This window comes from Homo sapiens, chromosome 7 (genome assembly GCF_000001405.40).
Source record: "Homo sapiens chromosome 7, GRCh38.p14 Primary Assembly".
Classification (NCBI taxonomy): domain Eukaryota; kingdom Metazoa; phylum Chordata; class Mammalia; order Primates; family Hominidae; genus Homo; species Homo sapiens.
Genome location: NC_000007.14, coordinates 91,919,922 through 92,496,637, shown reverse-complemented (window position 1 = coordinate 92,496,637; position 576,716 = coordinate 91,919,922). Strand labels below are relative to the sequence as shown.

General features: G+C 38.2%; 8 protein-coding genes, 2 long non-coding RNA genes, 1 other non-coding gene and 2 pseudogenes across 65 annotated transcripts in view, besides 47 other annotated features; 8 read left to right on the top strand and 5 right to left on the bottom strand.

Annotated features, from left to right (window-relative positions):
• Window positions 1–9,613, top strand: part of PEX1 (peroxisomal biogenesis factor 1) — a 41,496-nt gene extending 31,883 nt beyond the window's left edge. For 4 of the 5 annotated variants that reach the window (NM_001282677.2, NM_000466.3, NM_001282678.2 and 1 more), the window contains 7 exons: window positions 2,009–2,151; window positions 2,242–2,345; window positions 3,509–3,685; window positions 5,136–5,366; window positions 6,727–6,924; window positions 7,215–7,345; window positions 9,097–9,613. In NM_001282677.2, coding sequence (NP_001269606.1) covers window positions 2,009–2,151; window positions 2,242–2,345; window positions 3,509–3,685; window positions 5,136–5,366; window positions 6,727–6,924; window positions 7,215–7,345; window positions 9,097–9,181 — 1,069 coding nt within the window. In that variant the 3' untranslated portion in view covers window positions 9,182–9,613. Of the gene's footprint in view, window positions 1–2,008; window positions 2,152–2,241; window positions 2,346–3,508; window positions 3,686–5,135; window positions 5,367–6,726; window positions 6,925–7,214; window positions 7,346–9,096 lie in introns of those variants that run through there. The other variant, XM_047420472.1, reaches the window with a different exon arrangement.
• On the bottom strand, window positions 869–49,156 carry GATAD1 (GATA zinc finger domain containing 1). Of its 9 annotated transcripts, none has more exons than XR_927494.4 (7): window positions 48,660–49,156; window positions 47,761–47,886; window positions 45,878–45,937; window positions 41,953–42,136; window positions 35,228–35,319; window positions 33,612–33,680; window positions 869–5,395 (listed from the first exon to the last, which is right to left on the bottom strand). XR_927494.4 is itself a non-coding variant. In NM_021167.5 (5 exons), exons 1-5 carry the CDS (start codon window positions 48,906–48,908, stop codon window positions 40,076–40,078), a joined length of 810 nt encoding a protein of 269 aa, NP_066990.3. In that variant the 5' UTR covers window positions 48,909–49,156; the 3' UTR covers window positions 36,563–40,075. The 9 variants fall into 9 exon arrangements, 3 of the variants coding, with proteins under 3 accessions (NP_066990.3, XP_047276627.1, XP_047276626.1); XR_927500.4 differs by having other exon boundaries at window positions 3,450–5,395; window positions 33,612–33,677; XR_927503.4 differs by lacking the exon at window positions 33,612–33,680.
• Window positions 15,909–15,930: a protein binding site, noted in NCBI's record as "dGCMA". NCBI's record gives its function as "promotes transcription in BeWo cells" and the evidence as "EXISTENCE:protein binding evidence [ECO:0000024][PMID:12397062]".
• Window positions 15,909–19,369: a biological region, named in NCBI's record as "ERVW-1 upstream regulatory region". NCBI's record gives its function as "regulatory_interactions: ERVW-1".
• Window positions 16,583–17,364: an enhancer, noted in NCBI's record as "H3K27ac hESC enhancer chr7:92108588-92109369 (GRCh37/hg19 assembly coordinates)". NCBI's record gives its function as "activates a minimal SCP1, AML or CMV promoter by ChIP-STARR-seq in primed H9 embryonic stem cells {active_cell/tissue: H9 hESC(primed)}" and the evidence as "EXISTENCE:reporter gene assay evidence [ECO:0000049][PMID:30033119]".
• Window positions 18,008–18,316: a transcriptional cis regulatory region, noted in NCBI's record as "-436 to -129 of URE". NCBI's record gives its function as "positive regulatory region" and the evidence as "EXISTENCE:reporter gene assay evidence [ECO:0000049][PMID:15507602]".
• Window positions 18,008–18,438: an enhancer, noted in NCBI's record as "436 bp upstream regulatory element (URE)". NCBI's record gives its function as "putative tissue specific, placental enhancer" and the evidence as "EXISTENCE:reporter gene assay evidence [ECO:0000049][PMID:15507602]".
• Window positions 18,126–18,153: a protein binding site, noted in NCBI's record as "PPRE-1 probe". NCBI's record gives its function as "promotes transcription" and the evidence as "EXISTENCE:protein binding evidence [ECO:0000024][PMID:22573555]".
• Window positions 18,232–18,246: a protein binding site, noted in NCBI's record as "kB probe". NCBI's record gives its function as "required for cytokine-stimulated activation" and the evidence as "EXISTENCE:protein binding evidence [ECO:0000024][PMID:17258784]".
• Window positions 18,317–18,378: a transcriptional cis regulatory region, noted in NCBI's record as "-128 to -68 of URE". NCBI's record gives its function as "negative regulatory region" and the evidence as "EXISTENCE:reporter gene assay evidence [ECO:0000049][PMID:15507602]".
• Window positions 18,318–18,378: a mobile genetic element, noted in NCBI's record as "long terminal repeat of retrovirus-like MaLR element".
• Window positions 18,328–18,472: an enhancer, noted in NCBI's record as "-294 to -148 fragment". NCBI's record gives its function as "placenta-specific enhancer" and the evidence as "EXISTENCE:reporter gene assay evidence [ECO:0000049][PMID:15888734]".
• Window positions 18,375–18,397: a protein binding site, noted in NCBI's record as "SP1 probe". NCBI's record gives the evidence for it as "EXISTENCE:protein binding evidence [ECO:0000024][PMID:15888734]".
• Window positions 18,379–18,410: an enhancer, noted in NCBI's record as "-67 to -35 of URE". NCBI's record gives its function as "trophoblast-specific enhancer (TSE)" and the evidence as "EXISTENCE:reporter gene assay evidence [ECO:0000049][PMID:15507602]".
• Window positions 18,397–18,417: a protein binding site, noted in NCBI's record as "pGCMA". NCBI's record gives its function as "promotes transcription in BeWo cells" and the evidence as "EXISTENCE:protein binding evidence [ECO:0000024][PMID:12397062]".
• Window positions 18,403–18,763: a promoter, noted in NCBI's record as "LTR fragment -35 to +310". NCBI's record gives the evidence for it as "EXISTENCE:reporter gene assay evidence [ECO:0000049][PMID:14757826, PMID:15507602]".
• Window positions 18,418–18,444: a protein binding site, noted in NCBI's record as "GATA(STN) probe". NCBI's record gives the evidence for it as "EXISTENCE:protein binding evidence [ECO:0000024][PMID:15888734]".
• Window positions 18,446–19,225: a mobile genetic element, noted in NCBI's record as "long terminal repeat of endogenous retrovirus HERV17".
• Window positions 18,450–19,369: an enhancer, noted in NCBI's record as "H3K27ac-H3K4me1 hESC enhancer chr7:92106583-92107502 (GRCh37/hg19 assembly coordinates)". NCBI's record gives its function as "activates a minimal SCP1, AML or CMV promoter by ChIP-STARR-seq in primed H9 embryonic stem cells {active_cell/tissue: H9 hESC(primed)}" and the evidence as "EXISTENCE:reporter gene assay evidence [ECO:0000049][PMID:30033119]".
• Window positions 18,470–18,802: a promoter, noted in NCBI's record as "AvrII/XhoI fragment for -148 promoter". NCBI's record gives its function as "minimal core promoter in trophoblast cells" and the evidence as "EXISTENCE:reporter gene assay evidence [ECO:0000049][PMID:14613893]".
• Window positions 18,538–18,566: a protein binding site, noted in NCBI's record as "PPRE-2 probe". NCBI's record gives its function as "promotes transcription" and the evidence as "EXISTENCE:protein binding evidence [ECO:0000024][PMID:22573555]".
• Window positions 18,552–18,571: a protein binding site, noted in NCBI's record as "CBFwt probe". NCBI's record gives the evidence for it as "EXISTENCE:protein binding evidence [ECO:0000024][PMID:14613893]".
• Window positions 18,574–18,593: a protein binding site, noted in NCBI's record as "Octwt probe". NCBI's record gives the evidence for it as "EXISTENCE:protein binding evidence [ECO:0000024][PMID:14613893]".
• On the top strand, window positions 18,692–28,258 carry ERVW-1 (endogenous retrovirus group W member 1, envelope). 2 transcript variants are annotated; one of them, NM_001130925.2, is made up of 2 exons: window positions 18,692–19,256; window positions 26,030–28,258. In NM_001130925.2, exon 2 carries the CDS (start codon window positions 26,257–26,259, stop codon window positions 27,871–27,873), a length of 1,617 nt encoding a protein of 538 aa, NP_001124397.1. In that variant the 5' UTR covers window positions 18,692–19,256; window positions 26,030–26,256; the 3' UTR covers window positions 27,874–28,258. The 2 variants fall into 2 exon arrangements, with proteins under 2 accessions (NP_001124397.1, NP_055405.3); NM_014590.4 differs by lacking the exon at window positions 18,692–19,256 and having other exon boundaries at window positions 25,214–28,258.
• Window positions 19,507–20,008: an enhancer, noted in NCBI's record as "H3K27ac-H3K4me1 hESC enhancer chr7:92105944-92106445 (GRCh37/hg19 assembly coordinates)". NCBI's record gives its function as "activates a minimal SCP1, AML or CMV promoter by ChIP-STARR-seq in naive H9 embryonic stem cells {active_cell/tissue: H9 hESC(naive)}" and the evidence as "EXISTENCE:reporter gene assay evidence [ECO:0000049][PMID:30033119]".
• Window positions 47,987–48,036: an enhancer, noted in NCBI's record as "active region_26260". NCBI's record gives its function as "activates an Ori minimal core promoter by ATAC-STARR-seq in GM12878 lymphoblastoid cells {active_cell/tissue: GM12878}" and the evidence as "EXISTENCE:reporter gene assay evidence [ECO:0000049][PMID:35858748]".
• Window positions 48,467–49,236: a silencer, noted in NCBI's record as "silent region_18371". NCBI's record gives its function as "represses an Ori minimal core promoter by ATAC-STARR-seq in GM12878 lymphoblastoid cells {active_cell/tissue: GM12878}" and the evidence as "EXISTENCE:reporter gene assay evidence [ECO:0000049][PMID:35858748]".
• Window positions 54,144–54,561, bottom strand: CHCHD4P1 (coiled-coil-helix-coiled-coil-helix domain containing 4 pseudogene 1; annotated as a pseudogene).
• Window positions 59,324–84,088, top strand: TMBIM7P (transmembrane BAX inhibitor motif containing 7, pseudogene; annotated as a pseudogene). The gene is made up of 10 exons (NR_145992.1): window positions 59,324–59,705; window positions 63,209–63,483; window positions 67,190–67,268; window positions 68,572–68,625; window positions 70,132–70,222; window positions 74,232–74,269; window positions 74,355–74,442; window positions 78,205–78,294; window positions 81,106–81,153; window positions 83,516–84,088. The product of NR_145992.1 is annotated as a transmembrane BAX inhibitor motif containing 7, pseudogene (transcript).
• Window positions 71,792–71,911: a silencer, noted in NCBI's record as "silent region_18370". NCBI's record gives its function as "represses an Ori minimal core promoter by ATAC-STARR-seq in GM12878 lymphoblastoid cells {active_cell/tissue: GM12878}" and the evidence as "EXISTENCE:reporter gene assay evidence [ECO:0000049][PMID:35858748]".
• Window positions 73,169–73,669: an enhancer, noted in NCBI's record as "H3K4me1 hESC enhancer chr7:92052283-92052783 (GRCh37/hg19 assembly coordinates)". NCBI's record gives its function as "activates a minimal SCP1, AML or CMV promoter by ChIP-STARR-seq in primed H9 embryonic stem cells {active_cell/tissue: H9 hESC(primed)}" and the evidence as "EXISTENCE:reporter gene assay evidence [ECO:0000049][PMID:30033119]".
• Window positions 84,089–95,254: 11,166 nt separating the features above from the next.
• ANKIB1 (ankyrin repeat and IBR domain containing 1) lies at window positions 95,255–250,664 on the bottom strand. The gene is made up of 20 exons (NM_019004.2): window positions 250,119–250,664; window positions 201,472–201,749; window positions 188,982–189,279; window positions 177,126–177,308; window positions 168,738–168,855; window positions 153,406–153,614; window positions 151,572–151,660; window positions 145,544–145,688; window positions 143,996–144,162; window positions 134,365–134,453; window positions 125,031–125,161; window positions 109,995–110,129; window positions 108,754–108,840; window positions 108,597–108,663; window positions 106,522–106,667; window positions 105,294–105,472; window positions 104,346–104,397; window positions 100,162–100,273; window positions 98,779–98,915; window positions 95,255–98,426 (listed from the first exon to the last, which is right to left on the bottom strand). Exons 2-20 carry the CDS (start codon window positions 201,657–201,659, stop codon window positions 97,689–97,691), a joined length of 3,270 nt encoding a protein of 1,089 aa, NP_061877.1. The 5' UTR covers window positions 201,660–201,749; window positions 250,119–250,664; the 3' UTR covers window positions 95,255–97,688.
• Window positions 235,771–236,970: an enhancer, noted in NCBI's record as "MED14-independent group 3 enhancer chr7:91888982-91890181 (GRCh37/hg19 assembly coordinates)". NCBI's record gives its function as "activates an origin of replication core promoter dependent on BRD2, BRD4, P300/CBP and CDK7 cofactors, and independent of MED14, by STARR-seq in HCT116 cells {active_cell/tissue: HCT116}" and the evidence as "EXISTENCE:reporter gene assay evidence [ECO:0000049][PMID:35650434]".
• Window positions 250,229–250,618: a silencer, noted in NCBI's record as "silent region_18369". NCBI's record gives its function as "represses an Ori minimal core promoter by ATAC-STARR-seq in GM12878 lymphoblastoid cells {active_cell/tissue: GM12878}" and the evidence as "EXISTENCE:reporter gene assay evidence [ECO:0000049][PMID:35858748]".
• Window positions 250,229–250,843: a biological region, named in NCBI's record as "Sharpr-MPRA regulatory region 5961".
• On the top strand, window positions 250,538–297,669 carry KRIT1 (KRIT1 ankyrin repeat containing). Of its 34 annotated transcripts, none has more exons than NM_194456.1 (20): window positions 250,538–250,732; window positions 251,043–251,211; window positions 251,467–251,736; window positions 252,489–252,636; window positions 254,501–254,604; window positions 255,486–255,645; window positions 258,879–258,971; window positions 260,096–260,225; window positions 260,992–261,235; window positions 261,715–261,830; window positions 262,046–262,189; window positions 269,956–270,112; window positions 270,811–270,918; window positions 273,660–273,816; window positions 274,585–274,736; window positions 281,861–282,027; window positions 282,659–282,746; window positions 283,237–283,443; window positions 295,215–295,331; window positions 295,834–297,669. In NM_194456.1, the coding sequence occupies exons 5-20, from the start codon at window positions 254,503–254,505 to the stop codon at window positions 295,900–295,902; spliced, it is 2,211 nt and encodes a 736-aa protein (NP_919438.1). In that variant the 5' UTR covers window positions 250,538–250,732; window positions 251,043–251,211; window positions 251,467–251,736; window positions 252,489–252,636; window positions 254,501–254,502; the 3' UTR covers window positions 295,903–297,669. The 34 variants fall into 34 exon arrangements, with proteins under 34 accessions (NP_919438.1, NP_001337603.1, NP_001337626.1 ...); NM_001350674.1 differs by lacking the exon at window positions 251,043–251,211 and adding an exon at window positions 250,962–251,042; NM_001350697.1 differs by having other exon boundaries at window positions 250,538–250,848; window positions 251,064–251,211; window positions 251,504–251,736.
• Window positions 250,549–250,843: an enhancer, noted in NCBI's record as "tiled region #5961; HepG2 Activating non-DNase unmatched - State 1:Tss, and K562 Activating DNase unmatched - State 1:Tss". NCBI's record gives its function as "activates a minimal TATA promoter and a strong SV40 promoter by Sharpr-MPRA in HepG2 and K562 cells {active_cell/tissue: HepG2 | K562}" and the evidence as "EXISTENCE:reporter gene assay evidence [ECO:0000049][PMID:27701403]".
• MIR1285-1 (microRNA 1285-1) lies at window positions 292,540–292,623 on the top strand. Its single transcript, NR_031616.1, has one exon. It is a non-coding gene; the product is annotated as a microRNA 1285-1 (primary transcript).
• Window positions 315,913–362,075, bottom strand: CYP51A1-AS1 (CYP51A1 antisense RNA 1). 2 transcript variants are annotated; one of them, NR_122109.1, is made up of 5 exons: window positions 361,556–362,075; window positions 357,687–357,871; window positions 353,904–354,236; window positions 331,574–331,658; window positions 315,913–317,787 (listed from the first exon to the last, which is right to left on the bottom strand). It is a non-coding gene; the product is annotated as a CYP51A1 antisense RNA 1 (long non-coding RNA). The 2 variants fall into 2 exon arrangements; NR_122110.1 differs by lacking the exons at window positions 353,904–354,236; window positions 357,687–357,871.
• Window positions 317,496–354,995, top strand: LRRD1 (leucine rich repeats and death domain containing 1). 4 transcript variants are annotated; one of them, NM_001161528.2, is made up of 6 exons: window positions 317,496–317,631; window positions 331,362–333,352; window positions 337,435–337,633; window positions 345,943–346,104; window positions 350,438–350,555; window positions 351,564–351,796. In NM_001161528.2, exons 2-6 carry the CDS (start codon window positions 331,436–331,438, stop codon window positions 351,748–351,750), a joined length of 2,583 nt encoding a protein of 860 aa, NP_001155000.1. In that variant the 5' UTR covers window positions 317,496–317,631; window positions 331,362–331,435; the 3' UTR covers window positions 351,751–351,796. The 4 variants fall into 4 exon arrangements, with proteins under 4 accessions (NP_001155000.1, NP_001371862.1, NP_001371861.1 ...); NM_001384933.1 differs by lacking the exons at window positions 331,362–333,352; window positions 350,438–350,555; window positions 351,564–351,796 and adding an exon at window positions 353,809–354,995; NM_001384932.1 differs by lacking the exons at window positions 331,362–333,352; window positions 350,438–350,555; window positions 351,564–351,796 and adding an exon at window positions 353,809–354,995 and having other exon boundaries at window positions 317,496–317,643.
• Window positions 317,526–317,635: a silencer, noted in NCBI's record as "silent region_18368". NCBI's record gives its function as "represses an Ori minimal core promoter by ATAC-STARR-seq in GM12878 lymphoblastoid cells {active_cell/tissue: GM12878}" and the evidence as "EXISTENCE:reporter gene assay evidence [ECO:0000049][PMID:35858748]".
• Window positions 337,713–337,762: a silencer, noted in NCBI's record as "silent region_18367". NCBI's record gives its function as "represses an Ori minimal core promoter by ATAC-STARR-seq in GM12878 lymphoblastoid cells {active_cell/tissue: GM12878}" and the evidence as "EXISTENCE:reporter gene assay evidence [ECO:0000049][PMID:35858748]".
• Window positions 358,596–358,796: a silencer, noted in NCBI's record as "peak6636 fragment used in MPRA reporter construct". NCBI's record gives its function as "represses an SCP1 promoter by STARR-seq MPRAs in K562 erythroleukemia cells {active_cell/tissue: K562}" and the evidence as "EXISTENCE:reporter gene assay evidence [ECO:0000049][PMID:32103011]".
• Window positions 358,816–359,016: a silencer, noted in NCBI's record as "peak6635 fragment used in MPRA reporter construct". NCBI's record gives its function as "represses an SCP1 promoter by STARR-seq MPRAs in K562 erythroleukemia cells {active_cell/tissue: K562}" and the evidence as "EXISTENCE:reporter gene assay evidence [ECO:0000049][PMID:32103011]".
• Window positions 358,996–359,196: a silencer, noted in NCBI's record as "peak6634 fragment used in MPRA reporter construct". NCBI's record gives its function as "represses an SCP1 promoter by STARR-seq MPRAs in K562 erythroleukemia cells {active_cell/tissue: K562}" and the evidence as "EXISTENCE:reporter gene assay evidence [ECO:0000049][PMID:32103011]".
• Window positions 361,173–361,999: an enhancer, noted in NCBI's record as "H3K27ac hESC enhancer chr7:91763953-91764779 (GRCh37/hg19 assembly coordinates)". NCBI's record gives its function as "activates a minimal SCP1, AML or CMV promoter by ChIP-STARR-seq in naive H9 embryonic stem cells {active_cell/tissue: H9 hESC(naive)}" and the evidence as "EXISTENCE:reporter gene assay evidence [ECO:0000049][PMID:30033119]".
• Window positions 361,173–362,826: a biological region, named in NCBI's record as "H3K27ac hESC enhancers GRCh37_chr7:91763126-91763952 and GRCh37_chr7:91763953-91764779".
• Window positions 361,536–362,195: an enhancer, noted in NCBI's record as "active region_26259". NCBI's record gives its function as "activates an Ori minimal core promoter by ATAC-STARR-seq in GM12878 lymphoblastoid cells {active_cell/tissue: GM12878}" and the evidence as "EXISTENCE:reporter gene assay evidence [ECO:0000049][PMID:35858748]".
• Window positions 361,835–384,485, top strand: CYP51A1 (cytochrome P450 family 51 subfamily A member 1). 2 transcript variants are annotated; one of them, NM_001146152.2, is made up of 10 exons: window positions 361,835–361,972; window positions 364,766–364,864; window positions 367,582–367,758; window positions 369,007–369,133; window positions 370,211–370,385; window positions 372,785–372,904; window positions 373,323–373,518; window positions 378,023–378,118; window positions 379,426–379,594; window positions 382,795–384,485. In NM_001146152.2, the coding sequence occupies exons 3-10, from the start codon at window positions 367,606–367,608 to the stop codon at window positions 382,971–382,973; spliced, it is 1,215 nt and encodes a 404-aa protein (NP_001139624.1). In that variant the 5' UTR covers window positions 361,835–361,972; window positions 364,766–364,864; window positions 367,582–367,605; the 3' UTR covers window positions 382,974–384,485. The 2 variants fall into 2 exon arrangements, with proteins under 2 accessions (NP_001139624.1, NP_000777.1); NM_000786.4 differs by lacking the exon at window positions 361,835–361,972 and adding an exon at window positions 362,161–362,465.
• Window positions 362,000–362,826: an enhancer, noted in NCBI's record as "H3K27ac hESC enhancer chr7:91763126-91763952 (GRCh37/hg19 assembly coordinates)". NCBI's record gives its function as "activates a minimal SCP1, AML or CMV promoter by ChIP-STARR-seq in naive H9 embryonic stem cells {active_cell/tissue: H9 hESC(naive)}" and the evidence as "EXISTENCE:reporter gene assay evidence [ECO:0000049][PMID:30033119]".
• Window positions 362,566–362,615: an enhancer, noted in NCBI's record as "active region_26258". NCBI's record gives its function as "activates an Ori minimal core promoter by ATAC-STARR-seq in GM12878 lymphoblastoid cells {active_cell/tissue: GM12878}" and the evidence as "EXISTENCE:reporter gene assay evidence [ECO:0000049][PMID:35858748]".
• Window positions 362,776–362,825: an enhancer, noted in NCBI's record as "active region_26257". NCBI's record gives its function as "activates an Ori minimal core promoter by ATAC-STARR-seq in GM12878 lymphoblastoid cells {active_cell/tissue: GM12878}" and the evidence as "EXISTENCE:reporter gene assay evidence [ECO:0000049][PMID:35858748]".
• On the bottom strand, window positions 385,965–555,776 carry AKAP9 (A-kinase anchoring protein 9). Of its 3 annotated transcripts, none has more exons than NM_005751.5 (50): window positions 555,491–555,776; window positions 522,670–522,927; window positions 516,305–516,349; window positions 504,427–504,480; window positions 503,583–503,753; window positions 501,862–502,017; window positions 500,838–501,035; window positions 493,403–495,790; window positions 483,996–484,209; window positions 482,310–482,389; window positions 480,371–480,509; window positions 479,536–479,621; window positions 474,286–474,400; window positions 473,629–473,824; window positions 466,647–466,743; window positions 465,034–465,126; window positions 457,866–458,219; window positions 455,740–455,964; window positions 454,452–454,592; window positions 453,867–453,970; window positions 451,425–451,630; window positions 443,680–443,912; window positions 435,216–435,378; window positions 434,152–434,364; window positions 431,175–431,407; window positions 430,092–430,211; window positions 426,432–426,608; window positions 425,629–425,733; window positions 419,631–419,783; window positions 418,763–418,942; window positions 416,486–417,559; window positions 413,976–414,116; window positions 412,983–413,468; window positions 411,935–411,998; window positions 411,698–411,819; window positions 410,952–411,143; window positions 410,222–410,410; window positions 407,109–407,253; window positions 403,322–403,541; window positions 401,465–401,615; window positions 399,281–399,949; window positions 398,844–399,052; window positions 398,424–398,529; window positions 396,769–396,951; window positions 395,582–395,782; window positions 393,812–394,044; window positions 390,875–390,960; window positions 389,216–389,345; window positions 388,005–388,144; window positions 385,965–386,516 (listed from the first exon to the last, which is right to left on the bottom strand). In NM_005751.5, exons 1-50 carry the CDS (start codon window positions 555,536–555,538, stop codon window positions 386,479–386,481), a joined length of 11,724 nt encoding a protein of 3,907 aa, NP_005742.4. In that variant the 5' UTR covers window positions 555,539–555,776; the 3' UTR covers window positions 385,965–386,478. The 3 variants fall into 3 exon arrangements, with proteins under 3 accessions (NP_005742.4, NP_671714.1, NP_001366206.1); NM_147185.3 differs by having other exon boundaries at window positions 426,456–426,608; NM_001379277.1 differs by lacking the exons at window positions 443,680–443,912; window positions 451,425–451,630; window positions 453,867–453,970; ... (17 more) ...; window positions 522,670–522,927; window positions 555,491–555,776 and adding an exon at window positions 438,224–439,060.
• Window positions 454,309–454,603: an enhancer, noted in NCBI's record as "tiled region #2641; HepG2 Activating DNase matched - State 5:Enh". NCBI's record gives its function as "activates a minimal TATA promoter and a strong SV40 promoter by Sharpr-MPRA in HepG2 cells {active_cell/tissue: HepG2}" and the evidence as "EXISTENCE:reporter gene assay evidence [ECO:0000049][PMID:27701403]".
• Window positions 454,309–454,603: a silencer, noted in NCBI's record as "tiled region #2641; K562 Repressive DNase unmatched - State 15:Elon". NCBI's record gives its function as "weakly represses a minimal TATA promoter and a strong SV40 promoter by Sharpr-MPRA in K562 cells {active_cell/tissue: K562}" and the evidence as "EXISTENCE:reporter gene assay evidence [ECO:0000049][PMID:27701403]".
• Window positions 500,956–501,135: a silencer, noted in NCBI's record as "silent region_18366". NCBI's record gives its function as "represses an Ori minimal core promoter by ATAC-STARR-seq in GM12878 lymphoblastoid cells {active_cell/tissue: GM12878}" and the evidence as "EXISTENCE:reporter gene assay evidence [ECO:0000049][PMID:35858748]".
• Window positions 555,486–555,635: an enhancer, noted in NCBI's record as "active region_26256". NCBI's record gives its function as "activates an Ori minimal core promoter by ATAC-STARR-seq in GM12878 lymphoblastoid cells {active_cell/tissue: GM12878}" and the evidence as "EXISTENCE:reporter gene assay evidence [ECO:0000049][PMID:35858748]".
• Window positions 555,674–556,235: an enhancer, noted in NCBI's record as "NANOG-H3K27ac-H3K4me1 hESC enhancer chr7:91569717-91570278 (GRCh37/hg19 assembly coordinates)". NCBI's record gives its function as "activates a minimal SCP1, AML or CMV promoter by ChIP-STARR-seq in primed H9 embryonic stem cells {active_cell/tissue: H9 hESC(primed)}" and the evidence as "EXISTENCE:reporter gene assay evidence [ECO:0000049][PMID:30033119]".
• Window positions 555,787–556,788, top strand: LOC124901698 (uncharacterized). Its single transcript, XR_007060431.1, has 2 exons — window positions 555,787–555,974; window positions 556,074–556,788. It is a non-coding gene; the product is annotated as an uncharacterized LOC124901698 (long non-coding RNA).
• Window positions 555,836–555,945: a silencer, noted in NCBI's record as "silent region_18365". NCBI's record gives its function as "represses an Ori minimal core promoter by ATAC-STARR-seq in GM12878 lymphoblastoid cells {active_cell/tissue: GM12878}" and the evidence as "EXISTENCE:reporter gene assay evidence [ECO:0000049][PMID:35858748]".

Below are 576,716 nucleotides of genomic sequence, written 5' to 3'. Positions count from 1 at the left end.
TTTTTGAAGAACTGATATTTGAAACCTGTGGTTTATGTGAATTATTAATAAGCTAGAGGACGTGGATTCTCTATTTCATCAAATAATACAAAACATTTTAGATATTAAATTTTGGAAATTATTTGGTTTTGTTTTACAATAGAAATACTCCTCAAAGTGGAATCGAAGTGGTTATTCAAAGAAATCTCAGAGTAGATTCTTATATGAAGCAAATAATTGCCCCTAATTTATCTCTAAATTTTGTAAGTTCTAAATTCTTTTTTCCCCCAGTTTCTAATTTATCTCTTATAAGTCAAGAGTCCATCTGGCCAATTTAATTTCAGTGAGTGTAACTATTTTGCATATATTAAAAAACTGTATATGAATACAGAAGATGGTATTTAAGGATGAAAATAATTATTCAAATGTGATAGCATTATGGGGAGTTTTAAAATAAAAGTTACTGTTTTATTCTTCCAAAAATTTTATTATAAAGTATACAGTTAAGAGAATATACATAAAATACATATGCAGCTTAAGGAAGAATAATAAAATGAATACTTCATGTATTCACCACCGAGTTTACCAGGAAAAAGCATAAACAAAATAAACCTCTTCCACGTAATTCCTGGGTTAAAGAGAAGTTATAGTGGAAAATATTTGGGAGCAAACGATAATGAAAATACTATCCATTAAAATTGTTAGATGTTGCAAAACTGATTTCAAGGAAAATTTATAGTGTTAAATGTTTAGAAAAGAAAAAAGGTTAGAAGTTAACCACTTATGTATCTATCTCATGAAATTAGGAAAATTATAGATATAAACTAAAAAATATGTTAAAAGGGAAATAATAAAGATAAGAATGAAGTTTAATGAAACACAAAACAGAGAAGCTCACAAAGCCAAGATTTATTTTTTGAACACCGAGTACAATTGACAAATCTCTAACAAGTTTGATTAAGAAAAAAGAAAGCATGAATAAACAATTTTAGGGATAAAAAGGGAAACATCGCTAAAGATATCCCAGAAATGTAAAAGATAATAAGGGAATATTATGAAAATATTCATGCCAATACATTTGAAAACTTAGGTGACATAGACAAAAACAAAATTGACCAAAATTGAGCAAAAAAGAAACAAAATCTGAGTAGTCCTGTAACTTAGTAAAAATTGAGTTAGAAAAGTTAAAGAAGTCTTTACACAAATCAAACATCAGACTCAGTTTTCTAGGAGAGTTTTGCCAAACATTCAAGTAGCAGATAATTCTGGTCTATTTTTGGCCCCAGAAGATATATTTTACTTGCCATGCATTTAATGAGATAGCTGTTGATTTTTTTCAATCACCGTGACAGGTGTTTTATATTAGGTGTTATTCGCCAGACATCTAGTCCACCTGTTGCCAGATATGGAATTAATATTCACTTATTTTGAATTAAAATTTGTTAATAAATTAATAAAACAAAGTCAAAGTTCAAATTATTAAAAAAGTAAAAGAAATAAAATATATTTTATAGAGAGCCCTTACAAAACAGTACCAACATAATGAGCTTTCCAAATTTTGAATGGGCAAAATAAATGAATAGGCATTTCACAAAAGAAGGAAGGGTGGCCAATAAGTATATATTAATATAAAAATGGTTACTTGTAATAGGAATCAAAAGTGTTTGACTTATTGACTAAGAGTCAGTTTTTGTTTTGATCCCTGTTAGTCTATCCAGAAGGCATGGGTCTTAATAAACACCTTGACCTCAACAGTTTACTGAATACAAGGGTAATTTCATATGCCTTGCCTTCTTTAAGGGTTTGTTGTAAAGATTAAAATAAATACATAAATATATATAAATACATTTATATGTATTTATATGTAATTACATACAACTTGCCTTCTTTAAGGGTTTGTTGTAAAAATTAAAAGAAGTATATAAATATATATAAATACATAAAATAAATACATTCATATATGTATATGAAATCACTTTGCCAACTATGAAGCCTGATTCAAATATGAAATGTTGTTTGTTTTTCCCAGAGCACAGGCTGCAAAGCCCTGCATTCTTTTCTTTGATGAATTTGAATCCATTGCTCCTCGGCGGGGTCATGATAATACAGGAGTTACAGACCGAGTAGTTAACCAGTTGCTGACTCAGTTGGATGGAGTAGAAGGCTTACAGGGTAATAATTATAAATACAGAAATAGAATGTTATAACAAAATGTCATCATGTCATCAGATTTTGGTAAAAAAATGTTCTTTTTTCCTCTAGGTGTTTATGTATTGGCTGCTACTAGTCGCCCTGACTTGATTGACCCTGCCCTGCTTAGGCCTGGTCGACTAGATAAATGTGTATACTGTCCTCCTCCTGATCAGGTGACAATTTCATATTTAGAGTCCAAAACCCAACAAATGCTACACTCTTTCCTTGTGAGCTTTACTTCTGCCAGGTAATGGCAATTGTCCTTAGAAGACCAGCTTTCTTAGGGAAAAGCTTTAGCCACTGTTTGCTCAAAGCATAAAAAGATTCTGAATTAGATGCAAAGCCTTTTTTTGGCCCAGTGCAAGTCTGAAAACTTTGTAATCCTTCTGTGTTGGCTGATTGGGGAAAAAAAAATGCAAGAAACCTAATGTATTATATTTTCACATTATCTTCTGTTCAAAGATTACATACTTCCATTATCCTGTCAAAAAAAAAACTCTGATACAGAATCAAGCATGTGAATCGTAAGCATGTAAGCAGGTTTCATAGAGATAATTTTTCAACTCTTCCTTGTCCTGTGTTGTTCCAACTCTTATTCTCCAATTTAGAAGCAAACAAATAAATGAATGAAAGAACAGATAGACAAATGAATAGTCAAAGGTATAAAGTATCTGTATATATGTTACATGTAGCTATTATTTAAATTATTTAGATTTTCCTTTTGAAATACCTTCTTGGCACACTTGCCTAAATCTAGAAAATAAGCACTGTGTGAATAAGAAATTATTTACACTGAATATTTTGTAGGTTTTTGGGTTTTTGTTTTTCAGACAAGGTCTCACTTTGTCACCCAGGCTGGAGTACACTGGTACGATCACAACTCACTGCAGCCTCTATGGCCCAGGCTCAAGCAATCTCCCCACCTCAGCCTCCCGAGTAGCTGGGACCACAGGCACACGCTACCATGCCCAGATAATTTTATTATTAATTTTTGTATAGAGATGGGGTCTCCCTGTGTTGCCCAGGCTTTCTTGAACTCCAGGGCTCAAGTGATCCTCCCACCTCAACCTCCCAAAGTGTTGGGATTACAGGCGTGAGCCACCATGCCCAGCCTTAAGAGTGTTTGATTTTCATTCATTTTCCTATATATATTATTTCTGTTGGGGAAAAAATTCCAAGGAAGATAAATAGTAGGCTGTTGGTACATTTCTCAACTTACTTATAAAGCTTTTTAGATATATAAGGTTAATTTATGAAGAAAATCATAAGATACACAATTTAAGATAATATTTTTAATTTTATTTTTTATTTGTTAAATAAATTTTTCTCCTTTCAGGTGTCACGTCTTGAAATTTTAAATGTCCTCAGTGACTCTCTACCTCTGGCAGATGATGTTGACCTTCAGCATGTAGCATCAGTAACTGACTCCTTTACTGGAGCTGATCTGAAAGCTTTACTTTACAATGCCCAATTGGAGGCCTTACATGGAATGCTGCTCTCGAGTGGACTCCAGGCAAGTTATATGAGGAAGTTGTTATGACATTTTATGAGTGATAAAAGAAGTACAATGTCAAAATTTCCACCTTAAAAAATGCTATTTTTTAAACAACTTTGGTAAAACTGTATAGAAACATAAATTTACCTTTAGTTGAATGTTCCATAGTTGGAATATGGGTTTTGCAGAGAATTTATAATTATGAAGTTTGATGTCTGTTTCTTTAACATTACCTTAATATTGGCAAAAACATGTTGGTGTTTGCAAGGATATTATTTAAATTGGGATACCATGAATTAAATACTACAAACAAAAATAATTAGAGTTTTTTGTTTGTTTGTACTTTAACTTTTAAAAAATAATCAGTTAAAGTTGTTGTTTTGAAGCTCACATTGTTCCAATCTGGCCAATAGGAGCCCCTTTTGTATGGCTCCTGTATCTTTATGACATGTCCTCATCATTCTTGAATCACTTCCTCACTTCCAGATACAGTAAGTTATTCTTGGCCAGGTGCAGTGGTTCACGCCTGTAATCCCAGCACTTTGGCAGGCCAAGGCAGGAGGATCATTTGGGCCTAGTTTGAGACCAAATCATGGTTGCACAAACTGTACCCACTATGGACAACAGAGTGGGATCTTGTCTCTGTGAAAAATTTAAAAATTAGCTGGGCATGGTGGCACATACCTGTAGTCCTAGCTTCTTGGGAGAGGCTGTGGCAGGAGGATCGCTTGAGTAAATCCAGGATGCAGTGAGCCATGCTTGTGCCACTGCACTCCAGCATGGATGACAGAATGAGACCCTGCCCCCAAAAAAGAAAAATATTCTTGGTTTATCTTGTACTTTCTGTATCCCAGCCCTAGCATCAGCCTTTTCTCTAAAGACAGTATTATGATTTTAATATTTACAGTAGATATTTGAACTGTTACATTATAGACTTTACCATATATTTTCTAGGAAGGATTATTCTATTACTCTTCTTTACCACATTTGTTTGGAATGTCTACAGAACCTACAGTTTCTAAATCAGAAACTCCCTAGGTTTTTGCTATTTTGGCAAGCCATTGAAGTTCTTCCCTCTCCCTTTACTACCAGAAAGGTGTGTATTTGTAGAGCTCTCTATAATGAGAAAGCACTCTATAACATGGTTGATTCATCATTTTGGAGTAGAAAAGTATGAATGGAAAGTCAGAGACATAAAAATAAAGCCCAGAGGTCTGAGTCTTAGCTTCATTACAGACTTTCTTGGGGGATGGTTGGTAAATTATCTACACATTCTATCTTGTCTTTATAATTTTAATAGTTAAATTTTTACCATGTGCCTCAAAACCGTTAGAGAATTAATGAGCTCTTTGAAAAATGCTTCTAAGTTTCTTGTATTGCTCTAATAGAATGCTATCTATGTTATTATTTATTTCTGAGACTAAAATTGTTTACATCTTTAAACTGGTTGTCCTTTTGTGTATTTTAGGATGGAAGTTCCAGCTCTGATAGTGACCTAAGTCTGTCTTCAATGGTCTTTCTTAACCATAGCAGTGGCTCTGACGATTCAGCTGGAGATGGAGAATGTGGCTTAGATCAGTCCCTTGTTTCTTTAGAGATGTCCGAGATCCTTCCAGATGAATCAAAATTCAATATGTACCGGCTCTACTTTGGAAGCTCTTATGAATCAGAACTTGGAAATGGAACCTCTTCTGATTTGGTATCTTGTGCAGTCATCATTATACAGTTCTGAAATATAAAGCTATATGTTGGTGTAAAGTTGCAGTGATTTCTCTCCTAACCAGCCCCACATATTCTTCCTGGTTGGTTGGTTCTTCAGTAAAATAGTCTTGTTTCTTGCTTACACTAATTGGTAATTTGCATTCCTTGTTAAGATTTTCAAGACAGGGCTGGGAGCAAGGAACCAAAGTAGCGCGTGGTTGTGATTACCTTTGGTTTCTTTGAGGTTTCTCTTACCTAGTGGCTTTAAAACATCTTTAGGAGCAGTTCCATTTTATAGTAAACTTAAATTCTGTTATCATGAACAGTTGAGGATAATGAATAATTTGATACAATAATGTAAGAAATTCCTGAAAACAAAGTGTTATCTGTGATACTTTTGCTGCATAGTAAGCACAATGAAGTGTACTGATAATGTTTCAACAGGAAAGTGTTTTGATTAAATGTGGGCAGTATCACTGTTCTACTAGCATTCAACATCTCTTCTAAAAATTAATAGTGGTTCACTGTAATTTTATTGGTACATGTAACATCTGTACATGTGTTTGGTTATCTATATGTTTCCTGGTTTTTTGTACATTTGCTTTATTAATTTAGGCTTTTTTTTTTTTTTTTTTTTGAGACAGTCTCACTCTATCATCCAGACTAGAGTGCAGTGGCACAATTATGGCTCACTGCAGCCTTGACCTCCTGGGCTTAGGTGATTCTTCCACCTCAGCCTCCTGAGTAGCTGGGACTACAGGCACATGCCACCATGCCCAGCTAATTTTTGTATGTTTTGTAGAGACGAGGTTTCACCATATTGCCCAGGCTGGTCTCAAACTCCTGGGCTCAAGCTATCTGCGTGCCTTGACCTCCCAAAGTGCTAGGATTACAGGTGTGAGCCACTATGCCTAGCCTAACTCAGACTTTAAAAATATAAAAGCAATTCATTTTTATTCCCAAGAACAGTAAGGTGGTGGTTTAATTTTAGTCTTTAATTCTGTTTTTAATTTATTCTATTTAGAAATGTCCCAGAAACTTAGTATAACTTTACTTTCTGAAAATGAAGAAACCTGTCCTTGGGCATTAGTGTGTTGGATTTAAGCAACAAAGTTAAAAAAACCTACCCTGTGTTATGGCAATTTTCACTTGATGGTGGTTCTATAACACAGGTATCAGTGAACCTTTATAAAAGATGAACAACTTTTCAGCTTGCTTAATTTCAGTTAATTAACATGTATACTTATCTATGTTAATGTTTTATTGCTTAAAATGTTTAATTTTTATATTTGGTAAACACATAGTTTTTTCTCTCCCCCTCTTCCTTCCATCTTTCATTACTACAATTTACCATGCAGAGCTCACAATGTCTCTCTGCACCAAGCTCCATGACTCAGGATTTGCCTGGAGTTCCTGGGAAAGACCAGTTGTTTTCACAGCCTCCAGTGTTAAGGACAGCTTCACAAGAGGGTTGCCAAGAACTTACACAAGAACAAAGAGATCAACTGAGGGCAGATATCAGTATTATCAAAGGCAGATACCGGAGCCAAAGTGGAGTATGGCTTTTTCCCCCTCATTATAATTGTTAAAACTTCTTAAAAATTGTTTCACCCTTTTGATATATATTTCTTTGACTTATAAACGAGCTATATTTATAAACAAGGGACCAGAACACATTAACTCAGTCATGGTTATGTGCTTCCTTGCTTTCAATGTTTCATTATCTTATAAGGAAGAGAACGTATGGTCTCTTGAAAAAACTGACAATAAGAAGTAACAACTGGACTACCACATTTTTTTTTACATCCTTAATTTAACTCTTCGTCAATTTCTTTTTTTACTTAAGGAGGACGAATCCATGAACCAACCAGGACCAATCAAAACCAGACTGGCTATTAGTCAGTCACATTTAATGACTGCACTTGGTCACACAAGACCATCCATTAGTGAAGATGACTGGAAGAATTTTGCTGAGCTGTAAGTAACAGATTCTGTTTTGGAAGTACAGCTACTATTACAAGTGACATAGTATTACACTTAAACCTTTAAAGTTCGTGTTTAAAATAAAAATATTTTGAATATTTAAAAGCTAATTCAAAAAATATGTGTCGTAGCTATGCATTAAAAAACCCCAAAATGTCAGAAGTACAGAAGTCAAAATTGAGTTTTCATTAACCAGTTCATTTGATTATATTTGAATTATTCATAATGGACTCATTTAATTTTAGTAACTTTGGGCTGGGTGCTGTGGCTCATGCCTGTAATCCCAGCTCTTTGGGAGGCCAAGGCAGGTGGATCACCTGAGGTCAGGAGTTCGAGGCAAGCCTAACCAACACGGGGAAACCCCATCTCTACTAAAAATACAAAAATTAGCCAGGTGTGGTGGCATGTGCCTGTAGTCCCAGCTACTTGGGAGGCTGAGACAGGAGAATTGCTTGAACCCAGGAGGTGGAGGTTGCAGTGAGCCGAGATTGCACCACTGCACTCCATCCAGCCTGGGCCACAGAGCGAGACTGTGTCTCAAAAAAAAAAAAAAAAAATTTAGTAACTTCGAAGAAATAAGAAGGAAAATTAAAAGTTGAAAGTGATTCTAATGTATAGTTTATAAAATTTTGTTATAAAAATACCTGTTTTGCCTTCAAAATAATTTATATTAATATTTTATTGACCTCAAGAACATTTAAATACATTCAGATTTATTCATTTGTGGACCACATTTGTTATACATTGGATTTAAAGGATCCTTGCAATTGAGTTTATGGCCACCTATGCATCTGAGACCCATGGACTGGGAACCATTCTAGGTCAATGATTCAGTGTGATTCAATTTAAGAGATGTTTATTCCTGGTCTTTAGAAGCTGCTACCTTTTGTTATCTAATTTTGCAGTACTTTGAAGTATGTATGTATGTGTACATACGTTAGTGCTATGTATTTATTAAAGAAGAATCAGAAAACAGAGGTAAGGAAAAATAAGGAAACAAATTTCTGTTAAGCCCACCACCTCCCAAAGCATATTTGTTTATATGCTTATATATGTTTTCCTATTATGGTAAGAACAGTCTGTACATATTGCTATATAGCAGTCCCCCTTTATCCACATACATCCTGAAAATTGTTTTACATTTTAAATGTTAACTACTTTATTGTTTTTAAATGTCATTTTATAGTGTAGCTATGCCACAATATCCAATTTTTAGACATTTAAATTGCTCCCAGGCAATGTGGTAATGAACATTCTTGCAGCTGAATATATGCACATATCTAATTGTTTCACTAGGATAGAGGTGGAATTGTATAACAGGGAGCTCACATTTTTTAAGGCTTTTGAAATGTATTGCCAAATTGCCTGCCAGATATACTGCACCATCACTAACATTGTGTGTTGCAGTATTTTTCTAAACTTGGCCCTTTTGATTTTAGAAAAATGATATCAATAATTTACATTTCTTTGATTAAAGTGTAGAAGTTATAATTTTTCATATTATTCATTGTCATTTGTATTTTATCTTTTCTAACTTGTCTCTTCATCCCCTTTGCTCCGTTTTCTATTGGAGTGCAACTTTATTTGTAAGAATTCTTTTTAATTTCTGTGACTGGAATTTTTTTTTCTAGTTTGTTATTTCCCGTTCATTTCTTAAAATATAATTGTGTTTGCCAACAATCCATTATCTTTTGTTTTGTAATGGTAGTATTTATACATATTAAATTATCTCTTTCTTTTTTCAGATATGAAAGCTTTCAAAATCCAAAGAGGAGAAAAAATCAAAGTGGAACAATGTTTCGACCTGGACAGAAAGTAACTTTAGCATAAAATATACTTCTTTTTGATTTGGTTCTGTTAAGTTTTTTGATGGCTTTTCCATATGTTGTAACAGGAAAAAAATGGTGTCTATGAATTTCTTCTTAATTTAACAAATTTGGTTAATTTATAAAATCACAGATTGGTAAATGCTATAATTATGTAATGATCAGGATTGAGATTAATACTGTAGTATAAATTGGGACATTATAACAGATTCCATATTTTATTTCCTAAAATCTAAATTCAGTCTTTAATGAAATAATATTAGCCAAATGGTGGAACTAATTTATTTCTTTTGAGGAAAAGATAATAAAGAATGTAATTAAATTTAAATTTCTTGGAATTCCCAGTTGTATATTCATCACCTTTGTAGCATTTGACAAATTTTATGCTTAGCAGCTTCTTCACTGTTTTGAAATAAAATATCCTATTACCTACTGATACAATTATCTGTTCTTTGTATATCAAAAAATGTGAAATTTACACATAATTCAAATACATTTAATTATCCGCTCAACCAGAAATGAAATCACATCCCTCTACTATACTACATCCAGCTCCAAGCCCAAGATATTTAAATGACATCCATTCCTCTCCTAGTTCCAGTTATGATTTTATCTTGATATTCTCTCATATATGAACTAAATTATAAAGTTAGCCACCATCAATACAATCTGCGTATCTAATATCTTAACTATATAGTAATGGGGTAAGGGAACAGCAAAAAGGAGAACATTAATTAAAATATACAAGTAAGCCTGGGCAACATAGTGAGACCCCATCTCTTAAAAAAAAAATTAGCCATGCATGATGGTATGCCTCTAGTCCCAGCTACTTGGGAGGCTGAGGTAGGAGGATCACTTGCTCCCAGGAGGTTCAAGGTTCTAAACCAGCAAAGCTCAGAATCCCAGGGGATAGAAACAAAGACTTAGTGGATCACTAGTATTAAACTGAGACACGTCACCCTGCATTGCACTTTGTTTCTCAGTTCTTTGATGAAATCACTGAGCTGACATACCTGCCCTCTTTTCACCATAAAGTGAGTTTCATGATCAGAAGCAATGTCTATGGGATAGCCTAACAAACAATGTAAAAACCATTTAGTAAGTTCATGAAGGGTGGTGGTGGTAAAAATTTGGAGAACATACAAAACAAATACAATTCCAAGGTGTGTCCCCTCCAGGAAGGACAAATTGCTGCCTGCTCTGTGATAGAAGAGGATCAGATGTAATCAACCTGCCGTCAGACTTGGGCTGTTCTCTCCTGGGTGTGGACTTGCCTGGTTGGTCACTGCTGCTGACAAGTAGGCTGTCAATATAGCTGGGTTGTCATGTCAGCTGTGGTGAGGGGGAAGTCCACATTGTGGAGGCCACATCCCTGCACTCTTGGCCAATTTGACCATGAATCTTAAGCACTGGGGTGGCTGGAAAAGACAGCCGATTGACATCCATACAGAGGTCATCTTGACCACTTGATTAGTATAAGCACTGAAGGCTTTTAACTGAGCATTCACATAGGACACAAATATTCTGATTCTTTGGGCCCATTCCAAGAACTCTGGGCATACTTTTCCTCCAGACCTCATACCCAGTTGTGTTCTTTCCAAATTTCTGGTCATCTGGTTATGTTATTAGCCACTATCTGTGAATCAGCATAGATTTTTATATCAGACATCTCTACCTCCTGACAGAATGGAGGAGATATGTTACTTAACAATTCTGTTCCCTTGGAAGATTTCCTGTCTCCACTGTTTGTAAGGGCTACTCCCTCAATGTAGCAGTAATGCTTTCACTCTGATGGGAAGTCACAGTGGAATTCTGGGTCTCCAAGAATTAGTGTTAGTGCATACACAGTGTCTGATAATCCCCAGAGTGTCTGGTGCCCTTGGATCCTGTGAAGAAGGCTTGGAGAAAAGAAGATTCATGGCAAGAACTTGTGATGTGATGACAGGGCCTTTTCTCTGGCTCTTCATTCTTAGTCTGACCTAGGTGTGAGAATTAGGTCAGGGGCCATGACTATATTGTGGTGACTCAAACCAGGCCTTTGTTTACTAACTGGGAGATTTTTACATTGTAAGAATCAAGTAGGATCTTTGCCCATGTATTTTGGTCTTAAGAACACAAATGATATGGCTCCAATGACTGGAGGAACACCAGGGTCCTTGGTCTCACGCTGATTTAGATAAAACGACTGTCAGGCCTCTGAGCCCAAGCTAAGCCATCCTCCCCTGTGACCTGCACGTATACATCCAGATGGCCTGAAGTAACCAAAGAATCACAAAAGCAGTGAAAATGGCCTGTTCCTGCCTTAACTGATGACATTCCACCATTGTGATTTGTTCCTGCCCCATCTTAACTGAGCGATTAACCTTGTGAAATTCCTTCTCCTGGCTCAAAACCTCCCCCACTGAGCACCTTGTGACCCCCGCCCCTGCCCCTAAGAGAAAACCCCCTTTGATTATAATTTTCCACTACCCACCCAAATCCTATAAAATGGCCCCACCCCTATCTCCCTTCGCTGACTCCTTTTTCGGACTCAGCCCGCCTGCACCCAGGTGAAATAAACAGCCTTGTTGCTCACACAAAGCCTGTTTGGTGGACTCTCTTCACACGGACGCTCATGACATTTGGTGCCAAAACCTGGGATAGGAGGACTCCTTCAGGAGACCAGTCCCCTGTCCTTGCCCTCACTCTGTGAGGACATCCACCTACAACCTTGGGTCCTCAGACCAACCAGCCCAAGGAACAGCTCACCAATTTCAAATCAGGTAAGCAGTCTTTTCACTCTCTTCTCCAGCCTCTCTTGCTACCCTTCAAACTCCCTCTCTCACTACCCTTCAATCTCCCTGTCCTTCCAATTCCAGTTCTTTTTCATCTCTAGTAGAGACAAAGGAGACACATTTTATCCATGGACCCAAAACTCCAGCACCAGTCACGGACTTGGGAAGACAGTCTTCCCTTGGTGTTTAATCACTGCGGGGACGCCTGCCTGATTATTCACCCACACTCCATTGGTGTCTGATCACGGTGGGGACACCTGCCTTGGTCACTCACCCACATTCCCTTGGTGGTACGTCAACTGCAAAAGCAGGGGACGCCTGCTTTGGCTGCTCACCCACCCCCTTCTCTGTGTCTCTACCTTTCTCTTTAAACTTACCTCCTTCACTATGGGCAAACTTCTGCCCTCCATTCCCCCTTCTTCTCCCTTAGCCTGTGTTCTTAAAAACCTAAAACCTCTTCAACTCACACCTGACCTAAAACCTAAATGCCTTATTTTCTTCTGCAACACTGCGTGGCTGCAGTACAAACTTGATAATAGCTTTAAATGGCCAGAATATGGCACTTTCAATTTCTCCATCCTACAAGATCTAGATAATTTTTGTGGAAAAATGGAAAAATGGTCTGAGATGCCTGACGTCCAGGCATTCTTTTACACATTGGTCCCTCCCTAGTCTCTGCTCCCAATGCGACTCATCCCAAATCTTTCTTCTTTCTCTCCTGTCTGTTCCTTCAGTCTCCACCCCAAGCTCTGAGTCCTTTGAATCCTCCTTTGCTACAGACCCATCTGAACTCTCCCCTCCTCCCCAGGCTGCTCCTCACCAGGCCGAGCCAGGTCCCAATTCTTCCTCAGCCTCTGCTCCCCCACCCTATAATCCTTTTATCACCTCCTCTCCTCACACTCAGTCCGGCTTACAGTTTCGTTCTGTGACTAGCCCTCCCCCATCTGCCCAACAATTTCCTCTTAAAGAGGTGGCTGGAGCTAAAGGCATAGTCAAGGTTAATGCTCCTTTTTCTTTATCTGACCTCTCCCAAATCAGTTAGCGTTTACGCTCTTTTTCATCAAATATAAAAACCCAGCCAGTTCATGGCCCATCTGGCAACAACCCTTACAGGCTTTACAGCCCTAGACCCTGAAGGGTCAGAAGGCCGTCTTATTCTCAATATGCATTTTATTACCCAATCCGCTCCCAACATTAAATAAAGCTCCAAAAATTAAATTCTGGCCCTCAAACCCCACAACAGGACTTAATTAACCTCACTTCAAGGTGTACAAGAATAGAGTAGAGGCAGCCAAGTAGCAACGTATTTGAGTTGCAATTCCTTGCCTCAACTCTGAGAGAAACCCCAGCCACATCTCCAGCAAACAAGAACTTCAAAACACCTGAACTGCAGCAGCCAGGCGTTCCTCCAGGACCACCTCCCCCAGGATCTTGCTTCAAGTGCCGGAAATCTGACCATTGGGCCAAGGAATGCCTGCAGCCCAGGATTCCTCCTAAGCCACGTCCCATTTGTGCAGGACCCCACTGGAAATCGGACTGTCCAACTCACCCGGCAGCCAATCCCAGAGCCCCTGGAACTCTGGCCCAAGGCTCTCTGACTGACTCCTTCCCAGATCTTCTCGGCTTAGCAGCTGAAGACTGACACTGCCCGATCACTTCAGAAGTCCCCTGGACCATCACGGATACTGAGCTTCAGGTAACTCTCACAGTGGAGGCTAAGTCCATCCCCTGTTTAATCGATACAGGGGCTACCCACTCCACATCACCTTCTTTTCAAGGGCCTGTTTCCCTTTCCCCCATAACTGTTGTGGGTATTGACGGCCAAGCTTCAAAACCCCTTAAAACTCCCCCACTCTGGTGCCAACTTGGACAACATTCTTTTATGCACTCTTTTTCAGTTATCCTCACCTGCCCAGTTCCCTTATTAGGCCGAGACATTTTAACCAAATTATCTGCTTCCCCGACTATTCCTGGGCTACAGCCACATCTCCTTGCCGCCCTTCTTCCCAACCCAAAGCCTCCTTCATATCTTCCTCTCATATCCCCCCACCTTAACCCACAAGTATGGGACACCTCTACTCCCTCCCTGGCAACCGATCACACGCCCATTACTATCCCATTAAAACCTAATCACCCTTACCCTGCTCAATGCCAGTATCCCATACCACAACAGGCTTTAAAGGGATTGAAGCCTGTTATCACTTGCCTGCTACAGCACGGGCTTCTAAAACCTATAAACTCTCCATACAATTCCCCCATTTTACCTGTCTAAAAACCAGATAAGTCTTACAGGTTAGTTCAGAATCTGCACCTTATCAACCAAATTGTTTTGCCTATCCACCCTGTAGCACCCAACTCGTACACTCTTTTGTCCTCAATGCCTTCCCCCACAACTCACTATTCCGTTCTTGATCTTAAAGATGCTTTTTTCACTATTCCCCTGCACCCCTCATCCCAGCCTCTCTTTGCTTTTACCTGGACTGACCCTGACACCCATCAGTCCCAGCAGCTTACCTGGGCTGTACTGCCGCAAGGCTTCAGGGACAGCCCTCATTACTTCAGCCAAGCTCTTTCTCATGATTTACTTTCTTTCCACCTCTCTGCTTCTCACCTTATTCAATATATTGATGACCTTCTACTTTGTAGCCCCTCCTTTAAATCTTCTCAACAAGACACCCTCCTGCTCCTTCAACATTTGTTCTCCAAAGGATATCGGGTATCCCCCTCCAAAGCTCAAATTTCTTCTCCATCTGTTACATACCTCGGCATAATTCTTCATGAAAACACATGTGCTCTCCCTGCCAATTGCGTCTCCAACTGATCTCTCAAATCCCAACCTCTTCTACAAAACAACAACTCCTTTCCCTCCTAGGCATGGTTGGATACTTTTGCCTTTGGATACCTGGTTTTGCCATCCTAACAAAATCATTATATAAACTCACAAAAGGAAACCTAGCTGACCCCATAGATTCTAAATCCTTTCCCCACTCCTCTTTCCATTCCTTGAAGACAGCTTTAGAGACTGCTCCCACACTAGCTCTCCCTGTCTCATCCCAACCCTTTTCATTACACACAGCCGAAGTGCAGGGCTGTGCAGTCGGAATTCTTACACAAGGACCGGGACCATGCCCTGTAGCCTTTTTGTCCAAACAACTTGACCTTACTGTTTTAGGCTCGCCATCATGTCTCCATGCGGTAGCTTCCGCTGCCCTAATACTTTTAGAGGCCCTCAAAATCACAAACTATGCTCAACTCACTCTCTACAGCTCTCACAACTTCCAAAATCTATTTTCTTTCTCACACCTGACGCATATACTTTCTGCTCCCCGGCTCCTTCAGCTGTATTCACTCTTTGTTGAGTCTCCCACAATTACCATTCTTCCTGGCCCAGACTTCAATCTGGCCTCCCACATTATTCTGGATACCACACCTGACCCTGATGATTGTATGTCTCTGATCTACCTGACATTCACCCCATTTCCCCATATTTCCTTCTTTTCTGTTCCTCATGTTGATCACATTTGGTTTACTGACGGCAGTTCCACCAGGCCTGATCGCCACTCACCAGCAAAGGCAGGCTATGCTATAGAATCTTCCACATCCATCATTGAGGCTACTGCTCTGCCCCCCTCCACTACCTCTCAGCAAGCCGAACTGATTGCCTTAACTCGGGCCTTCACTCTTGCAAAGGGACTACACGTCAATATTTATACTGACTCTAAATATGCCTTCCATATCTTGCACCACCATGCTGTTATATGGGCTGAAAGAGGTTTCCTCACTACGCAAGGGTCCTCCATCATTAATGCCTCTTTAATAAAAACTCTTCTCAAGGCTGCTTTACTTCCAAAGGAAGCTGGAGTCACACACTGCAAGGGCCACCAAAAGGCGTCAGATCCCATTACTCTAGGAAATGCTTATGCTGATAAGGTAGCTAAAGAAGCACCTAGCGTTCCAACTTCTGTCCCTCATGGCCAGTTTTTCTCCTTCCCATCAGTCATTCCCACCTACTCCCCCATTGAAACTTCCGCCTATCAATCTCTTCTCACACAAGGCAAATGGTTCTTAGACCAAGGAAAATATCTCCTTCCAGCCTCACAGGCCCATTCTATTCTGTCATCATTTCATAACCTCTTCCATGTAGGTTACAAGCCACTAGTCCACCTCTTAGAACCTCTCATTTCCTTCCATCGTGGAAACATATCCTCAAGGAAATCACTTCTCAGTGTTCCATCTGCTATTCTACTACCCCTCAGGGATTGTTCAGGCCCCCTCCCCTCCCTACACATCAAGCTCGGGGATTTGCCCCTGCCCAGGACTGGCAAATTGACTTTACTCACATGCCCTGAGTCAGGAAACTAAAATACCTCTTGGTCTGGGTAGACACTGTCACTGGATGGGTAGAGGCCTTTCCCACAGGGTCTGAGAAGGCCACTGCAGTCATTTCTTCCCTTCTGTCAGACATAATTCCTTGGGTTGGCCTTCCCACCTCTATACAGTCCAATAACGGAGCAGCCTTTATTAGTCAAATCACCTGAGCAGTTTTTCAGGCTCTTGGTATTCAGTGGAACCTTCGTACCCCTTACTGTCCTCAATCTTCAGGAAAGGTAGAATGGACTAATGGTCTTTTAAAAACACACCCCACCAAACTCAGCCTCCAACTTAAAAAGGAGGATAGAGCCCAAAAACTCGCAACCAAGCTAGTAATTATGCTGAACCCCCTTGGGCACTCTCTAATTGGATGTCTTAGGTCCTCCCAAATCTTAGTCCTTTAATATCTGTTTTTCTCCTTCTCTTATTCGGACCTTGTGTCTTCCGTTTAGTTTTTCAATTCATACAAAACCGCATCCAGGCCATCACCAATCGTTCTATACAATAAATGCTCCTTCTAACAACCCCACAATATCGCCCCTTACCACAAAATCTTCCTTCAGCTTAATCTCTCCCACTCTAGGTTCCCATGCCGCCCATAATCCCTCTCGAAGCAGCCCTGAGAAACATAGCCCATTATCTCTCCATACCACCCCCAAAATTTTTGCTGCCCCAACACTTCAACACTATTTTACATTATTTTTCTTATTAATATAAGAAGACAGCAATGTCAGGCCTCTGAGCCCAAGCCATCATATCCCCTGTGACCTGCACATATACATCCAGATGGCCTGAAGTAACTGAAGAATCACAAAAGAAGTGAAAATGGCCTGTTCCTGCCTTAACCGATGACATTCCACCACTGTGATTTGTTCCTGCCCCACCTTAACTGAGCAATTAACCTTGGGAAATTCCTTCTCCTGGCTCAAAACCTCCCCCACTGAGCACCTTGTGACCCCTGCCCCTCCACTACCCACCCAAATCCTATAAAATGGCCCCACCCCATCTCCCTTAGCTGACTCCTTTTTTGGACTCAGCCCGCCTGCACCCAGGTGAAATAAACAGCCTTGTTGCTCACACAAAGCCTGTTTGGTGGACTCTCTTCACAGGGACGGGGGTGACAACAACACGGACACACATGGAGTGGTTTTAAGGAGCAGAGAGTTTAATACGCAAAAAAGAAGGAAGAGGCTCCCCTGTACAGACACAGAGGGAGGGGGCTCCAAGCCGAGAGAAGGAAACCCCATGTGCAGTGGAAAAGTGGTTGATTATACTGGGAGGCTGGAGGAGGCGGTGTCTGATTTGCACAGGGCCCAGGGGATTGGGTTGACCAGGTGTATCATTCATGTACCCCGCAAAAAACCTGGCCCTCCCACCTCAGCCCTTTAATATGCAAATGTGGGTTGCCATGATGTTCTGAAAACACATGAATTATCTGGAGGGGGCCATGACACTTGGTACATGTGCTGACAAGAAGAGGGTGGGAATCGCCATGGTGGCCATGTTGGGTGGACCTAGTTTTTAATAGCCTGCATTTGCATATCAAAGTTTGCTGGCCTGGCTCTTTAAGCTGTCTTTTCTGTTAGAAAAGGAATGGTTTGGAATGGGTGAGGGTTGCTTCTTATTACAAGAAAATTTCCAAAAACCTTTACTCTTTCTAGCTGCCAAAAAACTATTTCTTAATAACTTATGTATTACCATAATTAGGCAGCACCAAAGATCCCTGCAGGTCAGACCACTGCAATTAACATGCTGGCTTTACTGCTGATTATGGTAGCTGCATCCACCTAGCCTCTCATATTGCAACTGCCTGACCTCTGCCACCCCACGAGCCACTTATCCCCACTTATAATCAGCCCATTTCGATTGTAACATCTGCCACTTATTCCCGACGTTGTGGTATATCCTATAGATGAATTCATTCAACATCCATTCCAACACCACCTCTCTTGCCTTCCTATACTCTCTGGAGAGTGAATTACTGAGTCACATGATCTTCACTGCAGTCATTTGTGGCTATGTGACATAGTTCTGGACAGTGAACATAGACAGAAGTCCCTGGGGCGGGCTTCCTTTCTGGGATGAGGGCAAAACGCCTGGAGATACAGCAATTATCTTGCAACTGAGAGACAGGACTAGCTGGATTTCCTAGGCCGACTAAGAATCCCTAAGCCTAGCTGGGAAGGTGACCACGTCCACCTTTAAACACGGGGCTTGCAACTTAGCTCACACCTGACCAATCAGAGAGCTCACTAAAATGCTAATTAGGCAAAGACAGGAGGTAAAGAAATAGCCAATCATCTATTGCCTGAGAGCACAGCAGGAGGGACAACAATCGGGATATAAACCCAGGCATTCGAGCTGGCAACAGCAGCCCCCCTTTGGGTCCCTTCCCTTTGTATGGGAGCTGTTTTCATGCTATTTCACTCTATTAAATCTTGCAACTGCACTCTTCTGGTCCATGTTTCTTACGGCTCGAGCTGAGCTTTTGCTCACCGTCCACCACTGCTGTTTGCCACCACCGCAGACCTGCCGCTGACTCCCATCCCTCTGGATCCTGCAGGGTGTCCGCTGTGCTCCTGATCCAGCGAGGCGCCCATTGCCGCTCCCAATTGGGCTAAAGGCTTGCCATTGTTCCTGCACGGCTAAGTGCCTGGGTTTGTTCTAATTGAGCTGAACACTAGTCACTGGGTTCCATGGTTCTCTTCTGTGACCCACGGCTTCTAATAGAACTATAACACTTACCACATGGCCCAAGATTCCATTCCTTGGAATCCGTGAGGCCAAGAACTCCAGGTCAGAGAATACGAGGCTTGCCACCATCTTGGAAGCGGCCTGCTACCATCTTGGAAGTGGTTCACCACCATCTTGGGAGCTCTGTGAGCAAGGACCCCCCGGTAACATTTTGGCAACCACGAACGGACATCCAAAGTGGTGAGTAATATTGGACCACTTTCACTTGCTATTCTGTCCTATCCTTCCTTAGAATTGGAGGAAAATACCGGGCACTTGTCGGCCAGTTAAAAACGATTAGTGTGGCCACCGGACTTAAGACTCAGGTGTGAGGCTATCTGGGGAAGGGCTTTCTAACAACCCCCAACCCTTCTGGGTTGGGGACTTGGTTTGCCTCAAGCCAGCTTCCACTTTCAGTTTTCTTGGGGAAGCCGAGGGCCGACTAGAGGCAGAAAGCTGTCGTCCTGAACTCCCGGCAGTAGCCGGTTGAGATCATGGTGTAGCCAGAAGTCTCAACAGTCGCCCATGCATGCACCCCTATCTTTCCTTCTGACCCATACCTCCTGGGTCCCAACCACAACTTTCTTCAAAGTGTAGCCCCAAAATTCTCCTTACCTCTGAATATACTTCCTCTGATCCCTGCCTCCTAGGTACTATTGGTTCAGACTTCCATTTCCTCTAGCAAGTTGTATCTCCAAAGGGATCTAAGGAAGCTCTGCGCTGCGTCCTTAGGCACCTAGGCTATAACCCAGGGAGTCTTATCCCTGGTGTCCCTCCCAATTTAGGCATACAGCTCTTGACATGGGCAGTTATGTAGGACCCACTCCCCACCACCCTTGCCAGGGCCCCAAGTTTGTAAATGGCTGAGGGAAAAGAGAGACAGAGGAGAGAGAGAGAAATGGAGGAGAAAGAGAGAGAGACAGAGAGGAGAGAGAGACAGTGAGAGAGACAGAAGAGAGAGAGAGACAAAGAGGAGAGAGAGAGAGTCAAAGAGAGAAAGAAAGAGAAAGAAATAGTAAAAAACAGTGTGCCCTATTCCTTTAAAAGCCAGGGTAAATTTAAAACCTGTACTTGATAATTGAAGGTCTTCTCTGTGACCCTATAGCACTCCAATCCACTTTGTGGTCAGTGTAAATAAGAGCATAGGCCGAAAGCACTGAGGCCATTGACAACCCGTAGCTTCCCTATCAAAAATCCTTAACCCAGTAACCCGCAGATGGACCAAATGCATTCAGTCGGTAGCGCAACTGCTTTGCTAAAAGTAGAAAAGTAACTTTTAGAGGAAACCTCATTGTGAGCACACCTCACCTGTTCAGAATTATTCTAATAAAAAAAGCAAAAAGGTAGCTTACTAACTCAAAAATCTTAAAGTATGGGGCTATTCTGTTAGAAAAAGGTAATGTAACTCCAACCACTGATAATTCCCTTAACCCAGCAGATTTCCTAACGGGATTTAAATCTTAATTACCATACAAAGGTCCGACCAGACCTAGGCGGAACTCCCTTCAGGACAGGACGATAGATGGTTCCTCCCAGGTGATTGAGGAAAAAAACCACAATGGGTATTCAGTAATTGATACGGGGACTCTTGTGGAAGCAGAGTTAGAAAAATTGCCTAATAACTGGTCTCCTCAAACGTGTGAGCTGTTTGCACTCAGCCAAGCCTTAAAGTACTTACAGAATCAAAAGACTATCTCAATCCTGATTCAAAAGGTTAGCTACACCCTCTCTGTAATGCATTTGCATAAGAACTTGTTTATGGGAATGCATCTTGATGGGGCAGCTGGGTTGTTATAAAATAGGAACCCAGCCCAGCTCTAGGACTCACCCCTGAGCGCAAAGGCAATGTTGGGCATGCTGGTAAAGGACCACTAGAATCCAGCAGCCCAGACCCCTTTCTTTGTGGTCAAGAAAGGCGGGAAAAGGGGTGCAGGACTGCTACATCGGTAAGCATAACTAATCCGATAAACAGAGGTCCATGGGTGGTTACGCACCCTGGAAAGGAACTCACCCCTGAGCACAAAGGCAATGTTGGGCACGCTGGTAAAGGACCACTAGAATCCAGCAGCCTGGACCCCTTTCTTTGTGGTCAAGAGAGGCAGGAAAACAGGTGCAGGACTGCAACATCAGTGAGCATAACTAATTCGATAAGCAGAGGTCCATGGGTGGTGATGCACCCTGGAAAGAATAAGCATTAGGACCATAGAGGACACTCCAGGACTAAAGCTCATCGGAAAATGACTAGGGTTGCTGGCATCCCTATGTTCTTTTTTCAGATGGGAAACGTTCCCCGCAAGACAAAAACGCCCCTAAGACGTATTCTGGAGAATTGGGACCAATTTGACCCTCAGACACTAAGAAAGAAACGACTTATATTCTTCTGCAGTGCCGCCTGGCACTCCTGAGGGAAGTATAAATTATAACACCATCTTACAGCTAGACCTCTTTTGTAGAAAAGGCAAATGGAGTGAAGTGCCATAAGTACAAACTTTCTTTTCATTAAGAGACAACTCACAATTATGTAAAAAGTGTGATTTATGCCCTACAGGAAGCCTTCAGAGTCTACCTCCCTATCCCAGCATCCCCGACTCCTTCCCCAACTAATAAGGACCCCCCTTCAACCCAAATGGTCCAAAAGGAGATAGACAAAAGGGTAAACAGTGAACCAAAGAGTGCCAATATTCCCCAATTATGACCCCTCCAAGCAGTGGGAGGAAGAGAATTCGGCCCAGCCAGAGTGCATGTGCCTTTTTCTCTCCCAGACTTAAAGCAAATAAAAACAGACTTAGGTAAATTCTCAGATAACCCTGATGGCTATATTGATGTTTTACAAGGGTTAGGACAATTCTTTGATCTGACATGGAGAGATATAATGTCACTGCTAAATCAGACACTAACCCCAAATGAGAGAAGTGCCACCATAACTGCAGCCTGAGAGTTTGGCGATCTCTGGTATCTCAGTCAGGTCAATGATAGGATGACAACAGAGGAAAGAGAATGATTCCCCACAGGCCAGCAGGCAGTTCCCAGTCTAGACCCTCATTGGGACACAGAATCAGAACATGGAGATTGGTGCTGCAGACATTTGCTAACTTGTGTGCTAGAAGGACTAAGGAAAACTAGGAAGAAGTCTATGAATTACTCAATGATGTCCACCATAACACAGGGAAGGGAAGAAAATCCTACTGCCTTTCTGGAGAGACTAAGGGAGGCATTGAGGAAGCGTGCCTCTCTGTCACCTGACTCTTCTGAAGGCCAACTAATCTTAAAGCGTAAGTTTATCACTCAGTCAGCTGCAGACATTAGAAAAAAACTTCAAAAGTCTGCCGTAGGCCCGGAGCAAAACTTAGAAACCCTATTGAACTTGGCAACCTCGGTTTTTTATAATAGAGATCAGGAGGAGCAGGCGGAACAGGACAAACGGGATTAAAAAAAAGGCCACCGCTTTAGTCATGACCCTCAGGCAAGTGGACTTTGGAGGCTCTGGAAAAGGGAAAAGCTGGGCAAATTGAATGCCTAATAGGGCTTGCTTCCAGTGCGGTCTACAAGGACACTTTAAAAAAGATTGTCCAAGTAGAAGTAAGCCGCCCCCTCGTCCATGCCCCTTATTTCAAGGGAATCACTGGAAGGCCCACTGCCCCAGGGGACAAAGGTCCTCTGAGTCAGAAGCCACTAACCAGATGATCCAGCAGCAGGACTGAGGGTGCCTGGGGCAAGCGCCATCCCATGCCATCACCCTCACAGAGCCCTGGGTATGCTTGACCATTGAGGGCCAGGAGGTTGTCTCCTGGACACTGGTGCGGTCTTCTTAGTCTTACTCTTCTGTCCCGGACAACTGTCCTCCAGATCTGTCACTATCTGAGGGGGTCCTAAGACGGGCAGTCACTAGATACTTCTCCCAGCCACTAAGTTATGACTGGGGAGCTTTATTCTTTTCACATGCTTTTCTAATTATGCTTGAAAGCCCCACTACCTTGTTAGGGAGAGACATTCTAGCAAAAGCAGGGGCCATTATACACCTGAACATAGGAGAAGGAACACCCGTTTGTTGTCCCCTGCTTGAGGAAGGAATTAATCCTGAAGTCTGGGCAACAGAAGGACAATATGGACGAGCAAAGAATGCCCGTCCTGTTCAAGTTAAACTAAAGGATTCCACCTCCTTTCCCTACCAAAGGCAGTACCCCCTCAGACCCAAGGCCCAACAAGGACTCCAAAAGATTGTTAAGGACCTAAAAGCCCAAGGCCTAGTAAAACCATGCAGTAACCCCTGCAGTACTCCAATTTTAGGAGTACAGAAACCCAACAGACAGTGGAGGTTAGTGCAAGATCTCAGGATTATCAATGAGGCTGTTGTTCCTCTATAGCCAGCTGTACCTAGCCCTTATACTCTGCTTTCCCAAATACCAGAGGAAGCAGAGTGGTTTACAGTCCTGGACCTTCAGGATGCCTTCTTCTGCATCCCTGTACATCCTGACTCTCAATTCTTGTTTGCCTTTGAAGATACTTCAAACCCAACATCTCAACTCACCTGGACTATTTTACCCCAAGGGTTCAGGGATAGTCCCCATCTATTTGGCCAGGCATTAGCCCAAGACTTGAGCCAATCCTCATACCTGGACACTTGTCCTTCGGTAGGTGGATGATTTACTTTTGGCCGCCCATTCAGAAACCTTGTGCCATCAAGCCACCCAAGCGCTCTTCAATTTCCTCGCTACCTGTGGCTACATGGTTTCCAAACCAAAGGCTCAACTCTGCTCACAGCAGGTTACTTAGGGCTAAAATTATCCAAAGGCACCAGGGCCCTCAGTGAGGAACACATCCAGCCTATACTGGCTTATCCTCATCCCAAAACCCTAAAGCAACTAAGGGGATTCCTTGGCGTAATAGGTTTCTGCCGAAAATGGATTCCCAGGTATGGCGAAATAGCCAGGTCATTAAATACACTAATTAAGGAAACTCAGAAAGCCAATACCCATTTAGTAAGATGGACAACTGAAGTAGAAGTGGCTTTCCAGGCCCTAACCCAAGCCCCAGTGTTAAGTTTGCCAACAGGGCAAGACTTTTCTTCATATGTCACAGAAAAAACAGGAATAGCTCTAGGAGTCCTTACACAGATCCGAGGGATGAGCTTGCAACCTGTGGCATACCTGACTAAGGAAATTGATGTAGTGGCAAAGGGTTGACCTCATTGTTTACGGGTAGTGGTGGCAGTAGCAGTCTTAGTATCTGAAGCAGTTAAAATAATACAGGGAAGAGATCTTACTGTGTGGACATCTCATGATGTGAATGGCATACTCACTGCTAAAGGAGACTTGTGGCTGTCAGACAACTGTTTACTTAAATGTCAGGCTCTATTACTTGAAGGGCCAGTGCTGCGACTGTGCACTTGTGCAACTCTTAACCCAGCCACATTTCTTCCAGACAATGAAGAAAAGATAAAACATAACTGTCAACAAGTAATTTCTCAAACCTATGCCACTCGAGGGGACCTTTTAGAGGTTCCTTTGACTGATCCCGACCTCAACTTGTATACTGATGGAAGTTCCTTTGTAGAAAAAGGACTTCGAAAAGTGGGGTATGCAGTGGTCAGTGATAATGGAATACTTGAAAGTAATCCCCTCACTCCAGGAACTAGTGCTCAGCTAGCAGAACTAATAGCCCTCACTTGGGCACTAGAATTAGGAGAAGAAAAAAGGGCAAATATATATACAGACTCTAAATATGCTTACCTAGTCCTCCATGCCCATGCAGCAATATGGAAAGAAAGGGAATTCCTAACTTCTGAGAGAACACCTATCAAACATCAGGAAGCCATTAGGAAATTATTATTGGCTGTACAGAAACCTAAAGAGGTGGCAGTCTTACACTGCCGGGGTCATCAGAAAGGAAAGGAAAGGGAAATAGAAGAGAACTGCCAAGCAGATATTGAAGCCAAAAGAGCTGCAAGGCAGGACCCTCCATTAGAAATGCTTATAAAACAACCCCTAGTATAGGGTAATCCCCTCCGGGAAACCAAGCCCCAGTACTCAGCAGGAGAAACAGAATGGGGAACCTCACGAGGACAGTTTTCTCCCCTCGGGACGGCTAGCCACTGAAGAAGGGAAAATACTTTTGCCTGCAACTATCCAATGGAAATTACTTAAAACCCTTCATCAAACCTTTCACTTAGGCATCGATAGCACCCATCAGATGGCCAAATCATTATTTACTGGACCAGGCCTTTTCAAAACTATCAAGCAGATAGTCAGGGCCTGTGAAGTGTGCCAGAGAAATAATCCCCTGCCTTATCGCCAAGCTCCTTCAGGAGAACAAAGAACAGGCCATTACCCTGGAGAAGACTGGCAACTGATTTTACCCACAAGCCCAAACCTCAGGGATTTCAGTATCTACTAGTCTGGGTAGATACTTTCACGGGTTGGGCAGAGGCCTTCCCCTGTAGGACAGAAAAGGCCCAAGAGGTAATAAAGGCACTAGTTCATGAAATAATTCCCAGATTCGGACTTCCCCGAGGCTTACAGAGTGACAATAGCCCTGCTTTCCAGGCCACAGTAACCCAGGGAGTATCCCAGGCGTTAGGTATACGATATCACTTACACTGCGCCTGAAGGCCACAGTCCTCAGGGAAGGTCGAGAAAATGAATGAAACACTCAAAGGACATCTAAAAAAGCAAACCCAGGAAACCCACCTCACATGGCCTGCTCTGTTGCCTATAGCCTTAAAAAGAATCTGCAACTTTCCCCAAAAAGCAGGACTTAGCCCATACGAAATGCTGTATGGAAGGCCCTTCATAACCAATGACCTTGTGCTTGACCCAAGACAGCCAACTTAGTTGCAGACATCACCTCCTTAGCCAAATATCAACAAGTTCTTAAAACATTACAAGGAACCTATCCCTGAGAAGAGGGAAAAGAACTATTCCACCCTTGTGACATGGTATTAGTCAAGTCCCTTCCCTCTAATTCCCCATCCCTAGATACATCCTGGGAAGGACCCTACCCAGTCATTTTATCTACCCCAACTGCGGTTAAAGTGGCTGGAGTGGAGTCTTGGATACATCACACTTGAGTCAAATCCTGGATACTGCCAAAGGAACCTGAAAATCCAGGAGACAACGCTAGCTATTCCTGTGAACCTCTAGAGGATTTGCGCCTGCTCTTCAAACAACAACCAGGAGGAAAGTAACTAAAATCATAAATCCCCATGGCCCTCCCTTATCATATTTTTCTCTTTACTGTTCTTTTACCCTCTTTCACTCTCACTGCACCCCCTCCATGCCGCTGTATGACCAGTAGCTCCCCTTACCAAGAGTTTCTATGGAGAATGCAGCGTCCCGGAAATATTGATGCCCCATCGTATAGGAGTCTTTCTAAGGGAACCCCCACCTTCACTGCCCACACCCATATGCCCCGCAACTGCTATCACTCTGCCACTCTTTGCATGCATGCAAATACTCATTATTGGACAGGAAAAATGATTAATCCTAGTTGTCCTGGAGGACTTGGAGTCACTGTCTGTTGGACTTACTTCACCCAAACTGGTATGTCTGATGGGGGTGGAGTTCAAGATCAGGCAAGAGAAAAACATGTAAAAGAAGTAATCTCCCAACTCACCCGGGTACATGGCACCTCTAGCCCCTACAAAGGACTAGATCTCTCAAAACTACATGAAACCCTCCGTACCCATACTCGCCTGGTAAGCCTATTTAATACCACCCTCACTGGGCTCCATGAGGTCTCGGCCCAAAACCCTACTAACTGTTGGATATGCCTCCCCCTGAACTTCAGGCCATATGTTTCAATCCCTGTACCTGAACAATGGAACAACTTCAGCACAGAAATAAACACCACTTCCGTTTTAGTAGGACCTCTTGTTTCCAATCTGGAAATAACCCATACCTCAAACCTCACCTGTGTAAAATTTAGCAATACTACATACACAACCAACTCCCAATGCATCAGGTGGGTAACTCCTCCCACACAAATAGTCTGCCTACCCTCAGGAATATTTTTTGTCTGTGGTACCTCAGCCTATCGTTGTTTGAATGGCTCTTCAGAATCTATGTGCTTCCTCTCATTCTTAGTGCCCCCTATGACCATCTACACTGAACAAGATTTATACAGTTATGTCATATCTAAGCCCCGCAACAAAAGAGTACCCATTCTTCCTTTTGTTATAGGAGCAGGAGTGCTAGGTGCACTAGGTACTGGCATTGGCGGTATCACAACCTCTACTCAGTTCTACTACAAACTATCTCAAGAACTAAATGGGGACATGGAACGGGTCGCCGACTCCCTGGTCACCTTGCAAGATCAACTTAACTCCCTAGCAGCAGTAGTCCTTCAAAATCGAAGAGCTTTAGACTTGCTAACCGCTGAAAGAGGGGGAACCTGTTTATTTTTAGGGGAAGAATGCTGTTATTATGTTAATCAATCCGGAATCGTCACTGAGAAAGTTAAAGAAATTCGAGATCGAATACAACGTAGAGCAGAGGAGCTTCGAAACACTGGACCCTGGGGCCTCCTCAGCCAATGGATGCCCTGGATTCTCCCCTTCTTAGGACCTCTAGCAGCTATAATATTGCTACTCCTCTTTGGACCCTGTATCTTTAACCTCCTTGTTAACTTTGTCTCTTCCAGAATCGAAGCTGTAAAACTACAAATGGAGCCCAAGATGCAGTCCAAGACTAAGATCTACCGCAGACCCCTGGACCGGCCTGCTAGCCCACGATCTGATGTTAATGACATCAAAGGCACCCCTCCTGAGGAAATCTCAGCTGCACAACCTCTACTACGCCCCAATTCAGCAGGAAGCAGTTAGAGCGGTCGTCGGCCAACCTCCCCAACAGCACTTAGGTTTTCCTGTTGAGATGGGGGACTGAGAGACAGGACTAGCTGGATTTCCTAGGCTGACTAAGAATCCCTAAGCCTAGCTGGGAAGGTGACCACATCCACCTTTAAACACGGGGCTTGCAACTTAGCTCACACCTGACCAATCAGAGAGCTCACTAAAATGCTAATTAGGCAAAGACAGGAGGTAAAGAAATAGCCAATCATCTATTGCCTGAGAGCACAGCAGGAGGGACAATGATCGGGATATAAACCCAAGTCTTCGAGCCGGCAACGGCAACCCCCTTTGGGTCCCCTCCCTTTGTATGGGAGCTCTGTTTTCATGCTATTTCACTCTATTAAATCTTGCAACTGCACTCTTCTGGTCCATGTTTCTTACGGCTTGAGCTGAGCTTTCGCTCGCCATCCACCACTGCTGTTTGCCGCCACCGCAGACCCGCCGCTGACTCCCATCCCTCTGGATCATGCAGGGTGTCCGCTGTGCTCCTGATCCAGCGAGGCACCCATTGCCGCTCCCAATCGGGCTAAAGGCTTGCCATTGTTCCTGCATGGCTAAGTGCCTGGGTTCATCCTAATTGAGCTGAACACTAGTCACTGGGTTCCATGGTTCTCTTCTGTGACCCACAGCTTCTAATAGAGCTATAACACTCACCGCATGGCCCAAGGTTCCATTCCTTGAATCCATAAGGCCAAGAACCCCAGGTCAGAGAACACGAGGCTTGCCACCATCTTGGGAGCTCTGTGAGCAAGGACCCCCAAGTAACACAACCATGAGGGTGCAAATGCATGGGCCACTAATGGTAGAGCAAGAAAACAGAAGGGCCCTGGTTCCTCGAAGGCATCAGTGAGCTGAAATGCCTGCCCTGGATGTCCTATTCCTAGGTGTTTTTCTGCCTGAAGCAGATTAAACCCTTTGTTCACTTCTCCAAGTAGGGCTTCTATTACAGCCCAAATCAATCCCCACCCCAGATGACATCATCCTATTAATACTTTTCAAAGTCTTCCTGTCCTTAAACTTCCAGCTTCCCCAAAACCCCACAGAAGATCAGCAGTCTGCTCTCCTAAGGGAGCCTGGGCCTGACTGGCATAGCTCTCCCTTACAATAGTAAGCAATTAATTCAGCTTTGCGACTTGATCAGTCCAAAGTGGCTGCCAGTTTGAAAATCTCAGAAAGGTACCATATGTACTAAGAGAAGCCCTGACATGAGGGCCTAAGCCAAAAGTTGGCCCACATCCTTCCTCTTCCAAATTTAGGATGGGCACTGTAAAGATAAATATGAATTTAATAAGTTTAATTCCACCTGTTGAAAATGAGGCAAGAAATTTTCCTCCCCTCCATGTCAGGTTATTACTTGAGAAAACTTGTATGTGCTTTCTCAGTCTCTTTGAAATATATATATGTATATAATTTTTTTTTTATTTTGAGACGGAGTTTTGTTCTTGTTTCCAGGCTGGAGTGCAATGGTGCAATCTCGGCTCAACCTCCGCCTCCGGGTTCAAGTGATTCTCCTGCCTCAACCTCCCTGGTAGCTAGGATTACAGGCATGTGTCACCATGCCTGGCTAATTTTTTTGTATTTTTAGTAGAAATGGGTTTCATCATGTTGGCCAGGCTGGTTTCGAACTCCTGACCTCAGGTGATCCACCTGCCTTGGCCTCCCAAAGTGCTGGGATTAAAAGCATGAGCCATCATGCCCAGCCTGAAATACATATACAGATATATATATTTAAAAACTGAATCAGCCTTTTGTCAGCTTTATGACCTAGGAATGTCTTTCTCAAGGATCTGGGAAATGTAAACATTACCAGATAGCATACCTATCTTCCAGTTTCTGTGGGAGGGTAACAGCCTAATCTTAATGAGTACCTTGCACCAAGCTATAAAAGTAACTCCTGTTTCCACACTCCCCCACCCCCGAAAAGTTGATATCTTAGATAACACAAGTGGTCACATCAATTATCAGGTAAAGTTAGAATGAACTGTGTGACCAGTGGTGCTGTCAAGTTCTCTTAGTTGAGGACTATTTATCTCGAAAACATACATGTAATGGGCTGTACCTGCTTGGCTGTACAAAATGGTGAAATTTCCTTCTGTCTTTGTGATCTCTTAGCAAAGTGCCTGTGATGTGCATCACATTCTCATTTAATTTTTATTCAATAATAAAGCTTATCTTTCTCTACTGCCTTCATGGAGAGGATTTCTGGGTTGAGAGAAGATTTTGTTTTTTAAATTATATTTCCCCAACAGCACCTTCACCCTTTATTCTAAAACTGCTGGCTGGGTGTGGTGGCTTATGCCTGTAATCACAACCCTTTGGGAGGCCAAGGTCGGAGGACTGCTTGAGGCCAGGAGTTTGAGAACTAGCCTAAGCAATATAGTGAGACCCCATCTCTTAAAAAAAAATAGCTGGGCATGGTAGTGCACAACTGTGGTCCCAGCTACTCAGGAGGCTGAGGTAGGAGGATCACTTGAGCCTGGGAGGTGGAGGCTGCAGTGAGCAGTGATCACAACAGTGCACTCCAGCCCGGGTGACAGTGCAAGAACCTGTTTCAAAAAAAAAATAAAATTGCTGTCTTTTTCACTCACACCTTCACTATTCATGGGGAGAAGTGTGTAAGGTATAACAGTCTTTTTGTAATAAACCTCCCCACTTCCACTCTTCTAATCAGAAGTAGAGATGATGTTATGAGAAGTTGAGATTAAGGTTGTAGCTTTTCTTTTTTCTTTTTTTTGAGACCGAGTCTCACTCTGTCGGCCCAGACTGGAGTACAACGGTGCGATCTTGGCTCACTGCAACCTCCCCACTGCCCAGGTTCAAGTGATTCTCCTGCCTCAGCCTCCTGAGTAACTGGGATTACAGGGATGTGCCACCACGCCGGGCTAATTTTTGTATTTTTAGTAGAGACGAGGTTTCACCATGTTGACCAGGCTAGTCTTGAACTCCAGGCCTCAGGTGATCCCCCAACCTGGCCTCCCAAGGTGGGGGATTACAGGCATGAGCCACCATGCCTGGCAGATTGTAGCTTTTTTGTTTACAGTTTGGTAATTACTTCATGCCAGTCTGTCATGTTTAATAAACAACACAGGTTAGTGATTGCTTTTTTTCTTTTTTTTTTTGAGATGGAGTTTCCCTCTTGTCATCCAGGCTAGAGTGCAATGGCGTGATCTTGGCTCACTGCAACCTCCACCTCCCAGATTCAAGTAATTCTCCTGCCTCAGCCTCTGGAGTAGCTGGGATTACAGGCAGCGGCCACCACAGCCAGCTAATTTTTGTATTTTTAGTAGAGATGGGGTTTCACCATGTTGGCCAGGCTGGTCTCAAACTCCTGACCTCAGGTGATCCACCCGCCTCGGCCTCTCAAAGTGCCAGGATTACAGGCATGAGCCACTGCACCCAGCCAATTGCCTCTTCTTCAACAGAAAAGAAAGAAAATGAAACTATGTAAGTTCAGCCATGTGCAGGGATGCTTTAGAAATAACATTTAGATTTTTAATTTGTATTAGATTCTTTGGACCTAGTACTGTATTTCTCACAGTAGCATTTACCCAATTTCTTTCGGATCCTACGTATGGCAGTTCAGCAGTGACATTTCCATGGTATTTTCTTAACTTCTTTAGGCCTCATTTTTCCTATCTGTAGAATGAGGGAGTTAGATTAGATGGTCTCTAAATCCGTACATCTACAAAGAATATGAATCTTTGAAAAATTGTTTTCTTTATCTGGATCACAAGCCACTATCAATCTATGAGAATCTGCACTGGAGTTGAAGAAACAAGCTTTATTCACAAAATCAAATTTTATTTGCCTAGAAATGTTCGGCTTACAAAACCTGAAATGAACTCTTTGGAAGCTCCTCTATGGCATTATTCTGATGCTCAGGGCATCAACATGCTGGGACACTCCCTTGCCTAACCTCTGTGCCCAGGGGCCCTGCCTGAGGACGCTGGCAGGATTCTCTAGCTTGCTCTGAAAAACGATGCCTTTGCTGAAGCCACTCTTCTGGTTGTCCTTTTATGGCCTGTCCCCATTTCAGTGATTCCCCTGCAAGCTGAAGCATGCAGCAGTTAGACCAGTTTTTCCATTCTTCTTAATTCCCAAGGCCCTTTCCTAGGCTTTCATAATGCAAGACACAAGGACAGATGATTATTATTTCTAGGCTTCGGATATTTGTGCAGAGGACTAGAGTTGAGAAAGGGAGCCTTGACTGTGGTAGGCCTGAATGTGTTCTAAGTTTGGACATGACCTCAGAGTGAGCACTGAGGCTGGCCCACAGGCCAGAAACCCACAAAAATATGGCTGTCCATCTTGCCCACCTGCCTAACAGTTTGTCCCATAAAAGCATTAAATTAGGAGACAGAAATCAACTAGGTGCAGAGTTTTGTTACTGCATTGCACGTCTCCTGAGTTCTCAAATCCGTATTTTCAATTATCTAATGGATATTCAAGTCCAGGAGATGGCTCACAGTCCTCACATTACAAAACAGAACACACACCTCACATCACATGCAAATCTCCACCTAGCCTTGTTTACTAACTGGGAGATTTTTAAATTATAAGAATCAAGTAGGATCTTTGCCCACGTATTTTTTTAAGAGTTTTTCACCTACCAAAAAGTTGTACTCAATGTCTTCCTTAATTCATCCTCCTCACTCAGTCTCTATTTACAACTGGTTATTAAATTCTGTTGACTTTATCTCCTATATATCTATTTTTTAAAGATTATGGTAAAATATGCATAACAAAACTTACAATTTTAACCTTTTTTTTGAGACTAAGTCTCGCTCTGTCCCCCAGGCTGGAGTGCAGTGGCGCAATCTCAACTCACTGCAACCTCTGCCTCCTGGGTTCAAGCAATTCCTAGGCCTCATCCTCCCAGCAGCTGGGACTACAGGCACCCACCACCACACTCGACTAATTTTTGTATTTTTAATAGAGATGGGGTTTCGCCACGTTGGCCAGGCTGGTCCTTAACTCTTGACCTCAACTGATCTGCCTGCCTTGGCCTCCCAAAGTGCTGAAATTACAGGCATGAGCCACCGCACCCAGGTATCAACCTTTTTTTTTTTTTTTTTGAGACGGAATCTGGCTCTGTTGCCCAGGCTGGAGTGCAGTGGCGCGATCTCAGCTCACTGCAAGCTCCGACTCCCAGGTCACACCATTCTCCTGCCTCAGCCTCCCGAGTAGCTGGGACTACAGGTGCCTGCCACCATGCCCGGCTAATTTTTTTTTTATTTGTTTTTATTTTTTAGTAGAGACAGGGTTTCACCATGTTAGCCAGAATGGTCTCAATCTCCTGACCTCATGATCCGCCTGTCTTGGCCTCCCAAAGTTCTGGGATTTACAGCCATGAGCCACTGCGCCAGCCCAGTATTAACCATTTTTAAGTGTACAATTTAGTGTCATTAAGTACATTCATCATGTTGACTACTGTCACTACCCATTTCCAGAATTTTTTCAAAATCACTCCAAACCGAAAATTTGTACCCACAATACCCCTCTTCCCACAACCCTGGTAACCTCTAATGTTCTGTATCTATGACATAATTTGCCTATTCTAGGTAACTAACTCATATAAGTGGAATTATACAATATTTGTCCTTTTAAGTTTGGCTTATTTCCATTAACATGTTTTCAAGGTTCATCATTATAGCATGTATCAGAATTTCATTCCTTCTACGGCTGAATAATATCCCACTGCACGACCTCACCACGTTTTGATCATCCATTCGTCTGCTGATGGGTCCTTGTGTTGTTTCTATCTCTGTCAGCTTGGGCTGCTGCAACAAAATACCGTAGCCTGAGTGGTTTAAACAACACACATTCATTTCTCACAGTTCTGGATGCTGAGAACCCAAGAGCAAGGTGCTAGCAGATTTGGGTTCTGGTGAGAGCTCTCTTCCTGGCTGTGGCCACCTTCTGGCTGTCTTCTTACATAGTGAGGAGAGAAAGGAAGGCTTTGGTCTGTTCTCCTCTTCCTAAAAGGACACTAATTCCACTATGCGGGCTCCACCCTCATGACCTCGTAGAAATCTGATTACCTCCCAAAGGCCCTACTCCCCTAATACCATTGCCTTGGGGGCCAGGGCTTTAACATATGAACTTGGGGCATGGGGATCAGGCACACATTCAGCCTGTAACACCATTTAGATTACCATCTTTGGACCTAAATATCTATTTTAAAGTTGTATTTTTTTCCTGACTACGTAAGTAGTGGATGCTAGTAATACAAACTTCAAAATTTTTAAAAGCATAAAGAATATTAAAATGACTGTAATTCCAACTATGCTTGTTATTTTGTTTGTTCCAGTTTTCTTTATATGCATATGTATGCATGTGTATATGTGTGTGTTTTTGTTTTTTTTTTTTACAAAATCAGAATCATTATGTAGTTGTGTCCAGGTTTTACACTAAACATTTTATAAACTTTTTTTTGCGTTATTAAAAATTATTTGTAAATGGTATTTCTGATGACAGCATAAAATTCTATTAGAAAAATATCAAAATTCATTTTCCTATTGTTGGACCTTTAGATTGTTTCTGGTTTTTCACAACTTTAAATACTGTTAACAACTTCTTTTTATACCCATTTTTTGGTCCACATTTTAAATCCTCTTAGCATGGATTCTTAGAAATGAAATTACTGGATCAAGAAGTACTTTTAATACTTTTAAGATTATAGATACATATTGCTATTCTAAAAAGCTATGTTAATTTACATTGGCCACCAGCTGGATAGGGTGTCCCTCTGTGCCTCTGAGGTGGTCCCTAGTGGTCTCTGCCCTTGGAATTCACGCCCTTGTGTGGTCCTGTGTTCACACTGTACCAGAGTTGGTCTGTGTGACCCAACAGCATATGGCAGAAGTGCTGGTATGTCCCTTCTTTCAGATTAGGTTATAGAAAAGATGGTGGCTTCCATCTTGGGTGCAACTGCCCTTGCGTCTTTCTGTCACGGACCATTTGCTGTGAGCAAACCTGTGGAGGCCCACAGAGAGGAATGGAAGCTTCCTGCCAACAGCCACATGAGGGAGCTGTTTCTCCCATTTTATTCTTTGCTTTTCAATTTAGTATATAAACTTTAAAAATAATCCAATCTATCTTTCCCTATGTGATCTCTTTCATTACTTTTTGATTTAAAAAATGTATCAAAGCACTACATATTCATAGCAAAAAGATGGCCAAATAATTCTAAACAGTTTATAATGAGAAACAGTAGTTCCTTGCCTTCTCTTTCAGAGTCTCAGCAACTGTTATCAGCCAGAATTCGATCAGAGAAACAGAACCACTAGGAGCGATATAGAAAAGGAATCTATAAAGGAAACTTTACCTTACACAATTGTTGGAGCTTGCTGAACACTCTGTGTAAGGCTGTTGCTTCTGTGTTTGGTGTTGGGGCCTTAAGTCAGCAGCGCAGGCAGTCTGGAAGGGAAGACAGATTTCAAGTGGAGGACAGGAAAGAAAAACTTGAACCTACATCAGTCTCTTACCCTCGCCAAACCTCCAATTCAGATGATACAGGCACCCTGCAGAAGAAGCTGGTGACCTTTACCACAGAGCTAAGCATGCGCCTGGCCCAGGAGTGGCTGAAGCTGAAGGAAGTCACTCCCAAGTTCTTTCCTAGAATCATGATGTGAATATAGGAAAATAATGAAATCACTGACTTTATTTTCTCAGCTGGTCATTCACTCCCTTTCAAGGGTTTAAGAACTACTATTTATAAAATATTCTAGATATGTATAGACTAAAAGCCAGCGGTTGTTCACCACCAGTTGGGCACTTATGCAAACAAACGTGTGTGTGTGTGTGTGCTTATTGTAAAAAATTTGGAAAATACTGCTTGTTAGAGAAAATTTGGAAAATACTGCGAAGTATAAAGCTGAAAAAAGTAGCTGCAGAAAACCTCTGTTGACATGTTAAAATTCTGGAGGAATTTCCGTCTTTTTTTTTTTTTTTTTTTTTTTGAGAGAAGGTCTCACTTCTATCACCCAGGCTGGAGTGGTGGCACAATCATGGGTCACTGCAGCTCAAGTGATCCTCCACCTCAGCCTCTTAAAGTGCTGGGATTACAGGCATGAGCTACTGTGCCTGGGCTCCTTCCATCTTTTATAAAAGATGCTTCTTGTTTGCAGAATTGCTATCATACAGTTCTACATTCTGCTTTTTTCTCTTATTTATTGTGAACCTTTCCGCTACTACGAGCAATCTTCCTTGTGGGTCACCATTAAGAGGTGCTTAAATAAATTACTGTGCATTTATGCATCTGACCCAATAATTAATGGCCCACCTCTTGTGGGTCATTTGGGTTCCTTCTCTTGGCACAGACCTTCTCCTGGCTTATATTTCTTGGGTGTAGGAGGTATACCCTCCTACCAAAGGTATGGCTCACACACCTGGTATGAAGTAAACAGCACAGTTCTTCAAACATCCCCAGGGCAGCCAGACAAAATCCACAAAAATGCCTCTCCCTTTTCTGGGCATGACAGAAACTTCATTCTAAGCGTGTGCAATGTTTATATGTAGACACAACACACATGCATGTGTATAAAGCAAATAAATACATTTCCCTCTATTGTTCATTTGATTTCACCTACTTACGGCTGAAGTGGAAAACTTATTAGGCCTGGAAAAGCCTTTCACAGCCAGGAACTGGAATGGTTTGGGATAATTTCCTTCAAATACTCATATTAAGCTTTATTTGTGTTAAGAGAACTATTTAAAACTCATCTTAAAAACATCTTGTTTAAAACAATCTTAAAAACAATCTAATACTAACCCAGAATGTAACAATCTAAATTTTACTTGACTATTCACAATAGAATTTAAAAGTTTCAGCCAAAGTTAATATGAATTAATAACTAAAATATCAACAAGCATTTTAGTTAACAGTATCTAACTCAGACCCTACAATCAGCATCTCCCATAAGCAAGAACCGGGGTTAGGTTATGTGGAAGTTACAAAGATGAGTAAATAAAACACAGCATCCCTGTCATCCCAGGACCAAAGGGATAGGAGTGAGGATGATGGAAGTAGAAACTTAAATGTGATGACAATAGGATAGAGATTGATTCCAAAAAGGCATGGGAATCTGGAAAGTTCTCAAAGAAAGAATCCGAAGGTGTTAAGAAAGGCCTTTGGAAGGTAGAATTGGAGAGAACAGTATGAACAAGGACTCAGAGCCAGAAAAATTGGGCGGGCATACAGGGGAAAGATTTTAGTGGTAATGAGGAAACAAGGCTGGGAACACAGACCAGGGCCATATCAGGTCCGGCCTCAGCAGGAGAAATATAAGCAATGGGAACCATCACACTGGGTGAAATTCAATCTTTATTTTAAAAGATGGTACACAACCATCTGCCAATTTATAAACAGATGATCAATTTATAGATTTTTAAAAGTCTACATTTTAATAAATGTTTTACATTGTGTTCATTTTATTAGCCATTTTTTGATTTTCCTAAAATCTGTTACTTATTAATGATGAATCTACTCCAAAATCTTTTTTTTTTTTTTTTGGAGATGGAGTCATGCCGTCACCCAGACTGGAGTGCAGTGGCGCGATCTCGGCTCACTGCAGTCTCTGCCTCCTGAGTTCCAGCGATTCTCCTGCCTCAGCCTCCCGAGTAGACTAGCTGGGATTATAGGCGCACGCCACCACGCCCAGCTAATTTTTGTATTTTTAGTAGAGACGGGGTTTCATGTTGACCAGGCTGGTCTCGAACTCCTGACCTCAGGTGATCCGCCTGCCTCAGCCTTCCAAAGTGCTGGGATTACAGGCGTGAGCCACTGTGCCCGGCCTCTACTCCAAATTCTAAGTACGATACTGTTTTGGTTTTAAATACCATTTTTGGTTAAAGAGCCCCATTTAAATTGTTTAAATGAAATAAATACATCCAAAGTAAATGCACGGTGAAAAATACATTTTAATCCAAAAGTTTTGAATATTGGCACTTAGAAAGTTATTTACAATCAATTTTACTATACCCTTTGTGAATAAAGAGATAATTATGTACGTGTAGCTACCTATAGTTGTTTCTTTCCAACTCAAACACCATAACTATGTGGAAAAAGGGTAAGAGTTAAAGCTGCTGCAGCTCAAAATCATTACAATCAACTTAGATTCTGCAAATTTTCCCAGGGTTGAAAAATGCTGGTTAAATCAGGACAAAAGAGGAGGCAAGTGAGTACACCCCACTCCTCTCCCATTTTACGTGTTGCTCCCTTACTTAACCGGCAAAGACCTGCACCTGAATTCTAGACAATTTCATATACAACAGGCCTCTTATTATGGGTCCATAGCAGATGGTTTAGGGTAGATGTTTTAAAGATATCAATGCTAATGGCCTACCAATGACTTTCATGACCTCCCAATATTCGTTTTAATGGTAGTCAAGAGACTATCAAGCAGGAAGCCTGATCTCGACATGTTTCCTCTGCGGCTTTGGTGAAGCTGACTATCTGCAGTATAAAATCTTATGGTTTGATCGAAGTCTCATTTTTGACTAGAAACAGTAAAGAGCAGCTTTATTAAGATCAATGGAATGGTTCTGAATGCCTGTTTCTACAGAAGGATTAAATTAAAATTTTTTCTTTTTTTTCTTTTTTGAGACAGTCTTGCTCTATCACCCAGGCTGGAGTGCAGTGGCACGATCTCGGCTTACTGCAATCTCCACCTCCCGAGTTCAAGCAATTCTCCTGCCTCAGCCTCCCGAGTAGCTGGGATTACAGGCATGCACCATAACACCCAACTAATTTTTGTATATTTAGTAGAGACAGGGTTTCATCATGTTGGCCAGGCTGGTCCTGAACTCCTGACCTCAAGTGATCCATCCACTCAGGCCTCCCAAAGTGCCGGGATTACAGGCATGAGCCACCGCACGTGGCCTAGATGAAAGTTTTTAAAAGCCTGGGCTAATAAAATCATCCACCAATCATTTTTCTTATGGTTAAAGCAGCCAAAAAGCTGTCACAGCATTTTTGAGATGAGAACATAAGGCTTGTGTGGCTTTATGATAGATGCTGTTAGTCATTTTATTTGATTAAGCCCTTGGTCAGTCATCTATACCTTAATTAATATTTTGTTCTTATAGAAAAATACAATCCATTTTATGAGTTTCTAGAAATAAATAATGGAGAAAAATAGATACTACCTGTTCCTAATGGTCTCTCTGGAAATTACAGCTTTTGCCTAGGAAGATACACATATAGAATATAATTTAAGTTCAAAATATATTTCATTATATTCTATCCCTTTTAATTTTTTGTTTGTTTCTTTGAGACGGAGTCTTGCTCTGTCCACCCAGGCTGGAGTGCAGTGGCACGATCTCTGCTCACTGCAACCTCCGCCTCCTGGGTTCAACCAATTCTCCTGCCTCAGCCTCCCGAGTAGCTGGGACTACAGGTGTGCGCCACCACACCTGGCTAATTTTTGTATTTTTAGTAGAGACAGGGTTTCACCATGCTGGCCAGGCTGGTCTCGAACTCCCAACCTCAGGCGATCCATCTGCCTCAGCCTCCCAAAGTGCTGGGATTAAAGGCGTGAGCCACTGTGCCCAGCCTTTTTTTTTTTTTTTTTTTTCCGAGACAAGAGTCTCACTCTGTTGCCCAGGCTGGAGCACAGCGGTGCAATCTTGGCTCACTACAACCTCCACCTCCTGGGTTTAGGCGATTCTCCTGCCTCAGCCTCCCAAATAGCTGGGATTACAGGCACATGCCACCACACCTGGCTAATTTTTGTATTTTTAGTAGCGACGGGGTTTCGCCATGTTGGCCAGGCTGGTCTCGAACTCCTGACCTCAGGCGATCCACTTCCCGACCTCAGGTGATCCGCCTGCCTCGGCCTCTAAAAGTGCTGCAATTACAGGCATAAGCCACTGTGCCTGGCCCTATCCCTTTTAATTTTCTAAGTGACCAGTAATAAACAATGATTTGTTTATTACTAGGTAGCAGGAGAAAAACTTTTTAGTCACTTTTCCAGCTAAGAATTTCATTTAAAGATACCTATGACATATCTTGTGGTACTAAGAATATTAGAGAACTGGAAATCCAGTTTTTTTGTGGTTTTTTAAGAAAGAGAATCTGACTCCATTGCCCAGCTTGGAGAGCAGTGGTGCAATAGCTGGGGCTACAGGCGTGAGCCACCACACCAGGCCTGGAAACCCAGTTTTAATTTGTGAACTACAAATGGTTGGCAACTGATTCCTTAATTGTTATTGCAGGAGTAGGCCCAACATGAGTCCATATGTAGCCCTTCTCTGGTCTGGTGGGAACTGTGGGAAATGGTGATGACCGTGACTTGAAATACTCAGAAGGTGCATGACAAACAAATTCCAAGTATTCCATCTTCCTTGGAAGATCTTCCTCTGGCCCTGGAAGGCAGCCAAGGGAAAGGTTAAATACATTTTTGACCATATATATCATTTTCATAAGATGTTAAAATTTCTAGACACTGGGAGAGACCACTCTGGGAGCAACCTGGCATTAGCCCTTGAAACATGCATTACTTTGAAATTATTCTTAATCATTTTTTCTTCTTTAACGGCTTAAAGAATATGGCATTCTCCCAAAAACAGTGATTGAACACTTGCATCATGTTTATTTTGTACCCACACTGCTCTAAGTTTACATGTATCAATACCTTCATTCCTCACATCAACCTTCTGAGGTAGGCACTATTATTATTCCCATTTTACATATGAGGAAAGTGAGGCAAGAGAGACTAAGAAACTTGCCAAAGTCACATGGCCGGTAAATGGCAGGCTGTGAACCTAGACAGTCTGGCTCCAGAACTGGTGTTCTGACCTCATGCCATGCTGCCTCGCTGTAGGACAAGGATGCATATCAGAATCTGGGGATTAGAAAGAGGAGGCAGTAGAGGAATCCCGAAGGTGATTCTGATACATCACTGCCTCTGCTGAGATCCTGATCCATAGATAAGGTAAATAAAAATTCTATATACTTATAAGCAGAAGGCTAGAATTGTTTGGTAATGTATCAAACTTGACATATAGGTGAGAATAACAGTGGTATATTATTTGTCCCTGGAGTTCTCTCCAAAAACACACTTATGCTTGTTCTCAGGATGCAAAAGTAATGATGCATGCTCACTGCAGAAAGATAAAAAGTCTGAAGTAACTGTAAAAATCTGAAAACTTTAAAAATTGTATTAATCAGTAAATTCTTGTGAGTCTATCTCACAACTGTTTTGGCAGCTTTGAAATTAACAAAAGCACAGCAGCTGCCATTTCAACTATCAGCCTTTATACTATAAAGGCCTAAGATGACATGTGTAGCATGCAGAGGCACACATATTGAGAATTTGCAAGTATGGGATAACTGGGATAGTTCTTTCCTAAATTATTTTTGAATAGGTTTGTATAAATAAGTAACCTAAATAACCTAGTTCCTGAGCAATACATTCTTGTAGTACAGTTTAACCCTGGGTCACTCCAAAAAAATCTTATCCATACCACTTCTTAGTAGATGCACATTGCTCTAACTCAAAATAACTGATAGCACTCACACTCCAGCTACATAAAATGCCTCATATTTTCTATAAAGCTCTCTAATTTTTTTGTACTTAATAATACTCATGCTTTTTTTGTTATGGACTGAATTGCATCCCCCCCCGCCACCCTCCAAATTTATATGTTGAAGCCCTAATCCCCAATGTGATGGTACTTGGAGATGAGACCTTTAGGGAGGCAATTAAGGTTAAATGAAACCATAAGGGTGGGGCCCTCATCTGACAGAAATGGTGTCCTTATAAGAAGATACACCAAAGAGCTCTCACTCCATGAAAGGCCATGTGAGGACACAGCAAGAAGGTGACCATCTATATGCCAGGAAGAAAAGCCTCCCCAGAAATCCGTGTTGCCAGCACCTTGATGTTGGACTTCAGCCTCCACAACTGTGAGAAAGTGACTTTCTGTTGTTTAAGCCACTCAGTCTGTGATATTTTGTCCTGACAGCCCAAGCTGACTAACACACTCTTTTACATAATATTGGAGAGTTAACTAAGTTAAAAAAAAACCTGTGCCATTTGTCAAACTTACCTATGATATAGGAGGCGGGATCAAATTGGTCTCTGGGGCTAGAGAGGGTAGGAATGAGCCACGTCAGTGCTGCACTCTTCTCGCAATACTGGTCCTGGATAAAACCTCTGATTTGAGCATAGTAGGGCTTTCCATCTTGTTCATCAATCACAGAAACAACATCACCAATTTGGTAATATACTCCCTGGGGGAAACAGAAGATAATCCCACATTGAAAATAAAAATAGAACATCACAGCTATGAATGAACCTTAATAGGTAAGCAAGTTTTCAAAGTGGTCAGTAAAAGGTGTTCGAGATAGTCTAATGTATCAGTGTTTATATGTTTGGTGCCAATTCTAAAGTTGTTTCACGTTTGAATGAAAATTATACATACACATACGAGGGTGCATATATGACAGTTTACATCTGGAGAAAAGATTTGTTCATAAAGTATTTTGATTTTATATTGCCGTAATACCATCCCCACTTTTTAAAAAATAGACTTTATTTTTTACAGAGGTTTTAGGTTTACAGCAAAATTGAGCAGAAGTAGAGAGATTTCCCATATACTTCCTGCCCCCACACATGCACATCCTCCCCTATTATCAATAACCCCTCCCACCACTAGAGTGGTACACTTGTTACACGGATGAACGTACACTGACATAGCATCATCAAAGACCAGAGTTCACATTAGGGTTCACTCTTGGTGCTGTGTATTCTGTGGGGTTGGGCAAATGTATAATGACATGTACCCACCATTATAGTATCATACAAAGAGAGTATTAATAGTTTCACCGCCCTAAAAATCCTCTGTGCTCCGTACTATCCCTACTTTGTTAGCCACAGTCATGAAGCAGTAGTAAGGTTAAACGGCTTGCTGAAAGCCATAGAGACTGCAGCCAAAGCTCCTACATCAGCTCAGCAGTCTTTTCTCTGTACTGTCTTGAAAATCATGCTGATTTGGTAAGAATGCATTCTACATGCCACCCTCCCCAACCATCCACTCAAAGAAAATAGATACCATGAATTCAAACCAAAACAAATTCAAACCAAAAATAATCTTTGGATTATAGTCTTCAGGATATGTTTACCTCAACCTACTGTACATCTCCTAGACTCACTGCTGCCTTTCTCTTCCACTCCCAGTTGAGTTTTATATCCTTCCACAACAGGACTACTAGTATTTCTGGCATTCAAGGCTTTGTGTCTCATTCATTTCTGTTCCACTTTATACCCAACTAACTAATGTGTACATGTCCTGTGTTAAATCCTCCCTATGACTCTGGTATCCATCCTATGTCCTCTTCCCTGGGTCTTGAGCTGGAAATAATCTCTCCTCTGAACACCCATAATGGTTGATCCAAATCTTTATGACATCCAGCACCTCCTTAAGTGGGTATAGTTCTTGGTAAGATATACTGTCCTTGACTACGGGAACAGTGTAATTCATTGCTGCTTCCCTTGAAACAGGGACTTGGCAGCAGGTAAAGCTGTAGGAATGTGTACCTCAACCATAAAAACACTTTTGAGGAAATACTTCCAGTAACTGAACTGTAACATAGCACCTGATAGGCCAGGAGTTTTTTCCTGGTGGACCCTTTATCCAAGTGTCTGAGGGTGGCTGTTTCATCTGGATCACTACGGATGGGTCTGGTCTATGCAGGCCACAGTCCGCTACTTGCTAGTTCCTACCCATCAATAGCTGGTCCTTCCTCCCAGCCATCAGTCCAAAGTTATTTATCATATAAATAGTTTGCATTTATGGTTTGTTTGTCCACATGTATAATCAATATTCCCAAATTCTAAATGAGAATACTTGCTTATCATAGGCTTACTATGCATAACACAGCATATTCAAATGTATGCTGAATGAATATGAATCCAAAACATCTACTTTCATAGTGTAAAGGCAGAAATGCAAAGTAAAAACAATGTCTTAGTGAAAGATTCCAGTGGTAGGCAGTGCCTGGCACATAGTAGGTATTTATTAATATGTGCTGTGTTGTGTACACATATATAACACCAAACAGGACTAAGTCACTGATCTGAGTAGTCTCCTCATTTGCTGAGAGGATTCAAGGTTTCTGGTAGAGAAAAGGGGTCCACACGAGAACAGCACTAGTTTAGGCATCACCAGATCTGAGTTCATGGAGTTGTTCTGCCACTGCCATGCTCCAGGGAGGCCACTCAGCCATTCTGGGTCTTGGGTGGTCACACTCTTGGCCGTGATCCCCAGTGGCTCCCACTCAGGCTCCTCTTGCATGCCTGATCTGGGCTCTAGCTCAGTGGCTGGCAGTGACCTCTTGAACTTGCCACCATGGTGCTGCCTGCCAGTGGCACTGCTGTGATAGCCACTACAATACTGGGCATTTGCAACATTACTTGACTACTTTGTTGCATTATTGTCCTTATCATTTAATAAACATGGGTGGCAGACAACAATACGAAAGTACAGACAGTCACAATAACAGGTCCCACACACCCTTCCATGGAGACACACATGGAAACTGTTAGTACACTAAACCCGTAGCTCAACAAGTTGCTTCTGGCCTTAATCTGTAAACTGTGAAGGTAATGCACAAATACGAAGATGTGATAACTCCTACTATTCATTGAGTGCTTACTCTGCTAAGTGCTTAACACATATGATTTCATTTGACCCACTGAGGTAGTAACTATTTACAATTCCTATTTTACAGATGAGACATTAGAGAGGTTGGTCCTCGTCACATAGCCAGTCACTTGCTAAAGCTGTAGAGCCAGGAACTATGCTCTAGGCTTAAGCTCTGGCATGAGACTGCCTCACTCCATGACTTGTTGGCTATGTGATCTTGGACAAGTTAATTAACCTCGCTGTGCCTCAATGTTCTCATCTAGAAAATGGGGATAGTAGTATCCACCTCATAGAGTGAACTGAATGAAATAAAGCATGCAAAATGCTCAGCCACTGATACACAGCAACTGTTTGCTAAACTTTAGATATTTTATTAACAATGTATTAAATGTTGGAAAAATAAGAGAGATGTTTGCCTGTGTACAGACTTTTTTTGTTGTTGGTTTTTCCCAGCCCTGCTGAGGAATGCCAGTGTACCCCTGTTGGGAGGAACAGACTTCGACTATATAGATTGTGGGCTTAAAAAAAAGTATACTTAAGGGCATCATCACTTGAGTTTCTCAGTCCACCTGGGTCAAGTATAAAGTACTAACTCACACCACTGTCCCCTAAATGACAGTTCAGATCCCGAAACACCAAATAGCCTTCAATGGTTGCTGCCTGTGCCGTGCCAGGCCTGCCGAGCCTTGGGGGTCTATGTTCTAATTCCTTTCCTAAGACTTCTGGTTTAAACACAACAATCTGTCACTTCTCTCACTGAGGTATCAGATGTTCATGGACTTTGGCCCTGGGAAACCTGACCTCCTCATTCTTTTATCAAAACATCTTGGAATTCCTCTCACTATGAATTTCTAGTAGGTGTTAATCCTCACTACTGCCCTTACTCAGCTCAACTCCACTTAAAGGCATTTTAGAATCTCTGGGCCTACTCTACCCATTTGACACCACAGTCGACAACCTCTACTAGTCCAAATCCTGTCTCTGTCCTTCTCATTCTTCAATGCCATCGCACTAACGGCTCAGTCTTCCATGGCTCCACACTATACAATCAGCATTTTAAGAATAATTCCTACAATCTACACTAAAAAAAAATACTTAAGATCCTCACATCATGTGTCAGTAGGCACTTTCTCCTCCCACTTCAGCTCTAGATGAGATGTTTTAATAACAGCCACTTATGGGGGAAAACAGCTAAGAAGGGAACAAAAAGTATAATCACACCTTATACAAATAAAGAGTAGCAGAGACCTTTAGACTAATCCAACATTTTAGTGGCACATTACCCACTAGGCCCAACTCTTCCTTCAGTAACTCTACAAAAGCTTACCTTGTAGAAGATTGATTCTGCAGTGATTATAGTGGAAACTGACTCAGGAGCTTTGATGGGCTATGAAAATACAAAAAACATTAGCACATTCATAGTATGTATGTGTCTACAGGCATTTTCCCAGCCCTATGAGAGTTCTGCAATTTGAGAAGTACTAAAATGTATTGTTTGGTGACAAGAACTGCAATAAAAAGATAAATGATTTTCTGAATGTTGTGGCAAAGCAGTCTATTTCCACTGCAATTTCTGCTACTATTAGCTTAAAAATTGCTGAGACAAAGGACAACCTTCTGATTATGCTGCTGAGATCTAATGCAAAGTCCTCTCAGAGCTTCACTACACATAAACATTCCAGTTATAAAAATGTACCTGCTCTAATAGCCTGAGCATGACAGAATGCAAGTAACAGAAAATGTACAGATGAATACAAAGTGAAAAAGTGTCTCCTCAAAGACATTTCCCAACTCAACTATGGAACTAGCCATAATACTCAACATAGGTTTTCTAGCAAGCTGAAACTAAGGCTTTAGAAACTTTGAGAGTTCTTAGTAATTTGCTACCATCCAACCATTTTTGAGATCTCTACTAAAGCTTCAATACATACTTTTATGCCACAACATAGAAAGTAGGCCTCCCCAGATGTGTCTTGCTTAGTACCATTGAAGAAAGGTTGCAGAGAAACGATAATGAAATAATTGCTGAGAACACGGTATACCATACTTAAAAGGAAAAAAATGTGCATATGTGATACAAATATCAATAACATGTTTTGTGTAATCAACAAATGCCTCACTTAACTATAAAAATCTTAAATAAATTAGAAGCAACTAGTCTGAATAAGAAAATACTTTGGGGAAGGGAACATCACACACTGGGGCCTGTCGGAGATGGGGGCCAAGGGGAGGGAGAGCATTAGGACAAATATCTAATGCATGCGGGGCTTAAAACCTAGATGATGGGTTGATAGGTGCAGCAAACCACCATGGCACGTATACCTATGTAACAAACCTGCACATTCTGCACATGTATCCCAGAACTTAAAGTAAAATTAAAAAAAATTCATTAAATTAAATTAAAAAAAAAAAAAGAAAATAGTCTGCCATCTGCATAAGTCTACTGCAGGGTCCCTTTGTGTTTTAGAAATAAATATGGCCAACTTCAGAAACGTCTTTACGGGTAAGTGAAACATTCCTGTTCTGAAAGAAAAGAATATCATACTGAGACTTAAAAAAATAGTCCATAATGCACTGTCCACTGTGTTTGAACATTATCCCTTGTTTATAAAAACTGAGAATTTAATTGCAATAAAAATATGCTTTCAACTACTTCCAGCACAGGTCTTTCAACAATCTCTTTTCTTAGAGCAGAAGAGGAGATAAGGCTTAGCAAAATTTTTGACTCATATTCATCAAATACATCATCATCATAAGTCAGTAAGATACATTTTCTGGGGCTTTAATAACAAATAAATATGCAAATGATGAGTTCTAGTGTTAATATTTACTTAGATTTTTAAAGAATGAAAAAAAAAAGTTTTCTTAGTGTACCTGGCCATATCAAGAACCATAATCTCTCCTCTTCCTTTCCATAGAGAACCCCAAAAAATGGGCTCAAGGTTGATGTTTCTTTTAAACCCATATTTTATATTTTCCAGGGGAAAAAATAAAAGCTAAAAAACAAAAAGGAAAGAGTATTATTAACTTTATAAACAGTGAGCCTCCTGCAACAGAGCTCATTCCCTTTTGGGGAATCTGGACCATTCCCCAGAATACTAAGGAAGGGCTACCAAGGGCAGAGTCCAAGTTCAATGGTGAGAAATGAAGGCAGTGGCAGGATACACACAACGTCATTACAGTAAAAGGCACTGTCCACAAATATCTTACATTTTTCAATTTAAATATATGTCTTCTCCCTTTTCCTTTGGTGGAGACTTTCTTTTCAGCAGCCGGAGCAGATTTGTATTTAGTGTTTCTGAGCCGAGCAGACCTCCTGTGAATTTCCTGCTTACTCTGTTACACAAACAAATTAAAGAACAAAAAGAGAAAGAAGTAAAAAGTGCATAAAGGTTGCAGTACAATCATCTTACAAGGATCCCAGAGTATGTACTTTATAAGAGCATTTAACAATTAAGATTGCCCTTTTGCTTTTCAAGAGAAGTAATTACAGCAACTAGGCTAAGTAAAACCGGAAGTTCAGCACCCGGAATCTCGGAGCTCGCTGGACAGGCGTCTCCAGAGCCTCCAAAAGGTGTGAGCTGCTTGTAATAGGGCAGGAGGCGGGAGTAGGAGTCAGTCTTGACCAAGACAAACACTATTCATTTGTTGTGTCTACAATAGAGAAAAACACTTAACAACTTTACTCCCTAAGGCCAGAGAACGTAGTAGGTTATGGCGCCCCCTGCAACGGAATACTTAAGCTGCCATTTACAATAATGACATAATAATCTTACTTCATAACCTGATATGACAAAACCTTTAACAAGGAATGAGGTCCAGCGCCTGCATTTGTGGCATGACACTGTATACGACTGTGTAGACATGTGTATATTGAGATTTTCTTAAGGGCTTTACATCTTGGTTCTTATTGCTTTGAATTTCTTACAATAACAGGTGCTTCGGAATGGGCCAAACGAAAGATCTCAGTAGGAGGTGGGGAGGGGCGTTCCAGCCAGCAGGAGCACGGCGATCGGGGAAGCCCGCGCCCGCCCGCTCCCAGCCAGCCCGTCCCCGCCCGCCTAGCACCTGGTCGGCCTCCGCCGGCGGGAGGGGCCGGAGGAGCTCACCTGCTTGCCGCCCCCGCCCCCGTTGCTCTGCGGAGGGGTGGCGGAGGTGCTGGCGAAGGTCGCCGCGCCGAAGCCGCCGCCGCCGCTGCCCCCAGTCCCTCCAGCCGCCCCCGAGCCTGCGCCCCCGCTGCCCGCGCCGCCCCGGCCAGTGCAATGATGGCAGAGGATCTCCCCCTGCGCTCCCTTCTTCCACATGGAGGACGACGTGGTCTTGCATACGCTGCAGGTGGGCTTCAGGCCCAGCGGCATGGTGGCCGGCTCGGGCGGCCCCCGCGGGCGCAGAGACACGGGAATGGCGGACGGTAGCCCGGCCGCCCCCTGGTCGGCCCGCCACTCCCGGCGATAGGAAGAGCGGTGAGAGCGTCGGCACGGAGCTGCCGGTGAAAGGACCAGGCCGCTGGCGCTGCCCCGTGGAGGCGGGAAGCGGGTTCCGCCGGCTCCGCAGGCGGAGGCCAGGATTCCCTGGCCCGAGGCACTGGGAAGCAGGACTGGGAAAGGGATCTGGCCGGGGTGGGGGGGACGCGGAGACTTCCGGCGGTGAGCTGGCCCCAGGGCCCCGCAGCCCGACCGCCTGACCGGAAGTGCAGCACCCGGAATTACTGGGAGCTTGCTGCAGTTCCGCTTGCTGTCGCCTAGGGGCAGGGTTCTCAAACTTTTTGGTCTCAGGCCTAGAATTTGCCGGGTAAAATACAGGACGCCCAATTAAATGTGACTTTCAGGTAAACGACGAACAATTTTTTTAGCGTGAGTGTATCCCATGCAATAATGGTTTATCCGAGAGGCGTTTAACTGGGGGTCCTGTATTTTTATGTGCTAAATCTGGCAATCCAGGTCTGGCGTGGTGGCTCACGCCTGCAATCCCAGCACTTTGGGAGACCAAGGCCGGCGGATTACTTGAGCTCAGGAGTTCGAGATCAGCCTGGCCAACGTGGTGAAACCCCTTCTCTAATAAATATACAAAAATTAGCCGGGCTCAGTGGCGGGCTCTGGGGTAATCCCAGCTACCCTGGAGGCTGCGGCAGAAGAATCTCTTGAGCGCGGGAGGTGGAGGCTGCAGTGAGCCAAGATCGCGCCATTGCACTCCAGCCTGGGGGATAGAGTGAGACTCCGTCTCAAAAAAAAAAAAAAAATCTGGCAATCTTACTTAGGAACCCTTTACACTCTTAAAAATTATACTTTGGACATCGCCCTACACCTCCCCCATGTCTATACTTTTGTTTAGTTGAATTCAGAGCATGCCGTTTATGGACATCGACAAAGGGTTCAGAAAATGCCATCCACTGACATCTATGTATTAGAAATTGAAATTGAGACATTTTACAGCCTAAGATGTCAAGCGCACATTCTTCAGCCGTTGGATAATATCGTTGCAAATCCTGTGGACTCTGAAGAGTATACCGATTAGAGAATGCGGAGAAAATCGAATAGCTGGCTGTTATTCAATTCAAAACTGTTGGAAAACAGTTTTGGCTCTGAGGACCCAGCAGTTGACAAACAGCAGGCCTGGGACAAGAGCAGTATGAGAAGTCAGATCGCCTCTTTTAATGTCACTAGTCAGTACAGGCCTCGCCAGACAAGTCTCTCCTCAGCCTCACTTGGAAGAACATGCCCTCTCTTCATGATCCTGGGTTTCCTAGACTTAGTATCCTTGGAAAGGTCTTGATGAATATATTGTGGTGGGAAGCAGTGGGGAGAAACAAACGCCTATTATGTCACAAAACCACATTTAGTGCTTATAACAACCTTGGAATGAGATATTATCAGATTTTACTGTTAATTGGTGATCAACGGAGGCACTTCTATGTGGACTGGCTGTCATTATAGCTGCTGCCCTTGGCACCAATTTCGAGGAGGGCTTTGGAACAGCCCTCTGGGGTGTGGGTTGTGGCTCAGTCACCTCCCCTCTAAATCTCAGTTTCCTTAACAGTAAAAATAAGTTTCCAGGACTGTTATGGGGATTAGGGCCAACTGTAAAAGTGGCTGAGGAGACTAGGTAAAGAGTGTTGTCTCACTTTAGAACAATGCTGAAGGTGTTTAGAGCCTGCCATCCTAAAATATGCCACTTTGGCATACTGATTCTTCTGAGCCAGAGGCAATGGAGCAAAAACAGATGCAGGGAAGGCTGTCTGACCACCCTCTTTCTGTTTGAAGCGGAACATAAAAGTTCCCTTGTGAAAGGTGCCCTTTCTGTACCAGGAAGAGGAGAATATTATTGCCAGAGGCAGAGTTGCCACTGAGAAGAATCTACAAACAAAACCTTACAAAAATTTGTAACCCATATTTTCCATTAACTTTCTACATACGGTTCTTCGTCACTTTCCCACAATTTGCCAGCCTTAGCCCAAGCCCCTTTGTCTTGTCACATCCCTGCAATTTATTATTTTTTGTTTAAAAGGACATATAAGCTTTCGGGCCTAGTAACTTCTATGGGTCTTTATTTTTCTTACAAAGCCTCCTGTGCATGTACAAAAATATTAAAACTTTTATGCCTTTTCCAGTAAATCTGTCTTATGTTAGTGTAATTCCCATGCCCAGCTACAGAACCAAAGAGGTGAGAAGAGGCCAGGCGTAGTGGCTCATGCCTGTAATCCCAACACTTTGGGAGGCTGAGGCAGGTGGATCACCTGAGGTCAGGAGTTCAAGACCAGCCTGGCCAACATAGCGAAACCCCATCTCTACTAAAATTACAAAAAATTAGCTGTGTGTAGTGGCAGGCACCTGTAATCCCAGCTACTCGGGAGGCTGAGGCGGGAGAATTGCTTGAACCTGGGAGGCAGAGGTTGCAGCCTGGGCGACAGAGCGAGAGACTCCATCAAAAAAAAAAAAAAAAAAGGTGAGGAGGAAGTTTCTCCTCACCTACAGTGTGAGGAAATCTAGGCACTTGATTTCCATGCTCCTGAATGTCTCTCCATTTGGGAACATATACCTCTCCTTGCAACTCATCTGCAAGTGACTCCCTCTCATTCACTGAAAACTTTGGCCCATAACTCACCAGCTTCCTCTCCACTACAAGACACTGCCATGGATCAGGTCAATATCCACATGTACAGTTGTCCCTCAGTATCCATGGAGGATTGATTCCAGGACTCCCGATGATACCAAAATCCACAATCCATAAATGCTCAAGTCCCTTATATAAAATGGCATAGAATTTGCATATAACCTATGCGCACCCTCCTGTGTGCTTTAAATCATCTCTAGATTACTTATACCAAATATGAAATAAATGCTATATAAATAGTTCCTATACTGTATTGGTTTATTATTATTGTCATATTGTTCATATATTTATCTATTTTTGAGAATATTTTCGGTCTGTGGTTGGTTGAGTTTGTGGATGTGGAACCCATGGCTGTGGAGGGCCAACTGAATAACCACCCAACAGCAGGCTTCTCAACTCCTCCTCATCCCACTCATCTTCATCCTCTGTCCTTGTCAGCTCCCCAGTCCCTGGCTGCTGTATCCTCTAATCTTCTTAGATCATTAGGAAGATTTACATTTTTCTCCTTGCAAGTCCTTTTTTTTTTTTTTTTGGAAATCGTGCTTCCTTTTGAGTACTTAATTCACACTGTTTCCTCTCTTGGATGCTACTATGGTAACAGTCAGGTCCTCTCCTCTCAAGAACATTGCATCTGACCAGACTGAGAGCCAGCGTGAAAGCCAGCCTGAACATGGGCCCCAAATCAGGGTTTTTGGAATCACAAGGAACAGCAAAAACCAGCCTTTCCCTTCACTTAGAAAGGGACTGTGAATAGGAGGGCCCCAATCTCCACCATCCAAACAGAAAACCAAGAGCTCAGTGCCAACATGGAAACCAAAATGTATCAGGAATGAAGTACAGTACCCCCTCACATACTCAAGGTCAAGATGGGTTTGGGGAAATACCTATCTGACCATCTGGCCTCTTCTAGTAGGCATGGCCCCACACCAGCATTTTTAAAAGAAGATGTTTTCATTCTTCTTACATTTTCTAAAGGGGTATAAAATCTACTAAAAGGGATATAATAACTCAGAGTAAATGAGCTCACAAGAATCATTCCTGGATAATCATTTTTGGTTGCTGAGATTATTCAGCACATTACTTCAAAGTGGCAAAATTCAGGGCAATCTGAGAAAAGAGAATTAAAAAGTGGTGGCCACATTTGCTGACATGTTTATGTAGGACGCACATAACACAACTCCCATTTTTTTCAGTGTGTATGTCAAGAGGCCAAGACCCTGATCATCAAAATAAGTTATTTTGTGCATTACAGTGCACAGGACAACAGAGGGAATAACACTTTCTTGGAGGGTGTTGTGGGAATTCAGGGACCCCAAACGGAGGGACCGGCTGGAGCTGTGGCAGAGGAACATAAATTGTGAAGATTTCATGGACATTTATCAGTTCCTAAATAATACTTTTATAATTTCTCATGCCTGTCTTTAATCTCTTAATCCTGTTGTCTTCGTAAACTGAGGATGTGCGTCACCTAAGGACCACTGTGATAATTGTGTTAACTGTACAAATTGATTGTAAAGCATGTGTGTTTGAACAATATGAAATCAGTGCACTTTGAAAAGAAACAGAATAACAGCGATTTTTAGGGAACAAGGGAAGACAACCATAAAGTCTGACTGCCTGCGGGGTCAGGAAAAGATCCATATTTTTCTTCTTGCAGAGAGCCTATAAACGGATGTGCAAGTAGGAGATATATCACTAAATTCTTTTCCTAGCAAGGAATATTAATATTAATACCCTGGGAAAGGAACACATTCCTGGGGAGAGATCTATAAATGGCCGCTGTGGGAGTGCCTGTCTTATGCGGTTGAGTTAAGGACTGAGATACGCCCTGGTCTTCTGCAGTACCCTCAGGCTTACTAGGGTGGGGAAAAACTCTGCCCTGGTAAATTTATGGTCAGACTGGTTCTCTGCTCTCGAACCCTGTTTTCTGTTATTTAAGATGTTTATCAAGACAATACATGCACTGCTGAACATAGACCCTTATCAGTAGTTCTGCTTTTGTCCTTTGCCTTGTGATCTTTGTTGGACCCTTATCAGTAGTTCTGCTTTTGCCCTTTGCCTTGTGATCTTTGTTGGACCCTTATCAGTAGTTCTGCTTTTGCCCTTTGCTTGTGATCTTTGTTAGACCCTTATTAGTAGTTCTGCTTTTTGCCCTTTGAAGCATGTGATCTTTGAACATACTCCCTGTTCTTACACCCCCTCCCCTTTTTAAAACCCTTAATAAAAACTTGCTGGTTTGAGGCTCAGACGGGCATCATGGTCCTACAGATATGTGATGTCACCCCCAGCGGCACAGTTGTTAAATTCCTGTCTTTGTACTCTTTCTGTTTATTTCTCAGCCAGCCGACACTTACGGAAAATAGAACCTACTTTCAAATATTGGGGGCGGGTTCTCCCAATAGGAGGTGACTGAAAGGCACTGTGCAAAAGGCCTGTATCACTCTGTAGTAGAAGGACTGGAGCCCGGTGCCTTGTGGACTTCATTAACTTGTCCGCACCTCTTCTTTGGTTGCAGTGGCCTCAGTGGGAGCAGTTTCTTCTATATGTTCTGCTGACTTCTCCTCTTCTTCCTCCTCATCCTCTTGGGGATAGAGGTCCAGGTGTTTCTACATGCATTCCTGCATGACCCGGAATTCATCTACACAGTCTTTCCCCTTGAGATCCTCTGCACTATAGTGGAAGCAGAAAAAGGCCAACTTGAACTGTTCCCCACAGGGGCCACTGGCCATTCCCCCAGGGCACGAGCAGTTCCAGTTAATGTCTTCATTTGGCAGCATCAATCCATGCTGTGTATGGATTGTTGGGGTCATCAGCCACCAGCTCTACATTGCTTGGAGTTTTGTGGTCATCTTTGGTCACAAATATGATTCCATCCTTCCCTTCCTGCTGGCAGTAGGACATGGCTGCAGCATATAGACCAGTGCTTAGATTTTGCAGAAGCAGCCACAGCAGCTGCCCCATTTTTTTTTACAAACTTTTAAAATTAAGTATGATACACATACTCTAAAGTGTACAACTCATATGTGTATAGTTTAATTATCACAAAGCAATGACACTCAGGCAACCAAATCAAGAAACAGCCATTACTACCAGAAGTCCCCCTCTTGCCCTTTATGGAGAAACAACCACTATCCTGACCTCTAACACCATAGATTTTGTAGTTTCCCTTTATCAGTTAGGGAAATTCTTTTCTATTCCTATTTTTATCATGAATGTGTTTAATTTTATCAAATGGCTTTCTCTACAAGATGATCATGTTTTTTTCCCTTTATTAATGTGTGGATTACATAGACAGATTTCTGAATGTTAAATTAACATTGCAATTCCTGGAATGAACCCAACTTGGTTGTGATGTATTATCCCTTTTACATATTGCTAGGTTTGGTTTACTACTCTTTTGTTTAAGAATTTTACATCTATGTTTGTAAGTGACACAGACTTATAATTTTTCTTTCTTGTAGTATCTTTTTGAGTTTTAGCATCAGATTGTGATAGCCAAAGTAAGGACTTTGGATTTTATTTTCAGTGTGACAGGAAACTATTTGAGGTTTTTATATAGTGCTGATAAGAAAAAAAATCTCAAATATTAAAAAGGAAAGAAAGCAATTTAGAAAACAGTACAGAATAAGATTACTTTGTGTAAATTAGAAACTTATGTGTGTGTGTTTTGCATTTTTTAAGTTGTTAGAACTAAAGCTAAGAATTATTGACAATAGATGTTAACAGGGGTGATAAGGGAGTTTTTGATTTTGTGTTGTTTGACATTTTTTCACCATATGTATGCATTACTTTTATTTAAAAATATAAACAAGAAGAGAAAGTATCAAATGGAAAAGAAGAAAATAAGGGCAGTTTGTTGACCCTAAAACTCTCTCCCAGCCAGAGACAGTAGTGCATAGTGGACAGTACCTGGTTTGAGGGCTGGTGACTGGACCTTGTCTCTGAGGCTCAGTTCATCTGTAAAGAGAATGATATTGTCCACCTTAGGGCTGTGTAAAGATTTCATCAGTTACTGTGCTTGGCACATTGTCCTGATTCAATTAATGGGGCTTCTCCAAGCAGCAGCAGCTACAGTACGACAAAATTCTTGTATCTGCTTTTTTTTTTACTCCTAAGAGTTTTAATTAATGAACCTTGTAACATTTAAATCATGCAAATTAGACTGCATGCTGGCACTGACAATCCCCTGGGGAATTCGGCATTCTTCTTTTTCCCTTACTGTGAAATTTAAGGCCATAGGAGGTATTTATTTTTGTGTCCACAGCTTACACACACACCACCATCACCACCACCAGAATTTTCTCAGTCATTCCACAGGTACTAATACATGCTATGTATTAGAGCATAGCATAGCAGTAGTGTATGTGAGGACAAATAAAGACTACTAAGTAGAGAAGACGATGACTGGGGGGTCAAATGGGGAAGGGAGGGAAATGGGTAGGAGAAAAGAACTTAAGAAGGCACTGTAATGAAGGCTCCAACTCAACCCCCTGCCCCCTCAGCTGGTATCTCCGGAAGAACAGGAGCCACAGTAGGCCTGGCCAGGAGAGAGCTCACAGACTAACACAATATCTTAGTCCATTTGTGTTGCTGTAACAAAATACCTGAGAATGGGTAATTTATAAAGAACAGAAATTCCTTCCTTCCTTCCTTCCCTCCTTCCTTCCCCTTTCCCTTCCCCCTTCCCTTCCCTTCCCTTCCCTTTCCTTTCTTTTCTTTCTTTCTAAGTTTCACTCTTGTTGCCCACGCTGGAGTGCAGTGGCATGATCTTGGCTCACTGCAACCTCTGCCTCCTGGGTGCAAGGGATTCTTCTGCCTCAGCCTCCCGAGTAGCTGGGATTACAGGCATCTGCCACCACACCTGGCTAATTTTTGTATTTTTAGTAGAGATGGGGTTTCACCATGTTGGCCAGGCTGGTCTCAAACTCCTGACCTCAGGTGATCCCGTCAAAGTGTTGGGATTACAGGTGTGAGCCACTGTCCCCAGGCAGAAATTTATTTCTTACAGTCCTGGAGGATGGGAAGTCCAAGATCAAGATGTTAGCAGGTCCAGTGTCTAGAGAGAGCCCATTCTTCATAGATGGTGCCATCTAGGTGTCTTCACATGGTAGAAGGGCAGAAATGCAAAAGGGGACAATTGCTAGTTCCTCTAGCCTTTTTATAAGGTTGTTAACCCCATTCACGGGGGTTCCACTCCCAAAGGCTCTGCCTCTTAATACTATCATATTGGTAATTAAGTTTCAACACATGAAAATTTGGGGGGACACAGTCAGAACATAGGATGCAATGAGAGATACTCAGCCTGGATCCAGAGCTCATAGAGACAATTTGGTACCTATGGAATGGCTGAGAAAATTCTGGTGGTGGTGATGGTGGTGTGTGTGTAAGCTGTGGACACAAAAATAAATACCTCCTATGGCCTTAAATTTCACAATAAGGGAAAAAGAGGAATGCCGAATTCCCCAGGGGATTGTCAGTGCCTGCATGCAGTCTAATTTGCATGATTTAAATGTTACAAGGTTCATTAATTAAAACTCTTAAGAGTAAAAAAAAAAAGCAGATACATAAAATATGCATGCATATTTTCTATATTTCTATGTTTCCAAAGAGATCACATCCACCACATTTTGTGTCTTGACGAGTATGGGCAGATGTGGAATTCCTTGACTGTGCACCCTTCTCCTGGATATCTCCCGGGTTGGGGGAACACTGCCACTGAGCCTCTGTTTACATAACTGTTAAATGAGGAGAGCAAGAGAACATACCCTGTAGGGTTGATATGAGGATTATACAAAGTAGTTCATGTGAAGTTATCAACAACTTTTACATCTAGTAAGTGCCTTGTTAATGTCAACTATGAGGCTGATAAGAAAGAAGGAGGAAGCATTTCTTTTGACTGGATCTTGGTCAAGTCATTAATTATACCCCTCACATGTAATCATGTAAATCATGTTAATTACATTTTGGAAAAAATTAACTCAAATTCCCTATTTACATCAGCAAACTAGAGAGAGATACTGAGGACTGGACAGGGAGAAAATGAGAGAGACTTGTGAAACTGCTAGAAGGTTTGAGGGAGGAGAACCAGGGCAGATATTCCTAGAAACCTTTTGTTTTTTAGTTTCAGGAGGTACACATGACATTTGTGTCTTCCATTGCAGGCACACCTTCTATGTTATAACCTAATGGCACTGCTTTCTATGTGGAGTGTGTGCCCCACAGTTCTCACCCTCATGCCTTGGCTCAGGGTGTTCTCGGTGCCTGGAATGTGTCTCCTCCCAACTCTTCATACCCAGCCCTGACCATCTCTCAAGAATCGGCTCAGGCCCATGATGGAAGTTACATCTCCTTTCCCAACTCCCTGACTTTACATAGCTGTTTATTTCTTTATCTCTCCTTTTTTTTCTTCAACTTTTAAGTTCCAGGGTACATGTGCAGGATGTGCAGGTTTGTTACATAGGTAAATGTATGCCATGGTGGTTTGCTGCACAGATCAACCCATCACCTTGGTATGAAGCCCAGAATCCATTATGTAGCTGTTCCTTTCTATTGCTCTTCCTTCTCTCTTAGGCATTCACTTTTGTGTCTCCTTCAACTGACTATAAACATCTTGAAGACAGGAAGTATGGCCTTTTCTTCTTTTGTTTCTTCCACTTCTCTGCTCCTTGCGCACAGTAGGCATGCACTAATTAGCAGTTTAATGAATGGGTTAATGTATCAGTTAGCCTTTTCTCAGCAGCAGCCTCTATTCAGGACAAGTTTCTGCTCCCACTCCCCTCCCTGCCTAGAAATTCCAGGAAGAGGAGCTCATCCCAGCTGTCCCTGCCTGGTCGTCTGACTTCTCCCGCCACACTGCCTGAATCGGGCCCCTCCACGACTCCTCACTGTCCTGCAGCCCACGGGTAGCCATCTCCCTGTACCAACATCATCATCATTCACCAGAAAAAACAATGCACACTTTATCACACACAAGTCTTACTTATTTGAAATATCAGGTTGATGCAAAAGTAATTGCAGCTTTCACCATAATTTTTTTTTTTTTTTTTTTTTTTTTTTTTTTTTTGAGACGGAGTCTCGCTCTGTCACCCAGGCTGGAATGCAGTGGCACAATCTCGGCTCACTACAACCTCTGCCTCCCAGGTTCAAGCAATTCTCTGCCTCAGCCTCCCGAGTAGCTAGGATTACAGGCGCCTTCCACCACGCCCAGCTAATTTTTGTATTTTTAGTAGAGATGGGGTTTCACCATCTTGGCCAGGCTGGGCTTCAGCTCCTGACCTCAGGTGAACCACCCACCTCGGCCTCCCAAAGTGCTAGGATTACAGGCATGAACCACTGAGCCTGGCCTTGCCATTACTTTTAATGGCCAAAACCACAATTACCTTTGCGCCAACATAATAACTGTGCAGGATCTCTGATGGGCTCCTCTGGTGGAGTTTCATAAACATCTTCCTCCTGCTTAGGAGACAGTGATGACATGGTTGAGACACACCACGTCCTCCAGGAGCCTCTTGTTCCCTGACATGGAATCGGTTTGGAGATTTGGGTGCAGTCTTGCCTAAGGCAATAAGGAGTGCATTGGCATGCCTCTTTGACCAGAATGAGGCTTGGCAGATAGCGCTTGACTTAGGGCCCCTCCACCTAGGTCCACCCATGCTCCAACTGCCACTCTCCTAATTGTCGCTCAGAACATTGCCTCTCAGTCCCAGCACCTGCCCAGGCTTTGGATGACCGACCACTGGCTCAGGAGCTGGGAGAGCTACTTGAGGGCCAAGTGAAAGCCTCATTTTGTGATTCAGGCACCAGCCAAATACAGTTGCATGAGGAAAATTCAGTTGCCTGTGGCTTTGTTTTTTGTTTTGTTTTGTTTTTGAGTGCTTTGAAAATCTTGCTGCCTCTGCCCCTTCTGATTTGCAAGACACTGGAGAGGAAATCAACTTGGTTATCTGAGCATCCTCTAGTGCCTCTCAGCTCTGCGTGAAGACTGCTTTCCTCGGAGGAGTCCAAACTTTATCAAAAAGAGAAATATTTCCTTTTCTCTTCACAATGTAAATATCTTTTTCCGTTATTATATAAGTAATAGATGCTCATTGTAAAAATTCATACTATTCAGAGTGTGTTTCCCAACTCTGCTGGGTTAGAGATGATCATATGAACAGTTTATAGTGTAACTTTCCAGTCTCGGGAAGTGTGTGTGTATGTGTGGGTGTATGTACAACATTAATGTGATCTTGCTCAATGTTATTTTCTAATGTTAGTTTTTAAATTTAAAAGTGTGTAACAGTGAACTCTCCACATCAATCCATTTATATCTGCCTTTTCCTGTGCCAAAATTAATTTAACCATTCCCCTGCTGATGGATATTTAAACTGTTTAAAAATTTTTTGTAGTTACAAACAATGAATGGTGTAATGAACTTCCTTATACATGTATCTTTGCCTATTTGTATGGAAAGGTTTATGGGATAAATTTCAAAAAATGTAACTGTTGGGTCTAAAGTAAGACACATTTTGAATTCTGATAGATGCTGCTAAATTGCCACCCACCCCCCAAACGTTTATGCCCCCATGAAGGTGTCCCAGGACTGATACTTACTAGGCGAGTAGGACCAGTGCCTAGGACTCACGATAGTTTTAGGGGCCATAAACACATTTTAATTTTTTAAAGCAGGAGAAAAAAGTGAATATAATAATGAATATATAATATATAATGACTCCAGAGAGGATTATATTCATCTTTACACCAATTCACTCGTAACATATAATTTTTAGTATTTTTTTGGAGGAAAGGACCCATGAACAAAAACATGTATAGGGTCCATGGAGGTCATTTTGTGGCCCTGGATTCTCTATTATCTATCTCTTCACAGCCTTGCAATTCTGAGACTTATCTTTTTAATCTTTGCCAGTCTTTTTAGTTTTTACTTGCAGTTCTTTGGTTATTTGTGAGGTATTGTCTCCTAAGTTTATTGACCATATGAATTGCCTATTTATGTTCTTTTCTGTCTCTCTCTTTGTTTTAGAGACAAGATCTTGCTCTGTTGCCCAAGCTGGAGTGTAGTGGCACAATCATAGCTCACTGCAGCCTTGAACTTTTGGGCTAAAGAAATCCTCCCATTTCAGCCAGCTGAGTAGCTGGAACTACAGGCACATGTCACCATGCCTGGCTAATTTTTTTTTTTTTAGAAATGGGATCTCACTATGTTGCCCAGGCTGGTCTCAAACTCCTGGACTCAAGCAATCAATCCTCCCACCTTGGCCTCCAAAAACATTGAAATTACAGTTGTAAGTCATTGTGCCTGCCTTTTCTCATCTTCTTACTGGGTTGCCCATCTTTTCTTTGTTAAAGTTCTTCTTACAGTATAGTAAATATCACAAATATTACACTTAAAATTTAGCATTTTGGCCGGGTGCGGTGGCTCACATCTGTAATCCCTGCACTTTGGGAGGCCAAGGAGGGAGGATCACGAGATCAGGAGATCGAGACTATCTTGGCTAACACGGTGAAACCCTGTCTCTACTAAAAATACCAAAAGAAAAAGTTAGCTGGGCGTGGTGGTGGGCGCCTGTAGTCCCAGCTACTCGGAAGGCTGAGGCAGGAGAATGGCATGAACCCGGGAGGTGGAGCTTGCAGTGAACCGAGATTGCACCACTGCACTCCAGCCTGGGCGACAGAGGGAGACTGTCTCAAAAAAAAAATCTTTTTTGCATTTAATATTTGTAATGGTATCTAAAGTGCTCCTGTACCCCAAATCTGCCAAGCAGTTGTGTTTTTTTGAGACAGAGTTTTGCTCTTGTTGCCCATGCGGGGATTACAGGCATAAGCTACCGTGCCCGGCCTAGTAGTAGTTTCTTAAGAACTGTGTTCAGACTGGAAGGCACTGTGGCAAAGCCACTGCCATCTCATATCTGGATTTCTGGTCTCTGCCTCAGTTTGGCTTAGTCTGGCCCATTCTCCACACTACCTAGAGTAACCTTTCTTTCTAGGAGATCTCCATGGGTCCCTGCTGGGAAACCTTCCTTGATTCCCCATTGTATTAGTTTCCTGTTGCTGCTGTTGCAAATTGCCACAAACTGAATGACTTAAAACAACACACATTTATTATCTTACAGTTCTGGAGGTCATAAGCCTAAAACCAATCTCACTAGGCTAAAATCCAGGTTCTGGCAGGGCTGGTTCCTTCCTGGAGGCTGTAGAGGAAAAGCCATTTCTTTGCCTTTTCCAACTTCTAGAGGCCACCTGCGTTCCTTGGCTCATGGCCCCCTTCTTCCATCTTCAAAGACAACAATTGTATCACTCTGACCTCTACTTCTGTTGTCACATCTCCTTCTCTGACTCTGTTCCTCCTGCCACCTTGTTATACCTATAATCATAATAATCTTTGTGATTTGATTGGGCCAACCCAGATAATCTAGGATAATCTCCCCATCCCAAAGTCCTTAACTTAATTACACCTGCAATGTTCCTTTTGACATGCAAGATAACATAGACACAGGTTCCAAAAACTAGGACGTGGACATCACTGGGGAACTGCCATTCTGCCAATCACACCCATGGCCTTCAGGATGAAGTCCAGAGTCCTTAACTTGGCTTGCCAGCCTCTCAGAGGCATGCCCACTACTTCTCTGTGTAACCTCATTCCACTCTCCCCTTCAAACTCCCTGCTCCAGGTACGTTTCTGGAACTTGCCCTCCCTGCCTTCTCCAGTCCTGGTCCAGGCTGGTTCCTTGTCTGGAAAACCTCTCCCCACCTCTTCACTTGACTAATCCCTACTCGCTTCCAGCCATGGCCTAACTTTCAGTTTCTCTGGAAGCTTTTGACAACCTCTTCTACTCCCTGCAAGTTCCTCCAGATTTCCTTCAGGGGTCTCAGGACTTCCTCCAATGTTCCTGGTCTGCTTATATTGCCTTTTTTTTTTTTTTTTTTTTTTGAGATGGAGTCTCGCTCTGTTTCCCAGGCTGGAGTGCAGTGGCACGATCTTGGCTCACTGCAAGCTCTGCCTCCAAGGTTCAAGTGATTCTCCTGCCTCAGCTTCCCTAGTAGCTGGGATTACAGGAGCCTGCCACCATGCCTGGCTGATTTTTGTATTTTTAGTAGAGACGGAGTTTCACCATGTTGGCCCGGCTGGTCTTGAATTCCCAACCTCAGGCGATCCGCCCGCCTCGGCCTCCCAAAGTGTTGGGATTACAGGCAAGAGCCACCGCACCCGACCTATGTTGCCTTTTATATGATTGCTTGATTATACTCTCTTCCAAAATATAAGCTCTTTGAGGGCAGAGACAGCAAGGGCAGCTTCATGCTTGGCACTCATTAAGTTTTTGCTGAATAAATTCTATTAAAAAATTAATTTCATAATACAATCAAATTATTTTACTCTATGGGTTTCATCTTAAATGTTATCATTCATTTAACAAATATTTACTAAGCACCAACTTGGTAAGTACTGAGCCAAGCCAGTTACAATTAAGAAGAAATCGCCTGATGATTCTGAGGATGCTAAGGTTGTAGAGGTGTAATCATAAGGACATGAAAAACAATTCTTCCCCTCTAGGAAATTGGACTTGGAGGTCAGCGAACCAATAGACTTTGGTTCTGGAGGTCATCAACATCTGATTCAGGAAGCAGCAGATAAAAGCATCCAGTCCCAATCTGGTGAGCGCTACACACCTTCATCTTCAGCTGGGCCACAAGAAACTCGGAAGAAGCCACGGCCAAAGGACACCGAGCAGTTGAATACCTGTGTGATAGAAATTTCAGATGACGTCACCCCAGGTGATAACAATGCAACTTTAGGCAATCCTTTCTCAGACGCATCTGTCCGCAGAGGTGAGAATAAAGAAATTACCTTTTTAGAAGAGAAGAGCATATGTTCTCTTAAAATGTTTCCACAGAGAAGATTGTCAGATATAATTTTTTTTTTAGTTTTTCTGAGTCATGCTTTCTCATAAAATATGATGTAGGACTGCTATAACTGACTGCTTCCAAGTTGTCCAGGGCATTCAGAAACTCATAAGAAACGTATGGTGAATAACTTTTTTTTTTAAGGAAATATGAATTAATCATGGATCATAAAATGTTTTTACTTGTATACAAGGTGATACCACAATATTGGCTTAAGTTTTAAAGTGTCCACTCTGCCACCCTGAGGCCTTCTGAGGGCCTGAACAACTTGCAGGTGGACTGTGAGCTTTGAATCCTATTGGTCTCCCTGTGGCCCTCACCACTCCTTTCCTGTGGCTGGAAAGCTGCCTTTTGAAGCTCTAGCCTTTGAGGTAGGAGAAGGAAAAGGCAAACAGCCAAAGGCAAAGTAGAGCCAAGAGAGGGCTGCAGGTATCCTGAGAGTTGACCAAACCAGTCTTCTTTTCAGAGGCATTTCTAGAAACCACACCCAGAGTTTTGAATGCCATGTCATTGACCCACCTGTATCACATGGCCACCTCTATTTGGAGTTGTTCAGCTGAGCCCATTGCCACCCTTAACAAGATCTGGGTCAAATAGTGAGGAAGCCAGGGATATTGGATATCACTAAGCACCTGGCTGTCTCTGAGATCAATATCAGGCCTACACAGGGTGTTGTGCAAGGGCAATGCTATTGCGTTTCGTCCTTACAACAACCCTACAAATACAGAAGTTGTATTGCCATTTTACAGGTGAGAAAATGAGGCTTAAGGAGTCTAATCGAATTAGTCTTTCAGGTCTAATTGAAAAATATGTAGAGCCTCCTTGCCAGTGTAAGAGTCAGTTGTTTATATCTGCCTCTCCTGGAGGGCAGAGGCTGGCCTTTGTCCAATTAAAAAAAATATAGTATATGAAAATATGAAAGTGTTGTGGAGAAAAGGAAAAGTATAGCAGGGTAATGGATTGAGTTATGGGGGCTGTAATTTTTTAAAGCAGTATTATGGAGATATAATTTGCAAATCATAAAAATCCCTTTTCAGTGTACAATTCACTGGTATTTTGTGTATTTAGAGTTGATAACCATCAACATGATCAATTTTCGAACATTTTCGTCACCTCAAACAGAAACCCATACCCAGACTAGGCGCAGTGGCTCATGCCTGTAATCCCAGAACTTTGGGAGTTCGAGGCAGGCAGATCACTTGAGGTCAGGAGTTCAAAACCAACCTGGGCAGCATGGTGAAACACCATCTTTACTAAAGGAAAAAAAAAAAAAGAAAAGAAACCCATACCCATTGGCAGTTACTCCCATCATCCCTCCCCCAAACCCCTGCCAACTACTAATCTACTTTCAGACCTCTCTATGAATCTATTTTGAACATTTCATGTAAATGGAATCATACAACATGTGGTCTTTTGTGATTTCCTTCTTTCACTTAATGTTTTTGAGGTTCTCCCATGTTGTAGCACGTGTCAGTATTTCATTCCTTTTATGAATGAGCCGTATACAATTCCATTGCCTGAATAGAAAACATTTGTTTATACATTTATCAGTTGACAGACAATTAGATTGTTTCTACCTTTAGGTTATTTTGAATAATGCTGCAATCAACATTCATATTGAAGTTTTTGTGTAGACATATGTTTTCATTTCTCTTGGGTAGATACCCAGGAATTGCTGAACCATAGGGTAACTCTGTGTTTCACATTTTGATGAACTGCCAAACTTTTCCAAAGTGGCTGCACCATTTTACATTCCAAGCAGCAATGTATGAGGGCTCCTGTTTCTCTGCATCCTTGTCAACACTTGTTATTGTCTGTCTTTTTGGTTATAGCCATTCTAGTGTTCGTGAAGTGTTATCTCATTGTACTTTTGACTTGCATTTCATTAGCGAATTTTCTCTTATACTTATTGGTCATTCATATGTCTTCTTTGGAGGAATGTCTATTCAAATCCTTTGCCCACTTAAAGAAAGCAGCAACCATTTTATTATCTCTCATAATTCTGTGGGTTGACTCAGTTGGTCAACTCTTGTGCTGCTCTTGAATTGGGAGCTCTCATTCACTTACAATGAGATGGTAGCTGAGGCTGCTATGGCCATTATGACTGCATGTTATGGCTTGCAGTTGGTGTTAGTTGGGGATCCAAATTCATCCTTTTGTAGGTGTATATCCAGTCTTCCCAGCACCATTTGTCAAAACGATTATTCTTTCTTCATTGAATTTTCCTGGCACATTTGTTAAAAATCAATTGACCGTAAATATAAAGGTTTGTTTCTGGACTGTCACTTTGATTCCATTGATCTCTGTGTCTGTTCTTGTGAGCCTGGGCCACATTTAATATTTGTTCCCCCACAGTCCCTGCTACATAGCAGATGCCAAATTAATGTGAGCTAAATGAATATTTTAATGTAGGCAGCATACACTTGGTAATATATGTTCTGGTATTTTTATTAAGACAGTTTAGACCCACTGCTTTGTAGTCATACTTCCCTATGCATAGAAACTTCCCAGCAAAAGGACAGTCGACGATCCTGTAAGTTAATTTTAAGCAGCATTACTTCTTTTTTTTCTTTGAAATTGGGATAAAGCCACACAAAAGGCAAATTGCCATTGCCAGTGCCATATTCAGAGGGCCCAGGACATAAGCAGAAAGAGGTGCCCACGTGCTGTGCCTTGTATGTTGGCCTGTCATTCTCTTGGAACTCTTTGGTCTCATGTACAGTTCGCCAAGTTATCTATTTCTGCATCAGAATGCAGAAGAGAAGAGAGTTTCTACAGGCGGGTAGGCTGGAGAGAAAAGTGGCAGAAAAGCTCTACAAACCCTCTGCAGCCCAAGTCCATCTCCAGGGAGACGCCCCCCCGTCTCCCACAGTCCTGAGGTGCTGCTGCTCTCCGATGCAGGGAGGTAGTGTCGCTGGATCCCTAATGATGGGCCTGTGACATGGTGAGGATTTCAAATCATGTTTGATCCTAAGGAGGATGGGATGTGCATGACAAGGAATTAAATTCCTGAGTTTGTCTTGAAAATTCTGGGCTTTGGCCAGGCATGGTGGCTCATGCCTACAATCCCAGCATTTTGGGAGGCTGAGGCAGGTGGATCACCTGAGATCAGGAGTTTGAGACCAGCCTGGGCAACATGGTGAAACCCCATCTTTACTTAAAAAAAAAAAAAATTAGCTAGGAGTGGTGGTAATCTTAGCTATTCAGGAGGCTGAGGCATGAGAATCGCTTGAACCCAGGAGGTAGAGGTTGCAGTGAGCTGAAATTGTGTCGTCACTCCACTCAGTCTGGGCAACACGGTGAGACTCTGTTCCAAAAAAAAAAAAAAAAAAAAGAAAGAAAGAAAAAAAAGAAAAAAGAGAAAATTCTGGAGCTCCCATGAATAAACCATCAGATCCCCAATAAAACACCTCTATCCAACCATCTGGATTGAGTGTGCTCTAAAAGTTCTATAGAGCTGCATTTTTGTTGTTATTCTATTTGCTGACTGTAAACTAGCACTGCCTTTCCCATCCTGAAAAAAGAGCAAAAAAAAAAAAATTCCTTTCATTAAATATCAAAAATACGTCATTACATTTATGTTGTTACTTTTGACTATTGTGTCATAAAAATAGTGTTTCTGTCTCCTCAGCTTTCATTATCAAAGTGTTCTTCCTCCTGTCAGTTCAGTTGTTGCTCACTGTGGTAATTACCAGTGTGTTTATTTTCTGGTAAGTCTTTATGACTGATGTAGAATTAAGTGTTAGGTTGTTCACATTAATTTTTATTGAATCAGCTTAATTTAATTTTGATCATTTAAGAATAGTTTGTCTGTTTTTGTTTTCCTGAGGCAACTCCTAGACCAAGGTGGTGGCAGATTTCTAGAATTTTACTTTCATTTCCTAACCGAAGCAAAAAAACTTTTTTAAAACTCTTATTTTGGACACTGCTTTCTTTTTTATTTTCTCCTGAGCTGTTTCAACAGTTAAAACTGGATAGAGAAGAAAAGGTGAGCTGGGCGTGGTGGTTCACATCTGTAATCTGAGCACTTTGGGAGTCTGAGGCAGGCGGATCACTTGAGATCAGAAGTTCAAGACCAGCCTGGCCAAAATGGCAAAACCCCGTCTTTACTAAAAATACAAAAATTAGCCAGGTGTGGTGGTGGATGTCTGTAACCCCAGCTACTCAGGAGGCTGAGTCAGGAGAATAGCTTGAACTTGGGAGTTGGAGGTTGTAATGAGCTAAGATTGAGCCACTGCACTCCAGCCTGGGCAACAGAGCGAGATGCTCTCTCAAGGAAAAAAAAAAAAAAGGTGAGATTATGGAGACCTTGGAGGCTGGAACAGTGTTAAATTCAGAAATTATTTGAGGGGGCTGGGTGCAGTGATTCACACCTGCAATCCCAGTGCTTTGGGAGGCCTAGGTGGGAGGATTGCTTGAGGCCAGGAGTTTGAGACCAACCTGGGCCACATAGTGAGAACCCCATCTCTACAAAAATAAAAATAAAAATTAGCCAGATGTGGTGGCACATGCCTGTAGTCCCAGCTATTCAGGAGGTTGAGACAAGAGGAACGCTTGACCATGAGTTCAAGGCTGCAGTGAGCCACGATCATGCCACTGCACTCCAGCCTGGGCAACAGAGCAAGACCGTGTCTCTAAAAGACAAAAAAAAGAACTTATTTGAGGGACTATGATCTGTCACTGCTTAAACATATCCTAAGAAAAACTATATTTATAAAACAAACAGATGAGAAGTTGAGTTCTTTTGCTTTGCACACATATCAATCTCAGCATTTTAAAAATAAAAACCTTTATTAGGACATTTGCATTCATCCAAATTTTACTTATAACTTATTATGAATATATCTATTTTAAGAAAAAGAATGTTTCACTGTTTCATTCCCCATCCATCATTATTCATCAGTTAGGGTTTCTTCCTTTCTTCTCGTGATATTGCTTTACTTCTACTTAAATATCATATTAGTTAGTGAAATATTTATTGTGTAAAACTGTATTAAATTTTTTTTTAACCAGGGAGGCTTTAAAAGTTTGGGTGCTCAAAAATCCCTGGTTCATCTCTGCAATCTTGTAAGTATCATTGGACTTAATACGTTATGTTTTTTCTACTGTCTATTGCCTGAGATTCTTTTACTATTCAAAATGAGGTACAAGGTACAGCATTCTTGAAATGATACAATTATAGGGATGAAAAATAAACAAATCAATGGCTGTCAGGAGTTAGGGTTGAGTGTGTGGGTGTGGGTGTTACTATTGTCAACCTAAATTAACGATAGAGAGAGAGGCTTCCTGCAGAGTGTATTCGGAAGTGGCAGGGGCATTGCCAGGTGGGATACACGGGCCATGATGGATGATGGAGAGGTTGGGATAAGAGGAAGCCTTTAAAAGGCAAAGAGAAGTCTATGTAAATTATTTTGAAACAAAGATCATTGGTCAAAGGGGCTTGTCACGGGAGCTGGTGCTAAGTCATTGGTGGAGACAGCCATTGCCAGGCAAGTGTTTTTGTGAGAGCAGCTTGGCTGGAATGCTGCGATCTTGAGGAATTTTTTGTGATATACCCTATTATAGACATGTGGGCAGGACACGTAGGGACATGTGGGGCATATAGAAATTTCTTGCGTGTTTTTAAAAGGTCTTTGGGCTAGTTCTTATCTCAGATATATGAGATCCCCTCCTTCATGACCTCTGGCTCCATTCTGGGTGTGACCTAAGTGACTCCATCTTGGCACTGGTGACTTTCACACTATACAGGGCTGGGGCAGTATAAGAGAGGTCTTTGTGCATGTTTTCTTGAAGGATAGACAGTTCTGAATCTTGATTGTGATGGAGGTTACAGGCATCTGCACATAGATTTGTGTCATAATTTGATGACATAGATGATATATACACTGTATCAATGTCAAATTACTGGTTTTGGTACTGTACTATAAATACATGAGATGTAATCACTGGGGGAAACTAAGTGAAGATTTCACGGGACCTCTTTATCTCTCTGCAACTTCCTGTGAATCTATAATTATTTTAAAATAAAAATATTTTAATGCCCCATAAGCTATCTGTGGATGGAAATGAGAAAAGTTAATTTTAAAAGCTAAGAAGGCCGGGCGCAGTGGCTCACGCCTGTAATCCCAGCACTTTGGGAGGCCGAGGAGGGCAGATCACCTGAGGTCTGGAGTTCGTAGACCAGCCTGGCCAACATGGTGAAACCCCATCTCTACTAAAAATACAAAAATTAGCCGGGCGTGGTGGCAGGCACCTGTAATCCCAGCTACTCGGGAGGCTGAGGCAGGAGACTCGCTTGAACCCGGGAGGTGGAGGTTGCAGTGAGACGAGATCGCGCCATTGCACTCCAGTCTGGGCGACAAGAGCGAGACTTTGTCTCAAAAAAAAAAAAAAAAACAAAACTAAGAAAAGGCAAAAATAATAATTAACATTTTTGTTTATAATACTATGAGATAAGTAAGATCATGGTAAGTATTACTATGATCTATATCTACATCTATTTATCTCTGTATAATATACGCTATGATATAGTCTGTGAAAGCAAATAACACGTGGTTTTAAATTATCCTCCAGCTCAGCATTTTTTGCCATACTTATTATACTTGATTGCTGTGGGAATCTCCCCCGTCAGGTGCCTGCAGATTACATTCTCCTGGGATTCTTTGTAAGTAAACCTTGACAGCACCTGTTCTAGTTCACCTCTGAAATATATTTTTGTCGCGTTATTAAATTCATTCATTTTATTGTGGAAACTCTTCCTGTGGAACAATACAGATAGAAATTACTTGTGAAACATTCTCTTGGCGGAATTTTGTTTGTAATGAAGTAGTAAACTTATGAGATGGTATCACACCCTTTGAGCAGATTAGGGGATCTGGGCATCTGGGCGACTTCCTGCTGGCACACTTGCCTCTGATGAGGGCACCTTGGGGAGCGCACTCCCGAGTCTGGGCTGCACTTCAGGAACAGTTAACCTGACTGTTGCTGGGACCCCTCTCAGGTGCAAACACATTTCGTTATGGAGAGTGGATTCCACGTCTAGTTCACAAAGTCGTGTGCAAGAAGTTTATATTTCTTTATTCTTGTAAAATGTATTTTATTTCTTCTTGAAGTCCCACTGGAAGCAGAACCCATCTCTGAGCGAGGTTCTCCCTCATTTCCACAGCTTGAGATGCATCTCAGCTCATGAGGGCTTTCCCAGCACCGCAGAGTCAGGGGCTGAGAGGGCTCTCCTGATTTAACTGCGGCTTGGTTCCTGGTCCCGCGTTCCGGGTTCCCCAGCGCCTCATTGTGGTGGCTTCCACTCACAAGGCTTCGCCACATCTGCCCATTTTCTGTCGTTGGTGCCACCCTAGACCACAGAACCCAGGGTGGCTCCCTTTCTTGCAGCCAATTCCTTTCTGTGCTGCCCACAGAAACCCCAGGATCGTGCCAGCTCTCAGCAGGTACCTGAAGCTCCTAGATTTTTCTAAACCTGAATAGAACTCGAATTTCCACCAGTTTCCCTGCATTCCAACTCAGGGCTTAGCTCCCCAAAGGTCGCAGGGCTCCTCCCCAGGGACCCGGCATCCTCCAGGAGTCAGGCGGGTCAAGCCAAACCTCTTGCCTCCCGGAGGTGTGGTCTCTCTGAAGCTCACAGATAGTAACTCCGAGAGTGTTTGGGTCCTCTTATGAAAACCCAGAACCGTCTCAGTATGATTCAGGAGATTGTCAGCAAACAATTCTTTCTTTTTTTTTTTGGAGACGAAGTCTCTCGCTCTTGTCGCCCAGGCTGGAGTGCAATGGCACGATCTCGGCTCACTGCAACCTCCGCCTCCCAGGTTCAAGCGATTCTCCTGCCTCAGCCTCCCGAGTACCTGGGATTATAGGTGCATACCACCACGCCCGGCTAATTTTTGTATTTTTAGTAGAGATGGGGTTTCACCATGTTGGCCAGGCTGGTCTAAGAAATCCTGACCTCAGGTGATCCGCCTGCCTCGGCCTCCCAAAGTGCTGGGATTACAGATGTGAGCAACCGCGCCCGGCCAGCAAACGATTCTTTTTTGGGGAAGGTTGGCATTTCTTCCCAAGCAGTGTTGATCATTCTTTCACGGGAAGATTTATTTACCAATTGATTTATTCCCCATCTGATTCCAAATAAGACTTGAGGTGGCTTATAAAAATATCCATAATATACGAAGATAAGATCAATTAATGGAGAAATCTGATGAAAGGAAAAATGGGCTAGAAAATAAAGATAATGGTTAGATTAGTGTACAAAATGCATCAAGTCCTATGCACGCGTCTGGAGCCTAGGTTTGGTTCTGCGCCCCCTGGTGGTCAAAGTGAGCAAGAACACGTGACCGTCGGTGAGACTCAGCACCAGTACGGTGTAGCGACCCTGGGGATTTACATGCTGGGAGGAATAGCTAGCTCCTGAGGCTGGAGAAGACGGGCTGCCTGCTGTCCACGTTTGGACATTGCCTCACCTGCCAAAGCATGGAGGAGGCTTCCTTAGCTGGTGTGGGTACCCTGTTCACTGCCCGGGCCAGCAGTGGGGTGTCCCAGTTCCTGCACTGACAGCACAGATCACACTCAGAACGGGGCGGGGCTGGAAGCCAGACAGAGGCGGGAATCTGGGAGCCGAGACGGTGGGGGAAGGGCGACAGGAGGGCGTGCTGGTTTCCCAGAAATGTTTGAGTTTTTTACTTAAAAATTTTAAATGGCCTTAACGTTTATTACAAGAGATAAAAGTTATTGGTCTCCAAGGAAGCTCTCATCTCTGAGGTTTTGCTGTTTATCTCAAAGCAAGTAACGGCTTAAAAGAAGAGATATTATACAGGGGCAAAGCATTAGTTATGTTTTCCAGACTTAACCTCATGCCCAAGGGTTAAAAGATATATGGGAAAAAGCCCATTTCAGAAAAGGAGTTGAGGGAAAAAAGGAAAACACATTTCACTGACAACAGCTTTTGTCCCATAGAATTTTGGCCTCTTGAGCCCATGTTCTGAGCTCTTGAAGTCTTCAGACAGTTGTGACTTCCACGGCCTCTTCCTATTCTCTCTTCCACTCTTTCAAAAACCGAAAGCCATTTTCTAGCTTGAAACCATTTCCTCTTCTCTCTCCCTGTCTCCTCCCAGTCGCTCCCAATTACACATACAGTCACACATTTACACACACAACACACAGTCACACACACTCCACACCCCCTCATGCCATTCGCACCACACACACCCCTTACGCCACATACACACACACAGTCACACACACACCACACATTTACACACACCACTCATAGCACATACACACACAGTCATACACACACCACACATTTACACACACTACTCATACCACATACACCACATACACATGCACACTCACACACTTACACATATTACACAGACACACAGGCACACACACCACACACACCTCACTCAAACTCACATATACACCATCCACACCACACACATGTACACCTCCTTCATGTGCTGCTGGAGCTGGAGAAATAGGAAGCAACCGATCCAGTATAAGAGGAAGAAAGTCATCTGGAGAGGAAGGCTGGAAGCAAGCACATTATTAAATATCATTTGTATGGAGACTAGATACACTGTTTTCCCTATAATGGAAATAGAGAAAGCCAACTTAATTAAGTTGTACAAAGTAGAGAATCAGGCAATTACCCACTGGGTTTGGAGATGCCAGAGGGGCAACCCAGGACTTTGGAGACTCCACTTCTTTCCCAGCCTCTGCTCCTGGCCATCCTTGGCCAGCGGGAGTTCAAAGCCTTCTCTCGCAGGCCTCGTACTAGGATGGGCCTTCATTTTTACCCCTGGAGACTGGAGGAGTCTTTCCTGGCTCTGCCCGTGGACCAGTGGGTCAGCCCAGTCTCTGGATTTGCCTCTGGCAGAGCAGCCTTGGAGCTGGGCATGCCTTCAGCCCTGCGGCCACTGCTCTGTTGTCCTCATGCCTTGGTGGGCCTGACTGTGGGCCTGGGCACAACCTCAGTGCCTTTCTTGGTCTCATCCTCCAGCCTGACTGCCTGCTGGCTCTCAGCCCCTGCCCCTATCCCACCTTTCCCCGCACCCCTGGCTCTATTTGGGTGATGACAGTCCTCCTAAGCCCAGGACTGCACCTGCAGACGCAGCTCCACACTCTGCTCTGCCAGTATCTGCCCTCCAGCCCCATCTCCGGCACTGGGAAGACCTTGTTTCTCATCCCATGTCTGAGGTTGGAAGGCTGTCCCTCAGGTGCCTTGGAAAGCATCTGTACCCAGAATGTTATGAAGCTTAGATACCGCATATCCTGTCCTGATGAAACATTGATACAGTGTGGATGGCCCCCTTTGATGAATGACAATATGGTCTACAAATGAACCTTTTTACCTTGGTTTCTACATTCATAATTAATACATGTTCAATTCACTGAGTATGTTAAAGTTACTATTGTGTTCAAAGAAATGTTTACTAATAAATAATTTTCTCTTGTCCATCATAGGGAGGATGTTACAGAAATACTGAATTCTATTCATTCCCCATAGTTGCCCTGTGGCTGTGTGTACCAGGCTGTGCATATTCCGCCTTGCTCCCTAGACCCTGCTCAGAAGCACACCCCTCAAATCACCTCTTCTGGATTCCGGGCCTCGCCCCCATGCCTCGGGAAGCAGGCTTCTGATTTATTGTGAATTTTGTTTTTAGACAGCTCTTCAAGGTCTGCAGCTAGGAGCCGTATCAGTGTGAGTCTTTGATACACATTTCCTTTGATTTGTGTGTGCTTTTCTCGGAATGTATGTGAACAATAATCACAGTCTCTGGTTTTAGTTTCTACAAGGCCGAGGAAGTGTCATGGGCAACAGCTGCAACCACTCTGGTGATGCTAGCACTCACTTTGTTTGCTCTACAAACAAAAGTAGGTATTATTGAAGGGAGTGTGCCAGGTATGTCCCTTTGTCCCCAACCCATTTTCCTATGCCTTCCCCTGCTCTCTCAGTCCTGGAGGTCTCACCTCCAGGGCCCTCTTGCCTTAGGGCTTTCCATGGGCTTTGGCCAATGGGGAGTTCCAGCTGGAGACAGGAGGCAGGAAGAGAGAGGTACTGATTCCTATGGCTTCCTCCCAATGACAAGTTCCTCTTGGGCTAGCGGTGTGCCTTAGCAAGATTCACTGCCTGTCACAAGGTGGCCAACTCAACACAACCTTCTGGACTCCTGTAACTGCCCCCTCTCCTTTCCTCTTTGGGCCTGGGGCTGGTAACAGCTCTTTGGCTGGCTGCCAGACTAGCTTACTTCACTACCCGTTCTGGTTGCCTGCAGACACTTCTGTGGAGAGTTCCTTTACAAACAAACCCTCCTCAAATCATCCTATTTGAGTGTGTCATCTGTTCCTTGCTGGGGCCCTGACTGATACAGGGAATTTAAAAATTTAAAAGTTGTACAGTTTACCAGGCTCCAAAATGCCAAGATGTCCCAGAGAACATCTCATAATTTGAGATTATTTCAGTTGAATTGTGAGATGGCTCAGCCTCTGTCCAACCATAGGGTGTTCTTGAGATCTGATGCAGCATTTCCTGCGGCCCCTCCTTTCAGTCCTGGTCAATTTCCTTTTGTAAAGCATGGGCTGGCCTTAGTTAGGTAAATAACTTACACAGAAGGGAGTGCATTTCCCAAGCTGTTTGGCACACATCATAAGGAAGATCTTACACACATGCAGAATTTTAGCATTTTCCTAGTGGAAAAAGAAGTGTCAGAGAGACAGAAGGATCTACTAGATATTTAGTTAAACTGTATCAAAAGTTAGAGATTCAACTTTAATTCATGATGAGATCAGTATTTGCCATCTTAAAGCTGGCCATTTGTAGAAACCAGCCTATTTGTAAATAGATAGGCTTCCTTGCAATGAGTAAGGTGGACCACTGTTGAATGCACAGACTCCTTAAGCCATTTAAAATCCTCTAAGCTGGCCAGGTGTGGTGGCTCATGCCTGTAATCCCAGCACTTTCGGGAAGCCAAGGCGGGCGGATCACAAGGTCAAGAGATCGAGACCATCCTGGCCAACATGGTAAAACCCCGTCTCTACTAAAAATACAAAAATCAGCTGGGTGTGGTGGCGTGCGCCTGTAGTCCCATCTACTCAGGAGGCTGAGGCAGGAGAATCGCTTGAACCCCGGAGGCGGAGGTTGCAGTGAACCGAGATCGTGCCACTGCACTCCAGCCTGGTGACAGAATGAGACTATGTCTCAAAAAAAAAAATCCTCTAAACTGCCAGAATACTTTTTAAAAAGCCCATTAGTATTTTAAGTCACAGGTAACCTATGACCTGGGTTCAGGGGAGTGAATATTGCATTGCAAAGCATTTTATTTTATTGTTTGTTTATTTATTTATTTTTGAGACAGGCTCTTGCCCTGTCACCCAGGCTGGAGTGCAGTGGTGCAGACATGGCTCATTGCAGCCTCTGCTTCCAGGGCTCAAGTGATCCTCCCATCTCAGCCTCCCAAGTAGCTGGGACTACAAGCATTTGCCACCACACCTGGCTAATTTTTAAATATTTTGTAGAGTAGGGTTCTCCTTATGTTGCCCAGGCTGGTCTTGAATTCCTAGGCTCAAGTGATTCTCCCTCCTCACCTCCAAAACTGCTAGGATTACAGGCATGAGCCACTATGCCCGGCCAGAAAATATTTTAAAGATGGTATTCACATTGATGACTTTGAAAGGCAGCTGAACCCATGGTCAACCACATTCTTCTCCCTTATTATGTATTGGAGATGGCAAAATTCAGTCCAACCACAACCCAAGCAGTGTAGAGGAAATGTAGGAACACAATGAGTCTTGAGTTTTTTCATGAACCCCAACTGTCCACTTAGCAGGGAGAAAATTAACTAAATGTCCATTTGGTTTAACTGTAATTGGACCTCACAGTTGAAGCAGTTCCTTTGGGCTGGGTGATAGTGTCATGTGGATACAAAACACTCAGCTGCTCAGCCTCCCTGTCTCCCTGCCTTTCTCTCTAAAGTGGGGTCTGGGAATATGGGATGTGACTGTGGTTTGTGTGGGCTCTTGGCACTGGCCAAGAAGGGGACAGGGCGAGGATGGGGTGGGGATGCTACCGTCCACCATTGTTCCTGAATGACTGTCACCTGGACCCCAGAGTGACTGCCTGCTCTGTGGGCCTCTGAAGCTGACAACCCACCACAGGTGTGACTTGGAACCTGCTCTCTCTTGGGCTTGGTCAGAGCTGACAGGGCTCCCCACCTGAATTTACCTCACCCCAGTTATCCTTCCTTAATGATGTCACATCTTCTTTCTGCCAACAAGGAGCAAGCCTTAGGGTTTCATTGTCCTAAGCCAGATTTACTGCTCTCCAGACCTGGGTTGTCCAAGAGAAGTATAATGTGAGCCACAAATGCAAGTCATATGTATAATCTTAAATTTTCTAGTAACTACAGTAAAAAGTCAAAAGGGACAGGTGACATTCTTTAGATAGTATATTTTATTTAACCATATAACTCATAACCATATATATATATATATATATATATATATATATGCAGCATTACCATTTTGACACGTAATCCACATAACCCAAATATGAATGAGATATTTTACTTTTTTTGAGCTGAAATTCGAAATCCAGTTGTGTATTTTACACTTAAAGCACACCTCAATTCAGACCAGCCACATTTCAAGCGCTCAACAGCCATATGTGGCTACTGTAGTGAAAGCACAGCCCTAGACCAAGTTTATCATGCACCATAATTACCCCGAGGCCTTGTTGAAACACAGATTGCAGGGCCCTGCAATCTGTGTCGCTGCATCAGTAGGTCTGGGGTGGGGCCCAATAATATGAATTTCCTAGGTGGTGCTGATGCTGCTGGCCTGAGAACCGCACTCAGAGAACCAGTGTTTTGGATTATTCTCTTGGTGTATTAAGGGTAGGGAGAAAAAGGGGGAAACAAAAGAATTAGGAAAATACTCCTGCAAGAAAATATACTGAATTAAAGGCTCTTGTTTGTCTGCATAATCTAATTTTTTTTTAGGCCAGAAGATAAACATCCTCTTTCTTAAGAAAACCTTAATCTCCTCAGGCTGATTTGGGTCACTGATTTATAAAGAAAAAAACAAAAATCACATCTATACATTTCCAGATTACAAAAGAATCATTAGCAGTAACTTTTGAAAGCTTAGTATATACTTTTGTTAGAACGTATGCATATAAATGTGAAAAAGATAGCCAGTTAACATCTTGGTATATTTCACTCCGTTAATGTTTTCTATATACATGCTTTTGAACATATGAATGATTATGATCATCCTGTATCTTCAAATATACATCCTACTTATTCAATGTATTTTTTTATTATGGGAAATTTCATATAAGTACAAAAATAGAATAATGTAATGAAACCCCAAGTACCCATTACCCAGTTTCCAAAATTATCAACTCATGGCTACTGGCATTTCACCCATACTTCTACCTTTTCCTCCCAGTCAATATAACACTTTTTATGTAGTATTTTTTAGTGGTTGGAGCTAATGAATTTCCATGGTTCTTGGAATTGATCAGGGTAAATTATTAGCAATGGGCCAGTTTCTATGGGGTATAAAATGCATCTTTAAACATCCTAAAATTTCTTATAGATAATAACTGAGTTGTTTATGCTGCTTATGTTTCCTCAGTGGGATTTTACCTGGCTAAATGGAGCACTATTCGTTTTCTGCTTCGTGCTTTTAATCTATGGAATTACCTTAATCTTCGTGCGATTATAGGTAAGTCAGATCTTACTGGGAAACCTCAGAGAATTGTTAAACATATAGATGAAGTGCTGGTTATGTTAGTCTGGGTCCTCTGAGAAGCAGACATGGAGTTGGGGATAAGCGTGCAAGGATTTTAATAGGAGAAATGCCTATGAGAGAAAAGAGGCAGGGAGCCAACAGCTGGGGGAGCTGTCAGACCATGACGGCATATCAGGCCTCAAGTGAAGGAGAGGGAGGGGAGGCTGGGTGGGAGCATTCTAAATATGGCGTGGTCTGAGGGCGGCTCAGCAAGGCCATCAGGAAGTCCTAGAGCTAAAGTCAATCATCAGGGTGGTCCCGTGTCTTCCAGGAAGGGCTCTGTTGCTCCCAGCAAGGACTGAGAAGTGGGAAGCATGGCCTAAGTGCAAACTGCAATGGGTTGCACAGCACAGCATCTGTGCCTGTGGTCAGTTCCATTCCCCTCCCGGTAAATGAAGGTCTGTGAGACGAATCCTAGTGGCCCCCACAGTGGTCGTTAGGAGGCACCATGGACAGAAGCTGTGGTGCATGAATATTGAGCTACAACCCTAGACAGTTGTCCTTCTCTAAGAGGGTCTCGAGGTGAGCCTACCCATGAGGGCAGGCCAGATTCCTTCTCCTATATTTGGGTGCTGCTTGTTTGAAGTACCAGGAGTGGTACAGAAAGGCTTGTTTGGGCCTTTCTGATAGCAGCCTAGAGGAGGCTCCTTATTTTCCAATTCTAGTTTTTTTTTTTTTTTTTTTTTGCTTTAATATATTCATTGAATTCTTACTAGATATTGGACATAGGCCTATGTGTTTTTCACAAAACATCACATTCAATTCTGACAACATTCCTGAAAAGTACATAGCTCATCTATTTTATAGATAAGAAAAGAGACTCAGAGAAATTAAATAATTCATCTATGTCCCACAGGGAGTGAGTGGCTGGGGTGGCACTGAGGCCAGGTCAGGGTGACTCGAGTGACCAATGCTTTTCCCACATCATTGCACGGTCCATGGACTGACTCTGAAAGGCTGTAGAGACCGAGAGGTGTGATTGGTGTTGGCAATCTGTGAGTGGCCCCTATGTGGAGGCCCTGTTGGAGGCCAGATCCACTGAGAGCTGGTCTGGGGCCTGGGACCATTTTGGCTAAAACCTTAAGGCCAACTTGGTCCCAATGCTGAACCAAGGAGTTTCTTTGGCAACAAGTGGACTATTTACACGGTCTTCAGACATACACAGAATCAACAGTTCTTCCTGGATTGGTTTAGTGTTATGAATGACCCCATAGGCTTAGAGCTAGGAAGGTGGCACCTGCACTTTAGAGATAAACTCAAAGGCCTCACAAAGATGGGCCTTAAAAGGCCCCAGCTCTCCACTAATTAATGGCAGCAGAGATATTGGTAGTAATAATGCAGATATTAGGTGGGTTCCATAGGTCTTTACAGTATAACTTAAGTTAAAAAACTGTTTCCTAGTAGACAGATAGATCTTAATTCCCATTCTAAATTTTCTTTCACAAATATCTACAATCTTGCACATGTGTTCAAATGGAAGACTTTGTTGAAGCCATTCCCTAAGTCTACATGCTTGTTGGACGTTGGCAATTTTGAAACCTTTGGACTCCTATGATCAGGTGTTTTCTTACTATTAGCTCAGTCTGGAAATACTGTGTCTCCCAGACTGTGTCACTGGCTTCTGATCATCTTCACCAAGAACCTATCCTTGTTGAAAGCTGGCAGTGCTTTGCCCACCCCTTTCAGAACCAGCTTGCTCATCCTGAAGAGTTAATGCCATATTTTTTTCAGATGTTGTACTCCATTTTTTAATCCTCTTCCCCAGTAGAACTAAGCCATTTGGCATTTAGACTAGTTCCATATTCTGACCAGGGCTGTTTATGTTGCAAGGAACAGATACCACTCAGACTAGCTTGAGGCAAAGAGCCAGAGAAACTCATAGACCTCCTAGGTGGGAAGAAGAACTGGGTTTCCCAGGAACAAAAACCCTGCCTTCCTCTCTGTGGCTGAGTTGACTAGCCACCTCTGCTTATAGCAGTAATAGTGCCAGCACGTGCTAAAGGTACAACAGCCTCTGCTACTTGGTTCCCTCTATCCTGAGAATTGATTTCCAGCTGGCCTGGTGCATCTGTCTAAGCCCACTCACATATCAGAAGTCCCTGATCAATCATCAGACTCACTGTTTTTGGAGCTGGGGTCTTCCACTGCTTGTCAATCAGCTCTAGCTAGGATGTGTAAAGGTCACTATGACCCCAAGGCTTCCTGTTCCATGAACTGAGAGGAGAGGGAAGATTCTCTAGAAGGGCTATGTGGATGGGGCACGAAGTGAAATACATCTAATACATTCTACTTGCCCTACCATGCATGAGACGTTTAGCATTTACTTGGTGAATATTATTTAGCATGTGCAAGCTTAGTTTTTATTTGCTTGCTTATTGGAATTGAGTGGGTGCTGTTGACTAAGAATGCTATCATGGACTTTGGGGACTTAGCAGGGAAGGGTAGGAGGGGCGTGAGGGTAAAAAGGCTACATATTGGATATAGTATATACTGCTAAGGTGACAAATGCACCAAAATCTCAGTAATCACCACTGAGGAACTTATCCATGTAACCAAAAAGCACCTGTTACCCAAAAGCTATTGAAAGAAAATAAAATTTAATTTAAAAAAAAAGAAAAGATGAATTCCCCCATAGATTCAGCTTTCTTAATATTGGTTCCTTATCTGGCAGCAGTGATCTAAGTGGCCCCTTTCATTATTCCAAATATTTTTCTTCATATGCAGCCGTATCTTTTCTCTTTGCAGTGGCTGCATCTATTATATGCTGGACTCGGAACTGTGCTCTTCTCACTCGTAAGTCCATTGCTCCATCTCTTTGGTAAGAGTGTGGTATGTGCATTGACAAGCCCTTGTGCTAGGCCTGGAGTCACATGGGGTTAGGAATTCACTGGAAACTCTTCAGCTCCCTTTTAAAGGATCATATTTAAAACCATTACCCTTAGGAGAGCCAGATGGTCTTCCGGATCCACGAAAACATCACTTTTGTTGAAAGAGTGAATATTTCAGAAAAGAATGAAGAATTATTTATAAACTTTGAAACTTACTGTAGCAGGGGTGTGGTTTCTTTTTTGTTTCTCCCTCCAGACCAGTTTCTATTCTTTCACAATAGAAACTTCTCCTAGAGAACCGGTGGAGGTCACTGCTAATGTATCTGGGAACGTCTTTCCTTCCATTTAGTCCCATCTCTTGCTGTTGTATCTTTAAAACTATTTTAAGGAATGTTTTATTTAAAAAGTAATACATGCACACATTTTAAAATTCAAACAACATAGAAGAGTATAAAATGAAAATTAAAATCTCTCTCTTATCCCCTGTCCCTAGAAGGAACTGTTAACAGTTTCTTGGAGTCCTTTTAGAACTTCTTTACACATAGGCACCATTTCTTCTTACACAAACGTAGCTATACTATGTATAACATCCTGCCTTTGCTTTTTCACTTAAAAATAATGGCTTCTGCATATTAGCAGACCTGGGTCCAACTAATCTTTTTCAAGGGCTGCATGGAATTCCATTTCATGCTTTTATCATATCACATCTTTCAGGGTTTTGTTGTTTGTTTGAGACAGGGTCTTGCTCTGTCACCCAGGCTGGTGTGCTGTGGCATGATCATGGCTCACTGCAGCCCTATCTCCTGGGCTCAAGCGATCCTCCTAGCTCAGCCTCCCCAGTAGCTGGGACTATAGGCACATGCCACCACATCTGGCTGACTTCATTTTTATTTTTAGTAAAGACAAGGTCCTGCTTTGTTGCCCAGGCTAATTTCAAACTCCTGAGCTCAAGCAATCCTATCTGCCTTGGCACCTCCAAAAGTGCCCAAATTATAGGCATGAGCCACTGTGCCCAGCCAAGATTTTATTTTTTAATATTATTTATTTTCAAAATTTCCAAACATATCCAGAAGTATTGAGAATGGTGTAATGAACCCCATATATTATCATTAGGCATAAAAACTACCCACATTTTGCTTCCTTTTTATTGTTGTTGGGATTGTGTTATATCTTTCAAATGTTAGAAAAATTCACACCAGGAGGTTAAGGTTAAGCATATACATTTCAAACGAGATCGGGTGTGTTTAGGGTGGTATGGGTGTAGACAAGGTTAAGCATATACATTTCAGTTTTCTCATTTCTTTTCCTATTATAAAGGGAAATTATTTGCATTCATTTTCCTTTATTCCTACACTCTCAGACCTTTTGTGTTGATGCTTGCTGTACTGATGCTTGCAAACAACGTTTCCATGCAAAAGTATGTTGATGTTTCTGTTTCCCATTTGCAGGCAGAGTAAAAACGATTGTAGACTCAAACAGGTCTACGCAATGCCAAACAAATTGCTGGAAAAGGAAATTGAATTTTGGGGGAAGCTTAACTATCAGAGTTGGGGGGCATGCGGGTGAGGCAGGGTGCCTCACTCCCAAATGCTCACAGGAGTCTGAATCCTGGCTGGGGCTTCCCTGTGGGTTGGTTGTGTCTTGGGTGGTATCCTGACCCCTGTTCCTCCTGGATGGGCGGGGCACCGCTGGATTGAGCTCATCTCACTCTCCCATGTTCCTGTCTGCCCTCAAGCACATAAACTCTCCCGAGAAGCTACAGTCCTAACCATCCCGTGCATGTCTGTGAAATGATTGAGAGTCATTATACCCCCTCTTACAAGAAGCAATAAATTAAAGCCAGAGATTTGGGAAGGGAAGGGAAAGAAAACCACTTCTGCATAGGAGCTGGGACTCCAGGGTGATAGATGAAGGCTGAGAGCAAAGCTGCATGCTCTGCCATTGGGGCTTTTTTTCCCCCTTTTTTATAAAGATGATGAATTTATCCCAGTTTGTCTGGGACTGAGGACTTCCCCAGAATATCAGAGTCTTGGGCAAATTGGAATAATTTGCCACCTTAGCTTTCTTTCCTTCCAAGGGTGCTGAAATGAGACACAGGGAGAAAGGGGGGAGAAGGGATTTGCAGCTCAGGTGAGGCACCTGCTTTTATAGACTACAAACTTGGGAACCCAGTGACCGACTGGGGCTGTAAGAATAACATATTCAGCCCAAAACAGACTTTCGACTATGTTTCTCCTGATGCTAAAGTATTTTTTTTCCAGATCATTTGGGACACTTATTTCATAGAAATGTACAATTTAAGTAGCTAATTCTTCCTTTTCTTCAAGTACTTGGTGATCGATGTGCAGCTCATGCTGGGAGGGCACCGCCATTATTCCCTGGACCCTGAAGGGTATGTTTTTGCTATCCTGAACATCTACTTGGACATCATCGACCTTTTCATTTTTATTCTGCGTCTGATTGGACGGGGACGGTAGTCACGCAACCAAGGCTGGCTCGTGCGGAGAAGAGGAAGGAGGGGTGCTGTGGAGTGTTGCCGGGCTCAGGCATGCAGAAGTCACCACTTCAGAAGCTCTTTTATTTAAAAAAAAATTTTAAGAATACTTTTTTTTTGTCAAATGAAACCAAGAATTGAGTAGATGATAGCTGTAGCTGTTATATTTTTAGTTCCATTGTCACGTAGCAAAACTTTCTGGGGACATTTCTAATTTTTATAGATTCAAAAGATGAGTATCATAATTACATACTTACAAACATTTGTATAATGCCCATTCCTTTGTTGGAGTTTTCTGAACACTATTTAAAGCTGTAAACAACATATCTCCACGTGAATACAATTGACTACAGAAACCTACATTTACTTCTTTCTCTTCTCTTGATTTGGACATTCTGTGGGAATATTCTGGCATCTGATATTTTTAAAGAGATAAACCAGAAGATAAATCAAATAATTCTGCCTTTCTCTTGGATTCCAGAGTCAGACTGGAGAGAATTATAGCATCCATCTGGTGGGGTATAGAGAGGTTTAATCAAGTTCACGTACATGAAAAGCTCAGGACAGAGCGTTAGCTGCTATTGTCACCATCCCACCCATGCTTCTGGGCTTAACCTTAACTCAGAGACCACTTCCTCTGACTGTTGGATAAATTAGCCTCCTTTGGAGTCCCAAGATATTTTTAATTTAATTTTTATTTTTCATTATGATAAAGTACACATAGCACAAAATTACCATCTTAGCCTTTTTTTTTTTTTTTTTTTTTTTTTTTTGAGATGGAGTCTCACTCTGTCGCCCAGACTGGAGTGCAATGGCACGATCTTGGTTCACTGCAGCCTCTGCCTCTCAGGTTTAAGCAATTCTCTTGCCTCAGCCTCCTGAGTAGCTGGGATTACAGGTGGGTGCCACCACACCTGGCTAATTTTTGTATTTTTAGTAGAGACGGGATTTCACCATGTTGGCCAGGCTGATCTCGAACTCCTGACCTCAAGTGATCACCCACCTTGGCCTCCCAAAGTGCTGGGATTACAGGCGTGAGCCACCGTGCCTGGCCCATCTTAACCATTTTTAAGTGTACTGTTCAAGTAGTGTTAAGCGCAACCAATATCCAGAACTTTTTTTTTTTTGAGACAGGTTCTCACTCTGTCATCTAGGCTGGAGTGCAGTGGCACAATCATAGCTCACTGCCTCAATCTCCTGGGCTCAAGTGATCCTCCTGCTTCAGCCTCCCAAGTAGCTGGGACTATAGGCACACACCACCGTGCCAGGCTTTGTGTGTGTGTGTGTGTGTGCGCGCATGTGCGCGCACATATGTGTGTATGTGTGTGTGTTAGAGACAGGGTCTCACTGTGTTACAGTGGGTAGCTAGTGTGGTATGAGCAGGGTGGGAGAGGGCCCCCCCACCTCACACACACCAGGAGCATTGGGTGACCATCAGATGATGGTCAGGCGGTTGTTAACTGTCTCGCTAAAGTAATAATTGGTCACAGCTGGCACCAGGGAAAGGCTGTCTTCTAATAGATAGAAAACACCTGAAACTGGTGATCAGCTGCTTCCCAATAAGATCTTAGGAGTTGGGAGAAGGGATGCAAGAGCCTGCAAGTATGCCAATGCATAAAATCCCAAGTTAAAAGGTCAAATTGTACACTTGACTTTCAAGCCGTCTGCTTGGCCCTCTTTCAAGTATACTTTCTTTCCTTCCTGCTCTAAAGCTTTTTCATAAACTTTCACTCATGCTCTAAAACTTGCCTCGATCTCTCCTTCTGCCTTATGCTCCTCAGTCAAAGTTTTTCTTCTGAGGAGGCAAGAATTGAGGTTGCTGTAGACCTGTACGGATACTGATATGTTCTGCTGGTAACATATTTTGCAGACCTGTGACTTGAATACTTGCCACTGCTAACAACTATGTTGCCCAGGCTAGTCTTAAACTCCTGAAGTCAAGCAATCCTCCTGCCTCGGCCTCCCAAAGTGCTGAGATTACAGGCATGAGCCACCACTCCCAGCCCAGAACTTTTTTCATCTCGCAAAACTGAAGCTCTATATCTATTAAACAACAAAAAGTTCCATAACATTTTGAATTGAATTACTTATATAATATTTACTTATATTCCTGAAGGTTACAGGCTGAATAGATTTTTGTATCCCTCCTGGAGTTTCACACCTTGAGGGTGTAAGTTCTTTTATGAGAAAGTTTTACTCAGATGTGTAAAAGCTCACGCTTTCAAATCTATCCAAAGAAACCTGTGTCTACATTCCCCCCTCACCTATTTCTTTTTTTTATTATTATTATACTTTAAGTTCTAGGGTACATGTGCACAATGTGCAGGATTGTTACATATGTATACATGTGCTGTGTTGGTTTGCTGCACCCATTAACTCATCATTTACATTAGGTATTTCTCCTAATGCTATCCTTCCCCCATTCCCCCACTGCACGACAGGCCCCGGTGTGTGATATTCCCCACCCCATGTCCAAATGTTCTCATTGTTCAATTCCCACCTATGAGTGAGAACATGTGGTGTTTTGTTTTCTGTCCTTGTGATAGTTTGCTCAGAATGATGGTTTCCAGCTTCATCCATGTCGCTAGAAAGGACATGGACTCATCCTTTTTTATGGCTGCATAGTATTCCATGGTGTATATATGCCACATTTTCTTAATCCAGTCTATCATTGATGGGCATTTGGGTTGGTTCCAAGTCTTTGCTATTGTGAATAGTGCCGCAATAAACATACGTGTGCACGTGTCTTTATAGTAGCATGATTTATAATCCTTTGGGTATATACCCAGTAATGGGATTGCTGGGTCAAATGGTATTTCTAGTTCTAGGTTCTTTTGACCCAGTGATCCCATTACTGGGTATATACCCAAAGGATTATAATTTCTTGAGGAATTGCCACACTGTCTTCCACACTGGTTGAACTAGTTTACACTCCCACCAACAGTGTAAAAGTGTTCCTGTTTCTCCACATCCTCTCCAATACCTGTTGTTTCCTGACTTTTTAATGATCACCATTCAAATGGTGTGAGATGGTATCTCATTGCCACCTCACCTATTTCTAATTCCAAGTCCTAGGCCAGCTAGTCTTTGGTGCTTGCCCTAGCAGGAAGAATATGTCATGGCTGCAGTATGAACAAAGACGCTAAGCTGGCATGTTCCTGGTATGCTTAAGGTGGTCTGGGGAGAGAGACAGAAAGATTTATGTAGAGGAATAGTTGTGTCAGATGATGGAGGACCTAAAATATCAGGTACAGGGTTTCAAGCTTTATCTTGTAGGTGTCAAGTTTTGATTGCAGTATCATGATGAAGGCACTGCTTTAGGGTAATTGGTCTGGTCATGGTGGGTGGTTGAGGGTGGAAAAGAGAGATACTGGAGAGAGAAAGGGCCCATGCAAGGGGTGATGCAATAACCTAGGCTTAAGGCGCTAAAGGACAGAACTAGGGTGATATATGGGGTGGAATGAACCAATCATATATGATCAAGATAATGGACAAAGGGGTTAGTGGGAGTTGACATCTAATTGGATGGATCTGTATAGCATGGGGAAGTTGGGGATGTCCCAGGGTTTACTGTGGGTAATTGTCACTTATAAAATAAGGCCATCTTGGCTGGGCGCAGTGGCTCACGTCTGTAATCCCAGCACTTTGGGAGGCCGAGGCGGGCGGATCCACTGAGGTCAGGAGTTCAAGACTAGCCTGGCCAACATGGCGAAACCCCGTCTCTACTTAAAATACAAAAATTAGCCGGGTGTGGTGGTGAGCATCTGTAATCCCAGCTACTTGGGAGGATGAGGCATGAGGATCGCTTGAATCCAGGAGGCAGAGGTTGCAGTGAGCAGAGGTCGCGCCATTGTACTACAGCCTGGGCGACAAGAGTGAAACTCCATCTCAAAAGAAAAAAAAAAAAGAAAAAAAAAGAGAAAGGCCATCTTAAGAAAGAAGGAAATGGCTTGGGGAGCTGTGAGACAAGGTGATAATGTAGGTTTAGATATTTTCCGTATATGGAAGCAGAGCAAATGCTAATTTGGCAGTTTTTTGGGCACTGGAGCTCAGAGCTAGAAAGAATTGGGGACCATCACAATTTGGTGAGAATTGAGGCTGTGAGAACAGATGAAACTGCCAGAAATGAGAGAAAAGGAAGGACAGCCCAATAGTCAAACTCTGGGAATGCCCATGACTAGATGAAAGAAAAAGGGCATTGGTCGCCAACATATGAGAATGATGAAAGCGTGATGTTATGGAGGCTATCAGAGACTTTCGGGACTATGTTAGTGAAGCTCAGCTACAACTGATGTAGGGCTATGGTGTCCCGGTCCTTGAGAACACACGAGGTTGTTTCACTTAACCTACTCCAAAAGGTCAAGGCACAATAAAACTAGGAACAAGGCCAGTAGATTTGACAAGGACCAGATCACCGACTCTTAGGGGCAGGGAGGAGTGAATCTACACTTCAGTGAGGCAGGAATGGTTGTTGTGGAAGGAAAGGACAGCCCCTGCAAGAGGTCTGCCAGGTTTACCTAAAGGAAGAGGAGAAACAGCAGGGGCTGGCAAAGGTTGTGCTTTTCCTGTTTTTTCACTTTCTAGGATAGGGGTAAATTTGGACATATTTGGAGGCAGAAGGAAGTGAAGGTATAAAAACCAGTGAGTAGGGACAGGAGTGAGGATGGCCTTAGTCAGGCCAAGGGCCCTTTTCTTCCAAAACTGAAGGGCAGGACTGGCCCATCACCTGTGGCAGTCTCTTTTGAGATGGAGGTAAGAAGACTGAATAGAGGAAGCAGGGAAAAGGGTTCTGCAGAGCCCGTGCTGGGGGGATTAGGGCTTAGAGAACACTGGAGGAGGTTTAATTGAGCTGCCCCGGGCTGTGCATGAGGGAGTCAGCCAGAGAAGACTGATAACTCCTTCTTCTGTTATCAAAAGTATTGGACATGGCAATTTAGTGGAATTTACAAATCTCAAGGAAGACATTTGAATGTAAGTACAGACACTATACGCAGTCCCAGACATCTGACTTTTTGATTGCCTATTGTTACGAATTTGCTCTATCTCCATTACTTTCTGGTTATGGTAGCTCTCAGAAGGGGACTTTATTTCAGCAGAGTTTCATATTGTGTTTATAATCTCTTACTACTACTAACAAAGTCCTGGAAGATGGGCTTAACCTCTGCAATGTGAGCATGCAGAAGAAAAAGGGTCTTTAAACTCACTCAGCAGAAACTCCAGGAGGGCCCCCTAAAGCTCCTGGGTCTGGATATTTTAACAAACATTACTGTGTATACACCTACCAAAGTGAAGACACAGTGAATTAATTCCATACAAAAAAGTAAATTCAGCTGGGAAGCTTAAGGTTTTTCATATTCTCCTTGGCATCAAAACCTCCATGCACATAGTAATAGGGACACGTGACAGCCCCCTTGCTTTCTGAAGTTTTCCCTTTCCCAGTACGGCATTAGGCATTTTTGTTGTCTCAGCAATGTTCCTAACCACATGCAGCCTATTGTGTGAGCTTATTGTACATGCCATTACGTAGTGGTTATGACTTGATTAAAAGTCCTTACACTTCTATGACAATATTTTGATTTCTGCATTTAGTAAAGGCTCTGAGCAAAATACACCTCTTAGGGTCAGTCTATCCAATGAGTAGATTGATTTGTTCTCAATATTTTAAGTTTTGTTTGAAAAGAGAGCCAATAATTTGAAAATCTGTCAGGAGTGGCCCAAAATCCAACAATGGGTAGCACATTTATAAGTCAACCCAAGATGAACATAAAAGGGTAATGACAGATTACTGGCCATGAAAAGAGAGAGGGGAATCCATTCTTCTGGCTTCCGGCTACACTTTCTATAATGCACACAAATGTAGGGACTACCTAGAATTTACTTTTAATTGTTATTTTTTATATTATTCCAAATGAGTATTCCCTTATCTAGCTCTAGGCATAGTTGGATGAGCACATCTATGTGTACACAACTGGACCTTGGTGAAACTACTCATGTTAAAGACTAGTGCAGTTAGCCATGTTCTTTTAAAAATCAGTATGCCACTTGGCACTCATAGGCTCAAATAACGTCAGTGGCTAAAATGTTGTGGAATATATTAGACATTACTGTCAAGAATGAATGTTAGTAGTTTCTTACCAACATTGGTAGTACCTTAATCCAAAGATACTTGGATTAAGTATATTTGCTTAATCCAAGTTTCTGAAACAAATGAATTAGTTGTTCAAGATATCTTCAATGGCTCCCAAGTTGTAGTAATATTGACAGCTCATAATGCATTAAGATAACATTTGATTTATTGAATTGTTGCTCTAAAGCAGGGGTCAGCAAACCATAACCTATTTGCCAACTTCAGCTTGCCATCTGTTTTTTTTAAATTTTAAAATAATTCAGTAATTTAATAGAAATAATTCAATAATTCAAACAGGTTCATAGGAAGTTGCTATTATAGAGAGGCCCTGTGTATGCTTTACCCAGTTTCCTCCAATGAGTACCTTTCACATAATGTGCAATATCAAAACCAGGAAACTGACACTGGTAAATGTCTATGTATATTTCTATATGATTTTATCACATGTAGATTCACGTGGCCACCACCGATACAGACTATGCCATCATCACAAAGATGTCCCTTGTGTCACTCCTTCATAGTCACACACACACCTACCTGCCCCCCACCATCCCTAACCGCTGGCCAACACTAATTTGCTTCCAACTCTTATTATTTTGTCATTTCAATAATGTTATATAAGTGGAATAATATAGCATGTGATTTTTTCAGACTGCCTTTCTTTTTACTCAGCATAAGGCCCTTGAGATTCATCCAAGTGGTTGAATCAATAGTTTGTTCCTTTTTATTGCTGAGTAGGATTCCACTGCATAGATGTACTACTGTTAACCATCTACGAGAGGACATTTTGGTGGATTTCAGGTTTGGCTATTACAGATAGTTGCTATGAACAAATGTGTACAGGTTTTTGTGTGGAGATAAGTTTTCATTTCTCTGTGACAAATGCCCAGAAGTGCAAGTGTTGGGTCATATGATAAGTATATGCTTAAGTTTTTAAAGAAACTACCAAATTATTTTCCAGGATGGTTGTACCATTTTATATTCCCATCAGCAATGTATGAATATTCATTTCTCCACATCCTTACCAGCATTTGGTGTTGACACTAATATTTATGTTAGCCATTCTGATAGGTGTGTAGTGTCTTACTGTGATCTTAATTTGCATTTCCCAGATGGACAGTGATGTTGAACAAATTCCATGTGTTAGTTATTTATCTTCTTTGGTGAAATTTTTCATCTCTTTTGTCCATTTTATATTGGATTGTCTTTTTGCTGTTTAGTTTTGAGACTTCCTTATACATTCTATGAGTTGTCAGATATGTGGTTTGCAAATATTTTCTCCCAGGTTTGTCTTTTCATCTTCTTTATCAGATCTTTTGTAGAGCAAAAGTTTTACATTTTGATGAAGTCCAGTTTATCATTTTTTTCTTTTATGAATCATGCTTTTGGTGGCAAGTCTAAAAATTCTTTGCTTAGCCTAGATCTTAGAAGACTTTATGTTCTTTTCTAAAAGTTTCACATTTTACATTGAAATCTATGATCAACTTTAAGTTTTATATATAAAGTGTGAGTTTTAAGTAGAGGTTCTTAAGTTTTGCCTGCCTTATATCATACCAATTGTTCTGGTGCCATTTGTTGAAAATGCTATCCTTTCTCCTTTTGCGCCTTTGTTAAAACCAGTTGACAATATTAGTGTGAGGCTATTTCTGGTTCTCTGTCCTATTCTATTGATCTACGTGTTTATCCATTCACCAGTATTGCACTGTCTTGAAAAAGGGTAGCATGGTTCCTCTATTTTAGTTTTCTTTTTCAAAATTGTTTTAGCTACTCTAGCTCTTTTGCCTTTCCATATACATTTTAGAATTATCCATAGCTACAAAACATATCACTGAGATTTGGCACAAATTGTTGCCCAGCAATTGAACTAAGTCCAGCCATTCTGATATCAGCTTGTGGCTGTGCTATGGGCAGTTAAGTTGGGCACAAAATTTCCCCCAAAGGCACAGCTATAATTTTTCAAGTAAAATTGAGATACTGCTAGGGCCAGGCTACTGCCCTCTCAAATCTATCATTTCTATGTGACTAGCAAGGCCTGCTGGAGACTTTCCATCTGGTTAATTCTCCAATTAAGAGTTGACCCACCCTAAAGTCAAGATGTCAGACCAGGAAGTCCCAAGGTTTCCATGGGTTAGGTATTCAGTTTCGAGAGATGCACATTAATAGCTGCCTGTTTTTCAAAGTGGATGCTGTTTGGTGGTTGCGTCAGGTAGGTGGCCACACTGGGTTGGAAAAGGCTTGAGTGCTCTGAGTGCAATTAAGTCAGTCAGCAATTTCCCTTTCTCCTCCTGGGATTTTGTATTGTGTCTGGAGGACCACCAGGAGGGGTCAGAGACACGTTGGGGAGCAATTTACACAGTCCATTATTACCTCTGTACATGTGGGAGCCCTTGAAAGGGAGAATCCCACTGACAATCATCAGACAGGTAAGTGTGGGCATACAACACATCAATTCCATTGTACATTTAGATTTAGAAGCCACTTTACATTGAATCACCAAAAAGGCCCCGCCCACAAGGCCCTATTAGCTTCCCTTCCTCACCACAGAACATGTTAAAAAGCCTTTTACACCACAGGAACACAGACCACAGACCAACGAGTTGAAAATGTGTGCAAGTCAGGGGCTACACGCGGCAAATGAGTGCCCGGTCACATTACCCCTAACCAGGAGGGTTGCAAAAGAGGCTGTCTGTGGGGAACAAACTTAATTTTCAGCCTTTTTTCTCCTTTAGCCTCTTGTTTCAGGATCAGTGCCCGAACACTGACAACTACCTCTCCTGTGGCAGTGGTGAGCCCCTACAGCATCCAGAAAGAACTGGGGCCCCGGGCTTCTATTTTCTCCCATGCACACCACCACGTTTTACCCCGAAGTCTTCGGCACCTTCTGTCACTCCTGCACCCAGCACCTTGCCCTCATTACTGGCTGAATCAGCTGTGGCCTGCTCTGCACTTTTAGGCATGGCATTGCCTTCACTTCGGCATTTGAACAGTGTTGCAACTGCTTGCAGCTCAATCAAATAACCTTCTGTTTTCAGTCTATCCAAGGCTCTCAATCGAAAAGCAAGGTTCTTATTGATAACACCATTTATTTTACATTGTAACAGGAGTTGCTGACTCCTTACCTTGAAAACATCCCTTCCTCTGCCTGCCTGCAGGAGTAACAAAGCACCGTTTGCACTGTTTGTTTCAATCTCACCTCTTGTTGCTAAGCCTCTAAACATTGTCTCCTGTTCATGAATAGGTAGGACAGTGGGAACCCTTAATCTCCACCAACCCTCGCCCTATATCCATCATTAGGGTTAGAGAATTCACTACCAGATCTCAGGGAGTCTTACATTCCAGAACCTGGCCCATGGTTCCTTTTTCAGAATATCATGTCTTTGTCAGCATCCCATCCTTGTTGCCAAAACTCTCAGTTCCAGGATTTCACTTTACCCTACTGACAAACGAGTAAGTTAGCCTGTTACAATCTCAAGAATGCTGACAGAAGACATGAGACTCTTGAGTCAGAGGCAAAGGACTTTATCACTCATGGCACAGCACTCAGAATGAACCTCAGCATATTTGCATCAGTTCCCCTTGTCTCCAGTTTCAAGGGGGCAATGCAAAGGACCTGGATGGACAGCAAGCACACGGTGGGGTTCATGTTGTAGTTCAGCTGAACACTGGGTGTGAGGAATCCACTTCTTAAGCAGTTAAGCCTGCTCCTTGATCTCAAGTTACTAGTTACATAAATCCTGAGATGGCTCAGGCAAAATTGCCAACAGGGCCTTGCAGTCTTGGCACACCTAGTAAGATAAGAGGCCTGACTGAATCCTCCAACAATTATCCTTTTTGTACTTTGGCTTTGTTCACTCTCATGTGTTTGTCTCAACCTGTTATGTACTGATGGCTCACACAGGCTAGGCACTTATGCAATAAATACTTAATGGGACAGCTGGCTAAGACATGAAGACAGCTTGATTAAGAATATTGTCAAATTGCAGTTTCAAAGAGTGAAGAAGAATAATTCCTTCAGAAGTTTGGCCACCACTAAGTCTGTCAGCTACCTGTGAGTCCTAAGTGGAACTGAGGTCTAAAGGAAACTTTTCTGATTCATCTTTAAGAAATAAGTCTACTGCCAGTTCCTAAAGTACTGTCACATAATACAGTCTAGAAGAAGCCACTTCTATCTTTCTAGAAAGAAATCTTTCATTCCGGTGAGAAGGCTGTAACAACTGACAAGACAATATAATGTTGCCAAGGAGAAGACCCAGTAATTATGCCTGTAGCACAATGCTGAGATGAAACAACTTCTGGGCCAGGCACAGTGGCTCTCACCTGTAATCCCAGCACTTTGGGAGGCCCAGATGGGCGAATTTCTTAAGCCCAGGAGTTCAAGACTAGCCTGGGCAACATGGTGAAACCCCGTCTCTACAAAAAATACAAAAATTAGCGAGCATGGTGGCATGTGCCTGTAGTCCCAGCTACTTGGGAGGCTGAGGTAGGAAAATCACCTGAGCCCGGGAGGTTGAGGCTGCAGTGAGCTATGATCACATCACTGCACTCCAGCCTGGGCGACAGAGTAAGATCCTTTGTTTTTCTCAGAAGAGAAAACAAAGAAAACAAACAAAAAAAAACCTACTACTCAGTCCAAGAGCTGACTGCATGAAAAATTTTTTCCTTTGGAGTTATTTCAGCCTTAAAACACCCCCAAAGTTTGTATTATCACTTAATATTTAGATTCCAAGGTTTTACTCTTCAGAGATATACTATCACTGCTTTTAAATTATGATCAAACTTTAATAAATTCCAGATTTTAATTCATAACACGTAAATGATAAATATTTGAGGACTCAAAGGAGATAAAAAATGAGATCAGTGGCTGTAATGAACAACAATTAAGGAATAATTCAGCCTATGAACATTGGTAGTTAAGCTTCAGATCCACATAATGAAAGGCATAAATAAGATGACGCCACTTTAAATGATTATCACCAGCAGACCCCATGAAGCACCAGCTGGGGCATGGTCAAATGTCATGGGTTATTTTGGTAACTCATAAGGGACACAATAATAAAGTGAAAGAGAAGCAGGCATTTTTATTCACATGGCATAAAATTTTTTTCTTTCCTAAGCAATTTCACAAAACATATCTTAAAGTTATTTTTCTATGTATTTCTATTAGAGTTCAAGAAAAAATAACATTTTTCTCCTGAAAGCTACAGTGATGTCAATAAAATGAGCACTGATGTCATAATGTTTTAACACATTGTCATGCAGTGTTTTCATATTTATAACTGGGATATAAAATGCTCAGTAAGTGGCTAGTGTAAAAATATTAGGCACTAATCAATTACATGTAAGAACCAAATTGATCCCATCACATTGGAGGGATTTAATTTGAAGAAAATCAGCTTTCTGACTTGGTTAAAACAAAGTCTACAATGTAATGAGACAAAATGGAAGTAGTTTAAGTAATAAATGTTTAATCAAAGAATTTTACATATTATTAACAGCATTCATTTGGCCAAACATCTACACGTTTGTAGAATCCTACTGTATATAAAGTGGGAATGTATCAAGTATAGACTATGAAAGTGCAAATAACAAGTCAAGGTTAGATTAACTTTTTTTTTTTACATTATAAAATTAACTTGTTTACAAAATAGGCTTTGCCAAACTTCATTACTGAATTGTAAAGTCAATGACTGTGTTGTTTTTAAAATATGTACCAAGGAAATACAAATTGGATAATGATCATTTTTCATGCTCAGGAGAGAACAGCACAGAAATAAAGGATACTGCACAAGGTGCAAGGAAACCGGAACCCATTGTGTACACTGTCTTCACACAGAGCATTCTTTCTCACCTTAACTGCAGCTGTGCAAGATGCCTCAGTGTGATGCAAAGACTCTATATTGGAAAAATTACAACTTGGTCTAAAAACTTATTGGTGTTGATATTTTTAATCCAAAATAAATTTATAAAAAAATCCTTTAATGGACTATTTCAGTTTAATATACAGTAATACACTGTAGATAAAGTTAATATTCCCCCCACTAATTTAATAGGGATTGATATCAATGTTTCTGATCACTGGAGAAATAAAAACTAATGTGGACCTTTGATATCCATGGCATAGGAGGATTCCCACAGTTTATCCTAAGAGGATCTGGGGAATATTAAATATTCTAATACAGTGTCTTAGCAATATGAATTTTAAGTACAAGGATATTTCAAAAGCAGGGTTTGGAAAAAAAAAAAGTAATCAAAACCCATAATCACATCTCTTGTGGATAACAATATTAATATAACTTTTTACCCAGCCCAGGACTTGCCTGTACAAACTCAGAACTGAAAGTTTGGTATCTGTAGACTTCTGGTAACAATCTGGCAAAACACTAAATGGAGTGTTGTACTTATCTATTTTGCTTATGTTATGCTAGTTTTGATAATATTTAAGTAAAACAGCCATTCCAACAGTTTACTCTAGTTTTAATTACACACTGTACCATTGTATCCTAATTACAACTAAGACCAGTATTTTCTTCACAGTAAGACACTGATAACTAGGAAGTTGATTTTTTTCAACACTAAACAGTAATCACACAGCAAATGAGTATTGCGCAGTAGAACAAACACATGTCAGCATTTGCTAGTTAGGCAAACAAACTGATTGAACATTTAGTTGTTATAGTTAGTGTAAAAGCAAGGCCATGGGTGGTTTTATGGAGGTCTTTGCAATTCATAGCATAGTTACTTCAGAAGAGACATTGAAATTTGAATTACTCACTTATTTAACTGGCAACTATCCATTTAGGTTAGGCAAAGGCACGGTAACATGTTGCGCAGGATGTTTTACTGAATTTCTTAATAATCGTGGGATTTACTATAACTCATGAAAACTCCACTTTTTTTCTATTTTATAAAACACGATTAAAAGTAATTGCACCCATCAGTAATTAGAATGCACTGTAAAATTGTGAAAACAAATAACTATGATTGCACTTCCAATAAAGTGTCTCTTAAAATACAGCACCGCTGTTGCTAATCAACTGTATTTTAATATTAAAATAAACTGTTTTTAACAGCAGCATTAGGTTTAGTTAACTTAAGCTACAGGCTACATTTATATAAATGCAGTCTCCATGGCAACAAAAACCCATTTAATTCTGGAATATCATTGCTACCAAGTGGCACCTTTTACTCCCGAGAACGCTGACACTGCCCTGGAGCACTCTAGGATGCTGCACACCTAAATGCCTTGTTAGTCAGCACACAAGTAAGAGTTTGGCACAATTGGACTGTAAATAGACATGAAAGGAAACCTTTGATTCATGTGAAAATTAAAACTAATTACACTATGGTAGATGTGGTACTAAAGAGACTTCAATTCACATTGCTCAGACAAAAAGGAAGTAAGTTATGGAAGAGCACAAAGAGATTGAGGACATATATGTTATCGGATTTATCCAAAATAAATTTCTAGAATGAAGAAAACTTTTTTTTTTTTTTTAAAGGAAAGCCACCCAAAGATTAGGGAGTAAGCCTTTAGTTTAAATGTTCAATTTAAGTATTGTCAAGCCTAGGCTAAATAGAGGACTGCATTTTCTTAGAGTGTGGAATACAACTTATTTATTTCATTTTTGTTTCTCTTTCTCTTGCTCTTCTTTTTGTCAGCAAAAAGGGGAAAAGCTATTCAATTAAGTACAAAGGAAATTCCCTGTAAGGTTAAAATAAAAAATGAAGCTACCATTCAAGGGAACTTCTCTGTATTCAACCCTAATGTCAGTGGTTTATCACTGAGTTGGAATTAAGTGAATCAAAGTCTCTATCAAGCATACTCCACCTAGCATACCATCTGTACCTGTAATTCATTTAGAGCCCAGATGTGTGCAGTTCACACTAAATGTACTTGTTCAAGCCAGTCACTTGAGGTTTGAGGTGTTTGACTTGAAACATCTGAACCATCTCCTCTGTTGGCTGCCTCGTTACCACTGTCACCAGCTTGAGATGCTGCTTCCCCCGCCAGAATATTTTCTTCCAAAGGATTTTCTTCTATCTGGGTTCCTCTACCTTCACTGACACTGGCATCTTCAAACATTGAATCTTCTGGCAGCACCAGTTCCACATCCTTCACACCTTCTGACCCATCTTTGATACAGGGGAGCTGGGAATCTGCACTGATTTCTGTAGTTGCTGGAGGAATCAGGGCAATACTCTGAGGGTTCATGTCATGAAACCAAGCCATGATGTTGCCGAGAAGATTGTCATTGATGTTGGGGTCCTGGCCAGCTGAGTCAGGATCACTAGATGAGGGACAGAAATCACTTCTTGCCTCACTGAGAGGGTGTGAGCTCAGGGTGTCAGTTGAAAATGGGTCATTCTCTGCTCCTAGTCTCATGAGGCTGTCACCAAGTTCCAAAAGCTCAGAGCTGCTCAATGCAGCCCGAGGGCTATCTGTATTTCTGGGGACAGAGTCCAGCCTGGAAGGTAAAGAAGTGCCTATCGCACCTAAGGATGCTTCATTACTGAGGAAGTCTCTAGTTTCTTCATCGAGGGCCAGCCCAGACTCTTGCAGTGATAACTGTATTGCAAGAAGTATATTGGGATCGTCTTCATCCAAGGAACTCAGAGCCTGAAGCAACAGAAAGCAAAACCACTTTAAAATTTGACTGAAAAAAACTGATTTAACTCAATCAGGTTTACCATTCTTCCTTTACCAACAGATTATTAATTTTATTTATACAGAAAAATTATTTTATCTACTAAAATCTTGTATTTTTCTCCATGCCCATGCTAAAGGAAAAAAAAAACATACCTTAAAATAAATCTAAAATATAGGAATATCTTTTCCTGCAGCACATCTTTAAAACAAAGATTTTAGAATGGAAGGAAGAAATAGGAAAGCGATGAAAGTAACAACAGGAAACCACACTCAGCAGAGAAAGAGTAAAAGCACAGGCAATGAGGCTGTTCAGAAAGGCTACCTGAAGAGAGTCCTGGTTTTCAGAGCGACTGGCAGGGGTGTAGTCACGCAGGGAAGAGCTGTGCAGCACACTCATAGATGCAGAACTTACCACGGATGTGCCAGGCCTGCGGCTGCTGCTGCCGCCTTCTGGAATATCTGTTTCAAAGCAATTGGTACCAAAGACAATTTAGTGACAAATAAGACTTATTTATTTTTTTCATACATCTGGTTGTTTAGATGGGCAATTTCTCTTTCAGTGCTGGGGAAAACCTGTGTTGACATGTTCACTTAATCTTTCTGGGATTTCTCATCCATATTTGTCTTACCATGAAGAATAATATATATATGATACTATCACTTCAAATCCGTAACTTTTTACTTTTTTTTTTTTTTGAGATGGAGTCTTGCTTTGTCGACCTAGCTGGAGTGCAGTGGCGCAATCTTGGCTCACTGCAACCTCTGCCTCCTGGGTTCAAGCGATTCTCCTGCCTCAGCCTCTCGAGTGGTTGGGACTACAGATGTGCACCACCATGCCTGGCTAATTTTTGCATTTTCAGTAGAGATAGGGTTTCACCATGTTGGTCAGGATGGTCTCCATCTCCTGACATTGTGATCCGCACACCTTGGCCTCCCAAAGTGCTGGGATGACAGGCATGAGCCACCGTGCCTGGCTGACTTTTTTACACTTTTGCTTGCAGTCTATATAGTTCTATTCATAAATGCAAGTGCTACTATCCATTTCTCTTTTTTTGTTAAGCAATAACTAATAAACGTTTTTCATTTTTAGATTTCTTAAAATTAAATAATTTGGGAATTACAATAGTCTGAAGAGCAAATCTTTAGTCCCATTGATCCTGACATTATAGTCAGAAGATTTTCACTTAATAATTTAACATTTAAAAGTTGAATAATTAAAATAATTTATCTCTAATGCCAGAAATTCTCTCTCTTTTAAATAATGTCTACAGGACAACTAAGGCTAGGAGACAAATATTCCATGAACACAAAACAGTATCAATCAATACTACAATTAACTGAGTGCTTCACTAGGTGCTTAAGTGTTTTAGATGCATTATCTAATTTAATACTCACAATGAGCCTATAAGGTGGCACTATTATTATTGTGTCTTTAGAATATGGAAACAACCTTAGAGAGGTTGTGACCTGACTAGGTTACACAGCTAATATGCAGCAGAGATGGGGTCATGAATCCAAGTTTGCCTAACTCCACAGACCATGCTCCTAACTCCTCTGATTTTCTGTGTCCTGTCACAACAGAAACATCTGCATATTTATTGTATATCTAAATGACAAACTCGTTCACAAAAATTTACATCAGCCAGTTTGAAGGATAAATTCAGGGGAGCTATGAGATTAAACCATACTCAATGCAAGGACTTACCTAAAGTGCTTTCACTTGGCTCATCAGGGTCTGGAGGATTACTGAGTAGACTGTGAACATCTCCTCGACGACGTTGTCTGTGCCTCCTCCGATACTGAAATTCAGCATATTCCTGCATAAACCAAAGGTTATAAAATACAAGAGAGCATGCAATTTTTAAAATGCAAATAAAACAAAGTACACACTTTTTTCCAGGGGAAAAAGTTTGTGATTTTATACACATCTTATAAAATCACTTGGCTGAAACATCAGGTTTTGCCATGCCAAGGAAACACAAAAGGTAAAATGGAAAAAGAAAGTTTTCAACAGTCATTACAATTGCCTAGATAAATTAGGAATACTTGCAAGCCCCAGTGCTACATTAGAACAGCCCTATTTTATATGCCTGATGATTTCAAGGATCTTGTTATCTAATTAATACTACAACCATATTACTCATTTAAGTAAGGCTTTCCTTGAAGGGAGGTTTTTTATTTTTTATTTTTTTATTTTTAGAGTCAGAGTCTTGCTATGTTGCTTAGGCTGGTCTTGAACTTCTGGCCTCAAGCAATCCCTACTGCTCGGCCTCCTAAGTAGCTGGGATTACAGGTGTGAGCCATTGAAACTGGATATGAAAGTGGCTTTAAAAACGTGACCAGGGGTGGGTGCTGTGGCTCACGCCTGTAATCCCAGTACTTTGGGAGGCCGAAGCAGGCAGATCACCTGAGGTCAGGAATTTGAGACCAGCCTGGCCAACATGGTGAAACCCCATCTCTACTAAAAATACAAAAAATTAGCCGGGCGTGGTGGTGGCACCTGTAATCCCAGCTACTCGAGAGGCTGAGGCAGGAGAATCACTTGAACCCAGGAGGTGGAGGTTGCAGTGATCCGAGATTGTGCCACTGCAGCCTGGGCAACAACAGCAAGACTCCATCTCAAAAAAAAAAAAAAAAAAAAAAGTGACTGGGATATATGTAACAGAAAAAGAAAAAAAGGAACAACAGTAAAAAATAACACACACTGTTAAGTACTTGCCAGATTGTTGGATTTTCTATTCTTTGGGACTACTACATATCATATTCACAAATCAAATGACTAGATTAAAAGACAAATGTTAGGTTAGCTTTAAAATAAGATGATTATTTAGCTTCTTTTCTATATAAGCCAATATGTGGTGCTATTTACAACACAAGCAGGGGAAATGTTTTCTATTTAGCATATGGGATGAACACAGACTTAGGCAGATGTCCTCAGCCTATTCCACATTTGTGACAATGTTTAAAGTTAGTTTGTTATCACCAGAGGGTACAACCTGGGACCATCGCTATTACCTGGGTATAAATGTGACAGAAGAGAAGAGAATAAAAGAGAAGGGAAGAGAAGAGAGGAGGCCAGGGTACATGATACCAACATAAAAAGGCTAATTTAGAGAATCATTATGGTGTCTTTCCATGATAAACACTAAGATATTCAACTTTATGATTATCCTGGTTACCCTAGAATATTCAATATGCTTATATTGTGAAAGTACTAGAAGTAGGTGAAGACAAATTTTGGATCACAAATAAAACTTTCACATCATACCACTCTGGTGACATTTATTTAAACTCCTTTATTTATATAAGCAGTTGGACTCTTAAGAAGTGGGAGGCATCCTGTTAGGTTAGAAACTAATAAATGAAAGATACTCCAAGTGCCCTGAGGGTTTATACTGGTTCTTTAAAATGCCTTGCTGAGGTGGGACATCATTTCCTCTTCTCCTAGAGGCCCATGACCTCAAACTGATGACTTAAGTGTCGTCAAGGCTCAACAGACCAGTGAGGAACACCAACTAGATTTCTTAGACAAAGATGGTGTGAAAATTTTATCTCAATTCAAGTTTTATATTAGGGATAATTTGCTTACTTTGTAAACTTGATAATGGTACAAAGTTATGAATTAAACTATTACTGACCATAGACTATACATATTTCCAATTTAAGAAAATGAAACCGTTTAAAAGCAACTGCAAAAGAAACTTGTATATCTAATCGTCTGACAGAAAACTCTCAGATGGCATTCTCTCATGATGCAACAGGCTTAAATATATTGTTCTCATAAAATTTATTTGAAAATTTCCAAGGATTCCTAAGATCTTCAAGAATGTATATGAAAAGGGTTTAGTCAGTATACTCCAAATGGTTTGAGAATGTTAAGGATACAGAAAAGACTAAAAAGTTCTAGGATTTACAGAGGGAAAAGCTATAAGGAGCTGTTTTAAGTAATAATTCCAACAATTTTGTCAGTGGCTAAATGAGATGCTTTAATCCTTCTAGAACTTCCATGGGGTATCACCATCCACATTGTAAAGATGAGAAATTAAGAAAGAACATAGCCTAGGATCTAGTAAGTTACACTTAGAACTTGAATTCAGGTGTTCCTCAGACTTTATGCTATTTCCACTGAGCTGCACTGCCTTTAAAGTAGCATAAAACAAACCTTTATGCTTGCCAGACTCAATTTACATTAAAAAGAGTAAGATGAAATTAACTTCACTGAAAAAAATATAAGTTCAATCTAAGTCTACTGGAGTTGGTAACCTTGTTTTTTCCCTCACTATTAAGGCAAAGAGCTATTTTTCAAAAATATAACTTTGGCAGTTACTCGATAGTCATACACATGCAGAATTTGAAAGTCTCACAATGTGCAGTAATTCTTTATATCTGCAATAAGGTTTACGTAAAAGCCTAGTGTTTCAATGTGTCAAAGACTAAAGAAAACTAAAAGTAAGTAATTTCTAAAAAATTATCAATTCATAAAAAACAAAGTGACACTCATATTAGTAGGCCCTCAATATTCAAGGACAAATATTTCAGGATTCCTAAAGTTTCTGTCAGAGCCAGAAGCTGCAAGATGATACACATACATGCTTGTGAATACACTGACAAAGGTTTTATTTATTTTTGCTAAACTGTGTTTCTACCTTAAAACACGGAAATCATTAGTATTTTTTTTTCTTTTATAATTTCAGTTTGCTTATTCTTCCTTTTAGGTGGAAGTTTACCACAATATCCCCGAAGTTGTAAATGTATTATAACATTGAAATAATAAATACAGGATCAGATAAAGGTTCATAATTAGTTTTAAAATAAAAATTTCATTAATATATCACAATTTTTAAAACAATTTAAGTGAATTTAAAATGTCCAGATCAGGGCTCTAAGCACAATTTTTTTCAAGTCAATATTTTCTTGGATGTATCTACCAATACAAAAGCCACAGGTGATTGCAAGTATCTTCAGCAGCTGAAAAGAGAAAGTATCTGATTTAAATAAGCCACAGTCATGCCTGGATAATAATCAATTTCATTGTCTTTCAGTTGCAGGTAACAAATGGGTTATACATTACAAACAAAGATTTCCTCATTTGTTCTGTACCCTTCCAAAAATTAAGTTGAAGGGTTATCATATTATAGGCATCAAATACTGTTTAATAAAGAGCAAGGATGGAAAGAGAGAAGTAGAGAGAACTGCTGAAACCATTTTAAAATCAGACTCAACAGTGACAGTGGCAATTTAAATCTCAGAAAACAGCTATGTGATTAAGAGTTTCACTCTGTCTTATTTTTATTTGCCACAACTGCTATCTGTAGTGTTAGTAATTTAGACCTTCTGTATTTCAAAACGGTATATTAATAATGACAACAAAAAAACAAGAAGAGTGTGAAAGTCTTAAAGATAAGCAGAAAGCAACTAAGCAAAGCATTTCTTTCTGCATATACATTATTAAAGTCAAGTTTTCCACCTTAGCAACTGATTATAAATCAGTTCCCTCAGGTTGTTGCATTAACCTTAAAAAATGGATTGTTCTTTTATATTTTTAATAGTTTCAGATTAAAACAATATTATGACTAGAAATGCATTTCTAATAAATTCTCTCTATTAACAAATTAGAAGATATTTTCCAAAAATGTATATTGTAAATTTGCCTTAATTCTGACTATTCAGTAATTAAAAACAATAAAAGAGTAATGCATTTAACAATGTGACGATATAGCAATACCACATAAATAGCTAAATGTAGGCTCTGTCAAGGCATTTTTGTTACAAAAGAAAGAGACAGCACTGCTGATAATCTCAGAAGGATTTAGAATAGATAAGGATGCAAATGCAAGCACGACTGCACTAAGAAAAAATACAAAAACAAAAACCCCATAAAACAATTACCTCTGGTGATGCAAATCCTAAATATTCCCAATCCCATGTTCCACCAGCAAAGCTACAAAGAAATTAGACATACCATTTGATTTAATATCAATACTACAAAGTATATACAATCAGATCCTTGCCCTTTGAACATTACTTTGAATTCCTCTGTTGGAACTTGCTTAACTAAAGTAGATCAACTATTAAAACAGAATTAAAATGATAATTTTCCTTTCTTCCAAATTCTAAGTTTTTATGTTTGTGTAAAATGATCAAAAAATAAAAATTACCATGTTATAACAAAGTATTTTATAATGCTTCTATTTGTATTTTACAAGTAAATATTTACTCATAAATATTATGTAAAAATAGGATCAAAGGAATTTATGTAAAATAGTGCCAAAGGAATGTTTAATGCTTATAGTTATTATAAATAGGAAAGTATGCTTCAATTTACAGAAGTAGTATGAGTATGTAAAATAAAACAACTACAACTCAACTGATCTTTAGTGGATGGGTTTATCACTTAAATAACTACAAATATCAAATTTCTCTTTCCTTCACAACTTCTTAATACAAAAATACAAATATGACCATAACAAGCTGGCAAAGTTTCCAAATTCTACATCGTAAGATGTTTATAACTATCAAATCACTATATATATTACATATTTGAAATGATACATTAGAATACTCTTATTTATGAGTTCACCTGAAATGTGAAATTAACCTAGGTTAATTTAGTCTAAGGAGCTACACAATGATAAATAAACAAAAAATAACAAGAAAAACAGAAATAGCATGGAGGAAAAAAAAAATCACCAAAAAAAGTCAACATACTTTTATGAGCTATCCATATTTTAGGTGTAAATAATTTCCAGGAATATGAACCCTAGTTGGATAAAAAACAAAACTGCTGGTATTTGTGGCTGGAGCTAGGATGATTTCCACAGTGTACGTCCTTTTTACCTGCGCCTTGGAGCTTCTGGTGAGTCTGCAGGAGCTACTCCCCGAGCCACAGATGCCAGGAATTCTTGCCTCTTCTGCTGTACAAGGCATGCTGCTTTGATGATCTTGTGGCGGGGTGTGCGAAGGTAAGGCCTATTGACTTTCTGGGCAAGGTCTTCAGTGACCATTTCTAGGTCTGTCTATAGTAAGCAGAGAAAAAAAAAAAATCACAGGCTTCATAGGTTAATCAATAGCAAATCCAGGGTCTATGTGGTTTCTCAGTTAAATCTAACTCTTTTGAAGTAAGAAACTAGTTAAAATTTTGAAATAACTTCCTATGTAATATATTTTCTATTTTGTACATGTTTTCTAGATTATGAAAGAGAAAGGACTGTATATAAAATCATGTGAATTTTTAAAAAAGCGCTCATTTGATAGGCATTTATAGAAATGAAATTGGTATAGATTACAAAGAAGTAGTGAGTATAGCAGCTGTTTACAAGGAATTTATAATTTGTCTATGTGAAAAAAACTAATACATTTCAATGCACCATACAAGCAAATGCATGATGCCATAGTGCAGACTATATAAAAGTGCTGAAGGAATTTGAATTAAGGCAAGACGACAGTGATTGGGGTCAAGTGTGGAAGGCTTTACGGAGAAAATGAATACTGATCCTTGACAGAAATGTAGGATATAAATTAGCAGAGGACAGTTCAAGGGATGACATGAAAACTGTAACAGGAGAAAGTTTAGTGGCTTCAAAAGAAAAGAAATGCACAATGAAGTTATTTGGCTATAGTGATGCCAATTGGCTTAGGTGTTTTTGTTTTTTAAATACTGTAACTTTTTCAGTTGTATTTCAAAAATAAACTGGTAAACAGCAACTTTCTCATCTTATAGGTAATGTGGGTTGTTTTCATCTTTCATGATAAAATCCTTAATTATATAATCAGAAATATGCCTGATTTCAAACTTCAACCAGTTTAAAACAAAGACATAAATGCTACAGGAAATGTTTGCACCACTCATAACTCATTCAGACCTGCAGAGTGACAAATTTAAACAAAAAGAAAATTTCAATTTGTTACTGGTAACTTTTCCTTTATTTAAAAACCATTTAAAAAATGAAAAGAAAATTGTTTTAGTAATCATGTCCACATTAAATAAAACAAGTGGTTTCAAAAATGAAAAATTCTGTATTTCATAATAACTGCTGCCATTTAAATGTAATTAAAAAAATCTTACTTGCATTAGTTCAAAAATTTCTTTCTTTGTGCTTTTAGGTTCCAAGAAAAATCCATATGGATAAGAACACTTGAGAATGCGCCGAGTTTTTAAGAGCACATGAACTGCATCTTCAATGAAAGTGGTATCTGGACAGCCTCCTTCAGCTAAAAAGTAATTGAGGCACAGTGAATTTGTTTTTGCAAATATGCCATTTATAATATTAATTAAACAATGATTTTTTTTCTCAAAAAAGGAAAAAGAAGGATCATTAGGACAAAAACTGTTTTAAGTAACTGTATGAAAATACTTATTTGAACCAAACTAAAAACCTACATAAAATACTCATGTGTGACATGTATGTGTTTATAAAAGAAGCATATGCCCCAGCAGCCCAGGAACACTGATGGTAGTCATAAAGGAATGCACATACTCATCTTGGATTCTGGTCTCACTCCATTGGTAAGCAAATCTAGCTTTAGGTCAACCAAAAGGTTCTAGGCTTTACTTTTTCAGATTATCCCTAGCAGAATTTCCCTGGTTAAGAATGAGAACAAATGCCTTTTCTAAGTTGCTTATAAAAAGAGCCTAATTATGCAAAACCAATACCGTAAGGAAAAAGATACAACATTCTGGCAAACAACTAGATAACTAATCCTAGTTAATAAAAAATCCAAAGAAAGAAGGGGAGGAAGAATGAGGAAGATGGAAGACTAAATTGCCTTAATATCTGAGACTCTTTGTTTTAAGAACATCATTATAACAGTCTAGGTTTTCACTTAACTGCCAAAAAAAAAACAAAACCAGAAAAAAACCAGAAATTAAGCATGAGAATCTAACTTTGCAAATACTGCAGAAACTCAGATTATTTTGGATACCTGTAGAAAGAAATTCAGTATGTGTACACAAACTGACAGACGACCCTGAGATTTCTGACTTATGTGAGAAATGTGTGAAGTTTTGCTTCTTCCTTTGCAATTGCTGTATCTTTTTGTTTTTTTCCCCTAATTTATTATGCTGCCTGGAACCTCCAGAATGTTGAATAGAAGCAATAATTCACATCTACAAATATTGAATGTTGTTAAGGGTCAGGCACAGCTGGAAGCACTAGGGATGTATTAGTGACCAGACAAAAATCCCTGCTGAAGAGCTGTACGACTTGTGAGGACTTTTTTCCTCTCAATTTATACTGTGGACAATACTTCAAGAGTTTGATATTGCCTAATATAGTTATATCATTAATGAAGTCTAAGAACTAATAATTAACAAGCAGGCTATACTGCTATTGACATATTCTCCCCCACTCCATTTAACTTATGGTATTGTCTTGACTAGGGAATTATCCTAATGAAAAGGATTTTAATATTCATTATTTTGATAAACTGGAGCAACCCAAGTATAACATCACATTTTTCACCTTAAAATGTACTTTTCATATGTGAGCTATTATTTTTAAAAGGTGACTTTTTAAAACAAACATACCAGAACCTGCACTCTGTGTGGTCGTTGTGGGTTATTATATTCTAATGATGTTGTCAATACTCAATCCATATTTTGGAATATTCTAACTTATAATTTAGGACCTATACGTTAGCTCCACCTCATGGCTTCGCTTTTTGACCCCAATGTTCATTATTTACCAGTGAAATGATTTCTTCCCAAACTGTTATTGACTTCCACGCCCTTAGGCACTCTGTTAAATTTTCTCAATAATTTTTGGGTATTCAGTTACATGACAATTGGGTAGCACGTGTATCTTGCTCCTCTGACTAAGTCAGTGATGTCCTTTAGTACCCATCCACTTTTCCCAACATTGTAGAGCATCAGCAGTGACACAGAGTAAGCAAAATCATGAAGTGTTTTTATCTCATAACACCACAGGCTGCATCAAGAGGAGGAGGCTAGGTGCTGGGTAGAAAATCCAATCACAGAGGCCTCATCTGCTAAGCTGCACTCAGGGCTTCAAAGAACTCAAAACAGTACCAGAACAAGCTAATGAACATAATGTATTCCTTTCAGGGCCTAACCTACTAGTGAAATGACAAGCATGGAAAGATATTTTATATTAATTATCACACATACAACTTATAACTTACTTTCTTTGAGAGCTCTGCTCAATTGCTCCATCTTTTCTTTGGCTGTTTTAAGAAGGCGTTGTTCTAGCTAAAGGAATAGAAATAAAGAATTTAAACCATTCTCTTTATTTATTCACAACAGTATAGGTCAGCTCATTTGAAATGATTTGGGACATACCTGATAACTATGCTCATGGTTTTTAAATCTTGTATAATAGTGCATAAATCTGTCAAGTTCCTGAAATCGTTTGTGTTTTTTCTCAGCCTAGAAAACAAAAGTCCACAAATGACTTTTATAAAAACTAGTAGCTACTAAAATAGTTTTTTGGGGGAATCATTTAAAAGTTTTATTAGTGATAGGTAGTAGTGCATTCAGATTTGCGAATTATTTTCTTGACAGAAAAACAATACTTGTTTTTTTTTTTTTGAGACGGAGTCTCGCTGTGTCTCCCAGGCTGGAGTGCAGTGGTGCAATCTGAGCTCACACAAACCTCCGCCTCCCAGGTTCAACTGATTTTCCTGTCTCAGCCTCCTGAGTAGCTGGGATTACAGGAGCCCACCACCATGCCTGGGTAATTTTTGTATTTTTAGTAGAGATGGGGTTTTACCATGTTGGCCAGGCTGGTCTTGAACTCCTGACCTCAAGTGATCTGCCTGCCTCGGCCTCCCAAAAGTGCTGGGATTAAAAGCATGAGCCACATTGAAGGCCAAGGCCTTCAATGTTTTATTACATGGCTTTTTGCTATGGACTAATGGTATTCCCCCTAAAATTAATATTTTGAAGCCCTACCCTCTATGTGACTGTATTTGAAGACAGGACCTGTGAGAAGGTGATAAAGGTTAAATAAGGTCATCAGGGTGGGGCCCTATTCTGATAGGGTTGGTACTCTTAAAAGAAGAGGAAGGGGCACCAGAGGTCTCTCTGTCTTTTCTGGCCACCTAAGGACATAGTGAGAGGGTGGCTGTCTGCAAACCAAGAGAACCCTCATCAAGAACCAAATTGGCCAGCACCTTGACTTTGGACTTCACAACCTCTACAACTGTGAAAAATAAATTTCTGGTAAGCCACCCAGTCTATGTATTTTCTATGGCAGCTGAGCAGACTAAGACACTTCCTGTACAGTATAATGTAATACTGCATTGTTGATATTAATGTTAAAATTGTTTTTAAGTATTTACAGAGGTAGGCTGGGATATATCAGACTTTTCATACAGATCTCCACCAAAATTAAAAAAAGGAAAATGTAAAAGGGAAAAAGCTCTCAAGTTTACAGAGCTGTTTTGTTGAAATTAAAGGCTATAATAAAGTATATTCAATTTAATACTTTATTAAGATGAAAATAGAAAAAGAAATACAAAATAATTCCAGTGGCAGTGAGCGGTTTAGAGAGATGTCTTGGCTTAATTGGTTCTCTTTACCTCCACAGTCATTTCCTTGGATTGCTCCTCCACGTGTTGAATGACTTCATAGCGAGTACATCTGTAATAACCTCCAGTGGACGAACTATGTTTTTTCCACTCTTCAAGGCAAATCCAGCAAAAGTCATACTTGCACTTCAAAAGAAAACACAGATGAAAACATCTCCCCATATTAATATGCAAATTATTTTCTGCTTTATAGCCAACCAATCTGTAAAGATTAAATAATTGTGCTTGTGTGACCAGTAATAAATCTTCTCAAAGACATGCCCTATTTCTCATGTGTCCTCTGGAGACCTTATCTGCATTATGGAAAGATGTGGGGGTAGTTTAAAATTATTGTTTATAGGGATATATTAAAATGTAAAGCATAATATTATGAAGTAATCACAAGGAACCATTCTTTCCAAATAATATCTTTGGAAAGTGTTTCATTTTTAAGTGCATTCTAATCTGACATTTGTATATAAAGCTCCACCAGTCTATCTGAAAAACTTCTGGCAATATTGACAAATTGGTTTTGAAACTAGAACTACGCTTAAAAGACCTCTAAGTGGAACAGCTGATATAAAAACGGTTTCCCATTTTAATGTAAATTCCAACTTAATTACCATAATTATCAGACAGTGCCAAAAATATGAGCATTCAGTATGAAAATACATCCTTTCTTATGCTTAGGATTTTGAGTCAGTTAAAAAGATCTTCCCATTCTATGTTGTCTTCAGGTACTCTTAATGGTTTATTTATTTTTTATTTTATTTTTATTATACATTAAGTTCTAGGGTACATGTGCACAAGGTGCAGGCTTGTCACATATGTATACATGTCCCGTGTTGGTTTGCTGCACCCACTAACTTGTCATTTACATTAGGTATTTCTCCTAATGCTATCCTTCCCCCATCCTCCCACACCACGACAGGCCCCAGTATGTGATGTTCCCTGCCCTGTGTCCAAGTGTTCTCATTGTTCAATTCCCACCTATGAGTGAAAACATGTGGTGTTCGTTTTTCTGTCCTTGTGATAGTTTGCTCAGAATAATGGTTTCCAGCTTCATCCATGTGGCTACAAAGGACATGAACTCATCTTTTTTTATGGCTACATAGTATTCCATGGTGTATATGTACCACATTTTCTTAATCCAGTCTATCATTGATGGACATTTGGGTTGGTTCCAAGTTTTTGCTATTGTGAATAGTGCTGCAATAAACATATATGTGCATGTGTCTTTACAGTAGCATGATTTATAATCCTTTGGGTATATACCCAGTAATGGGATCGCTGGATCAAATGGTATTTCTAGTTCTAGATACTTGAGAAATCGCCACACTGTCTTCCATAATGGTTGAACTAGTTTACACTCCCACTAACAGTGTAAAAGCGTTCCTATTTTTCCACATCCTCTCCAGCAACCTGTTGTTTCCTGACTTTTTAATGATCGCCATTCTAACTGGTGTGAGATGGTATCTCATTGTGGTTTTGATTTGCATTTCTCTGATGGCCAGTGATGATGAGCATTTTTTCATGCCTGTTGGCTGCATAAATGTCTCCTTTTGAAAAGTGTCTGTTCATATCCTTTGCCCACTTTTTGATGGGGTTGTTTTTTTCTTGTAAATTGGTTTAAGTTCTTTGTAGGTTCTAGATACTAGCCCCTTGTCAGATGGGTAATTGCAAAAATTTTCTCCCATGCTGAGGTTTGCCTGTTCACTCTGATGGTAGTTTCTTTTGCTATGCAGAAACTCTTTAGTTTAATCAGATCCCATGTTTCTATTTTGGCTTTTGTTGCCATTGCTTTTGGTGTTTTAGTCATGAAGTCCTTGTCCATGCCTATGTCCTGAATGGTATTGCCTAGCTTTTCTTCTACGGTTTTTATGGTTTTAGGTCTAATAGTTAAGTCTTTAATGCATCGTGAATTAATTTTTGTATAAGGTGTAAGGAAGGGATCCAGTTTCAGCTTTCTACATATGGGTAGCCAGTTTTCCCAGCACCATTTATTAAACAGGGAATCCTTTCCCCATTTCTTGTTTTTGTCAGGTTTGTCAAAGATCAGATGGCTGTGGATGCATGGTGTTATTTCTGAGGCCTCTGTTCTGTTCCATTGGTCTATATCTCTGTTTTGGTACCAGTACCATGCTGTTTTGGTTACTGTAGCCTTGTACTATAGTTTGAAGTCAGGTAGTGTGATGCCTCAAGCTTTGTTCTTTTTGCTTAGGATTGTCTTGGCAATGTGGGATCTTTTTTGGTTCCCTATGAACTTTAAAGTAGTTTTTTCCAATTCTGTAAAGAAAGTCATTGGTAGCTTGATGGGGATGGCACTGAATTTATAAATTACCTTGGGCAGTATGGACATTTTTACAATATTGATTCTTCCTATCCATGAGCATGGAATGTTCTTCCATTTGTCTGTGTCCTCTTTTATTTCATTGAACAGTGGTTTGTAGCTCTCCTTGAAGAGGTCCTTCACATCCCTTGTAAATTGGATTCCTAGGTATTTTATTCTCTTTGTAGCAATTGTGAATGGGAGTTCACTCATGATTTGGCTGTTTGTCTGTTATTGGTGTTTAAGAATGCTTGTGAGTTTTGCACATTGATTTTGTATCTTGAGACTTTGCTGAAGTTGCCTATCAGCTTAAGCAGATTTTGGGCTGAGATGATGGGGTTTTCTAAATATACAATCATGTCATCTGCAAACAGGGACAATCTGACTTCCTCTTTTCCTAATTGAATACTCTATTTCTTTCTCTTGCCTGATTGCCCTGGCCAGAACTTCCAACACTATGTTGAATAGGAGTGGTGAGAGAGGGCATCCCTGTCTTGTGCCAGTTTTCAAAGGGAATGCTTCCAGTTTTTGCCCGTTCAGTATCATACTGGCTGTGGGTTTGTCATAAATAGCTCTTATTATTTTGAGATCTGTTCCATCAATACCTAGACTATTGAGAGCTTTTAGCACAAAGGGCTGTTGAATTTTGTCAAAGGACTTTTCTGCATCTATTGAGATGATCATGTGGTTTTTGTCTTTGGTTCTGTTTATGTGATGGATTACGTTTATTGATTTGTGTATGTTGAACCAGTCTTGCATCCCAGGGATGAAGCCAACTTGATCTTGGTGGATAAGCTTTTTGATGTGCTGCTGGATTTGGTTTGCCAGTATTTATTGAGGATTTTTGCATCAATGTTCATCAGGGATATCAGTCTAAAATTCTCTTTTTTTGTTGTGCCTCTGCCAGGCTTTGGTATGAGGATGCTGCTGGCCTCATAAAATGAGTTAGGGAGGATTCCCTCTTTTTCTATTGATTGGAATAGTTTCAGAAGGAATGGTGCCATCTCCTCTTGGCAGCTCTGGTACAATTTGGCTGTGAATCCATCTGGTCCTGGACTCTTTTTGGTTGGTAGGCTATTAATTATTGCCTCAATTTCAGAGCCTATTATTGGTCTATTCAGAGATTCAACTTCTTCCTGGTTTAGTCTTGGGAGGGTGTATGTGTCCAGGAATTTATCCATTTCTTCTAGATTTTCTAGTTTATTTGAGTAGAGGTGTTTATGTTATTCTCTGATGGTAGTTTGTATTTCTGTGGGATTAGTGGTGATATCCCCTTTATCATTTTTTATTGCATCTATTGGATTCTTCTCTCTTTTCTTCTTTATTAGTCTTGCTAGCGGTCTATCAATTTTGTTGATCTTTTCAAAAAACCAGCTCCTGGACTCATTGATTTTTTTAAAGGGGTTTTTATGTCTCCATCTCCTTCAGTTCTGCTCTGACCTTAGTTATTTCTTGCCTTCTGCTAGCTTTTGAATGTGTTTGCTCTTGCTTCTCTAGTTCTTTTAATTGTGATGTTAGGGTGTCAATTTTAGATCTTTCCTGCTTTCTCTTGTGGGCATTTAGTGCTATAAATTTCCCTCTGCACACTGCTTTAAATGTGTCCCAGAGATTCTGGTATGTTGTGTCTTTGTTCTCATTGGTTTCAAAGAACATCTTTATTTCTGCCTTCATTTCATTATGTACCCAGTAGTCATTCAGGAGCAGGTTGTTCAGTTTCCATGTAGTTGTGCGGTTTTGAGTGGGTTTCTTAATCCTGAGTTCTAATTTGATTGCACTGTGGTCTGAGAGACAGTTTGTTGTGATTTCTGTTCTTTTACATTAGCTGAGGAGTGCTTTACTTCCAACTACGTGGTCAATTTTGGAACAAGTGCGATGTGGTGCTGAGAAGAATGTATATTCTGTTGATTTGGGGTAGAGAGTTCTGTAGATGTCTATTAGGTCTGCCTAGTGCAGAGCTGAGTTCAAGTCCTGGATATCCTTGTTGACCTTCTGTCTCGTTTATCTGTCTAATATTGACAGTGGGGTGTTAAAGTCTCCCATTATTATTGTGTGGGAGGCTAAGTCTCTTTTTAGGTCTCTCAGGACTTTTTTTATGAATCTGGGTGCTCCTGTATTGGGTGCATATATATTTAGGATAGTTAGCTCTTCTTGTTGAATTGATCCCTTTACCATTATGTAATGGCCTTGTCTCTTTTGATCTTTGTTGGTTTAGTCTGTTTTATCAGAGCCTAGGATTGCAACCCCTGCTTTTTTTTTTTGCTTTCCATTTGCTTGGTAGATCTTTCTCCATCCCTTTATTTTGAGCCTATGTATGTCTCTGCACATGAGATGGGTCTCCTGAATACAGCACATTGATAAGTCTTGACTCTTTATCCAATTTGCCAGTCTGTGTCTTTTAATTGGAGCATTGAGCCCATTTACATTTAAGGTTAATATTGTTATGTGTGAATTTGATCTTGTCATTATGATGTTAGCTGGTTATTTTGCCCGTTAGTTGATGCAGTTTCTTCCTAGCATCGATGGTCTTTACAATTTGGCATGTTTTGGCAGTGGCTGGTACCAGTTGTTCCTTTCCATGTTTAGTACTTCCTTTAGGAGCTCTTATAAGGCAGGTCTGGTGGTGACAAAATCTGTCAGCATTTGCTTGTCTGTAAAGGATTTCATTTCTCCTTCACTTATGAAGCTTAGTTTGGCTGGATATGAAATTCTGGGTTGAAAATTCTTTTCTTTAAGAATGTTGAATATTAGCCCCCACTCTCTTCTGGCTTGTAGGGTTTCTGCCAAGAGATCCGCTGTTAGTCTGATGGGCTTTCCTTTGTGGGTAACCTGACCTTTCTCTCTGGCTGCCCTTAGCATTTTTTCCTCCATTTCAACATTGGTGAATCTGACAATTATGTGCCTTGGGGTTGCTCTTCTTGAGGAGTATCTTTGTGGTGTTCTCTGTGTTTCCTGAACTTGAATGTTAGCTTGACTTGCTAGGTTGGGGAAGGTCTCCTGGATAATATCCTGAAGAGTGTTTTCCAGCTTGGTTCCATTCTCCCCGTCACTTTCAGGTACACCAATTGTACGTATATTTGGTGTTTTCACACAGTCTCTTATTTCTTGGAGGCTTCGTTCATTTCTTTTTACTCTTTTTTCTCCCAACTTCCCTACTTGCGTCATTTCATTAATTTGATCTTCAATCACTGATACCTTTTCTTCCACTTGAAGCTTATGCATGCGTCACATAGTTCTCGTGCCATGGTTTTCAGCTCCATCAAGTCATTTAAGGTCTTCTCTACACTGTTTATTCTAGTTAGCCATTCATCTAATCTTTTTTCAAGGTTTTTACCTTCCTTGTGATGGGTTCGAACTTCCTCCTTCAGCTGGGAGAAGTTTGTTATTACCAACTTTCTGAAGCCTACTTCTGTCAACTGTCAAAGTCATTCTCCATCCTGCTTTGTTCCGTTGCTGGCGAGGAGCTGCAATCCTCTGGAGGAGATGGGGCGCTCTGGTTTTTAGAATTTTCAGCTTTTTTGCTCTGGCTTCTCCCCATCTTTGTGGTGTTATCTACCTTTGGTCTTTGATGATGGTGACCTACAGATGGGGTTTTGGTGTGGATGTCCTTTTTTGTTGATGTTGATACTATTCCTTTCTGCTTGTTAGTTTTCCTTCTAACAGGACCCTCAGCTGCAGGTCTGTTGGAGTTTGCTTGAGGTCCACTCCAGACCCTATTTGCCTGGGTGTCACCAGCGGAGGCTGCAGAACAGCAAATATTGCAGAACAGCAAATATTGCTGCCTGGTCCTTCCTCTGGAATCTTCGTCTCAGAGGGGCACCTGGCTGTATGAGGTGTCAGTCGGCCCCTAATGGGAGGTGTCTCCAAGTTAGGCTACATGGGGGTCAGGCACCCACTTGAGGAGGTGGTCTGTCCGTTCTCAGAGCTCAAACACCATGCTGGGAGAACCACTGCTCTCTTCAGAGCTGTCGGACAGGGACATCAAAGTCTGCAGAAGTTTCTGTGGCCTTTTGTTCAGCTATGCCCTGCCCCCAGAGGTGGAGTCTACAGAAGCAGGGGGGCCTTGTTGAGCTGTGGTGGGCTCCACCCAGTTTGAGCTTCCCAGCCGTTTTGTTTACCTACTCAGCAATGGCAGATGCCCCTCCCCCAGCATGGCTTGCCGCCTCGCAGTTAGATCTCGGAATAGCAGTGAGCAAGGCTCTGTGGGTGTGGGACCTGCTGAGCCAGGTGTGGGATATAATCTCCTGGTGTTGCCATTTGCTAAGACTGTTGGAAAAGAGCAGTGTTTATGTGGCAGTGTCCCGATTTTCCCGGTACAGCCTGTCATGGCTTCTCTTGGCTAGGAAAGGGAAATCCCCCAACCCTTTATGCTTCCAAGGTGAGGTGATGCCCTGCCCTGCTTCGGCTTGCCCTTCGTGTGCTGCACCCACTTCCCGACCAGTCCCAATGAGATGAACCAGGTACCTCAGCTGGAAATGCAGAAATCACCTGTCTTCTGTGTCGATCATTGGAGCTACAGACTGGGGCTGTTCCTATTTGGCCATCTTGGAAAAGACCTCCTGGTTTATTTTATTTTTTAAAGAAACTTTAAATCTTTGAGTCATTTGGCATTTATCTGACTATATAGGATACAGTATGAATTCAACTTTATTCTTTCTCACACAACTGCCCAGTAGTCCTTATACCATTTAAATAACTCATGTTTCTCCACTGGTTGTAGATGCCACATTTACCATATACTAGATTCCCACGTATCTTTGTCTATATTGTAGGCTTTCTTTTTATCCTGTTTCATGTGCCAGCACTACACTGTTTGAATTACTGAGGTTTCATAATATGGCTATTTGACAAGGCTAGTTCCCCTTCACTGCTCCTTTTCAGACTTCCTATTCTTGCTTCCCCTTAATCCCGCCGTATAACTTCTGAATTAGTTTTTTTTAGATGGAGTCTCGCTCTGTCACCTAGGCTGGAGTGCAGTGGCAGTAACTCGGCTCACTGCAAGCTCTGCCTCCCAGGTTCACACCATTCTCCTGCCTCAGCCTCCCGAGTAGCTAGGACTACAGACACCCGCCACCATGCCCAGCTAAATTTTTTTGTATTTTTAGTAGAGATGGGGTTTCACCCTGTTAGCCAGGATGGTCTCGATCTCCTGACCTTGTGATCTGCCTGTCTCGGCCTCCCAAAGTGCTGGAATTACTGGCGTGAGCCACCGCGCCCAGCCTAAATTAGTTTACTTAGATTCCGAAACAAAACCTGTTGCTATTTCTGATGGAATCTTTCTAAGAACTTCATTGTCTTTCAATTAGTTTGTCATCTTTTGTGACCTACAGTGGGTTTACATTTTTTCCCCATAAGTCTTGCATATTTCTTGTTAAATTTGTTTCCAGATAAATGAGGCCTTTCAGTATTGTTGTTGATACACATGAAGGTTGTTGACTGTTGTTGATACACACGAAGGTTATTACTCTGCATAGTAATTGTGTACTCTGCTACTTAACTGAATTTTTGTTTGTAGCAGTTTTTCAGTCGATTTTTGTGAATTTTCTAGGTATACAATCACGTCATCTGCAAAAAGTGATAATTTTATCTCATTTCTGATTTTTATATCACTAATCTCTTTCTGTTGTCTAATTATGTTGACTGGTATCTTCAATCTAATGTTAATAATACTAGTGATGAAAAATATCTTCATCTTGTTCTTGAATTTAGTGGGAGTGACTCTAGTTTCCTCATTAAATATGCTAGCTTTTGAAATGAGGTCAATTTATTTTTATCATACTAAGAAAGAATCCATTCTATTTCTTTGACTGTTTTATAAAGAATGATTGTTGATTTTTTTTTTTTTTTTTGTCAAATAGCTTTTCAGCAGCTATAGAAAATATGTAATTTTTCCCCTTGGATATACCAATAACACGAGGTACAACATCAACTTTCCTAATACTGAACCATTCTTATATAGGTGGAAGCATCCCTAATCTAAAAATCAGAAATCCTAAATACTCCAAAATCCAAAACTTTTTCAGCACTGACATGGATTGTGAATTTGTGGATTAGGGGTGCTCAATTGGTATACTGCAAATATTCCAAATGAAAAAAAAATCTGAAATCCTTAACACTTCCAGTTCCAAGCATTCCAGATCAGCAATCCTTAAAATTAACCTGTCTTCCTGGAATAAACTCTACTTGGTTAATTACTCATGAATGTGCTCTGCTGGATTATGTTTGCTAATATCTGTAGAGTTTTATCCCTGTAATATTTAGGACTACTGCACTTTTACAAGTAAGAATAATCCACACTTTTAAGTTTTATAATCTTGTGAAGCAGATATCAAGGTTCTACTCACTTTATAAAAATACTTTGAAAGTTTTAAGTTTTTTTTTTTTTAACTCTCAAGAACAGTTTAAATAAAATTAGAATTACCGGCCCCTTAAAGGTTTGGTAAAATTCTATCGTGAAACTATCAGGGCCCATTGCTTTAAGTGTTAATGTAAGGTGTGGGAGATTTTTGAAAAACTTTTTTCCCCTTCTATGGGAATGGGTTTTTTTGGGGATACTCTATCTCTTCTAGGATCAGTTTTAATAAATAATACTTTCTTAGAAAGCCAATCCACTTCAAATCCAAGTTCAAAATATCTGGAAGAGTTGAATGAAGTTATAGTCCTTATTATTTTAGTTTGCTTTGTTTTTTTGATTACAGGCATACCTTGTTTCATTGCACTTTGCTGTATTGTGCATTGCAGATTTGCATTTTGTTTTTGTTTTTTAAACAAACTGAAGTTTGTGGCAACCCTCCATGAAGAAGGTCTACTGGTCATTTTTCCAACAGCATGTGCTCACTGCTCGTCTGTGTCACATTTTGGTAATTCTCATAATGTTTCAAACTTTTAAATTATTATTTTATCTGTTGTGATCTACGATCAATGATATTTGATGTTACTATTGTAATATCTGGGGGACACCATGAACCATGCCCATATAAGATGGCAAACTTAATATATATATGTTGTATGTGTTCTGACCACCTCACTAACTAGTCATTCTCCTGTCTCTGTCTGTCTCCCTCTCCTTGGGCTTCCCTATTTCCTAAGACACAACAATATTAAAAGTAGTTCAATTAAGAACCCTATAAGGACCTCTAAGTGTTCAAGTGAAAGGAAGAGCCTTACATCTCTCCCTTTAAATCAAATGCTAGATGATTAAGCTTAGTAAGGAAGGCATGTTGAAAAGCCAAGATAAGCTGAAAGCTAGGCTTCTTGTGTCAGTTAGCCAAATTGGGAATGCAAAGGAAAAGTTCTTGAAGGAAAGTAAAAGTGCTATTTCAGTGAACACATGAATGATAAGAAAATGAAACATGCTTATTGTTGATATGTTGAAAATTTGAGTGGTCTGGATGGAGGATCAAATGAGCCATGAAATTCCCTTAAGCCAAATCCTAATCCAGAGCAAGGCCCTAGCTCTTTTCAGTTCTATGAAGACAGAGACAGGTAAGGAAGCTGCAGAAGAAAAATTTAAAGTTAGCCAACATTGGTTCATGAGGTTTAAGGAAAGATGCCATCTTCATAATATAAAAGTGCAAGGTAGGCCGGGCACGGTGGCTCACGCCTGTAATCCTAGCACTCTGGAAGGCCTAGGAGGGTGGATTACCTGAGGTCAGGAATTCTAGACCAGCCTAGCAAACATGGTGAAACCCCTTCTCTACTAAAAATACAAAAATTAGCCACGTGTGGTAGCAGGCGCCTGTAATCCTAGCTACTCGGGGGACCAAGACAGGAGAATCGCTTGAACCTGGGAGGCGGAGGTTGCAGTGAGCTGAGATCCACCATTGCACACCAGCCTGGGGGACAAGAGCGAGACTTTGTCTCAAAAAAAAAAAAAATAAAAAATAAAAAAAAAGTGCAAGGTAAAGCAGAAAGTGCTGATGTAGAAGCTGTGGCAAATTATCCAGAAGATCTAGCTAAGATCATTGATGAAAGTGGCTACATTAAACAACAGATTTCCAATGTAGATGAAACTGCTTTCTAGTAGGAGACAGTGCCATCTAGGATTTTCATAGCTACAGAAAAGTCAATGTCTGGCTCCAAAGCTTCGAAGAATGGGCTGACTCTTGTTACGGGATAATGCAGCCAGTTACTTTAAGTTGAAGCCAATGCTCATTTACCATTCTGAAAATCATAGGGTGTTTAAGAACTATGCTAAATCTACTCTGCCTGTGCTCTATACATGGATCAATGAAGCCTGGATGGCAGCCCATCTGTTTATGGCATGGTTTACTGAATATTATAAGCCCACTGTTGAGAGCTATTACTCAGAAAAAAAGATTCCTTTTAAAATATTACTGCTCATTGGCAATGCACATGGTCATCCAAGAGCTCTGATGGAGATGTACAAGGAAATGAATGTTGTTTTAATGTCTGCTAACACAACATCCGTTCTGCAGCCTATGGATTAAGCGGTCATTTTGACTTTCAAGTCTTATTATTTAAGAAATGTATTTTGTAAGGCTAAAGCTGCCACAGATAGTGATTCCTCTGACAGATCTAGGCAGAGTAAATGGAAAATCTTCTGGAAAGGATTCACCATTCTAGATGCAATTAAGAACATTTGTGATTCATGGGAGGAAGTAAAAATATCAACATGAACAGGAGTTTGGAAAAAGTTGATTCCTATCCTCATGGATGACTTTGAAGAGTTCAAAACTTCAGTAGAAAAAATAACCTCAGATGTGGTAGAAATAGCAAAAGAACTGGAAGTGCAGCCTGAAGATGTGACTGAATTGCTATAATCTCATGATAAAACTTGAATTGGGGAGAAGTTGTTTCTTACGGATAAGCAAAGAAACTGGTTTCTTGAGACAGAATAGGCTCCTGGTAAAGACTCTGTAAACATTGTTGAAATGACAACAAAGACTAGAATATTACATAAACAGCTGACAAAGCAGTGACAGGATTTGAGAGAACTGACTTTAACTTTAAAAGTTCTATCAGAGGTCAAATTCTATAATACAGTATTATATTGTGAAAGGCAGTCAACAGAAGCAGCAAATTTCATTGTTGTCTTATTTTAAGAAACTGCCACAGCCAACTCAACCTTCAGCAACCACCACCCTGTTCAGTTAGCAGCATCAACACTGAGGCAAGGCTCTCCATCAGCAAATAGACTATGACTCACTGAAGGTTCAGATAATAGTTAGCATTTTTTAGTAACAAAGTATTTTTAAATTAAGGTATGTACTTTAAAAAATGCATTATGCTATTACACTTAACAGACAGTGTGAATTTACAGTTAAACTTTTATATGCAGTGGAAAACAAAAAAATTGTGATTTACTTGACTGTGATATCTGCTTCACTGCAGTGGTCTGGAACTGGACCACAGCATCTCTGAGATATGGCTGTATCTCCCTTATTCTTCATATTGTGTCTTTGAACTCCCTCACCTTCATTTTTTTTTTCTTGATTATGTTAGCTTAGTGGTTTATCTATCTTATTTTTTGTTAAAATCACTTTTTGGATTTATTTATTAGTCGCGTTTTCAGTTTTAAAGTCACTGATTTCTGCATTAAAAAAACCAGAACCTTTCTCCTGGTTTTCTTCAAGTTTATTTTTTTTCTAAATTTTTGAGTCATATCCTTAATTAATTCCTTATTCTGTATTAGTTTAAATAAGGTGATGCACATTTCTCAGCATTGCTTTAGCTATGGCCCTCAAGTTCTGTTAAGTAGTATTTTCATTACCCTTGTTTTAAAATTCTTGAAAGTCCATTTTTATTTCCTTTTTTACTCAAGAGTTGCTATTTAAAATTTCTAAAAGACATCTTGTAACTTTACTATTAATTTCTTTCTTTCTTTTTTTGATATGGAGTTTTGCTCTTGTTGCCCACGCTGGAGTGCAATGGCACAATCTCAGCTCACTGCAACCTCCGCCTCCCAGGTTCAAGTGACACTCCTACCTTAGCCTCCCTAGTAGCTGGGATTACAGGTGCCCGTCACCATACCCAGACAATTTTTTGTATTTTTAGTAGAGATGAGGCTTCACTATGTTGGCCAGGATGGTCTCAAACTCCTGTCCTCAGGTGATCTGCCTGCCTCAGCCTCCCAAAGTGCTGGGATTACAGGCGTGAGCCACCATGCCTGGCCTTAATCTCTATTTTACTCCCTTATGATCGGAGAATATTATTTGTACTATTTTCTATTTTTTGGAATGTTATTGGGGTTTTTCTTTTATAATCAATGGTTAATTTTTTTGTGAGTGCTCCATGAGTACTTAAAAAGATGGCACAGTCCACAGTTTCAGTATGCAGTTTGAATATATAATGAACAGATATACCTTAGTAATTATGGCATTTAAATCTTCTACATTTTATAATGGAAAAAACGTTATAGCATACAGTTATACAGAATCAGATACTATACATGATTTAAAATATTTAAGAATGCACAATTTAAATTATCTAAAGGGAAATTTTAAAAAGTGTTTTTAAAATAAACAAGCTTATTTTTAGGGGAAGAAATTTCTCATTCTTTAAAAACACATTTGAGTTCAAAAGTAAAAACTGCCTACTGAATCATACATAATCAATGCTGAGGCATTAGTAAAGGTATGTTACGATTTACCAATTATGTCAGTGCATGGATTCAATTACACATGACCATGTTGTTACACCTACACATTTAAAATATAGTATATATGATTTTGCTGCAGTAATGTGATACTTTTACATAAGTCTTCTGTGTCACAGTAAGAATGCTACTTGTCAGCTTTTATTGTTCAATGCAAACACTTCAGATGGTATAATAAATACAACTACTACATTTACATAGCTTATAAGTAAATGTTTCTTTTCAATGCAACAGAAGCTTAAGCAAAGTCTGTTTAAGTTGGATTACCTTATATTAGCAGCCAGATTAATTCATGAAAACATTCATGAATGCAATACATATTTATCAAGTATTTACTACCAGTAGGTGTTATGCAGGAAATAAAGATAATATTGGAGTCTGTCTCAGCAGCCAACTATAAATTTTTATTGTCATTTGATAGTTCTTTATACATCTATGTAGTCTATATCAGATTTTCCAAGAGGAATAAAAAAGATATGGACATTGGAGATAAGATCACAAATAGATGAAATAATTTTGGCTGGATCCTTAGCTGAACAATAAATAACACTTTTGAATATTTTGCTCACAACACTGCCCTAGGTTTTTCTTTCTGCCTCTTAGAGAATCATTATTACTGCCTCACTAAGCCAATTCATTTATATTAATTTTACAGTAATACAGACTTATAAAAATTATTTTGTAACTGCCATTCTTTTGCAAGTATAGTAATAATCATTAAGCCTCAAAGTTAAAAATCAAGTAATACCTAGAAGATATTATTATATTTTACTGGAATCTTAACCATTTAAATTTCCTTCATGTCCTAAACTAGAAAAAAAAATACACTTTCCTCTCAATAACTTTAAATAATCATTTTATACATAGATGACATTTCTAATGATAAAGCAAAAAAAATCAGAATATCATTATAATTTTAAACCAAAAAAGGTTCATAAATGTAGGTAGGTAGGGATTAATAAAATGTTATTAATAACATACCAGCATATTTGTTTTAAACACACTGCTGTTTCTTCCTGTACAAGTAAGTAAAGAGGGTATTTATTCTATCTAGCCTTTTTGACCTCTAACATTAATCATTTATATTAAGTATTTTTCAGCCAAGTGAATCTTGGTTGGCATTTTCATTTTCAATATAATAAACAGTTACTTATTTAATTGAAGGTTTTATTAGCAGACCTAAAGTCTGGCCACTGCTTTGGGTTCTTGTATTATACAGACATCTATATATAGGTGTTCCCTGGTATCCATGGAGGATTGGTTCCAAGACCTCCTGCAAACACCAAAATCTGAGAATAATCAAGTCCCCGACAAAAAATGGTGTATTATTTGCATACTAACCTATGCACATCCTCTAGTATACTTTACATAATCTCTAGATTACTTATAGTATCTTACAATGTACATGCTATGTAAATAGTTGTTATACTGCATTGTTTAGGGAATAATTACAAAAAAAAATCTGTACATGTTCGATACAGATGCAATTTTTTTCCCTAAGTATTTTTGATCTGTGGTTGGCTGAATCCATGAATGCAGAACCCAACACTATGAAACCCATGGATACAGAGAGCCAATTGTATGGAGACAGTATATGGACTGGATTTGGGCCTAGTTTGGGCCTTGAGTCTAAGCCGTACGCTCCAAAACCAGCTTTGCAAAAGATCTATATAAGGCAGCACTTTGTTAATCATTTGATACACACACACACACACACACACACACACACACACACACACACACACACACACACACACACACCCCTCTCTCAAGACTCTCACTGGGGAAGGTGACTAGCGGGGAAGGTGACTAGCAAGGAAGGATTCATGAATTTCTGATCTTCTGGTTGAATACCATAGGTTCTTACACTTACCTTTTTGTTTTTGTTTTTATTTCTGTAGAGATGGGGTTTTGGTGTTTTGCCCAGGCTGGTCTTGAACCCCTGGCCTCAAGTGATCCTCCTGCCTCAACCTCCTGAAGTGCTGGGATTATAGGCAAGAGCCACTGCACCAGGCCCCCTCAAATAATTTATCCTTTGGATTGACAATCAAACTAAATTAAGATTCCAAATGCAAAGCATGCAAAATCCTCTTTAACTTCTTACCTTAGCACACTGCATGTGATTGCAGCCTTCATTCTTCTGTATTGGAGACTTACAGTTGGCACAAGGCTTGGAGTTAGTTAATAACCAGAGACAATTGGCGGCATCCTCGTAGGCTTCACTAACTCCCACAACTTTGGGATATTAAACACAATCACAAAAATAAATGATTTAGTGTACAACTTCTGGGGGAAAAAAAAACCCTCCACACTTTTCTTTGCAGGCTGTCTCTCAATTTTAATAAAATATTTATTTTCTGATCAGGGTCTGTGGCAACACTTTTAAACTGCTTCATTTTGAATAGCCTAAGATAAGGAACTCTATTCCAAAAGACCTATTCGTGAAACCTGGTTTAAGGGCGATTTCTCCATAAACTTGTGCCCAAATAAACTGGGATCAAAAACAATATACACAAAAAAATTTAAAAAAAAAAAAGCAACATATTACTCCATTTAAAATAACTATTGTATCACAGAAAATTACAGAAAGAACAATTACTTTAGAAAATAATTTACTTAACAGGCCAGATGCAAATATAATGATCAGAAACTCTTTACCATAGTAAAAAGCAAAAAATATCAACATCTTTTTTATCCATGATTATTCTGGATAAGCTTAAAATTAATTCAATGTGACATATCTAAAACTAAGCATCTCATTTATTACACCCTCTTTCTCTATCATATCTGGTTCCTCTCCATTCCCAGTTCTTATTGCTTTAAGCTAGGGTCCTTCATACCTCTTGCCTAGACAATTAAAGCATAGAAAACCAACTTATCTCCCCAGTTCCTTCAAGGGCCCACCTCCAACTACACTGCTGGCACAGTGATTTTTTAAAAATCTCTCCATGTTTTTCTTTTATTGACACAAAATATTTTACATATTTATGGGTAGATGTGACTGTAATGTGCATAGAATGTGTAATAAGTCAGGACATCTGAAGTACCCACCACCTTGAGTAATTATCATTTCTATGTGTTGGTATCATTTCAAGTCCTCCCTTCTAGTTGTTTTGAAATATAAGAAATATTGTCCTCTATCTAACTCTATGTTTGTCCCCATTAACCAACTTTTTTTTTTTTTTTTTTTTTTTTTTTTTTTTGAGACAAGAGTCTTGCTCTGTCACCCAGGCTGGAGTGCAGTGGCTCGATCTCGGCTCACTGCAAGCTCCACCTCCCGGGTTCATGCCATTCTCCTGCCTCAGCCTCCCGAGTAGCTGGGACTATAGGCGCCTGCCACCACGCCTGGCTAATTTTTTGTATTTTTAGTAGACATGGGGTTTCACCATGTTAGCCAGGATGGTCTCGATCTCCTGACCTCGTGATCCGCCCGCCTCGGCCTCCCAAAGTGCTGGGATTACAGGAGTGAGCCACCGTGCCCGGCCCCCATTACCCAACTTTTCTTCATCCTCCCATCCCCTGCCAGCCACCCATCCCACAGTGATCTTTTTAGAATACACACCACTTAAAATCTTTTAATTTGCTCCCCATTGACTACAAGATAAAATCCAATTGCTTTTGCAAAGAATATAAAGCCTATTATGATATGGCCCATCTGGCAAGCTCCTCTCACCCTCCATCCCTAATCAAACTTATACTCTTCATTTTCTTAAACTCAACTTATTTTACTATAATTTGAGATCTGCAATCTTAAGGAATGCCATGGTTTTTAAAGATTCTAAATTTTACATTTTATAAACTTCCCTCTCCCTTCCATGGACAGAGTTAGGGGCTAGAGAGTTCCAGATGCATGATTAAAAATTTTTTTCCTGCAAGAATGTCAGCAATCAAGTTGGTTTTGTTTTATTTTCTTTTTTAACTCTAAGTGCACTGAGAAGGCCTACATTTTCTTTACTCAAAGAGATGCCAGAAAATCATTTTAGAATCACTGAAAGTGGCCCATCTAATCAAAGCTTTGTTTACATGCAGTCACTTTCAGAAGGGTGGTGGGGTAAATGGTTGGCTCTACTGTCAAAGCAGGAGAGAAATCAGACCCCTTGCAGTTTGAAATTCAAAAAGAAAAGTTACCCAACCCCTAGATATAAGCCCCTGGGGAAGTAAGGGGGACAAAGGTTTGGGCTCACTGACCCCTGGGAAGTGGCTCTGTGTATGGATTGGAAGGGCTGAGCACCAGAAGCAGAGAAGCAGTCCTCTGTTGGAGCCTAGCAGCACAGAAGTAGAGCTGTCTTGCTGCAAGGAACCCCAAGTGCTTGCCTACTTAAGTTTATATTAACAACAGAACAGCAGCTACTGTTGGACTGTAAAAGCATTGGTTTTTAATTCCACACAGCAAAGAGAAACAGCGGTAATGAACTGATCAGACTTTACTCCAGTTCTGAACACACTTGGTAGAAGATGGTTTGATTAAGGTGTTGGTGGAAAGAATTCTCAGATAATTTGGTGGGTGACAGGAGTTTCAGAAGGAACTTAGTATACTTAGGGCTAATAAGGCCAAGCTGTGGAGGCAATTCCACTTACAAAGGGTATTGCTATAATACCTAATCATTTAAGTACACTTCACATTTAAACATTTAATTTTTATTAAAAGTAGTGGCCTTTCTTCTTCTTTCAGCATCAACATTATTGTTAGCTCAGAGGCACTAACATATTCTTATGACTCTTATTGTCCATTGTTATAATAAATAAAGCACAAAGCCATTAAAACAAAGCAGCAGTGTGGCCTGCAACATAACAGTTTTTTCTTCCACCCTTGGAGAGAATGTGATCTCCTAACTGCATTTTAGTGAACTGCATGAAGTAAATCATGTTCAGGGAATAACCAACTATTACTATGATAAAAACTCATGCTTGAAAAAATACCTTTATTTCCTATTCTCTGAACATGCTTATTCTATACGTCTGTCCCTTATACATACATTTTTTTTTTTTTTGAGACGGAGTCTCGCACTGTCGCCCAGGCTGGAGTGCAATGGCATGATCTCAGCTCACTGCAAACTCTGCCTCCTGGGTTCAAGTGATTCTCATGCCTCAACCTCCCAAGTAGTTGGGACTACAGGTGCCCGCCACCACACCTGGCTAATTTTTTTTTGTATTTTTAGTAGAGACGGGGTTTCACCATGTTGACTTGGCTGGTCTCAAACTCCTGACCTGAAGTGATCTGCCTGCGTTGGCCTCTCCAAGTACTGGGATTACAGGCATGAGTCACTGCATCCAGCTTATACATACTGTTCTTAACACCAACAACACCGTATCTCCCTTCAATCTATCTGGTGAGATTTTTTCACCTCTACTGACTTTCAAACTCTTCTCTTCACTTCAGTTACAGCTCTTATTCTTTCTTAATAATCTAGTGTGCTTAGGTCTCTTTCTAAAACGTATTAACTTCATAATAAAGTATTAGAGTATCAGAAAATCCAAGATCTATTAACAGAATCAACATGTATGCATGTGAACAGTTGCTTTTAAAAACTGAATTTTTATTTTTAATTTTTTTTAGAAATAGAGATTCACTCTATTATCCAGACTGGAATGCAGTGGTGCAATCATAGCTCACTGTAGCCTTCAACTTCTGGGCTCAAGAGATCCTCCTACCTCAGCTTCCCAAGTAGCTAGGACTACAGGCATGTGCCACAATGCCTAGCTAAGTTTTTTATTTTTTGGAGAGGTGGGATCTCACTGTGTTGCCCAGGCTTGTCTTGAACTCTGAGCGTCAAGTGATCCTCTTGCCTTGGCCTCCCAAAGTGCTGGGATTACAGGCGTAAACCACTGCACCTAGTCAAAGACTGAATTTTTAAATAATACAATTTGAACTCAGTTTATTGAGTATGTCCCATGAAAAATACTGGTCTGAAAAATTTATAAATTAACCATCATTTCATAAAAAATATAACCATTCCTGCTTCTTGCTCTAATTAGACACAACAGAGGCTATTTCAGTGCTTAACGAACACTATTTAAATCTTTATATGAAATTAATTCCTTGAATTGATTTCAGCATATTTTCTAATACTTTTTTCTCATTAATTAGATTTTCTCATCCTGAGTCTCATAATTCAAAGACTTCGGAAAACTGGGCATAAAGAAGAAAATTATTTCATGAAAACACAAATTTGGTTAAACATGCTTATGCCATTTTTTTTTGCATAAAATGCAAAGTAAAAATGCTATGATCCAAATACATGAAGCTAAAATAGTACCTAATCACACTTTTCCTTTTTGAAATATCATTTTTGTATATTTAATGATGGGGTTCTACTTTAGTATTATAGTTGGCCAATTATTGTTCACTTTAATCCTCGCCCTAAATTTCATAAACATAAGTGGCCATTACTGGTCACTATCTTTCAGTGTGGAGGACACAAATCAGTAGAGTGAGAAAACTCCTAGGCTTTTCTTAACAATAACTGGGACTTTCTCTGCAGCCTTGGCTTGGTTCCTTCTCTGGTAGAACAAATCTCAGGTGTCTTCAGCCTTTTGTCTCCTATCATGTTTTCAAACATTCTTCCATCTTTCCAAATCAAAACCCCCTTTGGGATCTCCCTAGAAGTAACCATGTATATACCATCTATACCATTTTCTAGCTTTTCTATTTCTTTCCTCCTCTTAGTATCAGGATCATTATCATGAGGAAGGACATTTTTTCACAGTCCCGCCCATAATCTGTTCTCACTAGCCAGGCCATTCTTCTTCCCCTTCCCTAGCAAAATCTTATCTGTGGGTATGGAATGATTCATCCAATTTTAATATGGTAAGGGATAACTAAAAATAGCCATCTATTTAAAAATACTTGCTTTAAAGAGTTTTTCTGCATTCTGATACCAGATGTGAGATGGATATGCTGTGTGGCAGGACATTTTTGTTTCTCTTGGCCTTGGTATCTCCCTCTGTAAAATCGGGGTAATTTGTGAATTAAGGGCAAGTAGGGAGATGTATTACTCTAATTAGACCACAGGCAAAACAGAAGATTATAATGAACTTGAAGAATTGTGGGAAGAAACCCCAAAGGGGGTTTTGATTTGGAAAGATGGAAGAATGTTTGAAAACATGATAGGAGACAAAAGACTGAAGACACCTGAGATTTGTTCTACCAGAGAAGGACTATATAAACCTAAAAGATCATACCCATAGTTTAAGACTGCTTGAGTGAATGATCAGCAGTCACCTAGTAAGTGATCTGTTCTTACAGTTGGAACCTTTAAAGATGAACAGTTCTTTCAGGGTAATAGATCAAATTTGGGGATAAAAGACTGGGAAAGTGATATACAAAGCCATTTGATGCCACAGGATAGTAGCACTTTGAGAGGGCCAGTGTATCACTTAGTGCACACAAGGAGATGAGTATTCACCTCGAGCTCCCAGGACCCAGGATCTAGACAGCTGTGGAGATGCTAACTTGCCTCAGAGGCTGGGGTGGGGGTTTGGGGGAAAATAAAAGAAAAATACTTGCTTTATATTTCAAATATTGCTGGGCATTTTCAACTCAAGAATTGAATAATATGCTAGACTAATTACTTCTTATGGTGTATTAAATCTTTTAGGCAACTAGCAGGCACACAAGATTTACTACTTAAGATTATTTAATCTGTAATCCCAGCACTTTGGGAGGCTGAGGCAGGCGGATCACGAGGTCAGATCAAGACCATCCTGGCTAACATGGTGAAACCCCGTCTCTACTAAAAATACAAAAAATTAGCCGGGCATGGTGGCAGGTGCCTGTAGCCCAGCTACTCGGGAGGCTGGGGCAGGAGAACAGAGTGAACCCGGGAGGCGGAGCTTGCAGTGAGCCGAGATCGCACCACTGCACTCCAGCCCGGGCGACAGAGCGAGACTGTCTCAAAAAAAAAAAAAAAAAAAAAAAAAAAAGATTATTTAATATATCTTATAACTCTCCTGTATATGCCCCCTCCCACCTGAATTACCCATCTTAAGCCTTCATATCCTCTCACCTGGTCATTCTGAAGTTGTCTCAGAACTAACATTCTTACCTAGTTTCTCAATAATCTCCATTTTATCATCCATACTTCTGCCTGAGTGATCTTTGTAAGTAAGCATCTTCATTCATCACTCTCCTACTTAAAACCCCTTTTCAGTGTCTAGGATTTCCTAGCATTGTGCATAACCACCTCTTTGTGCCCAATGCTTGATTTGGACTCCTGTCTGCACAGTCTCATCTCTCAATGCATCACTAAAGTGATTGTATGAATTATTTGCAGTCTTTGAATATGCCACGCTACTTCATATTGCCACTTCACTCTATGCCTGGAATGTCTTTCCTATTCTGGTTCATGTGAAGGACATCTATCAGCTTTCAACATGCAGCTTGAGCATCAATTCTTTTATAAAGTGTTTCCTAACCCTCTCCCATAGATAATTGGCCTCCTCTTTCTTTGTCCTTCCCCTCCCCTAAAAGTTATCACATACATGAACAATGTTCTCTCACATTCATAACACATTTTTCCTTAGTTTTGTATACAGTTGCCTCTCTAAAATATAAACTTCAAGAGCATAGAGGGCATTTACTTCTGTATTCTAACATAAAACAGCACTCAATAAACGTTAATTAAATAATGAAGATAACATTTAAAATTAACAATTTATTCCTAAGTTTCTTAGCATCTTTTCTGAGTTTCAGATGAACACTTATAAAATTCCACTGGACATCTCCACACATATGTTCTGTAAGTACTTCAAGTTCAGAATGTCTACCACCAAAACTCATTATTTTCCCCGGAAAGTCACTTGCTTATCTGAGTTTCCTGTTTCACTAATGGCATAATTTACCCTCCGACCCAAACTAAAAATTCACCGTCCTACCTTTAGTCTATCTTTTCTTCAATTCACCCTTCATACTCATCAGTTATCTTGATAAAAATAACTTTTCTGATACTGCAACTTCTCTACTAAAATAACACACTTTATGGCTTATTCTATTAGGAGGATAAATTCAAACAATTTGGCAATAACACTCACAATCTGGCAACACCTACCTTTCTAGCCTCATCTCTAGCAAGTTTCTCCCATGGACCTTAACCTTAAGTTCTAAAGAAATATATAAAGAAATGCAGGTAGGTGGCCAATAGCAAGCCATTCATAACAGAAATATAAATATTTCTAGCTGCCAGAAGCAAGAAAATAAAGCAAATTCCAATTGTTTTGTCACATCTAAAGGTGCTGCAGGGTAATGGTATGAATCTATTTATGGAAGACAAACACATATACACACCCATACATATCAGAATAGGGGAAATGGGTGGGTATGAAGAGCAATGGCTAGTACAATGAATCTGGGGAACAAACACAATCTATAAAGGCTTTTTTTTTTTTTTTTTTTTTTTTTTTTTAGATGGAGTCTTGCTCTGGCATCCAGGCTAGAGTGCAGTGGGGCAATTCAGCTCAATGCAACCTCCACCTCCTGGGTTCAAGCGATTCTCCTGCCTTAGCCTCCTGAGTAGCTGGGATTACAGGCGCACACCACCATGCCGGACTAATTTAATTTTTGTATTTTTAGTAGAGATTGGGTTTCACCATGTTGGCCAAGATGGTCTTGAACTCCAGACCTCAAGTGATCCACCTGCCTCGGCCTCCCAAAGTGCTAGGATTACAGATGTGAGCCATTGTGCCTGGCTTAAAAAATCTGTTGACTAAACGGTGCATGAACAGGACAAGAATGTTTAATCAGGCTTCACTATAAAATATCCAAAGATTATCCACTTCTCTTTGCTCCTGATAATGGACATGAAGCCTTCGCAACAAGTGAAAGGAATCTCTTTCATTATCAACTAATAAGTGGCATTTTGGTTTATATGGTAGTCTCTTCTCCGTGGGTCAGAATAACCCTGAGTCAGTGGACAAAATGACCCTCGTAGATCTAAAATGCTGAGGACCAGCCCTCAGGCAGTGGTAAATCCCCTGATATAATACAAGCCTGTAAAGTATCATGGCCGCCAGGCCATCTCTCTCAATGCCACTTCAGTTGCTGACAGTAATTACCTACTACGAGGCAGAGATGCTAAACTCCAGTTCATAGCTCACTGCCTTCAAGAAGATTCTTTGACACCCTTTCTTCCCCCAACCTGAGTTTGTCATTGTTTCTGTACTCTCATCTTTACTCAACTATATCAGTTATCATATGATACCGCAATGTCCGACTGCTTCCCTCTAGCCTCTGCATGCCCTGAAGTCTGGCATCATCTTTATTATGTGCTTTGCTCATGTAAGTGTGGATTTTTTTTTTCTTTTTTTGAGACGGAGTCTCGCTCTGTCACAAGGCTGGAGTGCAGTGGCGCAATCTTGCCTCACTGCAATCTCCACCTCCTGGGTTCAAGCAATTCTCCTGCCTCAGCCTCCCAAGTAGCTGGGACTACAGGCACGTGCCACCACGCCCAGCTAATTTTTTTATTTTTAGTAGAGATGGGGTTTCACCATGTTGGCCAGGATGGTCTCCATCTCTTGACCTCATGATCCGCCTGCCTCTCAGCCTCCCAAAGTGCTGGGATTACAGGTGTGAGCCCCTGCGCCCGGCCCCTATAAGTGTAGATTTATTGGGTGACTTGTGACATCTCAAGCTAACACCATTATCTAAGTCTTTTTTTTTTTTTAAAGACCAGAACTAATTAATTTTCACTTATATTTTTTGAGAGAAAACAGTTGTCATAAAACACTTTAGAAGATGGGAAATTATTGCAAAGCAGATAGATTTCTCTGTTAAATGTGGGAACTGCTATTAGGAAGGCTTTAAAAAGGAGTCCCCTCAGAGATTCAAACCCATTCTGTTCACAAGGCACATGCCCTGTGTCATTCAACCCAATCTAAGCATTAGTTTTCCTCTGTAAAACAGGATTACTAACATCAACCTCATATCATTTCTGTGATGATTAACAGAGATAATGTATTTACAGAAGTCTCAGTGACAATACTTGTCTATATGGTATTTAACATCAGTAAATCTATAGAACCACATAACAGCAAGAAATTAACTTGCTGCATCCTTCATTGGAAGCTTTCAGGGATATGAGAAGCTCACTCTCATTACAGATCATATACTACTTCCACAAAGTACAGAACAATTGGTTGGCTCACCCTAGGATAAAAGAAAAGGGCTATAGGAGGAGGATTAAATGGGACCCCCATTTACCCTGTTTAACTTCAGCTGGAAAGTAAGTCTGTTAGAAACATGGAACTTGTCCATGATTCCTCCTTGCCAAAACTCTATTATCTCCAAAAGGAAGTTAGTCAAAGGGATTGTGATGTTAAACAGGAGAGCACTTGCATTAACAAATCTGAAAACCTCTTAAATAAAGACTAAAAAAGATATGACCACATTATCTTTTGAATGCTATCAGGAAATATGCAGCAAAGCTATCTAAAATTCCTCTTACGTTCTTCTGGTTTCATTTCGGTTATTTTTTGCAGCCAATTCTTCCATGTTTGGCAGTCACAAGGCTCATGTGCTTCACCAAGGCACTCCCTAAAGAAAATAAACACAGAAAAGACAATTTTAAAATATTCTTCATCAACATCAAGGTAAAAAAAGTGTGTAGAGGCCGGGCGTGGTGGCTCATGCCTGTAATCCCAGCACTTTGGGAGGCCAAGGCGGGTGGATCACCTGAGGTCAGGAGTTCGAGACCAGCCTGGCCAATATGGTGAAACCCCGTCTCTACTAAAAATACAAAAAATTAGTCGGGCGTGGTGGCACATGCCTATAATCCCAGCTACTCAGGAGGCTGACGCAGGAGAAACGCTTGAACCTGGGAGGTGGAGGTTGCAGTGAGCCGAGATTGCACCATTGCACTCCAGCCTGGGGAACAAGAGTGAAACTCCATTTAAAAAAAAAAAACAAAAAAAGTAGAAAGTATTCTTCCAATTTTAAAGTTGAAAAAAGTAAGGCACGGTGACTAATGAGAGATGGAGCATTTCAATGGAGGCACTAAAAATGAGATTCCAAAGCTTGATACCATTAGACCAGTTTTATTAAAAAAAAAATCAGTACATTCATTTACATACTTGAAAAGTTCTAAATAGATTAATATTTATAACTTAGATTTGCAAGCCTTCAGAGCTTTAAAACATTTGAATCAATTACGTTTTATCCTCATTAATATTTTAAATTCTTGTTATTCAAAGGTGTATTCCTGGCCATTACTGAGCAGCTTTTTAGACATGCAGAAGAACAGGCCCCATGTGATTTACAGATTAGAATCTATATTTTATCAAAATTACCAAATGAACCTTCTTCATTTTAAAGTTTGAAAAACACTGTTTTAAGTTGAATTACTGTAGTTACTTTTACCTCTGCATCTCCAGGTAACAGCTAGGGTAACTCAATTTACTTTTATTGGAATTTGGGAAATTTTGATTTAAATAATTAAAAACATCAATTTACCATTTGTAACTCTATTTTATATTCTTTCCATAGCTATTTAAGAAGTCAAACACTAAAACGAGCCTAAAGCCTTGATGAACTGCCATTTTAATTCAAGATGATGCTATATTGTATAGGACAAAGGTAATTATTCCAGTAAATAAAAAAATATTATTCGGAGGAGGGAACAACCCAATCTGGAAGTGATATCATCACCATCAGTGCTATTTTAAAAGATTTTATTTACAAAGGTTAGGCTTGGGCAGGGAGTGGTGGCTCGTGCCTGTAGTCCCAGCTACTTGGGAGGCTGAGGTAGGAGGATCACTTGAGTCTGGGAGGTGGAGGCTGCAGTGAGCTGACATCATGCCACTGCAGTCCAGCCTAGGCAACAGAGCAAGACCCCATTTCGAGGAAAAAAAATAAAAAAAAGTTATGTGTGTTAAGAAGACACACCAACTGACTCATTTAGTCTTAAAAACTAAGAGGAAATTAAGAATGCATCGATTATACTTCATATTTGTTAAAATGGTGATTATTAAAAAACATAAATTGTTGGTGTGGATGTGCAAAGATGGGAACCCTTGTGCACTGCTGATAGAAATGTAAATGCTGATGCAGTTGCTGTGAAAAATAGTTTGGTGACTCCTCATAAAGTTAAACTTAGAATTACCATATGATTCAGCAATTTCATTCTAAGGTATGAGAGAACTGAAAGCAAGGATTCAAACTTGTACACCAACATTCACAGTATTATTCACAACAGCTAAAAGGGGGAAACAACCCAAGTGTCTATCAACAGATGAATGGATAAACAAATTGTGCAGTATACACACACACAAACACACACACACGTTCACACAATTGAATATTCAGCCATAAGAAGGAATAATATTTGGATACATGCTACACTATGAATGAGCCTTAAAAACATTTTGTTAAGTGAAATAAGCCAGACACAAAAGTACAAATATTCTAGAATTCCACTTACATTAAATATTTAGAATAGGCAAATTCATAGAGAAAGAAAGTAGAGTGGTTGTTACCAGCTTGGGGGAGGAGAGGATGGGGAGTTACTGCTTAATGGTTATAGTTTCTGCTTGGGATAATGAAAAAGTTCTGAAAATGAAAAGTGGTTATGAAATGTTATAGTTGCACTGTGAATGCAATTAATGTCACTGAATTGCATACTTAAAAATGGTTACATGGTAAAAAAAAATGCACCAATTGCCTTGAAAGGGTAATTTACTTTCCTTACACTCCTGACTTATCATCTAATCTGGCACTTGGGAAATCTTTTCCATAATTGTGGTTTTACAGAGCTCCTAGCAACTTAGTGGTAGCTTAACAGACATTCAAAAAATATTGGGTTGATTAAAATATGGAAGTGAGCTGGGCACAATGGCTACTCGGGAGGCTGAGGCAGAAGAATCAATGGAGCCCAGGAGTTCGAGGCTATAGTGTGCTATTACCACTCTGTGAATAGCCACGGCACTCTAGCCTGTGCAACACAGCATGACCTAATCTCTTTAAAAAAGTGGATATATAAAGTCAGGAAACAACAGATGCTGGAGAGGATGTGGAAAAATAGGAACGCTTTTACACTGTTGGTGGGAGTGTAAATTAGTTCAACCATTGTGGAAGACTGTGGTGATTCCTCAAGGATCTAGAACTAGAAATACCATTTGACCCAGCAATCCCATTACTGGGTATATACCCAAAGGATTATAAATCATGCTGCTATAAAGACACACACACACATATGTTTATTGCAGCACTATTCACAATAGCAAAGACTTGGAACCAACCCAAAAGTCCACGAATGATAGACTGGATTAAGAAAATGTGGCACATATACACCATGGAATACCATGCAGCCATAAAAAAGGATGAGTTCACGGCCTTTGCAGGGATGTGGATGAAGCTGGAAACCATCATTCTCAGCAAACTATCACAAGAACAGAAAACCAAACAATGCATGTTCTCACTCACAAATGGGAGTTGAACAAGGAGAACACATGGACACAGGGTGGGGAACATCACACACTGGGGCCTGTTGGGGGATGGGGGGCTAGGAGAGGGATAGCATTAGAAGAAATACCTAATGTAGGTGACAGGTTGATAGGTGCAGCAAACCACCATGGCATGTGTATGCCTATGTAACAAAACTGCATGTTCTGCACATGTACAACAGAACTTAAGTACGAAAAAAAAACTGGATACGTTAGATTCACTTTAGTGCATATTAACATCAATTCTGCTTTCCAGAAATGTAAGGGATACCTGTGATAACTGTTAATTTTAATTTGGCGCACATGCTAGCAGACATCAGAGTAAGAAATATGCCATAGATCTAGGAACAGTGTTTCCATATGGTGCCTGCAAACACAGGTGGGAATGCAGAATCTACATTTCTCATGACTCATTTTTTAAAAAAGCTTGTTTGTCATTTGCATCTCAATAAAGCTAGAAAAAAAAGCCCAGAAGTACAAAAAGCCCTTATATATCTGCAGTAACTAAAACAAACAAATGCAATCAATGAAATAAATTATTTCTATGAAGATTTTTTTCCCTGGAGACTTTTTTCCCCTGGAGATTAAACAGCATATTCAATATCCATTTCCTGGCAGAATCAACGCTGGTAAATACTGGTTTTGCTGTCAGAACATTTTCTGAAAATGTTCTGGGAAAAAAAAAAAGAATCATGGGGGAACAAAGCCCAGTGTTTTCAAATAAAGTCTGAAAAAAAAAAAAAGCCACTTCTTCAAAAGCCGTAATTGCTTATCAATGTGCTTGGCTCTCCAAGACTGTGTTGTATTAAATAGCAAAAGAAGGTTTTCTTTTCCAGAACCTCACAGGAGGACACAGACTTGCTGCTTCCTTGGTTGTGAGCCCAATCAGCAGGACCACTTCAGGGTGTTATAACTGGTTGGTACAGTTTCCAATGCAATACTAAGAAAGGATATAAAAAAAAGCAGCAGCTTATAAATAAAAAAAGAAGTAACAGCATGGACTGTGAATTAAAGAGGTTGAGGTTGCCACATTTTTTTTTGAGGCGGAGTCTTGCTCTATGGCCCAGGCTGGAGTGCAATGGCACGATCTCTGCTCACTGTAACCTCCGCCTCCTCGGTTCAAGTGATTCTCCTGCCTCAGCCTCCCGAGTAGATGGGATTACAGGTGCACAACACCATGCCCAGCTAATTTTTTGTATTTTTAGTAGAGACGGGGTTTCACCATGTTGGCCAGGCTGATCTTGAACTCCTGACCTTGTGATATGCCCGCCTCGGCCTCCCAAAGTGCTGGGATTACAGGCGTGAGCCACTGCACCTGGCCGAGGTTGCCATTTAATACTATAAAATATATTTAAAAACTACGGCATCTGGAAAAATAAACTCAGAATTCTCCAAAGTATAGTAATAACAATGCCACTAAACATACTAATTGACAATCTAGATGATCAACGTAGGGAAGAGAGGTTATTTTGAGAAAAGTAGTGAAGATGCTAGAATGCCAACTTACTAAAGAAAGTTTTTTTTTCTTTTTCTTTTTTTTTTTTTTTTTGAGAGAGTCTTGCTCTGGCACCCAGGCTGGAGTGCAGTGGCGTGATCTTGGCTCACTGCAGCTTCCACCTCCTGAGCTCAAGCCATCCTACTGCCTCAGCCTCCCAAGTAGCCAGGACAATAGGTATGCACCACCATGCCCAGCTAATTTTTGTATTTTTTGTAGAGACAGGGTTTCACCATGTTGCCCAGGCTGGTTTCGAATTCCTGGGCTCAAGGGATCCGCCCATCTCAGCCCTGCAAAATGCTGGGATTATACCCGTAAGCCAGTGAGCCCGGCCTAAATTCCTGAATAAAATTTTAACCAATGACTGTTGACAAGTATTCTAAAGTCCCTGGTATCTGTTGCTGAAACTGCATCTCAAAATGTCAGTAAAACAAGAGTATGGGGAGGGGAATCTCAGGACACAGCATACTGAATCTCAGCCAGAGACACCAATAGGGTGGGTTTATTCAGGTAAAAAAGTACCCTGGTAAAAGATTATAAAGAAAAAAAAAATAGTTGCCTAATCTAAACTCCTCCACGTAGCTCAAATATGATTGGTTAACCTAACATCAAGTGATCAAGGAATGGCTCTCTTCTTGAAAATGTGCCAGTATGTACAACTGGCTGCATGACTATACAGTGGTTCTAAAGGGCTCTGGAAAAGGAAAAAACCTTCCACTGAAGTTTTAAAATTTATTACTTGATGGAAGAAATTCATATCCAGAAGTTGGCAATTTCAGTTCAATGCCATTTTAGAACTTTTTATTAATAAGCAATTCTGAGTGAATTAAGTAGAAATCTTCATTTTTATGATTCTCCCCTTTAGCTAACATTTTTTAGGATACCAAGCAATGTTCTAAATACTTCACATGTACTGACTCACTTAATTCTCTTAACATCTCTTTGTAACTGGTACTATTTATCCCCATTTTACATGCACAGAGAGGTTCAGTAACCTATCAAAGGCCATACAAGTAAAGAGTGGATAAGCTAAAATTTGAAGCTAAATAGTTTTTGGTTCTGGAACTTGCACTGTATGTTGACTGCATCAGATAGGAAGGCTTTATTTTATCATATTATTTTAGGAGAGGATGTTTATCACCAAGCCACAGAGCTAGTTAGTGGCAGAGCTGTCTCACAGGCAGGTCCTGTATCTCCCAGATTATTATAACTCTGTACTGTGTTGAAATTTGATAAATTGAACCCTCAAGTGGCATTTATTTATGCAGATGTGCTACTCTGCAGAGAGTACACATGATATTTAAATAAGGTCTTATGATTGAACTGCCAAATAAGTAGTATCATGTTTTTATTTCTGGGCCTGTGAAGAGCTGGAAAATGTTTTGCTAGTTGGCAGGAGTCTGATACTTAAATAGCTAGATACTGCCAATCTAGAAAAATCTATTTTTCCATAACTAGAGCTGTTAATCTAAGGGCTTAAAACTGGTTTTGTAAGAAAAGATGAGACACAATTATTAGGTCTACACATACAGATTGCTTCATCTATTTTGTCCAGAGGATTCCAGGAGAGTCCCTTGGCCTGTGAGGTCTGTGCAGAGGGAGATGATGCATGCAACTACTGCTCTGAATAAAGAAGTAGGTATTGATCAAAACCCTTATTGTGAATGTTGGAGAAAAAAGTACTCACTTTCAGACTTTTCTCCAAACTTGAAAAGTCTGTACATTGTACTCTGATCCACTGGAAACTTAAGTGGACTAGAAACCTGATACTGTGGTTTCTCAAGTTGTACATCACTATGATTCAAAAATTTGTTCCTTTTAAAGACTTTTTTGCACAGTTTCAGTAAATAAATGCTCAACCGCTAGGTAATATAAACTCTACCTTATTATTACTATTACTATTATTATTATTATTATTATTATTATTATTATTATTATGAGACGGAGTCTCGCTCCGTTGCCTGGGCTGGAGTGCAGTGGCTTGATCTCGGCTCACTGCAACTTCTGCCTCCCAGGTTCAAGCGATTCTCCTGCCTCAGCCTCCCGAATATCTGGAACTACAGGAGCATGCCACCACGCCTGGCTAATTTTTTGTATTTTTAGTAGAGACAGGGTTTCACTGTGTTACCCAGGATGGTCTCGATCTCCTGACCTCATGATCCCCCTGCCTCGGCCTCCCAAAGTGTTGGGATTACAGGCGTGAGCCACCACACCTGGCACCATATTATTATTTAGAATATTTCCTGCCAATCAATTTCAGCGAATAAAATATGTTTGACTGTCTATGTGTTTAGAAGAGAAATTCCAAATAAGGTTTTCAGTTTTCAATTCACACTGGTGATTAAAAGGGACCAGAGTAAAAAGAGAGGAAAGAAATGGCCACCATACCATCTTAAGTTTGGTGGCCAAGAAGTATTTCTGACAACAAATCTGTGAAGAGTTGTCTCAGAGAAGAGAGACACTTTGTGTCAGTTCAGAAGACAGAGAAGTTACACAGTAGCATATTTTACTTAATTAAAAAGAAAAAAAAAGAGGAAAAGTCATTGGTTTAAGTCAGAACCCATCTAAGTTTTGAATATTGTCTTGAGATAATTTTTCCCAGATCACACAAATTGTAATTATAAAGGCTAGGGGGAGAAACCATGCTAGCTTCAGTTACAAAGGGCATGGAACTTTGTGAACAGGTAGAGAAGGGTATCCTGTGGTGGGAAGGGGAATGCCTATTAATACTACTTGTCTCCCAACAACGAATATATTTAGTTATATCTATGCAGATATCTCCTGGGTATGGCTCAACTGTTTCTGTCATATATAGTTCTTGAAAAGAAGAAATTATTATTGTCGTTTGTTGTTTTTGTAGTCATCTTTAGAAAATTACTTCTGAGATTTTGAAGAAGGAGAAGCAAAACCAGAATCATTTGCGTTTAATTTGTGAAGATCTCTCTTGTAAAGCGTCTTTTTGCGTGAACAGATTTTGCTTCTCATTGAAATAAGAGATAAGAGCAACAGAAAGCATATGACAATTTCCACTTAGATTTTAAAATTACAGACAAAGCTTTTATACTATATGAATAAGGGTATAAAGCTAAGAATGCAAAAAAACAGGAACTGTAAATTAATGCCTAGAGACATCAAGTAGGCAATGCAAAAAAAATCCATCCTATAACTTAATAAATACCAAAACTGAAAGACAAAAGATTAAGCTGAAGAACTTAAATCTGAGTTTGTCCTTCACTAAAACTTATTTTTATTTCATTTAAGTCTCTTCCTCTCTGGTGCTATGTCCAAAAAATGATGATTTTGTTAGGTTCTCTACTACCCTAATGAATAGGAGAAAGAGTAAATAATTACCAAGTGTGACCTTAGTCCATGTGGCCATTCACATGGACTCACATGTGAGTTTATCCCTTGAACTGGGATAAAACTCAAAGTAGGGCCCGTGATCTTGGTATATAGTCTCCAATGCATCTTGAGTATAACCAGCCTGATATTTTGGGGTATGAGAAAAAGTAAGCTGATGTATTTCTCCAAATGTTATTCTAGAAATTTACAGTTTATAGCATCATCTATGTTTATAGAGTCTGACCTATATTGGTAGGTTTTTTCCATTAGCTTTCTTATCTTCAGTCAAACCAAACTTATTATTACTTGCAGCATACAAAGAGAATGGGGACAAACTCAAGAAATTAAAAGCTAAACTACACTGAAAACTGGTAAAAGCTAGATCACAGAAACCACAGTGCTTAAGAAGACAATGCCAATCAAAGTTTCTTCTTTTCCCTTCAAAACTTAATTTTTCTCTGATCTCTGCAAAAGCTAATCTTTTTATCTTTTAGACATTTTCCTAATTTATGTTTTCCTTCTTCATAGCTTCTCCAACTAATCCTCTAAATCAGCCTTTTTCAACCAGGATTCCAGTTTTGTGGGCCATGAAGTCTCTGTCTCAGCTGCTCAATTCTGCTGTCATTGCCCAAAAGCAGGCACAGACAATACATAAATAAAGTGACATGAAATGGTGTGGCTGTGTTCCAGCAAAATGTTATGTTTAATAATAAGTATAGACAATAGTTTGCTGAACCTTGACTTAGAGTCAGGGGTTTGCAGTTCAATAAATACTTTTAACTAATGATGATGGCGAAGGTAAGAAGTAGACCAGGGTAGGGATAGTTCCATAACTATACCTTCCTACTATACAGCAGTGATACACTTAGTTTCTGGTTTCTGATAAGCATAAAAGTAAAGACTAAAATTTCATATCCACCTAAGTGTATCCATGCATATGTGCTAATTCTGGAAATGAGCAAAAAACAGAATAAATACTGTAGCTTTTTTCTTTTTTATCATTTACTTAAAACAGTTAACTGAATCTTCTATGAATAAGTAGAGTGCTGATGGCTGACACATATATAGTCAAAAGAGTATTCAGAGTTACATATCCTTTCCAATACTGATTTATCATCAGTTTGTACTTATTGAGTACTATCAGGCACTAGAAACTAAGCAAAACACAAGAAACAACGAGCCTGCAGTCATTGATTCCTGACTAGAACTGTTCATTAGCATCTCCTGGGAAATTTTTAATTTTCTTTTTTTAGAGCCCCACTCAAAAACCTACTAAATCAAAATCTTACTTGTTAGGGCCCAAGATAAAATTTTGTAAAAGGGACCTTGGTAATTTTGGGAGCTCCTGGTGAAGAATCACTGCTAGAGGCTTATATTTTTAATGAAACGTTAAACTCTAAACATTTTCTAATCTATGGTCAGCAATTTGGTATTATAGTTTAGGCACATGGGCTTTAAATCAAACAGCTGGGTTCTAATCCCATTTCTGCCAATTCCTAGCTGTATACCCCTGGGGAACTTCTCTGTGCCTGAGTTTGTTTATCTGTAAAATGGGCATAATAACATCAACTCAACTCAGCATTGTTGGGAGAATTCAATATGTAAAAAATAGCTGGTGTAGTGCCTGGCACACACTAAGCACACAACAAATATGAACTATTACTACTTCTTACACATTTCTTAAATTAAGAAGAATACTATCAAGTATACTACAATTTAAAGGCCTGACTCAAGGTGCAAAGTCTTTAATAACTATTGGAAAGAAAGGTGATTAGGCTGATTCCAACTTGTCTTATACTAACCAGCAGAAGAGGTGTCCTTTTCCACAATCAACAGCAGGAGCTCTCAGCAATGGGAAGCTGAGTGTATCAGATCCAGATGTATTTGACCCTTGTTTCGTTAGTCTTACTGCTCTGTCACAGCCTGGAGTAGGACACCATTTAATGGCAGGATTATTTTCAACAAAGGCCTGTTTAAACAGCAATAACAAAACACAAAAGAAAATATTTTAATGCTAAATTCTAATACAGAGTGTACCTCTATGGTAATTTACTATAAAGCAAAGAAAGAAAAAGAGTGAAATAAAATGCATGGAGTTGTCAGTCTCAAGAAATTTAAATAGTACTGCAAAGTACTGAAAAAATTATTAAGGGGAAAGTGGCAATTAACTTAGTAACAAAATTATTTTTAAAATTTATGTTTTCTTTAATCTAAAAACCATGTAAATGATGATAAAGCAAAAATGTAATTGTTTGCACAGAAAATATGTAATTTTAAAATGTTTTCTCATACAATGTGTCACTTTTTGATGAATATAATTCTTAAGTAGAAACATGCATGTAGCTGTATTAGAACAGTAAATTTCTAAATGGTACCCAAATAATACATAATAATCAATATTATACTTTCTATGTTAAAGAGGGGGGTTGGGCACAGTGGCTCACGCCTGTAATCCTAGCACTTTGGGAGGCTGAGGCAGGCGGATCACCTAAGGTTGGGAGTTGGAGAACAGCTTGGCCAACATGGAGAAACCCCATCTCTACTAAAAATACAAAAATTAGCCGGGAGTGGTAGTGGGCGCCCGTAATCCCAGCTACTCTTAAGGCTGAGGCACAAGAAAGGCTTGAACCTTGGACGCAGAGGTTGCAGTGAGCTGAGACCACACCACTGCACTCCAGCCTGGGAGACAGAATGAGACTCCGTCTCCAAAAAAAAAAAAAAAAACAAAAAAAAAAAGGAGGACTTGTCTTTTAAAAGTTCACATATTAGACTCAGTAAAATCTGCACAAAGCAGTTAAAATGTAACTTTTAAATCACACACGCAAAAGAAAGTAACTTGCCTACACTTACAACTTCTGAAAAAGAATGAAGACAAAAAAAGATGAAATAAACATTATAATTCATTATATAAACCTATTACTTGGAATAAAAATGATAATAAACTTCCAAGTTGGAAATCTTTATTTCCAAATATTTTATTTAGAAGCATGAAAGATAATGTCTTTTGGAAAACTTAAAGTAGGTAAAATCTAATTTGAACATTATCTTGATCAATCAGTTATTAAAGTGCAACGGGCAAATTAATAAAAAGTTCTGATAAATAGTTTTATTTTAAATTTTGTAAATTACCAGTACTTTAGCCTTTCCCCTTTCCTCTTATTATTACAAAATAATGCTTTAGCTTCAAACTTTATCACCATTCCTTTAAGCAACTTTTCTGATAAAGTGTTTCTAACAAAAGAGCCATTATTTTGTTTTCAAAAATAAAACAAAAAGAAAAAATAATGTTATAAAGGTTTAATAAAATCAAAATTATGGAAATTGGACAGATAATTGGCAGTATACCTTACCTTAATATCAAACTGTAGGTATCGTTTGTCCATCTCCTTTGAAACTACACTTTCTATGATATCCACAGGTACAAGTTGGAAGCAATCATATGCAGGGCAAAAAATGTTGTGAGCTTCACCTTCTTGAATTTTCAGATTCAAAAACCTATTAAAATGGATCAATGCACATCAAACGAGCAAGGATATTAAGTTGTGCATACATTCTAAGAATTTTCCTTTTTCTTTCCTTTTTTTTTTAGAGACAGGGTCTCATTCCATCACTCAGGTTGGAGTGCAGTGGCACGATCACAGATCACTGTAGCCTCATACTCTTGGGCTGAAGCAATCCTCTCACCTCGGTCTTCTGAGTAGCTAGGCCTACAGCTATATGCTGCTATGCTGGGCTAATTTTTAAATTTTTGCTAGCGATGGGTCTTGCTATGTTGTCCAGACTGATCTCGAACCCCTGGTCTCAAGCGATTCTCCTGCCTTGGCCTCCCAAAGCCCTGGGGTTATATGCGTGAACTACTGTGTCTGGCCAATTTTCCTTTATGCTGAACTTTTTGTCAGAGTGTAATTAAAATAATACCAACAAAAGTGTGAAACAGCAATTGTAATGCACATTATCTGTTAAGGCATTCATTTTATATATCAATATATATGCATACACATATATACATACACTCGTATGTTTCATATTTTATGTTTCTATTTTGCTTTACCCTCTCTAAAAATCTGAAACAATCTGAAAAAGTATTTTTATTTAAAATTAAAAATTCAGAAATGAGTGGCTCAGAAAGGTCATATTCAATTCTCAATATGCTACAGCTTTAAAGAAAAGGGGGCAATGGTATAGAAATGAGCCATAGATAATTCAAGATATTTTGGGATGGCATTAAAATATAGCATAGTTTTTTGAAGAATAGGTTTATAGGTTTTCTTTTTATATTTCACTTAGATGAATATTAAAATAAGTTTTATTTCCTACTTAGGTATACTTGAGTAGTGAGGAAAAAATGCCCTGTAAAAAAGTATCAAGAATCTAGCCCAAGGTTAGATTAAAAGCAGGGTTCTTTTTTTTCTTTCCTTTTCTTTCTTTTTTTTTTTTTTAAGATGGGGTCTCTCTTTGCCTAGGTTGGTCTCAAACTCCTGGGATTAAGTGATCCTCCCACCTCAGCCTCCTGAGTGAGTAGCTGGGATTACACGCATGTACTACCATGTCCAGCTAAAAGCAGGGTTCTGAGTTAGAAAATTCCAGATCTGCCACCAACAAGCCATATGATCTTAAGCAATTTATTTAACTGCTCTAAGCCTCAGTTTCACCATATGTAAAATGGAGATAATAATATGAACTTCCCAGGGTTGTTAAACAGATTATATATGTGAAAAATCTACATGGTGCATGACATAGAGTAAGAATTCATAAATTTTAGCAAGGATTATTATTGTTATTATTATTTAGTACTGCCCTTAGAAAAGCAAGAAACAAACTTTTGAAGTACAGATTACTGTATATTGAATTTAACACTTAAATCTAGAGAAAATAAATGGAAAACCAGGCAATTAAATCTAACTGCTTAGTCCTCACCATCAACATTTTGATTATTTCACTAACTATAGTATCTTTTTTCTTTAGTTCTCTCATTCTCTTAATTCCACTGCACTTAACAACAACAACAGCAGCAACGACAACCTTACTGAGACCTTGGCAGGCCCGTTCCCTTTGCTCCATCTTCTCTTTCATATCCTCGTCTGGGCAATTCATAGAAAAGAGAATCCCCAACAGTCAGTTCTCTCACTCCAAGTGCTCTCTACCACACCTCAAACCTAGCAGTATCTTTAGCATTCTTTCCTTTCTTCCCACTCACTTCTGTGAAAGGGAGAGCTTTCTCTTTAAACCCCAGGCTAATCCTCAAATCCTCTGGCCAGCTCTGGGACTTGCACTATCCAATAACCTATCCTTTCTCTCTTTTACTTTCTAATGGCTCTTACCTTGGGCACAATAAACATGCTCAAGTTTTTCCCATTTTAAAAACCCTTACTAACCACATGACTCTCTTCCATTTTCTTTTTCTTTCACATCAAAGTTTCTTGACAAAATAGTTTATGATGATCTGTTATTCCTTCCTCAAGCCCATCTCATTCACTTCTCAATCTGTAGCATCTGGCTGCTATCACCTCTTCACTGGGCCACAATGACTACCCATTAGCCCAACTTATTAAAGAATTCAGTTTTTATCTTCCTTGATTTCTCTAGAGCATGAGACACTGTGAACATTTCCTTCTTTCAAATTCTCTTTGGCGTCCAGGAATTAACTTTTTTTTTCCCTTGGCATTCTTCAACCTCTGGTAGATCCTTATCCATTTTTTCACAAGTGCCATTTTCACTCCTGTGCTAAGCAGCGATATACAAGGTATATAAGGTATATTGTGGCCTGGCACGGTGGCTCACGCCTATAATCCTAGCGCTTTGGGAGGCCGAGGTAGGCGGATCACAAGGTCAGGGGTTCAAGACCAGCCTGACCAACGTGGTGAAACCTCATCTCTACTAAAAATACAAAAATTAGCTTGGCATGGTGCCGGGTGTCTGTAATCCCAGCTCCTCAGGAGGTTGAGGCAGGAGAATCACTTGAACCCGGGAGGCAGAGGTCACAGTGAGCTGAGATGGTGCCACTGCACTCCTGCCTGGGTGACGGAGCGAGACTCCAACTCAAAAAAAAAAAAAAAAAAGTCTTAAAGACTAAAAGTAGAGAACTGTTAACTGTAGAGTTCCTTTTTCACATAACAAGATTCTCCTCTTTTTAGCTATGAAGAGATTCCCTGGGAAGTTGTATAGTCCCTTGTCAAAGTTCACAGTTTGCTTAGACATAGTTACTACATGATGATGTTTTGAATTTTACATATTTTAAATATATCAGAGAAGATTTAATCATCTCTGGGGAATTAAATTACAGAACTGAGAAGACCTCATTGAAGACAGGATCAGTTCTGTTGGCCATATTATTATTTCTCATCAAGACACAATTTAATAAAAATTTATGAGCAGAACATGGAGTTGATAAGTGTCACTAAAAGAGAGAAATCTGGGGCAAACCTTACCTATATTTTTATCTTGCAGGTAAAATTCACAGATGATATCATAGGTAGGCTCTCTCTGCTTATTACAATGCTTAGGAATATGATAATAAGTAATATTTATTGAACGATTACTATATGCAAGATCCTGTTTTAAGCACTTTACATACGTTAAGAAATTTAAAAAACTGATGATAATCCTAGGAAGCACATACTATTATCACCACTTTATAGATTAGGAAACTGAGGAACAGGCAGGCTACCAATTACCTAAATCAACAACTAATAAATAGCAGAGTTGGAATTCACAGCCCAGTGACCTATTGTATCCAGAACTTGAGCTCTTATCCTCAATATTAGCAAAGAAATTCTAGTCTGGCTAGAAAATAATAATTTCTATCTAATCTGTCGATTGATCGATCAATCAATCGACAGGGTCTTCTTCTGTTGCCCAGGCTGGAGTGCAGTGGTGTGATCATAGCTCACTGTAGTCTTGAACTCCTGAACCCCTGGGCTCAAGTGATCCTTCTGCCTCAGCTGCCCAAGTAGCTAGGACTACAGACATGTGCCACTATGCCTGGCTATTCCCTTTTATTTCAGCCCTTGGCATCAATACTTTAAAGCAGGGGGTGTCCAATGTTTTGGCTTTTCTGGGCCACACTGGAAGAAGAACTGTCTTGGGCTACACAAAAAATACACTAACAATAATGACAGCTGATGAGCTTAAAACAAAAATAGCAAAACAAAAAACAAAACAAAAAAAAACTCATAATGTTCTAAGAAAGTTTATGAATTTGTGTTGGGCCACATTCAAAGCTGTCCTGGGCCACATGCAGCCTGTGGGCCACTGTTGGATAAGCTTGCACTAAAGCATCTAGCTGTACTAATAAAAAGTTTGGGAAGAATAAGATAGATTGAGGGGCTTTCAAACTATCTGAGGACCTTTAAAAATGCTTCCTTGGTTTTAGGAGTTTCTTTTTCTATGTGCCTATAAAAACACTGTGATAATTAAAAAATGATTTCATCAACACATGAATCACCCAACATGGAACTTCTTTTATTGGTGCTTGATTTGACAAAATTGGAAGGGGTGGAAAGGAGAATCCTAGGTAGGCTAGAAGGTACTAAGGAAACCAATAATTAGATCTTTCAAATTTAAATCTTACCATACATTTCTTATGGCTAGTTTGTGATGAGTTTGGGAGATAGTTCCTGTGATACAAGTCAGGTGAGGAAGGTCAATGAAGCTCAAAAAAATTCAAGAAAATCCCCTGGGGGACTCAATTTTCATATACACACCAAGACCAACAGCTAACTTGGTAGAGCTCAGGTAGTACTTCCTAATTAAGTACAGTTAACAACTAAGATAAAGTTGTACCTGGGAAGTATTTTCTGCCTCCACAACTGCGTTAAGGATAGCTTTGGATTGTGAGCTCTGACCTTTGTCAATTAGTATACCTGTAACAGCTATACTGATCTGATCCTATCTAAGTAGACTCTGAGTAGAATCTAGTCTATGTCTTAAAAGGAACAACCAGATATTCTGACTTAAAAAGCAGTATTTTTTTCCCCCTCCAAATGAAATCTTGCCTCTTACTCCAATTTGGAAAACAGATAAAGAAATGTACTCAAAATCAAACCAGACACGTTGGGGGACTGAGGTGGGTGGATCACTTGAGGTCAGGAGTTCGAGACCAGATTGACCAACATGGCAAAACCCCATCTCTACTAAAAACACAAAAATTAGCAGAGCGTGGTGGTGTGTGCCTATAGTCCCAGCTTACTGGGAAGGCAGAGGCAATGAGAATCGCTTGAACCCGGGAAGGAAGACGTTGCAGTGAGCCGAGATCACACCACTGCACTTCAGCCTGGGTGACAGAGTGAGACCCTGTCTCAAAAAAGAAAAAAAAAAATCAGAACGACAGCTCAGCAGTTGCCTACAAATTGGGGGTGATAAAAGGAAGGCAGAAAGAGAAGAGTAGCAGGGATTCAATGGGAAATGAGGAAACCTGGGAATGACAGATTCTAAGGGTTGTGGTGATGGTTTCAAGCTTGTATATAGATATCAAAGCTTATCAAATTATTTATTTTAAATGTGTGGCTTTATGTATGTCAACTGTACCTCAACAAAGCTGTTTAAAAAGAAAAACTCAGAAAATCTGCTCAGGTTCTCGCTCTTACCCACATAGTATTCTCTAGCTCCCTACACTTGCTAACTGATACTCTATTTAAAAAAAAAAAAGGTTAAAAACTTCTGATTTCTAAGATTTTCTTAAATACCAATGACATATCTCACTTAGGTCATCAAACAATAGCTTTGTGTGTCTCCAGAGATAACATGACATTACAGTGCTCATTATAGCAATCTTTGTTTAGAAACTTCTCTCGAAAAGTGCAACATGAGAGCAAAGTTAATGGATGGTGAAAAAGTATAAATCTTGAAAGGTAACGGGAAGGGTAAATAGAGATAAACACAAGAAGCAAAACAAATTTTCCATTGGTAAAATATACCCAACTATGTCTCGCTGAAACATTTAACTCTGCATTCACTAAAAAGAAATTTTAAACATCTATATTCTTAAAGATTTTCAAGGCAACTTGGTTGTCACAAAAAATTGAGACAGCACAAAACCAAATGCTTAAGATTCCTGGGATATAAGACAAACTGATTCTTGCCTGAAATTTACATTAGATGTAATATAAACTAAAATACTAAGAAAAATTATTTGTATACCTGCTTTGTTTCTAAAGGTACCTTACATTAAGCTAAATAGCATTAATTAAAATAGCTGGGGAAGACGTAAAAATAAAAACAAAAATATTTTTCCTTACTAGTAAAGTCTAAATTCATTTCTGTGTAACTCAGAAGTCAATATAAACAATTTGCATCATTAAATACTGAAAGCAAACAATTTTATTAACAAATCAGAGTGCTATCATGCAGTAAGAGATGCTAAGGTGCTCATATACTCACGACTCCCAACATCCTCTACAAAAGTCATGTCCACAGGGCATATCCACAGGGTCTTCAAATACAGAGATACTGCACATACAAATGTCACACTGGAGATGAAGAAGAACAATGATTTAAACAGAAATGTACTTCTGAAAGAGAACAATACATTTTGTTTACTTTTTTAAAAGGCAAAAATACTAGTACAGTAATTAAAAGTTTTTGAAAGTTACCTCTTTCAAAGTTTTAAGGACAGTTAGTGTGCCTTTCAGTAACAAATACCATGACTACCTCACTATAAATAAAAGTGGGATTTAAATGTTTTAATGCAAAAATCAAACCCTTAAATTCCAAATTTATGTATTAATCAGCAACTGTGCGTTTGGAAAACGAAGTACAAGAAACAAATCATTTGGGCCAACATCAAATTACATGTTGCAAAAAACCACTTCAGTATCATGCCCTTCACATTACACCTACCCTTCAAAATCTATGAAAACAGAGTAACTTTGTATTTTTAATGCAGCAACTCAAGATATCCACACTTTCCAGGGAGAGAACCCTGCTATAAAACTAAGTATTAGGCCGGGCGCGGTGGCTCACACCTGTAATCCCAGCACTTTGCGAGGCCGAGGTGGGCAGATCACTTGAGGTCAGGAGTTCAAGACCAGCCTGACCAACATGGTGAAACCCTGTCTCTACCAAAAATACAAAAATTAGCTGGGTGTGGTGGTGCATGTCTGTAATCCCAGCTACTCAGGAGGCTGAGGCAGGAGAATCACCTGAATCTGGGAGGTGGAGGTTGCAGGGAGCCGAGGTCATGCCATTACACTCCAGCCTCGGCAACAAGAGTGAAACTCCGTCTCAAAAAAAAAAAAAAAAAAAAAAAAAAAACCAAAAACACAAAACAACAACAAAAAACCCACCTATGTATTAAAACTATGCCATTTTAATAGCAAAAGCTGCAATCACTTTTGCGCCTACCTAGTATCTTCTAAACAATAGCTCTCTAGAAGCAAAATTTATCACGTTACATATGCAAATTACAGGATTCTGTTTTCCAAAAAGGCACAGATAAAATGAGAAGCACTTTCATATTTATCACATATTTTGAGTGGCTGAGTCATTCAAGAAATATTAAAATCTCCTATAGTAGCACACCAATGATATGCCAGTTAAAAATGCTGACAATGGCAGTACTGTTTCATAAAATAATAAAACACTTATTTTGGAAATGCATCTAGATAACAAACTCCAGAAGCTTTACTGAAACAAATACATAACTATCAATATATTGTAAATGCTTAAAAATTACCTTTCAAGAAATTATAAAAAATGTTTTTGTATTTTCGGTTTACAGTGCCCATCACAAACTTATCTTTTTATATTTCAATATGATGTATATATGTGTGTATGTATTTTGAGATGGGGTCTGGCTATGTTGCCCAGGCTAGTCTTGAACTCCTGAGCTCAGGCAATCCACCCACCTTGGCCTCCCAAAGTGCTAGGATTATAGGCATGAGCTACTTACTGTGCCTGGCCTGTATTTAAATCATTAAGCAACTGAAGTTTTAAGGGAAAATAAAATAGATGGTTTCCCTAAACTGTTTTAAGTTCTCTGTTTGGAAATGAGGAAAGAAAACCTTTTTTTTTCAATCTATAATTCAGAGATCACAAAAACATTCTGTAATAATAAATATTTACTGAAGCATGGAAATAACCGAACCTTTCAAGAAAGGGATAGGATTCAATTACAAGAACACAACCAGACACTCCATGGAACAATATTAAATCATTTGAATGTTAAAAGACTATAAACAAAGCTATGAGAAGTACAGTGAATACCAAACCATACCAAACTGGTGTCTAAATCCCCAGGAGATAAGCTGATTTCATCTGGGGAGGTGACAGAAGAGCGTGTAGTCCTTGGAGTTCTTGGAGATGGGAGCGTGTCCCAGGCATTATACCCACTTGGTGGTGGAGTTGGCATTTGAACACCTGATCGTTGGCAGCAGTTCTCCGGGTTGGACATCCAAGCTTCAAGTAATTTCTCCCTGTCCCAGTCTTAAAGAAAAATGGAATGGATAGCTCTCAAAAAAGAAAATATGGTAATGTTATAAAAGCTATATAATAACAAAAATATGAGAATTACAAATTTTGGTCATCTAAAGAAAAAAGTATATAAAAGTAGTAACTGCAAATGAATGTCTAGGTATGTTCTTGTTATTAGCGTTTTTACACAAAATTTAAGCTTTCATAATTGATCATGGCTTACAACCATGTCAAGATCTAGCAGTATGGTCAAAATTTCCAGTACTTTCTACTAACAATCAAAACAGGTCACTCACAAATCACTCTTGGAATTCACTACATTTTCGCTGGCATAGGTTTAATTTAGCTTCTTTACTCTTTCCAAAAGTATATATAATTTTTTAACTGTCCTCACTGGCATCAAGTTGTAAAATGATTACATAGTTCACTATAGATATGTCAAAATGCCAATTACAGGTCCTAAAAATCATTTAATAAACAGCTTGAAAGCAGAAGAAACTTCCGAAGAAATTAGAGTTATAAATAAAGTTTTAGTGAATTAGGTATAAATTCTATATTAAGTGATCTTGAACCTGGCTTAACTAAAAAAAATTATCTTCCTACTGTGAACATTTTAAAAATTGCCAAGTAAAACATACTATAATGTCTAGAGCCATAAAAACCTAACCCTTTAAAAACAACAAACTAATACATTCAATTACTTTGCTAGGTGTTTTACATAATTTCATTTATTCCTCCCAGCAAACTTTTCAATTATTATTTAGGCGAAGAAATCAAGACTGAAGGAAGTTATATAACTTGTCCAAGCTCACACAGAGATTTGAAACCAATTTCTGTGATTCCAAAGGCTGTGTTCGTCCCATGATCACACACTATTTCTGAGAAGACTAAAGGGTAAATTATTCACTGTAGGCACATTCTATAAAATTTTATAGCTTAAATACAAATAACTGGAAATTTTCTACACGAGGTTTTTTTTTTTCAACTATATTAAGCCGATGTATTTGGCAGTTTAACAGGATAAATATGACTTTGACATGCAATGAAAATAGAAGGAGTATATTTCCAGGTAGGGAAAATAAACAAGTACGTATATAAATATAGATGCTCCTTGACTTACGATGGGGTTAAGTCCTGATAAATCCACTGTAAACTGAAAATATGATAAGTTGAAAATGTGTGGTTAACTAGGAGCTATGGCTCACTACTGTCGCCCAGCATCTCAAGAGTAGTATGGTTTCTACTGAATGCATATTGAGTTAGCACCATTATAAGTCAAAAAATTGTAAGTCAAACCATCCTAAGTCAGGGACTATCTGTGTATATACAGAGTTTTTCTGGTGATTATTTTACATAGGTAGAATATCATATAAACTTTATCTCCTTTTCCCACTTAATCAACTGGAAAATCTCTCCAAGTAAACTTATTTAACATTATTTCCTTCTTTTTAATGACTACATATTAATCCACTGTGTGAAACAATTTGTGTATCATGATTTATTCAAATATCCCCCTACTTTGTTTACAGTTTTTTTTTTTTTGCCACAACGAGGTTGCAATCTGCATCAGTGCAGTTATAAGTATATATTCATGTTTATATTGGTATTTCCTTGGTATAAATTCCCTGGAATGAGACTAATGAGTCTAAGGCCCATTGTGTTTTTAAAAGAAAATGCTAGATGGCTTTCCAAAAAGGTTATGACAAATTTTTTTTTTTTTTTTTTTGAGACAGGGTCTCGCTTTGTCACCCAGGCTGGAGTGCAACGGCATGATCTTGGCTCACTGCAGCCTCTGCCTCCTGGGTTCAAGAGATTCTCGTGCCTCAGCCTCCCAAATAGCTGGGACTACAGGCATGTGCCACCACTCCAGGCTAAGTTTTATACATATTTTTTAGTAGAGACAGGGTTTCACCATGTTGCCCAGGCTGGTCTCAAACTCCCGACCTCAAGTGATCTGCCCACCTCGGCCTCACAAAGTGCTGGGATTACAGGCATGAGCCACCAAGCCTGGCAGGTTATAACAGTTTTTACTTCTGTCAGCAATGAGGAACCTTACCAGTTTCTTCTACAGCAATGGGTGTTACAGTTCTTTTAAACATTTATAAACTTATAGTTCACTGTTATTTTAATTTGCATTTTCTTCACAATGGATGTATTCAAACATTGTTTGATGTGTTTGTTGGCCATTTGGACGTGCTCTTCTATGAATTACCTATCCATATCTTTTCACCATTTTGGCACTGGGGTATTTACCAATTTCTTGTCAATTTAAAGAAGGCTTTTGTATACAATAAACATTAGCTAATATTGTTTCCAAATCAAAATTATGTTTCCTGACTTTGTTTATGGTATACTTACAACAAAAATTTAAAAATCCAGTATACTTTAATATGTCTATCTCTTCTTTAGCTTTCTTGTCTTAGAAACTCAGAGGTTTTTCTCTGTCCTTAGATTTACATGTAAGTCTCCTAGACAAATTGATGAATTGACTTTATATCCCTCATCCTTTTTTTTTCTTGGTATTCCAATGGCCAGTCATATTAGGGCCATTTAATGAATTATATATCCTTTCCCCACTGATCTATAATGTCATCTTTACATAAATTATATTCCCAAATACTGTAAATTGGATTTACTATTCTGTTTCAATGGTCTATTTGTCTAGATTTGAACAAGTGCCATGCTGACTGAATTACAGTGGCTTACAGCGTGTTCTCTTTTCTGGTAAGGCTAATTCCTTTCACTGGAACTGAATGAGCACACCTGATCTCTGTGACCCTCAGGAAACTGAGGAAGAGCTGAACAGGTAGTCTTACTTAGACCCAAGGTTGGGCTCAGAGTTCAGAGAAACAGCTGCAGAAAGACAGCTGGATTACAGAGAATCAGGATTAGCACAAAAGATTTCTTGGGACAAACAAAGCCATCATTTAAAAAAAAATTCAGTGGCCAAATAAAGAGAATGGTCCCATTTGAGACACAAATTAATGTTCTTTAAGGCCAAGGGAGAAAAAACACTTCAAAGGAAAAGTAAAGAAAACACTTACCAAAAAAACTAGAATTTTCTGATTAAGATAATACATGTAATTGAGCCATCATTAAAAAAAAAAACCCTACAACCAACCAAACTCAAGAAAAGGAAGAAGGTGATAAAGGCAAAGTAGAAATTAAATGTTAGAAACTATTGATAGAAAAAATGATAGACAACCTATAAACTGCAAGAAAAAAAGACAAAAATCTAAGAACTAAAAATAAAAACCAAGGCAATCGGGAAAACTCAGCGTATACACATTGAAATTGAAAATAAGATACAGCTATATGTAGAGAGAAAATTAAAAGAACTGTGACAAAATGCAATGTCTTTCAAACTGTAAACTTATTTAAGGGCAGAGCTTGTACCTATATTGCAATCGATTTTATCTCCATTACTCAGCCTAGTGCCTAGTTCAAAGTGTATATTCAATAGAAATCTGTTGAACGAACAAATGAATATAAAACCACATGCTCCTATTATTTAAATCTAACTGAAGTAGATAATATTCCAGGAAATTGTAAATGATTACAGCTGAAGAACTCATGAAAAGGTAGTAATTCTAAGCAGACTAATAACATTGGGAGAAACTGAAGAATACAGTAATTATTTATTTAAAAAGTATAGGGTTCACATGGTTTCATAAGCAAACTTTAAAAAATTTTTGGCCAGGTGCGGTGGCTCACGCCTGTAATCCCAGCACTTTGGGAGGCCAAGGCGGGCGGATCACCAGGTCAGGAGATCAAGACCATCCTGGCTAACACAGTGAAACCCCATCGCTACTAAAAATACAAAAAAATTAGCCAGGCGTGGTGGCAGGTGCCTGTTGTCCCAGCTACTCGGGAGGCTGAGGCAGGAGAATGGCATGAACCCAGGAGATGGAGCTTGCAGTGAGCAGAGATAGTGCCACTACACTCTAGCCTAGGTGACAGAGCAAGACTCAGTCTCAAAAAAAAAAAAAAAAAAAGAAAATTCAAGTAGAAATTAATTCTTGTGTCCTTGCATAAGCATAAAGAAAAAAGGAAGATTCATATAAATATATATATATATATATATATATATATATATATATATTTTTTTTTTTTTTTTTTTTTTTGAGATGGAGTCTCACTCTGTCGCCCAGGCTGGAGTGCAGTGGTGCGATCTCAGCTCACTGCAACCTCTGCCTCCCAGGTTCAAGCAATTCTCCTGCCTCAGCCTCCCAAGTAGCTGGGACTACAGGCGCCCACCACCACGCCCAGCTAATTTTTGTATTTTTAGTAGAGATGGGGTTTCACCATGTTGGCCAGGCTGGTCTTGAACTCCTGACCTCAGGTTATCTGCCCGCCTTGGCCTCCCAAAGTGCTGGGATTACAGGCATGAGCCACCACACCCGGCCAAGTCACATAGATATTTTTAAAAAGCTATTATAAAAACCTGAAATGCCAAAACCTAACCTTATTTATAAAGCAAATCTTGACATTATCAGCACAAATAACTGGACATGTAAAATGCAGAATTATTAAAAACAATTATATACACATAACTCAAACATTTAATAAAACATATATATTAATTTCCTAATCTTTTTTTAATTTTTATTTTTTTTTGAGGCAAAGTCTAGCTCTGTCACCCAGCCTAGAGTGCAGTGGGGCGATCAATGGCTCACTGCAGCCTTGGCTTCCTGGGTTCAAGTGATCCTCCTACCTCAGCCTCCTGAGTAGCTGGGACTTACAGGCATATGCCACCATGCCCAGATTTTTTTTTTTTTTTAATTTTTTTGTAGAGACAAGGTCTCACTATGTTGCCCAAGTATGTCTGGAACTCCTGAGCTCAGGTGATCTTCTCGCCTTGGCTCCCCAAGTGCTAAAATTACAGACCTGAGCCACTACACCTAGCCTTAATAATCTTTTTTATGTAGGGCCAAGCCCTTTTCTTTGACTTATCGTTCTCCTTCTATTTCCTATTTCTTGCCTAAACTACACCCACAAAACATTATCCATTTCTCATTGTTATTTTCTTAGATTAAGATTTAAAACACATTCAGATAGCAATATGAATGTAAAGGCCTAGATTTTTATGATCTCCTCCCTTTTTTTCAGTTATTTCACTCACGCATAATTTAGTCAGAAAAATTTTAAAATGAACTTGCCTTTATCAAGGCTTTCCAAAGCCTCCAACTTAGATTTCAATAAATAACTATTTACTCATATTTTATCAGTACCATTCCATTATATTATGTAATTACAACAAGGTGTACAACTGAGATAATCAGGTTTGTTAATTGGCATGTAATTCAAGCCAGGTGCATGGCAATTCTGAAAAGGAGCCCCCTAGACAGAAGCATTCAGTCTGTTTGACAAAGAGAATCCTGAAAGTTAAGTTGATGTGGGTTAAGACAGCATTTACTGTATTATAATGTCAAAATATACATAAAATGTCATTAATAGGAAATGAAATATGCATAACATATACCCCAAGCCCAAGTATGCCTTATTCCTGGAATATAAGAACAGCTGAACATTAGGAAAGAAATTTATAATACCAATGTATCAAAGAAGAAAATCAGTATTATCATTTTTAAAAAAGATCTGGAAAAAGTAAGACAATCTAAAAAATTACTCCTGAATTTTTAAAAAGAGAGCTCTTAAATAGTAAGAAAAAGATACTGTTTTAACACGATAAACAGAATCTCTTTCAAACCAATAGCCTAATTCTTAATTTAAAACACAAAAGCCATTCTCAGAATTTCAATTATCTATTCACTGATGCATTGCAACAATCTATTTCCTGCTTAAATGATTCTGAGCTCTAGACAACTTCTCCATTTGGAATTCTCAAAGTTTACTGCTTAGTACACAGTAAAGGACGAATTGGTGACTGAATGAATTTCCACTTAAGCCAAGAAAATAATAAGCATCACTTATAATGTTACATAGGAGTGCTAGCCAATGTAATTAAACCAGATAAAAGATATGGGAAAGCTGCAGGAACAATTATCATTATTTACAAATGATAGGATAGCCCTCCTGGTAATCTTAAGAAAACCATAAGGGAAACTGAATATAACAGAGTTCTACTTCTGATAAAGGTAAAGTAGCTACTATCAGACCAACTCTCCTACAGATAACAGCTACAAATATTGGACAAAATATAAACCACAACTATCTGAGGACACTAGAGAGCAACCAAAAGCAGGCAGAAATTGGAGGGGAGTTAATGTCTGACAAAATGAAAAAGCACTGTTTGAGTTTCTATTTGTACAAGTTTTTCTCTGTGGGCAGACAACATTTGGCACAACGACAGAAACTTGAAATTTTACTAGCTTAAGAACCTGAGATTAGATTCAGGGTGACCAGAGCACTTTGGACATGAGGGAGGATATCCTAGAAAGGAGAGAGCCACAGGAAGCACAGATTCTGGATATAGACTCTCCAAATCTCAAACTGAAGCCTACATATAATGCCTACAGCAATATACTCTAATTGTCTAAGATCCAATTCCAAATTACTAGACATGTGGAAAAACTGGAAAATGTCAGAAAATGCAACAGTGGACACCAACCTTGAGGTAATCCATATATTGGAATTAGTAATCACCATGGATTTAAATAACTTTATGATCAAGAACATAAAGAAAAATAGTTTGTAAAGTACAAAAGGCCAGGAAAACTAAGTAAATAAATGAAAGCCATAAAAAAGAACCGAGTGTAAATTCTAGAACTGAAAAACAATTCTAAAAAAAAAAATTTTTACTGTGTTGGCTTAACAGCAGTTTAGAGGAGATAAAAAAGAGATCAGAGGGAAAATTTGGTGAACTTGGAGACAGAAATGATCCAATCTGAAGAACAGAGAAAAAAGATAGTTTATTTAAAATACATATGGCTGATTAAAGCAAAAATTATGACACTGCATTGTGATATTTATGATTATGTACTATAATAATGATAGCATAAGGGATGGGGCAATGTACATACATAGTTGCAAGATTCTTACATTTTATGGGAAGTGGTACTACACTAATGCTAAATAGACTATAAAATGATAAGAATATATACAACAGCCCAGAAAGCAGCATGTTAAAGAATAAAATGCAAAGAAGAATTAGCTAAAAACCCAACAGATAATTAAAACCAAATGCCAAGATTATTCAACTAATTCAAAATACAGCAGAGAAGGAGGAACAGAGAACAAAAAATAAAGAGACAAACAGAAAACAAACAAACAGTGAAATGGAAGACCTAAATCCAACCACAACAATATTACATTAAATGTAAATGGACTAAACAGTCCATCAGAATGGATAAAGAACTGAACCAAATGCTATTTACAAGATATTCAAATAGCATAAAAAAGCCAAAGTGCTATATTAGTATCAGATAAAGAAAAAATAGTAAAAAAAGATAAGGGACATTTCATGGTGAGAAAAGAGTCAGAAAGACATAATTATAAATGTATATGAGCCTAATATGAGAGTTTCAAAATAGATTAAGCAAATTGACACCATTAAGGAGGAGCTATATACAAATCCACATTCATAAATAGAAATTTTAACATCCCTCTCTCATCAACTGATGGAACTAGTCTTTAATTTTTATTAGTAAAAACAAGTACAATTTAAAGAACACTACTGACCTTAATTAACATTTATAGAACACTATGATGAACAACTTCACAATTACATCCTTGTCAAATGCACATGATATAGTCATCAAGACAGACTACATGCTTAAACAAGCCTCAACAAATTTCAAAAGACTGAAATCTTAACCAGTAAAACTGAAGTGAAAACAATAAAACATCCAGAAAAATCTCAAATATTTGAAAATTAGACTATATTATTCTAAATAACAGATGAGGCAATGGAGAAAGAGAAATTTTAAAATATTTTAAAATGAATGATAAAGAAAATACAACATACAAACTTTTGGCCTCAATAGAAAAAAAAGTAAAAAAGATATGAATGACAAATCACAAAAAGAAATACAAATGTCCAGGAAACATGAAAATACATTGGACTTTACTTTAAATAAGAAATGTACAGTTTTAATTAAGAGCATATTGTTTGAACTTGTAATTTTACTGCTAAAAATTCACCCTAAGTAAATTAATGGATAGGCACACAAGGGCATATTTGAAGGATGCTAATCACAGCACTGTTTACAACAGCAAAAAGAAAAAAATGGTGCAAACAGCAACAGAGTATGGTATGTTTATATAATGAGATTATGTAGTCATATAGCTATTGATATGAAAAGCTTTATATCATGCATTAATTTTTAAAAGTATATTATAAAATATCATATGTAGATTAAGCATACTATTGTTATAAACGTTTTCTCTGTGCCCTATTGGATTTTCATTCACATAGATATTTATTACTTTTAGAGTCATATAAAAATCATGAGAGCCATTTTTAGTTTGAAAATGACAACTACAGAAAAGTTCATTTTTATTTATTTTACTTTGTTCTTCTCTTAATTTATTTTACTATTTGAAAATTATTTTCAAAAATATTTCTTCATACCTAAATCAGGAAACAATTCTTTGTAAGATAATTTTCTAGAATCTGTCTGATAGTATACTACATCTGGAATGCATGTCCCATATGGTTCCTCAAATTTTCTCATTGCTGCCATTCAAAATGTTAGCAATGGGACATAGTACAAAGATTATCCCTTGGAATCAGGAATTCTTGAATTCAAATTCCAGATGTTACTTAACTGAGCAAAGTACAGGATAATTATATGTTACTTATTTAACTGAGCAAAATACAGGATAATTATACCCATTTTGATTCTAACTGTTTTAAGTCTCTGTAATGCATTACAACACATAAGGAATTCAATAATAACAGCATTAAGTACTATTACCTCTTAAAAATTTATCCTTGGAATAAAGTAATCACAAATGAATGCAAGAATGAGTGCCATCTCCCAGATTTGCTTTAGCTTAGCACATCCAAACAATTTTCTTACATATAGTCATTAAAAGTGGTCATTATAATAACTGTTGAAAAATGTTTAGCATGTTATGTGAAGACCTTTAATAAGAATAAATTGGTTACTGTGTTAAAATGTGTCACATATAAAAAATGTGAGGCATATAAAGTAAAAACAACTTTCTTAGGATAGTATTATTTTTCAAAAATTTCCATTATGCTACTTTTTAATAAAAGTAAAAACAACTAATATAACTAAGACAGATAGACATTAAATATGCTACATTTTAGTCTTTTCTACCATATTTTTCAGCAAAATTTGTTTGATTCTATCACATCTGACTCCTTAGCAAATATTTATTGAATACCTTTTATGTCCCATCCACTATGTCAGGTAGCGGGCATACAATGATAGGAAAAACCAGACATAATTCCTTTCCTGTCTCCATGGAACTTACAGTCTAGTAAGGAGAAAGACATGAGTAAAATAAACACGTAAACACCACCAAAAAATCACCACTGTCAGAAACACCATAAAGAGAGGTAGAAAACCGGAGTCAGGGAGGTCAGAGAGGGCATCCCTAGGGAAATGGCATGGAGTGGACATCTAAAGATGAGTGGGAGTTAACCAGATAAAAGGGGAAGGGAAAGACATTCTAGAAAGATAGAATACAGCATGTTCAAAGGCCTGTGGCAGGAGGGAGGGTAACACCCTTGTGAAATTAAAAAGGTCAGTGTAGCTATAGCATGGGACTAGAGGGGAAGCACTGTATGAGATAAGGCTAGAGAAACAGGCAGGGGCTCAGTCATGCAGGATTTTAAAAAAATAAACACTTCCATTTTCAGTTTAGGAGTGATAGGCAGTCAATGAAAAATCGGGACTAGAGATAGGAAGAATAGGTTGTCATGATTAGATTTGATAAGATTATTCTGACTTTCTTCTGTAGTGTAGTTGAGAGGTGATAGCAGCTAGTGGAAATGAAGAAAAAGGGAGAAGTTTAAGATTGGGGAGGTGAAACTGACAATTAAGTGATGACAGGATGGGAGAGGAAATGTCGAAGTTGGTGTTCCAGGTTTCTGCCTCGAATACCCAGTTGGTTGGCTGGTGCTGCCATCTATGGAGTTAGGGAACACCAGAGAACCAGGTTCAGTTCCAAGAACATGATCTTAGTTTTAAACACGATGAGTTTAAGGTAGCTTTGAGATAGACTGGAAGGATTTTCACATAGGCAATTACATACAGTATGAAATATGGAGCTCAGAAGAGAGGTCTAGTCCAGGGGGGAGAAATGTATTATTTCCAAAAGTCTTGGGAGAAGGTAACATTTCCCAGGAAGAGAACAGAATGAGAAGAGAAGATGTGGGAACAGGAATGTTTAATTGCTTGGAAGATGATGAACCTCCAAAGGAGTTAAAAATAATGCTTCAATATAATTTTATTCTAAGCACAAGCAAATTAGCCTGTCACATATTTTGTAAATTATATTCATTTTTTCATTAGGTAATATTCAATTACATAAGTTACTTTTATTACTGGGGAAATACTCAGAAAATGACCTTTGTATTCCTAACATAGTCCTTCTTAAAATTCAACTCCATTTAATAAATACTGCTAAATATTTATGCCGTCTGCTTAATCTACATCAACTTCATTACCTTGGGATTATATTTGATAACACAGTATAATACTCAAAACTATTTTCCTGTATAAAAATGAATGAATGTTTTCAAGGATACAATCTATAAATCTTCCTAATGGTTCAGTTTAATAGCTCTAAAACACAGCCTGTCCTGGCTTTAAGAGCAATTATAGTAAACTGTAGTTATGTGCACTAACTCACAAGCATCACTTATCTCTGTAAATCTTATTTGCTTATCAAATGTCATTGATACCACCTAAACAACAGAGAAGAGATGCTCACTTAAAAACCTGAATTATCCTCTATTTTATGCCCTAATAGGGGAATGAAATACAGAACAATGCTTTTAGTAAGTTATCAATGCCAAGCACGAAAATTCAGTTGGGTTTCATCTTATTGTAAAACAAGTAATTTAGGGAAATATCAATGGAGTAAAAACGGAGTTGATCATTTAATAATATTTAACGATACGATGTGTAAAAAATAGGGATAAAAATGTTTCTTTTAATTATGGTGAAATTATAGGTTGTTAGATTCTATATGATACTATAGCTTAAGAGTTATGAACACTATATGATTTGGCTGAATGTAGAGACTTTTGGCAAAGATGGCTATCTGTACACAAAAATGCTGTAGTGTAGACACTTTTTTTTGTTTGCAGTTAGGTATGGCCACGTGACAGTGAGGTGTGGCCATGTGACTGAATTCTGGTCAATGAATGAAATACGTACAGGAGTGACATATGCCACTTACAGGAGTGGCTCATAAAACTTTCCACAATTGTTCCTTCAGGCTCTTTTCTCTTTCTGACTAGCTGGCTACTGTAACTAGTAGGCCTAGATAATCCCCAGGACAACCTCAGAAGTGATGTTGTTGGCCAGGCATGGTGGCTCATGCCTGTAATCCCAACACTCTGGGAGGCCGAGGCAGGCGGATCACTTGAGGTCAGGAGTTCCAGACCAGCCTGGCCAAACCCCATCTGGTGAAACCCCATCTCTACTAAAAATACAAAAATTAGCCAGGCATGGTGGTGTGCACCTGTAATCCCAGCTACTCGGGAGGCTGAGGCAAGAGAATCGCTTGAACCCAGGAGGCAGAGGTTGCAGTAAGCCAAGATTGTGCTACTGCACTCCAGCCTGGGTTGACAGAGTTAGACTGCCTCAAAAAAAAAAAAAAAAAAGAAGTGATGTTGTTTAAGATGGCAATGTTCCAGTCAGTCACAGTCCCTGACCAGAGTCCACATCCTACCTAATCTAAATGGAAATGCTTTGGACTATTACATGATTAAGAAACGTTTACTGTATTTAATCCTACATTTTTGTTCAGCAGCAGCCTACCCTAACCAGTACAACTATGACGCAGTGGCTCCCCACTGATGAACAGCTTCTACTTTTCTGCCAGCTCTACATTATATTTAAATGCAGACCTTGCATTTTAAAAATCTCAAGCAATGGACAGAGTATACCTTCTGGTGCTATGAACCCTAACATAATGAAACACAATTTAAAGTATTTTGTGTTTCTGTATAAGTTTTTTACATTATGACTATTAAGCATTATTATGGGCTAAAAAGAAAATATTTTGTTTTTTGTTTTTGTTTTTGTTTTGAGACAGAGTCTCGCTCTGTCGTCCAGGCTGGAGTGCAGTAGCACAATCTCCACTCACTGCAAGCTCCACCTCCCGGGTTCACGCCATTCTCCTGCCTCAGCCTCCTAAGTAGCTGGGACTACAGGCGCCCACCACCACGCCCTGCTAATTTTTTGTATTTTTAGTAGAGACGGGGTTTCAGCATGTTAGCCAGGATAGTCTCGATCTCCTGACCTCATGATCCGCCCACCTCGGCCTCCCAAAGTGCTGTGATTACAGGCATGAGCCACTGCGCCCGGCCAAAAATATTTTGTTTTTAAAAACTATTCAGAATTTCTAAATTTAATTTTTTTACTCAGGTCTAAATTTTTTTCTATAGAATTTACTTTGAAGTTTATAAACATGGCAATAAAAAATGTAATTTTACAACAAAAACATTGATTTTCAAAAAATATAAAAAAACATTTTTGGCTTATTATCTATTCATTACAAAACTGTTTTCTGAGTGATTAATATATATTAGGTATTACGGAAACAATACCTAACAATAAAAATTAAAAGCTGCCATTTCAAGTAGCTTCAAGGTTAATATAAAGGAAAAGAAGCAAATAAAGAGATTGTAATTACAATATTGTAATATTCCATTCTAAGTGTATGACACATATATGCATGGAATAAAATAGGAATAGACCCATTATATGGGTCCCAACTGAGACTTCGGAAGACACACTCAGGAAAGGTTTCCTAGAAGAAATGATGTCTAAGGACAATTCGGATTGGTAAAGGGAAAGAAATGGGAAGACTGACAGTCTAGGTAAAGATTATGTCATAAAGTCTACCAAAAATTTTGGATGATTTTAAGTCTGTAGCAAGCCACTGAAGGGTTTTCAGCAGGGGAATGACATGCTCAGGTTTCCATTTTAAAAGAACACAATAGTGGCAGTATGAGAAATTAGTTGGGTGAAAGAAGAATGGTAAAACTGGAGACTAGGACTCTGGGTACTTCAATTTAGATGAAAAGTAATGACAGCCTTAAGTCAGTGGCAGTGGAATTGAAAGAGCTAGGGAGAGTGAAGGGAGGCTGAAAGATAATTAGAAAGAGAAATAATGGGACTGTGGTCAAATATAAGAGAGACAGAGGACTAAAATATGACTTTCAAGTTTCTGGCTAGGAAAATTAGGTGAATATTGCTGCCCACTAATCAATACAATGGGAGAAATGATGAGTCCAGCTGTGATCATCCATAGATTGTGAGAAATAATAGGCTTTTAGAAATACAGTAGAATACTTGATTAAAGTCAGAATGTAGACATAATCTTTATTGTTTAGGTGGTTTTTGAAGCTACTGATTTTATGAGATAAATATGCACAGCAATGTTTCTCAGAGAATGGTCCACTTGGTAGACTTGTTCACAACACATATTTTTGGGCCTTACACTAGACCTAATGACTTAGATTCTCTGGGGTTATTCCTAGGAATCTCCATTTAGTTTCCCAGGCAATTCTTATTTATATTAAAATTTAAGAGCTACAGGTATATAAGGTGGGAAAAGAATGGCAGTTGTAGACTGTCAGAAACATCGATATTGAAGGTAGGCTGGGTGCGGTGACTCACGCCTGTAATCCCAGCACTCTGGGAGGGCGAGGGGGTGGATCACCTAGATTGGGAGTTAGAGACCAGCCTGGCCAACATGATGGAACCTTGTCTCTACTAAAAATACAAAAATTAGCCGGGTGTGGTGGTGTGCACCTGTAATCCCAGCTACTCAGGAGGCTGAGGCATGAGAATTGCTTGAACCTGGAAGGCAGAGGTTGTAGTGAGCCAAGATCACACCACTGCACTCCAGCCTGGGCAACAGAGCAAGACTCTGTCCCAAAAAAAAAAAAAAAGTGTGTTTGTGTGTGTGTATATATATATTATATGTTTTATATATAATATATATATTCCATATATATGTTTTTTTGGTAGTGATTCTGGAGAGTTGTATACCACATTATTAACAGTGGTGATCAATGAATGATAAAATAGGGAGTTTTACATTTTCTTCTGATCAAAAGATTATATAAAAATTTTGGAAGATGGCATTCTATTTTAGTATAGATCATAAAGATTTATAGTTAAAATAGCCAGCTAGGGCCTCAAAATGACTGGAATAGAATAGCCATTTACTTTTCTTTTTAAATGTGTTTTTAGTTTTTATTTTTTAAATCCTGCATTTACCTTTATCTTTTTAAGAATATTTTTAAACCAGAAAATACTTTTCTATGAAACCAGCCAAAATGTCATATATCATGTGGGCAATGAGAAGATCCAATCCAGCATGTGAGAGCTCCCAGAATGCCTGTCATAAGGATTATAGGGAACTTAAACTGAGCACTTAGGAAAATTTTCTTATATAAAGTTAGTTATGTCTAAAAAACAAAACAAAACAAAGAAACAAGAAAACCACCCTTAAAAGGGACAATATATTTCCAAGGTGACCCTTTAACTTCACTTTGTGCACTTCATGGGGAGAAATAGCTACCATATAAAATAAATACAACTGACAATACTAATAGCACAATTCTTAGGTATTTAATTGAACTACCATAATTTTATACTTGAATGACTTCAGCAAAAATTAATGTCAAAACCAGGGCTAGGACTATGGATTTCAATGCTCAATCTCACTCAAATTAGACATATTTCTAAAATTAGACATTCTATAATTTGCTTTAGTAGCTCAATTTCTAAAAAGAATTTTCCAGTGTCTCCTCTTAGATATATGCCAATTTATACTTCAAAATACAAGATGTTATGAGGAACTGAGTATAGAAGTAACAACTGCACAAAACACAACTTAGGCTTTTTTAACAAACCATTTTGTTCTGTATTCAAATACAAAAATAGCCCTTTTAAAAACTCAGAAGTTTCAAAAGTTACTCATGTTCTTAGAAGCATAAGACATTTCTTTCATTACCATGAGCTCGAAGTAAAGCTTCAGCAGTAAAGAGAGGAGCCTGAAGCATGTCTGCAGTTTCCACAATAAGCATATCTTTTAGTCTACGAAGATCCTGAGGCCTTAATCCTTCATATGGCTTTGAAAAGAAAAAAAATAAAGTTAAATGGGCATTATACTCATAGGAAGTTATCAAAATGCCTATAAACAATATATAGTCAGTCCAATGTATCCACGGTTCCACATTCCACGGATTGGATCAACTGTAGATTGAAAACATTTGGGAAAAAAAAAAAGGTTGTGTCTATACTAAACATGCACAGACTTTTCTTCTTGTCATTATTCCTTAAATAACACAGTATAACAACTAATTACATATTATTTGCATTGTACTAGTTAATAACTAACCTAGAGATGATTTAAAGTATATGGGAGGATATGCATAGGTTATATGCAAATACTATACCCCATTTTACATAAGGGACTTGAGTATCTGTGGGTTTTGGTATCCACAAGGGTCCTGAAACCAATCCCCAAGGATACTGAGGGATGACTGTACATGATTATCATTTAAAATCTTCCTATTTAAATTTGGTTATTAAAGTTCAAAAGGCTTTTTTAATGCTCCACTATCATGGACTTCAAACTGCCTTTTCACAAGTCTCTTTCATGCTGCAAAGCAGATACTGGGACTCATGTACCTTATCATTCTAAAAATAAAATATCATAGTATAATGGCAAGACCATCTTATCTTACAGTTTTAAAATTTTGGATTATACAAAAAGTATTAGAAATAAAAACCTATAATTCCACCATTAAGCAATAATCATTATTCAAGTTCTTGGGTATTATTGTCCAGTCTGTTCTTTCTGCAAATCAACTGGGTATGAATATGTATGTTCATTTAGGCACAGTTTTGGGTATTCTATCAATGTAAAAGAAATGGAGCAGAACTTGGTGAATGCCCATAGTCTCAGCTACTAGGGAGGCTGAGAAGTAGGAGGATCACTTGAGCCCAGGAGTTTGATGCTGTAGTGTGCTATAAACATGCCGGTGAATAGCCACTGCAGTCTAGCCTGGGCAACATAGTAAGACCTCATTTTTTTTTTTTAAAGGAAAGTTAACCAAAACTTTTCTATACAGGAATACTATTAAATAAGAGAGAAAGAGGCACTGCAATTTAATCCAAATTATCTTTAGAAAAGCCCCAAACTATTACATACAATTTGCTTTTAAGCTAATTTATGAAACATGAGTTCTCCTACAAAAACCTAATAAACTCTTTAATGGTTAAATTAGTACTACTCATTCTAGTACAGAAGTCATACATTGCTTCTAGAAAATGTATTCCAAATCCAGACTTGGGATTCTGGGTACCTCTCCTTGCCTCAGAAATGACAGTGAATATTTCTTGATATTTCTAATGGTGGCAACTGTGTATTTCCTGGTCTTATATCCTAAATGTTCTTTTTCAGGTTATCCATCATTCGACTTCATTTACGTTGAACCAAATAGGGAGAGAGAAAATGGTGAATTTAATCATGATTCTCCAGATTAGTGTTATCGAGAGAATGACAGTGCAAGTAACTTATAGGGGAAAATTAGCTTTGCTTGCAGTTCTGACATGATATATGTGAAGATTTAATTTTAGGTAAATTAAGAAAGAAGGGATAATATGAAACAATCTGCATAGATCCAGTTTTTTAAAATGCACGCAGTTTTAAACTTCAATAGGTAACAGTGGAAGAAAAATAATTCTTAAAGGACAAAGACATACTGCCTTCATGAACATATATCCACTCTGAATCTTCACAACAGAACTGTAATTAGGTCATGTGAAGCATTTCAACACATTGCTCAGTCCCAAGTGGGCACTACTTTTCTTCTGCAAGACAGATTAAAATGAAAGTACCTTTCTCTTTCCTGTTGCAAAGATAAACTGCTTCCATTTTCAGACTAAACAAACCAGCAATAACCTTCAAAGCAGTCAGTACTGACATAAAGAAAGAAAAAGAAAACTAAATTAAAAAGAAACGTGAATAAAATTACCTCTTTTGCATTAGTGCATACTACTGCTACCAAAAGACCATTGAAAGATTGTGAAACAGCCTATTATACAAACTGCACTACCTTGATATTATCATAAAATAGTTCTCTTCAAAAATTATTTCAGAAAGGCTGTCACATAAAGAAGTTATGAAAGTATTTGTTTTTATTTTTTTCACAAGGAAAATAGCCTCCCCTCCCTATTGGTAAAACATGTTTATTGTTAAAAGAAAAAAAAAAAAGAATAGGCACTTATTTACCCAAAAGTAACTGTAACTGTTAAAAGTTTAAAAGATGTTTAGATGTTCAGGGAGAAAGGATATTTCTAATTCCCTTTAACAGCAATCTCTCATTAGCTGATCCATGAGCTTAGCTTGGGAGGGAGGGTGGAAAAAATAGCCAGGAAAGTTTTTAGGATTCTTTGACCTTTCCCTTCATTTCAGCTTCCTCTCTCCTTATTCAGCAGTTCTTGCCTGGGCATCAAGACCTAGGCTACCCTGAGCTGTACTCTGAAATAACAGAAACCCAGCAGCTTCTGCAGAGAAGAGCAGGTTAAACCTGCTAACTAATGTAGCCAGCAATGTCCAGCATGAGTTTCTTGCCAGAAAAAGAACGTTGAGCCTTTTTAAGTTATATAGACTAAGAGTGGGGAAGGGAAGGATGATTCTTTAGATGGGCTTTCATAGCAGCATATTGCCCACTTTTCCCTCCATACACTCAGATGTAGTCACACAGTCCTGCTCCTACAGAATCTGACCCCAACCTAGGTCTAATACTCGCTAATGTTTCTGTTCTCCCTTTGGTGTTTAAATACATTGAACACACACTCTTCCTAGCCATCACATAAATACCTCATTTAAGAAATCTCTTTATAGCAGTTCCCACTCTCCAAAATTACATGTTCACTTACTTTTAAACTTATTTGTGTGTTTCTCTCTCCCTGTTGGAACGTAAACACCTAGAGTGTAGTCACTTATCTTTGTTCCTCCAAGCATCTAAAACAGTGTCTAGCAGTCACTCAGTTTTGTTGAATGATGGAAATAAGAGGTGGATTTTACCCATTTATAGTTTAATTATTTGAAGGAAAAGACTAAATTAAGAAGTTATAGAAATATACACTGTCCAGATCATTAACTAAATTAAAACTCAGCTGAAATATACATTTCACCTTCAGAACATAAATTTTTAAAAGTAGTTAAACATATGACTTAATATAATCACACAGCAGGCCATGTAAAATCACCAGCATAGGCAAAATAATCCAGAAGTCAACCAGGGTCAAAGTAGAAGGTACAAATATAAGTTTTAAAGAAAGCATTGATGTTTTTAAAAATTCAAGGGGGCCAGGCATGGTGGCTCACGCCTGTAATCCCAGCACTTTGGGAGGCCGAGGTGGGTGGATCACTTGAGGTCACGAGTTCAAGACCAGCATGGTCAACACGGTGAAACCCTGTCTCTACTAAAAATACAAAAATTAGCCAGGTGTGGCAGTGGGCGCCTGTAATCCCAGCTACTTGGGAGGCTCAGGCAGGAGAATGGCTTGAACCTGGGAGGTGGAGGCTCCAGTGAGCTGAGATCGCACTACTGTGCTACAGCCTGGGCAACACAGTGAGACTCTGTCTCAAAAAATAATTTTAAAAAAATTCAGGTAAAACTCATAACATAAAATAAACCACTTTAAGGTGTACAATTCAGCAGCATCTAGAACATTTTCAGTGTTGTACAATCACCACCTTTATCTAGTTTAAAAACATTTCCATCACTCCAAAAGAAAGTCCTATAAACATTAAGCAGTCACTCCTTCTCTTCCCTGCCCCTAGTTCTTGGCATTTTAGTTTTCTCGCTCCTTATTCAGCTGTTCTTGCCTGAGCATCACAGGAAGCCAGCAGCTCCTGCAGAACAGAGTAGGTTAAACCTGCTAACCAGGTAGCCAGCTAAGGCAATGTCCAGCATATGAGTTCTGTTTCTATGGCTTTTATCTGTTTTGGATCTTTCATATAAATGGAATCATTCAAATGTGACCTTTTGTGTCTGGCTTCTCGCACTTAGCATAATGTTTCTGAGGTTGATCCATATTATATATAGTGTGTATTAGTAGTTCATTCCTTTTTATGGCTGAGTAATATTCTATTGTGTGTATATCTCACATCTTGTTTACCCATTCATTAGTTGATAAACGTTTGAGTTGTTTTCACCTTTTGGCTATTACAAATAGTACTGTTATAAACATCCAGGTAATATAGGTATTTACTTGAGTATGAAAGTATTACTCTTTACATTGTGAAAATAGTAGACAAAACAAATCCAATATGGGTTGAAAAAATCTACAAAACTAGAAAAATACAGGGACATGTGATCATAGTATTAGCAAGTCACAAATTCAGAAGACAAAAAGGAAAAAAAGTTATAACTCTGAATACCATATAAGTAAAAAACTTAGGATATGGAAAAATACACAAAGTTCTCTTAGAAAGCATTAAGAAAACAAACTTCATAGAAAATGCACAACTGAACAGTCAATTTACACGATAATCAGAGAAATAAACAAGGTACCATTTATTTGTCCAAACTGGGTAAATAATAACACTGATAATATTCAATGCTAGCAAGAATGTGGAGAAAAAGATTCTCTAATATACTAATGAAATAAAAGTAAATCAATATAATCTTTCCGGACAGCTTAAGAGCATCTGACAAAGTTTAAAATCTTATGGCCCATCAAATCAATTTCTAAAGACATATAGGAACTATACTTTTAAAATGTGTAAACAATGCAATAATGACGACTACGAAGTAATAATCATGATTATAGCAGCAGACAATTAGCTAATGTTGAAAATGAGCCAGGCACTGGTCAAAGCTTATACATATATTAACTCATTAAGGATCACTATAACCTTATGAGGTAGGGACTGTTAACTTCATTTTAAGAAGAGACTGAGGCAGAGAGTTTAAATAATCTGCTCAAGGTCACATAGTAAGTCAGCCATCAGGCAAAGATATGAACTCAGTCTGGCTCTAGAATCTGTATTTTTAACTACAATAATGGCACAATTGGATAAAGAAGATATATATCAGACAAATATTCACTGCAGCCTTGTTTTTAAAGGTAAAAATATATAAATTACTTAGAAGTTTAGCAATAGGTAAATGTTTAAAATATGTAGATTGTATGTTCTGACTTAGGAGAGATGTTCATGATATATTGTTAAGTTGAAAAAATATAGAATACAATATATGACATGATCTTACTTTTGCATTAAAAATTCAATATACATATATGTTTGCTTAAGTCTGGTAGTACACTTAAGAAACTGTTACCACTCGGGGATACAGTCAGGATGAAGAAATTATTTTACATTTTTAGCAATAAATACTCATTATAAATGTCAGGAAATGCATGAAAATAGACAAAATAATAATTGTAAAGGAGATTACCTATAATCATAATGATCATTTTGGTATACTTCAATATTCTTCTTGTACATAGTAGTTTTTCCTATAGAATTAGCATCAAACTTTTCTGTAACTTTTTTCTTAACATAATATTAGTTATATTAAGTCCTTTTAGATATTAAATCTACTGATAATGCCTACTATTATTACCTGATTCAATTATAAATTAAAATAAGATGGTATTTTGGGGAAAAAACTAAATGTCTTGCAGTTTAATTACATCAATATTATTTCTGGAATATTACTGCTTAAATGTCTTCTGACTAAATGACTACACTAATTATTACAGTAAAAATTTCTGTTTGACGCAAGATAATGGATTGTCAAAAAGGAGGCAATATGGCAAACGGAAGTTGTTTGGACCTGAAGTCAGAAGAATCAAGTTCAGCTCACTTTGATTCTGGCAAGTTATTCAGTTATTTTCTAGTTTACTTCCTCACTAAAAAAAGGTGGGGAGGAGAGCACAACTGTCATTCAAGGTTCCCATGTGGATTAAATAACCATGTGAAGGGCCAGCAAAACGCTTAGGGCATAGGCCTTCTGTCTTTCTATGTGTACTTAATCTGAATAAGCTTGCCTATAAAATAACCTAACTACAGAAACAAAGATTTTTTAAAAAGTAAATTTTAATCCCAAGAAACTCAGTTCTTTTGGCCATATGGAGAGTATAAAGCTCCGAAATTGTTGGGAATCCATGGGGAAAATAAACAACACAATTGTATGATTATTTTTCTAAACATGTACAAACCAGTAGTTACATAATACCTTTTAGAATCAAGTTAGCACTAAACACTGAGGAATCAGAATCCTTTTGGGAGGAAAAAATTTACTGTGTTATAATTTCTTTAAGAAATATCTATGGATGCCTGTTTTGTGCAAGTAGTGTTTCAAACACTGAAAACAGTCTGCTGAATAGGCAGATATGGCTCTAGCCTTCATGGAATTGACAGTCTAATAGGAGAGAAAGGCAATAAACAAGTAAACAAAATACATAAAATAATTATAGCATGTGATAGGTCCTATGAAAAATAAACAGGGGGTATAAAGTTTCAGATAAGACAGGAAGAATAGGTTTTGAGATCTATTACACAATGGTGACTTTAGCCAATAATAATGTATTGTATATTTCAAAATAAGAGTACATTTCAAATGTCTCATCTTTAAAAAATGATAGGTGAGTTAGGGATGGATATGTTAATTAGCTTGATTTAATCATTCCACATTGTATATACATATCAAAACACAACACTATACTCCCAAATGTATACAATTATTATTTTTCAATCAAAAATATTAATAAAAAATTTAAAAATTAAAATAAAAAGGGCATACAGTAAAGAATAACGGGAAGAGAGGAGACCTATTTTAGAAAGAACGGCAAAAAATAACTGCGAGATTTCAGACATAGGAAAGAACAACTGCAAATGCCTTGGTGTAGTCTAGGTATTACAATTAGAGCAAAGTGTGCCGGGGAAAAAAGGTCTGAGATAATGCTGGAAAGGTAGGTAGTGGTCAGATCACATAAGGGCTTACAACTGAGCAAACAGTTTGGATTTTATTCTAAGTACAACGAAAAATCATTAAATGATTTAAATGATATGTATAACATTTAAAATGTCATTCTGAATCCTGTGTACAATATGGATTCTAAAGATACAAGAATAGAAGGAAGAAGACCAGTAAGGAAACTATTACAGTAGCTCAGATAAGAAGTGAAGGTGGTGAGGGCTTAGAGAGGTAGGAGTACAGGTTAGGAAGAACAAATGAATTTAGGTTGTATTTTTGGAGGTAAAATTGACAGGATTCCCCAATTGTTTGGATGTGATGATTAAGAAAATGTGAGGAATCAAGAATGCTTCCCCCATTTATGCTTGAGCAACTCAGTGGACAGAGGTAATATTTATTGAGACCGGGAAGACATAAAGGAAAATCAGAAGAGAATGTTGTCCCCAAAGCCAAGAGGAAAGTGTTTCATTAAGAAGGGATTGGTCAATTGCATCAAGTGCCACTGAGGAATTCAAGTAAGATGAGGGCAGAAAAGTACCTACTAAATTTGGCAACATGTCACTCCATGACGGGGGGCAGTTCCATCAGAGTAGAAGGGAAGAAAGTCATACTGCAGTGGGCTAAAGAGTGAATGGAAAGTGAGGAAGTGGTTCTCTCATAAGAAGATGATATGGGGCTACAACTAAAGGGGAAGAGAGACAGGGCTAGGGAAGGGTTGAGTCAATGGCTGCTTTTATGTTTTTTGTTTTGTTTTTAAGATGGGATCTACCAAAGCATGTTTGTTGATATGATCAATCCAAAAGAGAAGGTGAGACTGATGAACAGGAGGACTGGAGTCTTGTAGTAGGAGGAGTAAATGGGATTCATATCTCACATCAGCACCTTATTTATTTGTAAGTAAACACACTCATATATGATAGACAAAAGACCCATAGCTCCAGGTTTCCTAGATGTTATTATTTATTTATTTTTAAAGTTAGAGACAGGGTCTCACTTTGTCGCCAGGCTGGAGTGTCCTGGCATGATCATAGCTCATGGCAGCCTTGAACTCTTGGACTCAAGTGATCCTCTTGCCTCAGCCTCCTGAGTAGTTAGGACAATGAGTGTGGGCCACCATTCCTGGCAAATTTTTAAAATTTTTTGTAGATAGAGTCTTGCTATAGCCCAGGCTGGTCTCAGAACTCCGGTGCCTTGGCCTCCCAAAGCACTGGAACTACAGGCATGAGCCACTGTGGTTGGCCTAGATGTATTTTTATACTTTATGGCTATGAAGATGACAGGATATTTAGAATACTGTAAAGAAGAACACACAAACTGAGTTTTAAAGAAGAAAAATACAAAACAACATAAAATCTAAAATTACATGTAATTTTTTTACTGAGAAGAAAAAATAAACTGACCTCTCGTTTGTCTAATGCAGCATATTCAGCTTCTATTTCTTCAGCCTCGGGATCCCGTGAGAATACCATTTGAGATTCCAGATTGAGGGCCAAATCTTTGTGGTGTTGCTTTTCAGCACAATCACAAGGAGTATCTTTATTTTCATTCTCAGCAAACAAGTCTCCTCCATGTTTTACTAAAAGCTAAAAAAGTTTTTTTTCAAAAACTTGCAACTACAGGTTCAAATAAGTTATTTCATGCTATTTTTAAAACATTAAAAATATAATAAAATTAACACAACAAAAATGCAACAGTATGTACAGTATGTATTTGAAATGACAAAAAAAAAAGGTATTTAGATACCAGTGGCTTCTGATTTTAAGATTAGTAATTCTTGTTTTTCAGTAATGAATGACTTCGTCTTGTTAAAAAATAATTTAAAAAAACCCAAAACCAATTTTTTAAACTTCAGAAATTAAGCATTTTGTGTAGTCCAAAAATAAAATTTGAAAAAGCTTATAGTTACTCAGTACTTTAAATTTTTAAATTTCTTATAATTTCTATAAATCTTTCTTAAACAAGGACACTGCTGATACTGTTAATTTAACTACTAAAGTCTGGATGTCCTGGCATGGCAGACAAAAGTTTCATTCATTATCCAGTGAAACACTGAAATGAAATTAGGATGAGCAAGTCACTGAGGTAAAGCTGTTTTCAATATTCTTCAAAATAAGTAATGGGACTAGCTACTGATAGCCATATTGGGAAGCTAAGTCTATCCATCTCTCTTTGACCCAAAGAAATCCCACCTTTAAAAACACATGGAATAGTAGCTTGACTTGTTTAGTAATGAGGTTTCTGCTAGCTTTGCAGAAATTAAGTATGTTGTTATTAAGGACTGTAGGTTCAAGTTTCCCATTATGTCTGCAAAGATATTAAGAAGGGCATGAATGCCAGGAAAGCCATGTCTAGGACAACTCTAATGGACAGCCTGACAGTCACAGGATTATTTTTGTTTTTGTTTTTGAGACAGAGTTTTGATCTGTCACCCAGACTGGAGTGCAATGGCATGATTCTGGTTCACTGCAACCTGGGTTCAAGTGATTCTCCTGCCTCAGCCTCCCGAGTAGCTGGGATTACAGGCACCCGCCACCACGCCCAGCTAATTTTTGTATTTTTAGTAGAGATGAGGTTTCACTATGTTGCTTAGGCTAGTCTTGAACTCCTGACTTCAGGTGATCCACCCGCCTTGGCCTCCCAAAATACTAGGATTAAAGGTGTGAGCCACCGCGCCCAGCCACAGGATTCTTTTATAGGATTCAGTCATACTCATAATAATATAGTAACAGTCACTATTTATTGTTTTCTAAACACTTTAAAGCACACACTCTCATTTAATATTAACAACCCCATAAAACAGGGGTATTATTGTATCTCAGAATAGTTAAGTAGCTTGATTAACTAAAATTACCCAGCTAGTAAGCAGTAGAACTGGGATTCAGATACAAGTCTGACCAAGTTTTTAACCATGACTGGACACTATACTGACTCGTAAGTAGGTAGACTAATCATATAAATCGAAGTGAAATGCATTCTGGGTCCATCTTGAAGTTCTGCCCAGACTCTTACTTATGATCTAAATGTTAACACTTTTTAGAGATTTTCATTTCGCATGAGTTGATCAAAATGGTAGCTTCTTTTTATTTTCTTCCAAATAATTTTATCTTCTTTCTCTCCTCAACAAACACACAATCTTCCTATAAAGTTCTTTGGAACGGGAATCCTCACGGTTCTCCTACAGTCCTAAGAATGCTTACAAAACAACGGGCTTATATCAATGCCAGATCTGGAAGCCATGGGCTAACTTGACAAGCCCACTGGATTTGACTTTAGCTTCTTGCTCTAGCCAGAGGTATGCCTTAGAGCTAAGGTGGTTTTTAAGTTGTAAAAATAAGCAAATCAAACAAGACTATGAAATATAGACCTATGGCCACAATGCTTAAAATATTTACTATCTGGTCCTTTACAGAAAAATGTTTGCTAAGAATGGCTCTAAGTTGTCATTCTGGCAGCCACCTTCTAGATTCCGAGGGCAAGGTCTTAGCAGCTGCTATTTACCACCTAGAACCTTTTTACTGCAAGTGTGGTCTGGGGACCAGTAGTATCTCCTGGGAATTTGTTAGAAATGAAGAATCTCAGCCTCATCCCCAAACCCCTCCAAGCCCAGGCCTCTGAATCAAAATGTCATTCTGATCTCCAAGAGATTCTTTTTGCACAAAAATGTTTGAGAAGCAATGAGCCTAAAGTACAACCAATGTGGCTGTGGAAACTGATAAATTTATATTACCTAATTTATTCAATACGGGGAACTTATAGTAAATCCAGAGACTTATCATATCCATAGCAGGATCTATTACTATTTCTACCCTCTCTGTTTCACAGGTTACCAACACCTAAACACAAAATAGACTATCTGCTCCTGACTGCTGCAGAACTAAAGAGCTGACTTTATTCTTGAGTTCTTTATTCAGAGTCCCAGAAAATTATTTCTAAAATGCATGCTGGGATAACTTTCAAAATCAGGATTTGGTTTACTTTGCAACAGATATTACCACACAAAAAATATTAAATTTTAGAAAACAAGACAAATCATCTTTAACTTAATGCCCTAGTCTTCCTTAACAAAAGCAAAGACAACAAAATTTAAGAAGCTGTACCCTAACAGAATCTTGGTAAGGGGAACCTTATTAAAAGGATATGCCAGAATGTGGACTTCATTCATTGGGGGGTTAAAAAAATGTGTGTGAAGAGGGGATGTGTGAGAAGTCATCGTTGAAGGTAACTGCTGACCATTATTAGAACCTGGGTGAGAATGATTGGTAAACTATCTTTGCAAGGTGCTCCCTAATGAGTTTGACTGCAGTTGGGGTGAGGGAACCATAAAGACCTGTATCTCATTGCTGCCATTTGGCACCTGTAGAGAAACTCATAATCAATTATGAAATGGAAGGATCCATGTTTGTAGCATTAGACTTGGCTATGAAAATCCACCTGCATGTTATCTTTGGCATGGAAGACAGCTGACAGCAATAATGCCTGACATTGAGAAGAATGTGTTAAAAAGTACTTCAGCTTGCTGACCTTTACGGCATAAAGTCAGGAACACCAGTAAGTAAAAGATGCATTAAGGGGAGATAGCTGCTAAAGTGTTGTGGAATAAAGTTAGGTGTCTTACTTTGACAAAATAGAAAGTTATGTCTGGTTCTGAAGAGTACTTTTTAAATGCTTCAACCAAAGCATCTCAACTAAGTATCTGCTTTCCCAGTCTCAAATTAGCTAAGGAGGGCTTAATAGGAGGACTGAATATTTTACTTAAATATGGTTTTAAGCCTATCTTGGTGGCACATAAAATGTTCTACCTTAAAAGAAACCAAATTATCATGATCGCAGCACATCTGTTCTTCTATTCTGCCTTTCTTTCCCTTCACAATTCCAGAGGAAGAGGGGTAGGGGGCTTTAAGAGAGGTAACCCCTACTATTCAAGACAAACCCTACCCCATCCCTTTGATCACCCTCTAAATGGGTGGTGACTCTGGATTGACTTACTCAGGATTATAACTTAATCCTGCTATCCTTCTAGTTACTTTCCTAAAAATTTTCTATCTTTCTTGGCCTTCACATTTCTCAAATTAGTTATTGATACCAACTGTCTCTCAATTTCCTCAGCAAATGACTCAATTATGCCCAGGAATATGACTTCTACCTGGACTATTTTAATGAAACAATATTCCAGAAAGTCATTAATACCTCCTAACTCTCAAATCTATCAGCGTTTCTCAGTCCCCCCAATTCCTTTAGCTTTCTGCAGCACATTACATGATTAAACAGCTCCTCTCCTTGAAATTCTTCTCTTGCATCTTTGACATTGTATCATCTTGGTTCTTTTATTTCTCTATTTTTTGTGTTTCCCTCATAGGCACTACTTCTTGTTCTCATCTCTTTGAACACAGGCATTCTTCAAATTGATGCTGTGACTTTAACTCTGTTATTTTATCTATAACCTAAAGTCTTTTCCTTGCATCTCTCATCTATACATTATCTTGCTTTTAGCTGTCAACTCTATGTAGATAACACTCAATTCTAAATTCTAAATGAGTGTCTATATTCTTTATTCCCTAACACTTTAGTTGTAATTATCAACAGCCTGCCTACCATTTCATGTGGATAAGCTAGGATGTCAATATCTAGCCTTCTAAATGAAAACTCAATATATTCTCTCTTCCTTTCAACCAATTTCTCCATTTCACCTTACTTTCTAATGTCTGTTAATTGTTAGCAGGCTTCGAAGTCACTTGGGCTCAAAATCATGCCCATCTTATTTAAAAATAAAGTTAATTAATTTTACTCTAATTATAGATGTGATAGCAGGTATAGAGAATGTACACAAATCAAAAAGAGAGAGCTCACTATTGTCAATATTAAACATTATAGAGCCTCCATCCTTTTTTTTTTTAACCTTTCTTTCCCTTGCTTTCTTATTATCAACTGACTGAGTCACCAAAGGCTAACAGTTCTTCACAATGTCCCTGGCATCTGCCTCATTCTTTCCATCTCCAGTACCACCACACAAACCCAGACGCTTTGTCAGTTCACAATAGAATTAGCGCATTAATCTTCTAACTCCTATCACTCCTTCTAATACATTGGTACTCAACTTACCAATGTCTGGGGTCCCCTCTCACAAATTTAGATTTTATTGGTCTGAGGTTTCTGTGCAGCCATGCTTAGAACTACTGTTCTAGCACAAAGGTTTTCAAACTGTGTAAGAATTATTTGGGTAGCTTGATAGTCATATTAGGTAGATATGGAGAGGGGACTGTAAGAGGTATGTATACTTTTTACAGGTGATTCCAATATAGGTAGCCCACAAATTATGCCCCAAGCTAGGGTTCTCAAGCTTTAAATAAGAATCCCTTTGGGATTTTGTTAAACTACATTCAAATTTGGTTGGTCTTGGATGGAGCTGAGATTCTGCATTTCCAACAAGTTCTCAGGTGACTGATGTCAATGCCAGTCTAAGGACGATTCTTTTGAGTAGCAAGGCTTTTAAGAAACACTGCTTTGGAAGTACCCCATTCAAATCTATTGTACATTACAACCATCAGGCTAATCTCATCATATTTGCTTTCATAATATCACTCTCCGATTAAAAATTCTTTTTCTTTTTTTTTTTTGGAGACAGCATCTCGCTCTGTCACCCAGGCTGGAGTACAGTAGCATGATCACGGCTCACTGTAGCCTCCACCTCCTGGGCTCAAGTGATCCTTCCACCTCAGCCTCCTGAGTAGCTGGGACTACAGGCGTGCATCACCACGACTGGCTAATTTTTTGATTTTTAGTAGAAACAAGCTCTCACTATGTTGCCCAGGCTGATCTTGAACTTTTGGGCTCAAGATACGCTCCCGCCTCGGCCAACCAAAGTAGTGGGATTACAGGTGTGAGCCACTGCACTTGGCCAAAAAATTTTCAATGGCTCAATTTTCTCTAAAAGAAACCCCAAATTCTTAACCTTGGCATTTAGTACTTTCTACTTGGTACATCCTCTATCCTCCTTTAAAGTAATGTTTTATTACTCTTCCACAAAATACTTCAATCTGCGTATGTCTGAGACCTAGAACAGTGCTTCTCAAACTCTGCCATGCAAATAATCACCAGGAGAACTTGCTAAACATTTCTGGAATCTATTCCCAGAGATAAACGTTCAGAATGTGAAGGTCTGGTTGGCCCAATAATTTGTTTATTATAACAAGTTGTCAGAACTGATGCTGCAGGTCTGAGAGCCACATTTTGAATAGCCTCCTCCAAATACTTAAACTGAAATATTACCCACTCCAATCTTACTACTACCCATGAAATCTTCCAGGATATGTAAAATTAAAAAATTATCTCTTCAATACCTGTAACAGTCACTGCCTAAATAGTTAATATAGGCCTTAGCATCATAATAGTTGAGGGACAATAATGAGATCATAAGTATCTTGATTAAAAATTAGAAAACAGAGGCCCAGACAGGCAAAGTTACTCAGCTACTGAACCGGAAATATAATTCCTGTATTCTTTACACAGTTTTAAAACTCTAGGTGCTAAAAACACAATATAATTAGGTAATATTCTTCAGTCTGACCTGTGAATGGTTTTTACGACTTTTCAATGAAGTGTGAAACGCTCCCATAGCTGCCAAAGTGTCAAATAGGCCCTGTAGCTGTAAAGGAAAAGTGTGACTTACCACCTTTGGTTTTATAGTGACCTCTATTTGATCTGACATGAAGCAGCTACACTTAAAACTCTGAATAAGCAAGTAGGGCACAGCTGAATAGGAAATATCTAAGATAACACTCATTTAAAAAAATGCTTTTCACAAAGAGTAAAGCACTATCAAAAACAACCCCTGTCACATTCACCATTTACTGAATCACTATTACAGGTTAAGCACTAATGGAAACATAATGAGGCCTAATGACTAGGGTTGCTCTATGGAAGTCTACCAAAGGAAGAAATATCACTGGATGTTTTACTAAGCCATGCTAATAGACCTAACCCACCACCCCTCTCAAGTCCATTCCTGTTCCCAAGTAGAAAACAAAAACTCTCAGTAACTAAGAACAGTATATTATTTATTAAATTTTTGTCAGACTTATGTTTTAATGGAGCTTTATTTTTGTGTGCTGAGTATCCATTACATAGTACTTTTTAAGTCCTTTGTATAACTGAAGCTTATAGGACCTGTTACATATTGATAATGTTATTTTACATATTTAAAATAAGCTTCAAGTATGGAGTCATCTTAGGCCAAATCAAACCTGCTGCCTGTTTCTGTATAGCCCACAAGCTAAAAACAGTTTTTACATTTTCAAATGATTGAAAAGAATAAATAGAATTATTTCATGACATACGAAAATTATAAGCAATTCAAATGGTGATGTCCATAAATAAAGATTTATTAGAACACTGCCATTCTCTTTTGTTTCTGTATTGTCTGTGGCTGCTTTCAGGGTAAAATGTCAGAGTTGACTAAAATATTTACTATCTGGGCTTTCACAGAAAAGTTTGCTGACCTGTAAATAATTTTTGGAATATTAAATAAAATTAGAATTTCAGGTGCTTTAGTTATAGTCTGTCCTTAACAAATGTTTATCATATAAGCATTTCTAATTGTCAAACAATTGTAGACTACTCCTTTGCATTATTTTTATCTCACAAATAATTTAGAATAATTAATTTGTGAAACTTCAGGTTTTTCTGTGTAAGGAAGTTCTGAAAAATATGCCAAAATGAGGATTCAACATAAAGCACTTGGTGTTAGAAAGTGGCCACAGAAATAAATGGAGGAACTGGTCCAAAGAGACAGAGGTCTACTCTGCCATGGGTAGTATGAGTTTGATGCAATTTAAAAAAAAGAGGCAGATCCAAGGCAAGTGCAGGTATCAATACTGGATAAGGAGATAATGGTAGCATCATTAATAGAATCTAGAGTCAAGAATCAAGCACTAGTGAAGTCTCTACTGGGTAGAAAAGAAGACAGTACAATTTTGAAAACGCTGAATTTGAGAGATTGTTGGATATCCATACGAGGAAGTCAACCAGGCAACAATATAGCATGAAGTTCAGAGAAGTCAGATATAGGCATCAGAGACACAGATAACCAATGCAACTCTCTACATACCATGTGATACCTTCACACCTGGAGGTTGCCTGAAGAACTCTATAATTAAGGGGTTTTAATTTTATGTTCTGTGTGTGTGTGTGTGGGGGGGGCGCTTATTACAGAACATAATTATTACAGGGAGATGGTGAAGTCTTAAAATAAATATTTTATTTCTATGGTACAAAATAATGAGCTATAAGAAACTGTTTAAATTATTAAATGCCAATGATGACTTCATCAACTCTATCCTTAAATAAATATACCAGAGAGAAAAACATTTTCGACAGCTAGAGAAGATATACTTCCACAGATGTAGTCAAGAAACAGGCTGGCCTTAACAATGGGAAAAAAGATAATCTCTTTGATCTTAAAGGCTAGACACTAAAAATGGGATAAATTTTACTGCAATAACAGGCTAATAGAGAATTTGTGTTAAAAGGAATCTTCTAAATAAATTTGAGATCATCTATTCCAACCACCCAAGAGGAAACTATTACAGTGGCTGAGTGACACATGCAAGGTTCCATGGATAGTTACTCTGAGGATCAAGACTAAAAATCAATGCTCCCTCCACCATACTATAATCTCTTAGTTTTATGAAACATTAATAAATATCTGACGACACTTTCACTCAACCCAAACCTTTATATCATGCTTGGTACCAATGAGCACTATAAACATCAGAAAGCATTATACAAATGTTAGTTATTATAACTATTATTCTTACAGCCAAAGACTAAAAGCAATGATACAAAGAAATGTTTAGAAAAAAAATATTTAAATTAACTATGACAGTAAACTTTATAAGAGACATCTAAGCCTTTCCCGTTCATCAAAGTAGTATGATACCACCTGAAAATAACTAGAGACTCATACTAAGAATTAAGTTGTACAGTTAAACAGGTCACATATTTTAATGTATAGTCAGCCTTCTCTATCTGTGGTTTCCACATCCTTAGATTCCACATCCCTGGATTCAACCAACAGCAGGTAAAAAATATTTGGAAAACAAATATGGATGGTTGTGTCTGTATTGAACATCCACGTTTTTTTCTTGTCATTATTCCCTAACGACACTTACATTGTACTAGGTATTATACGCAATCTAGAGACAATTTAAAGTATAAGGAGGATGTGTGTAGGTTATATGCAAATACTGTGCCATTTTCTATAAGGGATTTGAGCATCTGTGGATTTTCGTATCTGCAGAGAGTCCTGGAACAAATCTCCCTTGGATACCAAGTGACAACTGTATTTATTGTATGCACTTGTACAAGAAAACAAAATAAGGCTTCTGGAGATAGTTAATATATGCTTCCCTGAGAAACTCTTCTGGTTTAATTAGCAGTATGCATAATAGAAAATCATTAAGGGCCTAAGGTTGGACAAGAGTATATATACTCAAGTATATATAACAGATCAAAGATAAGCTTTATCTGAATAAAATATGCTGAAATGTTATAAAAAACTAGAATAAATGTAAGGTATTTATAGGGCTCCTTTTAGAATGTTTTATATTTAATAGTAAGTCAAAGAGCTCTTCTGAATACAGAAAATGAAAACAATCATCAAATGATGTGACTTATGTGATGTGATATGCTGATAGGTCAAACAGTTAAAGCACACACACACATTTACATGCTCACACATACGTATCAAGCAAATTGTCAGGCCTGCCAGATAGTACAGTATAAACCTGGCACTAATTTCTTTCACTGAGCAAAAAATAATGCTGGTAAAACACCACTCTCAATTTTTTGAAAAATTTAATAAGTATGTCATTGTCAACATACTTCAAAATCAACAACTACTAAAGCAATGCTTATAGAGAAAAGTTGGAAGCAAGATATTAAAGCATTTAATTTATATATATATATATATATATTTTTTTTTTTTTTTTTTTTAGATGGAGTCTCGCTCTGTTGCCCAGGCTGGAGTGCAGCGGCCCCATCTTGACTCACTGCAACCTCTGCCTCCCATGTTCAGGCGATTCTCCTGCCTCAGCCTCCCAAGCAGCTGGGACTACAGGTGCCTGCCACCACGCCTGGCTAATTTTTGTATTTTTAGTAGAGACGGGGTTTCACCATATTGGCCAGGCTGGTCTCAAACTCCTGACCTTGTGATCTGCCCGCCTCGGCCTCCCAAAGTGCTGGGATTACAGGTGTGAGCCACCGTGCCCGGCCTATTTAAAATATTTAAGAGCACTATTGCTACCATCCAGAAAAATCTACTTTCTACTCCAGTCCATTTGAGAAATATGATGCAGTCCCATCAATAATGGTGAGTCATTATAGCAGGAATTCTTCCACAATAGGTAAACACAGGACAATGTACAGAGAAGCTTGTGTAAAAAGCCCCAGGAATTCTGCTATTAGTCCCCTACCCTCCAAATCCTAGGAGATTCTTCCACCACAGTGAATCAACGTTAGAAAACATTGGAGCCAGGCTTGGTGGCATGTGTGTGCCTGTAGTCCTAGCTACTCCAGAAGATGAGGGAGGGAGATCGCTTAAACCCAAGAGTTTGAGACCAGCCTGGACAACATAGAGAGATCTTGTCTCTTAAAACAACAAACAAACAAGAAAGTATTGCTTGAAAAATAGTTTCAAGTTAATGACCATCACTAACTAACTAATGGGTAAAGGTTACACAAACTCAATGAAATGACAAAGACTCTAAAAGATTAGCAAGTATCACAAACATTAGCAGTAAACAAAAGATAAGATCACAAGCATATTAGAAATCAAAGAATTGACACTTCAGATATACTGAAGAAATAATATAAGTGATGGTAATCTTTTAATATAAGAAAATGAACATTCATATTTTTGGTATATTGATCTACTTAGAAGTCTAAAGTATACATGAACAACATTAAGGAAACAAGAAATTTTCAGGTATATATTTTAATCTGATTATGATAATTGCTTTTCCAATAAAGGTATATACTTTTAGTAATAAAGATACTCTGTAATCCAGTCTAATATGCTCCTCACACATACTTAAATACATCTATGCAAAAGAACTTCTATGAGATATGTAAGGATGGATATGAATGTTGGTAGCTGAGAAAAACCTATTCTGTTGTATGTATAGTAGTGACGATACTATATAATGATTCCTTAACTTAGTTAAGATCTCATATTATATGCGTGATTTTATCTAATTAGTTGTTAAATATTTTGTAGATATAAATAATGCTATATATTTATACATGAAATATATATGGAAAAATTACAGTATAATACAGTATGTATTCAGGAGCACTTTAACGCAAATTAAACAGAAAAATACACATTTTAAAATTCCAAGTGATTTTAAAAAGACTCCAATAAATGTATTTGTTAATATTTATCCATTGCTTAGTGAGCTTATCAATTCTACATAAACTATAGGTCCCACTTGCCAAAAATTTGCTATACTTAACATGTATAAATTTTATAAATTGGTGACCAAAAAAATCAGCAAAAAAGCAGAATATATCTCTACTATAACTATGACTCTAAATACGATAGTGCTTAATTGATGACCAATATCTTAAGAGATATCAACAAATTTTTAATTGCTCTTGGCTCCACTTTACTACAAAAGTGATTGTTCACCTGTGAGGCTTTCTCTCTCCCTAAAACAATGAAATAACTTTATTTAAAAGAGGCCGTTGGTTGGGCGCAGTGACTCCCGCCTGTAATCCCAGCACTTTGGGAGGCTGAGGTGGGTGGATCACGAGGTCAAGAGATGGAGACCATCCTGGCCAACATGGTGAAACCCCGTCTCTACTAAAAATACAAAAATTAGCTGGGCTAATTTTGGAAATTTTTGGAAATTAAATTATACAAAAATACAAAAATTAGCTGGGCTAATTGTGGCGCGTGCCTGTAGTCCCAGCTACTGGGGAGGCTGAGGCAGGAGAATCTCTTCAACCTGGGAGGCAGAGGTTGTAGTGAGCCAAGATCACACCACTGCACTCCAGCCTGGCAACAGAGCAAGACTCTGTCTCAAAAAAAAAAAAAAAAAAAAAAAAGAGGCCCTTTATTTAAAAGGGTCTTTTAGAAGACAAAAGAGAAAAAAAATGACCAAATTACTAAGACAATCAAAAAAAAAAAAACCTGACAGTTACATATCACCTGGATACAAATTTTACAATGCAGAATATTAAAAAAAAAAAAAATTTACCTCTACACAGGCTTTCATCCCTGAGGCAGCAGCATAGTGCAAGGGTGTGTTTTTTTTGTTATCAACAGCATCAATAGCTGCTCTCTCATATTCACCCTGGTCAAGTTTTGCTCCTTTCCATTTTAAGATCATCTGCAGACAATCTGCTCTTCTGAAATCATCTTCTGTGGGGCGTGCCAAGCGAGGATGAAGGGCTCCTTCAGATATCATAATTTGAGGTCCCATACACAACAAATGCATAGATGTTTCATTGTGCACATTCCGTTTATTTGGATTTCCATCTCTACCAAGAAAAGTCCTAAAATGGAAAGAAAGGGAAAAATAAAGGATGAAAATCACTTATTTTCTACCTTGAAATACATTGAAGATAACACTTTTAAAAGATAAACTCTACTTCTAAGCTGATAATCCAATTTATACTGAGGGTCTGGTTTACAACAGCTTGAATGACTAATTCTTAGTTTTAAAAAACTCTATTCTAGAATAACAATACTAAGAAAAATAAATGTAAATATCTTTATACTACTTGCTAATTAAAAGGGAGGGAAAGGAAGGGAAAAGGAAGAAAAAAGGAAGATGAGAAATATAACAGGTGAGGAATGGACAGGAAAAGAAAACACAGTGGTAATTTACAGATTAATGTCAATTATACAGATGCCTAAGGGTGTATTAAGCATTCCACACTAATTTTTAATTCTTCTTTTATTGCTCTGATCTATTTGTTGCATACATAGTTATTTAATAGTGACAACAACTACTATATTAGTGGCAACTAATTTAAGGACAGAAAGTAATATGTAAGCCTGAGACTAAATCCAGAGAAAATTTTCTCCACCAAGGTCATCAGCTAACCTTTGAAATAATAAGGCATATATTTACACGATGTCTTAATCTGCTTGAGCTATTATAAAAATATCATAAACTGAATGGTTTATAAACAAGAAACACTTATTTCTCACAGTTGTGGACGCTGGTAAGTCCAAGATTAAGGTGCCAGGTGATTCAGTGTCTGGTAAGGGCTCATTCCTCATAGAGGCCTTCTTGTGTTCTCTCACATGGTGGAAGGGGCAACTACTCCCACCATGTCTCTGTGCACTACTCCCATTCCTGAGGACTCCAACCTCGTGATCTAATTACCCTCCAATGCCCCATTCAGACCACAGCACATAGTATAATACTTTCTGAGGGGAGTTGTGGTTAGATCTAGAAGACTAAGATCTAATTCCACGGTGAGTGTTTATCTCAAAGATAGGTCTAGGTGAGTTGCCTTTACTACTGCCAAACCCAGATCTAAGAGTTGTGCCTAGCTCCTAAAATGAGTCACAGGATTAGTAGTTGACCTAGAAAAGGCAAGGGAAGGGATTCTACCCTGGAGCCTCCAAAAGGAATGCAGTGCTGCCAACACCTAGAGTAGTTCAGTGGAGCCATTATAGTCTTCTGAACTCCAGAACTGTAAGATTTGTGTTGTTTTAAGCCACTAATTTGTGGCACTTTGTGACAGCAGCAACAGGAAATTAACTCAGCAAGGAACCCTAAAAATATCAATCTGGGATGTTATAGAAGAAGGCTTGTATTAACAGACCTCCTCCCCTCTTGGAGACCAGAGGGTGGGGTGGCCTGGGGCGGGGTGGTGGGTGGGAGGAAGAATCTATCCCTGAGCAAAAACAAATTTTCCTAGGGGAAAGATAAGACTAGCATCTCTCGGTTTTACAACTTAAGGAATACTTCCATGGTCTCGAGGATCATCCACTCCTCATTCCCTGCAAATGTAAATACATATCTCACGGGCAGTAAATCTCTCTGCAGTCCTCAACCTCTATTCAGCCATAATTTAATTTCCAAAGCTCATTTTTTGTCCAGGTTCCAAGTTTTAGTACAGTTTGCTCAGGTTTTCTCTACATGCTTATTTTCTCTACAGCTCCATGTAGCCTTTATGGTCTTCTGATGCCGGCAGTACACTTCAATACTTGCTCAATTTGGTTTCCCAGGAACTGATTCAGGCCACTTAAGCAAACCAACACTACTTAGAAGCCTCTTTACACTAGGCTCCCCCACCAGTTCAGTTTGCCACTCTTTTCTTTGTCTTCATATAGCATCCCAATTACATAACTCATTACATTTTATCATACTTTTTTACCTGTCTGTTCCCTTCTCCCAAATAGTTTATAGGCTTTTAAGGCAGGGCCTATATTCTGTTCTTTCTTGAATCCCCAACACAGTGTCACAAACACAGCAAATTCATGCCATAATTTTGATAAATGAATTGGATGCATATTAAACTTTCATGACCTAGATCAGTGACATGGGACTGGGGAATCTCTTGAGCCAGCAGTGCAGTACATTGGTTAAGAACGTGGTCCCAGACTGCTAGGTTCTAATCCTAGTTCTGTCACTTTCTAGCTGTGTCACCTTGGGCAAGTTACATAATAGCTCCTAACAACTAATATATGATTTACATCCTTTGACTGAGTAAAACTACTCCTGAGAGTTTATCTTAAGGGAAATAAAGAAAAATCTATAGAAACAATGAAAATCAATACAGTGTTACTTTGAACAGAAAAATCTGGAAATCACTTAAGCGTTTAATAATAGAAATGGGAAACATAAATCTGATATACAATAGAAAATTATAGTCATTTAAAGTCTATCCACGAGTGTTATAACTAAGTGGAAATATAAGAATAGAATTTCCCTTTCCCTTCTCAATCTTCTGAATATACATGGATACAAACTATAAGGGAACATGGAATAATTCTAACATTTGCTTAGGGGAGGCAAGAATATGGGTAATTTTTTTTATACAGCCATAATGTTGCTTAATAGTTAAAATATATATTTTCCCTATTCAACCGCTGATAATAAAATTCCCAGTCATATTTCCTTGTATTTATGATTGAATTATAGTGGATAGCCAAAATTAAAACCATACTCTAAAATGTATTCAAGATTATTATCTCTTCTACAAGGCATGATTGACAAAAAAAGATTTCATTTTCTTAAAAATTTAATTAAGAAAGAAATTATTAAAGCTATCTGATTCTGTAAATACCCTGTACAAACACATTTATCTAGCCTTTCTTATACCCATTTCCAATATATCAGTTATTCTCTTAGTTTGCTCAGGAGAGTTCAGGTTCTTATCACAAAGAAATTTAACATAAATTGAGAGAATGTCAGCTGATATGGAAGGACCAAGCTCGCTCTCTCTAGTATTAAATATCTCTAGATCCTCCCCATATAGAGAAGAGAGAGACACTCTCTTGCCAATCCGCCGGGTTCATTAATCAAACCAAACACAGAGAGTGTATTATTCTGAAGTATTAAAATAACTTCTTTATACATATTTATTCAAGAAAGAGTCTCAAATTATTAGACACAGTAGCATATCTGCATAAATATTTTATGCTAAAACTATTCATAAAATTGAATATTCTAATTTTATTGATTCCTCTCATCTGTTTAAATTCAAAGGAGACTCTTCCTAAATTTACATAAATGTATAAATGGAATAATGAGTATAAAATCGATATGTATGTTTTAGACCCCTTTCTGTAACTATGTTAGTAGTTATGGGTTTTTTTTTTTAACTACTTGCATATGAAGTTAATTCTGGAACAGGGATAGGAGATAATTAACAGGAAGGTGGGGTAGGGAAAACATTAACCTGGGGAAAAAATCCATCCCTTTCATGTGACCCTAATAACCCATCCAGGAGCCACGTGCTTTTCTAGATTCTTTCACTGTTAATTCTTAAGCAGCCAGTTTATAGCTGTTACCTCTATTTCTTCTACATTCATTCTCCACTTCCATATGACCCTATTCTTATCACTACATGGAAGTTTCACTCTCTCATGTAACCAGGAATTTCCTAAGAGCTAACTTATTCATCATTGTCCCTAATTTTTGTTCTAAACTTTAAATTACCAACTGCTTCATTTACCTCCTGACCTTTCTATTACCTTGGCTTCTGTAATCACACTTTTTCAATAATCCTCTTAATTTTTTTCAGTACAACAACTTCTCTTTTACCCATGATGATGGCTCTACTTCCTACCCCGTTACTGGAAGCAAGTTTCAGTTCTTGACCCCCATGTTTTTCTCCATACACACTGTCTTCTTTCAGAGAGTCCATCCACTCTGAAAGCCATTTCTCTTTCAATGGTTTAGGTGAATACACTTTGTAAATTGGGAAGTATGACCAGAATTCAAATGACAGGCAGTAGTGGCAGAATCACAGGTTTCCCTCAAAGGGCTTCTACTATAGATTGAATATCCCTAATTCAGAAATCTGAAATGCTCCAAAATCTGAAATGTTTTGAGTGCCAATGTGACTCTCAAAGAAAATGCTCATTTGAGCATTTAGATTTCAAATTTTTGCATGTGGGATGCTCAACTAGGTAAGTGTAATGCAAATATTCAAAATTCAAAGAAATCTGAAATCTGAAACAATTTATTCCCACTCATTTTGAATAAGAGATGCTCAATTTGTGTTACTTCTGTGATAATTCTTAATGCTCTATCATCCTATATGACTTCTCATCTGACCCCATACCACATTCTTAAATCTTATAGGCCTTTCTCTTGCACTCATACTCAAGTGAACTCTCTCTGAACTAACTGTCTTTTCTCCCAGAGCCTCAATTTCTTGCAATAACTCTTTTTATTCCACCAGTCAAATATACTTAAACCTTCAGTTCCTTTGATATCCTCTTTCATGCAACATTGACTGAGCATTCATTATTTGCCAGGTACTATTCTAGAAGTTAGGGATATTGTAAAGAAAACAGATAAAGTCCCTGCCCTACGGGGTTTGCATGCAAGATAAGGGGGGTTGGGAGAGGAGACCTGTATTTCAATTTATTGAAAAGAACTTAGCTCCTAAAATATAAAACAGTCAAAAAACAGAAATCAATAACTGGAAATTCTATCTTAACTAATCCTCAAAGCTACAGACTTTGATATTAACATGTGCTCTAATAAAGACAGGCTCTAATAAATATTTTCTATTTTATTTCCAAATAAGCAAAAGAGGCTGTTTTATAGAAGATACAACTAATGAATTATATATCCAAATTAGAACACACTGACTCCAAGTCCACGGCTTTTTTATACATTAAGCAGTAGCTGTGAGTATGGATTTAGTTTCCCACAAAAGAGGCAGTGTGATTGTGATGTGATATAATATAACCACATAGCATGTGGGTTCAGAGAGAGAGAGATGCAAAGGTGCATCTATTACCATATTATTCTACCTAAGAAACGAAGAAAGTGATGCCTGCTATTGCAGATACCATATAGCTAAAGGAAATGGGGAAAAAAATCAAGGTCTTATTCCAAACAGGTGCTTTACTTTATAGCTAAAAGGTCCGTGACTAGGAATATCTACCTTTGCCTACATATATACATCATATATTAGGAATCTAGGCCGGATGCAGTGTCTCACGCCTGTAATCCCAACACTTTGGGAGGCTGAGGTAAGTGGATCACTTGAGGTTAGGAGTTCCAGACCAGCCTGGCCAACACAGTGAAACTACATCTCTACTAAAAATACAAAAATTAGCTAGGGGTGGTGGCAGGCACCTGTAATCCCAGCTACTTGGGAGGCTGGGGCAGAACTGCTTGAACCCTGGTGGCAGAGGTTGCAGTGAGCCAAGATCACACCACTGCACTCCAGCCTGGGTGACAAAATGAGACTCCGTCTCAAAAAAAAAAAGAAAAAAGGAATCTAGCCAAGCTCAGCTACAGTCTACAATGAAGTCTCAGAAAGGCATCCCAGATTATATGAGGCAGCATGAGAAAGTAATAGTCATCAACTTGTGAGAAAGTAAAGTAGGACTAAATCTAACACAACATTTTAACCTGCCTAAAACAAAAATAATTAAATAAAAGTTATTTTACTTAATGCTGATGAGTAAATGCTGTTTATCCTTATTAGACATGATGTAAAAGTATAAGAAAGTTAATTTCTTATTCCAAAATCAATTAATCATTTAAAATAATAATCTGGCAAAATGAAAAGGCAACCTGTAGAACTGGAAAATACATTTGCAAACCATACACCTGAAAAATAGAATAAAAACTATATAAAGAACTCATAAAATGCAATAGCACAAAACAAATAACTCAATTAAAAAATGGGCAAAGGACCTAAATGGATGATTTTTCCAAACAAGATATACAAATAACCAACAGTCATATAAAAAATGTTCAACATCACCAATAATCACAGAAATGCAAATCAAAATCACAGTGAAGTATCACCTTATACCTGTTTGCATGGCAATTATCAAAAAAAAAAAGGTAAGTGATGGCAAAAATGTGGAAGGAAGGGAACCCTGGTACATTGCTCATGGAAATGTAAATTGGTACAACCATTATGGAAAACAGTACAGAAGTTGAGTAAAACATTAAAAACAGAACTACCATATGATCCAGGAATCTTACTTCTGGGTATACATCCAAGGAAATAAAATCACAAACTCCGAAGAGATATCAGTACTCCCATGTTCACTATAGCATTATTTATAAAAGATAAGATACAGAAACAACCTAAATATCCATCAGTGGGTGAATGGATAAAGAATATGTGGCATATATACAATGGAATATTATTCAGTCTTAAAAAAGAAGGAAATCCTGCCATTTTCGACATAGATGAACCTAGAGGATATTTTGCTAAGTTCAGTGCATTATACACAGAAAGACAAATGAGTGCAAGATCTCACTTATATGTAGAATTTTAAAAAGTTGAACTCAGGAACAGAGGCTAGAATGGTGGTTAACCAGGGTCAGGGGTAAAGAAAATGGGGAGATGTTCGTCAAAGGGTACAAATTTTCAGTTAGAAGATGAATTAGGTTCTGGAGACCTAATAAACAGCATGGTAACTATAGTTAATAATTATATATTATATACTTGAAATTTGCTACAAAAGTATAATTTAAGTATTTTCGCCACACAGAAAAACTATTTGAGGAGATAAATATGTTAAGTAGCTTGACTGTCATAATCAGTTCACAATGTATATATATATATTAAAACATCACATTGTATACCTTAAATATATACAATTTTTATTTGTCAACTATACCTAAATAAACCTGGAAAAAAACTGATTTGTGATTCTCTCTGTACTATCTAAATAAATTTCCAAAGACAAAAGAATATATGATTAAAGAATTAGGGTTGTTTATTCTCAGGAAATGAGAACAATAAGGTAATTTGTTTCTAGCTTAATATGTTAAAAGCTTTAATTAAAAAATTATGAGCCATTGTCCTTCAAACCAGAAAAGAAAAAAGAAAATATCCAAAGACTTTTGGTAGAAGTTGTAAAAACATAAGTATAAAGTTAAGTATCATAAAAATAATCCAAACTGGTAAGTAAAAGAGAATATACAATCATATTTCCTGTAGGTCTTTAAATACGCATTCAATAGAATGATAACCACATGACAGGGACAGACAGACATATTTCTGCTTGGAGGAACCAGATCAGCAGTTCTTATATTATTTTAGGTTAACAAGACCCTTATACGATTTTAAAAATTACTGGCCAGGTGTGGCGGCTCATGCCTGTAAGTCCCCACACTTTGGGAGGCCGAGGAAGGGTGGACTGCTTGAGCTCAGGAGTTCAAGATCTATCTGCCAACATGGCGAAATCCCATCTCTACAAAAAATTAAAAAAAAATTGGCCAGACATAGTGGCACATGCCTGTAGTCCCAGCTACTTGGGAGGCTGAGGCAGGAAAATTGCTTGAGCCTGAGGTCGAGGCTGCAGTGAGCTGTGATTGTGCCACTGCACTCCGGCCTGGGAAACAGAGCAAGACCCTGTCTCAGAAAAAAAAACAAAATTACTGTAGGTTCCTAAGAGTTTTTGTTTATATGGATACATTAATTTTAAAAATAAACCCATTATATATTAACAACATGTTTAAATAAAAATAACTACATTTTAAAAAATTAAGTGAAAAGAGCGGCATTGTTTTTCCATGTTTACAAATCTCTTTTAATGTCTAGTCTAATGGAAGACAGCTGGATTTTCACAGGATTCCATCTGTTGTAATGTATTGTTTTGATTTAACTATATAAAGAAAATCCAGCCTTTATATAGTTAGGAAAGTGAGAAATGTTTTTAAATATCTGTCTCAGATAATAGTGAATATTCATATTTGATACTATACCAAAAATTCAACATCGGTAATTTCTTAAAGATTAGTTGCAGTGTAGTATTTGAAATGATATCAATGACCTTTTTGTACTGTTACATTAAAGTCCATTGGTCTATCTTACATTTTGAATATATCTTTCACCCATACATAATTTTTAAAAATCATACACTGATCTTCTCAAAAATATTGATTTACTGAGTTACGCAGATCTTCCAGATGTCACATTTCATTAAACAATATAAAAAGCTATCATCATCAATCTTATCAGAAAAGTCTGTGTTGAGAAGTTGTTGAGCTGAAGGTAGTGAATACAAGTTTTCCTGGATTTTAATAATCACTTGAAAGCTCAAATTTTATCATTAGCAACAAATAACTGGCAGTAGTTTTCCCTGAAGTGACAGACTCAATTCATTTTCAAGAAAATGTTGGCTAAGTACCCAAGTCTAAACAACCATTGTTTTCTTGTTATTGCTAGTTGTAAAATGCTGTTCCATTAAAAAAGTACGCAGTTCAACTCACAACTCAAACAACAGCACAGGTGTGCTTCCTCAGAGCCATCGTCGTATTCTGGTATGTAGCAGAAATGCTTTATGCATACCTTGAAGTTGTCACAGAATATTAAAAAGATGTGTTACTTAAGGGTGGAGATTAATTAAAATTAATTTTACTGCTTTAATCGAGGATTTTTTTAGGGGAAACTGCTTTTTTTTTTTTTTTTTTTTAACTGCAAGTGCCTAACAGTGATGAATACAATGATTACTAATACAGTTTGGTACAACTACCTTCATTCATCTTAAAGGTGCCAGCAGTTTTATCCTCTATTTTTTGTCCTGCCACTGCAAATGCCAACACAGTATAAAAGGCAAATAACATCTTGGTATAATTATAAAAATAGTTTTGACTTCATGTACCCTTTGAAAGAGTCTCTGGATCCAGGAGTCCTCAGAACACATTTTAAGAATCACTGGACTAAATGACTTACTTATATGTTTTCCATTTATATAAAGTATATTTGTAAACTCTACTATAAGGGGTTAAAAAGTATTTTACCACTTGGTTTATGTTAAAATATACACATTACCTTAGTAATAATAATACTTAAATACATTTTATATTGGTATTATAAATAAGTTTTAATTAATCACATATAATATTTGATATTAAATATTACTGAAGTATCCAATATTAGGAGTTTTGTAATATATCAACAGTTTTATAATTTCACTTAAAATGTTCAACTTAAATAAGCAAAACAAAAAGATCATGTTAAAAAGCCTTAATAGATTAGTAATCCACAATCTATTGAGAACAAACTAGGTGTCTAGCACTGTATTTATAATATTTACATTCTAGTAGAGATGAGTTTAGTAATAATAATAATAATATGATTTTAAATGTAAATTGTAGGAATTTCAGAGAACAGAAAGAATACTGGAGGTCAGAGTAGTTGGGGATGAATTCACAAAGAAGGCAGAAACAGAGTTAGGACTTAAAGGACAGGTAATTAGAGAAGAGAGAAGCCATTTGAGAATCCAGAAACAACCGGAATGAAGCTAAGTGGGTGGCATTCTTAAAAGTGGGAAAAGCAAGAGGGAAGTCAATCAACCAGTTTGAATGGCAAGATCATGTTAGAAAGTAACAAGAGAATAGGCTAACTGAGTAGAATGAAGCCAGAAGTAAAGAGAGTTTTGGAAGCCAAATAGAATATAATGTAGAAAACAAGGTATTATAACTTTCTCAAGACAGAAAGAACACTGAAAGGCTATGCTTTAGTAAAATTAATCTGGACATTAAACTATAAGAAGAGACTTGTAAAAAAAAAAACCATTTAGATGCCAGATACTTTTAAGTGTTAGGAGCAGGGGATGATTAAGAGTGAAATAAGTTTAGGGCAAAAGGAATGGAAAGAAGTAAATCCAAGAGTAAGACTTAGTGAACTTAGCAGCATGGTGGTAAAGAAGAGTAAATCAAGGATGATTTAAAGATATTAAGGATTATAGCGGTGAGAAATAATAAACATTAGCAAGTGTATATTGTATGTTGGGCAGCATAATAGACATGTAACACATTAACTGTTTAATTGTTCTACAAGTTCTGTGAGGTAAATATCCATTATACAGATAAGAAAACTGCAGTCCAGAGTGACAAAGTAATTTGCTTTGCTAATAAGTGACAGGCAGCCCTGACACATAAGCTGATACGACTATAGAAATAAGAGGCTGTCAGTACAGTGGTTAAGAGCCCAAAGCTTACAGTCGTCTAGCTGGGCAACAAGCTTCGCCAGTTACAAGTTGTGAGACCTTACTGTGCTTCAGTTTTCTCACCTATAAAATACAGACAATAAACTACCTCATAAAATTGTAATGAGGATTCAGATAATGCATGTACAGCACTGTTAATAGCTCTATTAAACAGTAAGCCCTCAATAAACATTTGCCATTATTATATCAGCATGATATGCTGGTGTCATTAACATGTGGAAGACCCAGTTTTGGAAGGGAAAATATAAAATTTCAAACAACTAAGCTGGAGGTGGCTTCTAAGTATCTATTTTTAGAGAAATAAAAATGAAAGATAGAAGCAAAAAAATTAGATAAAAGAAATACCTATAAAAATCAAGATAAACCTAATTAAGTCATAGGCCTGGATGACCTAAATTATTTATGAAATTTTTCTCATTCATAAATTCTGATAATAAAAATATTTCTTTGTGTAATGATTTTATAGAACTTCTATTTACTCTGTGTAAAATACTATGCTAGATGCTAGAAGTACAAAGATACCTTTAAAAAAGTTATTAATATAGGTAGGCAGAGAGAAGCTATACAAAATTGTAAAATATAATAGGTAATATATAGCAAATACGTGAGGCAAACAAACAAATGATAAAGAGCCTTAAAAGTTTTTTAAAAAGAGAGAGGTTCCCATGGGTTATGACAATCTAAGTAGATAGATGTGGCACACACAGGATCTTGAAGAGCAAAATTTAGATAAAAAAGACCCTTTGGGAGGCCAAGTGAGAGGATGGCTTGAGGCTAGGAGTACAAGACTAGACTGGGCAACACAGCAAGATCCCAGCTCTACAAAAAACACACAAAATATTAGCTGGCTATGGTGGCCGAGGCCTGTAGTCCTAGCTACTTGGGAAGCTGAGGTAGGAGGATAGCTTGAGTCTAGAAGTATGAGGTTACAGCAAATTATGATCACACCACTACACTCCAGCCTGAGTGACAGAGCAAGACACCGTTTCTATTAAAAAAAAAAATTAGGTAAGAGAGGGAAAAGGGAGAGGAGTGAGAAAGAGGGGGATACTCCTGGCCAAGAGAACAGCATGGACATGGCAGACAGAAACCTCACGGCATGTTTTGGAGATAGCAAAAAAAGCAGCTTAATTGGAACAATAATTTGTACACGGAAGAAACAGGAAAAAGGCTGAACGTTAAGTTTTTTTAATCAAGTTCCAAAGAGCTCTGAATACTAGTTCTAGAATTATATTTCACTGCATAAGAAAATAAGCATTTTTTTCCTTTCTCTTCCAGCATCAGACTCCTATACCTGCATAATCTACTTCTAAAAAAATTAACCTTGCTTTGTAGCTACTGGTCTATTCTTTGTTCCCTTTATTTTATAAGCTAGTAAATATCAAATGTAATTCCCATGTGATTAGGTAAGAATCTTCATATAAATAGATTTGCTATGTCACTAAAGCTTCCTCGTTGAATAGGTATTTTTTAAAGTTTCTTAGTATTTTCAGTTTTAAGAAAATGTTTGGATTTTAGAAACATCTTTTCAAGTAACTGAATCCCATTAAAAGAAAGGAAATTCAAACTGATCATGACTAGAAAAGGCAAATGCACCCATTTTTTAACTAAAAATAGCTAATCAGAGTTTGGAACTTTGCCTTTGGCACCATTCCCTGCATTTTTTTGACAGCTGACAAGTACTGTTCTAGAATTGAAATGTTGTAAATTAAATACATTATTATCAAGAATTCATACTATGAAACATAATGAGGATCAAAATATATTTATAGCAACAAGAACACATGAACCAACCTCACCATTAAAAGCTTTGGACTAATTCAGATATAATAAAGAAAATTTGACTAAATCATAATAAAGAAAATGATATCAAATATTTAGGTATATTTGGTTTTAGAAAGTTTAATTCACTATAAAACCATATTACATGTACATGTTTGTATATATATCATGTCTGTATATGTCCGTATTTTCAAAAATCATAGTTCCTTTTTTTTCACCACTTTGTTACCAATTAGTTTACGGTAATACCCTAATACCAATTAGTTTATAGTAATACTTACCCTAATATTTTATTCATTCCATGTCTAGCAGCATAATGTAATGGAGTATTGTGCTGGTAGGGCTCCCCATAAGATGTATTTGGATCAAGAGATTCTTTTAGCTGAGGATTGTTTTCATATATTTGGCAGGCCAGGTTTTCATCACCATTGATGAGTGCTTTACGGAATTTGGTGGTTGTATTTCCCATGTTTTGTTTTGTTTTTTCTGATAGGCAGTGGCACTTTTTTCCTTCTATCTTCAGCCACTTCTGGAACACTTCTGCAACATCTTTCACATTCTAATGAAGGAAAAGTTATTCAAATTAGATTGTAAAACAATAATCACAAAAGAAACAATAACACAATTAGGAACACTAAAAAAAATCTGGGAATCATCGATAAGGGAACCAACTATATTACATTTTACCAAATTTATCTTAACAGCCAAAAAAATCTCAAATTTTTAACACTGTCCAAATTAACTTATTGTTAAACTTTAACACTTTCCCACACAGAGACTGTTAAGGTTTCACAGGCAGTCCTTCGGATTACAAAAATTATCTATATATAAAACTTTTCAATTTTCCTCTTCACATGGCAGAAAATGAGCTTGACTGAATTTTATGGTTGAAAACACTTAAATTTCTGTATAAATTATGTATAAATCTTACTCAGCCAATTTGTGGGATAGTGAAAAATGTAGGAAATTTTGCCCAAACAAGAACTGCAGAAGAGGCGTTAAAATGCAGTAAAGGAAAAGTGAAACTGCTCAGTACTTTATGAGGACATCACAGAAAAGACTTAAAATGTAAACATACAGGAATACACAATTCAATGATACTTAGATTATCACAGAAAAGTACTAAAACTGATAATACACAGAACAATACAGTGATTATTCTACCATTTAAGACCATTAAATTTATTTCTTTCTGCTATACAGAATTTAAGTCTGAAAACATCAAATGTTTATGCATACTATGTCTGGAAAGAGGTTATGATAATCATCACATGGGCAATGTGATTGCTAATTTATTTACTACTGAAGCAATGTGAAGTGGGTGGGGGAAGGTCATAGAAACAAACACTGGACATGAAGTTCAAAATACCGTATTTGCCTACAACTAGTTATGTAATTTTAAGCAAGTTATTCATCCCCTAAAAGCCTCAGATTCCCATCTGTACAGCATGGAAAATGACCATTTCTTAGGTATGGCTGTGAGGATTATAAGAGTTACTTAAAGTACCTACTGCAGTCCTTAGTTAATGAGTCCAATAAATGCTAGTTTCATTCTATTCCAATAAACGTTGTTTCTGGATCTATTCTTGAGCTATGATGAAAATTAGTGACAAAGAAAACAGCATATGCAAAGGCAGGTATGAAAAAAAGGCCTACACAAGGAACAGTTAAGTATGAATAGAGTTCAGAGTCTCTAGCATTAGATTAACAAGAGATAAAAGAAAAAATAGGTTGGGACCAGATAAGGAACTTACACTTTAACCTGAAAAGAACAGATAATTAAAGGCTTTTATGCAGGGCAATGATATAATTATTTCATGCTTTAGAAAATTATTGTGACAATGTAGAAGATAGAATAGAGGGAGGAAAACTTAGAGGCAGAGAATACAACAGTCTTTCATGTTACTCTATTAATTCAGTGGGAGGCTGGACACTAAAACATAGCTTTAAAAAACAGGTGAAGGGTGTGGTGGCACATGCCTATAATACCAGTTATTCGGGAGGGTGAGGCAGGAGGATCACTTGAACCCAGGAGTTTGAAACCAGTTTGGGCAACAGAGCCAGATCTCATCTCAAAACAAACAACAACAATAACAACAACAAACACAGGTGAAAATAATATGCACAGTGTTCGACATAGGCTTTGTGTAGGGTAGTTCTCAACCTTGGCTGTATAATAACCTGGGGAACTTCAGAGTTCTACTGACCAAACTACATCTCATAACAAAAATCAGAGTCTCTAGGGGAAGCACCCAGGCACGGGTATTTAAGCTCCTTATGTGATTTTCAATGTGCAGACACCACTGTATAAAAGGCTTCTGGTGCCCTGCAGCTAAGTATCAGAGTAAGATGTCTGCCAAGCCTATTCTGGAGGTAGGCATTAACTACCTACTTACTATAGCAGCACATTTGCTGGCCCACTACTATATGTAATGAGGTCACCATTTGGGTTTTTTAAGCGTTATTATTGATTTTTTTAATTTTAAATATGCAAATACATACATACAGTAGAGCTTTTTGAATATATGAACAAAGAGAAAGAATTTAAAAGCTCATGGTTTACCTCACGGTTTACTGCAAGAAAACCACTGGTAGCATTTTGATACATAACCACCCTATTTAAAGGTGTATGTGTGTGTTTGTGTGTATAAAATATGTATGCATATACACAACATAAACATGTATATATTAATTGGATCATATGACATAGTTAAGTTTTTATTTAATTTTTCAGAGGGTTGCTAAACCTTTAGCCTAAAATATTATACTTTTATTGTTTCATCCAATAAGAGGAGCAAATCCTTCTCTCCCATACTATACACAATATACTACAGCTACTATTGGGAAACTTTCAGTTGTTTTGGTCCTTGATAGAATAAAACACAAATTATAAACATTTCCAAAGTTCTGGATTAGATTAATAAATAGCACATTTTCTGAGATTTATATTACTACTTTAGTGAAATATTCTATAAGAAAAATAATTTGTATCTAAGAAGTAAAAAAAAGAAATATCTAAGAAAGTAATGTTATCATGGAGTACTCATTTAAAGCAACAAGTTTTTAAAAAAAATCTATAATACTCTAAATGTGCATTAAATATTACTGTTACTCTGTTGAAAAGGATAATGGCATTGAGAAGTCATTTTGTGGCTTTCAGTTATTTTCATATCTGTTTCATTTTAAAATTTTGATCAATGAGCCAGAAAGTCACTAAGAAATGCATCATCTAAACGGTCACAGCTCAATTCCCCTCAGATTTATCTTCACAAACCTTGCCTAGAAATTTGCCACATGTATCCTTTTACTTTTCCCTAGCCACAGCTATTATTGCCTGAGGTGACTGTTCCCTCTGTTTGAATCAAAACCTTAAGTAATATTTCTGGAACTCCAAAATATGTCTATGTATAGAGCTTCATGAGGCAAGTACTGGAGTACCAAACAGGCGAAAAGAATTCCTTATTTTGGGCTTCTAATTCTTTACAGGAAAACCTGGGCAAGGTTTCATCATCTTTGAGTAGTAAAGCACAGCACTTAATAAGTATTTAATGAGAAGAAGAAAAATGTACCCTGGGCCGGGTGTGGTAGCTCACGCCTGTAATCCCAGAACTTTGGGAGCCTGAGGCAGGTAGATCATGAGGTCAGGCGTTCAAGACCAGCCTGGCCAAATAGTGAAACCCCGTCTCTACTAAAAATACAAAAAATTAGCCGGGCGTGGTGGCGGGTGCCTGTAATACCAGCTAATCAGGCGGCTGCGGCAGGAGAATTGGTTGAACCTGGGAGGTGGAGCTTGCAGCGAGCTGAGATCACGCCACTGCGCTCCAGCCCAGGCCCAGGCCACAGTGTAAGACTCTGTCTCAAAAAAAAAAAAAAAAAAAAAGAAAAAGAAAAATGTAGCCTGTTGATGGACTCCAGAAAGCTTTACTTAATTTCTGATTAACTTTTAATTGTGAATGCCTTTATAACTCTTTCTTTTTTAAAATTTTTACTTTTGTGGATACATAGTAGGTGTATATATTTAGGGAGTACATGAGATATTTTGAAACAGGCATGCAATGCATAATAATCACACCAGGGTAAATGGGGTATCCACCACCTCAAGCATTTGTCCTTGTGTTACAAACAAACCAATTATACTCTTTTTTTTTTTTTTTGAGACGGGATCTCGCTCTGTTGCCCAAATTGGAGTGGAGCAATATGATCTCAGCTCACTGCAACCTCCGCCTCCCAAGTTCAACCGATTCTCATGCCTCAGACTCCCGAGTAGCTGGAACTACAGGCATACGCCACCACAACCTTCTAATTTTTGTATTTTTAGTAGAGACGGGGTTTCGCCATTTTGGCCAGGCTGGTCTCGAACTCCTGACTTCAGGTGATCTGCCCACCTCGGCCTTCCAAAGTGCTGACATTACAGGTGCGAGCCACTGCACCCAGCCCAATTATATTCTTCTAGTTATTTTAAAATGTACAATAAATTCTATAATCACTCTACTGTGATAGCAAGATCTTAGTCATTCTTTCTATTTTTTTCTACCCATCAACCATCCCCAGTTCCCCTTCAACCCACAACAACCCTTCCCAGCCTCTGGTAACCATTCTTCTACTTTCTATCTCCATGGCTTCAATTATTTTAACTTTCAACTCCCACAAATAAGTGTATAATTCTAGCTTCAAATCTCTGTCTCCCAACTGCACCATTGATAGGTTAATAATCTGTAACAAAAACTCAACGGTACTTAAATTAACAAACTACTCCCAGAAATCTTTTACAGAAGATGAAGTTCTTCACAAATAAATAACCAAATCCTAATTCAACTGTTCCCATAAAAGTATTTTTAGTAAAAATAGTAACCATATAAAAGTATATAACTGATTCCCATTCTTCATTTTAACTGGATATAGGTCACACACACACACACTCATACTCAATTTAGTCTTCTGCAGTTATCTGCACTATTGATAATAACAACCTTAAATCTACAACTAAACTCTGTAGCCAGTAGAGAAACAAGCAGAAAGTTCATTCAGGCAGCAGGTCCCAATACACACACACACACACACACACACACACACACACTTTCATACATATACTCAATTTAGTCTTCTGCAATTATCTGCATTACTGATAACAACAACCTTAAATCTACAACTAAATGCTTTAGCCAGTAGAGAAACAGGCAGGAAGTTCATTCAGGCAGCAGGTCCCAACACAACCCCATCCCACTCCAGGTTGAAATCAAACAGATGAGTTTCTAAGATTCCAGAAAGCTCAAATTCCAAAGAAATGCTCTAGTGGTTACTGTAATAATACTTCAAGAAAAGGAGAGGATGGGCTGGGCACAGTGGCTTACGCCTGTAATTCCAGAACTTTGGGAGGCTGAGGCAGGAGGATCGCTTGAGCCCAGGAGTTCAAGACCAGCCTGGCCAACATGGCAAAACTCTGTCTCTACAAAAAATACAAAAATTAGCCAGGTGTGGTGGTGTGCCTCTGTAGTCCCAGCTACTTGAGAGGCTGAGGTGGAAGAATGGCTTGAGCCCAGGAGGTGGAAGTTGCAGTGAGCCGAGATAGTGCTACCCAACTCCAGCCTGGGTGATAGAGCCAGACTTAACTTTCAAAGGATAAGGTAAAGAAAGAAAACAAGGCAGCAGAAAAAAGAAAAGTCAGTGGACAAAAAGCATGTGGGCAAATAAAATACTAAGCTCTCAACCTGTTCATTCCCCCAGTCAACATGCATTATTGCATGCATTATTGACCAATGGTAATTTTGTCCCTGTGCATCAGAATCACCTGAGGAGATGATTTCAACTGGTCTTAAGGGGAACGAGGCCAGAGTGGGAAATTTAAAAGCTTCCCAGTTGATTATAATGCATGTCAGAGTTTAGAACCACGGACTAATTTTGAAACTATGCTAAGCCAAAAGTAGGGGCCAGAAATGTGATGGTGAGGAGCAGTGTGGTGGAAGTCAGCTTGTTATCTAGTTTATCAGGTAACTTAACCTCTTTGAGATGTTTCCTCAACTGTAAACCAGCAGTATTAATATCTACTTTCTTCAGTCAAAAAATACAAATGAACAAAAGGATAAAAATCACTACATTTATGGAGTTTATATTTCAGTGGGGATACACAGATGAACACTGTAAGGCTTTGATTTATTCTGTGTGCAGGTTTTTAAGCTTGATCTTTCTTAGCTCTTGCTTAACATTTTAAGCAAAATGCACTAAGATTTATCCATGTTGATACATAAATCAATAGTTCAACCCTTATTATTACTGAATAGTATTCCACTGTATGGGTATACCACTACTTGTTTAATCATTCACTTATTGAAGGACAACTTGGTTGTTTCCAGCTGGGGCAATTATTATTAAGGCTGCCATAACATTCATATATAGGCTTTAAATGAACTTAAGTTTTAATTTCTCTTGAGTAAATATCCAAGAGTGGAACTGCTGGGATATGTACTAAGTCATATGTTTAACTTTATAAGAAACCACCAAATTGGTTTTCAGAGCAAATGTACCAGGATTCAGAGCATTCAGAGTTACCATGGTCAGCAATTGGAATTGTCAGTTTCTAGTTAGTAGGATTTTTTTTTTTCTTTTTTGGTAGCCATTATAATGGATGTGTAGTAGTATTGTACAACGGTTTTCATTTTCATTTCCCTAATGATGAATGATGTCGAACATGCTTTCATGCTTATTTGCCATGCATACATCTTGATTTGTGAAGTGTCTGTTTAAATAAATCTTTCGCCCATTTTTAAGATGAAATATTATTGAATTTGAGATCCATATAGATGCTATAAAAAGTCCTTTGTTAGAAATGTAATTTGCAAATATTTCACTTTGAGCAAATTTGTATATAAGGTGTTTTGCATATAGACATCCAATAGTTCCAGCACCATTTGTTGAAAAGATTGTCCTTTCTCCATTGAGTTCCCTTTGAATCTTTGTAAAAAGCCAATTGACTGTGTTCTATTTTTCTGTGTGTCTCTCTTTTTAGCAATACTATATTGTCTTGATTACTGGGAGAACAAACATTTTAACAATATTAAGTCTCCTAATCCATGAACATGGTATTTCTATTTATGTCTTCTGTAATTGATTTTCAATGAGAGTTTTGTAGTTTGCATCATACAAATGGTGCACGTATTTGTCAGATTTATACCTAAGTACCTATTTTTTGGGGATGCTATTATGAATGGTGCTTTAGAAAATGTCAAATGCCAAGTGTTCATATCTAGAATATAGAAATACAATTGAATTTGTATATTGGCCCTGTATTCTGCAAATGTGATAAATTCACTTATTAGTTCTAGATTTCGTTTTTTTTTCATGGATTTTTTGGGATTGTCTAAAGTAGATTTGTATTATCCATGAATGGTGGCAGTTTTTTTTTTTTTTTTTTTTTTGAGACGGAGTCTTGCTCTGTCGCCCAGGCTGGAGTGCAGTGGTGCAATCTCAGCTCACTGCAAGCTCCACCTCCCAGGTTCAGGCCATTCTCCTGCCTCAGCCTCCCAAGTAGCTGGGACTACAGGCGCACGCCGCCATGCCTGGCTAATTTTTTTGTATTTTTAGTAGAGATGGGGTTTCACCATGTTAGCCAGGATGGTCTCGATCTCTTGACCTCATGATCTGCCCACCCTGGCCTCCCAAAGTGCTGGGATTACAGGCATGAGCCACCACGCCTGGCCTTTTTTTTTCCTTTTATATTTGCAAGTCTTCAATTTATTTTTCTTGCCTTACTGCACTAGATAGATGAATTTTAAAATTTGTGGACAGAAGTTTGAGAAGAAACATGATATTTGCATGGACGCAAAGCATCTCCCCCAAGATATTTCATAATTAGAATGTAAAAAACAGTAATTCACAGTGGAGAAGCACAGGAGATTAATACTCTGACCAGGAAACACCACCTGTAACCTACTGACATCCTGTACCCCAACCTGATGCACTAAAAAAGGCACATAAGTTCTGTAGTACTCTTGTGAAAAAATTTATATCAACATAATATGAGAAAATATCACAGAAACTCAAGTTGAGAGATGTTCTACAAATAACTGGCTAGTACTCTTCAAAAGTGTCAAGGCCATCAAAACAAGAAAAGACAGCACAACTGTTTGCAGTTTAAAGGAGACTAAGGAGAATGAAAACTAAATGCCATATAGGGCCCTAGACTGGATTCTGAAATGGATAAAATGACATTAATGGAAAACTGGTGAAATCTAAACACAGTAAATAGTTTAGTTAGTAGTACTGTACCAATGTTAATTTCTTACTTTTGATAACTATGGTTATGCAAGGTGTTAACATTAGGTTGAAAGGCATACAGAAACTCTCTGTACTATTTTTGCAACCTTTCCATAAGTCTAAAATTACTTAAAAATAAAAAGGCGAAAAAAATTCTAGCTCCTGTGTTTGGGAAGAGACTGTAGGAAGGCATGAATAGAAACAGGAAGACCAATTTGCAGGTTACTAGGGTTAATCAGGCAACAGCTGATAGGTTCTTGTACCAGGACTGTAGCAACAGAGGTGTTGAGAAGTTGTCTGGATTCTGGATATGTTCTAAATAGTATTTTCTCAAAGAAACCCTTGAAGATGTACACATAGCAGTATGGGTTATTAATCACCCAATAAAATAAAGCAACAAATGGAATAAAATAAGGATAATAAGCCAGGCGTGGTGGCTCACGCCTGTAATCCCAGCACTTTGGGAGGCTGAGGCAGGCAGATCACCTGAGGTCAGTTCGAGACCAGCCTGACCAACATGGTGAAACCCCATCTCTACTAAAAATACAAAATTAGCTGGGCATGGTGGTGCATGCCTGTAATCCCACCTACTTGGGAGGCTGAGGCAGGAGAATCGATTAAACCCAGGAGGCAGAAGTTGCAGTGAGCTGCGACCGTGCCACTGCACTCCAGCCTGGGCAACAAAAGCGAAACTCCGTCTCAAAAAAAAAAAAAAAAATACGGATAATATCCTAAATTCACAAACCCTTGAAGGACCAGTTGTCCTCTAGAAAATAAATAGAAAGGCCACACCAAGAAAAATCAATGCTATTTACTATGATTTTTGGCACCAAACATCTAACCTCTATGCAATCTCGTAACTCAAATTATTAAGCTGGGCCACATGTAAATGACAAGGTCCACTGGTCCCTCTACAGTAGATTTCCCTGATGGTGAGAAGAGACAAAGGAAGTGGGGGAAAGGTTTAAAACAGCTGGGGGAATCTAGGTTCAATATGCATACCTTCTACTAAAAGGTACACATGCTGGTAATCAGGTCCAACATTAAAATATCTCATTTGGAGAAAAATAAGGAGAATGGCCTCTATTAGGGCATGGGGTATTACAGTCAGCTTCAGGGATACCAGGGTTCAAGATCTGACCATATTTAAGTTATAGGTGAAGGGGTAGTAGTAGTCATTAAATTACCTTCTATAAAACCTCCAATTGTTTCCTATAGGTGACAGGATAAAGGCAAACTTAGGAATTGCATAACTAAGGCTAAATCATCAAAGTGTTTTTAAGCACAATGAGTTTGCTTGAAGCTGGGGATCTGCACAGGGAATAAGCAGAAGTAAAACTGTATAGCTAGGTAGGGCTGAACCCTTTGATTCCTACCCTAAGAGTCTGGCTTCAGCTTTAACATTCTCAACTTAATTTTAGTTCATCATAGTTTTTAGTGATATTTCCTATTTCTGAAATGATAGCTCATCTATTATTTTGTCTACTCTGAACTTGGCCAATGTAATTCAGTGTTATGTATAGATCTTGTTTCCTATGACAGAATAATTAATGCAATATAGTTTAGTGAGTTGAAAGAGCATTTAAGATGGAGCTAGTCTAGAACTTGGCAAGTCTTTTAATGACAACTGAGGATTTCTCATCTAGAAAATAATATTCTTTTAAAAGGCTATTGTAAAGATTAAATTTGATAGTGCACATAGAGTTTCACAATTTGTAAGAAATTATCTAACATAACTTATCTTCCATTTAAGACTAAAACGTCCACCAATATAAAAACATGCCTTATACTTTTCTATATGAAAAATGTTTATAGTATAAAATTTGTGTGAATTTAAAAAATCATAGGACTAGAAAGAACTACGTTTAAATCTTCCCAGCCTAGGCTGGACACAGTGGCTCACGTCTGTAATCCTAGCACTTTGGGAGGCCAAGGTGGGTAGATCACTTGAGGTCAGGAGTTCGAGATCAGCCTGGCCAACATGGTGAAACCCCATCTACTAAAAATACAAAAATTAGCGGGAAATCGCTTGAACCCGGAAGGCAGAGGTTGCAGTGAGCCGAGATAGTGCCACTGCACTCCAGCCTGGGCAACAGAGCAAGGCTCTGTCTCAAAAAAATAAAAAAATCTACCTAGCCTCTACTCCAAGATTTAACCATAAAACCTCCACTCATAAAACCTCCAAACATTCACGGGTTGTTCTAAGTAAATAATTACCTTCTACGCTAGATACCTAAAAAGCTTATCCTAAATTTGGCTATAAAATGTCATTGAATAAAATTAAAACAATGTCTTAAATTCACAAACCCTTGAAGGACCAGTTGTTCACTGGAAAATGAATAGAAAGGCCATTCCAAGAAAAATCAATGCTATTCACTACTATTTTGGGTACCAAACATCTAATCTCTACGCAATCACGTACAAATTATTAAGCTGGGCCATAAGTAAATCACAAGTTCCATTTAGGACAATACATTATGTACTTCTCTATGTGAAAAAAGAAAAGAAAGAAAGAAGGAACAAATGAATGAATGAAGGAAGAAAGGTAAAAGAAGGAACAAATGAAAAAAGAAAAGAAAATGGTAAGAAAATATGAATTTTTAAAAATTAAAATGACTTAATGTTAATTTCCCCCTTTTATTCTTTTAAGAACTGAGATGTCAAACACTGGCAAACTAGTTTTTAAGTCCATAAAGATTTAGGAAACAAACAATAACAATAAAAGCATTAGAAAGTATTACAGTAAGATGAAACTGGTGTAGTTCACTCAGAAAATGGACTTGAGATAAAAAGGCTGAATCTGATTGACCAACTGACAATAAAGAAGGCCTTTAGAAATGTAACGGCAATCAGGGCAGAGTCTACTAGGAAATTTTACATTCCCCATAGGTAATACACTGTAGCCTCTGTTCCTTATGTGCCCTGACTCCCCAGTACATGCCTCATTATCTTCATCCTATTACTAAAACAGATTGTTAAAATCTAAGGTATTCTGTGCGTTGTTATAAACAAAAAAACTCTGCTTGAGTGCAAACATTAATGAACATAACTTAAGGTACAGTTTAAATGTCACAAATATTATATTGAAATGTTAACCTGTATTCATCTAAAGTAAAGAATAAGGAAAGTGGCCGGGTGCAGTGGCTCATGTCTGTAATCCCAGCACTTTGGGAGGCCGAGGCAGGCAGATCACGAGGTCAGGAGATGGAGACCAGCCTGGCCAACATGATGAAACCCCGTCCCTACTAAAAATACAAATATTAGCTGTGCCTGGTGGCACATGCCTATAGTCTCAGCTACTCAGGAAGCAGAGGCAGGAGGATGACTTGAGCCAGGGAGACGGAGGTTGCAGTGAGCCGAGATTGTGCCACTGCACTCCAGCCTGGGAAACAGAGCGAGACCCAGTCTCAAAATAAAATGAAATAAAAATAAAATATAAACACTGTACACTTAGGCCACATTAAATTTATTTAAAAAATAAAATAACTGCACAATGATGTTACGAGGTCACTAGGCGATAGGCATTTTTTCAGTTCCATTTATAATCTTATGGGACCATTGTGGTAGATCAAAATATTGTTATGTGGCACATGACTGTACTAACTGAAGGGGACACAGAATTCCTAAGTACAAAACCAGGAGCAGGAGACAGACCTTATACTGGAAGTATGTGCAAAACACACACACCTTTGGCAGGGAGCAAAGAGGTCTTAGTCTGAAATGTTGCTAAAAATGAAGTCTGATTTAGGAGATTTGGGGCCTAGCTTACCAAACTGCATATTAAGTTGAAGTCCAATGTGGCTTTACTCTGAAAGAAGTTCATGAATACCCAGTTTGCAGGAAAACTTCCAAGTATTAGAGGGTAGCGAAAATTACCTGAGCTGAGAAAAATATTTTAACCGAGAAAGCAACTTCCCTATAATATAAATTCCAGAATTAAAATTCACTTTTCTGTTATTCCAGTATCTTAACATGGCAGCATTCCAAATAAAATGGCTACATAAACACAAAAGTATTATCATGACAGTAATAAAAATATCTATGGCAGTTTGGCTGTCTGAGGTTTCTCAGTAAGCAAGGAGATAATACAATATATTCTGGCTCCTCTTAGATATCTTTTAGATCTACATAGCTTTCACAGTGTAAAAAATGATACTGTAGTTAGAGAAGAAATGAAAATAGCTGCAAAAGCTATATTCAAAAGCCTGCCTCTTTTTGACAAACTGGCAAATGAACACTGAAAATAGCTAGCATGAGGTCTACAAGCAGAAAACTGTCGAAACTTGGAATACAACTACTGTATGAAACATGACTCTTACTTTTTTATTTCCCATGAAAACACAATTACCTATAATGATCACAGCTCTCTAAATAAGTAAATTTTCAGATAGCTGAAAATTTTCATAGGCAGTATTCAGCTTTTAAACATTTGACTTTTCAACTACTCAAAATGTTGTGTTATACTTTAACTTCCCCTTCACAACTATTTTTCAAACTTTGAATTCAGGATTTTATACAGTGACTGAAAAGTAAACATTTCAAGCTCTTACACTGTGGTGCTGTTGGCAAATAGTGTAATTTTAGTAACTTCGGCATCTCTATTCAGTGTTGGCTTTCATAATTTTTGAATAATGTATTGTCCTTAATGCAAAAATATAAGTGAACATGTTAAACTGGAAGGGTTTATCTTGGAATTAGGAAGCCAAGGTCTCAAAGCTGATGCATCTAAGACAGACACAAAAAGTACTTATGCTGGCCAGGCGTGGTGGCTCATGCCTGTTATCTCAGCACTTTGGGAGGCAGAGGTAGGTGGATTGCTTGGCAAGACCAGCCTGGGCAACAGGGTGAAACCCTGTCGCTACTAAAAATACAAAAAAATAGCCAAGCATGGTGGCACGTGCCTGTAATGCCAGCTACTTGGGAGGCTGAGGTGAGAGGATCACTTGAGCCTGGGGAGCGGAGGGTGTGGTGCACCGAGATGGCGCCACTCAACTCCAGTCTGGGTGACAGAGACCCTGTCTCAAAAAAGAGAGAAAGAAAAAAAAATTACTTATGCCCCAAAAGGTGAACTTTTAGCCTCAACTGGGGCCCCATAAACCTAAATCAATCATATTTTCTATTAAAGAAAAAATAAAAATTACACACTATGTATCGAAGTTTAGAAATCTATAGTCAAATATCTTTTGAAATAATTTTTACTGCTTTTAAGCAGTGTTAAATGCTTGAAATTTTTTTAAAAAGTGAATTCTATGTTTACACTTTGGGGAACTGATTTCTCTCTAATATATCTTTAATAATTATGTACATATAAAATTAGTACAAGTTTACAAAATAATATTAAAAGACAACAATTCCCTTTCTCAAACTAACTACAAAGAACAACTACAAATTGCTGCTGTACAAAACTGTTTAGATTATATTCACTGGAAAAGAACTCGCTCCACCACCCACTGTTTCAAAGTCATTGAGTCTTCCTAATTTTGCTGTGTCCTCCACCATTAGGTACTGTTTATTACCCATTATTATTACTACAAGGGAAAATCTAGAGGTATTATATTGTGTCAGAGTACAAAACTATTTCACTCCTAGGAACTCTCCTTTTTTCTCCATTGTCCTGCTGAACCTAAATGAATTTATTAAGTTAAACTAAGTTTATTCAATATTACAATTTCAGCCCCATTTGTCTGAGGACATTCTACTTTATTATATGGAAAAGAGTTAACATAGCAGGCTTCAGATGGCTATCCTTAGAAAAGCCTCTTGCAAGGTTGATCCATGGCTGGTGTCTGGGAACTTGGATTTCAGGAGGGTTCCCACCACCCTAACTGATAGGAGTCCTTCAAAGTGCCCAAATTGTTTGTATAAATAATGCAGTATATGCTAATCACCTGCTTTTCTTCAGAAAGTCTGGAATATTGGTACATGCTAGTTAGAAGGTACCTATGTGACCAGCTGTCAATCAAAACCTTGGACACCGAGTCTCTAAGGAACTTCTTTGGCAGATTACATTTCATACACATTGTCATAATTCAACACTGGATAAATTATGTAAATTACATAAGTATTGTATGATTCCATGGGAAGAAGACTCTTGGAAGCTTGTGCTTGGCTTCCTCTGGGCTTCACTCCATGAACCCTTTCCCTTTGCTGATTTTGCTTCGAATCCTTTTCCTGTAAGTCTAGCTTTAAACTACACGCTGAGTCCTGTGAGTTCTCTAAGGGAATCACTGAACCTGGCAGGGTCTTGAGGACACCTGAAAAAAGTGGTGTCAGAAGTGGGATTTACCAGACCATCTCACTAAAATATGGCAAATGCACTGTTTGGGAAAAGAAAGGATGAATAGGTAGAGTATCACAAACTTTGATGCCTGGGCAGCTATGGAATTATTCATAATATGAAACAGTAGGTAAGCTGCTTTTTGTTATGAGAGATAAAAGTTGTCAGCGAGATTTGAGAATGATAGATCCAATGCTGGGAGAGTTCACCTGCTGATCCCTTGGCTGCTTTGGCAATTTTGGCTAAAGTTGGGGGTTGGGGGATACATCCAAGGTGATGTCTTTTGTTTTTGTTCTTTCCTGAGATAGGAGGAGAAAGAGTCCAAATATTACTAAAAGTGAGCACTGAGTGGGCAAAAAATGTTAAAAGCTTACACTGTTTTCTCCTCCAAGTGCCAGGGATAAAGGTTAAATCAACTCCCAAGGCTGGAGTAAAGCTTAAAACTCAAGAGGAAAAAAAGGGGGGGGGGGTGCCCTCCAAACGTTTCTTAAGCCTAGCTGCTGCTACACCAACCCCATCACCCTTGCGTTTCCATCCAAGATCTACACAAATCCTCCCACCTCCACCACTGTAATATGAATCTATAAATGAGAAATTTACTGCTAGGAGTTTAAATAAACATGTAATTATTATAAGGAAAAAGGAAATTTTCACAGAATCATTTTGTATTTTGTGGGCATTGCATCTGGATGTATGATGAAAGTGATGTAAAATGTTATATGCTTGTAATTTCATAAATGCTAGAGGGATCATCCCAATCAGGAAAGCTGAAAAGAAGAACAGTTAATGGGACAAAACTCCCTTGCTTTCTGCTACTGGTGAGCAGAACACTCTGAATATCAGAAACAGAATAAGTCTCCATAGCTGATGATTTTTGCCTACTAGAATGTCTGCAGTTAAAGAGAAGCAATTTCCAGATGTAGATACACATTTAGTTTTAAAAACCAGTTTTTATTTACTAATGAGCTCTTGTAAAATCAGATTCTGACCCGTAGAGGCTGACAATTTTTCACCCTGATGTGTGTGTGTATGTGTGTGTGTGTGCTTGTTTGTTTGTTTTTTGAGTGGGTCAATTTGGACTCTAAGGTTGCCAGGATAAAAAAGGCTTAAGAAAAAGCCTTGTCACTTGGACATGGAACACAGCTGTCTGGTTTTACAGAGTCTCAGCTTTCTTGCTGCAAAGACTAACTGCAAGCTTTTTGGGAATGTTAAATTCACAGGTCCTAATTACCTGGGCCTATTAGCTAAAACCTCATGCTGTCTGATATGGGCTGTTTCAGCCTCTCAGCATGAGCTCTGCTGAACTAAAAGCAGGAACAGGCTCAATGAATAGAACTGTGACTCTGGGACTGCTGCAAATTTAGGACACCCCTCTGTGGGCCCTAAACTATGAAAAACATCAGTAGATGCCAGCTGGATTGTCTGGGTCACATCCAAATGCCCACAGGAAAGGACTTATTCTCTGATGGGACAATCTAAAATTGAGCTGCTGATCGACTCTATATTTCTGATTAAGTGGCTAATTGCATTCTTAATTTGTGATTCCTGCCAAAAGCTACAAGTTGGCGCACATCACAAGAAGTATGATCCCTCCACACCTATTCCTGACAGACTGGATTCTGGACTCCCTTTAGGGCAGGGGTCCCCAAACCCCAGGTTGTAGCCTGGTACCTGTCCATGGCCTGTTAGGAACCAGGCCACACAGCACGAGGTGAGCAGCGGGCAAGTGAACATTACCCCCTGAGTTCTGCCTCATGTCAGATCAGTGCAGCATTAGATTCTCATAGGAGTGCAAACCCTATTGTGAACTGCACACACAAAGGATCTAGGCTGTATGCTCATTATGCCTGATGATCTGAGGTGGAACAGTTTCATCCCGACACCATCCCCACTCTGCTGTACGTGGAAAAACTGTCTTCACATAAGCGGTCTCTAGTACCAAAAAGGTTGGGGACCACTGCTCTAGGGGATGTCTCACTGCTTTTGCCTTGTGTTTGGGTTTCTTGATTCATTGCAACTTACAACAATAGACTGATAAACCTGAGTCTACTTCCCTTACCTTTCTCCTCGCACACACATCTTAGTGGGACAGTTTGATTACTAAAGGAAGCTTTCCCCAAAATGGGATTTTTTCCTAGGCTGCTCACCAGATAATTGGTTAGGAAAAAAAGAGTGGGGAAGTTATGTAAATTCATTACAAAAATTTTTGAAAATTCAGAGTTCATCCTGACCAATTCCTGAATATAATGTGTCTTTCTGGTCAAATTATATAAATATATTGTTCTAAGAAAATGCTTTTGTCCCTCTTGCACTCAACCTTTTGGGATAAAAAGTCTGGGTGAGAACAAGAGATAGCTGGAAAACTATAAAGTTAAGATTGTTAAATGGGACACATTTTGTAACAAGACATAAAACAAAAACCTGGCACCTAGGGAGGCATAGGAAATGATTTGTTTTTCAGAACTGTTTTTGGAAGGGTTCCTCTCTTCCTGAAGGAAAACTTCTCCATGCTGCCTTCCTAAATGTCTTCAGCACTTTGAACTCAAACCGACTGCTGAGCCTATGATTACACCTAACAGCCCTGACTACGAGACAGCAGAGGCTGGCCCAGCTTCTGCATTTTCTTTTTCCTTTTTTAAAAAATTCTTTATTTTATTATTTATTTATTTTGAGACAGGGTCTCATTCTGTAGCCCAGGCTGGAGTACAGTGGTGTGATCATAGCTCACTGAAACCTTGAACTCCTGGGCTCAAGCACTCTTCCCACCTTAGCCTCCTGAGTAGCTAGGACCACAGACACGCATCATCATGCCTGGGTAACTTTTTTTTTTTTTTTTGACACAGAGTTTCACTTTTGTTGCCCAGGCTGGAATGCAGTGGCACGATCTCTGCTCACTGCAACCTCCGCCTCCCAGGTTCAAGCGATTCTCCTGCCTCAGCTTCCTGAGTAGCTAGGACTATAAACACCTGCCACCACGCTGGGCTAATTTTTGTATTTTGAGTAGAGACAGGGTTTTACCATGTTGGCCAGGTTGGCCTCGAACTCCTGACCTCAGGTGATCCACCTGTCTCGGCCTCCCAAAGTGCTGGGATTACAAGCGTGAGCTACCATGCCTGGCCTATTTTTTTTTATTTTTAGTAGAGAAGAGGTCTCCCTATGTTGCCCAGGCTGGTCTTGAACTCTTGCCCTCAAGCGATCCTCTGGCACTGGCCTCCCAAACTGCTGGGATTACAGGTATGAGCCTCCACGCCCACTCCCTGCACTTTCACACAGAACATCCATAAATATTGTCATCCATAGATGTGAGGCAAATGAACTCGTAACATGGACATGCAAATCTGTTTGGAACTGACTGTATTTAGGCATTCTTGAAGCCAAATACCAAACTGAATTAATTGGACTGGAAACCCTTGGGCAGGAGACCCAATGGTAAGAGTTCATACTGGGGACTGCCTGACTAATACAGATGCTCCTCGACTTATGATGGGGTTATATCTGAATAAAGCCACTGTAAATCAAAACCACAAGTCAAAAATGCATTTAATACCCCTGTAAACCAAGTCAAAAAACTGTAATTCAAATAATCATTAAGTCAAGGACTGTCTGCATATGTCCTGTTTGGAGTATCCTAACAATTGTGAATTCTTTGTTTCCAGGAGTACTGTATTAGTCCATTTTCACAGTGCTATAAATACCTGAGACTGAGAAGTTTATAAAGAAAAGAGGTTAAACTGGCTCATGGTTCTGCAGGCTGTACAGGAAGCATGATGACCGCATCTGCTCCACTTCTGGAGAGGCCTCAGGAAACTTACAATCATGGCGGAAGGGAAAGGAGGAGCAGACACTTCACATGGTGGGAGCAGGAGCAAGAGAAAGAGCAAGGGGGAAGGTGCTACACACTTTTACACAACCAGATCTCACAAAAACTCACTCTTTATCACAGCAAGGGGATGGTGCTAAACCATTCATGAGAAATTCGCCCCCATGATCCAATCACCTTCCACCAGGCCCAACTTCAACATTACAGATTACAATTCAACAAGAGATTTGGTAGAGACACAGATCCAAACCATATCAGGTACTATGAGTGTCCTCTGGAAATGCACTCCTTTCATGTGTACCCTGATTATCAGGACACTTCTGAAAAGCCTGAAGAACTAGATGATTCAACTTAACCAGATATGTGCTGTCCAAATTTATCTTCAGGCCAGATAAAAACGAAACTAAAATGCAGAAACTGAAGGCGGAAGCCACCTGGCTTTCTATGATAGACCTTTATAATCAATGAAATTTGTTTTAACTGGCCACATTCTGGACCTCTAAAGGGCTTAGCTGTCAAGGTACCTTGGCTAAATGCCAAGGGAGTGGACCATGCAGAAAAGAGTTAACATATCAGGCTTGAGATGGCTATCCTTACAAAGGCCTCCTTGCAAGACTGGCCCATGATTGGTATCTGGAAACTTGGATTCCTCTCCTAGGGAATAAACTTTCGACCTTTTAAGGTTTCCATAGTGGAGACAGGAATTTTTAAAGTTTTAGAAATAAAGATGGGGTCAGTATATATACAGTGTCTGTGTCTGTCACAGATGCCACTTCTACCTATTAAATTGGTAAATGAGTTTGGAAACACAAATTGAAGTCATTACTCATTGCTGGTGGAGGTACAACTTGGAACAATTGTTCTGTAGAATAATTTTACAGTATTTGTTCATGTTGAAAATAAATATGCCTTGGGCCTAGAATCCTGATTTTACATATATTCACCTCTATGTATTACCTAATATATGTATTTTCTGTATCTAAATGAGACGTAATGAGACCAACTTTTAACAAGCTAAAAAGATCAGTGTGCATCTATATACTAAGTGTAGTTTTGCAAAACTTTTTTATTATATATAGATGTAGATATACCACACACAAAGACATATGGCATGTGTATGTGTATATAAGGTTATGATATAAAATTACTTATTGTGGGTTATAATTTTGAAAAATTAATAGATATTATCCTAGGATAACTCCTATAACAGGTACACAAAGAGACATGTACAGTGATGCTTATTTTGGCATTATTTATAATAGCAGGGGTTAGGCAACCAGCAAGGGCTACTGTACAATGAAAGTGAGTTGGTGGTTTCATTATGTACCCCAACTGTCAAAATCTTTAGGTCTATTCCTTTAGGCTAAGTGGAGGAAAGAAGCTGGGGGAGGTCTCGCCATTTAGTTTGTGCACTTCTACTTAATCCCAATTCCAGAATGGTGCATCACCCCCAGTTCTATGTCCCTGTCCTTCTGGCACAGTTTTTCCAGGTTAATACACCTCCTGTCTTCTTCTTGCCATTTGGGATTGAATTAATTTTTCACTGTGTAGGACCGTCCCTCACATTTCGCAATGTTAATCATCCCTGACCTCTGCCAATTAAATATCTGCAGTGTTTTCCAGACATTGTTACAATTTTTCCAGGTATTTTCAAATACCGTCCTGAGTTGGTGATGGGCAGCACCACCCCAACTCACAGGAAGAAATCATTAAAACAATTGGGAACAATACTTTTTAAACATCTGTTCATTTGATTCAAAGTAGACTTACATCAGTAATATCTAAGTACAGAGATGTCTATGTCATACTCCCCAGTATACATGTAAAAATGAAAACTTAGTCAATATGCTCCTGAAATCCCATTAAGTGAGAATAAATTAAGAAAAAAGGATAAATCTACAAGGTCAAAAAGAATGAGAGGAAACAAGAGCTGATGAAAAATTTCAAAAAAGCTGGAATTTTGAAAACTGGAAAACAAATACACAACAGGCAACTAGTTTAGCAAAGCTAAATTGAGTAAGCAAAGGTCAAACCTAATTCTACAACCAAGAAAGAAAAAAAAGCAGCCTACTTTTTGTTAAAGAACACCAAAAAGTCTCAGAAATTGGAGGTATAGGTAGCTTTGAGGCATGGGATGTGGCTAAAAACTGCAGAGACTGAAAAATATTTTTTTTGAGACAGGGTCTCATTCTGTTGCGCAGGCTGGAGTGCAGTGGTGCTATCACAGCTCACTGCAGTCTTCACCTCCTGGGCTCGGGCTATCCTCCTGCTTCAGCCTCCCATGTAGATAATTAAAAAAAATTTTTTTTTTAGTGACAGGGTTTTGCAGGCTGGGCATGTTGCCCAAGCTGGTCTCAAACTCTTGGTGTCAAGTGATCTTCCCGCCTTGGCCTCCCAAAGTGCTGGGATTACAGGCATGTGCCACCACACTTGGCCAAAAAATCTTATAAGGAGTTAAGAATGACCAGATTCTCTCTCCCAGCTAATGCAGCTGAGCTAGTGCTCCTGTTCTGAAACATTGCTTTTTTTTTTTAAATGACCACAAAGAAAATTACTAGATTTACAAAAGTATGTATGATAAATGTACATGGCAAACATCCTTATGCATCTAAAATGCAATTTCCTTACTTAAAACCCTTCAATATAGTAGTCACTGTAAAATTTTTTTAAAGGCACACTCATATACCTTATTACAGTGGAATTTACAATTTTAGGTTCTTTACTACAAACTAATTTTGACCTAAGCATAAACTACCTTTTATTACTGATATTTTGTGTAAATTTCTTACTGCTCTAAGGTGAGCTTAGGTTCCTTAAAGTTAGGGACTACATCTATACTCTTGTTTTTGTTTTTTCAAATCTGCAGTGCCCAGTAGTGTTTTGCATATTATCAATACAAACTTTAAAAATTGTTTGTAGGTACTTGAATTTTAGGAATAAATAATAATATCAGTAGTTCAGGGGAGGGAGATAAAATAAATTCTTGACTGGAAACAGAAAAGCTTAACTATTAAAAAGCTGTCTGAGGCCACAGGTAGTGGTTCACACCTGTAATCCCAACACTTTTGGGAGGCCGGAGGTGGGAGGACTGCTTGAGCCCAAGGGTTCAAGACCAGCCCGGACAACATAGTGGGACTTCATCTCTACAAAAAATAAAAAAACTAGCCAGCCATGGTGGCACATACTTGCAGTACCTGCTACTCAGGAGGCTGAGGTGGGAGGATCCCTTGAGCCCAGGAGGTCAAGGCTGCAGTAAGTTTTGATCATGTCACTGCACTCCAGCCTTGGTGACAGAGTGATTCCCTGTCTCAAAAAAAAAAAAAGAAAAAAAATAGCTGTCTGAAACATTAACCAATGTTAAGTAGTGAATCTTTAATGCAGTCATTTTCCAAGTGCTACAAACCTCCACTCCCTTTGTATTAGTTCTGGCCTGCCATACTCTCCTGCCTGGCAGACTATAATAACCCATCTTCCATCTGTTTTCCCTTCTATAATCTTCCACCTGTTTTCCCTACATTTACTTCATCTTCATCAATGATTCTAGTAGTTATTTCTGTAACAATGATTCTCACTATTCAGGCAATGCAATCTTGGTCGTGAGGCACAGAGAAACTCTACTGGGTGATCTAGGAGAGGTTTCTGGATCATAAAATGAAACTCATAGTAATAAATCATTTCTTCTGTTTATGGATGTTGTCTAGAGACAGAAAGGACAAAGCTGAAAGTGGAAGACAAGAATATGCAAAGAATCCTAATTCTTTATGATGTCATTGAATCACTGAATTAACCAGTCCTTGATCCATCCTATCTGAGTTCAGCTGAATAAGATGATAAATCATTCTAATTGTTTATGCCATTTTGTGTGACAAAATAAATTTATCATTGTTCATGCTCAAATAAGTTTTCTATTTCTTGAATTTGAAGGCATTCTAACTAATACATAAATTGTCTTTCTTGACTTTCCTGGAATTGATAACTGTTATCTTTTTTGCACTTACGGGGGCCACCATAATATATGCAGTCCATTGTTGACCAAAATGTTATGTGGCAAATACTGTACTTATATAGAGTACTATATATATCCAATGATGCTGTATTTTCACTATAATTTTTCTATGTTTTGATATGTTTCAATATACAAATACTTACCATTTGGTTACAATACAACTGCCTACAGCATTCAGTACAGTAACATGCTGTACAGGTTTATAGCCTAGGAGCAATAGGCTTTTACATATAACCTGGGTGTATAGCAGGCTATACCATCTAGGTTGGTATAAGTATACTCTATGATGTTCACATGACAAAATCATCTAATGATGTATTTCTCAAAATGTATCCCCATTTTAAGTGACACACGACCATATTCTTATTTTTTCCAAAATGTTCCATCAGATTCATCATTATATATCCACATTATTCTCCATATGCAAAATAATCTATCATAACTCCTATTGCACTCCCTACTCCGAGATCCCCTCCTACACCAATCTGGGCCAGATACTCTATGGGCCTGCTGTACAACTGTCATCCTAGGGCTTTTCATTCTGGATCTGGTTCTGCTGTACAGTCTTAGGCTAAATCTTCCTACCTCTTGAACTATGCCCTCATTTTGCTAGAGCACATCCTCTAGTAGCCTACTGAGAAAGAAAACAATTAAAGGTAATTTTTTTGTCCTTTTCTTCTACTCTCTCCTTCGACAAGGTTGCTGACAATTTTGAAGTAATTATCTTATCATCATCTAGCTTACAATATTACTGCTAGGTGTCTTAATTCCCAATACATTTAAATGTCACTAGTTTTGCTCTCTGTGGAATTTTCGGATCTTCTCTTTATCTTCCCATGGATCTCCATAGCTATAAAATTTCACTGATATGCCTTGGTGCGGTTCTGTTTTTTTAATTGAGGTAAAATATACATAACACAAAATTTACCATTTTAATCATTTTTAAGCATACAATTCAGTGGCATTAAGTATATGCACATTGTTGTGCAACCATCACCACCACTCAAGTCCAAAATTTTTTCATTTTCTAAAACTCAAAGTCCATACCCATTAAGCACTAGCTCTTCATTTCCCCTTCCCCTAGTAACTACCATTCCATTTTCTATCTCCATGAAATCATGTGGTTCTTTTTAAAATTCACTTTTCTAATATGGAAATCCAGCTCCTTCATTCAGTTCTAGGATAAATTCTTTGATCATTCCTGCCTGTCCATTTCATTTCCCTGCTCTACTTTTTTGGAACTCCAATATTTGGATAATGGACCTCCTAGCTAGATCCTTTAACTTTCCAATCTTTGTCTCATCTTTAATCTCTTTATATTTTGTTCTATTTTAAGGGAAATCTCCCTAACTTTATCTTCCGAATATTCTACTCAATCTAGATTCCTGCTATCATATTTTAATTTCTATAGCTCTTTCTTGTCATCTTGTTGCTCCTTTTCCTATAATATCCTATATTTGCAGCTTGGACTTAGCGTCTCATCTATACAAAGGCATTAAATATTCTTTTAAAAAAGTTTTCCGGCTCAACATAGTTAGAGGTGTCAATTCTCCCCAAACTGATCTACAGACTTGATGCAATTACAATCAAACTCCTGGCAAGAATTTTTATAGATACAGCTGATTCCAAAATTTGTATGGAAAGGCAAAGGAACTAGAATAACTAAAAAATTTTTAAAAAGAAGAATAAGGTTCAAGGAAACACACTAATTGATCTTAAGTCTTACTCTAAACCACAAGAATTAAGACAGGGTCCTATTGGCAGAGGGACAGACACAGATTCATACAACAGAAAAGAATTCAGAAACAGGTGTATACAAATATGGTTAATTCATTTTTGACAATGGAGCAAAAGCAACTCAATGGAGAAAGGGTAGTTTTTTCAACAAATGCTGTTGGAACTACTAGACATCCACATGGGGAAAAAAAAAGTGCCGTCACCTAAGATACAAGGACAACTTATACAAAAATTAACTAAAAATGGATCATAGATTGAAAAGCAAGACTTAAAACTATAAAACTTTTAGAAGAAAAAACACAGGAGAAAATTTTCATGACCTGGGATTAGGGAGAATTTTTAACATAACAACAAAAGCATTATCTATAAAAGAAAAAAATTGATAAATTGGACTTTATCAAAATTAAAAACCTGTGCTCTGCAAAAGAGACTGTCATTAACAGAATGAAAAGAAAAACTACAGACTGGGAGAAAATATTTGCAAATCACACATCCAACAAGGAAAATGCTACAACCTAGATGAATCTCAAAGGTATCATGCTGAATGCAAGAAACCAAGTCTCAAAGGGCTATATACTATATGATTCTATTGATATGACATTCTCAAAAAAAAAAAAAAAAAAAAAAAACTATAGCGATGGAAGACAGACCAGTGGTTGCTAAAGGCTAGCGAGTGGCAGAGGGTACGACTATACAGGGACAGGACAAGGGAGTTTTCTTGGGGTGACAGAACTGTCTGAATCCTGATTATGATGGTGGTTATCCTAATCTATACATGTGTTAAAATTCATAGAACTGTATATCCAAATATGTCCATTTTACTGTATGAGAATTTAAAAAATAAAAGTTTTCTTCTACTACCTGAATTACTGAAAATCATCCAAGTCTCCCCTACCCCAACTTATTTGTTTCAGCTTCTCTATGTCATGGTACAGAAGTTCCTCAAGTGTCTTTTTGGCTCATTATTCAGTTAAGAGTACTTCAAAATGACTGGAGGCCAGGTGTAGTGGCTCATGCTTATAATCCCAGCACTTTGGGAGGCTGAGGCAGGAGGATTGCTTGAGCCCAGGAGTTAGAGACCAGCCTAGGCAGCATAGCAAGATCCTGTCTCTACAAAAAATTAAAAATTTAGCCAGGCATGGTGGCATGCGCCTACAGTCCCAGCTACTCGGGTGGCTGTGGTGGGAGGATCATTTAAGCCCAGGAAGTCGAGGCTGTAGTAAGCTGTGATGACACCACTGCACTCCAGCTTGGGTGACAACAGTGAGACCCTATCTCCAAAAAAAATTTTTTTTAAAAGACCAGAAACTGTTCTCACTCATAGGTGGGAATTGAACAATGAGATCACTTGGACACAGGGCGGGGAACTCACACACTGGGGCCTGTCAGGGGGTCGGTGGGGGGTGGGGGATTGGCGAGGGATAGCATTAGGAGAAATACCTAACGTAAATGATGAATTGATGGGTGCAGCAAGCCAACATGGCACATGTATACCTATGTATCAAACCTGCACGCTGTACACATGTACCCTAGAACTTAAAGTATAATTTTTTTTAAAAAAAAAAAGACCAGAAACTGTATTACGGATAGTTATAGAAGAGATAGTTGAACACTTTCAGTTATAGGGAAGAAAGAAGATACAACACCAAGGTAGCCAATATATTTTAGGTGATGCCTGCTAACCCCTTGGAAGGTATCAATGAATCAAGTTACCATAGGCTTACATAGAATAAAGTCAGAATAATTCTAGTCTATAACAGGGCAACAGGTCCCTATAAAATGTTTGTTAACAGGAAAAACGTTTTCCTTACAGAGCTTTCTTAAAAAATCACATACTTAAATATTCTTCACAAATTCAGATGCTGTTACTGAGTAATCAGTATGTGAATGAAAGCGCAAGGTAACACAAAGACACTTTCCTAGTGGGTCTACTTCCCTTCTCTTGAAAGAACAAATCACAACATAATACAAAGACATTTATTTTTCTATTGGGTTCTACTTGTTTTTTCTAATTTAAGTGAAAGATTATTTCTGAATCGTAGGCTTACCTGATAATAGCCAAACTCTTATACTGCTGAACAACTATAGCCCTCACCTAAGAAAACTGGTTTAGAATCAGGGAATATTTTACTATTTTCCTGTCCCTCAATGCTATCCCACTGATTCAATCTAAGAAACAGGGTGAGACATGCTATTACAAAAGAGATTTCAGGAGAAAGTGAACCTATGCTATAGGTATTGCATAATACTTTCAATTGTATTATAAAATGAAAGATATAATTTCTAATGTTCTTCCTGTTTAAAGTCAAACATTAAGAAGAGTCTGGAAAACACTGTGGCCTACTGCCACATTTGCAAAAGTATCTTCTCATGATGAATAATTTATACTTTAGAGTAATGCTTTCCCCAAACATTCTACCACAAGCTGTTCTAAAAATGAAGGGTATTTCTCCCTTAGATCCCTTAAACTTACTAAGCAAAAATTTAACGTAAGGTACAGCTAGATGAGATGCAAGCCGAAAGGAAATACCTAGTCCATTGTGGTAGTGTTAATATTAAGTCAAAGGACACCAATTAAGACAGGCCAAGTGTAGTGGCTCACAGCTGTAATCCCAGCACTTGGAGAGGTCCAGGTAGGAGGATCGTTTGGGTCCAGGAGTTAGAGACAAGCCTGGGCAACATGGTGAAAGCTGGTCTCTACTAAAAATACAAAAATTAGCCAGGTGTGCTGGTGCATGCCTCTAATCCCAGCTACGGGAGCCTGAGGTGGGAGGATTGCTTGAACCCAGAAGGCAGAGGTTGCAGTGAGCCAAGATTGCGCCACTGCACTCCAGCCTGGGCGACAGAGTGGAGGGCCTGTCCTCTCCTCCACCAAAAGGAGTAAAGACAAATTCTAAAAGAAGATAATGCCTTTTATAACATGATCGCTTCAGTTTTTAATTCACTGATTTTGCAAAAAATACAATCATATGCCTTTAAAGATCAAGGGGCTAGAAATGCTTTCTTCCATTATATTCCAATTTTATTTACCTGACAGCGGTTCCATCACTTCTCTATTAAGAACAATCCAATTTTTCTGGAGAAATCCCCTTTCACCACAGTCAAAGCATAGTTTAGTAGAACTGGCTTCACTCCAGGTACAAAGTTAACTCAATGGAGAAAGAATAGGTTTTTCAACAAATGGTACTGAAACAACTAAATATCCATGTGCAAAGAAACCCTTTCCTTCTTGACGTATCTTCTCAGGACCCATCTTTAGCTCATAAACAAAACAAAAGTACACAGAAAGAATGTTTTCCTCTCCTCATAGTTAAGTTTGCAAACCAATCTGTACTTGAACTCGTTTTTCTCTTCTACCTATCACAACGAAAGTACACATCTTTAGAAGCAAAGGCGTATGTTCTATTTATGCAATAGGTCCCTTCCTTTTCAAAAACCTTCCCTTCCTTTCCAAAAATTATGTTATCTCATTTATCTTAACCCATTCCTATACCACCATTTCCCTAGAATCTAGAGAATGATAAAGGGCCTAGATCACCTATCAATATGCAAACATGTTCTGTTATTTTCTATCATTAAAAAATCTCCTGGCTTAAACGATGGTCTTCTCAATAGATGCATGGTCAACTGCATATCCACATGGAAAAAATAATCTTGAACTCTACCCAAAACCCCACACCAAAGTCAAATTCCCGATGAACTGCAGATGTATATGTGAAAGGTAAAACAATAATGCTTTCAGAAGAAAACATGAAGGAACATCTTCATGATCACAGTGTAAACAAAGATATACAAGACAAATAAAAATCTCTATGGAGATTTTTTAGGAGTATATATATCATTTAGGAGTAGAATGAATGAAAAGACACAGACTAGCATATACTACATGATTCACCTTATATGAAGAACCACAATGGTAAAACTGTGTTGCTGAAGTCATGATAATAGTCACTCTTGGGAGACATAATTTTTACTGGATGGATGAGGGAAGGCTTCTGGGGTACTAGTTATATTTCTCTATATCTAGATCTGGATGCTAATGACATAGTTGTGTTCACTTTGTGAATATTTATTGAGCTGTATTCTTGATTTGTAAGTTTTTATGTATGTATGTATATTCAAAAAGTTTCTTACATTCTAAAAAATATAAATGAAACAAAAACTCCACAAATATCCCACACGTAGCTACTACACCTTAACTCTGTTCTACCTAACAGTAAATCTTCTTCTCGAAAGAGTTGTTTACATACCTGTTCCATTCATCATTTCCCATTTGCTCTTCAACTCACTGCAATCTGGCTTCTATTCTCACCACTCCCTGACTGTTTATCAAGATCAGCAGCAATATCCCATGTGTGCCAACTGTCAACTCACTGCCTCTCAACTCAAAATTCATCCTCCATTACCCACTGCGCTATAATGAAGGTGGGCATTGGAAACTACTTTCCTTTGCTGGCTGTCATGCTGTTAAACTTTGTCAGTAGAAGATATGGGAGGGACACCACAGGAGAAAGGATTCTTTTCCTGGTTTTGCTCTGTTTCTCTCAGTAGGCTTCTGCCATGTGTGGATGCTAATAGTGAATCATACCTTCCTGTCGGCAACTTCTCTTGGGATCCTGGGGGATGGCTTCTAAGCATGTATCACCCCCATGAGTGGACTCCCAGAGAGGTCTACAGTTTTTTCCCCCAGCACCCTAGAAGATAGCTTTCCAGGCAGTACACAGTGCCCCCAGTGAGTTCCGCTGGTGGAGCACTTCCTATGAGCTGTTTTCCCTGGCCCCTCAGAGGAGGGTTTTCTACAGGTGAGTTCTTTAAGTGCAGTACCCCAGAGAACTTCTCTGCCATCCCAGTGATCTCTGAATCTCAGTCCAGGGATGGTAGAGGGGGGCCTCTTTCAGATTTGTTCCTTCCTTGGGTGCTCTGCCTCAGGCCTAGTGGTAATGGTTGCTCCCTATATCTGCTACATATATATACATATTCTTCAGAGTTCCCTTTTCCCCTCAGTAGGTAATCTCCTGTTATAGTAAATAATTCTTTATATTAAACTTTCCCTTTTCAATTACTTTGTGGTTTCTGTCACTTAACTGGACGCTGATCATATCACAGAATCCAGTATATTTTCTCCTACTCTCATCCTATCTGAACTCTTAGCAGCCCTCTGAACAAATGTTCTCTCCTCCTCCTTTCTGAAATACTTCCCTGTTTCAGCTACCAAGATACCAGGACCTCCTGTCTTTCCTCCAACCTCACTGGACACCTGGTTCTCAGATTCCTGATGGAATTTATCTGGTGTCTAAATGTTGGAGGTCCTCTGAGCTTGCTCCTAAGCCCCACACCTACTTCTTCAACTACATTTTCCCCTGGTTGATCTCATTCTGTTTTAGGAGTTTAACTACTACAAAAACTTACATATACTGATGATTCCTAACTTCTGAACTATTGACCTCTGTTCTGAAATCCGGACTCCTGTAACAGTGCCTACTTGACATCTTGTACTAGAGATATAACTGGTTACCTCCATTCTTTTGATCCTTTCCACCAACCTATTCTTCCTCCAATCTTATGCATCTCATAAATGACATTGTCACCGGCTCCCTCAGGCCAATAACAGAAAATTCATCCTTGAGTCCTTTCTTAGCCTGAAAATATACTATGAATATGACCAAACCTTCCCATCTCCTGGGTAATCCCAGCTCAGGTCACCTTCACCTCTTACCCTAACAACTTCAACAGCTTCATTCGTCTATTTCTACTTTTGCCCTCTCATCACTACAATCTATTTTCCACACAGCAGCCAGACAATAGTTATGTTTTGCTTTACAGCATAATTCAATGGCTTGAAGCTGCATTAGAATAGTATTCAAATTCCTCCCACATCGTGCTTAGTATGCTCCAGCTACACTGGCCCCTTTTTTGCTCCATGAATATATCAACTTTTTTCCTCTTTTTTTTTCTCTTTTAACCCTTAGGGCTTCTGCATACGCACTACCTTCAGCCTAAAATATTCTTATCATTACTCCCTCCTCAATTCTTAGGCTTTAACATCTTCTCATCCTTCCATCTTTGTCTCAAATATCATGTCCTTCACTAGGGGTAGCAGTTTATACCTGTAATTCCAGTGCTTTGGGAGATGGTAAGATCGCTTGAGGCCAGGAGTTCAAGACCAGCCTGGGTAACACAGCAAGACTCCATCTCTACAAAATGTGAAAAAAATGAGCCAGGTATAGTGGTACACACATGTAGTCCTAGCTACTTGGGTAGGAGGAAGGCAGGAAGATAGATTCAGCCCAGGATTTTGACGTTATAGTGAGATATGATAGCACCACTGAACTCTCTCCTGGGCAGCAGAACAAGACTGTCACTAAAATAAAATAAAAAATATCATGTTCTCAGAGATACTTTCTTTGAACACCCTATATATTGGTCTTTAATCCTGTTATCACATTATTCTCTATCACTGAATCTATGTATCCCTTCAAATCATTTGCTATAAATTTGATGTATTTATATGTTTAGTGTTTGTCTATTCTACTAGGTTATAAGTTTGCTAAGGGCAGAGACCATAATTGTTTTATTCACAGGTGTAACAATAGCACCTAGCATTTTGGCACATTAAAAAACTTAATAAATATTTATTGACAAATGAGGCTGGGCACAGTGGCTTATGCCTGTAATCCCAGCACTTTGGGAGGCCAAGGTAGGCAGTTCACTTGAGGCCAGGAGTTCGAGACCAGCCTGGTCAATGTGGAGAAACCCTGTCTTTACTAAAAATACAAAAAAAAAGAAAAAAAAATTAGTCAAGCGTGGTGGCACGCACCTATAGTCCCACCTACTCAGGAGGCTGAGGCACAAGAATTGCTTAAAGCTGGGAGGCGGAGGTTGTGGTGAGCCGACAACACGCCACTGCACTCCACCCTGGGTGACAGGGCAAGACTCTGTCTCAAAATTTAAAAAAAAAAAAATTTTTATTGACAAATGAAAGATTGATTCCTGAAAATATTCTCCTTCTTCTCTGAATTGTTACTATGGTTAACATTAATTTATTTCATGTCCACAATGCCATTGCCTCTTTCCCCATAATTGTAAAATTTCTTATTTTTTTAAACATGTAACTTAGGTTTTCCCTCTGCTACAATCCCTTTCCCTCCTTTTCGCTTCCAGAAAAAAAAAAACCAACAAACAAACAAAAAAAAAAACGACGACGAAAAACACTATCCTGAAGTTTGTTTCTTAAAAATGAAGAATACTCTAGGTGTTCATCACTAGGATAGATAAAATAAGTGATGGTTAATCATACAATGGAACACTGTGCAATAGATATAACACATGAAAAAAATTTTACACGTTCACTGTCTTAAGGAATATTTTATTTGTCCAGTCAAATTGTAAACTTGTGGGCAATGGTTTTATACCTCTTTATATTTCCCACAGATAATACCGTCCATATTTTCCAAATCCCAAATTAAGACACATAATTAACAGAGACCAACTATATTAAGTAATACTTGAAATCATACTTGTCCTGGATATTCTGGGAAGTGTGCTCATTATACCCATAAGCAACAGTGTAACACTGAACATAAGAGTAAGTAAACTATATCTATACATGTATGTATGTATGTATTTTGATGACTATAATGGTAACTATCAGCCAGAACCCAATCTATCATACTTCGGTGTTTCAGCAACTTTTTTACACTAACTTCTAAACAAAAGTATGAAACTTGAGAGAGGTATTGACAGTAATACTTCTTTTCCATTTGCAATAATATTCCTGACCTTAGCTACCCCAGAGATATTACCAAATCTGGGAAGAAAAAACTGGATATGCTTACTGTTTTGGCTACTCACATGGTTCAGAACTCAAGTAAGGAACAGAGGTCCCTTCAAATCCCAGCAAAATATCAGGTTTGTTAAGACATGTTTTAAGGAAAGTGGGAAATATAAGCTTTACCTCTTTTAACACAGTATCATTTATCTTTATGAAATCCAACCTTTCAAAAACTGACTGTAAAACTGTACTGTGTAAACACAAAAACAGGACAAAATGTTAACCAATGGATTAACATTGCTCTTCTTTGAAGAAATGCAACTTACAGGTTTAATATTACAGAATTAAATCTTAGATAATGTTGTTAAATGAACATATTTAATAATAAAGCTTGAAGAATACATGTGTAAAAACCTAATCCTGTGGTTTATGTACCTCCTGTCATTTCATTCCCATACAATCCTGCCTACATTTTACAATAAGAAATCACAGATTTTGGAAGTTTAATCATTTTGGAAAGACCTTATAGTATATTGAGAAAATTATGAACACAAATCTTGGTTTGAATCCTGGCTCTACAACTTACTAGCTTACAAGCTACTTAAAGTTTTTAAGTCTTTTTTCCAATATGTAAAGGTAGACAATTAGGCCTCCCTTCCTTGGCCATTATGAAGTAAGGGTGACAAAATGTGTAAAATACACACAATGTTTGTTAAATAGTAGGTACTCAGTAAAATGTAGCCATCATCACTGTGATCACTAATTAACTTGCCTAGAATCACACAGCTGTATCTGTTTCTAAAATCTTTTTTCTTTCTTTTAAAAATAATAAAATTATAGATAGTTATCTAAACTGGGAATTATATGGAAAAGTATAAAGAAGAAAATAAAAAGATCATTATAATCTCCAAATCCTGAATTAATCAGTGTCAACATACTGGTATATTTTCTTCTTCTCTTTCCTGTATGTATATAGCCTTCTTTTAATTGCAGAACCAGATCATGCTATATACTTGGAATCTTTTCTTTTGTACTTACTTTCTCATGAACATTTCTCCATTTGATTAACTACCCCTTGGACACATTTTAATAATAATCAAATTCTGCTATACAGATAATTCAGTTTTTGCTTTACATTTAAGTTGGTTCTAATTTATCACTATTTTGGGTAAAGTTGTGTTTATCTTTGAACCCAGGCTTTTTTTCCTACAGGGTATCTTAAGTCATGTAGCAGTATCTGTTTTCTCAGCAAAGCCCCTATTACTATGCATGTTGACATTCAAGTCCTGGCTTGGATATGAGAAAAAGAATTAATTTATACTGCATACATCTTCAGCTATAGATATGGAATCTTAGCATTAAGCACATTCTATTGCCATAGCAACAAAATATAACAGTTACATTTAGGAGGGAGTTAAGAGCTCCCATGTCTACTGTCTGTTGCCAAGGCCATAGATCTAGTCTGAGACTAGCACCTCTCCAACATCAGAAATAAGAACCTGAATCCTATGTATTTGACTTAATGTCTTCGAATTCACTTATTTTCCGTATATCTTAATGAAGTAATGAAGGGCACAGTATAACAGCCTGTAACACCTATCTCTTTTAAGATACGAAGAAGTGAGATTAGAGTCACTGCGCTTCCCTACATCCTGAAGAAATGGCAGCAGGATCAACGTTAAGTGCTACAATGACTCTTTCAAATAGAAAAGTTAGGACATGATTCAAAACATGATCTGACACTAGCGCAAAATACCTGAAATGAAATATCTGAAGCATATGACTTCCATAGCAAGCACATAAAATTCAAGTTTGAGTAAGAGAGCAAGGTGCTTCTGTGGAACCTAACTCCTCCAATTCACGCAGTTATTAAGCACTAGCTACACAAAAATACTAAAATGAACAAAACCCTCAAAATCAAAACAGGAACAATACTCTCAATCTAGGCTTAAAGGAAGAAAGAGGTATTAACATTTCTTGGAGAATATGAAAAAAAGCTATGGCTTTAAAGTTATAAATCATGACATAAAGTCATCTAAAAGCAAAATGCATACCAAAATATCACTACGAGTGTTAGGAATCATTGCAGTCAATAGCAATTAATAACTCATATACCTTAGAGAGAATGAAAGGATTTATGCCAGGTGTAGTATGTTGCCAAACAAAACAAAACAAAACAAAACAAAACAAAACAAACAAAAAACATAGTAATTTCTTTTCTTTTTTTTTTTTTTTTTTGAGACGGAGTCTCGCTCTGTCGCCCAGGCTGGAGTGCAGTGGCGCGATCTCGGCTCACTGCAAGCTCCGCCTCCCGGGTTCACGCCATTCTCCTGCCTCAGCCTCCCGAGTAGCTGGGACTACAGGCGCCCGCTACCACGCCTGGCTAATTTTTTGTATTTTTAGTAGAGACGGGGTTTCACCGTGTTAGCCAGGATGGTCTCGATCTCCTGACCTCGTGATCCGCCCGCCTCGGCCTCCCAAAGTGCTGGGATTACAGGCGTGAGCCACCGCGCCCGGCCAAAAAACATAGTAATTTCAAATCCAAACAAGAGAGGTTTGGACTTTATCAATTTTAGAAAAAGGAAAGCAGAGTAAATGTTGGAAGTCAATAACTGGTAGTCTACGCTAGAGTTACAGGATTTTTTCAAGTGTACTTCTCAGAGGAAAGGAATACTCTTCTTCACAGCTAAAATAATAAACTCCTGCAACAACTATTTATCAACCACCTATCATGTGCTAGGCATTATTGTAGGCGAAGGGGAATGCAGCAGGAACAAAATAAACTAAAATCACTGCTTTTTGTTTCTTTCTCAAATAAAGCCAGCAAGGAGAGTTTTGTGGTGCTGCAATGTCTAAAAGGGTAGCCAGCAAAAGCCTTACCAAAATGACTTTTTTTTTTTTTTTGAGACAGGGTCTCGCTTTGTGACTCATGCTGGAGTAAAGTGGCACAATCATGACTCATTGCACCCTCAGCCTCCCAGGCTCAAGTGATTCTCCTACTTTAGCCTCCTCCTGAGCAGCTGGGACTACCGCCATGTACCACCACGCCCAGCTAATTTAGTTTACCTTTTGTAGAGGGGAGGTCTCATCATGTTGCCCAGGCTAGTCTTGAATTCCTGGACTCAAGTGAATTCTCCTGCTTCAGCCTCCCAAAGTGTTGGGATTACAGGTGAGCCACCGGCCAAGCCCAAAGTGACGTTTCATCAACGAGCTAAAGAAGGTGATGTAGTGAGTCATGTGGTATCTAGGGGAAAGAGTATTCCAGATAGAGGAAATAGCCAGTGCATGCATAGGAGCATACCCTGTGTGTTCGAGGAACAAAAAGGAGGCCAGTGTTACTGTAGCATAGAGAGTAAGGAAGAAACTAGTAGGATATGAACTCAAGAGAATAGGGGCAGGCAACTGTGTAGGTAGGGTCTTAAAGATCACTGTAAATCACTACCTTTTTATTCTCGGTAAAAGGGGAAGTCACTGGAAGGTTTTTAGCAGAGAAGTGAAATGACCAGACTTACATTTAACAGGACTAGCCTAGCTGTCTGTTAAGAAGACTAATGGGGGTGAGAAGAAAGGCTAGAAGCAGATCATTTAGGAAGTGGCTGCACTAATCCAAGTACAAGGTGATGGTAGCTTAAAGACAGGAGGTAGCAGTGATGGTGGTGAATTCTTAGTTGGATTCTTGATGTACTCTGAAGGTAAGAACCAAAAAAATTGCTGACAGATTGGAAGCAGAAGTGAGAGAGAAGACAAAAATAAGAATGACTCCAAGGTCCTGGCATGAGCACCTGGAAGCAAGGGGTTACCACTACTGAGAGAGGAAGACTGCGGGAGGTGAGGTTTGGGCATGTGAGGGAAAATCTGCTTATATTTGAACAAGTTACATTTGAGAAGCTTATTAGATATTAGGTAGGCAAAAGGATATACTATTCTGAAGCTGAAATGTGAGGTCTGGGCTGGAGATACAACCTGGAAGTTGACAATTTACACATGCTATTAAATTGCTGTATAAAAAGTTTACAAAAATATAAATCCCCTGATAATTTCCTTTTTTCAGATTTATTTTTCCAGATTTAAAATGCAGAGATTTTCATCCTGCCCATCCCATCTAGACTTCAAAATCATAAATTATTTAATATACAGATATCAAATTGAATACAAAAAAAGCCAGAAATCCAATTAGGGAGACAGAAGTATACAGAAACTACAACAAGAAGTAAAGAGTATTGATAAGGAAGGTGGTAAGAACCATGGAGAAAGTCAAATACTACACAACTTTTAGGTTACGACCTGGCACGTGGACATTATGGCATGTGCTATATTTAAAACTGGTCCTTAGCCTGGTGCAGTGGCTCACGCCTGTAATCCCAGCACTTTGGAAGGCTGAGGCAGGTGGCTCACTTGAGCTCAAGAGTCCGAGACCAGCCTGGGCAACATGGCAAAACCTCATCTCCACCAAAAATACACCAAAATTAGCCAGGTGTGGTGGCATGCATCTGTGGTCCCAGCTACTCAGGAGGCTGAGACAGGAGGATCAATGGAGCCCGGGAAGCAGAGGTTACAGTGAGCCAAGATCGCGCCACTGTACTCCAACCTGGGTAATAAAACGAGACTCTGTCTCAAAAAAAACAAAACAAAACAAAACAAAAAAAACTCCAAAAAACAAACAAAAAACCTGGCCTTTGATGTGTGGTTGATGCTACTTCCATCTAAGGGCAAAAAATTCCAAATGGAGAGATCTCTTTTATGATCTCTTTTATTTAAATCATAATCTAGATAGCAGATGGATGAGAGAACCTACACTCTGTCTTTTCCCATTCCAACCCATCCTGCAAATGGCTGCCAGATTAATTTTTCTATGTCTATTCAATTTTGTTTTTACCTTCTCTTATGAGCTGAAGTTTGGAATTATAATTAATTTCATCAATTTTTTTAAAAAAATTAAGTTTCTCCATCAGAGTTTCTCACTACACAGAAAAATGATTTGAGGAACTATTTCTAAAATTCTCCCAATGATCGTATATAACCAGTACCATTCTAAGACACAGGAGAGAAACAAATTAATTTCATACAAAAGACAACAGCAATTAGCAGCAGCACTTGGGAACTTGTTAGAAATGAACACTCTCAGATCCCACTCAGACTTACTGAATTAGAAATTTGGGGGGGTGAGGCCCAGCAATCTGCACTTTAACAAGCATTCCAGGTGAGTGTGATACACATTAACTTTGAGAACCTCTGGCTTAGGACATTAACACTCAATTCTCTCAAGGATTATCAGTAGAAAAGACTACTAGACTATAAAATCCCTGAATTGGAACCTTATTATTTTTCATTTTCTCTTGCCTTATGCATCTGACATTTAATCCACATTCAGAGTTTTTGGGTAGTTAAAAGATAAGTATCCCCTCTGAGTTTCCCTGTTTCTCCTCATCCTATAATACCAAATTATCAGCCCAACCTTTATTCTCCCTTTTTACTTCTTCCTATTTTATAAGAAAAGTAATGTTTTTCAAATCGGAATATCATATCCTAATTTTTTTAAGTAATTCTGTAGATATCATGTCAAGTCACATTTCAGAGCAAGAAAGACTCTCAGAAGATTACTCAAATGCATCAACATACAGGTAAGAAAATGTCACCACATGGCAAACACACCTCTTACAGAAATAGAGAAAGATCAAAGAATAAATTAGCCATCTTTACAAGGCCTGAGTTTCAATAGTTGGTTTAACAGATTTAAGAGTTAGAATGGTTGAAAGATAGAATAATCTTTATTTTATTTTATTTTATTTTTTTTGAGACAGAGTTTCACTCTTCTTGCCCAGGCTGGAGCACAATGGCGCGATCTCTGCTCATGGCAACCTCCGCCTCCAGGGTTCAAGTGATTCTCCTGCCTCAGCCTCCCGAGTAGCCGGGATTACAGGCATGTGCCACCATGCTCAGCTTATTTTCTATTTTTAGTGGAGACGGGGTTTCTCCATGTTGGTCAGGCTGGTCTCGAACTCCCAACCTCAGGTGATCCACTTGCCTCAGCCTCCCAAAGTGTTGGGATTACAGGCGTGAGCCACCGCGTCTGGCTACAGTAATCTTTATTTTTATAATTGCTTTCCGGAAATAAAAGCAAATACATAATCAAAAACCACCAATTCTTTATTTATTGGCAGTAGTGCATGCCCTTTTTTCATTCCCTGCTCTACTTATAAATATAGAAAAAAGAACCTTAAATTAATAAGTATGCTATCTAGCTATCTAATGACATGGCACATCTTGTCCCCCACTGTCCTATCAGTGCAATACTAAGTTTCACAGAAACTAATCTCAAGACTGTTCATAACGACTTCTTCATTGTAACAATTTTTCTTTTCTTTTTTTTCTTTTTTTCTCTCTTTTTTTTTTTCTTTTCGAGACAGAGTCTTGCTCCCAGGCTGGAGTGCAGTTGGGCGATCTACTCGGCTCACTGCAAGCTCCGCCTCTCAGGTTCAAGCAATTCTACTGTCTCAGACTCCTGAGTAGTTAGAATTACAGGCACGCACCACCATGCCCAGCTAATTTTTGTATTTTTAGTAGAGACAGGGATTCACCATGTTGGCCAGGCTGGTCTCGAACTCTTGACCTCAGGTGAGCCACATGCCTCGGCCTCTCAAAGTGCCAGGATTACAGGCGTGAGCCACAGAGCCTGGCCAGCCCCTTGTGACAATTTTTCTAACCCAACATTTATTTTTCTGGTTATATTCCATCCAACAGAGACTACCTGGAGAAAGCCAGAGTGGAGATCATATGATACTTGGTATTCCAAGTTGAAAATCATTTTAATTGTACTCTAATCTTATGTCACAAGGGTTCTGAGGTAACATACAGATAATAAATCAAGTGGTAATAAGTGCCATGGGAAGCAGTGTAGCATGCCTAGAAAGAATATGGGCTTTGTAGCCATGAAGATCTTTTGGCTTCAAGTCTTAATTCTAGCCTTATTTGCCCTCATTTTATAAGATAGAAGCCGTAACATTAGTATACTGCCTCATATTGTTGTTACCTAGTTCTCAGTTATTTTAAAATACAAACTCCTTGAAAATAGGAATTATATGTTTTACATACCTCTGCATTCCCCCACATTGTATTTACACAGGTGCTCAAGAGATATTTGACTAATACTGGAATAGATTTTAATGTATTAGATAAACTCCTTAATAGGTGGCCCTTGCTTCCAGATCCCACCCCCAACTGAATTTTCTCTACTATAACCAAATTAACTTTATTAAAAGGCAAATCTGATCTTGTCCAATTCCATTTTAAAACCTTCTTAAGGTTCTCAGCTCTAAGGAAAAGTCCCTGCTAAGACCAGGATTCATCTCTTCACAGCCTATCACTTATAACTCAGCCCTGCCCACTAAACTACTAAAGCTCCTAGAATGTTGTCTCCTCTTCCCTACCAATTCCTCCTGAAAACGGTAACTCCTACTACTCATTCAAGTATCAGCTTAAAAGTTGTTTTCTCTATCAAGTTTCATGATAATAGCTCCCCAGCCCTCAACTAACTTCAAAGTCCTTCCTCCATAACTTGATACTACACTCAACTTACCATCTAAAACTATAATTAAATGTTTATCTGCTTCTTGAGTTATCTGGTAAACTCTTTAAGGATGAGAATCACACCATATTCAGTTTTATACCCCTTGTTTACCATAGTTACTGGCACACAGAACACCTTGAATAAGTATTACTTATTGAACATAATGCTAAAGTCCCATGTTCCCAACAGTTCCAATTTGAGAATATAATCATGTTTATTTCCGTTTGCGTATAAATAACTTTAAAACATGACAGCCCAATAGGTTAAAGAAAAAAAATTCTGGGGCTTTATCCTGAAGACACATTTATTATGGCACAGAAAGCAAAATCAGCACTATTTTTTTCAAAGAACAGAAAAAAATATATTTCATAAGAACTTGTTATTCTGGGGGAGGGGAAGGAGCTGCTTTATCTTGGCCCCATCCCCAGAAGTTACAGTCACCAAACTGGATATGATTCTCAGTTAAAGCAAGCAGAGCCATGAAGAGCGAAAGAATATAACGAAACTACTGCTCAGTCTGGAATGCCATCTGAAGACCACGAGGTGACAAGCCTGGATGACTAAACAGAAAGACAAATGAGCCTGCATTCCTGATAGCACTGTGGAACCACTATACCAGCTCCAGTCTACCTCTAATTTCTCATTACTTGAGGAAAATAATCCCCCTTGTTTATTTATATGACCCTTTTTTGGATTTCTGTGGCCGCTGAACATGATTACTATTTGATTAGAAAGTCAGAAGAAAGTTTAGGAAAAAGTTTGTTTAACCTAGAGAGGAGAGAGAGATTCTCAAGACAGGAACATCAAAAAGTCTTTAAAAGACAGATATAGATGATTCTATTAGTCCATTTTCACATTGCTGATAAAGACATACCCAAGACAGGGAAGAAAAAGAGATTTAATAGACCTATGGTTCCACATGGCTGGGGCCTCACAATCATGGCAGAAGGCAAGGAGGAGCAAGTCACATCTTACATGGATGGCAGCAGGCAAAGAGAAGAGAGCTTGTGAAGGAAAACTCCCCTTTTTAAAACCATCAGATCTTGTGTGACTTACTCACTATCATGAGAACAGCACGGGAAAGACCTGCCCTCATGCTATGATTCAATTACCTCCCACTGGGTCCCTCCCACAACATGTGGGAATTTAAGATGAGATTTGGGTGGGGACATAGCCAAACCATAGCAATGATTACATGAAATGCCAAAAGAAAAATTTATAATAAGTGATACCATAAACTAAAACAAAAGCAAACTTACAAAACTTATTTGTAAATTAAGTTAAAGGTTTATATCCATAATAAGGATATCAAAGAACACCAACATATTAGTAAGGGAAAAAATCCAACAAGAAAAAATGAGTAAAGATATGAATAAGCAATTCACAGAACTGAAAATCAAAATGCCCAACAAATATATTGAAAGATGGCTAGCCTCATAAGTAGCTAGCCTCATAAGTAGTTAGGGAAATGCACCATAGGAAACTTTTTTTTAAAACTCATTTTATTGTAAAAGAAAAGCATTCAGTGACAGTTTATAGAGAAAATAATTACTCTCAGACATTAATGGTGACAATTAGAATTGTGTCAATATTTCTGAAAAATAATTTAGCATTAAGTATTAAAATTAAATTGGTATATACTATGCACAAAGATATTAATTACAATATTATTCATAATAGAATACTAGAGACCATCCATATGTCCAAAATGAACACAGTTAAGGTTTCAGATATCTACTGCTACAGAACAAACCATCCCAAACTTAGTATCTCAAAACAGTATGTTATTTTTCACAACTCTGTAGGTTGGCTAGCAGTTTCTCTGCTGTTTTCATCTCTGGTTCCTGTGCGTTCAGCTAAAGGGTCAGCTGGGCTACTAGGTCCTAGATAAACCACTTTCATATCTGCCGGTTGGTGCTTGCTGTTAGCTGGGGTATCTTGGTTCTCCTGCAAGACACATCTAGTGCTTCCTTACACTAGACCAGCTTCCTCACACTCAGCTGCAAGAAAGTATTCCTTGAAGCCTTGTAAGGAGTTGGTTCCTGAACTCATAGATCACTTCTATCATATTTGTTCGTCAAAGTAAGTCACAAGGCCAGCCAAGACTCAAGAAAGAGATGGAGAAATAGATTCTACCTCTAGACAGAAAAAGCAAAGGCACACTGCAAAGAAGAATGCCTACCAAAACAGGAGAAATTTATGACTGTTAAACATTCTACCACTGGTAGGCAGGTACAGGTGTGTGTATGTGTGTGTCTGAATGTACACACATACTCACATGCACAATGAAATACTATGTAAGTTGTTAAAAAGAATGGAAAGGTTTTCTAGATAAGTAAAAAAAAAAGGTGTAGAATATTTAATATGGTATGTTACCATTTGTGTCTGGGGAAACTATGTGTATATTCTATCACATATATGTATGTTTGTAAATTCTTGAAATAGATTTAAAAATTAACTATTAGAATATGTAAAGGTGTCTGCAAGCTAGCTGAAGATGCAGGGCAGTGAGGTCATGTTGGGAAGACTACCAGAAGTGCAGGCTAATTAGCCTAGAGGCGAGGACAATGGGTGTTGTGTGGAAACAGAGAGTTGCACAGAGTCATAGGCCCAGTGAAGGGTTGTGGTTCCACAGAGGCAAAAGCCAGCAGGCCCCTCAGTTAATGATGTGTGTTAGTAGGGGTAGATGAAGGTGGGAGATGGTCTACATGGCAGGGAGAATGGTAGCCTACTGGGCAAATAAATAAAACAACTGGGGAAATGATAAATATATTCAGGCTAATGCAAAGCCTAGTTTATTGCTGCCAGAGAAGGCATTCATAAACATTTCAAGGGAGAAAGCTAGGAAAAACCCTGGGGTGCTGGACTAGAATTGGAACTACAGGAACAACTTTATGATTCTGTAATATGTACACACAGGTACAGAAATAATTATGTATGTACATGAGTGTGTGTTTTGCCTATGTGTGTGTATACAAACCATATACAAGTGTCCTAATTCTGTCTTTTATGACGGCTTGGAAGCAATGACACTCCAGTAGCAATGAACACACTAAGCCCCCAAATCTTTGTTTTTAAATACCATCTTTCACAAAAAAAAACAACCCACAAAAAACAAAAATAGGGCTCCTTGGAGAAATGGCTGATTCCAGGGCTCTAGCCCTGGAATCTACTTTGTCTACTCTAGTAGACAAAGCACAAGATGAACCAGGAACAGCTTGTTCTGCCAGAAAGCCCTAAGGAAATGCACAATCAATGAGATAGGGGCATGATATACGGGCAGACGAGCCAGCTTGAAGAGGTTACCATTGGCTAAGTCAGGAATACCTTAAAAAGCAAAATAAATAACAATAGCAACAAATCAGAACACATTTCACAAAATTGAAATCCATGAGTCTTTACTATTTTAATTTTAATACATAAGAGAGAAAGAGGTGAAACCCCATCTCTACTAAAAACACAAAAATGAGCTGGGAGTGGTGGTGGGTGCCTGTAATCTCAGCTACTCGGGAGGCTGAGGCAGGAGAATTGCTTGAACCTGGGAGGTAGAGGTTGCAGTGAGCCAAGATCACACCACTGCATTCCAGCCTGGGCAGCAGAGCAAGACTCTGTCTCAAAAAAAAAAAAAAAAAAGTAGTACCTTATGACATAATACCAACTAATATGCATAGAAGAAATAACAGAAAAAATATTATTTGGCAATCATCATAAGAGTGGTTAATTCAGGTGGGAGTCATCAATGACACCCACCAAAGCTAATGAGTGGAGGGTTGATGAGAAACAGGATACTAGCATAATTTTGGAATACATCTCCACAAACACTAATAAATCACAAAGGGCACAAATATAATCTTGCCAATATCACTATTAGTGGCATGGTTTTACATTGTATGCCTCTGGATGCAACACACTAAGAAGGGCACACAGCAGCATTTCTGTGGTATTACTGCCAGGAATGCATAACCTGATTGGAATCATGAGGAAGAATTATATAGATCTAGGATGAGGGTCACCACACAGAATACAGGGCATAAACTTATTAAAACTATCAAGGACATGAAAGATGGAAAACTGAGGCTGAAGAACTACGAACAGACATAACAACCAACTGTAACATGTATTCCTGGATAGGATCCTGCGCCAGAAGATAAAGAGATATTGTTGGCATAGTACACGAAATTTGTATAGATTCTTTGGACTAGATAGCAGTGTTGTATCCACGTTGATTTTCTTCTTTGGACAGTAGTATGTTGGCTGTATAAGAGAGTGCCTATTTTTAAAAAACAGACGCTGTAGTGTTTAGGAGTGATGTGATACCATGTTGGCAGTTTGCTCCAAAAGGTTCAGAAAAAGACTGTAATGAGGAGGTATGTATGTATGGAGACAGAGAGAGAGAGGGCAGGCAATGGAAGAAAGTAAGCAAAATATTAACAATAGGAGAAATCTGGGTGAAGGGGATGTAAGAGTTCTTTGTACTGTTCTGGCATTTTTTCTTTAAATTTGAAATTATTTCAAAATGATTTTTTTCATCTGAAAATAAAGATGTGATATAGAACATCTAGTGATACAGCAAATGTGAATCACCTATTGCCTAAGGCCAGGAAACAGAATGAAAACCCTGGCTGAATATGTTGATTTACATACTTTCCTTTACCATACTCTGAAGGGACGCATTAACAAGAAGGGCAATGTTTTCATGTCTATTTGGAGAACTAAGAGCATCTCAATGAACTCTCCCTTCTCTTCATGGATTTTAAATGAACATTTTACAGCTCAGTGAGGAAAGGAATCTTGACTTACTCATCTTTGTAGACCCAGCACCTAGCCCATTTATAATTTAGTCATTGTTAATGTCCTTGAACAGGAATTCTACCTCCAATATTGTTTCAGTGAGAAAAATATAGTGACTTGAGTAGCAAGGATTTTGCTACACTGAAATGAAAGGACTGTCTATGTTAAGTTAAAATTATATGTCAGACTGAAGACAGAAAAATATCAAGGATTAACTTTCTTAGCAACTCAAGTATTAAATATCTGCTCTACAGTCCTAAAAACAGAAGAGTGTATAACCAGTAGTAAAAATCATTATCCTGAGAATAGCAAACTGCTAACAGTTTTTGGTTAAAAATTAATGATAGAATAAAATGTTGAGGATAAAAATAAGGCTTTTGGAGAAAAGAGTTGACAGTGAAAAACCATGTTTTAAAAAATGCTGAGTGTCTGAAAAAGTATTAGACAGAATCATATCAAATTACTGATAAAGTATATATCCTACCAATAATGAGCATGATAATTTTCAAATCTGAAAGAATACATTTTCATTGCAGAAACTAAAACTCTCCAAGGCCCTTAGTTGCCAAAATCAAACTCAAAAATTTTAAAAGCTGAATAGATTTCACATGGCTCAATACTCTACCCTTCCTGGAGAATACACACATTTTTAGCACATTTTAAAAGCTTGTGGTCCCGTTGTAGAACTAGAGGGAAAAAAAGGTAAACATGCCTGAAGATCTGTTACAGTTAACCATAATGAACTTTAGAATTATGTCTTTTCAAAAGTTTAAACAATGACTGAAAATTATTTTTGATAGTATATAATTATCTGCTTTATTGATTTATTTATTTTTAGGCGGAGTTTTGCTCTTGTTGCCCAGGCTAGAGTGCAATGGCGTGATCTCGGCTCACTGCAACCTCTGCCTCCTGGGTTCAGGCGATTCTCCTGCCTCAGCCTCCCGAGTAGCTGGGATTACAGGCATGTGCCACCACGCTCGGCTAATTTTGCATTTTTAGTAGAGATGGGGTTTCTCTATGTTGGTCAGGCTGGTCTCGAACTCCTGACCTCAGGTGATCCGCCTGCCTCAGCCTCCCAAAGTTCTGGGATTACAGGTGTGAGCCACTGCACCCAGCCAAATTATCTGCTTTAGAACACAAGATATACTAGTACCTTATGAAATTAGGATTTTTCTATTCAAAGCAATATTAGAGAATTAAAAACTGTTAATGACTGTACGACAGCTTCTCCCCTTTAAGGACTGTAAGTCAAATCTTTTCGAGAATATTACAAGAAAAAAAAATCCAGTAATACTATACACAAGATTCTGTATGGCTTTTTATTATTAAAATAATTTAGTTTAGTTTATTCGCGTGTGGGGGGGGAGATCTTTAAATGGAGATAAAATATATTTTGGGACTGTTCTAAGGATTAAATGAGATAACGTATGTAAAGCACTTAGCATGGTGACTGGCACAAATTAGGCACTCAATAAATGGCATCTATTGTGCTTATTCTTTTTTTTTTTTGAGACAGAGTCTCACCCTGTCACCCAGGCTGGAGTGCAATGGTGCGATCTCAGCTCACTGCAACCTCCACCTCCCAGGTTAAAGTGATTCTCCTGCCTCCACCTCCCAAGTAGCTGGGATTACAGGGGCGTGCCACCACACCCAGCTAGTTTTTTGTATCTTTAGTAGAGACAGAGTTTCACCATGTTGGCCAGGCTGGTCTTGATCTCTTGACCTCATGATCTGTCCACCTCGGCCTCCCAAAGTGCTGGGATTACAGGCGTGAGCCACAGCACCCGGCCGCTTATTCTTATACACAGGATATGAAACAACCTTGCAACAGGGTCAAGTGGCTTAAAAACCTGTAAGAGAAGCCAATAAAGGCAGGTGAATAGAAATCACAGTCAAATATCTAGACTGGTAACCTCAATGAGGAAAGGAACCTTGACTAATTTACCCTGGTAGTTCCAGAACCTAATAAAAGTGCTTGGCACACACAGTAGATGCTCAACAAAGGTTTACTGAAATGAAGTGGACATGAAAGTATCTGGAAGGCCAGGCGCAGTGGCTGACACCCATAATCCCAACATTTTGGGAGGCCAAGGCAGGCGGATCACCTGAGTTCAGGAGTTTGAGACCAGCCTGGCCAACGTGGCAAAACCTCGTCTCTACTAAAAATACAAAAATTAGCCGGGTGTGGTGGCGGGCACCTGTAGTCCCAGCTACTTGGGAGGCTGACGCAGGAGAATCGTTTGACCCCAGGAGGCGGAGGTTGTACTGAGCTAAGATCACACCACTGCACTCCAGCCTTGGCAAGAGAATGAGACTCCATCTCAAAAAAAAAAAAAAAAAGAAAGAAAAGAAAAAAGAAAAAAAGTATCTGGAAAAGAAAGAGGCAGTCTGAGGTTATCTGAAAAATAAACTGAGAATCCAAAAATTACCATTCCCCCTAAGGAAGTCACTTTGAAAAGTAAATTAAAAACCTAAACATTTTTAGATCAATGTATAAAAACTCCCACAGACTGGTCTCTTTAATAATGACTTAGTCCACTCCCAAATCCTTTTTGGCAAATGTGTCAAATATTTGAAGGAAATATTTTAAAACTTAATCTAAATAAATGTCATATGCATCCTCAATGGGGGAAAAATTACCCAAAGCACTGAGGAATCTTTTCCAACTTCATTTCAAGGACATTCAGATTAACTTAATTCATAGTTCTTCCATCTACTTATATATGAAAATGAGCTCGCACTTTTATCTACAAGCAAGTTGTAAATACACATATTTCACTTTCACAAGTTTGAGTGCATACCCCAGAAAAGAAAGAGGAAAGAAAACCCACTCTTTGAGAAGTGGGCAGTGCCACAGGAGTACAAAAGAGTGGCTAACAAAACTTCCCTCCCATGTTTCAGGAGTCACCTACCTGTTAGAGCCCTTGTTTACAGCACAGTTGGCACAGTTTCAGACTCCTTACATATTGAAAACTCAAAATTCTCGGTGTAGTGGTCAAGGGAACAGTGAAATAGGAAAATATAGTTCTATCTTCCCCATCCTACCCCAAGGAAAAGAGAATCAACAACATTTTTTCTAAGACTTCTCCAAGATAGCGCCCATCACCTCACTATAGCACCCTACTCTTATTCAGAAACTGAACAATTTTACAGAAAGCAAAAGCCACACCCTTAATAATACACTCAACTCTGCACAGTGCTTGGCTTCTGTGCTAAGTACATTTCCAGAGACAGAGTTGGAGCTACATCTCCTGAGCCTACTTCAAATTAAAATCTGTGAACAGTGAGAAGTTACAAATCAGATAATAGCCCAAAATCAACTGCTGAAAGGAGGTTGGGGGGAAAAGTCATTAAACACATCCATCTTTCTTAATGAAATGACAATGTTTTTCAGCAACACAAAACACCAAAGCTACCAGTCTACACTACACAGTAGTTTGCAGAATGACAACCTGCAGTACACAGTAAAATTATTCTTAAATTATCGTTTGCTTCCTATGGTGCTCTGAAAAGTAGCAAATGCATAAAGTCATATAAGAGCTATTGTCCAATCACTGACAGCATTAAAATTATTTTTAAATCTAATTTCTGGAAAGTTCTGCAGGAGCAGTTTGAAAAGCAAATCAAATTCTAATGAGAAAAAACGCCTAGTTCAAAAATCTGAAAATATACTTTGAAGACATTCACAGTTTAAGCAGCAGGAGGGTCATAGGCACCAAGGTGTGTAACATCTGTGAGTGGCTGATACAAAAAAAGATTTCTCTGGAATTAATGATTGAAAATAATTATCAAATACAATCTAATATGATCTTTAAACGTCTGTCTCAAAAGCAACAAAGCAAAAGCTTGTAACAAAGCAAAACCTTCCAATACACAGATTTTTACACCTTACACATACCCACATACTTCACAAATTAAGAACTAGATGAAAATTAGAACACTAAAATTTAAAGGTATCTAAAATACACTATTTGAAACAGCAGACTCTTATCTTTACATTTATCTGTCAGATCTACCAGTAAAGCTCTTCTGAAATGGTCATTCCAATACAAGATTGTTCGATATGCCATTCCGTGTGAATAGAGCTTGGGAGACTAATTCTCAAAATCTCCTCAGGAGATGCTTTATTACAGCTCTAGTTTCAATTTCCTGCGACTCAAACAGCTACGTACAGAAAAACAGCTCATACATACGGAGAAGAATAAGAATACAGGGGAGCGCTCCATTCTTTTGTTTTGGTGGCAGAAGCTGCAAAAATAAAGGTTCACTGGAGCCATCTGCACCTATCCCCACCCATCACAGCCCTGCAGAGCACTTTTACCCATCCGCTTCTCAAGACTCTCTCTAGCCCCCGAGGTCGGCAGAACCCGTGGCTTTCCACGTCTCAAAGGATGGGGGTGGGGGGGAGGCTGCGAGGAAGGACACAGATCCTTTGAGGACAGAGGGACAAGGAGATGCATCCAGATGGGGAGGATGGGACGCGTCACGGAGACCCGGAGGCTTGCAAATTCGCTGGGAGAAAAGCCCTGTAGGGCAGAGAATGCTGCCTGTTCAGGGATGGGGACAGACAGAACAACAATGCTCCAAAACAGGCGACAGACACACTCCTAGTAGATCCGGGAGGGTGTGAAGTAGGTAGCTCTGAACTCGGAGCCACAAATGGGTAGAGGCAGCCTCAAACACATCTGTACCGCGAAGCTGAGACTTACGGTTACTTCTCTCGCTGAGGGTAAGGGTCGGTGGACCCAGCAACTCCGCAGTTCCGCCTCCGCCGCCCCTGCCTCTACAGCCGAGCTGGTGACCTCAGGTACCCAGCCCGCCCCACCCACCCGGACGGTTGCCCCTTCCTCGCCGGCCCGGGTGCACCCGCCAGGCGGAGGCTGATGTGGCCGAGGGTGCGCACTGGCGGCCCGCGGGAAGCGCTGCGTGAGCCGAAGGCGCCCGCGGCGAGGCTCAGACTGGGTGGGCGCCCCCCATCCCTCTCCGGCCGCTGCGCCGCCTCACTCGGGGGAGGGGAAGAGGGGGCGGTGGCTCTTGCCTCCGCCTCGCGGTCAAGCCCGGCTCATGTTCCAGCCTTGCGCGCTCGCAGCCCCGGCCGCCCTCTTCCCCTCCCCCGCCTCCGGCTCCGGCTCCGGCTCAGCCGCTGGCACCCCCACCGCCACCACCCTAGTCTCCTAGTCGCCTGCCACCAGCCCCTGAGAGACTGCAGGTCCAGTGAAAAGGAGCAGGAACGGCAGCAGCCCGGCCGCCGACCCGGAAGCTCTTTCACCGCCAACCGCGAGGCTGCAAAGGGTGTGAACCCGGAAGCGATTTCATAGCCACGGTAACGGCGGGGTGGAAAGCTAAGGCCTTTGAAGACCTGGGACCCCGTAGTTTCGGGAGAGGGTGAGGGGTGAATGGTGCTGAGGTGCGAGGAGAGGGAAGGACAGTAAAGAGCAGGTGGGCAGGAGGGTCTCCGACTCCAGAGACCTGAGCTTTTGGGGCGCGGGTGGGAGCGCGGGGGAACCCTCAAGACGGCTTTCTTTTGGCGACTGAGGGTTTTTCTGCCACAGGAAGCTGGGCCGGGCTGCTGTGCCTGGGAGGAGGGAAGGAGGAATGAGAAAGCGGTGACGGTCCCTGCCCCCCCTCGCCAGGTGACTGTCCCACCCATTTAGTTGAATGTAGCGGCCAGAGAGGCACTCGCGGCAGCCCGTACGGGTGGGACCTCTCGGTGTCCTTCGGGAAACAGGAGGAGCAAGTTCGACTCCAGCGAGGGAAAACGGAGGTGGGAGACTGAACCATCTCCACATCTAGTTGCCCCAGGCAAGGAGTTTATTTTTCACATGTAGTTACAGAGAAACCATAGCCACTTTTTGGGTGGAAACTCTTTGAGCAAAGAGGCTTACGTTTTTCCCCAGTAGTGGACGTTGACGGGTGGTGGCGCAGGAAAAAACCTCCCAGGCAGAGTGATTACGTATTTTTGTCATTGCAGGGAAAGGGATTCACAGCTTGTCATTCTAACTCACTTCTCCCCCTGTAACTCACTTCTCGCCTCTACACTTTTCTCCACCTTTTAAGGTTTTTGGCTTTCATCGCTTTTTCTACATGTTTTTAGCCTCACCAGAAGTCTTTCATCTCGGTGGTCCAACTCAGGATCTCAGCCTCATTATTTTCTTACCCTTCTGGAGTGCATATGTGCCTTTACAGTTTCTGTTTGCAAACGCTGTCTAGCATACTAAGAGGATGTTAGCAAACCTGTTCCATGGACACTAAATGGCAGTTGTACATCTCCCCTCATCAGTCATAGTGACAACCAGAAATGCCCTCCATATTTTCCAGTGATCCCAGGTAGGTGCCACCCCCCTAATTAAGGACCACTTCCACTGCTTTATTTATAAGATCTTATTACTTAGGGAGCATATTATCATTTGTGCCTAACATTTTCCAGAATGGAGTGAGCCATATAACAAAATGCCACGTTTCCTGTACTTATTCACTTGAACCCTCATCTCAGACTCAGTCTAAACATATTGCAAACTCTAGTTATACCTTTCTTGTATTTTAGTTCAAGCTACTCATTTTCTATCAGTTTGTCTGTGTTTCTCCCTTAGCAGTTTTACCTTCCTATGTTAGTTACTTTTGTTATTTTCCTGTTAAGCCTTTGTTTCCTTCTTTCATGTCACTGGAAGAATGTAGATTTTAAGTAGTCAAGTACGAATAGTTCTTGAAAATGAATTTTAAGAATATTTTGGGGATATGGTAAAAAAGTATTTGGTTTAAGAAAACAAAATACTGTTACTGTCATAGTTATGTCTTTTTAAAATCACATTTGTTTACCTTTTAAAAGTTCAGGCTTCTGTGCAGTATTAATTAAATATTCTAGAGAAGTGATGAGTATTGACAAAGTACTTTGCTAGTAAATGTTTTCTTAACATGAGTTGACCAAGACAGGAATTGATTTGCTTTAAATTGTCTTTAGAAAAGTAAGAGTTACTTGATTTTTCTTTTAGGTCCTTAATAGATAAAATGGTTTCTGTAATTGTGCCCATATATCATACAGTGTATTCACAATACAATGTCTTTCTTTTTGGGGCTTGCAGTCTTCAATGCGTCTGTCTCATAATTTGTAAACGTTTATTATCTTGAAGTCATTGTTAATCTGTGGTGAAAAGTAATTGCTAAATAGAAATTCTGAGAAGAAAAAGGCCTCATCCTTTTCACATGATGTAGGAAGGTCTGTTGCATGAGGTGGGTTTTAAGAATGATTTTATACAAAAAATTGAACTGAAAAAAATTTCATGAAGTATATAATGATAAAGAATGATAACGTCCTCAAAACCTTTCACACAATGAAATGTCTCTATCCTAATGTGTCACTGTATTTTTTTCTAGTGAAATATCTGTAGGGTTTTTTTGGATCTAAATCAATGGAAAGTTTTAGAATTTAAAATAAATTTGAAAAGTATTTAAATTATTTTATTTAAAATTTTTGTACAATAATTTTAATGGTTGTTTTAATCTTAGGCTAAAGTTTATGTAAAATGCCAAAAGCTACTGTATTTTAAAAGAATTTCTTCTTAGGGTAATTTTACAATCATAAGGCACTTTTTAATTATTATTTAGGGAAGTGAATTAAAAGTTACAGAGTGACATTTTCAGTTGCAGTGGAAGAAACAGGATAAATTACTCTATCGCCTCTCAAATAACATTCAAAACCCTTTCTTGAAAATGGTCTATCTTGAGAGTTGCAGCAGTAGGGAACTCATTAAATATGAACAGGTAATTTTAATGCCTAATGGTTTTTAAAAAACTGAAGAAAGTTCATCTCAACATAGCTGGGAAAGAAACTCTTTAATGTTCTTTTAGAAATTTACTGACAAATAAATGGGGAGAAGCTTTTTCAAAAAAAGATAAAAAATAATCAGTACAGAAAGATGCACTTTAGTGTAGCCATGAAAGAAATTTATTCAATGAAGAAAACTATTATACAACTAAGATTGTGGTTGAAATTCAGTCACTTGTTGGAAATTGCGCAATGGAGACTTAAGATTTAGTGGGACAAAGTATATGCATAACACACACGCACACACACACACAGTGAATATATTTGGAATAAAAAATTTGGATTATTGACAGGTGTGGTGGCTCACGCCTGTAATCCGAGCACTTTGGGAGGCCGAGGCAGGTGGATCACTTGAGGTCAGGAGTTTGAGACCAGCCTGGCCAACATGGTAAAACTCCATCTCTACTAAAAGACACAAAAATTAGCCGAGCATGGTGGCACACGCCTGTTAATTCTGGCTACTCAGGAGGCTGAGGCAGGAGGGAGAATCGCCTGAACCCGGGAGGCGAGGGTTGCATTGAGGCGAGATTGTCACTGCACTCTAGCCTAAGTGACAGAGCGAGACTCTGTCTAAAACAAAACAAAACAAAAATTTGGATTATCAAGGAAATTGATAAGGGAAATGGAAAAGATTCTTAAATCACCTTCAGAAAGCTTTTATCAACTGACCAAATAGTTTTGGTTCTGTGATAAGCAACTCCAAAGAAAATTACATACTACGCTTTAGCTCATCCAAATGTCTGATATCAAAGTTATCCTTGCTGAAAGTTCTGGAGTAAATGTCAATGGATATAAAACATCTACCATTTCCAGCTTCCAAACTGTTAACAGTATAACTAACATTCACTTTTGTAATTTATGGAAAAAGTGTATATTATTCTGAATCACTATTTCAAGTCATTATTTACAAGTTATTTTATAATCATCATCACTTTTTTTTGGCCCCAAAGGCAGATTCTTACTATGCAGTTAACACCTATGAAAATGTATAACCCTATTTTAAAATGAAAAAAGAAATACAAAGGAAATCTTAAATTATCAGCTAAGGTTTTGAGTAGTTGAACAGTAAAGATGCAGTCAAAGTCATTCCTGGCTTGCCTTTTAGGCACTGTATATTCTAGGATAGAGAACATTTTATTTTTTTTTAATTTTTTCGACATGATTATGTGGAAATAAAAGTTTTCAATTTAAGATGCATTACTTTTTTTTATCTTGCCATCAAATGTGTCATTTAATCTTTCAAAGGATTTTTTTATTTGTTTTGTAAAGCAATGGGAAATCCAGAAAACATAGAAGATGCATATGTTGCTGTTATTCGTCCAAAGAATACTGCCAGTCTCAATTCTCGGGAATACAGAGCTAAGTCATATGAAGTAAGAACATTTAATAATAATTTATTTCTACCATTGAATGTCATTCTGTATTATCATTCACATATAAAGCCTTATTATATCTTGTAAAGTTGTATTAACAAGCCAATTATTTTAGGTCTCTGCCCATTATTTTGTCTTTTTTCTGCCACGTGCCTTTTGACCATTTGCTGTTTATTGACATGTAGGTTATTAGATATTAAAGGTTACTTGTTTGAGTTTTTCTTACAATATATAGCTTTCAGTTTTCTTACAGTTTGTGAAATGGCTCTCAAAAATTAAAAACCACTGCAAAAGTCAGCTCACTTAAAATTTCAATCCAAACTTTGTTTTTGGTTATTTTTCCAAATAACTATTTTTAACAATTCGTTTTAAAATACTTTTTTGCCTTAAATTTTTAGACAATTAAGTTACTTTTCTGTAGTGTTGAATCGTATTTATTAGTAAACATATAATTAAGGCTATATGTACATACATATACATATATATAACTTGTTACTTTTTTATGCAACAGATTTCAAGCAATATGAAATACTTCTAATTTAACCTAATTTATCTAGCATTTCCTTTAAACTGCTTTTTTAAGGTTGTCTGAAACCTGTTAAAGGGTACTGTAGGGTTTCTGAGTAGGCTACTGCATCAGCAGTGCTGTGGCTTACCATTTCTCACTCCTGGCTGCACTGTAGAAGCATCTTAAAACTGTAAGAACCAGGCCCCAGACATTCCCATCTGTGTGGGATGGGGCTGGGCATTGCTATTGTTTTAAAGCTTCCCAAATTATTCTAATATGCAGCTAGAGTTGAGAAAGACTGCTAGCTTATTGTAGTATTCTAGGGCAAGTAGACTTTATTTTAAGCTTTCTCTTAATGTTTTTCTCATCTAAGATTTTGTTGCATGAAGTTCCCATTGAAGGACAGAAAAAAAAGAGAAAGAAAGTTTTATTGGAAACGAAACTTCAAGGCAACAGTGAAATAACACAAGGCATATTGGATTACGTAGTAGAAACCACCAAACCAATTTCTCCTGCAAACCAGGGTATCAGAGGTAGGAAACTTCTTTTTTAAAAAACACATTGTTTAAAATACTTGTGGAGAAAGATTCTTTTAAAAATATACACATATTAAACCAATTTCTTTTTATGTTCCTTTACATTTAACAAACTTGCAAAAAAACTCAAGTGTTTTTTAAGGTACACCCAAGCCCCTTCAAGATGTAACTTGACAAATTTTTTAAAAGTTGAGAAGTATTTAAAGAATTCACAATGTTGATGTGAAGTGTAGTTCCCTAGGTAAGTATCTTTTAACTACTATTCCTATTTCTTTACTTAATGACAGAGGAAACTATACTCATCTCTCCAAAACTAAGTAAAAGTTAATGTTCATGGATTAGGGAAAGTCCTGTAAATTACCAAGTAGCAGAGGTTTTCTTCCTATTTGGTCATAGAAAGAAGACCCTTTTCAGAAAGTCAAACTGAATTGTGGAAGTATTAACCCTGAAAGATTAAGGCCCCATTTAAAATATTACATAATAGATAGATTAAAAATTAATGATCCATTTTCTCAGGCTGTAGAAACAGCCATCAAACGTTACAGAAACTACAAACTATATCCAAGATTCAGTTACTACAATTTAAAAAGTAAAACCAATTCAGTCAAGCAGCAGTAGAAAACAGTTCTTAGTGAAGTAAAGCATACCTCTCTATGCCTGCTTTTTTGGTTTTTCAAAGCTTATTCAGTGTACATTTTTATAGGGATTAGTTATCTGATTCATATGTTTCAGTAAAGAGATGGTTTTTGTTGCAGAGATACAGCCAAATACTGTGGTTTGATTTATTAGTTATTTTGGATATTTGTTTTCTAGAGATACATAACTGAGCTATAAGCCTGTGTTTCATAACTTTTGGCGGTACCATTCACTGTATTATAGCTCCCTGATAGGTTTCTTCCCCTAATAGAGCCTGAAGAGTTTTTGTGGGTTGGGACTGTAAGCATTTTAACTCAGGATTATAAGTAGTTCCTACTTATAAGACGTGAGGTGCAGTGGCTCACGTCTGTAATCCCAGCACTTTGGGAGGCCGAGGTGGGTGGATCACGAGGTCAGGAGTTCGAGACCAGCTTGGCCAATATGGTGAAACCCCATCTCTACCAAAAATACAAAAATTAGCCCGGTGTGGTGGTACACGCCTATAGTCCCAGCTACTCAGGAGGCTGAGGCAGAAGAATCGCTTGAACATGGGAAATGGAGGTTACAGTGAGCCAAGATTGTGCCACTGCACTCTAGCCTGGGCGACAGAGTGAGACTCCGTCTCAAAAAAAAAAAAAAAAAAAAAGTTCCTGCATATGATCTGTGATAAACACTCCGAGTCTCACAAAGAGAATCCCTTTTCTCTAATTACCAGATTCACTGTATAATAAGATGATCAGGAAAGCAATCTTAGCTTATTAAAAAGGTGGAGGGAGCTATCCTTTTTTGGGAATCAAGGCATGTGAAGACTCTCTTTGGATGCCACAGATTGGTCAGTCTTATCTACCTCAGTCTTGGACTTCTCTGATAAATTTTCATCTGAACTTATTTTACTAATGCCAGATTGTTATAGTTATCAGCATCTATCCTGACACCAAATCCCTGAGACAGAAATCTAATTAGCCTAAATCACATATTTGAGCTGACAAATCATTATAGACCTAAAAAAGTCATAATTTGTTGTGAATTAAATAAGCTCAGCCACTAGGTCCATTTACCCAGAGGGATATGGAAGAGATCTCACTGTTAACAAAAAACTTCCCCTGGTCCAGAAGGCTGGGTACTTTCCCTTAGGAGGAGTTACGAGTGACAGTCACCGTGAAACATATCTAGCACCATTTTGCCCTGTATACTCAGACATAAAATGTACTAATATATTTTCAGGGAGCTTTTAACAAGAAATTAAAGTTGAAAAGTTTAATGTATTAATGAGCCATACTGTATCCTGAATATCCTATTTGTTTTTCTAAATCTATGAAATATTTTTGAAGTAATAAGATTCCTTATATAAACATCACATGAAAATCACAAATGACTATTAGCAGTAGTTAGGCTTAAAATTTTTGTACTGTGCTGTATGTCATTTACAAAGCACCATCACACTTATACATGAAACTCTTAAATTGGTCCTGTCGATAGGTAGTGATTTTCACATCTATAAAATGGGAATGGAGGCATAGGCTGTCTCCTCCTATAAGCATTTCCATTGGTAGAGGAATTAGGACTAGAACCTTCATCTCCTAACTTGTCAGTGCTTCCCTGCCCCACTGACAGATCTCATAGTTAGATATATAATATGCAAAATAGGCATTTAAATAATGGATCGTAACTGGATTTGGGGAAACAGCAAGGCAGGAAAGATTAAGTAGAAACGAGACTTCAAGCCAGACAAAAGAAATAGTGCCTCTGAAGTATATTAGAATGTTGTTCTGTATCTAGCACTTATATTTTGTACAAGTGTTCATTTTGTAAAATAATTGGAGGCTATAATATAGAAGGTCTTAATAATCACAAATATTGGCTCTGATATTTTGTGAATAAGTGAATCTATTTGAAGTCTTATCATTTACCTGCCCACAGAAGGCATCCCACCTGCCTACTAGGCATTTCTACCTGGGGCAGGAACGAGGTTCTGTTTCTTAGTGTGAGGAAATTGAAAGCATTGAAAGCATAACAAAGGTCTAGAGAATGAGGGGTTTTAGAATACAAGACTTGTAGGTTATTATTTATTAATAACTTACTGCCAATTCAGGAAAAACATTAAGAATGGTAGTTACAATTTAGAACAATAGTTTGTAGCCCAATCAGATTTTAATAAAACCTGAAATTGAGGATGGAGGTTAAATATTAAATGAAGAGCCACTAAACATTAAGACTTTGAAACTTACATATGCCAGAATATAATACAATTCTTACTGTCTCTATTCTAGATGACTGAGGTGGTATATGCATATTGACCCTGCAGAGTACATTGTTGATCTGCCTTCTCAGCTCTTAGCAGAACAGTTTTCCTAGCTATGCTTAGGAAGCTTCTCTTCTAGGGGTCAAGACCAGGACCCTAAATCTACAAGGATTGTCCACAGAATGATTTTGCATTTATCAGTTTTTATTAGTACATATAATAAAATTGACTTAGTATATTTCAGTTCCTCTTAATGCTGCCTTTTAAAGTATCTGTTTTCTAATTCTCAAGGTAATTTATAAGATTTAAAAGTGTATTATTTTTGTTTTGCTAACTTTTTAAAAATGATTAGGAAAACGAGTTGTACTAATGAAAAAATTTCCTCTGGATGGAGAGAAGATGGGCAGAGAAGCATCATTATTTATTGTTCCATCAGTTGTCAAAGGTAAAGTCTAAATGTATCTTACAAATCTTTATATACTTTAGATGCTAAGTAAAGGTCTATTGAGGAAGTTAAGAATTTGCATTCATAGTTACTACTATAATATTATAAAATACATATTTTAAAATTAATAGAAGGGAAATATGTTACTTAAAGATGTTTTGATTTCAAAATAATATACAGGCTTCTTGGCTCAACAGTAATGTTTTTGTTTTAGTTTTTAAAAGGATGAAGAAATGAGGAGGGAAGGCATAATTGAAATTTAAAGTGCTCAGGTTACAATAAAGGATTTTTCTAAAGATATGCCATAGATAAAATAAAAATTGATCCTTAAGTATTCTGGAAAATTAACAGATTATGATCAGAACCTATCTTGTATTTGGGACAAGAATCAATAATAGTTCTAATATACTCTGCCTAATAGTAATATTTTTAAGAAGGAAATCTAATGTGAAAATGTTTTATTCCTTTGGCACCCTGGCATAATAAACACATTGAGTTTCAGTACAGACCTTGCAGCCTATAATTTTGTGACCTTGGGCAAATCTCCTCTTTAATCTTTAGCTCTTTATTTGTAAAATAGGGACAATATTGCTATCTACTCCCACTTGTTTCATGGTGCTGGAAAAATTCAATGAGGTATTAGATACGAAATCACCTTGGAAACTATAGAGTACTAGCATCATGTAAGATAGTAGTAACACTGATGATATACTATATTAATCACCCACCATGGACATCCCATCAGCCTGCTGCTACACAGTGCTGACATGTATTTTATTAGCCAGCTGTAGCATTCCAGATATATTTTTCCAGGCATACTTAGGTTAAAAAGTTCAGTATCTTAAGTAGCATTGGAAATCTTATTAATGAGTTTTACAGCATTGTTGAGGAAGATAAAGATGAAACAGTTTCTGCAGTCCTCCAAAATTCTAAATGTTGCATTTACCTGAGTGGACAAGGTCACAGAGCTAGTCATCACTTGAATCCAGGCCTTCTAATTCCAAATCTAGAACAATTTATTTTATACTTAACAAGTTTTCATTTTCTAACATGTATTTTTAGATGAAAACATGCAGATGTAAACCTTTTATATGGTAGCATAATTCTTCATTTTTCTTTTTCAGATAATACTAAATACACATATACCCCAGGATGCCCAATTTTTTACTGCTTACAAGATATTATGCGAGTCTGTAGTGAATCCAGTACTCATTTTGCTACACTTACAGCAAGGATGTTAATAGCCTTGGATAAGTAAGAAATGCCGTTAGAAGTATCTTTTAATTAATCAAATACATGTTTATAGTAGAAATTAGTTGTCATAGATACAGACACTTTGAGAAGAAAATAATGAAAATAATATATGTATTAAAAAATGGTAAGTTTTTCAATTCTAATATAAAAATGAAAAACCCGAAGATAAGGTTGTCCTGGCCTGGGTACAGCATGTTAATTTTATTTTTCAGAAATGGTAAACACTGCCCTGGCTTAAGAATTAAGATTTACCTGTTATGAAACTATACATTTAATATTGAGTTACTCTTATCAGTGAAGAAGTCATTCAACCTCTTATGCCTTTGTCTTTCTGTAAGAACAGGGCTAATGTCACCTACATCTCAGTAGTTTGAATTTTAACAGTACTTTTATGTTTTTTGAAAGGAGTTTTTATTACTATAATGGCACATACATTTAAAAAATTTATTTGCTGTATCCATTAACAAAACTTTTATTAATAAATGAAGTATTTGTATACTGACTTGATCTTTATAGATCATATGAACATATTATCACATGTGCCCCTAAAGTATGTACAGTATTATGCATGTTTTTTTGTTAAAAAAATCAATTTGCAATATAAATAAATTTTAAAAATAATAAAGTACTTAACTAACACTAAATTAAAATTATAAAAATCTGAAGGTAATATTCACAAGTGTCATATATCAGAGTTAGATAGTAATCTATCTTTTTCATCTTCACTTTCGAATGGCTACTTCTACCTGTTTTTTTATTTTGCCAGGTGGTTAGATGAACGTCATGCACAATCTCACTTTATTCCAGCTTTATTCCGACCTTCTCCTCTTGAGCGGATAAAAACTAATGTCATAAATCCTGCATATGCTACTGAATCAGGTCAGACAGAAAACTCACTACATATGGGCTATAGTGCACTAGAAATAAAGAGTAAAATGTTAGCCCTAGAGAAAGCAGATACCTGTATTTACAACCCTTTGTTTGGATCAGATCTTCAGTATACAAATCGGGTAAGAGTTGAATGAATTTTAGCTCTGATTTAAAAGACGTTTTATCTCAAGTGTAATTTTTTTTCCTGAGATATATACATCTATTACTAATTATAAACATGAAGGCCTGGTACAGTGGCTCACGCCTGTAATCCCAGCACTTTGGGAGGCCAAGGAGGGCAGATTGCCTGAGGTCAGGAGTTCGAGACCAGCCTGGCCAACATGGTGAAATCTCGTCTCTACTAAAAATACAAAAATTAGCTGGATGTGGTGGCGTACCCCTGTAGTCTTAGCTACCCCGGAGACTGAGGCAGGAGAATCGCTTGAACCTGGGAGGCGGAGGTTGCAGTGTGCTGAGATCGCAGCACTGAACTCCAGCCTGGGCAACAGAGCAAGACTCATTCTCAATAAATAAATAAGTAAAAATTTAAAATATAAACATGTAAACATTAAGATGACAAAGCTCTTAATGGGTTTTTGTTATTGTTTTCCCTTTCTAGGTAGATAAAGTGGTAATAAATCCATACTTTGGTCTAGGAGCTCCAGACTACTCAAAAATCCAAATACCTAAACAGGAAAAATGGCAGAGAAGCATGAGCAGTGTCACAGAAGACAAGTACTGTTTCGGTTTTACTCCACATTGCTTTTATAAAAACTTACATTCTAATTTAAAGTATTGTTTAAAATTATATATGCAATTTGTATGCATTGTAGTCACTATTGAGTTTACAGCTTCTTAGTGATACAGAGCTTTCATAGATGTGTCACATTTCTTTTGAAACAATTTTTACAGTCCTGTTGTATTTTTCAAAATTTCTTTTTAATGATTAGGGAACGACAGTGGGTAGATGATTTTCCTCTCCACCGAAGCGCCTGTGAAGGAGATTCAGAATTACTAAGCCGTCTTCTCAGTGAAAGATTTTCAGTCAACCAGTTAGATAGTGACCACTGGGCACCCATTCATTATGCATGCTGGTAAATGGAATATTTATTCTTTTCTTTTTAGAAAGAATACATTTTTTATTATAAATGTTAGTCCTTCTTTTCAAGACTGTTCTCATTCCAAATACTTTTTCTCTACCTGTTTGCCTTAGGAGTTTTCTGTTTTGATCTTAGATGATTGTATATGTGCCAATGTTCAGAATTGTAAGGTCTGCCCTATGGGGAACGTACTGTTAGTGTCCTTAGGCATTGCCAGGTCATATAGTAGGATACTTAATGACTAGTAAATGTCACTGTAGAGTACAAGGTCACTTATTCACCCTTGCAGTTTCTCTTGTTTTGCAGTTTCTCTTGTTTTGTATTGGGATTATGTTATGCTTATCTTTACTGGAAGTTTGCATGTGTTAACTACTTACGATTTGACCTTGCGTCTTGCTATAAAAGTATCCTTTTAGTGCTTTGAGAAACTGGTTATCAAGAAGCCCTCAAAAGCCTTCATTAGAACCACAGCTTTCCATTATGTTAGATACTAGTGTTGGGACAGGATTGGGGTTAGCTCTTTCCACTAGTTGCCCAGTGTAGCTCTTGGTCTCCTCTCACATAATTATTTTTCCCCTCAGTTGGGCTGAGTTGTTAGTGTTTAGAGTAGTAGTTAACTGTTTACTATAAGTCATCTTCTAGAAAGGATATAATAAAGTTTTTTACATTATTTCTGTGGGAAAGTTGCTCTTCACCTATTGTTTAAAGTAAGCTTCCTTGGCTAATTTAAGAGGTACCGGCCAGGTGCAGTGGCTCACACCTGTAATCCCAGCACTTTGGGAGGCCGAGGCAGGTGGATCACGAGGTCAGGAGATCAAGACCATCCTGGCTAACATGGTGAAACCCCGTCTCCACTAAAAATACAAAAATTAGCCGGGCGTGGTGGTGCACGCCTGTAATCCCAGCTACTTGGGAGGCTGAGGCAGGAGAATAGCTTGAACCAGGGAGGCAGAGATTACAGTGAGCTGAGATTGCACCACCGCACTCCAGCCTGGTGACAGAGTGAGATTCCATTTCAAAAAAAAAAAAAAAAGTACCACATTATTTATTGCCTTGTTAAATGTCCACAGTGTCTTAGTTGTATTAGATTGAGCAAGGTAATTCACTTTACCTCTCTGCATCTCAGCTTATTTATCCATATATAAAATGCAGTAGATCATTTCTAGAGTTTCTTCCAACTCGAAATTCTTTTGATTTATCTGATTTTAATATTTGTAATCAAGCAGTTAACTATAGTTGCTTTATATGTGTGTGTGTGTGTGTGTGTGTGTGTGTGTGTGTATAAAAAGATCTTTTTTCTGTTTCCTTAAAAATATGCTCTTATATTTCTTATTACATGGAATTTTTGTATTAAGAGTTACTCTAATTGTCTTTAACTGAGTTAATAGTTGTTTCTTTAGATTACCAGAAAATACTGGCGGCAAAAACAATACTAAAAGAAATCACATGCAGCCGGGTGCAGTGGCTCACACCTGTAATCCCAGCACTTTGGGAGGCCAAGGTGGGCGGATCACGAGGTCAGGAGGTTGAGACCATCCTGGCTAACACCATGAAATCCCGTCTCTATTAAATATACAAAAAATTAGCCGGGTGTGGTGGCGGGTGCCTGTAGTCCCAGCTACTTGGGAGGCTGAGGCAGGAGAATGGTGTGAACCCGCGAGGCGGAGCTTGCAGTGAGCTGAGATCACGCCACTGCACTCCAGCCTGGGCAACACAGTGAGACTCCATCTCAAAAAAAAGGAAAAAAAGAAATCACATGCTTTACCAGGAGCTAAATAAAAAGAGGTAGAGAATATAGTTCAGATTCCAAAAAAGTATACTATAGATTTGGAAAAGGCAAAGGCAGTGAATTTTAGTTGAGGAATCCCAAGTTTATATTTGACTGTATAGTTGCTCCTTTTTGTGGCAGGGGTGTTTTTTTTTTTTTCCCCCTCTAATGAAAGAATGGTAATATTTTCAACTATTACATAAAAACAAAAGCATGGCATTGTATTTAATATGCTTTGGAATGTACCTATGTTTCAGTACCATTTTTAGTTCCTAAAATATTACCTTTGGTAAGTTACTTTATGTCTCTAAGGGTCTGTTTCTTTATCTATACGAGATGGGCTTAAAAATGGTACCTTCCCTAATAGTAAAAGAAAAATTACAAGTAACGTGCTTTGAGAGCACATAATGAGCACTCAATAAATCTTGGCTTTTAAGAATAAGTGTTGGCCGGGTGTAGTGGCCCACACCTGTAATCCCAGCACTTTGGAAGGCCAAGAAGGGCAGATGACTGGAAGTCAGGAGTTTGAGACCAGCCTGCCCTGGTGAAACTCTGTCTCTACTGAAAATACAAAAATTAGCTGGGCGTGGTGGCAGGCACCTGTAATCCCAGCTGCTCGGGAGGCTGAGGCAGGAGAATCGCTTGAGCCCAGGAGGTGGAGGTTGCAGTGTACTGAGATCCCACCACCGCACTCCAGCCTGGGCGACTGAGTGAGACTACATCTCAAAAAATAAAATAAAAAAATAAATATTGTAAAAATGTAAAGATTTTGATGTCTGAATCTAAAATTTATTAATCTGTAATATTTTCATTTGCAAATTTTTGTTACTTGAGTATGCCAAGGAAAAGAGTTTTATACTTGGATAAATTAATTTTCTGTCAGCTTGATAATCAAGTTTAATGTAACAGGAGTAGTATGGGTCACCTTGCAATACTATTAGTTGGATGCCTCATTTAATTGACGTGAATTCAAATAATGATTTAACTATTCAGTAAAGAACTTAAATTTATCTTGGAAGTATACTCTTATTCACTAATTGGTACAAAGACCGAGGAGGGGACACTGGGCTCTTGACTGTGATACAGTGAAGAGACTAGGGTTTAGTCCTATTTTTGTAAGACAAGATATTTTACCTCACTTGGTCTCATTTCTCACCTTTAAAATGAGGGTTTTAATTAGATTAGTGGTTCTCAAACTTTTGGGTCTCAGGATACTTTTTTACTCTTAACAGTTACAGGATTCCCAAGAGTTTTTGTTTATGTGGATTAAATCCAGTGTTAAGATATTAGAAATAGAAACTGAAAAATATTCCATGTGTATTAAAAATAACAATACCTATATATGTTAACATAACACAATTTAATGAAAAAAATAAGAGTTTAAAATTCAAGATTGGTAGCCAGACATGTAAAAACCATTCTTTACTTTCTAGAATCATCATTTTCCCAAAATATTTAAAATGGCTTTAACCCCTTGTAGAGAACTTAACAGCCACTCAGTAAATGTCTCACTGACATTTCATATTCTCTCACTTCTTTATTCTTCCCGTACCCCTATGCCAGACCCTCTATTTTGAATCAAATCAGTGTCTTCTTTCTCTGATAGTACTTTCAGACTTCAGATCATTGTTAGTGTTTTTCAAACTGTGATGATTTGGCTTCCTACAAATTATTTCATCCAATTTCACTTGGAGCTTCACTGTATATTAGCTATCTGTACTCTTTGTTTCATTCAGCCTTTTAGTCCTCCCCTTCCAAGCTATTCTAAACGTTTCTACTCCTAAGTACTTAAACTTTCACTACTTTCTTTTTCTACTTTCATAATCCCTATACTCCTTTTTGCCCCCTATTTTCAAAGAAAATTTAAGGCGTCAGAAATGTTCTTCTCTATCCCTAATGATCACTTTTTGTCCCCATCTCTCTCCTGTATCATAGGGTATACACATAAAAATTCTTCTTATTCCCCTTAAATTCACTTTTCTTTTTCCACACCTACTTTCTTCTTTCCCTCAAACATGCATGATTCTCTTCCTTCTTGAAAGTTGCTTTCACCTGAACCTACTTCTTTTAGCTACCATCCTGTTTCTTTCCTTCCTTTCACAGCCAGATTTCAAAGGTGAGTGGGAGACACACTCTGCTTTCTCTTTTTCACTCTTCATAAACCTTAACTTTTTCTGAGTTTTTGATCTGTTTCCCTGCTCTGCAGCATTTAATTCTTGACTACTTTTCATTTTAAGAACAAATAGGAGTTGAAAGAGCATAATGGAGCTATAATGAAGGTCAGTAAAAATGCAAGGTATTATTGATATCTTATCATTGCTGTGGAAACACTCACTGGCCTCCATTCTGTGATCCAGACCTGTGTCTTAGTAGTAGTACTACTAAGATTCAGAAAACTGGCTTCTAACTCTGGCTAGTCACCATGAGACGTTGGGCAAGTTAGTTAACTGCATCAAGCTCCATTTTTCTCATCTGTGCAATAAAAAAGTACCTCTGCCTACTTTATAAATTTCTATGATTATATTAAATAATTATATAAGAAGGTAGCTGGGAAATTTTAAAGCACCATACAAAATGTATGTTTGTATTATTTTTATTATTACTTCTCGAATTGCTACCTCACTATCTTTTCCCTTTTAGATGTATTTCAGTGTTCTAAGGTGATCACATTTCTCTAAATTCATTCTCAGATTTCATCCATTCTTTCAGACCATTTAATTCTTTTCAGTGAGATGATTTTACATATTCTCAAATAGATACTCTAAGCCTTTGCCTTCCCCTAAGTAGTTTCAAGTTGCCTACTAAACATTTCAGTCACTTATCTTTTGTATGTAGGGCACTTTGGAGAATATAAAGACACTGTCCCTATCCTCAAGGAGCTTCCAGGCTGATAGAGAAGAGGTGTGGATAAACAAGGATGGAATTAGGTAGAATGAAATAAGTCACAAAAAAGAAGCAAAAATAGAATGCTAAAACATAGTGGGAATATAGAGAAGATAGATTTTAAACCGTTTCAGAGGCATAATGGAATTTAACCTGAACGAAATCAGGAAGGGGGAAAGGATGTCTTAAGAATAGCAAAGAATATTGTGGCTTTGATTTGCATTTCTCTAATGATCAGTGATATTGAGCTTTTTTTCATATGTCTCTTGGCTGCTTGTATGTCTTCTTTAGAAAAGTATCTATTAATGTATTTTACCCACTTTTTAATGGGGTGGTTTTTTCTTGTAAATTTGTTAAGTTTCTTATAGGTGCTGGATATTAGACTTCTGTCAGATGCATAGTTTGCAAATATTGTCTCCCATTCTGTAGGTTGTCTGTGTACTCTGTTGATAGTTTCTTTTGCTGTGCAGAGCAGCTGTTTAGTTTAAGTACCATCTCACACCAGTCAGAATGGCTATGATTAAAAAGTCATAAAAATAACAGATACTGGCAAGGTTGCAGAGAAAGGGAACGCTTATATACTGTTGGTGGGAGTGTAAATTAGTTCAACCATTGTGAAAAGCAGTATGGCAATTCCTCAAAGAGCTAAAAACAGAACTCCCATTTGACCTAGCAATCCCATTACTGTGTATATACCCAGAGGAATATAAATCATTTTGCCATAAAGACACATGCACACACATGGAATGTTCATTCCAGCACTATTCACAATAGCAAAGACATAGAATCAATCTAAAGGTCCATGATAACAGATTGGTTAAAGAAAATGTGGTATGTATACATCATGGAATACTATGCAGCCAGAAAAAAGAACAAGATCTTGTCTTTGCAGGACCATGGATGGAGCTGGAGACCATTATTTTTAGCAAACTAATGCAGGAACAGAAAATGCCACGTGTTCCCACTTATACGTGGGAGCTGAATGATGAGGACTCATGAGCACAAAAAAGGGAACAGCAAATACTGGGGCCTCCTTGAGGGTGGAAGCTGGGAGGAGGGAGAGGAGCGGAAAAAATAATTATTGGGTACTAGGCTTAGTACCTGGGTGGTGAAATAATCTGTACGACACACCCCCATGACAAGAATTTACCTATGTAACAAACCCGCACATGTACCCCAGAGTCTAAAATAAAAGTTAAAAAAAGAATAGCAAAACCTGAGCAAAACAAATCACCTGAGTAAAACAAATCACCTGAGTAAGGTGTAGGATGAAAGTGTCTGATTTGGAGTATAGAAAAGACATAGTATTTGTGAAGGGGAAGAAAGGAAAAACAGATGGAAAATCAGTTCTAAAAATGGGCTGTTTTCCCCTCAGATGTTCCATATCTAAAACCAAAACCAAGTTTCCATTCCTCCTCCCACCTCACCCTCTTATTTCCACACAACAAATTACTTTCTACCCTTGCTTCAGAGTGCAGCCTTACATAAGTCTTTGGCTGTAACCAAGAGGTTGACTCACTGTGTGCGTATGCATTGTACTCTTCTGAGACCTTTGCTTACTCCTTTTCTGTCTACCTAAAATATTTTACTTCTCTTCAACATCTCTTCAGTTCTTTCCTATTTAAAAATTCAGTTCAGGCTGGGCATGGTGGCCCACGCCTCTAATCCCACCACTTTGGGAGGCTGAGGCAGGTGGATCATTTGAGCCCAGGAGTTAGAGGCCAGGTTGGGCAACATGGCCAAACCCTGTCTTCCCACCTCCCCGCCGCAACCCCCACTGAGACGGAGTCTTGCTCTGTCACCCAGCCTCGAGTGCAATGGCGCGATCTCTGGCTCACTGCAACCTCCGCCTCCTGGGTTCAAGTGATTCTCCTGCCTCAGCCTCCATAGTAGCTGGGATTACAGGTGTCTGCCACCACACCCAGCTAATTTTTGTATTTTTAATAGAGACAGGGTTTCACCATGTTGGCCAGGCTGGTCTCGAACTCCTGACCTTGTGATCCACCCACCTCGGCCTCCCAAAGTGTTGGGATTATAGGCATGAGCCACCACGCCTGGCCGAAACCCCATCTTTACTAAAGACACAAAAATTAGCTGGGCGTGGTGGCGCATGCCTGTAATCCCAGCTACTTGGGAGGCTGAGACACGAGAATCTCTTGAACCCAGGAGGCAGACATTACAGTGAGCTGAGATTGCACCACTGCACTCCAGCCTGGGCATAGAGTGAGACTCAGTCTCAAAAACAGTAACATTCAATTCAAATTGTTCTTCTATCAGAGCACTTTACAGGACCATCTAGACTGAAATCATATCTCTTGTTTTCTGGAATTATATCTCTGGAGCTGGGATTACAGGCGTGCGCCACAATGCCCGCCTAATTTTTGTATTTTTAGTAGAGATGGGGTTTCACCATGTTGGTTAGGCTGGTCTCGAGCTCCTGACCTTGTGATCCGCCTGCCTCTGCCTCCCAAAGTGCTGGGATTATAGGTGTGAGTCACTGCGCCCAGCCTCTGATATTTTTTAAAGCATGGACAAACATTACCATACTTAAATTTTACAGCATTATGTAACTTATCCCATGTTTATGTTTTGCCTCAAATTACACTGTAAACCATTCAGGGTAGAGACCACATATTTTATACATGTTTGTCTCTTTCACATTGTCTAATATAGCAACTGTGTATAGAATTACATCTTTGGGCCTATTTTGTAAACAGCCGGGCCTAAGTGAAAAGCATTCTTACTAAGTTTTCTTATATGAGTTACTTTCTGTTTCTGAAACTATATTTGACTAAAAATTGTATCTAACCTTTGTAGTACACATGGGATGTTTCTCTGTCGTCTGCTCTATCTTGTATTTGAGGTTATATTTTCTTCCAGTTTATCAGAAATAGAAACAGTTTAATTGAACCAGAATAATTAATAAGAAACCCCTAATCATTGAAAACATTATGTCAGTATCTTAATAATCCTTTGCTCTCTGTCCTAGAAAATTCTTAGATTTCTTTGAGATATCATCTAAAATTTGGATTTTTAAAAACATTTCAGATGATCTTTTTAGGTAAGTTTTTTTTGTTGTTGTTTTTTGTTTGTTTGTTTTTTTATACAGGTATGGAAAAGTTGAGGCCACTCGCATATTGTTAGAGAAAGGAAAGTGCAATCCAAACCTTTTAAATGGACAACTTAGTTCTCCTCTTCATTTTGCTGCTGGAGGAGGACATGCTGAAATAGTACAGATTCTCCTAAACCACCCAGAAACGGATAGAGTAAGTTATTTTCCAGGTTTTTAAAAATAATATTCAAGCAGTGAATAACAAGTAATGACACTAAAATGTTAAATTGTATGTTTGAGAGTTCATCTGAAAAATAAAAATAAATTCCATTACTTTATAGAATAAGTAACGGAATATATGAGTTGTACTTTGTAGAATAAATAATGGAATATATGTGTTGTGCTTTTGAACATATTTTTTTTTTAGATTTTTTAAATACACCTCGCCTAAAATTTACATTAACTATTTTTAGGCGTACAGTTCAGTGGCATTAAGTACATTTATATCACCACAGTCTGTCTTCAGAATGTATGTAGAATTTAACCTCTTTTCATTTTATATTGTATTTCTCCAAAAACATCTTGAAAAAGGAAAAAGATTTTCCAGAATTTCATAAAGGAAATTCATAAAAAGGAATATCATAAAGAGGAAAATAATAGTATTAAAACTTTTATTATGTCTGTATCAGAACTTTTAAAAAAACAGTCATCACATTGATTAGTGCTTTGAGTCTTTTATCTTGGCAACTCTTGTTTATTCTAAACATAATACATACCAAGTGTGGTTAATATTTACTTTAGTACTTGACAAGAGTCTCTTTTTTATGAAACTGTGATTAATTGGATGACATTTTCCCTTAGAATACCATAATATGTAATGCCTTTTTTCCCCCTCCCCACCCACATTTCTAGCATATAACAGACCAACAAGGAAGATCTCCATTAAATATTTGTGAAGAAAACAAACAAAACAACTGGGAAGAAGCTGCAAAATTGTTGAAGGAAGCAATTAACAAACCAGTAAGAATTATCTTCATAGTTAGAGCCAGGCATAGTATTTAAATTAATAAGATTTAAATTTGAGGATCTGTGGCAAGAGTGGAAAGACGATTAGATGGCTTCTTTACTGCTATAAAACCTCATTGTAGGCCAGGTATGGTGGCTCACACCTGTAATCCCAGAACTTTGGGAGGCTGAGGCAGGCAGATCACAAGGTCAAGAGATCCAGACATGGTGAAACCCCATCTCTATGAAAAATACAAAAATCAGCTGGGCATGGTGGCGTGCACCTGTAGTCCCAGCTACTCAGGAGGCTGAGACAGGAGAATTGCTTGAACCCAGGAGGTGGAGGTTGCAGTGAGCCAAGATTGTGCCACTGTACTCCAGCCTTGGCGACGGAGCAAGACTTCATCTCAAACAAACAAACAAAAAACCTCATTGTAGACTGCATTATCCCTAACATTTGGACATTTATTCTTGCATAACAAAATAAAACTTGCAAAAATAAGTAAATAAAACTTTCAAAACACTTAAAATTTTCATATAATTTCTATGCTTGATGTGTTGATTACACATAATTTTTTTTTTGAGATGGAGTCTCGCTCTGTCACCCAGGCTGGAATACAATGGCGCGATCTCAGCTCACCGCAACCTCTGCCTCCCAGGTTCAAGCAGTTATCCTCAGCCTCCCGAGTAGCTGGGATTACGTGCGCCTGCCACCACGCCCGGCTAATTTTTTGTAATTTTAGTAGAGATGGGGTTTCACTGTTAGCTAGGATGGTCTCGATCACCTGACCTCGTGATCCTCCCACCTCAGCCTCCCAAAGTGCTGGGATTACAGGCGTGAACCACCACGCCCAGCCTGATTACACGTAATTTTAATCTATTCATTGTCACATATCCCTATACTTAGGTCTCTTAAGCAACATTTTATATTTTTAAATGAAAGCATTGCACATCATTCAGTCTCAGCAAGTTAGTTTATATATAACAGACTCATTTTCCTCCTCATAAAAGTAAAATAGGTGTTTCCAAGCTTTTTTATTCTGCTAACTCAACCTGGCCTTTCCATCTAATTACAACTGGAAATAAACTCATAAATCGAAAATGCTGGCATACATAGCTATTAAAATAATAATTTTATTTAGAGGCATAAAGCTCAAATTAGTGACATTAAAATACAGAAGAATTAACAATGAGAAGAAACTCAATTATGCCTAAGAGTTATAATGATTATAAAAATTATTAATTTAATTATTTTTATTTTTATGAGACAGGGTCTCACTATGTTGCCCAGGCTGGAGTACAGTGGCTATTCACAGACAATCGTGATGCACTGCAGCCTCAACCTTCTAGGCTTAGGCCGTCCTCCCACCTCAGCCTCTTGAGTAGCTGGGACTACAGACGTGCCACCGCTCCTGGCTGTCATTAGTTTAAAAACTGTTTGAAATAAAAAGATTTATACCAACAAATAAAGGATAAAGGGTTTATACTAACAGATATAACCCATTTACCTAAGCCTCTCCAGGCATTAACCAACAACTATGCAATAAGTATTTGTTGAGTATCTCTTTGGATTTAACATGACAAAGTGCTGAAAATTAGAAGGAATATATGGTCTCTGCCTTTAATGTTACACACATACCACACACGCACGCATTTTGTCAAAACACTTACTCCAAGAGCATAAGACAGAGTCAAGGAAATAGACAAGCAGTACAGGTACCCTTATGTTATACTTCATTGCAATTTATTTTCTAACTATGTAGTGTTAACTCATTTTTATCCCTGATATAATTTTTATATTGTGAATGAATAAGGTAGGAGGGGTGAAGTTCTTTTATCCAAAGTGAACTGGCCTGGAAGTTATTTGGGGACATCAGTTACTTCCTATAACAATAAAAATCCATTGAGAATGCTACTACTTTCTGGAATTTTCTAAACTGGGGGAAGGAAACTGGCTCAAAGTTCATTGATAACTTTTACCTGCAAAGTGTTCCATCACAAATTCCTCTTAGGACAAGTTACTGGTGGTACACATTTCTGTTGTATTATATGTGACCCACTAGACTCGTGAAGTACTTGACGAACACTAGATTCAGTAACCAAGTTTGTATCTCTCGTTATGATATTTACATTACATTAAAGGCGCTAAAACATCCTGTCAAAAGAATTTGACATTGAGTATGTTTTTAAGTCATTCTCCTTAGTTTACTAAACTTATTTCTGGAACATCCAGAAGAAAATATTTTAGAAAATACAAGTAATGGAAGTAAAATTTTTTTTTTTTTTTTTTTTGAGATGGAGTCTTGCTCTGTCACCCAGGCTGGAGTGCAGTCGCGCAATCTCAGCTCACTGCAAGCTCCTCCCGGGGTTCACGCCATTCTCACGCCTCAGCCTCCTTAGTAGCTGGGACTACAGGTGCCTGCCACCACGCCCAGCTAATTTTTTTTTTTTTTTTTTTTTTGTATTTTTAGTAGAGACGGGGTTTCACCATGTTAGCCAGGATGGTCTCGAGCTCCTGACTTCGTGATCCGCCCGCCTCGGCCTCCCAAAGTGTTGGGATTATAGGCGTGAGCCACCGCGCCCGGCCAGTAAAATGTTTTTAAAATATCACCAACAGATTCTCACTTAAAACAGTGTTTCTGATATTTTTCATGTTAGAAATCTATAATAAAGCACATGAAGTTGAAGGAAAGTATCTTGTTAGATTGTGATGTATAATTTTTTAAGTTCGTTACGTAAGTTATCGTTTCTTGTAGTATGAAAAAGTTCGAATATACAGAATGGATGGGTCATATCGTTCTGTTGAATTGAAGCATGGAAATAATACCACAGTGCAGCAGATAATGGAAGGAATGCGTCTCTCTCAAGAAACTCAGCAATATTTCACTATATGGATTTGTTCAGAAAACCTCAGTAAGAAAGTTTTTATTATGTTATAGTAAACCTCATTATTCCTTTTTGGGAGTGGGTTGGTAGAAAATACAACTTCTTTTTATTCTTGACTCTTAAATTTTGAAATAATACAATGTTCTTCTCTTTTATATAAATTACTAGTGTTCAAACTGCTGAAACAGGTAAGTCCCTGCCCACCCCGTTCCCTGCTTCATTCAAAGCATTTTTTAATAATTAAAAAACAAAACTTTTCTTCTATGGCAATGGCATTTGATTTGAATGCCATTAAATGTTGTGCTAATGCAACTTGCCTTTATTTTTTGTGTTCATTTTGAAATAATACAAATGTTCTTTTCTCTTACATTAGTTTTCTATTTAAAATCAACCTTTTTATTTAAAATCAACCTAATGACTATATATTTGTTCTTCAAAGTATTACACATACATAAAGAATTTGATCGATGTGATTGGTTATTTAATGGCTTAGTTGTATCTTTTTAACTAGGAATTCTACTTATGTCATAATTAAATAGGCTATAATGGAATTAAGGATTTCATATACATTTGATAAATTTTATGTAAGAATTATTTTTAATAATTCTTATATTCTTGATAATAAGCAGTTAACCACAAATTGGGTAGTCATATTGATTAAAATGTTAATTTTAGATTTAAATTTAATTTGTGAGTATTCAGTACAGAAGTGCAGACAGTTTAATACAAAGTTTCTATGCATTGATATAATTGACTTTTTACATTATCATTTATAAAAGGAATGATGTTTTTCAGGCCTTCAACTCAAACCATATCATAAACCCTTGCAACATGTTCGTGACTGGCCAGAAATACTTGCTGAATTGACTAATCTGGATCCTCAAAGGGAAACACCTCAGCTTTTTCTAAGAAGAGATGTGAGACTTCCCTTGGAAGTTGAAAAACAGGTTTGCTTGGAAATCTTATTTACAGTTATTTAAATGCACAAAATCTGTTGAGTTTCTATTGTAAGCACTAGAGGCAGAAATTGTGCTTACATCCTTAAATCGATCCTTACATCCCTGTGATAATTGGCGGAGTTTCAGTTGATCTACTTACAAAGCCCTTGGTTGGGATTTTTCATTTCCACTCCCATTGTCTTAAGAATACAAAAGAAATAGGGAGCTATCCTAAAGAAAATTAGCAATCAGATGTGGAGCCAAATTATACAGGAAAAAAAATTGTTTAGACTAGTTAGGAAGTACACTGTCAAGGATAAACTTAATAAAGGGCTGATCAGTTGTATACATTTTGAAGGAAGAAAGAGAAACACTGGTGTGGAAGAGAACATCCTGGGTGGATAAGATTATACTTGCAAAGGGAAGAATGCGAAAGTCATTCTCAACAGTCCATAAGTGGCTCATCTTTTTTTTTTTGAGACTGAGTCTTGCTCTGTGTCCCAGGCTGGAGTGGCACAATCTCGGCTCAGTACAATCTCCACCTCCCAGGTTTAAGCAGTTCTCGTGCCTCAGCCTCCCAAGTAGTTGGGATTATAGGCGTGTGCCACCACACTTAGCTAATTTATTTTGTATTTTTAGCGGAGACGGGGTTTTGCCATGTTGGCCAGGCTGGTCTTGAACTCTTGGCTTCAAGTGATCTGCCCACCTTGGCCTCCCAAAGGGCTGGGATTACAAGCGTGAGCCACTGTGCCTAGCCTAAGTAGCTCATCTTAACTCAAACAGAGAACTCTATACATAGTAAAAAATGAGAATAGTATTTACATTTGATGAAAAGAAGTCTGTCTAGACAAGTATATTTGGATTTGAACTACTGTGGATTTTAGAGAGGAAGAAGTGACATAATGCCATAAGAAGGATGAATGGACCAGGCACAGTGGCTCATGCCTGTAATCCCAGCACTTTGGGAGGCCAAGGCGGGTGGATCACGAGGTCAAGAATTCAAGACCAGCCCGGCCAAGATGGTGAAACCCCGTCTCTACTAAAAATACAAAAATTAGGCATGGTGGTGGGCGCCTGTAATCCCAGCTACTTGGGAGGCCAAGGCAGAGAATTGCTTGAATCTGGGAGGTGGAGGTTGCAGTGAGCCGAGATCGTGCCACTGCACTCCAGCCTGGATGACAGAATGAGATTCCATCTCAAAAAAAAAAAAAAAAAAAAAAAAGAAGGATGAATGGACAAGGGAGAGATTATAACAGCTTAAATTAGGCATGATAATCTAAATATGGTGAAATTGTTTCACAGTCTTACAATGTTAGTGAAGAAAAAAATAGAATACATTTCTTAATTCTTTATTCTCAGGGAATATTAAACAAACACAGTTAAACAAATTTTGGCACAAGAAAATTTCAACAGCCATGTCCAAACTTGGTAAACATTTTGTACATAACTATATATATTGCTCCTTTTATATTATCAAGCCAAAGATAGAGTAGATCCTCTCAGCCAAATATACTAGGAGTCACATAAAAATTGCTATGAAATTTACCAAAAACTAAGGACTTCATTATTTGTTAAAAATGTGTTAGAATCACATTAATAGAATGAAAGGGAGGGAAGAAAACACATGATCATCTTAATTGATGCAGAAAGGCATTTGACAAAATCCAACACCCTTTCATGATTTAAAAAACTCTCAGAAAACTAGGAATACAAGCGAACTTCTCAGCATGATAAAGGGTGTTCATGAAAAACCCACAGCTAATATCATATTCAATGGTAAAAGACTGAAAACTGTCCTCCTAAGATAAGGTACGAAATTAGGATGTCCACTTTCACCAATAATCAAGACCTTAGTTTTTGGCAAATGACGTATACATAGGAACTCCCAAAGAATCCACAAGAAAGCTAGAGCTACTAAATTAATTCAGCGAAGTTTCAAGGTATAAGCTGAACACACAAAATCTGTTGTCTATATACCAGCAAAGAATAATACAAGAAAGAGATTAAGAAGTCCATTAAAATAGCATCTAAGAATAAAACACCCAGGAATAAATTTAACAGAAGAAGTTCAAGACTTGTACACTGAAAACTATAAAACATTGCTGAAAAATAAGACCTGATAACTGGAAAGACATCTCCACGTTCAATGATAGGAATAGTTAGCATCGTTAAGATGTCACTACTAGCAAAGTGATCTACAGATTTAATGCAGTCCCTAACAGTATTCCAATAGCTTTTTTTGTGAAAGTGGAACAGACAGTACTCAAATCCACAAGAATTGCAAGGGGACTCAAATAGCCAAAGCAATCTTAAGAAGAATGAAGTTGAGAGATTGACATTACTCAATTTCAAAGCACACCACAAAGCTAAGCAATCAAAAGCATTGTGGTACTCTAGCATAAGGATAAACATACAGACCAATGGAATAGAATTGAGTTTTCAGAAATAAACCCATACATATACAGCCGGTAGACTTTTGACAAGGCTACCAGGTTCATCTAATGGAGAAAGAATAGTCTCTTCAACAGATGGTGCTGGTATAACTGTAAGTTCACATTGCAAAAGTAGGAAATTGGACCCCAACCTCATGCCATATAAAAAGTTAAAATGGCTGGGTGTGGTAGCTCACACCTGTAATCCCAGCACTTTTGGAGGCTGAGGCGGGTGGATCACTTGAGGACAGGAGTTCTAGACCAGCCTGGCCCACATGGCAAAACCCCATCTCTTCTAAAAATACAAAAAATTAGCCAGCCATGGTGGTACACCTCTGTAGTCCCAGCTACTTAGAAGGTTGAGGCATGAGAATTGCATGAACCCGGGAGGTGGAGGGGGCAGTGAGCCAAGATCACACCACTGTACTCCAGCCTGGGTGACAAAGTGAGACTTCATCTCAAATATTATAATAATAAAAATAAAATGCATCAGTGACCTAAATATAAGTGCTAAAACCATAAAACTCATAGAAGAAAACAAAGGGATAAATCTTCATGACCTTGGATTAGGCAGTGGAGTCAGATATGACAACAAAAGCATGAACAACAAAAGAAATATTGGGTAAGTTAAACTTCATCAAAATCAAAGACTTTTGTGCTTTAAAGGACATTATTAAGAAAGTGAAAAGCAACAGAATGGGAGAAAATATTAGCAAATCATAGATAAGGGTTTACTATCCAGAATATATAAAGAACTCCTACAACTCAACAATAAAAAGGCCAACAACCCAATTAAAAATGATCAGGGTTCGGTGCAGTATCTGTAATCTCAGCACTTTGGGAGGCTGAGATGGGAGGATCATGGGAACCCAGGAATTTGAGACATGCCTGGGCAACATAGTGAGACTTCATCTCTATAAAAAACTTAAAAAATTAGCCAGGCATGGTGGCACACACTGTGTACCAGCTACTCAGGAGACTGAGGTGGGAAGGTTGCTTGAGTCTGGGAGGGAGAGGTTACAATGAGCCAGTATTGCACGACTGCACACCAGCCTGGGTAATAGAGCAAGACTATCTCAAAAAAAAAAAAAAAGTAGGCCAGGCGTGGTGGTTCACTTCTGTAATCCCAGTGCTTTGGAAGGATGAGGTGGGAGGCTCACTTGAGGCCAGGAATTTGAGACCAGCCTGGCTGCATAGTGAGACCCTGTCTCTACAAAAAAGTTTTGTTTTTGTTTTTGTCTTTGTCTTTGTTTTTTTTTAATAGCCTGGCGTGGTGGCACACACCTGTGGTTCTAGCTACTCAGGAGAGTGAGACAGGAGGATCTCTTGAACCCAGGAGTTCAAGGCTACAGTTAGTTATGATCATCCACTGTACTCTAGGCTGGATGAAAGAGCAAGACCCTGTCTGTAAATAAAATAGGTCGAAGGACTTGAATATATAAATAGCCAGCAAACACATGAAAAGATGCTCAGCATCATTAGTTATTAGGGAAATGCAAATTAAAACCTCAGTGAGAAACCACACCCACTAGGATGGCTATAAAAAACAAAACAGAAAATAATGAGCTGGTAAAAATGTATAGAAATTGGAACCCTGGTACATTGCAGGTGGGAATGTAAAATGGTGCAGCCACTGTGGAAAACAGTGGTTCTTCAAAAATCTAAAAATAGAATTACTGTATGATCCAGCAATTCCACTCCTAGATATATGCCTGAAATAATTGAAAACAAGGACTCAAACATATTCGTATGTCACTGCAGCATTATTCATAATAACCAAAAGGGTAGAGGCACCCTAAGTGTCCATCAACAGATGAGTGGACAAACAAAATGTGATCTATATATACAAGTAGAGTATTATTCACTGATACAAAGGAATGAAGTTATGATACATGTGACAACATGAGTGAACCTTGAAAACATACTAAATAAACCAGACACAAAAGAACAAATATTTAATTCTACTTATATCAAGTAATCTAGAATAGGCAAAGGCATAAAGGGAAAAAATAGATTGGAGGTTATCAGAGGTGCTGGGCTAGGGGAGGGGTGGGAAGTTCTTACCAGTTAGCAGAATTTCTCTTTGGGATGATATAAACTATGTGGAACTAGATAGTAGTGATGGTAGCACAATGTTGTGAACATAATTAATGCCACTGAATTTCACACTTTAAAACGGGTCAAATGACAAATATTATATCTGTTTTACCCTATAACTTAAAAAATGTATGATAGCTATAAAATCTGCATATAATCTAAGTATACTCAGTCTGCCTTCTCCTCCCAAGTAATATTGTAATAGTTCACTGGTAGAGAAGAGGAGCAGTAATGATAATACTTGGGTGATAAATAAATTGCATAATTATAAAATAAAGGAGACTCAAGTAAAAAGGAAGCAAGGCTTAGTAAGTTCTTATGGTAAACCAGAATGTCATGATAATCTGGTAAGGCAGTTGTGTTCTTTCACTCATTATATAATTAAGAAATTCCTGTTTGTACCATCTGAAAAACAGAATTACACTTACTGTTTAGCATCATCCTTTTAGGATGAAAACATCCTGATTTCATTAGAAACGAAAAAATGGTGACTAAAACTCATTGAACATGGTATTGGAAATTGTAACTGTTATTATCTACTCATATTCTTCAAATATACGATGTCAGTTTTTATTAGAAAATAGGCTTTCATTCAGTCTTTTTCCATTTTATTTTGAGAAATTTGAAAAGCCATAGGCATATTAAAAAGTAATACAGTTTACACCATTTACCATTCATTAGATCACAAGTTGTTAACAATTTGGTTTAGTGTATTTACTTTCTTTGTGAACCATTTTAAACTGAGTTGCAGGTGTCATTCCTACATATTTTGACGTGCATCTTCTAAGAATAAGGACATCTCTACCTACCACAATAACATTTCCAACCTAATAAAATTAATAATTCCATAATTACATAATATCTGATTCAAATTCAGATGTTTCCCAGTTGTTTCAAAATACTTTTATACCTCCCAGCCCCGGGATCTAGTCAAGGCTCATGCTTTATATTTGGATGTCTCTTCAGTCTCTTTTAATTTAGAACAGTCCCCTTCATTTTTTCCCCATGAAATTTTTTTTTTAATATTTAATAATAGAGTATTTTAATTAATTTTAAATAGAGTATTATTAATATTTAATAATATAGAGTATTTTAAGATAGAAAAATAGTATTATTTCAGTTAATGTTGCAAAAATCTTTTTTTTTTTTTTTTGAGATGGAGTCTCTTTCTGTCACCCAGGCTGGAGTGCACTGGTGCAATTTCGGCTCACTGCAAGCTCCGCCTCCCGGGTTCACACCATTCTCCTGCCTCAGCCTCCCGAGTAGCTGGGACTACAGGCGCCTGCCACCATGCCTAGCTAATTTTTTGTATTTTTAGTAGAGACGGGGTTTCACCGTGTTAGCCAGCATGGTCTCGATCTCCTGGCCTCGTGATCCGCCCACCTCGGCCTCCCAAAGTGCTAGGATTACAGGCGTGAGCCACCGTGCCTGGCCGCAAAAATCATTTTTATTCAAGCTTGGGATCGTTGTGAATTGTATTTGGAAATACTTTAAGTATTTATTCAGAAACTTTATAACCGGTGACTTTGTACAAGTAGGAATATATTCTGTAGGCTAGGATTTCTCAAATCTTTATTAATCTTATTGGATAAACTTTATAGTTTTAAAAAAAAAAAAAAAGATCTAGGCCAGGTGCAGTGGCTAACACCTGTAGTCCCAACACTTTGGGAGGCCAAGGTGAGAGGACTGCTTGAGCCCAGCCTAGGCAACATGGCAAGACCTTCTGTCTTCAAAAAATTTAAAAATTAGCCAGGCATGGTGTTGCACACCTCTTTTCCCAGCTACTTGGGAGACTGAGGCAGGTAGATAGCTTGAGCCCACGAGGTCGAGGCTGCAGTGGGCCATGTTCATGCCACTGCACTCCAGCCTGGCTGGCAGAGCAAGACCCTGTCTCAAAAAACAAAACAAAAATTTACTCTTCTTGAATATTATTAATATTTGAAAGTGCAAAGTCTTTTTAGTCAAAATTTAAAATGTCTTACAACAGGCTTTTTAAAAATGCATTTGTCCTTTGGAAATTAAGATACTTCCTTTTATCTTCTTTGAAGTCCACTACTGTATTGTATGAAGCATAGTTAATAGAAAAATGTTTCAGTCATACAAAAATTTAGGTAAAATTTTGCTAAAAATTATCCATATTTATAAACTGATGATAATATTTGTTAGACAACCAGGTCAGCAAACTATAGCTTATAGCCATATTTTGCCAATTTTTGTATACCTCACAAGATGATTTTTTTTACGTTTTTTGATTGTTAAAAAAAATAACTATTTCCTATCAGCGAAATATTTTGAAATTCATATTTCAGTATTCCTACATAAAGTGTTATTAGAACACTGCCATACCCATTTGTTGATGTATCACCTGTGGCTTTCTTTGTGCTACAGTGCCAGAGTTGATTAGTTGCAACAGCGATTATATAGCTTACAAAACTTAAAATACTACTCTCTGGGCCTTAATAAAAAAATGTTTGCCAACCTCTGCTCAAAACAGTAACAGCTCATTTATATACAAATATGTAGCTTTTGCTTTTCCCATATTAAGTTGTTCATTTGTAAAAAGAAATTGTAGCCTAATAACCAAATTATACTTTTTCCTTTAAGATTGAAGACCCACTAGCTATTCTTATTCTCTTTGATGAAGCCAGATATAATTTATTGAAGGGCTTTTATACAGCTCCTGATGCTAAGCTGATAACATTGGCAAGTCTGCTTTTGCAAATAGTCTATGGAAATTATGAGAGTAAAAAACACAAGCAAGGTTTCCTAAAGTAAGTATTTAATATTATGCATGGTCTTGTGCTATGCTTAAGATTCTGTTTAACCAAGAAAGTTTAAAAATGTTATTAGAAAATATTTATACATTACATTGGTTTGGAATTAAATAATATAAGACATAGAATGAGAAAAAATATTATACTAAAGCATTCTTAAAGTTATACTCTCCAATTTTACTTTTCTTATATTTGACTATAGTTTGATATACTTTATATTTTTCTTTATCTTTCTTTATGCTTAAATAAGTTCACTAAAACCTGACTCGAATAAGTAGTAAAACATTTTATAAGGCAGATGTACTTAAGAATCCCACCATAAAAACTAGTTTTATGTTCAGTCTTTGAGAGAAAACACTGAGGTTTTAAGCATATCTGAATTTGGTTATTGTGGTTTTCAATTTTCAAAAATATTTTCTGGTTATTGAAAGAAGAAACATTTATCTAAATTGATAATATGAGATTTGTGGCTTTTTGCTTAACATTTTTAGAGTTCTCTGATATTTTACAGCAAAATATTTTTCAGGTTAAAAATTACGTTACTGAAAGCCATTTGTAACAGAATGATTACTATACTTTAGCTACTAAAGATGATTTATTTAAAGGATGTTGGCATGTGTGCTTACAGTGAAGAAAATCTAAAATCCATCGTACCTGTTACCAAACTGAAAAGTAAGGCACCTCACTGGACAAATCGCATACTTCATGAATACAAGGTAAGCTGTTTAATAGAAATGAAAAGACATTTTATAGGCTAGTTGAAACTTTGTTAGTGTTATAAATATTTTAAACAGAGGTAGATTAAATTTATAGTCCTGAAATTAAAAATGTATCTTCTAGTTCACAATGCTTGAAATTGAAAGTAGCAAGATATTTTTATTTTTAGTAATATATAATCTTTTACTGAATACCTTCAACATGCCAAATACTGTGGTAAGGACTAAAGATAAAAATTTGAAATAATATACTATCCATGCCCGTGAAGCAATTAAAACCCAATAACATAGACAGTATTTTTAGACCTCAATTTTTTTTTTTAATATTAACATCACAAGAGAAAAAGTACTCCTGATACAATGTGCCATAATTTTATTCTTTAGGGGCAATCTTGATTTTAGAAACTGCTTAGTTGATCTATTTGGATTATCAATGGTACATTTTCCTTTCATATCTCTTTTATTTTTAATTTACCTTGTTTGTTTTTAGAATCTCAGTACAAGTGAAGGTGTCAGTAAAGAAATGCATCACCTTCAGCGCATGTTCTTACAGAATTGCTGGGAAATTCCTACTTATGGAGCAGCATTTTTCACAGGACAGATATTTACAAAGGCAAGCCCCAGCAATCATAAAGTCATCCCTGTGTATGTAGGAGTGAATATAAAAGGACTTCATCTCCTCAACATGGAAACTAAGGTAGATTTTCAGCTCTTTTTTACCAATCATGTCATATAATAGTTAAAACAACAGTACCAACCTACATGAAGAATTTAGAAATGGCATATATACAAGACTGTTCATTGCAACTCATTCATTACATAAGAGGAAGGGGGACACTAAATCACTGTCAGTAAGGCGTTAATATTATATTACATTTCTGCATTAGAATACCCTTCAGCCATAAAAAAGAATAAAGAGTATTTTTGTGTAGAATGATCTGCAAGATACATTTAATGAAAAAGCAAGGTGCTGAACAATATGTAATATGCTGCCTACTCTTGCTATTAAAATGGGAGGAAATGAGGATGATTTTTACATAAATACATATTGCTTGTATATGCATAAAATATTTCTTGAAGCCTTTAGAGAAGGGAACCAGGTAACTAGGAATAAAAGTAAGGAGGGAAACTTTTCATTACATACCTATCTAGTTCAGGCCACTATAACAAAGCCCTATAGACTGATTGGCTAATGAACAACAGAAGTTTTATTTCTCACAGTTCTAGAAACTGGAAGTCTGAGATCAGCGTGCTAGCGGGGTTGGATTCTAGTGAGAGCGTTTTTCTGGGTTGGAGACTGCTGACATCTCCTTGTAGCCTCATATGGCAGAAAGAATGAGGGAGTTATCTTGGGGTCCCTTTTATAAAGGCATGAATCCCATTCATGTGGGCCCTGCTCTCATAAATTATGGCATAATTACTTCTCAAAGGCTCTACCTCCCAATACCATCACTTTAGGAGTTAGGATTTCAACATACCAATTTTGGGAGGCAGGACACAAACATTCAGTCCATAACAATGCCATTTTGCAACTTGAAAGTTTTAACTGTGTGATTATGTTGCCTGTTTAAAACATTTGTTAGGTTAATTGAAAAAGATGAAAAAAAGAAAAATATTATATGTGACACAAGGGCTTCACTTTGAAAAATTAGAATTAGTACAAGAACCTTTTGGGGAGCAGGATGAAGTATGGAAGGGATTGAATATCCACTAGAATACTTCAGAGCTTCTTTCTTGTTTTTTGTTTTTCACATTTAAACATTTTTTTATTTATGTATTTATTTTTTGAGACAGGGTCTCACTCTGTTCCCCAGGCTGGAGTTCAGTGGTGCAATCATAGCTCACTGCAGCTTTGAACTCATGGACTCAAGCAATCCTCCTACCTCAGCCTCCTGAGTAGCTGGGACTATAGGCACGTAACACCATGCCTGGCTTTTTTTTTTTGTTGTTTTTTGTTTTCTTTCAGAGACAGGATCTTGTTATGTTGCACAGTTTGGTCTCAAACTCCTGGCCTCAAATGATCCTCCTGCCTCAGCTTCCCAAAGTGCTGGGATTACAAGCATGAACCACTGGGTCCCACTCATTTTTTTAATTGATACATAGTAGTTGTACATATTTATGAGGTACATGTCATATTTTGATACATGCATATAATATGTAATGATCAAATCAGGGTAATTAGGAAATTCATCACCTTAAATATTTATCATTTCTTTGTATTGGGAACATTTCAACTTATCTCTTAGCTATTTTGAAATATACAATAAATTATTAACTATAGTCACCCTAGTGTACTATGAAACACGGCAACTTATTCATTCTATCTAACTGTATGTTTGTACCCGTTAACTGACCCTCTCCTTATTCCTACCCTACCCTACCCTTCCCAGCTCTGGTAATCATCATTCAACTCTCTACCTCCTTGACATCAACGTCTCACGTATATGAGAACATAGGGTATTTGACTTTCTGTGCCTGGCTAATTTCACTTAACAAAATGACCTCCAATTCCATTCATGTTGTTGCGAATGCAAGATTTCATTCTTTTTTATGGCTGAATAATATTTCATTGTGCATATATACCACGTTTTCTTTATTCATTCATCTGTTGGGAGACACTTAGGTTGATTCCATATCTTTGCTATTGTGAATAGTGCTGCAGTCAACATGGGGTTGCAGGATCCCACTGATTTCCTTTCCTTTGGAAGAATACTCAGTAGTGAGATTGCTGGTTCATATGGTAGTTTTATTTTTAGTTTTTGAGAAACCTCTATACTGTTTTCCATAATGGCTCTACTAGTTTATATTCCCACTAACTCTGTATAAAAGTTCCCTTCTGTCTGCATCCTCACCAGCATTTGTTATGTTTTTGTCATTTTGATAATAGCCATTCTAACTGGGGTGGGATGAAATGTCACTGTGGTTTTGACTTGAACTTCCCTGATGATTACTCGTGGTAAGCATTTTTTAATATACTTCTTGGCCATTTGTATGTCTTCTTTTGAGAAATGTCTGTTCTAATCATTGCCTACTTTATAATGGGATATGTTTGTTTGCTGTTGAATTGTTTGATTTCCTTGTAAATTTTGGATATTAGTCCCTAGTCTAATGAACAGTTTGAAAATACTGTCTCCCATTCACCACATTGTCTCTTCACTCTGTCGATTGTTACGTTAGCTGTGCAGAAGCTTAATAGTTTAAATAGTCCCATTTGTCTGTTTTTGTTTTTGTTGCCTATGCTTTTGAAGTCTTAACCATAAAATCTTTGCCTAGACCAATGTCCAAAAGCATTTCCCTTATGTTTTCTTCTACTAGTTTTATAGGCTCAGGTCTTACATTTAGGTTTTTTATCCATATTGACTTGATTTCTGTATATGGTGAGAGATGGAGTCTAGTTTTATTCTTGTGCATGTGGGTATCCAATTTTTCCAACACCATTTATTGAACAGGGTGTTTTTTTCCCCAATGTTTGTTCTTGGCACCTTTGTTGAAAATGAGTTGGCTGTAAATACATGGATTTATTTCTGGGTTCTCTGTTCCATTGAGATCTGTATTTACAATAACATCATGCTGTTTGGTTACTGTAGGTTTGTGTAGTTTATTTTTTGAAATTAGATAGTGTGATGCCTCCAGCTTTGTTCTTTTTTTCTCACTATTGGTTTGGCTATTTGGAATCTTTTGTTATTCCAAATGAATTTTAGAATTTTTTTTTATTTCTGTAAAGCATGTCATTGGTATTTCAATAAAGATTGCATTGAATTACTTGATTGCTTTGGGTAATATTGCTGTTTTATTTTTATTGATTGATTGATTGATTTTGAGATAGAGTCTTGCTTCATCACCCAGGCTGGAGTGCGGTGGCGTGATCTCGGCTCACTGCAACCTCTACCTCTTGGGTTCAAGCAGTTTTCCTGCCTCGGCCTCCCAAGTAGCTGGGATTACAGGCTTGCACCACCATGCCCAGCTAATTTTTTTTTTCTTTTGTATTTTTAGTAGAGACAGGGTTTCACTATGTTGGCCAGGCTGGTCTTGAACTTCTGACCTCAGGTGATCCACCCACCTCGGCCTCCCAGAGTGCTGGGATTACAGGCATGAGCCACCATGCCTGGCCTATATTGCTATTTTAACAATATTAACTCTTCCAATCCATGAGCATGGATATCTTTCCAATTTTTTGTGTGCTCTTGAATTTCTTGCATCAGTGTTTTGTAGTTTTCATTACAGAGGTCTTTCAGTTTTTTAGTTAGATTTATTCTCAATTATTTGATTTTTTTTACTAGCTATAGTAAATGAGATTGCTTTCTTGATTTCTTTTTCAGCTGGTTCATTATCGGTGTATAGAAATGCCACTTATTTTTGTATGTGAATTTTGTGTCCTGCAACTTTATTGAATTTGTTTTATCAGTTCTGTTAGTTTTTTGGTAGAGTCTAGGTCTTTCTGTATATAAGATCATGTCATCTGCAGAGAGGGACAGTTTGACTTCCTGTTTACCAATTTGTATGGCTTTTATTTCTTTCTCTTACCTGATGCTCTCTCTAGGACTTCCAGTACTTCCAGTACTATGTTGATTAAGAGTGGTTGAAAGTGGGGTATCCTTGTCTTATTCTAGTTCTTATAAGAAAGGCTTTCAGCTTTTCCCCTTTCAGTATGATGTTAGCTGTGGGTTTGTCATATATGTATGGCCTTTATTGATTGAAGTATGTTCCTTCTATGTGAATTCGCTGAGAGGTTTTTTTTTTCATCACGAAACGATATTGAACTTCATGAAATTCTTTTTCTGCACTTATTGAAACTATTATATGGTTTTTGTCCTTCATTCTATTGATTGTATCACATTTATTAATTTGCATATGTTGAATCATCCTCACCTCCCGGGCATAAATCCCATTTGATCATGGTGTGTTATCTTTTTGATGTGTTGTTGGACGCAGTTTGGTAGTATTTTGTGGGTGATTTTTGCATCTATGTTTTTCAGGACTGTTGGACTCTTGTTTTCTTTTTTGTTGTGTCCTTGTCTGGTTTTGTTATTGGAATGATGCTGGCCTCGTTGAATGAGTTAGGAAGAATCCTCTTCAGTTTTTTGGTCCATTTTAAGAAAGTTGGTATTCTTCATTATAGGTTTGGTAGAATTTAGCAGTGAAGTCATCTGGTTTTTGTTTATTGAGAGACTTTTTGTTCCTGATTCAACCTCATTACCGAGAATTTATCTGTTGAGGTTTTCTTTTCCTTCCTGGTTCAATATTGGTAGGTTGTCTGTGTCCAGGAATTTATCTTTTTCCTCTAGGTTTTCCAATTTGTTAGCCTATCATTGGTCCTAATAGTCTCTAAGGAGTCTTTGTTATTTCTGTGGTCTCAGTTATAATGTCTCTTTTATCATTTATGATTTTGTTTATTTGGATTTTCTTTCTCTCTTGGTTAGTCTACCTAACAGTTTACTCATTTTATCTTTTTGAAGAACCAACTTTTCGTTTTGTTGATCCTTTGTAATTTTTTTCTTTTTTCTTTTTTTTTAAGTCTTTCTTTCTTTTAGTTCTGGTCTGATCTTTCTTATTTCTTTCCTTCTGCTAATTTCAGGGTTGGTTTTTTCTTGCTTTTCTAGTTCCTTGAGGTGCATCGTTAAGTGTTTGAGATCTTCCTACTTTTTTGCCATAGATGTTATTGCAGTAAACTTTCCTCTTACACTGCTTTTGCTACATCCCTTAGGTTTTGGTATATGGTGTTTTCATTTTCATTGCATTTGAGAAATTTTTTTATTTCCTTCTTAATTTTTTAATTGACCCAGTGGTCATTCAGGAGCATGTTGTTTAATTTCCTTTTATTTGTACAGTTCCCAAAATTTCTTTTGTTACTGATTTATAGTTTTATTTCATTGTGATCTGAGAAGATACTTTTACAAAATTTGTTGGGACTTGTTTTTTGGCCTAACAGATGGTGTATCCTGGAGAATGTGTGTTCTGCAGCTGATGGATGAAATGTTTTGTAAATGTCTGTTAGATCCATTTATTTATTTATTTGTTTGTTTATATTTTTTTAGAGACAGAGTCCTGCTCTGTCGCCTAGGCTGAAGTGCAGTGAGCAATTTCAGCTCACTGTAAAACCTCTGCCTCCTGGGTTCAAGCGATTATCCTGCCTTAGCCTCCTGAGTAGCTGGGATTACAGGCATGTGCCACCACACCTGGCTAATTTTTGTATTTTTAGTAGAGACGAGGTGTAGCCATGTTGCCCACGCTGGTCTCAAACTCCTGGCCTCAGGTGATCCAACCACCTCGGCCTCCCAAAGTGCTGGGATTACAGGCGTGAGCCACTGCACCTGGCTGTTAAATCCATTTAGTCTAAAGTGCAGTTTAAATCCAGTGTTTTTTTGTTAATTTATTTTGATCCATTCAGTGTTGAGAGTGGGGTGTTGAATTCCCCAACTATTATTGTATTGGAGTCTGTCATTCCCTTTAGATCTAATAACAATGGCAAAAATCGCAGTTATTTTTGCACCAACCTAATATAAAGCTTTTTTTTTTTCTTTAACTTTTAGCATTTTAAACACATCATCCCAGGCTCTTCTGGCCTGTAGTTTCTTCTGAGAAATCTGTTGTTTGTTTGATGGCAATGTCCTTATATGTGACCTGATGCATTTATCTTATGGTTTTTAGAATCCTCTTGTTGTCTTTGAGTTTTGACAGTTTGACTATAACATGCCTTGGGAAAGACCTTTTTAGGTTAGATCTGCTTGGGTATCTTTGAGCTTCCTGTATCTTGATGTCTGCATCTCTTACAAGACTTAGGGAGTTTTCAGCTATTATTTCTTCAAGTAGGTTTTCTTTGACTTTCTCCATTTCTTCTCCCTCTAAAATCTCAGAATTCAAATGTTTGGTCACTTTATGGTGTCCCCACATGTCACATTGGCTTTCTTCATTCTTTTTTATTTCTTGATTTCTTTCTTTTTTTTTTTTTTTTTGTCTGCCTGGGTTAAGATACCTTCGGGTTTACAAATTCTTTATTCTGCTTGATCTAGTCTATTGTTGAAGCTCTCAGTTGTGCTTTTTATTTCATTTATTGAGTTCTTCCATTCCAGGATTATGTACTTTTGTTATCTTATATGTCTTAAGTCACACTGAGTTTCTTTAATGTCATTTTGATTTTTTTGTTAGGCATTTCAAAATTTGGGGGGAGCATCTGTTACTGAAGAATTATTGTTTTCCTTTGAAGGTGTCATGTTTTCTTGCTTTTCAATGTTTTTTGTATCGTTATATTTATATCTGTACATCTGATGTCACTTCTTCCTATTTTATGCATTGGCTTTTGTAGGGAAAGACTTTTTCCTGTAGATGTAGCTATAGTGTTGGTTGGATAGGGTGCTTTGGCTTTGATTCTGGGTGAGTGCAGTAGTATAGTCTCCCTGTGATTTCTTCAGCTTTAATGAGCATTAGCGGTGTCTGAGAGTCCCTCAGTGGCTTAGACTGTGGTTGTTAATGAAGGCTGTAGTAGGCTTTTCTGGGGACTGTGACTCCAGGTAGACCAGTGCTCAGGCACTAGTAGTTGTGCCAGTAGGCAGGGCATGCCTTTCCTCAGGCCCCTAGATAGTACATGTGGGCGCCAGCAGGCATAGGCAGAGCATAACAGTACTTAAGGCCCCAGATGAAATGCACAGGCACCAACAGCAGGCAGAACAGGCCTGTCGTCAGGCCCTCTGATGGTGTATGCAGGCAATGGCAGCAGCGTGCTAGTTGAGTCAGTCCTCAGGCCCTTAGATGGCATGCTTAGGCACAGTTGACAGTGGCAGTGGGCAGAGCAGGCTTGTCCTTAGGACCCTAGATAATGTGTGCTGGTGGCAGTGGTGGGCAGGGCAGGCTTCTCTCCAAGCCCACCTCTGGAGTTTGCAGGTGCTGGTGGCAGGCAGGTGGGTTGACCTCCTGGCACTATGTGCACAGGTGACAGCAGCAGTAGGTGGGTTAGACCCTTTTCAATCCCACTTTAGAGCTCTTCAGTTAGAAGTTAGTTTATGGTGCTCCTTTTTCTAACCGTAAGTCATTATAAAATACAGGTTTATCAGTTATTTTTTGGCATATTTAACACATTTAAATGGGATGAACAGCTTTTTAGTTTATAATAGGAAGCTAATAAAAATCAAATCTAATTTGTTTCATTTTGTTTTGTTTTTTGAGACAGAGTCTTGCTCTGTCACCCAGGCTGGACGCAGTGGTGTGATCTTGGCTCACTACAACCTCTGCCTCCTAGGTTCAAGCAGTCCTCCCGCTTTAGCCTCTCAAGTAGCTGGGATTACAAGCATGAACCACCAAGCCCACCTAATTTTTGTGTTTTTCATAGGGGGGTTTCACCATGTTTGCCAGGCTGGTCTCGAACTTCTGACCTCAAGTGATCCACCTGCCTCGTAATTTGTTAATTAAGATTTGTTAAGAATAGACCAAATCAGTTAAAGTAATAATGAAGCTTATGCATTTTTAAAAGGCATTTAGATTAGGAAATTTCACTGTAAACCCAGTTTTTATTTTCCTCATTTTTATGTGTCTTTTTTGTTGTTGTTGTTGTTGAGATGAGTTTCGCTTTTGTTGCCCAGGCTGCAGTGCAATGGCGTGATCTTGGCTCACTGCAACCTCTGCCTCCGGGGTTCAAGCGATTCTCCTGCCTCAGCCTCCCAACTAGATGGGATTATAGGCATGTGCCACCACACCTGGCTGATTTTGCATTTTTAGTAGAGAGGGGGTTTCTCCATGTTGGTCAGGCCAGTCTCGAACACCTGACCTCAGGTGATCCGACTGCCTCGCCCTCCCAAAGTGCTGGGATTACAGGTATGAGCCACCGTGCTCGCCCCTTTATGTGTCTTGATAGGTCTTTATAATCACATAACTCCTGAAATATCCCAGTCATAGTTTAGTCATTTTATATTAATTTTCAGGGTTATCTTTAAGGGCAACAGTTACTTTGATAGATACACACGTGAATGGAGATAAAATATCTAGGAACATAGGGTGGAATAGAGTCTGATTTTAGTAATGACCTGGAGCTTAATTTCTTGAAGTCTCTTCTAGCAGGGGTCCCCAACACCCAGGCCATGGACTGGTACCGGTCCATGGCCTGTAAGGAACCGGGCCGCACAGCAGATGAGCAGCAAGCAAAGCTTCATCTGTATTTACAGCACTCCCTATCACTTGCATTACCATCTGAGCTCTGCCTCCTGTCAGATCAACGGTGGCATTAGATTCTTATAGGAACATGAACCCTCTTTTGAATTGCACATGCAAGGGATCTAGGTTTCATGCCCCTTATGAGAATGTAATGCCTGATGATCTGTCACTGCCTCCCATCACCCCCAGATGGGACCATCTAGTTGCAGGAAAACAAGCTCAGGGCTCCCAGTGATTTTACATTGTGGTGAGTTGTATAATTATTTCGTTACATATTACAATATAATAGTAATAGAAATAAAGTGCACTATAAATAAAATGGGCTTGAATCATCCCAAAACCATCCCTGACACCCCTGTCTGTGGAAGAATTGTCTGCCACGAAACCGATCCCTGGCACCAAAAAGGTTGGGCACTGCTCTCTTGCGGTCACCTTGCTTTTGGGTCATTTGCTTATCATTTTCTTTTTCTTTCCTTTTTTTTTTTTCCTTGGGACACAGTCTCACTCTTTTGCCCAGGCTGGAGTGCAGCGGCACCATCATAGCTCAGTGCAGCTGCAAACTCCTAGGCTCAGGCAGTCCTCCTGCCTCAGCCTCCCAAGTAGTTGGGACTACAGGCATATGCCACCACACCCAGCTAATTTTTTTATTATTTGTAGAGATAGGATCTCACTTTGTTGCCCAGGCTGGTCTCAAACTCCTGGTCTGGGCAACAAAGTGAGACCTTATCTCTACAAGGTGATTCTCCCACCTTAGCCTCACAAAGTGCTGGGATTGCAGGTGTGAGCCACCACACCATCCTCATTTTCTGTTAAAACTATTTTGCCCACACAAAATAGGCTGCTGTTTATTAGCTTGTAACCACTTTTCTATTTCTCTTGTACTAAGTTCATTAAAGGAAATGAAGGAGAAATGCCCCCCACCATTTCAAGAAATTTTTCCTCTGCTGTTTCAGAGCATTTTATACCAACATCTGCAAATCATTCTTCATAGAACTGGATGGTGATGCTGTGCCATTTCTCTAAACTATATTTTATGTTTGTTAGCTTTCCAATTTTTGGCAATAATACAAAGTTTTATATAGTATTCAAATGAAGGTTTAGTGATATTATTTAACACTTAAATATAACATTTCATATTATGTATAATACTTTGATCCAGGATTCAAATAAATGAGTTAGCAGTAACAGACAGAAGGATGACAATAATATTCTTAATTAACAGTCTGCTTTTTCCTTAGATAAGAGGTTCAGTTTCTTGAACTATAAATAGAAATGCTATCCTTGGGTATCTAAACAGGTGATTGAACCAAAGAGTAAAGGTATTTTCTATCCATCTAGTCATTACCTTGTTCTCTGTAAACCACTGATAAATTTATGGCACCTTTGAAAGCTTTAAGATAGTTGCATATTTCAGCCGTCAAATGTGGGAACAACCAGCTTGTCCTCAGTTGTCTTAGATTCACCAAGGTCTACTAGGATTGCATTCAACAAGCTTAGCAAAAACATAGCAAACACCTTCATCTGCAAAAATACCTTCATTTGCATTTAAAACACTACATGGGATACATTAGTGTCAGAGATAGGAAAAGCCATGGGACACAGTTGTGTTTTTTGTGTCAGTTGTTTCTACCTTCTATAACTACAGGCTCAGTACTTTTGTTGGAAATTTGACTTCTATAATTGAGAAGTAACTATACTACAGTTGTATTTTTTTCTGTATATTGAACTGTTTTGAAGCCATATTAATGGACTGTTTTGTGGCTTTTGAATAAAGAAATTTCAGGTGATTGATTTAAAAGAGAAGGCAGTTTAAGGTAGTATGATATCTTGACTCTGTTCAGTCTGTACCTTGATAAGTAGCTATTTTAGTATATCCTCCTATGTATAAGGTTATATTTTACAATATAAATGTAGATAGCCATTTTTAAAAGATACTATTAGTTTTTCCTTATACTTAATGTATACTCACATAAATTACCTGTGTTTCATTCACAGAACCTCACTTTATTTATTTTATTTATTTATTTAGACGGAGTCTCACTGTTGCCCAGGCAGGAGTGCAGTAGCGTGACCTCGGGTCACTGCAACCTCCGCCTCCCAGACAGAACCTCACTTTAAAAATCCCCTAACCCATTATCTTTCTGGCACATTCTTAGTTTAGTATTTGTGGTCAATATTATAAGAATTGGTATTTATAGAAACTGAATGCTTCTAAACATATGTATCTTAAAAATGCCATGAACACTTTCTTTGTTTATATGTACACAAATAATACATGTTTAGGGCAAGAAAATGGAAGTTACTGCTAGAAGAGAATTGTTATTAACAAGGATATATTGAATGTCTGCTTATATACAGTATTATATTAGGAAAGTGTAGGAATCATTAATACTGCTTTATAAATAGTTCTGTTGTTGGCTGGTCCATGTGCAGTAGTGTTTACAACTCTTTGATCACAATCAATTACAGTTCTTCTCCACTCCCACTGCTTCACTTGACTATCCTTAAAAAAATAGCTCTGATGAATTTATGAAAGGTATGTTAGTAATTTTTTAAATTATGCTTACTTTTATAATAAATATATCAGTGTACTTATTTTCAGTGGGATGAGATTGTTGAAGTAAACATGTTAACCCAGTTGCATAAACTACAATCTGAAAGTACTATGTAAATATTCAAAAGAAAGATACTGAATAAAGAGATAGCTTTTAACCTGCAGAAAGAAAATAAAGGTAGTACCTTTCATTATCCTGAAAGCCATGGATAGAATTGACATCTTTAAAAATGTTTGTCAATCTTATATGACAAATATTGCTCACAGCACTCTCCTGAGAGTCTACCAATCTATGTGATTCTGTGCTGCAGGCTGTGTGAGGTTAGTGCGGGGTGCTTTGAAAAGGCTTCATTAAAACATTCTTGGAAACTATCATTCTCAGCAAACTATCACAAGAACAGAAAACCAAACACCGCATGTTCTCACTCATAAGTGGGAGTTGAACAATGAGGAATACTTGGACGCAGGGAGGGGAACATCACACTCCGGGGTCTCTCAGGGGGTAGGGGGCTAGGGGAGGGATAGCATTAGGAGAAATATCTAATGTAGGTGACGGGTTGATGGGTGCAGCAAACCACCATGGCATGTGTATGTCTATGTAACAAAACTGCACATTCTGCACGTGTACCCCAGAACTTAAAGTATAATAATTTTTAGAAAAAGCATTCTGAACTATTATATTTAGAGCAGACAACATAAATGTAGATAGTAAGAGAAAATAGGTGAAGTTTTTAATATGTATTTCAATATAGTTGTTTCCAATTATGTTGCAGGCTTTACTCATCAGTCTTAAGTATGGTTGTTTTATGTGGCAATTGGGAGATACTGATACTTGTTTTCAGATCCATAGCATGGAAAATAAAATGAGCTTTATAGTACATACAAAACAGGTAAGTATCATTTATTTTGGACTTCATAAACTATTGTGTTAGTAAAGTTACTTCTTTTTTTAAAAAAGTGACATCCATTTAACTTCAAGGAAAACCTGTAATATTTCATGAAATTAAAATATTTAAGACCAAGGAATAAAGCCAGGCCTTCTAAGCAAGGAAAAATCAGAAACTTACCTGAATAGTTTATTTCACTTTTATAACAAACTCTTTTGCCATGTCTTTTCATTCTGGTCAGTATTACCTGTCTCATCTATCAAGTTATTAGGTAGTCCTTCCCTGTCCTTGACCTACCTGTGCCCCCTAGCTGTATCCAGCAGATTGATTCTTAAGTCACTTCAAAAAGCCTGAGTAAATATCCCCCTCTATACTCTCTCTTAACAAGCTGTCTCCTGATAAGAAAGTTCCCTTTCAAATAGATAGGGAACTGCCCAATGTCATGAATGTCCTTTAAAGATTCTTACATGTTTTATATTTATTATTGACATGTTTTACTTTGTAGGCTGGTCTCGTGGTAAAACTGTTAATGAAGCTAAATGGACAGTTAATGCCCACTGAAAGAAATTCATGAAAGAGAAGTAACTGTTACTCAAGCCACCACATTTTGTAATGCAGAGTTTTTTTTCCGTGAAAGATTTCTTAAAATATTACTTTTGGCCGAGCATGGTGGCTCACCCCTGTAATTCCAGCACTTTGGGAGGCTGGGGCAGGCGGATCACCTGAAGTCAGAGTTCAAGACCAGCCTGGCCAACATGGTGAAACCCTGTCTCTACAAAAATACAAAAATTAGCTGGGTGTGGTGGCGGGCGCCTATAATCCTAGCTACTAGGGAGGCCAAGGTGGGAGATCGCTTAAACCCAGGAGGTGGAGGTTGTAGTGAGCCAAGATTGCACCACGGCACGCTAGCCTGGGTGACACAGCAAGACTCCATCTCAAAAAAAAAAAAAAATTACTTTCAACAAGGCATATAGTCTCTTGTAATATATATGTATACTATTACATTGTACAGAATCTGTACTTATGTTTGGTGTGTAATATACCAATTAGTTTTATATAATATCCTCATAAGCTATTCTAATTTTTGAGAGAAACACAAAAAGTTATAGATTGATAGTCTGTATAATATTAGACAAAATAGTAAGCTTTATAAAAAGTTATTTTTGGTAAATGGTAAGGAATTTGGGGTGGAATGTGATGAGATTAAAATGTAGCTTTGGTATAACTTCATGTGTATTTCAAAATATACTGAACGTCAACATGATTTGAATAAAGAAAATGTATTTTCTACTTGAACCACATAACACTGTTATTTAAAACAGTTTTCTGCAGTCTATAAACATTTCTCAACATTTTTTTAAAAGTCTTAGTTAAAATGTAAATCTGATATACAGTAGTGTTTCTCAAAGTATAGTTCATGAACTCCTTGCATCATAATTACCTAGATGCCTCTTAAAAATGAAGATTTCAGAGACCCATTCTAAACAAGGGCATTCACTCTCTGGAAGTAGCATGGCCTTGTGAACTTAAATTTGGTTTTGTTTTTTCTTTTTTGCTGTTAGAATAATTTCAGACCCAATAAGGAATTTCGATTATTAAAGTTGAGAAATTTCACAAAACTGCCTGGCACACAAGCACACACATACATAGACACATTTTAAGTGATAATCTCTTGATATTAGAAGTTGCATTTGTTAAATACATGCTGTATTTTTTATGAGTTGACTTAATAGTTTATGTATATTGACTTTGCTTTGTAGGAAGTAAATCACCAGATATCTTATTGTTTCATTTAGGAAAGTAGTGATATAGATGAAGAGCCAACTTGATGAATGTGCTATTCATAAGCTAGAAACTACAGTTTTTCCAAACTAATAAACTGATGAATTCTAAATAAGTTCAGAGATATAGTCATATTTAAAGTTGTCCTACAGTTTGCAGATAATTTTTATATTACTATTCTTCACATTAACTTCTGCTTATTTTTAATGGTACTATATGTAGGCCTTATTAAAATTAAGATTGTATGGTTAAGTAAAGTTAACAAGAAAGCCTGATTTATCTTTAATTCTGTGCTAGGTACTTTTGATTCTACATGAACAATACCCTTTTCAGTTCCCTTCATTCTAATGTCCTCAACTGTTACCAAATACCCTGTTGACTCCCAAACCTAAGATTTTAGCCTCAACTTCTTTTCTGAACTTCAAATCTTAATTTCCAAGTTATACTTGTTCTAGGTCCATCTAAATGGTCTACAGAGAACTTCAGTTGAATCATAGCTGGAAACAGAATTTATTTCCTCTATTTGCTTCATTCTGTCCTTCCACTATATTCCCTATTTGGTTAATGACATCATCGAACTGCATTCAGTTGCTTAGCCTGGAAATACTGTTACGGTGTTCAGCCGTTCCCCAACTTACATATTTTGTGGATCAAAGTCCTGTCTGATGTTTTGGGAGTCCTTTCTCATTTCCTTCCTCCCTGCTTGCACTGCAGCCAGTCTAGTTCAAGTCCTCACCATCCATTCTTTAGCTTGTAGTAGCTTCCTACCCCTGACTCAGGCTCTGTACCCTTCCTGCCTATCTGCCACACTGATGCCAAGTTAAGCTTTCTCATCAGTCCGATTATTTCATTACACTGTGAAAATCATTAATGGTTACCACTATATGTAGAATTAAATTCCGAATTCTTTAGTATTGAAACCAAGGCCCTTAGTACACTGTTGCTAAGCTGCCTATCAAGATTATTGTCTAACCACTTCTCCCATACTCATTCTATGCTCCCACTGTTTCCTAACTCCTCAGTCATGTGGGGAAATTCAGTACTTTCTGATTCAGTAATTTTAGAGTGAGACCCAAGCATTTCTGTTCTTGAAGTATTCTGTGTACTTACTATGTACAGTTAGGAATTAGAACTGTAATTATAAGCAACTTTAGGAGATAGCCGAATGTGTTTCCTTTCACAGAGAGAGGTGAGGATGCAGTGATACCACATCAAACAACCTCCTGCTCTGTGGAATACAGTTTACCCTCCTGAAGATGTACAGTATAGCAGCCCTAATAAGAAAGGAATAGGAGACTATTAGAGTAGCATAGTTATTAAAGGCTTAAAAATATATAGCATTAAAAATTCAATTTTAAAAATTATTATTGAGAAAAAAATTGATCATTATCTTTCAGACCATAACAATCCAGAAATAAAAATAGGGAAATCTAAACAGCTTTTAATGAATGCCTGGTATTGATCAGGCATTATATGTGCTGTAGGGATCAAGATAAGATACCATTTTCCTTTCATCATTCTTTCAGTAAATTTGAGTGCCTTTTATGTGCCAGGGACCCAGTGGTAAGGAAAACAAAATCCCTGCTTTCAGAGAACAAAGTCTGAGGGAGACAATAAATTATCATGGATATATGTAATTGTAACTCTAATTACTGTGATGAAAGAAAAACATCTCAGCATTAACAGGGACCCTTGATCTAGTAGGGATCAGGAGAGGCTTTCCTGAGCAAGTGATGCTTGAGTTGGCATCTGACATGTGAGCAGGAATTAGTTATGTGAAGGCAGTACAGCTGGAAGGGAAATGAGGTGAGATGTTTTGACCCCAAAAGACAGACCTGGAGAACTGATGAGGGGATTTACAATTACTCATTTTCAGTTGTGATCCAAATTCAAGTAATTGTTTATCCAAATCACAACAAATTAATTTTCATTATACAAATAAAACCAGAATAGCTAATACTGCACATGATAAATGTATTAGAGAAAACTTACTGAAGAACCACAAGATTAAAAATTGCCAAAATTTAGCCAATGATGGGCAAAAAAAGAAAAAAAAATAAGAAAAAAGTTGCCAAAATTGACCCTAGAAAAATTAGACTTGATAGAAATATTCAACAAAGTAAAACTTTCCGGTTATTGACCAAACTTAATAGAGGAATTGCATTAATAAAATTTAGATTTTTTTATTTGATCCTGAGAAATCAATGGCAAAAACTCTAAAAGAATATTTATTGATTGATTGAATGATTGAGACAGAGTCTTGTTCTGTCGCCCAGGCTGGAGTGCGGTGGCATGATCTCAGCTCACTGCAACCTCCGCCCCACTGGGTTCAACCAATTATCCTGCCTCATCAGCCTCCTGAGTAGCTGGGATTACAGACGTGCGCCACCATGCCCAGCTAATTTTTGTATTTTTAGTAGAGACAGGGTTTCACCATGTTGGCCAGGCTGGCCTCAAACTCCTAACCTCAGGTGATCCACCTTCCTCGGCCTCCCATAGTGCTAGGATACAGGCATAAGCCACTGTGTCTGGCCCTCTAAAAGAATTTATATGTGCAAAAAACGGATTGGGGAATCAATTTGTTGCCTTATCATTAACATAGAAAACAATGCTCTCAGTGAAAATAATTTCTGTCAAAGCATAATTTGTTTTTGCTGCACTGTGTAGAAAACTGATTAAGACACTTAATTGGCTTGAGGCTGGACATGGTTACTCACGCTGTAATCCCAGCGCTTTGGAAGGCCAAAGTGGGAGAATCACTTGAGGCCAGGAGTTCAAGACCACACCAGCCTAGGCAACATAGCAAGATCTCCATCTCTACAAAAATAAAAAATAGCCAGGAGTGGTGGTGTACATCTGTAGTCCCAGCTACTCAGGAGGCTGAGGTGGGAGGATTTCTTGGGCACAGGGGTTTGTGGCTGCAGTGAGCTATAATTGCACCATTGTTCTCCAGGCTGCGTGACTGAGCAAGCCCCCGACTCTAGGTAGGTAGGTTGGTAGGTAGATGATAGATTAGGTAGACTTGCATGCATGCAAGGATTAGATGATAGACCAGATAGGCTTGAATGCGTGTGAGAATAGATGGATAGAGACACAGAGAGAGATAGGATTGAGTGCATGCAAGAAAATATTTTCTCACCAAAAATCCATCTATGATGGTATGATTCTCATTTGATGTTTGTATTCATAAGCACGTCAGAAAACCTCTAGAATTATTTATGGTGTTTGGAGAGGGAGACATAGGCAGACTGTAAAGGCCCTAAAGCAGAAGCATCAAGCTTTTGGGGATCTTCGAGGCCAGAGTATTTAAGACAAAGAATATCTTTCAGACATCTTAGGGTGTAGATGAGAAAAACAGTTTCAATACATTGTGCTAATTTCTGTGATAAAAGGAAGTACCAGGTTGTTCAGGATTCATTGGAAGGGCACCCACATGGGTGGGAAATTAGGAACTTATGTCCCCATTATTTAAATTATAATAATAGCTACTACTTTAAGTGACACTTACTACACTATTGGCATTATTTGAAGCACTTTTGGGATATTAATTCATTTATTCCTGACAACAATCACTATGAGGCAGATACTATTATTCCCATTTTACAGATAAGAAAATTGAAGTTGGTTTAAATTACTTTCCAAACCAATGAGTGGTGGAGCTCAGATTCATACCTCGGCAGCCAAACTCCAGAGTATAAGTCAGTCAGATACATCATGTATGGTTATAATAAAAACATAAAATAATACTTGTTTTCTATCTTTAAAATCTTAGGAGCCATAGTTTCTAACAGAGTGATGTAAATGTTTTCATTTTTGTATATTGTATAACTTTGAACACAGTTGTATACAGAGAGGCTATGTTATTTGTGTAAGGTCAAAAACTAGTAAGTTGGGGTGTCAGAATTCAACATCTGGCAGTCTGGCTTCTGAATTCAGACATTTGTCAGGTAAAGGAGATATAGGTGGAGTGGTTAAACAAAAATGATCAAGTTTTGAAGGGTGTTGTGTTTCCTGTTTATGAGGAGCCATTGGAGCCCTTAGGACTTGATTAGCTCAGATGTGTGTGTTGAAAGATCACCCTGGGTCAATGTACAGAAGGGCTTAAAGAGGTGGTTCTGAGCAAGAAGGTATAATGCAATCTGGACTTAAGCTAAGATAATGGCAATGGGAGAAAATATTTTGACAAAACCCAGTGACCTTTTAGATATGGGAAATAAGGAAGAGGTAGGAGTAATGAGTAATTATCCTCTTTCTGTCCTGGACATATGGGAAAATGGTACCATATACTGCCTAAAATAGGGAATAGGGGAGGAAGTTTTGAAGAAATGTTTTGAGTTCCTGGCTCCCAAGGGACACATAGATGGAGATGGTCAATAGACAATAGGGTTCCCAGGCCTGAAGTTCAAAAGGCTCTCAGGAGATGACAATTGAAACTCCACGAATAGATTTGAAGCCACCCAGGAAGAGAGCACAGTGAGAAGCAAGCAAAAGAATGACAACACTTGAGAAATGGGCAAACTTAGGACAATCCACAAAGCATCCTGTTAAGTGAATATCAGTATAGAAAAGAAATAGCTTGGCACTATTCTCCATATGTGTATCCAATAGATTTTATATGGGCAAAATTTAAATATTAAAATAACATTTAATATTGCTAGGGAAAAGCAGACCAGCATATTTTAGTGTCAGAGCACATTCGCTTATGGATGTTTCTTAAATGCGTATGAGGGATAGGTGAATAAAATGCTTTTTAAATGTACATGAACAAACATCAAAAGCAAAGCAAAAGAATGAGGACCTGGAGCTCATACATGGCTAGTAGGAATGCAAAATGGAACAACCATTTTGGAAAACAGTTTCGTTTCTTGTAAGTTAAATATACTATAGGACCCGGCATTCCACTCCCAATTATTTATCTAAGCAGCTAAAACTTATATTCACACAATTCATATGCAAATGTTTGTAGAATACATCTTTAATTTTTTCATAATTAAACTGGGAGCAACCCAAATATCCTTCACTGAGTGAATGAATAAACTCAGGTACATCCATATAATGGCATACCACTCAACAATGAAAAGAAACTATTGATGAACAACATGGATAAAGCTCAAATGCATTATGCTAACTGAAAGAAGCCAGACTCAAAAGGTTATACTGTATACCGTAACATTCCATTTGGATAACATTCTGGAAAAGGCAAAACTGTAGGACCAGAAAGCAGATAGTGGTTACCAAAGGTTAAGGATAGGTGTGGGGGGAATATGGGAATATAAAGGGGCAGCATGGAGAAATTTGGTGGTAGGGGAGAGGATGTTCTGATTATGATTGACATAGTATATTTGTCAAAATTCACAGAACTGATTATCAAAGGAAATTTTACTGGACAAATTTCAAAATACACTTAAAGAATCAGCACTTGCTAACCAAGTTCTGAAAATTCAAAACTATATTAAGTTTTTTTTGTTTTGTTTTGTTTTGTTTTTTTGAGACAGAGTTTCACTCTTGTTGCCCAGGCTGGAGTGCAATGGCACGATCTCGGCTCACTGCAACCTCTGCTTCCCGGGTTTAAGTGATTCCCCTGCCTCAGCCTCCAAAGTAGCTGGGATTACAGGCATGGGCCACCATGCCCAGCTACTTTTTGTATTTTTAGGAGAGACAGGGTTTCACCATGTTGGTCAGCCTGGTCTCGAACTCCTGACCTCAGGTGATCCACCCACCTCGGCCTCCCAAAGTGCTGGAATTACAGGCATGAGCTACCTTGCCCAGCCAAAAATTAAGATTTAACTAGAAATATGTCTGTACCCAAAATCCATTTAGTGAGTGGTCAAAGAAGATTAACAGAGAAGTTGTATGCTTGGAAATGCAAATGAATTTTAGAAATGGGGAAATATAAATTTTCCTAACAAAAATGTAAAACAGAAGCTTATTAAATTAGTTAAAATTATATGGAATAATAAAAACTGATTATGTTAATAAAATTGAATGATAGCACAAGACTGAGACAACATATGGGAATATATTTTGGCCAGCCCTGGAAAGCAGTCTCAAAAATGTTTTTGTTTTTGAGAGAGTCTCACTCCGTCACCCAGGCTGGAGTGCCGTGGCACTATCTCGGCTCACTGCAACTTTCACCTCCCGGATTCCAGTGATCCTCCCATCTCAGCCTCCCTAGTAGCTGGAATTACAACCGAGCACCACCACATCTGGCTAATTTTTGTATTTTTATTAGAGGCAGGGTTTCACAGTGTTGGCCAGGCTGGTCTCAAACTCCTTGCCTCAAGTGATCTGCCCACCTCAGCCTCCCAAAGTGCTGGGATTACAAGTGTGAACTGCTGCGCCCAGCCTCAAAAATGTTTACTCCCATTCTTTTGATGATCCCACATTGAGGACCACCTGAGAATGAGCTTGCTGCCCCCACTTTCTCATTTGCTGTGCTTTACTGATATTTTTCCCTACTTGCCTAGGGAGTAAATTGTATGCATTACAATTCAGCAAGGAAAAAATGACAGTTTTCTAACAGCGCCCTAAAAAATGGAACAAAATTGTGTAGTTTAAAATAATATAGCTGGATGCAGTGGCTCATGCCCATTATACCAGCACTTTGGGAGGCTGAGGCTGGCAGATCACATGAGACCAGGAGTTTGAGACCATCCTGGCTAACATGGTGAAACCCCTTTTCTATTAAAAATACACAAATTAGCTGGGCATAGTGGTGCACATCTGTAATCCCAACTACTCATGAGGCTGAGGCATAAGAATCACATGAACCTGGGAGGCAGAGGTTGCAGTGAGCCAAGATCATGCCACTGCACTCCAGCCTGGGTGACAGAATGAGACTCTGTTTCAATAATAGTAATAATATATCCTGCCAAACTAAGCTTCATAAGCGAAGGAGAAATAAAATCTTTTCCAGACAAGCAAGCACAAAGGGCATTCTTTACCACTATACCAGCCTTACCAGAGATCCTCAAGGGAGTTCTAAACATGGAAGTGAAAGAACAATGCATGCTACCGAAAAACACATTTAAGTACATAGCCCATAGACCTATTAAGCAACTACACAATAGAAACTACAGAGCAACCTGCTAACAGCTTTGCAATAGGATCAAAACCACATGTAACAATATTAACCTGGAATGCAAATGGTCTAAACACCCCCACTTAAAAGTCCGCAGAATGAGGCTGGGCACAGTGGCTCATGCCTTGTAATCCCAGCACTTTGGGAGGTGGGTGGATCACCTGAGGTCAGGAGTTTGAGACCAGCCTGGCCAACATGGTGAACCCCATCTCTACTAAAAATACAAAAATTACCTGGGTGTGGTGGCGTGCACCTGTTATCTCAGCTGCTTGGGAGGCTGAGGCAGGAGAATCTCTTGAACCTGGGAGGCAGAGGTTGTGGTGAGCCAAGATCACGCTACTGCACTCCAGCCTGAGCGACAGAGCAAAACTCTGTCTCAAAAAAAAAAAAAAAAAAAAAGTTATCGACTGGCAAGTTGGATTAAAAAAACAAGACCCATCCATCTGCTGTCTTCAAGAGACCCATCTCAAACATGACGACACCCATAGGCTCAAAGTAAAAGGTTGGAGAAAGATCTGTCACACAAACAGAAAACAAAAAAGAACAGAGGTCACTATTTTTATATCAGATAAAAGACTAAACCAACTACAGTGAAAAAGGACGAAGAAGGGCACTACATAATGGCAAAGTGTTCAGTTCAACAACAAGACTGAACTATTGTAAATACATACACACCCAACATTTGAGCACCCAGGTTCATAAAACAAGTACTTCTAGACCTACAAAAAGACTTAGTCACACAATAATAGTGGGGGACTTCACCCCATTGAGAGTGCTGGACAGATCATCAAGGCAGAAAACAAAGAAATTCTGGACTTAAATTCAACACTTAGACCTACTAGATATCTACAGAGTAATTCACCCATCAACCACAGAATACATATTTTTCTCATGTGGACATGGAACATACTCCAGGGTCAACCAAATGCTCAACTGTAAAGCAAGTCTCAATAAATTCAAAAAAGTTAAAATTATACTAAACCATACTCTCAGATCACAGTGGAATAAAAATAGAAATCACTACCAAGAAGATCTCTCAATACCATATGACAACATGGAAATAAAACAACTTGCTCTTGAATGATTTTGGGTAAACGACAAATTTTTAAAATCTTTGAAATAAATGAAAACAAAGACACAACGTGCCAAAATCTCTGGGATGCAGCCAAAACAGTGTTAATAGGAAATTTTATAGCACAAAACACCTACCTCCAGAAGTTAGAAAGATCTCAAATTAACCATCTAACATTACAGATAGAGGAACAAGAAAAACAACAAATGAACCCCAAAGCTAGCAGAAGAGAAGAAATAACTAAAATCAGAGCCAAATGGAATGAAATTGAGACCCAAAAATCCATACAGAGAATCAATGAAAAACAAACAATTTTTTTATCTTTTCAAAAAAAATGTTTTTTGAAAGATGAAACAAGATTGGTAGACTGTTAGCTATATTAACAAAGAAAAAGAAGATCTAAATAAACGCAGTCAGAAATGACAAAGATGGCATTACAACCATTCCCACAGAAATACAAAAGGTCCTCAGGGACTATTATTAAATCTCTATGCACACAATTTAGGAAATCTAGAGGAAATGGCTAAGTTCCAGGAAACACAATTTCCTAAGATTGAATCAGGAAGAAATTGAAACCCTGAACACACCAGTATCGAGTTCCAAAATTGAATCAGTAATTTTTAAAAAATCTAAAAAAGCCCCAAACCAGATGGATTCGCAGCTGAATTCTACCAGACATAAACAAAGAAGAGCTAGTACCAATTCTACTGAAACTATTCTTTAAAAAAAATGAGGAAGAGAGATTCCTCCCTAACTCATTCTACAAAGCCAGCATTAGCTTGATATCAAAACCTGACAAAGACAATGAGAGAAACTACAGGCCAATATCCCTGATGAACATAGACACAAAAATCCTCAGCAAAAATAGCAAATCGAATCCAGCATCCCATTCAAAAATTAATTCACCATGATCACAGGCTTCATTCCTGGGATGCAAGGTTGGTTCAGCATACAGAAATCAGTAAATGGGATTCACCACATAAACATAACAAACAATTAAAAACCATACGATCATATCAACAGATGCAGAAAAAGCTTTTGATAAAATCCAACATCTTTTCATGATAACCCTCCAGAAACTAGGCTTCAAAGGAACATACCTCAAAATAAGAGCCATCTATGACAAACCCACAGCCAACATCATACTGAATGGGCAAAAACTGGAAGCATGCCCAGTGAGAACTGGAACAAAACTGATGCCCACTCTCACCACTCCTATTCAACACAGAACTAGAAGTCCTAGCCAGAGTAATCAGGCAAGAGAAAGAAAAAGCATCCAAATATAAAAAGAAGTCAAACTTTCTTTGCTGATGATATGATTCCATACCTAGAAAACGCTGAAAACTCCGCCAAAAGGCTTCTGGAACTGATAACTTCAATAATGTTTCAGGATACAAAAATCAATGTACAAAAATCAGTAGCATTTCTATACACCAAAAATGTTAAAGCTGAGAACCAAATCAAGAACATAATCTCGAGGATATGAGGGGGGTCCTGAGCCAAGATGGCCGAACAGGAACAGCTCCGGTCTACAGCTGCCAGCGTGAGCGATGCAGAAGACGGGTGATTTCTGCATTTCCATCTGAGGTACTGGGTTCATCTCACTAGGGAGTGCCAGACACTGGGCGCAGGACAGTGGGTGCAGCACACTGTGCGCGAGCCAAAGCAGGGCGAGGCATTGCCTCATTTGGGAAGTGCAAGGGGTCAGGGAGTTCCCTTTCCTAGTCAAAGAAAGGGGTGACAGACGGCACCTGGAAAATCGGGTCTCTCCCACCCTAATACTGCGCTTTTCCAACGGGCTTAAAAAAACGGTGCACCAGGAGATTATATCCCGCACATGGCTCAGAGGGTCCTTCACCCACAGAGTCTCGCTGATTGCTAGCACAGCAGTCTGAGATCAAACTGCAAGGCGGCAGCGAGGCTTGGGGAGGGGCGCCCGCCGTTGCCCAGGCTTGCTTAGGTAAACAAAGCAGCCGGGAAACTCGAACTGGGTGGAGCCCACCACAGCTCAAGGAGGCCTGCCTGCCTCTGTAGGCTCCACCTCTGCGGGCAGGGCACAGACAAAAAGACAGCAGTAACCTCTGCAGAGTTAAATGTCCCTGTCTGACAGCTTTGAAGAGAGCAGTGGTTCTCCCAGCACGCAGCTGGAGATCTGAGAACGGGCAGACTGCCTCCTCAAGTGGGTCCCTGAACCCTGACCCCTGAGCAGCCTAACTGGGAGACACCCCCCAGTAGGGGCAACCTGACACCTCACAAGGCCGGGTACTCCTCTGAGACAAAACTTCCAGTGGAATGATCAGACGGCAGCATTCGCGGTTCATGAAAATCCGCTGTTCTGCAGCCACCACTGCTGTTACCCAGGCAAACGGTCTGGAGTGGACCTCTAGCAGACTCCAACAGACCTGCAACTGAGGGTCTTGTCTGTTAGAAGGAAAACTAACAAACAGAAAGGACATCCACACCAAAAACCCATCTGTACATCACCATCATCAAAGACCAAAAGTAGATAAAACCACAAAGATAGGGAAAAAACAGCAGAAAAACTGGAAACTGTAAAAAGCAGAGCGCCTCTCCTCCTCCAAAGAAACGCAGTTCCTCACCAGCAACGGAACAAAGCTGGATGGAGAATGACTTTGGCGAGTTGAGAGAAGAAGGCTTCGGACGATCAAACTACTCCAAGCTAGAGGAGGAAATTCAAACCAAAGGCAAAGAAGTTGAAAACTTTGAAAAAAATTTAGACGAACGTATAACTAGAATCAACAATACAGAGAAGTGCTTAAAGGAGCTGATGGAGCTGAAAGCCAAGGCTAAGGACTACGTGAAGAATGCAGAACCCTCAGGAGCTGACGCGATCAACTGGAAGAAAGGGTATCAGTGATGGAAGATGAAATGAATGAAATGAAGCGAGAAGGGAAGTTTAGAGAAAAAAGAATAAAAAGAAACGAACAAAGCCTCCAAGAAATATGGGACTATGTGAAAAGACGAAATCTACATCTGATTGGTGTACCTGAAAGTGACGGGGAGAATGGAACCAAGTTGGAAAACAGTCTGCAGGATATTATCCAGAACTTCCCCAATCTAGCAAGGCAGGCCAACATTCAGATTCAGGAAATACAGAGAACGCCACAAAGATACTCCTCGAGAAGAGCAACTCCAAGACACATAATTGTCAGATTCACCAAAGTTGAAATGAAGGAAAAAATGTTAAGGGCAGCCAGAGAGAAAGGTCGGGTTACCCACAAAGGGAAGCCCATCAGACTAACAGCGGATCTCTCGGCAGAAACTACAAGCCAGAAGAGAGTGGGGGCCAATATTCAACATTCTTAAAGAAAAGAATTTTCAACCCAGAATTTCATATCCAGCCAAACTAAGCTTCATAAGTGAAGGAGAAATAAAATCCTTTACAGACAAGCAAATGCTGAGAGATTTTGTCACCACCAGGCCTGCCTTAAAAGAGCTCCTGAAGAAAGCACTAAACATGGAAAGGAAAAACCAGTACCAGCCACTGCAAAATCATGCCAAATTGTAAAGACCATTGAGGCTAGGAAGAAACTGCATCAACTAACTAGCAAAATAACCAGCTAACATCAAAATGACAGGATCAAATTCACACATAACAATATTAACTTTAAATGTAAATGGAGTAAATGCTCCAATTAAAAGACACAGACTGGCAAATTGGATAAAGAGTCAGGACCCATAAGTGTGCTGTATTCAGGAAACCCATCTCACGGGCAGAGACACCCATAGGCTCAAAATAAAAGGATGGAGGAAGATCTACCAAGCAAATGGAAAACAAAAGAAGGCAGGGGTTGCAATCCTGGTCTCTGATAAAACAGACTTTAAACCAACAAAGATCAAAAGAGACAAGGCCATTACATAATGGTAAAGGGATGAATTCAACAAGAAGAGCTAACTATCCTAAATATATATGCACCCAATACTGGAGCACCCGGATTCATAAAGCAAGTCCTGAGTGACCTACAAAGAGACTTAGACTCCCACACAATAATAATGGGAGACTTTAACACCCCACTGTCAACATTAGACAGATCAACGAGACAGAAAGTTAACAAGGATACCCAGGAATTGAACTCAGCTCTGCACCAAGCGGACCTAATAGACATCTACAGAACTCTCCACCCCAAATCAACAGAATATACATTTTTTTCAGCACCGCACCACACCTATTCCAAAATTGACCACATACTTGGAAGTAAAGCTCTCCTCAGCAAATGTAAAAGAACAGAAATTATAACAAACTATCTCTCAGACCACAGTGCAATCAAACTAGAACTCAGGATTCAGAAACTCACTCAAAACCGCTCAACTACATGGAAACTGAACAACCTGCTCCTGAATGACTACTGGGTACATAATGAAATGAAGGCAGAAATAAAGATGTTCTTTGAAACCAATGAGAACAAAGACACAACATACCAGAATCTCTGGGACACATTCAAAGCAGTGTGTAGAGGGAAATTTATAGCACTAAATACCCACAAGAGAAAGCAGGAAAGATCCAAAATTGACACCCTAACATCACAATTAAAAGAACTAGAAAAGCAAGAGCAAACACATTCAAAAACTAGCAGAAGGCAAGAAATAACTAAAATCAGAGCAGAACTGAAGGAAATAGAGACACAAAAAAGCCTTCAAAAAATTAATGAATCCAGGAGCTGGTTTTTTTGAAAGGATCAACAAAATTGATAGACCACTAGCAAGACTAATAAAGAAGAAAAGAGAGAAGAATCAAATAGACACAATAAAAAATGATAAAGGGGATATCACCACCGATCCCACAGAAATACAAACTACCATCAGAGAATACTACAAACACCTCTACGTAAATAAACTAGAAAATCTAGAAGAAATGGATAAATTCCTGGACACATACACCTCCCAAGACTAAACCAGGAAGAAGTTGAATCTCTGAATAGACCAATAACAGGCTCTGAAATTGTGGCAATAATCAATAGCTTACCAACCAAAAAGAGTCCAGGACCAGATGGATTCACAGCCAAATTCTACCAGAGGTACAAGGAGGAACTGGTACCATTCCTTCTGAAACTATTCCAATCAATAGAAAAAGAGGGAATCCTCCCTAACTCATTTTATGAGGCCAGCATCATCCTGATACCAAAGCCAGGGAGAGACACAACCAAAAAGAATTTTAGACCAATATCCTTGATGAACATTGATGCAAAAATCCTCAATAAAATACTGGCAAACCGAATCCAGCAGCACATCAAAAAGCTTATCCACCATGATCAAGTGGGCTTCATCCCTGGGATGCAAGGCTGGTTCAATATATGCAAATCAATAAATGTAATCCAGCATATAAACAGAACCAAAGACAAAAACCACATGGTTATCTCAATAGATGCAGAAAAGGCCTTTGACAAAATTCAACAACCTTTCATGCTAAAAACTCTCAATAAATTCGGTATTGATGGGATGTATCTCAAAATAATAAGAGCTATCTATGACAAACCCACAGCCAATATCATACTGAATGGGCAAAAACTGGAAGCATTCCCTTTGAAAACTGGCACAAGACAGGGATGCCCTCTCTCACCACTCCTATTCAACATAGTGTTGGAAGTTCTGGCCAGGGCAATCAGGCAGGAGAAGGAAATAAAGGGTATTCAATTAGGAAAAGAGGAAGTCAAATTGTCCCTGTTTGCAGATGACATGATTGTATATCTAGAAAACCCCATTGTCTCAGCCCAAAATCTCCTTAAGCTGATAAGCAACTTCAGCAAAGTCTCAGGATACAAAATCAATGTACAAAAATCACAAGCATTCTTATACTCCAATAACAGACAAACAGAGAGCCAAATCATGAGTGAACTCCCATTCACAATTGCTTCAAGAGAATAAAATACCTAGGAATCCAACTTACAAGGGACCTGAAGGACCCCTTCAAGGAGAACTACAAACCACTGCTCAAGGAAATAAAAGAGGATACAAATAAATGGAAGAATATTCCATGCTCATGGGTAGGAAGAATCAATATCGTGAAAATGGCCATACTGCCCAAGGTAATTTATAGATTCAATGCCATCCCCATCAAGCTACCAATGACTTTCTTCACAGAACTGGAGAAAGACTACCTTAAAGTTCATATGGAACCAAAAAAGAGCCCGCGTTGCCAAGTCAATCTTAAGCCAAAAGAACAAAGCTGGAGGCATCACGCTACCTGACTTCAAACTATACTACAAGGCTACAGTAACCAAAACAGCATGGTACTGGTACCAAAACAGAGATATAGATCAATGGAACAGAACAGAGCCCTCAGAAATAATGCCACATATCTACAACTATCTGATCTTTGACAAACCTGAGAAAAACAAGCAATGGGGAAAGGATTCCCTATTTAATAAATGGTGCTGGGAAAACTGGCTAGCCATATGTAGAAAGCTGAAACTGGATCCCTTCCTTACACCTTATACAAAAAGTAATTCAAGATGGATTAAAGACTTAAACGTTAGACCTAAAACCATTAAAAACCCTAGAAGAAAACCTAGGCATTACCATTCAGGACATAGGCATGGGCAAGGACTTCATGTCTAAAACACCAAAAGCAATGGCAACAAAAGCCAAAATTGACAAATGGGATCTAATTAAACTAAAGAGCTTCTGCACAGCAAAAGAAAGTACCATCAGAGTGAACAGGCAACCTACACAATGGGAGAAAATTTTTGCAACCTACTCATCTGACAAAGGGCTAATATCCAGAATCTACAATGAACTCAAACAAATTTACAAGAAAAAAACAACCCCATCAAAAAGTGGGTGAAGGACATGAACAGACACTTCTCAAAAGAAGACATTTATGCAGCCAAAAAACACATGAAAAAATGCTTACCATCCCTGGTCATCAGAGAAATGCAAATCAAAACCACAATGAGATACCATCTCACACCAGTTAGAATGGCAGTCATTCAGGAAACAACAGGTGCTGGAGAGGATGTGGAGAAATAGGAACACTTTTACACTGCTGGTGGGACTGTAAACTAGTTCAACCATTGTGGAAGTCAGTGTGGCGATTCCTCAGGGATCTAGAACTAGAAATACAATTTGACCCAGCCATCCCATTACTGGCTGTATACCCAAAGGACTATAAATCATGCTGCTATAAAGACACATGCACACGTATGTTTATTGTGGCACTATTCACAATAGCAAAGACTTGGAACCAACCCAAATGTCCAACAATGATAGACTGGATTAAGAAAATGTGGCACATATACACCATGGAATAGTATGCAGCCATAAAAAAGGATGAGTTCATGTCCTTTGTAGGGACATGGATGAAATTGGAAATCATCATTCTCAGTAAACTATCGCAAGGAGAAAAAACCAAACACCGCATGTTCTCACTCATAGGTGGGAATTGAACAATGAGAACACATGGACACAGGAAGGGGAACATCACACTCTGGGGACTGTTGTGGGGTGGGGGGAAGGGGGAGAGATAGCATTAGGAGATATACCTAATGCTAAATGACGAGTTAATGGGTGCAGCACACCAGCATGGCACATGTATACATATGTAACTAACCTGCACATTGTGCACATGTACCCTAAAACTTAAAGTATAATAATAATAAAATAAAATAAAAGAACATAATCTTACTTACAGTAGCCATAAACAAAAATAAAATACCTAGGAATGTATCTAATCAAAGAGGTGAAAGATCACTAGAAGGAGAACTATAAAACACGGCTGAAGGAAATCATAGATGATGTAAACAAATGGGAAAACATTCCATGCTCATGGATTGGAAGAATCAATATTGTTAAAATGGCCACACTGCCCAAAGCACTCGACAGACAATACTTTTTTTTTTTTTGAGTTGGAGTTTTGCTCTGTCACCCAGGCTGGAGTGCAGTGGCACAATCTCAGCTCACTGCAACCTCCGCCTCCTGGGTTCAAGTAATTCCCCTGCCTCAGCCTCCCGAGTAGCTGTGATTACAGGCCCATGCCACCACACTCAGCTAATTTTTGTATTTTTAATAGAAACGGGGTTTCACCATGTGGGCCAGGCTGATCTCAAACTCCTGACCTCAGGTGAGCCATCCACCTTGGCCTCCCAAAGTGCTGGGATTACAGGTGTGACCCACCATGCCTGGCCCAGATTGAACACTATTTCTATCAAGCTACTAATATGGTTTTTCACAGGACTAGAAAAAAACATTCTAAAATTTATATGCAACCAAAAAAGAGCCCTAATAGCCAAAGCAGTTTTAATCAAAAAGAACAAAGCTAGAGGATCACACTACCTGAATTCAAATTATAAGGCTACAGTAACCAAAAGAGCATGGTACTGGTACAAAAGCAGACACATAGACGGATGGAATTGAATAGAGAACCCAGAAATAAATCCACACACCTACAGCTATCAAATCTTCAACAAAGTTGACAAAAATAAGCATTGGGACAAGAACTCCCTACTCAATAAATGGTGCTGTGATAGTTGACTAGCCATATGTAGAAGAATGATACTTGATCCGTACTAGCAGCATATACAAAAATTAATTCAACATGGATTAAAGATTTAAATATAAGACCTCAAACTGTAAGAGTCCTAGAAGAAAACCTAGGAAACACAATTCTGGACGTCAGCCTTTGGAAATAATTTATGACTAGGTCCTCAAAAGCAATTGAAACAAAACTAAAAATTGACAAGTGGAACCTAGTTAAACTAAAAAACTACACAGCAAAAGAAACTATCAACAGAGTAAACAGCTTACAGAATGGGAGAAAATATTTGCAAACTATGCATCTGACAAAAGTCTAAAATTCTAAAGAATCTATACAGAACTTAATTGAGCAAGCAAAAAAAAAAACCCTATTAAAAATGAGCAAAAGACATGAACAGATCTTATCAAAAGAAAACACACAAGCGGCCAACAAACATGAAAAAATGTTCAACATCAATAATAATCAGAGAAACGCAAATCAAAAACACAATGAGATACCACCTCACACCAGTCAGAATGACTATTACTAAAAAGTGAAAAAATAGATGCTGGCAAAGCTTTGGAGAAAAGGAAATGCTTATACACTGTGAGTGGGACTGTAAATTAGTTCAGCCACAGTAGAAAGCAGTTTGGAGACTTCTCAAAGAACTTAGAACTACCTTTTCATCATTAATCCCATCACTTGGTATATATCCAAAAGAAAATAAATTATTCTCCCAAAAGACAAATACTCCTGTATGTTCATCACAGTACTATTCACAATAGCAAAGACATGAAATCAACCTAGGTGCCCATCAACGGTGGATTTGATAAAGGAAATGTGGTATATACACACTATAGAATACTACACAGCCACAAAAAAGAATGAAACGATGTCCTTTGCAACAACGTGCATGCAACTGGAGGCCACTATCCTAAGTGAATTAGTTCAGGAACAGAAAACCAAATACCGCAAGCCCTCACTTATAAGTGAGAGCTAAACACTGGGTACTTATGGACATAAAGATGGCAAAAACAGACGCTGGGGACTACTGGAGGTGGGAGGGAGGGATGGGGGTAAGGGTTGAAAAACGTTTGGGTACTATGCTCAGTACCTGGATGATGGGATCAATCATACCCCAAACCTCAGCATCATGCAATATGCCCATGTAACAAATGTGCACATGTCCCTGAATTAAAAATAAAATTTGTAATTATTTTTAAAATTAAAAAAACCCAAGGCAATTGTTTTTAAAACATGTCTCCCCTAGAGCATACCAAATGCTTTGCCACAGAATTATGTAATTATGCCATGAACTCAATTTTATGAGCAAATAAGTATAATTTCAATCCAGTAACCAGCAAATCCGTTGTTGACTTTTGGAATATGCTATGTTATGTTTCATAGCGTGCCTTCCTAGTTATATTTTACAGATGTTGGTATTTTTGTTTGTATTTACTGATTATATACCAGTTGGACAGTGGAAGGGAAAGAACCTAAAATGATAAATCACCTGCAGATAGAAAAATGAGTAAATAATTTTCACCTAAATCAAATGTGTGCCATTTTCCCTTTCTGGGTTTTTTGCTTTCAATTAATACTAAATTTAGTTTTGTACACATAACCATTAGGAGGAAGAAAAGCCAACCTGTATCTTTATTTTAGCCAGTTCTCTAACAATTAATTATATATATTTAAAAGTTGGATTTTATCTGAGCTTTGGTTTACCTGTTATTTACTTTTTAAAAATACATGGGTGTTCGTACACCATATATATTCTTTTATATAACAGTTTGAAAGAGTTTTCCTGATTGCAGTGAAGTTAATGTTCCCCCTTTTTTAGTCATTAACAGTCAAATGAATAGTTAAATATATTAAAGATACAGAAATAGAAAATTTACAAGATGGATTAAATAAACACTTATAGGAGTTACTATGACAAAATATTTTGAAACTTACTTTCGAGTTATAAATAAAATTATTAAAGATAAAATTCCAACCTGTTCTCTCATGTGGAGTTTAAATCGCAAGTCGGAAACTTAGGATTTAGGCTAAAGAACGAATGTAAAGGGGAAGAAAACTGTATTCCAAAAACAAAAGGTTATATAAATTGCCAAATTAAGAAGGTTTTTTCACCTCTACCTTATGCTGAGTGAAGAAGGTAAGTATACTAAGCAGCTGCTTTTAATGCCTTTTATTTAAACAAAACAACGAAATCCATAGACTTCTGGAATACCAGCAAATTGTATGTGTTTTCAGTTAGTCATCATGTTATATTAACAGTTCATTAAACAAATGACAATTTGTAAATTCAGTCCACAGAATAGCATACTGAAAGGCTACACATGTAGAATTATTAGATAAAAAGGAACATCACTGCCCTTCATAAATTCTAGAAAGTTCATTGCATTCATTATTCACCTTTAAATTCAAAACTGGAATTTGATGATGATTGCAACTGCAGCTGAGGGCCATAAACTAAAACAATTTACTGGGTGTGGAAAAGGGGGCTGGGAAGAGCCGTGGGCTAACCATCCTGTTAACAAGGAGTGTCTCCTCATGAAGGTGGCAGCCACCAGAACGAGGTGCTGCCTCCTACCCTACAAATAGCAAGGGCCCATGCAAATGAAAAGTGAGCCTTTGAGATGAGTCTAGATAATAATGCATTGGAGATTTCCTGTTAAACTAGCACTCTTAAGAACATAGTGGCATTTTATTTCAATCATAGTATAAAACTCACTGGTTTATTCAATTTTATTATATTTTAGATGTTGGTATTAATATACCAAGCAAGATTCTTTTTAAGTTTTCTATTTCCCCTTTCTAAAAGCTCTATATCGGGTTCTTCAATTACATTCTCAAATTATACAAATACTACATGTTTTCTGACAAATACCGTATTTTGGTAATGTTAGGCTGGAAGTAAACTAGAGTCTTTCTGTAACTTTGACTTATCCTGCAATGTTTGGATGATGGGACACATCACCCTGGGAACTGTCTCAAAGCACAACCACATCTTAGGGCCCTACGCTCACTCCCCAAAGGCAGATCCGCCTCCAAAACTCCAAATCCTCATGGTCTCAGGCATCCCTTTTAAACACGGGCACAATCGTCACCTCTTTGAAATGAGAGCGTGCTTGATTATTCCTGGCCTCCAGTTGCTGGCCTTCATCCGGTGTTGGGGTGGGGGAGCCTGTCGGTTCCTGAAAAATAGCTCGGGGATAACTAAGACAAAAGACCCTGAGGAGCTCTGCCTCAACTGTGGCAAGCTGGGTCTTCCACGTCACCAAGTGTCATTTTCACCGTGCCTGTATGGTCCGCTGTTCATCCTGTTAGCGGACCCCGAAATCAGGCAGGAAAATAAAGCTCAGTGGGAGGGCCTCGGAGCAAGACAATCCCACCAAGATGGACTCGGGTTGATTAACGTGAGTGAACCTCTGAGGACCAGAATCCAGACTAGTAATTCTCCATCCCGGCTGCTCGTTAGATGCCCGGACCGACCCCCCCAGACCAATTCAATCAGAACATTCGGAGGGGCTTGTAAAATCTCCCGGGGAGATTCCGGTACGAAAGCCAAAGACTCAGACGCCCGTTCTCCACCCGCCTGCAGCGGCCAGCGCGGGTCCCTCTTAGGGAATTGAATGCAGGCCCCAGGCCTCCTCCTCGAGTATCCCAGTGTGACCGATGGCCAGCTCACAAACGCGCAGTGGGTGCGGCCGCGCCAGGGCGCAGCGGAGCAGAGGGCCCGGCCGCTTTCGGCCTGGGAAAGAGGAGCCACGGCCCGGAGAGGCGTCAGTGCTGGGCTGCGCCTGCGGAGGTCCTCGCAATTGCTGGACTCAACCGCGCGCGCCCCCTACCGGTCCTGCGAAGGAGCCGCAGCCGCCGCGGGAGGCCACAGGTGAAGCGAAGGGTGTGTCTTACTTCAGCAGCCCTGTAAGCCACGCCCAGATTCTCTCTCATTTTCCCACTTCTCATGGCTTTGCATGCTGTCCCACGTTACGTTAGCCTGTACTGAATGTCTCTTTTTCCACATTTAGAAAACAATTTGTTGATGCTGCAAGACATGAAAAAGTACTGTAACTCCCTGAATGTGCATGTCTTTCAGATAGGTAACAAATTACATTGGGCCATTGTTCAACTTTATTAATATTTGTTAAAACATAATTTGCATATATTTTTGCCTATCAAATTGGCAATATTTGTATGTATGTATGTATGTATTTATTTATTTTTTGCGACAGAGTTTCGCGCTTGTTGCCCAGGCTGGAGTGCAGTGGTGCAATCTCGGCTCATTGCAACCTCTGCCTCCTGGGTTCAAGTAATTCTCCTGTCTCAGCCTCCCGAGTAATTAGGATTACAGGCGCGCGCCGCCACGACCGGCTAATTTTGTATTTTTAGTAGAGACGGGGTTTCACCCTGTTGGCCAGGCTGGTCTCGAACTCCTGACCTCAAGTGATCTGCCTGCCTCGCCCCCTCAAAGTGGTGGGATTACAGGCGTGAACCACCGCGCCCAGCCATGTTTTTAAGTGAGATTCTTAATGCTTGTGAAAATAATGAGAGACTTTTTCATATAGTTTTTTGTTTGTCTTTTGAGACGGAGTTTTGCTCTTGTTGCCCAGGCTGGAGTGCAATGGCGTGATCTCGGCTCACCGCAACCTCCACCGCCCGGGTTCAAGCGATTCTCCTGCCGCAGCCTCCCGAGTAGCTGGGACTACAGGCGCCCGCCACTACGCCTGGCTAATTTTTTGTATTTTTAGTACAGACGGGGTTTCACCGTGTTAGCCAGGATGGTCTCGATCTCCTGATCTCGTGATCTGCACGCCTGGGCCTCTCAAGGTGCATATACATTTTTAAAATGTTGTGTATCAGCCTTTAAAATGCTCATATGGAAACAAATAATTGGTGGCAGCCTCTTCAATGCAATATTTTGCAGCTATAAAAATAGCTTTTCAAATAATATTTTATTTCAAATCACTGCATGTTAACCACTATGTATATTCTGGATTAATGGAAATTTCATTGCATATCTGTGCTGTTTAAAGAATAACACCCTTTCTTCCCCTCCCAAGTTCTGTATCATCAAATATAGTCAGGCAGATGTAGGTCAAAATATCATCTTTGTTACTGATAAAATAGTTTAGAGAAAATGGTGTTGATCTGCAGCTAAGTAGACTGCAATAATTTGCTCAGGAATTTGGCATAATTAGTCTGTCATCACACACAACCTTGGCCTCCCCACACAAGTATACAGTCCCCTTATTCTATGGAAGACAGCTGACTAGAACATAAATCTTGCAAGCAGACAGCCTTGAAAGTAAGAGCCCAGAAGGAGCTGAGCTCATGAGTCATCTGCCTGTCTTCTCCACAGAGGAGAAATTGTAGCAATAAAGCTCCAGGTCAGGGGCATTATGTGTAGAATTTCCTCCACAAGGAAATATGAAGCCAGGGAAGGCAATTATATCCCCATATGTTCTCAAGAAGAAGAAGAAAATCTGAACAAACCACTAACCATTAAAGAGAGCACAAAATAAATTTTACTGAACCTTCAGGGAATGCATTATCCCAAAATATGTAAAATGCTTCAACAAATAGCTAATTAGAATAGGCTTCCCAGCTCATTCTATGATGGTAGTATAACCTTGAAACCAAAACTGGACAAAGAGTATTAAAAAAAAATCAGCAAAATTACTAATGAACATGGGCATAAAAAATCTGAGTAAATGTTACATTTACTCAGTAATATAATGTGACCAGATTTATAATATATAATAATTGATAAGTAATGTCATATTATGTTACTATGTATTAATATTCATTACCATGTATAAACTATAGTAATTAGTAATATATTATTTATATATCATTTGTATATTACTTGTATAAGTAATAAATTTCTTATATTTTTATTATTTATATATTATACAAGTAATATATTCTTGTTTTATATATATATATATATACACACACAAACACACAAGTATTATATCATAACCAAGTTTGACTTATCCAAGAAATGCCTCATGCTTAATAATCTATTAATGTGGCCAGGCATGGTGGCTTACACCTGTAATCTCAGCACTTTGGGAGGCTGAGGCGAGTGGATCACCTGAGGTCAGGAGTTCGAGACCAGCCTGACTAACATGCAGAAACCCCATCTCTACTAAAAATACAAAATTAGCCCAGCATAGTGGCATGCACCTGTAGTCCCAGCTACTCAGGAGGCTGAGGCAGGAGAATCACTTGAACCTGGAAGGCGGAGGTTGCAGTGAGCCGAGATTGCACCACTGCACTCCAGTCTGGGCAACAGAGCAAGACTTTGTCTCAAAAAAAAAAAAAAAATGAGAGAATCTCTTAATGTAATATACCACACCAGTGATTAAAGGAACAAGACAAAGATAGCTGGTATTATCTCTACTATTCCACTTTGTACTAAAGGGGTTAAAAAATGCAATAAGACACTAAAATAAGTAAGTCATACAATTGGAAACAACTGTCAATACTTAGAATATTGTCTTTATAGAAAGTCTAGGAGAATGTATAAAGTTGTTAGAACTAATAAGAGAACCTAGTCAGATTGCTACATACAAGACCAACATATAAAAATTAGTAGTAGTTTCTATATGACAGTATTTTAAAAACTAAAAAAAGATATTATTCTCCATCGCAAAAGAAATATGCCATGTTATTAAATAGGAAGACTCAATACCATGGGTATATCACTTCTTTCCCAAATAAAGTTACAAATTTAATTTAATTCTAACTGAAATCCAAGCAAGATACTTTGTGGAACTTGACATACTTATCCTAAAATTGATCTGGCTATGTAAAGAACTGAGAATAACCACCATAGTTTTTAAGAAAAGGATAAAGTGAGAGGACTTTCTCTACCAGATATCCAGATTTATTACAAAGTTATAATCATTAAAACATGTGGTATTGATACCAACTTAGATAAAAAGGAATAGAACTGAAAGTTCAGAAACATCTCCACACATATATGAACTATGATTGAAGAATTAGAAATCAATGAATAATTTACTATTGAAAAATAAATTGTTGGAGACAATTGACTAGGCATGAGAAAATAAATTAGATCCTTATTTCACAGCATACACAAAATCATTTCCATGTGGATTAAAAACCTAATTGTGAAAAGCAAAGCATAGCATTTTTTAGAATTTATGGTTTCCTTACACTCTGGCTACACCTTTGTAAATAAGCACTCTGTTTTTGTTTTTTTGTTTTGTTTTTTTCTGGGATGGAGTTTCACTCTTGTTGCCCAGGCTGGAGTACAATGGCGTGATTTCTGCTCACTGCAACCTCTGCCTCAATGGGTTCAGGCGATTCTCCTGCCTCAGCCTCCCGAGTAGCTGGGATTACAGCCGTGCGCCACCATGCCCAGCTAATTTTTGCATTTTTAGTGGAGACAGAGTTTCACCATGATGGTCAGGCTGGTCTCAAACTCCTGACCTCGGGTGATCCAACTGCCCTGGCCTCCCTAAGTGCTGGGATTGCAGGCATGAGCCACCACGCCTGGCCAGCACTCTGTTAAAGTTTCCTCAAATTACTCAATTTGAGTGGATCATCTCTTTCTTGTAGGACTCTGATACAGAAGTAAATGTAGAAGAATTTCTTAAGGCACAAAAAGCAAAAAACCATAAAATTGAAATATGGCAAAAAACATTATGGAAATAGAAGATTACAAACCTAAATACTTTGACTCAGCCATAGTAAAAACAGATAAGACCATAAACTACATATTTTGAGAAACTTTGAGTGGAGATAATATGGACACACATTATGGGTTTTTTTTGTGTTTTGTGTTTTGTTTTTGTTTTTGAGATGGAATTTCACTCTTGTTGCTCAGGCTGGAGTGCATTGGTGTGATCTTGGCTCACTGCAACCTCCACCTCCTGAGTTCAAGCAATTCTGCCTCAGCGTCCCAAGTAGCTGGGACTACAGGCATGGACCACCACTCCCAGCTAATTTTTTTATTTTTATTTTTAGTAGAGACGGGGTTTCTCCATGTTGGCCAGGTTGGTCTTGAACTCCTGACCTCAGGTGATCCACCCACCTTGGCCTCCCAAAGTGCTGGGATTACAGGTGTGAGCCACCACGCCCAGCCTGGACATAGATTATCTTAATAACCTTCAAAACTTAAAGTTTTATTAAATATTTTTTTAGGACCGGACGTCATGGTGAAACCCCATCTCTACTAAAAATACAAAATTAGCTGGGCATGGTGGCGCATGCCTGTAATCCCAGCTACTCGGGAGGCTGAGGGAGGAGAACCACTTTGAACCCGGGAGGCAGAGGTTGCTGTGAACCGAGATTGTGCCATGGGCAACAAGAGCAAAACTCTGTCTCAAAAAAAAAAAAAAAAAAAAAAAAAAAATATATATATATATATATATATATATATATATATATATATTCTAATTGATACATAATATATGTAGATATTTTCAAGGTATATGTGATAATTTAATACAATCATGTAATTTGTAAAGATCAAATCAGTGAAGCTGTGATAGCCATAAACATAAATATTTGCCTTTTCCTTATGCTAGAAACATTCAAATTATTCTCTTCTAGTTATTTTGAAATATACAATAGATTATTGTAAACTATAGTCACCCTACTGATCTATCAAACACTAGGCCTTATTTCGTCTATCAAACTGTTTATTTGTACCTATTAATCAACCTCTCCTCATGATCCCTTTACCCCTACCCTTCCTGACCTCTGGTAACCACCAATCTACTCTCTATCTTCATTTACTTTTTAGCTCCCACATATGAGTGAGAACATATGATATTTATCTTTTTGTGCTTGGCTTATTTCACTCAACAAATGACCTCTAGTTCCATCCATGTTGCTACAAATGACAGGATTTTATTCTTTCTTATGGCTGAATAATATTCCATTGTGTATATATATGATATTTTCTTTATCCATTCATCTGTTGATAGATACTTAAGCTGATCCCATATTTTGGCTTTTGTGAACAGTGCTGCAATAAACATGGAGTGTAGATATCTCTTTGATATAGTGATTTTCTTTATTTTGGATATATACCAGTAGTGGAATTCCTGAACCATATACTAGTTCTATTTTTACTTTCTTTGTGGTGACTCCAATACAGTTTTCATAGTGGCTATACTAATTTACATTTCCATCAACGATATCGCAGAACCACTTTCTTCACATCCTCGCCAGCATCCGTGATTCCTGGTCTTTTTAATGAAAACCATTTTAACTGGCATAAAATGATATCTCATTGTGGTTTGATTTGCATTTCTCAGATGATTAGTGATGGTGAGCATTTTTTAATATACCTCTTGGCCATTTTATGTCTTCTTTTGTGAAATGTCTATTCAGAACTTTTGCAAATCAGATTTTTTTTCCTTTTAAGTTGTTTGAGCTCCTTACATATTCTGGTTAATTCGTTGTCAGATGGGTAGTTTGCAAATATTTTCTCACATTCTGTGTGGGCTGTCTCTTCACTTTGTTGATTGCTTCCTTTGCTGCGCAGAAGCTTTTTAGCTTGATGTAATCCCATTTGTCTATTTTTGCTTTTGTTGCCTGTACTTTTGAGGTCTTACACAAAAAAACTTTGGCCAGACCAATGTACTGAAGTGTTTCCCCAATGTTTTCTTCTAGTAGTTACATAGCTTCTGGTCTTAGATTTAAGTATGTAAGCCATTTTGATTTGATTTTTGCATATGGTGAGAGATAGGTGTCTAGTTTCATTCCTCTGCATATGGTTATCCAGTTTTCTCAGCACCATTTATTAAAGAGACTGTCTTTTCCCCATTGTATGTTCTTGGTGCTATTGTCAAAAATGAGATGGCTGTAAATGAGTGGATTTATATCTGGGTTTTGTATTCTATTCCATTGGTCTATGTGTCTGTTTTTATGCCAGTATCATGTTGATTTGGTTACTATAACTTTGGGGTATAATTTGGAGTCAGGAAGGATGATGCCTCCAGCTTTGGTCTTTATGCTCAGGATTGCTTTGGCTATTCAGGGTCTTCTGTGGTTCCATATAAATTATAGGATTGGATTTTTTTTTCCTTTCTGTGAAGAATGTCATTGGTATTTTGATAGAGATTGAATTGAATCTGTAAATTGCTTTGGGTAGTATTGTCATTTTTAACAATACTGATTCTTCCAATCAATGAACATAGAATGTCTTTCCATTTTTTGCGTCCTCTTCAATTTTTTTCATCAGTGTTTTCTAGTTTTCCTTATATAGATCTTTCACTTCTTTGGTTAAATTGATTCCTAGCTATTTTATATTATTTGCAGCTATTCTAAGTGGGATTGCTTTCTTGATTTTTTTTTTCAGATTGTTCACTGTTGGCATATATAAATGCTACTGATTTTTGTATGTTGATATTGAATCTTGAAACTTTACCGAATGTATTAGTTCTAACAAATTTTTTAGTGGAGTCTTTAGATTTTTCTAAGTGTAAAATAATATCGCCTGTGAACAAGGCTAATTTGACTGCTTCCTTGCCAATTTGGACACCCTTTACTTCTTCCTCTTGCCTAATTATGTGGGCAGGACTTCCAGCATTATGTTGAATAAGAGTGGTGAGAGTGGACATCCTTGTTTTGTTCCAGATCTTAGAGGAAATGCTTTCAAATTTTCCCTGTTCAGTATAATGTTAGCTGTAGATATCATATATGACCTTTATTATTTTGAGGTATGTTCCTTTGTTGAGGGTTGATATCATAAACGGATGTTGGGTTTTGTTTGTTTTTTCTTTTTTTTGATACAGGGTTGGTCTCACTCTGTCACCCAGGCCAGAGAGTGCAGTGGCAGAATCATGGCTTACCTGAGACCTCCCAGGCTCAGGTGATTCTCCCATCTCACCTTCCTAAGTAGCTGGGACCACAGGCATGTGCCAACACACCAGCTAATTTGGGATGTTGAATTTTATTGAATGTTTTTCAACATCTATAGAAATGATGATATAACTTTTGTTATTGGTTCTATTAATGTGATGTATCATGTTTATTGATTTTCATATGTTGAATGAACCATCATTGCATCCCTGGGATGAATCGCACTTGATCATAGTAAATAATCTTCCTAATGTGTTGATGAATTCATTTTGCTAGTATTTCGTTGAGGATTTCTGCATCTATGTTCATCAGAGATATTAGCCTGTAGTTTTCTTTTTTTGCTGTGTCCTGGTTTTGGTATCAGGGTAACACTGGCCTCGTAGAATGAGTTTGGGAGAATTCCCTCTTCAGTTTTTTTGAGGAGTTTGAGTATAATTGGCATTAATTCTTTTTTAAATGTTTGGTAGAATTTAGAAGTCAAGCCACTAGGCCTGGACTTTTCTTGGATGGGAGACTTTTTATTACAGATTTGATGTCATTTCTCATTACTGGTTTGTTGAAGTGTTCTATTTCTTCATAGTTTAATCTTGGTAGGTTACATGTGTCCAGAAATTCATCCATTTCCTCTAGGTTTTCCAATTTGTTGATGTATTGTTGTTCTTAATAGTCTCTAATGATTCTTTGTATTTATGTGGTCTCAGTTGTTATATCTCCTTATTTGATTCTGATTTTACTTATTTGGGTCTTCTTTTTTTTTCTTAGTCTAGACAAATGTTTGTTGATTTATCTTTTCAAAACAACTTTTTCCATTATTGTTTTCTGTATTCTTTTTTAGTCTCAATTTCATTTATTTCTGCTCTGATATTTCTTATTTCTTTTCTTCTACTAATTTTAATTTGGTTTGTTCTTCCTTTTCTATTTCTTTGAGGTACATCATTAGTTTATTTGAAATCTTCCTACTTTTTATATAGGCCTGTATTGGTACAAACTTCCCTCTTAATACTGCTTTTGCTGTATCCCATAGATTGTGGTATGTTGTATTTCCATTTTCATTTGTTTCAAGAAACTTTTTAATTTCCTTAATTTCTTCATTGACACAATGGTCATTCATGAGCATGTTGTTTAATTTCCATGTGTATGTGTAATTTCCAAGGTTCCTCTTGATATTGATTTCCTGTTTTATTCCATTGTTGTCAGAAAACATACTTGATGTTAGTGCCAATTTTTTTGAATTTGTTGAGACCAGTTTTGTGTCCTAAGATATTGTCTATTCTGTGGGATGTCCCAAGTGCTAATGAAAAGAATGTGTATTGTGCAGCGATTAGGTGAAGTGTTCTGTAAATGTCAATTAGGCCTATTTGGACTAGTGTGTAATTTAACTCCAGTGTTTCTTTGTTGATTTTTTGACTGGATGATCTATTGATTATTGAGAGTGTGGTGTTGAAATTCCCTACTATTATTGTATTTCAGTCTGTTGCCAGACAAATTAGAACGCCTTTATTGTATTTCAGTCTGCTGCTAGATGAATTAGAGTGCCTTTATATGTTATTTGCGCCTTTTCTCTTGCCACTTTTAGAATCCTCTCTTTGTCTTTGACCTTTGTTTGATTATTACATGCCTTAAAGTAGCCTTATTTGGGTTGAATCTGCTTGGTATTCTCTGACCTTCCTGTATCTGGATATTTAGCTCTTAAACTGGAGAGTATTCTGTTATTATTTCTTTCAATAAGATTTCTACCTCTTGCTCTAGATCAGCTCCCTCTTGGATATCAATAATTCTTGGATCTGGTACTTTGAGGTAATTTTTTGTATCTTTTAGGTGATCTTCATTGCTTTTTATTCTTTTCTCTTTTTTTGAGTACTTTCTTCTTTTCTTTTCCTTCCTTCCCTCCTTCCTTCCTTCCTTCCGTCCTTCCTTCCTCCCTTCCTTCCTTCCTTCCTCTCTCTCTCTCTTTCTTTATTTCTCTCTCTCTTTTTTTTTTCAAGGTCTCATTCTACCACCAAGTACGGAATGCCAGCATGATCTTGGCTCAGCTTAACTGCAGCCTCAACCTCCTGGGCTCAAGTGATTCTCCCACCTCAGCCTTCCAAGTGGCTGGGGCCACAAGCACACATCACCACGCCTGGCTAATTTTTTTATTTTTTGTAGAGATGAGGTCTTGCTATGTTGCCTAGGCTGGTCTTGAACTCCTGGCCTCAAGCAATCCTCCTGCCTCCACCTCCCAAAAGTGCTGGGATTACAAGTGTGAGCCACTGTGCCTGGCCTTCTTTGAGTATTTTCAAATGGCCTGTCTTTGAGCTCACTTATTCTTTCCTCTGCTTGATCTGTTCTACTGTTGAGAGCCTCTAGTGAATTTTTCTGTTCAGTAAATGTATTTCTCAGTTCCAAAATTTCTTTTTTTGAGACGAAATCTCTCTCTGTCGCCCAAGCTGGAGTGCAGTGGTGTAACCTCAGCTCACTACAACCTCTGCCTCTTGGGTTTAAGCAGTTATCTGCCTCAGCCTCCCAAGTAGCTGGGATTACAGGCACCCACCACCACGCCCGGCTAATTTTTGTATTTTTAGTAGAGATGGGATTTCACCATCTTGACCAGGCTGATCTTGAATTCCTCACCTCATGATCCACCTGTCTCGGCCTCCCAAAGTGCTGGGATTACAGACATGAACCACCGTGCCCAGCCTCTCAGTTCCAACATTTCTGTTTGATTTTTTAAATTATCCAATCTCTGTTAAATTTTTCTGATAATTTTCTGAATTGCTTTTTTGTGTTATTTTTGAGATCACTGTTTTTTTGTGTGTGTTATTTTGAGATCACTGCCTTAAAATGGCAGTTTTAAGGAAGCGGTGACTCACGCCTATAATCCCAGCACTTTGGGAGGCCGAGACGGGCAGATCATTTAAGGCCAGGAGTTCGAGACCAGCCTGGCCAATTCAATGAAACCCTGTCTCTACTAAAAATACAAAAATTAGCTAGATATGGTGGTGCATGCCTGTAATCCCAGCTACTTGGGAAACTGAGGCACAAGAATTGCTTGAACCCAGGAGGCAGAGGTTGCAGTGAGCCAGGATAGCACCACTGCACTCCAGCCTGGGTGATAAAGCAAGACTGTCTCAAAAAAACAAAACAAAACAGACCTGTCATTTTAAATTCTTGGTCAGAGAGTTCACATATTACCATCTTGTTGGGGTCATCCACTGATTCCTTGCTTTGTCTGTTTGGGGACATCATGGATCCCTGATTGCTGTTATTTCTTATGGATGTACATATGTACATTGAAAGATTAGTTATTTCTTCCAGTCTTCGTCTGGCTTGTTTGGGTTTCTACTGGATGTGTTTGCTTACAGATTCTTTGTAATTTACTTGTTGATTCTTTCTTTTTTTTTTTTTTTTCTCCACTCAGTCATTACATCCTTTGCAGCACTATATAGAACCTTAAGCCTAGGTTTGCCTTGGTTCTAGTAAATAGTCAAGTACGCATTCTGGATGGGGTACATCCCAAAGGGGATATCTTGGTAGTGTGAGAAGGCTAGGTAGGAGTTCATGTCCAGGTGACCTGTGGAACGAACCTCCTACAGCATGGTGCTGCTGAATAGGCACTCTGATGTGGTGTCTCCTTTGGCCAAGTTACAAAGCAGAATTTCAGGGCTGGGAATGGTAGTTTTGCCTCCTCTTTTTGGCTGTTGTCAGGGATATTTCTTCCTATAGGCACTCCCAGTACTTCCCATGGGTTGAGGCAGGGACAGGTCTCCTGCCAGGGAATCCAAGTTGGCAGGGAAGCCAGCTGTCCACCTTGATCTCACTTTCCCATTCTAGAAACTGAATCACAATAAAAAATTGTATGCTTGGTGCCAGGCAGATTGGAGAAAGGGGCATCTTGGATATGGATATCTAATTCTCTTATTGTCTGCTTAGAATTTTTTCACCTTTGCGGTCTTAGGAACTATTTCCTCCTCATGTTTGAGTTCTGGGATATTGCTGGTAATAATCGTGGCCCTGTATATTTGTTTTTGGCTTCTGTTGGTGGGAGGAGAGAAGACAGCTTGCTTTTGTGGTGTCAATTTTAGAACTTGAAATCTCCTGAATCAATATTTAATCAAATCTTATCAAGCATTTTTAACAGAATCTTAGAGCAGAATAACTTATTTTTTTTTTTTTTTTTTTTTTTTTTTTTTTTGAGACAGAGTCTCGCTGTGTTGCCCAGGCTGGAGTGCAATGGCGCCATCTCGGTTCACTGCAAGCTCCGCCTCCCGGGTTCATGCCGTTCTCCTGCCTCAGCCTCCCGAGTAGCTGGGACTACAGGCACCCGCCACTATGCCCGGCTAATTTTCTGTATTTTTAGTAGAGACGTGATTTCACTGTGTTAGCCAGGATGGTCCCGATCTCCAGACCTCGTGATCAGCCTGCCTCGGCCTCCCAAAGTGCTGGGATTACAGGCGTGAGCCACCGCGCCCGGCTGAGCAGAATAACTTCTTAACTACCCCAGATGAAAAACACTTTAGAACATTTTAACTCAGATTACTTTAAAAATTTTTCTATTTTGAAATAATTTTAGACTTACAGAAAAGTTGCAATAATAGTAAAGAAAGTTCCTTTCTACCCTTCATCTATCTTCCCCTTATATCAACATTTTTCATAATCATAGTGCAATTACCAAAACTAAAAAGTTTACAGGCTCACACCTGTAATCCCAGCACTTTGGGAGGCTGAGGCGGATGGATCACAAGGTCAGGAGATCGAGACCATCCTGGCCAACATGGTGAAACCTCGTCTCTACTAAAAACGCAAAAATTAGCTGGGTGTGGTGGCGTGCGCCTGTAGTCCCAGCTACTCAGGAGGCTGAGGCAGGAGAATCACTTGAACCAGGGAGTCGGAGGTTGCAGTGAGCCAAGATAGCACCACTGCACTCTAGCCTGGTGACAGAGAAGACTGTCCCCACAAAAAAAAAAAAAAAGAAAGAAAATTGACTTGTGTATGTTGACTTTGTATTTAGCAATATTACTCAATGTTCTTATTTATTCTAATAATTTACTGTAGATGAGCTTGGATTTTCTACATATATATTATCTGTGACTAATGACCATTTTATTTCTTCCTTTTAATCCATATACCTTTTCTTTTTGCCTTATGCCACTGGCTAATTACTATCTCAGTACAATGTTAAATAGAAGTAATGATGAGCATAACCTTTTCTAGCTTCCAATCTCAAAAGTTTTCAGTGTTTCACCACTAGATATGATGTTTACTGCAGATTTTTATGGGTACCCTTTAGCAGATTAAAGAAATTCCCATCTATTCCTACTTTGTAAATTATGAAAAATGTTGCAACTTATCAAGTACTTCTACATCTATTGCAATATTTACATGGGATTTTCTTCTTTAATCTCTTAATGTGGCAAATTACATTAGTTTTCTATTGTTAAATCCAAACTTGCATTCCTGGGACAAATGCAACTGACTCATGAAGTAGTATGCTTTTTATATATTGATGGCTTTATAATATTTAGAATAATTCCCTAATGTTTAGAATTTTTACATTTTTGTTCTTGAGTAAATTTGGCCTGTAATTTTCTTTTTCATATTGTCCTTGTTGACATTGAGGTTAGTGCTAGCCTCATAAAACAAGTTGGAAAATGTTCCCTCTTTTTCTACTCTCTGGGAGAGTTTGTGAAATACTGAAACCATGCCAGTTTGACAGGATTTAATATAAGAAGTTGCTTAGACAAGTACTGGAGAACTAAAAAGGTAAAGATGGAACTGCAGCAACACAGAGATAGTAAACATAGGAAGTAGCTACCAACCCTAAGGCTAAAGGGACAAAGGGAAAATACTGGGTCATTAGAAACTGCAAGCTTGAAGGAGGGACTTACAGAGCTGGGACCCAGACCTCTGAGGAGTGGTGCTACCCAGCTGGTGCTGGTACCACAGGAGTCACTCAGAAGTCTCAGGAAGGTTGCAATCCACGCAAGGACTATTTGATGTCTAGTTTACTCTTACAGAAAGCGTACCCTTCCTTAAGACATTTCACTTCTACCCCCAGGAAAATTGTCATAATGTACTGAATTTGTTAGAGCAAGACACTAGTACCATATGTAAACATCCATGTTCACAGTGAGAATGGTACTCTTTACCTGTCATGGTAGGCCACTGGCTCTCCCTTTTATGTTACCTTTTTTTTTTTTTTTTTTTTTTGAGATGGAGTTTCACTCTTGTTGCCCAGGCTGGAGTGCAATGGTGCAATCTCGGCTCACTGCAACCTCTGCCTCCCGGGTTCAAGCAATTCTCCTGCCTCAGCCTCCCCAGTAGCTGGGATTACAGGCGCCCGCTACCACATCCAGCTAATTTTTGTATTTTTAGTAGAGACAGGGTTTTGCCATGTTAGGCCAGGCTGGTCTCCAACTCCTGACCTAAAGTGATCCGCCCCTTCGGCCTCCCAAAGTGCTGGGATTACAGGTGTGAGCCACCGCACCCGGCCCCCTTTTATGTTTTCCATGAAATTTGCTGAATCCTCTCAGTCCCTTATGGCTTTTTTCTAATTTTCTTTGAACTTTTTTGTTTCTTTCTGTAATTTTAAAGTGATTTCAAGAGTAACATGTGATAAGTACATGCAATCAATAAACCATCCTTAATCAGGAATTATATATAAAATTAGTTTGTTATAAATGTATTATTTGTATTTGTATTAAATTATTTCTTATAAAATAAAATAGTTGTATTAAGATTTATTTGTCATTTTGACATCTCTTACATCTTTTAATTTCAACATTTGTTTTGTAGATTCAAAGGAAAAAACATGAAAATTAAAATCAAGTTACAATTTTGTATTGGCATAAAACATATCAGCAAATAAGATGTCTGAAAAGGAGGGTATGTCAGAAGTGCTAGAGGATACTATTAGTCAATTTAGGAAAGAATCTAGATCACAGTCAATGAAGGAGCCTGGCTTTATTAAAGAAACATCAAATTTGATAAACGAAGCTTCTGATTACCTGGAAGGGAAATCTTCTAACCAGATTTATGAAACACATCCTAGACAGAATACATTAGAGTCAACATCTTCCTCTGGAAGGAAGTCTAAGAGAAATGAAGAACAAAAGAAAAATCTTCAATTTTCTGAAACAAGCACTAGAACAGGAACTTCACAGAGTTTATCATCACTAACTGGGAGGACTGCAGAATATCAGGCTTTGGTTAACTTCCTATCTCATGAAACAGTAGGAGAAGTTAGTCCACAAGTCTCTGAAGAAAATCAGAAACAACTTGGCCTAGGGGCAGATAACTTTACAGTTAACCTTGAGGCCAAGGGTTTACAGGAATTTCCTAAGGACATTTTAAAAATCAAATATGTAAAATATCTATATTTAGACAAGAATCAAATCAAAACATTTCAAGGGGCAGACTCAGGTGATCTGTTAGGACTTGAAATTCTATCCCTGCAAGAAAATGGATTATCATCACTTCCATCTGAAATTCAGTTACTTCATAATTTAAGGATATTAAATGTCAGTCATAACCACATATCACATATACCTAAAGAAATATCTCAGCTTGGGAATATCAGACAACTCTTTTTTTATAACAATTACATTGAAAATTTTCCTTCTGACTTAGAATGTCTTGGAAACTTGGAAATTTTAAGTTTGGGTAAAAATAAGTTAAGACATATACCAGATACTCTGCCTAGTTTAAAAACCTTGAGGGTTCTCAATTTGGAATATAATCAGTTAACAACATTTCCTAAAGCTCTCTGCTTCCTTCCAAAGTTAATTTCACTAGACCTTACTGGAAACCTAATAAGCAGTTTGCCAAAAGAAATTAGAGAGCTTAAAAATTTAGAAACACTTTTAATGGATCACAATAAGCTTACCTTTCTGGCTGTAGAAATTTTTCAGTTACTCAAAATAAAAGAACTCCAACTGGCCGACAATAAATTGGAAGTTATTTCACACAAAATTGAGAATTTCAGGGAACTTAGGATTCTTATACTTGATAAAAATTTATTGAAAAATATACCAGAGAAAATATCTTGCTGTGCAATGTTGGAATGCCTTAGTCTTAGTGATAATAAATTAACAGAACTCCCTAAGTACATCCATAAGCTTAACAATTTAAGAAAACTCCATGTAAACAGAAATAATATGGTAAAAATAACTGACTGTATCTCACATCTTAATAACATATGCAGTCTAGAATTTTCAGGAAACATAATCACAGATGTTCCCATTGAAATAAAAAACTGCCAAAAAATAATTAAAATTGAATTGAGTTATAACAAAATAATGTATTTTCCATTGGGACTGTGTGCTTTAGATTCTCTTTATTATTTGAGTGTTAATGGAAATTATATTTCAGAAATACCTGTGGATATATCTTTCAGTAAACAACTGCTTCATTTAGAATTGAGTGAAAACAAACTCCTCATATTTTCTGAGCACTTTTGTTCTCTTATTAATCTTAAATACCTGGATCTTGGTAAAAACCAAATAAAGAAAATTCCAGCATCAATTTCTAATATGATATCACTCCACGTACTTATTTTATGCTGTAATAAATTTGAAACTTTCCCTAGAGAATTGTGTACTTTAGAAAATTTGCAAGTACTTGATCTTTCGGAAAACCAATTACAGAAAATCTCTTCAGACATCTGTAATTTAAAAGGAATCCAGAAATTAAACTTCTCAAGCAATCAATTTATACATTTTCCTATTGAACTGTGCCAACTTCAATCACTGGAACAGCTGAATATAAGTCAGATAAAAGGGAGAAAGGTAAGAGACTGGTATTGTGGGCTTTGTGGGGAAGGAGAGACTGGAGAGGATCAGAATCCAAGCTGTGGTGTATCTGTGGGTACCGTATGTGTGTTTTAAGTTGAGCTGAAATATTTTGTTTTTTAAATGAAAGCCCTCCCCGTCCCCGCCAAACATGGCTTATAAATACAATTCACAACACAAAAGCTGTACAGGAAAATACTTCATTAAAATGAAATATGAAGCAATGAAAGCTGACAATTCTATAGATTCCTTTTTATTTTGGTGTAATTGTAAAAGGAGTTTTAAAGTTATGAATGTCATATAAACACATTATTGAAAGTTTGGAAAGTGATAAAAGTAAGACAAAAGTCATTCCACAAGCATATCATTGTATTATAACTACGGGCATACGTTGACACAACTTTTAGTCTTTTTTCCCGTTATGCATATGGTTTTATAAGGAATTATAAAAGACTACACACTCAATTTTAAATTCTTCTTTTTTTAACCAATAAGCATTTCTCTTTGATATAACCATCTTCCCAATAAATTGTTATAACCAGTACATGATTTATAGATCTAAACCTCTTGTTATGCATTTAGGAATGTTATAATTTTTCTTCATAATAATGCTGTGATGAATTTTTCCATAAATATAGCCTTTTTCATATTTTAGACTATTTCCTTAGGAAATTTTTCCTGAAGAATTGCTAGATCAATAAGAATTAACATTTTTAGAGCTTAGCATTTTATCTTACTGAAACTCTAGGAGTAAGTTTTATGGAAATAATTTTTTAATAACTAAAACATTACTGATTTATATGAAGATCTTAGTAAACAAATGAAAAGAACACAGCTATTATCTAAGGCAGGGCTTCCCAAAGTCTACTCCTAAAAGCCCTAGTCCCATGAGCATCTGCTCAAAAAAAAAGGGAGGAGGGGAGCAGTGTCTGTGATCAAATAGCTTTAAGAAGCACTGGGTTCTTCTCTTAAAGAATAACAATGAATACTGATCTATTAAAAGCTTTGAAGAGTCTTGCACTAATTTTCCCAAAATATTCCCATATTTCCCAAACTTATTTGACCATTTTTAACATAACAGCTGTCATATACTACATTTCCAGAAAAACTGCTCCAGGGAATACTTGCTTAAGCAGATGGAATGAATAATGATACAGCTTGTATTTAAAAAGTTGATTTTGCACTAACAGACAATTTTTATATCTGCAATATAATAATCAGTTAATTCATTGACTGATTCATAACCATCTCATTCATTTTCTCCTCTTGTAAGATAACTGTTGGTATCTCCAATGTTATATCCTTAACTCTCTCTTTTTTATTAACTCCTTTCCCACCACACCTGCTGTCACTTACATGCACATTATCCCAAAGTCTACATGACTAGAGCTGATCTCACACCAGTGCTGTAGTCCCATAGTTCTCATTTTTTTTCCTGGAAATTATACATGTTCTATTCTTTTGTTGTCACACACTCAATATAACTTCAAAGTCAGCTCATTTTTCTTCCATCTCCTTTCAAAACTTCTCCATTTCTGTTTGTGATGCCAGTTTTTCTTTTAAACCTGCCAGGCTAAAACTCATGAAATCATTCTTGTTCCTTTTCCATCATCAGTTATACCTCATCTTACACCAAAATTGTATTATTTTTCCTCTGAAAAAGCTGTTGGGTTATCTCCCTCATTTTCCAGTGTCACTGTCTACAACCTGGTCCTTGGTTATCACTCACTTCATGCATAGATTTATGCCAGGAACCTCCTCCCTTTTAGCAAGCCTTATCAAAGTTGTCAGACTTCATTGCAGAGGACTGTTGTCCATGTATCATACTTGCCTGTCAGGAATCCAAATTGCGTATCTGTTGTCTACTCAAAGTGAATGGCTGCCCAAGGCAACAGTCCACATATTTGCAACATCATTGCAAAGGTCATCAAATGGAAAAAATGATTTACAAGAACTCCTGTCAAAAAGAATATCCCATGTAGTTGAAAATATCACTTGATAACCCCCTTGGGGTGGAAATGAAATGCCCAAATAATTAACTTATATAATAGCAGATGGTCACTTATCTGAAGAAAAGTCAGATTAATCACAGGGCTTTTATTTTATTAAAGGAAGGATGCCCAAAAGGAACCTTCCTTCTATATGAATTCCATCATCATACAGCTCTCAGACACCACCTCTAGTAAATGTTGAGAAGGTAATTAAAGAATATTTGTTTCAATGAATGCCAAATAAAACTGAACCCACCTATCTGTTTTGATCTGACTCCTACTTCATAGGCCAGGCTCTCAAGTCTTGCCATAGCCTGGTTCCATGCTCCTTATCCAAACAAATCTCCCTCTGCTTTGCATCACCTTTCTTTGCTGGTCAGCTTCTCACTGGCCATTGTTATTCATGATATTTATCTTGCCTTAAGTGTCCTGTAACTTTTTTCTAATTCTATTCATTCTTTGTTTTTGTTTTTGTTTTTGAGACAGAGTCTCACTCTGTCGCTCAGGCTGGAGGACAGTGGTGCGATCTCAGCTCACTGCAACCTCTGCCTCCCAGGTTCAAGTGATTCTCCTGCCTCAGGCTCCTGAGTAGCTGGGATTACAGGCACTCACCTCCACGTCCAGCTAATTTTTGTGTTTTCAGTAGAGACGGGGTTTCACCATGTTGGTCGGCTGGTCTTGAATTCCTGTGATCCACCCACCTTGGCCTCCCAAAGTGCTGGGATTACAGGTGTGAGCCACCGAGCCCAGCCGCCTATTCATTCTTAAGAGGCTATTCAAGTTCTACTTTTTACATGAAGCTTTACTTTAGTTCTCTGATTTGTAGTAATGTACCTTTTCTAAACTTTCATTCATCAGTTATTAATTGTATTATTTTGGCATTGGATTACCTATTGCTTCATTCCATTTCCTGATTTTTTCATAGGATATATTCTGTTCCCTAAAATAAAATTTAATCTCCGTGAAGTTGGAGACTATTTCTTATGCTTCCTTTATACCTGGAAGAACATATAGCACAACATGCAGAATGTACCTTGTTGTTTAGCTATTAGAGGTGCCTATACATTCAAAATTGTTTTGTTCATAGAACTTCCTTTATTTCAAAAGCCACTCATAATGGCCCTATTTTCTCTAAATATGCATATTTCTTCTTCATCTTAACAGAATATTTTAATTCCTGCAATTTTGCAACACTTTTTATAGTAGGAATTTTTATTTAAGGTCACATTGCCAAACTGTGACTCCATTATTAAACATTTGGTCAAAATGCATTTTGTGCTTGGAAACACATACAAAAAGTATAAAACATGTGTATCATGTCATTTAGAAAATCTAAAAAAACGCACACAAATGATGAATAAAAAGCAATGGGGCCTGGTGAGGTAGCTCATGCCCTTAATCCCAGCACTTTGGGAGGCCAAGGTGGGAGGATCGCCTGATGTCAGGAGTTCGAAACCAGCTTGGCCAACATGGCAAAACCCCATTCTACTAAAAATACAAAAATTAGCTGGGCGTGGTGCTGGGCACCTGTGATCCCAGGTACTCAAAAGGCTGAGGCAGGAGAATTGCTTGAACCCGGTAGGCAGAGGTTGCAGTGAGCTGAGATCATGCCATTGCCCTCCAGCCTGGGTGACAGACCGAGATCTCCGTCTCAAAAAAAAAAAAAAAAAAGCAATGTTGATAGGACTAGTAATAAGGAGATCAAATGTGGGATGGAGTAGTTGGAAAAGACTTCTGGGAGGGGGGCGGGAAAGAAGCCAAAACAGGGTCAGATTTAGGGAGAAGAGAATGGGATAAGGAGGTAATGAACACTGAGTGATGGGAATGTGAGCAAAGTGGGTTGCAAGCCACAGGGTTGAATTAGAAGCATTGGTCAGATTGGGGAGGTACTTGGATGTCGCACAATATCTTGTGGGTTTTAGTCAGAAGGGAGAGTCAGTCACAAAGAATTTGTGACATAATAAAAAATCTCCTTTTTAAGACAAAAACAAAAACAGACAAAACTCTTTCATTTGATTTTAGAAGAAGTTTTAGTCATGCAAATATGTATGTATTTATAAATGTATAATTGTGTAATCTTTGTTACAGCTAACAAGACTTCCAGGAGAGCTATCTAATATGACTCAACTTAAAGAACTTGATATCTCAAATAATGCAATCAGAGAGATTCCAAGAAATATAGGAGAATTGAGAAATTTGGTTAGTTTACATGCATACAATAATCAAATAAGTTATCTTCCACCATCTTTGCTATCTTTAAATGATCTGCAGCAACTAAACCTGAGTGGTGAGTGTCAAGCATAATCAGTAAGCATAATCAATAAGTAGAGTATTAATGTCTGAGTTGCAAATTTTGCTGACAAGATACAGAATGGCAAAGAGTCAACATAAGGTATTAAGTCACCATTAGAAGGAAATGACTGTCCTAGGTACAGAAAATGAAAGCAAAGTATAAGGTCCAGTTCCTGCCTTGAAAGAGTAGGAGAGCCTGAACATATTTTCATTTATTTTCTCTCTTCTCTGCCTATACCCAGTCATTTAGTATTTCTTCCCTTTCTGAACCCAACCTCACCTCTTCCTCTACACACACCTACACAACCTCAGGTCAGCATTTTTTCTGCGTTTCCTTCTCTGTTGGCTCCCCTGATACTTCTCCTATACCCTATAATACTCTAATACCTTACATGGAGTCATTTACAAGGTAAAGCATTACAATAACCAAAACAAAATAAAAATGACATTGTAGATAAGAAAATAAACCACTCACTCTAAAGATATCAGAAAAGATTTCCCAAAGTACAACAAATACTGCGTTGATTATATATATATATACACACATACACACATATATATGCACATATATGTACACATATATACATATATACACATATATACACATATATATTTATCTGTTTGTTTATTTATTTATTTATTTTGAGACAGGGTCTCACTCTGTTGCCCAAGCTGGAGCACAGTGGCAAGATCATGGCTCACTGCAGCCTTGACCTCTCTAGGCTCAGGTGATCCACCTGCCTCAGCCTCCCAAAGTGCTGGGATTATAGGGGTGAGCCACCATGCCCAGCCAGCAGTGTCTTTAAATGCCTAATCTTGGAAGTGACATAACATCACTTCTGCTCTATTCTATTGATCACACAGACCAACCTTGGTATAATGTGGGAGGGGACTACACAAGGGGGTAACAGGAGGTAGATATCATTGTGGGCTAACAGATAGCCCTAATTCTATTTGAGTAATTGAATTTGTAGTTAAAAGCTCTCATACAAAGAAAATTTCTAGCTCAGATAACTTCACTGGTGAATTCTATAAAGTATTTTATAGAAGAAACAATGCCAATTTCAAAAAGGATTCACTGGTGAATTCTTTCAAGTATTTCAAAGAAGAAATCATTAAGTTAGGCCGGGCATGGTGGCTCATGCCTGTAATTCCAGCACTTTGGGAGGCCGAGGGGGGCGGATTGCTTGAGGTCAGGAGTTTGATGCCAGCCTGGCCAATATGGTGAAACCCCGGCTCTACTTAAAAAAAAAAAAATTAGTCAGGTGTGGTGGGGCACACCTGTAATCAAAATCAAAACTACTCAGGAGGCTGAGGCAGGAGAATCGCTTAGACCCAGGAGGCGGGGGTTGCAATGAGCTGAGATTGTGCCACTGCACTCCAGCCTGGGCGACAGAGTGAGACTCTGTCTGAAAGAATGAAGGAAAGAAAAGAAAGAAGAAAGGAAGGAAGGAAGGAAGGAGAAACAATGCCAATTTAAAAAATTCTGTCATAAAATTGAGGATACAACATGTCTCAGTTCATTCTGAGGCCAGCATTATCCTAATACCATAATAAGACAAAGACATTACTTGGAAACTTACAGAATAACATCCTGCTTGAACATCGATGCAAAATTCCTTAATGAATTAAAGCAAATTAAATCCATCAATATAAAAAATGATATCATATTGTGACCAAGTGGGATTTACCCTGGGAATGCAAGGTTGAGTCAATATTCAAAAACTAATCCATGTAATTCACCATCTGAACAGGCTTATGAAAAGCCATGTGAACTTCTCACTGTAAGTATAAAAAGCAAAGCAAGCAGATGTGGTGGTTTATGCTTGTAATCCCAGCTACTTGGGAGACATAGGCAGGAGGATTGCTTGAGCCCAGGAGTTTGAGGCTGCAGTAAGTTATGATTGTGCCACTGCATTCCAGCCTGGGCAACAAAACAAGACCTCATCTCAAAAAAAAAAAAAAAAAAAGCAAATATCATATGAAAAAATACAATTTCCATTCAAGATTTTCAAAAACAAACAACAACAAAAAAACTCTCAGCAAGCTAGAAATAGAAGAGAATTTCCTCAACTTGAAAAAATACATCTGCAAAACTCCTATAGCTAATATCACACTCCATGGTAAACGATTTATTTTCCACTATGATCAGGATTAAAGTAAAGTTCTCCTTTCTCACCACTTCTTTTTGACGTTATAACTGGAATCCCAACTAGCACAACAACACAAGAAAAAGAAATAAAAAGTAAATAGATTGTGAAGGAAGAAGAAAAAATTATTTCTGATAACAGAGACACGTTGTCTAGGTCAAAAATCCCAAAGGATCTACAGAACAAGTAAGTTTAGCAAGATTGCCGTATACAGAGTTAATATACAAAAATCAATCATATGTCTACAGACTAGCAAGAAATGATTGGAAATTGATTTCTTTAAAAGTACAATTTAAAATGGTACCAAAACCATAAATAAATCTAACAAATTACATATAAGATCTATATGCTGAAAACTGTAACATAGATAAAACTAAATAAACCTAAATAAGTAGAGAGATATATAGTGTTTATAAATTGGAAGACAATATTGTTAATATGTCAGTTTTCCCAAAACTTATCTTTAAATTCAACTCAATTCCAACAAAATCCTAGCAGAGTTTTTTGTTTCAGAAAACAATGAGGTAATTCTAAAATGTATATAAAAAGTCAAAGGAACTAGAATAGCTGAAACAATTTTGAAGAAGAAAAACAAAGTTGGATGATTCACACAACCTGATTTCAAGACTTATGCAAAACTATAGTCATGAAGACAGTGATAGTATTGGCAAAACAACAGACATAAGGATCAATGGGACAGAATAGAGAGTCTAGAAATAGATCCACAATTATGGTTAATATTGAGTGTCAACTTGATTGGATTGCAGGATGCAAAGTATTGTTCCTGCATGTGTCTGTGAGGGTGTTCCCAAAGGAGATTAACATCTGAGTCAGTGGACTGGGAGAGGCAGACCCACCCTCAATCTGGGTGGGCACAATCTAATCAGCTGCCACCTTGGCTAGAATAAAGCAGGCAGAAGTACGTGGAAGGACTAGACTGGCTGTGTCTTCTGGCCTCCATCTATCTCCCATGCTGGATGCTTCCTGCCCTCAAACACTGGACTCCAAGTTCTTCAGCTTTTGCACTCTTGGACTTACACCACTGGTTTGCCAGGGGCTCTAGGGCCTTTGGGCCTTTGGCCACAGACTGAAGGCTGCACTATTGGCTTCCCTACTTTTGAGGTTTCGGGACTTGGACTTGCTTCCTTGTGCCTCAGCTTGCAGATGGCCCATTGCAGGACTTCACCTTGTGGTTATGTGAGTCAATACTCCTTAATAAACTCCCTTTTATATATATATATCTATCCTATTAGTCCTGTCCCTCTGGAGAACCCTGACTAATACACCCACTATATGGTAGTCCTGTCCCTCTAGAGAACCCTGACTGACCACTATGTGGTCAACTGATTTTTGCCATGGTAGTTCCCCCTTATTCACAGTTTCACTTCCATGGTTTTACTCATGATCAACAGTGGTCTGAAAATATTAACTGGGAAATTCCAGAAATAAACAATTCATAAATTTAAAATTGTGCACTTTTCTGAGCAGTGTGATGAAATCTTGCACTGTCCTACCTGGGTTGTGAATCCATTCACTGCATGTGCTCCCTGCCTGTCAGTCACTTAGTAGCAGTCTCAGTTATCAGATCCACTGTCACAGTATCACAGTGCTTGTGTTCATGTAACCCTTATTTTACTTATTAATGGCCCTAAAGCACAAGAGTAGTGATGCTGGCAATTTGGATACACCATAGAGAAGCCTTAAAGTGCTTCCTTTAAGTGAAAAGGTGAGAGTTCTCAACTTGGAAAGAAAAGAATCATATGATGAGGTTGCTAAGATCTACGCTAAGGACGAATATTCTATCGATGAAATTGTGAAGACAGAAAAAGAAATTTGTGCTAATTTTGCTGTTGCACCTCAAACTACAAAATTACAGCCACAGTGCATGATAAGTGCTCAGTTAAGAAGGAAAAGGCATTAAATTTGTGGGTGAAAGACATGAACAGATGTGATCTGATTGACAGCAATCATGTTTGATACTGTATTTGGTTTGTAGGCATCAGCTGGGGGGTCTTGGAAGGTATCTCCCATGGATAAGGAGGAACTACTGTAATCCAACAGAGAAAGAACATTATTTTCAACAAATATTGCTGGATCAACTGGATGTCCAAAAGCCAAAACAAAACAAAATAAAACAAAAACAAATAAATAACCACAATATAATTTTGATCCTACACACTATATAAAAATATTACCTCAAAATGAATCACAGACCTAAATGTAAAAGCTAAAACTACAAAACTTCTAGATAAGAACATAGAAAAATATTGTTTTGCAAAAAAAAAAAAGTGAAAAAATATTAAAAGGCTGGGTGTCATGGCTCATGCCTGTAGTCCCAGAACTTTGGGAGGCTGAGATGTGAGGATTGCTTGAGACTCAGGAGTTTGGGACCAGCCTGGGCAACATGGGGAAACCCCATCTCTACAAACAAAATACAAAAAAATGAGCTGGGCATGGTGGTGCACTCCTGTAGTCCCAGCTGCTTGAGAGGCTGAGGTGGGAGGATCACTTGAACCCATGAGGCTGAGGCTGCAATGAGCCAAGATCGTGCCACTGCACTCCAGCCTGGGTGACAAAGCCAGACCCTGTCTCAAAAAAAAAGGTGAAAAAAATCAAAACTTTGGCAAGGATTTCTTATATACAACACTGAAATTACAATCCACAAATAAACATAATTGATAAATTGGTTTTCATCAAAATTGGAAACTTCTCTGCTGGGCGTGGTGGCTCATGCCTGTAATCCCAGCACCTTGGAAAACCGAGGCAGGTGGATCTCCTGAGGTCAGGAGTTCGAGACCAGCCTAGCCAACATGGTGAAACCCTGTCTCTACTAAAAATACAAAAAATTAGCCAGGCGTGGTGGCAGGCGCCTGTAATCCCAGCTACTTGGGAGGCTGAGGCAGGAGAATCGCTTGAACCCAGGAAGCGGAGGTTACAGTGAGCCAAGATGCTGCCACTGCACTCCAGCTTGGCTGACAAGAGCAAGACTAAAGGCTTTTTAAAATTTTTTTATTTTTATTTTTTTTTTACAGCAGAGTCTTGCTGTGTCATCCAGCCTGGAGTGCAGTGGCACGATCTAGGCTCACTGCAGCTTCTGCCTCTGGGGTTTCCTGCCTCAGCCTCCTGAGTAGCTGGGATTACAGGCGCCTGCCACCATGCCCAGCTAATTTTTGTATACTTTTAGTAGAGATGGGGTTTCACTATGTTGCCCAGGCTTCTCTCAAATTCCTGACCTCAAGTTATCCACCCGCCTTGGCCTCCCAAAGTGCTGAGATTATAGGCATGAGCCACTGTGCCCAGCCCAAAAGACATTTTTTAAAAGAATGAAAAGCAAAGCCATGGATTGGAAGAAAATATTTGCTTAATACTTAAAAAAAAAAAAACTAAAAACAAAATTAAGAAGTCAAACAACTTAATAAAAATTGGTATAAATTTTGAACAGATAATTTACTAAGAAGCTATATGAATGAAAAATAAGCATAAGAGGCCGGGCGTGGTGGCTCACGCCTATAATCCCAGCACTTTGAGAGGCTGAGGCAGGTGGATCGCTTGAGGTCAGTAGTTCAAGATCAGCCTAGCCAACATAGTGAAACCCCATCTCTACTAAAAATACAAAAATTAGCTGGGCATGGTGGCTTGTGCCTATGGTCCCAGCTACTCGGGAGGCTGAGGCACAAGAATTGCATGAACCCTGGAGGCAGAGGCTGAGGTGAGCTGAAATCACACCACTGCACTACAGCCTGGGTGACAGAGCTAGACTCTGTCTCAAAATAAAAAAGAAAGAAAGAAAGAAGCATATGAAAATATTATGCTTATTAGTCATATTAGAGAAATGCAAATTAACTATACAATGAAATATTGCTATTAGAATAGTTAAAATTAGGCTGGGCGCGGTGGCTCACGCCTGTAATCCCAGCACTTTGGGAGGCCCAGGCGGGCAGATCACGAGGTCAGGAGTTTGAGACCAGCCTGACCAATATGGTGAAACCTCGTCTCTACTAAAAATACAAAAATCAGCTGGTGTGGTGGCACGCACCTATAGTCCCAGCTACTCAGGAGAGTGAGGCAGAAGAATTGCTTGAACCCGGGAGGTGGAGGTTGCAGTGAGCTGAGGTGACGCCACTGCACTCCAGCGTGGGCAACAGAGCGAGACTCCATCCAAAAAAAAAAAAAAAGAATAGTTAAAATTAAAATCTGATAATACCAAAAGCTATCAAAATACAAGTAACTGAAACTCTGATACACTGATGAAAGAAATACAAAATGGTACAACCCTTTAGAAAAGTTTGGTAGTTTCTTATATAGTTGTACATACACTTAACCATACAAACCATCAATCTCACTTCAACTACTCTTTTACATGAAATGAAAACTTATTCAACAAAAAACTGAGTACAAATGTATAGAGAAGCTTCCTTTGTAATTGCCAAAACTGGAAGCTCTTCAAATGTCATTTATGTATTAAATGGATAAATTATTTACATCTATATAATGGAATACTTCTCATTATTAAAAAGAAAAAAACTATTGATACACACAACACTGATATTGTTGTAATGCTAAGTGAAAGAAGTCAGACCCTAAAGACTATGTGCTATGATTTATAACATATATGTTATACATGTATGTGTGTGTATATATACATATATAAAATTCTAGGTTTATAATAAATATATTTTACACACACACACACACACACACACACACACTCCCAGAAGCATCGTATCCAGATCTTGGTTTCTAAATATGATTATTCACTAAAAGGAACCAGTTTCCTTTAACTATATTTATAAATAATATAACTATAAAATATATAAATAATATAAAGGCAAATTTTAGGCCTCTCTAAATGACTACAAATTCATTTTTACCACAGTTTTACTTCTTTTTTTTTTTTTTTGAGATGGAGTTCCGCTCTTGTCTCCCAGGCTGGAGTGCAATGGCATTATCTCGGCTCCCTGCAACCTCTGCCTCCCGGGTTCATGCAATTCTCCTGTCTCAGCCTCCTGAGTAGCTGGGATTACAGGTGCCCACCACCATGCCCAGCTAATTTTTGTATCTTTAGTAGAGATGGGGTTTTGCCATGTTGGCCAGGCTGGTCTTGAACCCCTGACCTCAGGTGATCCACCCACCTCGGCCTCCCAAAGTGCTGGGATTACAGGCGTGAACCACTGGTTTTACTTTTTATCTTAGGTTTACATTGGATTAGGATGGTATTGAAAAAATTACATTTAGGAAGGTAGAGTTTAATTCCCACTCCCCCTTGAGGGTAGCCTAGATTTAGTGACTTACTTCCAAAGAATAGAGTATGGAAAGGAAAAAAATTATAACATTATCTTGGAGAATGCTAGCAGAGACTGTGTTATCCAAGCGATAAAATTTAACATCATTAGTGATGTCATGCGGATATGAGGTATCTCTGATATAATGTGATAAGTGCACTTCACCTCTGTGGTATTCTTTCCAAAAACCCATAACCCCAGTCTAATAATGAGAACATATCAGACAAATTCAAGTTATGGTACATTCTACAAAATTCATAACCAGTACTTCTTAAAACTGTCAAGGTCATGAAAAACAAGGAAAGACTGAGAAACTATCACAAACCAGAGGCGACTAATGAGACATAAAAGTATGCAATGAGATTTCCTGAAACAGAAAAAGGACACTGATGGAAAAACTAATGAATCCAAAAAAATCTGAAGTGTATTTAGTAGTAACATACCAATACTGGTTTCTTAGATTAAACAAATGTAATATGATAATGTGATAACATTAGGAGAAACTAAAGCTAGATGAGGAATGCAGAAGAACTTGCTACAATCTCTGCAACATTTCTATGAATCAAAAATTATGCTAAATAAACAGTTTAGTTTAAAAATTACCATCACATCCACTCTATAAAGTTCTTTGCTGTATTAAAAGAGGATAGTCTCTGTCTCATTTTGCCACCCCTAGGAGAGAAAGGAACCACAGCTGTCTTTCTATAAACACTCTTTTTTGCTCTTAGCATGTGGACATCAGAAATAATTTATGACCTGCTGCATTGTGAGGGTCCTCTGGTACTTTGCCAGCAAGACATAACAGATGTTATTTGTCTCCATAGTTTTCTTTTATAGAAAGATGTAATTCAATTCTAATTTTTTTCTACTAGGAAATAATCTGACAGCTCTACCTAGTGCTATCTACAATATTTTTTCACTGAAGGAGATAAATTTTGATGACAACCCTTTGCTGAGACCTCCAGTGGAAATCTGTAAAGGAAAACAGTTGTATACTATTGCACGCTATCTACAGAGGGCAGATGAAAGAGATGGTAGGTGATGAGTGATTGACTATCTAACAAGTCATTTCTTTTTTATTTTATTTTATTTTAATATTTTTGGAGACAGGGTCTCACTCTGACACCCAGGCTGGACTGCAGTGGCATGATCACGACTCACTGCAGCCTCGGACTCCTGGGCTCAAGTGATCCTCCCACCTCAGCCTCCTGAGTAGCAGGGACTGCAGGCATGTGTCACCGCACCTGGCTAATTTTTTAATCTTTTAGTAGAGACAGGGTCTCACTGTGTTGCCCAGGCTAGTCTTGAACTCCCGAGCTCAAGCAATCCTCCTGTCTTGGTCTCTCAGTGTTGGGATTACGGGCGTGAGCCACCACACCAAGCCACAAGACACTATCTGATATGAATTAAAAGATGGTTTGCTTTAATTGGAGGCTTTCAATCTGGCAGAGATATGAAAATATTGATGATCTTTCTTTTCTTAAGTTTAGGAGTTTGTTTTGATAATTCAGATTACGTAATCCAGGTCCACACAAATTGAGGCACTGAAAATAGGCAAATCCAAGTGGAGGAGGGGTGGGCTGTTTCCTACCCTATTGACCTTAATGCCCTTCAATAGGTGTTTCATTGAGATTGTGGCCAGACTCAAAATCCACACATAAATCTGTCAGTTCCAATCTGTTCTACCAAATGTAGTTGTTCTAAAAGACATTTGGAGTTGCGTGTGGTGGCTCATGCCTGTAATCCTAACACTTTGGGAGGCCAAGGCAGGACAATCACTTGAGCTCAGAAGTTCGAGACCAGCCTGGGCAACATAGTGTGTGACCTTGTCTCTATTTTAAAGATAAATAAATAAATAAATAAATAAAATACATTCGGCCTTGAGGGAAAACCATGGAGCCATTCCACTGATGGCAGTCAGTCCCACTATGACCATCTGTCTGAAATATTTTGATAGTCTTTATCCCATCCGTCCTTGAGCTCTCTGTTGTGTGTCTGATTATTTCTGAGAACAGGCCCATTTTCTTTAAAAGGGACTAGATGAAGACTGGCTTCAAGTGTCTGGGAGGGAATCTTCACTGTCCAATTCTTTCCCTGGGGCTGGGTTCGCAACAGTTAGGCTTTTCCCTAGGACTCTGATTTGCCACTTTTCATCACTAGTCAGAATGAATCCAGATTTTGGTCCTCTAATTTAATGCAAGAGAACAATCAGTTATGATCCAGATTTGGGGAAATGGAATACCAAAAACTATCCCTTCAGATCATTCTATCATGTATCTTGTCTACATAATCAGGAGCTTGTACTAATGTAATTTCATAGTGAGACAGTCATGAAAAATTGCTTAGTCTTTAAAGTCACAATATACATCCATATACATGGCTATCATTTAGAGGCTTTTGCAAGACTTGGGCTTTATTGATAAAGGAACCTAAAATACAAAATTAAAAGCCACAGTAGCTGTCTTCTTTAACTTACTGTGCAAGTTGATTGTCTTAATTGTTACTATAAAAAGGGATTTTTGGCCAGGTGTGGTGGCTCACACCTGTAATCCCGGCACTTTGGGAGGCCAAGGTGGGTGAATCACGAGGTCACGAGTTCAAGAGCAGCCTGGCCAACATGGTGAAACCCCATCTCTACTAGAAATACAAAAAATTAGCTGGGCATGGTGGTGGGCACCTGTAATCCCAGTTACTCAGGAGGCTGAAGCAGGAGAATCGCTTGAACTCGGGAGGCAGAGGTTGCAGTGAGCCGAGATCACACCACTGCACTCCAGCCCGGGTGACAGTGCGAGACTCCGTCTAAAAAATGAAAGGATCTTTTATGGTAATTCTATTTCTATAGAATAAAGATTTTCGGGGTTTTCTAGGATCCATAAAGTATTTCTGTTAGATACAGTACTTTAGAGAAGGGCTTAGAATCTCAGCCATTTATCTCCTTTCCCTACACCCAAGGAGCCTTCATATTGCAGGCTTGGCATCCAGTGAGGGCAGAAAGAAATCAGTATGGGAGATGTATTTATCTGCAATTAACAAATGGAGCCTTTTTCTTAAACTTTTACTTAGAAGATTGGAATTTTATATATATATATATATCATAGCATGAAATATAGCCTGAGAGAGTATATATAAAACTTTTTAAAATAGAACATATTTGATCACGCGGGATGGTACATCTCGAGTTCTGAAAATTCTCACAGGCTGGGGGCAGTGGCTCATGCCTGTAGTTCCAGGACTTTGGGAGGCCAAGGCAGGAGGATTGCTTGAGCCCAGGAGTTCGAGACCAGCTTGGGCAATATAGTGAGACTATTGCTTCTCGGCCTTTTGGCTAAGATCAAGTATAGTGAGACCCTGTCTCTACAAAAAATTTTAAAAACTGAGGTGGGCAGATAACTTGAGGCCAGAAGTTTGAGACTGGCCTGGCCAACATGCCAAAAACCCATCTCTACTAAAAATACAAAAATTAGCTGGGCATGGTGGCACGTGCCTGTAGTTCCAGCTACTCGGGAGGCTGAGGCAGGAGAATTGCTAATCTGGAGGCACCTGTAGTTCCAGCTAATCAGGAGGCGGAGATTGTAGTGAGATGAGATCCCGCCACTGTACTCTAGCCTGGGTGACAGAGCCAGACTCTGTCTCAAAATAAGTAAATAAATAAAAATTAAAAATAATAAATTAGCCAGGCATGGCGGCACATGCTTGTGGTCCCAGCTACTTGCGGGGGTGAAGTGGGAGAGTCGCTTGAGCCTGGGAGGTCGAGGCTGTGGTGACCTGTGATTATGCTACTGCACTCCAGTCTGAGCAACAGAGTGAGACCCTGTCTAAAAGAAAGAAAAGAAAAAACTCACAGTACCTTTGTCAAGAAAAAATGGATCTTGTTCAAATTAGCTGGAAGTTTTAATTAAAAAAACTAAAATCACTAATTGCTCAGCCAACTTATTAAATAATTGACTTGAATATAAAATATGCACTTATACACCATATTTATAGTAGATGTGAACTTAGTTTCTCAAGTTGGCACATAAAGAAGCACGTACAATTTTTGCCCATATTCTCCACCAAACAAAACAAAACAAAACAAAACAAAACAAAACAAAACACACCCACGCACATAAAAAAGCCAGAATTGAAGGAAGCAGTCAAATGCATTTCAAATCCTGGAGAAATTAAAGGGCTTGGAAGTCACTTTAAAGTTGCTTATAAATAGGCCCAGTGTGGTGACTCATGCCTTTAATCCCAGCACTTTGGGAGGCCGAGGAGGGCGGATCACCTGAGGTCAGGAGTTCGAGACCAGCCTGACCAACATGGAGAAACCCCATCTCGATTAAAAGTACAAAAAATTAGCTGGGTGTGGTGGCGCATGCCTGTAATCCCAGCTACTCGGGAGGCTGAGGCAGGAGAATCACTTGAACCCGGGAGGCAGAGGTTGCGGTGAGACCAGATCACATGCCATTGCACTCCAGCCTGGGCAACAAGAGTGAAACTCTGTCTCAAAAAAAAAAAAAAGTTGCTTATAAATATTCTTTTCAACAGCCATTTTAAGTGTTGGATTTTTCAAATTTTAGAAAAAAATGGAACAAATGTCAAATGTTTCAAATTTCAGTTCATAATTTAGATCTGCATTGTCATTGTCATTTTTTTTTTTTTTTATGAGACGGAGTTTCACTCTTGTTGCCCAGGCTGGAGTACAATGGTGCAATCTTGGCTCACTGCAACCTCTGCCTCCTGGATTCAAGCGATTCTCCTACCTCAGCCTCCCGAGTAGCTGGGATTACAGGCATGTGCGACCACGCCCGGCTAATTTTTTGTATTTTTAGTAGAGACGGGGTTTCTTCATGTTGGTCAGGCTGATCTCGAACTCCCGACCTCAGGTGATCCACCCGCCTTGGCCTCCCAAAGTGCTGGGATTACAGGCATGAGCCACCGCGCATGGCTGTCATTGTCATTTTTTTTTTTTTTGAGACAGTCTTGCTCTGTTGCCCAGGCTGGAGTACAGTGGTGTAGTCTCAGCTCACTGCAACCTCCGCCTCCCCGGTTCAAGTGAGTCTCCTGCCTCAGCCTCCCGAGTAGCTGGGACTACAGGAACACACAACCATGCCTGGCTAATTTTTATATTGTTATTAGAGATGGGGTTTTGCATGTTGGCCAGGCTGGTCTTGAACTCCTGATCTCAGGTGATCCACCTGCCTCGGCCTCCCAAAGTGCTGGGATTACAGGCGTGAGCCACTGTGCCCGGCCAGCATTGTCATTTTCAGTTTTACTTAACATATATATTTCATAGAAGCACAGAAATAAGAAAACTAGATATAATATGAACTCAAAATAGATTATCTTTTTCAAAAGATATACATTTTATTTTATGTTCAAACGTAGAGAAAATTTTAGAGAAGATATTCAAGATAGTTGCCAACAACATCACTGAAACCAATTTTGAATTTTTATGTCAAAAACTAAACCTGGCAAACTCAGAAACTGATATGCCTACAAAGAGGTATGTATAAATGACAGCATTTAGTACAAATTTATTCTCATTCTGATGTATATCATGTTGATATTGCATGGTTTTGAAACATTCGTATTAACACAATCTCTACTTTGCTGTAGAAAGCTGATTTTAGTTTATTACATGTTTGTGATCCATGTTGGAAGGCCATATAACATAATAAAGAACAAAGGCTATGAGGACAGACTGACTTTTACTCACAACTGGCTTTGTGACCTTGGGCAAGTCCTTTAACTTCTTGATGACTTGGTTTCTTCACTGGTAAAATGAATATACTCATATAAGAGAATTGTCATGAGAATCAAGTGAGATCAAGCTATAAAGCATATAGTAGCTGGGTGCAGTGGCTCACACCTGTAATCCCAGCATTTAGGGAAGCTGAGGCGGGTGGATCACGAGGTTAGGAGATTGAGACCAGCCTGGCTAACACGGTGAAACCCCGCCTCTACTAAAAATACAAAAAATTAGCCCGGTGTGGTGGTGGGCACCTGTAGTCCCAGCTACTCGGGAGGCTGAGGCAGGAGAATGGCGTGAACCCGGGAGGCGGAGCTTGCAGTGAGTTGAGATCGTGCTACTGCACTCCAGCCTGGGAGACAGCAAGACTCTGTCTAAAAAAAAAAAAAAAAAAAAAGCATATAGTATAGTAGCAGTAATATACTGGTTTATTAGAAATAACCCACAATTATGATTTTGAGGTCTTGAGAACTGAATGTAAATTGAATTGCTGATTTTCTATAAGGGTACAAGGGATGGGCTGGAGCTAACATTCACTTTCTATGTCCCAAGCTCCATGCCAAATTTTTATAGAGATTCTCTTCACCAATTAATTTCATCCTCACTTCAGTCTGATAAAATTGGTTTGAAAACCTAGATATACAATATTACAGGAGTTTAAAGCAATGTTCTTAATTGACAATTCAGATAATTATCAGTAATTTAAATATATTAAACGTTAATAAATATTTAACTATTAATATTATTAATAATGTTTTTCAGCACTGTTTCATTAAGTGAGAGAGCCCACCAAGCACTTGTTATATGGAAAACACAAAGTAACAAGTTATCACTAACTGCTGCTGCTTTAAGAGATCAACTAATTCGAGCACTAACTATGATAGGAGCATATGAAATTATGGACAAAATAACAGCTTTAAATCTTTTTACGCGTGCAATTAAATTCTAACCAGTGGATCAATAATAAAAACTGAAAACTTTTGATGCACTTATAATTGAAACTGTGTTTGTGAACCATTTCACTTCACTTTATCATACAAGAGAATTGCATCTTTTTTCTTTCATTCTTAAGAGATGATGACAACTTATAACTATCACTCTAATGTTATAATAAAACATTACAGACACTGTTTTGTGTGTTTGTTCTGTTGTCTTATTATAGTGATGTTGCATTTGAAAATAATTCCTTTTTTTTTTTTTTTTTTTTTGAGATGGAGTTTTTGCTCTTGTTGCCCAGGCTGGAGTGCAGTGGTGTGATCTTGGCTCACTGCAACCTCTGCCTTCTGGGTTCAAGTGATGCTTCTGCCTCAGCCTCCTGAGTAGCTGGGACTACAGGCGCCCACCACCACGCCGGGATAATTTTTGTATTTTTAGTAGAGACGGGGTTTCACCATGTTGGGCAGGATGGTCTCCATCTCCTGACCTTGTGATCTGCCCGCCTGGGCCTCCCAAAGTGCTGGGATTACAGGTGTGAGCCACCATGCCTAGCCTGAAAATAATTCTATTAAAATTTTTCTGTTATATAATGCTTTTATACAACCCCCGATTTATAAGTAGCAACATTACTAGTGATTTTCACTGGAGTTAGAAAGCAGAACAGTTTCTTTTTAGATGCTAGTTTAAAAACAGAAATAAATATACCATTCCTACTTTTTCTCCATTAGGAATGGGATAGCTTTGTTAAACATAAACTAGGGCCAGGGCCAGTAATCCTTCAGTTGAGTGTCCAGACAGGATTGATAGAGTGGCCATCTGTTGTCTTGTCTGTCATGTGAGCCTCTCCCCTTCTTCTGCTATCAGAAAACCTTTCATAGGGGGAATGCATTGCACATATTTCAATGTGGAGCTGACCTTGTCGTGTAAGTCTCTTCCCCTACTCCAGCACTAACATCAATATCTTCTACTCATTTAACCATAATGATTGATTCTGACCCAGGAAAAGCCATTTTGAGAGGTGACAGCGTGCTGGCAGTCCTCACAGCCCTCGCTCGCTCTCGGCGCCTCCTCTGCCTGGGCTCCCAATTTGGCGGCACTTGAGGAGCCCTTCAGCCCACCGCTGCACTGTGGGAGCCCCTTTCTGGGCTGGCCAAGGCCGGAACCGGCTCCCTCAGCTTGCAGGCATGTGTGCAGGGAGAGGCGCGGGCGGGAACCCGGGCTGCACGCGGTGCTTGCGGGCCAGCGCGAGTTCCGGGTGCGCGTGGGCTCGGCGGCCCCGCACTCGGAGCGGCCGGCCAGCCCAGCCGGCCTGGACAGTGAGGGGCTTAGCACCTGGGCCAGCAGCTGCTGTGCTCAATTTCTCGCCGGGCCTTAGCTGCCTTCCCGCGGGGCAGGGCTCGGGACCTGCAGCCCACCATGCCCGAGCCTCCCCCACTTCCGTGGGCTCCTGTGCGGCCAGAGCCTCCCCGACGAGTGCCGCCCCCGGTTCCATGGCGCCCAGACCCATCGACCATCCAAGGGCTGAGGAGTGCGGGCACACGGTGCGGGATTGACAGGCAGCTCTACCTGCGGCCCCGGTGGGTGCGGGATCCACCGGGTGAAGTCAGCTGGGCTCCTGAGTCTGGTGGGGACTTGGAGAACCTTTATGTCTAGCTAGGGGATTGTAAATACACCAATCGGCACTCTGTATCTAGCTCAAGGTTTGTAAACACACCAATCAGCACCCTGTGTCTAGCTCAGGGTTGGTGAATACACCAATCGACACTCTGTATCTAGCTAATCTAGTGGGGACGTGGAGAACCTTTGTGTCTGGCTCAGGGATTGTAAAGCACCAATCAGCGCCCTGTCAAAATAGACCACTCGGGCTCTCTGTAAAATGGACCAATCAGCAGGACGTGGGTGGGGCCAGATAAGAGAATAAAAGCAGGCTGCCTGAGCCAGCAGTGGCAACCTGTTCCGGTCCCCTTCCACACTGCGGAAGCATTGTTCTTTCGCTCTTTGCAATAAATCTTGCTGCTGCTCTCTCTTTGGGTCCACACTGCCTTTATGAGCTGTAACACTCAACACGCAGGTCTGCAGCTTCACTCTTGAAGCCAGCAAGACCAGGAACCCACCGGGAGAAAGGAACAACTCCAGACGCGCCGCCTTAAGAGCTGTAACACTCACTGCGAAGGTCTGCAGCTTCACTCCTGAGCCAGCGAGACCACGATCCCACCAGAAGGAAGAAACTCCGAACACATCCGAACATCAGAAGGAACAAACTCCAGAGGCGCCATCTTAAGAGCTGTAACACTGACCGTGAGGGTCGGCTTCATACTTGAAGTCAGTGAGACGAAGAACCCACCAATTCCGGACACAATTTGACTTAAGCCAGGCCATTAACAGTTTCTTTTGGATCTTTTTGCAGAGCTACTATGGAAGATGCACTCTTTCTGCGGGTAGGTTATGAGTCTTTTAGTCTTGGTATATCATGCACAGTGTGTAGTAGTCTGCCGAGAGCTGGATGCCAAGAGAGAGACAGAACCTTGTTTATGTTGTCTGATCCTCAATCCCCATACTTCTGCACTTTTTACTTTTCACCCACTTAAGGAGTGTGACCTGGGTTTCCATAACTTTGAATGGAAAGAGACCTAATACAAGTGGTTAAGAATATTGTGGAGCCCGGGCAGGGTGGCTCATGCCTGTAATCCCAGCACTTTGGGAGGCTGAGACGGGCAGATCACGAGGTCAGGAGATCGAGACCATCCTGGCTAACACAGTGAAACCCTGTCTCTACTAAAAATACAAAAAAATAGCTGGGCATGGTGGCGGGCGCCTGTAGTTCCAGCTACTCGGGAGGCTGAGGCAGGAGAATGGCGTGAACTCAGGAGGCAGAGCTTGCAGTGAGCTAAGGTGGCACCACTGCACTCCATCCTGGGCAACAGAGCGAGACTCTGTCTCAAAAAAAAAAAAATATTGTGGACATAGTGCAGTTTTTGTTACCTTAAAAAATAATTTTCTATGTGAGACCATATTAAATAAATTTATTTTGCAGGTTAAAATTTAAAGTGTATATTTTGTTGCCATTTTGGAAGTGCAACATAACATTGGTTTAACAACTATACAGCCTGTGTCTCTAATCCTTCCCTATTTTAAAACTTCTTGCAGTAGGGATGAGAACCTGTGGGTTTATATTGGCTTAATGATGGTTGTTGTTAATGTTTTCCACTGGAGGCAAGGTACTTCCATAGAACATTAAAGTGTGAAGGACCTTGGAAATTGTCTAGTGAAGTCTATCTTCTCATTTAACAAATGAGCAAACTTAAGACCTAAAAAAATTTAAGTGATATGAACTGGTTTCTCTACTCTTCCTTCAGAAATGAAGTTATAAAGACTAGAAAATGTTCTAGGTGAAGCTTTGGTATGAAGTAAGAGAGAGAGACAGAGAGAAAAGAAGAAAGCTGGGTAACATCAGAACCACGAAAGCGTCAGTTCTTATCAACTTTTGCTAAATTGCTACAATTACACACTTTTTAACAAATATCCTAGCCCATAGACTCGCCCAAACCACACCGTACATTGCTACCAGACTTATCTTCTAAAAACACTGATCTAACCATATCACCCTCTGATAATTTTTTTTTTTTTTTTTTTGAGAAGGAGCTTTGCTCTTGTTACCCAGGCTGGAGTGCAATGGCATGATCTCGACTCACTACAACCTCCGCCTCCCGGGTTCAAGCAATTCTCCTGCCTCAGCCTCCAGAGTAACTGGGATTACAGGCACCTGCCACCATGCCCAGCTAATTTTTTGTATTTTTAGTAGAGTTGGGGTTTCACTGTGTTGGCCAGGCTGGTCTTGAACTCCTGACCTAAGGTGATCCACCCACCTTGGCCTCCCAAAGTGCTGGGATTACAGGCATGAGCCACCACGCCCAACCCAAAAATCTTTTTAAAAATATTGGAAAGTAGGCCAGGTGCGGTGGCTTACTCCTGTAATCCCAGCACTTTGGGAGGCTAAGGTGGATGGATCATCTGAGGTCAGGAGTTCGAGACCAGCCTGGCCAACATGGTGAAATCCTGTCTCTACTAAAAATACAAAAATTAGCCAGGCATGGTGGTGCATGCCTGTAGTCCCAGCTACTTGGGAGGCTGAGGCAGGAGGATCTCTGGAACCCAGGTGGCAGAGGTTGCAGTGAGCCAAGATTGTGCCACTGCATTCCAGACTGGGCGACAGAGTGAGATCTCCGTCTCAAAAAAACAAAAAAACAGAAAGAAAAAAGTGTCCAGCTGGCTTCATTGCAGAAATTGACAAACTGATCCTAAAGTGAAATAAACCTAAAGGGACCCAAAATAGTCAAAACAATCTTGAAAATGAATAAGAAAGTTGGAGAACTCATACTTCTCACTTTCTTTCTTTTTTTTTAATTTGAGACAAGGTCTCACTCTGCTGCCCAGGCGGGAGTGCAGTGGCACAATCACAGCTCACTGCAGCCTCAACCTCTGGGGCTCAGGCAATCTTCCCACCTCAGCCTCCCAAGTAGCTGGGACTACATGCCTACACCACCATGCCTAGCTAATGTTTTGGTATTTTTTAGAGATGGGGTTTCACCGTGTTGCCCAAGCTGGTCTCGAACTCCTGGGCTCAGGTGATCTGCCTGCCTTGGCCTCCCAAAGTGCTGGGATCTCACTTTCAAACTTAATACAAAACTGCAGTAATCAAGACAGTGTAGTTCTGGCATAAGGATAGACATATAGATCAACAGAATAGAACTGAGAGGCCAAAAATAAACCCTAACATATACAGTTAATCAATTTTTTTTTTTTTTTTTTTAGATGGAGTCTCGCTCTGTCACCCAGGCTGGAGTGCAGTGATGTGATCTCGGCTCACTGCAAGCTCCGCCTCCCAGGTTCACGCCATTCTCCTGCCTCAGCCTCCCGAGTAGCTGGGACTACAGGCACCTGCCACCACGCCTGGCTAATTTTTTTTTTTTTTTTTTTGTATTTTTAGTAGAGATAGTGTTTCACCATATTAGCCAGGATGGTCTCAATCTCCTGACCTTGTGATCTGCCCGCCTGGGCCTCCCAAAGTGCTGGGATTACAGGCATGAGCCACTGCACCCAGCCCAGTTAATCAATTTTTAACAAGGGTGTCAGATGATTCACTGGGGGAAAAACAGTATTTTCAACAAATGGTGCTGTAACAACTAGATCCACCAGCAAAATAATAAATTTGGAGCCCTACCTCACACCATATACAAAACTTAAAATGGATCAAAGTTCTAAATAGAAAAGCTAAAGTCATAAAACTTTTAGAAGAAAACATAGGTATAAATTTTGGGTTAGATGGTTCTTAGATATGACACAAATTACAAGCAATAAATTAAAAAATAGTGATAATTTACTCTGACCTACTGTAAAGAAAAGCAATAATTTCAAAGCTACTGCCAGATCTTTTGGGTCACTGAAAAGTATCCACCAGCAGTAGATGGTCCCATTGGTCCTGTTGTTTCAAATGCTCTAGCTAGCATAGTCTGAAATCCAGAGAATGAATAATAGGAAAACTGATTCTCTCAGCACAATCCTGTACAGTCCAATTCTGTTTCTTGTTTGTTTTTTGAGACGGAGTCTCACTCTGTCGCCCAGGCTGGAGTGCAGTGGCACAATCTCAGCTCACTGCAACCTCCACCTCTTGGGTTCAAGTGATTCTCCTGCCTCAGCTTCTCAAGTAGCTGGGACTACGGGCACATACCACCATGCCTGGCTAATTTTTTTTTTTGTAGTTTTAGTAGAGACGGGTTTCACCATTCTGGCCAGGCTGGTCTTGAACTCCTCTCCTCGTGATCCACATGCCTTGGCCTCCCAAAGTGCTGGGATTAAAGGCATAAACCACCATGCCCAACCCATTCTGTTAAGAGTAGGAAAATCAGTGTAGATTTATCTGCACTTAGGGAAATGTTTGTCTTCCCTTACCTGAATTTGCATTGTCCCAGCACTGAAAAATGTTTGTCCTTGGAGAGTGTGTGTGCGCTTGGTTCAGTAAGTTACCAGAAAACTATAAGAAGAATGAAGATGAACATTTTCTTTGCATACTGTTGTAGAGACTTGAGGGACCTAGACTTGAGGTGCCAAATGGGACCGTTTTCCTGAACCACCTCCTACGGAAAAAATCAGATTTATTATGTTTTGCATAATTGTGTCTTATGAATTGCTCTGCTGGTGAAAGGTAGAGTTGGGGTTTGGAGTGTTGTGGGGTGGGCTGTGGATGCCAGAGGGAGACCAATCCCTGTGGGTAGGCATTACAGTTTTCCTGCAAGGGAATGGGACTTTTTTTTTTTTTAATGGGGAGGGATTAAAGAAAGCCCATTCACTGAGGAGCAGCAGAGAGGTAAACTTCAGACAGGACAACTGCTCTGTGTCTATGAAGGGAACCTGAAACCGCCTTTGCAAAATTATGACTGAGACAATGAAAGAGATTTAACTTAACCAACTCCATCTTGCTTATTTTTTTATTTTTATTTTTATTGAGACAGAGTCTCACTGTGTTGCCCAGGCTGGAGTGCAGTGGTGCTATCTCGGCTCACTGCAACCTCTGCCTCCCAGGTTCAAGTGATTCTCCTGCCTCAGCCTCCTCAGTAGCTGGTATTACAGGCGCCCACCACCACGCCCAGCTAATTTTTGTATTTTTAGAAGAGATGGGGTTTCCCCATGTTGGCCAGGCTGGTTTCAAACTCCTGACCTCAAATGATCCACCCACCTCGGCCTCCCAAAATGTTGAGATTACAGGTGTGAGCCACCATGCCCAGCCAGACTCCATCTTGCTTCTAACCTCCAAGCTGTCTTTGTTCATTCCTGGGTGTAGGCTGAACGAACTTTGGGAGAAACTAACTTAGTTTGTAGTTTATAGTTTAAACAAAGACAGTAACAGCCCTTTCTCAAAACAGGCCTCCTTCTTGCCTGGGAACTATACTAACATTAGCCACAGGATTAAAAATTATGACTTAGGAGTCATGCAGCTGGAGGCTGTAAGATTCTGACCCTCCCTAAACTGCTCTTAAGATCAGTGTTTGAGATATTTTGCAGACCCTGCACTTGATGGATCAGCTGGCACCACCGACTAATAAACTGGCTTATCTGATGTTGTGGCCTCCACTCAGGAACTGACTGAAGGCAGGAAGACAGCTTCAACTCCCTGTGATTTCACCCCTGACCAATCACCACACCTGGCTCACTGGCTACCCCCCAACTCCCACCCACCAAGTTATCCTTAAAAACTCTGCTCTCCAAATGCTCAGGGAGACTGATTTGAGTAATAAAACTCCAGTCTCCCACACAGCTGGCTCTGCGTGAATTACTTTATTGCAACTCCCCTGCCTTGATGAATTGGCTCTGTCTAGGCAGCAGGCAAGGTGAACCCCTTGGGTGGTTACATTAGGACTTAAAATAATAAATTATTAAGAACCCTAGAGAGTCATTTTTTTAAATGGATTATATCTATCAAAACTTACAGTATTACAAATTAAAATAAATGAAAATGTTTATTGAAAATAATTATTTACATAAATAATGTCATTTCATGAATATAGCTATATTTTCTTTTTTTTTTTTTTCGAGACGGTGTCTTGCTCTGTCACTCAGGCTGGAGTGCAGTGGCACAATCTCGGCTCACTGCAACCTCCACCTTGCGAGTTCAAGCGATTCTCCTGCCTCAGCCTCCTGAGTAGCTGGGATTACAGGCACGCGCCACCATGCCTGGCTAATTTTTGTATTTTTAGTAGAGATGGTGTTTCACCATGTTGGTCAGGCTGGTCTCAAACTCCTGAACTTGTGATCTACCCACCAGGGCCTCCCAAAGTGGTGGGATTACAGGAGTAAGCCACCGCACCCGGCCTATAGCTATATTTTCAAAAATAAAATATTAGTGAGAAGAATGGCATAGTTTTAGATTTTTGTAAATCTCTTTTACACCTGGCTTAATAGAAGACTGTTGGGTTCTTTTTTCTTTTTTAATTTTTTATTTCCATAGGGTTTTAAGAAATGTGGTATTTGGTTACATGAGTAAGTTCTTTAGTGGTGATTTGTGAGATTTTGGTGCAACCATCGCCGAGTAGTATACACTGAACCCAATTTGTAATCTTTTATCCCTCACCCCCTTCCACCCTTTCCCTGAGTCCCCATAGTCCATTGTGTCATTCTTATGCCTTTGCATCCTCATAGCTTAGCTCTCACTTAGGAGTGAGAACATATGATGTTTTGTTTTCCATTCCTGAGTTACTTCACTTAGAATAATAGTCTTCAATCCCATCCAGGTTGCTGAAAATGCCATTCATTCATTCCTTTTTGTGACCACGTAGCATTCCATTCCATATATAAATATATAAATATATATTTATATATATCACAGTTTCTTTCTTTTTTTTTTTTTTTTTTTTGAGACAGAGTTTTGCTCTTGTTGCCCAGGCTGGAGTACAGTGACGCAATCTCGGCTCACTGCAACCTTTGCCTCCCAGGTTCAAGTGATTCTCCTGCCTCAGCCTCCCGAGTAGCTGGGATTAAAGGCGTCTGCCACCACGTCCGGCTAATATTTTGTATTTTTAGTAGAGACGAGGTTTCATCATGTTGGTGAGGCTGGTCTCGAACTCTTGACCTCAGGTGATCCTCCCGCCTCGGCCTCCCAAAGTGCAGGGATTACAGGCGTGAGCCACCGCGACTGGACGGAAGAAACGGTGAAACTTTTAAGGTGGTAGAATTATAGGATCTGATGACTGATTAGATGAAGCATGGAGAGGGCAACAGTGTGCACAGTGATGCCTTTTCTTCACAGGCATTATAGGAGGGACAGGTTGGTAGGAGGAGGCAACGGGTTTAGTTTTGGATTTACTGACCGGGGATGAGTGTTAGCTCTCTAGGTAGAGGTGTTCCGCAGGCAACTGGTGTTGCGGGACAAATCATAGACGGGAGAGACCGAGCAGAGTTCAGGAGAGCCTTTATTATTAAGGTGATCACCGGCTCAGTCGGACTAGGGTCCAGAAAGTCTGAGCCCCGAACAAAGGGATCAATCACCTTTTAAGCAGTTTGTGTTGGGAGTTACGTGTTGCATGAAGTGTACTTGCAGAAGCAAGAACAAAGGCAGTAAATTACTCTTACATTTGTTACACCATATGTCTTACGTCCTTGGGAATACATGCTTTTGTAACACTTGCTAATCAGTTTTGTGACTTTACAGCAGCGCTAGGGAGGGAAGCAAGAACTCGCTGTGCCTCAAGGAATGTGAAACGATGGAACACAGATAAGCCTCTCCACGCATAGGGGAGAAATAAGCAGTTAATATACTCTTAACCCAGGCCTTGGGTAGGGGAGGTGCTATATTACATTCTACCTCAAAGGAAAAGAATATACTTCTTGATTAGTATACTTATAAAATTCATTAATTTCCCTTTCACTGGATATTCCTACTAATTCCCCCAGGGCCTTGCAGTTTTGTCTCATTCGCTGCTCTATCCCCTAGCTTAGCACAAAACCTAGTTCTTAACATTGATTAAATAAATGAATCCGGTCAGGTGCTCCCGTGGGTGATCTGGAAGGAGTTAAATTTGGTAGTCATGGGAGACGCTTCTGTGAAGCCATAGGAGCGAAGATTGATTGTGGCGGCAGGACTGAACTCAGCTTCTGAATCTTTCTAGCCGCTAAACCTACAGACTAAGTGGCGTCCTTGGGGAATGCTGCCTCAAACGGCTCGCGACGTCCTAAAACATGTACATTTATTTTGGAAAATCTGTTTTCGTAAAACCTAGCATACTTAATCACCAACATTTGTTAACTTCATGGTGGCATATTAATACCTGTCAGGTTGATTTTAGTTGGAGTGGGACGGGGCTGACCTCACCGTCCTACCCTTCGGTATGAGGCCGGCGTCTTCACGACCTCGCTTTTCACAACCCCAGTCCCCGAGGGCTTATTTGGGGCTGTCGGAGTCCCCAAGACGTGGCCCCGGAGAAGGGTGAGGTGCCACAGTTCGAGGTGCCCCAGTACCCTGCGTCCGGACAGGGGGCGGTGCTCACGCCCAAGGCCCCGCTGACGCGATGTAGGCCGAGATCACCTCAGGCGCTCGCGGTGCAATCACAGAGCGCGCCGTCGCCGCTCGAGCTCGCCCTGAGATCCCTCCGCTCAGCGCCTTCAACGCCGTGTCCCGGCACCCCGCACCCGGGCACACAAAAAACGGGTCGCCCGCGATTCTCAGGGATTGATCGCCTCTTCAGGTAAGTTATCTTCCGGCCCCGTACCACTGTGCCACAGGCGCAGCCCGCTTCCTCAGGTGCCCTATCCCGCGCAAGAAGACCACGGCTTCACAGAGTGTTATTTAAGGGGCGTGGCCAGCGGAACATCCCGCCCCATTCTGTGACGCACGGGGTGGCGCGCGTGGGACCCGAGGGGTGGGGCTGGGTTTAGTAGGAGACCTGGGGCAAGGCCCCCTGTGGACGACCATCTGCCAGCTTCTCTCGTTCCGTCGATTGGGAGGAGCGGTGGCGACCTCGGCCTTCAGTGTTTCCGACGGAGTGAATGGCGGCGGCGGCTGGGATGCTGCTGCTGGGCTTGCTGCAGGCGGGTGGGTCGGTGCTGGGCCAGGCGATGGAGAAGGTGACAGGCGGCAACCTCTTGTCCATGCTGCTGATCGCCTGCGCCTTCACCCTCAGCCTGGTCTACCTGATCCGTCTGGCCGCCGGCCACCTGGTCCAGCTGCCCGCAGGGGTGGTACGTACATTCTTTAGGGTCTGAGTGGGGCGCGCGCCGCAGCTGAGGCGGCCGAAGGGCTGGCGTGGGCGGCTCCGTGGCCCCGACCGGCTCAGTGGATGGCAAGGGCGGGGGCGACTGCGGCCATGCTTGGCGTGGCTTTGGTGGCAGGCGCGCTGGGGGCTGGAGTAGTGGCTGCGGCGGCGGCACTGCTGCTGGTGGCGCTGGCTGTAGCACCCGCCATTGCCTTGTGTTGGGGGGCGGTGCTGGCCTCCCCGGCTGTGTATCTGATCCTAGACGGGGTCGTGGTTGCGGCATTTGTGGTTGTAGCGGTCTGTACTGACCGCAGCAGTGGTGCCCCTAGTGGCGGTGGCTGGATTGGCGGCTGTGGGTTTGAACGACCCGGTGGTCGTTGGGGCCCTTGGTGGGGGTCCTGACGGAGATGCTGTTGGCAGCTGGCCCGTCATCCTGGAGGCTGCCCTGTGTGGTTCAGTGTTCTGTGGGCTGTAGCAGTGCCCCTAATGGTGGTTTATACCCATATTAAGGAGGATGTGTAGAGTGTGGTAATGGTAGTGACTGGAGTGTGGTAAGGGCCTTCCTCTGATGCTAATAATGTAACAGTTTCTCGGCCGGGAGCAGTGGCTCACGCCTGTAATCCCAGCACTTCGGGAGGCCGAAGCGGGCGGATCACCTGAGGTCAGGAGTTCCAGACCAGCCTGAACAACATGGAGAAACCCCATCTCTACTAAAATACAACAAAACAAAACAAAAATTAGCTGGATGTGGTGGCACACGCCTGTAGTCCCAGCTGCTTGGGAAGCTGAGGCCCGAGAATCACTTGAACCTAGGAGGCGGAGGTTGCAGTAAACCGAGATTGCGCCACTGGACTCCAGTCTGGGCGACAGAATGAGACTCCGTCTCAAAAAAAAAAAAAATCATTTTCTTCAATTTAACAGCCTTATTAACCTAGCTTTCAATCTCCCAAATGTTATTTGATTGTGCCTTTTACAGTCAGCAATAAGTAGCTTTTGAAAACTACCCTTTTACTGACAATGCAATGTACAAACTTTTGACCAAGTAGCTTTTAAAATAATTTTTGTTTGAACCATACCAGGCATAAGAAAGAGTTATTTATTTATTTATTTTTTTCCTACACATGGGATCTTTAAGGAAATGATATTTGTCTCTGGGAAGACAAAGTTACTTTTAGTGTTTAAAGATAGTTCTATTAGCTGAGGTGTACTGTGAGGTTGTGGTGCTCCTTTCTATTTGAGACCACCAGAGAATTGAGGAGTATTACCCTTTTTCATTATTTTGTTTGATTTTCAGGATACTTAATGTTGTAATCTGCAGGTCTCATTTTGTGGCATCTAAAGAAACTTTTATGAAGAATGCTAGAGTTCTTGCTAGAGCTGATCTACTCTCTTAAAAACTCTAAAATCAGTGGCTCTAGTTCACTTGCAGTGAGAGAAGCATGAGATTGATTGTTTACTGAGAAGTAAATATAGCTTCTTAAACATTTCCCTTCTTTCTATACTACAAGTTACTGCTTGTCTTTTTCTATACCTTCTTTAAGCAAGTATCTGGGACTAAAATTGTGAGTAGTAGTAGTAGTAAGTAGTGAAGAAACAATATAGTGGGCCCTCTGGGGACACGAATTCCACATTTGGGAATTCAGCCAAGTGTAGATCTAAAATACCCAGGGGAAAAAAACCCAATACAAAATAACACAACAATAAAAAATAATACAAATAAAAAAACACAGTTTAATAACAGTTTATATAGCCTTTACATTGTATTGGGTATTGTAAGTAATATAGAAATGGTTTAAGGTATATGAGAGGATGTGCATAGGTTATACGCAAATACTTTGCCATTTTATATAAGGGACTTGAGGATCCCTGGATACAAATCTGTGAGGGGGTCCTGGGACCAGTTCTCCACAAATGCCAAGGGACAAGTGTAGTTTGACCTTTTTGGTTTTTTGCTACTAATGGTTAGAAAAGTTGCCTGGAGACACCAATAATAATTGGACATATTCTGGACAGTGTCCATCATTTAAATTTACAGTGCCTTAGTGTTTATCTGGTCGTTTATCTTATACCGTGTTTTGAGTTTCTGTTCTTTTCTACAATAGCTACTCTCTTGAGGTATTTGCAATTTGGCTGTTCTCAAGTTACTTCTGATGCTTCCTTTTTTTTTGGTAACTTTTTTTTGAAGTCTTAATAGCTATTTTGTTTAATTGTTTGGTCATGAAACGAAACTGGGTTTCTCTCTTGAAATGAAACACGAATTGAATTTACTATTTTTTTCTCTTGTAGAAAAGTCCTCCATACATTTTCTCCCCAATTCCATTCCTTGGGCATGCCATAGCATTTGGGAAAAGTCCAATTGAATTTCTAGAAAATGCATATGAGAAGGTAAGTCTTCCAAATAATTAGAGGAAAAAAAAAAAAACAACTAGAGAAGTGCTTTTTAAACTTTTTTAAAAAAGTGGCAGAACATTTAAAAACATTGTAATCATATACATATCCTCAGTATAGGAAACAAAATGGAAACTGCTCTGGTTTAAGAGATGGTGTCTTATAGATACCTATCCTTTTAGCTTTTCCCATGTCCTGGGGTCGTCTTTGAGACACCATTGAGGAAACCTGTAGTTCTGGCAACTATGGTTTAAAAGCCACTGTTCTGAGTTTTCTATTCACTTATTGTCATTAAAATTGATATTAATTAACCCTCATTTTTCTTTACCATGCATCTGTGGGGTTTTCTAACCTGCTCTATACATCTTCTGTGATTTCACTGTCCACTTGAATGACCCACATGACACCATAGCTACTCAATTATTTGCCCGTCTTCTCTCTAATGAGCTTCCCTGTGCCAGTTAAGCCATTTACTTCACAGTCTCGCTTTGGACTTGTCACTCTTAACTGTTTCACTTCCACAATATTAATTTAGATATCCTATTCGTAGACCATACCGTCTCCTGGTTTGCTTGTGCAACTCCTTAAATTATAACTATTCTTTGACCTCATTGGATCTTGCATTCCATTTACTTTCTCCTGATCCATCAGCCTTCATTCTTCACTTTCCTCTTTCCGCTTTGGGTCCATGGCATGTCGTTTCTGTTACACTCTTGGCAATACTGTACTTTAAATTTCCTCGACCCCGCATCTTTTCATTGTGTTCAGCTGGCAGAAGTCACCCTTGGAGGCAGCCAGTTATTGTCTCCTTCTGCACCAGATTAGTTTCTTCCTGATTTTATGATTGCCTACCTTAATGATATTTGAACACTGCTCCACAGTCCTATTATGTTCTTGTGATTGGGCCTACTTTTCCACTCATTACAGTGACTAATTCAAACCTTCACTTTTCTAAACTTCTGAATCTTTCTACCTCTCCATCAAAGCAGATGATTTTTTCTCCTGTTTAGGAGACAATGATTAAAAACGTTGATTTAGGAGACAATTATTAAAACATTCAAAGAAAACTTCCTCATTTTCTCAATTTCAAATATGCAAACCTACTTGTATTTATATAGTAATCCTATTCTCTTTCTTCCTATCACAGTAATAATTATCAAACACTTACTTTATGCCAGTACTTAGTGCTTTACAAAGATCATCTCACTGAAGCTCCACAAAAACCCTTTCAGGTATATTTGTTTTATAGATGACAAAACTGAGAAGCAGAGAGGATATATAATTTCTTCTTGGACTCACTGCTAGACAGTGGCCAAGCCAGGATTTACACATGGTCTGATTTCTGAGCCTATACTTTTATTAATGATAACAATAATGGAAAACAAGTCATTAAGATGCTAAGTAAGCCAAGGTACTCTTCTCTGCCCTGTATATAAAATTTGGCAGCAGCTCTGTGAAGAACTGCTATTATTATTATTACCATTTTATAGGTGAGAGAAACGAAACACAGAGAGACTAAGTTCTCTGACTATAGGACCAAAGTCATACAGCAAGTAGGTGGAGGAGCTGGGATTTGAACACGGACAGTCTGGCTCACTGCGTTCTACCACTTTGATTTTATTACAACTATATTTTGCCTCTTATCGGAGGCTGAACTCTCCATCCCTCTTTTGTCTCAGGAACTTTTTACTTTTATTTGTTTTCTCAGTGTATTGTTGACTTCTTTTTCAATGGCATCTTTCCTTTTTCTCTGAAAAATTCTTGTCACCCGTTTAAAAACTTCCTCAAAATGGCTTATGAGGCTCTGTATGGTCTAGCACTGCCTAATGCTCAACTCTCATCTCCTCCTTTCTCTTTCTCTTACTTTTAGGGCCTTTGTGTATGTTTAGCTACCAAACCAGCTCCTCATTCTTCTGGTCTCAACCTAGTTGTCTTTTCCTCTATTAGGTCTCCCTTTTTTAGATTCTCTCATCACAGAGTTGCTTTCCTTTCTGTAATACTTGTCACATTTGCAGTTTTATGTTTGTTAATGTGATTATTTGATTAATTTGTATTTTTTCCAATAGACTAAGCTTGGTGAGTTGGGACAGTATTTTTTTTCATGATTATACCCCCAGAGTCTAGTCTTCAATCATAACCAGAAAACTGCAAGGGAAAGTATTTAACATCTAACCAAATTAATATAAAATAAAAAATGAAGTCATTTAGTGTAGGTGAGATAGTGCTAAAATAGATAAATAAACTTGTAGTGTCTTCACATAGCAGGTACTATAGAAAAGGTCAAATTCTTTGGCTAGTCTTGTAAAATTTGTTTTTAACCAAAGGGGGAAGAAGTCTATATTTTCAGAGGTGTTCATCACAGAATTAGCTGTAATAACTAAAGAAAACCCTGACATATCACCCATATGTCCAATAATGAAAGAGTAGTCAGTAAATTAACATTGTGATGTTTATATAGACAATAGAAAACATTGTCAATATAAACTGAAAAAAGCATAATAAACAGTTATATTTATACTACATTTGCAACTAAATGAACATAATTATAAATTTGGACAAAGGAAGGAGGAGTATGGCAAGATGAAAAGAATTGCTTTAAGGTTTATATATGTTTTTATTTTTTTAATAATGCATTATTTTGTGATTTTAAAAAGTTACTGTCGTAGTGTTGCATATTTTTTGTAACATCACTATATGTACTTTTCTCTTTTTAGTATGGACCTGTATTTAGTTTTACCATGGTAGGCAAGACATTTACTTACCTTCTGGGGAGTGATGCTGCTGCACTGCTTTTTAATAGTAAAAATGAAGACCTGAATGCAGAAGATGTCTACAGTCGCCTGACAACACCTGTGTTTGGGAAGGGAGTTGCATACGATGTGCCTAATCCAGTAGGTGACACTGTTACCATAAATAAAGACAAATCTATACCTCAGTAGTTATAGCTAATAGTGAGACATTATACATTTAAAATGTAGAAACAGCCAGGCATGGTGGCTCATTCCTGTAATCCCAGCACTTTGGGAGGCCAAGGTGGGTGGATCACTCAAAGTCAGGAGTTCAAGACCAGCCTGGCCAACATGGTGAAACCCTGTCTCTACTAAAAATACAAAAATTAGCTGGGTGGGGCTGGTGGTGCACACCTGTAAATTCCAGCTACTTGGGAGGCTGAGGCATGAGAATCGCTTGAACCCAGGAGGCGGAGGTTGCAGTGAGCCGAGATCACAACACTGCACTTTAGCCTTGGCAACAGAGTGAGACCCTGTCTCAAAAACAGAAACAAAAAACCAAACACACACACACACACGCACGCGCACACACACACACACACACACACACACAGAAACCAACCAAACAAAAATGTAATAAAATGTAGAACCAGTTTATTCCTTGGTTCAAAAGTCTGAAGAATCATGAGAAGAAAGGCCATGGATAACTGATAAGTAATGGGTATTTAGTTTTATATTTGCTGTCATGGCTAAACAATATTAAAGGGCTTCCTGTACAAATAATGGAATCAATGATAACTTAGCATACTGGGATTTAATTTGAAAGGGTTATTAGACAATGCTGTTACTTCATCAAAAGGACTTCCTGCCTACCCATTCCTGCCTGAAATTCTAACATAAGCGCTGTTTAGAGATTGCTGACTTCAGAAGTCCTCTTTTAATGCAACAACTTCACGTGTGGGGTACATCTATGTGTATGTTTTACCCTCAAAAGCCAAATACGAAATTGTTTTAAGTTGATATAGAACACAAATCAGACAATTGGCCCCAATGCTTGGTATGGGCTCTGGCTGTGAATGTAACACACATTAGCCAGTACCCTAGTATAGCAGTTAAGAGTTAACATTAAATCTTGTTTCTAGTGATGGGGAATGAGGGAATGAATGCCTCTCCTTAAGGCCAAAAAACAGGGCCCTGGAAAATCCCTCTGTTCAGATATATATATTCATTTAGACTCTATTCATTTAGAGTCAGATAGATCTATTCATTTAGACTCTTAAAATGTAAATGCCCAAAGGGTTAAAACCATTACTTGTGTTAGTGTTACATAATTATAATAACCTAAATGGATTTTATGATAAAACAAAAATGTGTTTTAATGCCGTATCCCCGTTTTGAATTTTTTTGAAGGTTTTCTTGGAGCAGAAGAAAATGTTAAAAAGTGGCCTTAACATAGCCCACTTTAAACAGCATGTTTCTATAATTGAAAAAGAAACAAAGGAATACTTTGAGAGTTGGGGAGAAAGTGGAGAAAAAAGTAAGCAAAATGTTTTATGTTTGTCCTAACATTTCTACTTCTCTGTGAATAGAAAAGTAGAGTATATATGTGTGTAGTATATAAAAAACAAATTACAGTGTATGTAAAACTACCTTAGATTTATGGGAGGGTTATGTAATGATTACCATGAAGTTGTAACTGAGAATCCAGTTTTTATACTGGGCTGCAAGTTAAGTATTGCCTTCAGAAGCAATTGCTGTGCCCATAGTAGGAAGCAACATCTGCCCACAGGGCAGCAGGACCCAGGGCAGCAGGTCACTATATTCTGGGTCTGGCCTTTGGCCTCTGTAAGAGTTCCAGAATCTTTGTTTTTGGTATACTTAAGTTGATATTGATATATTTTCTAACCATACAAGAAACTGATGTATAAATTAGAATGCCAATGTAATAATGCATGTGAGACATATAATTACAGCACCAAGAAATCCAGAATATTTACTGATATTCTTTTTATTGACAAATATAATTGGAAAGCCAGATGATCATTGGAAGTTCATTTAGTGAATGTGGAATTAACAGGAAATTAATTGGATAATTTTTATTAGTTGTCATCAAATTATGCTTGCCTGGTGCATTTGTCTCCAGTGTTGGGATATACTAATTGGTGATTATAGTTTTCTTTTACATATCGCCAGTAATTCCATTTTGGCCCTGATCTTCCTACTTTTAACCTGGGAAATAATCTGATCTTTGGCTACTATTCCTTGGGAAGTACCTTATTATTGTCATATGCACTATAAATAACCTTTTTTCTGCTTTTGTTATTGTGACCTGGAAATCAAATAACCACATTTATTCTTTTCATGATGAAGTGCTCATGAGTGGGGTTTTGAGATGTGTTTCTGGGATCTGTTTTGGCTGTTTAGAGGGACAGGGTGCTTCACATTGTTTGGTTTATTGCCCCTCTTTGTTGTTGTACATAGTCACATGTCTGTCTACAGACTTTTTTTGATGATATGAATAGGATCTTGTTTCTTCTTGAGTTCTGTTTTTAATTCTCAATTTTCTTTCACTTTTTGGAAATAGTAATGAGAATAATCTTTTTTTTCTCCCTAGATGTGTTTGAAGCTCTTTCTGAGCTCATAATTTTAACAGCTAGCCATTGTTTGCATGGAAAGGAAATCAGAAGTCAACTCAATGAAAAGGTAGCACAGCTGTATGCAGATTTGGATGGAGGTTTCAGCCATGCAGCCTGGCTCTTACCAGGTTGGCTGCCTTTGCCTAGTTTCAGGTATGGATAAAGAATATATTACACTAGGTTATTTAACTTTGTATAATTATTGTAGTGTTGGTATGCTTTGCCTTAACAAAGATAAAAATTAAACAAGTAAAACATACAAAATGGGTAAGATTATGAATCCCCTTTCTTCTATAAGAATTCAAGACAAATTTTCTTTATATAATGAGCTCATTTAAAGTAAGTTTCAGTTTATTAAAAAGGTGATTTGTTGTCTGTCTAGTCTAATATTTTATTTATGTTTTTGTTTTTGAGATGGAGTCTTGCTCTGTTGCCCCAGCTGTAGTGCAGTGGTGTGATCTCGGCTCACTGCAGTCTCTGCCTCCTGTGTTCAAGCAATTCTCCTGCCTCATCCTCCTGAGAGCTGGGACTACAGGCACGTGCCACCATGCCCAACTAATTTTTCTATTTTTAGTAGAGACAGGGTTTCATCATGTTGGCCAGGCTGGTTTCAAACTCCTGACCTCAGGTGATCCACCTGCCTCAGCCTCCCAAAGTGTTAGGATTACAGGCGTGAGCCACTGAGCCCAGCCTAGTTTAAAAGCCTGCTTACCTCACGTATTCCTTATCCTCAGGAAAGTCTCTGAACTATACCTAAAAGTGATACAGCTCTTCTCTAGCACTTGTTTGAAATCTTTGGTGGCTTTTTATTGTATTGTGAAGTTTCTTTGTTTTAAATATTTGTGCCTTTATTTAATTTTCTGTTTCTTAAGGACAGGGACTGCCTCTGATATAAAGAAATATTGCTCTTAGGACTTGATCTATAGCTTAGTGCTTAGTGTTTTGCATATTAGTAGGCTTTCTGTACTTTTGTTGATTTATTGGTGTTTAGGTGACAGATGGGGAGGAGATAGATTGCTAGTCCCTTTTCTTCTATTTCTGCCCCCTCTATCTAGTTACAGATTGGAAGAGGGGTGGGAGTAAAAGGAAGAGCCAGGAGAGATTCCCTAAAGTTCTCTGGAACTCATCATACCTTATATTTGCAAGGAGCTTTGCAGTTTCAAAATGTTTTCATATATCTTATATTAGAACACCCAGCACAGCCCTGGACTCATAGTGGGTTCTCCATAAATGTGCATTTCTTTTTTTTTTTTTTTTTTTTGGTGATGGAGTCTTGCTCTCTCGCCCAGGCTGGAGTGCAGTGGCATGAGCTCGGCTCACTGCAAGCTCTGCTTCCCAGGTTCACGCCATTCTCCTGCCTCAGCCTCCCGAGTAGCTGGGACTACAGGCACCCGCCACCAAGCCTGGCTAATTGTTTTGTACTTTTAGTAGAGATGGGGTTTCACCGTGTTAGCCAGGATGGTCTTGATCTCCCGACCTTGTGATCCGCCCGCCTCGGCCTCCCATAGTGCTGGGATTACAGGCGTGAGCCACTGCACCTGGCCCATAAATGTACATTTCTACCTGCCTGTTTCTACCTGCTCTGTCTCTTGGATGAAGTCAGAGCTTGCTATGTTAGGCCCTTCACATTCTGGCCCAGTCTTTCTTTCTTCTACTCATACCAACTAATTTAACCAGATTATTCAATTCACTTTCTTAAACAGGCCTATGTTTTCCTGGTTCGACTGTATTCATACAGTTAAGCCCCAACATCTTCTCTTCTGTACACATGGTTTCAGTTGATCCTCAATAACAGATTAACAGTCTTGTAAATGAAACAGAGTAGGAGTTTTTTTTAGAAGGCTTGATTTAAGAGGGGGCTTGGGAGTCAGACTGCCTAGTTTTAAATTCCAGCTCCAATGTTTGCTTTCTGTGTGATCTTATGCAGCTAGCTATAACTTGAGGTTAATAGTATGTACCTCACAGGAAGATAAAAGTGAGTAATTCATGTAAAACACTTAACATGGTACCTGCTACATAGTGAACATACTATTTAAAGGTAAAGTTTAGGAGTTGAAGCTTGTTTTCTGAATCTGCTAGTATTTTCACCCCCTACAAAAAACTATTGTATTAGAAAGTGAAAAGTAGAACCAGATTCCATGGAAGAACCAGAGTGACTCTTCTGCTTTAAGACTTGATTTGGTATTAAAATTGGAATTTTATGTTAATTTAAAAGAGTATCCTACTTTCTGTTGAACTGGAAAATACTTCTAAAGGAATTTCTTGCTTGTTTTAGGCCTTTAGTTTGAACACAGGCAATGTGTTAAGAATCTGGGATATATATGTTAAATAAAGCACAGTTCTTGCCCTTAGGGACTATGGACATTTTTAACAATGTAAGATTTTCATGACTTCCAGTATGTTCCTGGTTCTGATTTTTTTGTCAATTATTTTAGAGTCATTAAAGTTGGTTAAATAAGATGCTTTATGCTCGGTCCTGGTTCTCAAAATGAATTTGATCCTAGAAGGTTATTTCTTTATTTAAGAAAATCATCTTTATCTTTTAATTACAGACGCAGGGACAGAGCTCATCGGGAAATCAAGGATATTTTCTATAAGGCAATCCAGAAACGCAGACAGTCTCAAGAAAAAATTGATGACATTCTCCAAACTTTACTAGATGCTACATACAAGTAAGAGCTATTCAGATAACATATTAAGCTGAAGCAGGAAATTACACATTAAAACACAGTTAAATAGTATTTCCAGTTAAAAAACAGTGATGCTGGCAAAATAAGTTGGTAGCTGTGATCTTTGGACTCTTTAAATTGTTGAGACATAAACTATTGGCATCCTGTGTCTTACTGTAATCCCAGTGACTGGGTATGGTAAAAGTTTGCTAATGAACTGTAATGGAGTCTTTTGTAATCAAAATCGTTTTGTGCTGGTCTGTCTCTTCCCTAAGAGAAAAAAAACTCTTGACTTGTGATAGTCAAATATAAGAGACCACTATACCTGAAAAATGTATTCATTATGACACTTTATTTAAAGGTTGAGGCATGAAATGTATCTGCCAAAATGTTAAATTTGTGTCTTTGGTTCATTCCTTAGGGATGGGCGTCCTTTGACTGATGATGAAGTAGCAGGGATGCTTATTGGATTACTCTTGGCAGGGCAGCATACATCCTCAACTACTAGTGCTTGGATGGGCTTCTTTTTGGCCAGAGACAAAACACTTCAAAAAAAATGTTATTTAGAACAGAAAACAGTCTGTGGAGAGAATCTGCCTCCTTTAACTTATGACCAGGTTTGTTGGATTTTTCAGTTTCATTGCTGCCTTATGACTTTGAGGATCTGTGGCTAATTTTTAAAAGGGACAATTTGAGATTTTCTATATACTATAGCTTAAATTGATCAGCTTCTCTATTTTTAGCAAATTCCCTATAACCTTACCTAAAATATCTTAATGTTATTGCTTCTTGCCATTAAGCTTTATCAGATATGTTTTGGGTTGATGGCTTAGAGATCCTTGGGGATGTTTCTTTGGTACTTACTTCCTCTGCTTCAAAGTCTGGCTTCTGTACATAGAGGATATTATGTGCATGTTGTGTGTCTTATGAAGTGTAGAAGCCTCTGAATTACTTAGAATTCTGTATGTCCAGAGTGGCCTGGGCATGAGCAGAGACTTCTAAAAGTAGTAGTAGTAGTAGTAATGAGGACAAGACATTTACAAATACTACATGCAACTTGCTGGGTGGAAAGGAAGAGAGGACAACTCACTGCACAACCTGACATTCCATCTTGGAAGCAAACCTTGGTGATGTCATCTTCCTGTTATCTTTTGTGCTTTTGGTCCTATATTAATATGGCACATTACACTGATTTTCAGATGTTAATTGTATTCCTGGGATAAATCCTACTTTGTCATGGTGCATAGTTCTTTCTATATGTTACTACATATAAACTTGCTGGTGTTTTGTTGAGGATTTTTGCATCTATATTCATAAAGGATATTGATCTCTAGTTTCACTGTGATGTCTTTGACTGGTTTTGATATCAGGATCATACTCATCTCATAGAATGTATTTGGAAGTATTCTTTTTTTCTTCTAATTTTTGGAAGAGTTTGTGGATGATTGGTGTTAATCCTTTTTTACATATTTGCAAAAATTCAGCAGTGAAATCATCTAGATCTGTGCTTTTCTTTCTGAGAAGACTTTACTTACTAATTCAATTTATTTGTTACAGGTTTATTCAGATATTCCATTTCTTCTTATGTCAGTTTCAGTAGTTTATATCTCTCTAGGAATTTGTCCATTTCATCTAGGTTACCTAATTTGTTGGCATACAATTGTTCATAGTATTCTCATAATCCTTTTTATTTCTGTAAGCTCAGTAGTGATGTCTCAACACTCATTCTTGTTTTTAGTAACTTAAAATAACAGCTTAACTGATATATTTACATAGCATAAATCCATCCATTTAAAATGTACACTTTGTGGTTTTTAGCATATTAAGAGTTGGGAAACCATCATCATAATTTAATTTTAGAACATTTACATCACTCCCAAAAGAGAGCTGGTACCCATTAGCAGTCATGCTTCATTCTCCCTGACTGCTGCCCCTGGCAACCATTAATCTCCTTTTGCCTCTGTGAGTTTGCCTATTCTGGATATTTCATGTAAATGGGATCATACAATTTGTAGTCTTTTGTGACTACCTTGTTTCACTTAGCATGTTATCAGGGTTCTTCCATGTTGTAGCATGTATCAGTACTTCAGTCTTTGTTATTACCAATAATATTCCATTATATGGATAGACCACATTTTGTTTATTTGTTCATCAGTTGATGGACATTTGAGTTGTTTCCACCTTTTAAACTATTATGAATAATGCCGCTCTAAACGTTTGTGTACTGATTTTATGTGGACATGTGTTTTCAATTTTGGGGGGTCATACCTAGGAGTAGAATTGCTGGGTTATAAGGTAACTTTGAAGAACTGCCAGACTGTTTTAAAAAGTGGCTGCACCACTTTCAAATCTCACTAAACAGTATATGTTGGTCCTGACTTCACCCCCTCACCAAACTTGTTACTTGATTTTTTTATTATAATAGGTGTGAAGTGATACTTTTTTTTTTTTTTTTGAGACAGAGTCTTGGTGTGATGCCCAGGCTCTAGTGCAATGGCGCGACCTTGGCTTACTGCAACCTCGGCTTCCCAGGTTCAAGCTATTCTCCTTCCTCAGCCTCCCAAGTAGCTGGGTACACACCACCACGCCTGGCTAATTTTTGTATTTTTGGTAGAGACAAGGTTGTACCATATTGGCCAGGCTGGTCTTGAACTCCTGACCTCAAGTCATCTGCCCGCCTTGGCCTCCCAAAGTGCTGGGATTACAGGTGTGAGCCACCATGCCCAGTTGGTATTTTGTTTTGATTTTGCATTTCCCTGGTGACTAGTGATGTTGAGTGTCTTATGATGTGTTCTTTGGCTTTGGTATACTTCTTTGGAGAAATGTCTGCTCACATCCTGTTCCCATATTTAAAATGAGTTGTCTTTTTATTATTGAGTTGTAAGAGTTCATCTATTTTTTTTTAATGTGCTTTTGGTGTCAGAGAAACTAATGCCTAATCAAAGTGTATGAAGATTTATTTCTGTGTATTCTTCTTAGTGTTTTGTAGTTTCATATCTTACATTTAGGTCTTTGATCCATTATGAATTAATTTATGTATATGATGTGAGGTCATCATTCTTTTGCATGTGTTTATCCAGTTGTCCCACACTGTTTGTTGAAAAGACTATTTTTTCCACGTTGAATTGTCTTTGTAAAAAAATCTATTATAGCCAGGCGCAGTGGCACGTGCCTGTATTCTCAGCTACTGAGAAGCTGAGATGGGAAGGTCGCTTGAGCTCAGGACTTGGGGTCCAGCCTGGGCAACATAGCGAAACCCTGTCTCTGAAAAAATAAATACATTTTAAAAAGCCTCTTGACCATAAATTTAAGGCTTTATTTCTGGACTCAGTTCTATTCCATTGATATGTTTAGTCTGATGCCATTACGTAGTTTTGTAATAAGTTTTGAATTCGGGAGTGTGAGTCCTCTGACTTTGTCCTTTTCAAGGCTGTTTATCTACTCCTAGTCCCTTTAGTTTCCATATGAATTTTGGGGTCAGTGTGTCAGTTTCTGCAAAGAAGCTAGCTGAGATTTTTGACAATGATTGCATTGTATCGCCATATTAATTTGGGAGCACAATTTTAGTCTTTAAATCTGTGAACATGAGATGTCTTTCTCTTATTTTAGTTCTTTAATTTCTTTCAACAATGTTTTATAGTTTTTGGTGCACAATGTTTAAACTTCTCTTGTTAAATGTATTCTTAAGTATTTTATTATTGTTATTTTTTTGATGTTATTCTTTCTTCTGCCAGTCCAAATCTGCTGTTGATCCCCTCGGGTGAATTTTTCATTTCAGTTCTCATACTTCTCAGTTCTTGAATTTCTATTTGGTTCTCTAAAAAAATAATATATTGATATTCTCCATTTTACTAGAGATATCTAGGCATATTTTGCTATAGTTCTTTGAACCTGTTTATAATAGCTGATTTAAATTCATTATCTAGTAAGTCCAATGTCTGGGCTTCTTCATGGATAGTTTCTATTAAACTGCTTGCTTTTTCTATGTACTGGCCATACTTTCCTGTTTTGGTGTGTTTTTTGTAATTTTTTTGTTGAAAACTGTACATTTAAAATAATGTGGCAACTGTGGAAATCAGATGCCCTCCTCCCTGGGTTTATTGTTGCTGGCTCTTTGTTGTTGTTGTTGTTGCTGCTGCTGTTTGTTTACTGCGTTTCCTGGATTAATTATGTCATTCCTTGTTCAGTGAGGTCACTGAAATCTCTGCTTGCTTACTTTAGTGGGCATCTAATATTTGGACAGAGATTTACTGAAGTGCTTTGAACAGCCAGTCTCCTAGCTTTTGCTGAAAGGCTCTGTATGTGTGTGTTAGGGGATGTTATTAACACTCCAACAGGCAGTTACAAGTCTGCCTTCACTACCTGTGTGTACAGGTCAGCCAGAGGTAAAAGATTACAGCCTCTTAGATCTTACCTGGGCATATGCATGGTCTTATACATATGTGTGGCCTTCAAGATTCTCTTATGTTGGAACTTTTCAAAGTCTCCTGTGGACATCTTACTCCCCAGTTTTCCCTTTTAAACTTCTTGTTCTGTCTCTTAGCACCAACTGATATCACCATCTCAGGCGCCTTCAGTGTTAAACAATTTTTGCTAAATATTTTTGGAAAATTTGCTCTGGCTCCTCTAATAGTTGTTAGGCTTCTGGCTTTCACAGCTGCTATAGTTGTCATGCTGTTGGTTTCCGGGGCTACCATGGATTTGGGGAGAGGAGGATGAAAGAAATACAACTTACACTACCACAAAGCTTACTCTTCTTACCAAGATTCAGATTTCTTTTTCTTGAATTAACTCTCCTTAGATTGTTGCAAGCCTTTGGTTAATCTTCCAGAATTTTGAAAAAGTTGACATTAAGATTGTTGCTACTGTTTTCATTTTTTGGAGGAGTGAATTTTTGTAGGTTCTTACTTCATTCTTCAGGGCAATCGCTTCTGTTACCTTGCCCTCCTTTTTCACCATGGACAGTGGTAGAGCATGATAACCCCAGCCACCCTGAACCAGTTACCTCTGTACTTTTAGCTGGAATGCAAGCTGTCTTGTACTAACTAAGAAGTTAAACTAATTTTTTGTACTGTTGAAGTATGTTATTTATAACAATCAGGAAATGCTTTCTCATTTTAGCTCAAGGATCTAAATTTACTTGATCGCTGTATAAAAGAAACATTAAGACTTAGACCTCCTATAATGATCATGATGAGAATGGCCAGAACTCCTCAGGTGAGTATCTTGGCTACATCTTCCCCTCTATACCCCCAGTTTTTATCAAAAAGAAGAAATAGGTGGGTGTGGTGGTTCACACCTGTAATCTCAACACTTTGGGAGGCTGAGGTGGGAGGATCACTTGAGGCCAGAATTTGAGACCAGCCTGGGCAACATAGTGAGACTGACCTCATCTCTACAAAATTTTTTCTAAAAATTAGCTGGCCATAATGGCACATGCCTGTGGTCCCAGCTGCTTGGGAGGCTGATGTGGGTAGATTGCTTGAGCCTGGGAGGTTGAAACTGCAGTAATCCATGATCACGCCACTGCATTGCTGCCTGGGCAACAGAGCAAGACCCTGTCTCAAAAAAAATAAAAATAAAAAAGAAAGAAAAAGAAAAGAGGAAGTAGAGTAGCATAAAAGAGATTTTTTTAAATTAAAAAAGTAGAATAATCACTTCTACCTAATCTTCAGTTTTATATACTCTAAAAACATATTTTTACCTAATTGTAGATAGTATACGTGCTAATCTGTTTTTTTTTTTTTTGAGACGGCATTTCACTCTTGTTGCCCAGGCTGGAGTGCAGTGGTGCGATCTCAGCTCACTGCAACCTCCGCCTCCCGGGTTCAAGCAATTCTTCTGCCTCAGCCTCCCAAGTAGCTGGGATTACAGGGGCATGCCACCATGCCTGGCTAATTTTTTGTATTTTAGTAGAGATGGGGTTTATCCATGTTGGTCAGGCTGATCTCGAACTCCCGACCTCAGGTGATCCACCCGCCTTGGCCTCCCAAAGTGCTGGGATTACAGGTGTAATCCCGCGCCCGGCCTACATGCTAATCTTTAATGCTAATCATGTTCTGCATTTTTCTTTAACAATTGGGGTTTTAAAAATCAAAGTACATATTTTTCTTGGTTTTAAAAATAACATTTTGTTGTAAAAAATTGTTAATATGAAGTGTACAAATTGATAGTGAAAGCCTCTCTGAAATTCCAACCCTACCTCCAAGGCATTATGGGTTTGATTTGTGTACTGTGTACTTCCAACCCAACGCTGGCTCACTGGAAATCATCTTGAGTTAAAATAATTTTTAGTTTGCCTATTATCTAGCCAGTTTTTAAATATATGTACAGATGGTTCTTGATTTATGTGATTCAACTTATAATTTTTTGACTTTATGATGGATTTATCAGGATGTAAACCTATCATAAGTCAAGGAGCATCTGAGTATCCCATGTATATTCATGCTTTATTACACAATGATCTGATTATTTGTCAGCACATTTTTAAATTCTCTAATGAAATGTGTGGCTTTTGTTTATAGACTGTGGCAGGGTATACCATTCCTCCAGGACATCAGGTGTGTGTTTCTCCCACTGTCAATCAAAGACTTAAAGACTCATGGGTAGAACGCCTGGACTTTAATCCTGATCGCTACTTACAGGATAACCCAGCATCAGGGGAAAAGTTTGCCTATGTGCCATTTGGAGCTGGTAAGATGATTATATTTTAGATTGGAAATGTTTGTTCTGATAACATATTTGTCTCTGTCAAAATATTCCGAATTGTGTTTACAAATTATCTCTCCCTTTCCTCATAGGGACATTTTTGCAAACTTTTTTAGGAGAAGAATCTTTATAAGTTGGAGAAAAATATTTCCTTTGTACCAAATGGAATTGTTCCATAAATCCTTATATAATGCTTCACTACTTCCTAACCTGTCTGGTTTTATTAGGTCTAATTTTTATAGAACATCCTTGTTTTCCCTTACAATGGTATTTAAAGCTCTTTGTGGATTCTCTTTTAAAGAACCATTGGAGTCAGCACACCATTCAGGGAATAACAGATTACTAGCATTTCACAAAAAAGCAAAGGCAGTCTTTTAAAATTAAAGCTCTTCTCGATCGTTAGTCAACATTTTTGCTCTCTGAATATCCGTATGAGAAAATGGTCTTTAAATTTGGGCAGGTTGTGTGTAGGCTTGCAAATTTCATTTCCAGTAAGATCCTAAAATAATTTAGCTATACCCTTGTTTCTCCAGTAATTTCTCTGTCCATTGGTTCTCTGTACTGATTAAACTATATTCTATGCTTTAGTCTTTCCAAAGGGATCATTTAAATGACAGATGACTTGTCATTGGTCACACTTTTTCCACATATAAAGGAAAATATAAAGTCCTTTGGGAACTTCAGATCTTAACTTTATGTAATAAATTTAATACTGTGGTGTATAACACAATATATAAAAGAATCATAGTTTTTTTTTTGAGAGAGTCTTGCTCTGTCACCCAGTCTGGAGTGCAGTGGCACAATCTCTCAGCTCACTGCAACCTCCACCTCTGGGTTCAAGTAATTCTCGTGCCTTAGCCTCCTGAGTAGCTGGGATTACAGGTGTGTACCACCACGCTCAGCTAATTTTTGAGCTTTTAGTAGAGACTGGGTTTTGCCATGTTGGCCAGGCTGGTCTCGAATTCCAGGCTTGAAGCAATCTGCCCACCTTGGCCTCCCACAGTGCTGGGATTACAGGCGTGAGCCATGCCACCTGGCCAAAGAATCAGATTGTTAACAGATGGGAAGAGCATTAGTTCTGTAGCCCAAATTCTGCCCCAAAGAGGAATCGTTTCTAAACTAGTAATTATCTGGTTTCCACTTGAACTTTACTAGAAATGGGTTGTGGGTTGTTCAGTTACCTTTTATGATGGCTCATTCTATGTTTGGACAGCTGTCATTTTTAGAGCCTTATGTTAAAGCTGAAATCTGTTTCTTTTTAACATCTCATTTATAGTTGGTCCTAACCATAGTCTCTGAACTTATATTGTATGAGGTATTTGAGTACAGATATAATGTCTCCTCCATCTTTTTTTCAATCTTTGTGTTAGTTTCCTAGGGCTTCTGTAACTAATTACAATATGGGTGGCTTAAAACAATAGAAATATATTCTATCACAGTTTTGGAGGCTGGAAGTGTGAAATCAAGGTATTGGCAGGACCGTGCTCCTCCTTAAGGTTCTACAGGAGAATCCTTCCTTGCATCTTCCTAGCTTCTGGTGGCTCTTGGCAACCCTTGGCTTGTAACTACATTGTTCCAATTACTACCCCTGTCTTCAACAGGCTTTCTTCTTGTTCATGTCTCTGTATCTTAACATGGCATTCTTATAAGGACACCAGTCATTGGATCTAAGTCCTACCCTAAGTCAGGGTCATCTCATCTTAAATAATTGTGTATATAAAGATCCTATTTCCCAATTAAGATCACATTCTAAGGTTCTGGATGGACTTGAATTTATGGGGGGATATATGATCTTACGTTAATCTTGTTAAATATCACATTACATGTCTCTAATTTCTTTACTCATTCTTTTACCTCGTAATTGTGCTGTTTATTTATGTTGGTGCATATAGTTCATTCATTTTCATAATATTACATTTTGTGAATCATCAGAATTTATCTACTCTTATGTTGATTCAATTAGGATACTTCTTGCTTGTTGCGATTAAATCCTTGGACTATTCTTCCTGTAAGCCAAGCTTCTCTTTAGTTGTTATATTTGAAATATGGACCAATTTGTAAATGCTCATCTTAAATGTCACTCCTAGAAATAAGTACAGTTATGGGCCAAGCAAGCACTGTGCTAAGCACTATCAGTTTAGGTTTTTTCTTTTGATGAAAAATCTTGCAATGAAATGCCCAAATCTTAAGTCAACATTCATTGAGTTTTGACAAATGAATAACCTTTAGTTTAGTCCAATGTATCAATCTTTTAAATGGTTATTGCTTTCTGGCCCTGTCTTAAAATTTTTGCTTAGCCCCTGAGTCATGAAGATATTCTCCTGTTCTTCTCTACTGAAATTTATGCTGTTAGCATCATGGTTTGTGACCCTTCTTGAATTAGTATTTGATTATGGTGTGACATAGGAGTTGAATTTCATTTTTCCCCCATGTAATATCTAGTTATTCCTGGACCTTATGTTGAAAAGACTTGCTTTTCCTCATTGGCTTGCTTTGGTGTCTGTACTGATAATCAAATAACCATAAAAATATTCTGTTCTGGGCTCTCTGCTCTGTTCCATTGATCTATTTGTTGATCCTTACCTAGTACCACTCTGTTTTATCTTTAGTCTTGAAGTCAGATTTGAAATCAGTTTTATGTCCTCCAACTCAGTTCTTTTTCCAAGATTGCTTTGGATATCCTAGGTCCTTTGCATTTTTATATGCATTTTAGAATCAGCTTGTCAGTTTCTACATGGGTGTGACTTTTTAGTATATTATTTTGGGTTCATTAAATCTCATTTTCTTCCATACATTTATAATGACATTTGAGGTTTGATTGGAAGGTTTTCATATTGACTTTTAACTAGGGCTTTCTTGGGACAAACAGAATATTCTACTATATTCCCAAACTAGATTACCATCTTATGATTCAAACTTTCCATATATTTAACCCAGATATATATTTTCAGAAAAAGTAATTGGAAAAGTTATGTGATCAGTCAAGTACTGTTTTCCTAAAATGTGGTATTGAAAATCTCCTGGAATTTTTAATAATTCATGTTGTTTTATGTGAAAAGAATGTCATCTTTTTATTATATTATCTGTACATTTGCTGTTCATCTAAAATGTAGATAATATCACCCCAGGCTAAAAAGGATGAGAAAGAATTTAAACTGATTCTTATAACTTTTTCTTTTTTTTAGGGCGTCATCGTTGTATTGGGGAAAATTTTGCCTATGTTCAAATTAAGACAATTTGGTCCACTATGCTTCGTTTATATGAATTTGATCTCATTGATGGATACTTTCCCACTGTGAATTATACAACTATGATTCACACCCCTGAAAACCCAGTTATCCGTTACAAACGAAGATCAAAATGAAAAAGGTTGCAAGGAACGAATATATGTGATTATCACTGTAAGCCACAAAGGCATTCGAAGAGAATGAAGTGTACAAAACAACTCTTGTAGTTTACTGTTTTTTTAAGTGTGTAATTCTAAAAGCCAGTTTATGATTTAGGATTTTGTTAACTGAATGGTTCTATCAAATATAATAGCATTTGAAACATTTTCTAATAGTTATGATACTTATACATGTGCTTTCAGGAAGTTCCTTGGTGAAACAATTGTTGAGGGGGGATCTAGGTAATTGGCAGATTCTAAATAATATAATTTCCAGATAGTAATTTTAAGAGTACTCATCGCTCTTGCCAAATAAGTTCAGGGTATTCAAATCTTGGACTAGTCCTGCAAGGTATAAAGAATAAAAATCCCAGTGAGATACTTGGAAACCACAGTTTATTATTATTTATCTGGGCAATTATTGTGTGTGTGAGGATGGAAGGGTAGGGAATAATCGAACATCTAAAGCCTTGAATAAGAGAATACTAATTGTTTTGGTATGATGATACTCAGAAATGGAGATATTATAGGAAAAAGAAATCCTTTGGAATTTTAACTAAAATCACTGCATATGGGAAATTAAGAGATCCAGGACCATATTTGATAAGAGTTCCTAAAAATAATGTAATTATTAATGCTAAAGACTGCTCATGTATCTTGATCTAATTACTAAATAATTACATATTTATTTACCTGATAAATATGTATCTAGTTCTACAAGGTCACATTTATGTGGAAGTCCAAAGTCAAGTCCTTAGGGGATAATTTTGTTTTGGCTCAGTTGTTCCCTGCTTCCTTTTTTTTTTTTTTTTTTTGAGATGGAGTCTCGCTCTGTTGCCCAGGCTGGAGTGCAGTGGTGCGATCTCAGCTCACTGCATCCTCTGCCTCCCGGGTTCAAGCAATTCTCTGCCTCAGCCTCCCAAGTAGTTGGGATTACAGGCACCTGCCACCATGCCTGGCTAATTTTTTGTATTTTTAGTAGAGACGGGGGTTTCACTATGTTGGCTAGGCTGGTCTTGAACTCCTGACCTCGTGATCCACCCGCCTTGGCCTCCCAAAGTGCTGGGATTACAGGCATGAGCCACCGCACCTGGCCTTCCCTGCTTCCTCTCTAGAATCCAATTAGGGATGTTTGTTACTACTCATATTGATTAAAACAGTTAACAAACTTTTTTCTTTTTAAAATGTGAGATCAGTGAACTCTGGTTTTAAGATAATCTGAAACAAGGTCCTTGGGAGTAATAAAATTGGTCACATTCTGTAAAGCACATTCTGTTTAGGAATCAACTTATCTCAAATTGTAACTCGGGGCCTAACTATATGAGATGGCTGAAAAAATACCACATCGTCTGTTTTCACTAGGTGATGCCAAAATATTTTGCTTTATGTATATTACAGTTCTTTTTAAAACACTGGAAGACTCATGTTAAACTCTAATTGTGAAGGCAGAATCTCTGCTAATTTTTCAGATTAAAATTCTCTTTGAAAAAATACAGTCTGTATTCATGAATTGTAAAATATGTGCTTCAGTGAGCAGAGTTAGGGAATCCAGGAACTTGGGTGGGGAAAAATTACATCTTTATTTGCACTAATAATTTCTAACTGCAATTTAGTATTTATTTCAATTATGAATTTGGGCAGCATTTTATTAGCAGTATCCATGATTTTGTCAATAGAAATCTCAGATATTTTCATATTACAGATGTTACAGATTTCTTGAAGTATCTAGTTACGACCCCGAGATAAGGCTAGTCTAATGTTTAGTGAATAGTTTTAGACTTCTTAACAGATTTCATTTTTAATCACAGACTAATTAATTATTGAGATGCATAAACAAGTGTGATTGCAGAGGCCTACTATCATAAGGAGGCGTGGTGGTCAAACAATGGCACTGAACTCAGCTTGATCAGATCATTTGTCCATCTGTTTTTTTCTCCACTGTCTCTTAGAGCAGAATAGCCTTGAATGGCAAGCCATGCTAGCTGAAAAAGGTTTTTACCCACAACCTGCCCCTTCAACTAACTGCTTTAGAGTACGTTTGCTATTTTTAGAATTCCTCTTATTGGAACCCAGCTTCTAATGTGGAAAATTTAAGTATAGTTGGCTCCTTTTATTTGTGGGTTCTGTATCCTCTGATTCAACCAACTGCAGGTTCAAAATACTAAAAATAAAACCCCACAATAAAAAAATACAGTATTAGCAACTATTTACATAATGTTCACATTGTATTAGGTATCAAATAATCTGGAGATGATTTGAAGTACACAGGAGGATGTATGTAGACTATCTGCAAATAGCACATTGTTTTATAAGAGACTTAAGCATTCGCGGACTGTAATATCCAAGGGGGATCCTGGAACTAATCCCCCACACATGCCGAGGGATGACTGAAATTAGAAATGTTCAAGCATGTACAACTTTCTACCATGCCTGTTTGTGTTGGTATAAATCATGGAACATCAAATAATAAGACAAAATCCTCCAGGTGTAAGCATCAAATACTAGTCCTCTTGCTGTTTTAGTGAGTTGCCATGTTATTGAGGAGGACTCCAGATGAGAAATAACATTGCGATCTGTATTATCTCTGTGAGAGCCTCCCAGTCTGAATTTGGCTTGGACAACAGGGATACTGTTTAATTCGGCTGCAATGTGATTAAGATCTTTTGAGTTAATGATTTCTTCATCTTTTTAGTGGGCCATGGATTTGTGAGAACACATCTTTGGAAACAAGTAACACTAACTGTAATATAGTAAATACTGATTAATCATGAAATACCAATATAGCTTTTAAAAAACACTATGTAGATGTAAAGTTGATACAAAGACACATGGAAAACTTTCAACAGTATTAACTCTAAGATTAGGACAACTTTCTCTGAATCTCTCACTCCTACATATTTGACATAAGTAATGAGATGCTATGTACCAAGAACTATGGCTCAGTTAAAAATGAAGAAGGTTCAAATACAGTGTGGTGAAAATGGTGAAGTCATTTTTATTTCAGTACTTGACAAAATACCCCATAAAATTCAAAACTTCTACCATTATACAAAAATAGGTCTCTACAAGTGATATTATCTGTCTTCATCACCAGTAGAATATATTAGGCAAAACATGTAACTTCAGTAGCCTTATAAGAAAAGTGCAGGACACCTCGAGCTACACATTCAGCAGTATTGTAATGCGTAAAAGTTTAATCTTTTCACCCATTTGATAAATACACAAGGTTTATAATTTAATGTTTTAAATTAGCATTCCACAAATATACAGGTAATTCAATAATTATTGTGCATGAATACATACACAATGCTTATATATACAAATTCCAGTTTGTTTTCATGTGCTGGCAAGGGATTTGTATACAATCATAAGCTGTGTTCATATTGGTCCCATTGAATATTCACAATACAAAAGCACAAAAGAACCATTGATTTACAAAAGGAAATCTATTTAAAATCACTTCAATTAATGATGTTTCAAAGGATTATCTTCTCATGCCAGCATGAAATTGAGTAGTTGAACCTATGAGAGAAAAACAGGAAATTCAACTGATTTCAAATTACATTGCTACCTGTATCAGACCCACCAGAGTTCACACAAAGGAAATTATTATTATTCTCCATTTTTTTAAAGCCCTTTTTTTCCTTAAAATGTCCTCTTCATACTTAAACTGAGTCTCTCCCCACTACCCCCAAGGTGGAGTGTTACTCTGTTGCCCAGGCTGGAATTCAGTGGTGTGATCTTGGCTCACTGCAACCCCCGCCTCCTGGGTTCAAGTGATTCTCCTGCCTCAGCCTCCTGAGTAGCTGGGACTATCCACACATGCCACCATGTCCAGCAAATTTTTGTATTTTTAGTGGAGACGGGGTTTCACCATGTTGGCCAGGCTAGTCTCGAACTGGTTGGTCTTGAACTCCTGACCTAGTGATCCGCCTGCCTCGGCCGCCCAAAGTGCTGGGATTACAGGCATGAGCCACCGCGCCCAGCCCATATACTTAAGCTGACTTTTAAGAGATTTTGAATATATATGTAAAAATCACCATGACTGGCTCTATGGCAAGGTAGGTGAGACTAATATTTAGAGTTTTTTTAAAGTGCTCTCAAAGTTGGATGTTCTATACCTCATACATTTTTGAAAAATCTTTTGGTCTTCAAAATCTGGGTCTTGTGAAATTTGGATGCTCAAAACAAAACAAGCCTAGGCAAACCAACAAACTCAGCTATGATAATAAAAGTTTCCTATTACTACAAGATGCTTGGGTGTAAACAAATGATTTCTTGAAGGAAGAGATAAACTACTCAATGATTCAAAGTCTCTGAATCAGGAGTGAACTGAAGTGAGATAGGGAAAAGAGGTTTTCCTTCCATGAACAGGGAATCCACCTTTATTTTAAAGTATGACTTGTTTTTTGTTTTTGAACAAAGAAAAAATAATCCTTACAAAGTATTTTAAATGGGATAGTTTTTTTCGATGATACATAAAAGCACAATATAGTAGCAGGGATAATGGTTACATTAAGTGCTTAAAGTAAGTGCTTCCTCCTTAACTCCACCCGATTTGCATGCCTTACCACTTTCTTTTTTTTTTTTTTTTCTTTGAGACAGGGTCTCGCTCTGCTGCCCAGGCTGGAGTGCTGCGGCACGGCCTTACCACTTTCTGCCATGCGCTACTTAGGAATACGTTCTCCAGTTAGGCTCTGTAGACTCAGAGTACCTTGCACACTGGTGCTCATTGTGCATTTTGTGTCATCAGTCCGCTGAATGAACATAGTAGGAAATCATTTTTGGGAGGAGTGGGATCTGGGGTGATAAATCATATTTTCACTTAAATTATTTAAAGTCAGTTTCTCTGCTGGTTACAAGAGTTTAAGCTTTGGCTAACTTAATAATTAGCTCATGCACTAAACTGGAAGCTTTGATTATCCTAATGAGTGTGAAAGAATTTCAAAGAAAGGGGAGCTGTGGGTCTCGCACTGTGGTGCTGCCAAGATGTGGTTAAACTCAGAGCACCTGACTGTATAGTTCCAAGTCGTCTTTGCAGTGCCTCTAGCCGAGTGATATAATCTGTTAGGGCTCTGTCAGGATCGTAATTCTGAAGCTGAGAACATGCTAAAGAACCAGGATTGAAATCAGCTGGAGTGCCTGGGTACCTAAAGGATTAAAAATATGTACATGAATCAAGTTATCCAGAAATATGCATATAAGTTACCAACCTGCCTCCACTCCCTTCCCCAAAAAGGTGGGTCACTTGTACACACATAATGTATCTCCTCCAAGCTTCAGCTTTGGAGCTTGGGATGAGAAAGAGACAACTCTCCAATGAATTCAAAGATGCTACTAAGTCAACATAAGAATGTCCAATACAATGCTTGTGGCAGAGGTCTCAATAAATTGGGTATGTATAAATGTATCTTGTCATGAAGACTGTTAAGCTTTTCATAATGATCAGAGTATCAATTTTAGTCAATACTTTTCCCAATATCTAACCATAGCATACACTAAATAACACTTGGTCAGCTTGTTTGCTATACCCTTGGAAATCAGTTACAAATTTAAACACTGGTTTTTACATTTTTACATTAAGCCTTAGGTTATGTATATTTTTTTTCTTTTTTTTTTTTTTTGGAGACCAAATCTTGCTTTGTTGCCCAGGCTAGAGTGCAGTGGCGTGACCTCGGCTCACTGCAACCTCCACCTCCTGAGTTCAAGCGATTCTCCTGCCTCAGCCTCCTGAGTAGCTGGGATTACAGGCACCCACCACCATGCCTGGCTAATTTTTTTGTATTTTTTTTTGAGACAGAGTCTCGCTCCGTTGCCCAGGCCAGAGTGCAGTGGCACAATCTCAGCTCACTGCCAGCTCCGCCTCCCGGGTTCACACCATTCTCCTGCCTCAGCCTCCCAAGTAGCTGGGACCACAGGCGCCTGCCACCACGCCTGGCTAATTTTTTGTATTTTTAGTAGAGACAGGGTTTCACCATGTTGGCCAGGCTAGTCTCCAACTAGCTGGTCTTGAACTCCTGACCTCATGATCTGCCCGCCTCAGCCTCCCAAAGTGCTGGGATTATAGGTGTGAGCCACCGCACTTGGTCATATTATGTAAATTATATATAACAAAGATGTCTATCTCAATGCAAAGAAGTCAAAGCCCTAAAAATGTCCATTTATCTCTGTTAAATATTAATACATTTAACAATTCCAGGCAGGTTTTCTCATATTCTTACCTATTCTGAAATGGTAAAGGGGACCTAATATAGTCCAGATCTGATCTTGAGCGATACGTAGTATGTCTTGGTTCTCCATATAACTCCAGCCCACCAGAAGAATGATAAAATGAGTCAGTCTTTTCTGCACCTAAAGTAACCCAAAATATTCCTTGTAAAGAAAAATAAAATCCCAAGACCTTAAAAAATTTCTACAAAATAGGTAACTGCTCAAAAGACTATTATACTATATTATACAATCTCCTATTTATAGTCATTTTCTATTATTCTTGATAAAGGAGAAAACAGTACAAACAAAAATTCGGCTTTCAAATGTTATTTTGTTTACTTTTGAATATGAGTATTTCTGATATCTGGAATTATGTCTCAAAGAAAATTATTTAATTGGCATATTTTCTTCTTTAAAGACCTTAGCTCTAAGTAGATGAGAGGTGAGGGGTGTCTGAGTGGGTGTGGCTTGTGGGAAATGATGTGGATAAAAAATATTAGACCAATGTAACCATTCCAATCTACTGACTTGAAACCAAGATTTGCTAACTTTTAATAAAACACAACTTATTATGGTACAAATTTCAGCTGTTTCAGTGTAATGATATTTCAAAATACTTTGTGTAGGGTACCAAATCTATTTCCCCTCTGTAGGATGCTCAGCTCCTGGTAGAGTATGTAAAGGTGGTTTACTATGAATACACAGCACAGGGATGCTGTGTCCTCTGTGTGCTCCCCAGATTCGGACCTCATCTTTATTGCCAGAAATGTTCAAGCCCTAGTTTGTTTCCACTTCTAGGTGTAGACAGAAGGAATTTTAGCTGTTACCATTATTATACAACCTGTTGGTAAACTCAGAAACTTGTTTGAATATTGTTAAATTATGAAAACTTCCTAATTCTTCCATATGACTAACAGCAATCCTGTCTTGAACCGTGCCTTAAATGCAGTTATGAAGAGTGTGGGCTCTGGACCCAGACTGCCAGTGTTTGGTCCTGGTTCCATCACTTCCCTACTGGCCATTCTGGGGCAAATGACTTGTGTTTTCCATGCCTCGATTTTTCATCTAAAAGTGAGAGTAGTAAAACTGTACTTATATCATAGGATTGGGAGAATACATGAAAAGAGCATGGCCAGGTGCAGACTAAGTTCTCCATGAAAATCAGTTATTATTACCCTCTTTAAAACAGTGAAGTTACCTAGTTTTGGCAGTTATAAGGGCTTTGTCTTTGGAAAACATTGCTTCCAGAATTCATTACTTGGTAAGTATTACACATGCAGTAATTCAGAGCAGCAGTCCCCAACCTTTTTGGCACCAGGGACACATTTCATGGAAGACAATTTTTCCATGGACCCAAAGGGGCCAGAATGGTTTCTGGATGAAACTGTTCCACCCCAGATAATCAGGCATTAGTTAGATTCTCATAAGGAGCACACAACCTAGATTCCTCACATGTGCAGTTCACAATAGGATTTGTGCTCCTATGAGAATCTAATGCCACGGCTGATCTGACAGGAGGTGGAGCTCGGGCAGTAATGCCCGCTGCTCACCTGCTGCTGTGCGGCCTGGTTCCTAACAGGCCACAGACAAGTATGGTCCATAGTCTGGGGGTGGGGGACCTCTGATTTAGAGAGTCATAAACATAAGAAAATATGCTATTTTGACTTCACCTTGATTCAGTCCAAAGCCATCTCTGTTAATATTGATGGAAACAGAACCTGTGACTCGATGCCACCGTCGAACCAAAAATTTCATTCTAAAAAAGATTCCAAGATAAAATTTCACAGCCCATCTATAAACAGTATATACATTTCCTACAAAAATCACATCACACGTTTAAATATGAACATAGAACAAATGTCAAATTTCACAATTGCCCAGTTAAACTATGTCAATGCCTGTTGTGACAAAATCAACTGGAACGGAAGAATAGGGACTCAAAATCCCCTCATCCCCTTCCCAAGAGGCATTAGAGGTCTCTTATATTGCCAGCATCAGGTTCCAGCTTGAGGGATAAATGGGGTATAAGGAGATGGAAGGCAAAAGTAGATGGGAAAAGCAGATAGGCAAAGAAAGGGTGAGAAGTAATGAAAAGAGAAAAGAACAGAGAATAAAGGGCAGATGAGATAAGAAGAGAACAAAAAGACCCTTAAATTGGCAATAAGAATGTGCTGGGAATGCTGCAAGGTGGGTGAAGCTCTTGTCCCTTTGATCAGGGACAAAAAAACGTTGGTTTCAAAAGGAATGGGAGTGTTAGCTTCATGACCCAGGTGCAGCAAGTTACGACCTTCTTCCCCATCTTGGCCCAAGGAGCTTTTGGAGCACCAGTTTTGATTTACTTTGAATCAGTTCCAAGGCTCCATCTTAGGAGGGTCAAAATATGATAAACATAATCTTGGATAAGAAAAAGTGGGGCAGAGTGAAGTATGTCAATAACAACTTCTACACCGCTCTCATGAAGCCTCTCTAGATCCCTCTAATCAAAATTACTAGCTAACTCCTGTGACCTCCCATTTACTTATTATATTCTAAGTTCTGTGCATATTAGTCTTCCCCACTAGAAAGTGAGCTGCCTTTAGGTATTTAGGCAGGATTATATATTTTTTCATCAATGCATCTACCAGCACTTACCCTGGTTTACTCTATACAAGGTGATGAAGGAAATGAAAGGTGAGGAAGAGTAAATGAAACCAGGAGACTACAATATGGAATATCAGAAGCAAGGAGGGTCTAAGGCCCACAGTTAAGATAAAACTTGTGCTCCTGTTTCCAGAGCCAGCATGAATGAGACTTGGGAGACTGGGCTGGTTGTCCTAGCTCTATCACTACTGGCTTTGTAACCGCTCCCTGCCTCAGTTTCCTCAAGTGTGAAATGAGATTCTGGACTAGGTGATCTCAGACAGCTTCCAATTAAAAAACTGTGCCATATTTTTAGAGAAAAATAGGCCGGTGCAGTGGCTCACGCCTGTAATCCCAGCACTTTCGGAGGCCGAGGCGGGCGGATCATGAGGTCAGGAGATCGAGACCATCCTGGTTAACACAGTGAAACCCAGTCTCTACTAAAAATACAAAAAAATTAGCCGGGTGTGGTGGTGGGCGCCTGTAGTCCCAGCTACTCAGGAGGCTGAGGCAGGAGAATGGCATGAACCCGGGAGGCGGAGCTTGCAGTGAGCTGAGATAGCACCACTGCACTCCAGCCTGGGCGACAGAGCAAGACTCTGTCTCAAAAAAAAAAAAAAAAAATAAATAAATAAATAAAGCAGCATCAGATGTGACCTGATAGAAATAACTTTAAAAAGCAAAATTCCTTTAAGATTCTGTCTGCCTCCTAAAAGGGAGGGGGATGCATGGAGAAGCCTTGGTGTTTGTATGCGTATAACCAGGTCAGAAGACTGTAGTGGGCCAGGTCCTCAAAGTAGTTTGAGTCTTGGCTCCATGTCAATCACAGACAGAATGAATACCAGAGTTCTTTGCTTGGAATTACTAGAGAAAGAACAATAAAAGCACTAGCAAAAAGCAAAAATCCAATGCCTTAAAGGCTAACCTCTGATTTGAATGCAGTTAGGAAAGGACCTTCCATAACTGGGCACCAAAAGTGGGTTATCTTAGCAATGAAGAAAATGAATGTACGCCAGCCTAAGAAGTAATTTGTCAACCACATTTTTAAATTTTATAATCTTTTATTTATTTACATGTGTGAGCTTGTTCATGGGCTTATTCAGATTTTTTTTTTTTTTTTGAGACAGAGTCTTGCTCTGTCACCGAGGCTGGAGTGCAGTGGCGCGATCTCAGCTCACTGCAAGCTCCACCTCCCAGGTTCATGCCATTGTCCTGCCTCAGCCTCCCAAGTAGCTGGGACTACAGGCACCCGCCACCACGCCTGGCTAATTTTTTTGTACACTTTTAGCAGAGATGGGGTTTCAGCATAGCCAGGATGGTCTCAATCTCCTGACCTCACGATCTGCCGGCCTCAGCCTCCCAAAGTGCTGGGATTACAGGTGTGAGCCACCATGCCCGGCCTTTTTTTTTTTTTTTTTTTTTTTTTTGACAGAGTCTCACTCTGTCACATGGCTGGAGTGTAGTGGCGCCGATCTCGGCTCACCGCAACCTCCGCCGCCCAGGTTCAAGTGATTCTCCTGCCTCAGACTCCCAAGTAGCTGGGACTACAGGTGCCTGCCACTACGCCCAGCTAATTTTTTGTTTTTTTAGTAGAGATAGGGTTTCACCATGTTGGCCAGGCTGGTCTCGATCTCCTGACCTTGTGATTCGCCTGCCTTGGCCTCCCAAAGTGCTGGGATTACAGGCATGAGGCACCACGCCTGGCCCAGATTGTTTTCTAAAAGGCAGCCGTGATTGGATAGGCCAGCTCTGAGTCACCAGCTGCCTGGACCTAGGAAGGCCCTTTTCATAGTTTACACATACCCTGCCAGTATTCCTGCTAAATGAATGAAAACCTAGAAAAAAAAAGCAGACATGCTTCAGTGATGGCACATACCTCCTACTATATAAATATAGAGTATAACCAGCAGAGAATAGAGGGAGAATTAAAAATAACTAATCCTTTTAGAGAGTCTACTAGTAAAATGCATTTTCCTTCAAGTCTTTACCTGGAAATTGCAATGGATACTCTGACGGCCGACCGAAACCTGGTGAAGCCCTTTGGGCGATTGGTGATCACCTCTAGATCCGTGAAAGCTGGCTGCCCCCCCATCCGGGCAAGCAGGGCCAAGGTGGCATCTTCACATTCCTGGAACCCACCCAGTAACAGCAGCAGGTATTTCTTCTGGTAAATGAGAGCCTTTCGAAAACTTTCTGCCCTCAAGTATTTACCATAAATTCTCTATATTTAGGGAAGAGAAGAATGTAAAGACATTAAGAAAACATTCACCCTGCTCTCTAGGGGAAAATAACCTAGATTTTAACAAGTAGTGGTGGTGGTGGTGGTAGTAGTAGTAGTAGTAGTAGTAGTAGTAGTAGTAGTAGTAATAGTAAAACGGCAGGTTCCTATCACTGTTTTCTACTTTATCAGCAAAGTTGAAATTTCAGATAAATTAACCTTTACACTTTTGCCTCTATTAGTCAATGGAGTCTGAATACTAATATTATAGTTAGGCTTCTTGTTTCTTTTAGGTTTTAGCCCTCATTAATCATATTAATTGCAAATATTTTTGTCATCCCAATTTTTTTTTTAATTGTACAGAGCTATTTTTATTAGGGTCACTAATCTATCTATTTATTTATTTATTTATTTATTTATTTATTTTTTTTTTAAATTTATGAGACGGAGTCTCACTCTGTCACCCATACTGGAGTTTAGTGGCGTGATCTCGGCTCACTGCAACCTCCGTCTCCCAGATTCAAGCAATTCTCCTGCCTCAGCCTTCCAAGTGGCTGGGATTACAGGCGCCCACCACCATGCCTGGCTAATTTTTGTATTTCTAGTAGAGATGGGATTTCACCATGTTGGCCAGGCTGATCTCGAACTCCTGACCTCAGTGATCCACCCACCTTGGCCTCCCGAAGTGCTGGGATTACAGGTGTGAGCCACCAGTGCCTGGCCTAATCTAACTTTTTAAATGTTAATGTTTTCTATCCCTTCAGAGTCATAAACTGGAATAAATGTTCCAAAAGTTTTTCTTTTTGTTTTGAATTTTATGTTGACTGATTAAGGTAGTTTTAACAACATTCATTATTAGTCACCGGAGAGGCTTTTCAGAGGGCTTACCATTTTACAGAGTATGATGTTCTTACATTGACAATAGTAGAGCTTTTGTTAGGAGTTGAAAAGATACCATTCTTTTGGTCTATTAGGGATGAAACCAGGGAAAGTGGAACCATGAGCCCAGGCTGCCACTGTGACCATTAATAAAGGTTAATCTGGTCCCAGTCCTGGGCATGCCTTTCCAGAAACCTCTGTGACCTGCATTCATGACAAAGACTGAATAAAAAGACCTAGAGACAAAACCTGAATACTATCTACATTTTTTTTTTTTTTTTGAGACGGAGTCTCACTCTGTGGCCCAGGCTGGAGTGCAGTGGCGCGATCTCGGCTCACTGCAACCTCCGCTTCCTGGGTTCAAGCGATTCTCCTGCCTGGGACAGTAGCTGGGACTACAGGCACCCGCCACCACGCCCAGCTAATTTTTTGTTTTTGTATTTTTAGTAGAGACGGGGTTTCACCGTGTTAGCCAGGATGGTCTTGATCTCCTGACCTCGTGATCTGCCCATCTCGGCCTCCCAAAGTGCTGGGACTATAGGCGTGAACCACTGTGCCAGGCCCTAAATTTCTTTAGACTGTTTATTTAAGGTCAGTGAGAGATGAAAGAAGGCAAAAACATAGAACCAGCTGTGATGTTTAGATGGGAGATGTCTCCTACCTTTAAAGTGACATGTTCAGAATCAGGGCTCAGAGTTTGAAGTAAAGAGTCATTTCTTAGTTCAGCTTTCAGTTTGTATACTTCAGCCTCTGCCCTTTTCAAAGATTTCTGGAGAGTCAATTTTTCTCTGTTCCATACTTCTTTTTCAGAGGCAATGATGGCTTCAATGTTGGCACCACCATTCAATGAAAACCTGGAAGACTGCAAAGACCACAGCCTACTTACACAAGTCTCTGAAGAAAAGTCTGAGCTAAACATATTAAAAAGATATCTGCATGATGATGCAGTCTCAACTTTCTAACCCCACCCAGACAAAGTTCAAAGCCAATCTCAATTGACATTACGCATATACACTAACTCTTAAGTACATGGTCCTTTGCTAAGTACATTAGTTTTACAACTAAAAGTCCTTGAGAAAGCCTGGCCACAGGGAAGGTTTAGCAGATTAGCAGAGCTTTGAACTGAAAAAGTCAAGAGACCTAACAGACCATTTGGGTTCAAATTTTGAGCCTGTGCCTGAAATAGTGTACTGGAGAAGTGGGAAAAAAACAAGCCAGTATGTACATAATAAGTGGATTTCTATAAAAGGCACGTAAATGTGTTATCATGTATTTAACCACACAGTTGTCTTACAGGTCTTTTCTATCTTTATACTGGGTGATTATGGAAACTAGCAATTAATTTTATACCTGTTTTTAAATGGAAAAATTTTAAGTAAATTCTCAGAGTAATTTCAGACTGAAAGACGTAATTTAACAGAACCTTTTAATTGAGTCATCAACACAATAACTAATAATTAAATGAAGAGAACAGTCAGGATTCACATTTGAACATCTCGTGTATCTGTTGTTGGTCCCTAGGTAGCAAAGTATCTGGCTTTGGAGATACAAGTATCTTGGTTTGACTACGACTTCAATTCAGTTTTCTCAGGTATAAGGTGGATGTGGATTAGAGATTCTGTATGTATACAACCCAGAGTCGAGTACAGAGATGGTTTCCAATAAATAACAGTAATTATTATAACTTAGTAATAATATTATTATTGTCATCCCTATAAAATTTTCTACAGATCCTAAGAATCAGGTGTGTGATAGTTTTACATTAACAGGATTAAAACTTGAACTAGACAGCAGAAATGATAAGCATGCACTAATTCTCATATATGGAGATGCTAAAAATGGACATACATTATCTCTACCAGCTCCTGTCTGTCGATACCACCTGATCTGCTCTTCCAGCTTCATAACCATGTTCCTTAAGTCATTCTTCTCTTCAGTCAGTTGACTGATATGCCCTGTCAGCTCAGCATTTTGTCTCAGTAGTCTTTCAGTCAATGAGCCACAAGAAGTACTTGGGGACACCAAGCTGGGCTGGAAAAATAAAATGGTGTAAGGTCACTTAAGCACAAATGGATGTGAATAATGCATATAAAGTGTGAATAGGCACCGAGAACAACAGAATTCATGAATTGGTGCTTGAGTTGAGTATTCAGTAATAGGTAGATATTTACCAGGCAGAAAAGATAAGGAAGGGCATATTAAGCAAAAGGCACGAAGGCTTGAGCGAGTGTGTATTGTTTTCGGGGTGTTGTAGGTTGCCTGGTAAGTCTAGATTGCTTCACTTTATGAATAACAGACCTAAATGTAGGCAATGGAGAGTCACGAAAGGCTTGATGCAAAAATATGACACAAAATTTATGTGTTGGGAAAATTCCTTTGGTAGTAATGTACAAAGCAGGGGAAATTAGGGAAGATATAATCTTCGAGTCAGGTAGACCTATCAGGAAGTTGTTTCAACAGCCAGGTAAGAAATGCTGAAAGCCTGAATGGAGGCAACGACTAAGGGACAGAAAGTAAAGGGTGTGTGGGAGAGGTATTTAGAAGGTAAGAGGGACAGGATTTAGTGACTGTCTAGATGTGCAGATAAGGGTGAAGGAAAGTGGTCTATGGTGACTTTCAGCTTTCTAAACTGGGCAATATCATGACTAGAAATGAGGGTCTGGAGCAGGAAGTAGAAAGGGAAGATGGTGTTCAGTTTGGAATGTGCCTGTGAGGTTCCTAAGGGGTCACTATGGGGTACATTTCCCCAGGGAAAAATGTTTAGTAACTAATTGAAAATATAAACCTGGAACACAGGACAGAAGTCTAGACTAGAACCACAGTCCACTAAAGATAAGCTCCATAAGGGTGAGGTTTTAGTCAGATTTGTTCACTGTATCTCCAGAACCTATCTGGCACAGAATAAGTGTTCAATATAAGTATTTGTTTAATAAATAAGTCTAGTGAGAGCTCAGGGTGTCGGACTGTGTGAGCTTTCATAGTTATAGGTTAGAGAAAAGAAGGAAGAGGGTAGGAAGAGGAATCATAAAGGCAACTGATGAAAGAAGCAGAAGAAATGCTAGAATACTGACATGACAGGCAAGGAAAGAGAGGGTTTTAAGAAAATAAAACAGGTCAAAAGTATCAAATGCTACAAAGAAGTCAAGAGATAAACTGAAAAGATTCACCAGACTAGTCAATTGTTTAGACACTGTAGGAGTCTAAGGGTGTTTCATGGAGTAGACAGGATAGAAGCCAGATCACTCTTTCAGGAAGCTTGTCTCCATACAGTAAAAGGTCAACATAATTATTCAATGACAATAATGAAAGCTAATTCCCCCCCTAAGCTTTCATTATCTTCTCTTGGGGGAAAGCAAGCATTATTATTCATATTTAAAATAAATAAAAAGATACAAATAAAACTCTATAAAGAGTATAAAGAATATGCTGCAAGTTTCAAATTATCCAGTTTCTATTAAATCTTTGCTCTCAATGCTTCAGAAATAACTTTTAAAAAGTATTACCTCTTCACCTTGCTGGCCAGTTAATTTCTGTAGTTGTAAAATAATTTCATCAATATTTTCCTGAACCCAAATGAAATCTTCATCATCTGCTGTTTCAAACTGTAGTCTTCAAGAAAAAGACAAAAAGTCAAAACATACCTTCTCAATTGGGGGTGTTTACTACCACAAACATTACAGAGCAGGCGACGTTCTACTTCACCTATCACTTCTCCCTTATATCCCATGCTTTCTTCCCTGGGTCAAAGTGTTAGATAGTTGTTTTCAGACATTTGAGTTCTGTTAAAGAATATCACCTCCTAATGTAAACACGCATTACCTTTAAAATTTCAATTCCCCACCCTTGGCTAGCTGTCCCAGAGGCATGGGGTCTACCCAGCCTAAGAATACTACTTTCCCAAAGATCAGGCAGAAAAGTCTAACCTCTCAGAGGCTTTCTGGGGTAGAACCTGTAGTTTTGAAGCTACACATTGAAGCTTTTGTCTGATCATTTCTAATTCATGATTACAGCCGGTTCCTCCTCCATTCATTTCAATCAATTTAGCGTAGTTTGATTCTTTTGTTTCTCCTTCTATTTTCTGTTGAAGAACCCAATTTCTAGTTCTATCACTGGTTAAGCTCCACGTGGTTGGCTGGCAATTTTGGACAGAATAAGAAAACAATAATTATAAGTGAACAGCATATCACAGTCTATCTTAAGGGAACACAATTATTGTTTATATCCAATAAACTTCTATAGATTTCATTTTTAAGTGATTTACATATAGCTATTTAAGTAATTTAATCCAATATCAAAATTTAATGATCAAAGGGCTGCAGTGCTTTCCTTAAAAATATCTAAAAAGAAACTGTCAGTTTACCTCATTAAGGTTCTGATACAGAATTCTTCTACTTTCTCGTTTTTCTTCTCGTTCTAGTTCTTGCTTCTGGAATTCCTGCATGATTCCTTGTAGTCGCTGTCCTTCAAGGTCTAACTTATAAACTTGTTGTCTTTTCTCTTCCAGCTGGCGCTGAAGATCTTCCACTTTGGACTGGAGCTCATGCATTTTTTTCTGTCCCTCAGTGTTGGCCTCCTGTTCTGTCTGCAGTGTTTTCCTGTGAACCTGCCTATCTTTTTCCATTTGCTGTCGTGTTTGCAAAGAATCCAGTTTATATTTTTCAGTCTCATTTAACAATTCTACTATGCGACTGTGTTTTTCCTCTAGCTGTTTCTGCAGCTCTTTCAGTAGGTCCTCTGAGGGCAAGGGTGGCCGAGACTGTCCAGTACCATCACTGCTCTGCAGCTGTGCGTGCAATTCCCGCTCCCTATCTAGGGTACTACTCATTTCCCGAATTCGAACTTTCTCAGATTCAAGAAGTACCTGAAGCTCTAAGTTTCGACCTTGTTCTTCTGACAACTGGGCATCATATAGCATTCTCTGTGATTCTATTTTTTGCTGGGATTCGTTCAGTAGTTGTTTCTGTTGTTCCAAAAGTAGATTTAGCTGAAGATTCCTTTGTTTCTGACTCTCAAGTGAAAACTTCAGATCCTGGTACGAGAAAATCAAATTTAAGAACTTGTTAATATTATTAAAAATACTTGGCCGGGCGTGGTGGCTCACGCCTGTAATCCCAGCACTTTGGGAGGCCGAGGCGGGCAGATCACCTGAGGTCAAGAGTTCAAGCCCAGCCTGGCCAACATGGTGAAACCCTGTCTCTACTAAAAATACAAAAAAATTAGCTGGGTGCAATGGCACGTGCCTGTAGTCCCAGCTACTTGGGAGGCTGAGGCAGGCGAATTGCTTGAACCCGGGAGGTGGAGGTTGCAGTGAGCCTAGATTGCACCACTGCCCTCCAGCGTGAGCAACAGAGTGAGACTTTTGACTCAAAAAAAAAAAAAAAAACAAAAAAAACTTCAGAAGTATACAACCATGCCTTTATTAATACTATGTTGGTAGTATCTTTATTAGAAAATAGAACTGATTATTTAGTTTATTAACTTAAATGTTCAGTAGTTAGTGCATAATCATGAAATATAAATAAAAGAAGGGTAAGATAATACTTTTCTCAAAAAATCTTAATCTCACTAAGTAATATGAAGCAGGGTACATTTCTTATAAGAATAACAACCTTTAAAAATATAACTGTTCCTGGAGATCTTACGTTTTGATAAGATTCCTGTGCACATTAATAAATTTGTTTAAAAAATAAATGTTCCTGATATAATGTGATAGGAGTTCCTGAAAAACCTTGTGTTTTGCAGTATCACATGCTAAAAATAATAGGGCTTATAACGAAAGCAAGGTTAGGGGCAAATAACTCAAAATATACATAAACTTTTAATGGTTAAAAAACTATAATTGGTACCTAGGGAGATATCATGTCCCTGCCGGGCAGAGAGTTCTCTTTGCCTGGAGGCTAACACAGTGGACATTAAAAATAAAAAATCGGGCAAAAATGCCAGCAACACATTGTTTTTCAGCACAGAGTTAGTGAGAATTAGGATTACGTGGCTAGAAGAGCTCTGAGCCAGTGAGACAACAACACCTCTATTAAAAGCAGATACTTCATGTATACTCCACCTCTATTAAAAGCAGATACTCAAAGCAGCCTGCCTTGAGCTGAGAGCCTTGCAAAGCAGGGGTGTGTCTCTCTGAAAGGGGCCAATGTTCACTTTAAATGTTCTTAAGCAGTGAGGGCTCCAGAAAAGTATCCCTGTTCCTCTTCCCTAGGAGAAAACAGGAACCAAAACTACCTCTGTATTAAACTGACAGGATTGCCATATTTATCTGTGTGTACCAATTCACATGCCCAAAACATGTTGCAGCAGAGCAGTCTATATGCATCTTTGGATGTAGCAAAACAAACAAACAAACAAAAAAAACCAATCACCACTCCATTAGCATTTCCTCATAATACGGTTTATGTAGTATTCAATGCACAGTGAACAACTTACCATATCTTATTAAGAAGTCTAAGGTTGACATTTTAGATGGAGGAAAGCCTTAAGACCCTCTTCTATCATTCTGGATTTTCCAGACATTTAAAGACAAAGATAACAGTACCTCAAGTTCTTCTTTATCCCGTTCTTCACTGCGTCCCAACTTGGCTTTCTCTTTCTCCAAAGCCCACTGGAGCTCTCTTGATTTTTTCTGTTCACTTGCTAATGTGTCATTAAGCAAATGTACTTCATCTGTCTTATCTTTAACTTCCAACCTAAGTCAGAAAGACAAATGAATTTCCATAAAGCTATGTTGACGAAGCATATAATGAGAGAGAGAAAAACAGCTTCTACTGATAAGTTGAGGCATATAATAAACTAGCTAAGAGGAAAATATAAACTATTAAAGATTCTTGACTGGGGTTCATTTCAAATTAACTCTTTCTTTTTTTTGTTGTTTTGTTTCGAGACGGAGTCTCGCTCTGTCGCCAGGCTGGAGTGCAGTAGCGCCATCTCGGCTCACTGCAACCTCCACCTCCCGGGTTAAAGCAATTCTCCTGCCTCAGCCTCCCGGGTAGCTGGGACTACAGGTGCCCGCAACCACGCCCAGCTAATTTTTGTATTTTCAGTAGAGATGGAGTTTCACCATTTTGGCCAGGATGGTTTCAATCTCCTGACCTCATGATCCGCCTGTCTTGGCCTCCCAAAGTGCTCGGATTACAGGCATGAGCCACCGCGCCCGGCCCTCTTTTTTCTTTTTTTTTGAGACGGAGTTTCCCTCTTGTCACCCAGGATGGAGTGCAATAGCGCGATCCTGGCTCACTGTAACCTCCGCCTCCCGGGTTCAAGTGATTCTCCTGCCTCACCCTCCCATGTAGCTGGGATTACAGGTGAATGCCAGCATGCCCGGCTAATTTTTTGTATTTTTAGTAGAGATGGGGTTTCACCATGTTGGCCAGGCTGGTCTTGAACTCCTGACCTCAGGTGATCCACCTGCCTTGGCCTCCCAAAGTGCTGGGATTACAGGCATTAGTCACCACACCTGGCTTCAAATTAACTGTTTCTAGTAGTACAATTACTAGTTATTAATTATCAATGCAAACAACTATGCAATTTATTGTTACAAAATAGTATTAATAAAAATTTTGGCTGGGCATGGTGGCTCACACCTGTAATCCCGGCACTTTGGGAGGCCGTGGTGGGTGGGTCACCTGAGGTCAGGAGTGCGAGACCAGCATGGTCAACATGGTGAAACTCTGTCTCTATTGAAAATACAAAAATTAGCCAGGCATGGTGGCGGGTGCCTATAATCCCAGCTACTCAGAAGGCTGAGGCAGGAGAATCACTTGAACCCGGGTGGTGGAGGTTGCAGTGAGCCAATATCATGCCATTGCACTCCAGTCTGGGCGACAGAGCGAGATTCCATCTCAAAACAATTAAATAAAAATAAAATAAAATAAATAAATAAATAAAAAGTAAATAAAATTTTTGTCTTTTACTGAACATGGGAATCACCATATCTATTTGTGTGTGAAGCTAATGTTCAATATAAAAATGACTAGTTGTAATGTGTCTTTGGCAACAGAATATCTCAGTATTTATACCAAGAAATATATTCTTTTAACAAGCATTGTCTCTTCAAATATTTTGCATATTTTAGCTCACTCAATCATGAATTCTACTGCGTTCATAAATATCACTTCAAATTGGTTGATGGTAAAATAAAGGTCAAAGTCAAAATTCTATTTCATACAAGTCTCACACAGAACTGAAGTCACAGTAGAGAATATGCTATAATCACGATCATAAGTTCATCATTTGGAAACATTTAGAGTTTTTTCTATTATAGTTTTTCCTAAAAAAAACAGTTGCATGCTATTTAAATATCATGCATGTTACATTTCTCTATATTTGCACAGTGTTTATGACAAAATTACTCCCACTCCTTGTTACATGTTTTTAATAAGGAAGCCTGGCACACCTGAAAGCCTCCAATTCTTTTAGGTGTTTATGCTGTGCCTTGAGTGTTGTTTCTAGTTCCAATTTAGTTTGTGCAAGCTCACTCTTCAGTTCAGCAACCACCATTTTCTCAGAACTCAGCTGCTCCTGCAGTTCCGTTGCTCTGTCTTTCATACTGCTGAGCTCCACTTGCATCTCCAGCATTTGAGACTGCTTCTGCTGTATATTATATTCCAAGAGTTCTACACAGAACATGATTAATATTTGAAACATAATCAAGCAACTCATATTTGGTTTATAAATATTTGTTGATAAGAACTGATTTGTAGTTAAGGAGATTACTTCAAAGGAAACATGAAAAATTATAGTCCCAAGAGTTGGTAATGCAGTCCAGGCATGGTGGCTCACACCTGTAATCCCAGCACTTTGGGAGGCTGAGGTGGGAGGGAGGACTGCTTAAGGCCAGGAGTTCAAGACCAGCCTGGGCAACATGGTGAAACTCTGTCTCTACTAAAAATACAAAAATTAGCTGGGCGTGCTGGCATGTGCCTGTAGTCCCATCGACTCAGGAGGCTGAGGTGGGGGGATTGCTTGAGCCCGGGAGGTGGAGGTTGCAATGAGTTGAGACCATGCCACTGTACTCCAGCCTCAGTGACAGTGAGACCCTGTCTCAAAAAAACAAACAAAAAGGGTTGGTAACGTATAAAAATAAATTTCAGGCATGTTTTCCTCATAGTGCTAGTGGCCAAGATTTCAGAGCTATAAATATATAAGGATAAAAGTTTAAGAGAATACATTAATGGATGCAAGACTTAAAATTAAAAAAAAAAACTTTAAATGGAACTCATATTTGTACATTCAGAATTTCAAGAATGTACATTAAAAAATTCCAAAGATTTCTGATAGTCACACAAAGTATTTGGAGGAGTTACCCAAGTTACTACAATGATGAGCACTGCTGATATCTTTTGTTCAGCACCCCACTGCAGATAGTCCCCTGGAACTTTAATAGGAGTCTGTTCCCAGAAGTGGGAAATTCAAACCCCCCTTTGGATACCGTCCTTTTATCCATTGAAAGCCAACCAAACCCTTACTACATGTTTGCTACAATAAAAACAAACTGAAAATTTTAAATGCCTCAGTATGTTAAATGAAAAAAAGTATGTTATAAAATATGTATCAGGATTCCTTTTTTATGAAAAATACAAGCTTATGTACACATGCACATTGAAAAGGTCTGGAGACATATTTACCCAGGTGTTAGGTAGTCATTATTTTAGGATTTAGGTGATTCAAGGGATGATTTTCACTCTATTCTTTTCTGTATTCTACCATAAATATGTAATACTATACTACTCTAATAAGAAAAACATTTTTAACTTAAAAAATACTATCAAAGTTCAACAATTCACATTACAATTCATATTACTGACGTTAGGAGACAGAAATAACATTAGCTTTAGATGATAATCAATCATGTTTAATTTAGGCTTCTAAAAACTTTAGAGGTTAAGGATTTACATAAATGTGAATCTGTGACATTAAGCTTTCAATGGTGTTCTATTTAACCTAAGTAAAACAATATTAATCTATCTCTAAAAGACATCTTCAATTACGCCTACGTTTAAAGTGATATGTTTATCTCATTATGACTCTCTTTTCTGAAGTAATTTTAACCTGCTTTTTTTTTTCCTTCTTAAACTCAGTGGTAAGAATGCTTCTGCTTTGTTTTTTTTTTTTGTTTTTTTTTTTTGAGACAGAGTCTTGCCCTGTCGTCCAAGCTGGAGTACAATGGCACGATCCCAACTCATTGCAACCTCTGCCTCCTAAGTTCAGACGATTCTCCTGCCTCAGCCTCCCGAGTAGCTGGGATTACAGGCACCGAGCATCACGCCAAGCTAATTTTTGTATTTTTAGTAGAGATGGGGTTTCACCATGTTGGCCAGGCTGGTCTCGTACTCCTGACCTCGTGATCCTCCCACCTCGGCCTCCCAAAGTGCTGGGATTACAGGCGTGAACCACAGGGCCCAGCCTGCTTCAGCTTTATAATGACCAATGTGAGACCATGCTGTGACTTTCAAAATTTTCCAAAGGATACATGTTTCTACCAGTACATGACACAAAATTACTGAACACACAGGTATGTGTCCTCAGTGGACATGATGAAAATTAGATTTCACTTTACTTTCTAATGATTTCCATCTGTAGCTCAATTTAAAAGACCAGATACTGTTATCAAAAAGTACCTAAACAAGCATATCACAAAAATAAAAATCCAACTAGCCAATTACCATATGAAAAAGGACTAAACCCTTCAGGAACTAGAGAACAGCCAATTAAAACCACAATAAGAATCCACTGCACACCCATCAGATTGGCAACAGAAGTCTGACTATACTAACTGTTGGCAAAGATGTGAAGCAACGTAACTCTCATATACTGCTACTAAGTGTATAAACTAATATGACTATGTAGGAAAATCATTTGACCTTATCTAAGATAGGCATTCCATGACCCAGCAATTCTGCTCTTAGTCATATACTCAGAAGATGCATGCACATATGTAGCAGAAACACTATACAACAATGTTTATAATAACATTGATAGCTAAACAGCTAAAAAGTAGAAACAACCCAAATGCTCAATCATATTAATAGAATGGATATATTAATTTTGGAGTATCTATACAGGAAATTCTTTTTTTTTTTTTTTTTTTTGAGATGGAGTCTTGCTCTGTCGCTCAGGCTAGAGTGCAGTGGTGTGATTTCAGCTCACTGCAACCTCCACCTTCTGGGTTCAAGTAATTCTCTGCTTCAGTCTCCTGAGTGGCTGGCCTTACAGGCACCCGCCACCACGCCTGGCTAATTTTTGTATTTTTAGTAGAGACTGGGTTTCACCATTTTGGCTAGGCTCATCTTGAACTTCTGACCTCGTGATCCACCCACGTCAGCCTCCCAAAGTGCTGGGATTACAGGTGTAAGCCACCGTGCCTGGCCCTACACAGGGTCATAGAGTTATAGAGTAACAAGAATGAATGAACTAGAGATAAATGCAGTAACTTGGAAGAATGTTCTACTACTAATTTGGAAGAATGCAGTAACTTGAAAAATGCAGTAACTTGGAAGAATGTTGGAAGAATGTTACAGAGAGGTGAAAGAAACAAGATAAAAAATACATACAGATTGATAAAGTTCAAAAACAGAAAAAAACTTGAAACTTAAATGTTTTAGGAATATATAAATAGATAGTAAAACTAAAGAAAAATCAGAACAATGATTACCTCTAAGTTACTCAGAGGAGCATGTGCTTGGGAGAAGGGGCTGTTGGGATACTGGCTATATTCACATGGGTGATGTTTCCATAGATACTCATTTAAAAATGCGTCATACTGCATATTTGCAATTTGTAATTTTCTGTATGTTATGGCTCACAATTTTTTTAAAAAAGGATTAAAAAATAATTAGTTACATGCATTGTGGATTTTCCTCTAAAGAGTATTTTCTGTTTTATGATTGGAAAGACTGTTTTCTTAACATACAGCTCTAAAATAAAGAAAAAGAATGAATCCAATGGGCTTAACCTTATCAGGGGAATGGCAGTTTATTTTAAAGTCAACGTAGCTGTTTAAACCAATTAGACAATCCTCTAACCCCTAGAGTAATTAATATAGATTGTATCCTTAACATTATGAGAATGAGAAGAAAATGTGACCAAGAAAATATGTTTTAACTTAATAATAATAAGAAAGAAAACAAAGTGAAATCTTTTCACCTGTTTGTGTAACCATATGAGCTTGTCATACAACATACCTTGGCTTGGTTTCTCACTCTCTTGTTCTCTTTTCAGAGTAATTTTCCTACCATTCATTTGTGCATGCAGTGCCTGAATTTCAGATAACAAACTCCTTCTATCTGCTTTCTGGAGGCATTCCATAGCTGCTTGATATTCAACACCCTGTAACAAAGGAAGGTAAAAAACAAGTGAAGAGCAATGTAAAGGCAATACAATTAACAACCAAGAAATCTAAAGAAGAATGAATGGAACACACATACTAAAATTTTCTTTTTTAAAAAATTTTCTTATTTTTCCTTTCCAAAATGTATGAGGATATGCTGCAGACAAATGCTCATTTACCTCTAAATACCAGAGTGTATTTCCTTAAAACAAGAACATTCTTTTACATAACTACAATTAGCAAAAGTGGAATTAACATTACTACAATACTATTATGTGATATACAGAGCCTATTCAAATTTTGTGAAATGTACTTCACAGCAAAAAGAAAAAAAGTGATATTCCCAAGTCTTTCTTTGTCTTTCATGACCTTGAATTTTTGAAGACTACAGGCTATTTTGTTGTACGTTCCTCAATTTTAAAAAACTTTTTATTTTGAATTAATTAAAGCTAAAGTTCCCATGTATCTGTTAGCCAGCTTTTCCCAATGATACCATCTTGCATTACCATAGTATATTATCAAAACCAGGAAAATGGTATTAGTACAATACCAAACTATAGGGCTTACTCAGATTTCATTAGTTTTCACATTAGTTTTCTTGGTGTGTAGTCCTACAAAATTTGATCATTAGTTTTCTTGGTGTGTAGTCCTACAAAATTTGATCACATGTATGGATAGGTTCACGTAACCACCACTACCATCAGAGTACCAACTGTTTTCTCACCACGAAGAAACTCCTCTGTAGTCAAACTCTCTCCCTAACCCTAACCCCTGTCAACCACTGATCTGCTTTCTATTACTATAATTTTGTCATTTTAAGAGCATTATATAGCATACAAGTGGTTGTAGGCATAAATAGTTTGTTTCTTTTTAATTGCTGAGTAATATTTCATTGTATGGATGTACCACATTTTGTCCATCCATTCCCCTGTCAAAGAACATTCCAGTTTTTGGCTATTGCCCTCCCATTTCACATTGCTACCAGCAATCTATGAGACAGTTTCTTTTCATCCTCTCCAGTACTTGCTGTCACTATTTTTTATTTTGATAGATGTAGTGTTCTCAATTTGTTTTGGTCTGATATTTCCCCAAGAGTAGACTCTGAATATTCATTTGACAAAAACACTACAAAAGTGGCATCGTGCCCTTCACATTAGGAACTGTATGATGTCTATTCCATTTCTGGTAATAGTAATTCTGATCACTTGGTTAAGGTGGTATCTGCAAGGTTTCTCCACTGTAAAGTTACTGCTTTTCCCTGGTAATTAAAGAAGATTTTCTGGGGATTTACTTTGAGACTATGTAAATATACTTTCTTAACAAACCTTTTCACACTAGTTTTAGCATCTGTTGCGAACTATTGCCTGAATAGTGTTTAATAAAGGGTGATTTAACACTACAGTGTTTAATAAAGGGTGATTTCCTAATTTCATTGTTCCTTCTACATTTACTAGCTGTCATTCCATGGTAATACTATTTATTTATTTATATATATATTTATTTATTTATATCAGTATGGTCTCATGAGTTCTTATTTCACTCTTTGGCTTATAATTTGTCACTATCATTTAATATAATGTTTAAATTTTTCTAGAATTTGGTCAATTGGAGCTCCTTCAAGCTGGCTTCTATGACCTTTCGACATGTTCCCTTCATTCTTTGAACAATTCCTTACTTGCCAGCAAAACAAGATGTTCCAGGCTCACCTTATACTTTCCCTGGTCCATCCCTAGAATCATCAGTTCTACAAGAAGTCCTAGTTCTTTTCAGTGGAGAATATATTAAAAAAAAAGATCTGGGTGTTAAGTATTATGAGTAGATTTTTAACTATTGATTTGATTCTGTTACTAGTAATAGGTCTTTGGAGGTCTTCTATTTCTTACTGAAAGAGTTTTCATAAGTGAATTTCTTTTTAGAAAATCTGTCCATTTCACCCAAGTGTTTAAGTTTACTCTCATGAAATTATTCATAATATTCTATTATTTTTATATCTCAGGTATATCTTTAGTTCATTCCTAACTTTAAAAATGTGTGCTTTATCATTTTGCTTAACCAATTCTCCAGAAAAGTTCAAATGTCCAACTTTTAACATTTTATCCTATTGTACCAGTGTGTCTATTGACGTCGTCTTCTTCGTTAAAGGGAATCCTCATTATTCTGATTCCATATTTGCAGATTTGCCTTCTCACTAAAATGTATTTGTAACTCCCAAATCCATTGTTGTGTTGCTTTCATGGTCTTTCACAGAAATGCATACAGCAGCAAAAAATTTAAATGGTCCAATGTGGGTGTCCCCAGCTGAAGTCAAATGTCCTTTTTACAGAGTACTTAGTGACTTTTCAAATTTTTGTGCCTTTTATTTGTGATTTCACTGTTTAGAATGGCCCCCAAAAGTAGTGCTGAAGTGCTTTATGGTGTTCCTAAGTACGAGAAGGCTGTGATGTGCCTTAAGGAGAAAATATGTGTGTCAGACAAGTTTTTTTCAGGCATGAGTTATAGTGCTGTTGGTGGTGTTCAAGGTTAATCAATCAATAATATATAGTAAATAAGGTGTCTTAAAATAGAATCACATATAGACAAGGTTATGTGCTGACTGATGAAAATGTTGTGACCAAAGGCTTACAGGAACCTAACCTTGTATTTCCCTTAGGAGCAATGACCGCTCAATGTTCAGAGCAACTTTATGGAACATAACCAGTGCAAATAATGAGAATTTACTCTCTCAAATTTGTTTGGGATTATTCTGTTGCTCTTTTTCTAATTTCCTAGGTTAGAAAATAAGCTCATTAACTTTCAGTCTTTCTTACCTTCTAACATAATACGTTAAAATAGTTACAATAATTTTTTTAAAATATTCATAGTGGCTCCTATTAAAATCTTAACCTTCATACTTAAATTAAGACTCTAAAATCAATAGTCATTTCCTTATTTCTATTAAAGTGTTTTTAAAATGAAGTTTCATTATACCTGTTCTTGTATTCTCTGTTCCAAACAGTTTAGTAAACCAACTGCATCTGTAGTACCTAGAGCTGTCAGCTCCGTCCGAAATGCTGCTAGTAAAACACTACGCTCTTCTAAGAAAACTTGTTGAAGGGCAAGCAGTAGTTCACCTCGCCAGTCTGAGAAGCTCTCATGAGATTGAGAACTATCATAAACCTAGCAAAGTACATATAACGATAGTTAGTTTTCAAATAAGCATGTTTTAAAAACATTCTAAAAATATTAATCTACAAAGAAAAATAATTAAAAGCCTAGGAGCATGTGTACTTCTTTTATTTATTTATTTTTTTCTTTTTGAGACAGTCTCACTCTGTTGCTCAGGCTGGAGTGCAGTGGCATGATCTCAGCTCACTGCAACCTCCACCTCCCAGGTTCAAGCGATTCTCCTGAGTAGCTGGGATTACAGGCACCCACCACCACGCCTGGCTAATTTTTGTATTTTTAGTAGAGACGGGTTTCAACATGTTGGCCAGGCTGGTCTTGAACTCCTGACTTCAGGTGATCCACCCACCTCGGCCTCCCAAAGTGCTGGGATTACAGGCATGAGGCACTGCTTCTGGCTGAGTTTCAAGTGTGAAAATATATATATATAGTTATTCATGCAAAAATATGTATAAAAGATAATTTAATTTATAATGTATTATTATTGTTCAAATAATACATAAAATGATTTAAATGCATAGTATTCTTTGGTTACCTCGGCTTCTCTTTGCAGTTGCATCTTTGTAATTAAATCCTTTAGAGATGAGATTGTATTGATGTAAGCTTTTCTCTCTTCTAGCCAAGGTTCTGAAACCTGCTGAATAGAATGGTCCTCTCCATCACTATAGGGAGACTCAGTGAGAGAAAGCACCTGCATGCCTTCATTATGGACAGCTCTCAGTAATCCCTGGAAACCAAAACCCAAGAGCCAGAATTATGACAACTTCTTCACAGACTGAAAAATTAGACTTACAAACAGAAATAAATTTTAAGCAAGATAGCTTGCAGAGAGAAAACTCCAGCCCAACATTACTGAATGCCTTCTTCCTGTGGAGGGGTAAGCCAACCCCAGCAGATGGCCTATGACTTTCCATAGCTCTCATCTCTAAGTTCCTTCTGTTTGGCTAATGTACTCTTCCTAGGTTTACTGATAAGCTACTGATTTGACCAAAATAAATACATGGGCTCTAACTTCTACTCTTTGAGACTACTTTAAAAATTCTGGCAAACGAATACATCAGGAATAAGAATTATTAAGAAAAAAAGTCTTCATACATATTATCATTAATCTCTTACTTTATTATCTGTGAAATGTGGAAATAAAATAGATCTCTCAGATTCCTTCTAGCTAAGCAATTCTCTCTTCAGAAATGATCCCACCATATAACTTCTAATGAACTGCTATGTTCAACATAGAAACAACACTGGCTGAGTTAATAAAAGGTATCTATCTTTTAGTACCTTTATTTTCTTTGGAAAGGAATCTGTTGCACTTTCACTTTCTTCTCCTCGGCCTTCTGATGCTATGTCAAATCCCTGACTGTGTGTAAGATAAATTCCCTGACCCCAGTCTGATCCAGAATCTAAAATAAAGAAAATAATTTGCTGTTAAAAAAAAAAAAATCAAACCCCAGTCCCCAAAAAACTATTATTTCTTAAACAACTACTACAAACATTACAAATATTTATATAACTTACCACTGGAGCATATTTCTCTAGTCTGGTAAGCATCAGAATGTGCTAGCTCAGGAATTGAGGATCCCTAATTAGAGAAAACAAAAAGTACATATATTTTTTGCTTTAATAAAAATAGAATACAATGAATTATTTTGCTGGTTTCCCGTGCTGTAATCAATCAAATCTGTCACACCTTTCATAATAAATGAAATTATTCATGGTTTTTTTTTTTAACAAGTCTGTTTCTTCATGAATATTACCATAAGAAGAGATACTCATGAATTAAGGAAAGATAACATGTTCCAAATCCATACAGGAACATCATATATTATTTAACTCTATGCAATGGAAAGATTTAAAGAAATTTAAAACTAAAAACTCTTTAAATTTAAAAAAGTTCAAAACCATTAAAATTGCGATCATAAGGAAGAGACTGCCCCCGTTTTTTTATTTTCTCTTAAAAGCACACAGTGTTGGAACCAACCCAAATGCCCATCAATGATAAACTGGATAAAGAAAATGTGGCACATATACACCATGGAATACTATGTAGCCATAAAAAAGGATGCGTTCATGTCATTTGCAGGGACATAGATGAAGCTGGAAACCATCATTCTCAGCGGACTAACACAAGAACAGAAAACCAAACACTGCATGTTCTCACTCATAAGTGGGAGTTAAACAATGAGAACACATGGACACAGGGAGGGGAACATCACACACTGGGGCCTGTCGGGGGTGAGGTGCTAGGGGAGGGACAGCTTTAGGAGAAATACCTAATGTAGATGACGGGTTGATGGGTGCAGCAAACCACCATGGCACGTGTATACCTGTGTAACAAACCTGCACATCCTGCACGTGTATCCCAGAACTTAAAGTATAACAAAAGAAAAAAAAGGAATATTGTACTAGGAGTTTAAAACTTGCCTTGATAATACACCTACTTAGAAAGATCAAGTGCCTTAATGAGTTGCATTTTGGTTTGTCATCTACAAAATGAATTAAACTGATTTTTTTTTTTTAAAAAACCACACAATGTTGAAAAACACATATTATAAAAACCAAATACCTCTTTACTTCTCAGACACTGTATCACTGCCTTCAAGGTACCACATTCCTCTTTCAGTAACTGAACGGCAACATAGTGTTCCCTCTTTAAGGTTTCAGTTTCTGAAATATGTCTGGATTCCATGTCCAAAATTTCAGCAGCATGTAGTTCTTGCATCTTCTCAATTTTTTCAGTAAACTGACTGATTATTTCAGTAACTTCTTCTGAGGAACATTCACTCTGTAAATTAATTTGTATTCCTGCATTTTTAACAAGAATTTGTGGAGTCTGATTGCTGCTACTGATCTTCAGAGTCCCATCTGTCTGGGATGCAATGCTCTTACTCAGTTTTATAGGAAGTGGCTCAAACATGCAGGCCTTTTTGCTTTCTTGTACCTCAGTCTCATCTTCTTTTTCTAAAATGGACAATTTCTCTTTTGCCTCTGCGAGGTGATCCCTAACTTGGCTTAAGTCTTTCTGAAGAGATGTCATATTTGTTTCTTTTACCTAAAACGTAATGAATAGAACAGTAGGGCATTCAGTTAAAATCTTCCCATATTAAATGTAGAATTTAAAGGGTGTGGGAGGAATGTAATTCATGATTATACGTTCATTTTCCTCAGAGTAGTAGGAAAAACATTTCAGAAACGCTCACAGTTTACATATATATATTTGTATGTACGTATGGTCATAGATTACTATAGAAATGAAATAATTTTATTAGCTTCTATTTTTGGTTCTCATGGGATATACAGTTCTCTTTAACAACTTTCTACTCCTTCATTAACAGAATGGAAATAAAAAGTATCCTCCTAAGAAAGATTTCCAGGAAAACCAAGCAAGAAGATGTTGGTAAAGAAATTTATAACAATGAAAGTTTTCATCAAATCCACAAAATACTTTTTATCTAGCTTTTAAGTTATGGAGCTCATTTGTTATAAAAGAGTATATACTTTGAAACGTAATTAAGATAGGTAGAAATGAGTGAATTAGGAGCTATGTTACTTATCTTACCAAAAGCTCTTCTTGAAGTTTTTCAGCCTTTTCTTTATAACTGGCAAGTTCTGCTTTGGTAGCCACTGATTCAGCTCTAAGAGCCTCGAGTTCATTAAAAAATCCACTTTCTTCATTGCTATGAAATAGCTCAGTAGTTGTCTGAATGACAGCGGAAACACAAGAAACACATAATTTAAAAAAAATATAGCTAAATTCAAGGCTCTTATACATTCTAATAAAACCATCCAAGGAATGACTGCCTACAGATATAAGGAGTTGGAACAAATCAATGCTCTTTCCAAAAACAGAGAAGCTTTTTCAGAACCATCATCTTATATTCTTGAGACAATGATTTTCTTCTTGAGAAAAGAATGATTTTCTGGGAATAAAAGGTAAGTAATGTTATTCATATACATCCTAAAATGGAAAGTTACATTACTATTTTAGGCCAGGCACGGTGGCTCACGCCTGTAATCCCAGCACTTTGAGAGGCTGAGACAGGTAGATCATTTGAGGCCAGGAGTTTGAGGCCAGTCTGGGCAACGTGGCGAAACCCTGTCTCTACAAAAAATACAAAAATTAGCCAGGTGTTGTGGTGCACACCTGTAGTCCCAGCTGCTCAGGAGGGAGAGGTTGCAATGAGCCAAGACTGCGCCACTAAACTTCAGCCTGGGCAACAAAGCAAGACTCTGTGTCCAGGAAAAAAAGAAAGTTATATTACTATTTTAATTATCTATAACTTAAGTAACTTAGTTCCAATGAAGGAGGAAAAAGCCAGGGAATTATTATTCTTTGCAAAATATATAATTATAGAATTGTGATTTATCAGTTAATCTTCTGGTGTTTGGAGAAGACTGAAGTTCAGCTACTCAAAGTTATAAATTTATAAGGTGAGAATTTGGAGGAAAAAAAAGCTCTTGTCCTATCTGTCATATGCTAAGAAATAACTGCGATTTCAGATCTTCTCATAAGTAAACTTACAGAGGTCAACTACGCATTTTTACTTAAAACAGATGAAATCTATTATCAGGTATAAAATTTGTAAAAGCTGGCCAGGCGCAGTGGCTAACACCTGTAATCCTAGCACTTTGGGAGGCCAAGGCAGGCGGATCACTTGAGGTCAGGAGTTTGAGACCAGCTTGGCTAACATGGAGAAACCTCGTCTCTACTAAAAAAAAAAAAATATATATATATATATATATATATAAATTAGCCGGGTGTGGTGGTGCGTGTCTGTAATCCCAGCCGCCTGGGAGGCCGAGGCAGGAGAATTGCTGGAAACCCAGGAGGTGGAGGCTGCAGTGAGCTGAGATCACACCACTGAACTCCAGCCTGGGCGACAGAGCGAGACTCTGTCTCAAGAAAAAAAAAAAATTGTAAAATATGTCACCCACACATTAATTAATTCAGTAGATGCTATTAAATAATAGATTTCTTTCTGTAAAGTCTGCATTCTTTGTCAATCCTAACATATTTTCATACTTATTATTACTTAAAAGGAATGATAACATAACATGCATATTAGAAGCAAATTAAGAAAAAAATCCCCATAAATCCTAGAGAACATTTGCTAAAATTAATGTTTCTTAGTTTCTTCTGACTGCTCCATTTAATGATGATGTTAATGAAATAAATATCATATTTAAAGACCATAAAATACAGTCTGTATCCATTATTTTAGTGATAATAATATGACTACACAGTGTTAAGTTAAATTTGGCCTGAGGCTGTCTCTGTATCTTGAGTTCCTATGTAAGGAACTACAATCTAACTTAGGAGTACGTAAGCAAACTGAAAACGTATCTTAGGAGTATAATAAACAGCCAACTCTTAGCTAATGACAAGCAGTCAACTGAGCAGACTGGGTCCAAATAAGGCAAACACCTAACTGTAACTAATCAAGCTATTTCTGTATTTTATTTGGTAGTTCTGTCTATAAATATTCACTGGCCACTGTTGCACAAAAGAGATTTGTGAAACTCCTCTGGTTCTGAATGCTACCCAATACGTGAATCCTTTTTTGTTCAAATAAACTCTCGTAAATTTAGTTTGTCTAGTTTTTCTTCTTCTTTTTTTTTTTTGAGATGGAGTCTCGCTCTGTCACCCAGGTTGGAGTGTGCAGTGGCGCGATCTTGGCTCACTGCAAGCTCTGCCTCCCGGGTTCACAGCATTCTCCTGCCTCAGCCTCCCGAGTAGCTGGGACTACAGGCACCCACCACCACGCCCGGATAATTTTTTGTATTTTTAGTAGAGACGGGGTTTCACCGTGTTAGACAGGATGGTCTCGATCTCCTGACCTCAAGATCCACCCGCCTCGGCCTCCCAAAGTGCTGGGATTACAGGCGTGGGCCACCGCGCCTGTCCTAGTTTTTCTTTTAACAAGAGTTTATTTTTTATAAGTGGTATATTTTTATAAAAACCTTCTTGTATAAATTGTTAGATGTAAACAGAACACCATATTTAGTAAATTAGCAATCAGCTTAGTTTCTTGGGGTATTTAAATGAAACTAATAAAATACAAAACTAACCTTGAGAACTTCAACATCTTGAGGGCTTCTTTTCTTTTCTTTCTCTCTCTGTTTTTTCTCATTGCCCTCCAATAGCTTCTGTAGTTCTAGCAGCTTCTTTTCTTTTTCTAAAACATTTTTTTCTGCAATTTCTACTTGTTCTTTTTCTAAAATCAAACTAGTATGCATTTCAACAACCTGGCTTTCTAATTCTGATATTCTCAAGGTTAATGCTGATATATCTGACCCCAACTCATCTTCTCTTAGTTGATTTAAATTCTGAATATTTGTTCTTTCAGGTTCTGATGAAATTGTTTGATTATCTTGACAGAATTTTGCATATTCCTGAACTGCCTCAAGTTGGATTTGACTGACAAGAGCAGCAGCCACTTTTTCTTCAACTATTTTCTGTAGGTTTACAATCTTCTTTTGAAGCATTTCTGTTTCAAACTGGCCTTGTTCTTGCATGTCTTTTATTTGTTTATAACACTGGGTAAGTTCTAAGTCCTTTGCACTAACAGTGCTCTCAAGTTGTAGCAACCTTGTTTCCAAATTAATTATGGAACCTTTGCCATTTTCTTCAAAAGATTTGAAGTATGTCTGATTTTCTAGGGATTTAAGAGCATCCTCTGTAAGGACTACTTCTAGTTCAGGTTTGTCTTTGCTCAGATGATCTATAGCCACGTTAACACTATTCTCTGGTATGCTTTGAATCTTTTCCACACTTTCACGTTCTCTCTTTAAGCTGAATAATTCCTGTGTTAGCTGATTCATTTTAAAATTGGTTTCTTTAAGTACATTTTTCATGAAGGTCATTTCTTCATTAGCGGTTTCTACTTGCTGTTCCAAGGCCAGCTTTTCAGCTATAACCACATCCAATTGATGTTTTAAACTGTCTGCTTCTTCTGAGAGGGAATGAGCATTCATTGATGTCTTCTGTCCAATATTTGCCAATTCCTGTTGAAGTTTTTCAATCACTTCATTGAGCTGCTCTATTTCTTCTTCTCTATTTCTCTTCACACATTCTTGATCACTCATCAAACATTCTATTTGGGTTTCAAGATCCCTTATCAGTTCATTTTTTTCTTCAATAACCTAATAATTAATGAAAAAGGTAACATACATAATATATATGTATTTACATTTTGAAAATTTTACTTTATTTTAGGGCAGTACCTCAAAGAGATGATCACACACAAAAATAATACACTACTTCTCAGACATACTACTTAATTTCATTATAGACCAATATCTCCCCCATCATATCAAACAAGGCTCAGAAAGTTCTGTTAAGTATAAAGTAATATAAGCTTTTAGTTGCTGATTCCCTATTAGGAAAATAGTCAATATCAATACTTCTTAATGGAAAAGGATGAAGTACGGAAATAAAGTCTACAACCGATGGCACCAAAGGTAATTACCTTACTTAACTCATATTAAATATTATAATTTATAATAGATTTGGTTAGAATAACATGATAAAATCTAAGTCACAGAGCCTTTCTGAAAAACATTAGAATCCTATGACAATATTAGGAGGGGAGAAAAATACATATAAATTATTAAACCAATGTGTCTTTGCTTTTTTTTTTTTTTCTTTTTGAGACAGGGTCTCACTCTGTCACCCAAGCTGGAGTGCAGTGGCATGATGAGGCTCACTGCAGCTGGGACTACAGGTGGTATGCCACCATGTCCAGTTAATTTTTATATTTTTTGTAGAGACAAAGTTTCACCATGTTGCCCAGGCTGGTCTTGAACTCCTGGGCCCAAGCAATCCGCCCACCTAGGCTTCCTAAAGTATAAGGATTACAGGTGTGAGCCTCTGTGCCTGGCCACCAATGTGTCTTAATAAATTAAAATTAATAAAAGAGAATTGGGCCAGGCGTGGTGGCTCATGCCAGTAATACCAGCACTTTGGGAGGCTGAGGTGGGTGGATCACCTGACATCAGGAGATAGAGACCAGCCTGGTCAACATGGTGAAACCCCATCTCTATTAAAAATACAAAAAATTAGCCAGGTGTGATGGTGGGTGCCTGTAATCCCAGCTACTCGGGAGGCTGAGGCAGGAGAATCACTTGAACCTAGGAGGTGGAGGTTGCAGTGAGCCGAGGTTGCACCATTGGACTCCAGCCTGGGCGACAGAGCGAGATTCTGTCTCAAAAAAAATAAATAAAATAAAATAAAATAAAATAAAATTGGTTTGTTTTTTAAATTCAATGGGGAGCAACATTATAACCATTTTGCCCTTTAAAACTCTGGTTCATATTAATTTCATAATCAATTTTAAATGAGTATACCTTGTTATCTGTTGTAATTTTAAGTTGCTGCTGGAGTTTCGTAACTTGTTCATTTAATTGGTCAATTTCTACCTCTTTTTCCTGTATTATTTGAGCAAATTTCCCAAATAGCACATGTTGGTCTTGAGTAGACATGGCATCAGATTCCTTTATGGCAAGTCCCAGTTTCTCCATGTCATCCTAGGAACAAAAATAATTATCACAGTTGGATATATCATTACCTATCATTTTCAGAACATAATTACAAAAGAAATCAGAGCCTATAACGTACAAATGAATAAAATCAGAGACACCATATGGTTACTGTAAATCAATAATTCTAAAATATTTTGATAAATGATCCCAAAATTTTCATTTATGATGAATTCAAATGTTCAGGTTGGGCTGAAAATAAGCTGTATGCAAATGTGTCTGCCTGTTAATGTTCCTCTGTTGAGTATTATTTAACAGCTGGATTTATCGAATGCTTAATAAAGCAATATAGGGGCCAGGTGTGGTGGCTCACGCCTGTAATCCCAGCACTTTGGGAGGCCAAGACAGGCGGATCACGAGGTCAGGAGATCGAGAGCATCCTGGCTAACACGGTGAAACCCCATCTCTACTAAAAATACAAAAATTAGCCAGGCGTGGTGGTACGTGCCTATAGTCCCAGCTACTCGGGAGGCTGAGGCAGAATTGCTTGAACCAGGGAGGCGGAGCTTGCAATGAGCCGAGATCACACCATTGCACTCCAGCCTGGGCAACAGAGTGAGACTAAGTCTCAAAAAAAAAAAAAAAAAGAAAGAAATAATAATAATAATAATAATAAAGCAATATAGGACTGAAACTATGACTTATTTACAGATAAAAGTTTTTCTTAACTAATTACCTTAAATAATTTGTTTTCCTGTTCAAGTTCTTGTAGGCGGGTAGTAGATTCCTTTTTCTGTATTTCTAATTGCATATGTAATTGTTGAACTTCTTCATTCTTATTTTCCAGTTCTTCTCTAAACTGTTCTAATTGCTCTTCTAAGTTTGTAATCTTTAATAACAAAATTATCAAAAGAGAAAAAATGTTTATACAAACGTTTATCAAGATAAAATGAAGAGTGCTATATTAGCTTTACAAAGTATGCATGCTTAAAACATGAGTCATAAGAATAAAGGAATGTGGTTTTTCTAAGCCAGGTATAATCTGTGTTACCTGTGTGGTTCCTAGACATGCTCAAACTGGCCATCCTTAAACTATCCTACACAAAGCAGAGAGGAAACCTCCTGAGGAAGGATAAAAGGAGCCATTTCCTACCTTAGTCTCTTCTCCTGAAGCAGAAAAGAGTCATAGGAGGAAGGGAAAGAGTCCACATATTAAATCTTAGTTTATGTTACATTAAGTTGCTATCAAAAGGCCTAGAAAAGTTGTAGAACTGTTTGTTTTGTTAGCCACCATATAAGACTAACTCAATTTAGTCCAAAAATATCTAATTAACTTACTAAAAGGCCTGGCTGCCATGTGGTTTGTTAAGCAGAAGGAAGCCAAGATAGAAACTAAGACCAAGAGATCCTTAGGTCTGAATTACAAAAACCTTAGAGTAAGTGAATTATACAATTCAGGAGAAAATTAGAGAGCTCCTATAGGTAGGACAACAGAAATTTATTTAATCATTTTGAGGATGGATTATGAATAATGGTAAAGCAACTGCTTTTTGATGGTTAGAGACTGAAACGAATGATGAATATTAAGAATTATTTTTATATTTGAAAATTGGTTTTGACTGAGGACAGTAACATTCATTTAGCTCACTGGTTTGTTGCTACTTAATACAAAGTGAATGAATGATTTCCAAATGTGTATTTACCTCATGATCAAAACTGCTGATCAAAAAGCAAACTAAGATGCAGGAGCATCTCTGTTATCTAAGGCAACAGAGCCTATCCTCAGCAACACTTAGTGACAAGTGGCTCAGAAAGCAGCTTATGAATCATTTACTGCCTTAGAAACTGAAAGAGGGAATCGCTGATTACACACTAACACATCACATACTGAGAACCATATCTGAACACTGGCAAATCCTTAAAAACCAGTTAGCTTAGTATTTCCTAAACAGTATCAATACTAGTAGTAACAGCCATCACTTGTAACAGTTTACCGCTAAGCACTGCACAAAGTGCTTTATATGTATTATTTCTTAAAACCCTGTTACAACTTTATAAGATCTGTTCTGAGTATCCCCATTTTAGAGATGAGGATGGACGTCACAGAGAGGAGTAATTTGCTTTCAGGCCACATGGCGAGTATGTGGAGAAGCCAGCTTTTGAACCTGAGGAGTTTATCTCTGAATCTTCCACTCTAAACTATCACTTATCCTGCTTCTAATAACTAATGTCTAAGACTTACACTTAAAATTTTTTCTGTAACACTGGTTATTAAACTCAGTAGACACTGAAATACATTTAATGACTGAACATAAATAATTACCAGGTTGCTGAAAACTGCAATGATTATATCTTCTTCAAAGTGATTTAACATAGTATTTACAACTATCCCTACATTTCTGTAACTACTTTGATGACAAGGTATTATTTTAAAATCAACACATAAATAGTTATTTAAGTTCAAATTGCTGCCCTATCTCATACGAAATTTCCTTTTTTTATACAACAGTTTATGATCAATTTCTTAACTTTGTGACATGAAGCCTTGCTATTCAGTGTGGTCTCGAGAGCAGTAGAGTTGGCATCATGTGGGAGCATGCTGGGTGTGCAAAATGCCATGTCACACCCCACACTTGTGTTTTATTTTTTTTTTAATTTTTGACTCATTTTATTGTTTTACAGTAATCAGATAGGAAATGAACTCTATTATATATTCCTTTTTAATCTTTTTTAAAAAATTATACTTTTCTGGGATACATGTGCAGAATGCATAGGTTTATTACACAGGTACACACGTGCCATTGTAGTTTGCTGCACCCATCAATCCGTCATCTACATTAGGTGTTTCTCCCAATGCTATCCCTCCTGTACCCCTCACCCCCTAAAAGGCCCTGGTTTGTGATGTTTCCCTCCCTGTGTCCATGTGTTCTCATTGTTCAGCTTCCACTTATGAGTGAGAACATGTGGTGTTTGGTTTTCTATCCTTGTGATAGTTTGCTGAGAATGATGGTTTCCAGCTTCATCCGTGTCCCTGCAAAGGACATGAACTCATCCTTTTTTGTGGCTTCATAGTATTCCATGGTGTATATGTGCCACATTTTCTTTATCCAGTTTATCATTAATGGACATTTGGGTTGGTTCCAAGTCTTTGCTATTGTGAATAGTGCTGCAATAAACCTATGTGTGCATGTATCTTTATAGTAGAATGATTTATAATCCTTTGGGTATATACCCAGTAATGGGATTGCTGGGTCAAAAGGTATTTCTGGTTCTAGATCCTTGAGGAATCGCCACACTGTCTTCCATAATGGTTGAACTAATTTACACTCCCATCAACAGTGTAAAGGTGTTCCTATTTCTCCACATCCTCTCCAGCATCTGTTGTTTCCTCTTTAATGATTACCTTTCTAACTGGCATGAGATGGTATCTCATTGTGGTTTTGGTTTGCACTTCTCTGATGACCAGTGATGATGAGCTTTTCTTCGTATGTTTTTTGGCCATATAAATGTCTTCTTTTGAGAAGTGTCTGTTCGTATCCTTTGCCCACTTTTTGATGGGGTTGTTTTTTCTTGTAAATTTGTTTAAGTTCTTTGTAGATTCTGGATATTAGCCCTTTGTCAGATGGATAGATTGCAAAAATTTTCTCCCATTCTGTAGGTTGCCTGCTCATTCTGATGATAGTTTCTTTTGCTGTGCAGAAGCTCTTTCATTTAATTAGATGCCATTTGTCAATTTTGGCTTTTGTTGCCATTGCTTTTGGTGTTTTAGACATGAAGTCCTTGCCCATGCCTATGTCCTGAATGGTATTGCCTAGGTTTTCTTCTAGGGTTTTTATGGTTTTAGGTCTTAGTCTTTAATCCATCTTGAGTTAATTTTTGTGTAAGACTTGTGTTTTAACAAGATCCCTGGGTGATTTGCATGTGCATTAAAGTTTGAAATGCACTGGTCTAAAGCACTAACTTTCCTATTCTAAGTAGCTGAAGTTCAGGCATCATATCAGACACTTCAATTCCCCCAAATGACACTATGGGACATTCTTTCCTCTTATTCAGTCAGGCTCTAGTTTAGTACTAGGCTCTCTTCTTATTGAGCCTGTAACCACCTACAACCAGAAGAACATTATTAAGATTTAAAAACAAAGGCTGGTAAATATTTGTTTTAATCTTGTTTAATTTATCTAATAATTGAAATTAATGTTTGGATTAATTTGCATCTATTTTTGTTTTCTTTTTTTTTTGAGATGGAGTCTCACTCTGTTGCCCACGCTAGAGTGCAGTGGCGTGATCTTGGCTCACTGCAAGCTCTGCCTCCCGGGTTCACAGCATTCTCCTGCCTCAGCCTCCCGAGTAGCTGGGACTACAGGCGCCCGCCACCACACCCGGCTAATTTTTTTTTTTTTTTTGTATTTTTAGTAGAGATGGGGTTTCACCATGTTAGCCAGGATGGTCTCGCTCTCCTGACCTAGTAATCCACCCACCTCGGCCTCCCAAAGTGTTGGGATTACAGGCGTGAGTCACCACGCCTGGCCTGTTTCCTTTTTTAAAAAGTGTTTTTATCTCTTTCAAATGTACATATGTCTCCTTAATTACACAGTAGATTCCTTGACGTCCACCGCTAGTTTTACATTTGGGTACTGGTGCTACAGGTGCATTAAGAGCTCACTAAATGTTGAATGGCAGTCTTTAACACTTCTCACCAACAAGACAAAATGGGCCCCAATGCTTTGGCAGTATAGTATCACAAGGGCTTCAGACTCACAGAAATCTGAGAGGAACTCCTTTTCAACCACTTAAGGTGTGACCATGATCAAGTTATTTAACTTCCCTTAAGGCTCAGTTTACACATCTGTAAAATGGGGATAACAGAGTCTGTCCTCGGGAAGAAAGTGTTAACGGTAAAAGGGCATTTAAATACTTAGTACTGTCTAATTAGATAGGCCTCAACAAAACTATTATTATTTATTATTGCTAACTCTAAGCTAGATCTCATTAGCTCTACAGAGAGCTAAAACCTATGGAACGTATCTTTTTCTAAAATCCTTCTATTCCTTTCCCCATTTTCTACCTCCTCCTATAATTCTAAAACTCCTTTCTTTTAGAGTTCTCTTTTTATTCATCCTGCATTTCTAAATTTCTAATAAGCTTAAAAAATGTTTTATACAAATTTAGGCTCTGAGAGAAAAGTATCTCAAATACCATGATACATAGGGACATCTTATATTTATACTCCATCAGATATCTGAAAGCATTTGCCTAGTTTCTGGGGAAAAAATGCTTAAGAAGTTATTTTCAATAAAATACATTTTAATTCTATGTTCCTGCCTCTCAGTCTCCAGTTATGGTAGGTGAATGGGTTTTGATAAAGTACTTGTTACTGTTATTAGGGTCAGCTGTCAGTTTAACCTCTTACTCATTTACCGTTTCTCTCCTTATCTATAAAAAACATCAGTCAGTTGACAGATGCCCTCTAAAGTTTCTCATAGTTTTGAACAACTATGATTCTGAGTAAAAGGTAGACAGTTATTAGATACTTAATTCAAGATAGCAGTGCTATATTATATTCAGAAGATAATAAAAATATAAAATCAGTAAGGTTAATCAATTATCCACAGTCAACTATCATTGCTTTGGGTCCAGTTGAGAAGGTCTGTCTTTTTAGGCAACATATAAATTACTTTACTCAGTTTAAGGGAAATCTTTAAATGTTAGCTCTTTGAAACACAGAAATAGTTACATATAAACAAAAATGCTCCCCACCTCCAATAAAAAAAATCAAAAGTCAAAATAAATAAGAGCCTCTCAGGTAAACATTACTCAGTATTATGTGATAGTGAGAAAATAATCCTTCTCATGGAAATGATTTCAACTACAGTCACTTACATAGATGCCTTTTTTCTCCTCTAATCTACAGGTTTTCTGAACTATAGTTTTAGCTGATATCTAAATCATTCTTATATTTTTCAAAGCAGCTTAAGTTCATAACTATTTGTTAAAATATAGTAAGTCTTCTCAGAATATTAGAGACAAAAATGTAATTTTAAAAATTTTAAACATTTTAAATGATAAGATATAGCTAGACAATGTAGATAGAGTAGGATATGTTTTTTAAAAACTATTAGTAGACAAAGGCTTAAATAAGTTATAAATTAGGAAGTTGAGGTGACCATTGTTCTGAAAGTAGATTTTTAGTTTTTTGGAAGAAGGGGCAGAGAAACAAAGGAGAACTTTATATAATTGCTTAATTGCTTTACTATTAAAGCAATTTACTATTAATCTTTTTGTTTTAAGAACATATTCTGTATATTGTAAAACAGGACTATAATCTCCCAGGGCAATACAATAAAAAAAAAAAAAACCACACAGCAAAGCAGCAATAATTCAATATGTATTCTACGGTTAGGAGAAAAGGGATATATTGCCTTTTGTCCTAACACTACTATATCTCTCCACCCTCTACACTCCTGCTAAACTGGCCTTCTTCCTGTTCCTCCGAACTTCGTCCTGCTTCAAGGCCTTTACACTGGCTCTTCTCTCTATCTGGAGCACTCTTCTTTCCCGTCAGCTTAATTACTCATATGTTTACTGCCTTCAAGGTCAATTTTGGCATTGAGCTGAGAAACAGCCTCAACTTTGGTTTTAGATCATAAACTACATTCAGTTCAAATAATATTTTCAAGGTAACTGATTTAAAATAATTCAAACCACGCTGTGTCATTTAAAAATAAACTCCTTACCTCTTTTTCCTTTCTGTCTATGGCATCTCGTTCAGCCTGCAATTGTACTTCTAGGGACAATTCTGGTTTAGCTTCTACAGCTCCAAAGTGTTTTCGGTCCTCTACCTTTAAATATATAAAAATTTTCTCAAAATTTGATAAATTAAATCCTGATTATCCAGTTTTTTTTTGTTTTTTGGTCTGCTTTTTTTTTTTTTTTTTTTGAGAAGCAGCAATCCTGTTTCTCCAATTAGAAGTAGAAAGTCTACTTCTAATTAGTGAATAATAAAAAAGTTGGCCGGGCATGATGGCTCACGCCTGTAATCCCAGCACTTTGGGAGGCTGAGGTAGGTGGATCACCTGAGGTTGGGATTTTGAGACCAGTCTGATCAACATGCAGAAACCCCGTTTCTACTAAAAATACAAAAATCAGCTGGTTGTGGTGGCGCATGCCTATAATCCCAGCTACTTGGGAGGCTGAGGCAGAAGAATCGCTTGAACTCGGGAGGTGGAGGTTGTGGTAAGCTGAGGTCGCACCATTGCACTCCAGCCTGGGCAAGAAGAGCGAAACTATGTCTCCAAAAAACAAAACAAAACAAAACAAAACAAAACAAAACAAAACAAAACAACAACAACAACAAAAAACTCTTCCCTTCTCAGGACTAAGACATGCAAGCAACATTTGGAAATAAGAACAAACAGAAATGGTTACAATGTCAACAGAGATATAAACATAATATGTAATAATACCTACAAGAAGTTGACAATTTAAGAGTATTCTTCATTAAAACACTTATTAAGTTAGCCCAAATAAAATGCCACACCTTTTGAAAAGTATCTGCACTCACAAGAAGCGCCTGCTCCAGTTCTCTTACTCTGAACTCCAGTTTCTCTATTTCTTCATTCCTTTCTTGTATATCCCTTTGAAGCTGCTCTTTAGAGAGCAAAAGCTCACTGCATTTGTCTGTTTTTTCTTTCAGATGATTTGCTAACTGTTCAACCTGAAATATAAGAGGCAAAAAATTTAATTTAAAAAAAATTTCAGCAAGCTAGTTAGTATAGGTTGAGTTATCCCTCATTTTGGATATCTACAATCCAAAATGCTCCAAAATCTGAAACGTTTTTGTTTGTCTGTTTAAGAAATGGAGTCTCATTATGTTACCCAGGCTGGAATGCAGTGGCTATTTACAGGCACGATCGTCATGCACTACAGCCTCAAACTCCTGGGCTCAAGCAATTCTCCTGCATCAGCCTCCTGAGTAGCTGGGACTACAGATGCACACCAACAAGCCCAGGTCAAAATCTGAAACTTTTTAAGCACTGACATCATGCTCAAAGGAAATGCTCATTGGAGCATTTCACATTTCAAATTAGGATGCTGAATAGGTAAGTATAATGCAAATATTACAAAATTCAAAATATCTGAAATCTGAAACACTTCTCTCAAGCATTTTAAAGAATACTCAATGCATATAAAACATATCTTCATTTCAAAAATTTTTTTCTAAAAAGTATTTTTAAATGTTATGCTAATTTAACTTTGTATAAAGATAGCAACTGTTGTCTCCAACAAAGGTGACATTTTACAAGTTGAAAAAATTAAGCAACACTAGTAGACCACAAGTAATATTGCTTTCACGTAATCCTTTAAAAAATCTTTCTCTTAAGACTAAGACTTTCTCCACCTAGGAAGAGGGGAAAAAATGGATTTTTCATAAGGCTGAATTATCTAATGGCACAACCACACTAAATCCTAATGAAGATGACAAATTTGCAGGTACTGATTTACTCTTGTATGAGATAAAATGACCTAAATAAATCTTTTATGGACTATATTTTGAAAACAGTCATTGGGAAAGCTTTTTCAATCTATACATTCCATCAGCCCAGGAAAGAGCTAAGGATGAAGGGGTGTGAGAGGGATCTGTGCACCTTGAAGGTTTCCCTAAATGTCTCTAGTCTTGGTTTCTCCTTTAACCAAAATAATGATGCATGCCAAGACCTATTCCCTAAGAATGATATGGAGATCCCTTCAAGTGAATGGTTCTGTGACAGGAAGGATTAGTTGTACTGTATGGAAAGTGAGGAAGGAAAGCTTACTTTAAAAAAAGCGACATGTGATGGTAAGAAATAAAGTAATTCTACCTTTTCTTTTCAGTGAAATATTCTGAGGAAATTATCTAAAAAATGACAGTTATTTCTCAGAACATTAAAAGAATGCAAGCTTAACTATAATTTCAGGTTCAAGGATGATAGCAATAAAGTCACTGATATGTGCAGTCAGTTTTAAAGGGAAAAAGAAAAAAAAGGAAAAAAAAAGCTGCTGAGGAGAAACTTTAATAATAATAAGTTGACTAAGATTTGGAGTAAGGTTAAGAAAAAAGGCAACAATGTAGGTACAATAAAATGGTGCAACAGTAGAAAAAAAAAATCAAACATGCACATCTTTGTTAGTTTCTTAAAGTTTCATGAGCAAAGCAGGCCAACCTTTTCAAATAAAAGAAAACTACATAATAGGAGATGACAGCCTAGGTTCTAGAGCTTAAATATTCTTTGAAGTACAACAAACGACTACTTTTTAAAAGCCAAAAATATGTTTGTCAGAAATGGGGCAATAACTAGAAACTGTGGATAACTTTTTTCTTTTTTTTTTTTTTTTTTTTTTGAGACGGAGTCTTGCTCTGTCCCCAAGGCTGGAGTGCAGTGGCGTGATCTCAGCTCACTGCAAGCTCTGCCTCCTGAATTCATGCCATTCTCCTGTCTCAGCCTCCCGAGTAGCTAGGACTACAGGTGCCCGCCACCACGCCTGGCTAATTTTTTTTTTTTGTATTTTTAGTAGAGATGGGGTTTCACTGTGTTAGCCAGGATGGTCACGATCTCCTGACCTCGTGATCTGCCCACCTCGGCCTCCCAAAGTGCTGGGATTACAGGCTTGAGCCATCACGCCCAGCCCTGGAGACTGATAACTTTTGTACTACTCTAGTATACAACATTTTATTATAAGGAGTTTATTGGCACTCTGTACTTCTTCGGCTTTCTTTTAAGAGAAATGAAATCCACTGAACTGTTTAGAAATTACATTCGAAATAAAAATTGTTTCAGAAATAATACTAGTTAAAGTGTTCACTATGTGCCAGGTCAACACTCCTATGATGTGGGTGCTATTACAATCTCTATTTTAGAAATGAATTAACAGAGATTTGAGAGGTTAACTGACTTAGTTATTGTCATAACCTAGTAAATGGCAGAGCCATGATACAAACTGGGATTGCCTTACCCTAAGCACAATGTCTTTATCACCATGACAAGCCATCTTTAGGTATTCATACAGTGAATCCTCTCTCATTTATGTAGCATTCATTTGGTAAATGTGGAGTTTTGACTATGTTTCTATGAGGAAAATGGGCAGTTGGGGTGAAAAAGGAGAAGCAGGGAGACTGGTTAAGAGGCTACCACAGTGATCCAGGCAAACAAGTGACAAGTGGGATTTAGGAAGATGAATAAAAGTGCAAATAACAGAAAGATGTAGTGCAGTCTGACCCATCAGTGGGTTGGAATCAGGGGTTGAGAGAAAGGAGAATCAAGGCTGATTCTAGTTCTCAGCAATGGGGCAGGTTAGAAGGTACAGAATTTACTGAGATGAAGAAGAAAAATGTTTTATGCTTGTCTTTCTCTGGTAGTGGCTAATCAGGAATCAAGACCTTTCTTTTGGACATGTTAATTTTGAGACATCTAAGCAGAGACAGAGTAGGCACTGGATATCCAATGCTGGAACTTAACAGAAATGTCACAGATAGAAATACAAATGTGGAGGCATTTATATATGACTGCCTGGGAAGAGGCTATAAATAGGAAATAAAAAGGGGCCCAAGAGTAAGTTTTGGGGCACTCCATCATTTATGCTGGGTAGGAAAAGGAGAAACAAAGACTAGAGGAGAGAGACCAGTGGAGTAGCTGTGTCACAGAAACAAGAGAAGGAAGTATTTCTGGGAGAAGGCTGCAATAAATGCCTCTGAATGGTTGAGGAGGATGGAGACAGAGTTGGATATTAGCCATAGCCATGAGGCTCTGGGTCACCTTCACAAGAACAATTTAAATGGAGTAGAAGGTATAACCCTACTGAGAAACAAGGGCTGGATACTTCACTGGAGTGGACTAGTAAGAGAAAAGGAAATGGGAAAGTAAACAGTGAACACAGATAACTCTCTTGATCACTTTTGTTAGGAATGGGAATAAAGAAATAAACAGAGTTTATTTAATTGAGAAATACTAGAAGACATATGCAGATGGAAATGATTCCAAATTTCAATACCAACAATTTTCAGGGTTAATTACCTTCTCATGCTTAAGTAATATTAAGTTTTCTGATTTTGAAGATTTACATACAAAGGAAAGAATCCACTTTTAAGTTTTTAATGATATGCATCTTATTTTACACTTGATACAAATTACTGTAAGTTGGGCAATATCAGTGAAGTTCTTACCTCTCTAGTTTGATGTTCACTGATAGGCTGGAATCGAGGAACAACCTTAAGTTGCTGTTCTAGTTTCTGTATTTCCTGTTGGAATACATCTCTCTCATGTTCTCTGTCAATGGCTTGCTCCTAAAGTTTAATGACAATAATGATAGTAGCTGAAGAAACAGTATTTAGAGAAGCTATTATTTCTTACTTCTCCTTTAGAGATATGTTAGTTTTGTTTGAAGACAAAGGACTGATGATCATGGAACATCCCAAATCACAAAAGTTTTAAAAGATAACATTTTATTTTTTATATGCCATATAGCCTATTTGGCCTCCTCAACAAAAATTCAAGTATTAATATTAAAATATTATTTCAAGTACATTTCTTTTTTTATTCAAGTAATATTAAATACAGGATGAAAAAATATTCACCTTAAAATGAATTTACTTTTCTGGAACAAAGGAGGAATTCCATGTTAGTTTAGCCATTAAACAAAATCCATAAAACAAATTGTTTGGTAAATCAGTTTCTTGAATCCTAATCTAGGTTTTATGTCTAAAGTTATAAAATGAGTAAGAATCTGATTCTCTGATCTATGAAGAGAGTATCAGGCTTAAGTGAAATCTCAAAGGAAAAAAAAATGTGAAATTAGAGATTTAACATCTTTTTGGAAGAGAGTAATGGCAGCATGACCACTGTTCCGGGCCCATTTCCAATGGCCACACTGTTCTATGTGTATCTTTTACAGGTGAAGCAGTGGTGGCCCATTATCTCTTTGCCTATCTTAGTCTGTGGTTAAATAAAAAACTAGAATAAGCTCCTGATCTGAATTTGGAAAACTAGTGGGGCTTATTCATAATTTTTATCATGTATAATTCAATACATAATAAAATGTACTGATTTTAATTCTGAGTGCTGCACAATAAAAATTATTGGAATCTTAAATTGGAATAGTACTTTTTGATCGATTAGTAGATTCGACACCTAATAAAACACTGAAAAACTAACTCAACAGTCTTTTCATAATTTAAAATTCATAGCCTAGTATACTAGCAAAGAACATTCCACTGAGAAAAATCAGTATTCAACTTGAGAATACTTACATCTAAAAATTTTCTCATTTTTTCTAACTGCTTTTCCAATGCTTGGTTTTGCTGTCTTAAATCCATTAGTTCAGTATTTTTTTCTTGTTCCAGCTCTATAAACCTACTGACTTGTTCTTCCACATCTATTTCTAGAGCTTTCACTTGTTTTTGAAGGTCATCACGTACTTTTTCAGCTTGACATTGTACTTCTAGTTTTTCCTTCATTAATTTTTCTGTCTCCTGTAGTAATTCTGTTTATTAATACAAAATATACTGAATTAAATCACAATTAATGATCTTATGATAATGAAATCCCTGATAACTATGTCCAAATTTTACGTTCATGAAAGGCTGAGAATTATTTTAAATACACATGAAAGTAAATATTCTCTTATGAAAGTATCAAAATTATATTAAAATATTTCTATATAAGTAAACAAGCAATTATTAATAAAATTATACAGAATTATTAACAAAAAATATGTCCTGTCACTGAAAATAATATTTTTGTGAAAACAACATAGCAAATGACCAAAAAAAAAAAATCTATTTTTACTACTGGGCAAAGAACAAAGTCCAATTAAATTCAAGCACAGAAAAAAACTCACCGTTTTCTTCACCTCAGGCAAAAAGCAATTCATTCCAAACCCATAAAGTCAATTTTATTTGCATACACAATAAACATGAAGATCAAACACTGTAAATCTTTAACCAAGGCAAGTCTAAGAGTTACAGAAATATAAATACAGCTATAATTGAAATTTCCTGTTAGTCTTACTCCTTATTAGATCCATATTCCTGAGTTGCTTTTGCATGGTCACATGTATGTGAATCAAGGGAAAACTGACATGTATGAGAGGTAGTGTGGTGTAGTGCTTAAGAACAGACCGTAGGCCCAACCTAGCTCAGCCACTTATCTCCCATGTGACAGTTATGATGATGTCCTTTAGTTTCCTTATATGTAAACTGAGAATAATATTATTACTGATCTCTTAGAGTTATTTTGGCATTAAATGAGTTAATACATGTAAAGAAGAGTGTCTGAGGTATGGTAAGCACTATGTGTTAGCTATTAATATTATTAATATAACAAAGTGTATATAGTAAAAATAAAACAATCTTCTAATGAAGAAAATGGAAAGAACATATCCCTAGGGTCTTTAACTAGTATGCCAACATTGTACTCAGGACTAGGAATCTCTAGAAAACAGCTTTCCTTTTAAAACAACATTAGATGTTAACATAAAAATAAATCAACCAGAGAGCCTCTTATTAAATTTCACTGATCCTTTTGCTACCATCATCTTACATACTTCCTGATTTAGAAGGAGCATTTTAAAAACTCATAGATTGAAAGAGTTTAATACATTTGTTAAATGGTTTCTTAAAAAACTCAAAATGGCTGGGTATGGTGGCTTATGCCTGTAATCCCAGCACTTTGGGAGGCAGAGGTGGGCGGATCACCTGAGGCCAGGAGATTGAGACCAGCCTGGCCAACATGGTGAAACCCCATCTCTACTAAAAGTACAAAAAATTAGCCAGGCATGGTGGCTCCCGCCTGTAGTCTCAGTTACTCAGGAGGCTGAGGTGGAAGAATCGCTTGAACCCAGGAGGCGGAGGTTGCAGTGAGCCGAGATCAGACCACTGCACTCTAGCCTGGGTGATTGAGCAAGACTCCATCTCAAAAAACAAACACAGACAAACAAACAAACAAAAATCAAAATGGTTTTAAGCTCTATGCAAAAATAGACATCATAAGATGATGGTCAGTATGAATCTCAGATGTTAATTTCAAATGAAAATTTGTACTTTTATTGTAAGAAAAGTTTATTTGTTGTTGTTAAAGAGAAAAACTGTAAGTATGGAACAACAGCAACACTGCAAAACTAGAGATGTTAGTTGGCTGAAAATCCAGGTCACCCACATTTTGGAGTTTAAAGTCTACCACCCAAACATTGGCCATGCAATGGTATACACACACCTGCTCCTGGTGCTGCATCGACTGCAGCATCTACTAGTCCTAGGAAAATAGAGAAAAAAAAAAAAAAAGACACAACAAAAGTATAATTTATATGTCTTCTACTTCCTAAAATGGGATAATGCACATGCACACACACGTATCAAAAACAAGAGTTGAAGACACTGATTATCACTGGTAACATTTTGAGAAGTTCCAGTATTTCTTGAATATTTTGCATATATGACATATACTTTCCATATTAAAAATCCCAAACTAAACCTGTTTAATTAATTTGAGCAGCTGGAAGAAACTTCACTATATTACAAAAATGTATGCTGTATTTCTAAACCGATAAAATGAAATCAGTGAAACGGCACATTTAAAAATCCAACTGCACGTGTAATATAAAAGTGAGAGGACATGGTAAACAGGATTAAAGTTCCATCATTACCAAGACTGACATTTACTGCTAAACAAACTTTCACTTCAAGATATTACTTAATATCTTATTTAAGGAAAAATGAAAGGTTACTTAAACATTTAAGTATTATTTGAATTCCTACTACATTAAACTAGATGTCAGCCTACCAGCCACTGACCTTTTTAAATCTACTCTGCTTGCAAGTCAAAAAACCCCTCCACCTGCTCATTACTAGTGCCAGATCAGTGCTTTTAGATATTTAATCCAAGTATACATTTTTGCTGCCTCTCTGCTATTAGAACTAAACCTTACACAATTTTTAAAATATCCTGCCTCATTATTTGCAGCTTTCTCTTGAAGCAGAAGTTTGAGGATAAATGAAGAACTATCTTTTCCTGTTAACATCTGCCTAAGGAAAAAGAAAAAAAAAACCTGATTCCACATGATTGGCTAATAAGACATTTATCTCTAAGGTAGATTTTCTTATAATTTTTTAAATCTCTCTATAAAATATATGAATAATGGCACTGAAAGAGGAAAAAAGCCACCTTAAGCCTTTGAAGAATACAAATAAAATCAGAGGACTGTTTCATACAAATTCTGAAAATACTTACGTTGTTCAACTGGGCCTGCCTCTGCTTTCATAGCTTCCTTTTGTCTGGACAGTAATTCTCTTTCTTCTTGGATCTGCTGTTGCTCTGCCTCCAATTCTTGCAACCTGTTACTTGCACATAACAACTCCTGCTCAAGACGATCTATTATATCAGTTTTTTCCTGAATTTGCCTTTCAAAAAGAGTTTTTTCATCTGCATAGCCATCAATGACGCCTATAATACAAAATTAACAGAAAATAGAACTATTATTCATTTCAAATTCAACCACTAGGTTTTAATATAAACAACAAAAGGTATACTGTTAGCAAAACTTTCCATCATTCCAACCTATTAAAAGTCTTGAATGAATTTGCTGCTCATCACAGCAACTATCAACCTTTAATAGGGTATGGTCAATGCAGACATTTCCTTGTTTACCATTGTGCATAAACATGAAATTTCTCTGAATTTTCTAATACTTTGCTATACCAAAGTACCACATTATGTAGGTGTAAGTCACTTTATTAAACAGATATAAACAGTAAGTTTCTGAAAAGCTTAATACAAATTAGATGCTTGTGAACTGAATCACATTTTGAAAATTAGAAGGTTGGTATTTTAAGTAATTTTAGAAGGCCAACACCCATAACAGCAGAGGAGAATTAAAAAGAGCATAGGGCTTTAGAGATTCAAAGCCTGGAATCACTATGTAATGGTATTTGTGCCCTTTAACAATTTAATAACATCTTTTCGCTTCAGTTTGCTCATCTTTAAATTACAAGGGTTGTCTTAAGATGGTGTGATTACAGTAACGAGTCACCACTATCCTTTTTGGTATTTTCTGAAATTATTATTTTCTGTAACTCTATAAATTCTTTTTATAATTTTATATATATATATATATATATATATATATATATATAGTTTTAAAAATTGCTTGGAGGAACTCTGAAGATAAACCACAAGTACTTTTTAATGGTCATTCTAAATTGGATTGACGGCTTCCAAACCTGGCTGTGCATCAAAAATCTCTATTTTAAGACTGAAATTTCTCTACCCTTAGTTGTCAATGGCAAATTGCTCACCCTCAGCCTTACTGAGCTCCACAGCTAGCTGTTCTCTGGCCCTGGACTCCTCATGAAGGCGCTCTCGAAGTTCCTCTTGGCACTTAAGGGACTCTGTTGCTTCTTGTTTCTGTCTAAATGACTCACGCATCAACTCTGTCTGTGTCACTTTCGCATGTTCAAGCTAAACAAAGAGGGAAACAATACATAAAAGAAAATAAAGTGTGGAAATACTAGTTTCATTCCCTATTAAAGCTGGAAAAAAGGAGGATTTTAAAATAAAGATATACTACTGAATTGTAGTCATTTAGATATTGCCAGTGTATGCTAAGATTAGCAGGTAGGAGAAATCAGAGGAGACATGTATATTGGCTGTGCACGACTTTCTGTAAAGTGATGTATTCTAGCTTTACTGAACAAAAGAATATGCTTCTTTTGGATACAAACCACTTTAAATCAATGGCTGTGTACTTTATCATATAAAAGAAGATATAAAGTTAATGAAGCACAGGCGTTTATTGTATTTGCCAAAGAATTTTATGTAACTATACAGTCTATGATAAACTTTCTTCTACATTTAGTATTTACGGATTGTGACTCCTACAGTATCTGCTGTATACTGTGGGGGACCAATAATACATGATTAATACAATGGCATCAATTAACAAAATGATAGTAGCACAACAAAATGAAATTATATTTATAATCCATGTACTTAACTAAAAGCTTTATATTTCTGTCCATTTGTGAAACACCTAAAGCTCCTATGAATATTCAGCTTATTTTCAAAACCGTAGAATACAGAGACATTAACCATAAACACAGATTCCTTAAAATATTACCAATAGCACATACTGACTACATTCTTAAACAATTTTTTAAGATGATAGAAGGCTTAAAGCCAAAGCTCTCTTGATCACTGCTACTAAATGAGCTGTGTGAAATTGCAGAAAAGTACTGTCTCTGCCTTAGTTTTCTGAGCTTTTGACTATCAGCACCTGCTTATCTGTTATTACTGAAACAATTACATGGGAAAAAATTGAACTCAAATGTTTCTAGTATTTAGTCCAAAAATTGTAAGAAGAAATCATCACATATATTAATAACAGGCTCACAGTAAAGTCATAAGAATTTGTAAATTTACATATAAAGTACTTTGTGCATTAAAAAGATATTAGTGCATTTTAAGCTTAAAATATGATCAAATGTAGTGGTTTCTAATTTATAGTCACATATTGAAAATGTATTACAAAATCATGATAATACTAAAGGATACTTTATTGTTAAAGACTTCCACTTTTCACATCTGAGAGGTATTTGTCATAGCAAATGGATTTTAGAGTAACTACAGCTTTTGATGGCTACTCTAAATCAATTTCCAAAATATCCAGTATGCAATTATTCTTGTTTTAATAGGATATTTCAAATATCACTTATAACTTATTTGCAATTAATATGAATACACGTATAAGACTCATAATAGAAAATTAATCATACATTTTAAATTATAAATTATTTCCTAAAATACCCATGATAATATGTTGTTATCTCAAAAGGAATATTTTTACTTTTAACTGGAAAGAGTTTTTCCTTTAAAGTCTGGATAACTAATATCATTAATTTTTATTACAAAGAAACATAACAATAAAGTATGAACTAATTTATATACAACTACATGGGAATTTACAGTCACAATCCATATTTTAAAAACATATCAATTGTTTTTACACGTTTGTCATTTTTTTCTGTTCATTACATAATGACTATCTAGTAAATACATGTAACTAAAAAGGATATGCTTTTTTTTGTCTTTTTTAAATTTACTATAAGGATATAACAAAGAATTTACAACAAAATAAATGCTTGCTTTAGGTAAGTAAATTAAATAAGCCTTTGCTTCTATGTTCTACTTCCTGACAAGATTTAATCAGCCTTATAATCCATTTAAATATTTATCATAAAACCACAAGAGAAAAACTTGTTTTCTAAAATAAAATGAAAAAGTTGGAACAATCAAATACAGTAAATCTAGCAAAAAAAAATGTCATTTATTATAGCAGATGAGATCCACACTTCATCGGGAGATGAGACACCCTTCAAATAAATGTTCATTAAATACTTAATATTTAAAGAATCCTCTTCCATTCAGTTAGAGTATGTTTATTCCTAATATCTATAACAATATGAAGAATGTAAGATTTCATATTCAATATTTCCAAAGTATTTAAGAAACTTATTACATTAAAAGTACATGTAAAGTATCAGTTAATATTCTGTCACTTTAATATAAAAGTTGCAGAAGAGGTAACAAAACTATTCTGAAAACCATCTGGCTTGTTAAATATTAGCTAGTACAGGATAAAGCTATGAAAGTCATAAAAAGCGCTGAATAACTTTTAGTTATACTGAATAACCTGTAGTGAACCTGAAATACTAAATATTCAAGCCTCTTTATGCTAAACACTTATCCTTAACAATGTTTATAAAATATATTTCATATAAAAAGCAGAAAAGGGTCTTGTTCCACAAGATTACGAGGCATATTAAAAACAAAAAGTAAGTTTCTTAGGTTGTTAAGAATATTAAAATTAGAACCCAAGCTTCCTTTTTTCCTGGACTGGAACAGCCAATATAACATATGATTGTAAACATTTCCTAATTGCTCAATGACAATTCACTTAGCTGTCTTATAAGTATCATAATACCGAGTCTCTCAAATATAATAATTATTCCATTCTTATTCAGGATTGGCATGATAAACATACAAAAGCAAGAATCTTAAGGAAAAGCGGGATCTTTTTAAACAAACTGCCTGGCATTGGAGAAATGTAATATTATCTCATTCTGCTTTCTGTAATTGTAAACATAGCCAAGTTGGAACTCAGACCAAATTTAGCCCTTAAATACATCTAGAATGAATGAGTAGTAACGCATCAAACAAGGTTCTATCCCATTTAGCCTTAATATAGACACTCAAAATTTAATTTCTCATTATAGTGTTTAACTAAATGAATATTTTTTATACTTACTGAATAAGGAGGGGTAGGCAGTGAAATTTTAGAAATAAGCTTTAATATATGCCCGTTTCTTTTATGAATAAAATGGAAAATAGAAGTATTAACAATTACTGAGTTATTTTCATCCAAATGTTCACAAAGAGGAAAAGGATGTGGTAAAGGCACGCGAGATTCAACCTCATAAATGTCTTCATCTTGCTCTTCTAACCACGAGCCACTGACTTTGACAGTTGCCAAATAGGTGCTATAAGAATCCATCCCAGAAGATACAGCTGCCGAGATTCCTAATTTGCTTTATCAATTTTCTAATACATTAAAAAGTTCTTTTTAGTTTATCAAGATCTACCATAGCAGTATAAAAAGTTTCTTTTTTAGCACTATCAAATAAATGTTATAAAATTAATTCATACAACTGCACAATAAAAGGAAGGGGAAAGTCCAGGAAAAAAACTACAAATCTAAAAAAACTTAGGTCTCTATCAATCTTGATGCCCCCTCAAAAAAACCCAAACCAAAACAAAAACCAAAAAAAATCAAAAAACAAAAATAAAAGCAAGCAAACAAAAACACCTTTTAAACTAGCATAATTAAGTCCTTGAAGAGAAGAATAAAAATATAAACATCTAATTAGACGAGCAATAAAACTGCTTTTAATATCAGCGATGTCTGTAGTAATAAGTAAGCCTTCAAAGCAGAACCTGGCAGGGAAGGTCAAGTTTGAAATCTCCATAGCAGCAGTCTTGAGAAATGCAGTTGTAACATTATTTCTCTTGCTCTTGCTGCTTCACTCTATTCAAAAGGAAAAGCTCTTCTGAACTGAGCTATTCAAATAGCCTCTCATGCTGAGCCAAAGGATTCTAGTCAGTGTCCCCTGAGGAAAAGGTCAGAACAGAGGGTGTGGTTTAATGTCTTTACCTATAGGTACACTGACAGGTGGAATGTGAATTAATATGCCCACAAAAAAGCCTGCCAGACAGGATCCAAGTTCCACGTCAGGGCTTTGAAAGGGCATTTAGACAAGTTTATAATGTTTGTAAGATAAGCTGGTGTTTTTCCGTTCCATTAAAAAATTGCTTTAATTTAAAAATGTGAAATTAATTATGCTTGAGTCCACATTAGTAATAAGTTATTCAAGTATATAAAATAATCAAAGTTATTTCTGGAAAATTAAAACTTACTTTTGCTATTTCCTTAGAAATATTACTCATCTTTCAAGCAGCCACTAAAACTATAGACATTTCAGTTATAACCTATTTTCATATTGTTTACAGAGTACATGCTAAGGAAAAAATTCTTTTTAAAGCTACACTGTATGTAACAGTTGAAAACTATACCACTTAAGGTATCTTATGAACCCTGACTAAACTTTAAAAGCCCAAGTTATATAGAATAGCCTTCTGGGTAGCTCCAGAAACCTGGGCAATAGTGAATAAATAAGCCACTCAGAATTTTAGAAGATAAACAACTTACTTTTTAATATTAAAAGATTTTCAATAATGAAAGTTGTTTTAAAGAAAGGAAAAAACCCTCATTTTGGTATTATTCTTTCCAGTAACTAAATATCCTAAATCCACAAAGCCTTTATTTAAATGGAAAAACCCATGCTAAAGAAGGTAGGTAATACCAACACAAATCCATTCTACAGCTACTCACACTATAAAGTTGTTTAAACCAGTACTCAAACCATTTCACAGTAGGTAGACTAATAATTAGGGCAGAGAAAATGACATTTTCTATAGAAAGCCAGAATCTACAGGGAGATGGCTTGTAGCTGTGGAGGGGCAGTTGCCTCTTACAAGTCTGGACTAGGCAATAAAAATTTTTTGTTTATTAGGGTTTCTTATGCAACCCTCCAGTTAGTCTGTGAAGGTGTCTTAACAAAGCACGTTCACAGATTAACTGGAGGGTTGCATAAGAAACCCTAATAAACACCTATACAAGATAGAGGCCTAATCTTATCACTGCTGCAGCTAAATGTGACTTTAGTGGGGCTTTGGCAGATAGAAGTTGTCAATATCCCAGATGCTCAGCTTTATGAACTGTGGGGACCCATGCTTAGCCTATCAAATACCTCTTAAAACACTCTTTCCCTGCTCCCTCTGCAAACTACAGTTTGTTTTGATAATCTGATATCTAGTTTCTCTTATTTGAAGCAAAAACAAAATCTGTAAGTAAGAAACAACCCTTTATAAACAGTTAACATTTCGGTCAGGATAAGAACTAACTACAAAGATAAGAGAGAAAAATTACTGAGAAAAATGGACTCAAAAAAGTAACAGATAAAGATGATTCAGAATAGGGCAAACAGCCCTCATAACAGTATATTAACTGATGGAGTATTATATTAAATATTAATTCATGTTCAGAAAGATGACCATGAATTAAAATAACTGAAATTATTGTCTATTGTTTCACCCATTTTTGGAAGCATGTAAAACTTGCTTCCATCCATGTAAAACAAAAATCTGTAGGTAAGTAGTTATATTAGGAACACAGGTCAAGGTAAGAAGCTTACACAAAGAAAATAAAGTAAAATTAGGGCAAAAAAGACTCAAAAGAGCAGTATTAAATAAAGATGATTCAGGATAGTGGCATACAGCCCTTGTAACAACAGTAATATTAACTGATGATATATTAATTGATGTTCAGAAAGGTGACTGAATTAGAATAATTCAAATTATATTCTATCTTGCTTCCCCCTCTATTTTAGAAAGCACATAAAACTTCTTGCAATCAAAAATAGTTATAATAAAATGACTTAGAAGAACACACTTTTAATTATCCAGACTAGCTTATTATCGCCAGGTTTCAGATAATCAAGATTTTAATGTATATTTGAAGGCTATTAATTTGCAGCATAGAGTTGTTTCCTAAACAAAATAGCTTTACTTAAATCAAATAATGTCAAACCATTTAACTACCTTTCTTCATAAATTATTTCTTCAAACTGTAAAACACTTTTGTTGCTCTCTTTTGGACTTTGATTTGTTCATCTATTTCTTGAAGTTATTTCACAGAGGGCCTATAACCTGCAAACATTACCCTGACGGAGCCTAGACCAATGCTAAGCATACTGGGGACAATACTTGAAGGCAAAATGTGTTTCAGTATTTTGATTGCAGTTATGTTTCAAACACAACAATGACAAAACAAAATCTTAACTTATACTACTGCTTCATCCTCAGATTCCTTTTTTTGAGAAAATATAGAAGCATGTAGCTTTGATGCTGTAATTCTTAAAAACAAGTATTAGGAAGCCCGTAAAAATTTCTTACAGTAAAAATAATTCCATGGGAATAAATTACATATTCATTAATTTATTCCAAGGCCTAGCAGAATCTCTTGGTAAATAACCTCCTATGGCTCTAAATAATACTTCTGGATTCTGGAAAACTTTAATTGCTGAAAAACTACTCCCAAAGAAGAGAATGGTTTTGATTTCTACCTGATCCAGGAGTTTAGAATCTGTGAAACCACACTCTCAAAGATAACATTTCTGCAGAACCACAAAGAGACTACTGAATAAGGATTGTGTTAAAGAGATTACCTCTCTAAGGGCCTTATGACAGTCTCTTAAGCATTCTTTTTCATACTATCATGAAAGCTACCCCAACCAGTAGGAACCTAACAATAAAGTGAATATAGGCCTGATTGTATGGTAGCCTGTCCAAGCAAAAGAGAGGTAAAACCGTTGTAATAAATGTACTATAATATGGACTTGGACATACCACTGGGCAAGTTACCCCTCAAATCAAATATCTAAAGTAAATAACTCCTATAATACAGGTTATGAAATCACCCAATCAGCCTATAAGGCAGATACTTGTCCAGTGCCCTGATATTCAAAAATTTTGCCAGTGAATAACTCATCTTAAACATCTTAAGCATCAACTCCCAAGTAAACTTTACTTGGTCCCCACCACACTCTAACATGTCAGATGTTGCTCTCTTCTCTGGTCTCAGAGTATCCTGTACAAAGCTATTTTCCTGAATTTCTCTTTCACTGAAAACGCAAAGATATTACAGCATGCCTCCCAGCTGTTTTACATTTTGTTATAATACGTGAAAAAAAAAATGAAGGTTAAAGGGAAGTATACTATTATAAAGTAGAACCAAATAATGACACATTGAAGAGGAAAGTGGAATATAAGTTATTTCACAAAGATATTACACATTATTCTGTGTCAATCTGTTAAAAATATTCATCAGGTTCAAGATAATTTTAGTTATTAATCAATGAGACTATTCTGAAGAAATCAATGGCTTTAAACATCTATCCATGGAAGATTAAAAACTGAGCTGAAATTCATTTAAAAGAAAGTTTTTAAAAACGCCTACTCCCAATGCTGAAAAATATTATTCACTTAAGAAATACTTCATTTTTATAACTTTTTATACCTAATGCCAACAACTAGTTTAACATTTTATATAAAAGATGTTAGTAGAGTGCTTCAAAATTAAGCCAGAGAACAATGTGAACATTGTACTAATAATCCACAGATTAGTGGTTCTCAAACTTTAGTGTGAATCAGAATCATATAAAGGACTTATTAAAAACACAGGTTGCTGGGCCCTCAGTTTCAGTAGGTCTGGGGTGGGGCCTAAGAATTTATATATTGAACACATCACCAGGTGATGCTGATATTGCTGGTTAGGGGCTGCACTTTGAGAAGTCTCTGCCATAGGGTTACTGCTCTACACAAAGCTTTTGTGATCCATTCAGTGATATTTAAATTACCACAATACAGAAGAAGCTAAATAACACAGCGTGGAGTTAGTATTCAACAAATTGGGAAAAATCTGGAAAATGCCATGGTCAGACTCCTACTATACTTCACTACCTGGTCACATAAGCAGACAGCTGCTATGAGCTGTGGTCTTGGCCTGGGGAAATGAATGTTTCAGGAGGAGCCCACATGCTTGACTGTTGGCAGCATTAACAAATTTTGGAGAAGTTTCTCTCTAGTAGCCTGTTAAGAACAAGTAGCCTATTGGAACCACTGACCACTTCTGATTTATTTAACATTTTTCACGTTGCTTATCAAAAGACAAATACTATGTTGCATTAACTAAACTGCTTATAATTTACAATGGTATCAAGTAGTAGCAACAGCATTAACACTGGCTGAGATCCAGGTCAAAAGTACTTAATAGCGGTTAAGAAACAAAAAGTATTAACAGTTGTTTTCATATATGAAAGTACAAATCACAAAAATTAAATACTAATATACCTGAAATAAGCAAAAACCAAAACAAAACAAAAGCAGGATCATGTAGGAATTCAGTATAGAATCATTTATACTATACAACTTTCATACAACCAAAGGGATAATTAAGATGCATATGCATTCAAGCTTTGAAAATGCCAAACAGCTATCCATGAAAATATCAAAATTAGCTCAGTCGAGAGAGTGGGATAGTATATTGTACTTCAAACTCAGTACATATTAGCAATATAAGGAGGTTACCTGACTGCTAGTTTCACTTATGGCTTCTAGGAGTTTTTCAACTGCTGCTTGTAGTCGAGAGCTAATGTTCAGCATAAGTTCTTCATTTTCAGGGTCTATTTCAGTTCCAGCAAAACCACTCCTCACAAGTCGTTGTGACAGCTCTGTTCCTTCCTCAGTTACTTTTGACCACATGTTAATGTCATTTCTTGGCATATCACTTCCAGAATAAGAGGGAATGGATTCATCTGTAACTAGAATAACAGTGTTTTAAAGGCATAAATTAATTATAATAATCATAATTTTTTAAAGTTATAAAACAACATCAAACTAAACTGGAAATCATGGAAATTGTAAGGTCTTTTAAAACAATATTGCAACCAAACAAATAAAATATGCAAATATAGGATATAATATTATTCAATAACCAAGCAAAAGAATGAGAAATGTTATGCTAATAGGAATTTGCAGAAATTGATCATGTGGGTAATTCAGTATTTTTTTCTTTGATAAAAACTTCTAAGATACCTTTCAACAGAAATTTACTACATGTCCACTATGTGGAGTTTGCTAAGTAATAGGGACATATAGGTGACAAGATCTGGCTCCAACCCTTGACGACTTTACAATGTAATGAGGAAACACATAAACAATCACAAGAAAAGAAAGGCATTGTGGAGTAGGCCATTTCAAATTGTACAGAGGGATAGAAATAAGTGCTTGGATTTTTCGGGAGCAGACTGACTTTTGAGCCTACATTGGGAGTACAGGATAGAAATAAGTGCTTGAATTTATCTGGTGATGACTAACTTTTGATCCAACACTGGGCAATATCATCTGCTTTGGCTACACAGTAAAAGGAACTGAGATCATTTTGTTGCTTGCTACTGTTTTAAGAGGAATACTGGGATAAGATTAGACTGATGAGCAGGTCTAATTTAACTTTGGACATTGTTATCCACATTACCCACACTATTCTTATTTCTTATGTTAAAAAAAAATGAGTTTGCATGGGTAGAAGATAAGCTTTCCAAGTATTTTCTCTAAGCTATAATAAAAGCATAGGCTATTCACCACTGCCATTAAATACTCCTTTGTGGCAGATGTTACAACTCAACAGTGAAGTTTCCTGAAGAGGCATTACCTATTCTTTTATTACATGTAGTACATATTTGTTATCAGTAACTGTACAAAGTTAACCAATTAAAGCAGAGGAAATCTTCATGTACCAAGTGCTTGGAATAAGCATTCAGTTTGACACATTCACTCAAAATAAGAGCTACTTATTAGAACTTGTCTTGCTAAAGTAGCTGGTGCCACATTTTCTTAATCTATGTAGTAATGACATCAGATACAGCTTCAGACGCAAGACCTGAATTCAGCACAATTCAATATTCACTAAGCATGTCCTCTTTGTAAGTCACTGGCTGTAGAGCCCAAAATTGCATTTTAAGGCATGATTTTAAATGTTTCCCATTATATACAGGTTTATCTAATTCTTAAGGTAACAGTAAATACAACTTTCACTTTGTATCCTTATTCTCCAAAGTAAAAAACACATCAGCTACACTGGTACTTATTTATATTACTCCATGTGCTCAAAATTGAATGCCTTGAAAACATTTAGAAGTGCAAGATAATCTTGGAATTTACAGCATCTTTATGTGAGAAATTAAATGCATTCTAGTAACATTTTCTTTCTCATGGGTACAGAAATGTGACGCAAAGGGAACAGTGTGATACGATGGGAACTCTAGGCTTTTTAGGGCAAAGGGACATGGAGAAATAGTGGTGAGGTAGGTGAGAGAGCTAAAAGAAGGTAGCTGGAAAGTAAGCTGGATTCAAGTTGTAAATGGTCTTAAATTTTATAGGAACCTTAGGGGTTTTGCTATAAACAAATGGAAAGAGTAAATCATATTTTGAATAAGAAGATAATATCAAATATGTGCATCAGGAAGCAAATTGTAGCAATGCAGAGGTAAGTTAAAGGAGAAAAAATTGAGAAAGCACAGGTTGGAGAAGACAATGTAGAAGAAGACAAGGAAAGAAGATATGCGTAAGATGACTCTGGGCTTCCAGCTTAGATGATTCTTAGGTGACAGAGAAATCATTAAGAAAAATACTAAAAAATCAGGAAAAAGTATACAGAGTAGGGATGAAAAATGATTAGTCTGAAGTGTTAATGGGATTTGTGAAGATGAGTCAACTGTTGGAATTTTGGGTCTGCAATGACTTAGGAGTCATTTGTAGAAAGGTGAGAGTTGAAACCTTGGAAGTAGATACATTTGTCCTAGGAGTAATACTCAGTGAGAGAAGGAAGACAAAGTTGAAGTCTCTGTATATCATAATCTAACAAAAGAACCTGTGTTAAAAAATATCAGAGAGAGGCAGGAGAGAGATGTTCCAACAGACAAAAAGAGACGGCTTCAAGACACTTTAGTAATGTTATTTGTCTAGAAAGACAAACAAGACAACGACTGGGAAGATGCTATGGAGACTCCTGTGTTTACCAGCCTTGATTTCTATTCCTGCAGTACCAAAGCTGCTCTCTCAGAGGACAACACTGACCTCCCAGTTGTCAAATCAGCTGGGCACGGTGGCTCATGCCTGTAATCCCAGCACTTTGGGAGGCCGAGGCAGGTGGATCACGAGGTCAGGAGTTCAAGACCAGCCTGGCTAATATGGTGAAACTCCATCTCTACTAAAAAATACAAAAATACAAAAAAAAAAATTACAAAAATACAAAAATTAGCTGGCCATGGTGGCACGTGCCTGTAGTTCCAGCTACTTGGGAGGCTGAGGCAGGAGGATCACTGGAATCCAGGAGGTGGAGGTTGCAGTGAGCCAAGATTGCACTACTGCACTCCCGCCTGGGCGATAGAGCAAAACTCCGTCTCAAAAAAAAAAAAAAAAAAAGTTTGCTGAAATTTACCTTGAGCAGGGAACAAAGGTGAGAAAATTCAACACTTCTTAAATTTTTAAGGCAGTATGAAGACAGTCTAATGTTTTGGGCTATAGAGAAGGAATCAACATGAGGAAAAGATTGAAGGTATGGTGTATTAGATGGGAGCAAATCTCAAGCACAAAATAAAGAGGGTGCGTGAAAGTGACTTATAAAAGGCCTCTGGCTTTTTTAAGCCAAATGGCTAATTTTTAAAAATAGACATTAAAGTACCTAGAAAAGGCAAAGACGTCACCTAGCTTAAGGTATTTTCTTAATAACATTTTGAAAGTATAAACAATCTGAAATAATCTGAATATGTTCCAAGAAAAAACCAAATTTAAAAAAATCCTATAAAATAGAAATATGAGAAAGACATCAAGCTTAAACTTTATTTATTTATTTATTTTATTATTATTATTTTTTTTGAGATGGAGTCTCACTCTGTCGCCCAGGCTGGAGTGCAGTAGCTGGATCTCCGCTCACTGAAAGCTCCGCCTCCGGGGTTCACGTCATTCTCTTGCCTTAGCCTCCCAAGTAGCTGGGACTACAGGCGCCCACCACCACGCCTGGCTAATTTTTTGTATTTTTAGTAGAGATGGGGTTTCACCATGTTAGCCAGGACGGTCTCGATCTCCTGACCGTGTGATCCACCCACCTCAGCCTCCCAAAGTGCTGCGATTACAGGTGTGAGCCACTGTGCCTGGCCCTAAACTTTATTTTTAATAACCAGTCTTGGAGGGAAAAATTCAGAGGATAATATAGATTAGCAGGGGAACTTCACAAGATGCCAATAATAATCTTAGAACATCCAGTTTGGTAAATAGAATCATTTCAAATTGGTGAACCTCTTGGATTTATGTCTTAAAACATAGTAAATGATGGTTATTCAAGTCCTTTAGTTATTAACTTTATGGATTATATCATGTTCATTCCCTGACAGGTAACGATAAACTCCTCAGGTTTAAGTGGGATAGGCAATGTGATAAAGCCTTCTCTGCCCCAAAGGCTCTCTGAATCTCTAATGGCTCCAATGGAAACCACTAGGCTTTAGTCTGACCCTGGATCTGACAGTTGAGAAAACTGTACTGAAGCCCTGGGAGACTTAAGAGGTTTGCCCAATATCACAATGAACTAGAAAAAAAGAAAACAAGGCCTTCTGATTAGTGCAGTGGTGTGATCTCGGCTCACTGCAACCTCCACCTCCTGGGTTCAAGCATTCTCTTGCTTCAGCCTCACGAATAGCTGGGATTACAGGTATGTGCCGCCACACCTGGCTAATTTTCATATTTTTAGTAGAGACGGGGTTTCACCATGTTGGCCAGGCTGGTCTTGAACTCCTGACTTCAGGTGATCTGCCCGCCTTGGCCTCCCAAAGTGTTGGGATTACAGGCATGAGCCATGACTCTCAGCCCCTAGCATTCCTTCTATAAGACAGCATTTCTCCAAAAGGAGGCAGCAGCAGACAAGATTCCATCCCTGGCCTCCTATGGGAGAGGTGAGCATAAAACCACTGAATCATCACAGTGAAGACCTAAAGGAAATTTTTTTTTCAACACAACCTGGGGAATTCATTTTTATGAACTGATCTAATATTCATTCAGGTTTAAGTGATTTTATGTTAGCTCAAAATTTCCCTTCAATTTCATAAACTAGGTTACTCTTATGAGGAAGCAAATATTAGCAACTTTATTCTTTACTTTTTGAGTGTTAACAAGTCCATACATGTTTAAAATCGAAACAAGTTCAGACCTGAAGGCTGAAAACACATCAGAAGTGTTACAACAAAAAGTCATATATGAAAACTGAAAAGCAAAAGTTGCTTCGCAATTAGACTGGTTTAATTTTTTTGTTATACTAAAAAACATAAAACTGTCAAAAGTTTTTCATTTTTAAAAATAATGCTCCCATTATATTTATGAAGGAATGTCAGAAAAAATTCTTACATATGGAACACAGTGTTAATATTTTAAAGCCAGTATTTTCTTTCAGGTTTATATAAAAATTAAAAATTTTAAATTATAAATTCTATTAACTCAATATATCCTTAAAGATGCAAGATGGATCCATTAACTGTCCCCCAGTAATATTAGTGGTTGCTCCAATTTTATTAGTAAGATGATCACACTGCTGCTAAACATAAAAACAGTAAGATGGAGTTAACTAAATGGAAAGTAAATGTAACCAATGATACTAATCCTAGCAAAATTATCTCTGCTACAATATTCTATACACTATATTTCTTAACTGTGGATTTAGCTTTTTCTCTTATCTCAATATTATTCTTTCAGAATCGGTCAACAGTTAAATAACTAAAATTTTAAAGGTTTTAGTTGATTCAAATATACGTAGTGGTTTTAGGCAAAATATTAAATATTATGACTCTATTTTGCTTTGAATCAGAATAGCAATGACTTCTTCATTAGACTATGAATTGCTGTAAAGCTGAGAGCATAGAGAAATAGCTCAGTAAATGTCTGCAGAATTAAACTCATAAAATTGCTTATAATTGAAAACTATGGTCAGTCGCAGTGGCTCACGCCTGTAATTCTAGCACTTTGGGAGGCCGAGGTTGGTGGATCACTTGAGGTCAGGAGTTCGAAACCAGCCTGGCTAACATAGTGAAACCCTGTCTCTACTAAAAATACAAAAATATTAGCCAGGCATGGTGGCAGGCACCTGTAATCCCAGCTACTTGGGAGGCTGCAGCAGGAGAATGGCTTGAACCCAGGAGGTGGAGGTTGCAGTAAGCAGAGATTGCGCCACTGCTCTCCAGCCTAGGTGACAGAGCGAGACTCAAAAGGAAAAAAAAAAGGAAAGAAAACCATTACTGTATCTTAAAATAGGATATACATATTTCATGTGTGTTGGAAGATTTAGATACACTTATGCAAGAAAATAGGCTAGTGGATCAGAAGTCTTTTTAGGTCTGCTTTCTCATGGAAAATGAACATAAATATAATCCTCTGTGCTTGAGTTAAATTATCCATTTATTCCCTTTTATGGAGACAGTGCTCTGGAAGTAAGTTCACTGTCTTTCAAGGTATGTTGTCTGCTGAATACTTTGGCAGCCATGTTGAGAAGTATCTAAGAGAACTGCTAACAACAACAACAAAAGCACAAAATACATCTGTAATGCACAGAACATTCTCAGAGTCTCTTCTGAATATGGCAGTCAACCTGGTCTAGGTCTTACCAGCAGAACAGCAAAATCCCTCCCTAAATGGTTAAGTGAAACAAGCTTGTGAAATAATTGTTTTTTAAAAAGCATAATTTGATAAACACTTTTATCAGACCAAGAAAATGTTACCTAATTCTTCTCTATAAAGATCCATATGCAGAAATAAAATAGCCGTGACTGAGAGCTTAACCAAGAGTGAAGTTAATTTGAAAAATCCTTCCACCAAGTTTGAAAAGAGTGAATTTGAAAGCAAGGTTTAAAATTCAGTATTATTTCAGCTCTTAATTTACTAAAAACAATTTTTAAAACTATCTTTGAACTCAGCTAAGGTGTTTAAAAATCAGTTTTATTTGCAATTCCAAATCAAGCTTTTCTCTGTACCTAGAAACACACTACTGGCCAACTTATAATTAGGCAAACCTTCCATAAATGGGATAATTTCTTTTCATTTCTCCACATGAAATTTAACAAACAGAATTCTCTCAAAAATTACAAAAACTGGCATTTTAGGTCTGCCTCTATGGGAGAAGTGCTTGAGTGTGGAATGGTAGTGAACTGTGGGCTTGATCTTGTGAGCCAGGAGTCCACATCCTATGTTTCTCCATCTCACAAAACTTTTCCCCTCTTTTGATTTCCTCATTTCCCTCTCCTACAAGGAAAAAGAAATTGAAAAAACAAGAGACAATGGAGTTCAGCAATGTGATGGGAAGAAATAGAAAGAAGAGGCCGGGCATGGTGGCTCACGCCTGTAATCCTAGCACTTTGGGAGGCCAAACCAGGGAGATCACCTGAGGTCAGGAATTCAAGACCAGCCTGGCTAACAGGGTAAAATCCTGTCTCTACTAAAAATACAAAAATTAGCTGGGCATGGTGGCATGCACCTGTAGTCCCAGCTAGTTGAGAGGCTGAGGCAGGAGAATTGCTTGAACCCGGGAGACAGAGGTTGCAGTGAGCCCAGACTGCGCCACTGCACTCCAGCCTGGGCGACAGAGCAAGACTCTGTCTCAAAAAAAAAAAAAAAAAAAAAGAAACGGAAAGAAGAGCTGAATCCACACAGCTGAAGGAAGACAGAGTTACGAAGACAGCTCTGGCATATCAGGACCTAATCTCTGGATCCATACACATTGTGTAATATTTCAACTCACTTTTTCAAAAGGAAGAAAGAATCTAGCAAAGGACAGTCCAAAGGTAACACCAAATCTTGGGTTTCTTATCAAGACTTTCTTCTAACCATTTCAACAGGTACATGAAGCTGGTGCTGGGTTCCTAAAAAGTCTTTATTTCTAATCTTTCCTTAATCTATAGGATGGTTTCAGGATGTCATCCATACCTCACAGATACTGGTAAGAGTACTAAGTGCTGATATATAAATTTTCTTTTATCGGTGGAGAAATGTAACAGCATTCTGGTTTATGTAGGCACTGTGGCAACCCTGGGTAAATATAATGACAACTCTATGATACCCACTTGCAAATGCTATACAATAATGGTGTTTGAAAAGAGTTGCTCTAATGTATTTCTGTTTGAAGGTCCATTTGCTGGAAAATACTTATTTTCTCTTCTATATTTTCAACACATGGCAAAATGCCTTGAACTCAGCAGATTTGTTGAAATGATTGTTTCCACAACACAGAAAACTAGTACCTCTTGTATGTTCCTCATGGACACATGACTTTACAGATGCCTCTGCTTCTGACCTCCAAATTAGGCTGGCAGATGACTGGCTTTTACTAGATCTATCTAGAATCCCAAGGACATGGCGACCAATTGTTTCTTCAACAGCTGCTGTTGTCTTTACAACTTCTAAGAGGATCTTCAAAAGTCTATTATTAGCTTTCTGGAGTGCATACCTGTATAGATAAAGAAGCACTGATTAAAATGTTTAATATTTTTGAAGCAAACACTTTGCTTATGTCCACTAAAAAGTACACTGCAAAATATTTGATTTGAAAAATAACAGATGATCCTTTTTATTAAAATACCCAATAGCATCTACAATAAAGTGCTTCTTGTTTTTTATTTGTAACTATATTATAAAATGATTTGTTTTTGTCTGAAAAATTTTGGCCAATTAGCTTAATCATACCATTTTTTAAAATGTACGGTATTTAATTGACTTGAAAAAAATAACTAAAGTCTTAAGCCAGTAACTAGGTTAAGAGAAAATCTTGGGAGACAAAATTTAAGTTTTAAAAAGTATGGTAGTGCCAAAGCATATGCAAGTTATTGAGCTTGCTGCCCATGGTTATACATATGTATTTTGCACATTTAAATCTTTCTATATGTTAAACATAAAAACATATTTTGAAACATAATTTTAAAATCACACCAGAAAAAATTATGTGGTAGTATTTGTACAAGTTAATGGTAATGAGCTGAATGTTTAAATTACAAAAAGTAATAGTTAGGCAGCGATGTGTTTTTAAAAAGGTCTGTAATGAAATTTCACTATCTGTCAACACCACAGAGAGTATCATAGGCCGTTTTTATTACATCTGCTCCAGGGACAGAAATTTCTCAAGTTACACTCACCACACTCATTTAAGTCGGCAGAAGAAACCTGTTTTCAACTAGAATGAATTTGGTGTGTCTCTCTTTTTAAAAAGTAATCCTTATTTTAAAAAATTTGGAAAATACTGCTAACCACTCACCAAAAAACCTCAGCAATCACTATTACAATTTTAATGCCTGTATTTCTAGACTTTTCCTCCTGCCTCTCTTATAAATATATACGTATTTTAAAAACAAAAATGAGATCATCCCGAACAAAGTGTTTTTGTACACTCTCTTTTTTGCTTAACATGAACATTCTACCATGCAAAGAAAGCTACTTCCATAAATGGTGATTCAGAAGACTGCCTGATTAATTTTCTTAAAAACTAAACAACTCTCTTGTCCTAGCAACTCAGTTCAACAAAGGCACACTTTATACATGCAGACAAAATAAAAGATTTTCATGGTAAAGGTCTTCTGCCTTAAGACAGTTTTATCTTTTAGCTTCACACTGTAGGAGCTTGCCAAAAATCAGGCTAAAGGATACCTGTTTCACAGGCACATGACATATCTATTTTAAGACAAGATAATAAATGGAGAAGTTTTCCGTTAGTATTTGTCAAGTGAAAGAGACGGTTCTATTTTTGCACCTAGATCAAGTTCTCTGCTTATATAATCAAGAATACTAAAAATAAAACTAAACTAATTTAGTAGGAAGCCAAGGGTTTTATTTCCTTAACTTGTTCTGAGGTTTTGTTTAAGCCCCAAACCCCAGAACTAGAATAATGTGAAAATATTTCTACTTAAGAGAAATGATTAAAATTAATATGGTGGTTAAAAAAAAATACTCATTTTATTGGCACTTACTATAAAAATTCCTAGAAATTAAATACTGCATAGTTTTCAAAATTTACCAATTAGAGATAAATAATATAAAATAAACAAAGTGTTTATTTTATATTGCCGTGGTAACTCTAATTTTCATACACTGTCTTTCTTGTTTGAGTTCCATACTGACTGCGTTCCATACTGATGATCCAATGGGGAAGCCAAAATCTTAGGGGCCAAATTCCTCCATGCAAGCTGAGGAAGGAGGTTAGGAGGACACAAGAGGGTTGACAGTCACAGAAATTGGAAAAGGAGGAAATTAAGAAGTAAATATTAGTTTTAATTTAAAATTAAAGAAATTATTTTCATTTGAACAAAACAAAGTTTAAAATATTGTGCTTAAAGTCTTTAATACTAATGTAGGATAACTATTCTCACTTAATATTTCACATTTTTATATTAACCTCTACAAAATCAAAGTAAGGAAAAGTTTTGCTAACATCAGGTGATTAACAGTTAAGTATGTGATTAATATCCAATCAAAATTTATATAGAAAAGATTTTTTTAAAATGTTATCTATTTAATGATGAAAAACTGAAAATCCTTTACATACTACACATACATGGACATGTTTCATACACAGATGGTATGATGATTTTTAAGACAAAGTATCAATGTACAAGATAAAAATAAGGACAAAGTCTATTACATTGAAACAACCATTTTAATTTACTTTGCACTGAAAAAGTACACATTTTGTATACCTTTCATTAGACAAAATCTCAGGAGGCACATCTTCAGGTTTTCTGTCTAATTCCTTTTCTTTAAATGTTTGTTCTTCAACTTCTCCTTGGTTTTCATTTCCATTCTGTTTAAGTTTGTGTAAAGGAAGAGAGGAGAAGACAGAAAGAAAACCTGTCAACTTGGAAACAGCATGTCATTCTTCTATATTGGTATGAGATAAAATAGAAACCTCTGTGCACAAAATTGATACTGGTTGGTATAATATTTAACTACACTCGAGATTAGTGTTATCAAAAGAGGATAAAACATTCTCGTACACAAATAAAAAATTTTAATGGGTTCAAATTATCCATGCTGTAGTGCAACAATAAAGTTTGTTAGGTTCTCTTTGGTGAAACAATACTTGCTGTTAACAGAATGTCAGATTCAAATTACCTTAAATGAAATGTAAGGCATTTTGACTCCACCTACCTTACACACATGCAGTCACAAATATGTTAAGCTCAGTACCTATAAAAGAATACATCTCATACCAACAACAAAGACAAACAAATCCTACTGAATTGGTGATCCATTGCTCCTAGGTGGGGCAAAGTCCATACTACCTGTGTTTGCGTACTGCTGTTGCGCAGCTCACAACACAGCTTCTCTCTTCCAGCTAAAGACAGCTGCTTTAGTGCTTCCAGCTCCTCTAAAAGCACCCTCTCTCTCTCTGAAACCAGGTTTTCATTATCTATGGAGGATCTCTAAATAAGAAAAAAGGTCATGAAAGAATACTGTTTGTGATAGAGAAAAAGGGTAGAAATATTAAGCAGATTTCTTTTAACCCCCGGGACCAACAGGCCCTGGTTCTACTTATGATTCATATTCCATCGTAAGGGGTTAAAAGTATATACAAAGATCAATGCAAAATTTAAAATATTTTTTAAAAGCCAATTAAGTCTATATATTCAGGAATTTGTGCAGTTCAATTAATTTTTGTCAATTTTGCATTGAAAATTAAGAAGTTTGAATTCACAAAATGCAATGAAGAAAAGCAAAGTTAATTTTTCCAAATAATGTTTTATGCTCAGCTCCCAATTATCTTATTATTTTATGTTTGAAAGAATACTGTTAATAGTTATCTCTAGATATTTATTATCTCTCTTAGCTTCAGTTTTCAAAATTAAATTCAATAAGTTTTCATAAGAACTTCTACATAAATATTTCTTGCTTTTCTGCAATGGTTTTGTGAGTATATTTTATACAGCAGTTGACAAGAATCCAGCTCCCAAATACCAAGAAGTATTTAAATTTAGTCAAGAAAGGGATAAGAATGTTAAATAAATTTGCATTTCTCAAATCAAGAAGAGATGTTTCCCTGGAAAGAGTTTCAGAAGCATACTACTTCCGATTTCCATTCATGATTAAAAAGATGGATTAAAGACAGATAAAGGTAAACCTTCGAGATGCTAATTGGTGGACTCACAAAACTATAAATGAAGATAGTAAAACTGAATGATAGTAACTGCATAATGGAGCACCTCAGCACAATGTTATTTCCAAAATGTCAAAGTGAGTTTGCTATATATGGCTAATGGAATGATTTAAAAGAAAAAAACAAAACCGTGTAGCCACTTTTCCAGTGCTTGAAAAAGGAGTTAAATAAAATGACAGAAAGACAATGCCCACTCCAAGGTTGAGATAGGTGTCCCTAACAAGATCTAAAGCTGCTGTCTTAGTATAGAGTGTGTTCCTGATGCTAAATATATGTAGTTTATTCAGATTTCGGCAAAAAAAAAAAAAAATTATGGCTACATAAAAAATACTGTTGTTTTAATTGGGGATCTGGTTCAAGTTGGTGTTTGGAAAAAAAAATAACTGGGGAGAGAAAGGGGACTACAAGACCCTTACCTGGGCTAATTGTCTATTAAGTCTCTTAATCTCTTCTTGTAGCTGTTCCTGGTCTTCTCGCTGTCTCTCCATTTGCCGCATATGTGCTTGCCTTAACAATTCCGTTGCCTGTTGATGTTCTTGGTATTGTCGTACAAGTTCCTGTCTCATATCTTCCAACTGTTCTTCATTCAACATTAGTTGTCTAGAAGCATCCATGCTTGACACTGAAATCTCATCATGAATCTTTAATAGTAAAAAAAAAAAAAAAAACAATTCAACCATAACACATTTTGTAAAAATCTGTCAGCATTAATATTGTAAACAAATACGAAAGCAATTCTATTCCTTATCCCATAAAGCATGTGATATTTTATTATTAAACAAAAACATAATTTTTAAAATGGTGTTTTTCTTAATTACAACTCTAAAACAACATAAAGCTACTTTATCATTATTTTCCAAAAGCAAAACAGCTATTTATCAATTAGTTTAGACTTAATCTAATTCTAATAGAAAAAAAAGAACTAAGATACTTAAGATTCCTTCTACTCTTAACGAAGCTATAATGCCATTATTCCTCTTGACATTTTATGAAGGGAAAATAATATCCATGGAATATTTATATTTTAAAATTAAATGTATGAAACATGAGAAACTACCCATTTAATTTACACAGTGGTTATCACAGTACTACAGAGAACTACTGATAAAAAATAATTTTCAATACATTTTATTTGAAGATAAAAGCTTTACATTCCAGAGTCTCACACTCATAAGAAGTCAACTCCTTAATATGTTCTACGAGTACATCATTTCCTGGAGGAATGTTACTTATACAAATAATTTTGCTTTGAACAGTTGCTGGTAAATTAAAGAGGTCTTGAAGAACACCTAACAAGTTTTGCATTCCATAAAGAGTTGGCAATTTTATTTTATTTATTTTTGAGAGGGAGTCTTGGTGTCACCCAGGCTGGAGTGCAGTGGCACCACCTTGGCTCACTGCAACCTTCATCTCCCCAGTTCAAGTGATTCCTCTGCCTCAGCCTCCCAAGTAGCTGGGATTACAGGCATGTACTGCCATGCCCAGCTAATTTTTGTATTTTTAGTAGAGAGGGGGTTTTACCATGTTGGCTAAGCTGGTCTCGAACTCCTGACCTCAAGTGATCCACCTGCCTCGGCCTCCCAAAGTGCTGGGATTACAGGCATGAGCCACCACACTCGGCCTGGAGTTGGCAATTTTACTTGAATATTAGTCTGAACAAAACATAACCTATCCTGAATATTAATAAAAAATTTTAATTCAGATAATGTTAAAAGAAGTAGGATTTATTACTTTCTGTTAAAGGCAGTGAACAGTTGAGGTACAGACACAGAATGGATCTTCTATTAATAAATAAGTACATAAATCAAGAATTAGGATATAGATAGTAAAATCTTTTAGTCTTCCTAAATAGGTAGCTATTTCCTTCTAATGTTGTTATATTTAATTAAGCAAATCTTTTATTCACAGATATTACCAAATTGTAGTATAATTAATCTTGAATTGGTTGAAACAGAATTAATGTACGTACAACTTACAATGGGATTTTACCAGGTACAACATCTTTAAGATAAACAAGAATACTATGAACCAGACTTGTTTTATTTGATACTAATATTAAGTCACTTATCCATATATCTTACAATTAATAAAACACATTAACAGTGTGAACTGGCTGGGCACGGTGGCTCATGCCTGTAATCCCAGCACTTTGGGAGGCTGAGGAGGGTAGATCACAAGGTCAAGAGATCGAGACCATCCTGTCCAACATGGTAAAATCCTGTCTCTACTAAAAATACAAAAATTAGCTGGATGTGGTGGCACGCGCATGGAGTCCCAGTTACTCAGGAGGCTGAGGCAGGAGAATCGCCTGAACCTGGGAGATGGAGGTTGCAGTGAGCCGAGATCATGCCACTGCACTCCACCCTGGCGACAGAGTGAGACTCAGCCTCAAAAACAAAACAAAACAAAACAACGTGAGTCATAAGACTGAATTTGATATTTTCCTCCTCCAAACATTAAGCAGCACTATTGCTAATATTTTTAAAGTGAAAGAATTCACAATTTTTAAATAAGTTTTTTATATTCAAGGAGGCATACTTACAGACTGTCTAACTATAAATGTTTTATCTTTGGAGAACATTTCTTCTGAAATAGTCAGCACACAGTCCTTTGATTCTGGTATATCATGGGGATCACTATTTGATAATAAAATTTCCTTTCCATGTTCTCCTAACTCTTTACTAAGTGGTTTAAATTCTTCTTTAAATTTCACATCCACTGTCTCAAAAGTCTGAAAACCAATTTGATCCTGTGATAATTTCATTTCATTAAAATAATGTTGTTCTTGCTGACACACAGCATGTGCTTGCTTTGATGATGCAGTATTTTCTTTTCCCCCAGATATTCTAGACAGTTCAGTTTGTTGAGCAAATGCTATACTCATTGACACAATAACCTAAAGAAATAAAAGCAAACAATAAAGGATTAGATTTAGAAATATCAGCAGGAATTTAAAAAGTAAATTAGTACTCAAAATTGTATAAACAGAAAAAAGCATGGCCTCACGGTTCTAAACAAAAAGAAATCCTATAATAAAGTAATACCGAGATGGATTCTCTTTTTACAATAAATCTAATGTCAAAGTATTTATTTTACTGCCTGCCACTTTAAATAAAAAGTAAAATGTTTTCTTATTATAACAGACATAAATGTTCAGTAAAAATTAGAAAATAAAAGCCCTTATATTTCTCTCTTCCAAGAAAAATCAATGTAAACATTTTAGTGAATACTTTCCCAAATCTTCTTATTCTTCTTTGCAGAGATAGATATGAATAGATACAGATATAATTTTCCTATAAAAACGTGATCATATTCTAATACTGTAACCAGTTTTTGTAGCTTAACTATAGTAAATACCTCTTCAAGTTAAGAAATAGAAATACATTTCTATGTAATTTCCAATGGGTTCAAAGTTTCATATTACATAGATGTAGTATAAGTTTATTAAATCAATTCTCTATATTGGACATTTAGAGTGATTCCAGTCTTTTACTATTTTAAACACCAGTGTGATGAAATATTTGTAATTATATAATTGTGCATATCTTTTCTTATTTCCTCAAAACAAATTCCCAGAAGCGGAACACTTAGTTTGTATGACTGGTAAATATGAGTAGACATTTCATTATAATCCAATTTGACCTTTCACTACAACTATGATCCTGAATCCCTGCTTATTCTAGCCTCCCATCCCACCCCAGCACAGGTACTTAGGAATTCTGACTAGCAGTTTTGGCTCTGACAAGTCCCTACACCTTTGAGAACCAACCGTATCAATAACTTTAAGTCCTTTTTCCATAGATAATTTATAATGAAAGAAGGCTGGCTGTAATAAACCCAGAATAAAGTATGCCTGGGATTAGAAATATTTGTATTTACTGATCTGCAGCATTATTTTCCTTGCTGGTCCAGGTCATATAACTGAACTTTAGTTTTAATTTCCTGTCCTGAATGTGATTCACCTATCTGGGGTCCTGATTCCCACCTGGTTCCTGTGCTAGCCTCCTTTGGAGTAATTTGACTCAAAAACACAAAGCAAATAAATCATTGAAGCTGGGGTTCAAAATCCTATAATCTTGCCTAAGCTCACTTTCTAAAAGGTAACATTATACTATTCCACAACTAAATGAATCTGTCTAGAAGTATAATGCTAAAACTGACTTGAGGAATAATTATAATACCAGTAGCCAATGCAGAGAAAATTCAAGTGCTGCAACATTAGGAACCACATCAAAGGTCACATATTTAATAAATATTACGGCAGAAATTTGAATCAAAATGTGTCTATACAGAGCTCAAGCACCTTAAACATTATATGCCATTCTGTTTCTTCCCAGATAATCCTGGTACCATATCTCACCTACCAAATTGGACCTCTGGGTGCCTATGCTAGCTCAGAAAGAACCAGGGTTTGGTAACAACGATGTCATCTGGAACATATACCCATTACGGCAAAATGTCAAAAGACAAAGATAATTAAAAATAATTAACCATAGAATACAACTTAACAAAACATATTTTTAACCTTCTGTAACTAGTGATCAAAACCTTATGACTGAGTTTTGCTTTAATTTCCTGTCTTGAACCTGATCTGCCTCTGTCTCTTCATACTGAATATATTAAGAATGTAACATGGAACAAAAGGATTAAAAATATGAAAGAGAAGAACAGAGATATGAAGGATAGAGAATGGTCAACCAACATCTAATTAGAGTTCCAGGAGGATATAATAGAGAACAATGGAAAGGAACTATTTCACGAGATAATGGCTGAGAATATTTACAGAAGATACCACTGCCAAGATTCAAGATGATCAATGAATTATAATAAAAACAAATACCTCATCTCTACAAAAACATTTGTAGCTGGGTGTGGTGAGCTACTCCAGGGACTGAGGTGAGAGGATTGTGTGAGCTCAGGAGTGCAAGGCTACAGTGAGCTATGATCACACCACTGCACTCCAGCCTGGCTGACAGACCCATCTCTTAAAATAAAAAAAATTAAAAAAAAAGGAGAAAAGAGAACACCAAAATCAAAAAGAAGATCTTAAATGTTGCTAAAGAAAAAAGACGTATTACCTACGAGGGAACAACAAAGTGACAAGGACCTTGTCGACAGAAACAAGAAATCAGAAAACACTGGAATGTTACCTTCAAAGTTCTGGCATAAAAATAACTGCTAACCAGGTTCAAACAGTAAACAAAACAAACTTTTATGGATAAAAACACAATAAAGACATAAAATAAAGACAACTAAAAAACATAGTTTACTCCCAATAGATAATCAGTTAAAAAAAAAAAAACTTCTAAAGAATTTTCTTCAAAAAGAAATAAGATTCTAAAAGGATGGCCTAAGATGCAAAAAGGATTAGAGCGTAAACATCCTTTTTAAAAAAAAAATGTGGGTAAATTGAAATACTGATGCTATAAGGCAATAATTGCATCTGAATTGTGGAATAAGAAAACACAAAGACTGTGCTTCCAGGCAACATAAAATAAGCCCACTACAGCCTGCTTCTCCCACTGATTACCTAAAAACTCTGAGCACAATACAAAACAACTAAAGAATTCTGAAGAGTAAACAATGGCTAGGAGACTGCAGAGGGAAGTCAAAACTTAGGTGATTTGTATGGGAAAGAAGAAACAGGATTTTTAGTCTGAACCTAACTGGGTGGACTGCCTATTTTTTTAAAAAATTCACATTCTTCAAAGAATTATAATGACATCCAGAGCATACAAAACACAAAACATTTAATATACAATTCAAAATTAGACAACATAAAATTCGTTGTATGTTGAACTCATTGTCAGCATACCTGTTCTAAAAGAAATGCTAAAGGAAGGTTTTTAGGCTAAAGAAAAATGGCACCAGAGGGAAATCTGAAATTTAAATAACAGCAAAACACATACTCTTTTCAAGTACACATGGAGCTTTCACCCAGAAAAGACCATATTTTGGGCATCAAATTTAAAAGAACTGAAATTATATGAGGTATTTTGCCAGACCACAAAGAAACTTAAAAATTAATTAAGTTAACCATGGGAAGCTATCTGAAAATCATAAAAATGTGGAAATCAGTACATTTCTAAATAACCCATGAATCAAAGAGGAAGTCACGGGGGAAATAATATATTTGGATTGAATGAAAATTTGCAGAATGCAGCTTTAAACATTGCTTACGAGGAAGCATTGCTATACTTACAAGCTATAATGTTTAAAGCTGTAACGCTATGCTTTCGAGTATAGCATTAAATGCATACATTAGAAAAGAAATTCCTTTTAGAAAAGCAGAAGAAGAGCAAATTAAGTCCAAAGCACGCAGAAAAAGGATATCAAAAAGATATGGGTAGCAATTGAAAATAAAAACAAAAACAATAAAAACAACAATGAAACAAAAAGCTGAATCCTTAATATTATCAATACAATCAATAAACCTCTAGCCAATCTGACAAAAAGGTGAGAAATAGGGATAACACTACAGATGCCACAGACATTAAATGATAAAAGAATACTACAGGCAGGGCATGGTGGCTAACACCTGTAATCCCAGTACTTTGGGAGGCCGAGGTGGGTGGATCACTTGAGGTCAGGAGTTACAGCCAACATGATGAAACCCCATCTCTACTAAAAAAAAAAACCCACAAAAATTAGCTGGGTGTGGTGGTGCGTGCCTGCAATCCCAGCTACTTGAGAGGCTGAGGCAGGAGAATCACTTGAATCCAGAGGCAGAGGTTGCAGTGAGCTGAGATTGTGCCACTGCACTCCAGCCTGGCGACAAGAGTGAAACTCCATCTCAAAAAAAAAAAAAAAAAAAAATATATATATATATATATAGATATATACACTACAATACAACTCTACCTATATAAATTCACCGGAAGTGTGAGCCCTTGCTGTCTTTCCCTGATTTCTTCCTCCTGTATCCAGTTACATCTGCAGAAAAGACAAATCTGTGCCAGGATTTCACAATATTTCACCATGAATATGGGAGTTGCAGGATTAAACTGAATTGTCCTCCAACTCACCAGAGGTAGCAGCTGGGCAAGCAGCCTCCACAAACTCTAGTCAAGTCTCCTGACCGTGTCTTAAAGACACCTGTTAGAGTAATTTTTGACCTTTCTTTTTCTCTTGCTCTCTTGACTTTCCCTTTCATATTTCTTTAAAAGGTCCTCAACCTGATATCTTCCTGATTCACTCCCTCACTTCCTTTAGGATTTTCCTCTAATGTCACTTCATAAGTCAGGCCTTCCATGACAACCCTATATAAAATAACACCATCTCACTCCCCATGGATTTTCCTAGTCCTGCTTTTTTTCTTCATAGTACTTATCATCATCTGTATGTTGTCTATCTGTACCAACTGGAATGTAAGGTCTATGGAAACAAAGATTTCATCCTCTTTTATTCTCTGTTATACTTCAGCACCCAGAACATTGCTTAACAGTGAAATGTAAATGAATGTCTACTTTCAGTAGTATGTGCTCAAATCACAGGAGGACTCTAATATGATATATACTGGAAATCACTACTATTGGGCTTCTTCTATATAGCCTTGTGCTTTTAGAAAAATGATTCTCAGCCAGGCATGGTGGCTCACGCCTGCTATTCCAGCACTTTGGTAGGCCAAGGTGAGTAGATTGCTTGAGATCAGGAGTTCAAGACCAGCCTGGCCAACATGGCAAAACCCTGTCTCTACAAAAAAATTAGCTGGGGTGGTGGTGCACACCTGTAGTACCAGCTACTTGGGAGGCTCAGGTGGGAGGATGGCTTGAGCCCAGGAGTTGGAGGTTGCGGTGAGCAGAGATTGCGCCACTGTACTCCAGCCTGGGCGACAGAGCCAGACCCTGTCTCAAAAAAAAAAAAAAAAAAAAAGAAAAGAAAAGAAAAGAAAAATGGCTCTCAGTCTTCTTCTATCATATCTGAGGGGTACAGAGTACAGCATAATCCCATCGGTACTGGTGACTAATATCAACAATCTATATTATTCTAGGACCAAGCTGGGCCATCAAACATAATCTCTTGGACCACAGTATCTTGGCTGCATTTAGAAGAGTCTTTTTTTTTTAAATACTTTAAGTTTTAGGGTACATGTGCACAACGTGCAGGTCTGTTACATCACTGACCAGTACTTTGGTGCTCTGCTATCAGCTTGAGTGAGTAATGCTTTATAAAACATCATCATGTTACCACCATTATCACAGTAATGACTACTTTTAAAATAGTATTTATGAGTCTTTACTATGTATCAACTCATTTGCTAAGTGTTCTATATGCATTAGCTCATTGAATCCTTATAAAAATTGCTACTAAGCCAATTTCCTCTTTCAACATATAAAACGCTGAGATTCACAAGTTAAGTAACTTTCCTAAGGTCACAAATCTAGTAAACCAAAAGAACAAGAATTTAAAGGATGGTATATCCAATACCAAACCTCATGTTAATTACTATACCCTGATACACCATTCCATTTGATAAATTTGTGTAAGAGCTACATGCAAGAGAAAATTTGCATTCCTCCAAGAACTAGACATTGAAAGCTATAAAAAAAAAATGATAGTGTTTCACTTTTCACTTTAGGCATAAGTGAATAAGTCCTTATGGCCCAGATATTTCCTTAGGTCTTGACTTCCTCATCGAATTTATGTTTTTCCTAATTCCTTATATATTTCCTTTATATCCTACCAATCAATCCTAACCCTTTAAAATGCACATATTCCATTGGGATTGTTATATTAAGACAGCTGAAATATTATACAAAAAAAGCAAACTCATAATTCAATAGTTCATATATACATATATCTTTTTTTTTTTTTTTTTGAGACGGAGTTTCGCTTTTGTTGGCCAAGCTGGAGTACAATGGTGCGATCTCAGCTCACCACAACCTCTGCCTCCCGGGTTCAAGCAATTCTCCTGCCTCAGCCTCCTGAACAGCTGGGATTACAGACATGCGTCACCACGCCCGGCTAATTTTGTATTTTTAGTAGAGCCAGGGTTTCTCCACGTTGGTCAAGCTGGTCTCAAACTCCTGACCTCAGGTGACCTGCCCGCCTCGGCCTCCCAAAGCGGTGGGATTACAGGCGTGAGCCACTGCACCCGGCCAGTTCCAATATTAAAAGCCAATCAGGTATACACGTTTTGAAAAGGAATACAAAGACAAAACAAATGGAACCATAATGTTACACTAGGGTATATGGCTAATATTAAAGAATGACTCTGGACACAGTGGATAAGCATACAGAGATGAGCAAAACTCACATTGATAAACTCCTTCACTTAGCCAGGAGCTAATTAATACTCAGTGATAATCCTCCCTTAGTATCTGTAGTCATTACCTAACAAAACTTCTCTGATTGGAAATAGATACAGATAATATATACAGAGGACCAACCACTTTCTCTTTCTTTTCCTATCTTCTTCCCAACTTTTAAGGAAGACCAAACTTCTTCACAAGGCAACAAATACATAGACTTGTTTTGGCATTCTGAAAAGCTTCTAATTACTAGTCTACATCAAGAACAATGCTCTTCTCAAATAAAAATTCACAAGATATTTTGTTTAAAGGCAACTATAATTGATATTATCCAATCACTTAAAGATGAACTATATATGAAACTTATAAAGTACATACCATCGATAAAATCTATGTTCTTTTTGAAGGCTCAAAGGGAATATAAACCAAGATAATCTTCCAGATAAGCTATAAGCCTACCTTAGCTACTTCTTCTTCTAATTGTTCTTGGTATTGTTTTTCAAGCAACTTAACGATATTTGTTTCCTCTTTCACTCCAAATTCACCAGAAAACTACATTTAAAAGCAAAATATGACATTTATTTACATTAATTATACACCACTTATTTTTAAACTTCTACCTCAAAATCTCCCCAAAGTATCAGTATTTTTAGAAAAGTTCTACATACTTTCAGCAAAAAATAAATTTTAATTCTCTCAATTAAAAATAATTCTAGTAAATAATTCTACCAAATAATTATACTCACTACCGTGAACTTAAAGATGCAAAGAGAAATATGTTTACATATTTATAAATGCCAACATACAGTTCTAGAGTGGGAAAAGGATACTTAAATATAACTAATAAAATATATATGTGTGTACAGATTTCCTTTTAAGTAAAATGTTAAACAGTGGCTATCTTTGCTCATAAACTTACAAGCAAATTTTGTTTTCTTCTTGGTATTTATTAATACTATCTAACTTTCTACAAATACAAATTACTTTTATCAATAGAAAAAACCATAAACTTTTAAAAAACATAAATATGTTCTCAGTATGAAAGTATTTCTTTATTTACCAATCATCATGACATGGGATGAGTATAGCAGAATCAAGGATGTGTCTAACATCTTTCCTCTGTATACTGAGCGAGGAAGAACGATGATCTTACTTTTTTCTAAGACTTAAGAGCTAAAAATCTACTGAGTGAAGACCAGGGTTTGGCAGTTGCCAGTTTGAGAAAGTTGCAGGTGTGAGAAATTTAGAATAATACAATGTTGAGCAGAGGCAGGGGGTGGTTTAGTTAGATGGCATGCACTTTAAAAGATGTGGAACTTTTTTATATACCATACGGACCTTATTGGAATAGGCCTAATTCTATTATCCCAGCCCTATTGTCTTGGATTCTGGGGATTCCTAAACCCTTTTTTTTTTTTTTTTTGGCGACAGTCTTGTTCTGTCGCCCAGGCTGGAGTGCAGTGGTGCAATCGCAGCTCACTGCAACCTCTGCCTCCCAGGTTCAAGCGACTCTCCTGCCTCAGCCTCCTGAGCAGCTGGGACTACAGGCGAGTGCCACCACGCTCAGCTAATTTTTTGTATTTTTAGTAGAGATGGGGTTTCACCATGTTAGCCAGGCTGGTCTTGATCTCCTGACCTCGTGATCCACACACCTCGGCCTTCTGAAGTGCTGGGATTACAGGCATGAGCCATCACACCTGGCCCCTAAACACTTTTCTAGAGATGGCCTTGTCCAACTTCCCATGCTGGGAAGACAAAGCTTTGTTGACCAGGGCACTGAAACTAATTTGTACATAGCCCACATGTTACAAAAAACAAGATAAATCTTAAACTATAACATATTTAAGGGAAATATAACCCCCAAACTTAACTTCCTCTGTGTGTTACCTATGCTATAAAAATAGATTAAATTTCTTTACATGTGTATTCTGAGTTTTCTATATAAGGCATTATCCTCATATTTATTATGCTTACTTCTCAGCAACTATTTATTAGATAGTAAACCAGACATAAAAATGATAGAAAAATCAGTGTATATAACAGTTAAAAGATAAAAATTAAAAATATAATACCTCTATTGTACCATCAATATTCTTTTTCACACAACTTCCAGGGTACATTGTTCTCTGTGCATCAGATTCTGTAATTACCACCGAATCAACAGGTAAGCTGAATATAAATAAAAAAGGTTAAAGAATTAGAGTTGTATATGTGCTTTAGTGTTCATGCAAAATCTACACCACACATAAAATGTGTACTGGGGCATGGGAGACAAAAATGAGTCTAGGGTTATAGGTATTGCAAGTTAAATCATATTTTTGACTAATATTTCCACTTAAAAGAACACAATTGAATAACAGTATTTTACCAGGTGATCAACTGAATTTTATGTCATTTTACACTACAAATGTATGATATGGAACCATAAGTACCGACTGTTTTTTTGGAAAGATGGGGTCTCACTACGTTACATAGGTTGATCTCAAACTCCTGGCCTCAAGTGATCCTCCCGCCTCAGCCTCCAAATGTGCTGGGATTACAGGCATGAGCCACTGTGCTTGGCCAGTACTAACATTTTTTTTAAAGTTATCTAAGATATATTAATGACTTTAAAAAAGTTTGTAAAATCTCACTTTTATGAGAAACTTCTTTTAACATACATATGTATATTTGGATACAAAAAGTTTGATTATCTTCCTATGTATACACATCGAAAGTAACAATGTTTACCTCTAGTGGAACTCAGTCAGGAGCAGTGGTGGTAAAGAGAAGAATCTTAATTTACAAATATTCACTTTCGGACTTTTTTGTTTTATCTTTTGGTATTCACATCTGTATTGTGTAGTTTTTACATGATTAAAAATTTTTTTTTTCTTAAAACGCTTAACTTAGGTCATAAAAACTAAGGTAAGATCAGCATTTAGGATCCATGGGAAAAAAAAAAGGAGCAAATTATAATTTTCATTTCTGGCAAATATAATTTTCCATACCCATTTTCATGTGTAACTATGCTGCTTTCTTAGTTTGACCTTCCTCTTGTCCACATAACCTTCTTTCTCCTATTCTTTTCTACCCTAAATTCTGTCCAAAATTGGCCAAAGTTGTCATCATCCCATTTCATAACTTATATAACTAAACCCCTAATGATGGCCATTTGATTACTTCCAACTGTTCACTGTTACAAACAATGCTATAATACAGATCTCCACAAACATATCTTGGCACACTTCCATGGATGTTTCTACATAATAAAATCTTATAAGTAATTGTTAAGCTTAATATTTAATGTTTTAATACAGGGTCATATTCCAAAAAGTTTTATTAATTTTATTCTCATAATAGTATCATTTAAGTATTTTCTTAAAACTTCAGCAATCGGGGGTTATAACAATTGTAAAACTTTGCTAGAACATGTATGTCTTTATTTTTGAGAAGACATTTTCTTTCAAATGTTATTGGCCGTTTAGGTTTTTCCTGCTGTGAACTGCCTTCTCATGTTCTATGACCATCCCATGCTTCTAAAAACTCATTCCCTTGTCTTTCTTCTCTGCCCTTTCCTGCTTTTTCTTTATTACTATTTTGTCTCTGTTTTCCTCATTGTCCCTTGTATATACTGCTCTGATCCTTGGCTTTATGTCCTGGATCTTACTTTCACAGCCTAGAAAATCCTCCTGATTATCTATCCGGTCATTATGATCTAAACTCCAAAAAGTACTACTTAGTCCACAATGACTTCATTCTTTTTTTTTTTTTTTTTTTTTTTTTTTTAGTATTTATTGATCATTCTTGGGTGTTTCTCAGAGAGGGGGATGTGGCAGGGTCATAGGATAATAGTGGAGAGAAGGTCAGCAGATAAACACGTGAACAAAGGTCTCTGGTTTTCCTAGGCAGAGGACCCTGCGGCCTTCCGCAGTGTTTGTGTCCCTGGGTACTTGAGATTAGGGAGTGGTGATGACTCTTAACGAGCATGCTGTCTTCAAGCATCTGTTTAACAAAGCACATCTTGCACCACCCTTAATCCATTTAACCCTGAGTTGACACAGCACATGTTTCAGAGAGCACGGGGTTGGGGGTAAGGTTATAGATTAACAGCATCCCAAGGCAGAAGAATTTTTCTTAGTACAGAACAAAATGGAGTCTCCTATGTCTACTTCTTTCTACACAGACACAGTAACAATCTGATCTCTCTTTCTTTTCCCCATATTTCCCCCTTTTCTTTTCAACAAAACCGCCATCGTCATTATGGCCTGTTCTCAATGGTTGCTGTCTCTTCGGAGCTGTTGGGTACACCTGCAGAAAGGCTGTCACTTCACACTTGGAAGATTGCACAGCGGCCAGGCAGAGGCGCTCCTCACATCCCAGACGGGGCGGCCAGGCAGAGGCGCTCCTCACATCCCAGACGGGGCGGCCAGGCAGAGGCGCTCCTCACATCCCAGACGGGGCGGCCAGGCAGAGGCGCTCCTCACTTCCCAGACGGGGCAGCCGGGCAGAGGTGCTCCTCACCTCCCAGACGGTGCAGCCGGGCAGAGGCGTTCCTCACCTCCCAGACGAAGGGCGGCTGGGCAGAGGGGCTCCTCACCTCCCAGACGATGGGCGGCCGGGCAGAGGCTCTCCTCACTTCCCAGACAGGGCGGCCGGGCAGAGGCGCTCCTCACTTTCCAGACAGGGCGGCCGGGCAGAGGCGCTCCTCACATCCCAGACGAGGCGGCCGGGCAGAGGCGCTCCTCACTTCCTAGACGGGGTGGCGGCCGGGCAGAGGTGCTCCTCACATCCCAGACGGGGCGGCTGGGCAGAAGTGCTCCTCACTTCCCAGACGATGGGCAGCCGGGCAGAGGCGCTCACCTCCCAGACGCGGCAGCCGGGCAGAGGCACTCCTCACTTCCCAGACGGGGCAGCTGGGCAGAGGCGCTCCTCACTTCCTAGATGGGGCGGCCAGGCAGAGATGCTCCTCACTTCCTAGATGGGGTGGCAGCCGGGCAGAGAAGCTCCTCACCTCCCAGACGGGGCGGCCGGGCAGAGACGCTCCTCACATCCCAGACAGGGCAGCCGGGCAGAGGCGCTCCCCACATCCCAGACAATGGGCGGCCGGGCAGAGGCGCTCCCCACATCCCAGACAGGGCGGCCGGGCAGAGGCGCTCCCCACATCCCAGACGATGGGCGGCCAGGCAGAGATGCTCCTCACTTCCTAGACGGCGTGGCGGCCGGGCAGAGGCACTCCTCACTTCCCAGACGGGGCGGCCGGGCAGAGGGGCTCCTCACATCCCAGATGATGGGCGGCCAGGCAGAGATGCTCCTCACTTCCTAGACGGGGTGGTGGCCGGGCAGAGGCTGTAATCTCAGCACTTTGGGAGGCCAAGGCAGGCGGCTGGGAGGTGGAGGTTGTAGCGAGCTGAGATCACGCCACGCACTCCAGCCTGGGCAACATTGAGCACTGAGTGAGCGAGACTCCGTCTGCAATCCCAGCACCTCGGGAGGCCGAGGCGGGCAGATCACTCGAGGTCAGGAGCTGGAGACCAGCCCAGCCAACATGGCGAAACCCCATCTCCACCAAAAACACAAAAACCAGTCAGGCGTGGCGGCGCGTGACTGCAATCCCAGGCACTAGGCAGGCCGAGGCAGGAGAATCACGGGAGCCCGAGGCAGGGAGGTTGCAGCGAGCCGAGATCACGGCAGTACAGTCCAGCCTCGGCAACAGAGGGAGACCGTGGAAAGAGAGAGAAGAGAGAAGAGAGGGAGAGGGAGAGGGAGAGGGAGAGCGACTTCATTCTTTAAGCTTTACAGTATTTGAAAGTGTTTATTACTCCAAACTGAAAAAAACAGTCTGGCGTAAACTTAATTCATTGTTCCCCTCTTGCAATTAAGCTCCTACTATCTGCAACCCCTGTTGATTTTCCTATTTATATGATGTACCTTCATTTTCCATATTCCCTAGGCTCAAGCAACACAGAGTTATCTTTGTTTTTTCCCCTCTGCTTTGTTTCCAACATTCCTTCCATTGCAATGTCTAAATATTCATCCTTCATTTCCATTTTGCTGTTATTACTCTAATAGGCAGTATTACAGATGTGCAGTGAAAAACGCCACAAAGACATGGGTTTAAATTCCAGCATTTTAGTTATATCACTATGTTATATTCCCCAACCATTACCTTCGAAAAATTATTTTGCAAGTAATTATTATTTCAGTGATTACACTGAAGTCCCTGGAAGGAAACAGCCACTTTACATAAACATCTAATTCTACCTCCAGGGTATCTAGCTAAGGCTCTTCTCAGTTACTGTTTCATTTAATCCTCACAATCTTAAGGGTAATTATTATTATCCCTATTACTATTTAGAAATGTTTAAATAATCTGTCCAAGATCATATAGCCAGTAAAAGGTCAAATCAGGGTCAAATGCAGATCCGTCTGACTAAAACCCATGATCTTTCCAACCTTAGTGTTTCTCTTAGAGGTTTCTAGTATGAAATCACCAAATATTTGTTAAAAGAATGATTCAATTATTTTTCTTAACTATTTCAAGTCTACCCACAGGGAACAGTATACTCTATTCAAAATGTGTTACAGTCATGTCCAAAATATGTGATGCTATTTACACAAAATAATTTTGACTCATTACTATTAGTAAGAATGAGGACGGTGGTGAGTAAAACTCTTTTTGGTAGGGGTGCAGGGAGCAAACGAATGATTTTCATTCAAAGGCCTTGTCAACACATTTCCATGGAGTATTATAGAAACTCTGAGAGAGGGTGGTGAGCTTGCAGAAGCCCAAATGCAGGAATAACAATGTAAGCCTATGTTTCCAGAAGCCTCTCTTTTCTTCATGCTTTGGACAGAAAGCATCACTAATTAAAGGAAGACTGCTTGAAATACTGTTTATTAGAAAGTTCTTCCTAATTACCTATTTTGTTTCATATCAGAAAGCAGTGGTTTCCAAATGTCAATCTATGGGTTCCGTGCCTCTGAATTATATTGTTAAAAACACAAATTTCCAAGTTCCATCTCAAAGCTATTGAGTATGACTCTCCAAATTATAATTCAGTGATCTTTCATTGTAAGTAATTAAAAAAATTATATTAAAGTTCAAAAACCTCCACTATTTCTGATGTATGGTCATGTTTAGAAACCACCAATCTCAAAGAAAATGGAAGCTTTATAAGGCTAAAGCAAATAATTCCAAAGCCCATATGTAGGTTTCAAATAAAAAAGAGTAACGACTAGTTCCAAACAAGCAGACATTCAGTATTTCGTCCACTATACAAAAAAACTGTGTTGAGGTTTTACTAGCAAGTGTCTAGGAAGACATCCGCGCTACAATAGCAGAGCCAGCCACAGTTAGAAGAAATCTCTGAGGGTTTTATAGAGCTAGTTATATACTATAGCATACTTCCCAACTAAATTATAAACTGTTCATTCATTAAACAAATAATTTATTGAGTACCTATTATGTGCAGGGAATTATCTTAGGTGTTTGTGATATATCACTGACCTAAATGGAAAAAGAGCCCCACCCTTATAAAGCTTAAAGTCTTTCACCAGAGACGAACAATAAACAAAATAAAAATGAATCTACCCCCTCCAAATTTACACATATTTGGTTATATATATAATATATATATATATACACACACACATAATATATATATATTTTTTAGGCAGAGTCTTGCTCTGTCATCCAGGCTGGAGTGCAGTGGTGCAAATTCAGCTCACTGCAACCTCCGCTTCCTATGTTCAAGTGATTCTCGTGCCTCAGCCTCCTGAGTAGCTGGGATTACAGGTGCATGCCACCATGCCCGGCTAATTTTTATATTTTTAGTAGAGATGGAGGTTTGCCATATTGGCCAGGCTGGTCTCGAACTCCTAACCTCAGGTAATCTGCCTGCCTCAGCTTCCCAAAATGCTGGAATTACAGGCATGAGCCACCACGACCAGCCTAGTTATATATATGATATATATTATATAAAATGTGCATAATGTATACATACATATAAATAGACAATATTAAGTAATATAGAAAAAATAAAGTAGAGAAATAGGAATCAGCATTCTAGGAGACAATTTTAATTTACACAGAATGGTTAAGAAAAGCCTCACGAGAACATGACACTTGAGTAATGATCCAAAGAAGGTGAGGGTGTTGGCCAGGCATGTATCTGGAGGAAGACCATTCTAGGTAGAAGGAACAGCCAATGAGAAGTCCCTAAAGCAGAAGCATACTGATAATGCTTGTTTAAGGACCCCAAGATGCTGTCACCAGTATCTTGGGGTCAGAAGACAGTGACAGACAAGTCAGTAGGAGATTAAAAATCAGAAAAGTAATGGGTACTCATCATGTAGGACAGAAGAGCTTTGGAATGATACAATCTATTTTAAATTTTAAAAGCAAGATTCTGGCACCTGCTTTAACTGTGTTGAGAACAGACTTTAGGGGGGAGTTAGGGTAATCCAGTTGAGACAAAAGGATGGCAGAGACCAGCAAGGTTTTAAGGAGTGGTACAGTTTGGATATATTTTTGAAGGTGGAGAAAATAGGACGTCTTGATAGACTAGAAGAGAGGTATAAGAGAAAGAGGAGTAACGACAGATGGATATAGCTGCAGAAGGAGCAAATTTTGAGAAGAGCCAGAGTTCTACTTTGGACGTGGTGAATTTGAACATGAGACAACAAAGTGGAGGAAACCCTGCCATGACTGGAATGATCCTACCTTATATTCCTTAAGTATTCACCATATCAAAGTAGCAAAGACTAGGTACAGAATAAACTGCAAATATGTGCACACTGCCGATTTAATTAAGCAGATTAACAACAACCAACATCTTTATAATGTAAAAATTTAAGTAAAATTCCTATAATGTCTTTGGTTTACATCAACATTTTTTTCAGGCATTTCAAAGATATAGAATGATCTCTTGCTCTTCTTTCTAAAAAATGCTACATCCTATCTCTTTCCAGCAACTTTGCTTAAGTTACTTTTTTAAATAACCATTCTGGATGATACTATAATTGTTACAAAGCTACAAATACTGTTGAATGAAGCTATAAGCAGATGAATACCTTGGCGGAACCGTGGACTCACTAACAGCTTGAAGCCTCTTCTGTAAACAGTGGATCTCTGCCTCATAGTTTTGTTCAGTTTCTTTCAACTGTTGCTGCAAAGAGGATATGAGGCTTTCTAATTCTTGAACTTGTTCTTCAAGTTTAGTTTTTTCAAGATCTTGCAGAGAAGATAACTTGCTTTTATGATTGACATCTATGTTATATAAAGAGACAAAAAATGCACATTTCAATATAAGTTTCTTAGTGAAATAGCACAATCACTGTGTACAGAAAATATTAATTCTTTTTTGAAAAAGTATGTTTTTAGTGGTAATAACTCTGGTTTCAATTTAAACTCATTCTGATGAAAACAAGAAAACATAAATAGTACAATTCAAGATCATCTTTTTGATCCTCATGCTGTAGTACTCCTAAATCCAAAATTTTATATCTTTAAAATTTAAAACAATTCAGAATCACAGAACATAAGAAGGGGGAAAGGACCAAATAGAAAGTAGTCCAAATCTTTCATTTTAAGGATGAAAAAATTGAGATCAGAGAGGCTACAGTGAAATGCCAAAGGTCACTACGTTAGCTCACATTTTAAAGTAAAAAAGCAAATTACTCAATATTTGCTATAAAAACACCACATTGTGGTATATGATCAAAATTTACCAATGTCTTCCAAATTGGTCATCTGAGAATGGATTGATAAAAACTCTGTTTCCTCTTTTGGAAGGTTTTCTTCTCCAAATTCAAGTTTCATACCATCTGTCTGCTGTCCCCAGATCTATTGAAAACCACAGAATAAAAGCAGTAACATAAATACATAATCCAGCAATTAGAAAGCTGTATTAAAGCAACTCTGCATTTAAGATGCTTTTTTAAAACCACCCAAAATTGTGGCACTCTAATACAAGCATTTTCCCTTCTAAGTTATTCCCTGTTCTCTTCTGTAACAGTAATTAATATTCCATACCTTTCATAGCACTGAAATTATATTAGTAATGTTCTTTGATATCTGAAAGGAAGTTCATTTTACTACAAAAACAAGTGCTTCTGAGAATTTTGGTAGAAAGCTGATAACAATATTTATAGTATACCTTGGTCTTTGAAATTTCAATTCATACATAATAAATTTTATATTAGCAATACTTGATTAATACAGCTTGTTTATCTCTAGATATATCCTATGTACAACCAGGTAACTGACAAATGGTATGGTGCTCTGTACAGTAAACAAAAAGAAAAGAAAATAATGAAAATAGATAAATCTCAGCTTATTTCCTTAACTATTAAAAAGCAGCAAGCCTGTAATCCTAGCACTGTGGGAGGCTGAGATGGCTGGATCACCTAAGGTCAGGAGTTCAGGATCAGCCTGGCCAACATAGTGAAACCCCATCTCTACTAAAAATACAAAAATTAGCCAGGTGTGGTGGCACACACCTGTAATCCCAGTTACTTGAGGGGCTGAGGCGGGTGAATTTCTTGAACCTGGGAAGGGGAAGTTGCAGTGAGCCAAGATTGAGCCATTGCACTCTAGCCTGGGAGACAGAGCAAGACTCTGCCTCAAAAAAATAAGTAAATAAATAAATACATAAAACTAAGCAGCAATATGTCAGATACCTGTGTGTACTAATTTATTTATTCATCAAATACTTAATAATCAATGTGACCAGCACTGTGACAAGAGTAAAAATATAAAATCCGTTTAAAAAATAACAATATATCTGCCTGCACAGAATTCATCAATCAGATGGGAAAATAAACAATTAGAGAACGGCTAAACTATAAAATTTGACTATAACAACAATGATACAGAAGACTGATGTGGATCTGAGTAATTATGGAAGTCAGTTTTGATTTAGGCTCATATATTTCTGGTAATGATTTGGGAAGGCTATAAGGAAGAAAGAGTAAGAGTATTTGTGAAAGAATGACGTATGCCATAATTGACAATGATCTTCTTGAGGAGGGTTTAATTTGGATACGGAGGGGGAAATAAAGCTAGTTAAATAAGATAGATCCAAATAACAGAAGACTTTAAAAGCAAGGGGAAAGACTATGGACTTGCAAGACCAGATGAACAAAGGATACTGTAGAAGCAGCTGAGCAAAAGAAAAAACAGCTATTTGCTAAGAAGGCTGTTTTAACTGTTCACTACTCTTATACATCCTCTACCCAATTCCTACCCCATGAGTAATTTCAACAGAGGATCTTGCCTCTTAGTTCCCAGGGAAAATAAAGATCATCAGGTAAATTATTAAGTTTCCAGTCCAACCTTTCTAACTCATTCAGCAAACATTTATTAAGCCTTTACTGTATGCTAACACTGTGTTAAGAGAAGGAAATAAAAATAAACAGAAGATTCTCTTATTCTGAAGGGTTTAGAATAATAGTGAAAGAGGCAGAATGGTAAACAATTATATAACATGAAAAGTAATGTGATACAAATGCAAATGTGTATAAGGAGCTACAGGAACATGGAAGAAGGACAGAAGGGTAATCAAGTATTTAAAGTAACGAAAAAAGAGAAACGCGATAAGCAAGGCCTGTACTGTTGCTAAGGGAACAGAGGAAGAAATGCCTAAGCCTAGAAAGACAGGTAAAGAAGATGACACAGAGGGAGTAAACATTTGAACCAACTGGAACAAGCAGGAACAAACCAAAAAGGCTGGGAGGGGATGGGCAGTATTATGCAGAAAGGGCAGCATGCAAAGAAGCCCAGGGTGCCAAAGATCAGGGTGCATTTGGGAAACTAAGTATTTCAGTATGGCTGAAATGAGGAGGAATATTAGAAGATGAAGCCAAAAGGTTACACAGTGATGTATTGCAGTCCTGATCCTGATCCCAAAGTAACTCTGAAATGCCTCTGTAATTGCAGCTAATTTACTGCATTCAAATATATATCCTCTTATTACCCCTTGTGCAGAAAAGACATCTACCTGTTTGCTATATTCATCTACCTGTTAAGTAAACGTATTTATCTACATTTCTTTTCTATTTTTTTTTTTGAGATGGAGTCTCACTCTGTTGCCCAGGCTGGAGTGCAGTGGTGCAATCTTGGCTCACTGCAACCTCCACCTTCTGGGTTCAAGCAATTCTCTTGCATCAGCCTCCAGAGTAGCTGGGATTATAGGCCCGTGTCACCACACCCAGCTAATTTTTTTGTATTTTTTTTTAGTAGAGATGGGGTTTCACCATGTTGGCCAGGCTGGTCTCCAAATCCTGACCTCAGGTGATCGGCCCACCTTGGCCAACTAAAGTGCTGGGATTGCAGGTATGAGCCACCATGCCCGGCCTTACATTTCTCTTCTAAACACCTACTAAAATGTTGCCAAGGAAAACTATTTTATATATGCATATGTATATATTATATATATATATGTAAAATAGTATATATGTATATGACATTCCTTAAACTAGTTCATAAATCCCATTAATTTACACATTTCTTCAGTCTAGTGACTTCATTACTTTATTCTCAGTACACAGAACAACCTGGCATTTAATTAGCAAATAATAAATATTGGCTGACCAGTCTGTCCTCAGATCTAAGGAATAAATAAATAAATAAATAAATAAGTAGGTCGGGTGTGGTGGCTCATGCCTGTAATCCCAGCACTTAGGGAGGCCAAGGTGGGCGGATCACAAGGTCAAGAGTTCGAGACCAGCCTGGTCAACATGGTGAAAGCCCTTCTCTATTAAGAATACAAAAATTAGCCGGGTGTGGTGGAGTGTGCCTGTAATCCCAGCTACTCAGGAGGCTGAGGCAGGAGAATCGCTTGAACCTGGGAGGCAGAGGTTGCAGTGAGCCGAGATCACGCCACTGTACTCCAGCCTGGGCAACAGAGTAAGACTCTGTCTTGGAGAAAAAAAAAAAGGAAAGTAAAATAAAAATAAAAATTGTTGACTGTATAACTGAATGAGAACAAAGTATAAATTTTTCTTTCATATTCTTTGTACTCCCTTCAGTGTATATTTCAGTATGGTAGAAGACCAGGAGTGAAAAGAGAAGACTATCTAAGACAATCCCCAAGTTTCTGGTTGAATGTTGTTCCTTTGAAACTGATATGAGAGGAGAAGCTGGTTTAAGCAGCAGTAGTTAATAAATTCAAATTTCAATATGCTGATTGAGATATACCTAAAAGATTTTTGAGTAGAGATATCTGATGAGATATATGACTCTGCAGCTCAGAAGGACTGACCTAAACATAGAGATCTAGAAGCAATGAAAGTAGATGAAAAAAGCATTCAGATTACGAGGATCAAATAAAGATCCCTGGTAATATAAACAGGGTAGGTAAAGTCCAAAATGGAGGCTTGAAAAGCTACAGAAGCTAAGGGAAGAAAATGTTATCAGAAAGCAGCAAATACTACAGTCGAGAAATAATAAAGTAAAAAGAAAACTAGTTCAAGATAGTACACTGAGCATGTGTTTATATCTGAGGTTACAAAGTGAAGGCTTGAACTTTAAATCCAGTCTATAAAAGTGCTCTTTTGGGGACAAAACAGTTTTTGTTGTTGTCTGGCTGCTTTCTGTTTCCCAACCTTAAAACAGAACATTTAGTTTTGAATATTTCTCTGTGTGTGTGTGTGTGTGTGTGTGTGTGTGTGTGTGTGTGTGTGTGTTATATTTTTAGAAATGAGGTCTTGAGCTCTGTTGCCCAGGCAGGAGTACAGTGGCACAATCATAGCTCATGCAGCCTCAAACTCCTAGGTTCAAGTGATCCTCCCACCTCAGCTTCTCAAGTAGCTGGGACGACAGGCATGTACCACCATGCCTGGTTTATACTTCCTAATATTTTTAAAAGAAAAAAAAATCATATAAAATTAATAGATTAAAAGTACTAGCAACACTGGGCCCTGATTCCTACTTAATGGCAACACGATGCACAAGCTGGGCAGCCGCCGCTCCTTTTGGATGAGGCATGTTTTCTCCAGGTTTCACTTGGCCTTCTTCATTTATTTTATTAGCTAAGTTAATGTAGGCATTTACATTTGTGATTACTGACATAAACCTCCTCCCTTTCCATTACTCAATTAAAATGATAAAGAATATTTAAAAGGCATAAATCCATAATGAACAAGAAAATAAGAGATGAAACCAAAAGAGATTCTACTCATATAAATCTACTGGAGTAGGTTTATAGATTTTTGGAAAGGCTAGATAAGGTTGTACTTAATTGCACAGAAACAGAGTAGGCAAGAAGAAACAGGAGGGAAAGAAAGAAGGGGAGAGAGATGGAGAGGAAGAATTTCAGCCAAAACATAAATCATCAACATTATAACTTTCACTATCAATTAAATCTTTCAAATCTGCCTAAACATTTTAATATTAACTGAACATCAAAAAGCACCCCAAATAAATAGACACAGACATCTTTCTGGATTTCCTTCTACATGAGAATTACACTTATCCTTGCCAATATGTGCCTTAAGTTGTTTTACTGATAAGAGTTAATAAATTACACTGTGCCATGTATACTATCTTACCTAGTTTTCTACAGACTTTTAAAAAATTGCTTGAAAATAAAATTGACATGTATAATGCTGTGTGAAACTAATTAGCTATATGCTAAGCAACTAAACTCATTACCAGTTTTCTCTAAAACAGAAGGCCCACTGCTTTAATTTTACATTATATGTAAAATTAAATGCAATTGTTTCACACAGTTTACAAGTTGATATATATATTTTAACTTATCATAATTCTAAAAACTCTCTAAAGGGGTTATTATTCGACTTGCAGAAATTCTTTCAGCTTACCAATATAAATTATCTACTACAAATATATGTCACTTTTCCCAATCTCCTTTTTCATGTTCTCTTACTTTAGAAATTCTTGGTTGATAAAAGCAGCTTACAAAAAAGCAGACAATACAATAAATGCAAATATTACAATATATTTTCCATCTCACAGACCTTGCTTAGTCGTGTTTGAAGTACCAAGAGTTTGTTGTATTCTTCTGTTACTTTGTTGAGAAGAGTGTGCATATTTTCTTGAAAGTCTGGATGGTAAACAAACAATTACAATAATTTCACTTCACAGTAAAAGTCTGCATCTTTCAATAAATATTATTCACCTATTTATAACTTAAAAAAATTGCCTGCTAGAAGTAAACCTCAGATATTTAGTAACTGAAAATTGAAATCTCATTCATGTGAAATGCCTGCTACAAAGATAACTTGAAAATTTCATATTAAAATATGTTAATTTCTTTTGGTAGTCATTAATTTATATACATTTTGTTCATTATACAAATGGACAGGGCTAGGAAACATTTTCTCTGTGAAAGAACATCAAAAAAGTGGTGATGTTACTATTTGTTAAAACAAACTTATAGCAGATCTATATTAAGAAAGATACTAATATATTTTTTATTTCTTAATGTTTATCTTACTCATTTTAAAGCAAAAACCATTGATATGAACTTATTCAATAAATACAATAACTTTAAAAATTTGGATCTATGGTATAAAAAGTTAAAAGAATTAGGATAAGGAAAAAGATAGGAGTAGAGAGACAGAGGACAGACAATAGTGGACAGCTCCAATTATATTCATATCACCATTATCGCATTATAAAAATTTAAAATGTGTATTAAATATGAGATTTCATGAATCTGAAAGGAGGATAAAATGTTAAGATGAAAAACAACTTGGCTGGGTGATTAAATCATAATCAAAAGTAAAAATCTGTCATCAATTAATTTAAGAGGATTAAATACTGTTTAATAGTATGGTAAGCTTTTATTACCTTGAACTTCATATCTATAATCTTGTAATTCTGGATCTTCATTTTCAGAAATGTAATCACCAGAATTCTCTTTGTCTTCTGCATTTACTTCACATTTTAAAGCAGGAGTATAATATTCACCAAGGACACTGCATAAAGTCTGTTAACAACAAAATTGTGTATTTTAAGGAATTTAAATTTTGATTTCTGCTTCTAAAGATTAAACATAATTCTCCTAGATGCAAGGCGGTCAAAATGGCACACAAAAATAATTAAGAAAACATTCTCTCCATACCCTTATCAATCTGCAAAAGAAACAAGTCTAAATCTATCTCTCTGGCATGAAATCTTCTTATATCAGGAAGATAATAAACTTCATTGCACAAAACTATAATTTTTTCTGCTTCCTTATAATAATAAAATTTATCTTATACTTTAATCAACCACTTCCTAGCTTGGATCCTATTTCTGATGTTATCTCTGTAATCTCAAATACCTTTGAAAAAACATCACAGGACAAGGATGGACGTTCAGAAATGCTGATCAGAAAGAAATCTATAAATTCTAAAGAAATCATATCAAGCAAAAGAGTAACATTCATATACTTAACATTCATAACACAAGAGGCCAGGCGTGGTGGCTCATGCCTGTAATCCCAGCACTTTGGGAGGTCGAGGAAGGTGGATCACCTGAGGTCAGGAGTTCAAGACCAGCCTGGCCAACATGGCAAAACCCCATCTCTACTAAAAATACAAAAATTAGCTGGGCGTGGTGGTGTGCATCTGTCATCCCAGCTACTCGGGAGGTGAGGTACAAGAATAGCTTGAACCTAGGAGGCAGAGGTCACAGTGAACCGAGATTGTGCCACTGCACTCCAGCCTGGGCGACAGAGCAAGACTGTCTCAAAAAAAAAAAAAAAAAATTCCTAACACATGAGAATAGTTTTATGTAGTTTATATGCACACACAAAAATTGAAAATATTTGACGCGTTGTTCCGGTTCTTCTCCTGAGCAACAGACACTTCTATCATCATTTAAAACAATACATGTCCCATTATCATTTGATAAGCTCTCAAATAACTTTTACCTTTGTTCCTCATATAACTAAAAAATTACCACCACCAACTTCTAGACTTAAAAATCAAATTGTTTATTGCTATTTCTTCAGATTTCTTGAGATTTGCTTAAACTATACTGTCAATTAATAATTAAGTTTATTAAATTTTCAGCATAGCCCCTAAGATGCAGTTTTCTCACATTAGAGTTGATTTTAGAAACCTTAAACAATCACCCAATTTACAGACAAAGAAACTGGGACCCAGAAAGATGGGTGCCATCTTAGTGTTTTGGCTCACTCTACACCGTCTCCCAGGATGTCTCCATCTTGTCCTTATAACTCATCTATGGCAACATCAACAATTAGTGTCTGTTCTACAGGCGAGATAATTTACCTGAATTTCTTTTGTTTCAAACCGATTATCAGGAAAATTTTTAATGCTCATTTTAAGTTAAAAACTCAGGAATACTTTCTAGGCACAGTTCTGAAGGTAGTGAAGAAAACTAGGCTGGGTGATCATTAAATTAGTAGCAACTTACAATTTAGCACTCCTTGTGTAAAAGTACCTTTTATTTATTTTTTAAAATTTATTATTATTTTTTTGAGACAGAGTCCCACTCTGTTACCCAGGCTGGAGTGCAGTAGCATGATCTCCACTCACTGCAACCTCTGCCTCCCATGCCCAAGCAATTCCAATGCCTCAGTCTCCCAAGTAGCTGGGACTATAGGCACACACCACAATGCCGGACTGATTTTTGTATTTTTTGGTAGAGACGGGGTTTCACCACGTTGGCCAGGCTGGTCTCGAACTCAAGTGATCTGACCACCTCAGCCTCCCAAAGTGCTGGGATTATAAGTGTCAGCCACCACATCTGGCCATAAAAGTACTTTTAAACATTTTACCTGTAAAAAATAAGAACATTCTTCAGACACTGCCTTTTGAAGTTTTCCAATGAGCAGATGTAAAGGCTTTCCTTCATCACCTAATAGAACAGATAATGGATTAAGAAATTCAATTTACATACTTAAGAACTATGATCATATTTAACTTATGTTTCAACTGGAAGCTCCCCTGCAATAAGAATCATTTTAAATTCTTTATTTCTTTGAGTTATTTTCCATTGCTCAACATTGTCTCAGAAACTTTGTGAGATTTTCCATTTCTATCCACAAAATGGTACAAAGCAGTGACTTCTTTTTACTACAACCCAACACAAAAAAATGCATCATATATCATAACCTATTACATACATCTATGTAAAACTGAAATAAAAATCTCAGAAATCAATATTTATTCTTCTACTGTAGTGCCATGTACTCCAATGTCTTCTGTTCTACTTTGTTTTTTTTTTTAAAAATGTTGATCATTACTCACTAAACTGACTTCACCACCCATTAATGGACCTATTCATTAGCCTCTAGTTTGAAAAACACTAGCCTGTTTGAAGAGGACATCATTAAAAATATCACATGCTTAAAATCTTATTAAATTCAAACCCAAAGCACTCCTGAAATTTAAAAGTTTGGTACTGTTATTTAAGCCACTCTCAAATTTCTACTTTTGAATGCAAACTTCTTTTCCATCCTCATTAACATTTAGTTAATACTTACTGTTTATGGAAAGGACAGCTTTAGTTGCTTAACTGGTGTTCTAATCACTACTCTTACCTCCCCCAACTCACCGCAGTGGTGTCATCATAAAATAAAAACCATATTGTGTTACTCTACTTAAAATCCTGCAGTAGGTCTTATCACCAACAGCATAAGGCTTATATATGCTTCTTTCAGAATAAAACTTTTTCTAATCAAACTGTTGCCAATCTCTCCAGCTATAACCCCAACTACTTTCTCACACACCTTGAACTCTCAATTTTCCAAAATGGGTGTACCCTTACACCTCAATTCTAAAGACTCCAGAGCCTGCCTTAAAATTCCAACCCCGGCCGGGCGCGGTGGCTCACGCCTGTAATCCCAGCACTTTGGGAGGCCGAGGCGGGCGGATCACGAGGTCAGGAGATCGAGACCATCCCGGCTAAAACGGTGAAACCCCGTCTCTACTAAAAATACAAAAAATTAGCCGGGCGTAGTGGCGGGCGCCTGTAGTCCCAGCTACTTGGGAGGCTGAGGCAGGAGAATGGCGTGAACCCGGGAGGTGGAGCTTGCAGTGAGCCGAGATCCCGCCACTGCACTCCAGCCTGGGCGACAGAGCGAGACTCCGTCTCAAAAAAAAAAAAAAAAAAAAAAAAAAAAAAAAAAAATTCCAACCCCACCACTGTCTACCACCTCACCCTACTCATCCTGCCAGGAAGTACTAGATGTTTCTCCTTTCTCCTCCCATTCTTTCTATTCATTCTTCTGTTGGAGAAATTGTTTATTTTATATATGCTTTCGCAATGGATTGTGACTTCCTATGGGAAAATGATTTTAGCTTTCTCAAGCACTTAAATGAATGTCTAGTGATTATATCAACAACTGGTAAACAAATCACCTTCCTCTGTGGGTTCTATGACAAGGAAAAAATTATAGAATGGTGGGCTCTATCCAATACTTATTTGGATCATGGTACTTATAAGTCAGAAACCATTTTACCTGTTTCTTGTGTTTTCATAGTCTGTAGTTCTAACTGGTGTATTTTCTGAAGTTCCTTGATCTTTTCCTCTTGAGCAAAAATAAGCTCTTCTTTAAGACTGCAAAGAGCTTTATCTTTTTCATTTTCCATATATTCACGAACCTGATCCACATGAGTTGAATAAACCAGAGAGAGGCAAATGCGTTGGGCTTCCATCTGTAGCCTTAAATCATTCTTAAAGTAAACATATGTAAACATTATAATATTCTTAAATGACAAATCAAATAATTTAACTTCTTTTTTTTGCATATACTGACTACAAGAGTTTAAAAATTCATGAGAACTGAAGTCTAATTTTTTTTCTATCTTCGTGCTGTTGCATTGATCTACCTTTCTTTTTCAAGGAAAGTAGCACAATGTTTTCATTACCTCAGTTTTATACTAAATTGTGATATTTGGTATAGCTAGCATGACTCATCTTTGATTTTTTGTTCTAAAAGATTTTAAACGTACAGACATGGAAATAATGAAGTAATAAACATTTATGTACTCACAACCCAAATTAACAAATACTCACTCTGTCACCCAGGCTGGAGTACAGTGGTGCAATCATGGCTCGCTGCAGCCTTGACCTCCTGGGTTCAAGCGATCCTCCCACCTCAGCTTCCCAAGTAGTTAGGACTACTGGTGCATGCCACCATGCCCAGCTAACTTTTTATTTTTAGGTAAAGATGGGGTCTCACTCTGTTGCCCAGGCTGGCCTGAAACTCCTGGGCTCATGCAATCCTCCCAAAGTGCTGGGATTACAGGTATGAGCCACCGCACCCTGCCTACTACTTGCTTTTATTCACTGTTATGTCACCAGGGACTAAAACAGTGCATAGAATGCAGTAGAGGCTCACTCAGTATTATTAAATAAATGTTGATTTGTAGGGTCTCTTTCCTATATATTAAAATTTCACAAGGATCTCAATGTGTTTCTGGGCTTTCCATTACGCTCCACTGACCTAATTGTCCATCCTAGCATCAAACCATACTGTCTATTATGATTTTGTAGTAAATCTTGCTGTCAGATGCAATACATTTTTCTAGGGTTCTCTTGATTATTCTTGAGTATTTACTTGTCTATATCAATTTTACAATCAGTTTTTCAAGATCCATGAAAAATTTCCTTGTAATTATGACTGGAAGTACACTGAATACTGAGATTAATTTGGAGAGAACTGACATTTTTCTTTACATCTTTCCACTATGAATACGGTACATATTGGCATATAGTGAGGTCTTTACATGCTTCAGTGTTTTATAATTTTCTTGACAAAAGTTCAAAGCATCTTATGTAGGGTTTATTTTGTTATTCATAAATAAGTTTTCATATTCTTTATCTCATTTCTTATTCTTGTCAAATTGCATTGGCTAGGAACTACAAAGCAATGTTGAAATAGTGATGTTGAAAGTGGGTATCCTATACTTGATTCTATACTGGATTTTAATGGGAATGCTTCTATCACATTTTATTCTATACTTGATATTAATGGGAATGCTTCTAAATTTCACTATTAGAAATGTTATCTGCTAAATGTTTTAATGAAAACAATTACTGCGGTTAAGAAATTTCCCTTCTATTCTGGATTTTCTCCATTGAAAAAAAATTATGAGTTATTAGTTTTTTATGGATTCTTTTCCAATATGTATTAAAATGACTATATGGGCTGGACACAGTAACTTGTACTTATAATCCCAGCTGCTCAGGAGGTTCAGGTAGGAGTATTGCTTGAGTCTAGGAATTCAAGACCAGCCTGGGCAACAGAAAGACCCCATCTCTAAAAAAATAATAATAAATTAGCCAGGAGTGGTAATATGTGCCTGTAGTCCCAGCTACTTAGGAGGCTGAGATGAGGAGATTGCCTGAGTCCAGGAGTTCAAGGTTGCAGTGAGCTATAATCATGCCACTGTACTCCAGCCTGGCAAGAGTAAAAACTTGTCTCTAAAAAAATAAAATAAGGCCAGGCATGATGGCTCACTCCTGTAATCCCAGCACTTTGGGAAGCCAATGTGGAATAACTGCTTGAGCCCAGGAGTTTAAGTGCCAGGGTTTGACCTGCAGAGTCAGGCTGCATAACAGATGAATAACGTACTCAGACACCAGTATTCAGTGAAAGAGTGGCTAGGGGGCTGGGCCGCTCACAAAAAAGAATTGCAGTAGTGCACGCCCTGACTAGCTGGCCCTGCGGGCATTTATTCAGCATAGATTTAATGACAAAGGCTTTGAGTCAACACACTTGTGGGTAATTATCTGGTCACCCTCCCCAGAGAGCAGTCCTGCGAATGATCAAAGGTTGGTCTTAGGACCACATGAGTAAACAAGCTCTTTAGATAAACTCCCTTATATTCCTATGTAGCTAAGCCCTAAGCTTTTAAGAGAATTCAGCTGCCTTCAACCAAATCTTTCACTGAAGCTATGCAAACCTCCCGGCCTCCCAAGAAGGTTTGTGTCTATTTCCTATAACTTTATCTTTATCTCCCACCACCCTGACCAATCCCCTACATTTAAGACCAGCCTGGGCAACACAGCGAGATCCTCCTGTCTGTAAAAAAATGTTTTAAAAAATCTTAGCTAGGCATGGTGCTATGTGCCTGTTGTGGTCCCAGCTACTTGGGAGGCTGAATTGGGAGGATCACTTGAGCCTGGGAGGTTGCAGCCATAGTGAAATGTGATTGTCTGACTGCACTCCAGCCTGGGTGACAGAGCAAGACCTCATCTCAAAAACAAAACAAAATAAAAAATAAAATTTATCATATGGATTTTTTTTCCTGCTATCTATGAATGTGAAGTTTACATTAATGGATTTTTCAGATGTTGAACTATTCTTCCATTCTTAGAATAATTTGCTAATATTTTATTTAAGATTTCTACAGCCACTCATAAGTAAGATTCATCTATAATTTTATTTGTTTGTAGTGTTCTTATCAGGTCTTCGTATCAATATTGTACCAGTCTCATTAGATAACTGGGTTTTTCTTTTGTCTAGCTTACCTTTCTTCTTTCCTTCTTTTCTTCCCCCTAGTTCTCTCCCTTTAATCCTATTTTATTAAGCAATTATATATTCGTTGAGAGTTGGTAAGACCCATTTGTGAAATGGTCTCAGTCTAATATTTCTGGTTGGAGGAGAGGAGAGAGGGAAAATCTCTATGATTTCAAATTCTTTAATTGTTATTGGCTTATTCAGGTTTTATATTTCTATTTGAGTTGATTCTGGTAGTTTATATTCTTCCAGAAAACCATCAGTTTATGTCTATTTTCAAATTTGTTGATGGATGTTTATTTATAGTATTCTTTTATGACTTTTATGAATCTCTTTGGTATCTATACGTAGGTTTTGATTTTCATTCATTTGATTTTGTTAGTTTGTTTTAGAGACAGGGTCTCACTCTGTCACCCAGGCTGAAGTACAATGGTGCAATCATAGCTCACTGCAGACATCTGGCTGATTTTTTAATTTTTTGTGGAGACAGGCATCTTGCTATATTGCCCAGGTTGGTCTTGAACTCCTGGGCTCAAGCACTCCTCCTGTCTCAGCCATCCGAAGCACTGGGATTATAGGTGTGAGCAACTGCATCAAGCCTCATTTGGTTTATGTCTTTTTTTCCCGATCATTTTCTTTTTTTTTTTTTTTTTAAATGGAGTCTCGCTCTGTTGCCAGGCTGGAGTGCAGTGGTGTGATTTCAGCTCACTGCAAACTCCACCTCCAGGGTTCAAGCTATTCTCCTGCCTCAGCCTCCAGAGTAGCTGAGACTACAGGTGCACGCTACCATGCCCAGCTAATTTTTCATATTTTTAGTAGAGACAGGGTTTCACCATGTTGGCCAGGATGGTCTTGATCTCCTGACCTCGTGATCTGCCTGCCTCGGCCTCCCAAAGTGCTGGGATTACAGGTGTGAGCCACCGCGCCTGGCCCATATTCTTTGTTTTTTGAGATAGAGTCTCACTTTGTCACCCAGGCTGGAGTGCAGTGATGCGATCTTGGCTCACTGCATTCTCCACCTCCTGGGTTCAAGGGATTCTCCTGCCTCAGCCCCCATGAGTAGCTGGAATTACAGGCGCATGCCACCATGCCTAGCTGATTTTTTGTATTTTTAGTAGAGATGGGGTTTCACTGTGTTAGCCAGGATGGTCTCGATCTCCTGGCCTCGTGATCCACCCACCTCGGCCTACCAAAGTGCTGGGATTACAGGCATGAGCCACCACGCCCGCTGGCCCATATTCTTGAAAGTCTAATACTTTTAGTGTTTTCTTTTCTTTTCTTTTTTTCTGTCGCCTAGGCTGGAGTGCAGTGGCGCGATCTCGGCTCACTGCAACCTCTGCCTCCCGGGTTCAATCAATTCTCCTGCCTCAGCCTCCTGAGTAGCTAGGATTACAGGCACGCGCCCCCATGCCCGGCTAATTTTTTATTTTTGGTAGAGACGGGGTTTCACCATGTTGATCAGGTCAATCTTGAACTCCTGACCTTGTGATCTGTCCACCTCGGCCTCCCAAAGTGCTGGGATTACAGGTGTGAGCCACCACGGCCAGCCACTAGTGTTTTCAAATAATAAACTTTCAAAATCCTTGAAAACTTTTCCTCCTGTTTTGGTTATTCTAACTTTGCTTATTTTGTTCTTAACTTTATTATTTCCTTCTTTTTACTTTTCTTAAGTCTACATGCTCTGATATTCTAGCCTCTAGAACTAACAGCTTAACTTGTTTTCAATATTTATAAAATCAATATATTTAAGGCTAAACATTGTTCAACACATCATGTTAAATGCATTCTGCATTTTTCAAAAATATTCTTGACTGTTCTTGTGCATTTCTTCTTCCAGATAAACTATACACCAATTACTATTCTGCGTTTTTCAAAAATATTATTGACTCTTCTTGTGCATTTCTTCTCCAGATAAACTATAAACCAATTACTAAGTTGAACTTCAGTAACTTTTCATTGTGAGTTGGAATGGAACTACATAAGGATTACAGATTAATCTAGAGATAACCTGGGTTTTTACGATATTCAAATTTTCCCACTCAGAAATGAGACTTTTCATTTATTCAAGCCTCCTATCCTTCATTAAAGTGTTATAATTTTATTTACATTGTTTTATTCATATTTATTTTACATTAAAGATATAAATCACTTGAGGTCAGGAGTTCAAGACCAGCCTGGCCAACATGGTGAAACCCCATCTCTACTAAAAATACAAAAATTTGCCAGGCATGGCGGAGGCCACCTGTAATCCCACCTACTTGATAGGCTGAGTTTGTAGTGAGCTGAGATCCACTCTAGCCTGGGTGACAGAGTGAGACTCTGTCTCAAAAAAAAAAAAAAAAAAAAAAAAAAAAAGAATTTCAGTTCTCATGCTTAATTTTTAATTTAATTATACATGGGAATTATGACAATTAAGTATCTTTTTCTCCATTCATACCATATATCTTTTTGTCTTTGCAATGGTTAGGACCTACACAATAGAAAAGCAAGTGACAAAAGCTATTCTGATCTTCTTCCTGACTCTAACATGAAGGCCTGTGCTATTTCACTGTTGGTTCTTGGTAAGTGGGCTTTATTTATTCCCCCCCTTTTATTCATGAATTCATTCATTCATTTAAAAAAATTATTAACTGCCTATCATGTGTCAGACATTATTCTAGGCATTAGAGATACAGGAGACTGGGTCCCTGTTCTCAAGGAGCTGATATTCTAGTGGTTCCTCCTGTAGTTTCTAAGCTCCGGTATCTCTTTTGATTCTAATAATCATCTTCAATTTTAAACACATACACTTCAATCTATGACCTCTCCCAGCATCAATAATTAATCAGTATCTAAAAAATTCCTGCCACTCTTCCTTCTTCCTTGCATCCCAACACTGAAAAGACTTCTATGATGTTTTTATTTTTCTCCTTCTGCCCAAACTACCTAAGTGTATTAGAGATATCTGTGTGGCATCCACATTATTTCAAGCATATTTAGGCTGCTCTTAGGTGTTACTATTGTGTAAGTCACTGCTCGATTTCTTCTGTGAACTTCCCTTCCCATCAATAAAGGTTTGTCTTGGTAATGATGAACGGGCAGGAAGTTTACAGGCTTTACTTTATGTAGTCAATGTCAAATAGAGGGAATCTGAATGCCATCAAAAGTATCTTTTTAGTATCTCTTTAGTACAGAAAATAGAATTCTGGCTGGTGACAAAGACTCATGCCTGTAATCCCAGCATTTCAGGAGGCCAAGGCAAGAAGATCATTTAAGCCCAGAAGTTTGAGACCAGCCTGGGCAACATGGCAAATCCCTGTCTCTACAAAAAATACAAAAACCTAGCTGGGTGTGTGGTGCATGCCTGTAATACTAGCTACTCAGGAGGCTGAGGTGAGAGGATCACCTGAGTCCAGGAGGTCAAGGCTGCAGGATGCTGTGATTGCGCCATGAGACTCTAGCCTGGACGGCAGTGAGAGCCTGTCTCAAAAAAAAAAGAAAAAGAAAAAGAAAATTAGAATTCCTAATAAGAAAATTTGACCATCTGAGGGTCAAATTCAGGTCTTCTCCCAAAAATGCTTCCTAAAAAATTTTAAAAGATGTGTGACATTTTCACAAGTAACTGCCATACATTTTGGTTTTGAAAACAATTCCAGACATTTAACAGAACATTAACAGTTAAGCAATTTGGCCAGGCATGGTGGCTCACGCCTGTAATCCCAGCACTTTGGGAGGCCGAGGCTGTTGGATCACCTAAGGTCAGGAGTTTGAGACCAAACTGGCCAACATGGTGAAACCTTGTCTCTACTAAAAATACAAAAATTACCCAGGCGTGGTGGTGGTGCATGCCTGTAATCCCAGCTACTCAGGAGGCTGAGGCAGGAGAATTGATTGAACCCGGGAGGCGGAGGTTGTAGTGAGCTGAGATCACGCCACTGCACTCCAGCCCGGGTGACAGAGTGAGACTCGGTCTCAAAAACAAACAAACAAAAAAATCGTTAAGCAATTCGAATTTCTTGACTCTATTTAGGCAAGTAAATATATAAAATATCTCTACATTTGATATAAATCATAAATATAAAATATCTCGACATTTGATATAAGATCATAAATATGATATATTTAGGAATAAAAAGAGAAAACTTTCCAATGGCTTCCAAAGTCTGCAAGATTCTCCAAGGTCTGGTCTCTTCCTCCTTCAAACTCTTCTTCCACTCTCCCGCTCTCTCAAACTCAACTACACAAGCCTTCATTCTGTTCTTTAAACTTACCCGTGTCTTTACAATTGCTCTAATTTCAATGTCATTCAGATTTCAGCTCAAATGTCAATTCCTCCTAGAGATGTTTCCTGACCACCATATTTAATGTTGTTACTACCCTCTCCAACATTCCCAATATCCTGATGAACATCGATGCAAAAATCCTCAATAAAATACTGGCAAACCAAATGCAGCAGCACATCAGAAAGCTCATCCACCATGATCAAGTGGGCTTCATCCCTGGGATGCAAGGCTGGTTCAACATACGCAAATCAGTAAGTGTAATCCAGCATATAAACAGAACCAAAGACAAAAACCACATGATTATCTCAATAGATGCAGAAAAGGCCTTGGACAAAATTCAACAGCACTTCATGCTAAAAACTCTCAATAAATTAGGTACTGATGGGGCATATCTCAAAATAGTAAGAGCTATTTATGACAAACCCACAGCCAATATCATACTGAATGGACAAAAACCGGAAGCATTCCCTTTGAAAACTGGCACAAGACAGGGATGCCCTCTCTCACCACTCCTATTCAACATAGTGTTGGAAGTTCTGGCCAGGGAAATCAGGCAGGAGAAAGAAATAAAGGGTATTCAATTAGGAAAAGAGGAAGTCAAATTGTCCCTGTTTGCAGATGACGTGATTGTATATCTAGAAAACCCCATCGTCTCAGCCCAAAATCTCCTTAAGCTGATAAGCAACTTCAGCAAAGTCTCAGGATACAAAATCAATGTGCAAAAATCACAAGCATTCTTATACACCAACAACAGACGAACAGAGAGCCAAATCATGAGTGAACTCCCATTCACAATTGCTTCAATGAGAATAAAATACCTAGGAATCCAACTTACAAGGGATATGAAGGGCCTCTTCAAGGAGAACTACAAACGACTGCTCAACGAAATAAAAGAGGATACAAACAAATGGAAGAACATTCCATGCTCATGGATAGGAAGAATCAATATTGTGAAAATGGCCATACTGCCCAAGGTAATTTATAGATTCAATGCCATTCCCATCAGGAATGACTTTCTTCACAGAAATGACTTTCTTCACAGAATTGGAAAAAACTACTTTAAAGTTCATAAGGAACCAAAAAAGAGCCCACATTGCCAAGTCAATCCTAAGCCAAGAGAACAAAGCTGGAGGCATCACGCTACCTGACTTCAAACTATACTACAAGGCTACAGTAACCAAAACAGCATGGTACTGGTACCAAAACAGAGATATAGACCAATGGAACAGAACAGAGCCCTCAGAAATAATTCCATCATTCCCTATCACATTATCCTGTTTTATTTCTTCAGAGAATTTATCACTATTTCTCACTATCCTACTTGTTTCATTTATCATCTGCCTCCCTCACTAAAATATATGCTCTTTGAGACCAGAAACCTCTCTCTTGTTGGCCACTATATTCGTACTTGCCAAGAGAGTCAATAAATATGTTAGAAAAATGAAGAAACACATAAAACTTTAGTTAGCACCATTACATTGTAGATAGCAGAATTTTCCTGTTATTTTAATATCAGTATCTGGCAAATATAAATTATCAGGAGTGATCTATTATTATATACATATAATTCTTTAACTATATTTAGAGTTAATACTGTTTTTTCCCCTTCAGGTATAATAAAGACTCTGAAAAAACTCTAGGACTTAAATCAAAGGTTTTTTTTTCTCCCAGGAAAATATAATTTCATAACCACCTAACAACTATAGAGACTATTAAAAAGCTTAGGAGTTCATTTTCAGTTGTAGAGACTTGAAAACATCACTATGAAATAAAAACGCTGAAACCAATCTTTGAGATTATAACAAAAATTACAAAATGAAATTAATAACTTTTCTAATGCTGAGATTCTCCATAAAGTTATACAAACTCTTGTCTTTCCAAAGAAAATCTGAATCCATTAGTGTTTTATTTCCTGAGCAGAATATACAAGATAGATTAACTGAAAGAAAGGCAACAATGGTTTAAAAAAAAAAGTACTTAAATGATAAATAAATGATAGGCTCAAGTTAAAATTACATCAGAGGGTTCATTTTCATTCTCTTGTAAGGATATGAACTTATGTTCTATGAAGGTGAAACCTTAGTGTGAAATGTACATTTTTTTCATTGTGCTTTACCATATATGAAGAAGTAAACATACCTGTTCTGATTTAAGTACATTGAGTTCTTTCTGAAGTTTATCATTTTCACTTGGTTGAGTTGCTCTAAGTGATGATTCCTTTGTTACAGATGGTAAGTGATCCAAAATCAACTGTTCTTGCTTACTTTCTTCTCCAACAGTCATATTTTCAAAAGAAACTTTATCTTCCACCATTATTTTTGATTCTTCACCAAAACTTTTATTTACTTTAGAAACTGATCCTTCAGCACCCCTGCTTGTCATGGTCACAACTCCATCTAATAAAGAGCTTACTTGAGTATCACATGACTGTACATTTTCTGCCCTGTTGTGGTTAATAATGATTTCTAGCTCTCTACATCTCAATGAAACTTGTTCTTTCTCTTGCTTTAAAGATTTAACTTCTTCATTTAGAAAACTAATCTCACCATGTTTCTGTTTCAATTGTTCAGAAAGATCAGACAGTCTCTGTGACAGCTCTAATTTCTCTCGCTTGGTTACCTCAAGTTTTTCCATGAGTTCTGTTGTATCCTTTTCAACAACCTCACCCATTTCCAATGTTTCTGCTACAAAAGTTTTGTCTTCATCAAAGACAGAACTTTTCATTTTCACTGTAGTTGGATTTATTCTTTGCAAATGAAGCTCTTCATTAAGTGCTTTAAGTTTACTTTTATACTCTAATTCCTGTTTATTTTTACTGTCTTCTAAATCATCTTTTACTTTGAGAAGGCAAGCATACTCCTCTTGTAACTCTTGATAGTTAACTTCAAAGTTTTTTTCAGCAAATGAAAAAGTGTTCCTTTGCTTTTCAATCTCTTCATTTAGCTGAATACATTGTTGTTTGAGGTCCTCATTTTCCTCTATAAGTATTTCTATTTCTTTTTCCCACACAGAGTCTTTGGATTTGGACTTAATGGAGTCTAAGAAAATCAATCTTTCTTCTTGGCTAACAGGAGTATGTATTTTCAACATGTCTTCAAGGGTTTTCTTTTCATCTTTAAGAATGCTATTCTCTGCTTCAAGTTGTGCAAATTTTTCTTGAAGATCATTCTCTTTTTCCTTCATCTGTTTTTCTAACAATTCTGTTTTAAGTTGTAATTCTTGAACTTCTTGTTCAAGTGTACCCTTTTCTTTTTCTTCTTGTCTGAGTATTTCAATTTCTTTTTGAAGTTCATTGATTTGAAGAGTCATTTCTTCTGACTTTGAATTTACAAGAGACTGCTGTAAATCTTTTAGCTTTGAAATTTCCAAAATTAATTGATTCTGCTTAGTTATCAAATTGTCCTTTTCAAACTGCATGGTTTCTATCTTTTGACTCATTTCATTCTGTAAACCATCTATCTGCTGTTTATAGTGAATGCCTAAATTATCTTTAAGTTTTTCAATATTTATTCGATGTTCAATTTCTAAATCTTCCTTCAGTTTGGAAAGCTCTTCTTCGTGACTAAATAGAAGCTGTGTTCTCAGCCTCTCTAATTCAGCTTCTTGTGATTCAGCCATTCTGTCTAACACAGCATTCTTTTCTTTTTCTAACATTTCAAGTTTTATCTTGTAATTTGTAACTTCTGCTTCATGTTTTAATTCTAGTTCCTTTCTGGATTCAGATGCAGAAACAATCTCAGCTTTCAAATCTTCCACTGTACTAAGGGACTTATGTGCTTCATTAAGTTTACTTTCTTGTTCAGCTATTGTCTGTCTAGCTCTCTGAATCTGTTCCCTTGAAAAGCTCAATTCTTCAACAAGGTCTTCAAGCTGTCTCTGTAGAGCACACTTTTCTTCTAAAATTAGTCCTAGTTCTTCCTTGAGTTTTTCCTTTTGAGAGTTAGTATCTTGCAATTTTATATTCAGTTCATTTATTGCCACATTCATTAACTTTATCTGATCTTCATTAACTGTAATATTTGAATATGACCTTAAAGCATTCTCCATTTCTCCCTTATGCCGTGTTTTCATTTCCTCCATCTGTGCCATGTGTTGTCTTATTAATTCTTGTTTCATTTGCACTATCTGCTGCCCATACATCTCATCCAGCTCTGCCCGGAGTTGTTCTAACTTTCTTTGTGTTTCTTGTTCCATTCGTTGTACTATATCAGTTTCGAACTGGCTGTCTTTATGATTTCTCTTCTGAAGTTCTTCGACTGTCCCCATTAACTGTTTTATTTCTTCAGAAGACTGTCTTTCTTTTTGCTTAGAATTAGTCAGCTCTAATTTCATGTTTTTTATTTCTTGGTTCTTTTGCACAATCTGTTCTTGTAATTCTCCTAGTAATTTATCAGCAGTTGTTAATTTATCCTTTAGCTCAAGAGTTTTCTTTTCTTCTTCTATTATTTTTGTGTTTAATTCTTCAATGATTGTCTCCTTTTCCTGTATTTCTTCTTTATTTGAGTTTTCTACTTTTTTATCTTGTTCCTTTAGGAAAAAAAATGAAAATGTAAGAATGGCATTTTTAGCTTCTGGCAAATTATACTGCTTCATCTCATTACCAAAAGACTGACAGAAGTTTCTCTTTTAAAAAATTCTACAAAAAGTAAATGTTGGTCCTGCCCCTCAATTTTTTCCACAATAATGACACTTAGAACTCGTGTAACCAACACTACTTGTGAGCAAACACTACAGTAGTTTTGGCCTTCTTAGAAGAAATTTCTCTTAACATTTCTGTGATTAAAATTTTTAGTTTAAAAACCCAGTCTGATTTTAGATGTCTCCAAACTGTTACATTTTCATTTTTCTTATTAACTGATCAACATTCTAAATATTTAGTATTCTCTATAGCTAAAGTACTGCATATACTCTAGACACATTCAGAAAGATAAAAATAAATAAAAGTTCCTCACATGTATTCTGGTGACTTCAATGTGTGTCATGGGCAAGGGCTATGGAAAAAGAAAAACAACAAAAACAGACTCCTAACGGTCTGTCTTAACTTCAGTCCTGGGCTCTTAAGTCAGTCAGAAATTTAGAGATATGCAATGCTTAAAAGGCTGAACCTCAAGTGACATCTAAGACAACTATACCATTTATGGCATAACAACTTGGTCCTAGGACTTTTGGTTTAAACAGAATTTTCAAAGCAAAGCAGATACTCTCCCCCAGTTCTTATTTGGGATTCTATTTTGGAATGGAGATAGGGCTACGCCCAGACACAGGCCAAGGCATATCTGTTATGGTGATTACTTCAGCATGACAAAGTCAAGCAGAGGCCCTAGGTCAAAGTTTTGCTTCAGTAACTTACTTGCCTCTGTAAGTAATAGAGGGCTATAGTCTCAAAAACAAATAAATACATGAAATCTACAGAATGGATCAGGACATAAGTAGGTAAGTAAAATCATTTTAAAGAGACAGGAGTCCCAGGCAAACAGGACTTAAAGGTGCCTTGAATGAATGAATGAATGAATGAATGAACATAACTAAAGAAGAAATGTCAAGGCTGAGAAAAAGAAAAGCCTCAGAGGGAAATGTTGGCAGTGCCCATTCAAGTACAGCCTTTGAGAATTTTGGTTGCTCTAGAAAAAACATTACCAAATGTAGAAAGAAATGTCAGGGGTTGCAGCAAACAGCATTTAAGAATTCCCATCTATAGGCATGACCATTCCTACTGTGAGATAGATAGATCAGGTTATCTCAGCCTAATGCCCCTGAACATCTGATTCCTCTAAAACCTTTTAATCTCATGGTCACTAAATAACTTTCTAATTATTATGTGGCTTTTAAAATTCATTTGCCCATGGAAATAATATAAAATCCAATGAACTTGAAATATTTAGGTCTCTGTGATAATGATTTCTCATTGTAAATTAATAATCTTATTCAAGCTTTAAACATTAGCCTCATGGTGAAACCCTGTCTCTACTAAAAATAAAAAAACTAGCTGGGCGTGGGGCTGGGCGCCCGTGATCCCAGCTACTCAGGAGGCTGAGGCAGGAGAATCACATGAACCCAGAGGGCAGAGGTTGCAGTGAGCTGAGATCTCACCATTGCACTCCAGCCTGGGAGACAGAGCGAGACTCTGTCTCAAAACAAACAAAAAAAATTAGCCTCGTTAACTTTGAAAAATCTGAGTTCACTTCTGAGGTAGCTCGTCTCAGTTGACAGGGGAAAAAAAAATCAGACTTCTGAACCTACAAGTCGAAGGCCAGATTCTGTACTATATAAATTAACCAAGGCAATGAATGTTATCCTATGCAGCCTCTTGGGCAAAATTCTATCAGCTTGTGCCTTGGTATCACATATCCCACCCAATATTACCATGTTATTACCAAGTCCTGAGCCTTCTTACTTCAAACTCTGCACTACAATAGGATATTAATAAATCAGTTTAATCTCCTTTAATCCCAGTGTTTTCATCCATACAATATAAATATTATTATTTCCTCTATCTCACAGAATATGCTAAAATAAAACATCACCTATTAAAGCATTTTATTCTTACTGTACTATTAATATATACGAGTGTAATATATTTACATACTAGAAAGAAATCTGTAACACATTTGGAATCTATGAGAAAGTAAAATCAGTTCATGGTGGTCAATTCCAGTTAAACTGTTAAATAAGTAACTAAGTTTGAAAAATGTTAATGTTACAAAATTTAACTTTTCTGTTTCCTGATTTATATAGGGGAGTGGGGCCTTCATAAAACAGTATCATTTAATCATTTAATTCAAAATTGTCCAACACCTGATATAATAACAACCAACAATAATTCTTCTTTCAACCGTTAAACAACACAAATTTATGGTTTATTTTTCTTAGTATCACTTATTTCAAAGTACATGGTTTTAAACCACTTACTCTGAATTCTAAAAAAAAAAAAAAAAAAAAAAAAAAAAAAAAAAAAAGAGCCCTGTGGTTGAATACACTATCTTTTGGAAATACACCTGAGATGGGGGGAAATACTATGCTACGGCACCAATGGGAAGTTTGGAGGATTAGGACAATGAGAATGAGCTTTTGATCATCAACACAGTTGTGTAGGGAAGGGGTCCCCAACCTCCAGGTTGCAGACCCGGTACCGGTTGGGGCCTGTTAGAGATGGGGCCACACAGCAGGAGGTAAGCAAGCATTACCAGCGAGATCTCTGTGAGATCTGCTGCGGCACTAGATTCTTCTAGGAGCTCGAACCTTATTGTGAACTGTGCATGTGAAGGATCTAGGCTGCAAGCTCCTTATGTGAATCTAACTAATGCCTGATGTCATCCCAAAACCATTCCTCCCTCATGTCTGTGGAAAAAGTGTCTTCCACGAAACTGGCCCTGGTGCCAAAAAGGTTGGGGACCACTGGTCTAGGGAACCAAGACCATTTCATTTGTGACCCCAATGCCTTAGCTGACCCTAATATCTCAGCTGCCGATAGAATTATTACTTGGGGGGATTCATTTTCTTAAGAATAAAAATTTAAAAAAATGTATATAGTGAAAAACAGATTGATAAAAGTATTCTTGTTATATTCAAATAACAAAGGTTATTCCCCCTACAAAATGAATTACTTGAATTTTAAATAATCTCAATTTACACTGCCCACAGAGTAAATATAATACAATCCAATCTCCAGGCTCTTCTCACCTAGTCCTAGATTATCCTCCCACTCTTACCTCCTGGAAAGATTAACTTTCAAAGATTACTGTTTCTAGACAAGTTACACCATTTTTTGCTCCTTACTGATTTTTAACATGTTTCATCCTGAGTCTTTATGCCTACTCCACACTCTATCTAAAAAGTCCTCCCCATTTCTATCAGTTGAGATCCTTAATTTACCCACTTGTTTACAAAGTGAGTATTGAGTAGCTACTATGTTCCAGGCATTAGGCCAATTGTTGGGGAAACAAAATACAATTAAAAAGTTGTCCCAATTTATAAACTTACCTCAAATGGAAACTCTTCCACTAAAGCTTACCCTGAATCTCTTCTCTTATGAAGCCAGACCTATTCAGAACTTTCAAAGCACTTTTTGCCCACACTTATCCCTGTTTTGTGGTGTCCTTTGTACATGCCACAGCTCTCCTACTCATCTGAGTTCCAGTGAAGAAAAGGGCACATTTTAAGCCTCACTGTATTTCTTGCAAGGGCCTGCTACAAAAATAGGTGTTCTGTAAATATTTACCTAATAATTTTTAAATTACCTTAGTGGTAAAGCATGTATTTTTCATAATTTCATTGTCTTCAATTTGTACATTCCCTATTATTTAAAAGCAGTCTCTGGAGTCAGACAACTTAGATTTGAAATCTGGCTCTATCAACTTACTACCTGTGTATACCTGAGCAATTTACCTCATCTTGCTTTGTGTTGGTGTCCTCACTTAGAAAATAGGAGTGATAATTGTACTTCTATTGCACAGGCCTATGGTGATGATTCAATGAGTTAATATAAGATGCTTTGAATACTGCCTGTTACACAGTAAGCACTTAATAAATGCTAATTACTACTACTATTATTATTATCATCCAAGCAATATTCTTGTCTTGGTAATTTCTCAACCTCTTGCAGAAGAACCTCCTAAGTTTATAAAAAGTATTATATTGCATGTACAATCCATCCTCATTCTTTGTAGATTCCATATTTGTGAGTTCTTGCTAAAATTTATTTGTAACCCCCAAATCAATGCTCATGGTGCTTTTAGTCATTTGTAGGTGTGCACAGAGCGACAAAAAATTTGAGTTGCTGGACATACACTTCTAGCTGAGGTCAAACAAGGTGACCACACTGCCTTGTTCATCCCTTATAGAGAGGACCAGAGGGATGGAGAGGACCCGAGGTAGTGCAGTGTAGTACAGGAAGCTCCAGCTCTGGGGCAACTGACAGGATCTGAATCCCAGTCTGACACCTGTTAGTGGGGTGGCCTCAGGCAAGTCACTTCTGAACCTTGATTTCCCTTTTAAAAAATAAAGAAAAAGAATCTTCCAGGATGAGTAGTTTTATGATTTAAGATTATAATCAATGTGATACACATATATGTAAAATATACGCACCCATACACGGACACATATTCCTCCCAACAATCCCCCACCAGAGAACTTATTTGCTAAATAAGTGTTCCCAGAAACACTTAAGTTTATGGAACATAACTTATGTAAATAAAGATAACTGACTACATTCAATTTTTTTCTCATTAAAATCCATAAAATTTCTCTCTGTTGTGAAAATATTTTCTGAATTTCACAACCATGGCTAAAATAAGTGGAAATAATTATAAATGACAAAAAAAACTATAGCTATAAATTTGTATTTTCCTGCTAATTCAGTTTAACATAGGCTGATCACTTTTAGGGAACTCAGTAATGACTATTATCTTAAAAACTACATTACTGAGATTCCCATTTGCTTTTGAAATAAATTACACAAAGAGCTTAATTATGAAATTTTGTGATTCATGTGCCTAACAAAAAAAAACCACTTGCATAAAAAACTTGAAACTCTAAAGCTTCTACAAGTTAGCTGACTTCCTTAAAATAAACATACCATTTCATATACTTTAATTTTCTCTTGCAAGAAACTAATTTGCATTGTGAAGTCTTCTTTCTTTTTCTGATAATCTTCTAATAAGTGGTCTTGTTCTTCAAGCTGCTGTTGATGAGTGAGGATCTGTTGTTTGGCTTGTAGTAAGTCTGCAGCTGTGCTACTATGAGTGCTGTTTCTCAGAGTTTCACTAGCCTGTAACTGAAAATAGAAAGAAACCTCAAAACGTTAAATTCTGAAGTGACTGTATTAGGGAACAGACACCTTTGGGGTGTCCCTGCAATAGCTCTCTGGGAACTCTGCAGGCTTGAGACCCTAGCAAACATGCTACCTTGGCTGACTAGATAGGTATACCCAAGCCGAGCCAATAAACTTATCTTTTCCATGATACAGCAGAGAACCTAGGTCTCCTGAGACTGAGGCAGATATACGAAGAAAAGTGGGGCATCAAAGACAGTACTTCCCGAATTCCCTATGGCTTTCCAGTTTGTAGTTCCAATCCCTTTCAGAGGCCTGGTTGTATTTCTGCCCTTGGGTTCTGGAAACAGCCTGAATCCTTACACTAAGTACCTCCCTTTTGCTTAAACTATTTCAAATTGTTTTGCTACTTGCCATCAGAAATTCTGATTAATGCAGTTAGATTCCTGTGGCTCTAATTAAAGGAAAATGGAATATATTTAGTTTTGTTATCATTTAGAACCTAACTAAAATAAACCATACCAGAATTGGCAAAGGTAGGATGTGACTACAGGTTAATTTCTGCAGAAATACCCTCAATCAACCTTACACAATTTGTAAGATTTCAAAATAGAGACAGGGAGGAAATGAAAAGAAAATATTAGTAGAGAACCATTTAAGAAGTATGAATTAAATTCCTGGTTAATATAGCAACACATATTCACTAATTTTTCATACATGATATAATACGAAATGGCTTTTTTAACAAATTTAGATTTGTTCTTGAAAGTGAATTTTTAAAATTCATTACTAAAAAAATAATGAATTTTGTTGCATTAGTAATACTTACTTGCTGAAATTGAATCTGTAATTTTTGACTCTGTTCTGTCAACTCTAAAAATTCTCTCATTGTCTCATCCTTTTCTCTTCTTGCTTGTTGTAAATTAGCAGTGAGCTGGGTTATAATGCCATCTCTTTGTTTAATGGCAGCTTCAAATTCTTGTAACTGAAAGAAAATAGTAAGTGCTAGATTTATTTTTTTTAATTGACTATTATTACAGGTAACTTTTTCAAAATAAGAATTCAAAACACATTGGCATAATTCTTACACTTTGTAATCAGTATTTTCCACATTTGAAAACTATTAACTTACAGAAATTGGTGCTTCCAAATCAACTTCAAAAAATTTATCTGAACTAAGGAAAAAATTGATCTGGCTTATCCATATATTTACTTATAGAAGGACAAGTGCCTTTATATTTAGGGGTGCCCCTAATCTGTTCCCAGGCAACACCACCCTAGACATGTTTAATTCCAACTTGTTTCTGAAGAGGATGAAACTGATATGTATTTTTGTCATCCTCATCAATGTCCTACTTCATCTTGTTTTCATAACTGACTGCCATAGACAGTTATGGCAGTCTAACCACAGATGTTAGTCTAACCACAAGAGGTTACTTACAAGGACCCACTGACATCGTTTTTCTGTTCTTTTTTTGAGACAGGGTCTCGCTCTGTTGTACAGGCTAGAGTGCAGCGGTGTGATTTTGGCTCACTACAGCCTCAATCTCCTGGGCTGCAGTGATCTTCCTGTCTCAGCCTCCCAAGTAACTAGGACTACAGGCACACACCACTATGCCTGGCTAATTTTTAAATGTTTTGTAGAAGCGGGGTCTTGCTATTTTCACCCTGCCAGTCTCAAACTACCAGACTCAAGCTATCCTCTTGCCTCAGCCTCTTGAAGTGCTGGGATTACAGGCATAAGCCACCATGCCCAACTTGCTGACATTCTTAATGGACTTAAGTTATAATATTTTGATGTGGTTTGCACCATAATTTTCTCTCAGGCTGATTACAAAAACATCTGTCTTATTAAAGTGATTTCAGGCTAGCTATCATAAAGTTAAAAAAGAGTCTGTGTTATATTAACCCTGTTAATGAAATCCTACTTTTAAACAGGGTTGTTTATGCAATGTATAAAGACAAAAATTATGAGTGATATTATCATTTACTTTTCTGTTTGATTTTTTAAGAGACAGGGACTCCCAATGTTGCCCAGGCTGGACTTGAACTCGTGGGCTCAAGTGATCCTCCCACCTCAGCCTCCTGAATAACTAGAACTACAGGTGCATGCCACTGTGTCCCACTAAGTTACCATTTTAAAACCCCCTTCTTTAGGCCAGGCACAGTAGCTCACGCCTGTAATCCTAGCACTTTGGGAGGCCAAGGAGAGTCCAGGAATCTGAGGTGACACCCTGTCTCTACAAAAAATTAGCTGGGTGTGGTAGTGCATGCCTGTAGTCCCAGTTACTCACAAGGCTGAGGTGGGAGGATCGCTTGAGCCCAGGAAGCAGAGGATGCAGTGGGCCGAGATTGCACCACTACACTCCAGCCTGGGCAACAGAGCAAGACCCTGTATGGAAAAAAAAAAAGAAGAAGAAGAAGAAGAAAAGAAAAGAAAAAAGTTAAAAAAAAATTTTAAAAACCCCATCTTTAAAGACTACTATTATTCACATTTCCTGTTTTTGTTTTTGTGAGTAGCAAATCAAAAGCCACAGAAAATAAACATACCTGCTGCAGTCCTTCAGTCCCATAGGTAACCCTCATTTCTTCCAGCTCTCTGTTTAGCTCTTCAATCTCATGCTGCTTCCCAGCCAACTCACTTTCCATCATCTCTAGATGAGTCGGACTGTCTTGTGCTCCTTGTTCAGAATAAGAATCATCAACACCAAATTCTTCTTCCTAAATCAATCCAAGATTTTAAAGAATTCAGTATTAGCAATATTCCTTAGGGAGAGAGATTCAAATACTGAAATCCATAGCAAGGTCCACTTTAAAACATCACTCACCACCTGGAAGATTATGGTATGGCAACCTACTTCGTTAACATATTTACCTCAAGAACATAAACAGGTTATCCGCAAATTCTGTTACAATTGAGTTTTTTTTTTTTTTTTTTTTTTTTGACAGAGTCTTGCTCTGTCACCCAGGTTGGAGTGCAGTGGCGCAATCTCAGCTCACTGCAACCTCCGCCTCCCGGGTTCAAGCAATTCTCTTGTCTCAGCCTCCCAAGTAGCTGGGACTACAGGCGGCTGCCACCATGCCCGGCTAATTTTTGTACTTATAGTAGAGATGCGGTTTCACCTTGTTGGTCAGGCTGGTCTCGAACTCCTTATCTCAGGTGATCCACCTGCCTCGGCCTCCCAAAGTGCTGGGATTACAGACGTAAGCCACCACGCCTGGCCTACAATTGAGTTTTATAATAAATGGTAGATAACTTTGTTTTAGTAAACATTAAAATTAATTTGAAATCACACACAGAAAGAAGTACATGCAGGAAAAAGTTTTGTTAGTAAGCCAGATGATTTTAAATAGTATCCAACATTAGTATCACAAGTAGTTTTAAATACTGTACCCTTAATAAATTTGTAGGCTTTCCTGTTCTCATCACAAAACTGCAACCATTTACCTGTATAAAAACAATTTCCTGATATATTATGATCTTAGACATAATTTTATTTAGCTAACAATATTTCTGTTAACTGTATTCACGTGTATGTCTTTTATTCCTAGGGAAAATGCATCATTGGCGAAAACAGATACAGAGATTAATTTAAAATATCTAAGAGACATAATGACCATTTCAAATGCCAATCATTCCTCACAAATCTGAGTGCTTACAATGCAAAAGACACATATATACATTTTCACTTAAGTGAATTAAAGTTCTAAGTGCAGTTTCTGTTTGCTCTTCAGAAGTATAAACCTCAATAAAATCTCTTCTATGAAAGGCTTCCTTAAAATGGTTCAAATAATTATTTATTAAGCCCTATTCATTTTCAAGTAAAACAATTTAGGTCGGGTGTGGTGGCTCACGCCTGTAATCCCAGCACTTTGGGAGGCTGAGGCGGGCAGATCATGAGCTCAGGAGATCGAGACCATCCTGGCTAACACGGTGAAACCCCGTCTCTACTAAAAATACAAAAAATTAGCCGGGTGTGGTGGCGGGTGCCTGTAGTCCCAGCTACTTGGGAGGCTGAGGCAGGAGAATGGCGTGAACCCAGGAGGCGGAACTTGCAGTGAGCTGAGATCGAGCCACTGCACTACAGCCTGGGCGACAGAGCAAGACTCTGTCTCAAAAAAAAAAAAAAAAAGAGTTCTTCCCATTTGGCTGGTTTCCAGCTACAAGGGAGGCTGAGGCAGGAGGACTGCTTGAGCCCAGGAGTTTGAGGATATAGTGCACAACTGGCACACCTATTAATTGCCACCACACTCCACTGTGGGCAACATACTGAGAACCATGTCTCTAAAAAATTTTTTTAATTAAAAGATTAATATCAAGACATTTGCAATAACTTTCAAATTAAATACTTCTAAATTGCAATTAGCTTTTCTTGATCCTGAAATGAAGCATTCTGATGTGTCCTCTAAAATATTTTACTGTAGCCTATCAGTGTAACGAAATGGATGTTTATGAATACAGTAGTCTTCCTTAATCCACAGGGGATATGTTCCAAGACTCCCAGTAGATGCCTGAAATCATAAATAGTATTGAACCCTATATACACTATGGTTTTTTGATCTGATAAGGTAGACAGCTACTAAATGAACATGAGATGGACAGAGTATATGGTGTAGATCCACTGTATGTTCAAAGGGATGATCCACATCTTGGGTGGGATGAATGGGATGGAGCAAGATTTCACCATGCTACCAGAACAAGGCACAATTTAAAACTTATGAATTGTTTATTTCTGGAATTTTCCATTTAATATTTTCAGATAATGGTTGACTACAGAAAGTAAAAACAGGGATGGGGGACTACTGCTTCTTCAAATATGATACAAAGCAATGAATATTCCTTTAAGGAGTGATTATGTCAGTATTACATGAATCAGTTATCAGTTATCAGTTTGTAATAACTGTCAGTATTACATGAATCAGTTATCAGTTACCATTTTATAATAATTATGTTTATAGTTTCATCTAGTACTTTATTTAGCCACTGCTGTTTAATTTTTCTCTAATTCAGATAAGCAAATGTTATACTTGAACTCATATGTATTGAATTCTTAAAATACCATTAATACATGACTGTTTCAAAACATATTTATGTTATAATAAATGTAAAACTTATCAATATTAATAAATCTGAAAAGTTTAACATCATACAAATTGGCTATAAAAGATTATTCACCAGAACTAAACTAAAACACACTATATTCCAAAGTTAGAACAGGAACACTTAACAGAATATCAGGATCATTAATAGTTAACAATAAATTATTCTGTTTTTAAATTTAGATAATTATTTTATTGATAACTAAAGGGTAGAGTATTTATCTCCTCTTCTAACATTAGTCTTCTAACACTAAGTAAACCTTCATATGAAAGTAAATAAATGACTTGAAACATGAAGATTAGATTAACAGACTCCTTCAACTGAAAAAAGCTCAACTTCTCTCAATGTCCTTTTTTATTGTGGCATTTGTTGAAGTTATTTAACCTACAGACTATGTTAATGTATTCTTTCTGCATTCACAGAAAAATTTACTCTATCTGTACAGATAACTTAAAGATCTGGGAAAGTACAAGTGAGGTACATTTTAAATTTTAAAATGTTTTATAGAGGTATCACATCATAACAACATTGCTATTCAGAAAGAATCAGAGGAAAGGTAACTTTCACTATGTGACTATAAAATGGCCTTCACATAAAAACTCATCCTTGTGGTGAACATTAGGTTGATGAAATATAAAAGAACAACTCATCCTTATTTATGATTAATACCTTATTCTTGTACTTAATTTGGAAATATATAAATTAAAAACATTAATATTGAATATTTTCATAAAAAATAAAAATCTGATGGCTCATAAAAGTTCATGAAAATTATAAGAGTTCAATGTGCCTAAATGACTTATGGAGTTGCAGTCAAGTAATTAACGAGGTTAAAATAAATGTCATAAACCATATAAGCACTTGGTTAAAAAGTATTCAATAATCAGATGAAATCTATAATAAGAGTGAATACCCTATTACTATCATTTCATCTTTCTATACATGGCAAAGTATATTTATCTACTTGTCTTGACTCTATATTGCCTGTATTCCCAACTTCCTCCAAATAACCCTGCTCAAAGGGTATCAAAAACAATTCATGTAAATATGGTATTCTGGACATGAAACGTCCCTTCATTAATGATTGAAGATGACTGCATATAATTTAATTTGTAAGAAGAGTATTTTTCATTTAGTCCGATTTCTCTAGTGTACATAATAGGATACATATTTCTACAAAAGAGATCTTGGAATAATATTATTTGACTAATTCTAAGATGGAACCAATTTTCCAACCCAATGAGTGTACTAGTCACAGAAGTCAAGAACATTAAACCCACAATATACCTAAATAAATACAATTTACAAATTAAGTTCTAATCAAATATTATCAGAACCTGAAATCCTTCTGAGAACAATTTATTAAGGGAATCATCATCACTCATTTCATATAAATGTAGTGTAAAGAAAAGTGTATTTCTAGTGATGAGCAATTTAAAAAACCACACTTTGCTGAACGTCTAATGTATGCCAAACACATATTAAACATTCTCAAGCTTATTTTGTGAACTACTTTGTGAGGTATGCAAATATATCAGGTAGATATCATCGTCCCCCATTTTATAGTTTAAATAACTGTATTTCACCTAATGTAAATGACTAGTTGATGGATGCAACAAACCAACATGGCACATGTGTACCTATGTAACAAACCTGAATGTTGTGCACATGTACCCTAGAACTTAAAGTATAATAATAATAAAAAAACAAACTGTATTTCAGAGTTTAAGTGATGTGCCCAGGTTCATACAGTTCAAAGGTGATGAAGTATGTAAACAGGACTTTCTGGCTCCAAAGTCCCCCTGCTCTTTTCTTACATCTTATTGCCCTATTTACCAGAAAAATGATAGTCATATTTAGGTAAAATACAAGATAATTATGTGATCTATGATTAAAACTACTTGATTTCAAAATTTTAGAATACTCAAATACAATCTAGATCTGCCAAGATTATTAAACTTTGCAAATATGGCATTGCAGTGAAGTTATAATGTTACATACTGCCCAGAAATCTCTCTCTCTCTTTCTCTTTTTGAGACAAGGTCTCACTCTGTCACACAGGCTGGAGTGCAGTGGTGTGATCATTAGGTCATTGCAAACTCAAACTCCTGGGTGCATGGGATCCTCCTACTTCAGCCTCTTGAGCAGCTGGAAGTACAGGCACACACTATCACCTAGCTTTTTTTTTTTTTTTTTTTTTTTTTTTTGAGAGGGGGTCTTGCTCTGTCACCAAGGCTGGAGTGCCAGTGGTGTGATCATACTCCTGGGCTCAAGTTTTTGGAAAGATACTTATTCTTACAGTATGACATATCTTGTGATGATACTGTTTCTTGTTAATGTTGGTCAAAAAAACTAAATTGATGAGCTATCTTACCGTGTGGAATAAACAGTGACTTAGAAGATTACATTGAAAAATGTAACCTCAGCCTCCCAAGTAGCTGGGACTACATGTGCCCGCCACTATGCCTTGCTAATTTTATTTTATTATTTTAATTTGTAGAGATGATGTCTCCCTATGTAGCCAAGGCTGGTCTCGAACTCCTGAGCTCCAGTGATCTTCCCACCTTGGCCTCCCAAAGTGCAGAGATTACAGGTGTGAGCTACTATGCCCGGCCAATAAATCTCATTTTTTAGGTGTGTTATTGAGAGATAATTCCATAAAAGTTCCAATATAAAAACTATTACAGTATGAGTTTATTTCTCGGGTTATAAATTTGGTCCACTGATGATTTTTCTGCCTCCTGAATAGGTGGATATGGCTTAGAAGTCTCCTGTAATTCTAGTTGAGTCAAGCCAGTCTAATATCATTAAATGGAGGAATTCAAGCCTCAAAACTAGCCTAGAGCATCACAGATCCAACTAGTATCCATCTTAGCAATTTTGATGACACATATCAAACATTTCACCAAATATCAACTTTACTTCTACGTTTTCTCTAGACATAGTGAATCTATAAATTTCTCAAAGTATAATCCGTTGTGAATCCATACATAACACACAAAATATTACTAGGGTTATAATTCAAACCAGGTCAAATCTGTCAAAAATTATTTCATAATTATCTTTTTTCTTCTTTTTTTTTTTCGAGATAGAATTTCACCCTTGTTGCCCAGGCTGGAGTGCAATGGCACTATCTCGGCTCACTGTAACCTCCACCTCCCAGATTCAAACAATTTTCCTGCCTCAGCCTCCCAAGTAGCTGGGATTACAGGCATACGCCACCATGTTCAGGTAATTTTTGTTATTTTTAGTAGACATGGGGTTTCAGCATGTTGGTCAAACTGGTCTCCAACTCCTAACCTCAGGTGATCCGCCCACTTTGGCCTCCCAAAGTGTGGGATTACAGGCATGAATGAGCCACCGTGCCTGGCTCATAATTATCTTTTTTCAATGTAATCTTCTAAATCACTGTTTATTCCACACGGTAAGATAGCTCATCAATTTAGTTTTTTTGACCAACATTAACAAGAAACTGTATCATCACAAGATATGTCATACTGTAAGAATAAGTATCTTTCCAAAAACTTGTTTGGAAAAAAGTATGCATATGTATATATTTATTCATATATAATTATTCATGTATATAACTATAAATATATGTAACTATATATGTATATATATGAAATTACAAACGTATGTAAAATATATTTCTCACCATGAGCTATGGTCAACAAGTATGATAAATACTGTTCTAAGTTTTATCGGTAGTACTTACACTTAAATACTATTTGTACCTTACCTTAAAACATATATTTACTAGGCATCTCAGATAAATAGGTTCAATACATTTTTTGGAACCTGATAATCTCCACCAGTTTTTTAATTTAAAAAATTTAGCTGAAGACTGTCTTATTATAACAAGAATTTCCCATACTATTAATTAACATTTTCCTACAGAAAACCTGAAAATCACCATCTTTTGACCTCTTTAGCTTTTCAAATCAATATTTAAAATTAAAATTTGTGAGGATCCGTTCCAAGAAGGCCAAATAGGAACAGCTCCGGTCTGCAGCTCCCAGCGTGAGCGACACAGAAGACGGGTGATTTCTGCATTTCCAACTGAGGTACCTGGTTCATCTCACTGGGACTGGTCGGACAGTGGGTGCAGCCCATGGAGGGTGAGCCGAAGCAGGGCAGGGCATCGCCTCACCCAGGAAGAGTAAGGGGTTGGAGGATTTCCCTTTCCTAGCCAAGAGAAGCTGTGACAGACTGTACCTGGAAAAACGGGACACTCCCGCCCAATACTGCGCTTTTCCAATGGTCTCAGAAACTGGCAGACCAGGAGATTCTCTCCCGTGCCTGGCTCAGCAGGTCCCATTTCTTTCATCTAGAGGAAATGGATGAATTCCTGGACACATACACCCTCCCAAGACTAAACCAGGTAGAATCTCGGAATAGACCAATAACAGGCTCTGAAATTGAGGCAATAATTAATAGACCACCAACCAAAAAAAGTCCAGGACCAGACAGATTCAAAGCCAAATTCTACCAGAGGTACAAAGAGGAGCTGGTATCATTCCTCCTGAAACTATTCCAATAAATAGAAAAAGGGGGAATTGGCTGGGCGAGGTGGCTCATGCCTGTAATCCCAGTACTTTAGGAGGCCGAGGTGGGGAGATCAAGAGGTCAGGAGTTCGAGACCAGCTTGAACAGTATGGTGAAACCCCATCTCTAATAAAAATACGAAAAATTAGCCAGATATGGTGGCACGCGCCTGTAGTCCCAGGTACTCAGCAGGCTGAGGTAGGAGAATTGTGTGAACCCGGCAGGCGAGGGTTGCAGTGAGCTGAGATCATGCCACTGCACTCCAGCCTGGGCGAAAGAGTGAGACTCCGCCACAGAAAAAAGAAAGGGGGTGGGGGAATCCTCCCTAACTTAAATGAGGCCAGCATCATCCTGATACCAAAGCCTGGCAGAGACACAACAAAAAAGAATTTTAGACCAATATCCCTGATTAACATGAATGCAAAAATCCTCAATAAAATACTGGCAAACCAAATACAGCAGCACATCAAAAAGCTTATCCACCGTGATCAAGTCAGCTTCATCACTAGGCTGCAAGGCTGGTTCAAAACACACAAATCAATAAACATAATCCATCACATAAACAGAACCAAAGACAAAAACCACATGATTATCTCAATAGATGCAGAAAAGGCCTTTAACAAAATTCCACAGCCTTTCATGCTAAAAACTCTCAATAAACTAGGTATTGATGGGAGGTATCTCAAAATAATAAGAGCTATTTATGACAAACCCACAGCCAATATCATACTGAATGGGCAAAAACTGGAAGCATTCCCTTTGAAAACTGACACAAGACAAGGATGCCCTCTGTCACCACTCCTATTCAACATAGTCTTGGAAGTTCTGGCCAGGGCAATCAGACAAGAGAAAGAAATAAAGGGTATTCAATTAGGAAAAGAGGAAGTCAAATCGTCCCTGTTTGCAGATGACATGATTGTATATTTAGAAAACCCATTGTCTCAGCCCAAAATCTCCTTAAGCAAAGTCTCAGGATACAAAATCAATGTGCAAAAATCACAAGCATTCCTATACACCATTAACAGACAAACAGAGAGCCAAATTATGAGTGAATTCCCATTCACAATTCCTACAAAGAGAATAAAATACCTAGGAATCCAACTTACAAGGGATGTGAAGGACCTCTTCAAGGAGAACTACAAACCACTGCTCAACGAAATAAAAAAGGACACAAACAAATGGAAAAGCATTCCATGCTCATGGATAGGAATAATCAATATTGTGAAAATGGCCACACTGCCCAAGGTAATTTATAGATCGAATGCCATCCCCATCAAGCTATCAATGACTTTCTTCACAGAACTGGAAAAAAACGACTTTAAAGTTCATATGGAACCAAAAAAGAGCCCACATTGCCAAGACAATCCTAAGCAAAAGGAACAAAGCTGGGGGCATCACACTACCTGACTTCAAACTATACAACAAGGCTACAGTAACCAAAACAGCATGATACTGGTACCAAAACAGAGATATAGACCAATGGAACAGAACACAGGCCTCAGAAATAACACTACACATCTCCAACCATTTGATCTTTGACAAACCTGACAAAAACAAGAAATGGCGAAAGGATTCCCTATTTAATACATGGCGCTGGGAAAACTGGCTAGCCATATGCAGAAAACTGAAACTGGACTCCTTCCTTACACCTTATACAAAAATTAATTCAAGATGGATTGAAGACTTAAATGTTAGACATAAAACCATAAAAACCCTAGAAGAAAACCTAGGCAATAACCTTTAGGTCAGGCATGGGCAAGGACTTCATGACTAAAACACCAAAAGCAATAGCAACAAAAGCCAAAATAGACAAATGGGATGTAATTAAACTAAAGAGCTTCTGCACAGCAAAAGAAACTACCATCAGAGTGAAAAGGCAACCTACAGAATGGGAGAAAATTTTTGCAATCTACTTATCTGACAAAGGGCTAATATCCAGAATCTATAAAGAACTTAAACAAATTTACAAGAAAAAAACCCCAACAAAAAGTGAGCAAATGATATGAACAGACACTTCTCAAAAGAAGACATTCATGCAGCCAACAGACACATGAAAAAATGCTCATCATCACTGGTCATCAGAGAAATGCAAATGAAAACCACAATGAGATACTATCTCACAAAAGTTAGAATGGCGATCATTTAAAAGTCAGGAAACAACAGATGCTGGAGAGGATGTGGAGAAATAAGAACGGTTTTACACTGTTTGTGGGAGTGTAAACTAGTTCAACCATTGTGGAAGACAGTTGGTGAAACCCTATCTCTAACAAAAATACAAAAATACTTGCGCCACCATGTTCAGATAATTTTTGTTATTTTTAGTAGATATTTTAGAAGCAATTCCTCAAGGATCTAGAACTAGAAATACCATTTGACCCAGTGATCCCATTACTGGGTATATACCCAAAGGATTATAAATCATGCTACTATAAAGACACATGCACACCTATGTTTATTGCGGCACTATTCACAATAGCAAAAACTTGGAACCAACCCAAATGTCCATCAATGATAGACTGGATTAACAAAATGTGGCACATATACACCATGGAATACTATGCAGCCATAGAAAAGGATGAGTTCATGTCCTTTGCAGGGACATGGATGAAGCTGGAAACCATCATTCTGAGCAAACTATCACAAGGATAGAAAACCAAACACCACATGTTCTCACTCATAGGTGGGAACTGAACAGTGAGAACACTTGGACACAGGGCAGGGAACATCACACATGGGGGCCTGTCGTGGGGTGGCGGGCAGGAGGAGGGATAGCATTAGGAGGTATACCAAATGAAATGACGAGTTAATGGGTGCAGCAAACCAACATGGCACATGTATACCTACGTAGCAAACCTGCATGTTGTGCACATGTACCCTAGAACTTAAAGTATAATAATAATAATAAAAGAAAGAAAAAAAAAGCAAACAACCCCATCAAAAAACAGGCAAAGGATATGAACAGACACTTCTCAAAAGCAGACATTTATGAAGCCAACAGACACATGAAAAAATGATCAACACTGGTCATCAGAGAAATGCAAATCAAAACCACAATGAGATACCATCTCATACCAGTTAGAATGGCAATCATTAAAAAGTCAGGAGACAACAGATGCTGGAGAGGATGTGGAGAAATAGGAATGCTTTTACACTGTTGGGAGTGTAAATTAGTTCAACCATTGTGGAAGACAGTGTGACAATTCCTCAAGGATCTAGAACTAGAAATACCATCTGACCCAGCGATCCCATTACTGGGTATATACCCAAAGTATTATAAATCATGCTACTATAAAGACATATGCACACGTATGTTTATCGTGGCACTATTCACAACAGCAAAGACTTGGAACCAACCCAAATGTCCATCAATGATAGACTGGATAAAGAAAATGTGGCACATACATATCATGGAATACTATGCAGCCATAAAAAAGGATGAGTTCATGTCCTCTGCAGGGACATGGATGAAGCTGGAAACCATCATTCTGAGCAAACTATCACAATGACAGAAAACCAAACACTGCAAGTTCTCACTCATAGGTGGGAATTGAACATTGAGAACACTTGGACACAGGGCAGGGAACATCACACATGGGGGCCTGTCGAGGGGTGGGGCGCTGGGGGAGGGATAGCATTAGGAGATATACCTAATGTAAATGACGAGTTGATGGGTGCAGCAAACCAGCATGGAACATGTATACCTATGTAACAAACCTGCACATTGTGCACAGGTACCCTAGAACTTAAAGTATCATACATACATACATACATACATACATACATACATACATACGTACGTAAAATACTTAGAATGACAAAAAAATTAAATTAAAATTTGCTCTATTATCTCAATGTGAGAAAACAGCTATACAAATTGTAACCAAATTTCATGGGCATATATGGGAGGGTCTGACCTACAGCCACTAGCATATTAAAAAATATTCACTTTAGTGTAAAGAGAAAAATGCACTTCGTGGAACTCTGGGGTGCCCCCAGAGATACAGGCAGTTTAAGCACCAAAGCATTTATGACTTTCAGTCAAGAAATACAAGCTATAGCCAGGTGCGGTGGCTTACACCTGTAATCCCAGCACTTCGGGAGGCAGAGGTGGGTAGATCATGAGGTCAGGAGTTCAAGACCAGCCTGGCCAAGATGGTGAAACCCCGTCTCTACTAAAAATACAAAAATTAGCCGGGTGTGGTGGCACATGCCTGTAGTCCCAGCTTGGGAAGCTGAGGCAGAGAATTGCTTAGATCCAGGAGGCAGAGGTTTCAGTGAGCCAACACTGCACCACTGCACTCCAGTCTGGGCAACAGAGTGAGACTCCATCTTGGTGAAAAAAAAAAAAAAAAAAAAGAAATACAAGATATAAAAATTAGAGCATTATAAAGAAAAAAAAAGTTTTCAAATGCAATAATCCCTTGGTGTCTTCAAGTGAATTAGCTTTAGGAACTCCCCTAAGGATACTAAAATCACGGATGCCTAAGACCCTTAATGGCATAGTATTTGTATACAACCTGTGGACATCTGCCCATATACTTTAAATCATCTCTAAGATTACTATATACTTAGTTGTTATACTATATTTTTAAATGTTATATATTTTCTATTGTTGTACTGTTATTTTTTATTTTTTCAGAATATTTTCTATCTGTGGTTGGTCATACCCTCAAATGCAGAACCCAGGGATATGGAGGGCCAACTGTATGCGCCCCAAATTTAATGTCACAAAAGCAGACTCTGAATTTTAAGCAGTGATTTTAAATCAAGATACTTCCCATAGAGGCAACTTTAGCCTAAATCAGGCACCAATGTGTTTATTTAATGTTGGCTAATTATTTTCCTGGCCAGATTACTAGTAAGTATATTCCAACTTTTAAGCACATTAACTTCTAAAGTAGCAGTTTTTATTGCTATTAGCAATCTAAAACAGTAATACGTTCATTTAAGAACATGGAGTTTTTTTTTCCTATTAGAAACCTACAATAAATTGAGACTTACTGAATACACTGAGTTGCTAAACCATTCAGAGTACAGAATAGTTTATAGTCTCCTCAAATTCTGGAGTAAAGAAATGACAATCACATCTAAAAGAATAAGAAAAAGATAACAAAATGACATATACTTTTACCAACACACAAAGAGGGTATTTCCTAAAGTGGACAATACCTTTATCACCTAAAGTAAAAACTACTATTGAAACATTAATTTCAATAAACAAGTTCATATGATTAACTAGAATTCAAGCATTTATAAAAAAGCATTACTCAAAATGAAATATCCTATTCAAAGTCTCAAAAAATTTTTGATATTTTTACTGTGCTAAATATGGATGCCTTGTAACAGTCACATGTCTAAGAAACCCAATATCAAATACTTTCCAGAAACTAAAACAGAGACCAAGCTATTTAACCAGACTTAAGACCTTAGCTAATAATCTGAAAAAAAAAAAAAAAAAAAAAAAGTCAGTAATACATAATCCTCAGGTTCTAGTCACTTAACATTATATTTATAAAAATAAAATAGAAGCATGAGTGACAAGAAATCAAGTAGCAACAATCAATGATTTCAATAATAATATAAATATACATTTATGATATTAGAAATCAATATAATTTAGTCTTACCTCTGAACTGCAGTCATCTGCTGTGGTTGAAATTTCACTTTCCAGCTAAAACAAAAATAAAAACCAAATATAATTATGACTTTTTTGTGCTAAATATCATACTTTACTAAACCATTACTATTGGTAACATATGATAGAAAAGTCACATAAAATACCACTAAAAAACTAGTAAAAATTACTCAAATCTTTAAAATTTTCATTTAATTATAAATAACAATGGCAAAATAATGCAACCAAAATGTACCAGTAGGCATTTTTCTAAATATAAAAGTATCAAGAGGTACTTTCATACAGGGTCTTATATACATATCATTTGTAAGCCAAAAGCATGAAGTAAGACACCATTCCTCCAATCCTCATACAGTAGCCCCCTCTTTATCCACAGTATTGCTTCCTATAATTTCAGTTACCCATGGTTAACTGTGGTTAGAAAATATTAAAATGGAAAATTCCAAAAATAAACAATTCATAAGTTTTAAATTGTGCACTGTTCTAAGTGGCATGATGAAATCTTACTCTGTCCCATCCAGGACATGAATCGTCCCTTTGTACACCATATCCACACAGTATATGCTACCTGCCCAACAGTTACTTGGTAGCCACCTCCATTATCAGATGCACTATCATACATTATGGCAGTATGCAGTATTGCAGTGCTTGTGTTCAAGTAATGGCCCCAAAGCACAAGAGTACAGTGCCTAATTTATCAATTAAACTTTATCATAAGTATATGAGTATAGGAAAAAACACAGTATATACAGAGTTCAGTACTATCTGTGGTTTCAGGTCTCCACTGGGGGTGTTGGACTATACTCTTGATATGGTTTGGCTGAGTTCCCCCATCCAAATCTCATCTTGAATTGTAGCTCCCATAATTCCCATGTGTTTTGGGAGAGACCTGGTGGGAGATAAGTAAATCATGAGAGCAGTTTCCCCCATACGGTTCTTGTGGTAGTAAGTCTCACGAGATATGATGGTTTTATAAGGGGTTTCCCTTTTCCCTTGGCTCTCATTTTTCTCATGTCTGCTGCCATGTAAGATGTGCCTTCTGCCTTCCACCATGATTGTGAGGCCTCACCAGCCACGTGGAACTGTGAGTCCATTAAACCTCTTTTTCTTTATAAATGACCTAGTCTCCGGTATGTCTGTATCAGCAGCATGAAAATGGAATGATACAACTCTCCACAAATAAGGAGGAACTACCGTACCTCTTTAAAATGAAACAAAGTCCTAAAATGCTACTGTTAGAAAAGTTCGGCCAGGTGTGGTGGCTCATGCCTGTAATCCCAGCACTTTGGGAGGCTGAGGTGGGTGGATCATTTAAGGTCAGGAGTTCGAGACCTGCCTAGCCAAAATGGTGAACTCTCGTCTTTACTAAAAAAAAAAAAAAAAAAAAAAAAATACAAAAACTAGCCAGGCGGTAGTGGTGCATGCCTGTAATCCCAGCTACCTGAGAGGCTGAGGCAGGAGAACTGCTTGGGCCTGGAAGGGAGAGCTTGTGGTGAACCAAGATCATGCCATTGCACTCTGGTCTGGGTGACAGAGTGAGACCCTGTCTTTAAAAAATAATAATAATAATTAAAATAAATCAATAAAAAAGAAAAGTTCAATTTCTCTGAAAGAAAAATCATATCATCATGATGCTAAAAAAAGTAATAACTAAAGAAAAAATAACCACTTTTGTTATAACACCTTTACAGTTTACAAAAGCACTTTTAAAGTCATTCTTGTTTCACTATCACATGCCTGGATTTGGGTATGAAGTGAGTAGCTTTTTCAAGCTTCCCTAAAAGAAGTAGTAGAAAGAGTCAAGGAACAAATCCAAATTTTCTGACTCCAAAAGTACTATTCTCACTGTTGACCCTCTCCAGAGAGTTTCACCCTTTCATTCAACAAATATTAACTGTCACTGTCTCCTTTCTCATCTACACCTATGGAAATTCTATTCAACATTCAAGTCTAAGTTCTAAAACTACCTTCTCCATGAAGTAGTAACTGAGGCCAAGAACAAAAATAAACTTGCCTGTAATCTAAAATCCTATTAACAGTGGTTCCTAACTCATAAGATTCTCTTTTTTTTTTTTTTTTTTTTGAGACAGAGTCTCACTCTGTTGCCCAGGCTGGAGTGCAGCGGCATCATCTTGGCTCACTGCAACCTCCGCCTCCCAGGTTCAAGCAATTCTCCTGCCTCAGCCTCCCGAGTAGCTAGGATTACAGTCACGCACCAACATGCCCAGTTAATTTTTGTATTTTTAGTAGAGACAAGGTTTCACCATGTTGCCCAGGCTGGTCTTGAACTCCTAACTTCTAGCGATCTGCCCACCTCAGCCTCCCAAAATGCTGGGATTACAGGCGTGAGCCACTGCACCCAGCCGAGATTATCTTTTAAATCTGAAATACTTTCATGATACAATCCCTCATATTCATTAAGTGCATATTGTGTACTAGAAACGGTAGTACTGAGAATTAAATGGTGAATAAGACAGTTGTTGCATTCAAAATGCTAAAACTATAGAATAGAGAACCCAAATATTGGTTTGTTATATTAAAAAATAAATAATATACCTTTGAGCCAAATCAAGCAGTAGAGTTGCCACACTGCATTATTTTTAAAATTCCAGTTTTAATAAAACAAAAATTACAAGATGTACAAAAAAAGGAAAGGATAGTCTATGCACAAGAAAAACAATGGTCAATAGAAACCGTCCCTGAGGAACACAGATATTGTACTTAACAGACAAAGTTATTTTTGGTTTTGTCTTGGTTTTTTCTTTTTTTGAGACGGAGTCTCGCTCTGTCGCCCAGGCTGGAGTGTAGTGACGTGATCTCGGCTCACTGCAAGCTCCGCCTCCTGGGTTCATGCCATTCTCCTGCCTCAGCCTCCCGAGTAGCTGGGACTACAGTTGCCCACCACCATGCCCCGCTAATTTTTTGTATTTTTAGTACAGACAGGGTTTCACCGTGTTAGCCAGGATGGTCTCGATCTCCTGACCTCGTGATCTGCCCGCCTTGGCCTCCCAAAGTGCTGGGATTACAGGCATGAGCCACCGCGCCCGGCCCTTGTGTTGTTTTTTGAGACAGGATCTCACTCTGTCACCCAGGCTGGAGTGCACTGGTGTGATCACAGCTTGCTGCAGCCTCCACCTCTTGGGCTCAAGCGATTCTCCCACCTTAGCCTCTGGAGTAGCTGGGACCACAGGTGTGCACAACCATGCCCGGCTAATTTTTTTTACTTTTTGTAAAGACAGAATATCCCTTTTTTGCCCAGGCTGGTCTCGAACTCTTCGGCTCAAGTAATCCCCTTGCCTCTGCCTCCCAAAGTGCTGGGATTACAGATATGAGCCACCATGCCTGGCCAACAAAGATTCTGACTCAGCTATTTTAAATACAGTCAAATAACTAAAGGAAATAAAATCTAAAAACAAAACAAAACAAAATTTAAATTGTAAGAACAACACCTCACCAAATGAAGAATATCAATAAAACGAAGAAATTATAAAATAATCAAATAAAAATTCTGGAATTGAAAAGGAAAATAAATGAAAAGCCACTAGAAGGACTCAGTAGTAGATCTAAGTAGGAAGAGAGAATCAGCAAACTTCAAGATAGATGAATTGCAATTATCCACTCTGAAGAACAGAAAGATGACTATATGTTAGACCATTTAAATACCCAAAATATTTTAAAAGGCTGAATTTATATAATGTAAAATGTGTGCTGTAACATCTTTTGTCCCTAGTGATGGTTTTTGTATTAAAGTCATTGCAAATAGACACAAAAAAAGCATTTAACAAAACTCAACACTCAGGTTGGGAGCAGTGAGTGGCTCATGCCTGTAATCCTAGCACTTTGGGAGGCTAAGGCAGGCAGATCACTTGAATCCAGGAGTTCAAGACAAGCCTGGGCAACATGGCAAAACTCCGTCTCTACAAAAAAATACACAAATTAGCTAGGTGTGGTGGCATGGGCCTGTAGTCCCAGCTACTTGTCGGGCTGAGGTGGGAGGATCACTGAAGTCTGGGAGGTTGAGGCTGCAGTGAGCCATGATTGCACCACTGCATGCCATCCTGGACGAGAGTGAGATCCTGTCTCAAAAAACAATAAAATAAGTGGATGGGCATAGTGGCTAATGCCCGTAGTCCCAGCACTTTGGGAGGCTGAGGTGGACGTATCACTTGGGGTCAGGAGTTCGAGACCACCCTGGCCAACATGGTGAAACCCCATCTCTACTAAAAATACAAAAATTAGTTGGGCGTGATGGCTCACAATCCCAACTACTCAGGAGGCTGAGGCAGGAGAATCACTCGAACCTGGGAGGTGGAGACTGCAGTGAGCTGAGATCACCCCACTGCACTCCAGCAGTGGAGTGCAAAGTCAAAGCGAGACTTTGTCTCAAAAAAAAAAAAAACAAACAAACAAACAAAAAACAAACCAATAAACTAAAAAATAAAAACAAAACAAAAAAACCTCAACATTTCTTTATAATGAAAACACTTAATGAACCAGGAATAAAAGGGAACCTCCTCAATCTGATAAAGGATAGCTACAAAAACAAAACAAAACAAAACAAAAACAGCTAATATAAAACTCAATGGTTAAAAAAAAACCTGAATGCTTTCCCCTTATTAGGAGAAATAATACAAGGATGTCTGCTTTCAACACTTCTTTTCAACATTGTCTTATATCTTCCAGCTATGGCAATTACAAAAAAGAAAAAAGAACATCGACATTGGAAAGGAAGAAGTTGAACATTTCTAGTTTAGTTGCAGATAATATGGTCTTGCATACAGGAAAAATCGAAGGAATTCACCAAAACAAAACAAAACAAAACAAAAAACCTATTAGAACTTACAGATGAGTTAGCTCTGCAAGGGTACAGGAGACAAGATCAATATACAAATTTAGTTGTATTTGTATACATGGATAATGAATAATCAGAAAATAAAGTTAAGAATACAATTATATTTAGAATAGCAGTAAAATGCTTAGAAATAAAATAGCAATAAAATGCTTGGTGGCCAGGCATAGTGGTTCATGCCTGTAAATAAAACTTTACAGGCATAAGCACTTTGGGAGCCAGAGCGGGAGGATCACTTAAGTCTTGGAATTCGAGACCAGCCTGGACACAAAGTGAGACCACATTTCTACAAAAAACTAAAATAAAATAAAATAACAAAAACAAGGCCAAGCACGGTGGCTCATGCCTGTACTCCCAGGACTTTGGGAGGCCAAGGTGGGTGGATCTCCTGAGCTCAGGAGTTTGAGACCAGCCTGGGCAACATGGCAAAATCCCATCTCTACCAAAAATACAAAACATTAACCAGGTGTGGTAGCATGCACCTGTGGTCCCAGCTACTCAGGAGGCTGAGGTGGGAGGATGGCTTGGGCCTGGGTGACAGAGGTTGCAGTGAGCCAAGATCATGCCACTGCACTCCAGTCTCGGTGACAGAGTGAGAACCCATCTCAAAAAGTAAATAAATGAAAATTAAAATAAAAATAAAATGCTTGAGAGTATATTTAACAAAACAAATGTGAGACGTTTACACTGAAAACAAGGTAACATTAAAAAAATTAAAAACCTAAATAAATAAAAAATCCTGTGTTCATAGGTTGAAAACTTAATATTGTTAAGATGACAAAACTCCCCAAATTCATCTACAGATTCAATGCAATCCCTGTCAAAATCCGTGGTGTTTTTAATGCAGAAACAGAAAAACCTGACCCTAAAATTGATACGGAAATGCAAGGCAACAGCCAAAACAATCCCAAAAGAGAAGAAAGTTGGAAGACTCACACTTACTGATTTCAAAAGTTGTTATAAAGCTACATTAATCAAGACTTGGGGGCATAGTAGCAAAGGCTAAACATACAGATCTACAGAATATAATTGAGGGGATAAATATAAACCCTCACCTTTATATTCATTGACAGTTCATTGGGAAAAGAATAGTCTTTTCAACAAATGGTATTGGTACAACTGGATAGCCACAAACAAAAAAAATGAAGTTGGACATCTATCTCTCATACTAGCAAAGGTCTAATCATAGCACACTGCATACCTTTAAGTCTGCCTTCTCCACTAGAATAATTTTCCTAAAGGGCAGAGATAGTCATATCCATCTTTGTAACTCTGGTGCTCAGTCTTTGGTGTACTGCAGTTGTTCAACATATATTAAATTAAACTCACAAAACTCCCTCTCTGAGATGATCAAATATTTTAGTTATGACTGTTTAGTTACCATACTACTAAAACTTTCAAGAGGACATAAAAATCATGATCAAATTGCGCACAGTTGCTAATGACTGTTGTTATGACTACTTTCCATCGAGAACCATAATGATTAAAAATCTGGGAGAATACTTACTTCCACAGAGAAGCCCTGCTCATGACTGGTTATTTCTCCACTATGTAGAGTTCTCATTATTGTAGATTCAGGAATCACAGTTGATTCTACTCTCTGAGAACTATTTATGTACATTTCATTACACTGTGATTGATCAATATTCAAATCATGGTGTGCTGACACATCATGTTTACTGCTTGACGTTTTTCTCTTTTTTTTCTGCTTCTTGGAAGGACTCTGCCCATCCGACTGAGCTTTTCTTTGTCGAAACTGGGCAAGCTAAGAAAAAAGAAAATAACCGTTATTGTCAAAGATAATTTTTCTTTATTGCCACCAAGAAAAAAGCAGCTTTGGGAGTCTCTCTTTTAAAGATCAAACTATCACTAAATAAAAATGAAAAAATAAAGAACAATTATTACAGTCTTTAATGTAACTACTGGAATGCAAAGAAACATTTCTGAATAAACCTACTGAAATATTGAGGGGTAAGAACTGAAAATGTCATGTCTAAATAAAAGAAAATAAGCCCAGAATTAGGCAGAATAAGGGAAATCAGGCACTGTCATTCACTGCTTAGTGAGAATATAATCTCACCAAGATTTTATTTTATTTTTTGAGACAGGGTCTTACTCTGTCATCCAGGCTGGAGTGCAGTAGCGCCATCACAGCTCACCTCAACTTTCTGGGCTCCACAGATCCTCCCACTTCAGCCCCCAAGTAGCTGGGACTACAGGAACATGTCATCACACCTGGCTAATTTAATTCTTGTATTTTTTTGTACAGACAGATTTTTGCCACGTTGCCCAGGCTGGTCTTCAACTCCTGGGCTCAAGCAATTCGCCTGCCTCAGCCTCCCCAAAATACTGGGATTACAGACGTGAGCCAGTGTGCTGGCCAAGCTCTGGATTTTAGATTATATGAAAACACACACATACACACATGCACACACAGAGCACTACATGAATTTGCTTTCTGGAATTTCTGTGTCTTCTATTACTATATACTAAAAAGATTTAGTTCATGCAAAAAGATTTAGCTATATAAAGTGGTCACTGCAGCCTTATTCATAATGGGAAAAAAAACTGGAAATAACTTAAATATCAAACAGCAGTGCTTTCCAGCCCTTAATCGTTTACATATCATCATCAGGATTTTTGTCCTATCCTAGAGCCACCTTTATGTATCATTTACTTAACATGTTTTAACCAATGTAGTTTTCTTATTTAAATTTATTTTAAGAACAGAGGCTTCCATTAGGTCGGTACAAAAACTGCAATTGCTTTTGCACCAACCTAATAGCTCCAAAATGGTGGCACAGAAGCAAGTTGCCTTCGCTTCCCCTAACAGAAAACCAAAAGCAAATATACAGAGCTTAGATTATTACTGGCGATATCCCAGAACTCAAATATGAGGAAGAAACAGTATTCAAGACCATGGAGAAGTGAAAAAACTCTGAGCAGAAGTTAAAAGAATTAGACTTTGATTTTCATGATTCCCATTCTCCTAATCTGCCCATCACCAAACATGGAAAATATTCCCCTGACTCACAGTTTCTACACTGGAAAAAGTGAGATCAAGGTGGACAACCAGCTTCTCCATCAACTTGGGCTCCTTGACAGGAGATCTGTCCCTGGCTCAACCAGGGACAACCAGGAAGTACTGGGAATATCTGAAGGGAGAAATATTCCTAACAGCCAGAGACAAAGCGGGAAGGCAAGACTACCATTCCTAGCCCTGAAAAACCCTGCTTTGTAACTTGGCCAAAGGAGACGCCAAATCAGACTGGCTGTTCAGCAGCATCACACTGTAAGAGGTTCATGCCACAGGTCCTCTGGGCACGAGCCCCTAGCCAGACTAGGGGCCTTTGGGACCTTACCGATCAAGGATGGATAACACTGATTGTTTACTAGAACTGAAGCAAACTGGGGCTAAAGACATCATATACATTATATTATGTAGTACTGAAACAGAGGCAGTGACATAGTGCAAAAAAAAAAAAAAAAAAAAGAGAGGCAAAACATAAAAGACTCTATGAGCAAACATATCCAGTAAAAGCTAAAACAAGCCAGACAGAGAAGACTAGAATAAATAACAAAATCTTCACTTTAAGAAATAGATGTAGGCCGGGCACGGTGGCTCACACCTGTAATCCCAGCACTTTGGGAAGCCGAGGCGGGAGGATCACGAGGTCAGGAGATCGAGACCATCCTGGCTGACACAGTGAAACCCTGTCTCTACTAAAAATACAAAAAAATTAGCCCGGCAGTGGTGGCAGGCGCCTGTAATCCCAGCTATTCGGGAGGCTGAGGCAGGAGAATGGCGTGAACCCGGGAGGCAGAGCTTGCAGTGAGCTGAAATCGCGCCACTGCACTCCAGCCTGGGCAACAGAGCGAGACTCCGTCTCAAAAAAAAAAAAAAAAAAAAAAAAAGAAATAGATGTATATCCACAAGAAACAACAGCAAATGGGAAACCTTGACTTAGTCAAATGGACAAAGCACAAAGAACCAGTGAATCAGTGAATGACCCTAACAAGACAGAAATATGTGAACTCTGTGAACAAGAATTCAAAACAGCAGTTTAAAGGAAATTAGTGATCTCCATTACACAGAAAAACAATTCAGAAATGTATTAGAAAAATTTAACAAAGATTAAAAGTTTTTTATAAATCAAAAAGAAATTTTGGAACTGAGAAAGATTTGCTGAACAGAAAGAATCATTAGAGGCTCTCAACAGGAGAATGGATCAAACAGAAAAAAGAATCAGTGAGCTCAAAGACGGGCTATTTAAAAATACAGAGGAGAAAAGGAAAGAATGAAAAGGAACAAAGATCACCTAGAAGACACAGAAAATTACCTCGAAATATCAAATCTAAGAATTATCAGTGTTCAAAAGGGAGTTCTAGTCTTCACTGTCTGGCTTGTTTTTTACTGAATGTGTTCACTTAGAGAGTCTTTGCAATTTATGTATTGTTTTTGTATCTTTTTTTTGGTACCATGTCACCGCCTGTTTTTCAGCACTACATAATATAATGCCTAACTTTAATGCAAGGGGGTAGAAATCTTATTCAAGAAATAATAAAAACTTTTTAAAACTTGAGAAAGAGATAAAATATCCAGGTATAGGAACGTTAGAGAACAAAGCAGATTTGACCCAAAAAAGATTACTCCAAAGCATGTAATAATCAAACTCTCAATGGTCAAGGACAAAGAGAGGATCCTAAAAGTGGCAAAAGAAAAGAAGCAAACAATGTATAAAAGAGCTACAATTCGTCTGGCAACAGACTTCTCAACAGATACCATACAGGTCATACAGGAGGAAGAAACCATATAGGAGGATGTGGGACAACATGTTCAAAGTGCTGAAGGAAAAAAACAGCCACCCAAGGATACTGTATCCAGCAAAGCTATCCTTCAAATACAAAGAAGAGGAACAAAGTCTTTCACAGACAAACAAAAGCTGAGAGAATTCACTAACACATACCTGTCTGACAAGAAAAGCTAAAGAGAGTTCTTCAATCTGAAAGAAAAAAACACTAATGTGAAAAAACAAAACATGTAAAGGTATACAACCCACTAGTAAAATTAAGTACGTGGACAAACCCACAATACTCTAATACTGTAATTGTGGTGTAGCGCCCACTCATAACTCTAGGATGAAGTCCAAAAGACAAACCTACCAAAAACATTAATAGCTACAGCATCCTATCAAGAAATAGGCAATATAAAAACATGTAAATTGAGACAAAGTAAAGTCAAAATGTGGAGGGAATGGAGTTAGAGTATAGAGGGTTTTTTTTTCTTTTGTTTCCATTATTTTCTTTGTGATCTAAAGTAAGTTGTCATATCATTAAAATAACTGCTTGAACCTATGTCTTTTTAAGTCTCATGGTGACCACAATGCCAAAAACTATAATAAATTCACTACAAATAAAAAATCAACAAATTCAAACATACTACCAGAAAAAAAAATCACTTAACTTCAAAGAAAGACAGTAAGAAAGGAAGAAGAGAGGAATTACAAAACAACCAGAAAACAAGCAACAAAATAGCATTAGTAAGACCTCACTTATTAATAATAATACTCAAGGTAAATACACTCAATTCTTCAATTAAAATGGCGAGAGTGGCTGAATGAATACAGAAGTAAGACCCAACCATAAGCTGCCCACAAAAAACCCACTTCGCCTATTAAGAATGCGCACAGACTGAAAGTGAAGGGGTGGAAAAGGATATTCCGTGCAACTGGACACCAAAAAAGAACAGGAGTAGCTATACTTGTATCAGATAAAATAGGCTACCAGTCAAGACTATAAAAAGAGACAAAGAAGGTCATTATATAATGATAAAGGTGTCAATTTAGCAAGCGGATATAACTATTATAAATATCTATGCACCCAGCACCAGAGCCCCAAGTATAAAAAGCAAGTATTAATAGATCTAAAGGGAGAGATAGACTGCAATACAGTAATATAGGGAACTTAAATACCCCAATCCCAGTATTGGACAGATCATCCAAAGAGAAAATTAAAGAAAACATCAGAATTAAACTATACACTACGCCAAATAGGCCAAACTGACATCTACAGAACATTTCACCCAACTCCTGAAGAGTATTGTTTTCATCAGTATATGGAGCATTCTCCAGAATAGACCATATATTAGGTCATAAAACAAGTCTCAACAAATTCAAAAGGTAGAAATCATATCAAGTATCGTTTCTGACCATAATGGAATAAAACTAAAAATCAGTCACAAGAAGTACCTCAGAAAACACAAACAAATAATAATTAAGTATGTTCCTGCTGGGCATGGTGGCTCATGTCTGTAATCCCAGCACTTTGAGTGGCTGAGGTGGGATGAATGCTTGAGCCCAGAAGTTCAAAACCAACCTGGGCAACAAGATTTCACTTTGTTGCCCAGGTTGGTCTCAAACCTACAAAATTTCAAAACATTGGCTAGGCATGGTGTCCCACGCCTGTGGTGCCAGCTACTTGAGAGGCTGAGGCAGGAGGATCGCTTGAGCCCAGGAGGTAGAGGCTACAATGAACCATGTTCACACCACTGCACTCCAGCCTGGGCAACAGAGAAAGGCCCTGTCTCAAAAAACAAAACAAACAAAAAACCAACATAATCCTGAAGGACAAATGGGTCAATGATGAAATTAAAAGAGAAAATTTTAAATTTCTTGAAAGAAATGAAAATGGAAATACAACATACCAAAATCTATGTGATAAAGCAAAAGCAGTACTGAGAGGGAAGTTTATACCAATAAAACAATATGAGAAAGACTTCAAATAAACAACCAAACAACGCACTGCAAGAAACTAGAAAACCAAGAACAAACCAAACCCAAAATTAGTAGAAGAAAGGAAATAACAAAAATCAGAGCAGATACAAATGAAATTGAGGCCAAAACAGTCAATACAGAAGTCAATGAAACAAAAAGTTGCTTTTCTGAAAACATAAACAAAATCAACAAACCTTTAGCTATACTAATTTTCATAAAAGGAGAAAGGTCAAATAAAATCAGAAATGAAAAAGAAGATGTAAAAACTGAGACCACAGAAATACAAAAATCATTACAGACTATTATGAACAACTATATGCTAACAAATTCAAAAACCTAGAAGAAAAAGATAAATAAATTCCTGGACACATAGAACCTACCAAAATTGAACCATGAAGAAATAGAAAACCTCAACAAACCAACAATGAAATCAAAGCCTTAATAAAAAGTCTCTCATCAAGCTGGGAGCGGTGGCTCACACCTGTAATCTCAGCACTTTCAGAGGCCGAAGCAAGTGGATTGCTTGAGCTTGAGCTCAGGAGTTTGAGACCAGCCTGGGCAACATGGCAAAACCTCGTCTCTACCAAAATACAAAAAATTAGCCAGGCATGGTGGCACATGCCTGTGGTCCCAGCTACTTGGGAGGCTGACATGGGAAGACGGCTTGAGCCCAGGAGGCAGAGGTTGCAGTGATCTATGAACACACCACTGCACTCCAGCCTAGGCAACAGGAGACCCAATCACACACAGACACAAAAAATCCCCCATCAAAGAAAAGCCCAGGACTTGATGGCTTCACTTCTGAATTCTACCAAACATTTAAAGAATAACAATTATACTCAAACTCTTCAAAAAACTTAAGAGAAGGGAGTACTTCCAAACTCATTCTATGAAACCAACATTAGCCTGATACCAAAACCAGACAAGGACACAACAAAAAAGAAAACTACAGGCCAATATCACTGATGAACATAGATGCAAAAATCCTCAACAAAATACTAGCAAACTGAATTCAACAACACATTAAAAAGATCATTCACCATGATCAAGCGGGATTCATCCCAAAGACACAAGGATAGTTAAACATGTGCAAATCAATAAATATGATACATCACATTGAAAGAATCAAGAACAAAACCCTATGACCATTTCAATTAACGCTGAAAAAAAATTTAAAATTCAACATGCCTTTAGGATAGAAACCCTCAACAAACTGGATACAGAAGATGCATACCTCAAAGTAATAAAGGCCATATATGGCAAACCCACAGCTAATATCACACTGAATAGGGAAAAATTAAAAGCCTTTCCTCTAAGTCTGGAACAAGACAAGGAGGTCCACTTTCATGCAACATACTGGAAGTCCTGGCCACAGCAACTAAGCAAGAGAAAAAAATAAAAGATAACCAAATTGGAAAGGAAAAGGTCAATTTAGCCTTATTTGCATACAATATGATCTTATACTTAGAAAAACCTACAGACTCCACCAAAAACTGTTAGAACTGATAAACAAATTCAGTAAAATAGCAGGATACACAATCAACATACAAAAATCAATAGAAATTATATATACCAACAGCAAACAATCTGAAAAAGAAATCAAGAAAGTAATCACATTTACTATAGCTACAAAGAATATAAAATACCCAGAAATCAATTTAACTAAAGAAGTAAAAAATCTATACAAGGAAAACTATAAAAGAGTGATGAAAGAAATGGAACAGGACATTAAAAATGGAAAGAAATCCATGTTTGTGGATTAGAAGAATATTGTAAAAATGATACTATCCAAAGCAATTTACAGATTCAATACAATCCCTATTGAAATACCAATGCCATTATTCACAGAAATAGAAAAAACAATCTTAAAATTTTGATAGAACCACAAAAGATCACAAACAGCCAAAGCAAAAAGAACAAAGCTGGAAGCATCACATTACCTGACTTCAAAATATACTACAAAGCCATACAAACAAATCAGCATGGTCTTGGCATAAAAACAGACACACAGACCAATGGAACGAAACAGAGAACCCAGATATAAATTCACACACTTACAGTCAACTCATTTTCTACAAAGGTGCCAAGAATATACAACATCCACACAGAAAATAAACATCAGAGTTAAACTACACACTAAATAGGCTAAATTGATATTTACAAAACATTTTATCCAACTGCTGAAGAATACACATTCCTTTCCTCAGCACATGGAACATTCTCCAGAATAGACCATATATTCTGAGAAAAGGACAATCTCTTCAATAAATAATGCTGGGAAAACTGGATAACCATATGTAGAAGAATGAAACTACATAAGTATCTCTTACCACATACAAAAAAAATCACATCAAAATGGATTTAAAAATCTAAGACCTGAAACTACAAAAAGAAAACAGTAGAGAAATACTCTAGGACATTGGTCTGGGGAAAGTTTTTTTTTGTCTAAGATCTCAAAAGCAGAGGCAACAAAAACAAAAACAGACAAATGGAACCAGGCTAAAAAGTTTCAGAAGAGTGTGGTGGCTCAAACCTGTAAGCACAGCACCATGGGAGGCCGAGGCAGGAGGATCACTTGAGCCTGAGAGTTTGAGACTGGCCTGGATAACATAGTGAGACATAGATCTATCTCTACAAAAAATAAATAATTTAAAAAATGTTTTTAAAGCTAAAAAGTTTCTGTACAGCAAACGAAACAATCAACAAAGTGAAGAGACAACCCACAGAATGGGAGAAAATAGCTACAAACTATTCATCTGACAGGGAGTTAACAACAACCAGAATATACAAGAAGTTCAAACAGCTGGACAGCAAAAGAGCAAATAATCTGATTAAAACATGGGCAAAATATCTGAACAGACATTTCTTAAGAGAATACATACAAATGGTCAACAAGTATCTGAAACAATGCTCAATGTTACTAATCATCAGAGAATTGCAAATCAAAACCACCACGATATATTATCTCACTGCAGTTAAACTGACTTTCATCAAAAAGACAGGGAATAACAGATGCTGGGGAGGATGTGGAGAGAGAAGAGCCCTTGTATACTGTTAACAGAAATGTAAATCAGCACACACTATGGAAAACTGTATGGAGGATTTCTAAAAAACTAAAAATAGAACTACCACAGGATCCAGCAATTCCCCTACTGGGACATATTCAAAAGAAAGAAAATCAATATACAAAGGAGATAGCTGCATTCCCATGTTTTTTTGTAGTACTATTTACAATAGCTAAAATATGAAATTAGCTTAAGTGCCCATCAATTGATAAACGGATAAAGAAAATGTGGTATGTACACAATGGAATATTATTCAGCCATAAAAAAAGAACAAATTGTCATTCGCAGCACCATGGACACAAATGGAGGGCACTATGTTAAGTGAAATAAGCTAAGCACAGAAAGACAAATATCAGACGTTCTCACTCATATATGGGAGCTGAAAAAGTAGATGCAAATAGTGAGTAGATTGGTGGTTACCAGAGACTGGGAAGAGTAGGAAGGTGGAGAAGATGAAGAGGGGCTGACAATGGATACAAAGAACAGTTTAACAGAAGAAATAAAACCTAGTGTTTGATAGATTGGTAGGGTGACTATAGTTTACAAAAAACTACTAAATATTTCAAAATAGCTAGAATAAAATAATTTGAATATTTCTAAAAAATATTTGAATATTTCACTAATTAAAGCTAACGGACATCCCAATTACACTGATTTGATCCTTACAAACTATATGAGTGCATTAAATTATCACATGTATTCCCAAAATATATACATTACATAACAATAAAAATTTTAAAGTAAATTTATTCTAAAAGGAGACTTTCTATCCTTGGCACAAACTAAAAGTCAGTATCACTGTCATTTCTTTTTTAGAAAAGTAAACAAAAATAAATACAATGAAAAAATTATTAAAATTTTAGTTAGATTTTGTTGAAGGGTATGAGAGAAATGGGCAAGTGTTAAAAGGGTGTTAAAGATATATGAGTATCAAACAGACTCTTGGCTATCACAAGCAGATGAACTAAAAGAAAACTGGCAAACATAATAACTTTCTTACAATACTATCTAATGTTTTTCTCTTTCTATTTTTTTATTTTTATAGATTTAGGGGGTACAAATCCAGTTTTGTTACATCGATATATTACATAGTGGTGAAGTCTGAGTTTTTAGGGTAGGCATTACCCAAATAGTGTACATTGTACCCATTTATCCAATGTTTTTAATACTGGATCAGGATAGACCTAAAATATCACCACCTAACATCAGAAGTATGTATTACATGCTTTAGGCAACATTAGGTTAACTATGATGACGCCATATTAAAATATTTATGTAAACCATTATTGCTAACAAAGATGTTCATGACACAGTAGTAGGTATATTACTGCTGCATAATCTATTTTTATGAAAAAAATAATGTACACTTCTTTTAACAGAGAAGGCAGGACTCAAACTCACATCCTTCAACAATCGTATCTAGCTTGAATTTTAATAACATTGTACTTGTAGGCATAGAGAAACTCTGGAAGAATATAACTGAGAACTTTGGTGTATCTCTGACTTGAGATTACAGGTATTTTTCCTTTTGCTAATGTGAAATTTCCTTTTGTTATGCAATAGATTTTCTAATTTTTCTAAGAAGCAACTATTAGCCACCTATTCCTAAATTGAATTTGAGCTCTTTGGTCATTCTGAGAGGAGAGAAACCAAAGAATAAGAAAAGGTGTAAGCTTTGTTGTGCTTTAAAAAAAGGAAATATACTACTAGTATTAATATAACTATTAATTAGACCAGTTACAACAATGGCCAGAAAATTTATCATAAAAATAAAGCAATTTTTAATGATGCTCATATTACTATCAAAATATGTGACAAATGGCTGGGCGCGGTGGCTCACGCCTGTAATCCCAGCACTTTGGGAGGCTGAGGCGGGCGGATCACAAGGTCAGGAGTTCAAGACCATCCTGCCTAACACGGCGAAACCACATCTCTACTAAAAATACAAAAAAATTAGCCGGGCATGGTGGCGGGTGCCTGTAGTCCCAGCTACTCAGGGGGCTGAGGCAGGAGAATGGTGTGAATCCGGGAGGCGGAGCTTGCAGTGAGCCGAGATCATGCCACTGCACTCTAGCCTGGGCGACAGAGCAAGACTCCGTCTCAAAAATATGTGTGTGTGTGTGTGTGTGTGTGTGTGTGTGTGTGTGTGTGTGTGACAAATATGTTATCTACAGAATAACACACAACATATTTTATACTTATTTTGTCTGCTGTGGATGAAGGAAAGCATATGTACTATTTACTTAATAAAGACATCTAATTTATAAATCAGAAATAGCTAATCACTAGCCTAGTAGGATATAAAAATAAATTATATTTAAATTTTTTCCCAGTTATTCAGCAACTACACAGTTATTCCACCTCATGTCTCCTTGAGGAACAGGTGCAAGACCAGTTGCCTCTACTTGTACATTAAGAAACTGGAATGCACTTAAACTACTTTGGAGGGTAGCAAATTCATTCTTAAAAATAAACCAACTGGAATACTGCTAAATATATTATCTGTAAATGGAATCAGAATTCTAGGTGCATTGTTTAAAAAGAAAAGATCCCTCAGAGAGAATGCAAAACCAAAAGAAATTAATAGCATTTTTGATATTTATGCTCAATTTCAGAAACTTAAAATTCCACATTGTCTGCATTAGAAAATACATTTAGACAGCAAAATATATCAGGGCAAAGGTGAAAATTTGGTTTGAGATTCCAACTGTAATTAGGGTATACATAATTTATATTTAATATTTATTCAGATGTGCAAACACATAATAAATGAGAAAAACTAAAACTTTGCATCATAAACAGTTCGATTAAAAATCTGAAACAATAATATTCATTACTAAATGAACCCAAATTAAAAAGATAATGGATAGATATGGAATCAAAATAGGAATTTTTCTATTATAGTGCTTAGAACGAATCACTTTTAAGGACATTAAATTACCATGGCATTGTTTTAGGCCTATGTTACTGATTATATGAAGTCATATTATTTTTCAGATTAACCGGAAGGTAAGTTCACTGAGGGTTAGGGCTTTCTTTTGTTCTCTGCTATATATACAAAGCCTAAAATAATATTCAGAGTAAAAAAAGATAATTTATCTTTTACAGAAAAGTCACCACTAAGCAATGATTTCAAGCACCACTTCACAAGACTTGAGAACCAAAACAGTTTAACGGGCATATTTAATTCTACTACATTAAAAACTCATGGTTTCAAAATTAACAAATTTCTAGTTACTTATTAAATGAATTAAAACACAAAAAATTATAATCTCCCTCCTCCACCAAAAGACAAAAAGCAAAACAAAATTTAAATTCTCAGAAAAATAATATCTACAATAACTTTTTAGCAAGAGTTCTGTTTGGTAAAAATGTGAGAGAGGGAACAAGATCATATATATCCAATTTCTTATACTAATAGATATTTAAGCTATTTACTCTCAATCTGAAAAATGGCAAGCTAGCAGATAAGGAAAAAATTCTACTCAATTAGGTAATCATCTTATACTGAAATGATGCACTTTAAATTTCTGAGAAAACATTTATTCTAAAACATGGTGAAAATTCAGACTACAGCCATCTGTGTTTGTTATTTGGAAGCCAATTATAAAAATGTTAACATATGTAGTCACAGAAATAGTTGCAAGATTTACTGGAAAGATATTATGTCCATATATAATTGCCTTTCAAAACTGGTTCGGATCTCAAGCAAATGTCTTACCCTGATCAGAACATGAATAAATGACTTAATACAAATAATAACTTATTCCTTAAACTCAAGATTTTTTTTTTTTGAGACGGAGTCTCACTCTGTTGCCCAGGCTGGAGTGCAGTGGCGCGATCTCAGCTCACTGCAAGCTCTGCCTCCCCAGTTCACGCCATTCTCCTGACTCAGCCTCCCGAGTAGCTGGGACTACAGGCGCCTGGCACCACACCCGGCTAATTTTTTGTATTTTTAGTGGAGATGGGGTTTCACCATGTTAGCTAGGATGGTCTCAATCTCCTGACCTCATGATCCGCCCGCCTAGGCCTCCCAAAGTGCTGGGATTACAGGCGTGAGCCACCACGCCCAGCCAAACTCAATATTTTTAACTTAACAAATGATCATTCTGAATAAAACAATGAATTTTCAAAATGCTGTATAAAATATGCCAAGTTTTGGCCAGGTGTGGTGACTCACACCTGTAATCCCTGCAGTTCGGGAGGCTGAGGCGGGTGGATCCCCTGAGGTCAGGAGATAGAGACCAGCCTGACCAACATGGTGAAACCCCGTCTCTACTAAAATACAAAAATTAGCTGGGTGTGCTGGTAGGCGCCTGTAATCCCAGCTACTCGGGATTACAGCTACTCGGGATTTTACTGAGGCAGTAAAATCACTTGAACCCGGGAGGCGGAGGTCACAGTGAGCTGAGATGGCACCACTGCACTCCAGCCTGGGCAACAGAGTGAGACTCCGTCTCAAAAAAAAAAAGCCAAGTTTTTATAATGTCAATTCAAAAAAATCAACTATTTGGAATCTCTTCAGTTTCTTGAGTGTTCATTGTTCATTATGTGCCAGGCACTGTGCTAGACATGTGTCAAAATATATGATCTTAACAGTAGGACCCTTTAGTCTACTATTATTTAATAACAGTCTCTCATTTCATCAAGTTGTGAGAAATAAATGAGATAAAAGTTAATACACAATTTCATAAACTCAGCAGTCCTATATATATTTAAGGAGGTGGTATGGGAACCTCCCTTGTCCTGATTTCTTCATATAAGTCTTTCCAAAAGAGATGTGGTTGTAGAGTTTTACCTGTGAAGAAAATAACTTGGCATATGTCAGGTAGTAAGTAGTTTATTTATTCAACAGATATTTATTGACTGCCCATCATGCATGCAACTTTGTGCTAAAGTAAGACATGTAGTGAGGAATAAAAGAGGTATAAACCCTACTCTCATGAATTGTAATACAGGTGGGAAAAACAAATTAAATATAGATAAACACAGAAATATATCATCTCAAGTGATAAAAAGTGCTTTGAAGAAAAAGGTATTAGGAGAGCCTCACACAGAAAAAATTTAATTTAAATGGGGTCGTGTGGGGAGAAGTCAGGAAATGTTGAAAGAATGTGGAAACCAAGATTTAAAGATGAATATGGGTTATCTGCCCAAGATCATAAGCAGTAAGCAGCAAAATAAAATGGAACAACAATATCTGACTCAAAATCCAACTTTCCATTATACCATTTGCTTTCCATGCATTCTCATCCTGCTTTTCATTCATCTGTCATTACACCCCAATCCTAGAACAGTAACTTAAAGAACATGAGCAAGTGATATCACCAAACAGACAAGTGCTTTTTTGACAAGACTGGAGAGAAAATAAAAACAAACACGATGAAACAAATATACTCGAGAGAATGGTACAAAATATTACTTAAATGTGTTACCTAGTTTCTCCAGTATTCAAAAATAGCAGTAAATAGAGCTGTTTTTTGTTTTTGCTGTAGAAAAGCTAAGAAATACCAATTAATTCTAATTATGATGACTATATATACTTGTCAATGCTGCCTTTAAACGTTTTTAGTATTCCTTAATGAATGATAAACATGAATGCTAATACAAACAACTACAACAAAACTCCAGTAGCCTAACTAGGGAAATAAAAAGATTATAACAGTTGTCCCAAAGACCATTTGTAAATGAAGTTGAAGTAAGGCAACTGAAAGTAAAGAAGACAAAAGCAACATTTTAAGGATGCTTTAAAGTATTCTTAAATATCACAAAGATACAAACTGTTGGAAAATAACAGTGCCAAACAGGCCTGAGGGAATCAGGAATGGAAAAGACCACAGGACTTTACATATTGAGTGACCAGTCCAGTCCTACTTATAGCCTATAATCTCATTTAATATAATTTTTTTTTAAATAAAGGTTTTGGACCACCGTCATGTCTAAAAAGAAAACAAATTCTGCAGCTTAAGGAACCATCTTAATGTTACATATTTTAACACAATTTCACTGCCTGCCACATAGTAGACACAAATGTTTGTTGGAAAATAATGTTTCAAAAAGAGTATGTGCTTTGGGAAGCTAAAGTGGAAAGATCACTTGAGGCCAGGAGTTTGAGGCCAGCCAGAACAGCATAACAAGATCCATCTCTTAAAAAAGTAAATTTTTTTTTTTTTTTAAATTAGCCAGGAGTGGTGGCCCACACCTGTGGTCCCAGCTAGTTGAAAGGCTGAGGTGGAAGGACTGCTTGAGCCCAGGAGCGAGGCTGCAGTGAGCTAGGATCACATCACCGCACTCCACTCCAGCCTGGGCAACAGAGTGAGATCCTATCTCAAAAATAGTAGTAATAATAAAATTAAAATTATTTTAAAAACCAAGGTGAATATCAGGTCCATGGTTACACTATTGCACAACTATGCAATGTAATAACATGTAGCTGTCAAAAATAATGTTTTCAAGTCAGTGTGGTGGCTCATGCCTGTAATCCTAGCACTTTGAGAGGCTGAGGTGGGCATATTGCTTAAGCCCAGGAATTCGAGACCAACCTGGGCAACATAGTGAAACCTCATCTCTACAAAAAATACAAAAATTTGCCGGGCGTGGTGGTGCAGGCCTGTGGTCCTAGCTACTTGGCAGGCTGAGGTGGGAGGGTCACTTGAGCCTGAGAGGTGGAGAATGGAGTGAGCCAAGATCATGCCACTGCATTCCAGCCTGGGTGACAGAGTGAGACCCTGTCTCAAATAATAATAATAATAATAATAATGATGTTTTCAAAAAAAAAATCTTAATGAGCAAAAATGCTCTCAACATAAACTTGGATAAAAAAGAACAAAGCTGCATATATAGAGTAAGATTTAAGTAACGTTTTACTTATGCATAGAAGAAAAAGAATAAACAACAAACTATTCAAAATCATTACTTGCAGGTTATAACACAACAGGTAATTGTTTTTCTCTTTGAAAGATCTTTACTGCCTGCCTCCCTCACACAACTCTAAAGTATATTTACTAATAAAATTATCGTGGGCCCATATGCTAATATCACTATTTTTAAAGGATATATACAACTACATACCTACTAGAAATCTTATCCCTAAAGAAAGTGCTGTTTAGATGTCACCTATCCTATCTCTGCTTCATTTTACAGTCATCTCAGTTACTGCTAACAATGAACAGTGAGAAGAACGGCACTTTACCCCTAACGTTATCTACCCTAAGTATATTATTAAGTTTAATCCCATTAAAAATAAACAACAAATAACACTGCACAGTTTATGTAAAGGAGAATGCCCAAAGCAAGGTATATTTGTAACAAATAGACACTCTCTCAACAGCATAAAATGCATGCCAGTTTACCATCTGAGGTTAACTCATTTATAAACCTACATTATACATTATTCCCTTTCATATGGATATATTTTTGCAGGAAATATTTACTAAAAAATAAAAGAACTGCTGCATCTGGTCAGCATAGTGATCCATGTTGATGGACATCAGGTATCCATCATCAGCTCCCATGGACATCTGTCAGAGATCATTTATGTGATGAAACCAGGCATGTAATAAACACATGAATATCAGTTTGCTTTTGACTTCACTCCCTCTTCTTACTCCATTCCTGAATGTAGTCACTACTCCCCAAGGACTGAAGGACCTTGGGATCATAATCTCTGCATATCTCTAAACCCTTGGCATGTGCTGTACGTCAGAACAGAAAAAAATAGCACAGGGGCAGTATTTTTTTTTCTGAAAATAGTTTTATTATGGAAACAAAATAAGGAGGGTAATTAAGCATGAAATAATTTCATTCTTGATAAAAGTATACTGATTATTACAAAATTTGAAGTGTTAGTTTATAGCCCAAATCTTTTAAAGAATTTGTGTCTGCTGAAATGAACTTTCATCATTTGCAAAGATGCAACTTTAGTTACAGGAGGAACATATTTAATCTAAATATACATTGTCATAGATAAGACTCAGAGGATAATATATATAAAGCTAACTGTACTCATCTGTGTTAAATAGCTATCCAAAGCTACTAACCTAAAATATGAAAGGGTTGTTTATGATACATTTCAAACTATAAGTCTGGAATTCTTGTTCCTTTGTGATTCCATTATTCTACTAAATACATATAGTGGTTAGAAGTCCAGTGTACCTCTTATAGAACAGCACATAGGATTAGATATGCCAAGATTAAAATGTTGCATATTTTAGGAAACTCAGAAATAATTCAAAGATGCTTTTATGCTAAACTCAGCAAATTTTGTTTCAAAATGTTTTTTATTATGAAAAACAAGTATAATGTTTGGACGTTAATGTACAGAAAATAGTTGTCATATATATTCCTTTACAATTTTCACACCTGTTTATTTAAAGTGTTAATTCTACACATTTAAAAACATAATAATGAGATCCTGTTTCAATAGGAAATTGTTAAATTTTACTTGCAACTTTTTGTAGCTATAATTCTAATACACATTGGGATCTAAAACTATTAGTAAACAGCAATAATAGAGACTACATATTTTTTTAATTGGGCAAATGAAAGGAGAATATATTGAGATGTAAATCAGGAAGTAGTTATTCGCGTTACAAAAAGTTTTTAAATATGCAGATTAATTAAAAACATATACCCTTTAAATACTAAAGCATTTAAAATAAGTTTAACAAAAAAGGCAACTTACATACTTTTCAAAACCCCATCAGTTGTATAAAGAGAGGCACTACTTTTATCCACAAAAAGCATCAAAATTTTTTAACAGTTCAAAAATAGAAGCCCAAAACAACTGATTTATCAGAAACAAAACAATACAATGGCTATTCACAGTGTAAGAAATTAAATCTATTTTTTTAGAGCACGTTTTTCAGTCTCAATTTATAACACACTTTGACTTCCATTTCTGCTTTTCCTTAAATCAATCTGGACTGTGTGGAAGAATGCCATAACATGAAGCTATTAGCAATCTGGGTTAATGTTCTACAAAAAAAAATATGCTGTCTATATACACAGAAAGTAATGAAGAAAAAAGCGCTGAAGTACAATGCATACTCCTTAGGTTCTAAAACTCTATCAGTCTAATAGAAAGCACCAAGATACAGATGCCAAAGTTAGAAAAAATACAAAGCAGCTCAGAATCAATATCATATATCTTATTCAAGGTAAATTTTATGTTAGATTGTTTGTCTGGCATTTAGGAGGCTAGAAATCCCATCTCTACTTTTTTTTTTTTTTTTTTTTTGAGACAGAGTCTCACTCTGTTGCCCAGGCTGGAGTGCAGTGGTGCAATCTCGGCCCATTGCAAGTTCTGCCCCCCGGGTCCACGCCATTCTCCTGCCTCAGCCTCCTGAGCAGCTGGGACCACAGGCGCCTGCCACCACACCCGGCTAACTTTTTGCATTTTTAGTAGAGATGGGGTTTCACCGTGCTAGCCAGGATGGTCTCGATCTCCTGACCTCGTGATCCGCCCGCCTCAGCCTCCCAAAGTGCCGGGACCACAGACGTGAGCCACCGCGCCCAGCCTCCATCTCTACTTTTAACAAAGATTTGCTTATTACTGAATTAAAGTTAATAGTGAAAATAGCATAGTAAAGACTCTTTTTTGTGTTTATTGATGAGGAAACACTACTAAAATGTTCTTATGGAAAATGAGGAAATACATAATAATTTTTTGAAAATAAAAAGTAAACTTAGAAAAAAATTCAAGGCGGTTGGGTGCAGTGGCTCACACCTGTAATCCCAGCACTTTGGGAGGCCAAGGTGGGCGATCATCTGAGGTCAGGAGTTCGAGACCAGCCTGGCCAACACGGCGAGACCCTGTTTCTACCAAAAATACAAAAATTAGCCGGGCATGGTGGCAGGTGCCTGCAATCCCAGCCACTTGGGAGGCTGAGGCAGGAGAATCACTTGAACCCGGGAGGCAGAGGTTGCAGCAAGCCAAGATCATGTCACTTAGTGGCAGTATTTACAATAGCAAAAACTGGAAACAACCCAAATACTTACTGACCTCACAATGGATACTGACGTAAATTCCTATAATGGAATACTATGCAGACGTGAACATGCTCTACATGATACTGAACAAAAGGCAAATCACTGATGACTTCATATGATACCATTAAGTTCAAGCACAGGAAAACTAGTATGTTGTATGTGTACATATATGTGGTATAGAAAAGCAAGGAAATAAACAAATTTAGAACTATAGGTACCTCAAGTGGTGAGGGGTTGGGATTAGATGAGGAAAGGTTTCAAATATATTCGTATGTGTATGCTTCTTCAGCAGGGTGATAGGTATAGAGGTGTTCTTTTTATCATCAGTCTTTATTTTATACATACATTTTACATATATTCTTTTTTAGAAGAAATATTTAAGTATTTTTAAAGTAAGTAGAACTTCCTTCTGAGGGAACTGGTCAGTGCTCATAGCTTCTCCCATCCATGACACCCCTGCCTCTCCTCCCACCCTAAGTTTGATAAGGAAAGAAAGGTCAGTCACTTAGATTCTTCTCTTAGAATTAGGGAACAAGGAGGTAAGAAGCTGTCCAGAAAGATAACACGAGGAGATTCATCTTATATAAAGGATTCTAAAATGAGTGTGTCATACAATAATCATATCAATCTACAGATACTCCTAAAATCATCTATAAAGTACAGTTTATATAATCAACCTATTAAACATGTTACAGACTATAAAACACTTCTCTTTGTATCCAACATAGTCAATTTTCCTTCTGGCATTGAATCATCCCTATTCCTTTAGTTCCACACCAAGTAAAGTAGCTGGCACAGTATTGTAGAATCAAGTAAAGTGGCTATGTTAGTGGGTCCTAAAGTCTATTGCTCACTGGGGATCTTTACAAAAAATAGTGAGGCCTGACACTGCAGATTTTCTGATTTTGGTATGGGATGTAATGTAGGCATCAAAAAATTTGTAAAGCTTCCCAGGTGTTTCCTATATGCAGCAAAATTTGGGAGCCTCTAGGCTAGATGATTACTCTATGAGTAGATGTGTTTCTATGATTTATATAATTTTTATTTTCCCCTTCTTTCTTTTTAAAGTATATTTACTGGGGCTGGGCACAGTGGCTTGCGCCCATAACCCCAGCACTTCAGGAGGCTGAGGTGGGAGGATCACTTGAGTCCAGGACCAACCTACGCAACATAGTGAGACCCTGCCTCTATAAAAAATAATTGGGCATGGTGGTGTGTACCTGTAGTCCCAGTTACTTGGGAGGCTGAGATGGGAGGATTACTTGAACCCAGGAGGTTGAGGCTGCAGTGAGTAATGATCATGCCACTGCACTCCAGCCTAAGTGACAGAGTGAGACCCTGTCTCAAAATAAATAAATAAGGGTATATTTAGTAGGAAACAATTCCATTGGATAGAACAGATTTGGAGACTCATCCCATAATTTTGGTCATGTGCAAACTGACATGCAGGCAAGGAAGCTGATCTACAAACAGAGGAGTATAACATATTGTGAAAGTGAGAGAAAAAATGATGGAGAGAATGGCACCAGTTTCCAATGGCTTTTCAGTTTCCATGAGACCCAGCTATACACTGACCTTCCTCTGAAATCTCCACATCTTTACAATAACCCTCTCTTTTCTCTCCTTCGCTTAACGAGTTTTGTTTTGTTTTGGAACAAAAGAGTCCTACTAGAATTAGACTGCTTACACTTGGCTATTTTAATCAAGTAAATATTTTATGTTAAAAAAGAAACACATAATGGTTTTTACTACTTCATTTGTACAACATAACATATAACTGCCACCTGGTGGCAGCATACCTATCTTAAGATGAGATTTTTGTGTGTGGTGGGGGGCGGGGGGTAAAGAAATAACATTAGAAGTTATCAATGACAGACATTCTTTAACAGTTTTCCACTACTGTTAGGATAACATCCACACCATTTTAAATGTCATATGTGGCTCCTCATTATCTGATCCCTAGTTCTCCAATCCCATTTTCTGCTATATAGCTTAATCCTCTATGCTCCAGAATGACGATAATGATGATAATGACTGACACTTCTTGAACACTTCTTATAGACTGACAGTGTTCTAAATGTTTTAGACTTATTAGTGAATCCTCACAACAACCGCAAGTACCAAGGCAGGTACTATTATTGTTCTCATTTTCCAGAGGAGGAACAGAGCAACAGAGAGGTTAAGTAAATTCCTGATGCCAAAAAACTAGTAAATGGCAGTCAGGATTTGAGCCTAGACGGTCTGGTCCAGTCCAACCTCATAACCACTACAATTATCAATTCAAAATCTTTGAAAAATTCCATTTAGATGTATAATAAAGAACTTCTAATTAAAAAATGTACAAAACTGATTTCACAATCTTGCCTAGGTCAACAACTGAAACCTTGACCACATTTTTCTTAGTAGTAACAGAAACCTCCTCTCCATGCTCACTATCCTTTACCTTTCAGATCCAGCCAGTCACCAAGTTCTGCTGATTTTACCTTCTAAATATTTACTGATGTATCCCCTCTGTTCCTGCCTCACTGTCTGTCATTTGTACTTTCAACAGCCTCGTAAATGGTTTTATCCTCCTCAACCTATCCTCCACACAGCTGTCAAATACATCTATCTAAAATGCAAATCTAGCTAACCATATTATTCCCCAGCTTAAACACTCATCAATAAGCCAGGTGGGGTGGCTCATGCCTGTAGTCCTCAGTCAGGAGGCTGAGGCAGGAGGACTGCTTGAGCCTGGGAGTTCAAGGCTGCAATGACCTATGATCACGCCACTGCACTGCAGCCTGGGTGAAAGAGTGAGACTCTGCCTCTAAAAAATATATAAAACACAAAAATACCCCTCATTAATAGATCCCCACAATCTACAGGATATAATCCAATCTCCTTAACATAGATTCAAGGATTTTCAAGATGGAGCCCTAGCCTATAGTCTCATTTCTTGCCACATCTTGCTAATAGCTTTATACTCCAATAATACCAAACAAGGTAGGTAATACAATACCTTCCCCAAAACAAGTCAAACGATTCCACATCTCTGTGCTTTTTCCATTTTGTCTCATTCTTCTGGAAGCTTCTACTCACCTTCCACTCCCTTCTCACCTGGGCAGTTCCTCCCCATCCTTTAAGGCTTCATTCAGTGTTTATCCATCCAGAAAGCCTTCCCTAACTGCCAAGATAGAATCAGATATCCCTCTTCTGTGTTTTTCATGGACCCAGAATTATATTACCCATTGTGTATTTATAATTATCTCTTTATGTGTCTGCCTACTAACTAAATAATGCTTATGCTTGGCAGAGTCCATGTCTCTCATATCCTATCATCTTAGCAAAGTGCCTAGCAAGTAGTAAGTGTTCAATCATATTTACTGAATGAGTAAATAAATAGCTCCCTGTAGATCACTCTGAATACTTAACTTATTGTATCGTGATTGACTTTCTACTCGAATGTGAAAGTATCAGAGGCAAGCTTGTGACTATCTCTGAATTCCCACTGACTTGCATAAAGTAGAGGCTCGAGTAAATACTAAGTTATCTAGGATTTGATCTGAAAGACTGAAAAGAATGGAGTAGAGGATTAACAAAATGAAAAGGGTGTTTTAAGATGAACCCAGTGACAATATATAGGATGAACCAGAGAAGATGAATAGAGGCAAGGGAACTAGACAGATGAGGGGATGTGGGCCTGATTTTATTGGACTGCAATATTAGAATAGAAAGAAAAAGGTTAAGTGGGAGACAAATTTTTTTATTTTTATTTTTTATTTTTATTTTTTGAGACGGAGTCTCACTCTGTTGCCCAGGCTGGAGTGCAGTGGCATGATCTTGGCTCACTGCAAGCGTGTGAGACAAATTTTTAATTTAAAAAGTAGGATGTGGTTATGAGTATATAGAATAAAGGAAAATAATCACAGAATAATTCAAAGGATCTTTCAATCAAGATGCTTTCTGAATATATTAATAGGTATGAACTAAACTACTGAGCCTAGAAAATATGATGATACATGAGACAGAAAAGAGAAAATTGGCTGGGCGTGGTGGCTCACACCTATAATCCCAGCACACTGGGAGGCCAAGGTGGGAGAACCGCTTGAGCCCAGGAGTTCAAGACCAGCCTGGGCAACATGGCAAAACCCTGTCTCTACAAAAAATTTAAAAATTAGCCAGGCATGGTGGTGAGCCCCCGCAGCCCCAGCTACTCGGGAGCCTGAAGTGAGAGGATCAATTGAATTCAGGAGGTCGAGGTTGCAATGAGCCGTGATCATGCCACCACACTCCAGCTGGGGCAACAGAGTGAGATCCTGTCTCAAAAAATGAAAGAAAAGAAAAAAAAGAGAAATAAAAGAAAATAGAGAGAAAGAGAGTGAGATAGAGAAAGAAAGAAGAGAAAGCTTAGAACATTAAAAAAATTTAAGTACAAATCCTAGAGAAAAAGTAGACAGACTCTCCTGCCATACAATTAAAATTCTGAGGCTTATTAAAATTGCCTACCTTATTTCACCCTTTGAATTTATTAAAAAATTACGCATTCTTCTCAACTAAAAAAAAAACCTCAAATTATCTTTTCTTTTTCTCAAACTTTATTATAAAAATTACTAATGGTTGTTTAAAGTGGAAAAGTGAGAGTTCTCTTGTTGAGTCATTAGAAATGCTCAGATATGAATTTTCATTGTGAAATGAATTTATACAAATTAAAATTAAATATTATTTTGGCAAATATAAAAAATTTCACACCAAAAGAATTTCCAGTATTTTTAAGTTGTATATGAATAGAAAAGAGTTTCTGTAACTTTCAGCCAAAACTCATTATTTCATATATAAACTCCTAGTAGATATTTCCTAATGCAGTTTTAACATATTTTCTAATATCTTGCCATTTAGAAGAAGATCTACTAATTTATTTGGCTCTCAAGAAATGGAGTAGAGGATATAAACGGCGTAAGAATTAACTGAGATCTCTGCCCCATGCCCACTGCAATCCCCACAAGGTCTCCACACACAAAATTTGATTCATGATACATATGGAGAACTACTATTTTAGTTATAATTGATCCCTGTCACTATCTTCTCTGGGGAAACAACTAATAAGGCAATACTAACTTGAATAAAAGTGAGACCCTAGCCTGGACGTTGTGGCTCACGCCTGTAATCCCAGCACTTTGGGAGGCCGAGGCAGGCGGATCATGAGGTCAGGAGATTGAGACCATACTGGCTAACACAGTGAAACCCCGTCTCTACTAAAAATACAGAAAAATTAGCCGGGCTTGGCAGCGTGCACCTGTGGTCCCAGCTGCTGGGGAGGCTGAGGCAGGAGAATGGCGTGAACCCGGGAGGCAGAGCTTGCACTGAGCCGAGATAGTGCCACTGCACTCCAGCCTGGGTGACAGAGCAAGACTCTGTCTCAAAAAAAAAAAAAAAAAAAAGTGAGACCCTGGAGGAATAAATACAGCCTAACCACAGAGCCCACAATGAGCAATCCTAGTAAACAACAAGGAATTTTATAGTGTGTTCAGTACTAATAGGAGAGAGAGCCTAGATTTTATACCCTATTAGTTTTTCAGAGATCTGTAAATCAGAGAACCTATGAAATCAATCTTTACAGATTAGGACTTTGTATAGTAAAGTTGATTATAGTTCTGAATCATCAAAACAATAATCTTGGGGGCTTTAAGAAATTATTTCTTAAAAGGGGGAAAAACTCTTAGACTTTTACAGAGAAACTTTCACACCACACAAAAATCTCAGAGAACAGTAAACCACAATAAGAATCTTAACTCTGATGGTAACTGAAAACAAACACTACATTGTTAGTGAACAAGGAGGAAAAAGGAATTTTACATATTACAAAAGAATCTATAAATTTAAACAAAGAACCTAAGCAAAACTACTCCTGAAATAATGTTAAATTTTTGAATACTCTGAATATTGAACACTTTTGAATACTGTTAAACCCATGCAAAAATCAACCAAAGCTTTATGCAATGTACCTAGAAGGGCACTAAGTGTTGTAAGTTACAGTTTGGTGATGACTAAGACAAAAAATAAAAGGGGTGTCAATATGACAACAAAGACATCTCATACTAGTGAAGTAGCTACAGATCCCCCATGTTTAAAATGACAGGTCTTTTCATTTTTGAACACTAAGTTACTTTTTTCTCACAGTGTAAATGGACTGGCAATGATCAAGCCAAAAATCCAACAGGTGCCCCTTTAACCAACTGCATGCACTTGTAAAACAGCTGCTCATGGAATGGAATGACTCACTGGCCAACAAAGAAATCAAGCTTCAGCATCATGCTGTTATCAACTCACCAAGAACCTATCACTCAAAGGAAGCAACAATTTAAATTTTGGCAAAGCCCAAAAAGCCTAAAAATATATATATATGGAAGATAATCCCACTGGGGATACGTATTTCTACCCATTCCTCTCTGGTGCTTGAGTGCACACGTTCTCTCTCTCTCCACACATACGGAAAGGATATATATATATTTTATATACATATATAATTAATATTAGATAAAAGAAGTTGGTAACAACCCAATTAAAAAATGGGCAAGGGATATTAATAGACATTTCTCTAAAGAAGATCTACAAATGGGCTAGGCGCAGTGGCTCAGGCCTGTAATCCCAGCACTTTGGGAGGCCGAGGTGGGCAGATCACCTGAGGTCAGGAGTTCAAGACCAGCCTGGCCAACATGGTGAAATCCCATTTCTGCTAAAAATACAAAAAAATTAATCGGGCATGGTGGTGGATGCCTGTAATCACAGCTACTGGGGAGGCTGAGGCGGGCAGATCACCTGAGGTCAGGAGTTCAAGACCAGCCTGGCCAACATGGTGAAACCCCATCTCTGCTAAAAATACAAAAAAATTAATCGGGCATGGTGGTGGATGCCTGTAATCCCATCTACTAGGGAGGCTGAGGCAGGAGAATCACTTGAACCCAGGAGGTGGAGGTTGCAGTGAGCTGAGGTTGCGCCATTGCACTCAAGCCTGGGAGACAAGAGCAAAACTCCATCTCAAAAAAAAAAAAAAAAAAAAAAAGAAATCTACAAGTGGCCAAAAAGTGCATTAAAAGATGATACTCAATATCATTATTCATTAGGAAAATACAAACCAAAACCACAATTAGAAACCACTTAATACCCACAAGGATGAGTATTAAAAAAACAAAAAAACAAAACAAACAAACAAAAAAAACAGAAAACACAACTGTTAATGAGGTTATGGGAAAATTGGAATGTCCTATACATTGCTGATGGGAAGGTAAAATGGTACAGTCACTATGGAAACAGTTTGGCAGTTCCTCAAAAAGTTGAAATATAACTACCATATGACCTTGCTCAGTTCTACTACTAGGTATATACCCAAGAGAAATGAAAACAGGTACTCAAATACATCCATACAAATGTTCACAGCAGCACTATTCACAATAGCCAAAAGACAGAAACAACCCAAATGCCTATCATTGGACAAATTATGGTATATACATACAATGGAATATTATTCAGCCATAAAAAGGAATGAAGTACTGATATATGCAGCAAAATGGATGAACCTTGAAAACATACTAAGTGAAAGAAGCCAGACACAAAGGGTCACATATTATATGATTCCTTTCATATTAAATATCTACAACTGGTAAATCCAGAGAGTGCGTTGGTGATTGTTAGTGGCTAGAGGGAAGAAGCAATGAAGAATATCTGCTTAATGGGCACAGGGTTATATTTTGAGATGGAAAGATGTTTGGGAAGTAGACAGAAGCAGTAGTTGCATAAGATTGTGTTAAGCCACTGTGTTAAGTTCACTTAAAGATGGTTAATTTTGCTTATGAATTTCACCTCAATTAAAAAAAATTATAGCTTCTTTATATCTAGCACCTAGAGAACTCAAAAAGCTCCCAACCATTATTTCATTTATCCTTCAAAACACCTGTTGAGGTACACATCATAAGATTATTCCAACAGACAATAAGGCACAGAATTTGTGATCATTTAAATAAATGTTTGCGGCCGGGCGCGGTTGCTCACGCCTGTAATCCCAGCACTTTGGGAGGCCAAGGTGGACGGATCACAAGGTCAGGAGTTTGAGACCAGCCTGGCCAATATGGTGAAACCCTGTCTCTACTAAAAATAAAAACCTAGCCGGGTGTGGTGGTGGGCGCCTGTAGTCCCAGCTACTCGGGAGGCTGAGGCAGGAGAATAGCTAGAACCCAGGAGGTGGAGGTTGCAGTGAGCCGAGATCGTGCCACTGCACTCCAGCCTGGGTGACAGAGTGAGACTCCATCTCGGGGGGAAAAAAAAATGCTTGCTAAGTAAAAGTTCATAGCTGCAGTCGTAGGCATTCAAAAATGTTGGTTGAACAAATGAACACATAAATGTCTCCAAAGTCCTAGTGCCATTTCTACCAGACCAGATAGCAGTATTATAAATTCTCTTTCTCCCTCTCTCCAGCACACACACACACACACACACGCACACACACACACACACCCCAGACACCAAACCACTTTTATAAATAAGTTTTGAAAAATTCCGTAGCTTTTCCAAATTATAGTTTTTAAATGGATGTTAAGCAATTACATAAAGTGACTAATCTTAATTTTAGTGGAATCTTACTAAGAAATGAATATAAATAATGTCCCTTATTGTTTAGCAATTTACCATAACCTTTTCTAGCTATATTAGAAGAAATTCATTTACATTTCAATATTCAGTAGCCTATAATAGATATTTTGTAGACATAGTTTAGCTTTTACTATGAACCTTTTTATTTATAAAATAAGAGATGTTTTTGTTTGAAAAAATTTTTGTTCCATTCTTGTCATATTTCAATCACTTGGATGTATCCTACCTTTTTCACTTCCTCTTTCCATGAGCTATCATTCAACTTTCAGTTTCACTGACAGGGCATCACGTTCCTTCCTCCACATTCTCTCTCTAAACACCATGTTTTGCTTCATTCCGACAAAGCCTAAGCTGGGTGCAGTGGGTCACCCCTATAATCTCGGCACTTTGGGAGGTTAAGGCAGGAGGATTGCTTGAGCCCAGGAGTTCAAGACCAGCCTGGGCAACATGGTGAAATCCCATCTCTACAAAAAAATTTTAACAATTAGCCAGGTGTGGTGGTGCACATCTGTAGTCCCAGGTGCTCAGGAGGTTGAGGCAGGAGGATCACTTGAGCTCAGGAGGTCAAGGCAGGCTGCCACTCCAGCCTGGACAACACAGCGAGATCTCGTCTCAAAAAAAAAAAAAGCCTGAAGGTTATGAATTAGTTTTAAGTCACAGGCACTGCACTATTGCTGCAATAAATGTTGATGAAGCTATCAAACTGCTGCATCTACTCGGAATGCTAAGTAAGCTCTGCCACATCTAAGTATGAAAAACTAGAATGCTTAAAACAGGAAGGGAAAACACTTTCTTAGCTGTGGAACAAAGTATCTGAAATATGCAAAGAACAGTTTTACACCATAACCAGCTTTGTCTATCACAGTGGAAACAGTAACTGAAAAGTCCTGCTATCAATAATCAATATACAGCTTGCATGGAGCACCATCCTTTTTTTTGTACACAATTGGAACTACTCTTCACACTGAAAATGTTTGTTAAACAAAAGTCATGTAATTACAAATTACTGAATATAATAGACAGTAGTTTTTTATAATTATTCAGCAAATAATGCCCATTATATAAAATACTGAATAACTTTAAAAAGTATACCTAATGCAAATTTACATGAGTAATAATTTTATATTAAATATACAACTGTCCTCTATTTAATTCTGTTCACTTAAATTACAATACTTCCTTTACGTGCCATGAATAATTATACTTGGAAAAAAATGAAGTCATTTAAAATGGAGTTAAAATAGTTTGGTTCAACACAAGGACAACCTATGTAGTGCCATCCTCGTCAAAACACTGCAGAGGGAGCTAGCCCAGCTCTGAAAATATTTACTTAATACATAATGCAGTAATGTCTCACATCTCCCAGGGTCATGCTTCTTGCAACATCAATACTGAGGAAATAGCTGAGGACCCAACAGTAAACCAAAACAACCAACAAGCAGCAGAAAAACTAAACTGCCCTAAAGCCCACTGGGCAGGCTACACTGGCCTCTGTTTTTGTTTTGTTTTGTTTTTTGAGACAGAGTCTTGCTCTGTCACCCAGGCTGGAGTACAGTGGCACAACCTCGGTTCACTGCAACCTCCACCTCCTGGGTTCAAGTGATTCTCCTGCCTCCACCTCCCCAGTAGCTGGGATTAGTACCTGCCACCACGCCTGGCTAATTTTTTTGTATTTTTTAGTAGAGACGGGGTTTTGCCATGTTGGCCAGGCTGGTCTCAAACTCCTGACCTCAGATGATCCACCCACCTCAACCTCCTAAAGTGCTTGGATTACAGGTGTGAGCCACTGCGCCCCACCTGTTTTGTTTTTTATACTTTTTTCTTTTTAGAGATGGGGTCTCACTACATTGCCCAGGCTGATCTAGAACCTCTGGGCTCAAGCGATCCTCCCACCTCAGCCTCCCAGTGTTGGGATTACAGGAGTGAGCCATCACACCCCGCCTAAGGTCTTTGTTGTTGTTGTTTTTTCTTTTTACATAGTATTCTGTCAACCTCAGTTCTGGGTTCCTTAGTCGTAGCAAATCTAAAACAGCAAATTAGGAAAAGAGGCAGATGAGGAGTAAGAGCATGCCCATAGCAATACGAACTAACAGCAAGGAAAGAATAAGCACAACAAAAACAGAAAGGAAATCTATAAAATGTCTAACAATATAATCCCAACTATATTATACACTCTGCACTGAAATAGCAATTACAATTCCAGGCCTACGCTAAAATAGGAAACCTAGTTATTCTGTGCCTCATTTTCCTGTTCTGGATAATGGTCATACACTATAACATGTGTTTAATATAATGTATTTGATAAGCCTTTATGTTTTTTAAAAAATGGCATTTGAGGCTGAGTGCAGTGGCTCATGCCTGTAATCCCAGCACTTTGGGAGGTCGAGGCAGGCAGATCACTTAACGGCAGGAGTTCGAGACCAGCCTGGCCAACATGGTGAAACCCCATCTCTACTAAAAATACAAAAATTAGCCAGGCGTGGTGGTAAATGCCTGTAATCCCAGCTACTTGGGAGGCTGAGGCAGGAGAATCGCTTGAACCTGGGAGGTGGAGGCTGCAGTGAGCCAAGATCCTGCCACTGCACTCCAGCCTGGGAGACAGGCTGTCTCAAAAAAAAAAAAAATGGCATTTGAATATTCTTTTCTGGTCATAAAAGAGATACATTGTATCAAGAATTTGGAAAATACTAAAAGTATAAAGAAAATTAAAATTGCCTATAAGCCACCACCCAGAGATAGCCACGATTTACATCTTGGTGCTTTTTTTCAGGTGTCTTCATATTTAAATATGTACATATACCTTTTCCTGGTAACTTTTTTCTTTTTAACCTGGCATTATTTGTGGGCATTTTCCACACTCAAAAAGTCTTTGTAGAATTATTTTACATATCATAATTTATTAACCCATTATTACAGATTTGGGGTAGTATAAAACATTTTATACAGTATACTATATATTATACTGCATACATGACAAACTGTTTAAAAAGTGATCATTTATAAGGTTTAGATACAGAAAGGGAATTTTCCAATGGAACTGTTTATCAATAAATTACCCCCAAAAAGATTTGTAAGTTGTGGTTTGCAAAACTAGATTATCAAATACAATACTTAAGTCCAGTGAACAAATGAGACATTTGCAGAATGAAGTCTCAGATAAACTTTGGAAAATGATCATTTAAAGTTGTTTCTGATGCCAGCAATATGGATTTCACATTAAGAGAATTCTAGATTAATGTTATTAAATTACAACCGTGCTAGGAAAGTAACACTTATTAATGACTCATTAATCATTCTGTTCATTCATTAAGCAAATATGTATGAATAACTATTTGAAAGGCATTATATTATGGTGCATTAATATCAATAGTAAAGCTTTCTTAGTAATTCTATAAAATGACATAGTAGTATTTAAAACACTTTAACAAAACGTGGAAGAATATCCCCCAAATCCTACTGCAGCTCATCCCTCTTTGTACTTATCACCCAGAGTCTGTCTCTCCCACTAAACAGTGAGCAACTTGAGAGCAGACACTGTCACCACCTCTAGGTATAAAATAGGGATTCAATATACGTTTGCTGAATAAAATTATAATCCAGAGTTTTTCAGTTCTAATCTGAAAGCACACGTTTATACAAATGAAATAATGTACATACTATTTTTGATAATGCCCTTTTCACACTATTTTTCATATTCCTATCAGTCTTCATAATCTTAATGGCTTTAAAATATTCCATCATATTTATATAACTTAGAAAATGATTCCCTTCGTGTTGTCTTTAAAAGTTATTTCCAGGGGTTTTTTTTTGTTTGTTTGTTTTCTGAAACAGGATCTCATTCTGTTGCCCAGGCTGGAGTGCAGTAGCATGATGATAGCTCACTGCAGCCTCGAACTCCTGGGCTCAAGTGATCCTCCCACCTCAGACTCCTGAGTAGCTAGGACTACATACAGGCGCACACCACCATGCCCTGCTATTTTTTTTTTTTATTTAATTTTTTGTAGAGTCTCACTATGTTGCCCAGGTTGGTCTTGAACTCCTGGTGTCAAGCAATCCTCTCGCCCCAGGCTCCCAATGTCAGCATTTTTATATTGTATAGCTAATGTTGCAGCAAACACACCTTGCCTTACAAGTCTCATAGATTTATATCTTACTGGAAAAAGGGCTAAATTCTAAAAGAAGATAATCTTTTACAACAAAAATTCACCTTAAACAGGTTTTTACCCCATACATAGAATTCTGAAAGATAAAGAAACACACAAAGAAACTAGAATTGTATTTTGCCACATCAACTACAACTGCAAGCAATTTAAATAAATCCTCTATTATGAAATGTGTATGTCCAAAGTAAACCATGTTTTGTAGGACTGCTTCACATATATTCAGGAAAGACATTTCTGGGGGCAGGCAATAAAAATTGTGAGGTAACAGACAAGTAAGACATCTAATCAGATCTTCAATGCTTTTGGAGGGGCACACACTTCACCTCCACTACTTCCGTAGATGCATAGAGCTTGCTCAGCCCCTCAGATTGCACAAGTGTAGGCTTTGGACTTCTAAAGATACCCTGATTCCCCTTTCCCACCATTTATAGATTCGAAAGTAAAAATTTACCTGGCTATATACAAGCATTTAAACCTTGATCTTAAATAGAGGGAGCTTATAGGAAAGTCAACTATATTTTAGAAATATGAAGCTAGTTTTTATATATATATTCATTTAACAAACTTGTGTTGAGCTTCTATCACTGCATCTCTGCGGTATGGCCCTTCATTGATAATAAATCACTAACCTGGTTTCCTTTGTTTATGTGAGGAGAAGAGAAAGGAAGAGAGGAAAAACAGTTACCTGTAATACAATTTTTGTCCAAGTATGACTGCTAACAATTATCTCTAAAAATAATATAATCCATAAAAGAAGACTTCATTGAAGGGAGGAAGGGGGCTTTTGAGCCCAGACAAAATATATGCTCAAATATGTAATTTTTAAAAGAAATATGCTACGCAGCTTATATTCTGTATATGTTAAATTTCTCATGAAGCCCAATGAACGATGCCTGTGTATAATTGTGTATTGTATTGTTTGCTTTACAGGCTTTTCCATAACCGTTCACACACACACACACACACACACACACACAACCAGGATTCGCCAGAGAGATATATAACAACTAAATTATTTAAAGCAGGAATTCTATAGGTGTTGGCATATGGAACCTTTCGGTCCTCAGAAGTTCCATTCACAGACTGCATTAACATTCCATAGGACACAAAAGCGCATGCCATGACAAAGACCTTCAAGTACAAACATACAAAGACACGCTTCTAAAAACGCCCCTAAAGCCAAGTTCACAGCTGGCACTTGTGGCACACACAAGCCACTGCTGAGACAGCTGTCACAGGCCAATCACACACACCCAAGAGTGCCAGCGTGCTACCTAAGGAAGACAAGCTGATGATCAGCGCACAAATCCCCAACCCAATAAAGAAAAGCCCTAAATCCCCACCCTGGAAAGCACAATGCCTGCACCACCCAGAAAACTCCTTAAAAAAATGAAAGATCGGAGGTTTAGAAGCAACTAAACACTAGTTTACAGCAATACAGTAAAAGGGGAGTTTTATTTGGACATTCACGAGAAAGGAGCCACAATATTCAATCCTCGCGGAAGTATTATCAGCTAGCACAAGGCTTTGTCCCCCAACTGGAAAAAGGGGAAAGGAGGAGGGCGAGGAGAGATGCAGACCCTAAGACCCTGCAGCACCTCCCTCTCGGGCAGTGCACTGGGGCTGCGGCGAACTCCGCTTCCCAGGCCCCCTCCCACCCCGTGCTAGCCACCGCCTCCCACCGCAGGCCCGGTTGCCTCGGGCTCTCCTACCTTGGCTTTGCCGGCCTCCAGCTTCTTCTGTCTCTCCTCGTCCTCCATGGCCTCTGCAAGGAAGGCAGGGGAAAACAGGGGTTGAGGGGTGGTTGGGGATAGAAAGGAAAGGTCGATTTGGACGGAGGTGGGACGGCAAGCTCCACGGCCTAGAGAGCCGATTCGGTCCGGCGCTCCCCCGCCCGAAGTGGAAGCAGTCTCCGCGCTCACTGGCGGATCGTCCTCAGCCGCACGGGAAGCGCCGTCACCGCCGCCGCCGCCGCCATCTTCGTCTCCACGTAAACACACGGCGAGGCGGGAGGGGCTGGAACGTCTGTCCGCGCAGCCGCCTCGTGGGCAGGTGCTCCTGGGGTGCCGCCCCGGCCCAGCCCTCCGGGGTCAACCCTTGCCAGGCCTGGGACCTGCCTCCTACCAGCGAGGATCCCGCCGTAGAGAGCGCCCTTCCCGCACATCAACGGCTCACAGGTGGCGGCCGAGCTGAGGGGTAGGAGAGACGGAGTGTGCCAGAGGCTCCTGGCCTGACCCCCACCCTCCGTCCGAGGAATCCACTGCTATTAAAACATGAGTTTTTTTTTTCCTTCAGGTTACAAAACTAACACACCTAATGGTGAAATTGGCGAACACCTACAAGCTCCAACGGAAAAGTTCCGGTGGGGGGTGGTGGGGGGGCGGACGCCAGGTTTTCTACCTACATTAACTGCTTGACTCAAGAATTATGAGAGCAGCTAATTGCTCTTATTACTTCCTTAGCCTGAAAAGTCCCTCCCTCTTCCCTCCACTGGTTCCCACTCAATCTCCGGTTCATCCTTATAGTCCCATCGCACACGCTGCCTCCAAATGGCTTTTCTGACCTCTTGTTCCCTCCACGGCAACCGAGACACATCCAGTCAAAACTTAGTCCCCTCCCCCGACTCTTTGGGGCTTCCCTTTAACAGTAGTGTTCTGAAAGGAGCCTGAGCTTTAGAACCTCGGTTAGGGACAATGCCAGACTACACTAACTTTCTAGCGTTAATGACAAGTTACCTATCCTCCCTGAGCCTACCTGGAATTTTTGGAAGGGTTGTTAATATATGTGACTGCCCTGACATATTAAAACGTCCTGAATAATGTCAGCTTTATTTCTCCTTGGACTTCCTTTAAGTACCCTGCACCATATTTTAATAATTTGTGTGCGTCTTAGTTCAGCTCATACTCCCAGCTCCTTGATGACAGAGACTCATCATAAGTCTTGCTCATCTTGGCTTTACTAAAATGACCAGCACAGAGCTCTGCACTCAATAAACGCTTTTTGGATTGAATTGAGCAGTGTTTATAAATTTAACATTACTATCTTTCCTTGTTTCCCCGACATGTGCTCCCTCAGTCCTTTGTGTTCGTCTCCCTGCCCTCCAATGCTCACATCCATTCCTGGAGTGAACTACACATTTTAATGTCTCTGGTTGATTACTCAGATTTATCATGTTTCTCCGTTGCTTTGAGCTAGGTTGGACTGAAAAACTAGCAGTTGTGAACAAAAAATAGGCTAAAATGAGTTCAAGCGTAGAAGTGGTGTTAAGTGAAAAATTGAGGTTAAAAAACAAAAAAGGAGATAATAAAGACCTTAAGTCTACCACAAACTGAAGATGAGTTTTAAATAGCCCTCATTTAGAAATCTTAGCTTTAAAAAAGATTTTTTTCTTAAGCTCCGTAATGCATACATTCTGCCAACTTCTAACAGCCAAGTGCATATTGTCCTGTTATCTCAACCTGAATTAGGAACCAGGTAAAATTAGACATTTTATCATAGGGATGAAAGAATTGAGGCAATAAGTGATTTACTTAGTCACCCATCAAATTAAGAGTAAGGACTAGAACTAAGTGTTCTAATAGTGCAGTGATTTAAATACTGCCTGGATTGAGGGATTATGAGTGTAGATGCTGATTGCCTAGGAGGGGGAAGCCCCAGGGTATCCAAAGCTATTCCTGTTTGTTAAAGGATACTGCTTTCTCGGTGACTAAATAAGTCAGCTGTTTGTAGGTGCTGAGAATGTTCAAGAATACCTTCCAAAGCAACAAGATTATTTCAATGTTTCCTTCACTGATAGCAGCCAATCATATACATGTCTAGTTTACATAATGGGTGCTCAATCAATGTTGAAAGTTAGATTTGTGTTAACTTCTATTAGAAGAGCAAGCATTGGGCACTAGTGTTCTGACTCTTCCTTATGGCACCTATTCTGTCATAACTTGTCATACCAATCATTAATTCATGTCATGTCATTCACTTACTCAGGTGATTCTTTCAGAAGATATTTCAGCAAAGACTTGAAAGAGATGAGGAGGCTGGGCGGGGTGGTGCACGCCTGTAATCCCAGCACTTTGGGAGGCTGAGCGGGGTGGATCGCTTAAGCTCAGGAGTTCGAAACCAGCCTGGGCAACATGACGAAACCCTGTCTCTACAAAATAAATAAATAAATAAATAAAAATAAAATACTGGGTGTGGTGGCGGGAGCCTGTAGTCCTAGCTACTCCAGAGCCTGAGGCGGGAGGATCACTTGAGGCCGGGAGGCCAAAGCAGTGAGCCCAGATTGTGCCACTGCACTCTAGAGTAAGGACCTAGACAACAGGTGACACTGTCCCAAAAAACAAGCAGGTGGTGGGTGGGGGTAGAGAGCCACGGAGATAGTTGAGGGTACAGCAAATCCAAAGAAAGGCCCTCAAGCGAGACCATGATGGACCTTCTCAAGGAAGAGTAGGAGGTGAGGGTGGCTAGAGTGGAATAAACAAGGGAAATAGTAGGAGATGAAGTCAGAAAAGTAACAGGGGGCCAGATCCTGTAGAGTTCTTTTCTTTCTTTCTTTCTTTCTTTTTTAAACGGAGCCTCACTGTGTCACCCAGGCTGAATGCAGTGGCCCAATCTTGGCTCACTGCAACCTCCCGGGCTCAAGCAATCCTCCCACGTCAGCCTCCTGAGTAGCTGGGGCCACAGGCGCACTCTGCCATAGCCAGCTTATTTTTGTATTTTTTGTAGAGGCAGGGTTTCACCATGTTGCCCAGGCTGGTCTGAAACTCCTGAGCTCAAGCAATCCGCCCGCCTCAGCCTCCCAAAGTGCTGGGGTTACAGGTGATCCACCATGCCCGGCTTCAGATCCTGTAGAGTTCTAAAGGTCATTGTAAGGACTTCAGCTTTTACTCTGGGTAAGATTAGGAGCCATTGGAGAATTTTGAGCAGATGAATGACATGATTTGGCTTATGTTGTTCACGGACATTTGGCTGCTATGAGGAGAAAGGGGGATCAGTTTGGATGTTATTTCAGTAATCCCAGATAATGGGAATTTGGGCCATAGTACTGTAGTGGAGGAAAAGATATGGAATCAGATTCTGGATATCTTTTGAACATAGAACCAATAGTATCATAGGAGTTGTATATTGGATATGAGGTTTGAGACAAAAAGAAAAGTCAAGGTTGACTCCAACATTTTTGGCTTGAGCAACTGAAGTGATGAAGTTGCCAGTAACCAAAATGGAGAAGAGAAAATCTGGGGACCAAGTGTTCAGTTTTGGACATGGTAATTTAGACATACACATTAGGCATCCAAGAACTGATGTCACCCTAAGACATCAGTTAGTCTGGATTCAGGAGACAGGTCCAAGCTAGAAATAGAAATGTGAGAGTAGTCAGTATTCAGGATGTAGATGGTATTTTAAGTTAAGGAATTGGATGAGATAATCTAGGGCCATGCTATTCAATACAACAGCTATTAGCTAGTCTGAATTGAGATGTGCTGTAAGTGTAACACTTTGGATTTGGAAGACTTAATATTAAAATAAAATAACAAAATATTGCACTATTTTTATATTATTAAAATGATTATATTTGGGACCTATTGGGTTTAATAAAATATATATTAATTTCACCAGTTTCTTTTTTTTTTAAATGAAGTTACTACAAAGTTTCAAATTACATATGTGGCTTGCATTTGTGGCTCACATTATTTTTCTATTGGACCATGCTGCTTTAAGGAGCAAGTTTAGATAGAAAGGTGTTACAAAGACTGAGTTTTGGAATACTTCAACTCTAAGAGGGAGGCAAGGTGAGCAGAATCTGCAAATGAGACTGAGAACAGTGGCTAGATATGTGAAAGGAATCAGTAGCCAAGCGAAGAAAGTGAAGGAGGAGGGAGTGATGAACCAAGACAACTGCTACTAATAGGTCACGTAAAATGAGGATTGGATATAGCAAGGTGAAGGTCACTGGAGGCTTCCATAGAAGGCACTGTAAATCAATCATTAATTATTTCCAAATGAGTGCAAGCACTGCTTCAGTATCCTTCTCAATAAAGAGCCTCTGGCAGTCATGTCCAATGGACCAGAATTGAAAAGGGAAATAAAATCTAATTGGTCTCCTCTATTGGGGTTACATTCTAGTGATTCTGTTTATAACATCTGTAAAATTCATGATTTAATTAAGCTACATTTCTTTTAGTGTTGATGTGCCTTCCAATAGTAAGAATACCGCACAACACTCATTTCCCCTGAGAGATTAAATACAAGATTTTTTTTTTTTAAGACAGGTTCTCACTCTGTCGCCCAGGGTGGAGTGCAGTAGCACGATCACGGCTCACTGCAGCTTCAACCCTCCAGGCTCAATTGATCCTCCCACCTCAGGCTCCTGAGTAGCAGGTACTATAGGTGCATACCACCACACCTGGCTAATTTTTAAAATTTTTTTGTAGAGATGGGATCTCCCTACGTTGCCCAGGCTGGTCTTGAACTCCTGAGCTCAAGCAATACACCCTTCTTGGCCTCCCAAAGTGCTGAGATTACAGGTGCGAACCACCGTGCCAGGCCTAAATTCAAGATTTCTAAAGATACTTTTTATATTTTCCACTTGAATGGTACTAGTTCTTCATTGGTAAGATAGCAAACTAGTGTATGTAGGATACCTATGTGAATCAGCAAACAAGATTGTTCTAATACTGTAGTTAAATATTTTGAGCTTTCTCCACCACCCCACCACCCTACTCCCAGGATGTGTTGTCATTTCCATGTTATTTGATCTTTCACAAATTAGTCAGGTACAACCTATCAGTCATTTCATTTTAGTCACCAATACATATCACTTAAACCTTGACCTCACAAAAGCTGCAGCAGCAATTAAAGCAATTCCTTAGATTCTGTCAAGAATAATAATAATTTAAAAAACTCTCCTATTTTGTCTGGGACAAAATATACCTCCTAAATCAGGAGGCGAGACATTACAGTTTGTCTTTAGCCTATTTTCTTGTGGATTAAATAATATTTCTTTGGCCATTTCTTACTAGGTCTTTTTAAAATATATTTGATCATTTTTGTTGCTATTCTCTGAATCTCTGCCAAATTCTCAAATAACTAATTTAAGTAACCAAATGATTGTCATTAAATATTTGAATTATGTGTCTCTCCATAGCATACTTGTGTTTCATATATGCTTAATTCCTATTTGTGTCACACATATTTTAAAAGCAATATAACATGATTGAGTTATTAACCTCATTTTCATTTAAATGAAGATCACATTTTTCCCTTACAATGCTGGTTTTGCCTTTTCTTTAGCATGTGGTCTTCTGGAGTTTTCACATGAGTAAATTATCAATATGTAATTCAATCATACCATTTTCCTTGAATCTCTAAAATGTACATGTGCTATTAAAATTTAACCCAGTTCTTTAAGGCACCTCACCCACTAGTGAATGCTGTATCTTGTTATACAAACCATTTTTAAAATGTTATCTTGTACTGAGTCAGGTTCCCTCAAACATCTCATGAATGACTCTTCACAAACAGATATTCATCTTTCTCATTCCTCAGAAGTATTTATTTATTTTTAAATTTTTTAAATTAATATTTAATAGATGTATATATTTTCAGGGTACATGTGATGATTTAATATTCATACAGTTTGTAAAAATCAAATCAGGGATATCCACCACCTTAAATATTTAAATATATCCCCCTTAAATATTTGTCTTTTCTTTATGCTAGAAACATTCGAATTATTCTCTTGCAGCTATTTTGAAATATACAATAGATTATTGTAAACTATAGTCACTATAGTCACCCTACTGACATATCAAACATTATTTTGATATGGTCAAAATATGGTCTTATTTCTCCAAACTGTTTATTTGTGCTCATTAATCAACCTGTCTTCATTCCCTAGGATTTTACTAATTACTTCCTTCAATTTTTGAAGTCTAGATTAATATACCAAAGATCTAGATAAATGATCCTATGGTAATAAAACTGTTATTTGATTATAAACAGGACCAAAATTTTTCAGAGGAAACTTGCATCTATGATTTTTTTTTCTAAACTAGGTAGAGTAATGATCTACTCAGTTGTTTAACCATTATGTCTATCTTCATGGCTTTGCTTCTCTTTAGAAGACATTGTCAGTTAGTATTTCCACCAAACACTTCCAACCTTCACTTGCCATGCAAACCACCTCAAACTGTGCACAAGTTCTTCCCTCCAGTGGCAACACTTCCAAACTATTTCAGTTAATGATCTTCTTCCACTCTCCTCAACTTGATATCTTGGAGTTATCTCTGTTTTTTCATTTTGAGACAGGGTCTCACTCTGTCACTCAGGCTGGAGTTCAGTGGTGCCATCTCAGCTCACTGCAACCTCCGCCTCCTGGATTCAAGCAATTCTCCCACCTCAGCCTCCCAAGTAGCTGGGACTACAGGTGCACACCACCACGCCTGGCTAATTTTTGCATTTTTTGGTAGAGATTTGTTTTCACCATGTTTGCCAGGCTGGTCTTGAACTTCTGCCCTCTAGTGATCCGTGTGCCTTGGCCTCCCAAAGTGCTGGGATTACAGGCGTGAGCCACCATGCCCAGCCAAGTCATATATTTTATTCCTTTCTACATCATCCATCATGTTAGATACTATGCCCTGTGGGCTTTTCTTTTCCCCAGCATCTGACTCCTTTGCAAAATTTCCTTTTCCATTGCCACCATGGTAGACTAGTCCTTTATCTCATATTTCAAAAATTCCAGAAGAATCCAAGCAATATGTCTGCCTCATTCTTCCCCATTGCATTCTGGTCCTCATAACTGTCAGGTTAGCTTTCTAAAATGCAAATTTCATTTAATTATTTTATTATAAAATTACTTCTTGCTACCCATAAAATGAACTTCAAATTCCTAAATCTGTCCATTCAAGGCCCTCTATCATTTGCCCTAGTTTAACTGTGTAGCCCTAACTCTAGCTGCTCCCTCTCACCAATTTCCCATTCTAGTCAGACAGGGGCTCATTGGGCTCCACGTGCATGACTGATTAATCACATTCTGAACAATGCCAGAAATCCATACACAATGTTACAGTTTTTATCGGACGTCCAATTGAGCTTATTTTGCAAATATGATTGGTGCCCTTTGTAACTAGGGTTAGACGGAAGGAAAAGGACATCAAATGCTAAAACCAAAAATGGTTATTCTTACTAATAGAAGTGAAAGGTATATAAATAAAATAGGAAGAAGCACAATAGTACATCTTCCACATTTTATAGAATAAGAAACTAAGGCCTGAGAGATTAAATGACTCACCAATTTTCCATGGATGGGTAGCAAAAGTCCCAGCTAGTTCTAGTCCTAGGCCCCCTGATTTAAGTCTTGCTCCATTTTGCTCAGCTGCGTCTCCAAACGAAACCAGTTTAGAGTTTAAAAGGAGTAAATACCTTCTTACAGAATGTATTAAAGAAAACTTAGGACAAATTCATTAGTGTTTTAGGTTTCAAAAGATAATTCTTTTGAAATAATGATTTATGAAACGAGTATTCTTTTAAAATGACCTATAATCTAATGAAATGTTAGAGAAATTTAAGGTGTTACTATTATGAAAGGATTTAATTATAAGCCTATATTCCAAGATGTTGCAATTGATTACTGAATAATAGTCTATACATACTAATTTCAGATCTCCAAGGATTTTCATATTGCCAAGCAGTCACATAATATAAACTAAATGAGTTCCCAAATGAGTTGTGTCAAGTGTCCATGTTGTTTTTTAGAGTCAAGATATATTTAGTTTAAATGTGAAAAGAAATTTCAAGTAGTCTTTCTGTTTCAGTCAACAGTCTGTGAAATGCCAAATACTCACTATTGTTACATTGGCTTCTTAGGAAAACTGCCCCTAGGTACTATGGCTTGTGTTGATTTTCAGTGAAGCCAGCCTTGTTTATCCTGGTCTACAAATGTTTGGACACTATAAAGACTAGACATGAAGGAGGCTGACCTCCTGTCAGCTAGAGTGGCATAAAATTCAAGCCAATTTTGGCACTCCATTTTGAATGGTGATTTTTGGATCTAATAACATTCTCTCTGTCTTGGAAAGTAAGACGCATTGTGAATTAAGAGAATTCAGGTCATTAGAGTTTAGGCATGATTCCAGTTTTCCATAAGGCCTGCTCCACTATTGCTTCCCATCTTGGAAGTGCTTAGAGAAACTCTATAACTGAAAAGATAACATCCGGGGCTACCTTACATCCCACTGTGTCCTTGCACAAAACCTCCATTGCCAAAGGTGATATGGATATAGCTTTTCTTTGCGTCTTTAAAGAGCTTAACAAATAGATCTCATGTAAACTGTAATGCCATTTTTTTGAAATAGGGAAACACTATAAAATATTTAAACTCTTCTATATCTTCAGAATTGACATGTTTTCATATCAGTCTTTATCCCCCCATCCTTCATCCAAGAAACCAGTAATAGAATTCACCATTGTGAAGGTATGAAAGGTAATTCTGGATTGATTATACACTCCTCTGTGTGAGTGTAGCCATCTATAGAACCTCGCTAAAGAGTCTTGCAGAGTAAGTTATCAGCCAACAATCATAAATTTATCTTTCTAGTCCGACAACTGGAGTACCATTTGGATCTCTGCAGCAATGATTTACTAAAAGCTACCTAAAAGTTTGAAAGAAAGTATTGAATTTGACATCTGTATTGACAAATAAACTAGGATACGATATAGTACCATTTAAAAAAAATTTTATTTTACTTTAAGTTCTGGGATACATGTGCTGAACATGTAGGTTTGTTATATAGGTATACATGTGCCATGGTGGCTTGCTGCACCTATCAGCCTGTCAAATAGGTTTTAAGCTCCACATGCATTAGGTATTTGTCCTAATGCTCTCCCTTCCCTTTCCCCCACCCTGCCACAGGCCCCAGTGTGTGATGTTCCCCTCCCTGTGTCCATGTGTTCTCATTGTTCAGCTCCCAATTATGCGTGAGAACATGTGGTGTTTGGCTTTCTGTTCCTGTGTTAGTTTGCTGAGGATGATAGTTTCTAGCTTCATCCATGTCCCTGCAAAGGACATGAACTCGTTCTTTTTTGTAGCTGCATAGTATTCCATGCGGTATATGTGCCACATTTTCTTCATCCAGTCTATCGTTGATGGGCATTTGGGTTGGTTCCAAGTCTTTGCTATTGTAACTAGTCCTGCAATAAACATACGTGGAAACGTGTCTTTATAGTAGAATTATTTATAATCCTTTGGGTATATACCCAGTAATGGGATTGCTGGGTAAAATGGTATTTCTGGTTCTGACATAGCACTGTTTTTTAATCATTTAAAATACAAAATTTTTAAGTCTACAGGTAGAATTATTATTTAGAGTTGTAAAGTTTGCTGATTTTCCTTTACGAGACAGATTTTAACTTTAATCTTTATACATTCTATAGAAGTTTAAAAAAACTTAGACATTATGTTAACATATGAATTACATGGGTTGATTTATTGATTTCATATCTTCTACTACAGTGGTTCCCAAACTTTAATGTGCTAGTGGATTACATGGAGTGTTTATTAGGAACATAAATTTCTCAGGTCATGTTTAACAAGTAGCCTATATGGCAGTGCCAGTGATGCAGGTGGTCTGAAGGCAAGCCTTCTATTCTGTAAGTAATGATTTGCCAAATATGTATCAACACACATGCGAAATTATTGTTTATTTTTTATGATATTAATTATAGTCTTTGTTATAGAATTCAAACTTGGGGAGAATTATAAATGTTATAATTCCTAATAGAGGAAGCACATCTTTAAATAATCTAGGTTTGAAAATCAGGCAAAATATATTAACAATTCACAGAAAAAGAAATGTAAATAGTACTTTAACAGGAAAAATTGCTGGACCTTGCCCAATAATGAGACAAACGCAAACTGAAACTACACTTAGATACCATTTTATATATACATTAATTAGGTTCCAAAAATCCAAAAGTTTGCAACATGCTGTGTTGGCATGGTTTTGGGGAAACAGCCACTCTTACATGTGCTGGTAAGAATGCAAAATGACATAATTCCTGTCAAGGAGGATTTTGCAGAAACTAGCAAGATTATATGTATTTACTCTTTAATCCTGTAATCCCATTTCTAGAAATCCAACCCACAGATTTACTGGCAAAAATGTACAATAATGTATATACAGGTCTATTCATTGCAGCATTGTGTATAATGACAAATGACTGCAAACAAACCAAATTTTCAATAGAGAACTGATTGAATAATCTTTGGTAGATCCACACATAGGGTACTTTACAGCTGTGAAATAGACTCAATCTCTGTATGCTGATATGACCCAATCTCTAGAATATTATTAGATGATATAAGCAAGGTATAGGACTGTGTTTATAATGTGACAGTTTCACGTAAACAAAAGAAGTTATATGCGTGTGCGTATGTATTTGAAACAATAGAAACCTAAACCAAACACTTTTTTTCTTTTTGAGACAGGGTCTCACTCTGTTGCCCAGGCTGGAGTGCAGTGGTGCGATCACAGCTTACTGCGGCCTCAACCTCCAGGGCTCAGATAATCCTCCCATCTCAGCCTCCCATGTAGCTGGGACTACAGGCATGCATCACCACGCCTGGCTAAGTTTTTAATTTTTTGTAGAGATGGGGTTTTACCATGTTGCCTAGGCTGTTTTCAAACTCTTAGGTTCAAACAATCTGCCCGCCTCAGCCTCTCAAAGTGCTGGGATTTACAGGCATGAGCTACCGCACCCTGCCACCAATCACTTTAAAAAGCAGTTACCTATAAAGGGAGGGAGAGAAGAGGATAGATGAGAAAGGATGTAAAGGTAGACTTCTCTGAATGTACATAAATGCAATGTTTTACATAATTAAAAAACAAAATTAATCAAAATGGAAACAAAAAAGAATCCCTTAAAAATACTAATGCCACTGTACACCAATGTAGTAGCATAAAAACACTGAGGAAAGATAAAATGCAAAATAAATGATAGAATTCAAAAATAACTGTTTTGCAAACCCCAAAGAAATAATGGATCTGGGCAACATTTATCAATGGGTGTTAAAGCCATTAGTTGTAAGACTGATTGAAAATTTTCTAATGAAAGGATCAGGATATACCATCTAACCCTACTGATCAGACTCACTATCACTCAGAGTGGAATAACCAGACATTACATGACTCATAATGCGATGCAACAGGAAGTGCAGTAGTACCACCTGTGTAGTGTTCGTGCCTTGAAAAAGAACCAGAATCTAATTAAGCCTCTGTAGCCAAACACCAGTTTATATGGAATCCAAGTGGTGAAAGAATGAGTTAAAGGACACCATGAGAAAACAGTCATCCAAATCTAGAATGTGAGACATTCTACATGACTAGATCTCGTACAACTGTTTTCTCTAATGGAGGGGGAAAAGTGGACAGTCCTAGAATAACAAGACATAGATACATAATCAAATAAAGTTTGTAGGCATCTTCTGAACTCTGTTTGTAACAAACAACTGAAAAAATACATTTTTGAGACAATGCAATGGACTGGGTATTAGATGATGGTAAGGAATTACGTTTACCATATAAGGTGAGGTGGATATGTAAAATGCAAGTGTCCTTATCAGCAAAAAACTAATAAAGGTGATGTTCACAGAATACACTTTATAACTCAAAAGTCATTCATTTTGACTGTTACAAGAGGTCACCATCAAGCATTTCCAGTTCCCAATCCTTATACTATATAAATATTGTATTTTTTAGTATGATATTCATTGGTTGTAAAGTCTTAGGTTGAGCATTTTGCCAACCAGTATTTGATTTTCATTTTATTTACAAATGTACTCATGACCAAATAGCTCTCCAGAACTTATAATATAAAATATACAACTTATTTGTATACATGTATTTTTAACGTGTTATACTATACTGGTATAAATAATGATTTCACAAAATTTGTCCTTGTTTGTGATTTGATTAGTTTTGCATTCTTATACAGGAGGGAATGTAGATTTGTATATCAATGAAATTCAATTCTGCATAGACTGACCAAGGGATTCATGAAAAAAAAAAAAAACAGCTCAGGTGTAAAGACATAAAATTAGAAACAGATAACTCACTTTAGTATCAGTATTGCTGTACTTTTCATGATTACTCTTTTTTCCATTACCTGTTCAGATAATGAAAAACATAAATTGATTTTCAATAAATGTCTTATGACAATTTCCATTCTATGTATTTTAATCCAAATTGCTATAGCAATCACTGCAGTCCCTAGGAACTAGAGATGAGAAAGTAGTGGAAACGATGAATTAACAGAGCCTGTATACAGTTTTGATCTCTTCTCTTTAATCTCCTTTGTTTCATCTTTGATAATTTATGAAAGTTATATCTGCACAAGACAAACTAAACAGATTAACATAATAATGTAGAATACTTGAGCAGAACAAACAACTGAATCATCTAGCTAATGGCTTCAATTCTCTACTGTCCTTTTTTTTTTAAACAAAACTAAACAACTCAAGAGAACCTTTCGCGCATTCTGTAATACAACCCGTGTCTTTTGCTTCCTCCCCCAATCTCTTTCATCTTTCAAACCAAACCTTTCCAATGTGCCCTTTAGAACTCACGATTGTATTATAGTTAGCAAAATCCTAGATATCTCAAAACCTTTTTTCTGATGTTTCTCCCTTCAGCTCTCCCCTAGCATACTGCTTTCCCTGCAGTCTTCTCATGTGGGAGCTGTTTCTCTCCCAAAGCCGTAGTGTTACTGGGCTTAGAGGTGGGGTAAGAGTCTTACCCTTTACTGTGTCACAGACCGTGATCCCTTCTGAAGTTCATGCTATCAGACGGTACTACCCATCAACCGTTCTATTGCAGATCTCAGCCCCTCATTCCTTGAATTTTAGACTTGCCCTCATTGACTCATTTTACTATAATTTCTATCATAATTCTCGGTGATTTCAACATTCATGTAGAGGATCCTTCCAGTACCCTGACCCCTCAGTTACTTGACCTTTTTTTCTTTTTTTTTTTTTTTTTTTTTTGAGACAGTCTCACTCTGTCACCCAGTGCAGTGGTGCGGTCTGAGCTCACTGCAACCTCTGCCTCCCATGTTCAAGCGATTCTCATGCCTCAGCCTCCCGAGCTGATGGGACTATGGGATTACAGGCACATGCCACCATGCCCAGCTAATTTTTTGTATTTTTATTAGAGACAGAGTTTCTCCATGTTGGCCAGGCTGGTCTTGAACTCCTGGCCTCAAGTGATCCGCCCGTGTCTACTTCCTAAAGTGCTGGGATTACAGGCATGTGCCACCGCGCCTGGCTTCAGTTACTTGACCTTCTATCTTCCAGTGATTTTGTCCTCCATCCTACCTAAGCCACCCTTACCTACTGTTACATTGTAGACTTTGTCATTACTAATGTCTGTACCCCTTAATTTCAATTTAAAGTATCCCATTCTCAAATACCCCCTCTTATTTTTCAGCTGATTTCCTTGGGGACCCTAACTCCCAATAATTCTTTATATAATGATGTTTAATCTGTTGACCTTAATATCTTCTTGCACCCAATTAAATCCTTACTTCTTGCCTTATCCAGCTTAGGTTTATGGACCATCACTATATTCACTCCTTGCATATAACCTATCTCTCTTGATTTTGCCTCTCTCCCTCCCTTACCTTGAATAAAATTCACTCCAGCAGCTGAACTTGGCTAAAAACAAAGCACTCAATTATGTTAACCAGTCTTATTTTAAATTTACTACGTTTTCATAGACAATTCTTTTAACAATTTATCTTGTTGACTGAATTAATATCTTTTTTCTCCATAAACTTCCAATACCTTCTACACAGTTCCTGCTTTTAGGTAATGATCTTGATTCTTTTTGAGACAGAGTTTTCCTCTGTCTCCCAGGCTGGAGTGCAGTGGTGCAATCTCGGCTTACTGCAACCTCCGTCTCTTGGGTTCAAGCGATTCTCCCACCTCAGCCTCCTGAGTAGCTGGGATTATAGGCACATGCCACCACAGCCCGGCTAATTTTTGTATTTTTAGTAGTGATAGGGTTTCACCATATTGGTCAGGCTGGTCTCGAACTCCCGACCTCAGGTGATCCACCTGGCTCAGCCTCCCAAAGTGCTGGGATTACAGGCATGAGCCACCATGCCCAGCTTGATTCTTAATTACTTAGAAAATAGACATAACTGGAAGAAATGTTCACATTCTCCCACCACCATATCAGTTGACATATCTGCACATGTACCCACATTTTGCTTACTCTACAAGTTCCTTCCTGCATGTAAAAATAAATGATTCTATCGCTCCTATTTAAAGCCAACCCTTCCATTGCCTCCCTTTCCCTCTTCTTGCTCTAGGGCACTGTTTCAGTAATTGTTCCCTCTTTCACCTACGGTTTCCTCTTTAATAGATCAATCATTGCATCAGCATATAAAAATGACAACCTCCTATCTGAAAAGAAACAAACAAAAACTTTCAACCCCATGTGGCAGGGCAGTTTAGCCACCACACCATTTTGTGATTCCTTTTGCAGTAAAACACCCCAAAAGAGTTGTCTGTGCTCACTGTCTCAAGTTTCTTTATTGTTTCTTGAACCCACTTGAAGCCGGCTTTCACCTTCACCACTCTACCCAAACTATTCTTGTCAGAGTAACCTATGGCCAACATGTTGTCAAATTCAGTGCTCACAGTTGGCTATTTCTTATTTTTCTGACCTCTAAATGTTGCAGTGACCAAGATAAGTCCTCAGATTTTCACTACTTTGATAGTGAGTGATCTCATCTAGTGCCTGTTGCGGGAAGTCAGGGACCCCGAACGGAGGGACCAGCTGAAGCCATGGCAGAAGAACGTGGATTGTGAAGATTTCATGGACATTTATTAGTTCCCCAAATTAATACTTTTATAATTTCTTATGCCTGTCTTTACTGCAATCTCTAAACATAAATTGTGAAGATTTCATGGACACTTATCACTTCCCCAGTCAATACCCTTGTGATTTCTTATGCCTGTCTTTAATCTCTTAATTCTGTCATCTCGTAAACTGAGGAGGATGTATGTCACCTCAGGACCCTGTGATGATTGCGTTAACTGAACAAATTGTAGAGCATGTGTGTTTGAACAATATGAAATCTGGGCACCTTGAAAAAAGAACAGGATAACAGCAATGTTCAGGGAACAAGAGAGATAACCCTAAACTCTGACCGCTGATGAGCCAGGCAGAACAGAGCCATATTTCTCTTCTTTCAAAAGCAAATGGGAGAAATATCGCTGAATTCTTTTTCTCAGCAAGGAACATCCCTGAGTAAGAGAGTGCTCCCCTGAGGGTAGGCCTCTAAACTGGCCCCCTTGCGTGTGGACGTCTTCTATGGTCGAGACTGTAGGGATGAAATAAGCCCCAGTCTCCCATAGCACGCCCAGGCTTATTAGGACAAGGAAATTCCCGCCTAATAAATTTTGGTCAGACCGGTTGCTCTCAAACCCTGTCTCCTGATAAGATGTTATCAATGAAAATGGTGCCCAAAACTTCATTAGCAATTTTAATTTCGCCCGGTCCTGTGGTCCTGTGATCTCGCCCTGCCTCCATTTGCCTTGTGATATTCTATTACCTTGTAAAGCACGTGATCTCTGTGACCCACACCCTATTCGTACACTGCCTCCCCTTTTGAAAATCCCTAATAAAAACTTGCTGGTTTTATGGCTCAGGGGGCATCACGGAACCTACCGACATGTGATGTCTCCCCCAGATGCCCAGCTTTAAAATTTCTCTCTTTTGTACTCTGTCCCTTTATTTCTCAACCCGGCCAACACTTAGGGAAAATAGAAAAGAAGCTACGTGACTATCGGGGGCAGGTTCCCTGATAGTGCCATTGCTTAAAATTCCACTGATAGGCTGTCTACTTATATTTCTAACTTGGACCTTTCCCTTGAACTCCAAATTTGTTTATCTGATTATTTATCAACTTAGTTACCAACTCTACTTGAACGAGTAACACACATTTAAATATGTTTAAAACCAACCTTTGGTTTTCCCTCCAAAATCTCCTCTTCCAGTCGTCCTTCCTATCACAGTAAATGGTAGTCCTACTTTAGGAGTTTCTTAGGTTGATAATCTTGGAGTCATCCTTGTCTCTTCTGTTTCTCTTATAACCCATAGTCAGTCTAATAGTAAATTGTGTTCAAATAGATCCATAACCCTATTAGTTGTTTTCACTTCTGCAAATGCTACCCTGGTCCAAGCCACCATCATCTCTCACCTTGAATTTTGCCAAGATCCTAACTGATATCTTTGTTTCTACCCTTGCTTCCTTGTAATATATTCTTCATACGGTAACCAGACTAATCCTTGTAAAATGTAAGTCACATCATGTCATTCCTCCACTCAAAACCCTTTAATGGGCCAGGTGCAGTGGCTTACACCTGTAATCCCAGCACTTTAGGAGGTTGAGATGGGCGGAGCATCTGAGGTCAGGAGTTCAAGACTAGCCTGGCCAACATGGCGAAACCCCGTCTCTACTAAAAATACAAAAATTAGCTGGGTGTGGTGGCGGGCACCAGCTACTCAGGAGGCTGAGGCAGGAGAATCTCTTCAAGCCAGGAAGCAGAAGCAGAGGTCGCAGTGAGCCGAGATCATGCTGCTGCAGTCCAGCCTGGGTGACAGAGTGAGCAAGACTTCGTCTCAAAAACAAAACAAAACCTCTTTCAATGGCATTCCATATCATTCAGAGTAAAACCTAAAATCCTTATAAGGCCTTCTGGATTTGGTCTCTGACCTCATCTGTAGCTAAGACTACAGGCACATGCCATCACACCTGGCTAATATTTTGTATTTTTAGTCTTACTTAAAATGTTTAGTCTTACTGTATCCTCTAGTCCTACTCTGACCCAGGCACACTGACTTTCTTACTTTTTCTCCAAAAAACCAAGCATATGATCTACTTCAGGTTCTTTGCACTTGGCTATTCCTACTGCCTAGAATGTTCTTTCTCCATATAGCCAAATGGCTCATTTCCTTATCCCTTCTGGCCTCTGTGTAATTATCATCTTATCAGAGAATGCCTTTCCTACACACCCTATAAACATGTTCTCTCCCATTCCTTGCCCAGTGTTATTTATTTGTTTATTTATTTATTTAGAGACGGAGTCTCACTATGTTGCCCAGGTTGGCCATGAACTCCCAGGCTCAAGTGATCCTCCCTCCTCAACTTCCAGAGTAGCTGGGATTCCAAGTGCACCCAGCTCCAGCTCTGTTATTATTATTATTATTATTATTATTATTATTATTATTATTATTATTTTGTGTGGCACTTGCCACAAAAAACTTACCTGACATCTGTTAAAGCTAACTAAATATAGCCTGAGAAGGACTCTGTACTTCTATATTTGAGTGCTTGTGGACAAACTGCAACCTAGCTTAATAGGTAGACAAGGTTAAAAACCTAATTTAGGAGTATGTGCCTGTAACAATAGCTGAGTCTTGGCTAATCCCAGCAGCTGTACTTCAACCATTCATACACTGCTAAGTGTTCAAACTGTGTTCAAATAAGGCAAATGGCAACTTGTAACCAATCCAGCCATTCTGTACCTCACTTCTGATTTCTGTACATTATTTCCCTTTTTTGTGTTTATAAATTTTCTTTCACTATGTGGCTGCGCTGGAGTCTCTGTGAATCTGCTATAATTCTGGGGGCTGCCCAATTCGTGAATCATTCATTGCTCAGTTAAACTCCTTTAAATTTAATTTGGTTTTTCTTTTATCACATCATTTGTTTATTTTGTTTCTCTCTCAACTCATACCAGAAGTTCCACCAAAACAGTGACTTTTTTTATTTTGTTCATTGCCGTATCCCAGTTTGGCACATGGTCTGTGCTCAGTAAATATTTACTGAAAGAATGAAGTCTTTTAGTTCTCTCTCTCCCCGTCTTTTGCTTTTTGATAGTCACTTAAATATATACTAAATCTTTTTGTAGTAAAACTACTCAACATTCTTTGATAGTTCCCCAAATCAATTAAGATGGTATTCTAATGATGGAAATGATCTTTATTTGTTCTTTTCTTTCTCTTTATTAGCCAAGTGTTATTATATACAGCTTTCCACAATGATTAAAGAAATATTCTATATCTGCACTCACTAATATGGTAGTCACTAGTCACATGTGGCTATTGAACATTTCAAATTTGGCTAGCACAAATGAAGGAACTAAATTTTTAATTCATTTACCTTTTCTTTTTTTTCTGAGACAGAGTTTCATTCTGTCACCCAGGCTGGGGTACAGTGGCATGATCATGGCTCAATGTAGCTTTGACCTGCTGGGCTTAAGCAATCCTCCCACCTCAGCCACTTGAATAGATGAGACTACAGGTGTGCACCACCAAACTTGGCCAATTTTTAAATTTTTTTGTAGAAACAAGATCTCACTGTGTGGCCCCAGCTGGTCTCAAACTCCTGAGCCTGGCTAATTTTTAAATTTCTTTGTAGAGATGAGGCCTCACTGTGTTGCCCAGGCGGGTCTTGAATTCCTAAGCTGAAGCCATCCTCCCACTTTGGCTTCCCAAAGTGTTAGAATTACAGGCATGAGCTACCACATCTCTAGCCTAGGTTTTTTTTGTTTTTTTTTTTTTTTTTTTTTTTTAGATACAAGGTCTCACTCTGTCACCCAGGCTGGAGTGCAGTGACACAATCATAGCTCACTGCAGCCTCAACCTGCTGAATTTAAGCAATCCTCCCACCTCAGCCTCCTGAGTAGCTAGGACTACAGGTGTGCACACCATGCCCGGCTAATTTTTTAAAAAACATTTTTTTTTGTAGAGACAGTCTTGCTATGTTGCCCAGGCTGGTCTCAAACTCCTGGCCTCAATCAATCCTCCTTCCTTGACCTCCCAAAGTGCTGGGATTATAGGCTTGAGCCACTCTACCCAGCAATTTAATCTAATTTTTTTTTTTTGAGATGGAGTCTTGCGCTGTCGCCCAGGCTGGAGTGCAGTGGCACAATCTCGGCTCACTGCAAGCTCTCCCTCCCGGGTTCACAGCATTCTCCTGCCTCAGCCTCCCGAGTAGCTGGGACTACAGGAGCCCACCACCATGCCCAGCTAATTTTTTTTGTATTTTTATTAGAGACGGGGTTTCACTGTGTTAGCCAGGATGGTCTCAATCTCCTGACCTCGTGATCTGCCTGCCTCGGCCTCCCAAGGTGCTGGGATTACAGGCATGAGCCACCATGCCTGGCCTAATTTCATCTAATTTTAACTTAAATAGACACTTGTGGCTAATGGCTACCATACTGGACAGTGTAGTCTTATAGAATGTGATGGCTTAGAATTCCAATTACACATTTTGTAATTTTATTTTATTTTAATTGATTAATTAATTTTGAGATGGAGTCTTGCTCTGTCACCAGGCTGGAGTGCAGTGGCACGATCTCGGCTCACTGCAATCTCTACCTCCAGGGTTCAGGCAATTCTCCTGTCTCAGCCTCCCGGGTCACTGGGATTACAGGTGCACACCACCACACCCAGCTAATTTTTGTATTTTTAGTAGAGACAGGGTTTCACCGTGTTAGCCAGGATGGTCTCGATCTCCTGACCTCATGATCCGCCCCTCTCGGCCTCTCAAAGTGCTGAGATTACAGGCGTAAGCCACCGCGCCCAGCCACATTTCATAATTTTATACTTCTATTTTAAATTTCTTTATTGTATTTACAATTGTTTTCTTAAATTGTGGAGCAAACAGCTTCATAATTCCCATTTTTAAATTTTCCTAATTTTTCTCTCTCTAACCCACTCTTTAGAAGGTTTCTTCCAAGTTAAACTTACATTTACCTTGAAATATACATATGCATATTTCTTTCTTTTTTTTTTTCAGACGGAGTTTTGTTCTTGTTGCCCAAGCTGGAGTGCAATGGCACAATCTCAGCTCACTGCAACCTTTGCTTCCTGAGTTCAAGTGATTCTCCTGCCTCAGCCTCCTGAGTAGCTGGGATTACAGGCATGTACCACCATGCCAGGCTAATTTTGTATTTTTAGTAAAGACGGGGTTTCACCACGTTGGCCAAGGTGGTTTTGAACTTCTGACCTCAGGTGATCTGTCTACCTCGGCCTCCCAAAGTGCTGGGATTACAGGCATGAGCCACCGTGCCTGACCACATATGCATATATCAAATAATAATAGTAGTTTATAAATAAGATAATGAGCACTTTTTAATAGAAAGAATAAAACCTAAGTTTCATCATATAATTGAAAACTGTGAAATTCATTTTGGTGGATGTTGTTTGGCTACTCAAAAGCCATTCCCAGTCTGATTCTCCTTTGTAGTCTCCCATGATAGAAGCTAGAAACACAAATGCTTTCCTAGCCTCCTTTGCAGCAAGGAGTGACTGTGTGACCAGATATGACCCATCTCAAGAGATCCAAGAATACATTTACTAGGAAAGTTTCTAGGAAAGCTTTTGGTATCCTGATAAGAAAGGAACAGACAATGGAATATACTCACAATAAAAAGGCACAATCTATTTGACATGGTTTGACTCTGTGTCCCCACCCAAATCTCATCTCAAATTGTAATCCCCATATTCCCCACATGTTGAGGGAGGGACCTGGTGGGAGGTGACTGGATCATGGGGATGGTTTCCCCCATGCTGTTCTCATGATAATGAGCGAGTTCTCATGAGATCTGATGGTTTTTTTCTTTTCTTTTCTTTTCTTTTTTGAGATGGAGCCTTACTCTGTTGTCCTGGCTGGAGTACAGTGGGGCGATCTCAGCTCACTGCAACCTCCACCTCCAGGTTTCGAGTGACTCTCCTGCCTCAGCCTCCTGAATAGCTGGGATTACAAGTGTGTGCCACCATGCCAAGCTAATTTCTGTATTTTTAATAGAGACGGGGTTTCACCATGTTGGCCAGGCTGGTCTCGAACTCCTGGCCATAAGCAATCCATCCA

What these genes read in the sequence shown, in the direction of transcription:
- GATAD1 (NM_021167.5), bottom strand. Translation starts at nt 48,908, where the DNA reads ATGCCGCTGGGCCTGAAGCCCACCTGCAGCGTATGCAAGACCACGTCG. An exon ending in GGGGCGGGGGCGGCAAGCAG is followed by an intron (nt 47,887 to 48,659) that starts GTGAGCTCCTCC and finishes TTTGTGTAACAG; the next exon opens with AGTAAGCAGGAAATTCACAG. An exon ending in CAGAATCAATCTTCTACAAG is followed by an intron (nt 42,137 to 45,877) that starts GTAAGCTTTTGT and finishes TGTTTCCCCCAG; the next exon opens with GGAGTATATTACCAAATTGG.
- CYP51A1 (NM_000786.4), top strand. Translation starts at nt 362,274, where the DNA reads ATGGCGGCGGCGGCTGGGATGCTGCTGCTGGGCTTGCTGCAGGCGGGT. An exon ending in TCCAGCTGCCCGCAGGGGTG is followed by an intron (nt 362,466 to 364,765) that starts GTACGTACATTC and finishes TTTCTCTTGTAG; the next exon opens with AAAAGTCCTCCATACATTTT. An exon ending in TAGAAAATGCATATGAGAAG is followed by an intron (nt 364,865 to 367,581) that starts GTAAGTCTTCCA and finishes TTCTCTTTTTAG; the next exon opens with TATGGACCTGTATTTAGTTT.
- ANKIB1 (NM_019004.2), bottom strand. Translation starts at nt 201,659, where the DNA reads ATGGGAAATACAACCACCAAATTCCGTAAAGCACTCATCAATGGTGAT. An exon ending in AAAGGACACCTCTTCTGCTG is followed by an intron (nt 134,454 to 143,995) that starts GTTAGTATAAGA and finishes TATTTTCTTTAG; the next exon opens with GGAGTGCCTTGGTGAAGCAC. An exon ending in AAATTTTTGAACTAATGCAA is followed by an intron (nt 105,473 to 106,521) that starts GTAAGATTTTTT and finishes TGCTTACTATAG; the next exon opens with ACAGACCTAGAAATGGTCAC.
- AKAP9 (NM_005751.5), bottom strand. Translation starts at nt 555,538, where the DNA reads ATGGAGGACGAGGAGAGACAGAAGAAGCTGGAGGCCGGCAAAGCCAAG. An exon ending in AACTTCAAGAAGAGCTTTTG is followed by an intron (nt 413,469 to 413,975) that starts GTAAGATAAGTA and finishes ATTACGTTTTAG; the next exon opens with GTAAAAGAAACAAATATGAC. An exon ending in TGGCTTTGGACTGAATCAAG is followed by an intron (nt 389,346 to 390,874) that starts GTGAAGTCAAAA and finishes GGGTTACTTTAG; the next exon opens with GTGCAGAAAAGACTGACTCA.
- LRRD1 (NM_001161528.2), top strand. Translation starts at nt 331,436, where the DNA reads ATGTCTGAAAAGGAGGGTATGTCAGAAGTGCTAGAGGATACTATTAGT. An exon ending in GAGGGCAGATGAAAGAGATG is followed by an intron (nt 346,105 to 350,437) that starts GTAGGTGATGAG and finishes GTTCAAACGTAG; the next exon opens with AGAAAATTTTAGAGAAGATA. An exon ending in ACTGATATGCCTACAAAGAG is followed by an intron (nt 350,556 to 351,563) that starts GTATGTATAAAT and finishes AATGTTTTTCAG; the next exon opens with CACTGTTTCATTAAGTGAGA.
- ERVW-1 (NM_001130925.2), top strand. Translation starts at nt 26,257, where the DNA reads ATGGCCCTCCCTTATCATATTTTTCTCTTTACTGTTCTTTTACCCTCT.
- KRIT1 (NM_001350672.1), top strand. Translation starts at nt 254,503, where the DNA reads ATGGGAAATCCAGAAAACATAGAAGATGCATATGTTGCTGTTATTCGT. An exon ending in ACAGAGCTAAGTCATATGAA is followed by an intron (nt 254,605 to 255,485) that starts GTAAGAACATTT and finishes TTCTCATCTAAG; the next exon opens with ATTTTGTTGCATGAAGTTCC. An exon ending in GATTTGTTCAGAAAACCTCA is followed by an intron (nt 273,817 to 274,584) that starts GTAAGAAAGTTT and finishes GATGTTTTTCAG; the next exon opens with GCCTTCAACTCAAACCATAT.